Genomic DNA, 576,716 nt, shown 5'->3' with positions numbered 1-576,716 from the left:
CAACAGTGAGAACTGGACACGGAACCACTGATTGGTTCAAAATTGGGAAAGGAGTCCGGCAAGGCTGTATACTGTCGCCTTGCCTATTTAACTTATATGCAGAGCACATCATGAGAAAGGCAGGGCTAGATGAATCAAAAGTTGGAATTAAGATTGCCGGAAGAAACATCAACAACCTAAGATATGCAGATGATACCACTCTAATGGCAGAAAGTGAAGAGGAACTAAAGAGCCTCTTGTTGCGAGTGAAGAAGGAGAGTGCAAAACCTGGGTTGAAACTAAACATTAAGAAAACCAAGATCATGGCATCTGGCCCTCTCAATTCCTGGCAAATAGATGGGGAAGAAATGGAGGTAGTGACAGATTTTATTTTCCTGGGCTCCAAGATCACTGCAGATGGGGACTGTAGCCAAGAAATTAAAAGACGCTTGCTCCTGGGGAGGAAAGCCATGGCAAATCTAGACAGCACACTAAAAAGCAGAGACATCACCCTGTCAACAAAAGTGCGTATAGTCAAGGCTATGGTCTTCCCAGTTGCAATGTATGGCAGTGAAAGCTGGACTATACGAAAGGCTGAGCGCCAAAGAATTGATGCCTTTGAACTATGGTGCTGGAGAAGACTCCTGCGAGTCCCTTGGACTGCAAGGCGATCAAACCGGTCAGTCCTAGAGGAGATCAATCCTGACTGCTCTTTAGAAGGCCAGATCCTGAAGCTAAAACTCAAATACTTTGGCCACCTAATGAGAAGGAAGGACTCACTGGAGAAGAGCCTAATGCTGGGAAAGATTGAGGGCAATAGAAGAAGGGGACGACAGAGAATGAGGTGGCTGGATGGAGTCACTGAAGCATTAGGTGTGAGCTTAAATGGACTCCAGAAGATGGTAGAGGACAGGAAGGCCTGGAGGAACATTGTCCATAGGGTCGCGATGGGTCGGACACGACTTCGCAGCTAACAACAACAACAACAAAATCTCACCTAAGTGACTGGAGCAAATAATTGTAAACTTTGATGTAGATTGTAGAGTCCAGTGCTTTTTTTGTAAAAGAAAAAGGTGCCGGAACTCACACATGTCATACAACCCGCCTTGCCCTACCCTACAAGGTTCCATCCAAAAAAGGTGCCGGAACTCCGTTCTGAGCGTTCTATGAGAAAAAAAGCTCTGGTAGAGCCACTTGTAGTATTCTACCCATGACTCTATTGAGTAGCAGCATGAAAATGAAAAATGTCAAGAAATGCTGTTAATGCATTGCAAGCAACTCTGGGATCATTTGAACAGGGGGGAAGTCCATGGAACAAGACACTGCACTACTTGGAATTTATAGTACGGTAATTGACAGGGCGGACACAAATTTATTGCTGTGCAGCTGGGAGCCATCCTCCTGATTACAGAGGAGCAAGAATGATCATTAGATTCCCTGTCCAGTATCTTGTCAAAATATGGAGATGTAATTAGAAACCCACCAGCAATTGCAACCAACATATTGCTAAGCATGAGAATTTGCTAGTTCTGCTAGTTCTTTTAAAAAGAGAGTTGCCAAACCTTTAGAGAGAAAAAGTCATAATCACAACATTGGAAGCGAGCACTGGCTAAAGCCCTCTTCAATAATTTGGAGAATCAGCTCATATGGAAGGTAGCCCATCTAGAAGAAGGCTCTTTGTTGAAAATACCTATGCTTGAATTCGTGGATGGCAATCTTTCCAGTGGTATCTTCAATATGACTTGGGCATGGGAGGGACTGCCCACGGCTCCTCCTAAGTGGTATTTAAAATGGGAATATGTTAGGTGCATTGAATTAATTATAGGAACAGGGATTGAATAATCACTCGAGAGTAGAAGAAAAAAATGCAATAATCCAAAATTAATCAAGGCATCTACTCGCTGCAGTAATTGAAGATATGCTTTTTTCCTTCCTTTCTGATTTGTTTGACATATGGATTTTGGAACATGAAGGTGGATGACCGATTCTTATAGGAAAGGAGATGATAAGGATAAAACAGAAATACTCTTAAGTTAAAAGTTTTTTAACCTTGAAAGAATTACGGCATAGTATGTACCAGTTGGGGACACGGTGGCTCAGTGGGTTAGGACGCTAAGCTTGTCAATCAGAAGGTCGGCAGTTTGGCGGGTCGAATCCCGAGTGCCGCGTAACAGAGTGAGCGCCTGTTACTCGTCCCAGCTTCTGCCAACCTAGCAGTTCGAAAGCACGTAAATATGCAAGTAGAAAAATAGGGACCACGACGGTGGGAAGGTAACAGCGTTCCGTGCGCCTTTGGCGTCTAGTCATGCCGGCCACATGACCACGGAGACGTCCTCGGACAAGCGCTGGCTCTTCGGCTTTGAAACGGAGATGAGCACCGGCCCCTAGAGTCGTAAACGACTAGCACGCATGTGCAGGGGAACCTTTACCTTTACCTTTACTTTATGTACCAGTTGACATGCAGAGGCCAAATGATAACAGTCCAACACTTTGAGATAATGAATTAGATGTTCAAATTGTATATAGACTGTCAAATGTTAGACAGCCACTCAGATTGCTAACATATAATTGTATAGCTTGGAAATGAATACAATTGAAAAGGAAAGCTTGAAGATCTATGTAAAAATTCATCAATTAGATCCTAACATGGAAGCGTTTCTGTTAGCAGAATAACTAATATTACAAAACGATGCATTTGGGGGGAAAAAATCTTGGAGGAACACTGAAGCAGAGCCAACAGCCAATAACTTTTGATAGTAGAGCAACAACTGAAACCAAGAGGTGAAATGCACAGATGTAAAAGAAATTACTAGTGATTTGGAGTGGAACAGACTATTGGAGACTATAACGAGGAAAACCTTGGTCAGTGCACCTAAGAGATTTCAGTACATGAAAGTGCACGCTGAGACTTATGTTTAGTTATATGAATATAAAGTTCTACCCAGGTAAGTGGTAGATTATTAAATAAACTTACCATCTGGATATCAATATGGATTGCTCTATACTAGAACAAGAGGTAGACTCCATCGCTATGATTCAAGAACTCTGCACTTCCCAAGCCAGAGACACAAAAGAGTCCAGGATATGATACTGTTCTCTAAAAAAAATTGAACTATTTGAAAAAATTGGCTAAAGCACCAGATGTACCTTATATCAGAAATTGTTCCATACTATCAAAAGAGGAATGAATTATTAAAAAGGTAAAAGGTAAAGGTTCCCCCGCACATGCGTGCTAGTCGTTTCCGACTCTAGGGGCCGGTGCTCATCTCCGTTTCAAAGCCGAAGAGCCAGCGCTTGTCCGAGGACGTCTCCGTGGTCATGTGGCCGGCATGACTAGACACCAAAGGCGCACGGAACGCTGTTACCTTCCCACCATAGTGGTCCCTATTTTTCTACTTGCATTTTTACGTACTTTCGAACTGCTAGGTTGGCAGAAGCTGGGACGAGTAACAGGCGCTCACTCTGTTACGCGGCACTCGGGATTCGACCCGCCAAACTGCCGACCTTCCGATCGACAAGCTCAGCGTCCTAACCCACTGAGCCACCGCGTCCCTACTAATGAATTATTAAATAATATCAAAGGACCCAGATTGTTGGGGGCAATTAAGCTGACTTTGTAATAATGCCGCTTGGGTGTGTGTGTGAAAGCCCTAATAAGCAGGCATATACATAGAATGAAGGCTACTGCTAAGCTTGTAAGCCGCCCTGAGTCTTCGGAGAAGGGCGGGATATAAATGGAATTAAAAAAAAAAATTCTGTTTAAGGGAGATAGGGTAAGAATCCCCAAAAACTCTAAGATGAAACATTATGATCTTCATGTCTCAAGCCAGAAAATACAATCATGCCTAAAATGCAGGTGAAACTGCATCTTCTGATTAGGTATGAATGTCCACTGAAGAATTCACCTGGAGTTGTGTATAGTGTTTAAGAATATAGTGAAAATTAGCAGAAGCAGGCTTAATACTTTATTTCTCTTGATTCTCAGAGAAAGTAAAAACAAAAAAATGATTTGTTTCATATATTTGGTGATGTATAGGTTAGTACTATGATCAGAAAACATGAGAAATAATAGAAAGATATGGCCTCAGATAATGACCCACAATTTACTTTTGTAGAAGAAATAATATACTTTATTATTAATATACTGTATGTGTTGCTGAATTTATTCTTTTAAAAAAAAAAGCCAGAAGTTGATAGACCAAGACTGCAAAAAAAGAATCCCATTAATTTCAGTTTTGATGTTTATGTATTTCTTTATGCTTTGTAGACCTAATTTTTCTATGCGGATTTAGTTCATTGCGTTTCAGCCTTTTATATCTATTTCAGATGAAGCATGAAGTGTTCCACTATAGCAGACATGTCAAACACAAGGCCCGGGGGCCGGATCTGGCCCGCGAAGTGGTTTCATGTGGCCCGCGAAGCCATCCTGGAAACAGTGAGGGAACGGCCCCCACTGCCTTGGCCCCGGCCCAGAGACCCTCCTTCTGCCAGAGACCCTCAGATCTGTCCCACTCCTGCCCTTGATGCGAACGATGTAGAGCTGGCCATGCCCACCCAATAGGCCATATGCACTCTAGCCACGCCCACCCAGTAGGCCATGCCCACCCTGGCCACGCCCACCCGGCCCCCTGAGGGCAACCGCAATGCTAATGCGGCCCTCAATGAAATTGAGTTTGACACCCCTGCACTATAGCCTCTTTTGTGATTTGGAATAAGACTGGTCAACAGTTTAGTTACATGGATTGTAATGGATATTCTAAGCAGGCTTTTTCATGCTGAATTAAAAAATGAATTTGGTTTCCCTATCAGGTTCAGTTTTCCTGTGACCCCCATCTTCATTATTCTGTTCACTTAAATGATATTATGGTACTATATTTTAACTTTAGTACCATCTTTTTTGACAATCATTGAGTAAAATATAGCTATTATTGTTGTTGTTCTCTAACAAAAACAACCTCAAGAGAAAGGGAAAAGGCACAACAGCTAGCACAGAAAAGCCCCTTGTGCAGGTTGAGTCATGTTTGGACACATCTAGACACAAGTTCAGTGTCTGCCTGGAGAACAGTTCCCTGTCAGACTACTGTCAGATCTCACAACGTAAATAGTTTTAGTAGACAGTATATGTCTTCTGTATTCAAGTTAAATATCAACTTGATTGCAATAATAATGTAGTTACATAGCTACTATTATTATGACACAAAAGTGCATAAATCATCCTGACATTTTCTGTTGTATGTGTAATGCGTTGACATTTAAATCTCAGAAAGAAAACATCACCCTTCTTATCAACATAAGACTATGAGCTTTATTTTGATTGTAAGTTTGATGACCACAGGATTATTATTATTATTATTTATTAGGTTCTTCATGTTTATTATTTATTAGGTCCTTCATGTTTGCTGTGTGATATCTGTTAGACTTATAACAGGATGGTTAAAGAGTTTGCACCATAGCATGTTTAGCATTTCTATGATTTGGAGGGTGTCAAAAGACCATTCATCCAATTGTTATTCTTGCTTAATAAGCACAACAGGGATCATCTTAAGAAGGAAGCATATTAAAAGAACCTGATCTGCAATGAGGCCAGTACCACATAGTGAAGTATTGCCTGTGCTGAAGTTTCCAGAAAAAATGATGTTCCGTGACAATGAATCTGATGGTGGTGATGATGGTGGTGCCTATGCATCATCCTGACCCAACATTTCAAGTTATCTGCTCTTCAAATGAGCCATATTTGTTGACCAAAAAAGGATCTGAATGATCCTGTTCCTGATCTGAACTTGTCTAAAAAGGAGGCTGAACTTTTCAAGATTAAAGGGCTGGAAACTTCTCTGCGTATTACTAAAATGTTGTGGTACATGCTATGATGGATGTAATGAATGCTTTTTCCAAGAAGGTAGACTAGTGTTGTAAATATTTCCTTGTTCAGTTATAGAGGTTCTTGGCCATAATCACAATATAAATGAATGGTACTTGTTCACTGATTTCTTGAAACATAGCTGCAAAGTTGTCCTTTTCTTCATAATTTTTATTAAAGGTTTTAATTACAGTATGATACAAATGATTACAAACTGGGAAAAAGAAATAGAATAAAAATGGAAACAAAGAAAAAGAAATACATAGGAAGTGACTTTCAATTTTTATCACAAATTTGATAAATCTCCCCATAAGGTTACATACAACTATCTCTTTTTTTCCAATAACCCAAGTGTTATTGTTGAAAATCCATAAATCATCAACTTTTCAGGACTAGTATCAGCAGAAACTCCATAAAACATTATCAGAGCTTTATAGACATATGCCCTATTTTAACCTTGATCAAACCAACCAACTCTATATTCCTTCCTTTTATTTCTAATAATCTTATTCCTTAATTCATTCAGATGTTGTAGAACTTAGTTCTTCTGCAATTTTTCTTTTTCCCATTGCAGAGGCTTCTTGGAGGCTTTAACAAAGCTCTTCTGTAAATACAGTAAAAAGTAATTATCCAGGTCATTGTCTTGGTTTGTCATTTGCATTTCTACCTTGATTTTCAAAGCTTTTGTATATCCAGTAAAAAGTGCTTGTCAACATCATTCTCTTGGCTTGTCATTAAAATTCCTTCAACAGCCTTCTCTATCTTGTAATCCACACTTTTTTATTATTATTCAGCATTTCTGCTTCTAATATTTCTGCATTAAATTTAGTATCTTTTGGATACAGTCTATCCATAGAAAAAGACATCTAACAGACAGACATTTCAAACATTTCTGATATTGTAGCTACTAATATCTGGCCCCCCTTTTAAAAATTTCCTGAAGTACTTCTAATGTTATAGCATTTTGTGTCATTTTGTAAATCCCCACTAATCAAAATCCATTTACACTTTTCTTCCCTGGGTGAAACCTTAGTTTCCTCCATTGTGCATAAATCATAAATCTCCAATTTCTGTTTTGACTCAAGATAGACAAAACATTCTGAATCCCACAAAATACTGTTTAATTTATTTAATTATTTCCAAAATCTCACTGGGTAGCTTTTCAAACTTCTTGTTCTGAAGATCTTTTATAGTTTAAGAAAAGTTTAAAAAAGCAATCTCTAAAAGTGACTTGAAAGTGAGGCTAGCAGTGAGGTTGCTCTCTTCAACTCTTTGCTTTCAGACTCACAGGAGACTGCTTCCTGTAGCATCCTTGTGAGGAGCAGCCAAAGCACATATGGGTGATTTCCCATCCTCTCCATACCCATAGAGATTCTGAAGAATTGGTCTACTTGATGGGAGTAAATTACCATTGTATCATTAACCCATGCTGCTAACACGAAAGAGTTCTATGAGAACATGAAAGTATTTTTGAAAAAGATCCAGTATGAAGGAAATATAAATGGAATATTTGTGAAGAACTGAAGGGCATTGCCATTCACCTCAGCCTGCAACTTATGTGTATATACTTGTGTGTGTGTGTGTGTGTGTGTGTGTGTGTGTTATTTTAAGAATAGGAACAACCATAACTGAGAAAGAATGGCCAAAATGTACTTCATATGTTCCAGCAGATTAAAAAAAGGTTTCCTTCCTCTTTTGCACATCAACTTTGGATTTATGAAAAAGTTAATGTAACTCATGAAACAAGAACTGGGCTCCTATACCCTAGGAATAAATTGCCCAAAATTAGTGACATTATGAAAATATTTTTAAGTCCACTGATAGGAAAATTGATAAAAGATGAGAAATTTGATGAAAAAATTGCATTGCAATCATTCAAAATCATTTGTAAATTCTTTTGGGGAAATTATAAAGCAAGAGATTATTGCAAAATAGTGTAGGAGAAGAGCAGACAGAGCTGGGAGAGTGGAGTTAAGGGCCTCATCAGCTTAAGAGTTTTTGCGTTTTACAAGCACTCCAAATCCTCCTGAGTTCTGTTGATGCTCATCTGGTACCAATTTAGGGTTAAACTTTAGTTGACCAGCTTCTTGTGTATATAGGCTTGAATAAATGTTCTGTGCTGCAGCCTTACAAAAGGTCCTGATTCTTTGTGCCCGACAGTGAGTGAAGCCATACCCAAGCTATGAGATGTAACATACCACTGAAAATTCATTTCTTGGACTCTCACTTGAACGTACTGTATTCTGTGACAACATATTCTCTTGGTGTAGTGGTCAGTGACAAAGAAGGTGAACAATTTCACCAGGGCCTTTCACATATAGGAAAATAGAACAAAGCCAAATGGAGTTCCAGAATGCTGCCTATTGTTGGATACTTCAGAAAGATGTTCCAGGTGAAGTTAGGCATAAAAATCAAATATTGCTTCTTTTTAGGTAACACTTCTGTGCTTTTTAATTAATTTGTAGATATAGGCTATTATCAAAGTAAAATTGTGTGTCACTCAAAAATTCTGCCCGTCAGCAAAAAACTGAAAACCAGCTGGCATAAAAACACCATATACGGTAATTAACTAATTTTTGCTTGTGTCACACACACACAATGTTTTTTGTTCCCCAATGTAATTTGGAATCCTGCTTCAATCATTTTTTACAGCAAATTGTCTTTTTTTTGTAGCAATTCAGTATCATCTTCTGGCTTATCTAGAGCATTATATTGGAGAAGGAAAATATAATTGTTTTGGAAAATACTGTTTTCTTGTGATTTCTACAACTCTGCATCTACTTCCTTCCACAAGGAATGTTTCCATTTAAATATTTAAAAAATAAAAAATATTGTTTATATATTCTCCTTTAAAAATAAAGTTTATTTTAGTTTCTCTGATGAGATTGGGTTGTCTCCCAAGGTCCTGCCAATGGCTCAACTTGGGAGTAAGCCTCAGACAAATCGGGCAAGATACAGATTTCAGTAAGATTTCTTGAATGCTGCTCTGGAGGTAAATAGAGAATCTTGGAAGATAAAAGAGGAATTTCCCAAGCTCACTTATAGTGATATTCCATTAATCTATGTATGTTTTGAAACATTCCTTCCTAGGTTTCTTATTACCTGGCTTGAGCTGTTTGCCTAATCTCCTTTCTATTCCTTTTCCAGACTCCCCACAATGTGTCACAGGTATTATTAAGTGATGAAATATGCATCATGATGCAAAAATGACAAGCATTTGCATCAGTGGTTGGGATGCACGTGTATATGGATGGGTTTGCTTCGTGAAATCATCATGCCTGCCACCATTCGGATATAATCTGATTTTGCTGTCCTTGCCTACGGTTGTCCATTCTTGCACCAATTCTCACGTAAAAGAATAATGCCTGCAAGATGTGTTGGCCTTCAGTTCCCATATTCCTGCATCCAATACTTCTGGAGCTTCAGTCTGCCCTTCAAGGTAATCCACAGAAACCAATATCATGAGTACTGAAACTGCATTTATTATTACAGTAATAGAATTTTGCAAGTTTGAAAACACACATCTCTTCCCTCCTTGCCTTTACTTTCCAGGGAACTAGGGAGAATCCCTTCAGAGACACTTTCCATCTCCCCATTCCTTCTATGGGCTGGGATGTTTCTTACCTGAGTGTTGCCCTGGCTCCTCAGGCAGGATATTCAGGGACATTCCCACAGACCGACCATTAGAGGCTCTCAATTAGTGAAGACTGTTAATGATCAGTCATTGATTTTCTATGTGTCTAGTTCAACAGAGGAGAAATTTCAGAAGCCAGAGGAATTGTTCAAAATCTACGATTTATTTATTTTTTTGCCCACTTTCACCAGAGTTAATTCCAATGTATTTGATGAGATTTGTTTCCAAGTAGCTTATTCATAGGATTTAGCTGCATGATTAATAGCAGCAGGGCTTTTCACAGCTCCTTATCTGGAGTTAGTCTGTTCTACAATTAGCAGAAAATGATATGAAACAATTATTTTCATCATCTTTTCTGGACTTAGAATTTGAATGGTTTAAGTCTATGCCTTTAATGGTATTTATGTTTAAGCTTTCCATGCTCAAGCCTGATATTTACACAGGCTTGGGCAATGCTTCAAATGAAAAGCTGACAATTATTTCACAATTTGGAATTGTTCCATTAGCATCAATTGAATTATCACAAATCCTTTACCACAAATTATGCTACAATTTAAAATGCATATAGTATATGCAACACTGAATGCAAAATGTTATATTGCCTTTTTCATCAAGATTTTTCCTTCTTTCCTATTATCAGAATTTTTTTCTCCCTTTTCCCCTTCCATTAAAAATAATAGTAATATAAGTTCACTGTGAAAACTTACAGGGTGACTTTGGGCCAATTGCTTTGAATTCAACTTATATTAAGGTTGTTGGAGAAAAGGCAGAGCATAAACCTAACCTACCATATAAATACTACAGCTTTGACGTCATACTTTACACTCTTGCTGTGCTTTTGATTTGCAACTTGAGTGCACAGAATTTAAACTCTAGCATGGCTGCAGAAGTACAGATCAATGTTGCACTGTCTTGTGCTACTTCAATTCATTTTTTAAAAGCCAGATTTGCAAATCTGGGAAACAGAAGTGTTGGGAACACAAATGCAAAGTTAATGACTAGACAAAGGAAACGACATGAGCTGTTAGTCAGAAAATGCAGCCAAAGCACAATTGGATGCAAATGTAAGACAGCGGGAATTCTAGGAAAAACAGAGCTTTACTTAGTTCTAAAAGTAACCTTGGTGAAAGCATCATTGGATTTCCTGCTGAGTAACAAGGTGTTGGAAACCTGTTTTCAAATGACCTGGGCAATTTATTTCTAAAAAAACAGCAGATGACACTTGACAGATGGCTTAGATTGGGTAAAGCCTCCAGAGAAGGAAGGTGGCACATCACTTTAGTTTTACACTATCCTGACAGGAATTCTGGACTTCGGGAACGAAAGTCTGGGTACATGTGATATTTAAACATCTTTGAGAGGGCTGTAGCTGGAGTCTTCTACTTGATTACTTTTATGCTTACAGTTTCTGTATGATGTGAATTTCTGAGATGGTAACCCATGGATCACATTGTAATACTGACCAAATCTCATTTAAAACCAATGTTCCAAAGGGGATTCAACAGTTTGCCTGGCCAACTACTTTGCTGAAGGCCAAAGGCTCTTCCATCTCCTTGGGGTTCTCCCGGCCTTTCTCAGCACGGGGGTCTTTCTAGAGGGACAAAGCCTCAGGTTGATCTCTCATATCTAGAAGTTTCTTATCCCTGCCTTGAACCAAAGACAATCCTCTCGCACAAAACAGTCAGACTGCTGAAATGAAAAACTCAGAGGTAGCCAGGAAGAAACTGTTTTTTACTTTGGCTTTTATGGAATGTGGAAGGGAGGTGCCTATGACTTCCAATATAGCAATAAATAAGTTATATTAAGTAATAAAAATACAACACAAAGAGGAAAAGGCAGAGGAAAAACATCAAAAAATGCAACATTAAGAATGGAAAAATTAAAATTAGCCAAGAACATGATAAAAATGACAAATACCGTAGGTAATGGGCTGGGAGCAGAACCTTCAATTAAAGAATTAAAAATGGGAGCTGACTACCAATATACATTATGTATATATTTTCTAATTTAACAAATCTATATCCTCCCAATATCAGTGTCCAGGAACTCTGCGTGACTTACAACTGCACCAAAACACAAAATAAAACAACAAAAACAGTGAGTGGTAGCAGCGGATGAAAGCTCATCAGAGAGAAATCCAACCCTGGAAATAAGGAGGAATTTCCGGAGAGTGACAACAGTAAAGCAGGGGAACAGTTTGCCTCCTGCACTTGTGTGTGCTACATTGTGCAGATTTTCAAGAAAAGATTGGGCAATCATTGTCTGAGTTGATATGAGGAGCCCTTCCTTGGGCAGCGGGTTGGAACTAGAAGTCCCTTCCACCTGAGCACTCTATCATTCCTTTTGTGCCTTGTGGCACAATGATTGTGCTTCCGGTGAAGAGACAGCTTCCCACATGAAAGGCAAAGGCCAAAGGTGACCAAGAGTGTCAGCCACTGGGTTGCCCAGCCACTCCTATTCCAAAGTGAGGTGCCCCCCTTGTGTAGGTTCAGAATGTGGCCCTTGTTTCCTTGGTTGATGAGGGAACAAAAAGCCACCAACCAGTGGACAGCTGGCCATTTGTCCTTGGAAGTGCATATTGGCATCGATTTGTCCATATTGGCTTCAATGGCAGCACAAAGATTTTTTAGAGTAAGTATGGCCATCTCAGATGCGAAGAAACTGTCAGTAGGGGAGAAAATCATGCTTCCCAAGTCTTCTGACTGGCTCACGTCTATTTTCTCTTCTTTTCACAGAACATCTGGAAACACGTCAGATGCCTCTTCTGCTGCTGTCTCCGTGCCTCCAGACAGGTACCATGATTTCTCCTTAAACCCTGGGCGTGGTGGGGCACCATTGATGGACTGCGGAGTCTGTAAGAGCTTCTTCCTAAGATGGGTTCCTGTCCACAAGAGGCTTGCAGGGGCAAAACGATGGGCAGGCTGACTGGCCGGTCTCAGAAAAGAGAGGCTAAGCTTGATGGATGTTCTTTGACATGTCACCTTCTTCCTTTGATCAGGATTGAGGAGGCACAGGAACGTGGTGAGTTGCAGAGCTCCTCTTGTCCAGAAAAGAGCTCTCCACATCCAGGGGTAAGGATGGCTTTGCAATATGTTTTGGGGGGTGGGTGGGTTTATGCCTCAAAACCAGGTGGGGGAAGGAAGTAATTCTCACTCTTGCGTTTGGTAGCCAGCTTAGCAAATGCAAAAAGAACCCCTTGGATTTGTGGTATAATTTTGATAGTTTGGAAGGGAAAATACTGGGAAATACGAGGGAAGAGCCATTTTGAGCCTCTTCCTGTTGGCCCAATATTCCACTCTTAAAAAAGGGCCCATGACTAATTTTGATCGTTGGCCGTGGCTTAGAGCGGTGCATGGAAGGGCGTTTGGAATGGTGCTTGAGTGGCGGAATGGTGGAGGAATGGCAGCGACGTCTGGAGCAGCTGGTGGGGGAGAGGCTTCATGGCTCCTTTGGTACTCTGTCGGCCGGTGCTGGACTCGCTTGTCACCTGACCCGTTACTGACATGGAAAAGAACTTTTGCAGCTGGGTCATCTTTTTACTTTAGCATTTAGCAGGCTTTTATGCCTTTGGCCAGTAGCTGCTAATTCCTCCTGTCTTCCGTGCCCCAAAAGACTCAGAAGGACCCAGGTGTTGAGTCACTGTGAGAGAGTGGCTCAGATGTACCACCCGCTACCCCCCCTTAGAGGTGAGAGATCTATGGGGGGTATGGCTTATCCTGGATGTGTATTCCATGCCGCCTCCTGGATCAGGCCTGTGACTGTCGTGAGAGGATGGTGGCCGACCTGTTCGGAGGTTGCCCGGCTCGAGTGGCAGTGGAGCTGGTTTGGCGGACTGGATACCTACCTACCTTCTGACTTTAGATCCTCCTTATCAATCATGGGTCTGCCTTTGCTGGACCTGCATGGACAATTATGGCTCGCCTATACTACACTAGCGTGGACTTATTCGCTCTCAGGGGTGCCCCCCCTTCCTGGGTGCGACCTGCCTGCTTCTTTACTTCTCCTCTTGATGAAGGGACCAACTGTTGGGACCCTGAGAGATGGTTAGGCAGGGATAGGAGCCTCCGATATAAATCTAAGAAAAGGCTCCTGGTTTGTCTTTTATCAAAATATTTTATAGGGTTAGGGAGGGGGGAGGGTTTGCGGTTCTGGTCGGATTTTGGGGGGTGTCCACCAACCACTGTTCAGGCCAGGCTTGGGATAGATCACGGCGGGATGGGGCTTGGGCTGGTTGCCTCCGGGGCCCCGGAGCGGGGTGTGGGATTATCTATTCCCACAATGTTAGGGAATGGCAGCAGGCGTTCGAACAGAGGGCCATATCAACATCCGGGAGTGCGTCCTGGCTTGCATTACGGAGACCTGGTTGGGCCCAGAGGGAGGTGTCCCTCTGGTTGATATTTGCCCACCAGGTTTCCGGGTGCTTCACCAGCCTCGGGCTCAGGGTAGGGGCGGGGGTGTGGCGGTAGTTGTGAGGGAGACCTTATGTCCGCGGGAGGCCACCGTTGTCCAAATAGCCGGGTGTGAGTCTCTCCTCCTGAGATGTGGCCCTAGGGCTCAGTTGGGCTTGCTGCTGGTGTACATTTCGCCTAGTCGCGTAGCAGCAGCCCTGCCTGAGCTTCTCGACATCCTCTCAGGGTTGGTGATTGAGTTCCCCAAATTTATGATTTTGGGTGACTTCAATCTGCCATCCCTGGGGGGATCATCTGAGTTAGCTCGGGAGTTCATGGCTTCCATGACGGCCATGGACCTGATGCAAGTAATTCAGGGCCCGACTCATGGGGGGGGTCACACGCTCGATTTGATTTTTCTATCTGGCCGGTGGTTAGATGATCTGGGTGAGGGTTTCCCAATTGTTATGCCCCTGTCATGGACCGATCATCATCTCCTGCGGCTGGTCTTCCGTTTTGCCACTCCCCGTCGTGGGGTCGTTGAACCAACAAGATGGTTCCGCCCTAGGCACTTAATGGACCCCGAATGGTTCCAGGCCGCGCTTGGGTCCCCACCTGCCGCCTTCGCTCACAGCTCAGCCGATGCCCTTGTGGAAGCCTGGGAAAAGGCAGCCACGGAGGCACTCGACCGAGTTGTACCCATGCAGCCCCTGACCCGGTGCAGATCCCAGTGGGCTCCATGGTTCTCTGCGGAGCTCTGGGAGATGAAGCGTCGGAGACGGGGCCTAGAGAGCTGTTGGAGGTCCAGCCGGTCTGAATCCGACCGATTGCGGCTAAGGTCCTCTACGAGGTCTTATCTTGCGGCGATGAGGACGGCAACGTCTAATTACTTTGCCGCCCTCATCGCGTCCGCAGATAACCGCCCGGCCGCCCTGTTTAGGGTGACCCGCTCCCTCCTTAATCAGGAGGTGAGGGAGGAGCCCTTACAGGGTCGTGCCGAGGAGTTTAGCCAACATCTGTCGGACAAAATCGCTCGGATCCGGACCGACTGGACAGCGTCTGACAGTGAGGACATGGGTGGTCTTGGCGATGTCATCTGGGAGGACTTTGATCCTGTGACTCTGGAAGATGTGGACAGGATTATGGGGAAGCTGAGCTCCACCACGTGTTTATTGGACCCGTGCCCCTCCTGGCTGGTTTATGCGGCTCGGGAGGGGACATGAGGCTGGCTCCAGGCAGTGATAACTGCTTCTTTGACAGAGGGTAGCTTTCCTGCCGCCTTGAAGGAGGCAGTGGTGAGACCCCTCCACAAGAAGCCTGCCCTGGACCCAGCTGTTTTAAACAACTATCGTCCGGTCTCCAATCTTCGCTTTCTTCCGAAGGTTGTTGAGAGCGTGGTGGCGCATCAGCTTCCTTTGTTCCTGGAGGAAGCTGATTATATGGACCCGTACCAATCGGGCTTCAGGCCCAGGTACAGCACAGAGACGGCATTGGTTGCGCTGGTGAATGGTCTATGGCGGGCTCGGGACGGGTTGTTCCTCTGTCTTAGTCCTATTAGACCTCTCAGCGGCTTTTGAGACCATCGACCATGGTATCTTACTGCGGCGTCTCAGGGGGTTGGGAGTGGGAGGCACCATTTTATGGTGGTTCTCCTCCTACCTCCTGGGACGTTCGCAGTCGGTGTTGGCAGGAGGGCAGAGGTCGGCCTCGAGGCCTCTAATTTCTGGAGTTCCTCAGGGGTCGGTCCTCTTGCCTCTCCTGTTCAACATCTATATGAAGCCGCTGGGTGAGATCATTCATGGTTTTGGGGTTGGGTATCATCAATATGCTGATGATACCCAGCTTTTCATCTCTAACCCAAACCACCCCAGCGATGCCCTCGATGTGATGTCCCGTTGCCTGGAGGCGGTTCGGGTCTGGATGGGGAGGAACAGGCTTCGGCTCAACCCCGACAAGACTGAGTGGTTGTACGTGCCGGCATCTCGGGAAATTCAGATTACTCCATCCCTAATTATGGGGGGTGAGTTATTACCCCCCGTAGATAGGGCTCACAACTTGGGTGTCCTCCTAGATTGCAGCTCTCCTTGGAAGATCATATTGGAGCTGTGACTAGGGGGGCCTTTGCCCAGGTTCGCCTGGTGCGCCAGTTGCAGCCCTATCTGGACCGGGATGCCTTGAGTACAGTCACTCATGTGCTCGTGACCTCTCGTTTAGACTACTGCAATGCTCTCTACATGGGGCTGCCCTTGAGGACTACTCGGAGGCTTCAGCTGGTGCAGAATGCGGCCGCGCGAGTGGTGGTGGGGGTTTCCCGATACTCCCATGTAACACCTCTACTCCGCGAGCTGCATTGGCTTCCGGTTGCCCTCCGGGTGAGATTCAAGGTGCTGGTTATGACCTATAAAGCCCTAAATGGCATGGGTCCGGATTACTTACGGGAGCACCTGCTGCCGGCATCAACTTCCCTTCGTCCAGTGCGCTCCCACAGAGAGGGCCTCCTCAGGGTGCCGTCAGTCAAAGAGTGTCGACTGGCGGCCCCCAGGGGGAGGGCGTTCTTTGTGGGCGCGCCGGACCTTTGGAACCGTTTACCGGTTGAACTCCGGATGGCTCCTGACCTCTGCTCCTTCCGCCGTGACCTAAAAACTTACTTATTTGAACAAGCCGGCCTGGTCTGATGGGTTTGGGGTGTTTTAATATTAATTTTATTATTTTTACTGTAATTGGGCTACAATGTTTAATTCTTTTTTAACTTTTGTACATTGTATTTCTATTGTATTTATTGCCCTGTACACCGCCCTGAGTCCTTCGGGAGAAGGGCGGTATAAAAATTAAATAATAATAATAATAATAATTATTATTATTATTATTATTATTATTATTATTATTATTATTATTATTATTATTATTATTATTATTATTATTATTATTATTATTATTCTCTCCTCAGAAATGACAAGAGAGGAAAATGGAGGCCTCAGCTCATCACAATTCCAGAGGATGCCAATGAATCGGTAAGGCCTGCCCAGCTCGTCACGATGGCAATAGCAGAAGCCTTTTGATAGCAGATGTGTTGATATGCCAACTGAATGTTTGCATTGTTATTTCAGGACTCATTGGAGGAATCGTTCACTGGGAGAAGGGTGATGGCCCTAGAGGGAGTCTTTGCGTTCCAAAGTAGGTAGCATCTCAGAGGTTGAAGACCCCTGCTTGTTCACTAGTAGCTTCCAGGATAGAAAAAGATGGGCAGGCAAAGTTTCCTATCTTGGAAGGGAGAAACTAATCTGATGTCAAACATTTCACCTTCTTCCTCTGAACAGGACCGAGATGGTGGATGAATAAGAAAGGTTTAGCAATGGGTCCAATGGAAGCTATGCACCCTCTGCTTCAGCCATCTTAATGGGACGCAGAGAACTTTGGATTGAGTCTCAATACTGTCATTTGTAGGATTCAGTGGAAGCACTGGCGGGTTCCAGGACCAGCAGCCTGGAGGAGGTGGACTCCATCATGTCCATCATTTTCGATGAGGAGTCAGAGGAAAGCATGGAGCAGGCTGCAGTGGCTTCCAAGGCCGAGCCCTCTTCCAGTCCCTGGGTAAGAAAGACAAAATGTTTTCTGTTGGGGAGGGATGGAGGCCCTCTATTCAGTTCTCCTAGCCTGTGTGAACTGTGCTGGAATGCTCTGGGTGCTGGAGCAAGATGAAACCTGGCCCTTGGGCCAACATAGTTAGGCTAACTTTTTGCACCCAACTCTGCTGTGATTGGTTCATTTACCGGAAAGTACTAGGGAAGGGCCCCCTGTATTGGACTGGTGTCCTGAATGGATGTACTGTAACCCACTATGCCTTTTTCTGCATCGTCCTCTGCAGCACCCTGCTGCTTCCAGGCAGGGTTTTAACAGGGAAAGAGTAGAGAGCCTACTTTTCTGGGGGGATGGGTAGGCTGGATGTGGGGATTCCACCAACTCTGGAGATGTATTCAGCAACAGAAGCATTGTTCTGCTCAGGCATCCCCATTCAGTAGGCCCTTTTTTAGGAATTCTGAGTCTTTTTTGCCCTGATGGCTAAAGAGGAATCATTGTCATTCACAGGATTCTCCTGAAGAAGGGGAAGCCACCCTGGACGATTTTAGGACCCTGGAAGAGGACTCTTGGGACCTCATTCTTTAATTCATAGAGGTACAGGATCAATTTGAAGCAATTGATGGATCACTCTCTTGTCATGATGCATTGTTCTAGTCACGGATACCCATTCTCTTTTGATAGCTAAAGAGGCATCATTGTCATTCACATGGTTCTCCTGAAGGAGGGGAAGCCTCCCTAGATGATCTCAACAGCCTGGAAGAGGACTCCTGGAACCTCACTCTTTAATTCAAAGAGGTATCTATTTGAACCAGTTCATGGATCCCCACCTTGTCATGATGGATTATTCCTGTCATGCATCCCTATTCTGTTTTGCCCTGATAGCTAAAGAGGAATCGTTTGTCATTCACAGGATTCTCCTGAAGGAGGGGAAGCCACCCTAGACAATCTCAGCAGCCTGGAAGAGGACTCCTGGGACCTCATTCTTTAATTCATGGGTCATCACCTTCTTGTGTCAAAGAGGCTTGAGCAGCTCAATGAAGCAATGAGCTATGCTGTTCAGAGCCACCCAAGATGGACAGGTCATAGTGAAGAGTGCTGACACAAAGTGGTCCACTGGACAAGAAAATGGAAACCCTCTCCACTATCCTTTCTAAGAGAAGTCTATGAAGAATATCAAAAGGCTAAAAGATAAGATGCCAAAAGATGAGCCCCTCAGTTCGCCTGCTGCTACTTGGGAAGAGGGGAGGGCAATTACAAGTATCTCCAGATGGAGTGAAGTGGATGGACCAAAGCCAAAAGGATATTCAGCTGTGGATGCTTCTGGTGGTAAAAGAAAAGTCTGATGCTGTAAAGAACAAGAGAAGGGGAAGAAATGGAAGCAGTGACAGATTTTATTTTCTTGGGTTCCAAGATCATTGCAGATGGTGACTGCAGCCAAGATTTAAAAGAGCCTTGCTCCTTGGAAGGAAAGCTATGACAAACCTAGACAGCATATGAAAAACAGAGACATCAGCTTGCCAATAAAGGTCGTAGAGTCAAAGCGATGGTTTTCTCTGTATTAACGCATGGCTGTGAGATTTGGACCATAAGAAAGGCTACGGGCTGAAGGATTGATGCTTTTGATTTGTGGTGTTGGACAAGACTCTTGAAAGGCCCTTGGACTACAAGGAGATGAACTCAGTCAATCCTAAAGGAAATCAACCCTTCCTCCAGGAACAAAGGAAGCTGATGCGCCACCACGCTCTCAACAACCTTCGCAAGAAAGCGAAGATTGGAGACCGGACGATAGTTGTTTAAAACAGCTGGGTCCAGGGCAGGCTTCTTGAGGAGGGGTCTCACCACCGCCTCCTTCAAGGCGGCGGGAAAGCTACCCTCTCTCAAAGAAGCAGTTATCAATGCCTGGAGCCAGCCTCGTGTCCCCTCCCGAGCCGCATAAACCAGCCAGGAGGGGCACGGGTCCAATAAACACGTGGTGGAGCTCAGCTTCCCCATAATTCTGTCCACATCTTCCAGAGTCACAGGATCGAACTCCTCCTAGATGATATCGCCAGTCGGAGTCCAAACCGGTCCAGATCCGAGCGATTTTGTCCGACAGATGTTGGCTAAACTCCTCGGCACGACCCTGTAAGGGCTCCTCCCTCACCTCCTGATTAAGGAGGGAGCGGGTCACCCTAAACAGGGCGGCCAGGAGGTTATCTGCGGACGCGATGAGGGCGGCAAAGTAATTAGACCTTGCCATCCTCATCGCCGCGAAATAAGACCTCGTAGAGGACCTTAGCCGCAATCGGTCGGATTCAGACCAGCTGGACCTCCAACAGCTCTCTAGGCCCCGTCTCCGACTCTTCATCTCCCGGAGCTCCGCGGAGAACCATGGAGCTTACTGGGATCTGCACCGGGTCAGGGGCCGCATGGGTACAACTCGGTCGAGTGCCTCCGTGGCTGCCTTTTCCCAGGCTTCCACAAGGGCATCGGCCGAGCTGTGAGCGAAGGTGGCAGGTGGGGACCCAAGCGCGGCCTAGAACCGTTCGGGGTCCATTAAGTGCCTAGGGCGGAACCATCTTGTTGGTTCAACGACCCCACGACGGGGAGTGGCAAAACGGTAGACCAGCCGCAGGAGATGATGATCGGTCCATGACGGGCGTAACCATTGGGGAACCCCCACCCAGATCATCTAACCATCGGCCAGATAGAAAAGTCAAATCGAGCGTGTGCCCCCCCCCATGAGTCGGGCCCTGAATTACTTGCATCAGGTCCATGGCCGTCATGGAAGCCATGAACTCCCGAGCTAACTCAGATGATCCCCCCAGGGATGGCAGATTGAAGTCACCCAAAATCATAAATCTGGGGAACTCAATCACCAACCTCGAGAGGATGTTGAGAAACTCAGGCAGGGCTGCTGCTACGCGACTAGGTGAAAGGTACACCAGCAGCAAGCCCAACTGAGCCCTAGGGCCACATCTCAGGAGGAGAGACACCCGGCTATTTGGACAACGGTGGCCTCCCGCGGACATAAGGTCTCCCTCACAACTACCGCCACACCCCCGCCCCTGCCCTGAGCCCGAGGCCGGTAAAGCACCCGGAAGCCTGGTGGGCAGATATCAACCAGAGGGACACCTCCCTCTGGGCCCAACCAGGTCTCCATAATGTAAGCCAGGTCTGCACGCTCCTCCTCAACCAAATCACGGATGAGAGGGGCCTTATTGACTATGTACCTGGCGTTGAAATACACAAGCCTGAGCTCAGGTGGCTGCTCATCCTCGTTCCCAGAACCACGGGACGAAACCAGAGGGTCAGAGCGCATCACCGCTTGAAGACAGCGGGGACGCACTCCCGAATGTTGATACGGCCCTCTGTTCGAACACCTGCTGCCATTCCCTAACGTCGTGGGAATAGGTAATCCCACACCCCGCTCCGGGGCCCCGGAGGCAACCAGCCCAAGCCCCATCCCGCCGTGATCTATCCCGGGCCTGGACGGAACAGCGGATGGTGGACACCCCCGAGACTTCAACCAAGACCGTGAACCCTCCCCCCTCCCTAACCCTATAAAATATTTCGATAAAAAACAAACCAGGAACCTCTTCTTAAATTTATACCGGAGGTTCCTATCCCTACTCAACCATCTCTCAGGGTCCCAACAATTGGGCCCGTCATCAAGAGGAGAAGTAAAGAAACAGGTGTGTCGCACCCAGGAAGGGGGGGCACCCCTGAAAGTGAATAAGTCTGTGCTGGTGTAATGTAGGCGAGCCATAATTGTCCATGAGGGTCCAGCAAAGGCAGACCCATGATTGGTAAGGAGGATCTTAAGTCAGAAGATAGGTAGATATCCAGTCCGCCTAGCCAGCTCCACTGCCACTCAAGCCAGATAGCCTCTGAACAGGTCGGCCACCATCCTCTCACAATGGTCACAGGCCTGAACCAGGAAGCAGCATGGAATATACGTCCAGGATAAGGCATACCCCCCATAGATCTCTCACCTCTAGGGGGGTAGCAGATGGTGCCTTCGAGCCACTCTCTCACAGTGGCTCAACAACTGGATCCTTCTGAGTCTTTTGGGGGCACGGAAGACAGAGAGAGTTAAACAGCTACTGGCCAAAGATGTAAAAGCCTGCTAGATGACAAAATAAACAGATGTCTCGGCTACAAAAGTTCTACTCCGTATCAGGAAAAGATCCGGCAACCGGCAGGTCCAGCACCGGCCGACGGAGTACCAAGGAGCTATAAAGCCCTCCCCGCCAGCCGTTCCAGATATTGCTGCCGTTCCTCTGCCATTCCGCCGTTCCACACGTTCCTCTACACGCTGTTTTTCCACACGCCGTTCCAAGCCACGGCTCCACCGGCTCCGAAAAACAGCCGGCCAGAGCCATTACAAGCCGAAACCGGCTGGTTGGAGCCGTTACAAGCCGCGGCTCTTCCGGGATCTTCCGGGCCCAACCAAGGCCCCTCCGAAGGTCTCTGGAGCTCACGGAGATAATTTCAGGTTCAGGTCAGACTGTTGAAATGAAGAACTTGGAGGCAGCTAGGAAGAGGCTGTTTTTTATTTTGGCCTTTATGGAATGCGTATGGGAGCTGCCTATGACTTCCAATATAGCAATAGATGTTATATTAATAAATATAACCATGTCATCAAGATCTTTCGATGAATCCAAGGGGCTCTTCTGGAGTTTGCAGGGCTGGCTGGGTTCCCTCCAAGTCCTCCCTTCCCCCCACCCAGTTTTGAGGCAGGAACCCCCACTGTCCATGTTGTAAAACAGTCCTTACCTCTGGAAATGAAGATGTGTTTCCATGACAAGCGTGGTTCTGCTACTCATCCCGTTCCTGTATCTCATCAGTCCTGACCAAAGGAAGAATGTGACATGTCAAAGAACATCCATGTAGCTCAGCCTCTCCTTTCTGAGACCGGCCAGTCTGCCCATCTTTTTGCCCCTGCTTCTTATGGGTAGGAAACAATCTTGGGGAAAAACCTTTACAGATTGCATCCATCAATGGTGCCCCACCATGCTCAGGGTTTAAGGAGAAGGTCATACTACCTGTCAGGAGGCACAGGAAGGTCTTCTACATTGGTGTTCATACAACAGAAAAGAAATGAACACCTGGGAGATTTCCAGATGTTCTGTGAAGAGAAGAGAAATAGACATGAGCCAGTCAAAAGAATTAGGAAGTATGACTTTCTTCCCTACACCAGTTTCTTGGCATTTGAGATGGCCACACTTACTCTCAAAAGCCTTTGTGCTGACATAACCAAGCTAGGTGTTATTTCACTGCATGAAGCAAGAATGGGCAGCTGTGCACTAGCTGGTGGCTTTTCAGGCAAACTCACAACCTCATTCCCTCAGCAACCAGGGAAACAATGGCCACATTTTGGACCTACAGAAGGAGGGCATCTCTCTTTGGACTAGGAGTGGCTGTCTCTCTTGGTGGCCTTTAGCCTCTGCCTTTCATGTGGGAAGCTGTCTGTTCATGAATAACAGAGAAGCACAATAATTGTAACACAAAGCACAGAGGGAATTATAGAATCCTAAGGTGGAAGGAACTTCTAGTCCAACCTCCTGCCCAAAGCAGGACTCCTCATACCATCTCAGATAAATGATTGCCCAATCTTTTCTTGAAAATCTCCACAATGGAGCACACACAACTCCTTAAGGCAAATCGTTCCACTGCTTAACAGTTCTCACTCTCGGGAAATTCCTCCTTATTTCCAGGGTTGGACCTCTCTTCAATGAGCTTCCACCCGCTGCTCCGTGTCCTTCCCTCAGCTGCTATGGAGAGTCAACACCCTCTTCTCTGTGGCCTCCCTTCAAGTTTTGGGAGACTGCCGTCATATCTTCCCTCGTTCTTCTCTTGAAGGGGCCCTGGAAACCAACCTGCCTCTCTGCTGGGCCTCTTGAGCAATTTGACCTTCCTTTACCCTTTGGGCCAACAAAACCTGGCATCTCTTGCTCACCCGTTAGTGGTCCCAATCCTGCTTGCTCAGAGGAAAACGTTCTTTCTTTTGGCTAATATACATTTTCAGATTGAATACCAGTCGACCAGATGAAAGGGAATTAAACTGAGTTTATAATATTCAAAGCATATGGAATATTTGTGACTTGATAACTAATGAACTACCTGTTAATTGTTCTCTTTTAGATTTGGTTCATCTCGCAACCAGTGATGTCTAAATTATGTTAAGGGCGCATTCTTGTGGCAAGTGTTTGAAGACTTCCCAATCTGTGCTGCATAAATCAACACCCCTTCTGAGATTGTTGGAGAAGTGTGTTAGTCAGAGCATTAGAAATGTAAAATTGTTGGGATGGCTTGTATGAGGAAAAAGACTTAAATACTTAAGTGTAATTCTAAGAAAATTTTAACAGGTAAAAATGTTTTTGAACATTGTGGGGAAAATAAATTTAAATAAGAACAAAACAGGATCTGTGGTAAGGTGATTAAGATGATTAATGAGAAAAGCTTCATATTGATGCAGTTGTTACTTGTAGAAATACTAGAAAAATGTTTATGTCCAATTGTTACCTATCAAAATACTAGGAAATGTACTAATTTAAAGTTGATAAATGAGAATATTGGAAGAAGAGAAAATCAAGGAAAGCTGCTATGTGGATTATGGAATTAAGGAAACTAATTGTTATTGTTTGTAAATATAAACCCAGACAACATGCTGTTTACCAAATATCCAGATGATTATGTTAAAAAAAATAATAAAATATATATTTAAAAAATGTGCAGCCATATTGAAACATATGCTTTCATTACAATAAACTTCAAGGCATCAGGCTGAGACTTTTGGTGTCCATATGAGAAGTTAAGGGAATAAATTTCTAAGAAGCATCTGGGATACTTTCCCCAGGCAATGATGAAGCCACTACAAGATTATTTTATTTTGATTTAAAATGTTTTTCTTCTATTTAAGATATGTCTTTACAACTCATGCAGCTAAATCTTTCCTATCTTTCAAGTGTTTGGGAGAGATAAGCTGAGTCACATCAGGAGAGATAAATGCCAGTGGCATCTCCTTTCCTCTGCAAAACTTCAGAAGGGAAGTTCCTTCAGCTTTATTAACAACTGGAGGGCACCTTCAGAGTTTCCAATCAAGATATATTTCTTTATATCTGCTGAATGAAACATTTTGTCTGGCTTTTACAAGAGAGGACAAAGGAGGAGAAGGAAAAGGAGAAAGAGGGCATAGCAATCATATACATAAATGCCTTGAAACCATATTAAAATAGAGAACTTCAATAAAGATCAACCTACTTGCTTGTACTAGTATAGAGTCTTGGAGGCATAAAGAAGAGTTACTGTTTCGGTCCCGATTGTTGTGGTTCCTCCATAATAAAGACCAAATCATCCGCGAATACTTGAAGTTTAAATATTTCTTTTTAAATTTCTAATCCTTTTATTTGAGGTTCATTTCCAATTATCCTCGTTAGGACCTCTAGCATCAGTATAAATAGTAATGGGGATAAAGGGCATCCTTGTCGTGTTCTTTTTTGTATTTGAAATTTCCTAGTTACTTCCCCATTTATTATTATTTTAGCTTCCTGATTAGAATATATTGCCCTTATTATATTTATAATTTTTTCACCCATATCCATATACCTGAGTTCTTGTCGTATGAATGACCATTTAACGTTATCAAAAGCCGCCAGAGCATCTAGGAATAATAACGCCATTTGTTGTCTACTATGTATTTCATAGTATTCTAGAGTATCCAATATTATCCTAATGTGTTTAGTTTGTCTTTTGGCTAGAAATCCATTCTGATCCACATGTATAAAGTCATTTAAAAACCTTTTTAATCGCTCGGCTATAATTGTTGTAAATATCTTATAATCAGAGTTAAGTAAAGATATTGGTCTATAGTTTTTGATTGATGTTGGAAGTATTAGATAAATATGGAAAAGCCACTGGGCTGAAAATAAATAAGGATAAAACTAAACTGATTGTTAAAAACATGACGAATAAACAGAAAAAAACTTGGCTAGGATTATGGACATACAAATACAGTAGTTAAGATAAAATACCTAGGAATTACTGTTACGGCCAGATGCACCTCAATTAAAGAAGATAATCACGATAAAATAGTGAAACAAATAAAAGAAGACCTGGAAAGATGGGAAAACTTGAGCCTTTCATTGTTAGGGAGAATTGCTGTTATAAAAATGAATATTCCCTAAAATCCTATTCCTGTTCCAAAATATTCTTATACAACTAGATCAAAAAAAATTTGGGAACCTGAACAAATTGACACTAAATTTTATATGGCAAGGGAAAAAACCGAGGATTAAAATGAAACACAGGATGCTAAAGAAAATGCGGGGTTTGGACTACCAGACTGGGAAACATATTACCACGCAGCAGCGTTAACCTGGATTAGAGAGTGGATAATTTTAAGGAATAAAAGGCTATTAATATTAGAAGGTCATGATTTGCAATTAGGCTGGCACGCATTCCTATGGAATGATAAACAAGGGCCATACCACCATTTCCAAAGCCATCGAATTAGACAAGCGTTACTCAAAATTTGGAATAAAATTTGAAAACAAAATTATATTGAAGTACCAGTCTGGTTATCCACCCTGGAGGTGATAGTTTACCCAAATTTGTTTAATCTGGAGAATAGCACTACGTATAAAGACGTTATGAATGATATGGGAGAATTGAAATCGAGACAGGAACTAGAGCAACAAGGGATAAAATTGGAATGGTGGGCCTATCTAAAGATACAAACATGGTATGGGAAAGATAAGAAAGAGTGGGGGATAAATACTCAAGAAACAGCATTGGATAAAATCTTATTGAGGGCAGATGAGAAGCAAATAAGGAAACTGTATAAATTGTTATTGGGGTATAAAATGATAGAAGAACAAGTCAAAGAAACAATGTTGATATGGGCTAAGAATGTTGGACATGGTATTGATCTTGATGTATGGCAAACACTATGGGACAGAAATAAAAAGATAACACTGGCCACAGCTTACGAAGAAAATCTATACAAGATGTTTTACCAGTGGCATCTCCCTCCAACATGGTTAGCTAAAATGTATAAAACAATATCCCCCAACTGCTGGAAATGTTCCCAAGAATTAGGCACCTATTTTCATACATGGTGGACCTGTAAAAAGACACAAGGGTTTTGGTAAATGATACAGACATGGCTAGAGGAAATATTAGGATGGAGAATAGAATATAGGCCAGAATTTTTCCTGCTTGGTATAACAAAAGAGAAATATAGTAAAGAAGAGATATATTTAATGATACATATTATCACAGCAGCGAGAATGATGTTCGCCCAGAAATGGAAGGATAGCAAAGTACCTGATGAGAGTGAGGTGATAAACAAAATATGGCCATGCGCAGAAATGGATTAACTTTGGAATTAAAAAATAAAGAACAGTCAGATTATTATAAAATTTGGAATAGATTTTACCTATGGTGGGAACAGAAAGGAAGGTCTTAATAGAGGTATACAAGATTATGAACTTAAGCAATATCAGAATAAGGTGGATGATAAGATTGAAGAAAATTATTGGCATAAATGTATAAATATGTTTAATGTGCACAATTGTATATAAATGATATGTATATAAAATGTATATAGCACACAAAAAATGATGTAAGACAAGAAGATATGTTAGACCGATAACACCATGTCCAAAGTTTTTAAATATTTTAAATAATAAAATTTGAAGAAAAAAAAAGAAAAAGAAGAAGTTGTTGTAGTACAGGACTTTTCAACCAGTGGTACGGGTACCACCTGTGGTACATTGGCACCTAGCAGGTGGTATGCGACCATCCTAGGAAAGTGGTAGTGGGGGAGGGGAATGAGCTGAACCGGTGGCAGCACCGCACAAGCCTGAGCGAGAGATGGCTGGAGCTGCAGGGCTGTCAGGGCTCAGCGGAATCGCCAGGATCAGCGCTTCTTTGGGGCTGTCAGGGCTCAGTGGAAGTGCCAGGATCAGCGGCAGGCTCCAGCTGGAGCTCAGCGCTGATCCTGGCGCTTCTGCTGAGCCCAGAAGCGCCAATCAGCTGGAATGTTGCAGCTCAGGCTGAAGCCACAAGAGGCCCTGGGAAGCCGTCTCAGTACAGTGATTGACAGCTGAAGGAGTGGGTGGGACTAAGCCCACAGGGTGCCATCTGATTGGAGGAAGTTGCCTCCCTTGTGTGATGGTACCAAGAAGTACTAGTAAGCCAACATCTTACTTTGCTAAATTTAAACTGAATGTAATCAGTTATGCAGTGGCAATCAAAACAAGTGGCCATGAAAAGACAGACTACACTGCTGTCCTTTCATGCTGTGCAGATGGTACTAAACTGCCTCCTATGCTTATCTTTAAGAGGGAAACTTATCCTAAAGAAACCATACTACCTGGCATTATTGTTCAAGTGAATGAGAAGGGATGGATGAACAAAGACGTTATGGCCATTTGGTTTGCAAAGGTTTGGTCCAGAAGACCTGGAGGTCTCTTAAAGAACCCAGCTCTACTTATCTATGATCGTTTCCGAGCATATTTAACAGAAAAGATAAAAAGGATTGCATCAGATTTGCAAACACAGCTAGCAGTTATTCTTGGTGGACTTACAGGTCAGCTACAGCCACTGGATGTTTTAATTAACAAGCCATTTAAAGCCCTGATGAGAGAAGAATGGAGTAGATGGATTGAAAAAGGAGGTGATAACTTGACACCGACAGGAAGAGTGGAAAAAAACCCCAACCATTATTGAGGATTGCAATTGGGTTCTAAACTCATGGTATGGCATCAAGGAAGAGGTTATTGTGAAGTCCTTCAAGAAATATGGAATCAGCAATGCCATGGACAGAACTGAGGACGATCTCATCTATAGAGACTGTTAATAAGAAACAAAATTAGAATGTGCAGAATGCCTTATACAAGGCTTGCAATGCACAAAGGAAAGTGTACTGGGACCTTTAAGAAGCAAACAGTAAAAGGCAAACTAACTTGAGTTGTATCATAACAATATTTTTACTCAGACAATATACACAAAACATAAAAAACACAATTACATATAGTCCAGTTTTCAATCCAAGGTCAGTAACGAAGAATCACCGTTGAATAACAGTTCAGGAGTAAACAAAGTCAAAGTCAAAAATCCTTACCAGTTAAAAGTCAAATATCAATACACACAGTAACAAGTCAGTCAGAGAAAAAACACTAGAGAGAGCGAGAGATAAGTCTAACATCTGAAATTCATTTATGCTGAATAGAATTAGTCACACCCTTAGGCCATTTCTCTTCTTAAAGGTACACAACCATATTATATGTATTTCACCCAAACCAGTTTAGGACTTTAATTCCTAACAGAGACAATGACTCAGTAGAAAGTGATGCAACAGAAGTTGTAGAAAGTGGTATGTTTGAAAGTGAGGAAGAACAAAGCAGTGTTGCAATAGAGGCTGAGTAAAGAGCATACCACCCCTGCTGAGCATTGTATCAATGCTGTGGATGGCCCTGTGCATGGCCACTTGTTCTGATTGCCACTAATGATGTGGCCTGTTGTGATAGTAAATGCTGTGCATAGCCACTTGCTTTACTGCCACTAAAGAGGTGGTGTTTTCATTGTTTTGACTACCAATAAAATAGAAAATATGCGCAAAACTAAAGATGTGGTTTGTTTAATATTTAAAATGTTGATTTCTGAATTTTTGTTTAGAAAATTGGGGGGCATCTTATACAAAAGTGCATCTTATAGATGGAAAAATACGGTAATTGTTTTTATGCCATTTTTCTTATTAAGAAAACGAAGATCATGGCATCTGGCCCTCTCAATTTCTGGCAAATAGATGGGGAAGAAATGGAGGTAGTGACAGATTTTATTTTCCTGGGCTCCAAGATGACCACAAATGGGGACTGCAGCCAAGAAATTAAAAGACGCTTGCTCCTGGGGAGGAAAGCTATGGCAAAACTAGACAGCACACTAAAAAGCAGAGACATCACCCTGCCAGCAAAAGTGTGTATAGTCAAGGCTATGGTCTTCCCAGCTGCAATGTATGGCTGTGAAAGTTGGACCATAAGAAAAGCTGAGCGCCAAAGAATTAAGGCCTTTGAACTATGGTGCTGGAGAAGACTCCTGCGAGTCCCTTGGACTGCAAGGTGATCAAACCGGTCAGTCCTAGAGGAGATCAACCCTGACTGCTCTTTAGAAGGCCAGATCCTGAAGTTGAAACTCAAATACTTTGGCCACCTAATGAGAAGGAAGGACTCACTGGAGAAGAGTCTAATGCTGGGAAAGATTGAGAGCAAGAGAAGAAGGGGATGACAGAGAATGAGGTGGCTGGATGGAGTCACTGAAGCAGTAAGCGTGAGCTTAAATGGACTCCAGAAGATGGTAGAGGACAGGAAGGCCTGGAAGAACATTGTCCATGGGGTCACGATGGGTCGGATATGACTTTGCAACTAACAACAGCAACAAAAATTACAAGCCACATTGGTTCTCTTCTGAGAGCCACATGAAATGTTAGAAGGAATCACTTTATGTTCTATGTTTCTAGTGATTGCAGTATTGAAAATCCATCATATATCATTCTGTAGACTTTCATGCCACTCCAATCTAAATGTTGTTTATAGGACGCATTAGAGCAGGGGTGCCCAACCTTGGACAGTAAGATTTGTGGACTTCAACTAACAGAATGGAGATGGTTGGCTGAGGAATTCTGGGAGTTGAAGCACACAAGTCTTAAAGTTACCAAGATTGGACACCCCCTGAACTAGAGCGTACAAGAAATTTTGGGGATGGGCTAAAGTATTACATGCTTATTTGACTATTTTTTAAAAAATTCCATTTATATCCCGCCCTTCTCCGAAGACTCAGGGCGGCTTACAAGCTTAGCAGTAGCCTTCATTCTATGTATATGCCTGCTTATTACGGCTTTCACACACACACCAAGCGGCATTATTACAAAGTCAGCTTAATTGCCCCCAACAATCTGGGTCCTCATTTTACCTACCTCGGAAGGATGGAAGGCTGAGTCAACCTTGAGCCTGGTGGGATGCGAACCTGCACTAATTGCAGGCAGCTGGTGTTACTTAAGGAGGCATTAGCCCACTGCTCCACCAAGGCTCTTTTTATTTGAGGGTACAACAACTCTTAGGATGGGTTTGTAACACGTGGCATCCTATTTTAGGACATTTCTGATTGAACTGTGTGTAGCATTATAGGTATATCCAGTTTATTTCATATAATTACACTCTTGGATATTTTCCATCACTTTCCTTAATAGCCTCATTTTGCCTCTGTCATATGCTTGAACCCTTTGCAACTAAGTGGTCAATTAGTTTTTGAGATATTTTTGTATTGAAATACAGATCTCTTTACTTGACAACATGGTAGTTGTTTAAAATATGCCTTTCTTTTCCCTTGGCAAGGACAAGATGGTGCATATTTTATTGGAAATTCAGCAAGCAATCTGATACAGATGATGTCACATGGGACATTGCTGCTGAAAAACACAAAAGGTGAGCATAAATCCAAATATTATAAAAATGGTAAGGTACTACTTACAGATTATAATGGAGAAATTTCCAAGGGGAAAATAAATAAATGATGGCATTCCTTGTGGAGAAATGCTGCAATATGCTATATTTAATTCAATGTTTTCAGGAGCAGTTTGGGCAACAGATGTCAAAGAAACAAAGAATGATTACATTTGTGTATGACAGCTGTTGGTAGTGCAGTACTAGTATGAGTTTATCCAGAATAAATGCAAAAATTTAGATCCCTAGGAAAACATAGTCTGCAATATAATATGTTGGTGCATAAGATCAAATGCACTTAGATAGCAATTGCAAACTAGCTGAAAATACTGTGGCCCATTTCATAGATTCATATCATTTCCAATCTTCAACATTGGATCAAAAGGCCGATTTGGGTAGTGAACATAATGTATCAACTGAGATCAGCTGTTGTGTCCTTACAGCACTCTGATGACACCCAAACAGATCATTTGCTCAGGTAGCTCAGCTGCTGATGTTATTAAAATCAGGGTTAAGCATGCTCCATGCTCTGTAGACATGTCAAAAACATTGACACTGCCAAGACCATATCGATGTACCATATCAATGTGGCTGGCAAAGAAAGGCATGGGAAACAGAACAGCAACCTGATCTTTAGCCTGTGACAATAGTGGTAAGTTAAATGGGAGAAAACGGAGAGAAAAGTATTGATTTTTAGTAAGAAACATAGCTTCTGGGTGACTTTAAGAGGGTGCTTGATACCTCAGACCAGAAATCAATCTAATATAACATTTATCTGCATCAACTTTCTCTAATTCTGTGCTTTTCTTCTAGGTGGAATTTCAGCTTGCATAAGCTTTATCCAACTGAACATTGATCCATTCCTAGCTGAGAAAAAACAGGGTGACTAGCAGCAGCTCTCTAGTGTATTCTTCTCAAGTTAGAATATACATTTTAATACATTTGGGGCCTACTTTCTAATGCAAACAAAACTAGCATTCGCAGATTCTGAAGATAAAGAAAAAGAATAATAAAGAGAACAAGTGATTTAATCTGAAACAGTGTTTCTCAGTCTTTGCAGCTTTAAGATGTTGCATGATGTCTGGGGAATCCTGGGAGCTGAAGCCCACACATCTTAAATGTAACAGCAAATTGGACTGTGTTGTACATGAGCTGTTTGTGCCATGGAGCCAGGTTTCCCATTCAGAGCTGGAAGGACTTCAGTGTTTTTGCATCTTTGGATGATTCCCCAAAAGCTCAGCAAGGATTTCTGACTTGAGTTGTTAAAGACTAGCAGCCACAAAATGATTCCCTATTTGCTCTCCACATCCCATTGATATAATAAAGTATAGAGGCTTCTTTTGTGAAAATGTCCAAGTCCCCTCAGTTTGGGGACTCAAATATCAAGGATGAGACTGTAGTTAACAAATGTATGTATGGGCTTGTTAGGATATTGAATTTGGTAGCTAGAACAGTAAAGTGTACAATAGGCCAGAACACAGAGTTGTAGTTAATTAGAGAGTGCTGACTCATGCATGAGGCAATCTACACTATGGGTTGCCATAAGTATGAAGGGGGGAGTTTCCCTTTTTTCCCGCCTTTTTCTTCTGTGTGTTCTGTATACTGTTTAATTTACCTCATGATATTGCAGCCGGGGGTGGTGGTGGTGGTGGTTGTTGGATGATAGCAAAGACTGCTGTAAATTTTAATGTTATGTATATATGTATGTGTGTTGTATGTGTGTGTGTATGTATATATGTATATGTATGTGTGTGTGTGTGTGTGTGTGTATATATATATATGTATACTGTATGTGTATGTATATATATATATATATATATATATATATATATATATATATATATATATATATATATATATATATATATATATATATATATATATATATATATATATATATATATATATATATATATATATATATATATATTCTTTGTTAGCAAGCCAAAAAATTTACACAAATATGAGCTGCCACTGCTGTGGCTACTACCTGTAGATGGCCTTTGGTTAGGCTGAAACAGGAAATAAGATTTGTCCCGTGTCTGGGACTAAGCAAGTGTATTCTGAATGCTTAACAAACATTTAACATACATACATACATGTATGTATGTATGTATGTATGTATATATTACTGCACAATTCCTCGACAGCTCTAGAAAAAACAGCAAATAATTTTCACAGACCTAAATTTTGCCTAAATGTCTTTGTTTGAAACTTGAAACTTGTGTAGTATAGTGGTTAAACATACTGAAAAAAGATCTCTGATTCAAGCAACACATCCATATCAAATGACTTCCAGCAAATAACTTTTTCTTGGGCAATCAAGGTGCCTTGTTCACAGAATTATAAGAGGCAAGTTCTCTAGGGAATGACAGTTTGGTGGCCTTGATGCCTTAGGTCAGTGGTGGCAAACCTATGGCACAGGTGCCAGAGGCGGCACTCAGAGCTCTCTCTGTTGGCACGCTCACCATCGCCACCAGCAGCAGGTCCATCAGACCGCCCCCACTGCCCAGAGCAGGAGCCCCACCCAGCACAAAGGAGGCGAAGCAGCCGACTAGCCAGCTCGAGTAGAGGTGGCAGAGCAGAGGTCACCAACCATTGTTGATTGGCGGACTGGAAGAAAAGGGAGGGGGAAGCATTTTACATGCGTGCATGCGTGCACAGGGCCACGAGCACTCATGCACTATAAATGGGGTGGGGCTAGTGCCTGTGTGATACTCACTAGCCCTGCACCATTCTTGTGTGGTGCAGCCCCTTGTATCTGCACCCTGCGGCGTGGCGGCAGCCATTTTTGCGCCTTGCAGCACAGTGGGCCATTTTTGCGCCCCCGGTTTTTGCGTGCCAGAGGCAGCACTCAGAGGCACCTCCCTGCCCCCCCTGAAGGCACCATAATGCTCATGCAGCCCTGGCACTTTGCAATAAATAAGTGGGTTTTGGGTTGCACTTTGGGCACTCGGTCTCTAAAAGGTTTGCCATCACTGCCTTAGGTTATGATTAATGATCTACTGGAAGAAAAGGGAGGGGGAAGCATTTTACATGCGTGCATGCGTGCACAGGGCCGCGAGCACTCATGCACTACAAATGGGGTGGGGCTAGTGCCTGTGTGATACTCACTAGCCCTGCACCGTTCTTGTGTGGTGCAGCCCCTTGTATCTGCACCCTGCGGCGTGGCGGCGGCCATTTTTGCGCCTTGCAGCACAGTGGGCCATTTTTGCACCCCCGGTTTTTGTGTGCCAGAGGCAGCACTCAGAGGCACCTCCCTGCCCCCCCCCCCCGAAGGCACCATAATGCTCATGCAGCCCTGGCACTTTGCAATAAATAAGTGGGTTTTGGGTTGCGGTTTGGGCACTCAGTCTCTAAAAGGTTTGCCATCACTGCCTTAGGTTATGATTAATGATCTACAGAGAATGACCCATAATACAAATAATCAATCTTTAAAAAAAATACTTGTGCCAATTGAGGTAAATACAGATAGTCCTTGAATTACAACCACAACTGAGCCCAAAATTTATGTTGCTAAGCAAGACATTTGTTAAGTGAATTTTGCTCCATTTTATGACTTTTCTTGCCATAGTTGTTAAGTGAATCATTGCAGTTGTTAATTAGTAACAATTTATTAAGCGAATCTGGCTTCCCCAGTAACTTTGCTTGTCAGAAGTTTGCAAAAGGTGGTTGCATGACCCCAGAACACTGCAACCATCATAAATATGAACCAGTTGTCAAGCATCTGAATTTTGTTCACATGATCATGGGAATACTGCAATGGTCATAAGGGTGAAAAATGGTCATGTCACTTTTTTCAGTGCCATTGTAACTTCGAACGGTCACTAAATGAAGTGTTGTAAGTTGAGGACTACCTGTATGGGAAATTCTATGCTGAGGTTCATGGTCTGCAAAGAATACCTGAAGACAAGTGAAGGTGTGACAGCTCTCTTGTCTTTCTTTAGCCCAGACATGTCAAACTCGCGGCGTCACGTGACGTCGCGCGACGTATCGGAACTTTTTCCCTTTGCCGGCAATGGGATGGGCGCGGTTTCTCTGTGACACTCCGGCCCGTGGGCCGGCAGTTTGACACCCCTGCTTTAGCCCTATAGTAGAATTAGACCAGCCTACAGTTGGAAATTATAATCCAAACACATCAAATTGAGAAAAGCTGCTCTGGATTCCTGACAGTGGAGAACTCTATTAGGCGGCAAACCTCTCCCCAAACTGTGGATGAAATATGAATGAAGTTTACTGAATAAAACAAAGAGTGCCATCTCCTGGAAAAACAGAAGTGGTTCAAGATACATCAAGTACTGAGTGCATGCATCAGCTAACAGATACTGGACCACAGTGATGGAAAAGACAAAAATCCAATAAAATCTTTCCACAAAAGGAAATTTTGCACAAGAGAGCTAAATAAATAAATAAACAAGCAAGCAACCATTATTGTTTGATGTTGTCATAGTAACTACTGTATAGCTGAAGTCAGGCAGACACATTGCTGCCATATTCCAGGAATTCTGACCCATAATATCCTATTGTTACTCTGGCCTCTTGCTAAGGCAATAGCTAACAATTGGTTGCTTATTATCCACATATTTTAGCCATCTTTTTTTGCTGCACATATCCTCAGACTGTTTTGTTCCCCGTTAAGCTTGAAATCAGGTTTGTGCAAATATGAAATGAACTTTTGGCTGTTTGCAGCTGTTGGGGCTTTACTGATTTTGGACTGGCCAAAATTGAGCCCAAAATTTCCATTGCTAAACAAGAGTGTTGTTAAATGAGATTTGCTCCATTTTACAAGCTTTCTTGCCACGGATATTAAATGAATCACTGCAGTTGTTCAGTTAATAACATAGTTGTTAAGTGAATCTGGCTTCCCCATTGATTTTGCTTGTCAGAAGGTTGCAAAAGGTAATCACATGACCCAGGTCATTGCAACCATCATAAATACATGCCAGTTGCCAAGTGCTTGAATTCTGGTCATGTGACCATGGAGATGCTGCAATGATCATAAGTATGAAAAATGATCATGTCACTTTTTTCAATGCCATTGTAAGTTTGAATGGTCACTGAATGGTTGTAAGTTGAAGACTACCTGTATAAATTGCAACAAACTAGGTGATCACTCGGTGGTAGACAAAAGACATCAAATTCTAATTCTTTGCTCCCCAGCTTAATTTTTGCAACCCAAGCACAATACATTCAGGCTTTCTTAATTTTTTCCCCATTCATTTCTTTTAGTAATATCTAGCCCAGGAAGAGTTCTGGAGAAATGAAAAGCCTGTACAGGTAGTCCTACCTTAATGACCACAATTGGAATCAGAATCTCAGATATTGAGTGAAGTTGTCATTAAGCAAGACTTTGTGTGACTGCTTAATAACTGAGTGACTCAAGGACGAGTTGTAAGTCAAGAATCTCTGGGAGGAAACAGTATTCTATATATGAGTTATATGTAAGGAGAAGAGTTCGGACCAATTGCACACCAGGCTTACACTATGGAAACAACATCTATGCAGAGCAATGAATCATCAGTAGTAAGGTACCATGTGTATTTGTATTTCTGTTATATACAAATACCACACAGCTCCCAAGACTCTGACCAGTTTACAGTAGAGGATTGAAATGGAATCAGTCAAACAACTCCAAGAAGTTTAATCCAATATAACAATGGAAGACTGTCACCATAAAATACTATATATGATTAAAACATCAATCACCAAGCACCACCAAACTCCTACATAGACAGCATTGTCTTGCTGGCTTTGTCAGAAGGGTACCAGGCATATCCCTGGAAGCAAGTTCTGTCATCCACAAAAAAAGACTCCTTTGGGATCCATGTCCCATAACTACCGGTATTTGTGAAGAGGGAAACAGGCTTGAACAGGTCAAATAAAGACCAAGCATCTGCATTTCTACATACACTAATTTTAAGTTTTAAACTTGCTTTGCATACGATCCCATGCTTAGGGAGAAAGAGCAGCTGGCCATTGTCATACAGGCTAAATTGAGACCATGTGTCTTTCTAAAAGCACCAAGGATAAGTTACTGGATTCAATAATACTTGTAATAGGAAAGAATAATGTCTTCCTTTTTCAAAGATTATGGCAAGAAAAGTTGTCATATCTTATGGAAGAAGTGAGGTGATAATGAGTCTGGCCCAAAATTCATCAAATAAATGTCAAAAAAAAGAGGAACCGTACAGCTTCAGATTGCAGATATGGAAATCTAATATTTTAGAATATATCTCTACATTAAAGATTTCTTGTGACTGGAAACCAGTCCTGACGATTAAGGGCTACGCTGAATTCCTCCCTCCTAATATGCTTGATTTTCCATCTCTTGAATTTTTAATCGGTAAGGATGAGCAAGTTCTTCAGCTATAGCTTGATGGGATTCAGAGCATTTATCATATCAACATGATACTATTTTGTTCTTATCTCATTCTTTTGCATATTAGCCCTACTGATATTTTTTTCTGGATCAGTTCATATGAGACATGACTTCTGCAAATATACTTGGCTCATCTGCATTCAATTACTGATAATATCTTAAAATATGGAAGGATTACATTGTACCAGTGAATTACAAAAAACTGTCATCTGATGATCAGGTGCATATTCATTCAGAATTGTTCATTAATTATGAATTAATTAGCAATTAAAGGCCATGGTGATATAGTGGTTGGAATGCAATATTGCAGTCTAACTCTGCCCACTGCCAGGAGGTCGAACCTGACTAGCTCAAAGTTCACTCAATCTTCTATCCTTCCAAGGTTGGTAAAATGACGAGCCAGATTGTTGGGGGCAATATGCTGACATTTGTAAACCACTCAGAATGCTGCAAAGCACTATGCAGTGGTATATAAGTCTAAGTGCTATTGCTATTAATAGAGTTAATAGAGTTTATGCTCATGAATTCCATTAGTAGTTTTACAGTAAGTACTGTATCTTGACCTTCCACATCTCTTGTCTGAAAGATTTGGACCTCCATCCTCAGATTCAACAAGAGTGTCTACTCTCCAGTACAGAGAAAGGAGACTTTTTCACCGTGACAACTCTGTTCTGAAATATTTGGTTACTAGAAGAACATCCAGAATCATTGGAAGTTTGGCAGCATATAAATGTAACAAATAATAATAATCTAATACAGAAGCATTTACCAGATTGTAAATGTAAGGGACGCGGTGGCTCAGTGGGTTAGGACGCTGAGCTTGTCGATAAGAAGGTCGGCAGTTTGGCGGGTCGAATCCCGAGTGAGTGCCTGTTACTCGTCCCAGCTTCTGCCAACCTAGCAGTTTGAAAGCACGCAAAAATGCAAGTAGAAAAATAGGGACCACTACAGTGGGAAGGTAACAGCATTCCGTGCGCCTTTGGCGTCTAGTCATGCCGGCCACATGACCACGGAGACGTCCTCGGACAAGCGCTGGCTCTTCGGCTTTGAAACGGAGATGAGCACTGGCCCCTAGAGTCAGAAACGACTAGCACGCATGTGCGGGGGAACCTTTACCTTTACCTTTACCTTAAATGTGTCAAATAAGACTTCATAAAACTTCTGGATTAGGTAACTGACTCAGGGTCATTTTTAACATATTTGATAAATTATTCCCATGCTGAACAAATGACATTTAACTATCCCATTCCTCTATCCCACAAAACAAAACAAAACAAAATCTCTCCCATGAAATCCTATTTATTCACTGACAAAGCTGGTGAAAACTAGTTAGTGCTTTCATCATTTCATCCAGGGTCATTAGCTGGTGGGCAATTTTTGATTTGCTGGCAAAACCTAGTGATCAAGGAGGGAGCATTTTCTAGACAAGCTAATGCAGTTGTCACTCTTTTCAAATAGACTGGCTTTCATTTACTCTCTATATTTTATAACATTGAGACTTGCTCAAGAAGGAAGGAGGGCTTTCATATCAACATTAAAACCTGAGGCTCCAGATCTTTCTCCACCCTCCTTTCTGCGCTGAACCCTAAACATAAATTGATATCCAAAAGCTTATTTAAAGAGGGTTAACTAGGTTGTCTGCATTGATTTTCTGTGGAAATATGGACGTGGGTCATTATCCGCCTTTCTTGTTTTCCTGTTTTCCCTTTACCAATGAATCCTATTTGAATGTAAAGAATTGGCTTCACTGGTTTAACAAGAAAATTTCTTTTTTTTTTAATTTAAAAAGTTTTACAATACATTTTGACTTTAATCCCCCCCTCCCCATCCCTATCTAACCCTCCCTAACCCTCTCCCCCATTCCCTCCTCCCCCCCCCCGACTTCCCAGAGCTAAATACAGGGTATAAAATCAAAAAACAAACATAAGCACCCCTATGTTATCAACAATAAACTATTAATTCTATCTCCCTCTAGCTCATATAAAATGAATACAAACAATATTAATATTACAAATAAAGTAAAAAAGAAAAAGAGGAAAACAGAAAAAGAGCTTTACTCAGAATAGATTTTCTTAATCCCAGTCCTTATTCATATTAATTTCAAAAAAAAGAAAAAAAAACTTTCACCTACTATTTACATTCTCCAACCTTTCTCTAATTTCTAAACAAATTCTCAGTTACGCGCCAAAAGCGCCTATCTCTATTAACCTTAATAATCTCCAACCAAACTAAACTATGATCAAAAATAGTTCTTGCATGTATCACGCCAAATGTCTCGCAGTTCCAAATCATCCTTGAGTTCAAATAAAAAGAGTAAAATAAAAGGTTTAAGCAATCTGTAAGACAACTTTTTGTTAATTAGGAGCTTGCATACCCATTCTTAGTTCAACACATACTTTTAGTCCATAACCCTAATATACTTTTCTAACAAGCAAATAACATCAATCTTAAATTGTGTTAAATATTAAAAAAAAAACTTTCTTTCTCCTCTATGATAAATTTAATCCATTGACATTCTAATTTAAAAATTTAATCACCAATCTTGACGCTCCAAAGCTTTTGGAGCACGTCTGTCATGACCCCCAAAACTTCTTTGGACCGCGCCCCTCCCACAGCTTCACTGTAAGTACACTTTGGAGATTCCATAACTTTCTGCTGGTCTTGCTCTTGCTCTCGTCTCGCTCTTCTTAAGGCGGCACGCGTCATCCTCTGGCCTCCTGCAACAACCGATGAGACTGTATCTTGATCCCCACCAACACCATTGTCCTCTGTCTGTCTATCTACAACATCTTGAAGCTTTCCCTCGCCGTATCCCTTTACAGCTTCCAAAAATGATAGGGGGGTTGCTTTTAACACATTGCTATAAAAATCACGTGCCTGGGCCACAGTAACCAGACGATATCTTTTACCTTCGTGCGTCACCACCAGTCCAACTGGAATCTCCCATCTAAACTTAATATCACATTTCTTAAGTTCCTGTACTAGAAATGCAAAATCTTTCCTTCTCCTTAAAATCTTCGGAGGAATCTCTTTTAAAACCAAGACTTCTTGCTCAGCCACTACCAGTTTAGTATCATAAGCAGCTTGAATAACTTCATCTCTAATTACTCTCTTTGTAAAATAGACCACCACATCTCTGGGTAACTTCCTCTGTCTTGCAATCCATGAATTTACACGAAAAATTTTGTCCATATTTCCCTCAATTTCAGATGCTGGCTGGCCCAATAGCCCTTCCAGAGCCTCAGAAATCAGCTGCTTTAAATCTTCTTTACAATTCTCCTTTAAACCCCTGATTCTAATAGCATACTGCATCTGATGATACTGAACAAGGCTCAATTCTCCGTCCGTTTTATCCCTTATATTTTCATTTTCTAATACCTTTGCTTCTAATATAGAGTTCTTTTGACTGAGATCCTTCACTTTTACATCCAGCTGTTGCACACATTCAGCTACAGATTCAATCATAGACAACATGTCCACCCTCATTGCTCTAAACTTCTCTTCCATCTTCTTCTCCAATTTCTCCATTTTCTCCTCCATTTTCTCCTCCAGCTTTTTCAACTTTTCATCCATCATGTCAGACATCAATTGTGAATGCTTTCCAAGAGCATCTTGTAAATCCTTAAGCATCAATGCCGGAGGAGGTGCAGGAGGAAGCAAAGCTTGCAATGAGGTCTGTTGCACCAGGGAAGACCCCGCACTCCGAAGAGCTTTAGAAGTTTTAGCCGCCATCTTCCCCCACTTTCACTTATTGCGCACTTTCACTTTAAAGCTATAAAATCCATTGAGCTAGAGAGTAAAGATAAGAGTCCACATCACCTTGACCTCCTGTACCGCTCTGCCTGCATCTTGATAATCAAAAGTATTTCCTTTTGGCAGGGGTGGTTGCTAACGCCTGGCTCTGCTCCATAAATCCCGGAGCAGGGGCGCTGCGCAGCTCGGAGCAACCCAGGCTTCGGGGGAGCTCAATCCTTCAGCCGCCCAAACTCTCAGCTCAGGCGGCCCCGGAGAGCTCAACCCCTACCTGGGGCCTCACCCCCTCCTCTTCTCCCGAGGAGGGGGCTTCAAATCCATCTAAACAGCTGATCGGCGCTGTTTACGATGGAAAAACACAGCTGCGGAGCGGACAGCCCGGAGGCGGCTGTCTTCGGCGCCGCGTCGCCACCGGAAGTCTAACAAGAAAATTTCTGAGTAAAACTTTTCCTAACATAAACATGTTCAGTTACACCACTACTTATGTTTGCGGCATTATGTTTTCTGAGATTTGAGTTTTAGTTTTTCTAGGTTTTTTGATAAGAAGTTCCAAAGTACTTCCCTTTGTATTTCCTAGGGCAAGCTTGAAGAAAGAATTCCACATCTGGACATACTACAGCATGTTAGGGGCTACAATCTGATTAGTGCCAACCTATTTTTAAGTATATTTTAATTAGGAACTATTTGAAGAAAGTAGTTGCCTGTAAAGTTTTTAACTTAACCATTTTCCTAACTAAAAGCTCCTAAACATAGGTAGTCCGTGATTTAAGACCACAATTGAGCCCAAAATTTATGTTGTTAAGTGAAACATTAGTTAAGTGAGTTTTGCCCCATTTTACAATCTTGATAAGTTAGTAACCAGGTTGTTAAGTGAATCTGGCTTTCCAATTGACTTTGCTTATCAGAAGATTGCAAAAAAAGATCTCATAACCCCGGGACACTGGAACCGTCAGAAATATGAACCAATTGCCAAGCATCTGAATTTTGATCATATGATCATGGGGATGCTGCATAGGATGTAACTGTGAAAAACGGTCATAAGTCACTTTTTCAGTGCTGTTGTAACTTTGAACGGTCACTAAACGAACTGTTGTAAGTCGAGGAATACCTATACTTGTATCTCTATATCAGACATGTCAAACTCGCAATGTCACATGACGTCATGCAATGTATCGGAGCTTTTTCCCCATGGCCAGCAATGGGGTGGGTACAGTTTTGTCATGACGTGTCCGGCCCGCAGGCCGGCAGTTTGACCCCCCTGCTCTATATGATTGTACCAGTGAATCTGCAAGATGGAATCAGGTGCTTCAGATAGTTCCTTTTGAGGGGATTATCTCTAGAGACGACCAAGGCTGGTCAATATTAGTCCACCAAGTACTCTTTGCAGACATTTCCCAACAATCCTCAAGTTTTGCTTGGCTGGGATTCAAGAGCAAATTGTTCTGCTGGCTGCCTTTAAGCCCTGGAGCTCCCTCCAAAGGATGTCTCTTCTCAGTTCCTTGTTAATCATCTGTGAAAGCCTGGTAGGAAGGTCTTCAGCCTACAATTTTTACTAGTTGTGTAAATTAATCCCTCTTTCATAACATTTAAATAACTTTGGTTGTAATGGCTTTGACCTTCTTCTGAGGCTGTTCTGCTTTTTTGTTTTTTTTTGTTTTTTGTACTTCAGAGAAATGCTTTTAGTTGTTAATGTTTAATTGTTATAATCCATCCAGAGTTCTTTGGAGAATAAGAAAGATAATAAGAATAGGAAGGATATAAAGTCTTTAAATAAACAAAATACATACATGTACAGAAATTAGGATGAGGTTGCCTTGGATTTGCAAACTGTCCTTATCCCACCTTGGTTGAGATTGTGAACTCTGAATTCTCCTCCAAAACTATTACAAAGCACCCAGATGAAAAGCACTTTGACTATGACAGCAGGATTCAGTTCAGCTAAAGTACAATGTTTTTTTACATGAAGTAGGAACAGGTTATCCAACATAGATCAAAACATTAGTTTGATCACGGTTGCTTGTTTGCAAAGAAAGCTCTTTCTGGCATGACAGGTACTATAAACAGGATCTATTGAGTGCCCTTCTTCACAGATAACTCTTCTCAAGAAGCATTAGTAGTTATAGCATTATAAATCTTTGTTAGCGGTAAAAGGGGGGTTAACTTGAAGCAGTTCATAGTAGCAGTGGATTGGGGTCCTCCATATATCGAGGGCAGATTGTTTCAGCAGTGGCAACCAATTAGAGAAAAGTGTATAAATAAAATAATGGAGCAGCTGGAACCCAAAGTAGTCCCAAGAAAGAATTCAGAACCCCCCAAACTAATTCAAAATAATTCAACATCTTTACATAGATAGATTGGCTTGTACAACCAGAGAGCGGAGCTTAGCTATAATTATCCCCATTTTCAAGAAGAGCAAGAAATACAGGTAGTCCTCATCTTACAACAGTTCAGTTAGTGACCATTCAAAGTTACAGTGTCACTGAAAAAAGTGACTTGATAGTTTTTCACACTTATGACCACTGCAGCATCCTCATGGTCATGTGATCAAAATTCAGATGCTTAGCAACTGACTCGTATTTTTGATGGTTGCATGTGATCCCATTTTGTGTCCTTCTGACAAGCAAAGTCAATGGGGAAGCCAGATTCACTTAACAGCCATGTTACGAATTTAACAACTGCAGTCATCCACTTAACAACTGTGGGAAGAAAGTTTGTAAAATGAGGCACAACTCACTTAACAAATGTCTCACTTAGCAACAGAAACTTTTGGTTCAATTGTGGTCATACATTGAGGACAGCCTGCATGAGCCAGTTAACCATTCTCTATCAGCTTACTAGATATTATTACCAAGCTATACACCAGACTTTCCTAAACATTATATTGGAGGAAGAGAATACCAGATGCATAAGCAGGCTTTAGATCAGACTAATCGGCTCTGGATCACATCACACGGCTTTATCATCTATCTGGTTTTAAAATACATTCGGTCTCCTAAAGGAGCTTTGCATACTGCTTTCATAGACTTTAATCAAGATTTGGTTAAAGCTAGTGAAATCCTTTGGCAGAAGCTCAAATGATTGTCATTTCTATTTGTATTACATTATATCAATCTGGAGGTAATAGTGCATTACAGTAGGTCATCTTTTACAAACAGACCAAGCAAGAAACAGAGTTAAATAAAGACGTATCTTTGCATAGGCTTCAGTATATATATAAAAATATATAATAGATATTTAATCAAGAAGTAACATCTTTCCCCAAAGTCAGCCAATAAACATGTACAAAAGAACACAATACATCAGTGATATTTTATCACAAAACATAATAGGTGTGGGGAAATAGTGAAAGGTCATTTCCGTAGCGATCATTCACTACAGATCATTTTTTAGCAAATCAACTAAGTTTACACATTTTGCAGAAAGATAGCTCCCCCCTAAAATACAACTGTTCAGATGACATACTTCAAATATTTAAGTTTGTGTTTCTATCAAAATCTAAAATAAAAATAAAAATTGAGGGGCTGCCACAAAGAAGAGAGGGTCAACCTATTCTTCAAAGCACCTGAAGACAGAACAAGAAGCAATGGATAGAAACTACTGTAATCAAGGAGAGAAGCAACCTAGAACTAAGGAGAAATTTCCTAACAGTTAGAACAATTAATCAGTGGAACAACCTGCCTCCAGAAGCTATGAATGCTCCAACACTGAAAGTTTTTAAGAAGAGATTGGATAGCCATTTGTCTGAACTGATACAGGATTTTCTGCTTGAGCAGAGGATTGGACTAGATGACTTCTAAGGTCCCTTCAAACTCTGTTATTCTGTTAAAAAGAAGTGAAATGACAGTATTACTCAAGCTTTACTAAATGAGTGAAGGAGCTTATTGGCAACTGCTTCCTTGTTCTACTCCAAAAGTGCAGAATACCTTCTAGAATTTCTAAAATTATTTTAGGCCAAAGCATTGACACACCTCATTTATGGAACCAAACTTAAGTCCATGCATCATATTTATCAAATATGCAGCAGTTCAAACCAAATTTTGAACTTGGTTAAATTGTTTTGGGTTCCTCTATGCAGCCTGTTAGAAGAAGGCAAAGAATGAAATATGTACAAACTTCTTCAAGTATAGGCTAAAGCTTTTTTTCCCCATTGTGCTAGGCCCTTTTAATTCTGTTTGACTGTTATTTACCTCAGTAGAAGAGAATTTCTGTATCTCAGGATTGGACAATTAAGCTGTTGAACTGCACTTGGTATCCTGTGAGCTTGGCTATTTGTTTGCAGACATTTCACTCTCCAATTTATCTGAATGTTGGCTGCTGACATGGATATATTCTGGTCTTTTTGTTTTCTTCCTCTGTTTTTTTATTGCCTAAAAGAGCTGACAGGAAGAAAGGAGAATGTAAGGCGAGAAGCTATCAAACTTCCCTGCTTCTATCAAGACTCATTGTAGTACTTGAAAAATTTGGAGGGTATTATAACTTCAATCGTTTGAGACCCAATCTGAGCAAGAAAAGTGTGCTTTTCAGCTTTGAAACCAAGATGCAATTGAATACAATTCAATAGCAATAGCGCTTAGACTTATATACCGCTTCATAGTGCTTTACAGCCCTCTCTAAGCGGTTTACAGAGACAGCATATTGCCTCTAACAATCTGGGTCCTCATTTTACCAATCTCAGAAGGATGGAAAGGTTGAGTCAACCTTGAGCCTATACCAGTGGTGGGATTCAAATACACGAACAACCGGTTCTATTATGTGATGCAGGCCTGGGCCTCTGATGCCTAGAACGGACTTCTGGAAGTGGTATCCATGCACTTCCGGTGGGCCGTTCTAGGCCTGGGAGGCCTCCGAGGCCTAGACTGGACTTCCAGAAGCCAGCCAGATCTCCAAATTCAAGTAAATTTAGCTACCAGTTCTCCCAAACTGGTGCAAACCGGCTGAATCCCACCACTGGCCTATACCGAAGTATCTCAGTGTGGCACTTGATAGGACATTTTCATTTAAACAACACTGCTAGATAGTAAGGCTAAAGTCAGTGTGAAGAATAACATTATCAGGAAATTGACAAATTATACAGGGGATGGGGACTCAGTCATCCACCCTGCAGACATCAGTTTTGGCCCTGAATATTTCTGCAAAGTATGCCATTCCTGTATGGAGTGCATCCACACATACAAAACGAGATGACATTGCTGTCAATGAAGCACTACACATCATGACAGGATGTTCCCACACCAATTCAGAAAATGTATCCTCTTGTTGGTATTGCTCCACCTAGGATTAGGAGAGAAGTAGCAGCAGAGAACCAAACAAGAGAATGATCCCTGGCATCCTCTGAATGAATACATGCTCCAAATCCATTGACTTAGATCTTGGAAAAGTTTTATGACAAGAACAAATATTCTTAAAGGCACACAGGAGCAAAACCAAATTAGAAGATGGAGGAGGGAATTTATTGGACAAGGAATAATCCCAGAGGAGAATGTGGCTGAGGGATTTGATCTCCGCTATGTTACTTGGAGGACATTGAATCGGTTGAGGGTGGCAGTGCCTAAATAAAAGACCAATATGCTCAAGTGGGAGTTGCGGGCAGATAACAACATACTGTGTGAATTTGGGGAAACAGAGAGTCTTGGCTATTTGTTGGTCTGTTGATTACTACCAGTAGAATGCACAGAAAGTGATTTGTTTTTTGGCCAACAATAAAGCCAAAAAGGCCTCATTTTGGCAGTTTAAGGTTTGATCTGGACATGAAATTAATAAATCACTGCTTCTAGCATTCTGGAGTCAGCTGTTCCCTCAAATCAACTGTTGTAGCAGTTCTACTACATCCACCATAGTTGGGGATTGGATGTTTTATGGTGACTAAGAAGGGGAATGGAGAGCCCTGAAGAATTCTGCTGTTGTGAGGAAAAAGCAGTCATATTTCCTTTTTTTCCTTCTTCCCATTTGCTTAATTGCTGAAATCTAAGGATTGGGCTTAGTGCCTTGGCTCTCTTACTCTCTTATTTTGGGGTCCAAAGAGCTCTGATCTCCACTTGAGGGTTGATCTTGGGTTACTAGGAGACCATGGCAAACATTAAGGAAAGAATTCTAGGCATGGAATCATGAATTAAACTTGGAAGAATTTCTGCAAGTGTTGAACTGTGAAATCATAAGAACAGTTTCAACCACCTAGGTTCCTCAAGTAACTCACAGTTATCATCAACAGCTCTTGTAAGCAGATTTGGAAAAAGCCTCTTGGCAGGAAAAAACTGCCCTTGCAGAGTGGATGCTGTTCAGTCAGTGGTTCACATCGTTCTCTGTTGTGAGTCTCATTATTTCTGAATTTCAGGCTGGCTTGTGACATATGTAGCTTCCTTTTTCCCATTAATTTCATCCTAGTAAATGTCCAACTGAAATATACAGCACATAAAGATATCAAACAATTGGGAAATGCCACAGAGCTTTAAAACAAGTAAAGACAAAAACAGACCATATGCTACAAAAGTATGAAAGCGTCATACAGTATTCAATGATTGTCAAGTATTGGCCAGGCACTTTGATCTCTTCACATTCAAAATGCGAAGCTCAGTGCTCCCTAAATCTCTGCCTAAAATGCTTATAGTTAATATTTCATTTGAATGATTAATCAGCTGGCTCCAAGGTTTGAAGTAGCAAGTAAGCAATTTGGAGAGCTGATACCATTCCAGCTGCCAGCTTCTGGTTTGTTAATTTAGTACTGCAGGGGCAGCACTTGTATGAGATATATTAGTGCATGGATGTCAAACTCGCCACGTCACATGACATGTTGCAACATATCACAACTTTTTTTGCATTGCCGGAGCTGGAGTGGGCGTGGCCTCCGTATGATGCAACCGGCCCACGGGCCAGCAGTTTGACACCCCTGTATTAGTGTATTCATTTAGAGAACCAGTTTGGTGCAGTAATTAAGGTGCTGCACTGTAAGTAGGGAGAGCAAGCTGCTAGTCCTCTACAGGCACAGAAACCAGCTGGGTCACTTTGGGCCAATCCTTTCTTCTTAGACTTAATCCGCATCAGGCTCTGCAAATAAGCCAACTGATTAACCCTTTGTCACATCATGCACTGACAGCTTCACTGTCAAACTGTCAAACTGCCGGCCCGTGGGCCAGATGCATCACATTGAAACCGCGCCCACCCATTGCCGGCAGTGGGGGGAAAGTCATGATACATCACGCGACGTTGCGTGACATCATGTGACATCGTGAGTTTAACATGCCTGATGTAAGTCCTGTTCATTCATTCATTCATTCATTCATTCATTCATTCAATTTACTGGCCATCCATTTTACCACAGATAATTATTTATGCAGGACAACACCAAGAATAACCAGGTAGTCATTTATAACTAGATTACCAGATGTATATCATTTCAGATATGAAACTCTAATTTGAAACTACAGAGCAGGCAAGGATACCAGTGCCATAATTGTTGGACTCCTTTAAAGAAATTGTCTCTTTTCCTGGGCTTGGGACTTCAGTTAAGAAGGCACCAACAGTATGTTTCTGAAACACTTCTTGCATTGCCTTACTATCTCAAGTGCATCTTTTCCTGGGAATGCAGAGCTACTGTATGAACTCAGGGAAAGATGTGACTTCTTTAAGAAGGCACTGACTCAACCCTGGCAACTTTAAGACCTGTGGACTTTAACTCCTAGAATTCCCCAGTTAGGATGCTGGGAATTGAAGTCCACACATCTAACAGTTGCTAAATTTGAAAAAAAAATCACTGCTCCACCCTCTCCAACTCGCTTTTTTAGCTTCTGCTCCAAAGTGCTGGACATCCCTATAATGTAAATTTAAGCTTGCCCAATATTATTTCTTAATCTCTTGCTTCTATCCTTCCATGCTTCTTTTCTGCCATTAAATTCTACACATATATCTTCTTACAGATTCTATGTTCTAAAACTAAGCCTCTGACACCCTGCTATCTGATACCTGATCATTATCTGTTAGTCCACAGGATAAGCAGCATTGTCATTGAGAGCAAAATCATTATCATAATTCTCCAAGCCCGTTTTTTCCTCCATCAGAAAGGGGATGTTCAGAGATGCTCCCATATACTTTGGGAATTTTAGAATCTGATTAATGTGGTATCAGGAAGTGTTCTTCATTTTCCTTTTACAGGTGGTCCTCAACTTATGGGGTGGCGCGGTGGCTCAGCTGTTACCTCTGGGCTTCTGGCTGGGAAGGCCAGCAGTCCAGGTTCGAGACTTGAGAGGCACATGATGGGGTGAGTTCCCATCCTCACCCCAGCTCCTGCCAACCTAGCAGTTTGAGAGCATGCAAATGTGAGTAGATAAATAGGTACACTTTGCTGGGAAGGTAACAGTGCTCCATGACATCATGCTGGCCACATGCCCACAGAAATATCTTTGGAAAGCACTGCCTCAAAGGCCTTGAAACAGACATGAGCACTGCCTGCTACAGTCAGCAACAACTAGCAGTGTAAAATCCACAGAGACGGAGCAAAATCTCCTTTACCTCGATTTACAACCACAGCTGAGTCCAAAATTTCCATTGCTAAACAAGGCAATTGTTAAATGAGTCTTGTCCATTTTATGAGCCTTTTTGTTACGATTGTAAAGCAAATCACTGCAGTTGTTAAGTGTGGTTGTTAAGTGAATCTGGCTTTGCCTATTGTCTTTTCTTGTCAACAAAGCAAAGCCCACAAATGGCAATCACATAACTCCAGGGACTTTGCAACCATCATTCCCAACACCTGAATTCTGATTATGTGACTGTGGGATGCTACAACCATCCTAAGTGTGAAGACTGGTCATAAGCTACTGTTGTAACTTGGAACACTTACTAAATGAATGATTGTAAGTCAAGGATTACCTATATGTATCATGGTTCCGACTAATGAAACCAAATAAATCAGAACTCGGAGGCTTGAAGTTTCCTCAAAGCACATGTTTATTGGATACTTAATATTGGTACACTTAAAAGTGAAACCAACTCTGAATTTTCCCTAGAGATTCAATGTAACTAAAAAAAGTAACATTTCCCTCCCCTCTACTATGCTATAGATCAATCAAAGTAATTGGCGGGCTTCTCAATTGGTTCTCGCTCTTCTTTCCAGCACCTGTAGGAATGACCTGGGTTCCCAAGGGACTGCTCTGTGTTTTGTGTAGCAATATTTTTGTTTTTCTTCCACCCTTCCCCCCCAATCTATGTGGCAACTTAGAACGACAAAGATGGCTTCAGCCAGGCTTGTTTCAGAAGTTAATAGTATGATTGTTAAAAATACAGCTCCACTCTGTTCCTGCTTAAAACACAAGAACAGAAATTACTACTTTTTATAAATTTCTTATTGCATTTGACTTTGAGGCAAACTTTCTTTACTGTGTTACTACTGTTCACTGATTGATGGTTTTAAAGAACTTAAAATTTTGGCTGATTTTAAATGTGACACACTGCTTTTTTAAAAAAAATCTGATTTTTATCTGAAATATACACACAGGGGTCTCAAGAGGGACTTTCAAAAGGTTGGGGGGAAGTCTGTAACTAGAATCAAGGAATATAACGTATTGCAGATGTCACAGTGATAGGTGTGGCATTCTATGAATTGCATAGCAGGATGAGAATATTACAATTATCAAAGGAGAACTGTTCATGTGTGTTCTCCAGCCATCTGTTTTTCTTTTTTAGCCTCAAGTCAACAGTAGAATTGCAAAACAAAAGTAACCTGGGATTTGTTTGCCCTATAATATTGCAATAGATGCATCCAGGCTTAACAACTTTAATGGGCCACAATGATGAGCAAATTACCCCATGTTGCATTGTCAAGCAATGAGAAATCAAAGGATATACATAGAGGTATAGTGTTCAAGCCAGGGAAGCAATGGCATACAATGGTGCATAAGCAGTGGTGGGATTCAAATATGTGAACAAGATCTCTGTGTGGATGCCGCTTCTGGAAATCCATTCCGGGTCTGGGCAACAAAAAAATTAGCTACCAGTTCTGCCAAAGTGGTGTGAACTGGCTGAATCCCACCACTGTGGATAAGGCAGGAGTAGAACAATTACCCAGGCAGAAAGCCAGTCCAGAAAGACTTGTCTGCAGTTTTGGTTTTGCTGTTTCAAAGAAATGGGAAGCATCTGTCACATCCCAGATTTTCCAGGTTTATGACCTTCTAACCTCCAGTTTATGTATCCTCACCCTCCATTTGCTAAAAGGAAAGGGAAGCGATCGCCATGCTTCATTAATAAACAGGCTGTGCTTGTATGTAACTCTAGGGAGATTTAAAAATGTTGAGCTTTCCTTGGAAAGCAGCTCTGGAAACGGGCCTCTTGGGAGGTGGAAAATAACTTCGCCAAAGGAGAGGGGTAAAAGGAAAGGATGAATACTCAGACTCATCTACAGATCAGCTAAGACCTGTAATGCTGGTCTGTGACAACAACAACAACAACAACAACAACCTGCTTCAAATAATAATGTCATCTATAAGATTGGTCTTATAGATCATGCCTGATTCCAGGCTGGGAGAATTTCATGCTGCCAAAAGCATGAGAGCAATGGAATGAGGGCAAGAAAGTGAATAACATAGTGAAAAAGGGTGTTGGACTAGGGCACAGGTAGTCCTCGATTTACAACTACATTTGTGCTCAAGCTTTATGTTGCTAAATGAGACAGTTTTAAATGATTTTTGCCCCATTTTACAACCTTTCTTGCCACAGTTGTTAAGTGAATCATTCAACTTGTTAAGCTAGTCACATGGTTGTTAAGTGAATTTGGTTTGCCCGTTGACATTGCTTGTCAGAAGGTTGCAAAAGATGATCACATGACCCCGGGACACTGAAACCATCATAAATACATGCCAGTTGCCAAGCACCAGAATTTTGACGACACGAATTCAGTATCAGAATCAGAATACAGCTGGAAGGGACCTTAAAGCTCTTCTAGTCCAGCCCCCTACTGAAGCAGGAGACCCTATACCAGACATGTCAAACACAAGGCCCGGGGGCCGGATCCGGCCCGCAAAGTGGTTTCATGTGGCCCGCAAAGCCATCCTGGAAACAGTGAGGGAATGGCCCCCACTGCCTTGGCCCTGGCCCAGAGACCCTCCTTCTGCCAGAGACCCTCAGATCTGTCCCACTCCTGCCCAGGCCCCCATAGGCAGCCTTGATGCAAACGATGTAGAGCTGGCCACACCCACCCAGTAGGCCATACGCACTCTAGCCACGCCTCCCCAGGAGGCCACGCCCACCCTGGCCATACCCACCCGGCCCCCTGAGGGTAACCGCAATGCTGATGCGGCCCTCAATGAAATTGAGTTTGACACCCCTGCCCTATACCATTTGAGACAAGTTACTGTCCAGTCTCTTCTTTAAAATCCCCAGTGATGAACCACCTACAACTTCTGTAGGCAAGCTGTCCCACTGGTTAGTTATCTTTGCTGTTTGGCAGTTTCTCCTTAATTCAAGGTTGCTTCTCTCCTTGATTAGTTTCTATCCTTTGTTTCTTGTCTTGCCTTCTGGTACTTTGGAAAGTAAATTAACCCCCTCCTCTTCGTGGCAGCTTCTCAAATACTGGCATACTGCTATCATGTCCCCCCTTCTTTTCTGTAAACTATCCATACCCAAATCCTGCAACCATTCTTTATATGTTTTAGTCTCCAGACCTTTAATCATCTTAGATGCTCTTCTTTGTACTTTTTCCAAAGTCTCAACATCTTTTTTGTAATATGGTGACCAAAACTGGATGCAATATTCCAGGGCTGGTCTTACTAAGGCTTTATAAAGCTGTACTAATACTTCATGTGATTTTGCTTCTATTCTATGACCATGGGGAGAATGGTTGTAAGTGTGAAAAATGGTCATAAGTCACATTTTTCAGTTGTAATTTGAATAGTCACTAAATGAACGTAAGTTGAAGAGGTCACCAGTAGCAGTTAAGCAGGAAAGTGAGTGACAGAATAACCAACAGGGAGAACAAAAGGATGAATGAAAGATTCATGAATGAGAAAGACTGAGCAAGCATGATAATAAAAGAGAATCCATAGCTCTTCCACAGGGTTCTGCAGCACTTGACTGATGGGAATAGGAGAAGGGAGACCCCCCCCTACTCATCCCATAGATCAGGTCCTGATCGATGTCTAAATAGGCTGGTTAAACCTTGCCTCTCTTTTGCCCCACTTTGTGTTAGAGATTATGGATTGGTGGCAGGAAATACACCAATAATTTTCCTTAACCTGCCCCTGACTAAAGCCATCAAGATGCTACCACTTGCTGGTCTCATACCAAGGCAGAATAGAAATTGGCTGTTGAGAAAGTGCAAATTTTACTGGTAAACCTTTGTGCTACTCAAAAACTGCATGAGCAAAGGATATTGACTCAGTGGCCTAGATGGGCTCTAAAGCATTACATTGGCTCTTAAGGACTTCTTGTTTTATATTTCCAGAATTGAGATCTGGAACTGAACAATTAAGCTTTGACTGTTCATCAATATCTTACTCTATTTCTATAAACACTTACGAAAAATCATTCTCAATGCTGAGATTTGACCCTGAACAATTAAGCTTCAACAGTTCAACAACATACTTTTCTCCTATAAAATCACTTATAAAAAAATCATTCTGTTCCTAGTGTATCATTGATTTCAGAATTAGCTGCTCTTTAATTTGTATTTTATTTCTGGTATTCTTCCTAGCCCAGATACTACTGGAAGTTGGAGACTCAAAGAAAAGATGTCTCATTCTCTGTTTCCTCTCCTCCTCGATTCTTTGCTTCTAGCATCTAACTCAATCAAGGCAGTAGCTCAATTTTTCCTCCAAGTCAGGAAGGAACCATCAGGCTTTTTATACAATAACATTGTAAGGTTTATCAAAGCAGGAAAAAAAATTTAGTCCAAGTGGACAGGCCACTTGTTTTGTTTTTTTTTGAAAGAACATCTGCAAATGATCAGCATCAAAATTCCATCTGATTGCTGAAATGCAACTTGAAATATCTGCATGTCAGCTCTGCAGCATTGCAGATCCATCTGCAAAACACATGATGTGCCAGTTGACTGACTTGATTGAATGGAATATCAAAGAGAAGAAAGAAGCAAGGTTTAATCCTCTGTATACAGTTTCTTTGCCTCTTTCTTTCCCTTCCTTTCTCCCTTGGTATTATAACCATGTTCTCAAACAGGGATACAAAAGTAAATAACTACTTTTTCAAAAGACAGAAACAAAGAAAATAAAATATAGGAGTTTCTTATTCTAAAACAGGAAACTATGAAAAAGAGAGAGTCCACCATCTCTGTATTTCAGGCTATATGTGCTATTCCTTGGCAACTATTTCTGACACACTTACTGGTTTTATGTTCTTGAGTCACATCAGTGAGATTGAAACAGGGCTGCTTTTCACAACACTTTTACCAATAGTGAAAACTCTCTAGTTATTTGTTGATTGGGGGAAACTGAAAGCATTCACCAGAATCACTAAAATATGTAGTCCATGGTTACTGAGAAATAACACCAATGGAGTGTGAGAGACTGCTGTGCTTTCAGGACTGTGTTATCCTCAATCCATCGATAACTTTTACACTTATTTATTTCATCACATAGCCTACTCTGTTTCTGTAACATTCTTGGAATACTGAATGAATTTGTTTGGGCATAATGAGGACAGATAAAAAAGAGAAAGCTATAATCTTATTTGCCATCTATATTATTATTCACTGGTTTCTCCCAACCCAATATGTTTAAGTGCCAGAATTCCAATTTCAGAATGTATAGAATAAGCCACAATAATTTTAATCCTTCTGATGGACAGATCTAGGATCCTGTGCCAATTACATATCCAACCATGATGTTTTCTTTAATTCTTCAATTCAGTTTCTCCCTCTTGGGGAATATAGGCATATTGCTTTAGATGTTTTTTAAAAAAACACTTAATATGATTTAAACTGGCTTTTCTGTTGAACCATAGTTCACAAGCAGTGTTATTTATGGCACTTATTTTCTTAGCTGTTGAAATTATTTCTCCACACCATGTTTGATCCAGGCTGGAGTCAAATAACATAACTCTACACATGTCCAATAGGGAACAATTCTTTACTCCTGCTAATCCATTTTGTTCTGCTGTACATAGAACAGATCTGCCATGTCTTTTCCGTTAAATAATCAGGCACCTACTTAATCATACCATTTCAGAATCAGAATTAAAATCTGCAGTTATCCAGTGGCGTAGCGTGGGTTGTCAGCACCCGGGGCAAGGCAAGTAATTTGCGCCCCCCTAACCCGTGGATTTTAGCACTCGAGTCTCTTCCACTAGATGAGTTAAAGAAACCCTTACCCCCTAAGCACATGTATTGTTTGTGATGAAAATACTGATGTAATTAAAGTAAAATGCATCTAATGCGCCCCCCCAGATGTTGCGCCCGGTGCGGCCGGCCCCCCCTGCACCCCCCACGCTACACCACTGCAGTTATCTTCCAAATTTATTGTCCACAAACCCTATACCTTTTCAAATTCAAATGGCAAAAAAGGAAATGCTTCAATGGAGAGAGTTACAAAGTGCTTATTTCCTCCAGTTGACCTAACAGAAAGGGAAGCAGGGGCCACTGTGGATTTTCTCATGCAGTTAATATTGCATTTCCCGTATCTTCAAAGCTTTTAATACTTTCCGTAAGGTGTGATTCTCAAGGACATTTACCAGGTAAACGCATGGAACAGAGGTGATTCGCAGTTTGCAATTTTGTCATTTTGAGCCTTGTTCTCCCCCCCCCCCGTATCTTCTTTTCTGCATCCTGAGGACTCAGTTTCTCCCTTTACATTACATTGCTAGCTGTACAACATCAGTTTTCTTTTATCTGAGGATTCACAAGCCACTGGAGAAACCATATGGAAAAGTACCAATTCTAACAAGATTTCTGTCAACAATAGATCTCCATCCTTATGATTGAGTCGCCAATTGAAAAATCAGCAACAACTCTGCCAACAAATTTGCTTCTCTTTCCCTTTCTGAGTACATAACTGATTGTAAATTGGAAACCAAATCTGGTTAGGGTAGCGCCTCCTTCACATGCGAAGTGTTCATATCTTCATCCCCATTTGTATTTTATTATTGCCTTTCCAGTCCCTTGCAGGTGTATTTGTTTTCCATTTGCCAGTCCGATGTGTTATTTTCAACTTATAGCAAAACTATCAACAACAAAACCTTTTACTCTTTAAACATTAGAACTTTTGCTTCACTATCTAGAAAAAAATCTGACTTCAGATCACTAATATCACCATGAGAATACTGGGAGTCCTCAATTTACGACCAGAATTGAACCCCAGCAGATTTCTGTTGCTAAGCAAAACATTTGTTAAGTGAGTTTTGCCCCATTTTATAACCTTTCTTGCCACAGCTGCTAAGTGAATCACTGCAGTTGTTAAATTAGTAACCTGGTTGTCAAGTGAATCTGGCATCCCCCTTGACTTTGCTTGTCAGAAGGTCTCAAAAGGTGATCACATGACCCCAGGACATGCAACCGCCATAAATATGAGTCAGTTGCCAAGTGTTTGAATTTTGATCATGTGACTAAGGGGATACTGCAAGAGTCATAAGTATGAAGAACGGTCATAAGTCTTTTTTTTTTAGTGCTGCTATAACTTTGAATGGTCACTAAACAAATTGTTGTAAGTCAGGGACTACCAGCATATCATCAGCTGCCCTTTGAGTATAACTTCAGTTTCTTTTCCATTTTTACCGCTTGCATCATTTATCCTCTCCTTGAAATGTAAACAAACAAAACAAACCCATCTTCACCATTTGTTATCTCTAACTTGGTAGCTGGGACCTTTGTGGGCAAAATGGTAAGGTATGGTTTATTTAGCAAGTAGAACAAGGGTTTCTCTAACTTTGAAAACAAATGGCTTGGAGAATTACTGTTTCCATTAGGGATTTGTGTAATTTGGATTGAATCTTTAAAAAAAGAAAAGAAAGAAGAAGACTCGATCCATAATAATTTTCTATCATTACAATTCATTTGTGCTTAACAAACGACGTGTTGTCTGGGTTGATTTTTGCCTAGTCATAAAGATTAAGTTCTTACTCTCTATCCCGCTTTCCCAACCATTGATTAAGTTCCATGTTTGAAAGTATACTGTATCTTCTTTTCCTTTAATTCTCAATGTGAGTCTGTCCATTTCCGCACAGTCCAATGTTTTCTTAATTATCGCTTCCTCCGATGATGTTGTCTCATTTTTCCAGTGCTGATCAGGTCTTCTTGAAGCATTATTGCTTGTTTCCACATGTTAAAATATGGGGACCGAAACATTAGATTCGAGTTTTCCAAGTTTGCGATTCCCAAGATCTTTGTTTTCTACCTCCAGAGGGCCTTCGGGCTTCTAGAACCTGCTGTAATTCAAGGGTCTCTGAGATTACCTCCTTAGATAGAACCATTCCTGGTGTTATGGATTAAAAGGGTGGCCTTATGTTGCCTACATCTTTATTTCTTGCAACTTGCTTTGGTTTTTCAAAAAAAAAAACACCCAAAAACTAGTAAGTCAAACATTGAGCTGGCTGTCTTGCTTCTCCTCACTTACTTTACCAGTCTTAAGATTTCTGCACTTACTATTGTAATCTTTCATTTCTGGTTATTCAACACCTCACAGCTTGGAAGCTAGATGGTGATAACTTGGAGATTAGAAACTCAGCCAGAGTCTTGTTTAGAGTGCCGAAAGAATATCAAGTCATTAAATAGTAGAGCAACTCACTGAAACAGGAAAATGCTCCTTGTGAGAAGGAAATCAAGTCTTCCTCTGGCCATACAGAGAGTCTTCCCGCAAAAGGTGAGAAATTGCAATGGGCTCAACAGCAAAGATTAAAATATGGCAGGAGGCACCAGCCTAGTCAGGTGACCATCCTTTCCAGGATGCCAGAGATCTTCTTAATTACATAGCAAAAGATCCTTTCCACAAAGAGGTTGCCGCTTCTGTCTGCAATGCTAAATAAGTGGTAAACCCCAATACAGCAGGGTACCTGACTTTAGAGCACCTTCTCTAGGAGACCTGGCTAAGTGCACTTTCTTGGAATTTGTAAAGGTGGCACTCTTTCGTGCCCTTTCATATTACAAAGGCAAAGTTTCTTTGTGTGAATGGCTCTTGGGGGAAGACTCGGCATGTTTCTGGCAAAAAAATCTCCAAATTAATTTGCTGAATGACCGCTGCATTCATTTAGCAACCTCAGGGGAAAAAAATGTCAGAAAAAAAATTCCATTTACGTGAGCCTCGACTTATAATAGTAACAACTTATGACCAGAATTTCAGCCCCAAATGCAGTTGTACTTAAGTCAAAATACCTGTACGCCAGAGGTCCCAAACCCCCAGCTCATGGCCCATTCAGAACTGGGCTGCAGAAGTGGTGGGCATGCACATGCAGCTCCATTTGTGTGCACAGTGGGTGAGCACGCGTGTGCAGCTCCAGTTGTGCAAGCAGAGGGTGCATGTGCCTGCCACTGGCACAAATGGAGTTGCTTGTACGAGTGTCCATCACTAGCATGGAACCATTCCCTCTCCCCCCCCGAGTCCCCCCCAGTCCTCAAAGGTGGAAAGGTTGGATCTGCTGCTACACAATTTGAATCTCCTGCTGCCCGGTATTTAATTTGCCTAATTTGAGTATCATTGAGGTCAGCATTTTTGCTAGATTTTCATACTTTCAGGATTGACATTAAGCCTTATGAGGTAGTCCAGGCAAACAGCACACCCAGATGAACTAATCTTACTTCACTGCAAAATTACATTAACAGAATCTTGCAACTCTGAAAGTAAATCTCTTCCTCGGTTGTCTTTACAACCCAGAAACTAGGGAGGGTCCCTTCTGAGATGCTTGACACATCCACATTCCTGCTGCAAGCTAAGCTGCTTCTTATCTGACCATCACTCTGACTGTGGCACTTCCCCCTGTCCCCCAAGGTCATTCCCACATTCCACTGCATAATTTTAGAATTGATTTCCATTCTCATTAAAATGAATGTGAATAAGAATTTAAATTATAATTGTAACCTGCATCTAGATGTTTATAATGAGAAGTAGCATACAGACATTCCAGTTAATTCAGGACTCTGCTTGTAGTGGAGGACAGTTGGCTAAACCAATGGAGGGCTTGCTGCTATGTCTTATTGTGATAAAGAAGGAAACAAGGCTGATGAAAAAGTGTACATATGCTTTTCTACTGAAATTATCTTTACCTTTAGAGAGGATCAAGCTTGGAGATGGGAAAACCAGTAAGTAGTTCCAACCTTGAGATACTTAAGAAACTTTTAAATCAGGGGTGTCCAACTGTGGCAACTTTAAGACTTGTGGACTTCAACTCTCAGAATACCCCAGTCCGCATGAATTCTTGGAGTTGAAGTCTACAATTTATAAAGTTGCCAAGGCTGGACATCCCTGTTTTAGATCATCATGATATACTATCTATGCCTATTGTAGAAATATTCAAATGGTTAAAAACTGCCACTGCAGTCAGAACTAATATAGCTTTTAGACAAGAGCTTTTCATCTCTTTTACGTTTCTGTGAAACTGCAGCTCTTAGAATTCAGGTAATAGCCAAGGCATTGTGAAATGGATAACAGCACATTATTTTCTGAAACCAGCCATAATGTTTGGTGTTGAAATTTCATTGAATATGGAATCCAGATGTTAGTGAGAGTCTACAGATGGCTGATGAAGGAATGTATAACAGAACCAAGCCTTCTGCTAGTAATGTCTGTGTTATCACAAACAGGAGGAAGTTCAGTCTTAATAGTCCCTTTTAATGTTGTGTCTTTGAAGCACAGGTTCCCCCAGGAAATGCTGATGCTGATGATTTTATAATGAGCTTTGCCGTGGTTTTATGGATAGAGGTTTGTATGGATCTTAAGAAGCTAAACTTTTAAGTCAAATAAAGTGAAGAAAAGTAGAACTCTACTTAATATTATTGTATTTTGTTCTGCCTCCCAACTAAACAAATCTTAGGTGGATAATTGATTAAAAGGCTCCATAAATTTGCACATAATTTAAAAGAGTTATAGGGGAAATTACTTCCTTTGTTGTTGTTGTTTTTAGATTACACCAGGGCAAATTGCCAGTGGTTTAATGGATAAAAGACTGAATAAATTAATGCAGCTGGGTGATTAATTTAGAACCATAATTACTTTGTGTGAGCACACACATAATAATTAGAACTTTAGTCAGCTTTTGGGAGTAGCAGAGAGTGGGTCTATGGGAACCTTTTCCACAGTGCCAAATCATTCAGTTTTGGGGATACATCTTCACTGTAACAGTGTCTCCAAATTCAGGAAGCATCCAGTGGCACTGATTCATTTGTAGGAGAATAAAAACCCTAAACAAACGCCCCTAACCACTGGGAATCTATTATCCCACTAGTCATCCTAACCACTGGGAACGCGACCTGATTCATTAATTCTAGGATTGGTGGTTGTCTACTGTAGTCTATATCAGTGTTTTTCAACCTTTTTTGGGCAAAGGCACACTTGTTTCATGAAAAAAATCACGAGGCACTCCACCGTTTTCCACACCGTTGGACCTCCCCACGGTCGCTACACGAACGGTCGTAAGTCGAGGATGGCCTCTGTTCTCAAGGGGTTGGACTAGATGACCTCCAAGGTCCCTTCCAACTTCTTCTTCTTCTTCTTCTTCTTATTATTATTATTATTATTATTATTATTATTATTATTATTATTAGCCTCTTTATTTTATTTTATTTTATTTTATTTTATTTTGGGGCTTTTGTTTGTTTTTGCTGTGAAGGAAAAGGAAAGCTTGCATTTCTTTTTAATTTATCTTTCTGTATTTTCTTTTTTCTCTTCTTTTCTTTCTTCCTTCCTTCCTTCCCTCTCTTCCCTCCCTCTCTTTTCTTTCTTTATCTTCCTTCCTTCCTTTCTCTCTCCCACTTTCTTTCCCTCCCTCTCTCAATTTCTTGCTTTCTACTTGTTGTGGAAATTGGAAGCTACTTGCATTTCTTTTTAATTTTTCTTTCTGCATTTTTCTCCTTCATTTATTTTTCTTTCTTTCTTTCTTTCTTTCTTTTCTCTTTCTTTCTTTCTTTTCTCTTTCTTTCTTTCTATCTTCCTTCCTTTCTTTCCTGCCTTTGTCTCTCCCACTTTCTTTCCCTCCCTCTCTCAATTTCTTGCTTTCTACTTGTTGTGGAAACTGGAAGCTACTTGCATTTCTTTTTAATTTTTCTTCCTGCTTTTTTTCCTTCCTTCCTTCCTCTCTCTCTCTCTCTCTCTCTCTTTCTTTTTTATTCTCCTTTTTTTTCTTTCTCCCTCCCTTTTCCCCTTCCCCCTTTCTCCTTTTTTCCCTTCCTTTTTTCTTTCTTTCTCACCTTTACCATCAAAAGCACTTCACTCCAGAGGGGGGGGGGAACCCCAAAGGTTTTTAATTGCTTTGGTCCAATATGCAACATATCAAAAGGACAGGTTAAAAAAAAATCAGCCATGTAATTTTTCAGACGCAAGCGAAGCCTCCAAGAGCGAAGCGGTCAGATCCCTCTATTTCGGGCTGGGGCGAGGGGTCGCGGCGAGCAAAGAAAGCGGAGCCAGGCAGCCGACCAGGCGGGAGTCTCGCATCCTCAGCCGCGCGGGGAGTAAGGAGTAAGCGGCGCGTGCTGGGGAAGAAGAGCTTTTTCGAACGTTGCAGGCAACCAACCACGCGACAGCTCAGGCGAGCCGGGCTGGCCGCCTGTCCGTCCTCTTCCGATAAGCGAGCCGGTCGCCTCTCCCCAGCTTCTCTCTCTTCAGCAAGAGACCCTCCGAAGCCAGGGAAGGGGGCGGAGCTACGCTGCCGTGGAGCCCTGGTGCCTAGAGAGGTCGAGCCCACTTCTTTTCCCGGGCTTTTGCTTCCAGCGAAATAGGGCCGTCAGCTTAGCCAAGGCTCAGGTGCCCAGCGCTCCCTGCCAGAGAGTCTTGCAGCGCCGCTCCGCCCGCGGCTGTTCCTCCTCCTCCTCCTCCTCCTCCTCTCACTGCTGTCTCCTAGGTCAGTGTTTTTTCAATTTTTCCCACGGCACACCAGGCAACATCTCGCGGCACACTAGTGTGCCGCGGAACAGTGGTTGAAAAACACTGGTCTATATATGTAAAATGTTCTAAAATGGTCTATGTAGAATGAGTTGGCTATTGAATGACTTAATTGTACAGGATTGGTTGGACCTTTCTGCATTTGGTTATGAAACCACTAGGGGCCACTGTTATGTCAACTATATTGGTAGTCAAGAGACTGAACTCTGTGGACATTCTATTTTCCCCTCATGCCAGATAAATTTTAGACGGATGCAAGTTTCATCGCTTTAATGGCAGTTTAATGGGGAAAATAGCAAAAATAAGAAGGATATCATTACTTAATCCGTAGCATGCTGAGGAATATTAAGTTTAGTATCATTAGTGGTTTTGGAATGGGCTTTGTGGTTCTAGAACTATAATTTGCAAACCTCAGAAAAAAGAGACAGGAAAAAGCATTGAGTAAAACCCCTACAACTCCACGCAAATAATTTAAATTAAAAATAGAGCACCATAACAAAAGCGAGAAAAAGAAAATTCTTCGGCAATCCCTGAATGAAAATGTTGATTTTAAAATGGAGACAGGCAGTCTACCTAGAGTATTTAAAAGGTCTTCACCCACTGCTAAAAAGATCACAAGGGTGGCCCCGGGCAACTCTGCACTAGAGGACTTCTCTCTTCAGCCATGATCCAATCAAAATTAAACACTTTTAAGGCTCATTGACTTAAGAGGTTTAGGCATCTGCTTCACACATCCATTATGTCTTGCGCTACTCAAATGTTCTTTGGCCAAATTGTCCTGACAATAACTTTGCAGATGGCTGAGGCTGTTTTAACTACCACTGGCCTTCCATAACCTGAAACCTAGCTCTCCATATTGGAAATCAAGGACCAAATGGTGAAGGAGAAGGCACGTTGACATGCAAAGAGAAAAAAATATTCAGAATAGTACGGATGAGTATTTGTTACACACAGCAATGATCACATCAAAGCTTAGTGCTACCAATGCATCTTTAATTTGTCACCTAATTGCATAAAATGAAGATTTTCTTCCAGGTGTGAACATGATTTGTAGTGCTACATCAGAAGACACATACATGTAAGTCTGTGGAATTTAGTCAAAATTTAGCTAAAGGATTAAATATTCATTTTCTGAGAATGCAGAAGCTTACAATTGTCATTTTCTCCATCAGGGCAGGGACTCTTACATTTCCTTTCATCATTCAAATGTTAGACCATCTCAAAAATATCTTCAGCATTTCAGATCAATGGGCTTGCAACCTGGTGCATCCAAAGATATGTTAAAGGACAACTCCTATTAACTAGGTACTTTGGTAGCTGGCTGGGTTCACATAGTGTATTAAGCCAAAAATCAATGAGACCAGTAATATATATAAATCCACACCCCACGCAACAAAGTAATTAGGGATGGCTGAGTAGTTCTCCTCCCAAATAATAATAATTTTAGTTTTCTTGTGTTTATGGCAATCAAGGTGAATGCTATTATACAATAAGCCTTATAAGCAATTTGACTCAAACTGACCTCTCTTATTTTACGACAGCCCCATTTTTAGGGGTGGGGGGAGTTAAGCCAGCCTGCTTTTTACTTGAGAGCATATATCATTTATCACTGGCAGCAGTCTTCATGCCATATCCTGTGAGGAACTGAAATACTCTCCCTGTGTTTAGGGTTCCAGTGGTTCTGCTGGCAGGCCATTTTTAGAAATGTCTGGAAGTTTGCTCTATGCCAGCACAGGAAGAATGTGTCAGCATTAAACGTAAACCAGGTCATCCTGTTCGGAGCAGGGAGGGAGGTTGGCTATGATGAGGGCACTTAAGAGGATTTTTCAGTATTCATGCTGGAATCTGCTGCAGGAAAAAATGAACCCTTCTTATCATCTACATATAAACAGAACCAGGTTTTTTTTTCCTAGTAAGATTTCTATACTTTCAAGACAACGCTAACTTATAACAGGGAGTCCTTGACTTACAACAGTTCACTTAGTGACGGTTGAAAGTTACAACAGCACTGAAAAAAATGACTTATGGCCATTTTTCACACCTTCGACCATTGCAGCATACCCATGGCCACAGGATCAAAATTCAGATGCTTGGCAAGTGGTTCATATTTATGACGGTTGTAGTGTCCCAGAGTCATGTGATCACCTTTTGCAACCTTTGGATATACAATGGGGAATTCAGATTCACTTCACAACCATGTTACTAAACTTGACAAGTGCAATGGTTCGCTTAACAACTGTGGCAAGAAAAGTCTTAAAATGGGGCAAAATTCACTTAACAAATGTTTCACCTAGCAACATAAATTTTGGTCTCAGTTGTGGCAGTAACTTGAGGACTACCTTTAAAATACCTTTCTCTTCCCAAGGAAAGCTCAGATGAGTATCCTGTATAAATTCAGGAGATTCCCAGATTTAAAATTTTCCTAAAAGGATGTAGAGGGCAAGCAACTGTGCCTTCATATCCATTAAAAATTACCCAATCGGTCCTCCCTTTTTGCAGACATTTTTGTAGGTGTATCTACCTATTTTTAAATGCGCCTCAAGCAGGTCCTTGTGCAATATCACATGTTTTGTTTTGGACTTGTACAAACACATGATGTACACAAAACTGTGCTGTGCACAGGCATCGTTGAAGAGATGGCAGTTTGAATTCCTTGCACATTATACTGATAAGTCTTTGATTAACCACAATTGGAACCAGAATTTTTGCTAAGCAAGTCAGTTAAGTGAGTTGCACCCCTCCTTTTTTTGCTACAATTAAGTGAATCGCTGCAGTTATTAAGTGACTCAAGTTGTTGTTGAGTGAATGCAGCTTCCCTCATTGGCTTGGCTTATTGGGAGCCAGTTGGGAAGGCTGAAAATGGTAATCACGTGGTAACCATCATAAATACATGCCGGTTGCCCAGCACCTGAATTTTGATCGCTTAACTGGGAATGCTATAGTGGTGGTAAGTGTGAGGACTGGTCATAAGTCACTTTTTTAAGTGTCATTGTAATTGTGAACAGTTGCTAAAAAAATTGAGAACCACCTGTAGCATCCATGTCTTCACTGAACACTCAAGCCAGGCTACATGTAACTCAAGACTTCCACAGGTGAGGCTCCTGCCATACATCTCTACTGGTTGGATCCGTACAGCAACGGAAGTCCAAACCAGTTTGGCTTAATAACGGTATTGGAACCCAGTCATGGGTAACTGATGGTTTATGACTGTTGCAGTGTCCCGGGGTCAGATGATCACCATTGGCAACCTTCCTAGCTGGTTTCCAACTAGCAAAGGCCATGGAGAAAGCTGGATTTGTTTAACAACCATGTGATTCACTTTACAACTCCACTGATTCACTTAGCCACTGTGGCAAAAAGTTAAAAAATCAGGCGTGACTCACTTAGTAACTGTGTCACTTAGCAATGAAACTGTTGCTTCCAATTGTGGTCATAAATTGAGGACTAGCTGTATTCCTAACTGTTCCCATGGTCTTCAATCCACACTGTTTGCTGCCTCCCTGTCCTCTTTTATCAAGCCAACTCTTATTGCCTCCCCAATTTCCATTCTGATGAAGCCCATCTTTCTTCATACCCATCTGGTCACTAAGACTGCAGCTTTTTTTTAATCTAGGAACAGACAGAATAGATTATTCCTCCTGCCTGCCCCTCCCACAATGACCCAGGCATGGTTTCATTTTTTTAAAGCATCAAAAGAAGCTTGTGCTAAAAAAAAATGAGTATCATGACACTCAATAGCCAATACTCCAGAAGATAGGCTTAAGATACACAAGGATCTGGACAGACCCGAACACTGGGCACTATCTAACAAAATTGATATGACGTGCTTTCAAGATGGCGGACGTGCGGGCGGCCGTGTGAGGTTGAGCTCTGCAGGTCCGAGAAGATAGGCGCCTTAGGAGCCCCTCAGGGCTTTTTCCTTTATGCCCTGGGTTGGGGGAAGGGTGGCAGCGATGAACTTTGCAATTGTCTAGGTTTTTTTTTACCAGCGTTTCGCAGGGCTGCTGGTTTTGTTATCTGCTCAGCTGCTCAGCTGCTCAGCTGGTCGTCGGGAGTTCCCGGCTATGTCGGGCGGTCTTGGCTTCTTCGGCGGCGTTTGGAGTTCCCGGCGGCTGGCGGCTGGCGGCGGCGGTGCTGCGGCGGCGACGAGCTGTTTGCGAGCTGCGTGGCCCGCCTTTTCTATCGTTTTCCTTTTAACTGGTCTGCCTCTGCCTTCTGCCTGCTTTTTGCTTGCATCAACGACGCTCTGGGATATCCTAATGGCGGCCGCGGCGGCGGTGGCGGCGGCGGCGGCAGCGACGGCGTTGTTCCCGGGCCGTTTGCGGGCCACTTTACCATCGACTATTGTGGTCTGGCCTGCTTTCACCGAACCGTTTGCCCCGCTGCCCCCTGGGCCTTTTTGGCCCGTTTTTCATCGGCGGAGGCGGTGGCTTTCCCCGGATTGTTCCCGGCCTTGGTGGCGTTCCGGTGGCTACGGTGGCTACGGGGATGGCGGCGGCGGTGTCCATAGCGGCCCAGCGGCAGCGGCTTCGATGATTCAGCGATGGCGTTATGGCCGGTTTGCCGGCCCCCCGGTTGGTTCTGCATATCCCAGATGGGTTGGCACCCCCACTGCTTCTGATGGCCCTGAAGGTTCCTGGACTAGCCGGTGGATTCCGGTGGAGCCCAGTGGAGCCTTGTGGACTTGGGCCATTTTGAAGGACTTTGGAAGACCGGCGGGGAATTTAATGGACCTGGGGGAGCCAATCTTTGTTGACCACAGTCTGGAAGGCCCCAATAATTATGGAACTGAGGGCCTATGGACTGGTGGTCAGTTACAACCTCTAGGAATGACGGGACAACGGGGGACTTGGCTTTTACCAGAATTGACTATGATGGCTTGTTTTTGTTTTTACAATCGATTGCGCATTGCCCCTTATACCCCAAAGGACAGAGAACTCTGGGTATTAGCCATTGTGAGAGGATGGCCGAATTTACATCTGCTGCCCCTAGAGGTGAGAGCTCTATGGGGCAGGCCATACCCAGTGCGGTTGCTCCAGACTTCCATCCCCCCCGAGAACTGGCTCTGTGGCCGTAGTGAGAGGACGGTGGCAGGCCTGCCCGGGGGGTTTATCCAGCTGAGTGGCAGCGGCTGGACGGAGGCCTGGGACTCCCTCTCTGAATAGATCCTCCTTATGGACTATTATCTATGGACTGCCTGCGATCCGGACTGCTATTTATGCCTTCCTTTAAATATTCTTCCACGGACTTGTGCACCCTCAGGGGTGCTCCCCTCTCCTGGGTGCGACCCGCCTTGCCAGCCGATTATAACCTCGAGGAAGGGCCCATTTATTGGGACCCTGAGAGTTGGCTGGGCACGGGTAGGGGCCTTCGACGTAGACCTAATAAGAGGCCCCTGATTATTTTTCTTTCAAAATTTTTTAGGGGGTTAGGGAGGCGGGAGGGTTCTTTTGGTTGTTTGGATAAGGGGGGCTATCCAACTACCGCTGTTCTGGCTAGGGCCGATGGAGATCGCAGGGGGGAGGAGCGGGGGTCGGTCACCTCCGGGGCTCCAGGGCTGGTCGTGGGGCTACCTATTCCCACGACATCAGGGAATGGCAGCAGATGTAGGAGCAGAGGGCCGTATCGATCTCAGGGAAGGCCTCTCCGCTGCTTACAAGCGGTGAGGCACTCCGACCCTCTGGCTCTACCCCAAGGTCCCGGGAGTGAGGGTGTGCAGCCCCCTGAGCTCCGGCTGGTGTATTTGAATGCCAGGTCCGTCTCTAATAAGGCTCCTCTCGTTCGTGATCTGGTCGAGGGTGAGCAGGCGGACCTGGCTTGCATCACGGAGACTTGGTTGGGCCCAGAGGGCGGGATTCCTCTGGTTGACCTTTGCCCACCAGATTTCCGGGTGCTGCACCGGCCTCGGGCTCAGGGTAGGGGTGGGGGTGTGGCTGTTGTTATGAGGGAGACCTTGTGTCCGCGGGAGGCCACTGTTCCTCAGATAGTCGGGTGTGAGTCTCTCTTTTTGAGATGCGGCCCTGGTGCGCAGTTGGGCTTGCTGCTGGTGTACCTTTCGCCTAGTCACGCAGCAGCAGCCCTGCCTGAGCTGCTCGATGTCCTCTCTGGGTTGGTGGTTGAGTTCCCGAAACTTATAGTTTTGGGGGACTTCAATCTACCATCGCTGGGAGGATCATCTGAGTTGGCTCGGGAGTTCATGGCTTCCATGACGGCCATGGACCTGACGCAAGTAATTTCGGGACCGACTCATGAGGGAGGCCACACCCTTGACCTAGTTTTTTTATCTGGACGGTGGTTAGATGATCTTGGTGGGGGCTCCCCAATTATTATGCCCCTGTCATGGACCGATCATCATCTCCTGCGGCTGGTCTTCCGTTTTGCCACCCCCCGCCGTGGGTGCTTGGAACCAATTAAATGGTACCGCCCCAGACGCTTAATGGATCCCCAGAGGTTCCAGGCAGCGCTGGGGTCCCCACCTGCCTCCCTTGCTCACAGCTCGGCAGATGCCTTAGTGGAAGCCTGGGAAAGGATGGCCACTGAGGCTCTTGACCGAGTTGTACCCTTGTGGCCCCTGACCCGGTGCAGATCCCGTCGAGCTCCATGGTTCTCTGCGGAGCTTCGGGAGATGAAGCGTCGGAGACGGGGCCTAGAGAGCGGTTGGAGGTCCAGCCGATCCGAATCCGACCGATTGCGACTAAGAGCCTACATTAGGTCTTATCTCGCTGCGATAAGGGAGGCGAGGTCTAACCACTTCGCCACCCTTATCGCGTCCGCAGATAATCGCCCGGCCGCCCTGTTTAGGGTGACTCGCTCCCTCCTAAATCAGGAGGTGAGGGAGGATCCCTTGCAGGGTCGTGCCGAGGAGTTTAACCAACATCTGTCGGACAAAATCGCTCGGATTCGGACCGGTCTGGACTCTGACTGGGCAGAGTCTGACGATCAGGACACTGGCGGTCTTGTCGATATCATCTGGGAGGAGTTTGATTCTGTGACTCCGGAGGAAGTGGACAGGATCATGGGGAGGCTGAGCACCACCACGTGTTTATTGGACCCGTGCCCTTCCTGGCTGGTCTATGCAGCCCGGGAGAGGACACGCAGCTGGTTCCAGGCAGTTATATCGGCTTCTCTGAGTGAGGGTTGCTTCCCCGCCGTCTTGAAAGAGGCGGTGGTGAGGCCTCTCCTCAAGAAGCCTGCCTTGGACCCAGCTGTATTAAACAACTTTCGTCCTGTCTCCAACCTTCGCTTTCTTGCGAAGGTTGTTGAGAGTGTGGTGGCGCATCAGCTCCCTCTGGTCCTGGATGAAGCGGATTATCTAGACCCGTACCAATCGGGTTTCAGGCCCGGGCACAGCACGGAGACGGCATTGGTCGCGCTGGTGAATGATCTCTGGAGGGCTCGGGACAGGGGATATTCCTCTGTTCTAGTCCTATTAGACCTCTCGGCGGCTTTCGATACCATCGACCATGGTATCTTGCTGCGGCGTCTCAGGGGATTGGGAGTGGGAGGCACAGTTTTACAGTGGTTCTCCTCCTATCTCCGGGGACGTTCGCAGTCGGTGTTGGCAGGAGGGCAGAGGTCGACCGCGAGGTCTCTCATTTGTGGAGTTCCTCAGGGGTCGGTCCTCTTGCCTCTCCTGTTCAACATCTACATGAAACCGCTGGGTGAGATCATTCGTGGCTTTGGAGTTGGGTATCATCAGTACGCTGATGATACCCAACTTTTCCTTTCGACCCCAAACCACCCCAGTGATGCCCTCAACGTGATGTCCCGGTGCCTGGAGGCGGTTCGGGTCTGGATGGGGAGGAACAGACTCCAGCTCAACCCCGACAAGACTGAGTGGCTCTGCATACCTTCATCCCGGGTTTATTCGGATGTTCCACCTTTGGCTATGGGGGGTGAACTATTACCCCCCGTAGATAGGGCTCGCAACTTGGGAGTCCTCCTAGATTCACGGCTCACCCTGGAAGACCATATAGGAGCTGTGACTAGGGGGGCCTTCGCCCAGGTTCGCCTGGTGCGCCAGTTGCGGCCCTATCTTAGCCGGGATGATTTGTGCACGGTCACTCATGCGCTCGTGTCCTCTCGTCTAGACTACTGCAACGCTCTCTACATGGGGCTGCCCTTGAGGACCACCCGGAAGCTCCAACTGGTACAGAATGCAGCCGCGAGAGTTGTGTTGGGAGTCTCCCGATACTCCCACGTTACACCGCTGCTCCGTGAGCTGCATTGGTTGCCAGTTGTCTTCCGGGTGAGATTCAAGGTACTGGTAACAGTGTTTAAAGCCCTTCATGGCATGGGGCCGGAGTACCTTAGGGAACATCTGCTGCCGGCATCAAGCTCCCTGCGCCCTGTGCGTTCCCACAGAGAGGGCCTCCTCAGGGTGCCACCGATCAGAGAATGTCGATTGGTGGTCCCCAGGGGGAGATCCTTCTCTGTGGGCGCTCCGGAGCTGTGGAATCAGCTACCGGTAGAGCTCCGGATGGCGCCCGATCTTCGCTCCTTTCGTCGCGATCTCAAGACGTTTCTGTTTGTTCAAGCCGGCCTAGCCTGATGGGGATTGGTGGGGTTTTTAGTCTTGTGTTTTAATTTTAACTTGGTGTTTTAGAACTTGATTCCAACTGTTTTAATATGGGCAATTATTTAATCTTGTTTTAACGTTTGTATTTAGTATTTTATTCTGCCCTGTGAACCGCCCTGAGTCCTCAGGGAGAAGGGCGGTATATAAATATTATTAAATTAAAATTAAATTAAAATTAAATTAAATTAAATTAAAATGAAATTCAATGGTGAAAAAAGTAAGGTTCTACATTTAGGCAGGAAAAATCAAATGCACAGGTATAGTATAGGTGGTACCTTGCTCAATAGTAGTAACTGTGAGAGGGATCTCGGAGTCCTAGTAGACAATCACTTAAATATGAGCCAGCAGTGTGCTGCAGCTGCCAAAAAAGCCAACACAGTGCTAGGCTGCATTAACAGAGGGATAGAATCAAGATCAAGTGAAGTACTAATACCACTTTACAATGCTTTGGTAAGGCCACACCTGGAATCCTGCATCCAGTTTTGGTCACCACGATGTAAAAAAGATGTCGAGACCCTAGAAAGAGTACAGAGAAGAGCAACAAAGATGATTGGGGGACTGGAGGCCAAAACATATAGGGAACAGTTGCTGGAATTGGGTATGTGTAGTTTAACGAAGAGAAGAGTGAGGGGTGACATGATAGCAGTGTTCCAATATCTCAGGGGCTACCACAAAGAAGAGGGAGTCAAGCTATTCTCCAAAGCACCTGAAAGCAGGACAAGAAGCAACAGATGGAAACTAGTCAAGGAGAGAAGCAACCTAGAACTAAGGAGAAACTTCCTGACAGTTAGAACAATTAACCAGTAGAACAATCTGCCTCCAGAGGTGGTGAATGCTCCAACACTGGAGGTTTTTAAGAAGAGACTGGACAGCCATTTGCCTGAAATGGTATAAGGTTTCCTGCCTGAGCAGGGGGTTGGACTAGATGACCTCCAAGGTCCCTTCCAACTTATTATTATTATTATTATTATTATTATTATTATTATTATTATTATTATTATTATTATTATTATTATTATTATTATATATGTCTTACACACACACACCACTCATTAACAAAAGGATGGCAGGTTTTTAAACTAAAACTAAATATGTTAATAATTAAAAATAACATTAACACTATCAAGATAGTTCCACCCACTTTTGGATGTAGTCTTCAAAATGTCAAACAAGGGCCACTGCAGCACTCATGTTTATAGCAGGGGTGGACAACTATGACCCCTTTAGCTGGCTCAGGAATTCTGGGAGTTGAAGTCCACAGGTCATAAAAGGGCCATAGCTGGCCATCCCTGCCTTATAGCTTGGCATCATGTATTTTGTTCATAAACCCTATTTAAACAAGTGATGGGATAGCAAAACCCGACTGCATGTGATTTACATTTGGAAAGCAACGTTGAGAAGGAAGTTTACCCAGTCCCACCATTTAAATCTAGAGCTTCTCAACAAACACAGTTGGGCTTTCCTATTTTACATCTATTTTGGTTTTGGGTTTACTTGAAATCAATGCTCTTAAGCAGGTCTCATCTTGCATAGAAGTTCATTGGTGCTCCCCACCTCCCCCACCACACACAGCCACATATCAGACCGCAGGCTAAAAGTAAAATAAAATGGTTCCCTTGGTTCCATTTCTCACCTTTGTTTGCATATATGAACTGCAGCCAAATTTTATGGAAATCTCTTTGTATCTGTAATTAATCTGCCTGCATTTAGAGATAATGTCATTAGGTAAGACTGCAATTAAAACTATGTTTTGATTCTCTGCTGGGATGACAAAAGTGTTCTCAAACGAGTGTTTTAAACCCATTATTTCCTTGTTGCTTGATACACATATAAGGATTTAAAGAAAATGACAATCTTTTTTAAAACCTGAATAAGCTCATTTTTTGTACTGGGAATCCCCCTGCCTGAGACAACCTTGCCACAAATCTTTTAAAATTAGTTTGACTGCAATTAAGAAAAAAAGCTTTAGCATCTCCTTAAAGCAATTAACTTTAAGCTGAAGTACTTCATGGTAAAGTGATATTTGGTAAGAAAAATGAGATGTAATAGCTTGAGGTTAGATGATATACAAAGTACTTGCGTACCCATTGAACTATTGCCTTTCAAGTAAGCAATGTTATGCACAGCATGGAAATAAGTAAGATACTACAGTACAGAATGTGAATTGTTGTAGAAACATTGAAAACATGAAAGCATGACATTATTGGAGTTAAATTTGAATCTATCGAAGGCTTGAGGATCATATAAGTCTTTATGCAGCATTTTTTATTTATTTATTTATTTTAATTCCATTTATATCCCGCCCTTCTCCGAAGACTCAGGGCGGCTTACAAGCTTAGCAGTAGCCTTCATTCTATGTATATGCCTGCTTATTAGGGCTTTCACACACACCCCCAAGCGGCATTATTACAAAGTCAGCTTAATTGCCCCCAACAATCTGGGTCCTCATTTTACCTACCTCGGAAGGATGGAAGGCTGAGTCAACCTTGAGCCTGGTGGGATGCGAACCTGCACTAATTGCAGGCAGCTGGTGTTACTTAAGGAGGCATTAGCCCACTGCTCCACCAAGGGCCACCTTCGAAAAATTGGCGAAGTTGTGTCCCAAAATGGACATGTTTTCTTTTTTTATTTATATTTTATACTTTAGGTTATTTTACAAACTTTTTAATTTGTAATAGCCAAATTACACTAATCCTCTCAGCAGATTTTTCCTCAGTAGGGGGTGCTATGAAACTGAGATTCTCTTTTCAATGTCAAACCTCCCCCTGCTGATGGGGAAAAAAACTGCAGGAAGTTTTGGAAGTGGGGAGAGGCAGAAGCATCTACTGGAATCACCATGTAATAGGCCCAGTATGTGTGTTTATTTTCATTTTCAAATTTTCACCATTTACAATCCAGCCTGTGTTAGTCCTCCAAGAATCATTTTTTCAGTATCAGGGCTCCCTCTAGTAATGAATTTAAAAATGACAGTTTTTTGTATTTGTGTTTTAATAGATATAAACAACTTACTTCTCCTATAGGTTCCAGAGCAAAGAAAACCTGCCAGCTTAGCAAACAAGAAAGCAGGTAGGCAAGCAACGCAGAAAGAATAGGTAGGGATGGGGAAGGAAGCTGAGGGAGCTCAGAGAAGAACAGCAAGGCAGCTAGCAAGACTGTTTTGTAGTTATCTGATTGCAAAAAAACAAAACAAAAATTAAGGTCCAGAATTTTGGAGAAAGCGGGATGAAGCATCTGCCTTCCCAAAATGGAAGTTAGTTCGGGCCTAATATTAAACCGTAACCCTGGTTCTTCAATAAGATGAATGTGATTTCATGTAGGTTTGATTTTATATCAGCTTCTCTGTTTCTGAACTCATGGTATCGCTGCTTTGTCTGGATTTTGTCTCAATATTATTGTAGCCATTTCAAGATTTTTCACAGGAAGCAATATATGAATAAATAAGCCAGCTAATTCACTTTCATGAGTGCCAAGACTGCCTCAAGACTCCTATTCTTAAGCTGTTTAGTCTCTGTAATATAAAACAGAATGGCAGGTCATCTGTATATCAGTTACTACAATGTAAAGCTAGATCTTTTAGTTAAGCTTGGCTCCTGGTGATTTCATGTAATTTTCTTAGCAATAATAACAAAAGTAATTAGTGTACCTTCCTTCCTTCCTTCTTCCTTCCTTTGGTGGGAAGAATCCAGAGAAAGAAATATTTTGGGAAATATTAAAAAGGCAGAATATATTTCCCCAAAGTAATAATGGAGAAGATCTTTAAAAAGACAGAAACCATCCCCCCCCCCCCCCGGAAATCAACTCCAGCCCCTAGGCAGAGGCCAGCTTTTAGAAATGCAAATTCAATAATCTATCCAGGAAGATTAGGGCCAGGAAGCTAGAAGCTATGAGATTAGGAGGACAAAGACCTCTAAAATCTACATACCCCACCCAAACTCTAAAAGACATGACCTTTGGGGACATAGTAGGATTAACCCGCCAATACCAAAAGGGCACACTCAGGCTCAGGTCAAAGTACATGACACAGGAAATACAAAGTCTCAAACAGGAACAGGAAACACCCTCAAGAGCCCCAGAAGGTATAAAAACCCACCGCTCCCAGCTACATGTGTTCTGCTTTCTCAGAGCCATCTTTCTGTCCTGCTCTCCTCTTCCATAAACTCCAACTTTCTTTCTAAAGCAGTCTCCATTTTGTTTATTCCTAGCTTGGACTAGACTCTGATGAAGACCCTTCCTTCCTTCCTTCCTTCCTTCCTTCCTTCCTCCCTTCCTTCCTCCCTCCCTGGTGGTGGGAGCTATGTCTTGCAAGGTGACCTGGGAAGAATTTGAGCCCGTAGAACCTGATGAAGTAGACGATGCCCACCCAAGCCCTTGCAACTTCCTGCTTAGATTACAGGTAGCCCTCAACTTATCACAACTGAGCCCAAACTTTATGTTGCTAAATGAGAAATTTGTTCAGTCGGTTTTGCCCCATTTTGTGACTTTTCTTGCACATTTGTTAACTGAATCACTGCAGTTGTTAAATTACTAATATGGTTGTTAAGTGAAGCTGGTTTCCCCATTGACTTGGCTTGTCTGAAGGTTGCAAAAAGTTATCACATGATCCCAGGACACTGCAACCATCATAAATATGAGTCAGTTGTCAAGCATCTGAGTTTAAATCACATGACCATGGGCATATTGAAACAGTCATAAGTGTGAAAAATGGTCATGTCACTTTTTTCAGTGCTGTTGTAACTTTGAATGATCACTAAGTGAGCTGTTGTAAGTTGACCACTTGTAGGGTAATGTGTTCTACATTGGGCTGCCCTTGAAAAGCATTTGTAAACTTCAACTGGTGTAAAATGTGGCTTGCATGGGTAAATAAATGGTGCTGGCTAAATGGCACACGTAACACCACTACTCCGTGAGCTGCATTGGTTGCCAGTGTGTTTCCAGGTGAGATTCAAGGTGCTAGTTGTCACCTTTAAAACCCTACATCATGGCCTGGAACTGGGTTACCTGAAGGACTGTCTTTTTTCCAAGAGCTTCTAACCATTCAATCTAATTTGTCAGATTGGGCATATTGCAGATGCCATCAGCCAAAGAATGTCAACTGGCAGGAAATAGAAGGCAGGCTTTTTCTGCTGTAGTCTCTGCCTTATGGAATATTCTTTCCTTCAGAGATTAAAATAGTTCCAACCCTGTTGGTGTTTTGCAAAGCTTTAAAAACGTGGCTATGTACCTGGGCCTGGGGATCAGAATGTGTTTAAGGACCCCATTACTTGGTTTTACAATTAATTGATTAATAATTAAGGTTGCTGTTTACAACAATAAAAACATTCAAAAAGGTATAATTTTATATTGTTTTATAATTTTAGGACTGTAAGCTGCCCAGAGTCACTTGGTTGAATTGGCTGTAGAAATTGAATAAATGAATAAATAGTAATTCCCATGCAATTACTAACCAATTAGTAGTTTTTGCAGGATCAGACAAGTTCAGCGTGAACCATCAGATGAATCTGCCAGTGACTTCATATATATGGATGAGCTCAACCAAACAGAGCATATTACTTGGTTTAACTCATGATTAATTCTGTGCAGGAACACCTGCATGCACATATAAGATTTTTAATATAGTCACACGTCTCATAATTGAGGTTCTAAATGGCTTAACTGTTCATATTCCACCAACTTTGTTTTCATAGATAATGTGAATTTAGGCCTGTATTACTACCCCCTTGATGGAAGCATTTCTTCTGAACAAAATCTGAACAAAAAATTCTACCACTCCTTGGCTGACGTATTACTTGTAACAATTCTGAATTATGATGAGAGGCTATTGTTATGTACTGGGCTCTTGTGTTACACCACGTGGGTTGCTAGAGCAGCTAACGGCTCTCCAGCAACCCAGACTAATTGTCTCCTGTCCTGCAATTGGCTAGCCCCAGGCGGCAATGGGTGGTTCAAACCTATTGGCTGCCGCCTAGGGGCTAGACTATATATTGCGGCTGGTTACAGCCCTTGCTTCAGTACAGTACCAGCAAGAAATAAAAGTATGAGTTTTCCTGTACTCAGCCTTGCGTCGTCATTCCAGCCCACTATTTAACAGCTATTTTATACACACACACACACACACACAGATATATATATATATATATATATATATATATATATATATATATATATATATATATATATATATATATAGTATGTATGTATATATATATGTTAAATGCTTGTTAACTATTTAGATTACCTTGCTAGGCCCCAAACATGGGACAAATCTTTATTTCCTGTTTCGGCCTAACCAAAGGCCATCCACAGGCAGTAGTCACAACAGTGACAGCTCATATTTGTGTAATTTGTGTTAGCAATCTAAAAATTTACACACACACACACACACACACACACACACACACACACACACTATATATATATATATATATATATATATATATATATATATATATATATATATATATATATATATATATATATATATATAATTTATTATTTTATTTTAATTCCATTTATATCCCGCCCTTCTCCGAAGACTCAGGGCGGCTTACAAGCTTAGCAGTAGCCTTCATTCTATGTATATGCCTGCTTATTAGGGCTTTCACACACCCCCAAGCGGCATTATTACAAAGTCAGCTTAATTGCCCCCAACAATCTGGGTCCTCATTTTACCTACCTCGGAAGGATGGAAGGCTGAGTCAACCTTGAGCCTGGTGGGATGCGAACCTGCACTAATTGCAGGCAGCTGGTGTTACTTAAGGAGGCATTAGCCCACTGCTCCACCAAGGGCCACCTTCGAAAAATTGGCGAAGTTGTGTCCCAAAATGGACATGTTTTCTTTTTTATAGTATGTATATAGTATATATACATATATATAGTATATATATAGTATGCCGGAACTCTCATCTTGCCGGGCGCAGGAGGCAGGGGGGTGGGGCGGCGCTGCTGAGGTCACGGGTGCAAGGGGTGTTGGCGGCAGGCTCCCCTCCGGGGCCAGAGCCGGCATGGCTGGTACTGTGGGAGCAGCAGGGCCCGCTCTATATGGCAGGGCTACGCGGTGCGGGCAGTGGAGGCGGTGCGGGCCAAGCGATGCAGGGCGGCCACTTATGCACGCAGGGCGAGGCAATGGTGGCGCAGGTCCAGCACCAGGTAGGCCACCAGCCTGGCTGACACGGATGAGCACAAGGATGCAGTGCACATGGACTCAGCAGAACCCACCTCCCACTCCTTGTTCTCTCTTACTTACTTAGTTGAGATGGTGTAGTTGGCCGGCAGGGAGGGATGCAAAGTTCCTGCCTACTTGCTTTCGCTGCAGACAACTAGCCAGTGCAACGTTTGCTAGCCAGGTCTTTGGGTGCGCTCAGCAGCAATTCCTATTGGCTTTCGAAAGCCAATAGGCTTTTGAAAGCCAATAGAGGGAGTAGCATAGCTTGTGCAAAAGCTTTTTTTGTGTGTGCAAAAAAAGGTGCTGGAACGCCATTCTAAGCGTTCTATGAGAAAAAAAGCCCTGCTTTTATGTTTTAATCTTATGATTTTAAAATATATTTTTTCTATTGTAAATTGCCCCTGTTAAATTGCTCCTTAACAGCCGGGGAGCGCGCGCGTGTGCAGGACTGCCCTGCCGGCTCCCGCCTGATGCCGGACGGCTCCGCCGATGCTGCTTCAAGAGGGAAGAGCGTGAGGCGCCTGCCATGGCTCCCCGAGGACTCCTTAGGAGCCGGGGAGCGCGCGCGTGCGCAGGACTGCCCTGCCGGCTCCCGCCAGACGCCAGCCTGCCCTGCTTCCTCCACAGTGAGAGGGGAGGACGTGCCTTCCCGGGCTCGCTGACTTGCAGCCAAGCCGGATCCGAAAGGGGCTTTTCCTTCCACCCACCCTTTGGAATAGACGCAAGAGCTCCCGGGGTCTGGCGTTTGCAAGGGGGAGGGGAAGGGGCTGAGAGGCTCTTGGGGGTGGGAAGGGAGAGTCACGTTGGAGGGGGGACTGGACTAAGGAGGCTTGAAGTTGCTTTGCAAGAACGGGGGCGCTCGATTGATTTATGTACTATTTTCCGGCGTATAAGACGACTGGGCATATAAGATGACCCCCCAACTTTTGAGATGATTTTCATGGGTTAAAAAGTCATCTTATACGCCAGAAAATACGGTATATAAAGAGCAGAACTATAGATATAGATATAGATATATAATGACCAGAACTATAACAACAGAATTTTGTAAATCTGATAATGTTTTTCCTTCCCTGTTCCTTTTAATCCAGGGAATCAGGAAGGAATCAGACTGACTCTCTTTCTAATATTTTCTTTTCACCCTATCTAAACTGGGACACTAGCTGGGATTATTTATTTTTGCAAATTTGAGCCATTTTAAATAAAGTTCAGATCTTTAGCTCTCAATAAACAAATTTCAATCCATCTGTGAAGAAATTCTAATCTGAATATACAGTTGAAGTTTTCTATTACTCTTAAGTTCTGAAAAAGTGAATCATAAATTCAAGGTTAATGGCTCTTCAACAACAAAAGAATGACAGTAAAGGTTCTATTAGAGAATGCACCAAATTGTTTTGTTTCCTTTTCAAGCACAAGGAGTAGACATAGACTATTACAATAAATATTGGTAGATATGATAAACCAAAGAAATGCAAATATATCATGATGGTTCCGACTCTTAAGTCTCTATTATTTCTATTGCAAATTACTGTACAGTGCCTGGTGTTTCACAAAGTAATACTTTAAAACTTATAAAATTTCCTAGGAAGAATACAATTGAGACAAAGGAGGAAATAACCTATATATATTATGGAGTTCACGCTTCAAGTTAAGTCATAATATAATCTAATTGATTTTAGCTTAGCTGTGTGAAAAAAACATTAAAATTTGAAAATCATGATTTATACTTAACAAGAAGTGTCAATCCTGTGGCTAAGTTCAAACCTTATACTAAGTCATGATTCACTGAACAAGCCAGAGTAGTCTGTTTCACATATAATTGTAAGCTGTAAACAATAAGCTATAACTACAGTCAGGGCTTTTTTTCTCATAGAGCGCTCAGAACGGAGTTCCGGCACCTTTTTTGGATGGAACCTTGTAGGGTAGGCAAGACAGGTTGTATGACATGTGTGAGTTCCAGCACCTTTTCCTTTTACAAAAAAAGCACTGACTACAGTTACCAGGATCATATTAAACCAAATCAATCAAACCATGTGATGACTTAGCATCAAGTATGAACTTAGCTTAGAATGCATTTTTGGTAGAATTTATTTTTGTTTCATTACATGCTATAAAAATATCTAGCCAAGCCATATATAAATTCTGTTTTGACTCACTTTTATATCTGTTCTTTCCTCTTCCTTACTTCTGGAAGTATTCATTGCTTCATCTTTATTTTTTTAGCTTAAATAAAGCCAGATATCATTAATTTATATGAGCCCCATATTTTTCTACACCTGGAAGCACATTACATCTCTCTCTGGCTTAGCATCTTCTTCAGTGACTAAGCTTGTGACTTTCTTGGCATTTTTTCCACAGGTATGAGTATCACCCATCAAATTATGTAATTATTTATGTAAAATGAGCAAAGATATCTCTGATACTTATTGTTTTCTTGGTAACAAGAGGCATTTAAGATGGGGGAATCCAGTCTGGGTCCACATTTTGATTGAATCTGTATACAATTACATTTCAAAATAAAATAATATAGGTTAATCACACACACTAAAATTCCACTGGTATCAATAACAGAATTAAATACATGGTCTTTAGGTGGGATCCTGAGGTTAAAAATTTGGAGACAAGACTCAATAATGAATGGAGCAATAATCTGGGTCAACATAAATTTATATAATTAATGCTGGAAGTGTCTTACATTGAAACTCAAGGAAGGTGACCTGGCTTGTGTTTATTATATTTTAGATAATTTTTCCCCCAAAATTTCATTTCTGAATGAGATTAATGGATTTTTGAGCCACTTTAATAAAGTTTTCTTATTAAGATTTTCCCTAGGACAATGTCTGACCATAGTCCTGTTTGGCTGGAGCTCTTTACTGAAGACACTAGTAGGAGATCCTGGAGGCTGAATGAGAACTTATTTACAAATGACTTGTTCTTGCAGAAATGTAGAGAACATATGAAAGAATTTTTTGTCACGAATATGCATAAAAGTACTTCGATGGAAATGGTTTGGGATGCTAGTAAGGCCTATATGAGAGGGGTTTTGATTTATATGAATAATGCTTATAGGCGTAAGCAAGTGCAAAAACGTTTAGATATTGAGGAAGAGATTAAAATTAAAGAGAAAAACTTTATTTTGAATCCATTGGATAATAATTTAAAGATCTCAATACATTTATTGAAAGAACAATTTAATATGCTATTGGCTGATCAAGTAGCAACTAATTTGCGTTATGCCAAACACAATACTTTCTGTAACGCCAACAAGCCTGGTAGATGGCTGGCTTATCAATTAAGGAAGAAACAGAAATTACGTACTATAGACAAAATAGAATATAAAGGAAAAGAAGTCTACCAACAAAATTTGATTAAGAGGAGTTTCCTAGATTTTTACTCGAAATTATATTCTAAAGAGAATATACAAGCTCTAGATATAGATAAGTATCTACAGGGAGCTCATTTCCCAAGACTTTCACAAGAACAACAACTTGAGATGAATTGCCCAATTACACCAGAAGAAATTTCTTTAGCTATTAAACAGTTGAAATTGGGCAAAACTCCAGGAACAGATGGATTAACAGCAATTTATTATAAAAAGTTGCTGCCTGAAATGATTGAACCCTTAAAGATTTTGTTTAATGAAATTCAGACTGGAGGCGCAGTTCCTCCATCATGGAGGACAGCTTTTGTATCGTTGATCCCAAAGGAGGATCAAGATCTTACCCAACCTAAAAATTATAGACCTATATCGCTCTTAAATACAGATTATAAGATCTTTGCGAAAGTATTGGCTAATAGATTAATGCAAGTTTTGAAACAAATGATTCATAGTGACCAATCGGGATTTATATCTGGGAGGTATATGAAAAATAATGTAAGACAAATTGTTAACTTGCTTGAATATTTGGATAAGAACAACCAAGTCTCCGCAGCACTGATATTTTTGGAAGCAGAGAAAGCCTTTGACCAATTGAATTGGCAGTTTTTATTAAGAGTTGTTGAGGAGATGAATTTTGGAGAAGGTTTTCTACATGCTATTAAAGCTATATATCAACAACAAACTGCACAAATTATAGTTAATGGGGGACTAACAGAGACTTTTAGAATTGAAAAAGGTACAAGGCAGGGCTGCCCCCTATCACCATTATTGTTTGTTTTAACATTAGAGATTTTACTAATTAAAATTCGAGAGTACTCTTTGATAAAGGGAATTAAAATAAAACAGAATGATTATAGACTGAGAGCTTTTGCTGATGACTTGGTTGTGACAGTATCCCAACCGCTACAGTCGGTTGTAGACTTGATGGAAATTATAACTCAGTATGGTAAGGTTTCTGGGTTTAAGGTGAACAGTAATAAAACTAAGATATTATCCAAGAATTTATCTACGAGTGAAAGGGATATGTTATCTAACTTAACAGGTTTTGAAATAGTGAAGAAGGTTAAATATCTAGGAGTGCATATTGCAGCCTCAAATGTAAAATTGTATAAGAATAATTATGAAACACTATGGTTGAAGGTACAAAGGGACTTAAATAATTGGAAAAAATTACAATTATCACTACTGGGAAGAATTGCAGTTGTTAAAATGAATGTTCTACCAAAGTTCCTCTTTCTGTTTCAGATGATACCTATACTGAAAAAGGATGCCAACCTTGATCAATGGCAGAAGGGTATTAACAAATTTATCTGGGCGGGGAAAAAACCAAGAGTTAAATTCAAGATTTTACAGGATGCCAGGGAAAGAGGGGGACTCAAGGCGCCAAATTTGAAATTGTACTATGATGCGGCTGCTTTGACCTGGGTTAGTGATTGGCTTAATTTAACTAACAAGAGAATACTTCATCTTGAGGGATGGGATTTGGTATATGGATGGCATGCATACTTGCTTTATGATAAGAAGGTAGACAGGGCTTTTAAATCCCATATTCTTAGAAGTGCTTTACTGCGTGTCTGGAAAAAGTACTATAATAAGTTAAATTATAAAATACCGATTTGGGGAATTCCTGGACACGCGATAGAGGGTGTATCTATGGGAGTGAGTATGGATATGGTTTCTTATAAGGAACTACTCAAATTGCAAGGGAATGATTGGCAACTTAAATCAGCAGAGGAGTTAAGACAAGAAAACATAAATTACTCTTGGTTTCAATATACCCAATTGAAAGCTAGGTGGAAGTCAGATCAAAAGGTTGGTATCACAATTACAGATCAAAATTTAGTAAAGCAAATTAGAGATTCAAAATGTGCACATATAAAGAGGATATATAATGCTTTAATTGAATTGGATTCGGAAACGGAATTGGTTAAAGATTGCATGGTAAAATGGGCACAAAATATTCAGGAACCAATCTCGTTGGACACCTGGGAGATAATTTGGGTTAGAAATGTTAAATTTACCCAGGCTCAAAATTTAAGAGAAAATTTTTACAAAATGTTTTATAGATGGCATCTGGATCCCAAGAAGTTGTCCAACATGTATCCTAATCTGCAGTCTAAGTGTTGGAGGTGTGGTAGCTTAGAAGCTACCTATTTCCACATGTGGTGGACTTGTAGAAACATAAAAGCCTTCTGGATTAAAATTTGGTGGAACATTCAAAAGATTTTTAAGAGGAAGATAAAGTTTTCCCCGCAATTGTTCTTATTGGGTATTGTTGTAAATTGTGATGTCAAAGAGACTAATCTGATGTTGAATATGATAACGGCAGCACGGTTACTGGTGGGACAATATTGGAAGAAGGACAATCTGCCCACGGTAGAAGAATGGGTGTTTAAAGTTTCTAATCTTGCAGAAATGTCCAAGATTTCTGCTTATTTAAAGGATCACTCACAGGAGAGATATGTTTCAGTTTGGAGGAGATGGATAAATTATATTGAAAACAAATATGGGACCAAAAAGTTCCATTTAGCTTATGAGTAGAATTTAGTGGGATATTGTTATTGTTAGTAGTTATGCTAAGAGAGAGTTAAAGCGCAGTACGAATTTGGTTGATTGTATATTGTGTAAATTTTTATTTAGAATATGATTGTTGTAACTATAATCCTGTATTTAGCTCTGGGAAGTGGGGGGGGGGAAAGTGGGGGGGTTGGGGTGGGAGGGATTTGGGGATATATTGTAAAATATTGTAAAACTCTTTAATAAAAAAAATAAAGTTTTCTTACAAAGAAGACGAGAAGCGAAATGTTGATGGAATTTGTTAAATTCTGGGACAGCAGCAAAATTCTTTTGCCTGAAATAGGAAATAATGGATGCTGCCAATTTTATGAAGTCATGGATTTTGAGTGTCACACTCTCTATGCACTTAAGAGCTAAGAATGGGCAAATACTGTGCAACTCTCCTGCTGTTATATGTTCCTTATGATAAGTGCAAACTAAGTTAAATTCCAAAGGGTGGATTAGAAGAACAACACACACAAATATAACAATGTACTGGAACTTTGGGATGTGAAAACTGTTTAAAACTTGTAGATTGCAGTGGGTTTTTTATATAAATGAATATTTGACTGAGCAAGGGAGTGGAGATCTATAGGTTACTTTTCTTATCCATATGGAGATCCATAGGTTACTTTTCCTATTCCTTTGTACCATATCAGTTTTGTTTAATGTAGATTTTAATTATAGTTTCATGATATACATTCTCTGATATTGGTTTCCCACACCACAGAATGTAAATAGCTACCCTTTATCACACTCAACATTTATACTAATTTTTACTTTTTCTTTAAATGAAAGCTAGGCTGCTGTGGAACATATAACCTCTTTCTATCCCACTTATATCATCTTGATGCATCAGTGAAGCACCTTATATTGATTAGTAATAGTCCTAAATTACATGGGAAGAATTTTGTGCCATGGCTAACTATTATAGGGTTATTTGGCAAACCATGGCTTATCTTGGAAGCCAAGCAATGTTGGGCTGATTGGTATTTAAATGGGAGACTGCATCGATACCCCAAATTAGTGGGTGAGAAGGGGAAGCAAAAAATATATCCCAGAAAGAGGCAGAGTTAAGCCACTTCCAAACATTGCCAAGAAATCTGCAGGGATGCGGTTATCAGGAATTAAACTCAACTCAAGTGCATCTTTTTCTTCTTAAAGGAGCAATTGGTATCTGCTCCTTCCAATTACATGCCTTGGCAGCAAAACCCAAGATGACCACAAGATAGCGGCAAAGAGATACAGCAAACTATTTTAATGTCATAGTGGTCAACTGGAACTTTTAATATGTCCATTAATTGATTGATCACATGCCATAGATTTTCTCCATGATGATCCATCACCTATTCCTTCAGCTTTTTCAATGGTCCACTTAAATTGCTGACTAACTGACTACTATCTACCTTGCTATTATTTCCTCCTTTTCTTTCCTTCCACCTTTCCTTTCCCAATATTAGAGCCTTCTCCAGAGATGTCAATATGTCCATGAAAAAAATCATTTCAATAAAAGAGAGAACTCGAAGGTGTTGTTTAAAATATAAATTATCACACCCTTTTTCTTGTTTTTCTTCTTGTGACAACATAGGATCGCAAGCATCTGACAGTGGTTTATCAAATTAACTGTGGTCTAATAGACAACATGAAACTACAGCATTCAGGGATGTTGTCAGTTATACAAGATAGTTATATTCAAATGGTTCAACTGAGGTGCAAGGTTCCAACCATCATTCTCCTCAGGTACAGTCTCTTAAAGGGACATCACCCCCAAAATACTCTGCTGACTCATTCTCTATACATCACCTTTGCCACTCAGCTACTAATTTACAATTACCTTGACAGAAGGTACCAAGATACAGCAACTGTTTAACCCAATCCTTTTAGCACTTTCCTGCGGAAATGATTCCTAAAAGTGAAACTGTGAACCTATTTTATCCTTTTTTAATTTTGCCCATACTTGTGCTGAAAACAACAGCAGCAGGGTATAAGGAGGAAAGGCAGTTCTTGGGAGGTGGAGAGGAAATGAGTTGTTGAGACTTAGCTCAGTGGAGCATTTAAGCACACATTAACTTGGAGGGCGTGAGTAATTGTGTTGACTCTGGTTAAATGTGCTTCATTGCATGGTGAGAGATATAGTTTGTGTCAATCTTACACTAAGCACCCAACTGCTTGTCTTTGTCAATAGGAAGGAAGCACATAATTGACAGAAGGAAAACAACTACCACTGAATAAAAAGACATGATTTTGTAGTGACTCAAACACAGCTTAGTGGTAAAGAAGTAACCAGAGGGCCAAAGCAAACCTTTGGACTGCTGTTATGTTAAACAGGATGCAAAAATTTAGATATTTTGGTGACTTAAGACTGAGATAAAGATCCATCTTTAAGCAATGGAAATTCATAAGCGGGCCCTAGTGGGGACATTGTGTATTCCACAGACACATTCACTGCCATTGAAAGGGGAAATGAGAATCTTACTAGGACAAAATACAGCTTACAACACCAACAGACAAAGCATTATGGAAGTTGGAGTCACAAGGCAATATTTGGTGCTTTGTGTTAAATTCTAGTATGGGAAAGTAATTAACCAGCTGAAATCATTAAAACTCATTTTAAAAACAGGGCTCACCTGATCAGGGCTACAACAATGCAGGTGAGCATTTGAGGGCAGAAAAAACATAGGCAGACTCTAATCCTTGAGATCATCTTGCGATCATCTGGATTTCTGCTGGCTCCAATCTATTGGCATTCTTGTTAATTGTCTTTGAACAGAAACTTCTGAAAGAGAGAGATTAAATTTGAAATGCATTGCCAGAGCTAACCCTGCAATATATATGTTCCAGACTGAAATTTGAGATTTTCAATCTGTGGTAGTATAAAAGGAGTTGTTTTGCTATGTGCCATTTTAAGAGGATTTCTATTTTACAAAATCTAAAAAATCTAAAAAAAAGATTCATGATGGCTGGGGGACGGTGGTGGAGGAGGAAGACAGTGTCAAAGGAAAATTGGCAGCAAAGCATAGAACTGTCTCTGCCAATAGGCTCTGCCACTTTAAATGATATACACAGGAAGATGGCAAATGGTATTTCAAATATTAGCTGAATACCTTCTTAATTTCAAGTAATGTTCTTCCAGTTTCCATAATGCTGTTGCTGCTGGGGCATTCAATAACAACTTTGTCCCATTTGCCCTTTCAGAGTTGGGCTAGATCAGGGGTAGGCAACCTTGGCTCTTTTATGACTTGTGGACGTCAACTCCCAGAATTCCTGAGCCAGCATGGCTGGCTGGCTCAGGAATTCTGGGAGTTGACGTCCACGAGTCTTAAAAGAACCAAGGTTGCCTACCCCTGGGCTAGACTAGTGATCTGCTAGAGAGAGTCATAATTATAAACAGTCCCCTTTCCTTTCATACATCTTCAATATTTACCTTCATCCTTTTTTTCTTATATATTTGTTCCTATATTAGCCTAACATCCATATCTACTGGCTAGGCTTTAAGCATGAGGTTTTTTTTCCTATTAAAAAAAGGAATACAAGGTATTTTTTCTGCCTTGTTTCTGACTTGACATTTCAATCTACAGAATGGTTAAGGTGAGGGGTTTTGGGGGTGTGTGTGTGTGATTCCTACAGAGTTGTGCAGGAGGGTGAATCCAATTCAGCAGTCCCTGTTCAGGTTATGCACTGTCTCCTCACATCCTTTCAATGGCTAAGATATTTTGTTTGTTTAGCTTGCTTTGAGGTGGCGATTATTAAGATGTATTTAGAATATCCTTTTTCTTCCTTATTTTGAGCCTGTGCCTGATTCTACTGGGTAATTACATGTAACCACTTCACTTTGTAATATATTCCCCATATTTCCCTTCCAGCTGACCTAATGCTTTCATACAGTAACATACTACAAAGTTTGCTAACCCTTTTTATCTAAGGGCGTAAATAGGCAGGCCTCTGTTGCTTCTGCTTCTTTGAAATCCACATCACTCTTTCTAAGCAAACTTCTTTTCAAATGCAGATAATCTCCAGGACTTTCTCCCCCCTCCCCCTTCCTCCCCCCCCCCACTTCCCCTTCAGTCTAAAGGAAAAGCTTATTCATTTCCTTAGGGTATCTTGCAAAGTATGTGTTGTATTTATTTATTTTTTAAAAAACCCTGCAAATTGCATGTTGATACGAAGCTTAACCTAACTTGCTAATAGGTGATGTGGAAAGGCATTTTATTAGCTTATGGCCCATTTTAAAATCCAAAGTTGGAATGTATTTAAAATCCAATAGTGACTAAAATTTGAATATAACAATGATGGATGCAGGCTTGGGAATATCCTGAAGGACCAGGATGGGGCAGATCATCCTGCAGAAAATCTCCATGTGTGGTTTCTAAGAATTGGCAGCAAGCTGATGGCAGATAATCAATGAAAAAGTTGCTAAAATGAATGACTTCCCACATTTATGGAAAACACACAAAATTTGATAGTCCTTTGCTGCTTTGAAAGCATACATGCTGTTATTTAGGGTTATTTTTCTGTTTATTATTATTTTAAAAATCTGGATTTTATAGTTTTGGATTAATGTCACAAAACCTGTGACTCTGTTAAGCCTCCAGCTTTCTTTTACATGTGGGTAGATAACATTATTGTCATTCTGCAGTATGTAAAATAAATTCATTTTCATCAGTCCTCAGTGAAGCATTCAATAAAAGGTGAGGAAATATTTAAGCTTCATTAAACAAGCGGGTTCAGGACTTGTGACTACCTGTAGGGCAGGGGTGTCAAACTCAATTTCATTGAGGGCCGCATCAGCATTGTGGTTGCCCTCAAGGGGCCGGGTGGATATGGCCAGGGTGGGCGTGGCCTACTGGGTGGGCATGGCTAGAGTGCGTATGGCCTACTGGGTGGGCATGGCCAGCTCTACATTGTTCGCATCAAGGGTGCCTATGGGGGCCTGGGCAGGAGTGGGACAGATCTGAGGGTCTCTGGCAGAAGGAGGGTCTCTGGGCCAGGGCCAAGGCAGTGGGGGCCATTCCCTCACTGTTTCCAGGATGGCTTCGCGGGCCACATGAAACCACTTCGCGGGCCGGATTTGGCCCCCGGGCCTTGTGTTTGACATGTCTGCTGTAGGGGATATAATAGGGAATACCAGAACTGTAGGCTTGACTAGGATTTTATTCATTCACTTGTTCATTCATTCAATTTCTATAGCTGCCCAACTCAACCATGTGACTGGGTGGTCATAAGTATGAAAAACAATCATGTCCCTTTTTTCAGTGCTGTTGCAACTTCAAGCAGTACCATTTATTACCCATGGAGCTGCATTTTGCACCTGTTGAAGTTTCTGAATGCTCTTTAAGGGCAGGGAACTGACTGTACTATCAATTTTTGACCATTTAGCAGAAATAAAAGTGAAAGCAGAATCACTGAAACAGTCCCTTGATGTATTTACCTAATCCTTCTACAATAAATTTGTCCAAACAGGAAACCCTGTGCCCCAAAATTCCTCAAGTTGTTGTAACCCAAAACAAAGATACTATAGGTGAACTGATAAGGAAAAGAGAACAAACTCCAAATAAATCTCCCCCCCCCCCAATCCTGAGAGGTACAGGAGGGCTGAAAACAGAGCTATTTACAAATCACCCTTAATAGACTCAAAAGTGGATGATGGAGTTCAAAGAAAGCAATGTATTACAGCTTAAGTCAACTACTTCTATATTATTACAATGCAATAGACTTACATTCAGTAGAGTGGCTGCTTACATAAGTGAATTTTGCTGACATTTAAACAGTCTATAATTCCAAGTACGCTTTTTAAAATGAAGCCTACTTTCCTAATATTTTCCATAGGATATATTTTGTGAGACATAGCCCCCTCATCAAGTCATTACATCAAGAGGCTACTATTGCTTTAATTGACAAGCATGGACTGGATGCTGTTCCCCCAGTCCTACCAAGATAACAAACCAGCCTTGTCCTTGGGAGAAGCCTATTTAGGTAAGCAACTTTAGGCAGAGAGAGAAGGGCGGATTGCAGCTGAAACACTGGAGGTAGAAATAATTGACACTTTTGGAACCTTGCCGGTCCAAAGACTTACTAAAGAAGTTAGAGGAAGCTCCACAAACTTTAACTACAGGGTACGAGACAGGTGCCCCACTAACTGACCTGGTTTCTGCACCCTATGCAGAAGGCTATAAAAGCAGTATTAATAGGAGTGTTCTATACAAATTGAAAACAGGCAGTCGGATAGACAACTAGCTTTTATCACTGAAGAAAGTAAAATCATATTGAGGTTGCAAACTTAGCCGCGCAAATCACTGAGTTTGTAAGTTCAGCACCCACGGAATTCCATCCTAGCCTTGTTAAAGGAAAGTTGAATGTCTGATGTAGGCTGTTCCAGTGCACCAGTCGGAAGTGCAGAAGCTGTCGGATATAGTACTCCTAACAGTCCTCACTTTGACCTCAGTGGTCCACAAGTAACAAAATAACAGAGATGGAAGGGACTTTGGAGGTCTTCTATTCCATCCTCCTGCACAAACAGGAGACTTTATACCACCTTGAACAAATGGCTGTCCAATCTCTTCTTAAAAACCTCCAGTGATGGAGCACCCACAACTTCTGAAGGCAACCCGTTCCACTGGTTAATTGTTCTCACTGTTAGGAAATTTCTCCTTAGTTCTACAATCTAGGGAGAGGAAAGCTGAATTGCATCATAATGTTACACAATTACACATAATTGTATAAATACGGGGAGACATTATTGTCCCAGTGTCAGACACAAATTGACTGCCCAAACCTTCACGTCTTACCCAGACACCTCTCCCAAAACATTTTATTTCTGACAGACTTTTACAAATTGTAACCTGGAATATGGCCGGCTGGAGTGAATCCGTTGACAATGATTTGGTGACATTCATATCTGGATTTGAGGTAATAGCCTTACAAGAAACCTGGTTAGCTGCTGAGGATGAACCGGTGCAACTCCTGGGTTTTCAATAATGGTATATCTCCCCGACCAGAAATAAAAAAAAATAAAGGGTGAGTTTCTGGGGGCTTATGCATTCTTACTAAGGGAAAATTGTAATGGCAAGAATAACTATATAAACATATACTGACTGTGAAATTTAGATACAAAAAGTTTGAGCTGATATTGGTAAATGTTTATATTCCATCCAAATATATCCCCTTATTATAACTCTGAATATTGGATATGTTTAGAAACAATTTTGGGGAAAATAACCACCTTGCATACCTAAGCTATAATCACATTACAGGCACTCCTCAACTTATGACCACAATTGAGCCCCAAAATTATGTTGTTACGTGAGAAATTTATTGAGTTTTGCCCCATTTTACGACTTTTCTTGCCACATTTGTTAAGTGAATCACTGCAGGTGTTAAATTAGTGACACAGTTGTTAAAGTGAATCTGGTTTCCCCATTGTCAGAAGGTTGCAAAAGGGGAGGGAATCATGTGACTCCAGGACACTGCAACCGTCAGTTGTCAGGCATCCAAATGTAAATCACATGACCATGGGGATGCTGTGAGAGTCATAAAGTGTGAAGAATGGTCATGTTCCTTTTTTCAGTGCCACTGTAACTTCAAACAGTCACTAAACAAACTGTTGTAAGTTGAGGACTTACCTGTGCTTGAAGATTTTTATGCTGAACTAGACCAATCTCTGCAAGATCTTACTCAGCTGCCAAATGAAGTTTTTATAATCATCCACAATGATTTATGAGAGATAACAAAAGCAATGCTGCTGGTCTAACTTTGATGTCACTGGTTTTTAAATGTAATCTTCAGATTTGGGAGAGGTACAGATAACAATTCTATATACCCATACACATTTTACTCAGCGTACTCGAACAGTATATTAGATCTCATCTGTGTATCAAGATTCAATGCCAATCTCTTCTCAGAAGTCATTGTCCATCCAAGAGGAGAAAGTGGTTATTAGCCAGTGAGCGTGAAATCTTCAGCCCTTTCAGATTTAAGATCTTTTAACATGGCTGATGGATGGGTAATTAACAATTCAGAGGTGAGTCAAAATAAAAGGTTAATATGGTGCAAAGTAGATACTAAGGTCAATACTGAATGCTGTCAGTTGGGCCTTAAAAATCTGATCATCGATGGCCAACCCCAGTCAGTTTCCAATGCATTTAATAATTTGTGTTGTGTTGAAGAAACATATAATATTCAAATCCTGACCTCAAAAGAAGCCCATATAGGTAGACCTCCTTGGTTTGACAATGAATGTCTCCTGCTGGAAAAAAAAATCGAAACAGCTATAAGACTTGCCCAGTGGCATGCCTCTAAGTACGTATAAATTAAGATGCTGTCTCTAAGAAGTAAATTTAAAAAAACTAAAAGTAAGGAAAAAAGTTATGCTGCTTCAATTTGGTCAGAACTTGCGTTGTCAGCAAAAAGCCACAATTTGGTGGTATTCTGCCACTTGGTAGCTGGAATCTTGTTGATTCCATCTCTGCTAGGGAATGGGAAAATGGGAAAATTATTATCTACGCCTATTTGCTTTCTCAAATAGTTGAAAAACAGTGTCTAAGTAGAAGTTTCAACCCTTTGGCCCCCAGTATCAGAAAATGAGATCAAGTAAATGCTTATAGTTTATATTTTTCATCTTTTATTCAAGTCCTTTAATTTCTATATCTTGCCTGATGTTTCTATTCAAAACTTCCAGTGTTAATATAAATAGTAATGGAGATAGTGGACATCCCTGTCTTGTGCCTTTTTTAATGTCAAAGAGAAAGAAGACTCAGCATATTTTAGAACATGGGATAATTTTTATCAATGGCTAGAAAAACAAGTTAGAAAGAAATGTGACATGTAACATTGAATATATATTAATAACAAGATTATTGAGTGACTAACATATTGTTTGACAATTATTATTCATTGTTTTTTGAATATATGAACCCAGACATAAAAAAAAAGGTAAAGGTGCGTGCTAGTCGTTTCCGACTCTAGGGGCCGGTGCTCATCTCCGTTTCAAAGCCGAAGAGCCAGCGCTTGTCCGAGGACGTCTCCGTGGTCATGTGGCCGGCATGACTAGATGCCAAAGGTGCACGGAACGCTGTTACCTTCCCACCGTAGTGTTCCCTATTTTTCTACTTGCATTTTTACGTGCTTTCGAACTGCTAGGTTGGCAGAAGCTGGGACGAGTAACAGGCGCTCACTCTGTTACGTGGCACTCGGGATTCGATCTGCCAAACTGCTGACCTTCTGATCGACAAGCTCAGCGTCCTAACCCACTGAGCCACCGCGTCCCTGAACCCAGACATGCTGTTTGCTAAATATTATTTTAAAAAATCCTAACCCCAACCCTAATCCTGACCCTAGTCGTTCAAAGTTACGATGATACTGAAAAAATGACTTATGACCCTTTTTCACACTTATGCCTGTTGTGGCATCCCCAAGGTGATGTGATCAAAATTTGGATGCTTGGAAACTGGTTCATATTTATGACAGTTGCAGTGTTCCTGGGGTCATGTGATCACCTTTTGTAACTTTCTGATAAGCAACATCAATGGGGAAGCCAGATTTACTTAACAATTATGTTACTAACTTAACAACTGCAGTGATTCACTCAACAACTATGGCAAGAAAGGGCATAAAATGGGGCAAAAATCACTTACCAACTGTCTCATTTAGCAACAGAAATTTTGGGTTCTTTTATTTTCAGTTGATATACCAATCTCTGCTGGGGAATGGGCAACATATTATCACTTGTTTGCTCTCTCAGTACTTGTGGAGAAACAGTGTCTAAGTAGTGGTCTGAGTAGCTATTGAAGCTTCAACCCTATGGCCACCAGTGTCAGTAAATGGGATCAAATGCATCATAAAAGATCTGAGAAGTAATAAAGCCATGGGGAAGGACAGGCTGAACTATTAAAAAATATCCTAAATTCTTGTGCACCATAGAAATATGTATTGTATTTACACACAAATAACATATCATATAAGTTTGAAATGCATATCATATAAGTTTGAAATGCATATCAGTCTCCCTTAATTCTTTGTTAGCAATTTAAAATTTACACAAATATGAGCTGTCACCAGTGTGACTACTGCCTGTCGATGGCCTTCAGGATAGGCTGACACAGGAGATAAAGATTTGTCCCATGTTTGGGGCCTAGCAAGGTAATCTAATAGTTAACAAGCATTTGTCATATATATATATATATATATATATATATATATATATATATATATATATATATATATATATATATATATATATATATATATATATATATATATATATATATATATATATATATATATATATATATATATATATATATATATATATATATATATATATATATATGTATGTATGTATGTTAAATGCTTGTTAACTATTTAAATATATATATATATTTAATATAAACTATATATATATAGGTAATAAAAAGGATCCTACCAATAATAGGCCTATTAGCTTAACAGGTATTACAGCTAAAATATATGCTAGGTTCCTCGTGAGTAGAGTCCAGAGTTGGGTAGATGAAAACTGTATTATTGAATCATCTAATTACAAAATATGTAAGGGGAAACAAATGTTTCCCGCCTTTATAGACCTTAGTGCAGCATCCAACATATTAAATAGAGAAATACAGTATTATGGAGGAATTCAATTTCCCTGAATATGGAACCCACTGTTTCTACAATACGAGGGAGCTGTTCTTTCCTGTAGTGAAAATATATGGGGTAAACATAGATCACTGAGCAGATGGGCGGGAAGGGATGGAAAATAGGATACATTTAACTTTTTATGACAGTTTTCTGTAGGATAGAAAGTTGTCCCCAGTATTAAATGGTTTTGCCTTTCTCTGTGTATTTGGTTTTCAATTTGATTTGGGTTGTAACAATTTTGAAACTCCAAAACCTCAGAGAAGCCAACACAACCCCATAGGTCTCTAAGCAAGACACACACAAGCAATCAAAGGCTACTGCTTACAGCTCATCACTCCATTTTCCCACAGTTCTACTACAGCTCCACTACTACCCCTTGGGAATCCTACTACTGGAGAACAATATCTCTATTTGCCTTAGGCTGCTTCAGGCTTTATTTCCATAAATGAACACAAACCACTTTCCCTCTTAACCACCACTCCAACACTATTACATCTACAGTTACCTCTCTGCTCAGCTTTTTTAGCCATCAGTTGCTATGCTGGCTAAGGGAGGAGGACAGGGCAACAGCAGCCCAGGTGCTGGCCACTTTGCAAGTACCAAGTTATTTAATTTGTTGGGTTTTGGCTTACTTTCTTGGTGAACTTACTGAATAAACCATATTTTAGGGCTATGTGTTAGGCAAGCTGACCAATTATGATTTATTCAATGTCATGATTAAGCAAACTAATATGGCACGGTCTCTATTAGATTTCAGTTTGCAGAAACATGAAGGATTTATTTATAAGAGCAGTACTAACTGTAGAACTCCTTCGGTTTTTAGAAAGTCTTCCACAACAACCCTAAAAAAGTTTACATGTTTGTATCTACAGGGATACAACATTCCAGAAAAAAGCGATATGTAGCACTTGTGGGCTGATGTCAATAAAAGCTACCTGGATATGTTCAGGAAACCCTCAGCTAGCTGAACTATGCTTAAAGGAGCTGCATGTAATAAATAGGCTCCTTTTGTGCAAATAAGAGGTCTGTTTCAAAAGGACATAGTTTATATTGATTCACACATCATAAGCTGTGGTTTGTTGAATAAGTCACCATAAACTGCAAGCCACAATCTAAAAACTAATTAAAAAATAAACCATTTAAAAATAAAATAAAATTATAGTGTAGTATAATGGGTAAGTGCCATGTAGCATGCTATTGAGTTAATATAGATTCATATAATAGGATGATTCAAATGCGACATGTCTGGACAAAAATTCAGCTTATTTTTATGAAAAGACAGATATTGCTCTAATACAGTAATACACTATTTCTTTCTATAATGTGAAAATATGCCTGGGTACAAACCTCTTTTCCCTGTAAAGTTTAGTTGTTGTTCTATTCTAATTATTAAAGCTATTTTTGTTCTAGCTGGGTTGTTGTTTTTTTTACATCACATGTTCACAAGGAGAACTGTGATGTAGCACTTTCTTCTTTGTGCCATGTCTTTTTCTCAGGATTACGTGTCTACAACATATCTAATTTTAAAGAGCTGGCATATAATGGCTGCAGAAGAGACTGAAGGAGGAACCAGGAAGGAACCATATTAGCCCCTTGATTGAAATGAGGTTAAAGGTAAAGGTTCCCCCGCAAATGCATGCTAGTCGTTTCCAACTCTAGGGGCTGGTGCTCATCTCCGTTTCAAAGCCGAAGAGCCAGCGCTTGTCCGAGGACGTCTCCGTGGTCATGTGGCCGGCATGACTAGACGCCAAAGGCACACAGAACGCTGTTACCTTCCCACCATAGTGGTCCCTATTTTTCTACTTGCATTTTTACATGCTTTTGAACTGCTAGGTTGGCAGAAGCTGGGACGAGTAACAGGTGCTCATTCTGTTATGCGGCACTCGGGATTTGACCCGCCAAACTGCCGACCATCTGATCGACAAGCTCAGCGTCCTAACCCACTGAGCCACCGCGTCCCTTTTTGAAATGAGGTTACCTCAGCTAAAATATTCTGACTCTGTGACTATCTTTAATATAAGAGGAATACAAGCCAAAGCATGTCTGTTCACAATGTTATGTCCAGTAGAACATATATGGGCAAATGTTCTTAGAATTGCACTGTAAGGATATACAGTATTTTTTTTAAGTAAATCCCACTAAGAGAGCTAGTTGTACTTAAAGGTGTTGGATTAGGAGCCAGGAGAATGTATGATCCAGTCCTGCCTTAGATACAAAAGCCATGTGAATGACTTTGGGGCTGACGTCATTCAGCCTTAGGAACACAGTATTGGCAAACCACTTCTATAAATATTGCAGTCATCTAGACTCAATAATGACTTGATGGAATATAACAACAAATCCCACTACGGTCAATGTTTCTTAAAGTGTTGATCTAGAATCCCTAGCATCCCATATGACCTACTGGAACCAAAATTAACTTTGTGAATTGTATTTGCATCGAACACTTAAAGTGTCACTAGCTACTTTGGAATTGTATAACACAATGTGTAATATAAACTTAGTCACTCAGTTGCTCAATGATGAGATGGATGACGTATATATTTAATAAATAAATAAAACAGTTACTTGTGGTGGCTTCTAATAGAAACAAAAATTCAAGCAATTTCATGAAGAAACTTCAATGTCAAAGATGGACTGAGGCAGTTATACATATGAATATAAATTCCATGAAAGTCCAGCTCTTGGGCCCCCTGTACCTTTAAGAAGTGAACTGTTATCTTTTAAGTGCACTTTTATTTCTCCAGGTACAATACTCATATAAAATCACATTTTATGTTTAACTCAGTAGGAAATTGACAAGCTTTTCAAATTTTCAAATCCTTATGAATAATCTGAGGCATTTAAAAGTATGGACACTTTTGCCTTTTGATATATCCCAATACACATTTTGCCCTGTGGATTTGAGATTTCTCAGCTTTTCCCCTGAATGTTTACATAGCTTATTTTGAAACTTCCATTCTCTTTTGCCTTGAGTTCTTGTTATTCCACTAGCATTGTTGTCTGAGGATTATTGGAATTAGAGGCAAACATATGTAGAAGGCAACAGATTGGGGGAAAGTAGCTTTCAGCAAATTGCAAGATGGAGGAACTATCTTGAAATAAGTTCCTCATTCTCTGAGGAGGTTCCTATATCAGAGTAAGCTATAATGTGGTTCATTTGGTTCTGGCTTACCATGTTGCGTGAATCCAGTTGTTATTCTTCATGACACACAATATTAGGCAAGGCTAGCCAACTGCACTTTATTCAGGAAGTGTATTTGTCATACAGATAGTCCTTGATTTACAACCATTCAGTGACATTCAACATTATAACAGCACTGAGAAAAAATATTACCATTTTTCACACATCATCACAGCAGCTCCATGGTCACTTGATCAAAACTTGGGCACTTGGCAAACTGACATATATTTATGCCAGCTGCATTGTCCTGAGATCATGTGATTATCATTTGTAACCTCCCCAGCAGGCTTCTGACAATCAAAATCAAGGGGGGGAGCCAGATTTGCTTAATGACCACATGATTCACTTAACTTACAGTGATTTCCTTAACAGCTGTGGCAAACAAGGTTGTATAAAATGGGGCAAAAGTCACTTAACAATTGCCTTGCTTAGCAATAAAAAAATGTTGGGCTCAATTGTCATAAGTCAAGGACTACCTGTATTTAAGAATTGCTCATCTCCCTCACAGAGGGATACAATAAAATATGAGGGTATAAGCAATTTGCTTAATATACTTTTTAAATTAAAAGGATTAACTCATTATAAACCAGTGTTGACCCAAGAAAATGGTACTTCTGGCTGTATTCACACATGATCTGCTATAAACCATGATTTACAAACCAGTATTTAGGTTTAACCTCAGCAGACCAGAAAACAAGCCATATTAGGAATAACCATACATTTAATTTCTATTCCTACCCATCTCAATCAAATTGGCTCTGGATTGAGTCATAAGGTGTGAATGCAGCTAATGACGGTCTGATCTTGTTCTCTTGGAATTTTTTTCTGAAGGCTGCTGTTGAAAGAGAGGGAAATCAGTGCAGTTGAGTGGATTTGTCACAAAAGTTTGACTTATCTAAAATGAAAGAAGGACCAGGGACTTCAAAGTTGTTGAGGGGGGAAGTAGGAGCCCTCTTTCTTGTGCAACTTATTTGTCTTGTAGCTTCATCATCTTTTCTGTGAAACGGGGATTTGGTCACTGACTCGAACCCATCACAAGACTCATTCCCTGAATGAGCAGGTTTTCCCCCCCTCCCCAAACTTTCTGTCAGTTGATTACCCCCTTGTTTTACATAAGTCTTTCTTCCTAAGATCTGATTCACACCGATTCATAGGCCAGACTCTGTTTAACCAATTTTTATGGCATAGGCCACATTCAGAAAACAGGCTAAACCCAAACCATGCCATCTGAAAAACCATCTTAGGTGGTAATTAAAAACCAAACTGGCGGCCTAGTTAGTAAAGGCTACAACCGCAGGGCTTTCGTGATGATCCATCGGCTGTAAGGGAGTTGCGTCTCAACAGGGAGAAGGGCCGACTTATCGGGACGGCCTTCCCTAGATCTCCAATATGAATCTGCAACTGCTCTGTGTGTTTCCCGATGTGGGTGCTCAGAGCGTTATTCCTGCCCTGGGGCACAGCCAGCGCCCCAAGGACTCCGCGCTGGGTTGTGGCCGCGTGGGATGTCTTTGCAACAACTACGCGGAAAATCCAGCAGGAGGCCAACTGGGCCCGGGGCGGAGGTCAAAGCGGGGAAAGGAGGAGGAGGGCTTCTCCGGCCGGCGGCGGGAGAGTTTAGGGTTAGCCACCTCCTGCGGCCAATCCCGCCAGCCTGTGACTTGCTGCCTCCATCCACGGAAGCTGCTCCAGAAACTCCGCCGTTCTGCTCCTGGAGCAACTTTGCACCGGGAAGGCGAGAGACTGAACGGAGAGATCGGGCCGGGGGAGGGACCTTCCTCCCCACCCCCTCCGCGGCATGGCGAGTCCTCCTCCTCCTCCTCGCAACCTGGGACAGAGACCCTTTAAGAGGTGGGGGCAGCGGCAGGAAGGCTCGGCTAGGGGTTGATTTAGGGAGCGGGCCGCTAGGACAGGCGCCTTAAGCGCCCTAAGAAGAAAAAAAAACACACTTGGATCTGCGGGGGGAGAAAGCTGAACCACCAAAGTCCACCCACCCCCCTCCAAACTTGTTCGTAGTTCGGCCGAGTGATTGATATTCCCCCCCACACACACCCTTCTCCCTCGTGTCCCACCCACCCATTCGTGCCCCGGGCGTGGAGTAAAGTAGGATGGTGGTTCACAACGCCGAGTTACGCTTGCTGCTGCTTTGCCTCCTCCTGCTGCTGCCGCCGGTTGGAGCGAAGCCGAGCCGGGATCCCGCTGCGGCCAGCTGCCAACGCCGCGGAAAAGTAAGTTCTTGTCCCGGGATGAGCGAGGTGCGGGCGAATTTCACCCAGCGCGGGATGGAGAAGGAACCCCACCTCCGAGGTGGGAGGGCGGCTTGGAAGGGGGAGTTTGCCTCCGGGGAATCCAAGGGAGGAGGAGGAGGAGGACGTGCACACCTCCAGCTGTTTGTGCCTCTAAGGCAGCGTTTCCCAACCTTAGGAACTTGAAGATGCGTGGACTTCAACTCCCAGAATTCCCCAGCCAGCTATGCTGGCTGGGGAATTCTGGGAGTTGAAGTCCACGCATCTTCAAGTTCCTAAGGTTGGGAAACGCTGCTCTAAGGTCAGGGAGCTTCCCGAGCTGCATCCATCCGTCCAAGTTTCTCTCTCTCTCCCCCCCTCCTCCATGTAGAGAGGTGGAAAGCTAAATGTGCGAGGAAAACTTTTGGTTTTGAACGGGGCTGGCGGGATGAGGTGATGGCAGGCTTGTCGTGAAGGCGTGTTAAAGCCGCACCTATCTAGTCCTGCGTGCAGGCGAGGCTTCTTTCTCCCTTCCCATCACAGCGGAGGGCAAACCGCGGGTGCTATACCCTAATTGTGTTTTGTAAAGCCGTGAGAAGCATTGGCTACCTGTTTATGGAGAGGGCTTCTTGGGACGTCGGAGGGTAGCTGTCAGAAACACTTGGAGGAGAACACTTTGGTTCAGGAAAAGTGTACAAGGCCCGTCGGCGTCTGGGCAGATAAATGCTTACCAGAGAGTAAGTCCTCCTCCCCCTCCTCCCCCTTCTCCCCCCCGCCCAATTAATGCAGGAATTTTGACTAAACGTGAGAGTATGCGTATCTTTTTGCTCCCTTTCCATTCCAGGTGTGTTGAAAGCCTCAGTCGGGTCCCTGAAGTTTCTCTTTCTTCCCCCCCCCCTCTCGCAATTGCTCGGGAGGAAGCACACAATGGATGCGTGGGAATTAACTGACTAAGCTTAAAGTAAAGTTTAAACCGCAGATCCGGGTTTCCCCCGTGTAAAAGCTGAGTGGAAGGAAGGGAAACCGCTTTTCCAGCCTCTTGAGAGATTGGAGATAGCACGGGTGGTGTTTTCTTCATAAGAGAGGGGGCGGGGTGTAAATTAGCCCTTGATGGGATTTAGAGTGCCTTTAATGAGATCCAGCGGGGAGAGGAGATAAGGTTCAGCGGAGGTGCCTGCCTGCTGTTTGTTTGGTTCGGCCTCTTTTGAGTTTTGTTTACTTTTGACACTCCTTTGCCAAGCTCTGGATCCTCATCCCTCCTTTGCACTGTCCCGCACCTTACCAAGATTGGGGGTGGGGGTAGGGCAGGGAGGAGAGGAGCAGAGACAGGCAGGAGATTCCTATATTTACAAATGAACCTCAGCAGCTGCAGCTTCCTTCTGTATTTTTTTTAATCTCTTCTAAAAGAAATATTTGTTAAAATGGGCTAAGTTTAACTCTGTTAAAGACTGCTTTGAGGGATCCTTGGTGCTCTCTGAGCTTGCTTGTTTTCTTGCAGATGTTTCACTATCCTAACTAGGTAACATCCGTGTTAGTGAAAGAAAAGACTGCTTCTTTTCTCTCTTTCAAAAGGCTACCTATTTGGGGCATCTGAACTAGGTAAATTACTTGTCACATTTTTCATAGACACCCTCCCCCTGTTCTCCCCCCCTCATGAGAATTCTAGAGAAGATTGCAAAAAGCAAGCTGATCTCTGGATGGTCTCTATAATCTTGTTCCCTGGAAGTACTAATTCAGCCCCCAAAATATAACATTTGAATGAAAGTTTTTTTTATAACAAAACAGTGTGCATATTCTGGCTTGTCCATGTGTTTTTGTACCCTGGGGAGTATGATGATGTATACCCGATGGATTATCCCCAAAGAGGTGTCCATAAGCTTGCAGCTATAGTTAGGAAATACAAACTGTTGAAGTGGCCTTTTCTTCTTAACAAGTCTTTGTAGGAGGGAGTTATTTTTCTAATATTAAGGCATGACCAGTTTTACTCAAATTTGTAATATCTTTTTTCCTTGTCACACAAATGGTCAAAAACCCTACTTTAGAACTCCGGTGTAGATTTGAATTTTTTTTTGTAGGAAAAACGTACATTTGAACAGTAAATTCATGTGTATATTTTGTATCAGGAATGTGTATGGTTCCAAGAAAACATCCACCAGGTCAGGCTATATACCAATATCAGGGAATTCACATTTATTTCTTAAAATAATTCTAAAAAGAATGGCTACAAAATGTGTACTGACCTTGTTTAAGTTCCATCCAGCTTAAGAAGCAACTTATATACAGAATTGTGGGCCTTCGTAATAGCAATAAAGAATGAAATTGAAGAAATAGATTGTTAAAGAAATCCAGGCATATGGTTAGAATGGGGCAAAAGTCCAGAAAGCAACTTTTCAAATGGTTTTAATCCTGAGTACATTCCTTGAAAGCAAGTCAGTTTTAATTTAGTGTCATGCAGTGCACTGGGGAATCAGTCTGGTGGAGTGACATTAGAATGGTATGTGGCAATGGCTGAGCAAGAATTAAAATACGCAGTTTAACAACAGACTAAAACATTGCTTAAAAAACCAGCAACAGTTAGTCAGAAATTAGTGTGTTATCTCATATAACTTTATTCAAAAGTAAATCCTGCTAAATTGAATGGGTTTTACTCCCTGGAAAGCACACACAGCATTTTAGCTATGCTAATAAAATCAGCTGGGTTTAAGCTAGTCCGAAACTCTTCCTTTACTTTTAATGGCATTTAGCTGCCATTTAAATCTGACTTGATTTTAGTTCAATTCCAAGCAATGCTGAAAATGCTGTTACAAAATTACAGTGCTATCCCAAATAATGAATGCTTCAGGGAGAGATTTCACGCTGATGATCTAATTGTGCAAGTTGGTTTGTAAGAGTAATTAAATTTCAACTTATCTGATTCTAGTCTAATCAGATTTTTGAAAACAGTGAATTGGCCCTAGAAACTAATTCACAGGTGTTGCATTCAATTAAGCACTATCATAATATGATGATCGTTTACATGGACCTGCTCAGTCTTTTGCAGTGGTCTTTATGTTTTGGAGTTGCCCCTATAGAATGTTACAGCAATCTTACTTGAAGATTACTAAACTATAAATGACTGTAGCAATATCAGTGATCTTCAGAAAACATGTAATCATTTGAAGGTACTTATCCAAGAATAATATAGGAGAAAAGGGGACCTTGTGTAGAACTTCAAAGGTTGCTGGCTTTGAGGAACACAAAACTTTAGAGTACATCTATTGAGACTTACCTCTCAGAAACAATTGGATCTATCAGAAAAGTTGCCTTCAGGTTACTTAAAAGAAAACCATGGCTGGCAATATCCATAGCTGACTATCAAAACCAACACACAAGCACTCCCCCTCTGTATCTCCCACTGTAACTAACTCCACCAGAATGATCAAAGCTCTATTTAGCTCTAAACCAGGCTGAAAATCTGATTTTAAAGGATCCAGATCACAGGTGGGTAACACCTGGGCTGTTAATCATGTTTTTGTAGCCACTGATTAATGGCTGGTCCACATTCTCTGGGTGGTATGCTGTCTGAGAATCTGGGTGATAAATAGGTAAGTCTCGGTTTGAATCTTACATCTTTGGTCATATCCATAGCCAGCCTTAGGCAAGCCACATGGCAGCAACAGTAAGGAGACAGATGCTACTTCTGGATTTATTACATACAGCAGTAAAAGGTTAGCTGGCACTTGTGACATAATATAGGGTGGGGGAATATTAGTCTCTACATTCAAAGAATTGGCATATTTGGGCATTCCACATGGGTCTCTAATGTTAAGGTCCCCAGTGAGCCCAAAGGCTTGTAATAAATTTCCAAGCATCATGTATTGGTCAGACTCAAAGCAGATGCTGGCTAATGTCAATTGACAGGTCTTTGCAATGCCACACTGGTCTTTCAAATATAGGCATTTTTTTTAAAAAAAATTAGCTTCTCTGTGTATCACTCCATCTGTTACTTACTTGGCTTCCAAAAAAACAACCACTAGCTCCAGTGATGGTTCTGTACTCTACGGCACATCTGAGGAAGAACATTGCATCCACCTCTCCAAAAAGGATGGAAGCCGCTGTGGAAGCTGAATAGATAGAATATAATGAAATGGCAGAGGTGACATGTTATGGTTCTGTCTGGCAGAGTTTAGGGCCTCTGGATCCTGATAAAGTAGGCAAAGTTCTCTGCAACTTTAGCTTTACCACTTGATTTGGACCCTGCTCCACCTGGGTAATCAAAGTGGTGAAGGAGGGCACCAATAGTTTGTTGCAGGCTGCACTCAATGGCTCTTTGAAGGACAAGGAAATGTCAGAAGTTCTTAAAGACAGATTGGCTTGCCCAGACCTGGATCTAACAAAATTGGGTAGTTTTCTTTTGGGGGAAGGTTATTGAGAAAGTGATGGGACTACCGTTACAGAAGCGATGAAGGACATCATAGTCCATATCTGAACTTTTAGCAATTTAAGTTCACATCTGGGCATGAAACGGAAACCAAACTAGTCACTGTCATAAATGAAGGGGCTTAAATGGAGGTGGGCATGACCAATCTTGTCCTTCTAGATTAGAACTTTCAGCAGTTTTGATGCTGTTGACTAAGATATCCTTTCTGGACCACCTGCAAAAGAGTAGATGAACACTCTGGCCAGAAGGGCTTTTGCAGAACTTTTGACTGGTGCACCATCTGTGGTCTTACCTGGAACAGGATGAAGACAGTCATTCATGCCTTTATTGTCTCTTTATTAGCTTATTGTAATTCACTCTGTATGGTGCTGTCGTTGAAGACCACCCAGAACACAACAGCATATGTGCTCAGTTGACAGTCATAGTACTGTCACTTTATACTGCTGTGTTAGTGCAACTGAAGGAGTTGTTTGCATCTATAAGGCCCTGCATGTCTCAGGACCATCTTTCTTCAATAGTTTCTTCCCATTCTACCCAGACAACTAGGGAGTGCCTGCTAAGAGTTCCCACCTATTAGAAGTAATGGCACGAGTAGGCTAATGTTTATAGTTCTCTGTAATATCTCCCTTGCTCTGGAATAGTTTGTTCTCTTAAGAATGGCTCCCTCTGTCATGGCCATCCAGAAGCAGATATTCTTAGATGGCCTTTGGGGGTTAAGTGTACCCAACAGCAGCATTTCCCATTAAACCAAAATTTTAGCCTTTTTATCTTTAGATTTTTCCCCCAATTATTTTATTTTGACATGCCTTCTATGTACTGTGAGGATTCTGTAAGCTGCCTAAAATCTGGTTGGTTTCAGGTGGTTAGATACATTTTATCATAATAGATACACATTTCTTGCTCATGGTGTCTTGGCTGTGCAGTTGTCTGAATCCTTAAGCAAAAGAAATATCTAATTCTGTTTTAGTTAGCATTTTTATTATGTCTTGTGTATTTCAAAGTAGTTCAAAGCTGAGACCCGGATTTGCTTTGGAGATATCTTAGTCCAAGTATAGTATATTGATAATTTTATTTCATGGAAGACTTGAATGTTGCTATAGACCAAACTTTCCCCAGACCTCTGAACTCGCTTGTTAAGTCACTGATAGGTGTTTCTCTATAGACATAATTGGAAGATAGGTTAAAAGGTATTCTTTTATATGCCTATTAATTGAGTCTGTATAATATCCAGAATAGGGACATGGGGGCTCAGTGGGTTAGGACGCTGAGCTTGTTGATCAGATGGTCGGCAGTTTGGCGGGTCGAATCCTGAGTGCTGCGTAACAGAGTGAGCGCCTGTTACTCGTCCCAGCTTCTGCCAACCTAGCAGTTTGAAAGCACATAAAAATGCAAGTAGAAAAATAGGGACCACTACGGTGGGAAGGTAACAGTGTTCCGTGCGCCTTTGGCGTCTAGTCATGCTGGCCACATGACCACGGAGACGTCCTCGGACAAGCGCTGGCTCTTCGGCTTTGAAACGGAGATGAGCACCGGCCCCTAGAGTTGGAAATGATTAGCACGCATGTGCGGGGGAACCTTTACCTTTACCTTTAATATCCAGAATATATATATAACATTCAGAAAAAATGTCTAGATGGATTGTTGTTGTTGTTTTGCCCTAGATTCAGTTATGCTATGGCAGAACTATGAAATGGGAAAAGTTAGTCAGCGTACGTTCAGTTGGAAAATGAGAAGCCCTGCTTGGCACAAAAAGAAAGCCAGAGTTAGATTTAAAAAATGGGACCTTTTGACTTATGATAGGTAAAAGTAAAGGTTCCCCCGCACATGCGTGCTAGTCGTTTCCAACTCTAGGGGCCAGTGCTCATCTCCGTTTCAAAGCCGAAGAGCCAGCGCTTGTCCGAGGACGTCTCCGTGGTCATGTGGCCGGCATGCCTAGACACCAAAGGCGCACGGAATGCTGTTACCTTATGATGGAAGATACTAAAATCTCACTTAATGGGCTAAAGGGAGATTTTAAAAGGTATCAATTGGCTTAATATTTAGGACTTAGATTTATAAGGGAAATGAAAATTAGCTATTAGAACATAGTTTTGAATTATAATACCTAAGATGGACTAAGACAATAAAGGATATTTCATTAGTAAGTGATGAGGTACTAGGATGAGAAATAGAACATGTTTGTGAAATAAAATAAGAATGTAAGTAATATATGTATTTTAGATATGACAATTGTTATGTAGTGAAATAAAGGAAATTTTTGTTACTCGAAATCTAAATACTATGGATATTAAAGGTTAAATTGGAATACTGTAATTGAAAATTGAAATTAGGTAAAATTTAAAAACAGGACATGGATATGTATAAGTAAAAATATATTGATAAATGTCTTAATTGAACGTGCTATAACTAGAAATGTATTAGCTTGAATGTGATGTAGTAATTAAGGGAAATAGGGAATTTTTGATGATGCAACCTGAGACACGTACCAAAGATTTTGTTATTGAACTGTTGATTACCCAATCACCACACTGCTTTCTAAATATTTGGATGCAAAACTGGAAAATCAATAAAATTTGTTTTTTAAAAAAAAGAAAATGAGAAGCCCATGTCAACATCCTTATCTAGTACATTTTGTGTTCTCTTGCTACTCTTGTAAGATTTGATTACCACCTCGCAAGCTGTTTAGTTCCATCTTCCCCATTGTGACTGTACCTATCAATGCTGATCTGGAAGGGGTAAAGGGAAGTCTGGTAATCTGATCAGGACTACTGAGCTTCTGAAAATCTGCTCCTAATTGATATTGGGTCAAAGATAGTTGCAGCTGCCATGAAAGAACAGCAAGCATGTAGCCAGGAATGATTGAGCATGTGTTCTATTAAAGTGCCCAACTTTGGACCAACTTTGGACCAACCTTTCATCCTTGATCTGACTTGAATAATCTGGAATTAATAGTTATGGGACCATGCTTCCATGTTTGTCTGTTTATTAAATTTCTATACCACCCATTTCAACTAAGTGATTTTCAGTAGTTTGCAACAACTTGGTAAGTTGTACCCTTTTTTGGTGATTGCTCTTCGTGGTGATACCTACGTTAAAATTTTATCTGATTTTCACATTCTTTTAGACTGAAAGTAGGTGAGAAGGAAAGCTACTTGGCAAAATGTCCCTTTTCCAAGATTATGGTAAAGATGGGGAAAGAGGCAACTTTACCTACAGCCTCTTTAGCTTACACATTATCCTTAAGTTCTAGGTGAGCTTCTAAAGTACCATGCCTATTTAAAAAAAACAGTTTGAGGAGCTAGCCATAAAATGTTTCATTTTTAAAATCACTCTCAGCAGTTTCTGTTTCTTTATCAATTGCATGGACTTTTGAGAACAGCAAAAGTTGTAGCTTGTAGCTTCTTTGTGCTTTTACACGCTGATTTATTTCTTGATCTATTCTATCCTATTTCCAAACATACAGTGATTTCTTTTATGCTGTAGCTGTTCTTTAAAATGAACAGTGGCGTAGCGTGGGTTGTCAGCACCCGGGGCAAGGCAAGTAATTTGCGCCCCCTAACCTGTGGATTTTAGCTCTCGAGTCTCTTCCACTAGCTCAGGAATTCTGGGAGTTGAAGTCCATGAGTCATAAAAGAGCCAAGGTTGCCTACCCCTGAGTTAGGTTCAAGGCAAAAAAGGGTCTCTGGAGAAGAGGGAAAATGCTAGTTTAAAACTGAAACAAGGCAACTTTAAGGTGCCTCAGCTGTGATTTAGGATGAGACAAAGAGAGGACATGGCGTTGAAAATGGTTAATGGGGCATGTTTGTTCCACTCTTAGTGGACGTCAGGATAAACCCCACGAGAGAATGACCTTACAACAGATGTGAATAGGCTTGGACTACGTTTGTAGATTGAGTGCATACATCACATGGAGCGATGATGGGCTTCATCAAGATTTATGATCCCACAATTGGCTAGTTTTCTCCATCTTGTCCTAAACCCTGGATACCAACCACGGTTTATGGCTTAGCATGTGGCGTGGGGTTGACCCAACATGTTAGGCAACAAACAATGACTTCCAACTTACAATGCCTCAGCTTCCCAAGGTTATTCCAAAGCCGGAAAAGCCAACCAACCCACCCTGCAGCTTTGCCTGCTTAGGCTGAACCCCAGGAATTCATACTTGCTGCGGCGCCCGACCTATTTTCTGCCCAGACGCTGCTTATCCAAGCCAAGCCGCCTCCTTCTCTTTGGCACCTCACCCCAAAGATTCGCCGGCCTGGCTGGAAACTCTCGCTGCTGGCGACGTGTGTCGGGGGGGCGGTCCCGATCGCCGATGCACGGTTGGATCGGCAACCTGCCGACGCAGCTTTCGTTCCAGAGCAGGGACCCCCGGAGAGACGCTGCAGCGATCCTCCCCCCGCGGGAAATCCACCCTCTTTCAAGCCCCGCCGCGCCCCCCGCCTTTGGCAACCCCGGGAGCGCCTTGGGAGAGCCTCCGCAGCGGAGCCCCGGGCTTGCAGGAGGGCCGCGCTCTGTGCACGCTCAGGAGCCGCCTTCTCCTTTGCGGGGGGGGAGGAGGGAGAGAAGGCTTCCGTCCAGCGCCGGAGCAAAGGCGGAGCGGCCCGAAGGAGGAGTCATGCTGTGTGGTTGTGTGGTTGTGTGTTTGTGTGTGTGTGTGTGTGTGTGGCGCGCCGTGGGGCGTCAGGCCCTTCCCGGCTGGGGCTCCGGTGCCTCCGCCCTGCCGGATCCCGGCGCCGTCGAGCGCGCCCCCCCAGATGTTGCACCCGGTGCGGCCGGCCCCCCCTGCACCCCCCACGCTACGCCACTGAAAATGAATAAGCTAGAACATGTTTCATAATCCTGTTTTCTCACAAATATTTCAAAAAGGCCCATTTTTCAGACTTTCATCTCACTTAACCTTATCCAAGTTCTGTTACATTTGTGATGTTCACATGTTAGCTTCCTATTTTCAGTATGGTAATATCTGAAAACTATAATCTAAAGGTTGTTATTGTTAACAATAATTCTAAAGAACTGAACACATTATAGCACATTATATAAATGGTAATTCATGAAAATTAAAACTTATATTTGGTGTTTTGAACATACGTCCTTGAATTGTGCACATACTCACCATTCATTCAATTATCATTCATTCATTCATGTAGCCTCCATAAGTTGTGTGTGTGATTCTTGCTTTGCTTCTTGTGTTAGCAGTCTTACCTTCGCTCTGCCAGATGGAGTCATATTTTATTACAGAAGCCAGATTGTCAAAAGAATATTAATTATCAGCAGGAAGAAGCAAGTTCCGTGCTGGCTTCAATCTCTTTTTTCTTTGCCAATGAATGAGACTTGAGATTGCTTAACTTTGGATTGAAAGTTCCTCTACTTTTGAGTGTTTGTGCAGTGAAGGAACAGCTTCATTGTATTTTAAAGCCCAATTTTTCCTATGACTAATCACATTTGTTTCAGTTTTAATGTTAGTATTTTTTCAGCCAGAAAAATAGATACATCTGCTTAGCTTTGCCACTGTAAAGAGTAGGTCTGAGAAGTGCTTAATTTTCTCCAGGACTGTCTCCAAGTCTTGAAGAACTGTTTGTAGTGATATTTTGGTTTGAAACCATGTTGTGCTATTTTTCTCTTATGGCAGGGGTCCCCAACCCCCAGTCTGTGGACCGGTACCGGGCCATGGCATGCCAGTAACCGGTCCGCACCAACAAGCAAAGCCCCATCTGTGGGATGCAGGCAGCATACAAAACCACGCCCACCCCAGTCCGTGGAAAAACCTTTCTCTACGGAACTGGTCCCTGGTGCCCCAAAGGTTGGGGACCTCTGACTTATGGCAAAAGCAGTTGTACGCTTTGAGTGATAACCAGAAGACTTAACTATGGTACTAGAAACTCATTACATTTTTATTACTTAGCTATTAAAATAAAATTTCTTAATAAATAAAACCTTGTGAAACATGGCCTTCAAAATTGAGAGCGTAGGGGCCATATTTCCTTATTACTGTATATACCCATACCTAGATTTTTCCCCCTAGCTTTTGCCTAGTATGGTATCATGTACACCAACCATAGTTTAGGTTTGAACTTAACCCATTGTGGTTTATACAAACCATGTGTTTTTCAAACCTAATTTCTGTGTGATATCAATGAGCGAAATATTTCAGTTAGCAACTGTTAAACTAAGGTTTCAGAAGATGCAGTGCCATCCTAAAGGGTTTGTCTACAATTCCTATCATCCTACAATCATCACCTCCCAAGTTGGAGAAGACTCGGCTACACCACACTGGCTCCCCACTTTTCTACCTATTCTTTCTTTTCTGCTGTCAAAATATAAGCTCTTGGAACAAGAACCTGGCTATTTATTCCACTGTTTAATGGTCTTTCTATCTAGTTTGTGGCACATTAACCTTGCCACTTACAATAATCTCCAAAAGCTGTATAGTATACTTCCTGTGCAAAGATTTTGTATTTATAGGTGCTGTCAATTGTAACATGTTGAAGCTATGGTCAAAATGAATTTTAAAGAAAGATCTTCCTTCAAAATAGGATGATGTAACTTAACTGTTCTTAAAAAGACAGCTGATTTCAAATGATTTAAGTTGATGGAAGAGGTCTTGAATTTATTTTGTATGAAATATTTTTTTCTCTCCAGAAAATCACCCTTGACTAATCAGCTTCTTAGAAACATGAACTTAGAGAGGGGCCACTGAGGCCTCTGAATTCAATGTCCTGCTCAAACAGGAACCCAGATTAATGTATCACTGATGGTTTAGCCCAGGGGTAGGCAACGTTGGCTCTTTTATGATCATGGACTTCAACTCCCAGAATTCCTGAGTCAGCTGACTCAGGAATTCTGGGAGTTGAAGTCCATGGGTCATAAAAGAGCCAAGGTTGCCTACCCCTGGTTTAGCCTCTGCTTAAATATATTCAGTGGAGGGTATCCTACTGTTAATTGAGCGTAATGTTTCTAGAGACTTGAGGTTTCCAGAAGTCTTACATCTGGGTTGGACATTCAACAGACTTAAGACAAACAACCAGATGTTAAGGGTGGGATCAAAGGAGAATGAAATGTGGCATTTTTAAAGGCAGCCTATGTATTTGCTTCCTGCTTTCTCTACCTTTAGTTTGGAATGCATATTGTTCCAGTTCATAGACAGTAAGCAAACTCAAGGTCACCAAAAGGAATCTTCCAGAATGTATGGAGTTGTGTAGCAGGTCAGTTTATGGAGGAGTACAGCAAAGCTGGTAATTTTAGATCCAAGACATAGTAACTAGAGGTGGAAGGCCTTAGATAGCTGTATGCATTACTTAATTGGGACATACAGCTTTATTGGGAAGCACATAATTAAGTCAGTTAGCTGTCCTTGATTGTGATTAAAACAAATAGCTTTGTATTTTAAACTCAAAGCCTGGAACCACCATTGTTACAGGAATAACATGGAATCTGCTTCTTTAGCAATAGAGTTTCTTGGTTGTTGTTTTTTTCTTGAAGATAAGAAATACCACTTCACTTTAGAGAATGTTATAAGATAAAAATAACAACATGCACTTTTTTTTAGCATGCATGGCTAGCAAATTACAACCATAATAACTATTAAAAATAATAATAAGATGCTGCAACACTTAATTTGATACACTCAGATATACCCATGTATGTCCTAAACATGGTCATCTGGCTATGTCCTCCATCACTTTCCACTCTCCAGATTATGCAGTCCTAATTTTTAACCCTGAGGTTGAGGTGTGGTTGCACTGTTATTACCTATTTCAAAATGAAGAATGTATGAGCTGGAACTGTATGAACTGGGAACCTCCCTTTTTCCCCTCTCCTCTCTCCCCTCTTCCTTTGTAAGAGACCCTTAGTGCATTCTGAGGGTTCGGCAAAGTACCTCTACATCATGGGTGTCAAAACGTATTGTGACTTTTTTCGCATTGCCGGAGCTGGGATGGGCGCGGCCTCCGCATGATGCAACCGGCCTGTGGGCCTGCAGTTTGACATCCCTGCTCTACATCTTCTGCTTGAAATGCGAACATATCAGGACGTCTCACAAGCACTGCATAGTCACTTGTACATCTCCACCTCACCTGACCTTTGCTGCTGTAGAGTCAGTATCCTGGTGGCTGCACCTGTGCTTTATAGGTACGCCTGGAGAATCTGTGGAAACCTCTAAAAACTGCACTCAAGTCTTGGAGAGTTGCAGCACTTCAGTGCTTTAGGCAACATGCTTGAGAGCTGCTTAATGAGTTTTGCACGTGGCTTTGCACAATACTTTACAATGCTGTCGCTTAGTATTGTGACATTATTCCATACGGTTTTATGGAATATTTGATAGCAAGCATTCTCTGGGACAACATTTGAGAGTAGTATTGAAGCAGTTTGCCCACTTTGCTTTTAGGACTCCCCCCCCCCTGATTTTCTATTCTGATTTTCTTGTAAGTCTTCCAGGAAATTAACAATTTTATACTTCTATAGCAAATTTTATGTTTTGATTCATTGTTGTGTTATTTATTAAAAATATTTTTGTTGTTAAACTCTTTTTTAAACAAGAAATTTGCTTATAGTACCTAATTGTTCGGGAGCTTTTATCTTTAGTTCTTGGATAAATTATTAATAATAGTAAACTGACTTGGAATCAACAGTGTTGATTTCTGGTGACAGCTTGACCTAGTCTCTGCAGTTTTCTTGGTAAGGTTTTTGGAAGTGGCTTGCCGTTGCCTCCCTCCTAGGGCTGTGAGTGAGGGACTGGCCCAAGGAGACCCAGCTGGCTCCATGCCTAAGGCAGGACTAGAACTCACAGTCTACTAGTCTGGTGCCTTCACCACTACAGCAAACTGGCTTTCCTTGAATGAAGGAGAAGGGAAGCATAATAAATAAATTGTAGCAGAAATAATCTAAGGTAGGGGTCCCCAACCCCCCCCCCAACTGGCATCTGATTACGGCATGCTGGAAACCGGGCCACACAAACAAGCAAAGCCCGATCTGTGGGATGCAGGCAGCATGTGAAACCACGCTCCTTGCGGTCCATGGAAAACCTTCTCCATGGAATTTGTCCCAGGTGCCCAAAAGATTGGGGGCCACTGATCTAAGGCAATATAGTTTTCCACATTAGACCACTCTTATTGACATTGTTGTGGGAAATGATAGAGATGCAATCGTTTTGCTGTATCTGAAGTTGACCTGAATAAATGGAATCAAAATGTTTTAATAAGAGAGACAACACTGATGAATGTTCCTTTTTATCATTGCCCTGGTGGCCCCTATTCAATAATTGTCAAGTAGCTTTTGAAGATGAATACAATGTCAGATTTTGGTGTGTAATTTTAAAAAATGGCATTTTCAAATTCAAACCATCTGGAAGAACACACTGTTGCTGCTTTGGAAATACTTCTGCTAAACTGCAGTATAACGTTAAGGAAAGTAAAAGTAAAAATAAGTGTTAACTAGTGTGAATGGAATGCTATTTCCTGTTTTGGATCTATAAATACAACCTTTTTCTTCTTGGAAAAAGATGGCAGTGGCTATAGCTTGAATAAACTTAGCATCTATTTTAACAGTTTTAAAAATAAAAGTTATTAGATAACTGGCATATATGCTCCTTCCAGTTCCGTAGTTCTGTGATCCTAAATTTAAAACAATCCCTGTTGTGTAGTGGATTCTTGGGAAGCAGGAGGCGAGACGAGAAGGTTCACACAGGAACATTGCTTTATTGTAGTAACAGGAATAGAACTGAGAACAGAGGCTTCTACTCAGCTACTTATATGGTTGGCCACTAGGTGGCGGCCACTAGGTTTAAAAGGAACCTATTCCCGCCCCAGAGCCAACCAATGATCGTCCTGGAGACTGCATGTCTGGGCACCCTAATTAAGCAATCTCAAGCAGCATTCAAAGACAGTGAACACAGTTTAAGTAAAAGGCCCAATACATTAAACCCCCTCACTAAAAAGATTTTTTTTTGGGGGGGGGGAATCTCAGTAAAGACAAAAATCCTCTACTGCCCATCTTTTCTCTTGCCAAACTTAATGTCGGTTGCAATTGAAACCAATCATGAGATCTCCCAAAATGTAAAAATGTACCTCATTTATAAAATTAAATACTTTACAACTACATATATTAATCATTCTCTCATTGGCACAGAAACCTGTCACATATAAAAATGAACAATACGAATAAATATAGCTCAAAAATTGAGATAAATTGCAGCTTCTCTCACATGTGTTCAGTGTGACCAATGGCTTCCTGCTTGTAATATGTGAGAATTAAATGCAAACACATAGTGATACGTGTTACATTCCTTGTAGGTGGCTTCAGATTATTGGTACTTTTTGTTTTGAGTGGACTGTATTGTAGAGATAACCATACTAAGCTGGTGAAGCTTTGTGTAGCTCCACAAATGGGAGGAAGCATGTAGTCCCACCACCATCTGATGTGTGTGGGGAAAGTGAAGGACCTGGTAGAAGCTTATGATCAATTTCTAGACCCATTTGCCAAGGAGAAAACTCAGACTTATCTCCAGTTTTGTTGAACTTCCATTAGCAAGGAGAGTTATTTTTGTTCAGATGGGTGTGAGACTTCTAAGCAATGGAGAAAACATTGGAAAAGGGGCTTCTGCTGTCAGTTTGGGAAGGTGGGGTTATCTGTAGGCCTGAGGCTACTCATAATTCAAAAGGCCTAATTGAAATTAGGAGTGTGGAAGTTTAGACCTGATGCAAAAAAAAAATGATAGCTGAATTCTCATTACCTGCCAATCCTTTAAAACGGGGGACCCCGACCCCCGGGCATTGGACAGGCTTGTTAGGAAGGGGTTTGTACAGCTGGGGGTGAGTGGCAGGCAAGTGAGTGAAACCAAAATTGTCCCCCCCCCCTCCTGACCATGGAAAAATGGCCTTCTATGAAACCAGTCCCTGGTGCCAAAAATGTTGCTTTAAAGCAGTTGTGTCCTACTTTTTGGCTTGCCTGGGCTGCACTGAGTGAAGAGAATTGTCTTGGGTTGCATATAAAATATATAATTTTGTGTGTGTGTGTATAAACAATGGTTAAAGTTTATGGTCTTGTGGGGCTGCATGTGGCCCATGGGCCACAGGTTTGACACACCTGCTTTGAAGTGTCAGCTTCCTGTAACATCTACTTAGGTTTCACTGGATTCCAGTTCTACAGCCTCTCTTCTGCCATGGGTTTCAGAGAAATTTATTATGTGAGAAACCACTTTTTAAGGGCACAAACTGCTTTTTTCTGGTGCAATCACAATGTCTGGTTTTAAAGTTGCAGTATTGAGTCTGGGAGCAAGTAGGAGTGCTCTTCATAGGACAGTCTAACAAAATGCAGGCCTTTGTCTCATCCTGGGACCTTTCTTACATTAGATCTGAAAACAAGGGGTAGAGAGTGGGTGGGCGGGCGTTAATCAAATTCTGAGTGGGCCCGGGGCGATGCCTTTTCATTGTAAAATGCCTTTTCGAAATACTTGGATCTGTCTGTATGCTCTTTGTCACATACAGATCAGGCTTATTTAAAACAAAGGCCTATTGACCTTCCTAGCCCCCTCCATGCCTGTGGCAGCTTTTAGGACTCATTGTTTGCTTTTAAGTGGGTAGGTGACACTTCTCGCCTCTTTGGACTTTCAGTTATCTTCATTCATCTGATCAACAAATAAAAGAGGCTTCCTTTTTTTTCACCCTCATACCCTGCCCCAAATCCCTTTGCCTTTATCTGTAGGCTGCTAATATCAAACTCCTATGAATTTTCAAAGTTCTAAAACACATTTTATGGACGTTTGAAGGCTGTTTGCAGCATCCTGTTTCTTTTTTCTTATCGAGAGATGCTGTGGCCTTGGCTTTTTTTATGAGAGGGTTTATTATTGATGTATAATATCAAAGTTTTTCTTTTTTCTTTTCTTTTACATATATACTGTTAGTATTTTTCTGTTTCCTTTCGGGATAAATAGCATTGTGCAAAACACAGAATAAGGCGTAGTAAATAAAAGAAATTAGAGGTACCGGATTAGAGAAGAAAAAAAAAAGTCTTCTAAATATATGAATTTAAACAGCACTTTAAAAATGCTCTGTAACCTCAGTCCATTTTCTTCTAAGTGAAATCAGTAATTGTGTTCTGTTCGTTTCTCAGTTATTGCTCACTTCTCTATTTCAGTTGTATCAATGCTTATGTAGCTTGCTACTGTGAGAACTTCACCTAATATCTAATGAAGTCAATTTTTTTTATTTTGTTTTGTTTTTTGGATTTTTCCTTGCCTTCCTGACTTTTTGCACTAGAAACTTAGCCTCAGTCAAGATTTGTACCCAATCTACTGGTTTCCCCCCAGTAAGTTTAATGACAGGCTATGCCACTCATCCATCTCACTTAATGATTAGTTGTTCCCCATGTTGTTTCCCCACATACAGCCTTATTTATTTTCACTGCTGTGTTTCCTTTCCTTCAGCAACGTGAGCTGAACTCCTTCCTGTGGACTATAAAGAGAGACCCACCATCTTACCTTTTTGGTACCATTCACGTCCCGTATACTCGAGTCTGGGATTTTATCCCTGAGAATTCTAAGAAAGCTTTCCAAGAGAGTCATGTTGTCTACTTCGAGCTGGACCTCACAGATCCCTACACAATCTCTGCTTTGACCAGTTGCCAACTCCTACCGCAGGGCAAGAGCCTTCAAGATGTCCTCCCCAGGGACCTCTATCGCCGACTCAAGCGCCACTTGGAGTATGTCAAGCTGATGATGCCTTCCTGGATGACTCCAGATCAACGAGGCAAAGGCCTGTATGCAGACTATCTCTTCAATGCCATTGCAGGCAACTGGGAGAGGAAAAGGCCTGTTTGGGTCATGCTGATGGTGAATTCTCTGACTGAGGTGGACATCAAGTCACGTGGTGTGCCTGTCTTAGATCTGTATCTGGCTCAGGAGGCAGAACGCCTCCAGAAGCAGACTGGAGCAGTGGAAAAAGTAGAGGAACAATGCTATCCATTGAACGGTCTCAATTTTTCTCAGGTAAGGAAGTTCAGACTTTTTTTGTTAGACATATGAGATCTTCAGTCTGTGCTCTCATAATTCTTAGCCAGTAACCTAGAACATTAGGTCAGCTTTTTATCATTGAACGCTTTTCTCTAATATTATAAAAATATTATAAAAGAAGAATAAATATTATAAAAGAAGAACAGAATAAATATTATAAAAATATTATAGAAGAAGAAACCTTCTGTAGAGCATAGGACTGCTTTTATTAAAGCCCCAGCAAAATAAATACCATATGTTTGGATACTAATGTATTTGTTCTAGGACGGGGTAGGCAACCTCGGCTCTTTTATGACTCATGGACTTCAACTCCCAGAATTCCTGAGTCAGCTGACTCAGGAATTCTGGGAGTTGAAGTCCATGAGTCATAAAAGAGCCGCGGTTGCCTACCCCTAGGAAAACAGTGTTGTTTTTTTATTTTAAAAAAACACTTTTTTTTACACACATAGCTATGGTTACTTTTTCTGTTCAGGCTTGAACTGTTTCACATTTTTCCTGCTGTGACTCTGCAGACGTGTACAGATCTGTCAAGCATTTGTTCCAAGCCGAATGTGTAAATTGAGATCCCTAACTCATTTCTGTTTAACAAACTAGAGTTGCAAGCCATTTTTTTTACTACATGATTTGGGTTTGTTAAGAGAACCTTGTTTTACAGCTTTCCATTAAAGCCAGAGCGATTAGTACAGTATATCGACTCCAAGTCCTTCATCACAAGACGTTTTGGCTAGAAGTGATGGGTATTGGAGTTCAATAGCATCTTGGTTAGAAAAGAAACTAAAAATATAGATTTCTCTTGGTTAGCCGGCCAAGAGGAGAAATTGGAATGCTGGTGAAGCATACATGAGCATACTTGATATGTAATCACAGCCAATTAGCATGACTTGACAAATTTATTGTTATTTGATTAATAGACACTCGGGGGGCTGTGCAGCACTTTAAAAGGCAAAATATAGCACCTGTCTGCAATCCTTTAGAGCAGGCCCATATCTCCTCCTAAGACTGCCATAGCTGCAGTTCAATTCCAGCTAAAGATAGATTTGGGTTAGAGGAGGCATGTCAAACTGCCGACCCGCGTGTTGTGACTCAGGGCCAGCCTGTGGGTCCGACAGCCGGGTCCGATGTATCGGAGGACTCAGATGTGGGGGAGGAGGGAAACGAACCGGCTGATGATGATTTGGAGGCTTTGCAGAGTCCTCAGCCGGGGACCTCTTCTCAGCTGTGTGAGCCCGAGAGTGCGGAGGATGATGACCCACAGCTGGCCCTGTTCAAGGACGCCCGACGCAGGAGGCAGTCAAGCAGGAACAAACAAAGAAAGGCTGTGGGACTCCTCGGGAGGAGGCACAGGGAGACCACGCCCTGAGCTCTCTATAAAAGAAGTGTTTGGGGAGGGGCTGGTTGCTGAAAGCAACTTTTCCGCTTGAGAAGACAAGCTCTTGTGTTTTTGTTAACTGCGTAATTAAATCTTGGCAGAAGCCTTTTAGCCTTGGACGCTTTCCAGACTCTTCTTTTAATTAGGGGTTGCGAGAAGAGGGCTGGTTCAGAACACCGCGGGCCAGTTGCATCACGCTGAAACCGCCCCCATATACGTCCCTATACGTTGCACGATGTCACATGATGTCACGAGTTTGACATGCCTGGGTTAGAGAGTTGCAGACAGGTGCTATGTATGCACCTCTGTGTTCTCCAATGCATCTTTTTGCTTTCAAATGCCTAGTACTGCCCTATGTTTGTACTGGGTGCCCTACCACTAGAGACTTAAAGGGGATGTTTGAAAAGATACCTGAAATTCCAACAGAAACTTAAGAAAGGATTCATTTCAAGTTATGGAAAGTGTCTTAGAATGCAACATATTGTAATGTACTGTATATCTTCACCACTCATTTAGCCCTGTTAAACAAATACAACTATAATGCTGTTGCACGAAGACCTGGAGAAATGTTAACATTGTGTATCTGCTAAATGATGTCTGAAATCATTGTTATTCTATGGAAGCAGCATGTTTGGAGTAAGTTGAAATGTTTAATGTAGGCACATCCTCTATTGCTTTGAAATTAAGTACAGTAAAAGTGCTTTACCATGATAACAAAATGGCATACAGTAGAGTATGGAAACAGCCACTGATAATATGATTATCAAGGAATCCCAGGCTTTCACACAAATACTTTGATCTCTAGTGGTTTTGAAAAAGCCTTTCAAATTGCCTAAAATGTTGGACATCCTCTCTCTGTCCTTGTTTGTGCAAGGTTCTGCAAGAAATTGAAATAATATGAGAATCTACGTTCATGGATATCTGGATAGTTCTAGGACATAAGTGAAGGCTCTTGATATTATCAGATGAGTTTGTAATAAATCAGAAAGAGAAAAATGTATAACTGAAGATTTTTTAAAAAAATTATATAGAAAGGAATATCCCCGATCTCTAGCCCCTTTCCCTAAAAGACAATTACTTTGACCTTTGTATTGCTTCCTGGATAAGAATTTATCCTTTGCTTTAGTTCAATGTTTTTCAAACTTGGGAATTTTAAGTTGTGTGGCCTTGAACTTGAGTCTGAGCAACAGTTCCTTACTTGCATTTCAAAAACAGTGAAAAAGAGGTTTAGAGCTGCTTATCCCAAAGATACTTTTTCACAAGGCAACTGGACTTTGTTGTTTTCTTTGAAGACATTTTGTTTCTCATCCAAGAAGCTTCTTCAGCTCTGACTGGATGGTGGGGAATGGAAAATGTATACTCCTGCAGACAGCTGTTCATTTGCATTCTTTTAGCAAGTTGTTAAAGCTACCTGGAGGCTTATCTGTGTTTCCAGGGTCACCTGAGTACTGCAAATGGGTGTGGAGCCTTCTTGGAACTGTTGAAAGGACCGTGTTGTAGACTGGAGATAAATGATGTCAGATCCCTCCCCCTCTGTTGAGAGAGGGCTGTTCAGTTTTGACATAGATGGCCTCTTTGACCCCTCTTTCAAACCAGCAGTCCTCTCTGTCCAAACTCTGGACTTTGCTATCTTCAAAAGTGTGGCCTTTGTCTTTTAAATGCAGATGGACTCCAGACTCTTGTCCTGATGGGTTTCTTCTCCTTGTTGTGCCATAAGTTTATGAAGTTGTTGTTTCGTTTCCCCAATGTACAGATCTGCACATGGCTCATTGCACTGTACTGCATATACCACATTGCTCATTTTGTGTCTGGGTGTTTTATCCTTGGGGTGGACAAGCTTCTGCCTTAGTGTATTCTTAGGTTTGAAGTGTGCCCATATGTTGTGTTGGCTGAAGATCCTCCTGATCTTTTCCAATATTCTTGCAACATATGGAATGACTGCGTTGCTTTGTTTTTTGTTTTCTCCATCTGTTACGGAGGAGCTCCTATCATAACACAGGAATTGGAAGCATTCACCAAACATATCAACTTGGTGGACAGATATGTCAAATTCACCCATGATAATGTTAAAGAAAGTAGTCTAGCCTTCCTGGACTGTGCTGTATACATTAAGGAAGTTAGAAGCCTCAACACTGAAATTTGTAGGAAACACATTCACATGGATCAATAGTTACATTTGGAGCACAAAATGGGAGTTATCAGAACCTTACACCACAGAGCTGAAGCCCTCAGAACGTGTGGCTATCCCAAGTGGGCCTTCATCAAATCTCAAAAATGATCCAGCAGAAGGAGCCTTGGTGGAGCAGTGGGCTAATGCCTCCTTAAGTAACACCAGCTGCCTGCAATTAGTGCAGGTTCGCATCCCACCAGGCTCAAGGTTGACTCAGCCTTCCATCCTTCCGAGGTAGGTAAAATGAGGACCCAGATTGTTGGGGGCAATAAGCTGACTTTGTAATAATGCCGCTTGGGGGGGGGGGCAAAAGCCCTAATAAGCAGGCATATGCATAGAATGAAGGCTATTGCTAAGCACATTTGATTTGTGCTTAGATTGTAAGCCACCCTGAGTCTTCGGAGAAGGGCGGGATATAAATGGGATTAAAAATAAAAAATAAAAAAATAAATGTCAGACAGTGTTGTCTGCTTTGGCAGTGTTTCTCAATCCTGGCAACCTTAAGATGTGTGGACGTCATTTCCAGAATTCCCCAATCTGGCTGGCTGGGAAACAGTAGGATTTAAAGTCAACAGATCTTAAAGTTACCAAGGTTGAGAAACACTGGTTTCTGGTTTCTGGTTTCCATTACAATTCTCTCTTGGCAGTTTTATCTGCTGAAGATCTGTTGTACTTCTGGAGGATCTCCATGTATTCCAAGAAGCTTTCCCACTTAACGAGGCCCACCAGTCCAGTACAGTTATTTCAGTTTATGATTGCTTCAAATTACCTAACAGGGCTTCAGGGAACATACATAACCATTTACCTTTGGTTATGCACAAGAGGGGAAAAACTGATTTGTCACTATTGTACAGCATTTAAATTTTATGTTCTATTATAAGAGCCAATATTTCCCAGGACTTAATTTGAAAGTGCTTATCCTTGATCTCGCTTTAGGTGAGATCAATGTACAATGTCACTCCTATTTCAGTAGATCACAAAAAATGATTTGATGTTTTTTAAGCATTCAGAAAGCATACTTGCTGCCTACAGTTCAAACCACAACTGAAGATTATGTAACTAATTTTTATAAGGATCACTCACTTTAAAGGAAAACTATTTTCTCCCCAGAAGAGGAGAGTCCTCTTCGATTCATTGAGAAAACAGTACTGAAGATAGATAGTATCATCTTTTTAATGGATCTTCCCAGATGGTGAATCTATGTTTTTTGAACACCAGAGGGCACATCTAAAACAGAGTGTACAAGCTCTTGAAAGCAGCCACCCACTCTCCACTTCTTACCATTGTTGTTCTTAGGAACTGTAGTTCAGTTTGTGGCTACCTTTTAACATGGAAAATCATGGTTACAGCATTCTTAATGGAGCAAAGCAGATAAAACACCCAAGGCTTATTGCTGTCACGTATAACCACAGATACCTGGTTCAGCATTCAAATTTCATGAGAAAGGTAGTTCTTGTTAGACAACACGTCTATTTTCAAATTGAGTAAGGCAGATAAAATCACAGTATTTAATGAAAGTTACACAAAACAAATTGCAGACGTTCCCTCTCTCATTTAAACTTGCACTTGCTTATGTATGGAATCAAATTTCTTGCCTTACAAATGTATCTTTAAAAAAAACACAACGAAATTCATAGCAGAGCTAATTTTTAGCTTCACACGAAATTCAGGTATACTGTGTTCACAGTATGTTTCAGCACACTTCATTTTATATTAATAGATGTGATTGAAGAGTTTTATACGATTAATGTTCTGAGCAAGAAACACTTTGCATTGATTGATTCTGACCATTTTTTTCATTTTATTAAAATATTTGAAACAACAAGAATCAATACCTAGAAAAAAAGGTAGTAGATAAATGAATAAAGTATCAGGAAACAGGAAGTTTACAAAAATCATGAAATGTGAAGTTCATTATTACATTAATTATAGGTTTATTATATCATTTTTAAATATATGAAATTAATATATCATTATTTCAAGACAAAATGCACATATTTATACAAGAAAAAAAGTATAGTATTAATGTTAATTTCCCTCCCATTGTACACCAATTTAAAGTCACCTTTTTGTTTCAAATATCTGTCATCTGAAGAGAGAATGCTTTGACCAAAACAGTACTTTGTACTTATGTCTAAATGCAAATTTACCCTGGAGGATGACATGTTTTAGACTGAGTGGCCATTGGACTATTGAGAGAAATGAAATACCAATGAAAATCTAAAAGCCAATGAACTTTTAATCCCAAAACTGTGTCACCAATCAGCTGTGATGGAATTTATGGACATAGTAGGAGCTGGAAGGAAGAGACTACATGGGTCAAAAGAGGTAGTTCTCAATTTACGACGACAGTTGAGACCTGAACTTCCATTTGCTAAGCAAAGCAATTCTTTAGATGCACCCAAATTTTGATCATGTGATTGTGTCGATGCTGAAATAATCATAAATACAAGGACCAGTTGTAAGTCATTTCTTCAGTGCCACTGTATCTTCAAACGGTTGCTAAACAAATGGTTGTAAATTGAGGGCTACCTGTAATTGGAAGGATCTTGAGAAGATAGAAGAGATGAGAGGCAAGAAGGAAAAAACCCTCAAATTGATCTCAGTGTCAGGAGATCAAAGGAAAATAGTATGAATTGGGTGATGGGAAAATCTCAACCCAAAAAACTGGGTCAGTTCTTGAATCCACAAAGAAGAACTCAAATATGTTATCCCCAATTAATGCAACAAAAGAAGGAAGAACATTAGTTGAAGAGGATGATCATTTTGCTTTGGGGAAGGAAATCTCCACTTCTGTAGAGCATTAGGATGAAAGACTTGGCCTGTTTTTAACTACCCAACTCTTAACAGGTTCTCTAACTATAATTAGGACTTTATAACTGCACTGTCTTTATTGGTGTCTTTGTTCATTAATAAGGGTTAATAGGGTGAAAGGTACTGGCTGCAGATTGTGGGTTTTAAATCAGAAGTTAAGTTTTTTTCCTCCCTGAGAGTTGCAAGAGGAGAGGAGAAGACCTGAAGTCTCAATAGTTTATAGGGAATCACTTTATGAGAAAGCTGCTAGGGTTTGTCTTTCTTTAAAAAAAACATGGACATCAACCAGCCATTACTTAGAGAGACAGTGTGGTGTAGTGGTTAAGGCATCAGGCTAGAAACTGGGATACTGTGAGTTTTAGTCTTGCCTTAGGTGCAAAGCTAGCTGGGGTGACCTTGAGCCATCCATTCTGTCTCTGCCCTAGGAAAGAGGCAAAGGCAAAACTACTTGAAAAATCTTCCTATAGCAGGGGTGTCAATTTCATTGAGGGCCGCATCAGCATTGCGGTTGCCCTTAGGGGGCCGGGTGGGTATGGCCAGGGTGGGCATGGCTAGAGTGTGTATGGCCTACTGGGTGGGCATGGCCAGCTCTACAACGTTCGCATGAAGGGTGCCTATGGGGGCTGGGCAGGAGTGGGACAGATGAGGGTCTCTGACAGAAGGAGGGTCTCTGGGCCAGGGCCAAGGCAGTGGGGGCCGTTCCCTCACTGTTTCCAGGATGGCTTTGCGGGCCACATGAAACCACTTCGCGGGCCAGATCCGGCCCCCGGGCCTTGTGTTTGACATGTCTGTCCTATAGGGACTTGTCCAGGCAGTCATCAAGAGTCAACACTGAACTGAAGCCTTCCCTGTTTTCCTCCCAAGGTAAGCATTACATAAGCAATAATCCATCTCAGTAAATGTAGGATTGCCTACCCAACAGATAGGGAGAGCTCAAGTCAGGATGGGCTTGCAAAGAGGCATCCGTAAGTGTTAGGAAGACTTATCATTTTTCCGGCCTGTCTAAAAGATACTCCGATTTTATAATCTCATTCATTTATGAAGGAAAACTTGACAAGGTGTCCTTTGGCCATGCACTTTTGCAATAGATTAATTTTGTGTAGAACTAACATCTTTCAGATTTGATTTTTACTTTCTTGGCTATCACTTTCTCTAGAACTCTTTGCAATCATTTTTAGAAATAAATAATAGGTTTGCATTGGCTGCTTCCTTACTATTTAACCCCCCCCCTTCCTTTTTACAACCCTGTAATTCCTTAATTCAGGGTAGAGTCAGGGCGACTGGATGGAGCTGAGCATTTACTGGTCAGATGCCCTTCCTGATGCCTTGCAGAGTTTGCAGCAGATATTCTTCCCTTGTGCCTTAGGAGAGGAACATCTGCCGCGACATAGCATTGAACTCTCAAACCTTCCAAATTCAAGGCGAGCGTCTTCAGTACTAAGCCAGCACTCTGCTCAGGCTTTTTTACTGCTTCCTTACTGTTTCTTTGCTCTTATATTCTTTTATCATTATTAAGTATAAATCTTTCAAATACTGTATTGCGTCATAAATGTATGTGTGCATGTGTATTCTGTGGTAGAAGAGCAAATCCCCCCTTCCATCTGTTGTCACTATCACTATGCCGAAGAGAAACTTTCCTTTATCTGTGCCCTAATATCCTTGAAAGCTAATGCAAACCTTGAATTGTCCATTTTGACAACATGTTGCATAATTAGGCCTGGAAACTATGCACCGATTTTTATTCTTGCATCTCAGTCTTCAGTAGGGACATTTTAATATAGTGGCAAATCCTGGCTTATCATGGTGGAGTGGTAACTTTGTTTTTTTGCCCCCTTTTCCTGAAACCATGAGTGGCAGAAATAAAAAGTTTGGTAAAATATCCAAAACCAGGAACCTGATATTGTGTTTTATACTGTTTGTTACAGTACTGCTGAGACAATGGTTTAGATATCTGAACTTTTGATTACACTCAGTTTTTGAAGAGAGTCGTTATGGGATCATCCTGCCAGGCATAATGAGGTTTTGGAAGTGAACAGTATGGATTGGATTGGATTCAACCTATTCAATTTAAATTGTCTTTCACCATAAAAAGCAGTTGAAGTGTGCAATACCAGTTCCTGCAGTTGGCAGGCAATATTAACAGCTCTACAGCAGACTGATTATGAAACATAAATGCTGTGTTTTTCTCATAGGAGATCAATTTTGTCTGGCTGCAGCTAAAAGTATAATTCTGCTAGAGGATCATTATTTGCAAGACAGAGTGGTTTATATTCTATAATGCACGATGCTTTTGCCCCTTTGCAAGCATTTGCGATAAATATTATGCCCAAATGGTGGTCACCTGAAATTTCTAACCTATTCAATCAAATATAAAATGCATTTTTTTTAATCCCATTTATATCTCGCCCTTCTCCGAAGACTCAGGGCGGCTTACAATCTAAAGCACAAATCAATGTGCTTAGCAATAGCCTTCATTCTATGTATATGCCTGCTTATTAGGGCTTTCGCCCCCCCCCCCCAAGCAGCATTATTACAAAGTCAGCTTATTGACCCCAACAATCTGGGTCCTCATTTTACCTACCTCGGAAGGATGGAAGGCTGAGTCAACCTTGATGGTATATAAATAAACATGACCATGTATAACATTTTTCTGCATTTTGGGTTTTCAGTTTGGTTATTACAGGCTATCATTTAATTCATTTTAACAACGTGGAAAAAATATTTAGACATTCTTCCGTAGCAGAAGATTAGCGCTGGAAAACACTTTTCTAAAAAAAAAAGCAACAGTTCTTCAGGTTTTGCATTAGAGTTTTAAATTATATAGCCTGTATCTAGCATAACGGGTGACCAATTTTGATGGAAGTATTTTTTTTCTATATTTGGTAATGAATTTTGCAGGCATTAAAGAAAGGAATGTGCAAGGAGATCCACACCTACTTAACTGTAATTGGCTGGATTGGATTTGAGTGTGAAAAATGTTTAAGCTAAGGATTTGTTATAATCTCAGCCCTGGCATATCCTAGTGTTAAGGAAGATTTGTATATCCAGCCTTGTAAATTTCTTAAGGAGTTGTGTTGCCTTGCTATAACAGGATTAGCTGATTGCTACATGTGGCCAGATTATCTCTTAATAAAAGGTGAACTCATTCAGACTTTAGCTCTTGCACAGGATCTTTAGCTGGTCTTGAGAAGAACATGTCTTTCAAAAATGTCCTTTTGTATACTTGTGTTCGGTTCACTTTAGAACAGACAGTTCTTTGTAGGCTGTGTTCATGTACTGAAAAAATAAGACTTAAAATATTGATTCTTCAAATATGCACCGAATCTGAATCAGGCAGTTTAACCTTGTCCTGGAAATTTTAATGAGAACTGACTTGTTTTAGTCCTTTTCTTCACCAAGAGAACCTAGGGAAATATAAACCTTGATACTAATAATCATACTAAAATCCTATGTTCATTGTCAACATATCATCCTTTGCAGAAAATTATCCCATCAAGTTTAGAATCTTTTGTGGGGGAAAAAAATAGGACAAGCCTCAAAACCTGGGAGGACTTTGTGTTGTACTTATTCAAATAGTCCCAAGACACTAGGAAGACTTTGCCACACTGGAAAACTCTGCCTTAACAGAATGCTACAACATCTTAACCGCTTATTATTTGAGGTTTTTCTTACTAGAAAATGACAAGGATTAAATTCGACTTCTTCTATATGCCAAAGCATAACTCTGCGTGTAGCATTTAATATCTTTATTTCTGTATCCAGAAAACCAGGCTTAGGAAATGTTTCACTATTTCAGAAAACCTCTGAAATAAAATCTTTTTTTCTCTCCTCATTAAGAAATACTTGCCTCTTCCTAAAAGCACTAGGTATCCTTTGGATGTCATTGTTAAGTTACAGAGTTTCCTATCACACCACTTAAAGGTTCAATTACATGTAGTCCTCATTTAGCAACTGTCTTGGACAGTGACTGCTGTTATGACAGTGATGAAAAAGTAACTTTGCAACCAGTGCCCATATCTACAACCTTCTGTAAATTTGTAAAGCAAAGAAAAGCTGAGGTAAGATCATAAGCACAGTTGTGGCTTCACTTATTGACTGCTTTGCTTAATGACTGAGTTGCCGGTCTTAGTTGTGGTTGCTAAATGAGGACTACCTGTAATGGATTCAATTCAGGGCTGCTTTGGGATTGCAAACATTGTCAAAAAAATTAAAACCCAAAGTGAATTCTGAACAGTATTAATTTGAGGTCATTTTCTATTTCTGACGTATTTTCAGCAGCCAAGGTGGAAGAGGGAAAATAAAAAGTGAACTAGAACTTTTTAATGTTATTTAGTGAGATGTTTTTCAGCTCTTTACATTTCTGAAACATCCACACTCAAAATAATAATTGCAAAAATATAACTTCTTTTTGTTCTAGTGACAGTATTTTTCCAATTTGTCAAACCTGTACGTTTCAGTACAGTGAAACATATTTTTAGAATTTCTTCTAAATTCTCTTGTTATCACAGGGATTTTATTTCCCAGTTGTCAATTTGTGTGGCAAATGTAGAAGCTAAAATTGGCTTATTTAGTTCAAAGCTCTCAAGAGTTAGACAGCGATGACACAAATACTCAACGTTCAAAATTCGGGATGACTGTGTCAATTGAAGCTGTCTGATACTTTAACTTCTAACTCAATCTATATTAGTTAGTATAAGTGGCATGAAATGCATTTACAAATGTACTCCTGAATTCCTATTTCTCAATTCTCAGTGACCGTGTAGAGAATTTGGCTCTTCAAGAGCTGGCCAATTCTGTCTCTGAAGACAATTTCCGATGCTGTTGAGATTTCAGAATCATTAGGATCCTTTAAATCAGGGGTCCCCAACCCCCGGTCCATGGACCATAACTGGGCCGTGGCATGCCAGCAACCGGCATGCCGCACAAGCAAAGCCCCACCTGCAGGATGCAGGCAGCACACAAAACCACGCACCCTCTGGTCCGTGGAAAAACCTTTCTCCAAAGAGCCAGTCCCTGGTGCTCAAAAGGTTGGGGATCTCTGCTTTAAAGGCCTGTTTTGAGCTTGTCAGGGAAGCTGTCAGTTTGCATTAGTAAAGACATGCCATCTGCACAGTGGCTCATAGTTCCTGCTACTTGGAGTGTGATGTTTTCATAACTTCCAATAATTATGAGCTTGCTCAGGACTCCTTGATAAAGACTCTCTTGTCTTCCTCAGCTTGCCATTGGTCATGGCATGTGATCACAAGCAACTGCGTGTCAAATTTAAGTTTCTTTTTGTGGCTCTTCCTCTCCCTTGCCCTCTTGCCCTAAGTTCCTAGAGATTACTTATCATGAGATCTGCTGTTGGCTCAAAAGGACATAGGTTGCCATCATTCTGAAGCTGAATGCAAAGAAATAGCTAGATCACTCCCCCCCGCCACCCGCCGCCTAAAATGTCTGGGAAGAGTAGGAAAGTTCCCTTCCAGATGACATTCTCCCTACCAGCATGAAAACACACACACACACACTCTCTCTCTCTCACACACACACTTTTTTTCCTGATTTTCCTGCTCTTTTTGCATTCTGTAACTAAGACTTATACATGCCATTGTAAAGGTACTTCTATCATTTCCCCCTTTTCTGCTTATGTGTCTTCTTGGTCTTATGCTGTGTCATCACCCTTCTGGACCAGATGCATGACCTTGGCACTGACTCAGCCACTTTCCTTCGGATAGGCACTTCACTCTGCCACAATTTATTTATTTATTTATTTTAATCCCATTTATATCCCGCCCTTCTCCGAAGACTCAGGGCGGCTTACAATTTAAGCACAAACCAATGTGCTTAGCAATAGCCTTCATTCTATGTATATGCCTGCTTATTAGGGCTTTCGCCCCCCCCCCCCAAGCGGCATTATTACAAAGTCAGCTTATTGCCCCCAACAATCTGGGTCCTCATTTTACCTACCTCGGAAGGATGGAAGGCTGAGTCAACCTTGAGCCTGGTGGGACTCGAACCTGCACTAATTGCAGGCAGCTTGTGTTACTTAAGGAGGCATTAGCCCACTGCTCCACCAAGGCTCTTTCCATCAGCCAATGAGTTTGCAAGCTGAAATGCTGATGTTTTTATATTTTGCACAGTGGAATAATAGGATCTTGCTAAAAAAAAACAACATTCCAAAACTAACACAATTTAATAAAGCTTAATGTTTCTTGTGTAGCTGCAGGTGTTTCAAATCAAAGAGAGATGAAAAAATAAAGCCATCTCTCTCCACCCATTCTCAGATAGTTAACCTTAGTCTAGGATGGCCACATCTACTTGCAAGGAACACGGAGTCTGACTCTGAAGTTAGGGGACTTAAGATTCAAAACTTATTTTCAGTCCCATCTCCAGGACACACTCAGAACAATCCGTAAGATGGGCTAGAATTAAATCTACAGTTTGATTCTCTCTCTAAAGGACATGGAGCCTTATTGGAACCCGTAAAAGGAGAACCCTGTAGAAAACACACAATCTTAAATGCAGATTGTTACTTTTCTTTTGATTGTGGAACAGCTATAGCTCAGTGGAGAGATACGCATGAGGGCTACCTAGTTATCAGATGGGAACACTAGATTTAATCAGAGGAGCGTGCTAAGCATCTTCAACATTGTTTTATTTTCCTCTTGATGCTTTTTAAGATGTGAAGTGATTTCTAGGCCTTCTTGCACCTTGAGGAATATTGCAAATTAAATTATCGCTTTTATGGTTCTTGAATGGTATATGGTTTTTATGGGTTTTTTAAAAAATCTAGCAACTACTTTTGCTTTATTTACTGATTGATTAAAAGAAAACAACAGGACAGCATTCGACAAATTCATGCCAGCAACTTGAGTTTCCAGTGCTACAGAAAAATGTTATTGACCGTTATCTTTCCTATCATAAAACCTTTGTAGACTGGAATGAATCAATATCAGCTTCAAATTCATAGGCTTGTCTGTTTCCAAGTTACCTTCAGATGCTTCCATTACTGAGGTTAGATGTTTAGGATGTCCAGACAGAAGCCAGAGGCCTGCAGATGGCAGTTGAAACAAGTAGCAGCTCTTCAGACAAGGCCACGTGTCAAATCTACTGATTGAGTAAATTGAGATAATGTAAATGAGTAAACAGGTCATTTCCTAGCTGCACTTCAGGTTTTAATGGGTGGTAAGTCAACAACAAACATATCTGTTGGCAGCAAGGAGGATGACAAGAAATTCTGATTTTGATAGAATGAATTTGGAAGTGTTTGAAACAATTTAAAAAAAATAGGTTTGGATTCTCACTCTGATTTTAGCCTTCATTTGGATTCAATTTATATTTCTAGAAGGATATTGTAGTCATTGAAGCAGTAGGCGTGAGCTTAAATGGACTCCAGAAGATGGTAGAGGACAGGAAGGCCTGGAGGAACGTTGTCCATAGGGTCGCGATGGGTCGGACATGACTTCGCAGCTAACAACAACAACATTGTAGTCATTATGTAGTCATTTTCTAGTAGAATTAGATCAAACTATAGGAATATAGTTGTACTTAGTATTGGGAGAACATATATGTAGGAAGAATTTGCTATTTAGATTGATAATAAACATTACAGTGTATGCCAGGTACTGAGAGCTCTTGATGGCAGTGTAGAAATGACTTCTACAAATGACCGTATCATTTGTGCCTCTTCAGAACCTTATAGCTCTTTTATAAAACAACTGAGAACAATGAGATAAAAAAACTGGCCATAAATAAGAAAGACAAAGAAGAGCCCTAAAAGGACAGCTGCAGAATGGCTGAAAACATCTGACCAACTGCACTCCTATCTTTCTTGATATTAGTTATTGATTGTAGCATTGCAAAAAGATGTGGCTAGTTTCTCTAAAAGGGCAAAATTGAAGGAGTATCTGTGTCTGAGTGCCCTAGCCTAGGATGATCATAACCTAACTGCTAAATTTCGTTTTGTGCCAAAGTGTTTTATTTGCTTCATATCACAGGGATGTTTATCTGTGAGCCTGTTGGCATTTAAAAGGGGTTCAGTTGTCATAAAATAGCAGAGACAGAATATATGGTTCATTTCAAAGCCTTGAACTGCATGATAATTATAGAATGCCCAGCTTTTGAAGAAACAATGCAATGCCTGGGACATGAGTATATATATTAATCATATACCGTATAGGACTTCCCTTAAACTCTTATTAGCAGATTATAAAAATTGAGACTAGATGGTACTTATATAAACTCTAACGGTAACTTAACATTAAGTTTATCATGGGGATCATTCTGTTTAACTGTAGTTTCTGACCCTTAACCATGCAGTTGTAGCTTTTCATGGATTGCTTCCTTAAACGCTTATGCGAGAGCTCTGTTCTCAGGTAAGAATCAGTCTGTTGATGATGCCAAGTTAGAAAAGTTGGCATCAGCAAATGGTGGCTGTCAGTTCCCTGACAACCTGGCAACACCTACTTTCTGGAAGCTACAATTTTTAAAAATGTATGTATGTATGTATGTATGTATGTATGTATGTATGTATGTATGTATTTAATGGTGGCATGGAATAATTAATCTGTCTCTTCATTAATTTGCTATTGTAGGAAAGGGACCATCTTTGCCAATACCGTAATGCTGTACCCTCCCTAAAAAGCGCTAAATTGGATATTGTGTATTTTATTGTGTATTCACTTTTTAACAGAAATGCTTCTTGGATGTAACAGAGCTATAGTAACCATGACCCATTAGCCAATTTTAAAATACGATAGTGGTATTTTATACTTTGCTCTAATTGAAGCCTGGAAGGGTCGTGATTGTTGCTAAGAGGCTATAAAATGGTGAGTAGTGATTTAAAATAAAAAACATAAATGTAATTTATTAAAGAGAAAAAGAAACAGGTAGCAATTGGGTGGACTGTTCGAAGCATGGCAGATTAATCTCTATAGCAGCGGTCTTCAAACTTGGCCCTTTTATGACTTGTGGACTTCAACGCCCAGAATTCCTCAGCCAGCATGCCTGGCTGAGGAATTCTGGGAGTTGAAGTCCACAAGTCATAAAAGGGCCATGTTTGAAGATCCCTGTTCTACAGCCTTAGCAAAGCAGTCATGGTTGGCTTCCAGTTTTTGCAATGCAGCCAGCCCTATTGCAAGCATATTTATTAGTGGCAGACATGGCTTTTGGTGAGGTTTCTGCTGTAGTTCAAATGTTTTTATCCTTTCATCTGAAAATTAGCTGCTCTAAGTAGCTGTATGAGCAACAGAAACCCTTTTAAAACATCTGTTGTGGATATCTGCAGTGAGCAGAAAAGCTGTGTTTGCTGTCTTGCCCCTCATGCTTCAGACCTTTAAATATTCAATACGAAAGTTGTAAGAGAATCTACATGCAGTTAGCTGAGTATTTTTAGAAGCATTCCTATGAATAGAAAACCTATGAATAGAAATAGTAGTATAACTTGGAGAATCTTTGTTCAGTGTTTAATGAACATCCTTTCAGACATTCAAACTAACTGAATATGAGGACCAGGAGAGATAGAGATGGAAAAAGAAAAACATGAAGGGAATTTGATGATGCAGTCCATGTGCCTAGCTCCATATAGCCCATCCAATGGTTTCTCAAACATTTGGCAGAATAACTGTATAAATGGCTGCATGGGATAAAAAGATAGATTCTGGATTACTAATTTAGTCAAATATAGTCAACTGAGCACTTTCTTGTAGGGGAAAAGGGATGAAAGTGATGGGGAAGTTAGACAGAAAAGAAGTAGCTGACAGTAAAAATGGAATGGAGACGATCACTGTATCTAAAAGATTCTGGTGTCTCTTGTGTAAAATAATCACCTTTTCATTCTCTGCATTAGCATGAACTATTGGTGTAATGCGGAACAACTCATTAATTAATACATTAATTCTTCTTACAATGTTATGGTTAAGTAAACTTTAATTCTTTGCAATCATCTGGTCCTCTGAGCAAATGCAGAACCTTCCTCCCGCATGTCTAACAAACTACGGAGTCAGAAAAGGAACTTATTTGGAGATGAGATGATCTCACTTTAACAACAACAACAACAATAACAATAACAATAAAGTTGGAAGGTACCTTGGAGGTCATGTAGTCCATCCCCCTGCTCAGGCAGGAAACCAGACAAATGCTGTCCAGTATCTTCCTAAAAACTTCCAGTGATGGAGCATTCACAGCTTCTGGAGGCAGGTTGTTCCACTGATTAATTGTTCTAACTGTCAGGAAATTTCTCCTTAGTTCTAGGTTGCTTCTCTCCTTGATTAGTTTCCATCCGTTGCTTCTTGTCCTGCCTTCAGGTGCTTTGGAGAATAGCTTGGCTCCCTCTTCTTTGTGGCAGCCCCTGAGATATTGGAACACTGCTATCAAATTCACCCCTCGTCCTTCTCTTCATTAGACTAGACATACATACCCAATTCCAGCAGCCGTTCCTTATAAGTTTTAGCCTCCAGTCCCCCGATCATCTTTGTTGCTCTTCTCTGTACTCTTTCTAGAGTCTCAACATCTTTTTTACATCATGGTGACGAAAACTGGATGCAGTATTCCAAGTGTGGCCTTACCAAGGCATTGTAAAGTGGTATTAATATTTCACGTGATCTTGATTCTATTCCTCTGTTAATGCAGCCTAGCACTGCGTTGGCTTTTTTGGCAGCTGTAGCACACTGCTGGCTCAGATTTGATTGATTGTCCACTAGGACTCTGAGATCCCTCTCACAGTTGCTACTATTGAGAAAGGTACTACCTATACCAGGGGTGTCAAACTCAATTTCATTGAGGGCCGCATCAGCATTGCGGTTGCCCTCAGGCGGCCGGGTGGGTATGGCCAGGGTGGGCGTGGTCTACTGGGTGGGCATGGCCAGCTCTACATCGTCCGCATCAAGGGTGCCTATGGGGGCCTGGGCAGGAGTGGGACAGATCTGAGGGTCTCTGGCAGAAGGAGGGTCTCTGGGCCAGGGCCAAGGCAGTGGGGGCCGTTCCCTCACTGTTTCCAGGATGGCTTTGCGGGCCACATGAAACCACTTCGCGGGCCGGATCCGCCCCCGGGCCTTATGTTTGACATGTCTGACCTATACTATACCTGTGCATTTGGTTTTTCTTGCCTAAATGTAGAACCTTACTTTTTTTCACCACTGGATTTCATTTTCTTAGAAGCTTTGGGGTACCACTACAGAGATTTTAAGATTTGTTTAGCTCTCAATGTAGGAGATGACCAGGCTGAGTTCAAGGGAGAAGGTCAAACACGTCATCGGTCTCAAGTTCCTTCTCGCCCACAAGAGGTCTAAGTCCAGCCCACTTTGAATTCCACTGACTCTTATCTGCCCCAATTTGCTTTGACTACACTATTAGTGGTAGTTTAGTGGTTCTTGTAGAATGCTCAAGCTACCATAATTTTTTCCATCCATTTGAACTGCCTGGACTTTCTGATTTTCCTAGCATTTAACAATAGGATGAACCAGGTTTTATGATTGGTTATTGCATGGATAGGCTTTAGCTCCAAAGTTTGCACTCTGTGTTCAGTTTGGGATCATGCCTACCTGTTTGGAAAAACCCTCCCACAGTTCTCAAATCTTCATACTTTTACAAATGCTGGGAAAGAAAGATAGAAAAGCCGCTTTCTTCTCATGGGGCTGCTCCTCTTGATTCATCTATTGATTTTCGCAAAGTTCAGTTCCCATAAAGCTTCTCATGCAGTAGCCAAATTGTCAGATTGTAAATTAACGTGAGAAAACTACAACTACTAGCAACACTAAGTCCTTATACATGATGGAGTAGAAAAGGGATATGAAGGGGAAATTATAGTTCTTCCTGAATATGATAATTAAAAGCAGATGTGAAGGTGAGATATTGACAATATGCAATTAACTTTAATGGAATGATTTTAAAAAAACACAAGCCATTAAGAGTTTTAGCCTTAATTCCTATCTGTAAAACGTTACAGTCAAATAGTTTCTTGAACAATATTTTTCATAAAATGAGCAAGGTGTTTAGATTGTCAGCTGAGAGAGAAATGAGTCTCTCCAGTTCTTTACCCTAGTTTGGGTTATAAATGGGAAGACAGCCTGAACGTATGCATTTTACTAATATTAATAAATTAATTTATTAATTTTTATTAATATTTAAAGAATAGCATCCCAATCTGTTTAAACTCGAGAGAGGAAGTAAATTTCTTGTAAAAACATCTCCTGCCCAAACTAGTGCAAGATTCCCTCAGGATTGACAAGACTGGATTTTCATGCTTACAGTGACACCTGCAGTGTATATCATAAAAGCTTCCTCTGTTGGAAGTTGGGATGGATTTTCCTCACAACCATTTTTGTGTGGTAGGATCTCTGATTGAGAAGCACTCATTACTCACTTAAATCTGCTGGACTAATGAGAGTATTGAGCAATGATGAACTGTTTTACAGACTGTTCAGCGTACAGTAGGGGCCAAAACTGTGGAAACCTTTTGGGAAAAAATGTACAGTAGAAATGCCACCTTTGGTTGGTTAAGTTTCCACCAATTTTTCTTCTAATTTCGTTAATAACTGTAGCCTTGTTCACTTAATAATACTGCTTTACATTGCTTTCTAGGCAACCAGTCAACTCTTTGCACCATTACTTTAATTTTATTACATTTTACAAGCTCACTAAATGAAAGAACACAAAAAAAAACCAACCAACTAGATAGCGATCACATAACACACTGACAAATGTCCTCCTCTCAGCTTCAATACATGACGTTAGTAACTAAATCCTACTGTGATCGGCTTATTGTGATTGGCTCATTGCCAAAACAAGATGACACCTGATTGGCTCTCTAAACACTCATGCTCATTGGCTACAATCAGATGAAGGAAAGCTATTTGATATCAACCTAAGCAAGTTGTGCTTCCTTTTTCTGGTTATTTGGCTATAACTTTTCATAGAATACAGTACAGATAATTGAACAAACTATGTTGCATTATATTCTTGATTAAATTATCTTTCCATTGAAATATAATTTTATGGTACTACTCCAAAAAAAGGGGTGTTATTAGCCATCAAACCTCAAAAATACACTTTCCCCAAAAGGTTTCCCCAATTTTGGCCACTACTGTATTTGAAATTGTTACTGCAATTGCACAATGCACTTTTATCCCCTCCAACCCATTGAGATCTGCCACAGATGACGCAATGTGATGCATTCCAGATTAAGACTGGCTGCACCCCGATCTTGTTGCGGGACACTTAGCTTCATCTTTTCTCTGTCCAATTTTTCCATTGCTTTCCTTTTTGTTTCCAGCTTCTAGGTAGCACCCCATGAGCACTTCCCTTTTCTTTCTCTAAAAAGAATTTATTCCTTCAATAAACATTTGGGTTTTATTACGGGCAGTCCTCAACTTACAATGGTTCATTTAGTGACCATTCAAAGTTAAACGACACTGGAAAAAAAGGAACTTGTGACCGTTTTTCACACTAATGACTGTTGTAGCATCTCCACGGTCACACAATCAAAATTCAGACGCTTGGCCACTGACGCATATTTATGACGATTGCAGTGTCCTAGGGTCATGGGGTCACCTTTTGCAACCTTCTGACAAACAGAGTCAATGGGAAGGTCAGATTCCCTTGACAACCGGGTTACTAACTTAATAACTGCAGTGATTCACTTAACAACTGTGGCAAGAAAGATCACATAAAGTGGAGCAAAACTGACTTAACTGTCTCAGGTAGCAGCAAATGCTTTGGGTTCAGTTGTGATTGTACGTCAAGGACGAGGACTACCTGTATTAGTGATTTGCTTAGAGGTGTTTTTCGTAATATAGTCTTCATCATTTGTAAACCAGCCAGAGTCATTGAGAGTGAGTCAGGCAACCGTATATGCTCTTAGTTATCATATTCAGGAAGAACTATGATTGTCCCTTAGTATTTGTTTGGTGTTCCATCATCCATACAAAACAGGCTGAAGTTGTTTTAGTCATCGTAGTTTCCTCTGGTTAATTTACAATCTTACAATTGGGCTACTGCACAAGAGGTTTTATAGGAACTTTGTCCATCCGGCTACACATGCCACGTATTGTAACACGGGCTTGGTGTCTTCCCTTTTATGTTCAGCTAGGGTATATGTGATTTGTTAGTAGGCACAATATCTCAGCGGAAGGAGTGCAGTCCCTTTATTGGTTGATTGAAATAACGGAAACATCAGTTGTAGCTCCAGCTTTTATTCCTTGTTCTGTATCACAATGCATGAGATTGTTTATCCTTCAAAATGATGTCTAATGTTGAGTAAAGAGAGGGAAGTGCAAATATAACATCGCATGGCACAGTTCATTATTACAGTATATAAACATTACAGTATAGGGGAGTTTTGGGGGACTTTGATGCTCCATAGCTATTTGGAACCCTCACAATCATTTGATGCAGTATTAATGCCAAGAATAGAGCCCTCCACTTGGGCTACTTCCCAGTATGGAGCTGTTCCTCCTCCTCCTCTTGTGGAAGAGAGAGAAAAAAATATACAGTGGAGAACGGGATGCAATCTCCATTTTAAATTAACTTTGAAATCAGCCAGGCTTAGCTTAGCATAATAGTAAAGCCCACACACTCCTGTGCAAGAATCTTCACAAGTGCGCGGGCTGTTGCAGATTCTGAGTTATAGGATGACTTGTTTAGGAATTTAGAATTTATTTTCAAAATAACATTCAAGCATACTCTTCCCATTTTCTCAGTGGACTGGGACAACTTGCTGCGGCCAACTTCCCACGGCTTTCCTGCCATGGTCAATTCGCCACAGCCAACTCAGCATGGGACAACTCACCACAAGACAGTTTTAATAATTCAATTTAACTAAAACATTTTTTTTTGTCATTCACATTTCGTTGTGTCCCTCCTTTGGCATCCTTTCTTTAATGATTCTATTCTACCATTTCTTCGATATTAGTGTAACTCTTATCCATTGGTGAGTTGGCCACAGCAAGTTGGTGCTGGCGAGTTGGCTGCAGAAAGTTGGCTGCAGGGAGTTGTCCTAGACCCCAGAGTTTGTATGGTAACATCATGGCACATGGCACATAATAGAGAAGACATGATAGAGAGAGTTGAAGTTGCCACAATCTTGGGCGAAAGTGACCACATCATACTGGAATTTAATATAATGCAAACACTAGCAACAGAAAACAATCCAAACAGTGTCTTGAACTTCAAAAGAGCTGACTTTAACAAATTCAGAGAGAACCTAAGAAAGATTTCATGGATGAAAATACTAAAGGGGAAAAGAACCAATCTTATTTCATTCTTCGACAAAGTGACTAAACTAATATACCAACGAAATACTGTGGATGTAGTATACTTAGACTTCAGTAAGGCATTTGATAAAGTAGACCACAACCTACTCCTTGGTAAGCTAGAAAAAGGTGGAATAGACAACATCACCACCAGATGGATCTGCAGCTGGTTGGCAAACTGTTCTCAACAAGTAGTCCTCAACAGTACTAGATCCACATGGAGAGAAGTAAGCAGTGGGGTACCACAAGGTTTCGCTTTAGGCCCAGTACTCTTCAGTAGGGAATTGAAGGGGAACTTGTCAAATTTGCAGAAGAGAAATGTTATAGAATGGCTGAGAAAAGGATTTAGGACAACTTGCTACAGCCAGCTTGCTGTAGCCAAGTTATACTATTTTTGCAGGGATATCTACAGCAAGCCAAAATTTCACCAAAATGAGGAAATGTATGCCATGATGTTGCCATACAAACTCTGTCCCCCCCTTTTTTTTTTACTTACATGCAATCATATTCAACTACAAAAGAGGAGAGTTTTCATCACAACTCATGTTTCATCATTTCTCTCTCACCCTAAGGATGCCCATACTGTATATGTATGGTCAGCTAGGGTTTCAGACTGTTAATCTTATGTTGGGGTCCTGTTTATCTTCACTAGTATTTTTTGCGTGGGTGCCCAGTTTCAAGGACAAAGGGTAGTTTACAACTAGCAAGATAACAACCTGCCTATATCTGATCTGTGGATGTTTGTTAAAGCTGATCTGCTTTTTCTCTTAGTTCTGTATTTGTTAAAATATATTTCTGGAAAGCAGTTTTAAAGTGAATCCAGACTGAATGCTAGGAAGTCTTGCTTTGCATCCGTTGGGATTAATAGTTAATAAGCATAGAAATTGACTGTTAAATTTTAGAAAGCCATTGGTTTTATTTTGTATCTAACGCTTTTGATGTCAATTTATCCAGAAAATGCCTCATAAAAATGTCTATGACTTGTTTTATTATAATGGCTCCTTATAAAACAATCATATTTGATCTGGGGAAATATTTGAGTATTTCTTATAACAAACCTCCATTGGATGAAAAATTATTAAAAGAATTTGATTCAATAGGACATCCCAAGACTATGAACCCAGAGCAGGTATTTAACATGTGTTATTTAAGAGATAGCTGGGCGATATTACATCTGCGTATATATTTCAGTTTTTCAGTTTTGTATTTCAGCACTTAGAAATTATGAAGCAGGGTTTCTATTTGAAAATTAAGTTTAGCACAAATAAAATAAGTTGAATGCTGAATGAGGGTACCATTCCTTGAAAATCCTAGAATAAAAGTCACGTTGATGGCAGACATTTGTTGCATAAAATCTGGAAATTTGCCCATCTGTTTTGTGCAATCATATTCTGGCTCGTTCTTCCTACAGCGTGTGGTCATCAAGGACAATGTTTTGCTTATGCACTTTGCGAAGGGCTTCGAAAGCATCTGAGAGTTAGACGCAGCACTTCTAAGGAAGCGTTTTGAGTGAAGCATTTGAGTGAAGAGTTCCACTTTTCTTCTTCATGGTGCTTGGCACGAACCATTTCCATGACAAAAGAGAATTATTGACTTTCATAGCCATGCTGCCTTTGATTCAAGGATCGCTTTGATTCAGGGCCGCAGCCTTTGCTTACGAGACACAGAGCCCGGTCCCCTGTGTCAGGTGAAGAGGAAGGCAACTGAGAAGTAGTCAATTGTGCAAGCATTCCCAGTGTGTGAGGGTCTTGAGTGATGTGGCAGGTTGAAACGATGCCTGGGAGAATGCAGGACAACCAAGCAGTCCTCCTGAATCCAGGAAGATGTTCAGCTTCGGCTATAATTCATGGAGCTGAATGGCTCTCCAAACGGAGAGCTGAAAACAAATGCACACACATGCTCGTGCAGAGTGAGTGAGTGAGAGAGAGAGAGAGAAGATGAGGCAAAGGGATGGAACAGATGTGGGAGCCTTTGTTGAGAGGCCTCAGAGGCTAGCGGGGTGGCGATAGGCTAATTTGAGGCGCATAATGCCAGGTCCCTTTCATATGTAGAGCAGCACTTTGATCCAGCCTGGATGAAAGTGATGAAAAGTGGAGAGGATGGCCGGGGGTCTTTTGTCTTTGACAAAAAAGGCATCTGCCGAACTCTAACCCCCTCCTCTCTCCATGCAGCCTCTAGCAGGCTGTTCTAACAATGCTGGTAAAAGGGATGTGTCTCTTTCTTATCCCTCCGTTCCCTGGCCAAAAACCCTTGTCCTGACAGCTGAAGAAATCCTAGCCCCCCCCCCCAAAAAAAAAGGGCAGCTAAGCAGTATCTTGACTACAAAGCTTAATCATTTATTTTCTACCGTGCTAACGTTTTCTCTGTGTCGGCAAAGTCCAATACAGTTGTTACATTTGTTCTTTTGGTGCATCTTTTCAAGAGACACTTTGGCATGAATTCATTTTGGCAAGGATGGAGAGTATCGCTTGTGGAGAAGGGGAGAGATACTTGCGGCACATAGAAAAGGTTTTGAATGCCAGCGCACTGAACCGGATAAAGGAGCGAAAATATACAGTACATTCACATTCAGCACACTTTGGTTGAAGGTGAAAATAAAAATAAAAAGCAATCCATACTTTGGTTAAACAACGAATACTTCACATTGTTTTAATCTTTTCTGCTTGTAAGTAGCAATTCTACCTTAGGGGATGCTGCATCAACATTTAATTGGTGGGGGGGGGAGCTTTTCCTAATATGGAAAATGGTGGAATTGCTTGTTGAGAGAGAGAAAAAAATTAACATTGAAATTGGTGTGTGGCTATTTGTTTGTTTGTTTTGGTATGCCTGAGATGGCCTACCCCCCCGGCCATTGCACAGTGATTGGGGTAACGTATCCTTGAATATGTCTTTCCCTTGGGATTATGTTTGCTGTTGCAATTCTCTTCAGAAAGATTCAAGATTCAGGCTTAAAGCAAAAGAGAAGTTGCAGAGCTGAATGAAAAGTTGTACAGTTAAGATTTGCACTGCTCACTTGGAGACCTTATGTTATAAAATATGTTGTTGTTGTTGTTGTTAGCTGCGAAGTCGTGTCCAACCCATCGCGACCCCATGGACAACGTTCCTCCAGGCCTTCCTGTCCTCTACCATCTTCTGGAGTCCATTTAGGCTCATGCCTACGCCACTATATATATAAATCTGGCCTGGGGTTTGAGGAGCTGATTTCTTAATTTGTGATTGTACTCTTGCTCAAAGTCCAGGCATGTTCATATATCCTGGTATGCCTTGTCTTAAAATATTGAAAATATTGCAAGAATGACCCTTTTGTTAGATTGTGATACAAATAGTCCTTGTTTAGCATCTGCCTCATTTAACAACTGTTCACAGTTCACAGTTATACCACTAATGAAAAAGTAACTTTTCAACCTTTGCAGGTGTGTAAAGCAAAGGAAAGCTGCAGTAAGTTCATAAGTACTGTTTCAATTAGCAACTGTTTCACTTAAACAACTGAGTTGCTGGTCCCAATTGCGATTGTTAAATGAGCATCAGCTGTAACTAGAAACAGCTTCTTCTGTGTTTGATTACAATAGCAGTTGCCTCTAAGCCTTATTTAAAAAACATATTTTTAAGAATGCATCATTTGTGTGTATAGATAGTCCTCGACTTACAACAGTTTGTTTAGTGACCGTTCAAAGTTAAAACGGTACTGAAAAAAAGTGACTTATGATCATTTTTCACAGTTACGACCTTTGGAGCATTCCCATGTTTACGCGATCAAAATTCAGATCCTTGGCAACTGGTTCATATTTATGACCGTTGCTGTGTCCCAAGAGCATGTGAACACCTTTTGCAACCTTTTGGAAAGCCAAGTCAATGGGCAAGCCAGATTCACTTAACAACCAGGTTACTAACTTATCAACTGCAATGATTCACTTAACAACTGAGGCAAGAAAGATTGTAAAATGGGGCAAAACTCACTTAACAAATGTCTTACTTGACAACAGAAATGTTGGGCTCAATTATGGTTGTAAGTTGAGGACTACCTATATATTACCACATTTCTGCATTTGCTTTGAGTTTTGTACAGGAATGATCATGCATTATGTGCGAAGGATAGACTTTGTTTCATGCCAGTTAGTCTAGTGAAGCCTTAGTGTTGTCTTTAACAGCTATATAGGCTTAACAATGACTATTTTATATGCCAAGATTTGCATATTTGCATATATAAAGTTTGGTATAAAAGCAGGTTGTTATAGATGTCGGTATGATAAAATCTAATTAATCACATCAGGTCAAATCAAATCATACAAACTAGAAGGTGCTGGTCTAGAAACCAGGAGACTGTGAGTTCTAGACCTTCCTTAGGTATGAAAGCTAGCTGGGTGACTTTGGGCCAGTCACTCTCTCTTAACGCAACCCACTTCAAAGGGTTGTTGTTGTGGGAAAAATAGGAAGAAGCAGGATTAGGTAAGCCTGCTCCCTTGAATTGCCAAAATACTTTTTAAAAAGGTAGAATAAAAATCTCATCCTTATCATCGTCATCCCCCAGTAAGACTTGTGTGCTCTAAGTAAGATGAGAGCTATGAGAGGTTCAGCCTACTGGACAGATCTCATCACAGGAGCTAGATGAAGAATGTCTGTCCCTTAAAGAATATAAGAGACATAATTTATATCGGATCAGTCCTTGCTGAAGTCATCATGCACTAGGTGTTAGAATTCCTGGACATTTGGTTTGGTTGAGCAGCCAGGATCAGCAACTGCAGAACTACTAGAAGAAAAGATGTTTATCCATTGCAAATACACAAAAATGAAAACAAATAATGATCTATTATTACAAATCAAGCCCAACAAGAAGAAGATATCTGAAAAGAATGGATCAATTCTGGAAAGCGCAACATCAGAAATAACAAAACAGAGGCTAACAGAGCAACATCAAATTATAATAAATAAAGTATTCACAGAAGCGGAATTGGAAGAACTGTAAAGATCTACCCAGAGCTAAGAAATTGAAGCCCTGCCAGAAGTACTTCAGACTATAGAGGCAAACCAGTTGGCAGTAGAGGAAGCCAGCACAGATATTGAATTGTTTTCATACCAAATTAGGCACCCTCTCCTCTGCCTTCTGCTCAGAAAGAACAAAGTCCTCTAACTAAAGAAAAAGAAGAATGGAAACAAAGAATAACATAAAAACAAACAAGTATGGTGCCTGCACTGAAGCTTGTTCCAAACAAACAGCTAGCACCAGTATTTAAAATATGCCAATACTGTAGCATCAAACATAAGCAAACCCAAACACAGTGGAAGAAATATCATCAAGGTAGTTAATACCAGGGCAATTCCAGTCATTAAATATATAGCTGGAACAATAGAGGAGACGAGCAGAACTAAAAGCCCGGGATAGTAACAATGAAATAATAAAAATACTTGAAGATCGGGTTTTAGATTTTGGCAGTCATTTGCTCTCCAAGCTTGTTTCAATTTAGTTTCTGAACATTTCATTACCAGACTAGATATCATCATCAACAGGATTTTCTTGTCCTCTTTAGCTTATATATGTCTTGTGTTCATTTCTCATGCTAGTAAAGTCATGCTTAAAATCCTACAAGCTAGACTTCAGCAGTATGTGGATCGAGAACTACCAGAAGTGCAGGCAGGATTTCGAAGAGGCAGAGGAACTAGAGATCAAATTGCCAACATACGCTGGATCATGGAGAAAGCTAGGGAGTTCCAGAAAAACATCTACTTCTGCTTCATTGACTATGCTAAAGCATTTGACTGTGTGGATCATAACAAACTGTGGCAAGTTCTTAAAGAGATGGGAGTACCAGACCATCTTATTTGTCTCTTGAGAAACCTATATGCGGGTCAAGAAGCAACAGTGAGAACTGGACACGGAACCACTGATTGGTTCAAAATTGGGAAAGGAGTCCGGCAAGGCTGTATACTGTCGCCCTGCCTATTTAACTTATATGCAGAGCACATCATGAGAAAGGCAGGGCTAGATGAATCAAAAGTTGGAATTAAGATTGCCGGAAGAAATATCAACAACCTAAGATACGCAGATGATACCACTCTAATGGCAGAAAGTGAAGAAGAACTAAAGAGCCTCTTGTTGCAGGTGAAGAAGGAGAGTGCAAAACTTGGGTTGAAACTTAACATTAAGAAAACCAAGATCATGGCATCTGGCCCTCTCAATTCCTGGCAAATAGATGGGGAAGAAATGGAGGTAGTGACAGATTTTATTTTCCTGGGCTCCAAGATCACTGCAGATGGGGACTGTAGCCAAGAAATTAAAAGACGCTTGCTCCTGGGGAGGAAAGCCATGGCAAATCTAGACAGCACACTAAAAAGCAGAGACATCACCCTGTCAACAAAAGTGCGTATAGTCAAGGCTATGGTCTTCCCAGTTGCAATGTATGGCAGTGAAAGTTGGACCATAAGAAAGGCTGAGCGCCAAAGAATTGAGGCCTTTGAACTGTGGTGCTGGAGAAGACTCCTGCGAGTCCCTTGGACCGCAAGGCGATCAAACCGGTCAGTCCTAGAGGAGATCAATCCTGACTGCTCTTTAGAAGGCCAGATCCTGAAGCTAAAACTCAAGTACTTTGGCCACCTAATGAGAAGGAAGGACTCGCTGGAGAAGAGCCTAATGCTGGGAAAGATTGAGGGCAAGAGAAGAAGGGGACGACAGAGAATGAGGTGGCTGGATGGAGTCACTGAAGCAGTAGGCGTGAGCTTAAATGGACTCCAGAAGATGGTAGAGGACAGGAAGGCCTGGAGGAACATTGTCCATAGGGTCGCGATGGGTCGGACACGACTTCGCAGCTTACAACAACAACAACAACAACAACAATGTCTTGTGTGCCAGTGTGATCAGTTGGCCGTGTGATTGGTTGTTTGTTTGGAGCTATATTTAAATTCTGAGCAGCTGATTGGCTGTCTTGTTGTTTGGTCAGTTGAATGATCTGGTTTCTTACATATTCATATGCTGGATCTAAATATGCTTGTTAATTGCTGCTTTGGTAGAACACCAGACTTCAATAAATTCATGTGAAATGATGCGTGTACACCAGATATTTGAAGAAGAAAAAAGGGGATTGAACAAATATCTGAAGGACAGTGAAAAAGATGCACTGAAGCTAGTTTACCAGGAAGGCTTACTGAGTCCTGGAGAGACCAAACTGACTTAAAGACCAAATGAAGAATAAAATGACATGGCAAAGTAAAGTATTACATGGCCACTATATTAAAAAAAAAAAGCAGACGAAGCCAGTAACAAGACCTGGTGATGACTAACAGAGGGAAAATTGAGGAAAGAAATAGGGGGTTAATTCTGGCTGTAGAAGACCAAGCCTTAAGAACAAATCCATACAAAGTCCTACTAGACTAGACAATAACAGACAGCAAGTGCTGCCTCTCCAAAAAAATGGGAGAAACAGCGGACCACCTAGTTAGTTGTTGCAAGAAGGTCATGCGACAGACTACAGTGGCACAACAAATGCCTTGGAAGATCTGCAAGCAATACCATTTACCTGCAAGAAAGCATGATGGGACCTGGGAATAGACAAATTAATAGAAAATGAAGAAGCTAAAGTGCTCTGGGACTTTAGAATTCAAACAGGCAAACACCTGTCACATAACAGAATTGACCATTCTCAATAACAAAGACAAAAAAAAGTCTGGCTAGTGGATGTGATAATACCTGGAGACAGCAGAATAGAAGGGAAAGAACAGGAGGAAATTGCAAAATACAAAGACTGCAGACAGAAGGAGAATGACTGTGGAAAAAGAAAGCAAAAATAATACCAATAGTATTAGGCCCCTTGGGTGAAATACTAAAACAATCTGGAGCATTACCTGAACACCATTGGCACTGACAAAATCTCCATCAGCCAATTGCAAAAGATAGGTTTACCTGTAACAGCTTACATCCTGTAGTGGTCCTTTTAACGCCATCAAACAATATCTGCCTATCCCAGGTCCTTGGGAAGGACTTTCATAGGTGGATAAAAATGTCAAATCCAGTTTAAACATCTGGCTGACTGTGCGACCAACACAATAATAAATTCATTTATTAGTGGATGTCATTTTTAAAAAATGCTGGATGAAACATACTTGGGTTAAGGGAAGAGTTCAGCTTCTTTATATTCACTTGTATATTTATGAACATGGAATTAATAAGTTAAAACATTTTTTCTTTGACTTATGTGCTATAGATCAGCGGCTCCCAACCTTTTCTACGCCCCGCACCCCTAGAACACTTCTGATTTAGTCTCGCACCCCTTACAAAAGTTCAAAATAACAGCAATGAATTATGCATATATACACTATAATTTTGAAAACCCAAGTTTTTGCAACCCCTAGAATATCATCTCACACCCCCAGGGGTTAGGGCACCCCCAGTTGGGAACCCCTGCTATAGGTGTAGAAGAACTTCTATGGTCCTATTATCCTCGTTTCCAGTTTACCATTTCAGACAAGTGACTGTCTAGTCTCTTCTTAAAAACCTCCAGTGATGGAGTGTCCACGAATCAAAGGAATCACAGTGATGGTCTTTTCAGTCACGATATTATATTATATCCAATAACGATGGTGTTGATAGTGCTGCCGCTGCTGACGAGGAGAGGAAAATAAATCTTCCGGTGAGGTTTTCTCAGTGAAATATTGCCAAGTAGCTAGTTTCTGCATGGAAGAAGAGAGGCTCATGTGCCATGTCAGGTGTAAACAAAACAGGTTTGAATTCAAAACATTTTGAAAAGTGTTTTCCACTTAAGATGGCCCCTTTTGAGGTTGGAACAGTTGTTTCTCATCTGAAATGGGCTGTTTTGACCAATTGTAAGTTCTAAACAGATCTGTCTGAAGCTCCGAACACTCTCTGAATGATGGAAAAACCACCCATTTTGAATGTGAAACAGCTGCTTTGCATTCAAAGAGGGGTATTTTGAATTCAAAATGGAAAAGACTTTGTACACCACTATTATGTTCTAATCAGCAGAGCAAAGAGCAGTTTTGGAAGAGGGCATTTTAATTGGATAAAAGAGTGAGTGGTAGTGGTGGTGGTGGTGGTGAGGGGTGGGTGGGAGAGAATTATCCCTTTTCTTTTTACTGTTTAAGTGGGAGGAAGCCATCCTGGAGATCTAAGAAGTCTCCATTCTGCCTTGTCCTTAGAGCTAAACTCGATGTGATCTAAGTGTCATGCATCCCAGACTAGATTTAGCTTAAACTGCATGTTTAGCCAGAAGTAAAATAACGCAAAACTTACCAGGGCATAATCTTTTCCGAAAGCACAGGACTACTTATACATTTTAAAGAAGGGTTCCCAAAGTGGTCATTATTGGCCTCCAGAGTCAATGGGACTATCCAAGGGGTTAATGCTGTTATTCTTCTTAGTAGCAGTCCTATTAAAATAATTTTAATACAATAAGCATTTGGAGGCCAATGAACAGTCTGAACCTTTATGAAGGGATCAGTTTGCTGAAGAATTTGGGGAGCCCTGCTCTGAAGGATGTATCAAATGCACCTTAAATCAGAGCCAAATTTTGCAAAGCATTCCTTAAATTACTGCAGAACATATTTAAGAAATACATAAGAAACTGCAAGGAATATAACTCCTTCCATCCTCCACCATTTGGTCAGAGCTGAAGAAGCTTCTTGGATGAGAAGCGAAACGTCTTCAAGGGAAAAAAAACTAAGTCTAGTTGCCTTTTGAAAAAGCACTTTTGGGGCAACCATGACCTGGATGACTAAGAATCTCCGTAGTGGGTCTTATTACAGGTGGGGATGAGACAGCATATAGGGCGGAGGTACAAAAACTATCCATATGGTGTAGTAACAACAACTTGCACCTAAACATTGGCAAGACGAAAGAGATGGTGTTAGACTTCCGGAGAAAAAAGGAGGAACCTTCCCCACTTTACATTGGGGAGGACTGTGTGGAGAGAGTTTCCTCCTTTAAATTTCTGGGAGTCTACCTCTGTGAATATCTGACCTGGAAAGTTAACACAACCCAGGTAGCTAGAAAGGCCCAACAGAAGCTTCACTTTCTTAGGGTCTTGCGGAAGAACAACGGCTAATGACCCTCTTTTACCGGTCTACTATAGAGAGCGTCCTCTCGTATGGTATTGTGGTTTGGTATGCTGGTCTGACAGCCACGGACAGGGAAGTATTACAGAGGGTAGTGAGCACATCACAAGACATTGTAGGCTGTCCCCTGACAGGCTGTCCCACTGGATGACATCGCCAGGGCTCGTTGCCTTGGAAGAGTGAGGAAGATTCTCAGGGATGACTCACACCTTGGACGGTATCTCTTTACTCTCCTACCATCCGGTAGGAGATATAGGAGTATAGCCAGCCGTACCAACAGGCTGAAAAATAGCTTTTATCCGTGGGCTGTTAGGCTTTTAAATGGGATATAATCTCTGTGAACTTATGCAGAATTGACTTGGGAGGCCGGTGTGTGGTGTAGTTGGTTCACATGGTGTGGTAGGATGGAGGGTTTGTTGTCACTGTGTGTTGGGGGGAGAGAGCACGGGGGGGGAGGCTCAGCTAATCTCAATGTACACATGTTGTACTTTGACAATAAAGGTTTATTATTATTATTTAAGAAACATCTCCGACTTAGAACTTGAACACTCTGCTGACTAAACTGTGGACCTTCATCATCCAATTTAGATCTCTGGACCACCTTAGCTAAAACACTAGACTGCAGACCTAACCTGCAATAGGCGGATAATGCCAAGTTACTTTTGGCAAGGTTTATGTAAACCATGGCTGAGATACTACCCACGAAATGCCTTGGATATTCAGGACATTACAGAACTGCTAGCTTACAGAAGGATATCTGGAAAGGAAATACTGAAAAAGAGAACTTAGGGACATGTACTTGCCACATGCCATTTATTTTGGGTGCCCACTTTGAGATAAGCTTGAATTTTCTCCACGCTTTCCTCCCCCACACTTTTCTCACTGAACAAAAGCACTTCCATGTGAAGAGAGCGCCTTCAAATTCACCAGCCCTGGAATTTTTTTTCCTTGTTATGAAAGCCTCAGACTGCAGGTCACTTGACTATGTACTGAAGATAAACTTTTCACAAAGGGTGCCCTGTTTGAAGCTGCACCTGGTATTGCAATCTCTGAATGCGATAACATTTGCTAGAAAAAATTGTTATTGGAGAGCTGTGAGGTTGGACTTAAGAGGATTCCATTTACAACAGCTATTAGCTTGTGAGTGAGGCCATAAAGTTTCCACCGTTTACAGAACGTGAAAGAATATTGGTTTCTTAATTGCATCTTTATTCATACACTAGGTGAATCATATTTAATTAAGTTTATGCCCTCATAAGACCATAAGGAAATTGTATTTTGGTTATTTTTGCTCATGGTTTGACCTACAGGGAATTCTACTATTATTGCAAAACGGTGGATTTTGTTTTGTTTGTATGAAAACTGATTTAGGCAGGTAGAATAAGTACATGACTACTCAGAAGGATTAGGAGGGGGCTTTACTTTAAAAAAATGTGACGTTTGATCTAGGAATTCTAACGTTTTCCTTTTATTCCTTTTTTTAAAAAAGAAAATTCAGGGATCTCAGATCATAAGTCATTACATATTTAACATTACATACAGAGAGTCCTCGATTTACAACTGCAATTTCCATTGCAATTTATCATAAGTCATTACATATTTAACATTACATACAGAGAGTCCTCGATTTACAACCGCAATTTCCATTGCAATTTAGTGAAGGAATGCTTTGGGGAAGTGAGGGGAGCAGGGGGGGTGATGGGCCAAGCTCTCCAGCTTCACGGCAGTGCAGTTGGTGAAATCCGGGCAGGTTCGGCACTCCAGCAAGTAGCGGAGCAGGGCCGTGCTCACTTGCGAGAGGTGCCGGGGCTTGGCAGGGAAGGGGGGAGGTTGGGCTGGTGCTTCTCTGCCTGGCTGTAAAAGGGCTCCGGCACCCAACGCTGCGCAGGAGGCGAGCATGGACAGTTCAGGACTCTCAGGCACGGCACCAAAGTAGCATGTTGCAGCATCTCTGTGGTCATTTGTTAAGTGCAAATGACTGCTGTAATGTTGCAACATGCATAACTATAACTACTTTTTGGCAGGGATGTCGTAACTTTGAACATTCGCAAAGTGAAAGTTTGTAACTTGAGGACTATCTGTAGTTCTTCAGAGGAAAGGATCATTAATTGGAAGCACTGAGATGGTTCTGCACTTTCTTGGAATCAAGGGACTCTGGTGAATTGTGTTGCTCCATAAACTTCATTGATTTGGCTTCTGAAGTGGATTTCCTGCTTGCTGAATGGAGCAGTGAAATTGCTTGTCCATTGTGAGCCAGAAATGCTGTAGCGTGCAAACATGTTTCTTGTGTTAAGTAACAGTACTGTAGTCTTGTAATATGATGTACAAGGAAGCTTATTAGCGGTTGGTTGGTTATAAGCTTTCTTTGGCATTTCAAGATCTGCCCTTCTCCTGTGGAAAGTTACCCAACATCCACTAAATAGCCTCCATTACGGAAGCCACAGCATGGTTCTCTTTTAGCTTCTGGTGAAGAAGCTCCTGCCAAATGACTACTCTTCCAAATTTAAACAGTGAGCTAAATTAAAATTGCACTCAAACAACAACCAAACTTCACCTAATTTATTTTTTTAAAAAATATTTTGGTAAGCGCCAAGAAGACATCTGAAACTAATAGGAGGGAAATGGAGCTGAAACCTTTTTACCTTGAATTTTGTTGTTGCTGTTGTTCAGAGTTTCCAAAAAAAAAAAAAATCACAGGCAGAGAAGAAACGGACCCAAAGGAAGGATTAAGCACCCTTTCTCCTCCAACCGGTGATCCATTCAATTTAATACAGTAACAGACTGGTTACATTTTCCTTAAGCGAAGAAGTTGAGTAAATACTTGAAATTTTCAGTGCATTGAATAATTTCAGTAGCACTGTGGAGCGATCCAAATTTGAACAGTGAAAGATGTGAAGAGGACATAGAAGTGCATGGAGTACCTGCCAGCATCTATTTGAACCAAGCACCTCATTTATTAATTGAATCCACGGGTAGTCCTCGACTTACAACAGTTCATTTAGTGACTGTTCAACGTTACAATGGCACTGAAAAAAGTGACATGGTAGCTTTTTTTAACACTGACGACCGTTGCAACTTCCCCGTGATCACGTGACCTAGATTCAGACGCTTGGCAACTGATTCATTATTTAAGACGGTTGCAGTGTCCCAGGGTCATGTGAACACCTTCTGATGAGCAAAGTCTATGGGGAAGCCAGGTTCACTTAACAACTGCAATGACTCACTGAACATCCGCGACAAGAAAGGTTGCAAAATGGGACAAAAATTCACTTAACAGATGTTTCACGCAGCATCAGAAATTTTGGTCATCGGTTGAGGACGACCTGTATTTCCTAAATTTAACAACTCCGCTGTTGCTGTGGGAAGTCTCTCATGTGAGCCATGGGGAAAGGATGTGTTGGGTTAAAGCAGAGGCCAACTGGTGCTGGACGAGTTCCAGAAATATTCTCCGTTGACTTTTTTCTGAATATGGGTCTTGCCCAGGCCTATAAGTGTCTTCATTTTGGGACATCAATGATGACAACATTCTTACAGTAACTGATTATATAAATTATTTTCTTCTTTGTGGGTGGTTGAATGTTTAAAAGATGTGTTTAGAGTACACACCCACACACCCACACACAAATGAATATCAAATATTTATTATTCCAGTTTAATGTATATTATATAACAAATGAGGTTAAGGACTGATTGGGAACTCTCCCTTTTCCTCTTCCCATTCCCAGGTGATCTTTGCTTTGAATCAGACTCTCTTGCAGCAGGAGAATCTCCGAGCAGGCAGTCTACAGATTCCGTACAATACAGAGGACCTTATCAAGCATTACAACTGTGGAGACCTCAACACCGTCATCTTCAATCATGATACTTCTCAAGTGAGTTGTGTCTCCCCATTCCCTTGTGCTGCTCACAGGATTGCTAGTTAGCTTCTCCTGTCCATATCCCCCAAAACAAGTTTATTTTCACTGTTCAAAATCAGCATGCATGTTTCTTCGTTAACACTGCAATTGGCAGTTGTACTTCCAGACACATTTTGGTTGTTGGCAATGGATGGGCAGTTTCTGATTTGCTGGATAAGAAGAGAGTTTATAATATGTTTTATGAATTAAATGTTTTATTGCAATACGGAGGGAACACATACTTTTTTATTCAACTTAATTTTTAAAAGATACCACTTTTTTTCTTTTTAACGACCCTGTAATCCCTTGCATTGGGGTAAAATTGGGGTAACTGAATGGAGCTGAGCATTTACTGGCCGGATGCCCTTCCTGCTGCCTATGCAGAGTTCACAGCAGATATTTTCTCTTTGCACCCAGAGAGGGAAATATTCGCGGCTACCTAGGATTGAACTCACAGCTTCCTGATTGTAAGGTGAGAGCTCCACTTCTAAGCCACCACACTGCTCTTTAAAAAAATACAGCAAACTAGGGGAAAATGGATTTGTCTCTCTACAGTACTTTGCCAAATTGGAGCCAGTTTGTTTTGCCATGTCTATACAATGGCTTCCTGAGCTTTTACATGAGGATAGTGAGATGTCTTACGTTTCCCATTTTTCTAAGCACATTAATTTGACATGGATGACATAATCAAAGGCCTTCTATAAACAATGAAGCACATGTTAATTTCATTTTGTTGTTTATATCCACTAATAAGTAGCTATTACAGGTAGTTCTCACTTAATGACTGCCCTATTTAGCAATTGTTCAAAGTTACAGCAGTGCTGCAAAAGTAATCTTACAACTGGTCTTTGCACTTACGACTGTTACAGCATACCCCTCAGTCATGTCAAGATTGGGGCACTTTGCAACTGGCAGTCATTTATGACTATTGCAGCATTCTGTGGTTACCCATTTGCATATTTTACAGCTGGCTTTCAACAAGGATCGTCAGTGAAGAAGCCAGCAATGAAGTCACAGGTTGTGGTCAGGTGATGCCTGGTTTAGCGATGGAATTGTATTTGCAAAAAATGTACTCCATATTTGAGCCGCTATTCCATACTTTTCACTATCCCAGATACGAATGAAGACGGGAGGTCAATGTGAGACTTTAAAAGAGTGAATAAAATACCACAGATTTAGGATGGAAATTCCATGGAAGAGTTGTACTGCTGCCCCTGGATTTTGGGAGACTACCCTGCACATAACCATCCACTGTCTTACAAAAAAACCCCACTATATATTGAATACCAGAGGAGCCATGCTAATGAACAGTTCTATTTAGATTTCTCTGGAACTCAGAATATTCACCAAGCTGTCAAAGCTGCTAGTAGCAGACTGGAACAGTTAATCCCAAATGCAAGCCTCTCAGAGCTTTGATTAATAAGGTGTATTAATAAGAGGCTTATACAGTAGTAGCAAGAATACTGCCAAGTAGTCTGTTTTCAAATGAGAGACCTCTGTATTGCAAAATAAGATGAGAAGTCTCTGATATGTGCTTTTCAGGAGTGGGTAGAGGTAATTTGCATCTGCTATTGTAAGTATTATATTTCTACCCCTAGAACCAATTTTCCTACAAAGTTGCAGTGATTTTATGGTACATCTCTTAAATATGGAGTCCCATATCTATGTGCGATCTGGAGACAGAGGAATATGAGGTGGACATTCTGCCTCTGAAGCAATTTGTTTTTCGGTGAATATGGAAAAAGAGCCCCTTCTTACATTTGCAAAAGCTGGTATAGGCAAAGGTTTCTCTCCTCCAATCCAGGATAGCCGGCTATCCAAGAGACAGCCAGCTATTCACTGGCAAGTCATGCGTTTGAGATGTTTGGGCATCCTGACCCTAAGATTTTTGAGAGTCTTATGCACATGGCTCCCTGGGTAATCTCATTTAATGCTTGCTCTTAAAAGTGTGCAATGCTGGTGGCTCTCTCCAACAAATCCACACGGGGAAAATCAGGCAGCTTTTCCATCACTGGCATATTTCAGTAGTCTCCTGTGAACACAACACGTGGTTATGCACACGCATACATTCTTTAAAAAAAAAACCAAACCACCAGATTGCTAGTCTCGACTGAAACTCACCTGACCTTATTTCTCATCAAAGCTCACCAAGCGTTTAATTAGATAGCGTTCTGGTTGAATGGGAGGGAGAGCTGGACCCAGGAGAGGAAGTCTGAACTTCAGCATGTGTGGCTGTAATGTCTTTCCATTTGACAATGGATCTTCATGACATTTCTCAATAACTTCAGGGTGAGATGGTTCTAGTCAAAAGACACAAACGAGGATATAAGTTATGCCAGTTGCCGGCTGATTGGCAATCTTCTTTTCTCTCCTTTTACGAATTATATGTATTATCCACTTGAAGAGAGCAGAGCTAATCCTGACAGCCCAAAACCGATGCAGAAAAAAACTTGTGGATCACTTTCATATCTAGCCACAAGGATGCTCCAATACTCCTCAAACCGAAAATATCAAGGGATATTTAATCATCCATCCCATAGTGAATAATAATAATAATAATAATAATAATAATAATAATAATAATAATAATAATAATAATAATAATTTGGAAGGGACCTTGGAGGTCATCTAGTCCAACCCCTTGCTCAGGTAGGAAACCCTATACCATTTCAGGCAAATGGTTGTCCAATCTCTTCTTTAAAACTTCCAGTGTTGGAGCATTCACCACCTCTGGAGGCAGGTTGTTCCACTGGTTAATTGTTCTAACTGTCAGGAAGTTTCTCCTTAGTTCTAGGTTGCTTCTCTCCTTGACTAGTTTCCATCCATTGCTTCTTGTCCTGCTTTCAGGTGCTTTGGAGAATAGCTTGACTCCCTCTTATTTGTGGCAACCCCTGAGATATTGGAACACTGCTATCATGTCACCCCTCACCCTTCTCTTCATTAAACTACACATACCCAATTCCAGCAACCGTTCCCTATATGTTTTAGCCTCCAGCCCCCTAATCATCTTTGTTGCTCTTCTCTGTACCCTTTCTAGAATATAGCTACAATATATTCATGAAGTGTCTACAGAGATTCTCAATCATCCAGCTCATGGTTGTTCCAAAGGTGCTTTTCCAAAGGCAACTGGACTTTTCTTGTTGTTGTTTTTTCCTTGAACACATTTCATGTCTCATCCAAGAAGCTTCTTCAGTTCTGCTGAATGGCGGGGAATGGAAAGATTTATATTTAGACAATTGCTAAGGAATATAAATCCTTCTGCTCCCTCACCATTCAGCCAATACTGAGGAAGCTTCTTGGATGAGAATTGAAAGGTCTTCCTCAAGGGAAAAAAACCAAGAAAGTCCAATTGCCTTTTGAAAAGGAGCTTTGGGACAGATATGCATGAGGCTTCATTAGTGAGGATTCACTGCTATTTAGACCATAGTCCTGGACAGAATTATTGCAATGCAAATATATGAATAGACATGGGGAGCTTTTTACAGACAGAGCAGGACTAAAGCTTGTTTCCTCTCAGAGCATCTAACCCACACATTTTTGCCCCACCAGTTGAACTGTAATGAACAAGAATCCTATTTTCTATCAGCAAAATTCTTTGTTGAACAAAGCCTGGAATGAAAAAGTGCTTAATGGCAGCTGCTCCCTGATACAACAAGGTTGCATCTCTTTGATTTATGAGTCGCAAGGTCCTTTTTTTTAATATACAATAATTTTATTAAAAAAAGATAAAAACTCATACAAATTACAAAAACTAAAACAGTAAAAAGAGAAATATTGCAGAGAAAAGTATAACAGAGAGAGAAAAATGTATTAAAGAAATAAGACTATAACAAAGAAAAAGAAGTCTCTAAAATGTTTTTGCAAGAAGTCACAGTCTATTGCACAAGGAGAGCAGCACATTTTATCACTTTAGCCAGTAAGACTCTTCTTGGGGATATTTTGGGGTGGACACTTGGGGATATTTTGGGTCTATTTCTTCTTTTGACAAGCAATAAAAGCATTACAAATTGAATATTTTAACTGCTGCTGAATTTTTCTTTGGCAGGCCAGTCTTTCAGTGGGCAATCTATTACTACTAATCTTGGGTTTTTATTATGGCTCCTAGCTATATGGGTCTTTGTGGTAGGATGTTCTCTTCCTCCGTAGGAAAAGGGAATATTAGGGTAAAGATTTCTTTTTTACAATGCTGAGTACTTCCCTCCCTTAAGTGTTCTCTTTGGTGGAGGTACTGTTTTTTTCTTTCTTCCTGTTTCTGTTTTTATTACTGGAAGCCATGCTTATTCTTAATGGTGTACAAAATATTGTGATCTCAACGTGACCTAGTTTGATCTCAAAATAGATTACTCTGAGCTCACCAGAAATGCTGTTCCAACGAATCCCAAGGTATTTCAGCTTGAAGCAAGGTGCTTTTTGAGACTGGAATGTTTCCAGAACGGTCACTGGGACTTCTGTAAAGTCGGAACAATCTGTTTTAAACCTGAAGCAGCAGTTTTAAGTTCAAAAAAGGATGTTTCAAGTGCCCAACAGTTCTAATGAATCACCTATTATCCATCCCTTTGCAATGGGATGAAGAAATTTGACCTTGCTGCTTTAGCAAATCAGAGGCATAACCCACTGTAGGAACCTTCACAATAAGTCTAGTGTTCTGTTTACAGCTGAAAACTATTTATTAGAAGATCAATATCCAGCATAATTTATCTAGGACTGTCTTTGAAAATAGGATAGCTGAACTCATATGAAAGATTTCTCCAGGAGGTTAATGTGAACAGCATTATCTCTTCTGAACTTTGTACTTGTGCCCTTCCAAACTGATGCTGAACACCTTTGTGAGCGTTTGCGTGAGCATTAAAGTCATTTGACTCCAAATGCCATTTTTAAAGAACTGATATCTTTTAACCTCTATTCTCCTAGTAGTTATGGTGTCTTTTATATGAATCTCCTGTCCCTTTCTTTGATATCAAGCTTCTGAAAATATACTTTGTAACTGTATCTTATTCAAAGCCTATTATACCCCTTAAAAGTGAATTTAAGCTAAACTAAATGGTTTTGAAAATCCAAACTATAAGTTAAGTTAGTGATGCTGCCAGATGCTGTTTCACAATTTAATTTGTTTATTTATTTTTATCCATTTATATTATCTTTATAAATAACTCAAGGCAGCAAACATATTTAATACTCCTCCCTCCTCCTATTTAAGACCCTATATTCCCCATAGCAACCTATGGAGTGAATTGGGCTGAACCACAGTGATGGCCCTAAGGTCACCCAGATAGTTTTCATACCTAAGGTGGGACTCACAGTTTCCACTTTTCTACCCTGGTGCCTTAATTAACTACTATACCACTTTATAATTTTTATATTTTGATGCTTGTCCAAATCAAGTCTTATATGGGACATTTCCAACCAATGACATTAAAGGCAAAACCAAGGCTTTGATCTGGAAACCACTGCCTCGCTGAGTTCTAAAGGAAGAGCTTCCAGAAAATTTAGTTTGTCAGCTAAGAAATAGTTTTCCATGTCAGACTAGAGTGAATAACTTAGTACTGTGTGATTCTGCCTCTATAGGCCTCTTAGCTATTTCTTTCTGTAGGAACAGAAAGGAAAAATGCAAATGCTAGCTAACCATACATAGCTCCTAGATAACATATGCTCCATCGGGTCTTCGTCGCAGAAATATTGCCTTACCTAATGAGAGAAACAGAATGGCATGGGTGGGCAAAAAAAATAATAATCAATGGGAATGGGAATGACTACCAACTTCCTGTTGGCTTCCCTATTGAGTTTCCTTGTGGGAAGCTGACAGCGTGTGTAGAAAATCTTCCCTTCCCTTCCTTTCCCTTCCCGTCCCAGCAGGCAAGTATCTGGTGGCTGCTGCTTGGGGACGGGAATGAGGAATTGCACAAATCTGTCAGGGAACATTGAAAATGAGAATCATGCCCTCAATACTTATAACCATCCAGCTTAACACAAGATGGCGGCGCGTTCACACGCAGCAGCTTTGAGCTCCCGGTACTGGTGTGTGGTGATTGGATTAACGTGTGTATGGATGAATGTGCACAGTGTAGTGCAAGGGGCTAAAATTGCCTACACACGTATAGAGCTGTTAAAACATCGGGCTTGCAAGGCAATCTGGAATTACTAGTGATTTTCAGATGCAGAATTGACTTGCGAGGCCGGTGTGTGGTGCAATTAGTTCACATGGTGTAATAAGATGGAGGGTTTGTTGTCACTGTGAGTTGGGGGGGTGGGAGCACGAAGGGAGGCTCAGCTAATCTCAATGTATACATGGTTGTACTTTGACAATAAAGGTTCATTCAATGGCACAGCAGCAGCAGCAGCAGCAGCAGCAGCCTGGCACTATTGAAGCAGCCACTATTTCCCCAAGTTTTATTCTCTCGGTAGTAAGGAGTCCAGGCATTCTGTAAGTTACCATATTTGAGCTACCTTGGTTGAAAAAGCTTTGTCCTATGATGCACAATTTTGTATCATACAGTATACAAAGATATATAGATAATTTAACTCATTGTGGTATGATGTCCATGGCGCATACACACACAAAAGCACACACTCCCTTTTTATGACTTTGTGGTCCCTAAGGTAGAGTCGGGGCGACTGGATGTGACTGAGTGTTTATTGGCTGAATGCCAGCAGATATTTTTTCTTTGTGTCCTAAGAGAGAAACATCTGCCACTACCTAGGATTGAACTCTCAACCTTCTGATAGGGAGGCAAGTTTCTTCACCACTAGGCCATCACGCTCCCCCCCCACCAAGCACACACACACACACACACACACACACACACACACTTGTAATTTACTTTTGTTCTTATGATTTACGGTTTTTAATGCCATGTGGAGGGGTAGAGTGTGTAAGATCTCAGAGTATTTTCTAATTGGAGTGGTATATGCACCCTTCTTAAGAAATAAATGAATAAATATATTAACTTTCAAGAGTCTTTCCTCAGAATGATCAGAAATACCAGTTTCAATATCTTCAAATAAGCAGCATAGTTCAAAAGAAATTACAAAGACAGTACTTAGACAGTTGACTAATTTGAAAAATTCCTAAGGGACAATTTGTAACATCTTTTGGGGCGGTGACTCAGTGGGTTAGGACGCTGAGCTTGTTGATCAGAAGGTCGGCAGTTTGGCGGGTCGAATCCCGAGTGCCGTGTAGCAGAGTGAGCGCCTGTTACTCGTCCCAGCTTCTGCCAACCTAGCAGTTCGAAAGCATGTAAAAATGCAAGTAGAAAAATAGGGACCACTATGGTGGGAAGGTAACAGCGTTCCGTGCGCCTTTGGCGTCTAGTCATGCCGGCCACATGACCACGGAGACGTCCTCGGACAAGCGCTGGCTCTTCGGCTTTGAAACAGAGATGAGCACCGGCCCCTAGAGTTGGAAACGACTAGCATGCATGTGCGGGGGAACCTTTACCTTTACCTTACTGAAATATAATTCAAAAACTGAACAAGTTAAGGACTGTATGAAATGGTTTATTACGGAATGAAACTAATCTTAAAAGTTGAATCTTCTTTCCTGTCAGCAGTTTTTCTGCTAAACTTCATATCCACTCAAATTATACAAAGGTGGTTTATGATAATAGTTCTAAGAATGCTTTAACAATACTTACTGGATGTTAAATACAATTCCTTCTTTACAAGAATGAAAATAAAATTATGGGAGTATGCATTCAGGGTCAAAAATAAAAACAAGTCTGAGGTGGAATTTAAAAAAAAGAAAACATTTATTTGGAAAATAATAGAACAAAGACTGATGTACAAGAACATAAATGAAAAAATAAGTGCATTTAAAAATACAAATACAAATGTAGCTGTGACATTTTAAAAGAGGGCTGGAAATAATGAATGTATTTACTTTTAAAGTTCAAGGCCTTTACCAGATGAATCTAATGAAATACCTGTTTTCCCTGTCTGTCTTTACCCATTCTCAAGTCATTTAGAGAAATGATATATTGTGCCTCTACTGTATTTCTAATGAGAAAAGTCCTATCAGAATACAAATTAGACCTTTCCATGAAATAGCACCAATGTCGTATTAAGCGTGGGACTTTGGTATATTCTCTTTTATTTACAAAAAGCAAAATTGGACCTCAAAAGAAAAAGCCGAATCCTGGAGTAATGCAGTGGTTCTAATGAGTAAAAGTAAGGCATGAGAGGACATAAGTACAGTCAATATTTGATCTCCTATGTTGTATGATAATCATTCTTTTGCATAGGTCCCAAATTTCATCAATGCATCTCTGCTACCTCATGAGCGTATCACGGCTCAAGAGATTGACGACTACTTCCGCCATGAGCTTATCTACAAGCGGAATGAGAGGATGGGCAGGCGAGTGAAAGATTTACTGGAAGAGTATCCAGATAAAAGCTTCTTCTTTGCATTTGGAGCTGGTAGGTATACCTTTTAGATGTCTTTTAAAAGATAACATGGATCAATTGATTCTTTGGGTTGGCAATATGGAAACATGCAATTCACAAGAGAACACACTGAATCATTACGCCTTCAATGCCAAAAATGACATTTTTTCTTGGCCACTAAAAGATGGGTTGCACTCTCATTAAATGTCTTCAATATGTCATTATAAAATCAGCTATCAATGGATTTTTCTTTGCTTTTTTCTTTTCTTTTTTATGTGATTGCATAGTTTTTATTATTTGTTTTCGATATTTTTTATTGTTTTAAGCTGTCAAGAGTTGCTTTGTGAAATGGGTAGCTATATCAATCCAATAAATGCATAAAGAAATTTAAATGCAGTCACAAAAGCAAACATATGGCTAAATTCAAAGTAACAGTATAGGTTCAGTGTTCTAGAATGGTATCATTTATAGCTGTATTCTATGTCTTTCCTCAAGGTGAAAATTATCTGTTAGGGAAGTAAGGATTTAGGCTGCAACCTCAATATAGGGAATTTTAATTGGGCTTATTGTAACATAAAAATTGGCTTTAAGTGCTGTTTTCCTCCTAGTAAAATAGCCTCACCTGCTAGGCTGTACCTACCTCCCAAATGTGAATTGGATCTGAGAACATTTTGGAAGATGTAAGCCAAGCCCCTGGATATAAATTTGACAATTTAGCTATGAAAAAATCAACAGTGCTTCTTTTCATTAAAACAGGGGTCCCGAACCCCTGGTCTGTGGCTCAGTATTGGTCTGTGGCCTATTGGGAACTGGGCTGCAGAAATGAGTGGAGCTTCATCTGCCCTTGTGTGGGATCTAGGTAGCACCATAGCTCCTTCAGGTCCATGGGAAAAAAAATTCCTCAGAACTGGTTCCGGGTGCTCAAAAGATTGGGGACCGCTGCAATGATGCATGTATTTATGGCCCAAAGTGCCTGTAGTATTTTTAGAGGATTTTGTTGTTGTTGTTTAAATTGACTAGTGTATAATGTCAGACTGTAATACCTGGGGGAGTTACCGGAATACTCCATACAAGGGGGAGAGAGTAATATATTTCAGTGCTTATTTTGTGAGATTAAATTATCTCAGATATTATCTGTTCTGGTATGCATTATTACACTGGCAGAGGGACAGTATGTGCTCAATCATCTGCATAATGTCCTTTTCCCTCAAGGAAAGACTGACCAGGCGCATATTATCCAACCAGGCTTTGTATACTGCTGGGTATTGGCATTGTGTAAATTAACATCTGTCACTTCTCTCTGAATTTCTGTTGGCATGTAGTGTGGAGTGTTAATGTTGTCTAATCCTTTTGATCATTGGTGTTAGCAAAAGAATTCTAAATGTCAGCCATTTTTAAATTTGGAGCAATCCAGGCAGTAAATCTATAATTAAAGATTTATTTAAATATATTTTTGAAGCTATGTACTGATTTTTAAATGTGCAGGTTTTGTAGATGAATGGCAGTAATTCTCTAATAAAAATTTTCTAATTAGGTCCTAGAATGTTTTCAAACATTCATGTTTGCCGCAGACTTCATCTCCCCTCCCCCACCGAAGTTTCTGTTTTGCCATTTGAGTAATTCCAAAGAGATTTGCAAGCGATAGTAGCACATATAACTTTTTAAATGAAAGTACTTCATTAGGAATCATAACCGCATGCCTTTTACTCCGTATTATGTGTTCATTGTAATATATTTTAATATATTTTATTTCTTAGTACTACTGGTTTCCTAAACAATATTTTTATTAATATATTTTCTAACCATGATGTAGCCACAGCTGAAAATGTGAACTTACTTTCCTTAAGATATAATGCAACAAGGGTGGGTTGGTTGGTTGGTTTTCTCAACTGTGGTGAAGACTGTACAAATACACAGCAGTTTAATGATATGCAAAAGGTTTTATAAATGTTTGCAGACAATTTAAATAGAATGCATCTTAAAGCCACCTATGGCTTCTGGAGTAGAGTTGGGATAGCCGCCCAGAGTTGCTGTATCAGTGAGAAGGGCAGCACAGGAATTTAATAAATAGATATAGATTGAAATACAGGTAGTCCTTGACTTAACAACAGCTCATTTAGTGACTGTTCAAAGTTACAGCGTTACTGGAAAAAGTGACACATAAACTTTTTGTAAGTTTTTCACACTTACAACCATTGTAGCATCCCCATGGTCATGTGAACAAAATGTGACCACTGGGCAACTGTTTCATCTTTATGACGGTTGCAGTGTCATCACCTTCTGTGATCTTCTGACAAGCAAAGTCAATGGGGAAGGCAGATTCACTTAACAACCGTGTTAATAACTTAACAATTGCAGTGATTCACTTAACAATTTTGGCAAGAAAGGTGGTAAAATGGGGCAAACCTCACTTAATCACTGTGTCATTTAGCAACAGAAATTTTGGACTCTTATTGTGGTCTTAAGTCGAAGTCTACCTGTAATGGATTACAGTACACAACTCTTGAAGAGAAAACAGTCCTCTGTAAAGAGAGATAGAGATAGAGATAGAGAGATAGATACACATAGACCAGGGTTAGGCAACCTCGGCTCTTTTATGACTCATGAACTTCAACTCCCAGAATTCTGGCTCAGGAATTATGGGAGTTTAAGTCCATGAGTCATAAAAGAGCCGAGGTTGCCTACCCCTGACATAGACCATCCACAATATAGGGCTATACTAGATCTCCTTGTAGCTAGATCTCCCTGAGGTGTTTTAGCTGATTTCTCTGTACCAGAGAAGGTCACAGTTGGCAAAAGACCTCTTGACTTCCATCTATTGTTCAAGCAGGAGCTGTAAGTCCAGAAGGGGGCCCAAATCTCAAATCTGCTATTTCTGGAATAATACTTGCCCAGAGATAACACTGATATTAATAGAACATTCTGACTAACAGTGCTAATTCCTGGGTTCAACTTCAGTCTTCTTTTGCCCCATCAAAACCCTTAAGATCTTAATGCAGGACATTGGCAGCATCTCTCCTACAGCCCAGGCTGGTGATATAAAGTGGCCTTATTTGGATATTTGAATGAAAATACCCAGTGAGGAAGAAGAGGAACGAATGCAAAATAATATCCTCGGGCTGCAATGCCCATAGAGTTGGGGTCCAATGGTCCAGTAAGATACCATAGGTGATGATGATATCAAAGGTCACCAAAGGTCAAAAGGGATAAGGAGGGGCACACTGCCTTCATCCAAGTTCCAAACAGGCCATCTAAGAAAGCAGTCAATGTTACTTTTGTCTTGTTCCCAGGTTTGAACCCTGACTGAAAAGCCTCCAAATAATTTGCTTCTTTTAGGGAGCCGCAATGTTGGCCTAACACCTTTATATGTTAGGTTGCCACCTTTCATGGCTAAAGCACTGTGAAAATGGCTCACACCTTCCCAACTGAAGCTGATCCACATTGTGGGATCTGGTTTGTTCAAGGCTGATGGGGTGCTTCCTCTTTAAACCTAGAAACAGGAAGTGAACCTCAGAGAAAGGGATCTACTACTAAACAGCAATCTGTGCAATACCCTCTAGGATATCAAGTTCTGTTCTCTTTAGCAGGACGCAAAACATTTAAAAGAATATAAATCTGGTTCTGTTGTCAGTCTTGAAAGAATAAATCCACCTTTGGGGGGCGGGTTTGGAGAAAGAGGGCCAAAAAAAAAGAGAAAGAAACCTTCATTAGAACAGTGGGTACTTCTCTTTATTTAAGACTAGATGAAAAGACTACGTCTTATTTACCCACTTGGGTAGAATTGATACTTACAAGGGGATCTCACTTTCTCCCGTTCTTGAGTTTGAGCACAGAACAATGGCTGCCAAAGTAAATTGACCTCCCGAACGCCTGTGTTCATGTAGTAGGGTAGGGATAATGGAGAGCTGAGTGCAAAAAGAGAAGGAGGGGCTTCTGCTGGTCCGGGGGTGGGGGAGGGTTGGCTTTCTCTTTGGAGTCACTCAAGTGTGTTAGGCCAAAAGAGGAAACAGATGAAAAGGGTTTCTGCTCCCTATCATGCTTCTGTGGACAGCCTCCCGCAGGAGTTGAGGCTGCTTGATCTTAACGCTTCTGAGGGGGTGAATTCTAACCGTATTCATTCACAGCTGCTTTGAAAGAAATGTGGAAAGTGGTAGGCGAATGAATCTCTTAAATTAAAAGCAGTTCTCTAATTGCTGGAAAGTAGGACGTGCCTGTGTTTGGACAACAACATCCAAGTACGTACATTTCTGCCAAGGATTTCTAGTGGAAAGCGAGCAACTTGCAAGGCAAAGATAAGATCCTTGCTGCGAGTTCAATTGTGCAGGTAGATTTCAGGACAGGGAGGAGACAGATTATCACAGGTGAGTGCAATGCACTCAGAGGATGGTATGTTGTTGAAAGCCAGCCGTTCATCTGCAATATTCTTTCCCTTTCCCAAGCCTCTTTCACAGGGGTAACTGTCTGATTTTCCATTAATTTTAGCTTTATTTCAAAATCTTAAAAAGACCATGGTGCTGTGGTTGTAGTTGCTCCTGGCAGTACCAATTGTCCTGAATGTGAATTACCAGTAAAGAGGAATGGACTTCATGCATCTTAGAAATTCTGTCGCATTCCTGATCCATGACATGGTAGACAGCTTATTTTGTATGTTAATGGCTATAGTCAGAGTATATTTGTTTCTGTTTCCAGTAGTGTTTAGTATCCAACTATTTTCTCTTTGTCTTCTTGCAGGGTACAGCTACATCCTCTCAGCCTTTCAAGGATATGCTATTATAGTGTCTATTGCACAATATATTTTTCTTCCTTTGAAGGTTCAAAGCCAGCTTCTTCTGTAAGAGCTTCAAAGCTGTTTTTGAATTGGAGAATATCTTCTGGGTCTCTTGCTTCTGCTTGTCATTCTTATCTGCTGTACTTGTTCCTTTGTTTAAATTTCTTCCTTATGGACAGTTGCTTCTTTTGTCGGTTGCTCTTGTATCATCTCCTTTGTTCCAAAAAAATCTTTGTTCTTTCTTATGAATGGTAATATGGTCACTGCTGCTCCATTTCTTACCTTGAAAATGAGACTTCTTTTTAAAAATCACATCAGTATAATAATACTACCTGAATCTTAATTAGGAAAATAGTATTTTAGGAAGGTAATAGGTATCATCTTTCATGCCTGTTACAACAAAAAAACCACGATGTTGAGTAATGGTGAATTTCTAAAGATTTGTGCGTTTAATATTTATAATGAGTTAGAATGCTGTTTCTGAGGCAGTAAATAAATTTTCTTCCCCAATCAATAGATTGTCCATGTTTCATTATAGGGTTGAGTGAAATACTCTTTAATAATAGTTAGAAGTATAGCATTTTTGAAACACAATAATAAAATGGTATAATTATAATGTGGACTTTAGATGGAGAGGACCGTTGGTTTGAAAGAGGGGTCAAAGAGGCCATCTATGTCAAAATTGGGGGAGAGATCCAAGATCATGTATCTCCAGTCTACAACACAGTCCTTTCAGCAGTTCCAAGGAGGCTTCACACCCATTTGCACTATTCAGGTGACCCTGACGACACAGATAAGCCTCCAGGTGGCGTCAAAGACTCTCTAAAACAGGGGTGTCAAACTCACAACGTCATGTGACGTGTCGCAAAGTATCGCAACTTTTTGCCATTGCCGGCAATGGGGTGGGCGCGGTTTCACTATGATGCATCTGGCCCACCGGCCGGCAGTTTGACACCCCTATTCTAAAAGGATGTAAATGACCAGCCTGTCTGCAAGGAATATAAATCCTTCCATTCCCCACCATCCAGTCAGAGCTGAAGAAGCTTCTTGGATGAGAGAAAAAAGAGAAAGTCCAGTTGCCTCATGAAAAAGCACCTCTGTGACAACCATGACCTGGATGACTGAGAATCTTAACAGACATTGAATAAGATGTTACCTTGATTAAGTATAAGAGCCCTGGTAGCACAGTGGTTAAAGTGTGGTATTGCAGGCTAACTCTGCTCACAGCCTGTAATTCGATCCTGATGGGGCTCAAGGTTGACTCAGCCTTCCACCCTTCTCAAGTCGGTAAAAGGAGAACCGAGATAGTTGGAGGTAATATGCTGACTCTGTCGCTCAGAGAGGACTGTAAAGCACTGTGAAGCAGTATATAAGTCTCAGTGCTATTGTTTTTGCTAAAATCCATGTTGCCTATCTTCCATTTCTTTTTACTCAATTATTTTTTTATGATTCCTCATAGAAACCTACTGGGACAGTCTAGTATGGGCCTTCCCAGATTACCTCAACATGCAAGATAAGGCCCTGTTGTGATCTCTTGCAATTCATGGGAGATGTTTCTACGGTCTTTTGCATTGGATTGCTTGCAGATAGGCATGGGGGTTCTCAGGAGCTTGATAATCTTCAATTTTGCATTAATGCTTTAATACCACTTTTCAAAATTATTTTTATTACTATGTTTTAAGAGAAGGTTATGTTTATATTGGTGGTTTCTAAGTATCCTACTTTTTAGGGTTCACTTTCTACTGAGGATATTGATAAAATTGAGCAAGTCCAGTGAGAGCCAACAAAAATGGTGCAAGGTCTAAGGGGCAAAACATATCAGGAGAGATTGGAGGAACTAAATATGTACAGCCTGGAGGACAGAAGGGAAAGGGAAGACAGGACTGAGTCCTTTAAATATATTAAGGGTGTGAATAAGGTTCTAGAAGTTAGTATTTTCAATATGAGGCAAAAATTAAGAACACAGAGGGCATAACCTCGATGTCATGGTTCTGACTAATGAGACAGATCAAAGAACATTCCATATCGGCACTCATGGATGGATGCCAAAATCTGAATTCTCCTCCCCTGAACACATCGTATCAAACACAATTCCCTCCCTTATTTGAACATCATAAATCACATTCTCCAATTAGCTTAAAATGTAAGCTTCACTTCCGTTATCTAGTGTGCCATTCCTTATCTTATTTAAACATCCGGGTTAGCATTCTCCTCCCTCCCAGCTTCATTTTATTCAGAGCAAACAGTTTAAAGAAAAAGGCTGCCTCTTATATTGTCAGAGCAAAAACATCCAAAGTTTGCAGCATTGACACTCAAACCAACAGGAGGTAAATTTAAAAGTAATGTTAGAAAGTATTACTTCACAAAAAGCCTGGAATCAACTTCCAGTGGAGGTAGTGAATCAGTCCTCAGTACCTGAGTTTAAAATGCTTGAGATAAAGATGTCTGTCATCTGACAATTTTTTTTAAAAAAATTAAAATAATAATTTGAAAATAAAAAATAAAAAAATGCCCAAAACTCAAACTGCAGACTCGATGGACAGTAGGTCTTTTTCTGCTGTCAATTTTCTATGTTTCTATGTTTCAGTATAACTAAACTTAAATCCAGCATGATTAGATTAATTTCCTGTATTTCTAGCAGCTTTTCCCAACCTCAGTCCCCAGCTGTGGCATGGCAGGTTTATAATAGAGGCTTCCTAGAATCGGTTGAAGCAGGTGTTCATGTAAACTTTGCTTTGTTGTACTTAAAAATGTTATTTGTGTATTTTGATTAATGTTACTTGGGGCTTTTCTCTTCTATTACCTAAAGGTCACTTCATGGGCAACAACACAGTCATAGATGTTTTGAGGAGAGAGGGATATGAAGTAGACCATACATCTCCTGGGCAAGCAATCAGGTAACTACTGCTTTAACAATCGTAATCTTAAGTTTCTTCAGTAAACAACACATCATAGAAAATGCATTAGGTAGTTGAAACTGCTGCCATTTTATTCAAGGTAAAAAGTTGTGAACCAGGTCAACTTGTGGAATGAAAAACCTCTCGGTTTCCCACTCTCTCCTCTGCCCCTCACTCATGCCTCAAGTTCTCTGATGGAAAAAAAACACAGGGTGACCATTGTGTCAATAGTCCTACCACGTAGAAGCTTTATATTTGTAAGATGAGTGAAAATATAATGTCTCCGTAGCCATCATGCACTATAGTTTCATGAAATAGTGTTTCAAATTTACTCTAAAACTGAGGCAGGATATAATTTTCTTCCAGATGATACAAATATTACTCTTCTCTAAGGGATATCTATCTTCTATCCATCCATGGTAGATGGGATGTCACTTTTGTGAGTTGCTCTCTGCTTCAACAACTTACATCCCTCTCTCAACTTCACTTGATGAATGAAGTGCCAAGTTATGACTTCCATATGTGGAATAATTTTCCATAAATGTAGCAGACTTGACAGGTCCTTTACATATTTTGGCATTCACACAGATAGCAACACCAGAAAGTTTCATATCAACCAAAATATGATCTCTTCAGAGGGTGAAAGCTGATTCCAGAACAATTCCTCCAAGGTAGAGTGCCAATAATTTCCGTAGTTCTTTAAGAGATGCAGGAACTGGGAAATAGCAGATACGGTATGAACATCCATTCAGTTCTGTCCCGATGCAAAATGAGAGCTTAATTATTATTTTATATCTTTTTTTAATACAATTAAAATATACCTTAATAAATAGATTTTTGCATCACAGGTAATTATCAAAAATGGCTTGGTAGGGGGAGGTTTCAAAGAAATACAAATAATTTCAATTGACACAGGCCATTCTCCTTGCAACAGCAGAAGAATAGAACTAATCTTTTTAACACTGTAACTGTAACAAGTAAAAGTATGTTGTGATCAACATATAATGAAAGTGGTTAAGTATTTGCTCATGGTTCCACAGAATGGAAAGGAATATTTCATCTTCTTTGACTGCCTTTTCCTTCAATATTTAATCACTTGGAAGCAGGCTTTATCCCTTTGCTTAAACATTCTTTATGGATGAGTCATTGACTGTTGATTCATCAGAGAGAATGGGAAATATCTCTGTACAATCAGTCAGTGAATTCTAAATGCTGCTTTCTCTCTTGTTGCTTTTGGGAAAAGCAACATACAGACTCATCCTGTTCCCATCTGGATTCTCCTGAGAATCCTTTGCATTTCATCTCCTATTTGCCCAGCTTTAAACAGTTTACCTGAAGTTTATTTTACATTCCTAATCCTGATCTAAAGGTTCACTGAGTGAATTTCATTGAGCAATAAAGACATGGAGGATGTTTGTTTTTGTTTCCGCCTTCCTTGCAAATTCAGCTCATTGGAGAAAGAAAAAGGAAATCACATAATACCCACTGCTTTGTAAATGCTACATTTTTCTATATGTTGCCTTTAGCATGCATTGGATAGTGTGTGCGTATGATTTTTTGTGTGTATTTGGAGAGGCTGAAAGTAAATCTCTCCAACCACATGATATAGATTATTATCCTTTCAATGTCTTTACTATCAAAGAGTAGATATTCCTTTACTCATCCTTTTAGTACATTACGTGGACAATCATTCTGTGGGCAACACAGTAGTGGCTTTGTGTTGGAACGCTATTTCTGTTATATTTATGGCAATTTGCAATATCCTGTGGTCACATGACCACATGTTACAATGGCTTCACCAAAAATCGACACATACTTCCAGTTTTTGGCAAAACTGTACCATACCAAACAATCAGTTTGTTTAACAACCACATCTGCACTTACGATTTCTGTGGTTTGCTTAATGATAGCTGCAACAAATGTAAAATCAGGTCAGTCACGTACCTATCCCATTTTATTACAATTTGTGACCATAATGGTTGTATCTTGGGGAAATCTATACTGCTAAAACTCTTTTAACTGGGTGAAATGATGCATCATGGGACAAAACGTTTTCAACCAAGGTGAAAAAGTACCTCAAATGGGATAATTTACAGAATGGCAGGACCAATTACTACTGAGTTAATGAGATTTGGGGAGGTGTGGCTGCTTCAGTGTTCCCAAGCTGCTGTCAACTTCCCACTGTGGCAGTCATGTCATCTTTATTTTCAATGCTCCTTGAAAGCTTCCTGGCCATTTGCACAATCTCTTGTTCCCTCCCTCATGCAGCAGCAGCCACCATGTACCTGCCCTATGGGAAGAGAAGGGAGGAAGAAAAGAATGGAGAAAGGAAGGAAGGAACAGGGAGGGAGGGAGGGAGGGAGGGAGGAAGGAAGGAAGGAAGGACAGCTTCCCATAAGGAAATTCAATGGAGAAGCCAACAGGAAGTAAAAAAAAATCACTTCTGCTCCCTCTGAATTTTTGCCGGCCCATGGCCATTCTCTTTCTCTGTTTAGATAAGGAAACATCTCTGAAATGATAACCCAATGGGACACAAGTTTTTTAGTACCTTATTATAGCCTGCTTTAAAAAGAAGGTGAATGGGCACTTTTGCTGCCTTGGAACATTTTTGGCACTGTCAAGGAGGTGAGGTGTTTGCAGCACACAGACTTGAAATGTTCGCTGCAAATGTTCTGTACATTAACCCGGAAGACTTATCGACCCCTATTCTCCAACCTTATTTTATTTTGCTTTTTGTAGTGGAAAAAATCAACAGAAATTATTGTCCGCCCTCTCCTCAACATCCCCAGAATATGCCTCTTTCCTTATCTCACAAGAGATCCAACAACAGCAGGAGGAGGAAGAGGAGGAAGAGTTGTTGCTGGACACATTATTGCCCGAAAACATGGACCTGCTGGAGAAAGCAGACAGGAAATACAAGAAGAAGAAGAAGAAACAACCGAAGAAACAGCGTCAGTTCAATGACCTTTGGGTGCGCATCGAGGAAAGGTACTGAGCGAGTAGAGGCAGGCAATACATTTCCGAGAAATAGCAAATAGCCCCTTAAGAGGAACATTATTTGTTGGCTTATTGGTTTTTCTGCCTACTGCAAAAGAAAGACTCTCTGCGGTTACAGTAAAAAACAACAACAACAATGCAACAAAATACCCATAGTATAATTAAAGCAGCCCAGTTCAAACCCTTAAGGCTCTCTGAAATACTTTGCTTTAGTTCAGTTTTTAATCATTCACAGAAAGCCAGCAGTGTGGCGGTCTGATCAAATTAGCAAGAGGAGGCTGTTCCTTAACGCAGGCTCAGCACCTTCAAACCTCCAACCCACTTACCTTGTAATGGGGGGTGGGAGAGGGGAGAAACTCACCAGTGGTTTTTCCTGGATGTGCATGTTGGATAGTTCAAAAATTGCTTGCAGAAGATAATCCTACAGGTGTCTTGGTGCCAAGCTATATGGATTTATAGGTTAAACAAGTCCTTGAAATGGCATTTGGAAGCCTTTTGGAAACTAGTGAAGATCCAGGGCATCGATGTCATATGCTTGTCTTGGCATATATCAGCCAACACACTCTGGACCAATTCTAGTTTCTCACTGATATTCAAAAGCAGCCTAAAGTAGAACATATGGCAGCAGTCCAAACAAGCCATGTTGAGGCCATGACTCATTGTTACAAGGCTGTCTCACTTTAGGTAGGGCTGCTACTAATGCACCAGCTGTCTATCCAGCAATAGCTATGAGTCTAGGAGGATTTGCATTCTCAGAGGTAGTACCATCTTTCTGAGAGGCAGTATTGGAATTCACAGAGTATTCATGAAAACACACAGTAACATATAAAAAAAAGAGTAACACAAGAATCTTTTTTTTTTATTAAAAAGTTTTACAATACATTTTATCTTTAGCAAACCAAAAAAAAACAACAAAACCCTCCCAACCCCCTCCCCCCCACCCTCTTCCCCCTCCCCAACCCTCCCCAACCCCTCCCTCCCTTTCCCCTCCCCCCCTCCCCCCCCCCGGCTTCCCAGAGCAAAATACAGGGTATTAAAAATACAAACAATCATAATCTAAGTTACGCAAACAATCCTAAACTATTTAAACTACCGAACTTTAACTCATATAAGAAAACTCCAAACATATATATATATATCATATCAATAATTATACAAATACAAAATAATACTTTCCAATCTAATACCAAAACACAGGGTATAAAAATACAAACAAGCAATCATGATCTAACTTACGCAAACAATCCTAAGCTATTCAAACTATCAAACTTTAACTCATATAGGTAAATTCCAAACATACATATATATATCATATCAATGATTATTCAAATACAAAATAATACCTTCACATCATTCTTATATTCTTATATTCTATTACCTACTCCAATATTGCCCATAAAAGTATTACAAATTAATTTCAGTCACACATAAAACAATTTATATCAGTTTTATAAAACTATTCTTCTATCCAACTAGACTTTAACATACTAAAACCAAATTAATACAACCTTTCCTTCTCCTAATATATTATACAACTTAAAATACCATACACTACCTTTCAGGCTTAAAACTTTCCATCCAAATAACAAAGCATACCCTACAGAATATCAATAAACACTACTACAAATCTTCCCAATTAAATTTTCATAATCATCTTCAAACTAAAGCAACACAAAATATTATATAATTATTTTATAAGGGTGAAAAATGAATCCCCACATACTTAATCCTTCTAGCATCCTTATTACATTATTATCTCTTGCAATTATGCAACTAAATCCTCAGGTTTGCTTCATTCTTCCAGAAGCAGCACACCTCTTCCAATTTCTGGCCTTCTCCCATGGTGATAAAATTTGACCCACTCCTGTAACTTTCACATCTGTCTGCATTAACCCTTCAACATCTTGTGGATTCTCTCTGGAACGTTGAGGCTCTCTGTCACCTTTTTTCTTTGTAGACTCCAAAGACGATATGGGGACTGCTTTTAAAACATTACTGTAAAAGTCACGTGCCTGAACCACCGTGGTAAGACAATGCCTTGTACCTTCATAAGTCACCACCATACCCTCTGGTATTTGCCATCTAAACTTAATATCACGTCGTCTCAATTCTTGTGTCAAAAAAGCAAATTCCTTCCTTTTTCTTAAAATTCTTGCAGGAATCACTTTTAAAATCAAAACTTTTTGCTCATCCATTACAAAATCAATATTATAGGAGGCCTGGATAACTTCATTTCTAATCTTTCTCTTTGTGAAATAAACCACCACATCTCTGGGTAATTTCCTTTGTCTTGCAATCCACGAATTAACACGGAAGATTTTATCTATATCTTCCATTATTTCATCTGCTGGTCGCTCCAACACCCCTTCCAAAACCTCAGAAACCATTTTCGTCAAATTTTCCTTAGGATTTTCTTTTAGGCCTCTGATTCTCAAAGCAAGCTCCATCTGAAAATACTGTGTTGAAATCAAATCATAATCCATTTTCGCTATCATATTTTCAGTTTCTGTCATTTTGGTTTCCATTCTAGTATCATTTTGAACAAGATCTTCCACTTTTTCATCCAAAATCTCAATGCTTTTTAGCCATATTTAACGTTGCAGATGTGATGTCTGCTCTCATTTCTGCTAATTTCTCTGTAAACCTCTCCTCCAACTTTTTCTCCATTATCTCAACAAATTGTTGCATTTGCTTTTCCATAGTTTCTTGGAGCAAACTCTGCAAATCTTTTACTGTAAAAGCTGATACAGATTCAGATGCAGAGGACAATAAAGTTTTCGCCGAAGACTGCTGCCTCAGGGCAGGAACTTTAGAAGATATAGTCGCCATTTTCACCCTCTATTGTTAACTACTCACTTTCACATGCAGATTCAGCAAAGTCCATTGAGTTAAAGATCAAAACATCATCTTCACCAAAATCTCCTGCATCGCTCTGCCTGCGTCCTCGTTCTCATAAGCTCTACCTTGCTAGCAGGGATGGTTGCGAACACCCTGTTCTGCTCCAAAAAACCCGGAGCAGAGACGCCTCGCAGTCCAGAGCATGCCCAGGCTTCGGGGGGGCTCAATCCTTCCGCCACCAAAACTCTAAGTTCTGGCGGCCCCGGAGAGCTCTACCCCTACCTGGACGCTCACCCCCTCCTCTTCTCCCGAGGTGGGGGCTTCCAAGCCGCCGAACAGCTGATCGGCGCTGTTTTCGGCGGCTCTACGGAGCTGCGAGGCTGACAGCCAAGAAATGGCTGCCTCCGGCGTCGCCTTGCCATCCGGAAGCCAAGAATCTTGTAAGCTTAGGCCAGACATGTCAAACACAAGGCCCGGGGGCTGGATCCGGCCCGCGAAGTGGTTTCATGCGGCCCGTGAAGCCATCCTGGAAACAGTGAGGGAACAGCCCCCACTGCCTTGGCCCTGGCCCTGGCCCAAAGACCCTCCTTCTGCCAGAGACCCTCAGATCTGTCCCACTCCTGCCCAGGCTCCCATAGGCACCCTTGATGCGAATGATGTAGAGCTGGCCACGCCCACCCAGCAGGCCATATACACTTTAGCCACGCCCACCCAGTAGGACACACCCACCCAGGCCACACCCACCCGGCATCCTGAGGGCAACCGCAATGCTGATGCGGCCCTCAGTGAAATTGAGTTTGACACCTCTGGCTTAGGCAAAAGGTTCCAGCACTCTGTATCACGTATTAGTTCATTGTGTATATCTGGAAAGTTCACAATCAAGATAGCTGTTGTTGTCCAACAAATCATATTTAAGAGACACTCCCTTTGATGCAAGAGGATATTTACATAATAAATAGCCACAAACACCAATAGCCACTCATAGCCAGATCAGTGTATTTGCTTAGGCCTTTTAAAAACCATCTAAATTAATCAGCTTCAGTATAATTAATGCAGTAAATTCTATCATTAAGTATTGCAAAGAAATAATAGCGTAGATGTGATTCTTTTAGTTTTTGGGTTCAGCTATAGAGGCTGAACTCTTAAAACTGCAAGAGAAGGAGAAATACGTTTTTGTTCGTTTTTTCCACACCATCCATAACCTGGTCATATTTTATCTCAGTGTTCCAACCTTTTTGCTTCATTACTCAAATCTGCCTATCAGAAAGTTCTTATTTAAATATCCCTGTTGTGATTGGGTAATGGGTTCATGTGTCACTTGCCAAAGAAAAAAGGCTTTTATCCTATTTTGTGTAATTTATCCAGGTTTGAGAAGCACTCTGTTATCTTATCTAAAATCCAAAATAGTTCTGTTCTTAAATTCTCAATCTTAAAAAAAAGAAAAGATCAAAGCTATGGTTACAAAGAACAGGCCTTGCTACAAAAAAAAATTCAAGAAAACATCATTTCAAAAGTGAAAACATTCTACAGGTTCCATTTGTCATGTATTGCAATAAATGGATATTTACGAATGTTTAAAAAAACTACCGTATTTGCAATTTCTGGTATTTTCTTCTTTCATTGTTAATAACTTGACCAAAGGATGGATGAATATAGCTATATAATCTGAAAGTATAGATGGAGAACTGTGACAGCATATAAATTAATCATTCCACATTATTTGATTTGGAGCGAGACCTTTTATAGTGCTGAACACTGGGGGGAAAAGAGCTTTTTTGTTGATTTCTGGAAGTCAAGCAGGACATTTAGTTTTGCTTCCTTTTTGGAGAGATCTGTCATCAGTGTTGTTTGTTTCTTTATTAAATTTATATGCTGCCCATCTCACTTCTAAAACTACTTGTTCTTCACATAAATTGCCAACTGGCTATTTTTCACATATCTGTGAATAACTAACCAAGGTTAATATATATCTGCCCAGGAAAATATCTATCCTCAAGCCAGGAAGGTCAGAATAGTGGATCAATTACAGAACAACCCAAGGTTTAATGGTTCCGTGGGAAAAGTCAGAAGCTTTAATACTGTTTGATGTTTCTGATCCTGAAAGATGAATTTAAATCAATGCACATTTGCTGATATGGGAGATATCTGACTATTGCTCTCCTTAGGAAGAGTGTACAAATCTGAAAAGACTATAATTTGAATTGCTTTAGAAAAAAGTGATGATATGGAGAAAAAATAAAGCAAGTCAGTGGTTTTGCATACTTTGGCAGAATATCTATTAATGCTTACTGAGGACAGAAATGTAGACGGAGAAATTTTAAGATGTGCAAATGTTGGTAGTAAGCTAATAGGGAACTGCAAAGAGTGAATGTCAAAAGAAGCAAAAATGTACGTGTCCAGGACTATGATTTGTTATAGGATGTCAGATTTGGGAATGTAAAGACATAAAAATTCCCATTTGAATGTAACAGGAAAGAATTCCCTAATAACCCCATTTCATGTCATTGGCAACTACTGTATAATACTTGTATGACTGATGTCAGGAAACTGGATTACTTTTGCTATATATTAGGCATGGAATGCAGAGGGAAGATTCAATGGATGGCTTCCATATTTGGTCAAAGATCTACAGAACTTGAGCAGTGTAACTCTTCTTATTAGGCAATTGTAGCTTTTGACCGAATCTGTCCAGCTTTCCCCCCCCCTTTTGATCAACTGCATTTAATTGGAATTTTTCCCTTTTCCTTTTTTTGTCTTATAGCACCACTGAGCCACCTCTGCGGATTCATATAATTAATGGTTACATTTCTGTGGAACCTCAGCCACGAGGACACAAGCAATCCAGACATATCCAGGCAGACAGGAGCTCTTCTACCAGACCCGTTCTGTTCTTCTTCACCTTGACTTTTGTGTTGCTTTCAGTACTCTTTTGAGGCTAGAATGGCTCCTATATTCAGCTACGTCTTTTTTTTTAAAAAAAGGGGTTTTTTGGGAGGGGGTAGAGAAAAAGGAAAGCATCTATTTTCTGAACAGGAAATCATCTATGTGGATTTTATTCTTTTAGACCTCATCCTTTTCCTGAATCTGGACCATTAACTTGATTAACTGTTTTGACCACGCCCAATGCAGGAAAAGATATTTTTTTAACGAAAGCTATTATTTATTCTTCCCTTGCAGAAGAATTATTTCATGTTATCCCAGAATTATTTGGGAAGTTATATATGTAACATAGCTGTTATTTAGCTGTATGGATTTGACTTGAACACAGTTTTATTTGGGGGTTGGTTTTTTTTCCGTGTGGTTTCTAGTTTTATGGGAAGGAAAATGTTGAGCACTTTAAAGCCATTGGAAGAGATTAAAAAGAATGCCAGATCTACTTGCTTCTTTTCCACCACTTGTTCCTGATAGGCCTTGTTCTCTGGCTGCAAGAGCAGTTTCTTCCTTTAACATTTTATCCATCCGTTTTTTTAAAAAAAATCTCTAAGTGCAAATGGGCTTGACAAAAAACTAGTTCCTTTTTTTCCAAAACAATTACCATTACTGTAAACTATTATTTGTACCCCCTTTTGAATCCTATTTGAAATAAAGAAGTGTTCCCTACTCCCTGTCTCCCCAGAAAGATTGTTAAGTTTTGCCTAAAAATGGTGGTGCTTTTGTATATGATAGCACATCTGCTTCTGAGCTGACAGGGTTATAGTATTTCTTCCTTTTCTAGGATACAGCACCTTCTAGGAACTGAGAAACCATGCATGATTTTGGGAAACATGGCTTCCTAACAGTGCGAAAGGACAAATTAAGGGATGGGAGAGAGGCTGTGCATTCACACACATGCAGAGGCAATAGCACTTAATAATAGCACTCAGACCGAGTGCCCAAACTGCAACCCAAAACCCACTTATGTATGGTTGGGTGCCGGGTGGGCGTGGCCCATTGAGTGGGCGTGGCCCATTGGGTTGGCATGGCTGCGGTGGTAACAGCAGACTGGGTGGGACTAAAAAGTTCAATCAATCAGTTCCAACTTTGCAAGATCTTTTTTTTTCCCCGTGAGAAGTTGAAATCGATTGAACCTTTTTTTTTTTGCACACGGTGGTGGAGGCCTAAATTGAAAAGGTTTTATAAAACCCAGCTGAAGGCCTAGGACTGGGGCGACAGTGCCCGTGCCCACAGAGAGGGCTCTGCGTGCCACCTGTGGCACGTGTGCCACAGGTTCACCACCATGGACTTAGATTTATATACCGCTTCACAATGCTTGTGGTTTACAGAACTGGCATATTGGCCCCTAACAATCAGAGCATCCCCATGGTCACATGACCAAAATTCAACTTGGGAACTGACTCATATTTATGACAGTTGCAGTATCCTGGGGTCATTTAACCCCTTTTTGCAACCTTCTGACAAGCAAAATCAATGAGGAAACCAGTTTCACTTAACAAATGTGTTACTAATTTACCAACTGCAGTGATTCACTTAACAACTTGTGGCAAGAAAAATCGTAAAATGGGATAAAACTCCCTTAACAAATGTTTAACTTAGCAACAGAAATTCTGGGCTCAATTGTGGTTGTAAGATGAGGACTACCTGTGATAGAACAAAATTGACCAAAAGAGATGAGAGCAGGAGAAGCAATTTATATAATTATATGGAGAATCTAGAGCAGACATGTCAAACTCGACGGTTTTGCCATTGCCGGCAATGGGGTGGGCGCAGCTTCTGGATGATGCGTCCGGCCTGTGGGCCGGCAGTTTGACACCCCTGATATAGAGGATTTTTTTTAAGTGGAGCTCACCCACTGGAAATTTCTATGCCACATTTGCAAAGGAATAGCCTCTTATAAAATCAGTTGTGACAAGATTTGATACTGGCTTTGATGACTTTAAATGATGATTTGGCAAATTTATGGAAAATGGCAACATGGAATCTCCAGATTGTTACAGAATGTTGAATGCTACGGTTCAACGTTGCTGTGGATCCTCAAACCCTGCTCTGTCACTTGATTCCATGGACGTTTGTTTCTTACGTTCATATTTTTAGGCTGTTCAATTCTCCCAAAAGAGTACCCATAGATTCCTAAACAGCCAGGTGTTTGTTTTTTTACAAAGTCATTCTGAAAATGTATGGTGTCTAATAAGCTAGTAATAATTTTGTGCTCTTGTAAAGGTATCCACTAATAGATAAATGTCTATGGAGATTCTCAGTCATCCAGGTCATGGTTGTCCCAAAGGTGCTTTTTTATGAGGCAACTGGACTTTTTTTCTTTTTCTCTTTGAAGACGTTTCGGTTCTCATCCAAGAAGCTTCTTCAGCTCTGACTGGATGGTGGATAATGGATGGATTTATACTCCTTGCAATGACCAACTGTCTGCAAGGAGTATAAACCCTTCCATTCTCCATCATCCAGTCAGAGCTGAAGAAGTTCTTGGATGAGAAGCGAAACGTCTTCATGTTCAGTTGCCTTGTGAAAAAGCACCTTTGGGACAACTAATAGATACCTTGCTGATGATGAAACTTGATCTACTTATACCCGTGATGTGGGTATAAATTTAACACTCAGAACCTAACTCAAATCTATAAATAGATAGGAATTGTTTACATCCCTTTGCAATGCTTGCTTCCTAAACTCTTCTGATTGCAATATTTATTTTATTTATTTATTTTAATCCCATTTATATCCCGCCTTTCTCCGAAGACTCAGGGCGGCTTACAATTTAAGCACAAACCAATGTGCTTAGCAATAGCCTTCATTCTATGTATATGCCTGCTTATTAGGGCTTTTGCCCCCCCCCCAAGCGGCATTATTACAAAGTCAGCTTATTGCCCCCATTTTACCTACCTCGGAAGGATGGAAGGCTGAGTCAACCTTGAGCCTGGTGGGATGCGAACCTGCACTAATTGCAGGCAGCTGGTGTTACTTAAGGAGGCAATAGATTTTGACCCTCAATAAAACACTGAATAAATGGTTCAACTAACCTAGCTCAGACACCCACTATGGGGGTGGGTTGGCATATGATTAAGAGAGATTCATCATTAGTGTTCAGTATAAATTTGACTCAAAGTATCAAAAAAGTATCATACTACACAAAACACATGTAGATGAATAAACTGCCTTTTCCCACACTTTGGCCTTTTCTTTCTGCCCTGTCTGCACCACTTAGGCTAGAGTTCTGTATGGAAAGTACAGTTGTCCCAAAATTAGTGTTAAATTGTAACTGAGACTGTTAATTAGTCTTATAACTGGTGATTTTCTTCTCTGCAAGGTCTAATTGCAATGATCATCACGGGCGTGAAAATGATCTCATGCATGTGGAGTTTATTAGAATGTCATGGGTTCTTTTGGCCTGCTATTCATAATATCACAAAATCAAGAAATGTGTTTTCAATGTGTTTAGAGACGAAATTCAAAGCAAAATCGGTAACTTAATTCTAACTTAATTGTTCAAAAATGTTTGAACAGAATAAACAAAAGTGAAGAAGTGAAAATGATACAAAGGGATCGTATAACTCTCCAGATGCTGAATTCCAACCTTGTCAGCCTAGCCAAGGAGCCGGAAGCTAAGTGTGACAAATAATACAAGATTTGGGCTTGTGCGCCTAGTTTGTAAAGACACTTCTTTGCTATAGAGAATCAGGATGTTGTCATGGAGCAGGCTTTCCCTTTATAGTACAACTTGGAAAAGGAAAGGCTGATCACCACTGGCTTGTATCACTTGCTTGGGACTAGAGAAGACAAAGATGAATTGGGAATAGCATTCTGAATGACAAGAAATGGCACACTGGCATTACAAAAATGCAAACATAAGACTCTGTCAATAAGTTTGGCACAATAGAAGAGGATCACATCAATCTTCCAATCTAAGTAATAAATAGCTAAGTGTGAAGTTTATTCTAGTAATCAAGGCAGAAAAAAGCTCATGTATGTTTAATGCTATGCCTGTTGCCTTTTTTGAAATGAAGCTATGAGTCACATTTCTCACGAGTGCTGCACATATATTTTACTGAGCCTCCTAATAGCGACGACACCAAGATACTTTAATAGCAAGACTGCGTATTCGGAAGATCTCAAGGGAATAAAGTTTAGGAAAATTGTCATTTAAAAAAATGGTAATCTCAATTACCTATGCATCAACTGGATAACTACGCCAGAGTATTTTTTTTGTCAATTTAAAAAAAACAACTGTTGATTATGTGTCATCAAGTTGTTTTCAACTCCTCACAACCACATAGATTTGCTCCATGACAATATATCCCTAACTTGTTATTTCAGGTCTCCCAATAGTGAACTCATTGCACTGTAACTGTGTCTATCCACCTTTTAAAATTAGACACCCTAAGTTTTCAATCATACCCAGAACTTAGAACAATATTTCTCAGCTACAGCAACTTTAAAATGTGTAGACTTCAACTCCCAGAATTCCGTATTCCATACATCTTAAGGTTACCAAGGATCAGAAAATTTGCTTAGAGTGAGATACATTTGTGGAAGAAACAATAGAAGCCTTGGCTGCTGTCCCAACAATTCAACCATACATTACCGTATGTAAAAATTGCTAAGGAATTCCATGTAGTCAGATAGAACAATGAGAGGTTTGACAAAGGAGAACTGAAAGTCAAGTAGAAAAACTCCAAAATTTGGGAGAGACTACAGAAAGCAAACCATAGTAAGTACCCTTAGGAGCACCATTACAATGTATTCTTAGGGTAATACACCAAGTTCCAGAATTCAGCAGCATGATTAAAAAGTAATGCCAAAAAACCAGTGAAAGAATGTTGGGTGTTAAAAAGACAATGAACATCCTGTTTGAGAGAGAGAGACTTCTGAAAAAGAAATATAAGCATACAATACAGGTAGTCCTCGACTTACAACAGTTCATTTAGTGATCGTTTTCACACTTATGACCATCTCCATGGTCAAGTGATTTCATTTGGAGGCTTGACAACTGGTTCATATTTATGATGGATGTTGTGTGCCAGGGTGTGCAACTTTCTGACAAGCAAAGTCAATGGGGAAGCCAGATTCACTTAACATCTGTGTTACTAACTTAACAACTGCAGTGGTTCACTTAACAAATGTGGCAAGAAAAGCCCTAAAATGGGGCAAAACTCACTTACCAAATTTCTCACTTAGCAACATAAATTTTGGGCTCAATTGTGGTCATAAGCCAAGGACTACCTATATATATCTATACTATACCTATTACACTATTCCCTTTAGGAAAGCAATGTTAGAAAAAAGAAACGGACTAAAAATTAATATGCCAAAGATATTAAGGCATGAGATAAAAAAGAATTCAGTCCAATCTGTTCCCATCACCATTCTTCTCCACTTTTCTAGCTTTACAAACTGTCCTTGTTTCTATTGGTGTCCTTACTCTGCCTCATTTTTTGTAATCCTGCTTTTATTAAAAAATAATTCAAAGTGACAAACATACTTAATATTCCCTCCTCCTCTCATTTTCCCCATAACAACTCTGAGGTGAGTGGGGCTGGGAGAGAGCGCCTAGCCCAAGGTTACCCAGCTGGCTTTCATGCATAAGGCAGCACTTGAACCCATAGCCTCTGGCTTGGACATTGCTTTTTGTTCTTTAAATTTTCATCTGTCTTTGAGGATTTCATCCTCTCCATCAACCACAACTTTCTTTTTCTATTTCCCTTCCACTCATTCTTTATCACATTTGTTTTGTGAGCCTATTTATTTATTTATTTTGCAGAGCACATCACCTTGCCATATATCTTTCACACTAGTCATTACATTCTGTATTCAGTGAAGATTTATTGTTGGCCTTTTCTTGTTTTACATATTTCTTAAATAACAAATTCAGCATTCAATCTTTCTTTCTGAACATCCACAAATCACCTAACAGCATTCTATTTAGTTTTATGCTCATATACTGAGCTCTCTTTTCCATGTAACAGACGAAATGTATGCTGTTACTCTTAAGTCACTTTGCTCTTTTTATTATTGTATTATGTATGTATTATGTATTATGTATTATGGCCACCCATAATACCAGAAGACTCTGGTTTTTGTCAAACATTTATTCTTTGGTGGGTTTTTTATCACTTCAGTATACCAAAAGAGATTTTTTTTAAAATTACAAAAAAGAAAAATAGGAATTATTAAACTTGACTGCATGGCAAAATATTGATATTTTTCTTATAAAGATCACAAGCAGCAAAAAACATTTCATCAGTTCACTATCTGAGGTAGCACTTGTCTATCCAATTAAACTTCTCTGGATTCATTACAAACTCCTCACCAAGAATATCTTTCTTCAATATTCTTTCCAACTATTTGAAGATTCACAAGACGCAGGTCTGCGCTCAACCAAAAGTACAGCATCATGCTGGCACTAGATGTCGCCCAAACGATATAAGACTAAAGAAAAAAGTTTCTCCACTAAACTTGGAAACTCCTATGCAAGACACAATAAATTAGGCACTTAACCTTAGAGCAAAATAATAATAATAATAATAATAATAATAATAATAATAATAATAATAATAATAATAATAATAATAATAATAATAATAATAATAATAATAATAATAATGAATGGATGGAATGCACAATGCTTTGCAGAGCTGGTGGAAAAACTGATTAGACGGCTGTTTTATCCATCTACTTCGCTGCCTTTACAATAGATGGGGACAATAATACTGTGGGGTATTTGGACTTTTATTCCATCAGTTAGACCAGGGGTAGGCAACCTCGGCTCTTTTATGACTCATGGACTTCAACTCCCAGAATTCCTGAGCCAGCATGGCTGGCTCAGGAATTCTGGGAGTTGAAGTCCATGAGTCATAAAAGAGCCGAGGTTGCCTACCCCTGAGTTAGACTGTCCCGACGGGGCAGCGGTTCTAGATCCATCAAGAAATGCCTAAGATCTGTCGATGCTTTGGATGGCAGGGGTTGGCAAGGATTAAGCGTTAATGTCTTTGATAAATGGGTGGCCTAATTCGGACAGCCGAGGCTTGGCTGGCGATGGGCGGCGGGGAGTCGGGTGAGCGGAGCAGGGGGAGAAAACGAGGGCGGGGCTCACTTAACCCGAGAGCTATCGCAGGTGAGACACGGAAGTCGTCGCGTAGCAACCAGAGTGAAAACTACTGTTCCCGGGCCCTCCCCTGGCTTCGTCGCGTCCCGCCCGGTGAATGCTGGGATACGGTACAGGGGACTGTTGCTTGGCAACGGGTGGACTCTCTGGAGGGCGAAGTTTTCTGTAGCTTCTGGGCGGGAAAGGTAAGTTCCTCAGACAGTTAACCCCGCAGGTGTCCCCTCTTATTTACTAAAAATGGGAAGAGGGAGGGAATTCTGTTGCTCCGACTATTGCAGCCTCGACAGGATGCTATCCAGTTTTTTTTTTAGCAACATCCCTTTTGGAAAAGGCATTTGACCCAGGTTTCCAAAAACTGCCTCGTCCAGGGGCAATCGAGGGTGCCAACTATTTCCCTTTCCCGTCCCATCATTAAAATTGTGTCCTTCTACCCAAAGGTAGCTTCTGCTTTCCTCCTCTTCCTCCTCTTCCTCTCCATTTTTTTCTTCCCTTCTCTGAAACAGACACATAGAAGAGCAGGTTCAGTACACTTCAAATAGATGCATAGAGAACGGGACACGGGTTCAACTTCTCAACAGAATAAATAATACTTAATTATATTATTTGCCTGTGTGCAAATAGACAGACAGATAAGTTTATGCTGCATCTTGATCCCTCCCACAAATGAGATACTCGAACAGTATGATGTTTCTCAGATCCTAATGTGGTTACAGCAATAGGTATTTTCTTTTTATATTCTTATCCATTTGCCTTTTTCTTGGTTACATGTTAATGTTTGTAAGGCAGTTTGTTTATATTAAGACTTCAAAATCGGTTGCATATTTTATTTTCAGGCCACTCACTATGTCAAAAAGAATCTTATTACCTTCTATCCCATCACTGGAATCAACAGCTAGTAGAAGTAATCAGAGTTCAAGTGAAGAATCTTCTAATGGGAAAACTTCTCCTTCAATAAATGAATTAAGAAGTAGACTGACTAGCGTGGCTCCAAAACAGATGGTACCAAATCCTGAAGCTCTGAAATTTGAACATAATACAAAATCTCAAGAAAGAACTAGAAAGCGGCAGCAGCCCATAAAGCTAGAACCTTTAGTAGGTTGATTTTGATTTTAAGACTATATTTTTTTACTTGGAAAAAGTTGTGGGGTTTTTTTCAGATATGTTGTCTTATATTTATAGAGAGAAAACAAATTAAGGCTATAATTTTATGTTATCAGTTTTGAAATGTGGATATAAAACAGGTTAACGTTAGATTGACAATTGCTTATCAGAAAAAGGTTTGGGGAAATACTGTTCTTCTGTTTGATTAAATTATATCAAACATTAGAGAGATCAGTCATGTCAAATTAATCCTAATCAAGGTAATTTCCTTACAACTAAAATTTCATGGATCTCTTAGTAGAAAAACCAAACTTCCTAAACTTGCAATCTACAATAGTTATCTTAAGAAAGACTAATTAATGCATTCTGTAACTCTGAAATTTTGACCCTTGTAAATAATTGTTACCCAATGAGATAAAACCAGCCTAATACGTAGGGCAAGCCATAAAGTTCCTAAAACATATTAAAATCAGGGAACTAAAGACTTCTCATCACTATTATTAACACAGGATGGTTGGATGTCTTTAGAAAATGCTATAAGTCACTTGCAGTGTGAATCTTTGCTTTAAGCGAATATGTCACCCATGCAAAACAAAAGCATGGTTTTTCAACTTATCAGACTCCTGCCTAGTGTTACATGCTGTCTTCCCTATCCACAGTTAAAGAACAATGACTGGGTCTATGCTTATCTAATTTAATTGTATTGTCTATTAACGTGTAGAAAACCTTTTTGTGGATGATTTATTCATTTTTAAAAAATTACTTTATTTCCAATTTAGCCTGCCTTAAAAACATATCAGCATCAAAAACAACCTGAATATATATACCAGAAAAACAGGGAAAAATTGTTAGCAGCTGGAGTATTAAAGCCTACAACTTCAGCAGAGAAAAGAAAATGGCCTGGTATGGTGGAGGCAATTTCATCTGAACTCCATGAAGAACTTAAAGAAAGACAGGTATTGTCTGTCCATTGTGCATGCATACTTTTATTTAAATATTTTAATCTTCCCTTCAAATCAAATACAGGTGGTCCTCGATTTACGACCACAGTTGAGGCCAAAATTTCTGTTGATCAACAAGACGTTTTACCACAGTTTTAAGTGAATTGTTGCAGTTGTTAAGTTAGCAACATGGTTGTTAAGTGAATCTGGCTTCCCCATTGACTTTGCTTGTCAGAAGGTCGTAAAAGTTGATCATGTGACTCTGGACACTACAATCATAAATAAGAGTCAATGGCCAAGTGTCTGAATTTTGATCACAAGACGCTGTAACGGACATAAGTGTGAAAAACGATCATGTCATTTTTTTCAGTACCGTAACTTTTGTAACTTCAAACTGTCACTAAAAGAACTGTTGTAAGTTAAGGACTACCTGTATGTTCAAGGCACTTACAATTTATTACTTCAAACAAAAATAATTTTAAAGGCATTGCTTGCATGTTAGAGTTACGGTAATAAAATATCTGTATTGAAACTGCAGTCTTCACTTTTTCAGCATGCTTTAAAAACGTCATACTGTATTATCCCAAAATCAGGTCACTTTCCACTTATTTAAATTTGAAACAATACATAACAGGAGATTTCACTGCCCTATTGATGTAAGAGTTGTTCAGATGTGTGCATGGCCAGTTGTACTTTTTCCTTATTTGAAGCTGCTTTTAAACTTGCCATGAATGGTTCTCGCCTGCTGAAGGAGGTTCACTTTAAGACCGATGGCGGTCCTGTTTTTCTTATTTTTCCTCATCTTTGTACCACTGTTGTGTAGTATTAATCTAAAATGGCAATACAGTGTTTTTTTCTTCTCTTGCTACTTAACTTCTATGTAAACTCATAGTTAACATTTTCAAAATAAATGTTGAAAGTTTTTGAAGTTTACATACAAAAAAATAAAAAGGATGATACTGCCACGCTGCACTTCTGCTCTGGGAGCTGCACTAACTACTGATTTGTTTCTGAGTGTAATTCAAGGAACTTGTCGCTACCTACAAAACCCTACAGGTTTTATGGCCTAAATATCTTAAGGACCACCTTTCTTTAGTAGTTTCTGCTCATTCTACCCGAAGAACTAAGTAGTATCTGCTGACTGTCCTCATCTATCAGAAAGTATGTCAGGAGTGGGCTCTGCAATAAGCATTGTCTATATAGTAGCAGTTCTCTTCCCCTGGAATAGCTTGCCTTCTGAGGCAAAGATACCCGCCTCCCACCTTCTAGAGCAGACATGTCAAACACAAGGCCCGGGGGCCAGATCCGGCCCGCGAAGTGGTTTCATGTGGCCCGCGAAGCCACCCTGGAAACAGTGAGGGAACGGCCCCCACTGCCTTGGCCCTGGCCCAGAGACCCTCCTTCTGCCAGAGACCCTCAGATCTGTCCCACTCCTGCCCAGGCCCCCATAGGCACCTTTGATGCGAACGATGTAGAGCTGGCCACGCCCACCCAGTAGGCCATACACACTCTAGCCACGCCCACCCTGGCCATACCCACCCAGCCCCTTGAGGGCAACCGCAATGCTGATGCGGCCCTCAATGAAATTGAGTTTGACACCCCTGTTCTAGAGCCTTCTGGAGCTAGGTGAAAACATGGGTTTTCCAGAAGGTTTCAAGTTTTAATTGTACAAGCAGTGCCATATTCAATTTTAATGCCGCTTGGCTGGGGGTGGGGGCGAAAGCCCTAATAAGCAGGCATATACATAGAATGAAGGCTATTGCTAAGCACATTTGATTTGTGCTTAGATTGTAAGCCACCCTGAGTCTTCGGAGAAGGGCGGGATATAAATGGGATTAAAATAAAAATAAAAATAAATAAATAAATAAATAAATTCAATGTATTTGTTATTTAACATGAATTAAACTGTAGCATAATTGGATTACCATTTAATTACTATGGCAACTTGCCTTGCATTTGTATGTAAATTCTGTAAGCAATTTAGAGACTGTCTGGTTTCAGGTGGTAAACAAATGTTATGAGTAAACAGGCATTAAATAAATAAACCCTCGAGAATGCTGGCAGAGTGCTATTCTGTCATACTGTAAGCACTAAAGTAATGTGCAGGTATTGGGCCAGTTGAATTGTGAATGTGGAGTGTGGAGGGAGGCTTTGCCTCAGGAATCCAGGTTATCTGGCCCTCTCACATGATTGCAACAAAGAGCTCAGAAACACTGCAGCTTTCAGATAATAACATTTCTCATTAAATCTGAAATGGATACCTGAATATGGTTTCCTCAAAACACTTCCAAGCCATGCTTGCTTGAATGAAACATAATTTATTTTCCACAGTACAGAAGAAAGTGGAACTTCTTGCTAATTTAACTTAGGAAGGGAAAGCTTCCATCCTTTTATAAGCCATTCTGAAGGAAGAACGTTTCTTGCTAGACCAATATTCATTGCTATGCTAGTATATATATATATATTGATAAACCATGATATTGTTTTAAAAAATATTAGGGAAGCAGTTGTAAATGTTATTATTATGCAGTAAATCTGTGATTTTATACTCCTAAGAATCTACAAGATGATGCTGGGTTTTCAAAAAACCCAGGAAATCAATAGAACCTTTTTTTTAAAAAAAAAAGTGGAGTTATATATAAGTTACTTTCCTTTATTATTGCAGTTGCTGAGTGCAATGGTACGAATTCCAACTCCTCCTAAGCAACCGCGTAGTGTATTAAAGACAAGTGTTTGCAAACCGAGTTTGGCTCCACCTTTACGTACATTTAGTGATCCAGAAGAAGTAATTAAAGCTAATATTACAGAGCCTCTACAGATTATAAGAATAATATGTGAAAACAAAAACCTAGGATTTCTGTACTTGACTCCTGCAGTGCCTAAATCATCAATTGAGTATGACTCATATAACCTAAAGTGAGTTACCTTTAAATGTTGAAGCAATTGTATGTTAAAAAAATAATAATTTTATGTTTAACATGAATTCCAGATTTACCACTTATAATACCAATCTCCTGTTCTACTGGTGGTTAATATACATACTCATAGAAATAATATAGTTATATCTAATTTCTATATTTTTCTTATATGTATATGTTTTGACATAGATATGGTGCTAAAATTTGAAAGCTTGTGTCTTTTTCCTTCGAAAGGGGAAAGTTAAATGAAATTATCAATTAAGAAACAATGTTAATTTTTGATTAAAAATGTAGTTATATAATGTATACAACTCAAAAGACATAGGCTATGTACATGAATGTATATGGGATTTTTTTCAAACAGTTGTGGCAACATAAAAAGACAGTATGCCAAATGTATGTTTTACAATATAGTGTTGTCAGGTAATTTATATACCAACTACCAGCATAGATTGACAATTATTGTATACCCAGTAATCATGTATTCAGGCAACTTAAATACTGTGGTAAATTAGCAGTCTATTGCTGTAAGAGATGGGGAGAAAATCTCTGTCATTTCATTAGAACAATGCAGAGATCATGTAATATGCTTTGTAGGCATGAACTGGAATATTCACTCATTGCAGAGCATGACCCAATATTCAGATTCAGAACAAGATTTGCTAAGATCAAAATATACTGTCCCCTAATCTAGCAAGGCGAGAACACACATTGCTGTTTTTAGCAAAGTGGGACAACACTTTGATGCAGGATAGAGCTTTATGCAAATATGAAGTATGCTAAATTGTACAAAAATTGAGCAGGGACATTTGAGTACTAATGCATTTAGAAACCCTGATTTATGTCTTTCATGTGAACAACAAAAGTTTGGGTGGGTGGGAAATACATCTGCTGTAGCACTATCATTTGCATTGATGCTGAAACCAGCGCCATTCTGAATCACTCCACTCCATCCTGGATAAATAAAAATTAGCTTCATGCCATTGCAGTTTGTTATAGATTTTATCTAAATCTGGTGGATTAAGGCTGCATCTAATAATTAAAGAAACAATGCAACATGTTCTGTTATCCAGGATGTGTCAGAAAAGGTCCTGCCATGATTTTAAAAAAAAGTTATATTGATTGCCACCATTCCTCCTTGAAAATTAATAAATTGGTAGCAAAACCCATAATATGGAATGGCAATTTGAATACATAAGAACACTGAAAATAACAAGTATTATTCTATCAGGTTCTATATCCTACAGGTACAGAATAGGCATACGTAGCTAGTCCATCATTGCTTATACAGGTCTTGGCAATTAATTTATCCTATTAAGCAATATGTTTTTATTTATTTTTAGAATTGTAAGCTATGACTGCATTAACAAAAATGACTACTACACTATTAGTCCACAAGCAGTTATTCATACATGTAATGGAGAAGTTGAATACCTGGAACTTGAACGCTGGGAGCAAGAATATGTCTATCATAGGGCACTTATCAAAATTACTATATTTGCTATATTCCGCAAATGGAAGTCGTTTAATGTATGGAGGAAGAACGTCCGCTGCAAAAAGATCAATTCATGTCGCCGAGCTTTACAGAAGAATTTATTTATCGTTAATGCTGTATGTATTGTGTTTTTATTACTGAAATAATGCATGTGAAGGACATTGGACAATCTAAAAGCATTGCCTTGTTTTGAAGACGTCACTCTTTAATATCAAAATGATTTACAGTGTACTGCAGTTTCCTAGTGTGAAATATATTGATATTAACATAGCTGTAGCTCCACAGCTCTGAATTAGTGCTGCTAGAGTTTAGTTAGTACGGAAAGTCAATAAAGCTCATAATCTAAAAAGTTCACAGAGATTTTTATTCCTGGAAGAGAGCCAATTTTACCCTCTCATCACAGAAAGAAATATTTTACAAACGGAAAAACAATGGAACTATCAGAAATGCCTGTTAATACAAAGGGGAAGTTTTTCCCTTATTCTCTTCTCTCCCAATAATTCCTTCGATCTGCTTCTGTGCTCTTCAGAAAGGTCTACCTGTGCACACGGAGCAGTTTTAAAGGGAACTGGGATGCTATGATGAAACACACACACAATACTTCTTCCTCCTCTTATTTTTCCCACATCACCCCTGTGAGGTGAGTTGGACTGAGAGAGAGAGTCCCAGCCAGCTTTCATGCCCAAGTTTCCTGGTTTCTAGCCTAGTGCCTTAACTATTAGACCAAAACTGGCTGGTGATGATATCTAGTTTTTCTATCTGGAGAATATTTTTAATTACTGGAAAATACAGCCTCTCCTTCCTTTCCTTAGTGAATATAGTATGCGGAGCATCTTTTCCTTGGATGGAATTTGAAAATCTATTATTTTGGAAAAAAATTGGAAAGCTGTTTTTTGTTTTTTGTTTTCATTTGCTTTTAAAAAAGCAACAACAAAATATGGGTTCTTGCTGACATTATATATTTGATAATACATGACTTTGCATGACTTTGACTCTGTGTAGTCAAGACAATGATTTTAATATATGGGAGCTCAGTGAGAGACACTAATATCCAGAAGCCATCAACTATGCACATCTAGAAGTCAATTTGGACAACTTCTCTGTTAATATGCCAAGACCCCTTTAGTCCATCATGATATGGAGGGGGGGGGGAATGAGAGACACAGAGAAAAGTAGAAAGAACAGATGTGAGAACAGATGTGATTTACAACTTATCTCGAGTATAGTGTAAATATGAAAGCCAATCAATTTGCTTTTGTTGTACTATTCAGAAAACGTACAGAGTACTTTCTAATAGTTCTTTCTGTCTTATTCATTTGTTCTGTTTTGCAGTGTTTGAGACCAGCAATTCTAAACATCCAAGAAATGTGTTATCGAGTTGGTGACATGGTGCTTTGTCAAGTTGAAAAGGGCTATATATATACATTGATAGAATTTAAAGGTACTCAGTTCTGTCAGCTGAAAGATGTGAGTGTTATGTTTCAGTTGTTCAAGATTTTATATCAATAATATTAGCTGAAATTTAATAACTATTTACATGTAATTACATTGAAATTTTAGGTGGCATCTCGTTTGTCAGAATTCAGAGAACTCGCCAAAGAAGTAGTTAGAGGTGCATGTCGAACTGCATTGCTTGAAGCTGGTTTCACTCCTGATGATTATTTTTATAGTGTTGAGAGTACAGGTACAAAACTGCCATATTAACAATAAATAATAATGCTTATATCTTTATTCTAAGTACTTCATTAGAGTGTATTTCTTTTATTTCAGATAAGTGGGGTTAGAAAGTTCATTAAATTTTCAAATAATCGTACTTTTCTGCAACATTTGAACTTTGGGAATTTCAGTTTTTAGTGGTTAAGGCAAGGGTGTCAAACATCAGCATTGCGGTTGCCCTCGGGGCCAGGTGGGTGTGGCCTGGGTGGGCGTGGCCTACTGGGTGGCCGTGGCTAGAGTGCTTATGGCCTACTGGGTGGGCGTGGCCAGCTCTACATCGTTCGCATCAAAGGTACCTATGGGGGCCTGGGCAGGAGTGGGAAAGATCTGAGGGTCTCTGGCAGAAGGAGGGTTTCTGGGCCAGGGCCAAGGCAGTAGGGGCCGTTCCCTCACTGTTTCCAGGATGGGTTTGCGGGCCACATGAAACCACTTTGCGGGCCGGATCCGGCCCCCGGGCCTTGTGTTTGACATGTCTGGGTTAAGGTATCGGGCTAGAAACTGGGAGATTGTGAATTCTAGTCCAACCTTGGGCACAAAACCAGCTGGATGACTTTGGGCTAGACACTTTCGCTCAGCCCTAGGAAGGAGACAATGGCAAACCACTCCTGAAAAACCTTGCCAAAAAATCTCAGAGAAGCGGATCTAATTGAGTAGAAAAAATAAAATAAAAATAAGGGAGAATCAGAATATGAATTTATGTGCTATGAGAAGAAAGGGTGGGTTACCCAACATTCCAATCTCAATATGCAACAGGGAGAAGATAGTGTGAATTTGTGTGTGTGTGTGTGGGTCAGATCCAGCCTGACGCAATCCACACTTTGCTTTGTATTAGTCCCAATCATTTGAGTGGCCTTTGCAAAATCTCACAGGGACCAGTATAACCCTCCCATTCTAAGTCAAACAAATCTTAGAACAGAAAATAAAGATTTTTTTTAATTGGAGCTTTAACTATTTATGGATAGATTGTTTCTTTAACTGTAAGTGTACTGTTTAGCTTTCTGCCGGGAATAATTAAAGCAATTTGCACATGTATTTTTTCCTCAGAACAGATAACAACGGCAACAAGAAAAGAAGCTGTGGTAGGAACCATTGTTGCTCGTGTTGAGAAAGACTTCTATGTCGAACAACCTGAAAGAATGACATACACAGAACAAGCCAATAAAAGGGCTCAGTGTGGAAGGCTAACATGGTTAGTAATAGCATTTCTGTGGGTGTCTTATCATAATACCTTTCCTACAGTTTAGAACAGGTAGGTGTAAAATAGCAAAAGTACTTCTTGCAAAAAGTGTGCTAATTTAGGTTAGCTTCACTTATCTTGTGAAAACAGAAACTAACATGCTATGCGACCTGAGTCATAGGCATCAAATCAGAGGTCTTAAATCCTATTTTGTAAATGTTTCTTTCAGTAGTCCTTCCATCAAAAACCAAGCTGATCCTTGATAATAATGGTGAAAATATAAATGTTTTTAAATTTATTTAAAACTGCATATATTATACCTTGGTGTTATTTATGTTTCTTGGCAATATAAAAGAATAATCAATATATTGGCCAGTATGAAACAGAAATCAATATCTTGGAACATTTTTAATAGTAGTTAAAGCAATGTTAAATTATTACTTTAACTTAGACAATATTTATTGCTTGCTATCCTTGGCCCTTTGTTTGAATTTTGTTGCTGTTTTTTGTTTGTTGAAATTATATAGTGTAATCTTGTTTTACTGAATAGGTGGTACCTGGCTCAATAGTAATAAGTCCTAGTGGATAATCACTTAAATATGAGCCAGCAGTGTGCTGCTGCCACCAAAAAAAGCCAACACAGTCTTAGGCTGCATTAACAAAGAGATAGAATCAAGATCACATGAAGTTTTAGTACCACTTTATAATGCCTTGGTACAACCACACTTGGAATATTGCATCCAGTTTTGGTTGCCACAATAAACAAAGATGTTGAGACTCTAGAAAGAGTGCAGAGAAGAGCAACAATGATGATTAGGGGACTGGAGGCTAAAACATGAAGAACAATTATAGGAATTGGGTATGTCTAGTTTAATGAAAAGAAGAACCAGGTTGACATGATAGAAGTGTTCCAATATGAAGAGGGAGCCAAGCTATTCTCCAAAGTGCCCGAAGGCAGAACAAGAAGTAACGGATGGAAACTAGTCAAGGAGAGAAGCAACCTAGAACTAAGGAGAAACTTCCTGACAGTTAGAACAACTAACTAGTGGAACAACCTGCCTCCAGAAGTGGTGAATGCTCCAACACTGGAAGTTTTTAAGAAGAGACTGGACAGCCATTTGTCTGAAATGGTATAGGGTTTCCCGCCTTAGCAGGGGGTTGGACTAGATGACCTCCAAGGTCCCTTCCAACTCTCTTATTCTATTATTTTCAAAGCTATTTGAATAGATGGTCCTATTCCATGAGGAGACATGGAGAATGTCCCCTCTGTCAGGTCAGAAGGGGTGGCAAAAACCATAGGAGACAGGCATCTATAAGTAACCTGATGACTAGATTGAAAAATGGAGTCTGCGGGAAGACTATTATTATAGGCTATAATTGTAGAATTTTGTAAGCTGGATTGTGCTTGTCCTCCTTCTTATATCCCAGTAAATCAGGGAAGTACATGGCTGTGTCTCTTCTGAATGCTATCTTGTATTATAGAAATAGCACTTAGACTTATGTACTGCTTCATAGTGCTTTACAGCCCTCTCTAAGTGGTTTACAGAGCCAAGATATTGCTTCCAACAATCTGAGTCCCCATTATACCGACTTTGGAAGGATGAAAGGCTGAGTCAACCTTGAACCAGTGAGAATCGAACTACTGGCAGTTGGCAGAGTTAGCCTGCAATACTGCATTGTAACCATTGCGCCATCATGCTATTCTAAGATCTAAGGAATATTTCAGCCCTCTTTGCGTGTAATCACAAACTGCACATTAAAATTGCCCGGAGGAGTGTTACATCATACTCTTAAGCAAATGAATTTGCCTTGTTGTGTGAGTCTAATATATAGGGAAATCATTCTTGCTTAAATTTAATCTCAAATTTATACTGTTACTGTATACTGTTAATTTTGCCATTGCTGTTATTCTTCAGGTTTAGTTTCCAAGTTTGATATTGTCAGGATAGTATTTCTTTCTCAGTGTTGGGTCCAGCTAGCATATTCTTAATAATTTTTTGCACACACACACACACACACACACACACACACGTCTCATTAAAGCTAAGACTATGCTAAGACAGCAGTCTGTATTGCATTGTTAATCTGTTTGTTTCTTCCCAGCTTTATTCGTCTTGCTGATTATCTTATAGTAAATACTATGCACATCTTGGCAGTTAAATCTGTTGCTGCTCTTTTGCATTACCTTACTGACAAGTTGAAGAAGACACCACTTGCAGAAATTATCCAAACATGGAATACAGATGTAGTAGCACCTGAAGTTGTGGAAAAGAAGGTAATATTGACCAAAGTGAGATGTTCAAACTGTTGTTCAAGAATTTAAGAAAACTTACTGTTTAAGGCAGAAATCATTGTTTTCTATTGATCAATTATCAAACATTTTGTTTTGATCTAATACATTGTTCCTGACTTCTGTGAAAATGTGTTTCTTGAATCCATTTTATCAATGGAAATTAATGAAACTTACCTATACAGTATATTTTATAATTGGAAAATAATTGAAAGAGTTCTGTGTAAAGGCTTATAACATAAGAAATGGTATGTTAGTGCTGAATAATATCCGGAAAAGTCTCTGCAAATCCTAACTAATAATTAAAAAATATTCACTTTGACAAAATGGTTAGGTCTGATTAAAAATATCAATTTTAGACAAAAATGTGATAACATTATTTTAAGAAATGAGTATCAATACTAATGATTTTTGTAAAAGAATGCAATTTAAAAATAATGAATACAATATGACAAGAGGAAGGAGGACAAAAACAGGTGAATTTCCTCATAATCAGAATGATCTGATTTAAAGGTAAAAATTAAACATTAACCTTCAAACGCCACAAAATGTGTAATTAAATAAAATCCTTAAAACAAAAAGCAACATGGTCAAAGAAAAGAAAGACTTTCAACAACATTCCTAACTCAAGCATGCAGTCGCACTGGGCCAATGAACATTTTCTGGCTTAAGTGCCTATCCAGGGGTAGGCAACCTTGGCTACCCCTGGCCTATTCTATCTGAGCCATTGCTTCGAAATTATGCATGTTCTAACAAACAGGGAACTTTTTAGGTTGGAGGACTTTAGAGTTTCAGTCCATTGTCTAATTTTAAAAAAGACTTAATTCTGTCTTTCTTTTTTTTTACTCAAGGGAACTGCTTCAGTGATTGTAGAGGAAGAGGAGGCATCCATTCCAATGTTTCTTGTAGAGCTGATTTTAGAGATCCATGCATTGCTGTTTGAACCAACTGTGGAAGAGTTCCAGGTTAAAGTTCATTTAGTTTTTAAAAAGGTTTCCATTTAAAAAAAAGTAATCATGGCGCACTGAGTACTTGAAAAAGCAGTTTTTATAATTATGAGTCAGTTCTAATTCTCGACTGGTATAGGTTTAGGCTGGAAAGTACTTAAAAATAACTTGATAAACTGAGTAATAACTCAGACCAGAATATTTGAGAAGTACATTCACCCTCAAACAATACATAATGAACAAGGACAATCTATTATTTCTTAACAAATTGAAGTGCTATTAGTGTAGGACAGGGGTAGGCAACCTCGGCTGTTTTATGACTCATGGACTTCCCTTGGTGGAGCAGTGGGCTAATGCCTCCTTAAGTAACACCAGCTGCCTGCAATTAGTGCAGGTTCGCATCCCACCAGGCTCAAGGTTGACTCAGCCTTCCATCCTTCCGAGGTAGGTAGAATGAGGACCCAGATTGTTGGGGGCAATAAGCTGACTTTATAATAATGCCGCTTGGGGGGTGGGGGCGAAAGCCCTAATAAGCAGGCATATACATAGAATGAAGGCTATTGCTAAGCACATTTGATTTGTGCTTAGATTGTAAGCCACCCTGAGTCTTCGGAGAAGGGCGGGATATAAATGGGATTAAACTCTCAGAATTCCTGAGCCAGCCAAGCTGGCTCAGGAATTCTGGGAGTTGAAGTCCATGAGTCATAAAAGAGCCGAGGTTGCCTACCCCTGGTGTAGGACAACAGAGATGAAGCTAGCAGTGTTTTTAAGGCACTCTTTGAAGGCATTTTGGCAATGACAAAGATGCTGTGAAAATTAGGAAGGAAAGAAAAGTACACAACCTGCAACAAAAAACTCCCAAGTTTGTAATTCAGGGGTGACTGTGTTTAAAATAAAAACCTCTGGGTAGCCCTGCCACTTGTCCACTGACATAGAATAGCCATGGGACTTAACTTATTATTTATTAAAAAGACTATCAGTGATACTATACAAATGTGACACTGCTTTTGATAGCTCTATCTTTTTGTATTCGGCTTTAGTATTACGTATGAATTTTGGAAATGCATTTCAATTTTAGATGGCATTCATGTTTCGTGCATTATTGTTATTGTAATTTAATACACAAAAAACAGTCTTCGTATTCTTTTTTTAAGAAGTGAAAACTTTTTTAAAATAGAAAACGAGACACCTGAAACTTTTAGTTTGATGTGTCTTTACAAGAAACGTTAGAATCGTTGTGAAAGATTCAACAGTATTTATGTGAAGAGCTCTGAAAATGCTACGCAAACCTTCATCTCTAGCATAAAACATTTTAACTGATTTTCTTCTGTTTGGTCAAACAGGATACCATGGCAGAAATTGTGTCACAGTTTCAAGCAACTGTGTTATCTGTCGCAAACCTTGTTCCAGATCAATATTTTGATGCCTTCACTCGTCCTGTTATTAACAACAAAATTGAAGAAAAAACATGTGGTGAAGGACCCAGCTTATCAACAATGTTTAAAGACGATAAACATCTTCAAAATATTATCCTACAAATAAAGGTACATAGCACCCTTGTTTATACATTTAGTTACATTTAAATATTTCATATGGCAGAGGTATTCAGGTAACAGTTTCAGACCTGATTGATTGATTAACAGAATAACAAAATAACAGAGTCGGAAGGGACTTGGAGGTCTTGTAGTCCAACCCCTTGCACAAGCAGGAGACCCTACCATTCTGGACAAATGGCTGTCCAGTCTCTTCTTAAAAATCTCCAGTGATGGAGCACCCACAACTTCTGGTGTTAAGTTGTTCCACTGATTAATTGTTCTCACTGTCAGGAAGTTTCTCCTTAGTTCTAGATTGGTTCTCTCCTTGATTAGTTTCCATCTATTGCTTCTTGTCCTGCCTTCTGGTGCTTTGGAAAATAGGTTGACCCCACTCTTTGTGGCAGCCTTTCAAATATTAGAACAGTGCTATCATGTCACCCCTAGTCCTTCTTTTCACTAGACTAGCAACCGTTCTTCATAGGTTTTAGCCTCCAGCCCCCTAATCATCTTTGTGGCTCTTCTCTGCACTAATTCCAGAGTCTCAACATCTCTTTTATAATACAGCCACTAAAACTGGATGCAATATTCCAAGTGTGGTCTTACCCAGATGTTATAAAGAGGTAAAGGGATGCGGTGGCTCAGTGGGTTAGGACGCTGAGCCTGTCAATTAGAAGGTCAGCAGTTTGGCGAGTTGAATCCCGAGTGCCGCGTAACAGAGTGAGCGCCTGTTACTCGTCCCAGCTTCTGCCAACCTAGCAGTTCAAAAGCACGTAAAAATGCAAGTAGAAAAATAGGGACCACTACAGTGGGAAGGTAACAGCATTCCGTGCGCCTTTGGCGTCTAGTCATGCCGGCCACATGACCACGGAGACGTCCTCGGACAAGCGCTGGCTCTTCGGCTTTGAAATGGAGATGAGCACCGGCCCCTAGAGTCGGAAACGACTAGCACACATGTGTGGGGGAACCTTTACCTTTACCTATAAAGAGGTACTAACACTTCACATGATTTTGATTCTATCCCTTTGTTAATGCAAACTAGGATTGCATTGGCTTTTTTGGCAGCTGCAGCACACTCCCGGCTCATATTTAAGTGATTGTCTACTAGGATTCAAAGATCCCTCTTGCAATTAGTGCTCTTGAGCCAGGTTACACCTACTCTATACCTGTACATTTGATTTTTCTTGCCTAAGTGTAAAACCTTACCTTTGTCATTACTTCTCCTTTCAATTGGTTGCTATCTGTCTAGGGCCATCCCTTGACACCCCCAATTCAAATGTGGAACTTCCTTCCGAGTTCAGAGGAAGTTCTTGTTTTCCCACACCTGCTTCCATCTTCAATATCTTTAAATATGTTATAATACTACTTCTTGTGTCTTTTAACAGGTCTATGAAACTCCTTGTTAAGTTTCTTTCTGAGATTTTTGTCTTTGGGTCATTTTTGTCTTTGAGTCTTCTTGACAAATTCCAGTTTGTTCTGACATCCAGTTTGCTTTCTTCTCTTTCTTCATTTATTGCAGTCGCCTTTATCCTTAATAACCTAAGTTCATTCCATAATTAATCTGGTCCTATATCAAGGAGATTCACGACTTCAACAGAATTCCTTATATTCGCCTTCAAAATGCTGGGTATATGCTCAAGATCATGTAGTAGAAACTAACTGACTTTTTTCTTCTTAAGCTTAACTTGGAACTTGCATATGAGCAGTTTGTAATTTTTCCCCACAGTCAGCACCTGATCATGTTTTGGATGCTATAATTGAGCTCTTCCACCTCCTTTTTTTTAGCAATAATATCTTCAATTTGATTTCTATATAGCCCTATATGATAATGTCCAGGAGGAGTCATTCTGGTTGTTTGAAGACAGGGTCAGCCATGAACTGGCAGAAATTGCTAAGTTGGTCTTCTGTTTCTTAAGCCATACAATCTAACTACATTTTCCTCTTTAATGTTTCCAACTTTTGCATTCTGGTCTCCAATCACAGAGCAGCACTTCTTGCTTGCATGTTATGTCAAATTCAAATTGAACTTGATCATAGAAGTAATCAACCTGTTCCTCTTCTGCATCAGTGGTTTGGGCATAAACTTGAGCATAAAGTGTTGTCCACTAGGTCTAATAAATATTACATTATTATATTATAGCCAATTACTATTCCTACCATGCCCTTCCTAAATATAAAAGTAACACATTTATTTTTTCATGTCCTGTGTAATAAACAATGTGAACCTCCAACTGAGTCCATCTTAATTTACTGAAGCCTAAGGTGTCAATTTATAATCATTTCATTTCATTTCATCTTACACTGCGTTGAGCTTTCCTGTGTTCATGCTTCTTATGTTGTGTGTTCCTACTGTAATTCTATCTTGAATCTCTGGCTTTTCTTTTCTTATATGGCAACATCAGCAACTAGACATCCCAAAGAGTTTAATCTAGCTATGTTATCACCACCATTACTATTCTGAAAGATCTTTAGCTCTTTCTCAGTAGCATGTTGAGTGCCAATGACCTAAGGGCCCATCGTCCAGCACTACATCATCCATCAGTTTAGTTTTTCTATCCATGTGGTGTTGTTTTTTTTGCAAAAATGAATGGATTTACTATTGTCTTCTCCTGTGTGGTATGAATTGATGCCTTTGCTATTGTCCCTAAAGTTATCATGTGCCTCCAGTATTTCCTATATTGCTGCTGCCAAATATAGGTGGCTTCACACTTATTCCATTCCTAGTCCTTTTCTTCTCTGAGAAAAGTGCTAATATCAATAATTTTTAAACATATTCTTACAACAGCTATTATATACCTATATCTATACATCTAAAGGGACGTGGTGGCTCAGTGGGTTAGGACGCTGAGCTTGTCAATCAGAAGGTCGGCAGTTTGGCGGGTTGAATCCCGAGTGCCGCGTAACAGAGTGAGCGCCTGTTACTCGTCCCAGCTTCTGCCAACCTAGAAGTTCGAAAGCACGTAAAAATGCAAGTAGAAAAATAGGGACCACTACGGTGGGAAGGTAACAGCGTTCCGTGCGCCTTTGGCGTCTAGTCATGCCAGCCACATGACCACGGAGACGTCCTCGGACAAGCGCTGGCTCTTCGGCTTTGAAACAGAGATGAGCACCGGCCCCTAGAGTCGGAAACGACTAGCACGCATGTGCAGGGGAACCTTTACCTTATATATCTAAAATGAATGGAAGACACTATGGAAAGTCAGGGGGCAAAATAAACTGGCTAATAAAATTTCTCTGAACCAAATTGTAAGGTTAAACCCATATCTCCGTCTAATACATGCAAAAGGGAAACAACAGTTGTGGGGGTCTGTTCAATACTGGAGTAATAATCCACTAATAACAATGGGAGATTTGTTAATGCAAATTTCAGCTGCTTTGGTGGCTTGTGATAATGATTATAATCAAAGCTCATTGATGTCAATGAGAGGTTTCTTTGCAACACAAATTTGATTTTGGAATAATATTCACCTTGCCGTGAATAATACCATAGCAAGGAGTGTTGATAGATCTTTTCCATTATCTGCAACTGCTATTTAGGTAATTAATAATACTTTTGTCCTCAGAAAAGAATAGTGCACACTTTACAGCTTTGGTAGTGGGCATCACAGTGAGGAGTCAAATTAGCTATGGAATGAATTTATTAGGTGTTCCTTAAAAGCTAAGTGCAAATGAAGACTTAATAGATTTTTTTAAAAAGAAAGTTGGATTTGGGTAATGCTTAGGTTCAGCTCAACTGAAGATTACATCTTTTAAGAATTTTTCTAAAAAAACAAATGTCTGATTAAATGCAGGTTGTACAGTTTCTCCTAATATAATTATATTTAAAGAACATTAATCCATTTAATAAATACATATTCATTTATATCTAACTTTTTTCTGAGAATCTCCTCATTTTATCCTTACAACAGTAATCCTGCGAGTAAGTTAAGCTGAGTAAGAACACCTGGCTAATAGCAACATGGTTGTGAGTCCTTAAATCTGGATCTCTCTGATAACAGTGCACAGTAAAGGCCTACTGAACTCTATTGAACAAACTGTCTTTCTACTCTTAAAAACAATTTGATAGTAAATAGAAAGCTAGCATCATGATTACTTCCTTTAGGGTAGGCATTTCAACTAACGTTTATATGCTTGCTGTCATGGCTCCTAAGTAAGGATAACACAGCATAGTAATAAATGACAGTGAAAAATATAAAATTGAAGAAATGAAATAGAACCACTATATGGATAGAGGTTAATCAAAGATTATAATAATTTAAATATCTTTTTCACTTCTTAGGAAACAATTGATTCAGCATTTGACTCAGCAAATATATATGCAGCTACTTTTGAAAAGTTTCGATCTTTTTTCAGAGAAAATGAAAGCCTTGATTTGCAAGCTCTGAAGAAAGAAGAACCTGGTAAATATTATTTGACAGTTTGTTACATTTTTTTTGCCCCATTTGATAAGAAAATGATTTTCTTAACAGAGTGAGTTGTGCCTCTAGACCAGTGATGGTGAACCTTTTAGAGACCGAGTGCCCAAACTGCAACCCAAAACCCACTTATGTACCGTCAGGTGCTGGGTGGGCATGGCCCTTTGGGTGGGTGTGGCAAATTGGGTGGACGTGGCTCATTGGGTGGGTGTGGCTGTGGTGGTAACGGCAGACTGGGCGGGACTAAAAAGTTCAATCAATCAATTCCAACTTTGCGAGATCTTTTTTTTTCCTGTGAGAAGTTGAAATTGATTTATTGATTGAACTTTTTTTTTTTGCACACGGCGGCAGAGGCCTAAAGCGAAAAGGTTTTATAAAAGGCAGCTGAAGGACTAGGACTGGGGCTAGACGGCTCTAGACATTTGAAGTATCTAAATTATGGAAAATCCCCTGAATGTGGCATTAAACTAGTTCATTTACTGTAGGTGGCAGCATCTAGCCAATTTTGATCAAATTTGGAAATGTTAAGCAGGACCTTCTGGGATGACCATCATCAGAACATCCCAGAAGAAACAGAAGCGACTGAGGTAGTGTTGCCTGAAATACATGCAATTCCATAAAGTCACTAGGAGTCAGGTTTAATTTGAAGGAGATCTTATTTTTATCTGAAAATGTTATATTTCAAATGTTCTATTAAAAAAAACATATGGGACGCGGTGGCTCAGTGGGTTAGGACGCTGAGCTTGTCGATCAGAAGGTTGGCAGTTTGGCGGGTCGAATCCCGAGTGTGGCGTAACAGAGTGAGCGCCTGTTACTCGTCCCAGCTTCTGCCAACCTAGCAGTTCGAAAGCACGTAAAAATGCAAGTAGAAAAATAGGGGCCACTACGGTGGGAAGGTAACAACGCTCCGTGTGCCTTTGGCGTCTAGTCATGCCGGCCACATGACCACGGAGACGTCCTCGGACAAGCGCTGGCTCCTTGGCTTTGAAACGGAGATGAGCACCGGCCCCTAGAGTCGGAAACGACTAGCACGCATGTGCGGGGGAACCTTTACCTGTACCTATTAAAAAAAGGGAAAAGAGGCTTCCTTTTTTTACTTTCCATGGTAAGGATCTCTCTTACTACATTCTAAAATAAAGCTAAGGCAACTGTACCTAAGCCAATCTTAGCAGCCCTTTAAAAAAGATGGTCTCTGTCTCTTTAGCTGTCATGTTAGCATTGCAAAGCGGCCCTAGACAAAGGTACATCAGATTTAGCATTAGGCAACTGTGAGCAGTGTGTAGCTGCTCATTGAATATGTGTGGTATGACATAGTGGTTAAAATGGAAATATTTGCGGGTGTATCCATAATTAAATTTGGCAGGTTAATGCATAGTGTTCTATAGTAATGAACTTCTAATGTTTTTTAAAATATTTTTTATCCTGCTTTTTATTATTTTTATAAATGACTCAAGGTGGCAAACGTGCGGGATACTCCTTCCTCCTCCTCTTTTCTCCATAACAACAACCCTGTGAGGTGAATTGGGCTGAGAGGAAAGGATTGACCCAAAGTTATTCACTCACAATTTGCTGGTTTCTAGCCTGGTGCCTTAATCACTAAACCAAAACTGCTCTCCAGATGACATAAGTATTAAAGGACTATAGATAAAGTGTGTGCCTGTATACACACACGCACGCACACACATGCACGCACACACATACACACAAAAAGAATACATTCTTGCTCTAATGGCCTAATGGGGCAAGGGGTATCTTTTAAGCTGAATGTCCACTAAATGTTAAAAGGGATTTTTCTAAAACGTAATTGCACATGTGACGATTTAATAATCTGCTTCACTGTGGTTTGGATCATTGCTGTCTGAAATTCAGACCATAGTTAGATCCATTAATATTTGTCTACGAAATCTAAAATTCTCTCTCTACCAGGTGTCAACTTTAGGTTTCTTTTTTGAACTGAACTTGATTAAAAATAGAGGGAGACTGCAATATTTTATTATAAAATGGTTGGCTAGTTCCAAGAGCACCTGGCATGCAAAGTGTGTGTAGTGTAGATAATTCTAGATCCTTTCTGATTCTTTAATTCACTAGTAGTTAATTGCACTTCAAAGGCAAAATGATGCTTAAGAGGGTACAGAGTCTACTTGAAGCATCAATCTGCAAACAAGCCTTTTCCCAGGATCAGACTGGAATTGGAAACTGCAGTCCACAAAAAAGTCACAACTACTGTAAGGAATTGCGAAACGTTGCTGCACATAGGAGTTTACACTAAGTTTCATGATGAAAAGAATATGAAATATGCACTGCAGTCACACAACATCCTTTTTGTTGTTTGCCTTCCTTGACTTCTTACATCCCTCTATAGATACCTTTTTTATCCTTCATCTTTATCCACATCGACACCAAATAGTACCAGTTCGATTGGAGCAACACAAAAATCATCGGCCACTCTGCCCCCCGTCACGCTTGTGAGTTCATCGAAGCCTGGCACTTCGCAAGCAATTCCATCAACACACGTCAACCTACAACCAGTCACGAACTCCTCAGAATCACCAGCTAGAGACAGCACTGACCCTCAACCAACTCACACAAGCCCCCCACCAGCAGTTCACCTCCCAGTGATCCTGACCTGATATAACCTACCCATCACAAAACCCTCACGCAACACATCCACACTTGAAGCCCTTATAAATAGAACACAGACCCTGACATCCCCTAAACTCTGCTGAAGATGTGACCTAGCCTGGTAATGAAACATTCAGAAATCAACCCACAAGCTCGGAGAACGAACCTTCGCCCTCATACCTTTTTGTGCTGGCAGCATGCTTGCTCTCTGAAGTGCTATTGTACTTTTCAATCCAAAGCTCTTCACAGTTGTAATAGATGTGTTAATCTCACAAAATCGGCAATGAATATTCCATAGAAGCGATACCATTTTTTTTACAGCAACCATTTTTTTAAAAAGTTAAAAGCTTTCGCATTTTCCGGGATGTTTTATCAGAGAAACACTTACAAAACAGAATGGAATATGCCATTGTTAAGCAAATGGCTGGCCTGAAAGCCTACCACTTCTATAAAATTGTATTATTGAGCTGAAGAGATTGTTTGCGTCTAGATTTCATAACATTCTGGAATTGGGAGTGGCTGCTTTCATACAAAAATAAACATTTGTTAATTTCTGTAAAAAAAAACTCTCTATAGACCAGACAGGAGAAGATAATCCATTTTGAATGATCTCTGTTCATCTATTAAAAAATAATAATCTTTTTTCTAAATAAAAAGGGGGAAATGTATTTTTATTCTTTCCCATGAAACACAATGGGTTTTTTCCCCCAAGCAATCTGTAAATGACTAACTGTATCCTTCTGTTTAAAATAAACAGATGTTAAATTTTTTGCTGAACAACTGGAGAAATATCACAGACAACACAAAGAAGCTTTGGCAATCAAACAAAAGAGACCACTAGGTTTGTTCCTCATAGACGCTAAAAAGTTGAAAGACAAACTAATTCCATCACCAAAGCGCTGTTTGGAGGTAAATCCACATTGCCCATTAACTTCAGTTTTAATGTTCCCATGCCAGATTAGAAATGAAATGAGGCCAATATAAAAAGAAAGTTTCTGCATACTAAGGGGATTTTCCAGAAAAAAAGTGTGTGTGAGAGAGACAATGTAACATCAAGGATGTATGGATTTTTGGTTGATTGATTGCTGATTGTATTTATATCCCAATTTTTCTTTGGAACCTAATAGAAATGATCCTCCATTTAGTCCCTCCAATAACCTTGGGGTTCAGGGTTGGGTTAAGACAGAGTAACTGGCTCAAAATTGTGCATTAAACTCTATGGAAAACTGTGGAAAGAAAATGCGATGGAACAGAGCCAGATCCTATTATGCAATCTCCTCTGATGGCCTGGGCATCTCTTCCTCCAGAATAACTGAAATTTCACCAGATCTCATGCAGTTTCATGACGTGTGTATTCTTGAACAAAATCCTGGAAAATGTTGACCTTACAAAATTTTGAAATCAAACACCATTTTAGCTATTCGTAATCATTCAAAAACAGTTTTAGGGGCAACAGGGGTGCCTCTTGGGGTGTGGTTGGCGTTGACTTCTACTCCCAATAGCTAGAAGACATTTTGCAAAATTCTGTCGATACATCATGAACCAAAATTTTATCTACTTTATTTACCGTATATCTTGCCTTTATTATTTTTACAAACAACTCAAGGTGGCGAACATATCCAACACGCCTGCCTTCTCCTATTTTACCCACAACAACCACATGAGAAAGAGTGACTGACCCAAAGTCACCTATGTCCATTTAATCTTGATGTGGTACTCATTATGAGCTACATAGTCTTGACTGAAGAATAGTCGTGTTAAGTAAATTTCTGTCTAAATGTAACTTTTCCTTTTTATAATCTGTCCACTGCTTTTAATGATTTTTTTTTGCATTTAGGTTATTAATGAAATGCTTCCTGTAATAGCAAAGAAAAAAGTGAACACCATTCTTGCTGAGGCAAATGATGCTAAATTTAAACTTGAGTTTCTGCCATGTACAACTACTGAATATGTGGTGACCTTGACATTCCTTGATGAAATACAAGATAGGGTAAGTTCGCCATACTGCTTTTATTAAGTAGCACGGGCTAACAAGTTTCATTTTGCTGCCAGTGCCAGATGCATTTTGCTTGTTTTAGATATCTGACATCTTCTATCTACAGTTAATGAAACCCATATTCTCATAAGAAATCAAATAGATCCTTTTGAACTGGGTATATTTTTTTTCAAGCAGTGGCTAGCCAAAGCCCTTATACAGCACACAAAGAGAACACATTCACTTCTCTTCTACATTTGCTTTCCTGGGAGGTAGATATAATGTAATGTGCATGTTTAAATCAGGTCTTGCTGTACATCCTAGCTGAAATAAATAGGGCATGAAACTATGTATCACAGCTGGCTATGTGGCCTATCAAAGAATAATTTTCTTTCACATCTGCAGTGCCTGGTTAGTGATCACCAGATGTTTCCAACATCTTTCACAATTCCTTGCCATTGGCTTGTTGGCACTAACTGAAGTAGAAAATATTTAGAAGACAGCAGGATGTATGGAGATGTACAGTAAAATCAGTGGAGTTTACACCCAGTCTAGTTAGTACAGGTAGTACTTGTTTTCAGGCACAATTGGCAAGTCCGTTGTTAAGTGAAGTGATCATTAAGTAAAAACCGGACTGCTTTTGACCTTACTTCAGCTTTCCTTCGCCTTACAGACCTTCAAAAGTCATAAATATGAGGATTGGTCATAAAATCACTTTTTCATCACCGTTGTAACTCCTAATGGTCACTAAAACAGGGCAGTTGCTAAATGAGGATTACCTGTATTGTAAAAGCTGTAGAAAATCTCATTGGATATATTCATCCCAGAGGAAAAATGATTCTACAATTAGCAGTATCTTCTGCAAGACCAATCAAAATGTTACAAGTCTATAGATTTTCTTTCGGTTATTTGATTCACAGTCAGTGTCTCTTGCCACATCAAACTTGATCTTAAAAGTGAATTTGCATTATTACATTTTATATACAGTTGGCGAATATCCCTAGGTTTAGTCAAAAGGTAAAGGCATACCACCAATACCATCAACCATTGTATCCTCTTGGATTGTCTCTGGGCGCTGGAATTATTTGCTGCGGTTTTGCTTCTCCCTCAGTGGGCAATTCCAGGTAATGGTGGTAGAAAACCATAGATTGATTTGATGGTTGCCTCATTGTGGGGATCTATCGGGATCTGTTCCTTTTCCTTCCATTCGAAGTTGTTTGAGTTCATTTGGCAGTTTAGACTCTGACAGTATTATGTCCTGATGATGCTCCGGTTTTTTTATTGTGATTTTGAGCCATGCTGGAAATGTTGCCAAAGTCTTCTTTAGTTCTTGGAGACTGTGAAGGTCTGGGATGAGAAAGAGCAATTGAAATTGACTTCTAGCAAGATAGAGGTGCTATTTGTCTACTGTGATTCTGTGTTGGCCCCAGTGATTGCTGTGAATGAGGAGGCATTGTCATAAGGGAGCAGCTCCTGGAATTGTGGCTGCTGCTAGGGAAACATGTCGAGGCTGTGGTTATGAGGCATTTTGCCTTCCCTCTATTTGGATGATCCAGGAACAAAACGAAAAAAATCCCCTTCTCCTCCTCCCCTCTTTTCTCTCAACCTGGGAGCCAGTGAGGCAAGGCATCCCTGTCTCCACCATGACCCAGAGGCAGGGGCACGTCCAACACAATGACTGTTGTTCTTCATCTTAATACAGTATATATATGAAACTACTAGAAGTGGTCATCCCAGTTTGCGGTAAGTGTACTGATGCTTCTCAGTTGTACAAGTAGCCCTTGAGTTATGATTACAATGGAGCCTTCCCATTATGGTCACAAGTGGTGATGGCCATTAAGCAAGATGACCGCACTTAATGAGCCCCACCCCCTGCTCTCCATGATGCTGCCATTAAACGAACGGGCAGGTTATTAAGCAGAGCAGAGAGCGGCTCAAATTTGGGAGGCACTGGGAGGCCTAGTGCAGACCCAGACCTGGCTGCCCAGGCTCTCCCAAGGCTTTCCCCCACGCATGAGGTACCCCTACTCCACTTCTTAGCCCTCAGAGTTCCCACAGTCCTTCAGCTTCCTTTTCACCAATTGACCAAGAAGAAATCAGGCTGGCTGCAGATTCCTTCCCACTCAGGAACTTACAGGATTCAGCCTGCTGCAGATCCAGCAGCACTCTATTTGCCTTTTTGTTTGGTTTTTTTTTTTGTGTGTGTGTGTGTGTGTGTGTGTGTTTTGCAGCTTCTGAGACATGTGTCCTGCCCAATACGGAATCAGCTTTCTTACAGAGCCTAGCCTTGTGGCAAAGCAGGTGTCATTCTTGTGCACCTGTAGGAGGATCCCTTTGTAAGAAGGTCTCACAAACTCCACAAACAAATGGACCCTGCCTTAAAAATGGAGAATAGCGCCTGTTGCAGAATAGCACGAATTTGGCTAAGTCCAATGCCTAAGGGAAAAGCTAGGTCTTGATTGTCCAAAAAGCAAAAAAAAGAAGGGGCTCTCTGTATGTTAGTAAATAATAATAATAATAATAATAATAATAATAATAATAATAATAATAATAATAATAATAATAATAATAATAAAGTTGGAAGGGACCTTGGAGGTCATCTAGTCCAACCCCCTGCTAAGTCAGGAAACCCTATACCATTTCAGACAAATGGCTGTCCAGTCTCTTCTTAAAAACTTCCAGTGTTGGAGCATTCACCACCTCTGGAGGCAGGTTGTTCCACTGGTTAATTGTTCTAACTGTCAGGAAGTTTCTCCTTAGTTCTAGGTTGCTTCTCTCCTTGACTAGTTTCCATCCGTTGCTTCTTGTCCTGCTTTCAGGTGCTTTGGAGAATAGCTTGACTCCCTCTTTGTGGTAGCCCCTGAGATACTGGAACACTGCTATCATGTCACCCCTCACCCTTCTCTTCGTTAAACTACACATACCCAATTCCAGCAACCGTTCCCTATATGTTTTAGCCTCCAGTCCCCCAATCATCTTTGTTGCTCTTCTCTGTACTCTTTCTAGAGTCTCGACATCTTTTACATCGTGGTGACCAAAACTGGATGCAGTATTCCAGGTGTGGGGAATAGTGGGGAAGTTGTTTCATAGGGTAGGCACAGCTATAGAAAAGGCTCACTTCCAAGATCCCTGCCAGATGGCAACACTTAACAGAGAGGACCTGGGGCAAATCCAATCTAGTTGGATGAGAATATGACTTCAGTGAAATGAAATCCAGTGAAATGAAACCCCTCAAACAACCTGACTCTGTGCAATATAGGGCTTTAAAGACGATGCCTAGTACCTTGAATTGCAGTACCTGGAAAGGAATTGACTTAGCCAGTGTAGCTTGCATAGCAACAGTATAGTGTGGGCAAACTCTGAGATGCCTCAAACCGTATGCATTACTGCATTCTGGACTACCTGAAGTTTCTGAATAGTTTTTAAGTGTGTCCTCCTGTAGAGTACATTGCAGTAGTCCAAATGGGAAGTGACTAGGGCATGGGTGATCATGAGCAGGTAAGTCATTGAAATTATCTTTCCCACTCTAGAGAGAGTGAGAGCAAGAAGGAGTGCATTTGAACTTGATTTTTCGGTAGGTAGTGGGTAACATTGATCTCTTCGCGCAATTTTTATATCAGTTTCTGCCCTATATTTAAAATGGCATTTTACAACAGTTTAGAATCGCTAAGTGTTGTAAGCTAACCTGTCAAAGTATTTGCAAACAAAAACGGAAAAATAATTTGTGTTTTTTTTTACCTTCCCTCAGATTGAAATTCTTGACGATGAATCAAAAGTGGTTTCTAAGATGTATCAGCTCATTGAACAGTATATTATACCAACTCCTCCTGAAGATTTTGCTTTGTTTTCAAGTCTGAAGCCAACTATTGTTGCTGTTCGTAATGCAATTGATAAATCTGTGGGTGAAAGAGATGCCAGCATTATTAAATTCTGCCAGCTCCTAGATGAAGATGTTCACGATCTAAATGAAGAAGTTAAAGAAGTTAGACTTCTAGCACAGGTATTTAATTATTTAATTTAATTTAATTTAATTTTTTTGTAATCCATAAATTACTGAATTATGACTCGTCACAGCCAGATGTTAAAACTGGATTTGCATTTTTATCCAGCTATCAAGTCCTTCCCATGGACTTGTGATAGACAGATGTTGATGTTTTATAGTGTTAAAGGTATTTGTCACAGAAGGTAAGCTGTTCCAGGTAAAGCTGCCTTTTGCAACTGACCAGTGGTCAATGCCAATTTTGTCAGTGCCGATGGTGTTGAAGTGGTCCTCCAGTTGTTTTGCAATTGCACCCATGGGCCTATTACAATTGGTACTACGTGTGCTTTCTTTTGCCACAGTCATTCTATTTTTATTTGCAGGTCTTTGCATTATATAGTTGTTGTTATTATTTGCTAGTTATTTACTATTATTAGTTTCTGTAGTTGTGCGTGCTAAACCCAATATGAATTAGAAAGCCATGCTATGTGGTAGAATCATGCTTTCCCAGCAAAAATTCTCAAGGTTAGCATCATATTTTAATATATTAAAAACATGTTTTGGGTAAAAAGGCAATGAAAAGTCTTTGACTAAGAAGCAAGAGAAGCAATTGACAAACTCAATGGATCCAGTATAAGGAACTTCATAAATCAGGTATTCAATGAGGACTTTGGGGTTTTGAATGAAGAAATAGGATGAAATTCGATTTTCTTCAGAAAATCTTTTTTAATGGTAGACACACATTAAAAGTGATAGGAAAACCTTTACAGCCCCACTTTAAATAGGTAGATCTGGATAGAATTTGAAGGCTGAACAGCATGTACAGCATCCTCTAACTCATTCTTGGAAAATCAGGGGCATGAGAAAAAGACTTCCCAATTCTGGCTTCCCTGTGTGAGCAGGAGAGCTATCCATTTATTATGTATTCATGCTCAACTGTACTGCTCTTTTATCAAGTATTGAAATAAATGTTTGCCTAGCTCTTTTTTCAGTTGATAATAGAGAAAAATTAATCAGTGTTCCATGGTAATTTTTGTAGTAAGATTTAAATCAAGCAGAAAAAAATAATTGCATTTATATTCTACTGTACACTGAATATAATCTCTCTCCTCACTGGATTTAATTGTATAGTTTGGTGTACAGCATTTATATATAACCTTAACGATAGCTGATTATAAAATGACTTCTGGTTTTTTTTAATAGGATCCTCAGATTCTGGATGCAGAGGCTGATCAAGAGAAAGTAAAAACAGTTCTAAGCGAGTTGCAAACCCTTCTTGATGAAATACAAAAACGGGCATTCCAGTATAAATCCTACCAGAAAAACTTCAAGGTAATTTGTCCACAGTTCCATTTTGGTTTGTACTGTAGATGGATGTTTAAATTGTGATTTGCAAAATGAAACAAGTCCCATAATGCATGAGATAGTGTACTATATATTACTTGTAACACTGGCCTGCAATAGGAAGGCTAGGTTCAAATTCCCACTCTGTGGTAGAATATCGACTGCCTTGAGCATAACCAATTTCATAGGGACACAATGATAAAATCAGAGTTAGGAAAGAGTGCTTGATTTCCTAATATCCCTTATTTCAGGGGCCGGATGCGTGGGCCGGATGCGTCACCAAGAAACCGCGCCCATCCTATTCCCGGCAATAGGAAAAAAGCTCCAATACGTCGCGCGACGTCACATGACGTCGCAAGTTTGACATGTCTGCCTTATTTAGTTTATTTAATCCTAATTCTGCATATTCCAGAATGGTTCTATTGAAACAATAGCCAATGGTTTGTTGATTCTAATTGTATCACTCAATCCTGCTGGTTCTTATAATACAGTCCTGAACAGAATACAATTATAATGTACTATCCAAGGTCTCTCTCTCTCTAATAATGAGAGACCTCCCAGCTAGACTACTGCAATGCTCTCTACATGGGGCTGCCCACTCAGGACCACTCAGAGGCTTCAGCTGGTGCAGAATGCAGCCGCGCGAGTTGTGATGGGAGTCTCCCGATACTCTCATGTAACACCTCTTCTCCATGAGCTGCATTGGCTTCCAGTTGCCCTCCGGGTGAGATTCAAGGTGCTGGTGATGACCTATAAAGCCCTAAATGACATGGGCCCGGATTATCTAAGGGAGCACCTGCTGCCAGCGTCAATTTCCCATCGTCCTGTGCGCTCCCACAGGGAGGGCCTCCACAGGGTACCACCGGTCAAGGATTGCCGACGGGTGATCCCCAGGGGGAGGGCGTTCTCTGTGGGCGCGCCTGCCCTATGGACTCAACTGCCAACGGAACTCCGGACTGCCCCCGACCTTCGTTCATTTCACCGGGACCTAAAAACCTGGCTCTTTGAGCTATCTGGTCTGGACTGAGGGGTTTAATGTTTTTAAATTGTGATTTTAATTTTTGTGGCTAGACTTAATTTAATTTAATTTTAATTTTATATTGTATTGTTTTTAAATTTTGCCTTGTAAACCGCCCTGAGTCCTTTGGGAGTAGGGCGGTATATAAACCAAATAAATAAATAAATAAATAAATAAATAATATTTCTTTATTGGGGATTTGGGAGTGTTTTCATTTCTTTTCTGCATTCTACTCAGCACTTACATTTCTGGGTCAGGTGAAAGAATTGAAGTAATCACACAAATGTTTACTTAAACACAGGACAATTAACCAAACTACAGGAGAAAATACAGGAGTAGCTTTGGTAACTGGATGCAGCTCTTCAGTGTGCAGCGAATAAATATTTGTGGTTAATTAAAAATATTCATTCATAATTCACAATAGTGTATGGAACCACAATAGCCGCATGCTAATCAATATGTTTTAAATTACATCTGGACTAATTCAATCATGTGCAAACAGCTTTTTTTTTAAATCATCCATCTCATGAGGCTATGAAATCAATCACACATCTTTCTTTAGAACACAATACATTGTTTTACAATGCATAGTTTTTGTATGTATTGTAAAACATCTCGCCGAGACATGGGTGGCAAATACATTTGATGAATTAAATAAATAGTTTTACAATACATTGTTGTATCGTGGCCATGACATGGCTCCTTTTGTTAGTCTTCCCCCTGTCTAACTATTATTGCACCACAGGCAATTGTGTCCCTGCTACTGTTGAGAATGTTGTAAGGAAATCTGTCTGCAAACGCCGGCTTATCTGTTCAATGATTGCTTTGCTTTTAATGCAAAAGTTAGAGTACTTATAGGTCAGTAGTTAGCATTTGTATGAGCTGTCCTGCCTACAGAAAAGAAAAAGCAATGAAAAAAAATAAATACAGGTAAAAGAAGGCAGCTAAATGCCAAAAATTATGTTGATATATATTTTACACACCAGTTTTGTTTTTGAGTAGAAAAATTGCTACTGCAGTGACTGCAGTTTGCAGTCATGGAAGTGAAATGGAATGCTACTTCTTTTGTGACCTTGGCATGCAAAACAAGTGGACAAAGAGGTTGCTTCAATTTCCACTTCAAAACCATTTCAAATTTTACTTTGTCAGAGTGCAGACTGTGCTGAACAGTGTTTCAGGTAGAGCTGTTTCCTAAGCACTAAACAAATGATGCTTCTATTTTTTCCGCATTCTTATTTTGAGACGTGGTTTAATAATACAATATAAGCGTAAGCTGCAATGGGCCTAACAAAGCATTACTTCCCTCTTTCCTTTTCTTTCTGACTAGGAGACTTAGTTACCATTCAATTTTATCTCCAGAGAATTCTGCCTTATTTTTTTAAAAAAGCAAGCCAGAGGTCATGATTTAACTGGTTTAAATAATGCTATTTTATAGCAAATAATTATGGAAACATCAGCTTTATATACTGATTATTTGAAATTGATTCTCAGGGATGACTCACACCCTGGACGGTATCTCTTTACTCTCCTACCATCCGGTAGGAGATATAGGAATATAGCCAGCCGTACCAACAGGCTGAAAAATAGCTTTTATCCGTGGGCTGTTAAGCTTTTAAATGGGACATAGTAATCTTATGCAGAATTGACTTGGGAGGCCGGTGTGTGGTGTAGTTGGTTCACATGGTGTGGTAGGATGGAGGGTTTGTTGTCACTGTGTGTTGGGGGGGGAGAGCACGGGGGGAGGCTCAGCTAATCTCAATGTACACATGTACTTTGACAATAAAGGTTTATTATTTATTATAAACTTTGATTATTTGAAATGGATTGATCTTTCCTCTTCAGATTTATCAGTATTTTGTACTGTATATTTTCTTCAAATATGTACCATATTTTACAACATATGGGCTTCAAATGAATGTAATTCAATTATTTCAATTGTTTCTTGAAAGGTGGATATAACAAAATTTGATACTTTGGAGGAAGTTTCTGCAGAGTTAAAATTGAAACAACTGTTGTGGGATTCTCTTTCTGAATGGTCAGTACTTGAGGAAGACTGGATGGAGGTAAATTATGTATACTGGAATCTAAAATTATCCATATAAATGTAAGGATTTAAAAATTTAAAGAAGTTTGGTTTTAAAGGGAGGCATAAGTGTTACTGGCCAAATAAAAGTAATTTTACTTTAATTATTCTTTGGGCTCCCTAGCTTTCAAGTCACCTTGATCTGAAAGAGAACAACTAAAAAGAAGATAAGAAGGTCCTTAATAAACAAGAAACAAAATAGCGTTATTTCTCACATAGATATTTCTGTGAGACTGTGAATATTTTATTAATAATATTGTATATAAATTTCAGGGAAATGCAAAGTATCCATTTCCTATTTGTATATAAATTCACTATACTGAATGCATAGTTGTTGTTGTTCCCCTCCCCTCCTCTTACTCTATCTATTTATTTAATAGCAGCTTCATCCTTCCTCCTCCTCCCCTCCCCCCCTTTTTTTTCTTCCTGGTTTAACCAAGTTTTGACAGCTGGTTGGCAAACAGAAGAATACCTGGCTGCATCTGTTCCATCACATTGCTTGGGCCTTCCTGGAAGTGAGAAGCATGCCGTGGAGATTTTTAAAAAAAGGATGTGATGGCTATAAGCACAAACGTGCAGTTTATTTTATTCAAAATGTATTTTTCGTAGAAGCCAGAGACCTCAGGAATTGTCAAAGAAGGAAGAAGGAATCGTGTTCCAAAGTGCAGCCTATGTCTAGAAAAGGCGACTGTCCTTTCTCTTCTTCAGTGTAATCTCTTAGGCCCCTTAAATGTCATATTCAAAGATGAACCTTTCAGGAATAACATGAAACGTGGCAATCAGTGTAGAGTAAACTTAGTGGAAAATTGATAGAAATCAAAGAATACATACAAGTATGTACGACTCCGTGTTTTGAACCAGCTGTATTGTACGAGGGTTGTTTTTTTTTAAGGGCAGCCCCAAGTAGATCTTTTTATGGTAGACAAATCGATTTGTTTTAAGAGGCCACCTAACTTTTTAAAGGGATTCTGAATAACTTACAATTGTATTGAAACATGAAAACAAAATAACTAAAAACAAAGCACAGTAAACATTCTAGGACCAAAGTACAAAATCATAAAATAATGAAAGAAAAGGAAGAACAATGCCCAAGGCCAACTACTCTACAGCTCATTAAAAAATTTATCATTCTGAATCGGTTCTTTCTCATGCTCATCTTCCAAGAAGAATCCAGATTTCCTTGGTGCAAATATTGTTCCTTTCTTTCAAAAAAGAAATACATGGAAATTTAATGCTCTTAATTTAAGTAAGTATCCTACTGACTTCACTGGAGCTAGCATTTTTTTCTGCTCATATCTGTATAAGGTTTGGTTTTTGTTGATTATTTTAAAGTACATTTCTTACAACACAAATATTTAAAAAGTTTTCCAAGTAATAACTTTTTTTTGCTTACATATTTTCCGTAGTCTAAATTTGATAGCTTGGATCCAGAATTACTGAATGGTCAAGTTTCCAAATATGCTAAATTTGTAAATCAGCTGGAAAAAGGCTTGCCACCTAATAATGTTGTCCCACAACTCAAGGAGAAGGTGGAGAAAATGAAAGAAAAGGTACAAATGGCCATTTGAAAATGTAATACAAAGAAACACTTTCAGATGAAAAAAAATGTGAGCAGGGCAATGAATTAGGGAAGTGACTAAAAGGAAATAAAAATTATACAGAAATATTCGTCAAGTCAGATTCATGTTTACAATATTACATCCAGCGTTAAAGAGAAAAGACATGGATGAGTAAGGTGCTTTCAGAATAAACACTGAAGCAAGATCAAATCAAGATTTGAGTAGAGAGAATTAATAAATATTGCATAAATCTTGTTTTAAACTGCAGACCATAGTTTTAGGTCACTTCATAGCATAATAGCTAGTTGACAGAGTTCTATTGTACCCTGGTAAAGTTGCTACCAAGATGTGACCTAGAGCATATTCAGATATCTAACTCTAAAATTCTTGTTTTCCATTAATCATATATTTCAGCAATACAACCCAAAATGTCTTTTGCTATATTGAAGACTAAATTCTATTTCGTACTAGCTTCAAAGATCTCATCATTCTTCATTAGATAGAATGAGGACCCAGAGACTTTCTTATATACTTACAGTCAATGGTGGGATTCATATATGTGAACAACCAGTTCTCTGTGTGGATGCCACTTCCGGAAGTCCATTCTCGGTCTGGGCAATAAAAAATTTGCTACCGGTTCTGCTGAACTGGTGCAAATCGGCTGAATCCTACCACTGCTTACAGTTGTTTTAAAGGGGTGACTGAAAGGAAGAAAGTGGAAAAAGGCAGAAGAAATTCATTACATTAGAATTAAAATTCTGCCCTCTGGAAAGTCAGCAACTTCAGTAGTAATCCATGTAGTATATTTATTTTCTACAAGAAATGCCAACTCATTTTTCAGACCTGCACATAGATTCAGAATTTAATTTCTGAAACTTGGATGTTATACTTTTTGCAATCAATTTCTTCTATTGCCCCACTCCACAATTGTGCTTTAGCTTCATATAAATGGAGCTGTCACATCTTATTGTTTGCTAATATGTCATTTAGACTTGTTCTTCTTTCTCTTTTCCCAACACTGCTCATAAGGGCTTAGTAGATTTAACACCGTGCCATATACTTGAGCCATTCAGAAAAGTTTCTGTGTGCAATGCGTTGCTATCTTGGTCATGTAACTACATGTTCATAGATTTCCTATGCAGTTTTAACAAGTAGTCTTCTCTCACCACTATCCTACATAAAACACCCTATTAGAAAGGATTTTGTTTTTAAAGCTCTTGCATTATGTGCACAAATAATGGCAAATGCATGGTTGATCATGGAAGAGATGGAGTGGGAAGAATAAATCAGGAACATTATTTTATTTTCTATTTGAGTAGAGGAATAAAAGGATTTTTGTTAGATCATGGCCCATGGAGGCTCAGATTCACTGACTGGCCTGTGGACCAGCATAAACGACATTCATATGGACTAGATTGGAAGAACAAGGATAAATAGTGTTTAACATGGTTAGCAAACTATTTGTATGTTAGCACAGAAATTCAAAAACCACAGCCTGTAATATACAGATATGATAGATAGAGCAATCCAAAGATAGAGCAATCCAAATCAAATCTGATTATATTTAAATATGTATTTAAAGTATTGGAAAGTTATGAGCTAGTCACCTTGGAAACCTCTTAAATTATGACGGAACTCATCATAATTTATTATTATGTTGTAACAGTCTGTTGGTTAATCCGATTGTTTACTGAAACAGGACAGGCGTGTGAATTGAGCTGTATTGATACACTTCTCATTCTTTCAGCTTCCAGTTATCACAGATCTTAGAAATCCTTTTTTGAAACCCAGACACTGGGCAATTCTGGAACAAATAGTTGGTGCACCATTAGTAGACATGGAAAATCCATTAACCCTGGAGCGACTTACTCAGATCAGTGCTTTTGAATATACTCAGGAGATTCAGGATGTTTCTGGACAAGCTTCAGGAGAAGCTTCTCTGGAGATTATTCTCAAAAAGGTACCTTTTAATACAATATAAAATACTCATCCTGGACTGAAATAAGTTGTATTGATTGGTTATACTGAAGCTTCAATAATATATTTATTGAACTCACTTGGAGTTTAACAGTTTCTAATACAACATAAGGTAGAGCACAACAATCTTCCAAGTAAATGTTGAGTAGTTCACTGCTTGAATTACAGTGGTCACATCAGTAGAAAAACTTCATGAATAAGAGAATCAGAAAAGTTATAGACATAATAGCTGTCGTGATACCAGCGTGGGTATCTGAGGTTTCATGATAAACTGTTACAAACTGGAGTTTTCTAAATAGCGATTTATCAAGCATTTTTCTTTCTTTGTTGGTTTTGCTTCTTACAGACAAAATTGAAAATGGTTTTTACCTCTTACTCTGTCTCACTTCTCCACCTCCTCCAATGTATACGGGGAGTCCTTGACTTACGTAGTATTTAACTATCATTCGACGTTACAATGGTGCTGAAAAAAAGACTTACCACCTGTCCTCATACTCTGTTGCAGTGTCCCTGTTGTCACATGATTAAAATGTGGGCACTTGGCAGTTGGCATTTATTTATCATGATTACAATGTCCTGGGGTCACATTATCTCTTATTTGCAACCCTTCCAGTCAATTTCTGACAAGCAAAGTCAACGGGAGAAGCCAGATTCACTTAACCGCCATGAGATTCACTTAACAATTGAGGTGATTCATTGAACAATCGTGGCAAACCGGTTTTAAAATCAGGTCTAACTCACTCAGGTCTAGCCACTTTGCTGAGCACCTGATATTGTGGTCTCAATTGTGATCATGTCAAGAACTACCTATATGTTTATTTGTTCAGCAACTAACTTTATCTATGTATGATCATCCATTTTATCAAACAAACAAACCTGTTGGTGGTGGAGATGGCTATAGTTGCCTTTCTTTATTCCTTTTTGCTTGTTCACTGATAATCCCAGGCAGCTGTGTATAAACTGTGTAAACAAACCATAAATGGAGGCATTTGTATGGTTAGCTGGACAGGCTGTTCGTTTGCTGATAAGCTTATGTGGTATGAATGCTTCCAGTTCGTCAAAATTATATTCAGAATTGCATTAAACTTTTCTTCCAGGTGGAAGATGCCTGGAAAACAACAGAATTCATTATAATTCCTCATCGTGATTCAAAAGATGTTTTCATCCTTGGTGGCACAGATGACATTCAGGTTAAAAACTATTTTTGTCTAAATTAGCTTTTAAAGCAAATTGTCTCTATTCAGTCCATATTGAGAAATTTGGCAAAAACTTGTAAAATATTCAATCTAGACAGCAGACTACTATGTTCACTCACTGGACAGTTCCCTTACCGCTGTGCCATGCCATACTCTACCTTTCGGTTCTAGGAAAACAGTTACCTATTGCAGTCCACATAGGTGCAGTGAAATCAATCAGCTTTAAAATAAAAATTCCTTTTTGTTGGCCTGTTGGTCACTAATACCTTTACTATTCACATTTCATTGGCCAAGCAAAGCAAGCCTCTGTCAGAAAATATATAATTCTTCTGGAATTTACAGTGCGTCTTGCCCTTCTCACAACATGCACACACCAAAAGGGTTTAAAATCTTTATTGAGGCTGTGAAAGCTGCTAAGATTACTCCCCAGGGCTCACTCACATGAAATAAATGCAGTTCCCAATGAATCCAAGCCCTGAGCAACCTCAAGTCCGGGGCCAAAGAGAGCAAGTCTGTAAACCCTCACAAAAGGGTTTACAGATACAAGCCCACAGTCCAAGCACAGTACACGAAGTTAAAGCCCAAGTCCAAAATACAAAATACAAGGTCCAAAGTCTAGTCGTGAGGTCCAGCAAAAAAAGGTCCAGGTCCAGAATCAGGGGAACGGAAGTCACAAAGTTGGAGAATATGCATGGCAGGAAACGGATGGGTTGTCGTCTCCAACTTCGCTTTGCTCCATGTGCTGGGCTAAGTAGCTGCCAGCCAGTGCAGGTCATTAGGAGGGGGGAGGCTGCTTCTTTGCGAGTAGCCTTGTCAACCTCCTTTTGGCCCTGTGCTCCCTGGATCCAGTGGAGAAAGACAATTTTTCCTCATACCTGCTAACTGACTGCAGCTGCATCCCTTCTCTGCCCCACACTTCTGGCTGGTAGTCCGAGCGTCCTGGCTGCAGCTGTTTCTCTTCTTTCTCCTTTTCAGCCAGGCATTTATTTGTCCGGCTGCTCTCCCAACAGTCCTTACGAGGTTCCTGGCCTCTCTTCCTCCTCTTGCCCATCCTCCGGGGTACAAAATTCCCTGCTTCTTCCTGACACTCTTCCGTACCCCACTCTGAAGTTCCCAGAGCCAGCTCTTCTTTGTCATCCAAGCCAGCATCCGGGGAAGCCATTACACAACGAAATATTAACTGTTTGAAACTTCTCTAGATGGTGGACAAGGACACAGAGAAATCCATTTTAAAAGCTATTTTTGTTCAGGTGGTGTGCAACCAATAATAGATACAGGTAGTTTTCAATTTATGACCTCCACTGAGCCCAGAATAACAGTCATAAATTGGAGTGGGGCAGCCCCACACAGGCCCAGGCCCAGGCCCACATACTATTTCTTGCAAGTCGATAAGTCTTGGAAGGAAGTTATGAGAAAAGTAAATCGACTGCCTAATGCCCTCCGTGCCGCTACTCAGCCTGGTAATAATACAGTATGCCTAAATTATGTGCTGCTTGCATTATTATTATTATTGCTTGCATTATTATTATTATTATTATTGCTTGCATTATTATTATTATTGCTAAGCACATTGGTTTGTGCTTAAATTGTAAGCCGCCCTGAGTCTTCGGAGAAGGGCGGGATATAAATGGGATTAAAAAATAATAATAATAAATGGGATTAAATATTGATAAATATAACCCCATACAAGCAAAGGTTCTTTGGGGATCCTCTATAATTCTTGAAAGTGGGAGGGGTCCTAAGACAAAAGCCTTTAAGAAACACTAAACTCTCGTGTATCGCTGGAAGTTCAATTGACAGAACTGAGGATGTTGTTTTACTTTTTCTTTAAGGTCATTCTAGATGATAGTACTATTAATATAGCAACGATTGCCTCTTCACGGTACGTAGGCCCTCTCAAGCCACGAGTTGATGAATGGCAGAAACAGCTCTCTTTATTCAGTCAGACATTGGTGCGTACCACTTTTTAAAATAATTTCTTCTAAATTTTGAAGTTTGCCTTAAAAGAAAGACATCATCTTGGCAATGTTATTTAATACCTGCTTAGTTCATCTTAGGCACAGCTCACTTGGCAGCATTTTGGCTACTCTCAAAAAAGCTAAATTGGGTCAAACCAATTAGTAATTTGAATGGGAGGTCTCCAGGAAAGTGGAAGGCTGTAACCTCATTTATAACTAGAAGAAGGCAATGGCAAAGTGTTTCTAATTACTGCAAAAAAACTCAAAACAACCTGGTAAAGTCACCAGGAATCAAGCTTAATTTGAGGGATATTTTAATGTACAAAAATATCCTTTACAATGTTAATATTTAAGAGCTCACGTAGATCATGATTAAATATTCAACTAGCTTCAAAGAGACTCAGGTTCAGGTCCTCTCAGCTACAACATGACATTGGAGCAGTCACTATCTCTCAACCCACTCTCAGGGCCTGTTGTTATGGGGGAAAATGGAGGAAAAAGTGCTGAATTAGAAGGATCTAATAAATTAGGGACGCAGTGGCTCAGTGGGTTAGGACGCTGAGCTTCTCGATCAGAAGGTCAGCAGTTTGGCGGGTCGAATCCCGAGTGCCGCGTAACAGATTGAGCGCCTGTTACTCGTCCCAGCTTCTGCCAACCTAGCAGTTCAAAAGCACGTAAAAATGCAAGTAGAAAAATAGGGACCGCTACGGTGGGAAGGTAACAGCGTTCCGTGCTCCTTTGGCGTCTAGTCATGCCGGCCACATGACCACGGAGACGTCCTTGGACAAGCGCTGGCTCTTCGGCTTTGAAACGGAGATGAGCACCGGCCCCTAGAGTCGGAAATGACTAGCACGCATGTGCGGGGGAACCTTTACCTTTAATAAATAAATTAATGTATCAGTCAGGTGACACTGATTTATTTTTGGAAAGATGTAAACAAAGCACTGGCACTATTTTCAGTGAATATTAAATAATTTAGCTATAAAAAGATTTTGAAAGGGTTTTTCTCCACTATTTCTGCTGGTGGCAGTTTTACTTGAGAACCAGTATCCACACTAATACCTTTGTGGAGGGAAAGCACCCCAGTTATTGTATAAAGTGTATCCTGTGTAATTTTTGTTGCACGCAGATGGAAAGGAGCATTTCCAAAGATTATGAGTAACATTTTTCTCATACCTTTATGCCTACATTTCTTGTTTTCTAGGAGGAATGGCTGACATGTCAGAGGAATTGGCTCTATTTGGAAAGCATTTTCAGTGCTCCTGATATTCAAAGACAGTTGCCTGCAGAAGCCAAAATGTTCTTGCAAGTCGATAAGTCTTGGAAGGAAGTTATGAGAAAAGTAAATCGACTGCCTAATGCCCTCCGTGCCGCTACTCAGCCTGGTAATAATACAGTATGCCTAAATTATGTGCTGCTTGCATTAAACCGTGTATCACCTGCATTCAAAGGTAGCTACACATCTTGTTTCCTACATCTACTCACAACACCAGAAATCTGTCAAGTAACGTATGCACAACTCCTTACAGTATCCATTCATATTCTGACCTCATTTTGATCGAAAAGTGCTTATTCCCTTATAAATTCTTGCCCATGCTTTTACCATTCTTTCTCTTTTCCTCTAGGATATTTTTACAGGATTTCTGACTAATTCTTAACATTCCCAGCACTACATTCAGTAAATATACAATAAATAAAAGCATTCAATGTAGATTAGAATCACCCCACCTCAGTAGAATCCAAACATTACCCATATTGCGTATTTGTGTATTGTTAAATTAATAATTATTCTGCTTTTGCCTGATGCATTTCAAAAGATTGCATCTCATAGGATAACATGGTATGAAACATAGCGCGTATGCTAAGATTCATCTTCAGACAGTAGCCTTTACCTGTTTTCATTTTACACTTTTATCCATTATCTTTCTCTGACACAGGCCTTTTAGAGACCTTTCAGAATAATAATGCTCTTCTTGATCAGATTCAGAAATGTCTGGAGGCCTATTTGGAATCCAAGAGAGTCATTTTCCCAAGGTTAGTTAAGAATCAGTAAGAAGATAATTAAGTCATCTGTTGCTTTATCCTTTATAAGCCGGGAATGCAATCCTGGCAAAGTTTATGTATATTGAATCCCGTTGATTTAAATGAAGGAGTTAATTTGCTTCCATTGAAAGTAATTAGGACTTAATTACTTCAATTTAGGATGATCATTGCTGGTTTTTTATTTATTTAAAATGATACTCATTGCAAAGAGTGAATTTAATTAGATGCTTAAAGGCCCTCTCGCGTTTAAATAAAAGCACTTACGGTACCATTGAAATACAGTACATTATACTTTCCTAAGCTAAAATCAGGAATGCTGCCTAAAATTATCTACCCAGTACTTTTTTTATTTGTATTCATTACATATGTTAAGGCCTCCCAACTTTGGAAAGGCTAATAAGTATAATTACAAAATGTATTTTATAAAACATTAAATAGGCTTAATCTGTATTTCAATTTACATTTTACAACTTTTAATGTTACCTCAGATTCTACTTTTTATCGAATGATGAGCTCTTGGAAATATTGGCCCAAACTCGCAATCCTCAAGCAGTTCAGCCTCATTTAAGGAAATGTTTTGATTCTATTTCTAAACTGGAGTTTGCCTACATGGCACCAGCTGAAGGAGAAGAAAAAGTTCTCACTAATGATATTCTAGCAATGCTGTCCCCTGAAGGTGAAAGGGTAAGCATTTTTTTTAAAAAAAATCTATGAAAATGCCTATGAAAATGTCTATGCCTATGATAACTATAAATAAGATAATTAGAAGGTATATGGCGACGACCATGGCGACAGCGATTCGTTGGTTTTTGGCTGCTTGAGATGATGGCAGCAGCAACGACTTTTGTGACAACGATGGCGATACAACGGACTGCCAACTTACTTATTCACTTATTTATTATCTTATTTATTAACTTTCCATTTGCCTCCTTCTTTCCCCTTTGGACTGGGACGGACCTGGGTACAGGCCACAGTGGGAGAGTGGCCTGTTTTACATCGGCAGCCCCATAGAGGTGGGAGCTCTGTGGGTGCTGCCCCACCCAGGGTGGGCATTTTGGACCATCCCCGGAGGTAGACTCGCGTCCCGTTGTGAGAGGACGGGTTGTGGTATGCCTCTGGGAGCATCCAATCAAGTGGCAGTGGTTGGTGGATGGCCCAAATGTCCCACTCCTTTCCTTTGATCCTCCTGTTGGTTTCAATCATTGGACTTCCCTCTCTGGACTTGCTGACTGGATGCATCAATATTCCGACACGGACTTGCTCGCCCTCAGGGGTGCCCCCCTCTCCTGGGTGCGTCCCGCCTTCTTTTCTTTCCCTAATCTCGATGAGGGGCCCAATTGTTGGGACCCTGAGAGATGGCCGGGAAAGGCCAGGGGCTCTCGATATAAACCTAATAAGAGGCCCCTGGTTAATTTTTTAGCTAAATTTTTTAGGGGGTTGGGGAGGGGGGTGGGGGGTAGTGGTTGTCTGGTGGTGGGGGGTAGCCAAACAACTTTGTTGCAGGCCAGGCCTGGGTCTGACGGCGTTCGGGGGGAGCGGGTTGTGGTTACATCTGGGGCTCTTGAGCGGGTCGTGGGACTACCAATTCCCACGACGGGGAAAGGCAGCAGGCGGATAGACAGGGGGCCATATCGTTACCGGGAGGGCCGTCTCCGCTGTCTTCAAGCGGTGAGGCGCTCCGACCCTCTGGTTCTTCCCCGAGGTCCCGGGAGCGGGGATGTGCAGCCTCCTGAGCTCCGGCTGGTGTACCTGAATGCCAGGTCCGTGGTTAATAAAGCTCCCCTCGTTAGGGATTTAGTTGAGGGTGAGCATGCGGACCTGGCTTGCATCACGGAGACTTGGTTGGGCCCAGAGGGTGGGGTCCCTTTGGTTGACCTCTGCCCACCAGGTTTCCGGGTGCTACACCGGCCACGAGCTCAAGGTAGGGGTGGGGGAGTGGCGGTTACCATTAGGGAGACCTTATGTCCGCGGGAGGCCACCGTTTCTCAGATAGTCGGGTGTGAGTCTCTCTTCATGAGATTTGGTCCTGGGGCGCAGTTGGGCTTGCTGCTGGTGTACATTTCGCCTAGTTTCACAGCGGCAGCCCTGCCCGAGCTGCTCGATATCCTCTCGGGTTTGGTGGTTGAGTTTCCCAAACTTATAGTTTTGGGAGACTTCAATCTACCATCCCTGGGAGGTTCATCTGAGCTAGCTCGGGAGTTCATGGCTTCCATGGCGGCCATGGACCTGACGCAAGTAATTTCAGAGCCAACTCATGAGGGAGGCCACACCCTTGACCTGATTTTTTTATCTAGACGGTGGTTGGATGATCTAGGTGGGGGCTCTCCATTTATTATGCCCCTGTCATGGACCGATCATCATCTCCTGCGGCTGGTCTTCCGCTTTGCCACCCCCCGCCGTGGGGGTACGGAGCCAATTAGATGGTACCGCCCCAGACGCTTAATGGATCCTGATAGATTCCAAGCGGCGCTGGGGTCCCCACCTGCCTCCACTGCTCACAGCTCGGCTGATGCCTTAGTGGAAGCCTGGGGAAGGGCAGCCACTGAGGCACTTGACCGGGTTGTACCCTTGCGGCCCCTGACCCGGCGCAGATCCCAGCGAGCTCCATGGTTTTCCGCGGAGCTCCGGGAGATGAAGCGCCGGAAACGGGGCCTAGAGAGCTGCTGGAGGTCTAGCCGATCCGAACCCGACCGGTTGCGGTTAAGAACCTATATTAGGTCTTATCTCGCAGCGATGAGGGTGGCGAGGTGTAATTACTTCTCCACCCTCATCGCGTCCGCAGATAATCGCCCGGCCGCCTTGTTTAGGGTGACTCGCTCACTTCTCAATCAGGAGGTGAGGGAGGATCCCTTGCAAGGTCGTGCCGAGGAATTTAGTCATCATCTGTCGGATAAAATCGCTCGGATTCGGACCGGTTTGGACTCCAGCTGGGCAGAGTCAGGCGATCAGGACACGGGCGGTCTTGTCAATGTTATCTGGGAAGAGTTTGATTCTGTGACCCCTGATGAAGTGGACAGGATTATGGGGAGGCTGAGCTCCTCCACATGTTTGTTGGACCCGTGCCCTTCCTGGCTGGTTTATGCAGCTAGGGAGAGGACACGAGGCTGGCTCCAGGCGGTTATATCTGCTTCTTTGAGTGAGGGTTATTTCCCCACCGTCTTGAAGGAGGCGGTGGTGAGACCTCTCCTCAAGAAGCCTGCCCTGGACCCAGCCGTTTTGAACAACTTTCGTCCAGTCTCCAACCTTCGCTTTCTTGCGAAGGTTGTTGAGAGTGTGGTGGCGCATCAGCTCCCTCTGGTCCTGGATGAAGCGGATTATCTGGACCCCTACCAATCGGGTTTCAGGCCCGGGTACAGCACGGAGACGGCATTGGTCGCTCTGGTGAATGATCTCTGGAGGGCGCGGGATAGGGGACATTCCTCTGTCCTAGTCCTATTAGACCTCTCAGCGGCTTTCGATACCATCGACCATGGTATCTTGCTGCGGCGTCTCAGGGGATTGGGAGTGGGAGGCACAGTTCTTCAGTGGTTCTCCTCCTATCTCCTGGGACGCTCGGAGTCGGTGTTGGCAGGGGGGCAGAGATCGGCCCCTAGGTCTCTCGTTTGTGGAGTTCCTCAGGGGTCGGTTCTCTCGCCTCTCCTGTTCAACATCTATATGAAACCGCTGGGTGAGATCATTCGTGGTTTTGGAGTTGGGTATCATCAGTATGCCGATGATACCCAACTTTTCTTTTCGACCCCAAACCACCCCAGTGATGCCCTCGCCGTGATGTCCCGTTGCCTGGAGGCGGTTCGGGTCTGGATGGGGAGGAACAGACTTCAGCTCAACCCTGACAAGACTGAGTGGCTGTGCATTCCGGCATCCCGGGACATTCCAAATGTTCCATCTCTTTCTATGGGGGGTGAGCTCTTACCCCCCGTGGATAGGGCTCGCAACTTGGGAGTCCTTCTAGATTCACGGCTTACTTTGGAAGAGCATATAGTGGCCGTGACTAGGGGGGCTTTCGCCCAGGTTCGCCTGGTGCGCCAGTTGCGGCCCTATCTGAACCGGGATGCCCTGTGTACAGTCACTCATGCGCTCGTGACCTCTCGCCTTGACTACTGTAATGCTCTCTACATGGGGCTTCCCTTGAAGACCACTCGGAGGCTCCAACTGGTACAGAATGCGGCCGCGAGAGTTGTCTTGGGAGTTTCCCGGTACTCCCATGTTACACCTTTGCTCCGCGAGCTGCATTGGTTACCAGTTGTCTTTCGGGTGAGGTTCAAGGTGTTGGTCACGATCTTTAAGGCCCTACATGGCATGGGTCCGGGTTACCTCAGGGACCACCTGCTGCCTGCATCGACTCCCCTCCGCCCTGTTCGTTCCCACAGAGAGGGCCTCCTCAGGGTGCCGCCAGTCAGGGAATGTCGACTGGTGGCCCCCAGGGGGAGGGCCTTCTCTGTGGGGGCTCCGGCTTTATGGAATCAATTGCCGGTGGAGCTCCGGATGGCACCAGACCTTCGAACTTTCCGTCGGGGCCTGAAGACCCATCTGTTCGAATTAGCTGGTCTGGCCTGAGGGGGGATTATGGGCTTTTAATTGTTTTTAATCTGTACTTCTGTTTTAATTGGGCATGGATTTAATTCTTTTTAATTTTTGTATAGTGTTTCTTATGTATGCCCTGTGAACCGCCCTGAGTCCCACCAAGGAGAAGGGCGGTATATAAATCAAATAAACTATAACTATAACTATAACTATAACTATATAACAAGAGCCCTGTAAAGGGTGGATGGATGGGTGGCTATATTTCCCCTTATGTATATAAAATCACTAAATAGTATTAGATACCATTTAATATCTGGTGTTTTAGTTTTTCACATAGGCAAGAATTGTAACTATTCATATACCAGTGAAAGTAAACGAAACTGATTCTTCACAATTCCATCTTTTTAAAATAGACTATTTTTCTGGTAGAACATCCTGGTTTCACTTTTTTGGGGTACTGTGTTAGAGCAAACAGAATATCAGGCATCTGAATATTGCTGAATCAGTTATTTTAAAAAGTCCTAATTGAGAATATTTAAAAAAAGAAACTAGAACTTTTGTACAAACAACTTTTGAAGCATTTTTTTCCATTTTTGTGCTGGATAAATATGACTTACATCATTAGTAATTTTGTAGTCAACCATATTTACTGGAGTTTGCCTACCTGGTATCAGCTGAGGAAAAAAAGTGATATTTTTATTTTTTATTTTAATTCCATTTATATCCCGCCCTTCTCCGAAGACTCAGGGCGGCTTACAAGCTTAGCAGTAGCCTTCATTTTTTTGGGGGGGAAACATAACAGTTACCCTCTCAGTGAATGAAAAGTTTGCCTTTTTAGGTTGGCCTGGGAAAAGGACTCAAGGCCAGAGGAAATGTTGAAGACTGGCTTGGTAAAGTTGAAGAAGCAATGTTTACTTCCCTTAGACGATTGAGCAAAGCTGCCATTGCAGATTATCAAACTAGAGAAAGAACAGAGTGGGTTATTGCTGGACATCCTTCTCAGGTAAACCACACTCTTTAATGACTTGAGTTTCACAAGCATCTTATTGCTTTATCTTAGGATTTCAGTATACTGCTCCTTAGGGACACAGTGGCTCAGTGGGTTAGGACGCTGAGCTTGTCAATCAGAAGGTCGGCAGTTTGGCGGGTCGAATCCCGAGTGCCACGTAACAGAGTGAGCGCCTGTTACTTGTCCCAGCTTCTGCCAACCTAGCAGTTCGAAAGCACGTAAAAAAAATGCAAGTAGAAAAATAGTGACCACTGCGGTGGGAAGGTAACAGCGTTCCGTGCACCTTTGGCGTCTAGTCATGCCGGCCACATGACCACGGAGACGTCCTCGGACAAGCGCTGGCTCTTCGGCTTTGAAACAGAGATGAGCACTGGCCCCTAGAGTCGGAAATGACTAGCATGCATGTGTGGGGGAACCTTTACCTTTACCTTTATACTGCTCCTTGGGAATAGTTGAGTTCTTGGGATCAAGCATATTCCCAATTTTATGATAGAAATCTTTCAAATAAATATTCTGTGTTCATAAGCTGGCTGTTAATAGATATACATTAGCTGCTTACGTTGAACCAAGTTCAAAAGCAATCAGATTGGTGGTAAAGATCAGTGCGATAATAAGCCTAATGTATTGAGATTGTTGAAGAATGGCTCTGAAAGTTCAGTTTTGTGTGGTAGAAATACTCAGTAATGTTTAAATGATAAAATCAGAACATTGAAGCTAGGTATCATCTCCAGCACAATATATGTCTGTCTGAATTCTGTTTTGTTTTCTTTATATAGGTTGTGTTGACCATTTCTCAGCTCATGTGGTGTCGTGATCTCACTCAGTGTTTAGAAGGAGAAGATCATGATCATTTAGTAGCTCTGGAAGAGTTTGAAAATGATAATTTTGATGTGAGTATTCAGTTTCTTTTATTTTTTTTTAACATACTGGTGTTATTTTACACTTTTATAAATGTAAATGTAGAAATATTTTAAAATCAAAATAATGGTTATGGATGGTGCCTTTTTATATAACGCATAAATCATTCTAATCTGAAATGCCTACTGAAAAGACATTTTACACATTTAAGCAGTTCTTAAATAGATAACCATGTATATAACAGGGGTGTCAAACTCGCAACGTCACGTGACGTGTCACGACGTACAGCGACTTTTTTGCCATTGCCGGCAGTGGGGTGGGCGTCGTTTCGCTATGATGCATCCAGCCCGCGGGCTGGCAGTTTGACACCTCTGATGTATAATATCAAATATGGCAATGATCTTCATTGCTGATGAAACTGTTCAAGAAAGTTCCTATGATCTCTTTGGCTTCAGTAACATTTTCTTCAATTTAACCTATCCCTGTCCTTTCTATATAAGGCATTATGTTAAGTAAAGATTTTGTTTCATTTCATTTCACAGAGACTAAACGCATTGGCTTCACTAGTCCGCGGCAGCCTTCCCAAAATTCACCGATATATCATAACTGCACTCATTACTATTGACGTACATGCAAGAGACATTGTTACAGAACTTGTACAACAAAAGGTACATTGATTTTGTTTAAATAATATGTGTAGACCAGGGGTGTCAAACTCAATTTCATTGAGGGCCACATCAGCATTGTGGTTGCCCTCGGGGGGGCGGGTGGGTGTGGCCTGGGTGGGCGTGGCCTACTGGGTGGGCATGGCTAGAGTGCATATGGCCTACTGGGTGGGCATGGCCAGCTCTACGTCATTGGCATCAAGGGTGCCTATGGGGGCCTGGGCAGGAGTGGGACAGATCTGAGGGTCTCTGGCAGAAGGAGGGTCTCTTGGCCAGGGCCAAGGCAGCGGGAGCCGTTCCATCACTGTTTCCAGGATGGCTTCGGGGGCCACATGAAAGCACTTTGCGGGCCGGATCTGGCCCCCGGGCCTTGTGTTTGACATGTCTGGTGTAGACTTACCATTTTAAAAAATAATAATAAAACATTTTCTGTTTATTTGGCAAGGTGGATTCTGTGGACAATTTTGACTGGCAAAGACAACTGCGCTACTATTGGGACCTCGATTTAGATAACTGTGTGGCAAGGATGGCTTTATCTCAATATACCTATGCCTATGAATACTTGGGTGCATGTCCAAGATTAGTGATAACGCCACTCACGGTAATGTATTGCTGTTATTTTCTTGCCTGCAAGAAAAAATTATTTCAGTGGAAAGATACTGTGGGAGGAGAGGTTTGGGAAATGAAAAAAAGCAGAGAAAACAGGAAATACAGCAGAGCAATGACAAGTTAACAGCGGGAGGCTAAAAGTGGTAGGGTGAAGGTTGATGACATTTGGAGATAGTGATGATCACCATGGAGCTTTGGGGCTAAACTTTCTCTTCTCACAAGGTAGATGGTGCAGCTGAAAGGACCTTTGTAGTAGAACTTCTTACCCCCTACCCCCCACCAAAAACCCCACCCGGAAAGAAAAAACAAATAGAGACATTGATGAGGGAACAGAAAAAATAAATACAATACAGGTCCCGTAAGATTGATTGTGGTAGCCCCATGAGACTAGTTTAAGTGTAAGGTGAAAAATAAAATTAATTGTCATGCCCTGATTTCAATTCTAGTTAAAAAGCCTCTAGCCTACATAGCCTCAGGACTAGGTTGGGGGCAGATTTAGAAGTCAAGAAGAAGCTTATTGAGAGACCAGTTGTTTTTTCTTCGTCTCGAGAGTCCAAAATTAAGTCAGAGATCCACTGACATTCCATATAATTATGGCACGACGTGATGTTGCAACCTAACTGTGCAGTTGTAGGTATGTCATGTTCAGATTTCCTCACACTATCACGCATGTGCAGATGAATATACGTTAACTCTCATTAGGATCGTTGCTATCTTTGCCTGATGGGAGCCCTGCAACTTGACTTAGGGGGTGCCCCAGCTGGACCTGCTGGTACTGGGAAAACAGAGACTACAAAAGATCTTGCAAAAGCACTTGCCATCCAGTGTGTGGTGTTCAACTGTTCAGATGGCTTGGATTACAAGGTATGGCACTCCAGCAGGCTAACCAAAATGGGAGAGTTGGTTTCTATAGTAAAGCGCAGTAATAGTTTCTCTAAAACAGACATGTCAAACACAAGGTCCGGGGGCCGGATCCGGCCCACGAAGTGGTTTCATGTAGCCCGCGAAGCCAACCTGGAAACAGTGAGGGAACGGCCCCCACTGCCTTGACCCTGGCCCAGAGACCCTCCTTCTGCCAGAGACCCTTAGATCTGTCCCACTCCTGCCCAGGCCCCCATAGGCACCCTTGATGCGAACGATGTAGAGCTGGCCATGCCCACCCAGTAGGCCATATGCACTCTAGCCACACCCACCCAGTAGGCCACGCCCACCCTGGCCATACCCACCCGGCCCCCTGAGGGCAACCGCAATGCTGATGCGGCCCTCAATGAAATTGAGTTTGACACCCCTGCTCTAAAATGATAATCTCAAAGATGAGCCAGTCATTTTCATCCAGTGCTTAACTGATCGATCTTTGGACACCTTAGCTAGAATAGAATGAGAGAATTGAATAAAAGAGCGAGTTTGAAACTATGTAAAAGAAAAAAACAAAACAACAATAATTTTATGGAGAATTAAACATCAGTGGCCCTTGGTAAGATAGAATTTTAAAGAAATTATTTCTCAAGTTAACGATTCTTCTAGCAGAATTAATTACAGCAAATTGGGTTATTGTCCAATTATTCGATCCGTCTGTCTGTTCAGTCCCTTTCATAATGATCATAGCAAGGTCAGTAGCTTTCTTTAGATGTGATGCCTAATCTTGGTTTATTAAATAAGCCAGAATCTGCTCCTTAAATATTCAAATACATAATTGTTTGATTTACATACATGTTTTCTGCATTGTTCGGAACTTATGAGTGTTGCTAATTCTTTTATCATTGGAAGGATGAAGAATAAATGCAAATTAGAGAGAGTCCTTACAGGGCATCAGTCACTCTTGGAATTGTTTTGTTGTTTTGCTTTTTTTTCCCTTAGCACTGGTTAGCAATCAGTACAAACGTTTAACCTAGTCCCCAAAGGGGTAAACAAATTTTAGCATAAAGTGAGTGGAAAATGACAGCAGCGTCTATTAGGTCACTCAGTAATTGCATCTATTGAACTGCTGGTATAGATTCTAAGAGTAAGTATGCTTTTAACATCTACATATAAATATTTATGAATTAAATCATCCACAGTCAGATATAAAAAGCCTGGCATGGTTGCTGTAGATTGTGGAGTGTTATAAAGAAGTGCTGAAGCATGGTGGGGAAAGACGTTTGATGCCATTAAAAAAAGATGGAAAGAACTATGAAAGCATCCACACCTGCCTCTTAGTTCTTTGGACTAAGTTTCAGTTTTGAGTCTCTCCTTCATATTTCTCTTTGAAGGTGGGATAAAGCAATGTAACCATATCCATTAAATCAGAATACCATGTTTAGATGCAATGTCTAATAGCAGCACACAAAACTGTTCATAAATCAGCTTCAAACTATGGTTTGCATTTTAAATAAACCTAATTTGCTTTGGGCTAATGAGCCAGTTGGCACCAAACATTCAAACAAGCCAGTGTAAAGTTGAAATAGGCTTCTGTTAGTTTGACGAAATGATGCAGAGATTTAACACAGACCTCATGCAACTTGGATGTGCGCATTCATCCCTCTCATTACGCACTTTAGGAGTTGATACTTGAAACTACAACTGATCCGAGGATAAACTTTTAAGACAACATAATAACAGTGTATGCCTATTTTTTCAGATGATGGGGCGCTTCTTCAGTGGCTTGGCACAGTCTGGAGCCTGGTGCTGCTTTGATGAATTCAATCGAATTGATATTGAAGTTCTGTCTGTTATTGCCCAACAACTGATTACAATAAGGAATGCTAAAGCAGCAAAGGTAGCAGATGCTATGTTTCATGTGTCGTTGTTGTTGTTTTAAAAAATGTAATAGGTAAATGTATTAATTAGCATCTTTTGGTTCTCTGTATCAAGAGGAGTGAACCAGGGAAGCATTTCTACCCCACCCCTCTTCAATTTTTATATAAATTCATTAACAGGACATGATTTTCATTCTTCAAAGGATGCTGATTAATGATTAGCAGTCCTGCTCTGTGCAGACATTGTTGTTTTTTGATCCAGGACATAAAGTTGTTTGAGGAGAGCATTGCCATTTTCAGTGGAGCACTAATAAGATAAACATCGAACGGTCCAGCTTTTGCAAAAAAACCCAAAAAACTAAAAAGTCATTGCTGATTTGTAAACGAGGGAGGAGAAGAAGAAGAAGTGGTTCAGCAGCTTAAAGACTCTGGATTTGCTGGCTGTAAAAGATCAGCTCTCGGTACTCCAGCAGCTCGAGCCCTTGCACCAAGGGAGGGAGCGAGTTCCCATCACTCACCTCAGCTTCTGCCAACTTAGCAGTTCGAAAGCATGCGAAACTGCAAATAGATAAATAGGTACCACCCTAGTGGAAAACTAATAGCGCTTTGTGTGATAGCAAGAAATCAACTGGCGCTGGACCTGTCTGAAGACGAGACAAAATCAGTAGAGAAAAGCCCCGGATGATGCTGATACTCCCGTAGAACATTGTTAGCCAATCTATGTGTGGAGCTGGTTTGTCTCCTGCAGTGCTTCCTGGATAGCGCACAAGTATGGAAAAAAAATGAACTAGCATTCTTAGGTAGCCAAACTAATCTGTAATAACATTGTAGACTTTCTGGCTTTCAGTGTACCAGTGCCATATGCTAAGCAAATAATAAGGGAGATATTGAGCAAGACCAACGATTCAGTTACTTAACCATTGTTTTTCATTTTTTTTATCTCCCACAAGAACACAACATGTAATATCTCAAAATACTTAGGAGAGATCTGCTGCTATATTGAGTTTTTATCAAACTAGAGGTACCCAGAATATGTTTCTCAGTTATTTTACAGGATCCAGTCTATTTTCTATTACTAGATGAGATCTAGTCCACATTTCGAAAATCTACTCTCCAAGCCCCCCAACTGCACTCTTAAGACTTGAGACTGATCTGTTGAAAGTCAAGGCAAAAATTTGGGCTACCGTGTTTAATTTTTAGTTAGAATTAAACCTGGTGCCTTTTAGGTTTGGCCTTTCATATTGAATGATGCTTGCCATTCTGTATGGTGCTATCATTGTAGCTGAACTCAATTCATGTGGCTTTTCACCACAATTTCTCTTGGCTTTCGGGCTTAGGCATGCTAAACCAAGTGTTAAAACGAGTTAATGAGATAGAACATCAAAGAAATGTGTCTTTCGTTCCAAGTTATTACTTGCTTAAACCAACTAAATTTCTTTACAACTCAACACTTCCTATACGTAACAGATGCAGTGAGTTACACTCTGTGATGATTTATAGAAAATATAGGGGATACTAGCTGTTCTTATGTGATTTGAGTGACTTTGAAACATTAATTCCTTTGTTTTTATTTTTCAGCACAGACATTGGAATACGTATATAATGGAAATAAATAATGCTGAGCCATTAAACTTTGGGTTCAGCAATTTTGAGATACATTGTTTTGTTTTTATAATAAGCTGATATTACGGTTTTATGTTTTATATAAATTAATATCTTATGTTTTATGTATAATTATACTGTATTCATGAAGGTTCTGATCTATGACTGAAATAAAGACAATAATTTGGATGTAAATATAAATGTAAATGGCTTTCTTTCCCCCCCCCTTGCTTTTACCAAAGGTCACTCGGTTTATGTTTGAAGGACGCGAAATCAAATTAATTATGACTTGTGCGGCTTTCATTACTATGAATCCTGGCTATGCTGGACGAACAGAGTTACCTGACAACCTAAAAGCACTCTTCAGGCCATTTTCTATGATGGTTCCAAACTATGCTTTGATTGCAGAGGTACTTTTTCCATACCTATTGTTAGGGCCAGTGGCAGCAATTAACAACAATAGAGCAGGTCCATCATTCGATTGCTTACGTATTTTCCCCAGCCCAGCCAACCTATCTAAACCAGACCAATATGTTTTCCACACCTCCTGCTTAGAAGCAGTTAAAAACATGATTTCCAATCCACGAAGGCTCTGAAAAGGGATCCTTGAGGCAGTGAGTATTTTTGGGCTAAATGGTATAAGACTAGACAGCAGGTCCAAGGTCAAACAATTCCATCTGAATCCCTCACTTTGGATTCAACCTAATAGTTTTAATAATTAATTTAAACTATTATTACTATTATTAAAACTGTTTAAAAGGTTTAATTAAAGGCATTTCTCATATACTTTGTTAATCAGGCTAATATTAGCCTTTTGCTTAAAAAAAAAGTTTACTATCTGTTCTTAACAGTTTAATTATTTAATAGATTTACTAACTGTACTAAACAAGACGACCAGAGCACAAGTAGGGATTTCAACTTTAGATTTTAATTATAAATTTAATAATTTATTTTACCTTTTTTCTACTCACTGACTTTGAGTTGCTCAAAGAATGGATACTGGGAAGTGCGGGCGAGCATTATCGGGAACTGACACCACGCTGGAAGTCAGCATGCCCTGAGGCTTGTTATGGATGGCTAGTCTGAGTTTTCGTAACATTTCACAGTAGACGTCTGAATTGATGGTCGAACCATGCTCCATGAACTTCACTAGCAGTACACCTTTGGCATCTTCACATTTGGCGGGATTTTCTATGGCACCACTTCTGGTGTGGTGTTGCTTCACGATCATGCTCGCCCCCACACACTGCTAGATGCACCCAAGAACTTTTTAAGCAGTTCCGTTGGGATGTTTTTGATCACACACACACCCCTCCCATAACCCAGATTTGGCGCCAAGCAACTGCTACTAAGGAATTTCAAACCTTGTAAGACGTTATGAGAAGTGCCTCAATTTGAATGGTGATTATGTGAAAAAGTAATGTAATGTAGTTTTCTAATGTATATAATAAAAGTTCTATATCTGCAAGTGGCTGTCATTGATAACCAAACAGAGGTTTATTTCTGAATTGGCCGTGTATTACAGAATCAGGTAGTCCTGCTTGAAATACTTTGAAACCTCTTCCCAGAGGAGAGCAACAGAAACAGACCATAAAGTGGGTGTGTGGAGTCTCTAACAATGCTTTGAGCTGTAAGCACCTAGTGCTTATAAGATCATCCTGAATACCAGGAAGTGAGCTTCCTATGGTCTTCTCAGCTGTCCTTACCCAATCTCTGTATGGACTTTCTATCTGAGGCACTGCTGTCACCAAACCAGACAGTGATGCAGTTTGTTAAAATGCTGTCAATCGTGCCTCTGTAAAAAAGTGGCCAGGACAGAAGGAGAAAAATGTGCTCTCCTCATCTGACACAGGAAATGTAGACGTCGGTTTGCACGCTTCACTAAGGATGGCGTGTGGAGAGACCAATTCAGATTATTAGTTATCTGCACACACACCCCAGATACTTAATACTGTTGACCACCTCTATAAGTGCATCCTTGATACTGAGTGGAGTATGGCTATGCCAGCTCTTTCTGAGATCTACAATGATCTCCTTTGTTTTATGAACATTTAGAACCAGGTTACTTTTATTGCGCCAGTCCACCAGAGCCTTCACCTCTTCCCTATAAGCGTCTTCACTGTCGTCCCGGCTAAGACCCGCCACTGCCGTGTCGTCTCCATACTTCACAATATGATTTGTAGCAGATTTGGCACAGCAGTTGTGGGTCATCAAGGTGAACAGTAGCGGACTCAGGGCACAGCCCTGTGGGGAACCCGTACTCAAGGAGATGGAAACTTTCTTTCCAACGCGCCCAACCTGGGGCCTATCAATAAGGAAATCAAGTTATCCTGCCTTTTTAACTTCTTTTATTAACAGCTCAAGACAGTGAACCTATCTAACATTCCTTCCTCCTCCTCTTTTCTCCACAACAATAACCTTGTCAGGTGAGTTGGGCTCAGAGAGAGTGACTGGCTCAAAGTCACCCAGCTGACTTTCAGGCCCAGGGCAGGATTACAACTCACTCTCTCCTGGTTTTTAGGCCAGCATCTTAACCAGCAGACCAAAGTGGTTCTTTAGTTATCTAGTTATGCTTGGGATTTTTGATTTTTGTAAGAATGTGGTTTATATTTCAGGTTATTCTGTATTCTGAGGGATTTGAATCAAGTAAAATACTTGCAAGGAAGATGACCCAGATGTATAAACTCTGTAGTGAACAGCTTTCCCAACAAGACCACTATGATTTTGGAATGAGAGCTGTCAAATCTGTGCTGGTCATGGCAGGGTAAAATATTTTTGTTTCTTTGTTTGTTTGTTTCCCACCTTTATTATTTTTTAGAAATAACTCAAGGCAGCAAACAGGCCCTAAATACCTTCCTCCTATTTTTCCCCACAACAACCCTTTGAGATGAGTTGGGTTGACAGGGTGACTGACCTAAAGTCACCCAACTGGCTTTCATGGTTAAAGTGGGATTGAACTCACGGTCTCCACTTCCTAGCCTGATGCCTTAACCAGTAGACCAAACTGGCTTTCATGTTCTGCGAAATGCAATTTTATGTAGAGGCTGATACATTCACGTATTGTTAGGAAAAAGCTTTATACAGTGGACTTATAGAAAATAAAATTATTTCTACGTGTAACTTCTGGGCAATAAAGCTTTTGATGAATGCCACTAAAGTGTATATTTTTATATTGACATGATTAATGACAGGTATGTACAACTTGCTATATAATAAGCAGAACAATCCATTATTTGTAGTTGTTTTATGAGGGTTTAATTCGTCTGTTTTAACAATCTGTATATGATTGTGAAACAAAACATATAAAGCACCTAACAATGAGAAACAACATTGGTATATAATAAAACATGTTTTACTGACCCCGTAGCAATATTTAACTGATAACTATAAATTTAGGATTTTGTAGTTATTAGAGAAGACCTTTATAAACTTCCAATTTCCATATATGTCTAAAGTAACTGACATACTAATGTTAATATAAACTTAAAATACTGTTTTCTGTAAATTTAGATCACTAAAGAGAGAGCATCCAAACCTGAATGAAGATGTGGTTTTGATAAGAGCCTTACGAGATTCGAATCTCCCAAAATTTCTTGCAGATGATGCTCTTTTGTTCAGGTACTTTTAAAATTCATTCTTACTTTTTTATTTCATTATAAGATCCACAATGAAACAAAAATGAAAACAGACGGTTTCCTTAAACTCTTCAGCACTTGAAACCAGATCCAGAAATGGATTGTGAATCAATAAGTATGCTAAAGATTTGATTCCATTCTTCAGTCTGAATTAACAATCTTAAGGTCTATTCTGTATGATTGCAATTAGTTAGTCTATTGTTGTTTCAAAGGCAATCCCATCATGACTGTAGTGTAATAATCCAGCCAAGAGGTTGAAGCTGTTGTTGTTGTTGTTGTTGTTAGCTGCGAAGTCGTGTCTGACCCATCGCGACCCTATGGACCTTTAAAATACCTTTCTCTTCCCAAGGAAAGCTCAGATGAGTATCCTGTATAAATTCAGGAGATTCCCAGATTTAAAATTTTCCTAAAAGGATGTAGAGGGCAAGCAACTGTGCCTTCATATCCATTAAAAATTACCCAATCGGTCCTACATTTTTGTAGGTGTATCTGTTGTTGTTGTTAGTTGCGAAGTCGTGTCCGACCCATCGCGACCCTATGGACAACGTTCCTCCAGGCCTTCCTGTCCTCTACCATCTTCTGGAGTCCCTTTAAGCTCACGCCTACTGCTTCAGTGACTCCATCCAGCCACCTCATTCTCTGTCGTCCCATTCTTCTATTGCCCTCAATCTTTCCCAGCATTAGGCTCTTCTCCAGTGAGTCCTTCCTTCTCATTAGGTGGCCAAAGTATTTGAGTTTTAGCTTCAGGATCTGGCCTTCTAAAGAGCAGTCAGGGTTGATCTCCTCTAGGACTGACCGGTTTGATCGCCTTGCAGTCCAAGGGACTCGCAGGAGTCTTCTCCAGCAAGCTGGAGCTGTATAATCATAATAAGAGTGCCTTTGTTTCTGTTGATTCCAAACATATATGTACACTAAAAAAGGGACGCGGTGGCTCAGTGGGTTAGGACGCTGAGCTTGTCGATCGGAAGGTCGGCAGTTTGGCGGGTCGAATCCCGAGTGCCGCGTAACAGAGTGAGCGCCTGTTACTCGTCCCAGCTTCTGCCAACCTAGCAGTTCGAAAGCACGTAAAAATGCAAGTAGAAAAATAGGGACCACTCCGGTGGGAAGGTAACAGCGTTCCGTGCGCCTTTGGCGTCTAGTCATGCCGGCCACATGACCACGGAGATGTCCTCGGACAAGCGCTGGCTCTTCGGCTTTGAAACGGAGATGAGCACCGGCCCCTAGAGTCGGAAACGACTAGCACGCATGTGCGGGGGAACCTTTACCTTTACCTTTACCATGTACACTAAGCAGATAAAGATTTGCTTAGCTACAGAATCCTGTTATACTCTGCAGTATAAGTCACACATGGTGAGATGGGCGGCAAACAAATTTAATACATACATACATACATACTTATTTACTTCTTAGGACAATATTGGATGAGTGAGTTCCTGTAAAGTGGAAATCCAGATTTCATTATGAATATTTCTCATTTCTGGCTATCCTCTGTGATATTGTTTCTCTGACTGCTTCAGTTTAATACATGGAGGTGGCAAGGACAAGGCAATTTTGAACTTAAAAGTTTTGAATCTGGGATTTTTATTTTACCTAGTGAATATTTACAGCTACCTTGTTATGCCCATTTTTTGTACTCCGGCCATGGTTGGGGAATAGAGAACCATGATTCCCAGTTTGGTTTTTTACCCAACCATGTCTGTCAGCATTTCAGTTGAGAGATGGGGTAAAAGAAAAGGAGAATTAGAGGAATTAACAACAGAATGCAAATCCTCACATTTGTTGAAATGTAAAATGTTCTCTTTGATAGCTTAAATTTTGCACTGGTGGTGATGGGGTACCAACAAAGTAAATAAACGAGCAAATCTCTTGTGCTTCATTTCTTTCAGTGGAATTATATCTGACCTTTTTCCTGGTGTCATAATCCCAGAACATAATTATGGAGTGCTACAGTCGACAATAATAGATACCATTCTTTCCAAAGGATTGCAGACCGAAGCTACCATGATTCGTAAAGTGATTCAGCTGTACGAAACTATGCTGGTAAGGCATGGGGTCATGCTTGTTGGACCAACAGGAGGTGGAAAAACTACAGTTTATCAAATTTTAGCAGATACACTTGGAACTTTACATAAAGCAGGTGAGGAATATCATTTTTTCCAGCCAGTTAAAACATATGTTCTGAATCCTAAATCAATAACTATGGGTGAGCTATATGGTGAAGTTAACAATTTAACCCTGGAATGGAAAGATGGCTTAATGGCACTTAGTGTGCGAGCTGCTGTAGTTGACACCTCTGAAGATCATAAATGGATCATCAGTGATGGACCCGTGGATGCACTATGGATCGAAAATCTGAACACGGTTCTAGATGACAACAAGATGCTTTGTTTGGCTAACAGTGAAAGAATCAAACTGACGCCATCCATCCATATGATGTTTGAGGTAATTTACATTCTTAGTTTTAATGGATTTTCTAAACGCTATATTCAGAGTATCACTGGATTTCACTGGGTTTGTTTCAGTGCTTTTCTCAAGAACAGCATCGTGGTTCAGATCTTCAAAACTAGTTTGATTTGGATAAACGTGGAAGCCTCTATTAACTATGTCTTATTCAAAATATAAAAATGAGCTGTAACTTTGTCTCTTACATTTTAGCACTGGGGGAATTGCTGTTTTCAAAGTTTTTGTTTCTTGTATTTCTTCTATATGAGGCAATAAATGTTGTGTAGCCTAAAACCTTGCTTGCATTGTTATGCAACTGAACAACAATTTTACATCTGCCCTATATTTAAAGTTGTTTTTTAAATTATGTATGACTTCATAATTTGACTATCTTATGAGTTGCCTCTGTTGCTGGAAGAAGCAAACCAGTGTGTGCTGTTGACTCAAGCTGATAGGGCAGAAGGAAATATCGATAACTTCATCTTCCAGGATGGGAAATAATTTCTTTCCATTCTAAACATTGGAAAATTTTTATTTTGGTTTTTTTTTAATGAAAATTACAAGACTGGAATAAACATTCCCTTAATGTTATTACTGTATTTGAGAAATACTGTACCCTGGATCTCTTCCTATTTTTTTTTACTCTTGTGTGATTAGAGTTTTGAGGTAGAATATGAAAGATTTGGAAGTCCTTCTTCAGAGACCCAAGGTGAAATCCTGAAGCTTTCCTCTTTGCTGTGAAAGCCAACAATGCTTATATCTGTCTGGGATTACAATCTCAATTAACCAAGAAATAGAGATGTTATTTCTGAACCAAAGATCCAACTTTAGCTGCATTGCTATCTTTGCTAAGAATATGCTGAACTAGAAACAGGTGCAGTGTCTATGAATTTTAGGTAGAAGACTTAAGAGTTGCTTCTCCTGCCACAGTAAGCCGATGTGGAATGGTATACATTGACCCAGAGGAATTGAAGTGGATGCCCTATGTCAAAACATGGATGGCAGGCCTTGAAGAAAAAGTATGTTTTATCTAGTACACAATAATAACTAAGCATTTTGCACATTTTTGTTAAGACCGAATATTCTCTGAGGCCACCTTTGTTATAGGTCCCACATTTATGTAACGTACTGGTCCCAGAAGAACCCTTGGCCTTTTTTGTTCTGGTATTCAAGCAGATATTGAATGTTTTTCTCAGTGCTTTTTTTGTAAAAAAAAAAAAAGTGCCGGAACTCACACACATCATACAACCCACCTTGCCTACCCTACAGGGTTCCATCCGAAAAAGGTGCCGGAACTCCATTCTGGGCGTTCTATGACAAAAAAAAGCCTTGGTTTTTCTTTTTTTTCAAACATGCCTTTGGTGTTACGCTACATTGGGCAATCAGCATGTTATATTTGATGGCCATGCAATTTATTTTTAACTTACCTATATTGTTGTAAGGTGTCCAGAACTTGGGATGGGCAGCATAGGGAAGGGAGGGAGGGAGGGAGGAGATTCTCAATTCCCATAATCTGCTTTTTCATTGTTGAAATGGCTTTGTAAAACGGCTATAAACTTAGGTATCTTCCCTCTGGGCATACCAGTACCTTCTTTTGTTTCTCATTTGTCCTATTTTTGTCTCTAGACCTATTAGCGCAGGAGACTTTAGAGTGCAATACTATATTCACGCGGTGGCTCAGTGGGTTAGGACATTGAGCTTGTCGATCAGAAGGTCAGCAGTTTGGCGGGTCGAATCCCGAGTGCCGCGTAACATAGTGAGCGCCTGTTACTCGTCCCAGCTTCTGCCAACCTAGCAGTTCGAAAGCACGTAAAAAATGCAAGTAGAAAAATAGGGACCACTACGGTGGGAAGGTAACAGCGTTCCGTGCGCCTTTGGCGTCTAGTCATGCCGGCCACATGACCACAGAGACGTCCTTGGACAAGCGCTGGCTCTTCGGCTTTGAAATTGAGATGAGCACCGGCCCCTAGAGCCGGAAACGACTAGCACGCATGTGCGGGGGAACCTTTACCTTTACTATATTCACTAATATATCAGATTTGCTTTCTTATGAAATGTACATTTTTCTGACTAGGTGAGGAAACAATAATTGTACGACAATATTGATTTTTGTTTAGCTCAATGAAGAAACAAGAACATATTTGTTCGAACTCTTTTCGCGTTATGTTGAAGATGGTCTAAAATATGTTCACAAAAAGTGTTCCCAAGCCATATCACAAGTGGACATCAGTAAAGTTGTTACTCTTTGCTGTTTACTGGAGTCATTACTTCTTGGAAAGGCAGGACCCAGTATGAACTTGGTATGTCTGTTTGCTTTTCCCTTTGTATAATTTCTTTTCTTTTCCTCTTTCTTTTTCCTACATGGTGGGATCTGATAGGTCTAAAAGGAGTAGAGGAAATTTTTAACATAATCCAGTCTTATTCTATTCTACATGTGGTCCAGCACTTGTATCCATTCATTCAGCAACTGCTCAAAGTTACGGGAGTACTGAAAAAAATGGACTTCTGACTAATCCGCATTTGTAAGTTCCCTCCATTGCAGCACCCCCATAGGCATGTGATCACAATTTGGGCATTCAGAGGCCCTGATTGCAAGTACAGTGTAGCAGTGGGCCACAGCTGCTGACAAGTAAAATCAGTGGGGACAACGAAGTCAGCGGGGAAGCCAGCAAGGAAAGTTGCGAGTTCCTCCTGTAAATTGCTCCTGCCTCCTTTTTTCCCCTGTGGAAGAACCAGTGGAGGATCTCATGCTCCATTGCCTCCCCATCTGCCTGCACTCTTTAGCAGCAGCCCCCAACCTTTTGAGCACCCGAGACCAGTTCTATGGAGAGAGGTTTTTCCACAGACCAGAGGGGGCAAGGTTTCATGTGCTCCCTGTATCCCACAGATGTGGCTTGTTTGCGTGGCCCAATTTCTGGCATCCCGCGGCCCGGTGCCGGTCCATGGACCAGGGTTGGGGACCCCTGCTCTATAGCATGTGCCTACCTGTAGTCTGCAGCACATACTCATCCGCACCACCCCCACCAAAAACCTCTGCCCACCCTCCCAATGCCTCCAACGGCTCTCTCAAGGCCTCCAGTAACCCAGCAAAAGCCTTTGTTCACCTGCCTGACTTCCATGGTATCTGTCTGTGAGAGTTCCCCCCCGTCTCACAACACCACTGCACTCCTTGCTTGAGACTGCCGCTTCTTCTCACGTATGACAAACGTGGTCCAGTGGTTATGATGGCAACCGAGACTTTTGGGATTACTGTCAGTAGATGATCTGGCCACATTATGCTGCACTCTACAGCATAAGGTAGGGGGAAAACATACATTGAAAGTATCGAGCACCGTTTACCAAACCTGCTAGAATCTAATTGTGGTATATTTTCTAAGACTAGGTGTGGAACAAACTTCATAAGCCTCTCTCTTCAGCTAGAATACACACTGCTTAAAAGACATTTCCCTTCAGACTTGTCTAAATGATTTCTGAGAGCGACAGTACATGGAAAAATAGCTTCACGTGTTGATTTCAAAGAAATACAGAGTAACACAGCCATCTGTTTAATATACGTCTAGCAATATTTCCATGCTGGTTTGTTCTATAGAAGCCAAGCTCAGGAAGAATAGTGTTTTTTTCCTAAACCATCTCAGAGTGATGATAGCAGTATTCTCTATATAGCAGTGGTGTTTTTGCCTGAAGCACTATGTAGAGAAAGCCTATTGTAGTAGTGATATTAACCTGTTGCTTAGAACTATAGCTAGTTAGCTATAGAAATACGTTCTGAATGTAACAATTTGAAGGCATGTATATGTAGATGGTACATGTATATATCCTTCAGCTTCATGAAAATGCATTCACTTGGAATGACTTGGGCTCATGATAATGATAGGTAATGTACTATGAAACACAAAATGCAGAGATATACAGTATATGACCCATTTCAATATGTTCATTTTTGAGAACTGTAGGGGACATTAAGCAAGGATCTCACGTGACTACAGCATCCAATTTCCTGCCCTGTTGACTTTGCTTATTGGAAGTTGGCAGAGAACATTGGAAATTGTGATCACGTAGTTATAGCTCATTGCAATTTCATAACTGCAATCTTGATCTCAAGTGCCCGGATTATGATCAAGTGACCCGCAGCAACAGCCAAAACTCCAAAGATCAGTTATAATTACTGTTTGTTCAGCATGTACGTAAGTTTGAACAGTCAATGAGTGAATGGTAATTAAATGAAGACCACCTCTATCCCAAGCAGGAGATTCCAATTATGCGTTGACATTTTTGTTCTAGGAGAAACTTGCTGGAAACCTGTGAATATATAGTTTAATTCTGATGAATGTTCAGAACTTATTTTTCCTTAACAATTCATCTCATTTTAATTGAATGCTCATGTCAGCTCTTCAGATGAGACATGCACCATGGTTTATGATTAAGTATGAGTTTGTAACTATTGATTCCACCCTTTTTGACACCTTTTTGTTGTGAGTTTAATGTGCACTTTTTTCAAGATTCATTACAGTGTTTTATAACACTACAGTGTTATAGAAACAAATCTAAAATTGGGTTGTTTAAGTGTATGTCTTCTGTTATCAATGAATGGAAATGAAAGCAGTCAACACTTCTTTAGCTCAGGTCTACAGTTCCTGTTTCTATTCTGTATGTGAGCCACAAGCTGGTAATATTATGATTAAGTTGGATTGGTTTGGGGAAGAGGGGGTTAATGAGTGAAATTTATTACATTGGCTTAAAGCATCCATGTTATTTCTTAACCACTTTAAAATGAGAAAAATCAGGCCAATATTTAGGTGTACAAGTAGTCTTTTGTTAACAACTGCCCTGTTCGGTGATCATTTGAACTTATGACAGCATCCCCATGGTCACATGATTACCCTTGCGATCGTCACAGCTGCCTTCCGACATGATAAGGCTAGCCAATGGGGAAGCCAGCAGGAAGTCGCAAGCCTCTGTCATATGACTTTGTGCTTTTCTATTTAGGGTGATTCTTTTAGCAGCTGAACGGAGATTGTCAGTCAGGCATTGTCATATTATATTTCACATAACTATATTGCTGGTCCCAGTTGAGGTAGTGAAGTGAAGACTACCTGCATTTTGAATTATTACTTATGGAGATTAGCACCAGGTTTGCCCCTTGAAGCATCCAGAACTCTGAGGAGATTTGCAGATGCTTGAAGCTATATTAGTCCAGGCTAAACTCAAAACTCCAACGGCAGCATTTGGGAATAAAATATCGAAAGTTCCATGATCGTGCTTTCCAAATTGTTCAGGATGAGTGTATTGTACAAATGCATTATATTTGTTCTGAATATTGTGAATATTAGTTAATTGAGAATTGATGTATTAAAATTCTAATATATTTGTTCGTAATGGCATAATGCTTAAATCTTATAAAATATGAATATAATGTGCACATATGTTTTTACACTACCAAATATTTTTTCTTTCTCAAGATATGTGGAATATATATTCCTTAAAGTAGCCTGCCATTTCCCAGGGAAGATCAATTTCAATTTGCAAAAATCATATTCTTCAAGGATATTTTTCTTACATTATTTTCTATCAAAATCACCTTTGTAGTCACCTAGCCCTAATCATCCTTTCCTATCTAAACAGGAACAATCCCGGTTAAATTCTCTTGTGTGCCAGACATTTGTCTTCTGTTATTTGTGGTCTGTGGGTGGAAATATAATGGAGAACTATTGGGATGCCTTTGATACATTTGTAAGACAGCAATTTGAAGATAATCCTGATGCCAAGGTATGAAATATATTGTGGGAATAATACTTTGGCTTTTGTGGTAATGCTCTTCATTATCATGTCGCAATAAAACAAGAGTGATTTTTCCTTTATTTCAACCGCTAAAAAGAGATATTCACAAATGTTTCTGGATTCAGATATACGCCCAAACAAACATCCCTTTAAAAGAATATTAGGGCAGGAATGTGCAAAATTCACAGATTTGGGGAGAAAATATTTGGGAAGAGAACATTCTGGAACTCGGGAAAGTTATCTTTCTCTGTAGATCTTGCTAAACCTCATCTTGAACTGGAGATGATCCAGCAGTTTCTGGAAATAAGTTCCCTGAACTGGAAATGTTTAACATGTTCTGGACCAGTTTTCTAACCTGTTTCAGGGCTGGATCAGCTCGGCTCACCCTGAATTGCTTCTGCTTTGAAGGATGGGGACCACCCCTGGAATGGCACTTTCAAGAGGTGTTTTGGCTGAAGTAAGGTTTCCTTAAACAGACAACAAACTGCAGCAATTATGCCATTGCTGGTGCATTTTTTTTTTTTTTGCCGGCTCCAAAGATGGCGGACGTGCTGGGGAGAGCTCCGTAACCCCCAGTGGTAAGGCGTCCCCCCAGGAGCCCCCCAGGGATGTCAACAAACCCCTGGGGTGGGGTCAGAAGTTGGGCAGCTGAGTTGGGCAATGTGCCGTCCGCTGCCGCCCCGAATCAGCTGTAGGGGTGCTGGGACATCTCCGCCCCACCGCCTGGGCCGTTGGCGGCCGTATTAAATGGGGCCAACATCCTTGCTCTGCCTCAGCCGCCTGATCTACTCCGGGCGGCGGCGGCGTCTCTGAAGGATCAAAGGAGACGCCGCAGATCATCTGTGAGGCGGAGGCGGCGAAAGCGAAAGCGAGGACAACAACAGCGGCGGTGAGAGCGCTCCAAGCCCAAAGCCGATCATCTTCCCCAGGGGGCTTGAAACAGCGGTGGCAGTGGCGGTGACATCTTCGGCCCACCCCCTGAGCCGCTGCGGCTGTACAGCCAGCTGAAGTGAGGCCGACGCCTCCGCTCTACCTCGGCTCCCTGGCCCGCTCCCGGGCAGCGGCGGCGTCTCCGAGGATCAGAGGAGGCGCCGCGGATCAGCTGGGCGGTGGAAGAGGCGGCAGCGGAGACGACGGCGGCCGGGACTGCTTCTCCAGGCCCAGTTGATCGCCTCCCAGGGGCCTTGACAGCGGCGGTAGCGCTGGTGGCGTGGCATCTCCGGCCCGCCCCCTGAGCCGCTGCTGCCGTTGCAACCATCCTGAGCGGGGCCGGTGTTGCTGTTCTGCCTCGGCTGCCTAATCTGCTCCCGGATAGCGGCGGCGTCTCCGAGGGATCAAGGAGACGCCGCAGACCAGCTGTACGACGGTAGCGGCAGCAACGAAGACGCGGGCGGTGAGGCGGCTTCTCTGGGCCCCGGTCGACCGTCCTCCGAGGGGCCTTGACAGAGGCGCTGGCAGCAGCGGTGTGGCGTCTCCGGCCCGCCCCCTGAACCGATGCAGTCATCTTGAGTGGGGCCGGTGCCTTGTTCTTCCTCGACCACCTTGGGCTGCTCCTGGGCGGCGGTGCCTCCAAAGGATCCACACCAAAGGAGACGCTGGGCCATGGAGGCGACGGCGGCGTGGGCCACAGCAGCAGCGAAAGCCTCTCCAGGCCCCGGCCGACCACTCTCACCAGGATCCTTCGACGCCGGCAAAAATGGACACGGCGTAGCGTCTCCGGCCTGCACTCTGAGCCGTTTGCAGCCGTGCCGAATGGGTGCCAATGACTCCTCTGTGCCCTGTACGGCGGAAGCGGTGGCGGCGGGGGCGAGGGCAGCGGTGACAGCCTCTCCGGGCCCCGGTCGACCGTTTTTGCCCGGGGGCCTTTGACAGCGGCGGTAGCGGCGGCGGCGAGGCATCTACGGCCCACACCCTGAGCCACCTCTTCGAGACACCTTGAACGGAGATGGCAACAGCAGCGACATGACACCAGGGACTCCCATGCCTCTGGGAGGCCGCGCTCCGGACGGTCCCCAACCAATGGGGGCCTATGGAGCTGCGGCCGGGAACAACGCCCAGAGGATCAGGGAGGAAACTGTTTGGGCGGCTGAACCACCAAAGCTGACGCCAGTTAATGAATCCCTCCACCTTGCCTTCTGCCCACTCTCAACCATCCTTGCCCATTCTCTCCCCACAGGACATAACGGGCCTGGGTGCAAGCCACGGTGGCAGAGTGGCTTGGCCTTACACCTGCAACCCCATAGAGGTGAGAGCTCTATGGGGTATGCTTCACCCAGAGTACGTTCTGGACCACCTCCGGAAGCAGAGACACAACCCATCGTGAGAGGATGAGGAGTGGCCTGCTTCTGGGGGTTCGCCCGGCCAAGTGGCAGTGGCAGGGTGACGATCCAGAAACCCACCTACCCGACTCGACCCTCCTGCAAATTCACCATCCAGGGGACTGCCTTCCCGGAACCCCTTGTGACTATGCTCCTTCAATACTCCAGCACAGTACTGCACGCCCTCAGGGGTTCCCCCCTCTCCTGGGTGCGACCCGCCTGCACTACATCCAATCTCGATGACGGGCCCGACCACTGGGCCTCTGAGAGATGGCCGGGCAGGGTCAGGGGCCTCCAGCATAAGCCCAACAAGAGGCCCCTGATTAAGTTCTTAGTTAAGTTTTTTGTGGGGTTAGGGAGGGGGGTGGGAGAAGACTATGGTTGCGCGGGAAAGGCACGCCTTCCAGCCACCATAACGCAGGCCAGGCCTACGACCATTCGCGACGGTGTAAAACGAGGACCAGTCGCCGATAATACCCAGTGGCGTACTGACAAACAACCCATTCCCAGGATGGTGGGGAACGGCAGAAGGTGCACAGACAGAGGGCCGTATCGTCACCGGGAGTGTCATCTCCGCTCTGTACAGGCGGTGAGACGCTCCGACCCTCTGTACTCCCCCGGAGGACCCGGGAGCGAAGGTGTGCAGCCTCCTATGCTAAGGCTGGTCTACCTGAATGCCAGGTCCGTAGCTAACAAAGCTCACCTCATTCGTGACCTAGTGGAGAGCGAGCATGCGGACCTGGCTTGCATCACGGAAACCTGGCTAGGCCCAGAGGGTGGTGTCCCTCTGGTTGACCTCTGCCCGCCAGGTTTCCAGGTGCTGCACCAGCCTCGGACCCATGGGAGGGGCGGGGGAGTGGCAGTTATCATCAGGGAATCCCTTAGCCCGCGAGAGACCACCGTCCCTCAGATGGTCGGGTGTGAGTCTCTCCTACTGAGATACGGCCCAGGGGCGCAGTTGGGCCTGCTGCTGGCGTACCTACCACCTAATCGTGCAGCAGCGGCCCTGCCCGAGCTACTCGATGTCCTCTCAGGGTTGGTGGTTGAATTCCCAAAACTCATGGTCTTGGGCGACTTTAACCTACCGTCCCTGGGAGGATCGTCAGAACTGGCTCGGGAGTTCATGGCTTCCATGGCGGCCATGGACCTGTCGCAAATAATTTCTGGACCGACTCATGAGAGAGGCCACACCCCAGACTTGGTTTTCTTGTCTGGACGGTGGCGTGATGATATCGGTGGGGGTGCCACGACTGTTACGCCCCTGTCATGGACCGATCACCACCTCCTGCGGCTAGACTTCCCCTTTGCCACCCCCCACCGTGGGTGCACGGTGCCAGTCAGATGGTACCGCCCTAGGCGCCTAATGGACCCTGATAAGTTCCAGGCAGCGCTTAGGGACACACATGCACTCCCTGCTCACAGCTCGGCGGATGCCTTAGTGGAAGCCTGGGAAAAGGCAGCCACGGAGGCTCTGGACCGAGTTGTACCCTTGCGGCCTCTGACCCGGCGCAGATCCCAGCGAGCCCCATGGTTCACTGCGGAGCTCCGGGAGATGAAGCGTCGGAGACGGGGCCTAGAGAGCCGTTGGAGATCCAGTCGATCCGAATCCGGCCAATTGCGACTAAGAATCCTCACCAGGTCTTATCTCGCTGCGATAAGGGTGGCAAAATCCAACTACTTTTCCACCCTCATCGCGTCCGCAGATAATCGCCCGGCTGCCTTGTTCAGGGTGACTCGCTCCCTATTGAACCAAGAGGTGAGGGAGGAACCCTTGCAGGGTCGAGCCGAGGAATTCGGTCAATATCTGCTGGATAAAATTGCTCGGATTCGAACTGGCCTGGACTCCAACTGGGCTGAGCTGGAAGAACAAGACATGGACAGTCTTGTCGACGTCATCTGGGAGGAATTTGATCCTGTGACTCCTAAGGAAGTGGACAGGATTATGAGAAGGTTGAGCGCCTCCACATGCTTACTGGACCCGTGCCCTTCCTGGCTGGCCTATGCAGCTCGAGAGGGGACACGAGGCTGGTTCCTAGCGGTCATCTCTGCTTCTCTGAGTGAGGGTCACTTCCCCACCGCCTTGAAGGAGGCGGTGGTGAGACCTCTCCTCAAGAAGCCCACCTTGGACCCATCCTCTTTGAATAACTTTCGTCCTGTCTCCAATCTTTGCTTCCTTGCGAAGGTTGTTGAGAGCGTGGTGGCGCACCAACTTCCTCAGATCCTGGATGAAGCGGTTTATCTAGACCCGTACCAATCGGGTTTCAGGCCGGGCTACAGCACGGAGACGGCATTGGTCGCTCTGATGAATGATCTCTGGAGAGCCCGGGACAGGGGCCATTCCTCTGTCCTAGTCTTATTAGACCTCTCGGTGGCTTTCGATACAATCGACCATGGTATCTTACTGCGACGCCTCAGGGGACTGGGAGTGGGAGGCACGGTTCTGCGTTGGTTCTCCTCCTTTCTCCAGGGTCGCTTGCAGTTGGTGCTGGCAGGGGGACAGAGGTCGACCCCGAGGCCTCTCGCTTGCGGAGTCCCTCAGGGGTCGGTCCTCTGGCCTCTCCTGTTCAACATCTACATGAAACCGCTGGGTGAGATCATTCGCAGCTTTGGAGTAGGGTACCATCAGTATGCTGATGACACCCAGCTTTTCATCTCAACTCCAAACAATATCAGTGATGCCCTCGACGTGATGTCCCGCTGCCTGAAAGCGGTCCGGGAATGGATGGGGAGGAACAGGCTTCAACTGAACCCGGACAAGACTGAATGGCTGTACGTACCGGCAAGCCAGAATATTCAGAACGTCCCATCCCTTAACATCGGGGACAAGTTACTACCCCCTGTTGATAGGGCCCGCAACCTGGGTGTCCTCCTAGACTCGCAGCTCTCCCTGGAAGATCACATAGGAGCTGTGACCAAGGGGGCCTTCTCCCGGGTTCGACTAGTTCGCCAACTACGGCCTTATCTGGACCTGGATGCCTTACGTACAGTCACCCATGCCCTTGTGACCTCTCGCCTAGACTACTGTAACACTCTCTACATGGGGCTGCCCTTGAGATCCACTCGGAAGCTTCAACTGGTGCAAAGTGCAGCGGCACGGACACTCTTGGGAGCCTCCCGATACTCCCATATCACACCTCTCCTCCGTACGCTGCACTGGCTTCCGGTTGCCTTCCGTGTGAAATTCAAGGTGCTAACAATGACATACAAAGCCCTACATGGCATGGGTCCGGACTACCTACGGGAGCACCTTCTGCCAATGTCAGCACCCCACCGTCCTGTGCGCTCCCACAGGGAGGGCCTCCTCAGGGTGCCACCGCTCAAGGAATGTCGGCTGGTGGCCCCCAGGGGGAGGGCATTCTCAGTGGGTGCGCCAGCCCTCTGGAACTGCTTGCCAACCGAAATCCGGATGGCCCCCGACCTCCGCACCTTCCGGCGCGACTTAAAAACCTTCCTGTTCCAGCAGTCCGGCCTGGCCTGATAGCTTTAATTGGGGTCCCAGTTGGTTTTTACTATTGTTTTTATTGTTCTATCTGTATTTTACCTACCTTACTCTGTACACCGCCCCGAGTCCCTCGGGAGAAGGGCGGTTTATAAAAACAAATAAATAAATAAATAAATAAATTTCAGCAATTATCGAACAGGTGTTGGAGCCAGACAACTTGTATGCAAATGAACAACTTGACGCTTTCTTGGCTATTTTAGGCTAATGCAAGCACCTCTCTTTCCCTTTGGTTTCTGGACCCAGTTCTCTATTATACAGTAATTTAGGCAATAAGAGATTCCCAATCTTTCAAACTGGGCTGTTCCTCATAATGAGGTTTCCAAGCATACCTGTGGCTCAGAATCCTAGATCAGCTACTTTTAAAACAACAAGCTGAGTAGACTAAACCTTAGTTTAAAAACAGGCTAAACAGGCGTGGTGCAGAGGTTGTTCCATGAAGCTGCAGAGAGAGAAGTGGGTGGTTCTCTCATTTATCTTATGAAAACACCCCCACTTCCACCCAATCTGTGCATGTCAGCTCTTTTTCAGGTTTGCTGACAGGCACTGATGTTAAAAAGGCAGCTTTCCCATTGCCTGCCCCCTCTGTCAGCATTTGCTGCTGATTTCTGGGTGGGTGGGTGGGTGTGGAAGAGGAAAACAAGGTGATTTTACTCTATTTATCCTCCAGGTCTTTCACAGTAAATTAAAAAAAACAGCACTTGATGGCATCATTGATATAATTTTCTATCTTCTGAAAGACTCATAGACACCACTCTTGGCTCTTACACTCTGTAAGATTTATTCTTGGTTCAAAACTTAAGTAAAGCTCATTTACAATAACTGGCAAACACGTGAAATAAATAAAGTTTTCCTTCATTATTTGCTGATTCAAAATGCATAGGGTAATACCTGCTTTAGATTTTTTTTAATGGTAAATTCTGAGGATAAATGAACAAAATTCTGCCTTCGTTACTGTAGAGGAAAAACCCGAGAATGTATTTCTGCTAGTTTATGGATGAAAGAATCTGAGCAATTTATGGTTCAAACTCCTATATCTGCATTAATAGAAATATTCTTTGCTCTTAGTCCTTGGTAGAATATTAACATGGCTGTTTCACCTTCTAGCTCCCAACTTCTGGTGATTTGTGGAGTGTTTACATTGATTATGATACAAAACGCTTGGATCCTTGGGAGCGAATTATACCAACCTTTAAATACAAAAGGACAGTACCATTTTTTGAAATGCTTGTTCCTACCACTGACACTGTACGCTATGGCTTTCTAATGGAAAAATTGCTAGCTGTCAAACATTCCGTGCTATTCACAGGAATTACTGGAGTTGGCAAAGTAAGAATTATTTGATTACATAGTGAAATTATTTTGTTTTGAAAACGAAACAAGACAACAGATTCAAAAGGGTTTATTAAAAAACATTTAAAAGACTGTTCATTAAGGCAATTTTTTTTTACTAAGGCCCAACCTTATGATTCTCACCATACACTTGGGTGTTGTGTAATTATTTTTTATTTAACAAATAACAGCACAAGGACTGTGAGCCAGATGAGGCATCATATGTAGACAAGAAGACTTGAACATTTTTCCCTACTCTAGGCCGAATCACCGTTCTTCAATTAAGAGTGCCATGTATGCTCTGTTCCCAGTTCTAATCAAGACGGTGGTCTTTCACACCACAGTCCCAATCTGACTCAACCCTTTTCTTCCCATCTCTTCAATTAGCCTGTCTGTTGCCACAAAAATCACACACACACACACACACACACACACACACACACACACACACAGAGAGAGAGAGAGAGAGAGAGAGAGAGAGAGAGTGCCTTGGAATGTGTGCCATGACTTTGCACAAACATCCCAAAGCAGTGGAACTTGCAGCAAATTGGCACAAAACTCTTTTTTGTCAATTTGGCAAAAACAGCCAGGAGCTAGGGACCCGCATGTAGGCAACACCAAGTTGCCTCTGGTTTGATGTTAACTCTAGAGACTGTGAAGGATTACAGGAAGAGTCATAATGTCTGCATTTGGGAAAATTAATTTTCCATTACAACCATAACTTCATTATAAAAGTTATAAAAGTTCAGTATTGGCTGATCAGCTAAAAAGGAAGAAGATAAATAAATGCATTATAAATGTTTTGAAAGACCTGTTGAGTCCCTTATTTAGTGGGAATGGGAAAAGAGAAAAAAAACTTGCATGCAAACATTTTTTTGGCCCCATAGAAATGGAAGAAATATGATTGGGAAATGTATTACTGCTCATAGGATTCTGTAGTCTGGTCCATGTGTAGCAGTATAGTAAATATTGGAGGGAATTACAGTATCTACATGTCCTGTTATTTATCTACTTTTTCTTTTACAAAGTCTGTAGTTGCAAGATCACTGCTTAACAAAATACAAGATGAAGCTGGCTACGTTCCTGTTTACTTAAATTTCTCTGCTCAGACTTCTTCATCCAGGACACAAGAGATTATTGAATCAAAATTAGAAAAAAAAAGAAAAAATATTTTAGGTAAAGATAAGTAAATACATTCTTTTTCTTGTAGTTGATTATTTACTTTTGCTTTTTGTTTGGTTTGCTTATCTGTACCTCTTGATCACCTGACAGAACTGAAGAAAATTAGCTTTCTTACAGGTACAATTCATTAATATTCTTCTTCCTGTTTCAGATTTGAATGTGAAATAATATAGTTGTACCTCAAAGTAATAGCAAAAGGAAAACTGTCTTGAAATATGAATATAGGGTGCAATATTAATTGTATGTTTCAACACTTTTACACAAGAGGGCACTATGGGCATTTGAGAAATCTAATATATTCATGTTATTATGTTCTATTATGTTAACCTGAGTTTAGTTTAATGAGGGTTTTTCAGTCAGCCTCTCCAGGAATTCCCAACTGCTGATGTTTATCAAATATGTTGAAAATATGTTGAAAACTCAGATTCTAATGAATAGTAAGTTTTTTTGTAGAAATAACAGAATAACAGTTGGAAGGGATCTTGGAGGTCTTCTAGTCCAACACCTGCTCAAGAAGGAAACCCTATATCATTGTAGACAAATAGTTGTCCAATCTCTTCTTCTTAAAAATCTCCAGTATTGGAGCATACACAACTTCAGGAGGCAAGTCGTTCCACTGATTAATTGTTATAATTGTCAGGAAATTTCTCCTGAGTTCTAGGCTGGTTCTTTCCTTGATTAGTTTCCATCCATTGCTTTCTTGCCCAGCCTTCAGGTGTTTTGGAGAATAGGTTGACCCCCTCTTATTTGTGGCAACCCCTTAGATATCAGAACACAACTATGTCACCCCTAGTCATTCTTTTTCATTAAATTAGACATATGCAATTCCCACAACCATTCTTCATATGTTTTAGCCTTCAGTCCCTTAATCATCTTTGTTTGTTCTTCTTTGCACTCCTTTTAGAGTCTCAGTATCTTTTTTATATCATGGCAACCAAAACTGGTTGCAATATTCCAAATGCGGTCTTATCAGGGCATTATAAAGTGGTATTAACACTTCATGTGATCTGGACTTTTTTACTTTTTTAATGCAGCCTCGGACTCTGTTGGCTTTCTTGGCAACTGCAGCACAGTGCTGGCTCATATTTAAGCGATTGTCCACTGGGACTCCGAGATCCCTCTCACAGTTATTACCATTGAGCCAGCTACCATCTGTTCTATACCTGTGCATTTGGTTTTTCTTACTTTTCTCACCGTTGAATTTCATTTTGTTAGATAGGGCCCTGTGTTCTATCTAGTCTGTCAAGATTCAGATGTGTTGCTCCACGTTGGGGCTTTTCTTCATGCTCTGTATGAATCTTGTCAATAGGCGTGTTCAGGAGAAAAAAAATATTTTGCTTTCTAACCTAAACAAGGTTTGGCCATATTTTGTTCTCGTTTTACTGATCTATTATTAAAGAAAAGAGGATAGAATTACGTGCCTCTCTTTGCCTCCAACAGAAACAGCAAAATAAACTACATTTCTTCACAAAATTCCTTTTTAAGATTAATCTACTTTGCCAGGACCCCTGGGATTAACTCCCTACAGCAGCGTTTCTAAATAAATCTGAGCTTTTCTAAATAAATCTGAACCCTATATTCGCTGCTGGGAGTTTGGGATTTGCAGTGCCAAAAGATCTGATGATCTCCAGGTTGGAGAAGCTGCCTTAGATGCAAATAACTATACTACTATACTACTAAAGACAGTTAAGGTAAAAAAAATTCAACTCTGATGATCATGGGCTATCTCTCATCTTCTGTTGCCTTCAGCCAATCAAAATTTCAAAGGCTTTCTTTTGATCTCTACTTTTAACAACATATCGCTGGAAGAGAACATAAAGATGATTTACTGCATCAGTTACAGTAGACTAGTTATTTTACATATTATTTATGTCTGTCTGCCTCCTTACTGTCAGTGTGCTCTGACATGTCTGATTTTAGCTTTAAACTTACTGGTGGGACTTGGTCATAGTTCACTCCAACCTTCACCAGAAAATATAAGATAAATACCATTATATCCAGTAGAGAAAAGAAATCTATTACCGCTACTTCTACCCAAGCGTGGATACAGAACATTTGACAACTTCTGTTTCAGATTTAAATTAACTGATTAATTTAATAATCAACTAATTGTTATACACTGCCCAGAGTCCCTCTCTGGGGGAGATCAGAACTGTAAAAAAATTAAAAAATAAGTAAATAAATAAATAATCCCACAGTTGTTCTGAAAATGGTACATTAGCATTTTTCATCTTAGTGCAAAATCACAGTACCTGTTTGGATTCTAGAAAATGTACCAATTTCATCACTGCTTAACAGAAGCATCCTAGCTTAGTATGTGCCATTGTATGCACTGTGATTATCTTTTAATGTCAGCCAGATCTCTTATAACTGTGATTTAATACCTCACTATGAAGCAGTATATAGGTCTAAGTGTTATTGCTATTGCTCATACATTATACTGTAAAAATATCTAAGTTACACAGTATGTGTTATTACAGCATGGAATATACAGTATAAAGTTGGTGTAAGGCATCGGGCTAGAAACAGGGAATTCTGCCTTAGGCATAAAGACAATTGAATGGTCTTGGGGAAATCACTCTCTCTCTCTGTCAGCCTAAGGAAGAAAGCAATGGCAACTCACTTCTGAAATCTTGTCAAGAAAACTGTAGGGACTTGTTCAGGCAGTCACCAGGAGTCAACACTCATTCAAAAGTGTGCACGCACACAAAAGTAACCTTCCCCAATACGATGCCTTCCATGTATTTCTATTATGCATATATAATCTCTCACTGGCATGATCAACAATTAGGGACTGTGAAAATCAAAATCAGATATTATATATCTGAACGATTTCATCTGAGAAGACTGAAGCAGAGGCATGCATTTTGAGGAGGAGCTAAGGATGAAAAGATTGAGGGGGAGAGAGCAAAGCAACCTAGAAAGGTTTGTGGAAATGTAAAAAGACTATCAGAAAAATGAAGTGGATACAAAAGATCCCAAATTGCTGGAGGCCTTGGAGGGCTGAATTCAATAACTAAGGAGAAAATAGTTTGTAAATGGAGAGTTAAGGATTTACTCTCTGTACCCTCTTTGTTCATCACTCTATTGCTCTTTATCTGAAAGACAGTTAATCTGAGATCGCTTCAATTTTGACTTCTGCACATACAATATGCTCTCACTCTTTTCCTGCTACAATGTAGTTATCCAAAGGCCAGGCTTTGATTAGCCCTATAATCTATTTCTTGTAAATACATTAACTATTATAAATACAATTGTCATTTCTGATGCAGCTCTCAATCTTGTGTCACTAACACTTGCACAGGTTAAATTCCCACTCTGAGAAATGATTGTATAGACCCCTGTAGAATACTCCAGTCTCCAATACAAATTACTAATGTTTATGATTGCCTTCTTTCTCAACATTTTTGCTCTTGTTATTTGATTATGTCTCGGTGATTTTAATCTTAAAAAGTAATTTTTATGTATTCTTTATTTCACCTTCAGCTTTATGTTATTATTGGAAAGGTGGCATGGACAGGGAGGTGGGGAGCAGAAATTCACATTATTTATTTGTTTGTTTGTTTGTTTGTTTGTTTGTTTGTTTATTTATTTATTTATTTATTTATTTATTTATTTATTTATTTTAATTTCTATACTGCCCTTCTCCCGAAGGACTCAGGGCGGTGTACAGGGCAATAAAAATACAATAAAAATACAATATACAAAAGTTAAAAATAAGATTAAATAGAGCTAGCCCATTACAATAAATAATTAAAAATACTAAATAAAATACCCCAAACCCATTAGACCAGGCCGGCTTGTTCAAATAGGTAAGTTTTCAGATCACGGCGGAAAGAGCGAAGGTCAGGAGCCATCCGGAGCTCAACCAATTCTGCCCTGAATGGCATATTACCATTTTTTTTTCCCTTTAGGAAAACTATATGCCTTATTTCAGTGTTCGCTGGAAGATCAATTAGTTCTCAGATGTGGTCTTTAGGTGACTAGTCAGCAAGCCCACTCTGCCAAATATATAGTGCTTTGTGGTGTTAAAGTCTTGTTTGACAAACTGAATTCTTCTGATAGCCATGACTTTGATGCTTGGGCTTATTGAAGAATACGTGCAATAAGGCAAGAAGACTTCTCATTTGTTGAAAATAGCCTTTTAAATGCCATTATTGATGATTAAATTGTGTGCATTCAAAAGTAGCATACCTGATTGGCTTGTTTCCCCCTGTGATTTGCATGCCTTCTGACAGTTCTCATCCCTTCAGTGTGACCTCTTCAGTTTCTCTTGTTGTCCAGTCAATCTCTTCAATTTTTCCTACTTAGGAAGCCTTATTAAGGATATGATAAGCTTTCTTTGCAACTGCTCGTCCTGCCGAAGGGATGTTAAAACATTGCCATATGCCTTCATCCTTTCTGGCAATTGTCTCACTTCAGAGAGGCCTCAGCAGGTTTTAACTATAGACAACTGTTTAGTAACCATTATATCACCCATGAATATAATACCGCTGGTCATTAGTCCAAATTGGATTTTGCAAACTGTTCCCTTTCTGCCTCTGATAAAGCTTTACTTTTTCTGATTCAAAAATGCAGAATATTGCTCAAACTCTGTTGCACATAGTTTTTTTACATACAGTAGATATTTGCTCTAAGGTAGTCATTTTACCTTTGTTAAAAAAAACCATTATATATCCTTACAGTTACAAATTATATATTCTTGTATTTTCTTAATAAAAGTTTTTTTGAAATGTTAGTAAAATATATATCTCTAAGAACTTCCTCTCTGTCTGTGTGCAGTTTATGCAATGGAATGTAGTGAGGAGATGGATCCCCCAGGAGGTGTATTCCAAAAGAGTAAGAGGCAACTTAGCCTTGATACTGTATGTGAGAGAAAGAGGATGAAGACAGTACCTCCCTAATAGCCCACAGAGTGTATTGTAGATGCAGATAGTAGAGTTCTTAGTCTGGCAAACTTTTGTCTGTAGCTGTGGAACAATAAAGAACTCAGCTTGGAAGAATTGCCACGTGTCCTTTTTGATTTTGAGCCTGACAGTTGTCCTCTTGATATGACAGTAATATGGAAATCATTCAATCCTGGCCACAATTTTATTAATAAAATTCTCAATTCATTTAGAGATTAAATCAGACCATAGAAGAAGTAAACTGGCAGCCTTTAATACAGATCCATCCTTCCTGTTTTTTCACAAGGTGAAAAAAATAGTGCTGTGTCCAAATGTTTGCTTCCTACGGGAGTGTCCTTTTTTTCATGTTAGGGCAGTATCCTGTCTACCTTCTTTTGTTTGCCAAGTCCCTTTCACAACAAGTAATGATATTTTTAAATTTATTATGCGTAGATTTATCAGCACCCTTCCTTAGTATTGTTGGGTGGCAAATACTCTTAACACCTGCCAATAAGCTGGTCAACCTGCCTTTTTTTGCATGCATTAGGCTTATTCCTCTGGGTCAAGCAGCTTCTACTTTATTGATTTCCCAAGGGGACTGTGTTGCCTGACATTTGTCAAACAGCTAACTGTCCATCTTCTCTTAACACTACAGATTAGAAGCCAGAGCCCAGACAAATGCTGATTTCAAATGGCAGTCTTCAATAACCAGTTTGCTCTTCTATCAGCAAGCATAGATGTGTGTGGTACATGGGAGAAAGAGACTGTCTATTTTTAAATATGGCTCTTCAAACGATGATTTGTGCTTTCACACGATCTACCCACCATCCTTTTTCAGGCATATTTCTTTCAAGCTTACTATGAGAAACGTACCTCGCTTTCTGTCTTAATACAGTATCTGTTTAAGCTCAAGGGCCTAAATGGAGCTTCACAGAATTTGCAGTAGGGCTTCTTTCTTTGGAAAGCTTTGCTTTAGAATTTTGCAACATTGCTATGTGTAAATGAACATTTGAAGAATCAGAATTAGCCGAATTACTATACACCAAAATACTAAATATTTGGTATAAAGACCTTTATTCTGTGGCAGGGCTTACCAGCAATGGTTTCTTACCTTATGTATTCTTTAGGAGCACCAGGGAAAAAAAGAGTTGTCATTTTTGTGGATGATCTAAACATGCCGAAACTGGATCGTTATGGCTCACAGCCCCCTATTGAGCTACTTAGACAGTACCAAGACTTTGGAGGATTCTATGACCGAGATAAACTGTTTTGGAAGGAAATCCACGTAAGTCTATTTTCACTGCCTTTGACTGTTCTAATTCCATGTTTCATCAGAGACATGCTATAAATAGTGCTAATTAAGGTTCTTCTTCCCAAAGGCCGAATTCTGATACAAGTAGAGTTTTGAGACTTGTCGTTTCTTCAAGACTCTCTTCACTCCAGTTCACACAAGCAAGAAACAGAGTGGCGTTAAATGTAATGGAGGTTTTGCGCTGTGGAACAAACTGCTAATTTACTACTGTTCTCTGTGTATATCTAGGCCATATTTTTGTGCCACCGTTTGCCAAAAAGAGTCATTGTACTTGGAAGATTTCTCAATTGTTGTGGTTCTTGTTCTTATTTAAATTAGTATACAGCCCAATTTCCAATGACTCTAGGCAATTGTAGCAGTAAGAGAAAGAAGATGCAGTAAATTTGGAGAGAAGCTCTGTTCATAACAGAAAATGTGAACACTCCCTTTCCATTATGTCTTTCCTCCACATCCCAGTCTTCCATCGGAAGCTCAGATACTGCTTCATCTGTGATATTTTCTTTTCAGTGTATGTTTGGTCCAGGCAGATATCATACCGTATCAAGCTGCCAACAATCAGTGACAAAATGGTTGCTTTTCAGAGGTGCATTCTTTAGCAATTTTTGATCTAAAATGAAAATCAAAAAGGGTACGTTAAACCTCGGTAAGGCCCAGGGCTCCTATTTTGACGTGTAATCCTTCAATTGATGCTCCAAAATGGGCTGAAAATGTTCAAGGTTGGCTACCCGGCGACCTGCATTACTGACATGCATCTCCTAGCCCTAAGAGAGAATATCAGGTTGGATCAGATATAACTAGCAGGAGGGACCCTCAGGAGAAATGGAGGCAGGAATGATAAATCATTTCCCCTTTTTTTTCAGGAAATGCAACCATGTGCCGTAAACTATTCTGTTTCAGAGAGAACGCTGTCCTGGCATATCTGGGCTGCCTAAGGCTTAAAAGCTATTCACGTCACCACAGGTGCCCAGTGCTCCCCAATCCTTCACCTCATTACCATGTGAATGATTAGGCCAGAAGGGAGAATGGGTGAAGGTGACCTCCCTCACGTGCCCTTTTTTTCAGTGTGATTGGATTTCCAGACCTGAATCAGAGGGCACATGACAATTACAGCTGAAAGGAGCACGATGAAATAGCGTCTGAGCTTGACCTTTGCATGCTGTCTTCTCCCAGTCGATCACGTCCTTGGCAAGCCGCCAAATAATATGGGGAGCTTACCAGGAACACAGCTGTACTTTGGAAGAAGTGGACTAAGACGTTGCAGTGACAGAGTGCATAAGAGTTTGCAAAACTTTTGGAAGAAGTGCTTTTTGCGAGGCACAACTGAAGTGTCTGTCTTCATAGCGTTAATGCAAGCTGCGTCCTTTGCAAGGCTGCACAGTTGGTTTAAAGGCTGGTTTTGGTTTTCTGCAAGTATATTCCAAGATAATGTTTCTGCTGGGATTGTTAACAAAACTTAAGTGCCTATGCATACACACATAGACAGAGGGCCAGAAATAGCCTTTGAAGCAGATGTGAGTGAGGAGTTATTTTAAAGAGGTGCTCCATTACTAATAGTACATTTTGTAAAGCACCTGTTTTGAATACTCTGCATGACACTATGTATTTTTCCCCCCTGATTTATTAATCTGTGGTATAGTCAGTGATTGTGCTGTAATGAAGGTAAAATCTGTTGATTTTTTTCCCCTGAAATTTAAACACCAGAAGAAACAATCCACTAGAGGACAGCAGCTTTCTGATCAAATTACTCTTGTACTTGGCTAGGTCAATATTTGTCAAGTTCCCTGTGTTATGCCATCTGGATTCCTTTATATTCAAAACTGTAGAAGAACACAGAATTGTACAAACCCAAGCTAAACCTGTATGCTCATAATGCAGGTATTTTGATACCAAATTAAAAGTTGGAGTAAGAATGGAGTAATTATATTGAGTTATGGTTTACTTATAAATATATTCTTTGAAGCAGAGATCTTTAGAAGTAATAGCACCACAGATTGTTAACCTCTCACACAAGTCATCTTGCAATCTACTCTCCAGGACGTAACTATTTGTTCAGCTTGTGCACCTCCTGGTGGTGGGCGTAATCCAGTTACCCCACGTTTCATAAGACATTTTGCTATGCTGTGCCTTCCAACACCCTCTGAACATAGCCTTAAACAAATTTTTCAGGTGAGTACCACCATCTATGTACATAAACGAAAAGTATATTTTGGGGGGTTTTCTGTCATAACACATTATTTTGTAGTGCTAGGTCCAGATAGACAGCTGGGCTAAAGCTGTTGGTAATTTCATTTAAATTAGAATGTAAAGTAGCAAACATACCTGTATAAATAAACAATCAGACCCAGTTTCTGCTTTTGGCTTTATTGTTTTAATTGTTTTTGTGGTTTTTAGTATTGTTTTGAGCTGCTGAGAGTTTTGTTCTGAAGATGGGTGCCCATAGAAATCTTTTAAATAAACAAGGCTAGACAAGATTGCCTTATGTTCAAACTAACACAATTTACCTTTTTTCAGACCCCTTTTTCTGGAGAAAAGATTTTCAGGCTAAAAAATATTAGTACGTTTAATGCTCATTTGTACACATAATGTTCTCTGTATACCTTCCAGAGGCATTCTTTCTTTCTGGGGTTTTACAAATGAAAGAAAATTATAGTATTTAAAAAAGCAACAGTGCAAGCCAAATCTATGTGTTCCAACTGTGCATGGATGAATTGCTCTGATGCACAATAGAATTTTTCCATCAGCTGCATTGATCCAAAACCTTGTATGTGTTTGGCAATGAAACATAACGTTCTTCCTTTCAGATGCTTCCTTATTGGTTTAATTCGTTTGCAAATTACAAACTGGTCCTCCCATCGTAATGAATGGGGAATATTTGTAGATGTAGAAAATGGAAAAATGGTACTCAGAGTAGATGAAGAATTTGAGCACCTTTTACAGAGTCTGGGTTTTTTGGGGTTGATACAGAGCTCTAGGTTCACTTTTAGTGTTTTTTAAAATCAAAGCTATTGTAAAAGAAAGAAACAAAAATATTTAGCTTTGTGTTTTGTATTATTTTTCCCTTGGTCTAGGCTATTCTGAAAGGCTTCCTAGCTGAATTTGCCCAAGCAGTAAGGCAGTGTGCAAGTAGTATAGTGGAGGCAGCTGTTGAAATATATCAAAGAATGAGCATTGATCTGCTCCCAACACCAGCAAAATCTCATTATGTGTTCAATTTACGTGATTTGTCAAAGTGTGTCCAAGGTAAGGTATATCTATTCCATATAGTAGTTTTTTGTTGTTCAAATTCTGTGCTCACATCTTCAGCAATTATTCTCTATATTTATCACCTTACATAAATTTAATACTGTATTAATAATAAATATTGGTAATTCACTTGATTATTTGTTTTCATTTTTTAGCCTTAAATAACCTTATTGCTAGTGTACTCTTTCATAAAAGCATCACACTTAATACTTTTAGAACTACTGCCACATTCTTCAACAAGGATGCCTATTTTGAAGAAGTTAGAGAAGACTTCAAATCAGAGTGGTACAATCTGTATAAATCATACTCAAAAGGCAGATGCATCCAGTGCAATTATAGATAAAATAATTCGTGTTATAGCCGTAGTGAAAGCTATAATACGCAGTGCCAAATATTTGCTGGCTTATGTGGTCTGAAATTAACTATATATTTCTGATGTACCTTTATTTGAAGAGAAGTGGACAACCCTATCACCTTTATTGTATTTCCTAAAGCACACATAGAATCAGAGAATATAATGTTTAGAAAGGACTATAAAACTCATCTTGTCTGGTGTTTCCAAACTTTGGCAATTTCCAGATGCAAGGACTTTAGATCCTAGAATTCCACAGCCGAGATGACCCTTGCCGAGAATTCTAAGAATTAAAGTTCACATAACTAGAGGTAGTTGAAGTTGAGAACATTAATTGGGCTTAGTTCCAACTGAGTGTAGAAATCCTAATACTATATCTCGAAGAGATGTCCATTCAGTCTCCATTTAAGTTTCTCCAGCAAAGAAAATCCACACCCTGTCCCACTGCAATCTGTTCCACTACAGAACAGCTTACACCAGAGGTGTCAAACTCAATTTCATTGAGGGCCGCATCAGCATTGCGGTTGCCCTCAGGGGGCTGGGTGGGTATGGCCAGGGTGGGTGTGGCCTACTGGGTGGCCGTAGCTAGAGTGCGTATGGCCCACTGCGTGGGCATGGCCAGCTCTACATTATTCTCATCAAGGGTGCCTATGGGGGCCTGGGCAGGAGTGGAACAGATCTGAGGGTCTCTGGCAGAATGAGGGTCTCTGGGCCAGGGCCAAAGAAGTGGGGGCCATTCCCTTACTGTTTCCAGGATGGCTTTGCGGGCCACATGAAACCACTTTGCGGGCTGGATCTGGCCCCCGGGCCTTGTGTTTGACATGTCTGGCTTACACCATTAGGAGATGCTCCTTTACATCCAATCGAAATTTGCTTCATTATAATTTAAATCCATTTCTTTTTGGCCTGTCTTTTGAAACAACACGAAGCAAATCTATCTTCTACATGGCAACCATTCAAATGCAGGTCTGACTGCAGTCTTCTCTTCTCCAGACTAAATATACCAAATGTCTCCAAGTGTTCCTCATAAATTTTTCTTTCCAGGACCCTAATTATTTTGGTTGCTTTCTTCTGGACATACTCCAGTTTGTCAATATCCTTCCAGGAATAAGGACAATATTCTAGGTGTGCAATAAAAAATAGAGAGGAAGGAAAGAATTTTCACAGTAAAAAGTATCAGGAGGCTAATCAAACTATATAGCTCGGGCTATTTAATTTAAATATACAGTTAAACAAGAATGTTGCATTAGTTCCAATTCCTATACCTACTCAGCAACATCTTTATTTTCAAGAATAGCTCTTGAGTTCCAGATAAGTCCCATAAGCATATCTCGGGGTGGGAGAAACCTGAGCGACTGCATTAAAGTGTGCCCCTCCCCCACCATTTTATGTGAGCAACAATAACGCTATCGACATTCCAAATGCAGATAAGTTTTTCATTTGTGAATAGAATCAACCTTATTTGGTAAACTGGTAAGGTTCTATCCTCCAGTCCTCTCTAGTTCTGTTTGTGTGATTAATAATAAACATGAATTAGTAGTATTAATATTTCTCATCTTTTGGATTGGAGACAAGGAGGTACTGCTTTTCTGCTGAAGCGCCAACACTGTGGAATAGCCTCTTAGTGGAGCTCAGGCTGGCTTCCTCTATGCTTGATTCTAAAAAAAAAGCCTTTTCAGAGATCCTTCCCATAATTTGAGCTGTAGTTGCTACAGTATATTCTATTTTCTTTTCATTTGCATAATTTCACTGTGTTATTATTTTTCTGTCAGGTTATTTTACATAGCATTTTTATGTGAGCCTCCAAGAATAATTTTTGATTGCCGCAGCATAGAAATATAATACAAATATTCCTTATATCATAAAAAATTGTGTGTAGTTGTTTTCTGTATTAGACAAGACATTCTGTACAATGTGTCCAATAAGATAGATTGGTGTTTTCCATATAGAATAGAATGAAAAGAACTGTAACCTACAGTAAATACTGTAGGTAGGATGAATGGTTTACACTATCGCTGTTCGGTCTTTTTCTGTTGTGATCAAACCTAATATTTTATAACATGCATTTACATGATTTTCTTTTAGAAATTAAACTGAGAAGTCAACTTTTTCCTTTGGAACACTCTCCTTTACTTAACAAAATATGAATTCCTAAAGAAACAGGAATATTGTATAATCTTTGAAGATTTTTTTAATTCATTAGCTTCAGAGCTATTCAAATGGAAGAATAATTTTATTACCATAAATAATAGCTGTAGATACCAATTTTAAGCTAGTATAGGAAAACAGACTATAAAATAGCATAAAATGGAGGAGGTAGTTTTCTATTTTTTTTTCTATGACATTATGCAAGAAGCCTGTTAACCTTGTCTATTAATCATTTTAGAATGTTTATTAAAGTCAGTGTATTAAATGAAATTAATTAAATTAACATCATCTGAATTTGATTTCCTGTATTCCATCCTAATCAGTACAATATAATAATAATAATAATAATAATAATAATAATAATAATAATAATAATAATAATAATAATAATAATAATAATAAAAAGTTGGAAGGGACCTTGGAGGTCATCTACTCCAAACCCCTGCTCAGGCAGGAAACCCTATACCATTTTAGACAAATGGCCGTCCAGTCTCTTCTTAAAAACTTCCAGTGTTGGAGCAGTCACAGCTTCTGGGGGCAGGTTGTTCCACTGGTTAATTGTTCTAACTGTCAGGAAATTTCTTCTTAGTTCTAGGTTGCTTCTCTCTTTGGTTAGTTTTCATCCATTGCTTCTTGTCTTGCCTTCAGGTGCTTTGGAGAATAGCTTGACTCCCTCTTATTTGTGGCAACCCTGAGATATTGGAACATTGCTATCATGTCACTTCTCTTCATTAAACTAGACATACCCAATTCCAGCAACCGTTCCTTGTACGTTTTAGCCTCCAGTCCCCTAATCATCTTTGTTGCTCTTCTCTGTACTCTTTCTAGAGTCTCAACATCTTTTTTACATCGTGGTGACCAAAACTGGATGCAGGATTCCAGGTGTGGCCTTACCAAGGCATTGTAAAGTGGTATTAGTACTTCACGTGATCTTGATTCTATCCCTCTGTTAATGCAGCCTAGCACTGTGTTGGCTTTTTTGGCAACTGCAGCACACTGCTGGCTCATATTTAAGTGATTGTCCACTAGGACTTAGGTCCCTTTCACAGTTACTACTGTTGAGCAAGGTACCTTCTAAACTATACCTGAGCATTTGGTTTTTCTTGCCTAAATGTAGAACCTTACTTTTTTTACCATTGAATTTCATTTTGTTAGATAGTGTCCAATGTTCAAGTCTGTCAAGATCCTTCCTTCTGTTGTGTTGGCTATTCCTGCCAGCTTGGTGTCGTCTGCAAATTTGATGAGTTCCCCATATATCCCCTGATCCAAATCATTGATAAAGATGTTGAAGAGCACTGGGCCCAGAATAGAGCCCTGGGCCACCCCTCTACTCACTTCCCTCCATATAGATGCAGTTTCATTGGCAATTATGTAAGAGTGAAAGTATTTGGTGATAATATGGGAGACTGATACTAAATTTTTACACAAAATTGGGGGGTTATTACAAGTTTTCTAGGGATAGTTTTTATTATGTCTGAGTTTAGCTTTGTTTTGTCTATGTATACATAAAAGTACCTTTCCTTATCAGCATATTAGTTAATTATACAACCTTTTTCTTTAAAATGAAATTTGATAGCTGTATTGTTCATCCTTGTCTTCCTTGGTAGAATGTTTAGTAAAGAGATAATGGATGAAGATATCTTAATATGTGCAAATGTTGACGAAAAGAAAGAAAAACAGAAAATATTTATTTATTTATTTATTTATTGATGGGATTTATATCCCGCCCTATCTCCCGAAGGACTCAGGGCGGCTAACAACAAAACATATAATAAGTACAGAAATCAAGATAAAAATGAAATTGAGAACATCAGTGCAGTAAATTAAAATTAGAGAATTTAAAAAATGAATTAAAAATACTAAATATAAATTAATTAAAATGCCTGTCAGTCTAGGTCAGCCTGGTGGAACAGGTGTGTTTTGAGGCCGCGGCGAAAGGATTGGAGGTTTTGGGCCATCCGAAGCTCAGGGGGGAGCTGATTCCATAGGGTTGGCGCTCCCACAGAGAAGGCCCTCCCCCTGGGGGTCGCCAGCCGACATTGCCTAGCTGACGGTACCCTGAGGAGGCCTTCTCTGTGTGAGCGTACTGGATGATGGGAATTTGTTCCCGGCAGCAGATGGTCCTGCAAGTATCCCGGACCTAAGCCATGTAGGGCTTTAAAGGTAAGTACCAGCACCTTAAATCTCAACTGGTAGCCAATGCAGCTCACGCAGGAGGGGTGTAATATGGGAGTATCGGGGAGCTCCCATCACAACCCGTGCAGCTGCATTCTGCACCAGCTGAAGCCTCCGGGTGGTCTTCAAGGGCAGCCCCATGTAGAGAGCATTACAGTAATCAATACGGGAGGTAACGAGTGCGTGGGTGACTGTACGTAGGGCATCTCGGTCCAAAAAGGGGCGCAATTGGTATATAAGACGAATCTGTGCAAATGCCCCCCTAGCCACGGCTCCAATGTGATCTTCAAAACTGAGTCGTGAATCTAGGAGGACGCCCAGATTGCGTGCTCTATCAATGGGAGGTAACATCTCTCCTCCTATAGTCAGAGATGGAACCTCTTGGACTAAACGAGATGACGGTATGTACAGCCACTCAGTCTTGGCCGGGTTGAGTCGAAGCCTGTTTTCTCCCATCCAAATCTGTACCGCTTCCAGACAACGGGACATCATATCGAGGGCATCACTGGGTTGGTTCGGGGTGGAGATGAATAGCTGGGTATCATCAGCATATTGATGATATTTCACCCTGAAGCTACGGATGATCTCTCCCAGCGGCTTCATATAGATGTTGAACAGGAGGGGCGAGAGCACCGAACCCTGAGGGACTCCACAATTAAGAGGCCTGGGGCTCGACCTCTGCCCTCCTGCCAACACCGTCTGCGAACGGTCCAAGAGGTAGGAGGAGAACCACCGCAGAACGGTGCCTCCCACTCCCAGCCCCTCAAGACGACGCAGTAAGATACCATGGTCGATGGTATCAAAAGCCGCTGATAGATCTAATAGGACCAGGACAGAGGAATAACCTCTATCTCGGGCCTGCCAGAGATCGTTCACCAGCGCGACCAATGCCGTCTCCGTGCTGTGCCCTGGTCTGAAACCCGATTGGTACGGATCTAGATATTCAGCTTCCTCCAGGTTCAAAGGGAGCTGTCGTGCCACCACGCTCTCAACGACCTTCGCAAGGAAGCGAAGGTTGGAGACAGGACGGAAGTTGTTTAAAACAGCTGGGTCCAGTGCCGGTTTCTTGAGGAGGGGCCTTACCACCGCTTCTTTCAAGGCAGCAGGGAAGTACCCTTCACTCAGTGAGGCATTGATAACTGCTAGGAGCCAGCCTCGTGTAACCTCCCGAGATGCATAGACTAGCCAGGAGGGACACGGGTCCAACAAACATGTGGCGGCACTTAGTTTCCCCATGATCTTGTCCACTTCAATATGATGTGCTAATCAAAATAGCTATGTATAAAAGAATAATTGTGCTACAAATTTACATTGTAGTAAATGCTTTGCTATAAAGAAGTGAGGCATAAAACTAAATGAAGTAGAAATGGGGCACCTAAGAGCTTTGTGTATGGTAAAACAAAAATAGATAAGGTCAAGAATTCAAAGTCAATATCAAGACAATTTTTTGATTGTTAACGTTGAGTTGTTTGCATACAATGGATTTCAGCAGGCCTTTCATTTCTTGGTTGAACCCTGCTGCTAAGCTGCTGAGTATTGTAGAGAGTCTCCTGGTGTTCAGGGAGCTCGGCCTCTTTTTGAGATAAGGAGGCTTCAGATAGGAAGACAGCTTAATGAAAATATCAGTGTGGTATAAGCAGGGCTTTTTTTCCTCATAGAACGCTCAGAACGGAGTTCCGGCACCTTTTTTGGATGGAACCTTGTAGGGTAGGCAAGGCAGGTTACATGACATGTGTGAATTCCGGCACCTTTTTCTTTTACAAAAAAAGCACTGGGTATAAGGATGCTTGAAGAAAGGCAAATGATATGTTGAGACTCACTAGGAAAGAAATCAGAAATAAAACCACCAATATTGTATACCTTTATACTCACTTGATCACCATACCTCTGTTCTCATAATTGCCTCAAGAACACCATGGAACCTAAGAAAGTACAGAGAAGAGTAACCATAATGACCAAAAGCCTGCAGCACCTTAACTGCAAAAAAGGTTACAATATTCGAAGCTTTTTAGCTTAGAAAAAAAGCAAGTAAGGGGCATTATATAGGTGCTTAAAATGAGGCATGTTTGAAGGGAAGGGAACTTTTCCCTTAATACTATAGTCAGAATTCATCCAGTGAACTTCAGTGAGAGGTTAGGACAGATAAGGGAAATGTTTACTTCTGCGTGTAGAATTCATTAGTACAAAATAGACTGCTAGCCACTCTATTAGAGAGTTTTTAAAAAAATATTAAATAAACTTACAGGATGAGAACATGAATAATGGTTAGAATATGTTCAACATACTTAAAATGCATTAACCAAAAAAAAGAGTAAAAAATACATTCCAGCTGCAAAACCTTTCCAAAAAATTTGACCAGCTTACTCAAAAATACTATTTCTTACTTGAACTTCCCTCAAGACATTTTGAAGAATTGCACATATCAGCTATCTGTTTCTGGAAGTTAGAAGTAGATTCAACTTCCACTATTATATAATAGTTCTTCTGACCTTCTGCCACGTATAAAAAAATCTTAACGTTCTTAGATTTAAAGATTCAATGACTTTGTTTAGCGCGCTAGGTTCTTAATATGCTATTCCATGTAAAACACTCACAAAACAGATTGTAACAGTACAGTAAAAACATAAACTGTATTGGAAACATTACTATATTTGCCACATAATTCATGTCCCTTTGAGGTAATCCAGCCAAGAAAACAAAAAACTTGAGCATTGACACTACCTTTATTGTAAGGTTATAGTAACAGAATCTTGCAAATCTGAAAGCACTTCTCCTCTTCCTCACCTTTACTTTCCAGATAATTAGAGAAGGTACCTTCCTTCACTCTCATTCCTTCTGTGGGCTGAGATACCTCTTATCTGAATATTGCCTAGGCTGTAGTTCTTCCTCCTCCTGTCTCCCAAGGCTATTCTCACAGACAGGAGGACACTGCAATCAACACATGAAAGAACTGACACTAATCTGATTGTCATACTGGGGGATGAAAAAGAAGGCCACAGGTGTTGAATATAACTAGGACAGGCTTGCTACTCCTAATCATGCTAAGCTATGTCTTGTCATGATCTGAGGCAGTATGCCTCTTTATTCCAGATACTGCAGAATGTGACCAATGATTGTTACTATGTTCATATTTTAATTGTGTGCTTCCCTTCAGTAATTGGCTGGCTGCTCTAAGAAAAGATTTTTGCCCTAGCTGGGCCTTTTGTCTGATCTAGTATAACTCTTTTTGTGTTCTTTTGAATACCTTAGGAACAGTAGCATGCCACAGGAAAAGATTTACTTGCAAATTGCATTTAAAATAGTTTGATGTTGCAGTTATCAGTTGGTGAATATGTATGTATTTTTAAAAGTATTGAAGATTGCTTGTTATGTAAATAGCATTTATTTTTCTATACAGGCATACTGCAGTGTGATCCTGTGTCAGTTCGAGACCAGAATCAGATATTTAGGCTATTCTGTCATGAGTGCCAGAGAATTTTTCATGACCGACTCATCTGTAATGAAGATAAACAATATTTTTATTCTATGTTAAGTGACATGTCCAGTAAGAATCCTTATTTAATGTATTTGTGTACGTCTGATTACTTTTTTTATTCATAAACATTCTGTGCTTTCAAATCAGCAAACCAATTATTTTGATTTGTAGGTAAATATTTTGGAGTTTCAACTGACCCAGATTCATTTGCATCTAAACCTATCTTATTTGGAGATTACATTAAGGTGAGCATACTACTAACATATATAGAATCATAGCTTTATGATTAGCTTTATTTTTTTATATAAAAATGTCCTTTTATATCAGCCTTTCTATAGCCAAAGTTGATTTACTCTTATGAAATATTTATGAATTTCAGCATCCAGTATTACAATAACAATCTTAATCAAACTTTTGCTGCTGGAATTCAATAAAACCATGAAAGTATTTTTAGATCAATAATAGAGAGGCTTTAACAATAATATGGTTATTTTACAATCAATTTATTTCCCTGATTTGGAAAAAAACATTCATATTCCCAAGCATACTTCAAATGCAGAGCTTTGAGGGATAGTAGAATATAAGTGCAGTAAATATTGGAAAAAATCGTATGTACTTAGATATTGTTTCAAATGTAAAACGTAATAGACCCCAAAGGGTGAAGAGGCAAGAGCGAAGTTTAAAACCACTGTTTCTGCCAACATCTCTGTTAGTTTGTGCATATCTCTTAATTATTAAGTGTCAGACGGAATGATGCCTAGCCTTAATAATGTTTACCAAATTCTTTCCCCCACAAATGATGGTATCTCTTTTATTGAGATGGAATGTTCTCCAATTTGAATTGTCTCTTAGATTATCTGGAAGTGTCATATTTAGGAATAAATTCTGAGCTGCTTTCAGAACTGACAGATCAAATCAGTGCAGAAAGTAAACAGCTGATCAGCAGATGGCCCTGGAACAAACATATGGAGTGAACATGTTGATGGTTTTCTTGCTCCTTTGCTTTGAAATAGTTCCTAGAGTAATCTCTGAGGCACAGAGACTCATTTCACTAAATCTGTTAATTAAATATTTACCTGTATAACTGTTATGTGATTCATTACATTGAATTGACCTTCCATTTTATGAAGGAAATGTCTTCAATATGCACTGATATTAATTATAATAAAGATACAAAATTGCTTTGTGATAGTCCTCATTTTGTCATTATATATATATATATATATATATATATATATATATATATATATATATATATATATATATATATATGTATTAACCTCCTGGACCTCCTGGATTTCAAATCACAACATAGATCTGGTGTCAGCAAAAAACATGTACGGTACTAGTTTTTTTTAAATTTTATTTTAGTTTCCCAAAAGGCTAAATTCTAGATTTCAAATAATTTGTTAGATGGACAGCTAAGGAAAGGGAGACTTCCCTGCTCCAGGCATCTTGCAGAAACTTATTTATATACAGTATGTCCAAATAGAGAATCTCACTGCAAATTTGTAAGATTCATTTATAACAATTGAGAGCATCAGTAGGTCATAGACTTGAATCTATGATTTCTGCTTGGATGACAAGGGGATTTTAAAAAAACATCCTTTCATAATGTCAGTTTTTCCACCAATAAATAAAATAGGGACTTTTTCTTGGAATTATCTTCATAAATGAATAAAAATATGAAGTAATATTTGTAAAAAGAAAGCCTAGAGAGTGACAGATATGTGTACTGCAAATATACCTTTTCCTCTTCTGAGCTTTTCAAGCTGAAAAGTTAAAACAAGAAAATAAATAGAGGTTAAAGTTCACCCTTTTGGAAATGATGTAGATAGATCATTTAGATTTAGATATTTGAAAATTTAAAACATCAAAAAATGTTGTATTCCCATCTGTTCATTGCTGGGCAATTGATCTGTAATCACCTTGATGTCTCCTCTTTTCTTCCTTATCAATCTGCCAGGGAGTATCTTATGGCATATTCCAAATTGCTTTGAAGGATGTTGTAGTTGAAAACTAGGATATGCATTCATTAATAAATAAAATGCTATGGAGTTTAAGAACAGAAAGAAAGAGGTGGTTCATTGAACTAACTATTAATTTGCTGTAGTGTTTCCCAGGAATCCATGACAGAGTCAAAAATGAGGGAAGAGGATTCCAGTGCACCTACATTCACAAGGAACCATCTTATGCCTAACATTTTAAATTAATTAATAGATCCAGGAGGTGTGACAAGCTACTTTTCTCTCTGCATGCCTAATTTTGTATAATCTCTGTCAGTATTGTTTCACTCCTGTCGTCACTATATTTCTTTGATTAGTGTCTGTTCTCAATTGTCATTAAATTATCATTTCATTATATTCATCTGATTTTTCTCAATAATACCATGTAGGTTGGAGTAGATAAAGCTGATCGAATTTATGAAGAGTTACCTGAAATGGAAAAGATTATTGGAATTTTACAAGACTATCTTGATGATTATAATATCACAAGCTCTAAAGAGGTCAGACTGGTATTTTTCCAAGATGCAGTAGAGCATGTTTCAAGGTAAATTATCATTAATTTAGTATTAATATTATATATACAATATGGAATACAATATTGAATATCAAGTATATATGAAATGTGTGACATACCTTTGTCACATACAGGTAGTCTTCAGGTTACAACTGCAATTGTGATCAGGATTGTCATTTCCAATTAATTAAACCAGTGAAAACTTAATAATTCAAATCTTTTGCAAGGAACCAAGCATTATTAAGATAGCATCTGAGAATATAGGCAGTTCCAAGCTATGTATATTTTTGTAAAATTAGAGTGCTCAAGTCTGATAAATTCAACATTTCTAAACATCAAGTGAATCCTTTTTTATCCCCCTACCCCCCACATACAGAGTCAAGACACTGGACATATCTAATACTCTTGCTCTCTCTTTTCCCCACAATAACAACCTCTCTACCTCTCTCTCTTAAGACAGCGGTGTCAAACGGTCGGCCCACGGGCTGGATGCATCACAAGGAAACCACCCACCCCATTGCCGGCAATGGGGAAAAAGTTCCAATACATTGTGCGAGGTCACGTGATGTCCTGAGTTTGACATATTTGAAAGACTAGTGCTAATTTCCCAGCTGGCTTTTATGCCTAAGGGAAGCCTAGAACCCAGAATTTCCTGAGTTCTAGGCCAGCTCCTTTGTCAAAGTGAACCAAAACTAGATCATATACGTACATAGACAATACATATCAGAGATATAGTGGTCCTCCTGCCTTTATTTCTTAACTTTTAACTTATTCTACCTTGTTTTTTACTTGGCTCCTACTTTACTGATATTTTTATGGGTTTTAATCTTTTATCTGTGAACTGTTCAGAGTGACAGAGTGAGATGGGCAATATATGAGTTTTATTAAATATAATTTATATATATATTTTGTAGATATATATCATTTGTAGATATATATAGATATAGATATAGCTATCTATAAACAAACTAACCATTAGGTCAGTTTCCAGGCAAGCAAAGACAAGCTCACTCCAATATGTGAACCTGGATTTTATGTGTCCCTCTCCATATTTTAGGTAATGTAACATTTGAATAAAATTATCACCACACCCTCTTGAAATCTAAAAATATTCTAGAGAGATTGCAGAAAGACTCATGATATTTGCTATACTGAAGTGTAGCGAAAGGACGGGCAAAAGATGCATGTGTCAGAGATGCACAAATAGTTAAAGCATAAAACAAAATAAGTATGTGTGAAATAGAGCTGGAAAAGACATGATATGCATATAGGGCAAAGAACAAAGAAGTAAAATGCCAGTGAGCGATCTAGGCCCTTGAAGCCATCAATAGGCCTTGTACCAAGGTAAAGCTAACAACAAATTCACAAACCAGAACAGGTTTGGTGGTGATTGTGTTACATTTCATAAACTTAGTTCTGCCTGGTCAGGAGGAGTGACCAAATCTATCACAGGAATTTAGCCATCAAATTTTAGTTATGTAGGTGCAGGTGATTCCTGAGTCACAATAAGAGGATGCATGAACCAAGCTGTGTATTGTAAGTTTTGCAGTCATGTCCTGGAAGAGTATTAAAAAAAATCTTCTGCGTCAATTCTGGTACATGCAATATGTCACAGATGAGTACGGTAGAATGGTATTTTTACTTTTGTAAGTTTTATCAAAGTCAAATGTCATTTCAATTTTCTGCCTAGAATTGCTCGGATGATTCGTCAGGAAAGAGGAAATTCCCTCCTTGTCGGTGTTGGAGGCACAGGGAAGCAGTCTCTGACTAGGCTTGCCTCTCATATTTGTGGCTATAAATGCTTTCAAATAGAACTAAGTCGTGGCTATAATTATGACTCTTTTCATGAAGACCTTAGGAAGCTATACAAAATGGCAGGGGTGGAAGACAAAGACATGGTTTTTCTTTTCACAGACACCCAGGTATGAAACAATATTGAAATTCTTTTTGCAGATAAAGCACTATTAATATATTGAAATGCATTGTGATTTAGCCAGTGGTGGGATTCAGCCAGTCCGCACCAGTTCGACAGAATCGGTAGCTAATTTTTTGTTGCCCAGGCCCAGAATGGACTTCCAGAAGTGGCATCCACACAGAGAACCACATTTGATTCCCATATTTGTTCACATATTTGAATCCCTCACTGGATTTAGGTATTTTTGTTTATGCAGCCAAAACACTTCAGAACGGGAATTTTAAGTGCCATTAAATGTTGAAGTTCAGATAAGACATTGAAAGTAGATGCACTCTGCTAGCAAAGGATAAAGATAAAATTTTGATTCCTTCATGTTTCTGCAAGGTGTGGCTGTTGTTTGTTTCTTTGTTTTTGGTTGTACGAGCAACCCTTGACTTACAACATTTCACTTAGTGACCATTCAAAGTTACAACAGCACTGAAAAAGTGACCTATGATCATTTTTCACACTTGTGACCATTGTAGTATCCCCATGGTTACATGATTTACATTCAGATGCTTGACAGCTGACTCACATTTATAACGGTTGCAGTGTCCCGAGGTCATGTGATCACCTTTTGCAACATTATGACAAGCAAAGTCAATGGGGAAACCAGATTCACTTTAATAACCGTTTTACTAATTTAACAACTGCAGTGATTCACTAAAAAATGTGGCAAGAAGAGTCGTAAGATGGGACAAAACTCACTTAACAAAATGTCTCACTCAGCAACATAAATTTGGGGCTCACTTGGGTCGTAAGTTGAGGACTACTTGCCTCGTGATTTTATTCCAGATATAAACTCAGGCAGGCAATGAAGTTTGCTAGTTTGTGGTGAAGGGTGATTCAAGGCATAACAGAGAAATCTCACTCTTCATTCTTGGAATTGTAATGGAAAGTGATAGAGGGACACAGCTAGTAATGCACAATTGCAGGTTAGGAAGATAAGTAAGAATGCTTAGCTACTTGAGAACTTGGAATTTTCTGCATGTGAGCCCCTGCTGGATTATGACACTCCCCATAAAACTAAAAATTGACCATAAATTAAAGAAAGAGAAAATATAACATTATAAGAATCCATTTATGTGCCTAAACTAGTATAGAAATACAGGAATAAAAATCAGGGCTAAAGCACATACATAAAAAAGGAAACACACTTGAAAAGAAAGCTGATGAAATGTTGATATCAGGACATTGTTTTCATCTATGAAAGTGACAACAATTTCCATGGCAGCATTAATAAGTGGTCGAAGTGTGGAATAACATGCAGTAATTGTGGTTAAACAGTGATGTAAACAGTGTTTGATGCTTAGAACAGTAATTTGAGCATTTACAAAATAAACTAGATCTATTGAAAGGACATGTTTAAAACAGATATTTGTTCCAGTATTAATTGATGAATAGAGGATAGAACTGAACAGCTGTTACCATGTTATTTGAATAAGATTCTGTGGATTTACATAAATCTCACACCTTAAAAATGAAATCAACAAGGAAAAATTATAGAGGAAGTTTGGATGGTAATGCTGGGAACAAGTGAAAGATGAAAAGGGGAAGGCAGAGAGAGAGAGAGAGAGAGAGAGAGAGAGAGAGAGAGAGAGAGAGAGAGAGAGAGAGAGAGAGCAGCCTTGCCTTATTTTTAGCTTGAAATCATTTAAGGATTACCTTGGGTTGAGTCTCAGCCAAAACCCAGAATAACAAAAAAAATATTTGAGAGTTGTTTAGGATGAATTATGGACAATCTCAAATAGTTTAGAACAGTGTTTCTCAATCTTGGCAGCTTGAAGATGTGTGGACTTCAATTCCCAGAATGTCTGGGATGTGAAGTTATGTTTGGCTTTAAAGGAAAAGATATTGATTTCCTTTTAAGGAGCTGATTAGCATCCCTCCAGTCCATGAAAAAGTACCAAAACACCCTAATTCATTGTTCTCATGTTCAGTTTATCCAGCATCATTTTAAAAAAAAAACCCAGTCCCTGCAATGTTGTCTCTCCACTCAGGCTTAACCTCACCAGGGACTGGGAACTCAGGAGATAATCCAAGGCCAAAGTTCCTGCTGCCTGCCCCCAAGCTTTGTTATCACTATCTTAACATTCAATTCACAATGATACCTCTTATACCACAGCTGAGCCAGGACGTAACTACCAAAAAAAAGGAGGCATTTTTATTTTTGAAAACTTATTTCAGCTCTGTGAGTTTTCATAATGGCGGTTCTCTGCAGCTGCTATTAGTTTTCCCTCATGGCTCCCTCATGGCTCCCTGCTATTCCCTGGAATAGCCTCCCCTCTCATAATCAACTCGACCAATAATTTTAGACAGTTTACCCATTTGCTGCCTGGAAGCAGCAGGAGGGTCAATTTTCTCTTAGCTTGAGAAACAATACAATAAAAGGCTGATAAAGATGTAATGTTAATCAAAGGTAGGGAATTGATAGCAAAATGCTCACTCAAGTCTCTATGTCTCTATGGCTGCTATCCCTCTCACCCCTCTCCCCCAACAGCACAAACACACACTGCTTTTTTGCATTTATATTTATATCAAACTGATGTTATAACACATTTTCTGCTTTTTCCACACAATAGTCTCTCTACTATTTTGATGTGGGGTTTTTCTAAACTTATAAAAATGTTCGAAATTAAAAAGATTAGATAGATAGATAGATAGATAGATAGATAGATAGATAGATAGATAGATAGATAGATAGATAGATAGATGATAGATAGGTAGGTAGGTAGGTAGATAGATAGATAGATAGATAGATAGATAGATAGATAGATAGATAGATAGATAGATAGATAGATAGATAAGTCCCACTCCTGGTTAAATAAAGATGGAATATTTACATACACACATACACATACATATACATACATACATACACACACTGTATATAAAGCAATAATAACCAAATTATATCATAAGGGCATTAGGGAAGCTCTCTTCATTCTTAAAAAAAACTATTCCATTTTTTCCTCCAATTGTTTCATTACAGAATACAAATAATGTAGAATAGAAATAAAAATTAAGTTACAGTGGAATAGAGTGAAGAAGAATGTAGCAGAAGCATTTGGCTACAATAGAAACTGGAACCTTTTAACACTGAGATTATTAAAGTAGATAAACCTTTCAAAACTCTTTTCAGTTTACAAAATTGGATACTGGATCAGTTTCGATATTAGCTGAATTGCATTCAGAAATGCTTAGGCTGCTGTTCCAGCAGACCTGCTTAATAGTTCACACGAACACAATTTTTATAGGAAAATTGGAACTGCCATGAAATAACCCAGTTAATGTGAGGTGATTGATACTATTTATCAAGCATTTCTTTCTAAAAAAATCATTGATTAACACTGTTAACGATATTTTAAGATTGATGTATATCTACTTCATTTAATAGGAAGGAAATCTCTCCACTGGTATGTAAAATTTAATTAAGCTCAGCAGGCTTTTCCTGAAAGTTTTTATCAAAACGTGGAGGATTAGGATTCTGAACTCGACACAGTATGTTGTATCTTTCTAAACTTTGAAGCATAAAAGTCCTTTTAAAAATCTAGTTTACATCAGGATCAGATAAATATCAATAGAAAGCATTTATACAAAATTTACACTATATAAACTGTTAATAGTGTAGGTAGGATGATCAGCAAATTAATACATATTATCATTTTGGGTGATAATACCCAATAAGTTTTTTATTAAAAGGTTTCGAAGAAAATTGCCCTACAATCTTTCATGATGAATCCTGCTTTTAATTATCCATGTTTCCTAAAGCATGAAAATTGATGCAACATAAGTAATAGGTTCAATTCCTGTTGTTAGCTGCCAAATTTATTATTATAATATGTTAGAAAATTAAAACACATCTTTAATTAGAGCAACGGTATTTAAAAATATCTCTCTGGCTGAAAATTAACACAACAATAAGGAGCTTTGAAAACCCCCACAATAAATTATGATTCTGTAACTCTTACTGCTGTTTATCAGCTACATTAGCAGTGGTTTTTCTAATAATGTACTAATTAGATACATTATAATTAATTTTCTAATAATGTAATAATGTTTCTCCGGTTGTAAATATTGAATTTGGGATATTTAAAATCTATTCCTTCTTTGACTATCACATGCATCAAATCAAATTCTTTTCTTTAATCAGTACAGCCAGTTTACCCATCTCTGCTAGCTCCCTCAGTTTTTGTAACCATTCCTCCGTTGTGGGAATCAATCTAGTCTTCCATTTCAAGGCCCTTACTAAAGAATGTTTAGTGTAGGAGAACTTTTTTCAGGGGTACGTTTGAATCGAATTAATTTATTAACTGAAGTGCAAATTGGTTTATTGCCAGCCTTGTAGGAAATGGAGGAGACCTAAACAACTGCAGCTACAGTTACTTTTTTGAGATGTGTGCAAATTAAAATATGCATGTAAATAGATACCACAGTGAGACACTCCATGGGATATATATCCAATACAAAGTATTTAATTAGATCACATACCTAGTTAGATCAGTGTAGGTGTTAAGTGTAACTATAAGGTAATGAGGCAGGACTACAAAGACATTGGAGTTTTGAGAGAACTAAATTCTGTGATCCTAGGGTGTTTTTTTTTCCAAGGGAGTTAATTTCTTTTATTTCCCAGAACTCTGTTGCCTCCCAGCTTATCAGCATTTCTTGGCCTTCTCTGTTTTATGGCTTAGCTAACTATTTAGTTTCCCTGGGAAAGTATATTAAAGTAACAATTTTTAGCTTAACTCCACAAAATCTCCATCAGGAAACAGTTTGTTTGAGAATTTTTACTTCATCAGAGACACTTTCAGAAAATGGTATGAAAAATATTCTGAACAAGTAAAATACTGAGATAACACAGAGAATTTTTATGAGACTTGGATACCATATTTGTTGCTGTTAGTTGCGAAGTCGTGTCCGACCCATCGCGACCCCATGGACAACGTTGCTCCAGGCCTTCCTGTCCTCTACCATCTTCTGGAGTCCATTTAAACTCATGCCTACTGCTTCAGTGACTCCATCCAGCCACCTCATTCTCTGTCGTCCCCTTCTTCTTTTGCCCTCAACCTTTCCCAGGTTTAGGCTCTTCTCCAGTGACTCCTTCCTTCCCATTAGGTGGCCAAAGTATTTGAGTTTCAACTTCAGGATCTGGCCTTCTAAAGAGCAGTCAGGGTGGATATCCTCTAGGACTGACCGTTTTGATCTGCTTGCAGTCCAAGGGACTCGCAGGAGTCTTCTCCAGCACCATAATTCAAAGGCTTCAATTCTTTGGCGCTCAGCCTTTCTTATGGTCCAACTTTGCAACTGGGAAGACCATAGCTTTGACTATACGCACTTTTGTTGGCAGGGTGATGTCTCTGCTTTTTAGTGTGCTGTCTAGGTTTGCCATAGCTTTCCTCCCTAGGAGCAAGTGTCTTTTAATTTCTTGGCTACAGTCCCCATCTGCAGTGATCTTGGAGCCCAGGAAAATAAAATCTGTCACTACCTCCATTTCTTCCCCATCTATTTGCCAGGAATTGAGAGGGCCGGATGCCATGATCTTGGTTTTCTTAATGTTCAGTTTCAACCCAACTTTTGCACTCTCCTTCTTCACTCGCAACAAGAGGCTCTGTAGTTCCTCTTCACTTTTCTGCCATTAGAGTGGTATCATCTGCATATCTTAGGTTGTTGATATTTCTCCCGGCAATCTTAATTCCAACTTTTGATTCATCTAGCCCTGCCTTTCTCATGATGTGCTCTGCATAGGCAGGGTGACAGTATACAGCCTTGCCGGACTCCTTTCCCAATTTTGAACCAATCAGTGGTTCCATGTTCAGTTCTCACTGCTGCTTCTTGACCCGCATATAGGTTTCTCAAGAGACAAATAAGATGGTCTGGTACTCCCATCTCTTTAAGAACTTGCCACAATTTGTTGTGATCCACACAATCAAATGCTTTAGCATAGTCAATGAAGCAGAAGTAGATGTTTTTCTGGAACTCCCTAGCTTTCTCCATGATCCAGCATATGTTGGTAATTTGATCTCTAGTTCCTCTACCTCTTCAAAATCCTGCCTGTACTTCTGGTAGTTCTCAATCCACATACTGCTGGAGTCTAGCTTGTAGGATTTTAAGCATAACTTTACTAGCATGTGAAATGAGTGCAATGGTGCGATAGTTTGAACATTCTTTGGCACTGCCTTTCTTTGGAACTGGAATGTAAATAGATACCAGTAGATAAATCCTAAGACAGAAGTTACCTTGAGGTAAGGTGGGTGGCTTATTAAATAAATAAAATAAAATAAAATAAATGTATTGAGCACCAATTCATTAAAAAAGTACTCAGATGAGGATAGCCATGGAGTTCTAAGAAAAACATGTCACTTTACTGCATGTGCCTTTCTTTCTGCGTCCCACTGAGAGAAAATGGACAGGATATATGCATTTGTGTTTTTTTGTAGTGACATATATCATTAGGAGTTTGGCGGGCAGTTTGGCGGGTCGAATCCCGAGTGCCGCGTAACAGAGTGAGCGCCTGTTACTCGTCCCAGCTTCTGCCCACCTAGCAGTTCGAAAGCACGTAAAAATGCAAGTAGAAAAATAGGGACCACTACGGTGGGAAGGTAACAGCGTTCCGTGCGCCTTTGGCGTCTAGTCATGCCGGCCACATGACCACGGAGACGTCCTCGGACAAACGCTGGCTCTTCGGCTATGAAACGGAGATGAGCACCGGCCCCTAGAGTCGGAAACGACTAGCACGCATGTGCGGGGGAACCTTTACCTTTACCTTTATATCATTAGGAAGATACAGTACAGGATATTTATGTTCTGTGGGATAGTGTGGTACATATGGACACTCTTCAACAGAATCTTGGTTCTGTTGAAAATATAAACTTCTCTTGAGTATTTGGATTTAGTGAAATTGTGGTAGAAAGGAAATTAATAAAACTGAACTATCCAGATTTTTAAGATATTGCTTTAAACTTGCTTATTTTGTTAAGGATTTGACATTAATAGGAAAAATTTAGATGAGGTTAATTTTTCAATCTTTATTTATCTTCCGAAGTAAACCCCATTCAAGATAAATCAAAATAGTACAAATTATCAGTCTTGGATAAACAATCCAACAGTACAAATAGCATGCAGAGAAAGAAGGGGGCATCTGTTCGTCTGCTGAAAATCTTCTCTGATTTTAGCAGCAATGACATGTTTTATATTCATTAATTTTGCAGTTTTTCTAACAACTTCTTTTGGATTTAAACATCATGGAAGAAAATGCTGAATGACTGGCTTTTTATAGATGACTTAGTAATGACAAATTAACAGTAAAGCTGAGAAGTAAACACATTTTAGAAGTAATAGCATCTGTTTCTTGTAAAGTGTACTAGTATTTTTTCCCTTTTTTTCTAGTGATGTTTGTTTTCTGATTCTAAGTCCTTTTTTTAACAATGTAACTTTTTAATACCTGGTATTTTTAAAACCTTTAGATAGTTGTAGAAGAATTCCTAGAAGACATAAACAATATTTTGAATTCTGGAGAGGTACCTAATCTGTTTGAAAAGGATGAACTGGAGTTTGTAATGGGAGCTACCCGACCCAAGGCAAAAGAAGCAGGAATAGCAGAGGGCAACAGAGATGAGGTAAGATATTATAAATATAGTACTGTTTTACATGCCTTATTTAAATCCATGTTTATTATAGATATTTAAATGCGATAATGATAATGATGATGACGACAACAACAACAACAACTTTATTGTCACTTTGAATGTACACCAATCGGCATACATCAAAATAAAATTTCGTTGCATACACCTCCGATATATACTCCTTGTTGTGGCCAGCTCAAGTTTCAGAACGTCCATTTTAGTCTCTAGGGAGCGAACGATGGCAAACAGGACAGATGGAAATGGAGCTCCATGTGGGTTAGCCCTCAATTTAGCTGCATGATCATCTTGCCTCCTCTTCTCTTTCTGATCCTGTCTCTTCCACCTTTTCCTTAAAGGGGCCTCACTCCTTTTCGCCCCTGGAGCACGCTGCTGCCTCCAACTCCTCCAAAAGCCTCTCTCCCTTCCTCTGCGCCTGCCGACAGCCTCATCCAGTTCCCTTGCTCCATAAGCCCCGGGACCTCTCCTCCTTTGCCTCCTTCGAAAACAGCCCTGATTTGCAATTAAATCTGTCGCTGTGCCAGCAATCAGATCTTGCTGCCGGCAGAACAATATTTAAATGTATCAGCAATTTATAGGAAATAAAGAGTTATATAAGTCAGGGCTTTTCAACCAGTGGTACGGGTACCACCTGTGGTACATTGGCACCTGGGAGATGGTACGCGACCATCCTAGAAAAGTGGTGGTGGGGGAGGGGAATGAGCTGAACTGGTGGAAGCACCACACAAGGCTGAGCGAGAGATGGCTGGAGCTGCAGGGCTGTCAGGGCTCAGCGGAAGTGCCAGGATCAGCGCTTCTTCGGGGCTGTCAGGGCTCAGCAGTAGCTCCAGGATCTGCTGAGCCCAGAAGAAGCACCGATCAGGGTCTTGTGATTTACATTCAGATGCTTGGCAGCTGATTCATATTTATGATGGTCACAGTGTCCCAGGGTCATGTGAAGTGACCAAAGCCTGCTGCAACCACCCAGAAGATGGTGGGGAATAAAAACCGAACTCCCCCCACCCCACCCCCACTGCCAATCCTCAACAGAAATGCTCACAACGATGAAAATCTCGGATAGGAGGAAGAGTGCCGCCAGGCAGGCAGGCAGGTGTCTTGCTCGGCTGTGGCTTGGGCGGCACTTTTTTCAGTGCCATTGTAACTTCAAACAGTCACTAAGCAAACTGTTGAAAGTTGAGGACTACCTGTACTTCATCACTTTTTTCCTTTTTTTTTTTGGTCATCAAGTTTTTGACACCTTGCTAGGCGACTGGTGTACTCGGATGTTGCCATATCCTAAAAGGACCCAGATTGTTGGGGGCAATAAGCTGACTTTGTAATAATGCCGCTTGGGGGTGTGTGTGAAAGCCCTAATAAGCAGGCATATACATAGAATGAAGGCTACTGCTAAGCTTGTAAGCCGCCCTGAGTCTTCGGAGAAGGGCGGGATATAAATGGAATTAAAATAAATAAAAATAAAAATAATAAAAGTAGTACAATGGGTGAAAAGGTTGAAAAGCCCTGATATAAGTAGTCCTTGACTTACAACTGTTTAGTGACTGTTTGAAATTTCAATGGCACTGAAAAAGTGACTTATGACCATTTTTTATACATACAACCATTGCAGCATCCCTATGGTCACACGATCAAAATTCAAACGCTTGGCAACTGGCATGTATTTAATGACAGTTGCACTGTCCTGGAATCATGTGATCACCATTTGTAACCTTCTCAGCTGGTTTCTGACAAGCAAAGTCAATGGGGGAAGCTGAGTTCACTTAATGACCGCATGATTCACTTAACAACTGCAGCGATTCCCTTAACAACTGTGGCAAAAAGGTCATATAATGAGACAAAACTCACTTAATATTGCTTTGCAATGGATTCCCTATATGTAAGTCGCTTAGACTATTGGTTCTTATAATATATTATTCTCAGTTACACAAACTGTCTAAAAAGTGGATGATGGCAGTGATTCTGATAATTATGTTCACTTTCTATCTCTGAATTATAACTTGTCTTTTCTCAGGTATTTCAGTACTTCATTTGTCGGGTTCGACAGAAGCTACACATTGTCCTGTGTATGAGTCCTGTTGGAGATGCTTTCCGAGCACGGTGCCGAATGTTTCCCTCACTTGTGAATTGCTGCACTATTGACTGGTTTGTGCAGGTAAATTATTCATTGAAGAATTTTGATAAGATGTTAAATAATACATGAATCTACTTTAAGGATTGCTGTTTTCCCATCAAGTTTATTTTTTTTCTATATTCTGCAACATTACATTTAATCTATAATTTAAGCACAAGTTAATATAATTTGGGGAAATGGTCAAACATTGGTCCTTGGTCTTTGTCATCATTTGTGGCTTTTGAGAAAATTATTTTATATTTTATAGGGAAAGTAGAAATATCTCTGCTAGATACAGTAGCAACTAAAAAGAGACTACACTTCAATAGTCAACTTTCATTCATGTTTTCGTGTGTTGCAAGTGGAATACTATGTTAGTATTTCTTACAAATTCCATAAATCATCAATTAAAGCAGCTGCCTTATGTTCATGCCATATGAAAGTGAGCATATTATATTAACTGCAATTTAATAATGGCCTCCGCTTCCTTTTAGTCTTTCAGTGGCAATTCTTCTGAAATAATTGGAAAAGAAATGGTTTGTGTATTGCATATATACTTCAAGAAAGATTATTTAGGTAGCCATTTTCTTTTCTTTCTTTCAGTGGCCAAAAGAAGCACTTCTTTCTGTATCAAGGACTTTTTTTATGCACGTTGATCTGGGAACTGATCGAATGAAAGAGAAACTTTCTGTAATGTGTGTAGACATCCACATGAGTGTAACAGAGATGGCAGAGCAGTATTATGCAGAGCTCCGGCGACGCTACTATACAACACCAACTTCCTATTTAGAGTTAATTAATCTCTATTTGTCCATGCTTGCTGAAAAAAGGAAGCAACTGGTTTCAGTAGGTTGAAGTTTATTTAAAAAATAATTGAATTAGCATAGAAGTATGTTTTATTCCCTACCCCACTGTCGTCATACAAACAAACAAGATTTCCATTGTTCTTTATAGTGAAAATATTACTATTCAGTATTAGGAGTGTAGGTATTCTTTCTATCAAATTGGCTTAAATGTAATCCCCCTTCAATTTATATCTAAATTTATCATGATTGTAATTCAGATGTCAACATTTCTTGGTAATTTCCTCTGTCTCTGAATAAGGCAATCTGCATTAAAGAAAAACAGGTATGTCGTTGGTTTTAGCGATGCTTTTCACAAATAATAGGAGTTTTGTGCGGTTATCTTCCATACAGAATGACAATGTATTCTGGTCTTTATATATAGACACAGAGCTAGGGCTGCAAATCTCCAGGAGCTTCAAATGTTATATGCAGCAAAGTAATAAGAGGCATAACTGAATATAGCAGCATGGGTGGGAATGCCTTTGTCTACCTCTCAGTGAAAAGTACCTACTAGATTGGCACAATATGGACTAGCCTTCTTCATTCTTCAGATGTCTTTAGACCAACGGCCCCCAACCTTTGGGGCACCAGGGACCAGTTCTGTGGAGAGAGGTTTTTCCATGGACCAGAGGGGGCGTGCTTTAGCATGCTGCCTATATCCCGCAGATGGGGCTTTGTTTGTTTGTGCGCCCTGGTTTCTGGCATGTCATGGACCAATGCCGGTCCACATACCAGGAGTTGGGGAGCCCTGCTTTAGACCATTCTGACTGAAAATTCTGGGAGCGATGGTCTGATTGAGGAGTACTAACTGAGGAAGGCTACCCTAAGATCTAATTAAAAAAAACATTCTTTGAGTAATAAACATTGCAAAAAAATGTCAATTATAGTGTGAAAACTAGATTAACTTTGATAGAAATATTTACTTTCTTTTTGTAAAAAATAATGTTTTTTAGTAAAAGAAATGCTAATCCAATTGAATAATTTCTTTGACGTGCTGATTTGGCTAATTAAACTGATAGTAATAAATACATATTAAAATATTCATATCATTATTATGGTCATTTTAATCTAACTATGATTATCTGTGGATTTACAGAAAACAGCCACCTGCACCAGCTTTTTAAGATAATATCTTTTCAAAGTACTGAAACAATTATCAATATTTATTTGCTTATTTTTCAGGCTCGGGATCGTGTAAAAAATGGTTTAACCAAACTGTTAGAGACAAATGTACTTGTTGACAAAATGAAATTAGATCTTTCTGCTTTAGAACCAGTTCTCAAGGAGAAATCATTGGATGTTGAAGCCTTGATGGAAAAATTAGCAGTCGATCAAGAAAATGCTGATCAGGTATAAAATGGTGTGTGTGTGTGTGTGTGTGTGTGTGTGTGTGTGTGTGTGTGTGTGTACATGTCTCCATTGTGTGTCTCCCTCTATCTGAATATATCAGATAGGTTTTTCTGTTCAGCAGTTCTTAGATAAAGTAACATATATAAAAAAACATTTAAGAATCTATGTATTATAAGTTATGATATAAGTTAATATGTGTATGTGGGTGCCAAATTAGGGATTTTGTAATCTTGAGATCACCTTTGAAAAAGAGAATTGGCCAATCTGCCATTTTGGAAGCGGCCACAGTTTTTGCAATTTGAGAATTGTAACTACTTCTAAAATGGTGCCCTCTTCCAGAATAGCACCACGTGGCCTCTGTATAGGAAGACTGGCTAGCTCTCTTTCTCAAAGGTGGTCTTCAGTAACCGAGTGAAGTGTGACCTGGGTGAGAGAAGGTTCAAGGGTATGAAACCTAGTGGGGCGGGAAACTGTGAAAAGGGTGCCTCGAGATAGGGGTCACCCAGGTAAGACACATATGAACACCAAATCCTCCATTTAATCACGTAGAGAGTCACTTAACCAAAATGGGGAAAGCAGGAATTGTGGCCATTAAGCAAGGCAATCACATGGGTACCTCACTTCATGACTGCCACAACTTATGATCATAATTCTGCGCTCAGTTGTGACCATAACCCAACAACTACCCAAAATGCAGTCTGGATTACCTGTGTTTAATATATTTTTCTTCCTTAAAACATTTATTTCTTCCTTTTAGTTTTATTTGTTTATTAAATTTTTACGCTGCCCATCTCCCCTACCAGATTACTCTTTTTTTTCCCCCAGGTTCGGCGTGTTGTTCAGGAAGATGAAGCTGTTGCAAAAGTAAAAGCAGAGGAAACTCAAGCAATAGCTGATGATGCCCAGCGAGATTTGGATGAAGCCCTTCCAGCCTTAGAAGCTGCCAACAAAGCCTTAGATTCTTTAGATAAGGCAGATATTTCTGAAATCAGAGTTTTCACTAAACCTCCTGATCTTGTCATGACAGTGATGGAAGCTATTTGTATTCTTTTAAATGCAAAGTAAGATAGCTATACTGTATATTTAATCTTTTGCATTGACTTGTAGCTTTACTCTTCACCTAGAATGATGGGTTTTTTTCTGAAAAGCAATTTTCTTTAGCATGCGTTAATTTTCCCATCTCTTGTGCACTGTACGTGATGCCCCTCTGATACAAATTTCCCTACAGCTATTGAAATAGCCAATGTCATGAAGCTGAAACCATAAACACGGTGACCTTACACTATCCCTTTGGTAGTAGTTATAGATAGATATTTCCCTTTCCCCTGCTCCACAGATATTAGGGCTTCAGATTCAAAAGGAAAAACATGCATCAGAGCACACCTGGCACCTCTCAGCAACTTTTTAAAACTACTGAGTCTCTTCCCGAGGACACACGGTTTTCTGCTGCAGCCAAGGGTGCAATCTTGAGAAAAGAAATGTTGGCTTGAATGAGCAGCTGACGTGATATCCCAATGGAATCCAGTAATGAGTGACACTTTAAGTGTAGTTATTGGAAAGCAAATAAGAGGCAGAGTAATAAATAGACTTTTTAAAAAGATAGGTTTATATAGACACCCAGCTAGAAACCAGGAGACCATGAGTTCTAATTCCACCTTAGGCATGAAAAGCTGGCTGGGTGACTTTGGACAAATCACTCTCTCTCAGCCAGCCCAACCCACCTCATAAGCTTGTGTCTGAGGGGAAATGTGAGGAGGAAGAAGTATTAGGTATGTTCACCGACTTAGATTATTTATACAGATAATAAAGGTGGGATAAAAACACATAAATACAATAAGAGTTCTGACTTTTCAAGACTCTGGTCCACCTCATTGTAAATAGGATTTCATTTGCTATCACCAAACTACACTTCTTCTTTAATGCTTATAGTTGACTTCAGCATGCTTTTCCTCTCGATATTTGATCTTATTTTTTCCTTCCACGTTTCTTCTGCTGTTGCACAATTCCAGCTGCTCTTTTTATACAGTACGCTTCCCCCCCCCAGACAAGCTGTCAACTATTGTGGCATAGCCTTGAAATGTAGCTGCTCAGTTGCCTGTTAGCATAGGTATTTCATTGACCTTTAAGCTTTCCAAAAGACTAGTGCTCACCCAGTTCTCTGACCTGTCTTCCCCAGTGGCTAAAATACCCTGTGCTCTGATTCATCTTATAGGGAATATAAGGATGGCTGTACATCTCATAGCATTCTGCCCCTAACATTGTCTGTCTCATGAATGACATTTGCAATCAACTATTATATATTTACTAGAAGATTTGATTTTTCAGTTAGGGAAAAATCCTCATTGTAATCCAAATTTAATTTTACACGCCAAACATAACTGACATGTAGAGTAAATTTGCAAATTGGCTCTACCCTTCTTGTATGTCCCATCTGCTTATGAGTATGAATAACTCCCTAAATAGATGTACCTCTTTGATGTTTGATGATGATTACGCATTTATTTATTTATTTATTTATTAGTTGAATTTATATACTGCCCTATTCCCGAAGGACTCAGGGCGGTTCACAGGGCAGTTAAAACAGTACAAAAAGAGAATAAAATGGAATTAAATTAGTACAGGCCCACAATTCATAATAACAATAAAATTAAAATTTTAAAATTAATTTAATATAATTTAATATAATTTAATTAAATACTTTAAAATTTAAAATCCCTCAGTCCAGGCCAGACAATTTGAACAACCAGGTTTTTAAGTCCCGGCAAAAAGAGCGAAGGTCGGGGGCAGTCCGAAGCTCCATCGGCAGTTCATTCCAAAGGGCGGGCGCACTCACAGAGAACGCCCTCCCCTTGGGAATCACCCGCCGGCAATCTCTAACCGGCGGAACCCTAAGGAGGCCCTCCCTGTGGGCGTGCACAGGACGATGGGAAGCTGATGCTGGTAGCAGGTGCTCCCTAAGGTAATCCGGACCCATGCCATTTAGGGCTTTATAGGTCATCACCAGCACCTTGAATCTCACCCAGAGGGCAACTGGAAGCCAATGCAGTTCGCGGAGAAGAGGTGTTACATGAGAGTATCGGGACACTCCCATTACTACTCGCGCGGCTGCATTCTGCACCAGCTGAAGCCTCCGAGTGGTCCTCAAGGGCAGCCCCATGTAGACAGCATTGCAGTAGTCTAACTGGGAGGTCACGAGCGCATGAGTGACTGTACGTAGGGCATCCCAGTCCAGATAGGGCCGCAACTGGCGCACCAGGCGAACCTGGGCAAAAGCCCCCCTGGTCACGGCTTCTATATGATCTTCCAAACTGAGCCGTGAATCCAGGAGGACGCCCAAGTTACGAGCCCTATCAACGGGGGGTAACACCTCACCCCCCATCATTAAAGATGGAGAAGAGTGATTCACTCGAGATGCCGATACGCACAGCCACTCAGTCTTGGCAGGATTGAGTCGGAGCCTGTTTCTCCCCATCCAAACCCGAACCGCCTTCAGGCAACGGGACATCACGTCGAGGGCATCACTGAGTTGGTTCGGGGTGGAGAGAAAAAGTTGGGTATCATCAGCGTACTGATGATACCCCACCCCGAAACCACGAATGATCTCACCCAGCGGCTTCATATAGATGTTGAACAGGAGGGGAGAGAGGACCGACCCTTGAGGAACTCCACAAACGAGAGGCCTCGGGGTGGACCTCTGCTCTCCCGTCAACACCAACTGTGAACGGCCCAGGAGGTAGGAGGAGAACCACCGTAAAACAGTGCCCCCCATTCCCAACCCCCTGAGACATCGCAGCAAGATACCATGGTCGATGGTATCAAAAGCCGCTGAGAGATCTAAAAGGACTAGGACAGAGGAACAACCCCTGTCCCGAGCCCGCCAGAGATCATTCATCAGCCCGACCAATGCCGTCTCCGTGCTGTACCCGGGCCTGAAACCCGATTGGTACGGGTCCAAATGATTACTCATGAATGAATGAACCTTTATTATTAAAGTACAACATGTATACAGTGAGATTGGCTGAGCCTTCCTTTGTGCCCCCCCCGCCACAACTCACAGTGACAACAAACCCGCCATCTTGTTACACCATGTGAACTAATTGCACAACACACCGGCCTCACAAGTCAATCATGCATAGAGTTATTTCCTGTTCAGGAGCCTGACAGCCTGTGGATAGAAGTTGTTCTTCAGCCTGTTGGTACGGCTGGCTATACATCTATATCTCCTACCCGATGGTAGGAGAGTAAAGAGGTACCAACCAGGGTGTGAGTCATCCCTGAGAATTTTCCTCACTCTTCCAAGGCAGTGAGCCCATTTAATTATGTCTGATTTATTTTGGCCATGCCAGGCATACAAATTCATTGGAGAAGGCGATGACGCTAGGAATGGTTAATGGAACAAGAAGAAGGGGCAAGCAAAAAACATGCTGTTTTGATAACATCAAATCTGATACAAAGTTGTACATCCAAACAACTGAAAGAAGCTGTGCTTGACAGGATAGCATGGAGAGTACTTGCCTGCAAAGTTGCCAAGAGTCAGACACAACTAAACGATTAAAACAACAACAACTCACTTGCTTAGTTAGTTTAATCATTTGTTTTGGGTAAATTGATCATAATACATATTTATATTACACAATTACACTTGCTTATTAGATAAAGGTATGGATTTAGTATAGATGTACTCCTAATAATATTTACAAAAAATGAGCCCGACTGAATCCAGTGACTGAGTAGATAGAAATGCTGTCCGATATTATCAAGCTTAAAGTGGAATAACTGTTCAATAACTGTGACTAAATGGTACCAGTTTGTTTATATGTTTGTCAATTTCTTACAAGGCCATCTTCTCTTCATCTATTTATATCAGTTTGAGAATCTGTATTCTAGATATCCTTTTTAATGCTGGGAGAGCAATAAATCATATAGAACAATATAGAATTATTATCTTTTTGGATGCTTCGCTCATGGTTTCAGTAGTCTTGATTTTAAAACAACATTGTTTTGTCATGTAGCAACTTGAGCTCTTAATGAATGAAAATGTGACATGTAGATAACCTTTTTTGAAAAGAGAAATCAGAACATATCATGTATGACTTTCTCTTCCTATAACTAAAGGACTGTAATTAATCATATCTTTCAGGTTATTTATGACAGTACATAAAGAGGGTAACCCGATACATGTTTACTGAGAAATAAAAAGCTACATTTAATAATTGCTTTCAGAGGGTGTGGCATAAAATTGCACAGCCCACAATAATATTATTTACCAAATAAACTACAACGCTTGGAATATTTAGTGCCGGCCCTTCAGTTTCTCAGCAGAACTAAGCCTCAAGCTGCAGTTGTAAATTGTCTTCTTTCCATTTCTACATAAAAAAGAATTATGTATGACATCAAAAATGACAGCAGCATATTTTATCAATCTCTCATTTACTTTTGTTGTTGTTGTTGTTGTTGTTAGCTGCGAAGTCGTGTCCGACCCATCGCGACCCTATGGACAACATTCCTCCAGGCCTTCCTGTCCTCTACCATCTTCTGGAGTCCATTTAAGCTCACGCCTACTTCTTCAGTGACTCCATCCAGCCACCTCATTCTCTGTCGTCCCCTTCTTCTATTGCCCTCAATCTTTCCCAGCATTAGGCTCTTCTCCAGTGAGTCCTTCCTTCTCATTAGGTGGCCAAAGTACTTGAGTTTTAGCTTCAGAATCTGGCCATCTAAAGAGCAGTCAGGATTGATCTCCTCTAGGACTGACCGGTTTGATCGCCTTGCAGTCCAAGGGACTCGCAGGAGTCTTCTCCAGCACCACAGTTCAAAGGCCTCAATTCTTTGGCGCTCAGCCTTTCTTATGGTCCAACTTTCACTGCCATACATTGCAACTGGGAAGACCATAGCCTTGACTATACGCACTTTTGTTGACAGGGTGATGTCTCTGCTTTTTAGTGTGCTGTCTAGATTTGCCATGGCTTTCCTCCCCAGGAGCAAGCGTCTTTTAATTTCTTGGCTACAGTCCCCGTCTGCAGTGATCTTGGAGCCCAGGAAAATAAAATCTGTCACTACCTCCATTTCTTCCCCATCTATTTGCCAGGAATTGAGAGGGCCAGATGCCATGATCTTGGTTTTCTTAATGTTAAGTTTCAACCCAAGTTTTGCACTCTCCTTCTTCACCTGCAACAAGAGGCTCTTTAGTTCTTCTTCACTTTCTGCCATTAGAGTGGTATCATCTGCGTATCTTAGGTTGTTGATATTTCTTCCGGCAATCTTAATTCCAACTTTTGATTCATCTAGCCCTGCCTTTCTCATGATGTGCTCTGCATATAAGTTAAATAGGCAGGGCGACAGTATACAGCCTTGCCGGACTCCTTTCCCAATTTTGAACCAATCAGTGGTTCCGTGTCCAGTTCTCACTGTTGCTTCTTGACCCGCATATAGGTTTCTCAAGAGACAAATAAGATGGTCTGGTACTCCCATCTCTTTAAGAACTTGCCACAGTTTGTTGTGATCCACACAATCAAAGGCTTTAGCATAGTCAATGAAGCAGAAGTAGATGTTTTTCTGGAACTCTCTAGCTTTCTCCATGATCCAGCGTATGTTGGCAATTTGATCTCTAGTTCCTCTGCCTCTTCGAAATCCTGCCTGTACTTCTGGTAGTTCTCGATCCACATACTGCTGAAGTCTAGCTTGTAGGATTTTAAGCATGACTTTACTAGCATGAGAAATGAGTGCAATGGTGCGATAGTTTGAACATTCTTTGGCACTGCCTTTCTTTGGAATTGGAATGTAAACTGATCTTTTCCAATCCTGTGGCCACTGTTGAGTTTTCCAAATTTGCTGGCAAATTGAGTGTAGCACTTTTACTGCATTGTCTTTTAAGATTTTGAATAGCTCAGCTGGAATACTGTCACTTCCATTAGCTTTGTTGTTGCTCAGTTTTTCTAAGGCCCACTTCACTTCACATTCTAGGATGTCTGGCTCGAGGTCAGTGACCACCTCATTGTGATTATCAGGGACGTTAAGCTCATTCTTGTATAGTTCTTCTGTGTAATTTTGCCACCTCTTCTTAATCTCTTCTGCCTCTGTTAGGTCCCTGCCATTTTGGTCCTTTATCATGCCCATTTTTGCATTAAACGTTCCCTTCATTTCTCCAATTTTCTTGAAAAGATCTCTGGTCCTCCCTATTCTATTGTTTTCTTCTATTTCTTTGCACTGTTCATTTAAGAAGGCATTCTTATCTCTTCTAGCTATTCTCTGGAATTCTGCATTCAATTGGGCGTATCTTTCTTTTTCTCCCTTGCCTTTCGCTTCCCTCCTTTCCTCAGCTATTTGCAAAGCTTCCTCAGACAGCCATTTTGCTTTCTTGCATTTCTTTTTCTTTGGGATGGTTTTGGTTGCTACCTCTTGTACAATGTCGCGAACCTCTGTCCATAGTTCTTCAGGCACTCTGTCTATCAGATCTAATTCCTTAAATCTATTTGTCACCTCTACTGTATATTCAACAGGGATATGATTTAATTCATACCTGAGTGGCCTAGTGCTTTTCCCTACTTTCTTCAGTTTAAGCCTAAACTTTGCAAGGAGAAGCTCATGGTCTGAGCCACAGTCAGCTCCTGGTCTTGTTTTTACTGACTGTATAGAGCTTCTCCATCTTTGGCTGCAGAGCATATAGTCAATCTGATTTCTGTGTTGACCATCTGGTGATGTCCATGTGTAGAGCCGTCTCTTGGGTTGTTGGAAAAGAGTGTTTGCTATGACCATCACATTCTCGTGACAGAATTCTATCAGCCTGTGCCCTGCTTCATTTTGCACTCCAAGGCCAAACTTGCCTGTTATTCCAGTTATCTTTTGGCTTCCTACTTTAGCATTCCAATCCCCCATGATGATAAGGACATCATTTTTGGGTGTTAGTTCTATAAGGTGCTGTAGTGCTTCATAGAACTGGTCAATTTCATCCTCTTCAGCACTGGTGGTTGGGGCATAGACTTGGATTACTGTGATATTGAATGGTTTGCCTTGGATTCGAACTGAGATCATTCTGTCATTTACTTTTACAGTATATCAATGATATGGATGAAAATGTATTTTCTGTTTAAAAAGTATAAAGGAACCTTATATATATATATATATATATATATATATATATATATATATATATATATATATATATATATATATATATATATATATATATATATATATATATATATATATATATATATATACACACACACACACACACAGTATATATATATATATAGGCCAGGTGCATCAATGCATCATGCCGAAACTGCACCCACCCCAGCTCCGGCAATGGGGAAAGAGGTCATGATACGTCGTGACACATCACGTGACATGGCGAGTTTGACACCCCTGCTGTAAAGGAAGAGAAATTTTAGCAGCCTATTATACTTTCTTTTTAAAAAATGAAATAAATGATATTCATAATGTTTAAGGCATCCGGCTGGATTCAGGAGACTGTAAATTCTAGTCTCACTTTAGGCATGAAGGCCGGCTGAGTGACTTTGGGCCAATCTCTCAGCCCAATCACCTCACAGGGTTGTTGTGGGGAGAATAGGAAGAAGGAGGAGTTAGGTATGTTCACTGCCTGGAGTTACTTATAAAAAATTATGAAGGTGGGATAAAAAATCTAAATAATAATAAGCTTTCATCCTGCAATTATCCACCATCAAACATCCACTTTTGCCTATCCCAAGTGCCTAGAAAGGACTCAATTGGTGGATACAAATGTAAAACCCAGTTTGACCATCTGGCTGGCTGTGCGACAAACCATAGAAGTTTCAGTTTATGATACCACAAAACAGTAACTTAAATGTGCAGCATCTTTCCTTGTATTATATCTTCTCCTTAGAATCAGAAGCCTAAATAATTGTTTTTAATTTTTTCACCAAGTCTGCATACTGGATATACCTGTAGGTCATTAAATATATATTTCATCTTAAAACTGGGTTTTAAAAAACAAACAAACCAGCACACCCTATAATACAGATCTTTTTACAGTATATATTTTCCACGGTAGATCTTCATCAATCTTTTCATTTTAATCTTTCAGGCCTGACTGGGCAACAGCAAAACAACTACTTAGTGATTCCACCTTCCTGAGAAAGCTCCTAGAATATGACAAAGAAAATATAAGGAGCGCAATATTAATTAAGCTTCAGAAATACATAAACAATCCTGACTTTGTACCAGAAAAGGTAGAGAAAGTGTCAAAGGCATGCAAGTCTATGTGCATGTGGGTGAGAGCTATGGATCTATACTCTCGTATTGTGAAGGTGGTCGAACCCAAAAGGCAAAAGTTACATGCTGCCCAGGTATTTATTCTTTTTTTCCCCCCAAGATTTTTTTTTTAATCTGCGGTCCGATTATTAACCGATGAATCAATCCACTTTCATCACGACTCTCTTCTCTTTTTTACCTATTAGCAACTAAATGATGGAAACAGGCACTTTTTTTTTCTGGTAGAATCAGTCCACTGTTGATTCTTTCATGCAAGGCTGTTCCCTATATTGACAGGTAGCCTATTTTGGATTATGGAAAGGGTGGAATTCTTTATTCGCAACATTAAATGTTAAATGACTTTCCTTCTTTTCCATTTCATTCCCATACCTGCCGGGGTATTAGAATAGTTTTCTCTTCTTGTCTTGAAAAAGCATGAAGAATTTGCTGACTCTTTAGGGCAGCTCCTTCTGCATTTGCTTCCTTAGACAAGGCTGACAGGAGTGGAGAACATTTGGTTAGTTTAGTTTTCATAGAAATCTCCTCAATTACCATTGCTTAAAAGTAGCACTGCTACCATAACAATTTCAATATTATTTTTTTCTATATCAAACTCTCTCAAATCAAACTGACAGAGCTAGGGCCGGGTTTATGTATTTCCTGTCCCCCCCGCCCCGGCTCAGAATAATCGCTATCTGTGTCTAAAGTTGAGGCAATTTACAAGTGAATGATATTTTTTTAAAAAAAACAACAGCATCAGCTTATTTTTATGAGTGGCAATGTTTGTCCTTTTATTTTATTTTCCTCTTTTATTTCTATTGCATGATCCCCAAATTAGGGAATGTCTTGTTTCTGGAATTGCCTTCGTTTGCATCTTTAGAAGAGCAATTAAGATTTACTTCTGTAACAAGATGCCTGTTACACCTCTTGTAACACATGGCGGGTATAATATTGTTATTTACATATCTTTGAGAAGAAATATATTGGGCATTTCTGTAATTGGTTGTTGATAGCTGTCTTGATCCTAATGTGAACAGAATGGACGACTATAAATTGAATGAATGAATCTAATGTATTTTGCCAACATGCCCCCAAACCATTGGTCTTTACCTGTCTTTAAGTGGCATGCCATAATGAAGTAGCAACATTTCAGAAATATTTGATTATCTGATAAATGAGAACCATCACATGACAATATAAAATAAAACTGAAATCAGGGAGGAAAACCTGCTGCTGCCCATTTCCCCCCACAAACATGTCAAGATGTTTCAAGGAAAGTTGTTGCTATAATTCCCATTCCAACATTTTTGTTCTCCACAAAGCATGTGTGCATGAATGGGGATAGGAAGGAATGTTTTATTTATTAATATATTCAATTAGATTGGTATAAAAATAAATTATTAGTTTAGCATGATACCAACAGAGTTGGATTTCTGATACTTTGATTCAAATGCAATTCTATTTTTAAGGGTGGTGATTCATTATGAGGAAATCTTGAGATTCCTCAAAGTGAACATCAATATGTATGAAATGTTATATAATTTATAATGTTATATAATTAATTATAATGTATAATTATTTGTAGTTTCTTCATATTCCATTTTGCTGTAAAGCAACTGTGCAAATGAATAAAATAAGACATTCAGAATATATGGCAGAATAATAATTTGAATTAATTTGTATTATGATTAGGCAGAACTTGATGCAACTTTAGCTACCCTTCGTGATAAGCAAAAAAAACTGAGACAGGTAGAGGAACAAATACACGAATTACAAGACCAATATGAAAGAAGTGTGAATGAAAAAGAAACCCTTGGTAAGTACCTATTTAAAAAAATATGAACAATATTTTAGAGTGGTGTTTCTTAATTACCTTCTTACTGCATGGAACAAAGTTTCAAGCTCTCATGAAGTCTGTACTAATACAGCTAGTCCTTGACTTACGACCACAATTGAGCCCAGAATTTCTGTTGCTAAGCAAGATAGTTGTCAAGTGAGTTTCGCCACATTGCAAAAGTTGTTAAGTGAATCACTGCAGTTGTTAAGTTAGTGGCATGACTGTTAAGTGAATATGGCTTCCCCATTGACGGTGCTTGTCAGAAGGTTGCAAAAGGTGATCACATGATTCTGGGACACTGCAATCGTCATAAATGTGAGTCAGCTGCCAAGCGTCTGAATTTTGATAATGTGACCATTGGGGATGCTGCAATTGTCGTAAGTGTGAAAAATGGTCATAAATCACTTTGTCAGTGCTGTTGTAACTTTGAACGGTCACTTAACAAACTGTTGTAAATTAAAGACTACCTGTAGAGGACTACCTGTAAAAGTTCACCAGTGTAGCTTATTAACATCTTAAAAATCCTGCGTGCATGTCATTTTTCAAAAGCTTATTTTTACTGTGGATACATTTCGTATAGACAAAATGTAATAGCAAAACATCCATATGTGAGCAATGTATCATGTTATGTTAGGAAGGCCGTCTGGTAAGAAAGTGTATATTATCAAAGTGTACATTATCATCACAAAATCAAATGATCACCGTCTGTTTTTTAAGAATTACTCCACAATGAAATCTTTCACATTGCTAATTCCAGCGATGTAATATATTATTCATTAAAAAGACAAAAAATAGTTAACCAAATGAATTGCCCTGTTTAAATAAATTATAACCGTGACCTAATAGAATTATCCTTGTTTAGCAAAGACCATGGCACTGACTCAGGCTCGCCTTACCCGCGCTGGAAAACTTACGGCTGCATTAGGGGATGAACAGGTTCGATGGGAAGAAAGCATTTTGAATTTTGAGGCGGAGATTTCAAATATCACTGGAAATGTATTCATAGCTGCTGCTTGTGTAGCTTACTACGGGGCTTTTACTGCACATTATAGGCAACTGGTGAGTTAATTAAAATATTTGCTTTCTCTAGAGCGCATCTTTTACTGATCTGACTTTTATGTCCATCTTATTATAAAGCCAATATGCTTCATAAAAGCTGTTGCAGGTCATGGAAGCAGCTGTAAATCTAAACAAGTGGAAATAATTTTTCCACATATGGAAAAAGATTCCTCACAGCCAAATCCTGATTTTTCCCTGTTTGCTCTCAGTAGTCAAGAGTGGCTGTGGATATTTTTCGATGCTGCTCTTTAAAAATAATAATCAAGATCAAACAGAAGGAAAAACGTGTAAGTGCAAACTGTAACCTAGAATGAAGATAGTGATTTGGGAAGCTAGCATTAATGCATGCTGCTCAGGTCAAATGTTTAAAACAGAGGGAGAAGGAGATTCCTTACCCTGCCCTGCACCCTGATAATTGATAGTACTGAGGGTAGCAGTTCCTCAGAAACTACTCTCTGTGAGTATGTGTATCTTCCTAGTTTTGGCGTGTGCTAAAAAGCTTTACTGTTATATACAGATGGAGATATTTTATAGGAAAGTAAAATAGTTTACGTTTTTATTTACAGCTGGTCCTCGACTTATGACCACAATTGGGCCCCAAATTTCTGTTGTTAAGTGAGACATTTATTGTGAGTTTTGCCCCATTTTATGACCTTCCTTGCCACAGTCTTTAAGTCAATCACTGCAGTTGATAAGTTAGTAACCTGCCTGTTAAGTGAATCTGGCTTCCCCATTGACTCTGCTTGCCAAAAGGTTGCAAAAGGTGATCCCATGACCTTGGGACACAGCAACAGTCATAAGTGTGAACCAGTTGCCAAGCATCTGAATTTTGATCACGTGATCACGGGGAATGCTGGAAAGGTTGCAACTGTGAAAAATGGTCATAAGTCACTTTTTTCAGTACTGTTGTAACTTTCAATGGCCACTAAATGAACTGTTGTAAGTCGAGGACTACCTGTATTTTAGTGGAAATTGTAAATTGTTTATAAAGTAAAAATTGTCTAAAAAGCAAAAAATAATAATAATAATTATTTGATTAGTTTCATTAACAGACACCTACAAAAGCAAAAATGTTTCCATAATTAGATTTTCATGGTTGGTTGCACAGTCAACCAGATATTTATAGAATTCTTCCCAAGGACCTGGGATATTTTTTATTATTAGGTTATTTAATGTAGATGACCATTCAGTTCTTTTTACCTTTCCTTGAACTGATGTATCGTTGCCAATTCAGCTACATTTCTATGTAATTTTCCAGCATCAAAGTCAGAAGCATTTGCTGAAAAATCGGATTTCTGGTCCCATTCATTTTGACAATCTCATTAAGAGAAAGATCTTTTGGTTAATAAGATTATTTATATCCCAAAACATTACTATATAATTTCAGATCAGCCAGTTTTATATATATATCTTCATATTGGACATCTGCCTTATTAACTCTCATGCAAACTTTGTATTTCTTATAGTAACCGAAATAGCTTTTCCTGATTTGTATTTCCCCTTTCAAATTAGTTAATTGAATGCTGGATCAAACAATGCCAAGATCTAGACATTCCTATTAGTTCTGAGTTCAGTCTTGTAAATATTTTGGGAGACCCCTATGAAATTCGACAATGGAATACTGATGGATTACCTCGCGATTATATTTCTACTGAAAATGGCATTCTAGTTACCCGTGGGCGACGCTGGCCACTCATGATTGATCCTCAGGATCAGGTAAGTGTTTATTTTAATCATTTATTCATAACTGGCATATTCAAGAAATATTATATAGTTTGTTTTTATATATAAAAGACACATTGTGGTGCAATTATTATTCAGTATTGTTGGTTTATGGTCCTTTAGAGATTCAGCTGGACGTCTAGGCTCTGGATAGTATGTTCCTCCTGTTCCTTCTCTTCTCGCCTTGCTCTGCTAGTTTGAAAAGAAGAAGAAAGACACCGAAGAATTTAGGGATTTGCCACTGCTTTTCTGAACACACAACTATTGACTTTGTGAAACTGAACTTCCCTCTAATTCTCAGCCACAATTTCACCAATCTATCACCGTGATCTAGTGTCTGTGAACAAACAAGCACTTCCTTTTTTCTCTATTATTATAGGAGACCTAGCCAATGGCTGCTACCCTCTTTCTAGAAATGTTGATGTTTTGAACACCCAGAATTCCTTCAACCTTTTAATTGGCCCTAGAACTATTCACTTCTTTTTCTGGGTCCAATTACACACATACAATAGAATCTGGCAGTCTTCTGTAATGCCGGACTACAACAATAATAGCCACAAACAGCTGTAACTGTTTAACCATATAGACTCGTGTATTTGAAACGGGTGGCCATATAACATAAAATAAAATGGAGTTACTCTGCGATAAGATAGGTGTACTTGTAGGACAAGGTAGCTATGTGAAAGAAAGGCCATAGTCATTTCAAATTAACTAGACATCCTCTTACCAATAGCCATTGTATCGTGTGTTTTTTCTTTCACTGGTTGGGTAGAATAGGGAATTTAGGCAAAAATTGATTAAAGAATAGATCAAAATTAAAATCTAAATATGTGATTGTTTATTCATTACTCTGTGGCGGGAGGCCAGGATTGCTGAAGTAATTCTCTATCAGGTGCCTATCATATTGCCACTGTAGCCTGTTTTCTTTTCCCAAGAGAAAGAAGTTTAAAAAAAGTACAGCCCAGAAGTTCAAAATAATACCTTAGCTGCTGTCATGAAAAGTTCCCTATCAAATTCTCATTCTTATAACTGCCATGTAAGAAGATGGCACCTCCTAAACTTTGCAGATCCACGAGGCCAATAGTATCTTCCTTAGATATTCCCCATAAATTGAGGATTGTTGGTAGTAAATAGTCCCTGACATATCCTCAATGCTGACAGTGTTCTTTCTCTCAAACCTTCTTAAAAGAAATATTCTACACTGTTAATACCAGCACTGCTATATGCATCAGATTTGAAGCATCCCTCTGCTCCTTGTAACGATCCTCTTTCTCATGTGAATTCCTTGCCATAGGTGGAGGATCTCATGTACCAGGCAGTGGAGGAAATACTGTTGTATTTTACTTTAATTTTACTTGCAAAAGCATGAGCATAACTGAGAAATATTGGTTCAAATTCTCATCCTGCCTCTAATTATCGCCCTGAGAAAACAAGGCAAGCAGTAGACTTCGGTTTCACTCTATGCTGATAGAGCAATCATAGAAATAAGAAGGAAATTAATTTTTAGGGTCTGACTGTTTTAAAAAACAAATAAAACAAGCAGTCCTTTTTAGTGTTCAATTAAGTTTTCACATTTAACTTCACATTTAATCATATTTTTTTCTAATATACAGGCAAACCGTTGGATAAGAAACAAAGAAACAAAATGTGGTTTAAAAATAATTAAGCTCACGGACACTGGCTTCCTGCGTACCCTGGAGAATGCTATTCGTCTGGGTTTACCTGTGCTTCTAGAAGAGGTTTGCATCTTTTTGCATTTACATAGGATAATCTTATTATTTCTTTTATTTATTTATTCTGCAGGCTACAATTGCTTGCTAAAAGGTCCATAAGAAAAATGACTGTTTTTGACTTCTGGGAGAATCTATGTTTATTTATTTGTTCATTTATTTTATTTGTCAAATTTTGTTCATCAAATTTCTGCCCCACCCATCTCACCCAACTGCATATGGGCAGTTTACAAACAAAACATAGGGCAGTCTACAAAAAAGGTAGAGTTAAAAAAACAAAACATGTTAAATGAGTTTAACAGAATGAAAACAACTTTAAAAGTTTAAAAATTTAAAACGTTACAAAAGGTGGAGGGTGTGTCTCAAGCCACCAACCATCCCCAGGGTTGTGTATCAGTCTTGGACCCTCATGTCAGTTATTTTCCATTTATGAGAATTCCATGTGAATATAGGACATTGGATCATAGTTAGTAGCTTCAAAAAGTTCCTAGTAAAATCCTTTTAAACCCGCAGGGGGCTCAGTGGGTTAGGGCGCTGAGCTTGTCGATCAGATGGTCGGCAATTTGGCGGGTCGAATCCCAGGTGTCGCATAACAGAGTGAGTGCCTGTTACTCGTCCCAGATTCTGCCAACCTAGGAGTTCGAAAGCACGTAAAAATGCAAGTAGAAAAATAGGGGCCACTACGGTGGGAAGGTAACAGCGTTCCGTGCGCCTTTGGCATCTAGTCATGCCGGCCACATGACCACGGAGACGTCCTCGGACAAGTGCTGGCTCTTCGGCTTTGAAACGGAGATGAGCACCGGCCCCTAGAGTTGGAAACGACTAGCACGCATGTGCCGGGGAACCTTTACCTTTACCTCTATACATACCATCAATTTATAGTTAAGACCTTGTGATCCGAATTAGAATTACAGTAAAAATGGATGACTCAATTTATGACTACAATGACTTACAACAGAAATTTCGGTCCCAATTATGGTAATAAGTCAAAGACTACCTGTAACAACATTCCAACTCATTACCCAATTGCCTCTTCCAAAAGAAGTGTACCATACTGTAGAAGTTTTAAAATTCTTTTGTCCACAGCTCCAAACCAGATCCAGTTATTTTAAAACACAATTTTTATCTGGCCAGCTTATTCCTCAATACCCGAAATCAGTTTCCATTCTATTCGGTGTTAGAGAGTTATCCTGCTGAAAGATATAGATCTGAGCTCTTTTATATCATTTCTTTATAACAGTCTGCTGGGTTGAAAAGCATAAAAAAGGAAGGGCGGGAGAAAACCATCCTAGTTGTGCTTTTTATCATTGTGAATACCTGAAAATACTTTTTCCATTTTGGGGAGGAGATATCCCAAAGCTTTGCATCCTAGAAAGTTATCAGTATTATCCATATTTATTGAATATAATGGTAATAAGTAATGGTAAAGGTGGACAATGGACTTCTTACATGAATGCCTCAAAGCCCTTTATATGAAGTAGCAGTTAATAGGTCTGACACACAAGTAAGGTTTGGAAACTTGGAAGCCTGTAAGTAGGGACAATTGTGCCGATCTTTTTGTCTTGATAAAGTCCAAACTGAGAGAGAGAGATAAATTATATAATTAGCTGTTACATATGTCAGGAATTGTGCAGAGATCTCCTTGAGCTAACAAGAAGTTGCACAGACAAAAATGGTACTGAGAGCACCAAAGTTCACACAGTAACCACACAGATACACTGAGGTGTGAAAAACAGAATACTTTACTTTGTGGTGTAATACAAAGCACAGTCAAAAATAAACAGTCCATGTCATACAAGTGTAAAGAACAGATAAACGATAGTAACAGTCCAAGAAGTATTCCAAATACAAAGTCTTCTTACCGGTCCAAAGGTCAAAACACAGTTGTTCAGGTTTAACACAGTAGCAAACCAACAATAGCAGTAACAGAGTAACTAACAGTGAAAAAACAGCGAGAGCAGAGAGAGAGAAACTACGTCCCTAGCTCCCTCTTATGGCCGTTGGGAGGCAAACACACCCTTGGCCAATCATCACATTTAAAGTGATATCATACATCATGGCTTATATATATCCAACCCAACCAGGTAGGCTTAATCATATGCCTAACAACATACAGGGTCCCAGATTTTGAAATACTATTATATATGTATCAATATATGAAGATGCTGTGGCTCAACTACAGTGGGTTATGTCTGTGAAATCTGACCTCTTGTTCCTGATCTCTTCTAAACAGCCTAATGAAAGGGGTGTCAAACTGCCGGCCCGTGGGCCGGATGCGTCATGGCAAAACCACACCCACCCCCATTGCAGGCAATGGGAAAAAAGTCATGATGCGTCGCAACACGTGACGTGGCGAGTTTGACACCCCTGGCCTAATGCATGCATGTCCTAACTGAATTTTTAATGATTTTTCAAAACCTTACTTGGTAAAATGTATGCTTTTCTTCTTCTTTTCAATAGATTAAAGAAACGCTTGACCCAGCCCTGGAACCTATTCTTTTGAAGCAGACTTTTGTTTCTGGTGGAAGACTATTAATTCGCCTTGGAGATTCAGACATAGATTATGATAAAAACTTTAAGTTCTACATGACAACAAAAATGCCAAATCCCCACTATTTACCTGAGGTATAATATTAATGAGATGTAGCTGAGCTGCAATTTTCCGCAGAGCTATTCAATTGAGCGTAATTCTGAGTAGACAACATAAAATTAGACTCTTAAGAATTTAAAAAGAGGCATTTTTTTCTACTCAATTAAAGTAATTTGTATATTTTGTTTGCAAAACCATCTTAGGCTTTTTAAAATCTAAATTAACAACCTCTGTAAAAGTTATACCAGGAACATTTTTGTACAGTTGGTAGACAGTGTGCTAATAGCACTTTCTGGGCTCCGTGATTTTGCTTTTTTGGTCTTTTTTGTATGCATAATTTACTATAAGAAATGGGAACTATGAATGTTAATCAGCTTGTGTTCTAATGCTTTTCAATTTTTTTCTATGGAGAAAAACGGGCTAGAATTGGTGCATTGTTTGCATTCTTTCGCTTATGAACATTTGAAATAGAATGTAATATGAAATATGGTCATGGAGCCCAGAAACTGCTATATCAATTATACCAGAAAACAATAAAACCAGTGGTATCTTTCAAACAGAAGCTCCTACAAAGGTGAGGTGTCTGAGAGAGAAAAAGAGAGATAAGGGATGCTATATATTAAAGGACAAACCTCTCAGGTACAGTAAGTTTGTTTATTGTAGAAAAGTGATGAGTCCATTATGAAACAATTCCTGTTTTTATAATAAAATCAATTCTGAAAATCTTGTACCTCTTCTTCTTACACAAGCAATACAATGATCTAGAAATCCTGATTTGGATCTATGTCTTTTTTTTGGTACCAGTTATATTGGCTGCCAGTTGCCCTCCGGGTGAGATTCAAGGTGCCGGTAATGACCTATAAAGCCCTACATGGCATGGGTCCGGATTACGTACGGCAGCACCTGCTGCCGGCATCAACCTCCCTCCGTCCAGTGCGCTCCCACAGAGAGGGCCTCCTCAGGGTGCCTCCGATCAGAGAATGCCGATTGGTGGCCCCCAGGGGGAGGGCGTTCTCTGTGGGCGCGCCAGACCTATGGAACCGCTTACCGGTTGAGCTCCGGATGGCCCCCGACCTTCGCTCCTTCCGGCGCGATTTAAAAACTTATTTATTTGAACAATCTGGCCTGGTCTGATGGGTTTGGGGTTGGATTTAGTTTTAACACAGTTTTATTATTGTATTATATTGGGCATAATTATTTAATCCTTTTTAACTTCTTTTTTAACTTTTGTATTTATATTTTGATATTTATTGCCCTGTACACCGCACTGAGTCCTTCGGGAGAAGGGCAGTATAAAAATTTTATTATTATTATTATTATTATTATTATTATTATTATTATTATTATTATTATTATTAATAATAATAATAATAATAATAATAATATCTAGTAACACTCTGCTCATTTTTAATCATATGTGAACTTAGTGTCAGCCTTCCCAGGTAACAGACAGGACACATGATTAGATAAGTTAATTCTACTTTATTGTAAAGATACATTAACATTAAATCTGATAGTACAAGTCTACCACCGTCTCTTTTACAGCCTGAGAATTTAGAGTCCCTTTGGAGCCTCTTGCTCTGCCCAAAATGCAGGTGTAGGCTATGCTCTCTCTTATTTGACTGTTCCATAGACAGTGATGGGATTCAGCCAGTTTGCACCAGTTCGGCAGAACCAGTAACTAATTTTTTTTTATTGCCCAGGCCCAGAATGGACTTCTGGAAGCGGCATCCACACAGAGAACCGGTTGTTCACATATTTGAATCTCATCACTGTCCATAGACACTATTTCTTCACCCCCATCTCTCGAGGTCTTCTCAGATACCATTACACGAAGACTTAATGTGGTTTGTGTATAATGTGTTATGTGATCCTAGCCTTTTGGGTTAAACAAATAATAGAAGAGAGCTTAAGGAATTACACAGAACCAGCCACAATGGCGTTTTCAACAAAACCTTGTCAAAAGAAGCCTTAGGTTAGCTCAAGCTGTGAACCAGCTAGTGAATGACTCAGCATCTAGATAAATATAGCCTACACCAGAATTTTCCATGTATCGGCCAAATACAGTAAATTTTGCAATACAGAGGAAGTTAAATTGTATACTACAGGTGACATTGGAAGGCTAAGGGGAAAAAAAAGCACTTTGTGTTAAATTCTGCCTCTTTCCTTGTAATGTATTACAATGCTTTTCTACAATATTGTAGTGCACATTTTAAATCTTCACCCATGATTTGAAACAGGGCAGGGAAAGGTACAACATAATGACATTACAGTATGAGAAATATTATAAATTAGAAGACAAGGAAGAAGAAAGCATTGGGCTATTAATTTTTAGTGGTATTTCCGTGTCACCATAGAATGATTTTGGTGGGGTATTAAATGTTTTATAGTCCAACTGTGAAAAATCAATTCAAGGCCCCAGTTGCTGTATAACTTTTCAGAAGTAATGAGCAGTGTAACAACAACTTAAACTGATAAAGAATGTCATCCATACTCGGGAGTATCAAGTCCTATCAAAGCACATTAGCTTGGTTGATTTGGCAACAAGCTAAGGAACATGAGCAGTTCTTAACCATTGCAGAATCCAGGGATATCTTAAAGCATTTGCAACCAGTTTCAGAGTGCAAAATATTTATAAAATATATAACTTTTATTTCATTAAAGGACCTTAATTGAGATTTATGGTTGAGTAAACATCTGCCAGACTGCAATGTGAATTTCCTGTCATCTTTTGAAGGGTCGTACATAACTTTTAATCATTTTTTTAAAAAAATCTGAATATAACATTCTTTTTAACGTGAAGATGCTTTTCTTTTTTTTTCTTTTTCTTATAGGTGTGCATCAAAGTAACTATAATAAATTTCACTGTTACCCGATCTGGTCTGGAAGATCAGCTGCTAAGGTACTGCTTCTATTCCTTAGTGTAATTTATTGAATATGTCTATAGTATATAGCAGGAGCCTCAGTCTTATAGACTGGGTGTGTGTAAATTCTGCACAACTTCCCTGTAGCCTCATCTCACCTTCATGAAGCATTATTAGTTTCTTCTATCATTGTTGTGAGGTGTGAAAAAAGTATCCTATTCATTAATTAGATAAAACAAAGTAGTGGAAACCTGATATTTATCCATAACAGAAGAATGTGTTTCACTGAAATGTGGTTGTGTGCTGATAAGCATTACAAAAGAACCTACTAATGTTCTAAAGTATGGTAATATCAATCTATCCAATGAGTTCTGATTAATTAATTAAAATCTCCTCTATGCTCAAGGATCCAGCATAGAGATGCTGATGACTGTATCTCTGTGAATTTCAGTGTTCTTTCCAGCTTCCATTCAGATGGTTGGTTCTGGAGAATACTAGCTCTGCCCGTTTTTATTTTATTATATTTTATTGTCTCTGGTGCTTTGTATTGTGGAGAGGAGCAGAAAGGTATGAAACATCCATTTGCATAGATCGAAACAGGTCACGCCTTCATCGTATCACTATAAGTACAACTAGGAAAAAGACCAGCTTAAAGCAACTATCATTATCAGCCAGCCATTATCAACTCAACTGGCATGCTATCCTTTTGTAAAAACTAAAGAAACCTATATGGGGCTTCCCACTTGTGGGAGAACAAAATAGATGGCAACAAATGTTTTCTGTTGAGTAAACATTTTTCTCCTTCCTCTCCCTCCTTCCTTGACATTTAGATGCCAGACAAGAAACTAAGAAATATTCCTCCTCAACCCAATTTTTAGTACCAAAGTTTTAATGCATAGCAAACATGATTTTTTAAATAATTGGGAAAATCGATAGTAGGAAGATAAGTAAGAAAGCACTTGCTGATATCTGCATCAACTGTCATGGTTCTGACAGACAGATACGAATAAAGCAGAACTCCAAGACTTGCAAATTCCTCAAAGAACATGTTTATTAGTTATAAAGTATCAGCACATCAAGAGTGAAACCAAGTCTGGATACACAAGTAACAATTTTCTAATACAAAGTGAAATGTCCAATCTATAAAAGCTATGCAAGCAACTACATTCCCCAATATGATTATTTGGCGGGCTTTTTATACAATGCCCAGTCCCTAGTTTTGAGAGCAGCTTTTTATGCAACGCCCAGTCCCTAGTCTTGGGAGCAGCCGATGACCTTGGTTCCCACGGGACAAAAGATTATTTTAACTAAAAAAGCACCTGGGCAACCCTCCTCCCTCTGTTCTATGTGGCAACTTAGAATGAGAAGGAAAATGGCTGCAGCCATGCTCATTTATAGAGATGACATCAACATTAAGAAGCTCTTGAAAGGAGTTATATAAAACACTAAACATTTTTATGTATTTTTAGTTTTATTGTACCTGGAAAATTAGAGTTCCAAATCATTGCTGCATAACTGTTTATTGTAAAAAAAGAAATCATTGTAAGTTTGCTGAGAAGCTTTCACTGTGAGACTTCTACATGGCTGGGAGAAAGCAATCAGATGTTCATTGAAGAGTTAAATAAAATTTCCTGCTTTGGAGAACTTTGGTTAATCCAGTTCATTGTGTTTATGAAGCTACAATTTGGTACATATGCCTACTGGGTTTATGATTCTAATGACAACTCCTCTGTGAGATTGTTTACAATGATTAGAATCAATTTTACCTTTATGTGAGTAGGTCTAATTTATATTTGGAAAGTATAGATTGAAATATTTCTAAAAAATCTTTTCTTTATTATAACCTGTAAGAAATTTAGAGACCTTTATGACCAATAGTTTATGTTATAGTATCATGTTCTGACATTCTATTATTCTGTAAGTTTCTAGCAAAGCAAATTAGAAATTACCAAGAGTTTAACAATGATTACAATTTAAAATACATTTACTAAAATATTTCATGAAGTACTTCCAATGAACCCTAATAATTCTCCCCAATGATTTGGAGTAACTTTTGTCTTGTGAAATATTCAGTAAAGACTTTAAAATATGTATAAAAGTAATGAGCCCATTCTGAAAAGCAGAAAAAAAGAATTCATTGTTTTAGATAAGTGAGATTATTCATGTCAACGTTTCCTTAATCAATTTCTTTTGTATCCAAGTTATAGCTAAGAGACAGCCTAGATTGCTTCCTTGAATGGGAGGAGGGGGGCACCATGATTCAAAAAACAAGGCATTATATATAATACATTTAAACGTTTGATATCTTGTCGGTGGAAAGCCAGTTTGGTGTAGTGGTTAAGACATCAAGCTAGATGCCCAGAGACTGTGAGTTCCAGTTCCACCATAGACACAAAGCCAGCTGGGTGACTTTGGGCTAGTCACTTTCTCTCACTTTTAGGAAAAAGGCCATGTCAAATCACTTCTGAAAAAAATCTTACCAAAAAACCTGCAGGGACTTGTTCAGGCAGTCTCTGAGAATCAGGCATGATGGAACAGAAGAAAAATAAATACTCTTAGTAGCATATTTCAAAAGGATAATTGATATGATTGAAGATATTTTCAGAGAAATTTGAGTGGTTTAATAATAAAACAACTCATATGCACAAATAGATTGTTGGGAAACTGCAACTCTCAAAATTCCCAGCTTTAATACATCAGGAATCCTCAAACCAGCTGGAGGAAAAGTGCAGAAAGATTGTAATCTTCATTATTTTCAATGGCAGACAAATTGTTGTATAGCATGTCAATGTATGGGTTTGTGACTAGAATAAACAAATTACTAAACATTATTTAAACAAAATTAAAAATTCTGACAAAATGTGCCACTCTATTTTATTATTTGCCAAATGCTACCAATGCAATGGAAACAATATTTGTCTGGCAAAATGAGGGTGGTTATTGCTGAAACAGCAGCCTTGCTTTTCATATTGAAATATTTCCAATCTTTCAATTTTATCTCTGTGGCTAGGGATTTCATAAATAATAAATATTTAAAAATAAGTGTGTGTGTGTGTGTGTTTGTGTATTTATCCCTAAGCCTATTTTCTAATAATATTTAAAATGTCTTCTGTATATACATCTCACAATAGCTTTAATATAAATTGGAAGGTAAAAAGTAGGAACCTAAATGTATTCTTACAACATTATGACCCGATCTAGATCATGTATTACTACAAGGCTAAGAATGATCATGATCAAATGCTTTTTCCCCCCTTATGACAGAATTGAGTACAGGTAGTCTTTAATTTACAACAGTTCATTTAGTGACCGTTCGAAGTTAAAATGGCACTGGAAAAAGTGACTTACAACCATTTTTCACACTTATGACCATTGCAGCATCTTCAGGGTCACGTGATTTACATTCAGATGGTTGGCAACTGGTTCATATTTATGATAGTTGCAGTGACCCAGGGAGGTCATGTGATCCCCTTTTGTAACCTTCTGAGAAGCAAAGTCAATGGGGAGGCTAGATGCACTTAACAACCGGATTACTAATTTAACAACTGCAGTGATTCACTTAACAACTGTGGCAAAAAAGTCATAAAATGGGGGGAAACTCACTTAACAAATATCTCACTTAGCAACGTAAATTTTGCACTCAACCATGGTCGTAAGTTGAGGACTACCTATAATCATGATAGCATTATTTCCAAATTACCTTAGAATTTTTCATTTCTTCATTGATTTCTAAAAATGTGTCTCACTTCTTGAGTATTTTTAGAAATATATTTTTAAAAGACAACTGAAAATGGCTCCCTTTTCCAACTTCTTCACTGCATTACCCTTCTCACTTTATTTTTGCCCCGTAGGCAATCAGAATTATATGCCCAAGATCATTTCACATTAAGCTGGGATTTTTTTGGGGTGTGGGCTTCTCTCAAGCCTGCTGATTTTCTCTTTTGTGAATGTCAATTGTTTGTTTTCTATAAAACGTCTCCTCTAGCTTTCCCTGGGTGTCGGGGAAAGAGGCAAGTAATAAAACATGCATCACAACACAGCAATGCAATTTCTATCCATTACAGATTTGCATGCAGAATTGAGATGCTGTTACAGAATGGTGGAGCTTGTATTATACTGTCATGATATTCATTTTGGCATTATTGTGGCTGTAATCCTTTTCTCCAAAGGATCAGAAATAAACATCTTTTTGTACTGAATAATAGTTAAAACTTTAACTTATAACAACATTGCTCATGTTCACAAATTCTACATTTTAACTGTCATTTCAGTGATGTCGTGCGATTAGAGAGACCTGAACTAGAGGAACAAAGAACACAGCTCATTATAAGAATTAATGCTGATAAGAATCAACTGAAAGCAATTGAAGATAAAATTCTAAAAATGCTTTTTACATCAGAAGGGAATATTCTGGACAATGAAGAACTCATCAATACACTTCAAGAATCAAAGGCAGGAGGCATTTTGTATCTGTCTGTCTGCTTATCATCTATACATACATACCTATCATCAAATTTAATCATATTTATAATCAAGAAAATATATTAAGCTTGTAATTTTCAGTGATTATATTCTAGACGGTTACATTTGAACAATAGGAGTAACTTATTTGACATTGTGCATATTACAAAGTGGAAATACTTTCATTTTTCATTAAGAAATAGGTTCTATTCCTGAATTTGCTGCAAACAACGAAATATTAAAAAAGATAACACGTAAAAACCTCTTGTTTATACCAAAATCACAAATCAGTTTACTAAGCCTTACATTACAGGGACATCATTAGATTTACAACATTTAGAAACATCAGCAACTACTTCAGTTCATCGTCCTAATAAAAATAATCTCCTTCATACATCAAGCCAATTTAGAGCAATTAATCCACCATAAAAACAATCTCCAATTATATCCTAATAATCATTTACAATATGAGAAAATTTACATACTGTAACTGAGTATGGCTTCAGCCCATTGAACACTTAAAAGTGATGTACAAAAAATAAATATTCTTATTGTTATTATCTATGTCTTTTCAAATGGTACAGCAGGATTTTGTGAAAAAAATGTTCCATGTGTAAAATGAGAGTATTATAATGATTAGAAGCAATATTGGGTGCAAGAAGACTCAGGTTTACGGTTACCCTCAGCCATGGGTGACTTTGGGTCTGTTACTCTCAAACTATTATTTAGGGACTTTGTGGTGGAAAATTGGAGGAAGCCATTTTATGTATGTTGCTCTGAGAAATTGGGGCAGGGGGAGAGAATATAAGTCAGGGGTGTCAAACTCGCAACGTCACGTGACGTGTTGCGACGTATCACGACTTTTTTTCCATTGCCGGCAATGGGGTGGGCACAGTTTCGCCATGATGCATCCAGCCTGCGGGCCGACAATTTGACACCCCTGATATAAATCAAATAAAATTTAAATTTGTGCTTTTAGGTTACATCTGGTGCCATTAAAATAAGGCTTGTAGAGGCAGAAACTACAGAAGAAAAAATAAATGCTGCTCGTGAAAAATATCGCCCTGTTGCTACTCGAGGATCAGTTATGTATTTTGTAATTGCGAGTCTTTCTGATATTGATCCAATGTATCAGTTTTCTTTAAAATATTTCAAACAGGTTGGTAACTTTTCTTTCAATTTCATGTTTCCATTAGCTATTTTTTTCTCATTAAAAAAAGACATAACATAGACAATTCCCTCCATGTCATTGACTTTGAAACTAATTGCTAATATGATTTGCAATATGACTTGTTTATTGCTGATTGAGGTAGCTACAGATAAAGTTGATTGTCTCATTTGTTAGATCCTGGTCTTTCTATAAGATAAATTGTCGGAAGAACTGTATGGCATACAATACTAATTAGGGGTTGCCACAAAGAAGAGGGGGTCCATCTATTCTCCAAAGCACCTGAAGGCAAAAAAAGAAGCAATGGGTAGAAACTAATCAAGGACAGAACCAACCTAGAAATAGGGAGAACTTTCCTGACAGTTAGAACAATTATTTGGCGGAAAGCTTGCTTTCAGAAATTGTGGATGTTCCATCACTGGAGGTTTTAAGAAGAGATTGGACAACCATTTATCTGAAATGGTATAAGGTCTCTTGAGCAGGGGTTGGACTAGAAGACCTCCAAGGTCCCTTTCAACTCTGTCATTCTGTTATTCTATATACTAGCATTTGGAGTCAGGCAGTACGTAAATTTAAATAAAATTAGTTGATCCACTGCTTTGGGCCACTGTATCTCAGCCCAACTCAGCAACAATATTGTTATTGTGGAGAAAATAAGAGGGGAAAGGAGCATTAGGTGCGTTCACCACTTCAATTTATTTATAAAAATAATAAAGGCCAGATAACAAAAGTCTTTAAAAATCTAAATTAATATTCTGCTTTTATTTCAGGATCTCACTTTCCCTATCCTCTTTAATGCTCATTTTCTTTTCCTTTTTCTTTGTAGCTATTTAATACGACAATTGAAACTTCTGAAAAAAATGATGTTCTGGAATTGCGATTAGCTATCCTCCTAAGTCAGACTCTCTATGCAACTTACACTAATGTTTCCCGAGGCCTTTTTGAACAGCACAAACTCATCTACAGCTTCATGCTGTGCATTGAAATCATGCGGCAGAAAGAAGAACTTACAGACCTTGAATGGAATTTTTTCCTGCGTGGAGCTGCTGGTTTGGATAAGGTATTGGGGGGAATGATTTTAATGATTAGTGAGATTTCAAATTTCTATTTTTAGTCATTGTAAACAAGAGGTTAGCATTCCAACTTCTCACTGAGAATTTAAGAAATTCAAGAAAAACAAAACAACCTTAACAAAAATGGTTGCCAATAGTTCTTGTTGTTAGGAGATAGTTTTGTGATGTTTGTTTAATTGAATATACCTTTATTAGTCAACAACCAAAATAAATTCCCTACCTGTCTGTCTACCAAACACCCTTACAGCTGTAAAAAACAGTGAACAGAGATACAACCATTCAAGATACAGCCAAGTATAATATCAGTAAACAAGGAAAGGCTCCAGCAGCGCTACGCTGAGACTTTCCTTTGCTGTAGGTATTAGCCTTCAAATCAACTTAATTTTGAAATGCCCAGAAAGGTGCTGTTCTTTTTGGTGTTTTAGAGTCCATAAAGGGGAAGAAACAGAAAAGGAACAGGAAAAATAGAAAAACTCTAAAAAAAAAAAGCATGGAGAGTCCTCAACCAGAATATCTGCTGCTAAGCAAGGCAATTGTTAAGTGGTCGAACCTAATTTTATTACCTTTTTTGCCACAATTATTCAGCGACTCATTATGGTTGTTAAGTGAATCATGCAGTCATTAAGTGAATCTGGCTTCCCCCATTGACTTTGTCAGAAGCTGGCTGAGAAGGTTGCAAATGGCAATCATGTGATCCTGGAATGCTGCAACTGTCATAAATACATGCTGGTTGCCAAATGCCTCAATATTGATGTGACAGTCTTAAGTGCAAGGAGCAGTCATAAGTCACCCATTCTGTTATCATAAAGCAGCTGATCAGATATCTGATATTAAGGTTTGATCAGAAAACTAGGCAATACAGTAATTGTGTCATTCTTTGGATTTTCTTCAACTGTATTCATATTTTATCTAGTGTGTAGGCTGAATATATTCTCTATACAACATTTGCCCATTTTACTTGACATATCTATCATCTTTGTAACAGGAACGGCCTGCCAAACCTCAGATTCCATGGCTGGAAGAAAATACGTGGTTTATGTGCTGTGACTTAGAAGAAACACTTCCAAGTTTTGAAGGCATTCAAAAAGACATATTGCTCAAGCCCATTTTCATTAAACTAGGTAACATATTTCTAAAGAGGGATTGTAAAAAGTTTATACAAGAAATGGTTTTATGCTTTTCCTGCATAAATTGGGCTCCTCTCAAATAATTAAATTCTCTTTTTAGTACTTACTGTGTATACTTTAATTGTATTTTCTAATGGTTGATGAAAGTTAGGGAGTTAATTAGTTAGTTAGCTAGTTAGTTAGTTAAGAAAAGAAGAAAAGACAACCATTTGTCTGAAATGGTATAGCATTTCCTGCCTGAGCAGGGGTTGGACTAGAACAGAAGTCCCCCACCTTTGGGGCACCAGCGACCGGTTCCGTGGAGAGAGGTTTTTCCGCGGACCGGAGGGTGCGTGGTTTTGTGTGCTGCCTGCATCTCGCAGATGGCGCTTTGTTTGTTTGTGTGACTCAGTTGCTGGCATGCTGCAGCCCGGTACTAGTCCACAGACCGGGGGTTGGGGACCCCTGGACTCGAAGACCTCCAAGCTTCCTTCCAGTTCTGTTATTCTGTTAGTTGCTTATAAAGATCTTGTTTTCCAAACTAGACAGCATAGGAGGGAGAAGTGCTTAAAGGTGTCCTTCCTGGCTAGTTAGTTTGATCTACTCCAAACCTCTCCCACAGGGGAGAACTATAGTCATGTAAAGCAAGTGCAGCCGCCACTTCATTTTATGTTTTAAACTTTCTCGCTGGAGAAATTTGCATAAGAAAGAACGATATCAGAGAAGCTTGCATTGGGAAATACAAATGGTAAGGAAAGTATTTTAATCATACACAAAGTTGTTGTTTTTGTTTATATATTTGTTTTTTTTGGAGACTTATCTAAAAAAGATAGACCTTGTGGGATTCAGTTTAGTGTTGTTGTCTGTAATGGCAGACTGCATTTTAGTGAATCCACTGTGTGAGAGATCTATACTAAATTTCTCTTTAAGTTCCCTAATGACAGCCTCAACAACTAAAACCTTCTTTATCTACTGACATTTGCATAATTGGAGCCTCTTCCTTTGTCAGCAAATACTCCCATTTAGGCAGTATTCTGGCTGTCTACAAGCCGTGGTTTGCAAATCAAGAGGCAATTGGAGGGGGGGGGGAAGATTATGAAATCTCTCCTATTTTTCCATTCCTCTTTGTTGTTTTTATAATCTTTTTAAATGCCAGTTTCTAATAATAGCTCTCGCAACATCTTCCAATAAAGTTAAAAACACAATAACCCTGATAATATTCCCAAATACTGCTTCTGTTCTTCCTTTGTCCTGTGTAACAGTGCTATGTTTAAACTAATTATATATCACTCTAATTAGAGTTGATGGCAACCAGGATTCAAAATTAGGGTTTGAAATCACGCTAAATGAAATTAGAATCAGATCTGGGGGGAAAACAACATGAGTAAAGCAGGCAAATTAAACTTCCAGTGCATTTTTCCCAGTAGACATTTCGGTAATATCTCATTTTTTGCAGAATAAAGGGAATAAATTTCCATTAGAATTAAGATTTTCTTCATCTTTTCTTTTTTATATAATATTTTATTAGTTTTCTAATTTTACAATTAAGTATTTAAAAAGCAACATGGTGGCTGGGTTAATCAATAGTTCAATAACATACATAAATCTTTAGTACAAATCTCAAGTTACAACATCAGATATTTCCTCTCTTTTTCCCTTAATATCTATATATCATATTAGGCTAATTTGGTTCTTATTATTATCAACTGAGTAAAAACATCATTATTACATGTATCAATAATTTTTAGCTTATACATATCTTAATTGTGTTTACATTGAATCCTTATATACAATCAATGTCCTATCATTGCTTTTTTCCCAAGCTTTAATTTCCTATCAATATTCAAATTACCGGTAACATTTGATATTTATAATTTCCAAGCTTTAGGTAACCAAAGTTTCCCTTATCTCTTCTTCTTTTTCCCCTTTTCATAACAAAATCTAATATTCTAAATATACATCTGATCTATTTGAGTATAGTCTTGTTCTGTTTTCTAAAAGTTATCTATTTTCCACCATATTAAACCGTCTAATTAATAATACAGTATCCCCTTCAATAAATCAAAACCATTATATGTATTGTCTGGGTTAACCAATAAATCAGTAATATTTATAAACTTTTTCGTTTGGGTCTAATTTTTAAAAGTTGAAATACTCCCTCTCTTTTTCTGGTAATATCTTTTATCTCATATTAAGCAAACAGAATTCTTATTTTCAACTGATTTCCAAATATTTTAAATTAGGTGACCAAAATTCCCCTTATCTCAACTGCTCCCTTTCTCTCGTTTTATACCAAAGTCTATTACATCTTACCTATTCAATTACAATGATACTTTATTTTCTAAAAATTATCCATTTTCCACCATATTCAACCCTCTAATTAGTAATATGAAATCCCCTATAATAAATCAAAGCCCTAATTTTCTTCAGCCTTACTCTGGCTTTTTTCCTTTGCCAACTAGCCTGCCATGTCAGTGCATTTAAATCATCAAATAATTCTCCCTCTATTATTATTTATATTATTTGAAATAAGAAAGACCATTTAGTTGCAGGTTTTTTTGGAAGAACTAGACCATTTGTATTCATTAGACTGCCTCCCTATTACTCCAATTTCCCACGATTGTCCTGATAAGTTTATCTTCCATTTAATCTGTTCTTCTTCCTTCTCCTCAAATTTCTTCTGATTTATATTGAAAGTCTTTTCCATTTTCAGTGTTGTCACTCCCTTTACTGAATTTTTCATTGGCTGGAATTGTTGGTCAATTAAGTCCTCCGTCTTAGTGTTTGGTTGTTCCACTTCTCCTGTTATTTTTGGTATTGTTAGTTCTTTGGTTGTAGTCAAGATCTGGGTTTGTATATCTAAGCTGGCATCTTGTTCCTTTATGTTGCATCTTATTTTATCACAAGCTGAGAGAATGATTTCGTATATTGATTTCAACTTGGAAAGGATTTTTTCCTGATCTTCATCCATATTCTCTTAATAGTGTATTAAGTGGAAGACTTTAGAATTAGACGTTAAAAATAGTTCAAGCAGGCCAGATATGTAGCCCAGAAGTTCTCTTTACAGGTGAGTTTTCACAGGTGGTATCTGTCAAGGTCAAAAAAGTTTTTTCTGGAGTCTGGGCTTCAAGCCAAGTCTCTTTTAGGCAATAACAAGTTGTAATGCCATACCTCGCCACAAGATGTCACCGATGCCATTTAAAGCTTTTTAAGTCCCAAGTTTTTACGATAGTTTTTCAAGTTTTATTTCTTTTTTTAAAATTAAAACAAACGTCTCCAGTAAGAATAGGAAAACATTTAGTCCCCAAGTTTCAAAAGCATTAGATTAAAATTAGATTAAAATTGTTCTTATTATTGCTTTAATTCCCCTGGGTAGTTAGTCACCGCTTTTCTTGGGAGGGTGGGGAAGATATTCCCTTCCCTCTCTCCTCACAGGGGGAAAAATACTTTGGGCAGCTTTTACAGGAGAAAATACATAAAGTCTTAAAGAGAAGATCAGATCTCACCCAGTTTCATCCACATTGCTTTAAAGGTGCTTGATGGTAATTTTGACTTCGGCTGTCAGCAGTTTAGTGACGAGCCATATTGCTATGGCCGGTCTTTCCCCTACCAGTTTGGAGGGCGCCCCATTTCAAGCAGAAGGGCTGCTGCCCTCCCACGATCAAGTGAGGGTCCTCTCCTTGCTCGTTGCCCCTACAGGGCAACTTTCAACCCTTTCCAGGGTCCCCCAACAGGATGAATTCAGATGCAGAAGACAGAGCTCGCCTTCTTGCGTCCTCAGGTGCCATGATGGCAAACCAGAAGTCAAGATTTTCTTCATCTTTTCTAATGTTGCAGAAGCTATTGATGACCCATTTTTTTCCATTGAGCATTTGGTTAGTTTGGTATTTTAATCTTTAATTTATTTTAATTTGAATTAATTATATGAGTTTAATTGTTTTATTTGTTTTTTCTGGTTTATTTTATTTTTTATAAATTGTATTGTAACTGATTTATTATTGGTTGTTTTAATTTTTTATACTTTTTTATGTCTTAATGGCATGTATGTTTTATCAACCAACATGTATCCATATTGATTCACAATGACTGATTCTGAATACAATGGCTGTTTAGTAGATAGATAGATAGATAGATAGATAGATAGATAGATAGATAGATAGATAGATAGATAGATAGACAGACAGACAGACAGACAGACAGACAGACAGACAGACAGAGGGCATACACTTACTAAAACATGATCTCCGGTGAGACATCGTTATGGCCATATTTTTTAAAAGATCCATATTTTGTAATGATACATGTGAGATAGTATTAGACATATCCTAACGCCATATTAACCCCATTGTGAAAATGACTTGAAACTATTACAATTTTTAGGGCAACTTGATATTCATATCAATCCAGAAGAGTGGGAAGGCTATAAGCCTGAAGTTGATGAAAAGAAAAAAAAAGATGACAAGCCATACATTCCCTGGGATAGTAGGCTGACCGTTTTTCAGAAATTAATTGTAGTGAAATGCTTTATGGAAGAGAAGGTAAGTTTTTTATTGACAATTTAAGGCATTGTTGTTATATGTTTTTTGAGGCATGCAGGAATCAAAAACTACTCTCCTTCATTCCCAATAAGATGCTCATGGTTTAGACTAGGCGTTCTTTAACTTTTTGTCCTTGGACCCCTTGGAAAGTCTGGTGATACTCGTAGATTGTGTTAGAAATAAAATCCAATGCAAGAATTTGTCACTTGATTTTGATTGGTTTTTTTTTAACTGTCCTAACTGAATGGTTGCTAAACAAAGTAGTCAGTAACTAGCTGTAGTTTCCAAAGAAACAGAGATTAGGCAATATATCGGTAAAGCAAAATACTTTATATGAATAGGGTGGAAAAGTAAATGCAATTATTGTTCCATATTTTTTTTATTCATAATGGAACCAGGTGTGCTTGCTTGCCTGTTATGCTCTTGCGCTAGCAAACTAACTGTGTTGCTATTTCTAGATCGTGTCAGCACTTACCGAGTTTGTAATAGAGAATCTTGGGAAACAATTCATTGAGAATCCTCCAGTTGATCTGGCAACTCTTTATCAAGATATGTCTCCTGCCACACCGCTGGTGTTCATCTTAAGTACAGGCTCTGACCCCATGGGGGCTTTCCAAAGATTTGCAAAAGAGCGAGATTATTCAGAACGGTATAGATTGTCATTCTGTATTCTATATGAGACCTAATACCATTTAAATATAAAGCTATGCTATTTTTTTAAATTCAGCTTGTGTTTTAAGACATTTTTTTAAAATGTGGGATTATATATGTACGCAGTAGACTTCTTGGAAAAAATTGCCTTGAAAAATATAAGAAAAGATGCTAAACATCCCCAGGTTATGTAGTTTTTAGCAGCACTGTGCCCCATTTAGAGGGTTGCCTATATTTAATTCTCCTTCTGCAGTCTTCCTTCCTAATAAGTAATATTCTGTCAGTAGTGGCAACATTTAGTTCTGATTGGATTCATTAATGAGAACTGTTGCCTCAATAGGAAAGAAAAAAATATTTTGTTTCTGACATCTGTCTTGCTTGTTTTGAACTTGGATAATCAGATGTGACATTTTTAATGCTGATCATTTTAAATGAGAAGCTGCCAAAACCTCAAGCAGTAATACATTTACTGTCTTAGTTCCCTATTTTTAAAAATATAATAAAAGAGATCATGTGAAGAAAAAAATAGAGTAGTAATAATTAAAATTTTCCTCTACTTATTAATACTATGCTAAATATTCATATGTCATAATTTGGCCACTGGCTGACAGTATTTAGCTGCACTGTTTCAGCTTCAGTTCCAAAGCACAGCAAAGTAAACTGTCACATTGGATTTGTATATATTAAAGATGTATTTCCTCCTCTGGACATTTTGAGTCCCCAGCTCTTCCCTAATGTGAACAGCATAAAAATGTTCACAAACATTTGTCCCCTGCTTTGGTTTATCTGGTATGCATCTGACTAAATCTGATTTAAAAAAACAAACAAAAGCATTCATCTTTTCTATCATCTATCTATCTATCTATCTATCTATCTATCTATCTATCTATCTATCTATCTATCTATCTATCTATCTATCTATCTATCCATCCATCCATCCATCCATCCATCCATCCATCCATCCATCCATCCATCCATCCATCCATCCATCTATCTATCTATCTATCTATCTATCTATCTATCTATCTATCTATCTATCTATCTATCTATCTATCTATCTATCTATCTATCATCAATTTTAAAACTGCCCATCTATCTCACAAAGGAGTACACAAGGGAAAATTTACTTTTTCCTTAGTCATTTGCAGAATAGAAATAGTAGCATGTATTCATAGCTCCAACAGTATTGAGATCTCAAGGTTTTTACTGAGAAAAAAATGAAGCCACGATAGTTGGACAGACATATTCAAAGAGAGAGGTGCTGCTGTTGCTGATACAACAGTCTTAGATTTGCATAGCAAGCCAAGGACAACCTAGTAGGCAAATGATAAGCCTTTGCTTTTTGCTGTTTTAATGGGGCTGTCAAATAGTCAGGGTTTCAAGTCTGACTATTTGTTTCAAAGGCTGAGTATGGCTGGTACCACTGCTAGAACTAAAAGAGGCGAGCTTTTTGGGCTTCATTGGGTTCAAAGAGTGAGTGAGGGCAGACATACTTTTTTTTGGTCATGCCTAAGAATTTTGATGAACTATCAGAATACATTTTTAGTGCCTTCACTTTGAGCTTTGCAACTTCAGATTTCATAGGAAGATGGTGTGAGTTTTACCGCTGATTCCTGTCAAGTCCAACCTGAGGATTTTCCACCATTTCAAAGATACATAGCTGTTCCTATTGGTTGAGGCCCCTGTAAAAAAAAGGCTTATTAATCATTTAAAAACTTACTGCATTAGTGGTTTGAATTTTGTTGAAAATCACTTTTTATATTTTTAATGAGGCATGTACAAATGTTTTAAATAAATACAGTAAAATAAGTAAATAAATACAGAGTGCAGGTAATGTGATCTCTGAGTGTGGAATCTGTTTGGCATAAAATAATAAAACTGCTTTTCAGAAGATTCTTATTCTAGTCCAAATTCATAATAATGTAACATACAAAACATCCTGTATTGGTTTCAGTGGATAAATGATTGTTCAGTTTATGTGAAAGTTGAATTATTTTTATGTCTAGATGTAAATAGTTGATCCTGCTAATCATTAAGAATTAGAATATTTAAATAATGTATTTCAGATATGTATAATATGAATACTAACAAAATGCATTGATTTTCAGAGTGCAATCAATTTCATTAGGACAAGGACAAGGACCTATTGCTGAAAGAATGATTAAGGATGCACTGAGAACAGGAAATTGGGTATTTCTTCAGAATTGCCATTTAGCTGTTTCATGGATGTTACCAATGGAAGAGCTCATAAAAACATTTACAGAGCCAGGTAAGTATTTTTAATTTATCTTTTATTAATTTATTTTTCTTTCTCAAGGAATGCTTCATCTGAAAGAAATAAGAGCTGATTCAGAATGGGCCATGTTGGAGGTTGGGGTAGATTGTAACATTTAAAAGAAAGGATGATGAAAGGTTGGTGATCTCCTGAATATTTCAATCCTATAATTTAATAGCTACCAACCTTTCTTATAGGTATTTTACTTTTCTACTGTAGTTCTTGAGAATGAAACATTCCTGACAGAAGGTTTTACATAACCTCTTATTTTTAATGGTTACCACTTTTCCCCCCACAAACATTATCTCAGTTATCCTTACAATAACCTTGTAAAATGGACCCTGATTATTAATCCCATATTGCTGAACTGTTACTGAAAAAATGGCTGTAGACTCTTGGGAATAGAAGACAAGACCTGAACCATGGAATTTTGGTTCTTGGTTCAGCTTCTGTTGAATAAACTAAACATAATAAGCAATTATATATACTCGTGTCCAGAAAAAAAATGATATGATGCTGCCTTGAGCATTTATCGGATAGAAATCTAATAAATAAATAGAAGTTCAAAAATAATCACTAGGAAAGTCTTAAATTATATGGAAAAGAATATGAGGGAGGGGATGGGCATCCTCATTCCTTTTTGCAGCAATAGTTTATTTTTTCCCAATCTTTCTTGTCAATAGATTTGTATTATGTTGAGTTTGGCCTTTAACCTCTATCCTACACAGTCTTGATTTCTTTTGTTCTATTTAAAAGAAACCAAGTTGTATCTCATTGGGCCTGTAATGAAAATGTTTCATCCATATACTGGTAATCCTTGACTTAAAACCAGTTACTGTAGTTAGCGACCATTCAGAGTTACAATGGACATCCCTAAAGGGTACTTACAACCAAATACCTCTGGACCACCACCACCACCTACAATCCTATGACTGCATTTTGGATGCTTGGAAATATGCACACACATCTACATCCTTAGTAGCAACCCAGGACTACATGATTATGATTTATGACATTTTTGACAGAAACTGGCATTTAGTTCCAGTTTCTGGCAAAAGCCGTTTAATGACCACAAGACTCGATTGTAACTCAAGAGCTATCTTTATTGTAGGTGAAAATGATACTCTGTGTTGCTTTGCCACCTTTCAGAAATGCACATAGCTTACTTTCATCACATAGACGTAGGACACATTCAGCATGAACGATTTAGAATTATTATTTTCAAATTGCTTCCCGTGTTTAAATTTTATTTAATAGAATCTGCTGAAACGTGAGGAATACTAATTGGTGAGCAATGGTCTTAATAGTTTAAAATGCATTTTGTTCGGCCTGTTGACCATTTTTCCCCCCTTCACAGCTGGAAAGCTCGGATTTTTGATGAATTCAGGATTCCAAAAGGGTACATGAAGGAAGAAAGACCTTTGATTATCTCCTTTTCCTCTCAAAGTTTTTATTAAAGGATTTGTACACCAGCTGAAAGAGGGAATTTAAGTATGGGAAAGTGAAGCTTCTCCTAGAAAACTTCTTTTACCGCTTGCAAATCTTAATATTTCCCAATATTTTAAAAAAACAGCCCTGAAACCTGCGTCATCTCCAGAGAAATTATAATATTCCCCCTCCACTCTGACATTGGAGTAGTCTCAGAGACCAGGGAATGAAATATAATGCATTTTATGGTCTCTGGTTTCACTATATCAGAAGCCATTATGGTGCACCCGTAATGTCTAAAATATTAGTTCATACATATTAATAAAAATTCTATATTTTTCAGGTGCCACTATCCATGAAAGCTTCCGACTCTATTTGAGTTCCATGCCGTCTACTACTTTCCCTGTCACTGTCCTTCAGAATTCTGTCAAGGTAGGGTTATTTTTTTAAAAAAATAAAATAAAATGGAAAATACAGTTTCAGAGTAAATTCTTTTCAGCATACAGAACAAATTGAATTCACTGCAGCTGCAATTAACTGTTTCTAAAATTGCTTCCTCTTAAAATAATGAGCAGCATAAAAAATGAGCATTAAAAAAACACCACCCTAACAGTTAGAACTTCCTTTTATAGACTGGTCAGTTTTGCTCCATCCAATTGTTTTCAGGTAACAAAATAACATCAAAATCCAAAAGAGATTCTGTACGAATTTATAATCTAAATGATGATGGGAGACCACAGTGAGATGAGGAGAGGACCTAAAGTGGCATGATGAAGTGGAAGAATTTATATAAATCCAATTACATTATTTAATTTGTATTAGATTGTCATTTTAGTCGATGAGGATTAGGAAGGTTTTATAAAAAAGATGAGGTTCTGCAATACTCAAAGCAGATGTACATCACAAAGGGACACAAAGCAGCCACTGGAAGCGTTATCTTTTGCCTTTTGATTTTTGTCTTTGCCCATCTTCCCCTTGATAAGTGTTTCTCTGACCTTGATTCTCAAATTCATTAGTGTCCATCCAGTTAAAATCCAGTCAGTCGAAAGAGCTGCTGCTCAAATCCATTAAAAAATAGTCCCACAATTTCTGTATAATTGATCGCTTTTACACATACATGTAGTTTTATTATGTTTTACATAAAAGATCATTTACATTAATAAAATCTTGAGGCTCATCCAAGGCTGCAGTGCATCAATATGGCTTTTTCTGATAAAAAATGTTAAGTTGTGAGGGAAATAATTCATACTCTCTTCAGAGAGCATGGTTATTCCATGAACATTGTTGCTTCCATACTATAAAGCGGGGCTTTTCAACCTTTTCACCCATTGTACCACTTTTAGGATATGGCAATATCCGCGTACCACCAGTCGCCTAGCAAGGTGTCAAAAACTTGATGACTAAAAAAAAAAAAGAAAAAAGTGATAAAGTACAAGTAGTCCTTGACTTACAACAGTTCTCTTAGTGACTGTTCGAAGTTACAACGGCACTGAAAAAAGTGACATGACCATTTTTCACATGTATGATTGTTGCAGCATCCCCAGGGTTTTGTGATTTACATCCAGCTGCTTGGCAACTGATTCATATTTATGACGGTCACAGTGCCTCAGGGTCACGTGATCCCCTTGTGCGGCCTTCTGACAAGCGAAGTCCATGCAGGAAGCCAGATTCACAACCCTGTTACTAATTTAACAACTGCAATGATTCACTTAACAAATATGGCAAGAAAAGTCATAAAATGGGACAAAATTCATTTAACAAATTTCTCACTTAGCAACATAAATTTTGGACTCAATTGTGGTTGTAGGTTGTAGGTTGAGGACTATCTGTACATCTGTACTTGTGCCTGTTTCTCTGACATTAATCTTTGCACTGTTCTATCCCCTTCTCTCCTTCTGGTTGACTCAAAGAAGCTGATAGGTGATTGCAGGGGCTTTGGGGGGGGGTGCGACTTCTGCACTTGAAGTGGGGGCATGGGGGGCATGTTGGGGTGCTAGCTGGCTATCCCCCAAAGATCCCCTAACTTTAAAACAACTCTTGGGTGGCAACAGTTACCTAGCACGAGGGGCTCAGGAGAAAGAGATGGCGACAATGCTAACTCCCAAAAATGAAGGGCTCAGAGGCAACTACAGGAAAGGAGGGGGTGGGACAAAGAAAGGAAATAAACCTGATTGACAGGGAGCATGTAATCCTGCTGCTACTCTGCAGAGGGCAGATCCCCATCATCCCCAGTCCGGCAGGAGTCTTCTTGCCCCACCATTGCAGACAAAGAGAGGCTCCAATGAGAAGGAGGAGGAAGAGAGTTTAAGCAAGTTTAGCAGCCGGAGAGGGGATCTCCCCAAAAAAACGTGCTTCATAGGTAACCGCCCAGCACGACAGAAGTGACCAAAACCTGCTGCAACCACCCAGCAGACGGGGGGAGGGATAAAAACCAAACAAACCACCCCCCTGCCAATTCTCAACAGAAATGCTCACGACAACGAAAACCTTGAACAGGGGGAAGAGTGCAGGCAGGCAGCGTCTTGCTTGGCTGGTGACTGGATAGGTTCAACCCCCCCCAAAAGCTGCCCTCTCACGGAAGCAGGATGAAAACTCCAAAAAAGGACAAGGGAAAAAGGTTAAAACAGAAGAGTGTCTCTTCTGAACAACAAAACAAAAAAAAGATCACATCCGCATCCAGCAGTTGGACGTGGAGTGGGGGATTTTTATTTTTTGCCTCGTTTTGCTCTTTTAAAAAGACCACCACCACCCCCGAACACCAGAAGCTGCGCACCAAGTTTTTTCTTTTTTCTTTTGTGGTCTTTACCTATTTAAACTGCTAGAAGGAAGTGGGGAAGCAAACCATCACGAGACACTCTTCTGTTTTAACCTTTTTCCGTTGTCGTTTTTTGGAGTTTTCATCCTGCTTTTGTGAGAGGGCAGCATTGGGGGGTTGAAGATGCCCCCTTTCCCCCCCCACCCAAGCCACAGCCGAGCACATTCTTCCTCCTGTTCTAAATTTTTGTTGTTGTTAGCAGCCGGTGTGTGTGTGAGGATGGCAGCCGGTGTGTGTGTGTTTCATTTTTATTCCCCTTCCCCGTCTGCTGGGTGGATGCAGCAGGTTTTGGTCACTTCTGTTGTGCTGGGAGTTTACCCACAAAGCACGTTTGTTTTGGGGGGGATCCCCACTCCGGTTGCTAAGCTTGCTTGAATCCTCTTCCTCCTCCTCCTCCTCACCAGAGCTCTGCTTTGTCTGCAACAGCGCAGCAGGAAGACCCCTGCCAGGCTGGGGATGATGGGGATCTGCCCTCTGCAGAGTAGGGGCAGGGCTCCAGCTGATCGGTGCTTCTTCAGAGCTCAGCAGAAGCGCCAGGATCAGCACTGATCCTGGAGCTTCTGCTGAGCCCTGACAGTCCCAAAGAAGTGCCAATCAACTGAAAAGCGGCACTGATTCTGGCACTTCTGCTGAGCCCCGAAGAAACTCCAATCAGCTGGAAAGCAGCACTGATCCTGGTGCTTCTTCTGAGCCCCAAAGAAACTCCGATCAGCTGGAGTCCAGTGCTGATCCTGGTGCTTCTGCTGAGCCCTGACAGCCTTGCAGCTCCAGCCGTCTCTCGCTCAGGCTTGTGCAGTGCTACCACTGGTTCAGTTCATTCCCCTCCCCCGCTACCACTTTTCTAGGATGGTCGCGTACCACCTGCCAGGTGCCAAGGTACCATAGGCGGTACCCGTACCACCGGTTGAAAAGCCCTGCTATAAAGGCACCCTAAGTTTAATTATGAACTGCTTTATCAACTATGAAGTGCCATTTTCTAATAATGGTGAAGACTGCTCCTGATGCCATTATTACTCGTCCTGAGGGCAAAGCCTAGGAATGAATGAAGTTTTTATCTGCACGGTCCAAAAAGGTCTCTCAGCAATGCAATATGAGACTGGATGCCTTAACAGAATACAACCCTTGGTAAATGCCAGCTCTTTTTATAGTAAGGCCTCATGGCTGCATAGTGCAGTGATGTATGAATGAACAGACACGTATAATATTATCGAAAATCTGTTTGGAGGTGTAAAAATGATATAATTCTGTTTGGGGGTTTGAGATCTACCAGCAATCTAGACAGCAGCGTCAGAGGAAAGGGGGGGGGGAAGAGAATGATTCTACAGGAGACCATGTCAATGACAAATTATGCTTCTTCTGATTGTTCCTGAATGTATAAGCTTTCTTTGAGACTATTCTGTAAGAACAAGCTAGAGCTTTCATTAGTGTATGATCCAGCCTGCTGGCCATCCTGCATGTCATTGCCAGACTGTGGATTTTAATATTGTTCGTATTGGAACAAAAGGTATGCAGTCTAAAAATGGAGCACAGTGTTCTAAGTCCTTTGCTATAGTCAGTTCACTGTCAGCTGAAGCTGCACATTACTGTCGTCGACAAACCTCTGCAAAGGCAGTAGTCAAATTAAGATGGCCTGTCATTGCCAGCTGAGAGATCTGAATGCTTTCCTGGCACCATATGGGGATTTACCCAGTGCCTAGTACCTGATATCCTGTTGGAATGGGATGACAGACAGTGTGTGCTGAACATGATTGCTTTTAAGCGGCCTCACTTTGGTTACAGATCCCCGAGTGCCTCTGAGTTTACAAAGAAATCCCAGGAAATCAAGCAAGTAAAGAGAAGCCTACGGGGCTCATTTAAAAGACAATGAATAAAAATGTAAATGAGAAATACAAGGCCATGTTTATTGATTTGTTTGTTTATTAAATTTATTTGCCAACCAACTTGTATCAAAACGACTCTGGGCGACTTACAACATTAAAACACTAAAATCCTAACAGATATATAATAAAAACAGAAATCACGGTCAAAATAAATATTTAGTTATTAAATGGGAAGGGAGTGAACAGGATGAGTGAGGAAGAGGAGGTGAGATTGTCTCTTAATTCATCAACGACCATTGGGGCCCCAAGTCATCTGGCAGAGTCAGGACTTCAGGCTCTTGTGAAAGGTCTGAAGGATGAAAGCCAATCTTACCTCAGGAGTAAGATGTTTCTAAGTCAGTGGTGGAGTTCAGCCAGTTCGCACCACTTCGGCAGAACCGGTAGCTAATTTTTTGTTGCGCAGGCCCAGAATGGACTTCTGGAAGCGGCATCCACCCAGAGAACCGGTTGTTCACATATTTGAATCCCACCACTGTTCTAAGTGCAGGAGCCACAGCGGAGAAGGCCCTTCTCCTGGATCTGATGGGGCCTGCAGCATGCCTCCTCTGCCTGTGCAGGCGGGGTGGGCCGGTCCCAGTGGGGTGAAACAGTTCCTTGAGTAATTCCTCATATTCAGACTTAGACAATAGCTGTAATACACTTTGGTATGCCATAACAAGTAAATACTTTCACACTTAGTATTTAAAACAAACATATATTTTTTTAATTCCTGCTTTGGCAATCAGTCATTTGAAATACAGGCCACATGTTCTTGTGCCTGTTCCATAAACAGAGTCCATATCTATTCCTCATTCACTGGAAACAAAGTTATTTGGGGGGTTATTTTATCTATGCCAGGGATGGACACTCTTTTTTGACCTGGGGAACCACAACTCAATACTCACAGACCGGCGGGGAGTGGGGGGTGGCATCAGCCGGTCTTCTGAGGGTGAAAAGTTTGAGGATTTTAAAAGACTGAGAATGTGAGCATTTCACTTCCCAGAAGTGTTAAATTCTCATTACCATTCATATTTCACTGTTCAATAAAGCAGCAGCACCTCTGAAATTTGGAATACATTCTCCAGTCCTGTTCTAGATCACAGATCACTCCAGATCACCCCCTTAGAAGGGAAGAACTGTTTCTTTCCTTCTTCATTGGCTACAATGAATATCGGTGAGAATAATTGTTTAGGCTTCTCCAAAAATATGGAAAATCTCTGCCACTGATTTTAGTAATTGTATCTCTGATTAAAATTCTTTCTGCCCACAAAACAGGCTTATGTCAGACAAGTACTTCAAATGATTCAGGTAGTCCTCGACTTACAGCAGTTCATTTAGTGACCAATCAAAGACTTACGATCATTTTTCACAGTTACGACATCTGCAGCATCCCCATGTTCATATGATCAAAATTTAGATGCTGAGCCCCAAGGTCATGTGATCCCTTTTTGTGACCTTCTGAATGGGAAAGCCAGATTCATTTAACCACTGGGTTACTAACTTATCAACTTGTCACATTTAACAGCTGTGACAAGGAAAGTCGTAAAATGGGGCAAAACTAACTTAACAAATGTCTCACTTAACAACAGAAATTTTGGGCTCAGTTGTGGTCATCAGTCAAGGACTACCCATATTTGAAAACAATAAAAAAGCAACTTTATTGTGTGAGTTCTAATTACAATTCCTCTGTATTTATCATTTATGTAAGCAGATTCATTTTTTTCCTGCTATACATATCCTTATTTTCAGAAGGTAACTTTTCATTTCTTTATGCTACTTGGGATAAGTAATCACATATATTAACTTGGTTAAAAACAGAGTTTTCCTCTGACTAGAAAATGCTATTTGCATACAGATAGCTACTAATTCATGCATTAACTTGACAACACAGTGCACAACTGGAAAACCTAGTCCTGTAGCTGTGCAAATGAATAAATGCAATGAGGCATGATGTGTGTAAATTACCACTGCTTCATAGCTATTTCATATTACATAACTTTATAGAAGCATCATAGGAATAGTTTCTGGAAGCTGTTAAAACATATATTTGAAAATCAATCTGATAACATGTGTATACATATATTTTTCCTTTCAGGTAACAAATGAACCCCCTAAAGGTCTACGGGCAAATATCAGAAGAGCCTTCACAGAAATGACTCCATCATTTTTTGAAGAAAATATCTTGGGCAAACTCTGGAGAAAAATCATTTTTGGTATTTGCTTTTTTCACGCAATTATTCAGGTATCTCCTACTCTAAGAATATATTAAGTAATAATTAGTAGTGATCATCTGTGTACATTGTAGTCATGAGAAACAGTGCTATTATTATAGGCATATTAATATCAAGGATGTACAAACTTACGGTTTTTACTCCTGGAGCATTCTTCAAAATATTCCTTTTATTCTCTCTGAAAACACATTAAACCAGTCAATATGGAAGTGAGTTGATTGTCTCTTGAAATAAATCTTCAGGGATTGTAAGTTATTTGTGTTTCTGGGCACAGACCTAACCTCTCCAGTTCGGGACTATTAAACCCCACAAACAGGCAAATCATCTTCAGAATGGCCAGATTGTTTCAGATTCATCACTCCATTCTGAGGAATGGGTCACACAGATAATTAACACTCATATATTAGCTCAGAACAACAGTGTTCATGGAGCCTGCTCTATTCATTTTATTATTATTATTATTTTTTATTACATTTTATATCCCGCCCTTCTCCGAAGACTCAGGGCGGCTTACAAGCTTTATTGATCTGGTAACATTCATCTGAGCCGTAGCCTTTGTGTTGCATGCACCCTTCATCATAATTTAAAAAGCAGCCTGCAAAGGATCAGTTCGGATGACTGGTGAAAGCAGACTACACTTCCACTGCAGCATGCGGCTTGGGAAAAAGGGAAAATAATGTCAAAAAAGATTTTAAAAATATGTCAGTCAAAGAATGTGTATCTCCATCCTCTATGACTCTGGGTTCGTTCACTACTTGTTTTAATCTCAAGTCCTACTCTCAGTTTGGAGTAATTCAGCCCTTAGCAGAAAAAAACATTGGCCACATATGTTAGTTTCTGATATAACTATTTTTTTCCAAGCTTCTTTACTAAGCAGTATCAAGTACATTCTTTTATTGAATCACAATTTTTTTTATGATATCAGAGGCAACTGAAGCAAAAGCCTTAAAGGCATGGGCAGGCAGGCTTTGCCTCCCAACTTCTTCCTTAGGTTTCTGTAGCTGTGCTGACAGTCTATTTTCTTTGGAAAAGAGGCTTGCCTTGACTAATGCCATACTTTCCACTTCATATGATTATCATAATATCAAACTTCCCAGTAAAATGTTAGTCAGCCTAAAAATGTTTTCAGTTAGAGAAAATTTATCAAGTATCTATTGGAATGGATGATCTGCATTCTTCTTGTTGCATTCAGAAACATTTCAATTTAATTTCATCCAATCCAGTGTAGTGCTGTAAAAGAAACATAACAATTCGTTCATCTCAGTTGAAATTTCTTTTCCATTCTGTTTTTGCTACAAATTCTCTTAGCTGTTTATGAGAAAACTAAGCATGAAGAATGTTGGAAAACACCAAAAGAAGAATGCCTGATCTCAGCTTGGGGACGATCCATGTGTTTAGCAATGACCCAGCCAGTATTGAATATAAATAAGCATAGGGACTAACTGGTTGGACTTCTATGAGGAAGATCTGGATTTAAGTCCACTGTGCAACTATAATGTGACTTTGGATCGGCAATTCTGTTTTAGTCACAACAGTCGTTGCAGAAAAGAGGTCTCATCCATACAGACTGGACATTAAAGGAAAAAGTTAGCAAATTAGGTGCCATTAATTTGGCCTTGGCCTTGGTGATCATACTTCATCTAACAATTGTTAGCTGTTTGAAGACCACTTTTGATTCCAAGTATCATCCCTTCTAATCCTTTCATTCATTGAATATATATTTGTATTAGTTAAATATATCAGGATATCAGCTCACTTTCTTCTCTTTTTTGAACTAGGGGTACTTCAAATTCAGTTCTTACAGAAGCTTCTTATTCATTATAAACATTCCTTAAAAAAATACCATATTTATCGGCGTATAACACGCACCGGCGTATAACACGCACCTCATTTTAAAAAGGTGCGGTATTTACTATGGGTCATTAACATTATATCGGCGTATAACACGCATACATCATTTGCCCCCTATTTTCAGGAAGAAAAAGTGCGTGTTATACACCAATAAATACAGTAATTAGAGGTCTGGTGTGCCCATTTCTCTGAATTGTATTTTGCATTCTTTCAGAGGCTACACATTCAATAGGTTGCTCTAATTAATAAAACATTCTTATATTTTCTTGCTGTTTTTAATATTATCTTTTGTTAGTTGACTGGTTTCATTGCTTATTCTGGAATGTGCCTGTTTATTTGTTATTTCCGTGTCCATGCTTGGCTCTCTAGTTTTTGTAAGATTGTAAGCAACCCTGCTTACAGTTTGTGAGGAGTGCTTCAGTAATTCGCTTCTTACTGAATTAATTATTGTGTCTATTTCCAATCTCTAAGCCATACATTCTTCTTTCATATTAGTTGGTGTAATGCTCTTAATTTTAAGTGTTTCTTCTAAAGCTTTAAATAGTTCAGTTCTGTGCTTTGTACTTTTCTATTTGACAGCTAGTCTATTGCCTATTGTACCTCACTCTCTAGTGGAATCAGTCCTTGAATATATGCCCTCTCTATAAATGTTTCTGTCATTCTATAATCCCATTTGTAAAGGGTTTTAGAATAGTCTTTCCATCTTCCCTTAACCTCATTTGTCTCTGTTAGACCTCTTCTGTGATTGAGCTTTCCTCCTTTGCTGTAAATTTTTTGGTGCTACCTCTCATTTTAAAAATACCTCTCATTTTTCTTTTCTTGTTATTTTCCTAATGTTGTTGACATCCTTGATTGAGATATCTTTTTTGTCCTTACGTGCTTAACACTGAAAATCTGTGTTCAGACATCACACTTCTTTATTGTTACCCAGGCTTTCATCCTCTGACTTTCTTTTTTTTTTTTTTGGTCAAATAAAATAGCTCATCCTCAAAGCCACTCGGATCCTTTCCTCTTTGAACTTTTAAGAATGATCTTTTCTGCTTTAGTTTTCAGTGTTTCTTATTTATTTGAATTTTTCCTCGAGTTGTCTTATTTATTTATTTATTTATTAATGGGACTTATATCCCGCCCTATCTCCCGAGGGACTCAGGGCGGCTAACAACAACAAAAATTAAAGGTCTAGCCTGCTGAATTTGTAACTTACATTGAACTTGAATTCTGACTGTCTGTACGCGTGATCGAACATTGCTGCCATGTTATTTTCTTTGATTTTTCTACGTGAAACTCATATGTATTTGACATCAATACTTTAATAGACTTAATAGTTCCACAATTTGCATCTGGAAGTGACCTTGCAGACAAGATTATTTTTCTCCATCTATTTCCTACGATGTAGTCAAATTGATAGTGATGCCCTGCGTAAGTGTTTTCAGCAGGGCATTAATCTTCTACACGGAAACAGTTAAGCTTCTGGACATCAAAACTCACTGCATCAGATGCAGTATCATCCTTAGAGAAGAAGATTCCAAGTGGCGCAGTAGAAAACTACACACTTCTGCTATTTGCAGAAGAAGGAAGATGAACATCTAATCGCAGCCATCTTTAACAGTTTTTGTATTTTGGTGAAAATTGTTCAAAGATGCTTTCCCAAGATTTCTGGAATAAGATTCCAGGATAACATTCTAGCCAGGTTTTCATCTCCTGCTTTTTACTCAAAAATAATAATAATAAAATAAAATAGAAAATTTCTGTTGAAATTTCTGTTGAAAATAGAATGTCAGGAAAAGCCTTGATTTGTTTTCTAATCAGTGCGTGTAACGTTGTATTATATAATTCTTTTGAGTTTCTTAATCACTGCCATTCAGTTTGTAGCCTCTGGATCTCTGATGTTCCTCTAGGCACAGCTAGAAAAAGCAACTAAAGAGGAAATAGCTCTTTCGTCTTATTCTTCAGAAAAGCAGGAGCTATTTTGTCAGTGTAATAGGACAAACATATCTTCCGTTGATACAATTACGTATTACAATGAAAATCTGATATTATCACTAAGTGAAATAATCTATGAGAACCCACGGACTAGAATCTGGGGGGGGGGAACTATAGAAATTGTGAAGGAACTGAATAATTCTTTCAGGGATATTTATGGATTTCTTTTTTGTATGTTTCTCCAACACTTACCAAAAAAATTAATTTCTTTAATCTTCAAGGAAAGGAAAAAATTTGGACCCCTTGGTTGGAACATATGTTATGAATTTAATGACAGTGACAGAGAATGTGCCTTATTAAATCTCAATCTTTATTGCCAAGAAGGAAAAATACCCTGGGATGCCCTTACATATATAACAGGTAAGGTATCCAGTTAATAATTTTGTGACATCTGTACTTATCCATACAAATTACCTATCATAACTGTCTGCTGTAAGTGATTGGGGTCAGAGAGTTATTTATGTGAGATCAAGGACTTTGTGTTATCCAATGCACTTTCTAACTTTAAACATAAAAATAAAAACATAATCCTCCAGTATGACTATCAGCTGGGAATTTTATTTCGACTGTCCCCATAAATCTATGTGGTATCAAGCTGTGGAATTATGCCAACTTCTGTCAGTTTTAAAAATAGTTTGTCACAGCACAAAAGGGACTTGTAATCTATTGGCCTTTTGTATATGTTGTGTTTGCTCATGTTGCACTGCTTGCTAATTGCTTGCATTCAATTGCTAAGTGCTAGTTCACATGTATGTTGTAACAGTTGCTAGCCGGCCCAAACTGGTTGTCTCCAGCCGGCTAAGTAGGTCTTTGGGTGGAAAACCTGTGCTTCAAACTTATTGGTCGCCGCCTATCGGCCAACTGTATAAAGAACTGCGCAGCAGCTCCCTTGTAGCTTCAGTTATGTTTGACCTTCAATAAAACCTGTTGCTGTTTTGCACCTTCCGTCTCGCTCAATGCCTGCAAAGAACCGGCTACACAACAGGACTGTTGATTATAAGTCATAATCCCTAGCTCATAGATCCACGTACAAATTTATTTGAAGAATGGAATATATATGGTGGAATGTAATCAGTGGAGGGATTCAAAGATGTGAACAAACGGTTCTCTGTGTGGATGCCTTTCCCGGAAGTCCGTTCTGGGCCAGGGCAACAAAAAATTAGCAACCGGTTCTGCTGAAGTGGTGCGAACTGGTTGAATCCCACCACTAAATGTAGTCCGGAACCACAAGAGGGAAGGGCCCTTCCCCAGGAGGCAAAGAGACAATAGAGCATCTGGTGGGCAGGAAGAGAGCAAGGTCAAGCCCTCCCTAGCAATTCACAGAGCGTATGTATAATTATTGCGGATAACTATATGCAGGCAAACAAAATAAAGGAACTACTCGGAAGTAGCTCCACATGTCATTCTTAGTTCTTTGAGCCTGATAATATCTCACACAGAGTGGTCATAATGCTTTGCTGATCAAAAGAATTTAAGAAGTTTTGTTTGAGATATTAAGTATCTTAATATTAAGTATATTTCCAAGGCTTTGTGATTACTGGCACAATTATTATCCCACTGAGTTCACAATTATACATAACAACTTAATTGCTGGAGCAAGTGGAATTCTTTCTGCATAGGAGAATATCTGGTGGGTGTTGTTTGCATATATGCAATATCTTCATTGCATATGAAGTACCTTTATTTCTGAACACAATTATTAGTCTTACTCATAGAGTTACAGATTTCTTCTCTGTGTGATACATGCATACCATTATGCAATAAATTAAAATTTTGCAACTGAAACAATGAAGGCCTGAAATTGTCCATTGTGCCTGTAAATTCTTGATACAGGATCATTTGCTCTTTTTTTTACCAGTAAACTGCAGGATCTTCTACAGTTACAGGCATGAAGGCAAATTATAACAACAATCCAATTAGAATGTTTTAAATGGGCAATTAAAATTAAGCCTGAAAACAGGTAAAACTATCAAGTTTAAATGTTTTATGGCATTTTTAAATACCAACAAGTTGTTTGAAGTCCATCGGGAGTGGATTCCAGGGATCAAAGAACAAAGAAGACTCAGTCCCTGGATTCCACTAGCAAGGCTGCAGCAACTTTAGGCAAACTTCCCCAGTTACTTCATCATCTAGAAATCCTGTCTTTCACTCTGAAATGAATTTGCAGTCAGTGAAGGTCTTTTGGTACAAGTGTAGCCTGACTACTGCATTCTGTATTAATTGAGATTTCTAGGCTAGATTCAAAGGCGTCACCTTACAGAACACACTGGGGTAATCAAAAAGTAAGGCAGCTACCAATATACAGTTTAAAGCAATTTTCTTCCAGGAAAAGGCACAGTTGGCGCATCAGCAAAAATTGATAAAAGGCAGTTTAAGAAATGACTCTGAGGAAACAGTGAGGGATCTGGATCTACAACAGCTCCAGACTGCATACCTTCGCTTTCTGAGGAAAATAAGTGATCTAGAATAGGAAGGGTCTATCATTTCCTTGGAGTAATAACATCATCATAATCATCATCATCATCATCATCATCATCATCATCATCAAGTTGGAAGGGAGCTTGGAGGTTATCTAGTCCAACCCCATGCTCAGGCAGGAAACCCTATACCATTTCAGACAAATCAGTCTCTTCTTAAAAACTTCCAGTGTTGGAGCATTCACAGCTTCTGGAGGCAGGTTGTTCCACTGGTTAATTGTTCTAACTGTCAGATAGTTTCTCCTTAGTTCTAGGTTGCTTCTCTCCTTGATTAGTTTCCATCTGTTGCTTCTTGTCCTGCCTTTGGGTGCTTTGGAGAATAGCTTGAGTCCCTCCTCTTTGTGACAGCCCCTGAGATATTGGAACACTGCTGTCATGTTCCCCCCTCATCCTTCTCTTCATTAAACTAGACATACCCAATTCCAGCAGCCGTTCCTTATATGTTTTAGTCTCCAGTCCCCTAATCATCTTTGTTGCTCTTCTCTGTACTCTTTCTAGAGTCTCGACATCTTTTTTACATCGTGGTGACCAAAACTGGATGCAGTATTCCAAGTGTGGCCTTACCAAGGCATTGTAAAGTGGTATTAATACTTCACGTGATCTTGATTCTATTCCTCTGTTAATGCAGCCTAGCACTGTGTTGGCTTTTTTGGCAGCTGCAGCACACTGCTGGCTCATATTTAAGTGACTGTCCACTAGGACTCTGACATCCCTCTCACAGTTACTACTATTGAGCAAGGTACCCCCTATACTATACCTGTACATTTTATTTTTCTTGTCTAAATGTAGAACCTTACTTTTTCCACCATTGAATTTCATTTTGTTAGATAGCGCCCAGTGTTCAAGTCTGTCCAGATCCTCCTGTATCTTAAGCCTGTCTTCTGGAGTGTTGGCTGTTCCTGCCAGCTTGGTGTCATCTGCAAATTTGATGAGTTCCCATTTATCCCTTCGTCCAACTTGTTGATGAAGATGTAGAAGAGCACGGGGCCCAGAACAGAGCCCTGGGGCACCCCACTACATACTTCCCTCCATGTAGATGCGATTCCATTGAGGACCACACACTGAGTATGGCCTGTCAGCCAGCTACGGATCCATCTGGTGGTGATGCTGTCTAACCCGCATTTTTCTATCTTATCAAGTAGAAGGTTGTGATCTACTTGATAAATGCCTTAGTGAAGTCCAAGTAAATTATATCCACAGCATTCCTCTGATCCACTAATTTTGCCACTTGGTCAAAGAATGCAATAAGATTTGTCTGGCATGATCTGTTTTTGACAAACCCATGTTGGCTTTTAGTAATGACTTTGTTATGCCTTCTGCAATTATCACATCTATCTTATCTGAATTTGGTTTCTATTTACTTGCAGTTCATTACTACTGTAAAAAAAATAGTTCAGGGGAGGCACAGCATTACCTGGAGACAACAAAATAAATTTAATAATTTAATAACACCCAGCTCCAAACCTTTTGATCATGTCCCCCAATTTCTTGTAGTTATAAAAAAAAATCTTGAGCAATTGTTTTACGGCATCTCAATGAGAGACTGTTTAAAATCTACCAGAGAGATATGAATGGATTCATTACAGACCACAGATGGTCCTCACTTAATGAACACAATTGAGACCATCAACTCCATCACTAAGCAACATGGTTATTAAATAAAACATAATGTGACTGCACCTGAGTTAACAATGTCAGTTCTGCTACAGTTAATAAGCAAATCAGCTTAGTAATTAAATGAGACTTCACATGACTGTGACTGGCAATTTTACTACCAATTTCTCCATTGACTCGGCTCGTCGGAAGCCAGCTGTGAAGTCTGCAAATGGCAATCTTGTAACTATGGGACATGCAAGTGTTGTAAATGCATGTCAGTTGAGAAGTGTCTGAATGGTAATTTCATGACTGTGGGATGCTGCAATGTTCATACATTTCAGCACTGGTTGTTAGGTTACTTTTTCAGTGCCCCCTTAACGTCAAACAGTCACTAAAGAGGGCAGTCATTAACTGAGGACTACCTGTAGTGTCTCTTATTCCCAGATCATCTCAGCAATCCAGAATGATGCATTGACAATGGTATTGAAAGCTGCTTAGATCAGCAATGCTTTCTTGATCCAGAGCAAGGTTTGTCCCTTAGTCAAGTAAGCAGTTTTGAACTGGTTTAAATGGCTGAGGTAATCTGCCTCCTGCAGGATTTCCTGCACTTAGAAGAATAACTTCCTTTTGATCACTTATCCACAATTGATTAATTAGGGGGTCACCTATTTTCCAAAGCATCTGAAGGCGGGACAAGAAGCAATGGATGGAAACTAATCAAGGAGAAAACCAACCGAGAACAAAGGAGAAATTTCCAGACAGTTAGAACAATTAATCAGTGGAACATCTTGCCTCTGGAAGTTGTATGTGTTTCAACACTAGAGGTTCTTAAGAAGACATTGGACAACCATTTGTCTGAAATGATATAGGGGTTTCTTGTCTGAGCAGGGGGTTGGACTAGAAGGCCTCCAAAGTCCCTTCCAACATTCTGTTATTCTAATTAAATGCGAGCTTATAATTGTCCATCTCTTAAGAATCCAAAGCAAGCATGTTAAGAAAAGTTGAACAATTGCTTCTCTTTAAAAGCATTTCATCCTCAGAGAAGTATTTATGTTGACTGAGGCATCTGTAATAACTTTTTAACCAAAAATTATAGGCCAGGTTGGGGAGGAATCAAGAAGTAGAACACAGAGCTCCCAATAGCCACTCCATTGAGCCAGTCTGCCATTCAAGAAGGCTCCTAAAGTGTCTCTGTTCAACTCTGGGATGAAAGAGCAATATTACTTACATTTATTGGCTGCATTTATATATTGTTTTTATTTTTTAATATTTTATTGTACACTTCCCAGAGTCCCTCTGTGAGGGAAATGAACAGTTCTTAAATTAGACAGAGATAGAGACAGAGATAGAGATAGGCAGGCAGACAGACACAATATTTATCATCACAACCTCAGATGGGCTCTATGCTGTGCTTCATTGGAACTAAGTTTTCGAGTCTGTCTCTTTTACGTTCTGTCGTCTGCCCTCTTGATTCCATCCCCACAGTTCACCCATATACCACGGGGCAGGTTTTTTTAGATTGTCTGAAGAGGATATTTGGGATGGCAAAAGTAACCTTGGTCCTTATATACTGCCACACATGCATTCAGCATGAGCTAATTGTCTAAGAGATATTCTGCAAGGGAGATATTCTTCAGGATTGCAGTCATGCATCTCCCAACTGACTTATTCCTCTGGCCAGCTCAAATACTAAGTACGGGTACTCCTTGACTTACGACCATAATTGACCCTGGAATTACCATCATTAAATTGTGACCTGTCGCTAAGTGGATTGCCATATGATTGTGCCCAATTTTACAAACTTTTTGTGGCACTTGTTACGTGCATCATCACACTTGTTAAGTGAATGCCATGATTAAGCAAACGCAGCAGTTGCTAAGTGAACCAATGTTCACAACAGATTTTTTTTTAAAAAACCACTGGTTTCTGGCAAAAAAAGATCATAAATTGCAATCATGAAACCATGGGATGCTGCAAACTGCCATAAAAGCAGGCTGGTTACCAAGCACCCGAATATGTTCACGTGACCATGGGAGGGTCCCAGCCCTTGGAACTTCTTTTTTTTTATTAAAGAGTTTTACAATACATTTTATTTTTAACAAACCCCACCCCACCCCCTTCCCACTCCCCAACCCTCCCCAACCCCTCCCTCCCTTCTCCCTCTCCCCTCCCCGACTTCCCAGAGCTAAGTACAGGGTATAAGAATACAAACAATCATAGTCTACCTTATGCAAACAATCATAAACTATTAAAACTATCGCACTTTAACTCTTATAGATTAACTCCAAACAGTATAAATATCACATCAATAATTATTCAAATGGTGGATAACACTCTTTAGTCCCATATTTACTCCACAGTATTCCAGCCCTTGGAACCTCATAAATAGCCTGTCATAATATTAAACAAAAGGGACGCGGTGGCTCAGTGGGTTAAGACGCTGAGCTTGTCGATCAGAAGGTCGGCAGTTTGGCGGATCAAATCCCGAGTGCCGTGTAACAGAGTGAGCGCCTGTTACTCGTCCCAGCTTCTGCCAACCTAGCAGTTTGAAAGCACATAAAAATGCAAGTAGAAAAATAAGCACCATTACGGTGGGAAGGTAACACCGTTCCGTGCGCCTTTGGTGTCTAGTCATGACGGCCACATGACCACAGAGACGTCCTCGGACAAGCGCTGGCTCTTCGGCTTTGAAACGGAGATGAGCACCAGCCCCTAGAGTTGGAAACGACTAGCTCGCATGTGCGGGGGAACCTTTACCTTTAATATTAAACAGTTACTAAGTGACCAACTGTCAGTCAAGGTCTACCTATGCTTGGCTTTAAAGAAATCAGGGCCCTTACCTTTCTTCCACGATTTATTTATTTATTCCATTTTGTTTTTGTTTTGCTCGCAACATTACAGACCATCAGAGAAGATAGAAGGAGAACTTATTATTAAACGTTAGTCTTCCTTCAACAGTTATGGCCTGCTGGCCTGCCAAAGGCAAATCTTCTTTTCTCTGCTGCTATTGTATTTGCCAGCCCTGATTTAACCGAGACAGACCCTCCTTCCTCCCATGTACTAAATATACCCAGCAGATAAAACCAGTGCTTAAAAATAAGAGGAAGCCCCTTTTAAAGTATAAGTAGGCTCCATTTGTTTACCCTGTAACACAGAAATCTCCATGGATCTGTTTTAAATGATCTGAGGAGGCTAAGTGTCTGAAAAGGCCACGCTTTTTGCTCCTCTCTGAGAATATTTATCATATAGCCCTTCATCTGAGCAAAACAGCACAGTTGGGAACCAAAGACGTGGATATGATTGGGGTAAACTGTAGGAGTGACACAGAAATATGATTTTCATTCTCCTTTAGTTCTTTTGCTCTATTTTGTAAAACACGGTCTTTTCTTGCTTTACATTTTGTACTGTTTGTATTCTGATATGGCCTAATGAATAATCAAAAAATTATTATTCATATATTATTACGGTTCGTCATACCATCAGTCAGATGTTCAGATTGGATTTGGAATTTTTATCCACCTATGGAGTCCTTCCCAAAAATTATAATGAATACATTATTATTTTAATCAATAAATCATTATTGTATAAAAATATGATGTTCGCCTTGATTTGTGGACAAATAAATTAGCAATAGAGTCTTACTATAATTTCAGTCTCAAGAGTTTTCTGTTTCCTGGCTGTTTCAATACATTTATTACCCAGAGCTCTATCTACTGGCACGCTCAGCTTCACTATTGCTAATATGCAACAGGGCCAGCAATATACTTAACGCTGCAGTTCAGTGAAAACTGCAAAGTAGGTACAACTTTATATATTTATAAAGATATTACAGTTGCCATAAAGCTCTAAAAAGTTGAGTATTGTTTCAACTAAAAGCTTTTAAAAGCAAAATTTCAAAATCTGATGTGAAACTTGAAAGCTACAATTTGCACTATCTATTATATTTATCATTTTGGCTATGTGTTGTTTCTATTTAAATGATAGAATAATCCTAGCCAGTGTTTTAGTAACCCAAATTTGTAGACCAAAGCTAGCCACAGTTACGGGAAAAAAATAGTCACAAAGTTTTATAAGATACACATTTTTCCTACCAAATAGCACATTATTTTATTATACAAATATTAATCAGCCTGAAAATATATATATCCAACTTTGCATATTTGCCAATTATTAACAATAATCTTTTATTATTACACATAATTTGCTTGATAGTCTAGCATTTTGCACACTTCTATTAATGTAGTTGGAGGAAATTTAGATGCATGATAACACCTTTTAAAAGTCACCAATAATTATTCAGAGAAAATAGAGCTAAAAATGTGTTACATTAAGCATAATGAACGATGAGATAATTTGTAAACCAAATAATGTTGCAGGGGAGATTACGTATGGAGGACGAGTTACAGATGCTTGGGATCAAAGGTGTCTTCGCACAATCCTAAAGAGGTTTTTTTCTCCTGAAACTTTAGAAGAGGAATATAAATATTCTGAATCAGGTAAATACATTTTGAGTTGCAGATATCTGACATCAGTGAAAGCTTGTATTAAACTAATTTCAATTGCTCAATGATTCAATTGTGTGTGAGAAGAATAAAAATAATTACTGGTGTTACATTCTTGATTATAAACATAATGATTTTTATGTGCAAGAATATACAATTTGAGGTACGTTGGCCTCCTGTCACCAGAGCACCCTCAAAAGGACTCACTAAAAAATTTTAAGCTATAATTTTCAATGTCAGAAAAGGAAAAATAAATAAATATATAGGTAGTTGATTACTTTAAAAAATGGACATAATCTTATTAAAAACAGGTATACCTAATTTCACTTTAAATTAATACAATTTCATGTATTCAGTGGTATATTTCAGATTCTCATGATTTAATCAGTTCCCTAAGAGACTGCAATGTATTCTTATTCACCCACAACTGCTTATGTGCCACCTATCCTTATGTTCATCCATTTAGTCCTCCTGGTGTTTCTATATTATAAGGAACTGGACATATGTTAGAATATCCTCTCTCTCAATTTCTCAGAATCTGATTGTTATAGGTATCAGTATGTGGCTATTTTGGGGGGATTATTCCCAGTCAAAAAAGTCAACATCTTCAGATCATCCAGCTGCCATTTTTAAACTTTTCCCTGAATTCAGAAGAGCTAAACTATAAAGTTAAATGAAGAGAAGTATCTTAGAAATTCGGTGGTTGAGTTTCTATACGTTAAAATATAGAAGATCTTGCCCTTGTGGTGCAGTATTTCCTTCTGTTCCTTTCAAGGTCAGCTGCAATAGCTCCTTTTGCTAGGGAGCTAAATAGAGCACATCGTCACAGCACAATGGTTTATTAGCTCTGCGTATGGCAAATGCATCGCCAGCATCCTTATTCCCAGACTTTTGAGTGCGAATGAGTGATGTCTTCCAGATGAGGATGTGATGTTACTTTACTCAACTCCTTTCATACCTCCTGATTCCAACTGTGTTTGACTTTAGTTTTGGTTTTTTTTTTCTTGATGCAATATGTCATTGGGTTCCAATTTTTTCAAAATAAAAGCTTCCGGAAGGATTCTACCTGCATAGGTAAAATTTGTTGCATGAGCTTATGTTTATTCCCTACTGCTCTTTTGCTGAGTTTATTTCTCAGTAGATCCAACTCAAAAAGTCTTCTTTAAAAATAAAAAATAAAATGGAATCTCTCGCATACTGTGGTTAGACATTTCTAAGCCCATATTGTATTTGGTGGGGGGGGCACCATTATTAGCAAAATGTTTTATTCAGCTATTTTAAATTATAGTCCTCCATCAGTGGTTTCTTGGTAGGAGCTCAAGGCAACTTTTTTTCCCCTTCACTAATTTGCTTTTTCAGGAGCAGTACTTGTTTCCTAAGAAGCAAGTGGTTGATCAAAAGCATATACAGACATCAGGTGTCTTTATTGGTATATAGAGGAACATTTACATATAGGTACCATTACTTGAATAAAGCAAGTAGGTACTGATTAGTGCAATTAATGAATCCTACAAAATGGCTGTATTATTCAAATTTACACTATTCAAGGTGATATTTCTATGGAAAAACATGATAATTCATTCCAGCTGAACAGAAAGATTTTCAACATATTTTTTTCTATTTATACTAATTACAGCAAAGGACAAAAATAATATAACTTAAATGAATGGTTAGCAAAGTCATAGAGTAATTATGGAAAGCAGTATTAAAAAAAACAATTCTACCATAGATTCAGGCATTCCAACATGTCCTATTTTAATGTTGCTAACACCCTGTTCATGTTCAATTACATCAAATCTTTGGTCTAACATAATTACAAGCATCTTCTTTTTAAAACTTGTACTGTTTTCCTCTAACATGACCTTCTTTTCCTCCAATTTGTGCACATGAAAATTAACAGCATCTAACCCCGCCCCCCCGCCACAACTGTATGCGCTTGCACCCGTGCTAGCCTTGCATTGACTAAATTTTGAGTCATATTAAACACAACCTGGTATCAATTTACGATTCACACTATGTCGGATATTGCATTATTTGAATGTGCACTGGTCATGATCTACCTGTATACAGAGCAGGGAATGATCACCAAGACAGACTCAGCAAAATGAGAAGTCCTTTGTGTCCATTTCATACATGACTAGCAGAATGAAGTGTCACAGAATTGTCAAGGCTCTTGAGATTCATAAAAATACAGATCAGTATTATTTCATTTTATTGAAGAAATCTCACGTGCCTGCTTTGAAAATCACTGGAAGAGTACAAGCATTTGATTTTACCATATAATTAGTTTTTCAATTAGAGCTGCATGTTGAAGTTATTGATAGAAATGTTCCAGTCCAGTTCACTAGAAAGCCAGCTGCCTGTACACATTCTCACAATGACTACATATTTTACAAACCTTAGTAGGAGAATTGATGTCTATTGGATTATCTAAACGTAAGGCGTAATGCAAATATAAAGCTCTGAAAACTCCTGTAAGGCTTGACCTACCCATTGTCTTTTAATCCCAATAGAGACATTCTGACTTTTAAAATAGTCAAATATAATCTAGTAATTGGAACCTTTAACATATGTTTGGCCATCTCCTTTGCTTGCAGTGAAGAAGAAAATGTGCAGCTCATCTTCCTACAAAGCCTGCATTTCCACCCTCTGTTTATTCTCAGTTGAGCATTCGGGCACATCTGTCTCCTAACTTGCTCTCTTTGATCTAATCTCAGTTTATTTGGAAGCAAACAGTTACATCTCATTACCAATATGAAGGTTAGGTTCTTTCCGAGCCACCCTTGTGAATAGTTTCCTTGCTGTTTCAGTTGTACTCGTTGCAGGTTTTTATTATAGTTCATCCTCTGGTCTTGCCCTTCAGAGCATTTGCGTTGATTTCATCCTCCTACTCTTCCTGCTAGCTGTTGAGCAAAACATGGTCTGTTTCTCCCTGGCATTAATGCTCCGCAAATTAAGAGTGTATTTTTTGTACAATAAAAGACTTTACTCCACGCTGTTAGTGTGGGTGATCAGGTAATTCACCTTTTCCTCCTGTCATCGGGGTGCAGGTATCTATGTGTATATCTATCTCAATCAGGAGTGTTTCAGGTACTAATTTGAGCCTGAGCTGCCCAAGCGTCCCCATCCTCATAAAACACCATCAGAGAAAATGTTAACACTATTGGTCTTAATTAACATCAATGCCAAGCATAGTTTGTACCCTGTCTGAATAGGTTCTGTGCTGCTCGCTCTCTCTTAATCCAAAAACTTGAGAAAATTCAGCCCTTGGTCCACTCTGCTTTTCTCTACATGCGTCCGCTGATTTTCTCTGAAAAAAACTAAACCTGCTGAAACCTGCTGAAACGATCTTGAGAACGTCCTCCACAGTGTTTAAAACAGTAATAACTTCCCAAGGGCTCCAGAGAGCTTGTGCCTTTCCCGGGGCCTAAATTCTGTTCTCCTATTTTTATTTTCCCAATTAGTTATCTACGGTGTTACCTGTTTTTAGCTTTTCTACTTCTAGCTACTTCATTTTTCTGCCACCCTAGAACTTTTAAAAATCCTTCTCCACTTTCGATCTCTTTCTTTCTTTCTTTCTTTCTTTCTTTCTTTCTTTCTTTCTTTCTTTCTTTCTTTCTTTCTTTCTTTCTTTCTTTCGTCTTCATCCTTTTGAGTTAGTCTTCACTCCAGCTGGGACCAACATCTGCAGTTTTCTTGGGAAGATTTCAGAAGTGGTTTGCCACCTCCCCCTTCCCAGAGCTGAGAAAGTGATTAGCCCAAAAATGCCCAGCTGGTTTGTGTCTAAAATAATCTCAGTAAGTTTTCCTTCTCATTGCCACCCTGGTAGCTGTGCTGTCAATACCTTGTCATTAAATGTCAGCATCATTCTATTCTATGTGCTAAAACACAACCAAAAACTCCCCAAAGAATATTAAAATTGTTTACTCAGTGACTGGTACCTTAGTACCTCTTCACTGGGGACCAGCTTAGAAGCAAAGGGGCATTGAGAATTGCAGTTGTTTAGGGACTAGCAATTATATTCAGAAGCTCTTCTCTAAGTATCCTCATCAAATTTGAACTGGTGGCAGAGGAGAAAGGCTTCTTTTGGATGGTGTCCTTGAGGAGAGCTGAAGGAGATGCTCTAAGGGAGGAGATGTTCTAGGTCTAGGAGAAGATGCTTACCAAATCCACGTTCAACGGAGCCCTTTCTATTTCTTATAGTTGTTTTTTAAAAGAACTTCAAGCTCTACATACATTTGCTTAATGTTGATTTTATTTCCTGTCTCGATTGTTGCTCTTTCTATGTATTTAACTGAATTCTGGTGATTTACCCAATTGGGCTTAGCATATTTTAAAGTTATTTGTTATTTCAGATAACTTTAAAATATCCTATGCCCAATTAGATAAAATGCCAGAATTCAGTTAAATACACAGAAAGAGTAACAGTCAAAGCAGCAAATGAAAGCAATATTATTTGTTGTTTCAAATAAGCTCTGTATAAACAGCGTTCCATAATAATGTGTTTTCTGTAGTCTTTCATAAAGCAACAAATATTGCATTGTAAAACAATAGGGGAAAACTATAAATTATAAAATGCTTAGACAATTTCTAAGATAGATGTTTGGGAAGTTATTTTTCACTATTTGAACTCCTGTAACTTTAGGGAGACCTAATCTGGCACATATCATCTAGAGTGGTAGAATGTTCTCTGAAAGCTAGCAGTATGATATTAATTATTAAAGTTGTATCTACATAAAATTGCATCTAATGGAATATATGAAATTCTTATTGTGTTTGTTTTTTTAAAACATTTCTATTTCTTTTCAATAAAACAGGAATATATTTTGCCCCTGTGGCTGACAGTTTGCAAAACTTTAAGGAGTATATTGAAAACCTTCCTTTGATTGATGACCCAGAAATATTTGGAATGCATGAAAACGCCAATTTAGCATTCCAGGTGTGAATATGCTAAAAATAAATGTTCAAAACTAATTTAAGATAATTGTGTTCTACAGCTCAGTGTAAAAGGACGACTTTACTCATGTATAGTCAGTCGCACAAAAATAACAAGCAGTAATTGTTAAGCATTCAGTGCAGAATTCCTAAAATGTGACCATCCCTGAAATATTACTAAGATAATTCTCAGTCATGTAAAGGGTTTTCTTTTCAGTTATTTTAAAACCTATTATAATGTATGCTATACATATTTCATTACCAATAATATTTATACCAATAATATTGCCATATCAATTTTAAATTTTGCTTAAGCAGAAGAATAACTTCAGACTTACACCGACAGTCTGCAGTATTCTTGTTAAATAAAATCACGTTCTCTAACATCTAAAGGAGTTTCTCTGAGGTTATTTTAAATCATTCATTGAAAAGCATCTTAATTATTCTCCATGGAATAACCAACATTCTAAACTCCACCATCTCCTAGTTCTCTCGGCATGGGGCAGGTCACTTTTACAATTGGCAGAAACCTGAAGCAATCTGCAAACAGAACAAATCCACTCCTGCAGCCTAAAATACAAAATCTTAGTTCAAGGGCAAGATTTCCCGGGGAGTATTTCAGGTATCTGTCATCTGTTATACAGCCTGAATGAATCCTTGTGTAATATTAATATAATAAATTATTAGGGTTGATTGCACAGTCAGCCAGATGTTTAGACTGGATTTGACATTTGTATCCACTTATCAATAATACTATTAGGTACACAAAAATGTGAAATCTTTTCTGCCAGTTCTTTTGTTGGTGTTGGCCTTCATGTGCATCAAGTTCTTCCCAAGAACCTAGGAATGTCATGTATCAGGAGCATGACCTTTTGAAATTGACAGATGAAAATTTTGTCAATGCATGGATTTTCTAAGTGCTCATTCTCAACTAATTTTTCAACTCTATGTTTCCATTGTTGGTACATGATAATTTTTACAGATATTCCAATGAATCATTTTGACAACTATTATGTCATTGTTTATAATCAGTTTGCGTGATATTTCTGCACCAGTAGAGTATGTAATCTAATTTTCTTCCATTTCTTTACGTAATCTGCACTTTGAATCATTTGATGATTTTTCAGTTCTGAGTTTGAATGCGCTACTTTGAAAAGCATGCTCTTGCACATCCAAAATCAAGCCCTGGTTTCATTTCTTTATATTCTGGCAGGTCATGGACAATTTTTATAAAAAAATTGAGAGGAAAGTGGATAAGGTAAAACCTGACAATGACTTACGGTTGGAACATTAAAAAAAGAAACTGAAGGTTTGATTTTGGGTGCACCATAGCAAGCTAGTTTAATTAATGCAATCAAATGGGTGGGAAGATAGAATTGAAAAAATAGTTGAGAATGAGCAGGTTAAAATATTGTAGGATTTCCAAAATAAACTGTGGCTGAAAAGAAGAAAATGTGGTTAGTTGATCTTGCAATATTAGGAGACAGTAGAATTGAAGACAAATAATTGGAGAAGATCACAAAGTATCGAGATCTTAAAATGAAAATTGGAAAATTATGGCTTAAACTAGCTGCGGTGGTCCCAATGATTATGGACACGCTGGGTGCCATACCAAAAAATCTTGGACAACACTTAGAAAATATGTATGTTGATAAATTTTCCATCTGTCAATGACAAAAGTCCACCATGCTTGGATTCACTCCTATGCCACACTGATATATTGCAATATCCTAGGTGATGACGAGATTCTCAGTCATCCAGGTCATGGTTGTCCCAAAGATGGTTTTCAAAAGGCAAGTGGAGTTTCTTTATTTTTTCCTTGAAGGCATTTCACTTCTCATCTAAGAAGCTTCTTCAGTTCAGAACCTTTGGGACAACATTCTAGATCAGACATGTCAAACACAAGGCCCGGGGGCCAGATCCGGCCCACGAAGTGGTTTCATGTGGCCCGCGAAGCCATCCTGGAAACAGTGAGGGAACAGCACCCACTGCCTTGGCCCTGGCCCAGAGACCCTCCTTCTGCCAGAGACCCTCAGATCTGTCCCACTCCTGTCCAGGCCCCCATAGGTACCCTTGATGCGAACGATGTAGAGCTGGCCATGCCCACCCAGTAGGCCGTACACACTCTAGCCACGCCCACCCAGTAGGCCACGCCCACTCAGACCATACCCACCCGGCCTCCTGAGAGCAACCGCAATGCTGATGCGGCCCTCAGTGAAATTGAGTTTGACACCCCTGTTCTAGATTCTTGGGAAGAACTTGATGTGTATGCAGCCAACACCAGCTAATAAACTGGCAGCTATGATTTCACATTTTGTGTGTATAATAATGCCAATTTATTACATGCAACTTAAAAATAAGGAACAATGCAAAAGCCACAAAAATTGAACAAGACAAAAAACAGGAGCAAATAAATAAACTCAGAGGGGCACAGAAAGGAAGAAAAAACTTGAGTTTTTCCTTAAAAACAAGATATATTATCTTACAGTAAATCATTTCATTTATCTATAATGTTTTCCAGTAAGGAAATGGAGTATTAGGCAGAAATAATATAGTAAAAACACAGACACTTGGTGATAAAGAGCTCATTTTGATGATGTTAGTTTGGGTGATGAAATATCTGCAAGAAAACAACCAAGCTCAGAGAGCCTCAAGGATCCCCCAGCTTATTTTATCTTGCGTACCATCATCTCATTTTTTAAGTTTCCAAAGCAAACTGCTAAGCTTGTAAGCCGCCCTGAGTCTTTGGAGAAGGGCGGGATATAAATGGAATTAAAATAAATAAAAATAAATAAAATAAAAATATCAAAATTTGTTCCTTCAAGACTGAGGAACTGGTTTTAAAAATGTTAATGATAGTTGATGGTATATCAGTCATAAACAAATGAAGGATATAATAAGCTTAAAGCTCAACATTTTGAAAAACATTTCACAAGATGTACATAGCATAAGAAATTATGGCTCTTCAGAATGAGCAAAAGGTTTAAAAAATTCTTTTGCTAGAAGGTAATTACATAAGACCATTAAATATGAATTTAACCTTCATCATTAAGGCTACTTTTGATGCTATATTCTAAAAAGGTATTGGATCATTAAGTTAATAACATGTAGATTGATTGTCTTTTCTTCAACTGAAAGCTTTAAAATTATTTACTTGACTGAGTTGCCAAGTAGTTTTATTCAGGTTTAAATACTTCTGTTGATTAAAGAATCAAAATGAGAAAGCTAATATGAATGCATTTTATAAGCAGTTTCAAAGACCAAAGGAGAAAAATATATTGTGTGATTTTCACATAGAACTATTTTTTATGATTGAAATCTTCAGCTTTATAAAAAAAAATTAGTGTGCTTTCATAGTTATGGTGAAATTAAACAAATAGGCAAATTTATGGAAAGAAATCTTTCAGTTTTAAGTGTCAGCCATTTTGAATATGGGCCTCTACAAAAATTACTATCTTTCATATTTTCTCTTTTTTACAGCGAAAGGAAACTAATACTCTGATTACTACAATACTTGATGTACAGCCACGAACAACAGCCCAGGGATCAGGAAAAAGCAATGATGAGATTGTTCATGAGCTTGCTAGTTCAATCCTTGCTAAAATTCCTGGTATGAGAATCACTGCTTACTTTTCATAATATCAGGGATTATCTTTTCTTATTCCCTTATGTACAAAGTATTCTGTTATCTCAGTTAAACAATCACTTTCCAGATATTCACATTGATATAAATTATCTATCTTTAAGAAGTAGTCTGTTCTCTAACCATTCTCTAACCAGCATGGTGAGTTAGATTCAATACTTTTTGTTTATATTGTTTATATTGAACGCAAGGATATTGACATCTGCTGGGGGTGGGGAGTAATATGACAGTGTGATCAGAAGCTCTCCTCTATAGACATCAGTGGAAATGGAGAAAAGTTTAGAGGAGGGAGAAAAAGAATTGAAGAGAGACATGTTCTCTGAGGTAAAATATTTATTTGTTTGTTTTATATAAGTAGAGGTATTAGGGTCATCTTCAACAACAAACAAGCTTATACAGAAGGGGGTTTTTCAACTGAAACTAACATAACAAGAGATTCCTTTCAATAAATAAAAAAATATCTTAGTTCTTTGTATACATTGGCTGGGGAAATATATCAGTCTCCTAAACTATTATAACTGCAAAATCCATTTAAAAATATATATTCTCCAGTATACTGTATATTAGAAGGTAATTGGAACATAATTTAAGATGAGTAACTTGTATGTAATTTGCTTATCTGCTGTCTAAGATCATGTTATTTTAGTAAAATCTGTGCTACTTAAGGTTCACAGAGAATTAATTTGTTTCTTTTGTTCTTCATGTTTAATATTGAGAAAATAAACCAAAACTAAAAAACATGACAATCATTTCAGGAAAAATCTTGTAACTAAGAATAGGGATGTAGAATGAAAGTAATCTTCAGACTGTACCTTGTTTCTATAATCACGATATAGACATTGTGCTGGACTTTGCCATGGATTTTGCAGAGACTGCTTTGGAAATGCACAAAATAAAATCTTCACCCTGAAAAATGCTTGTCAGGCCATTTGTGGTTTTTATGCTTCTGTTGTGCAGACTCTGAATACAGTTGCTATAAGGCAATAAGCAGTAATCAGCATAATGGTTTTATTTAATGCAGATTAAAACTAATTTAATTTTAGGTTCCTTTAAAAAATAACGTATGATATGATATTGCTATTGATAAGCCATTTTTGAGGGGATGATCTGTGGTCTTGAGGCAAGTTATTCTTTTAAGTGCATATCTGCAAATATTCTTAATGAGCTGAATAATTATTTTGAAAAAACATAGTTAATTGATAAGACCTGTTAATGTCAGCCCTATTAAATAGTTGGCTGTCTATTCTGATTGTAACTTGGGTTATTACAGTCCAGAAACAGAATGTAACTTAAATCCACTTGCCAGAACTCCATTCAGCAGCTTCTTGTATGTGTTTATTCAAATATACTGTAAAATCTGTATCTACTTACTCTGTTCATAGAATTTCGCACTGCTTTCCAGAATATGCTAGTGTGTCTGAACATTTGAAATAAACGTTTAGGTTTGTTCCTTTGTTTTGCTTCATTAGAAAAGGAAGTCACCTAATATTTTCTTCCAAAGATGTTTGTTTAATCTGGAAAATGCCCTATCTAGCAATTGCATCCAGCAATTTTTGGGGATATACTGTACTGTTTGTTAACTCAGTATATTGCATATAGTTCAGTGCTATACTGTAGCTGTCTCATTTGTCTAATTTTCCAATGGTTTACTTCAAAATTTCCAACAAAAGGCCCAGCTTTTATTGAAATAAGCCCCCTTTCTTTTTAAAGAGATCACCTGTGTTTATACAATATATTAAAACACAAACAAACCAACTACTTTGTTCTAATAACTATTCTAAGGGAATGTCAGAACTGACAGGAGGAAGGGAAAAAGGTCTTTCTTATGATTCCTTCCTTCCCTGTATACATAGAGATAATTTTAGTTGAAATTTATAGAATGTAGAAAAGTGTCATTATTATTGTTAGAAGTAGAAACTGTATTTTAGCATTTTAAGATCCTCTGAGTCTGCCAAAGGAAATCTTACATTGCAAAAACACCTTCATTTCCTTGAAAGGATATCAGCTGTTTTAAATTCAGGATTGGTCGTGTTTTTTAGCCCACCAAGCCTTGGAAAATCTAGGAAGATTATTTTATTTTGTTTTATTTCTTGATTTGATTTTAGTATTACCCACTATGAAAAATTATGGTTGTCATGCTTCCCTGATTGATATATTATCTCGTAAAACAATTTGATTTGGATCTCTGCGGTGGTGTGTGAAGTTGGTGCCCAGAATGCCCTTGAAAGCATGGCCTATTTCCTACTGGAGTGCAACATTCTCAGTGGTGGCAGTCAGCTGGTTCGCACCACTTTGGCAGAACCGGTAGCTACAGTAATTTTTTGTTGCCCAGCCCCAGAACAGACGTCCGGAAGCGGCATCCACACAGAGAATCAGTTGTTCACATATTTGAATCCCATCACCTCTGGCTGAAGGGGACATTAAGAAGTCAAAAACCAAGGCCAGGAAGACTAATTGCCGGTTGCTCTACGCTTTTATGCAGTGCCATTAAATGATTCCCTTTAGGAAGGCTGGCAGTAAACTTTCTGAATTTAAGAGAACCTGGGGATTAGATGCTTAGCCATCACCAAAGGCTTAGGTAAATGCCTTGGTCAGCATCTCTTTTGGTGTCAAAGTCTCTTAACAATAAAAGTAAATTCTAAGTTGGTGTGAAATCTTAGTTGTTGAGCACATCCTATATTTCCTGCTGGCCCACAAATCTCTCCTCAAATCAGCTAGTAGCTGATTTTAAATATGTGGTACCTAACTTTCAAAAAGATGAAAACAATGTTGTTGTTTTGCAGAAAAGCTGGACATGGATCTTGCTGCAGAGGTACTTTTTGCGAGGGATAGCAAAAGTCGAATAGATTCTCTAACGACGGTCCTTGGGCAAGAAGTAGATCGTTTTAATAACCTTCTCAATCTGCTGAGGGTATAAAAACATACGTTTCTTAGTTAATGGAATAAATGCTGAAGTCATGAATTTGTTGGATTTATATTAAGACTACCATGCACTGAGAACCAGGGATTTAAACAAAATGTTTCTCTAATCATGTGTTCTATCATTCTTCCATTCTACCAAAAAAGTAAATAAATTGGAAAGAAGAGATACTGTCTATCTGGAAAGCAGAAATACTCTCTGCAGAGAAACTACAGATACTTTCTATTGGAAAGCAAACATATTCTCTGAGGGGGGTGGGCAGTTAAGAAATATGAAATTGGATCAGACATGTCAAACTCGCAATGTCACATGACGTCGTGCATCGTATCAGGACTATTTTGCCATTGCCGGCAATGGGGTGGGCACGGCTTCTGTGTGACACGTTCGGCCTGTGGGCTGGCAGTTTGACACCCTTGAATTAGATAGATAGATAGATAGATAGATAGATAGATAGATAGATAGATAGATAGATAGATAGACAGACAGACAGACAGACAGACAGACATAATATGTAAGACTGAGTGTTGCTAAATAATACCTGTGACATCATTGTGACTTAGCAAGCCTAGTTTAGTAGTTTGTCTGTGTTATTCCTTTCACTATATATGGCATTACAGACAATCCTCTACTTGCAACCATTCATTTAGTGACCATTCAAAGTTACGGCAGCACTGAAAAAAATTGACTGAACAACCGATCTTTGCACTAATGACTCTCACAATGTCCCTGTGGTCATATGATCAAACTTTGGATGCTTGGGGCAACTGTCATGGATTTACAATGGTTGCAGCCTCCCAAGGTCACGTGATTGTTACTGCAGCCTTCCCAGCTGACTTCCAATTAGCAAAGACAATGGGGGGGAGGGAACTGAATTCCTTAACAACCATGTGATATACTTAACAGCTGTGGTGCTTTGCCTATTAACAACAGCAAAAAGACTGTGAAATTGGGCATGTCTCAATTAACTGCCTTGCTTATCAATGGAAGTTCTGGTCCCAACTGTTGCCATAAATTGAGGACTACTCTAATTTATATACTACTAAAGTTCTCTTGTCTGTTGGTAAGCTTCCATTAGGCCAAATGATTCACCATAAGACAACAATTTTTGAATCATGGTACAGGGAGTCCTTGACATGACCACAATAGGGACCAGAATTTCTGTTGCTAAGCAAGGCAATTGTTCTGTGAGTGGCACCCAATTTTGTGACATTTTTGCCATGGTTGTTAGGCACATGCACTCATGAAGTGAATCTGGCTTCCCCTATTGACTTTGCTTGTCAGAAGCCAGCTGGGAAGTCACAAAAGGCAATTGTATGACCCCAGGATGCAACATCTGCTGTAAATACATGCTGGTTGCCAAGCAGCTGAATTTTGATCACATGATCATAGGCACAATGCGACAATTCTCTGTGCGAGTACTGGTTGTTTTTCCACTGCTGTTTTGACTTTGAACAGTTGCTAAGCAAATAGTTGTAAGTCAAGGACTATCTATATCTCATATTCTCTCATTGAAAGATTTTGCTACAAAATCCAGGACTTGTGTATAATTGGAATTTCAAAGATCTTCACACCAGTTGTATTCACAGAGTTCTGGCTGCTGCAGCATCGCTGTAGTCAGTTATGGTCATGTGATCATGATTTCCAACATTCTGTCAGCTTCCCACAAGAAAGTCATTTGGGAAGCAAGCAGGAAGTCAGAAGCCCCTCCCACTCTTACTGCAGCATGAAATAATTTCTGGCTAATAAAGATTGTTATGAGGGCTGCATGGGAGAAATGCTGCTTTCATAGAATGCAAGAATATCGTCATTGGAAAGAATGCACTAACCTTGTAAAAAGAGAGTGACAAATCAGGAAAACAGTTCCAAGAATTATCTCACTATTTTCACAGGCATATGCTTTTACTGACAGAAAAATTTCATCCTTCTTTCTCAGAACATTGGTCAAGCCAGGTTAGTTTTCCTGGCTTCCTTTAATTGAAGGTGGTTAAGACAAGATAGTTGCATTTTTGTCTTTTCAAACAAATATGGTAGATAGTTTCCATTTATTTGTGGAACGGGCAGAAAAACTGTTGGGAAAACCTCTTATAAACATAGATAATATAAAGTAGATGATCAAAGCAGAAAAATCAATCTGAAGATTTTAATTGATGTCATTGGAGCTAATTTTCAAACGAATCAATTCAGATTAAGACTGTAAGAAGGATGGCTTTGTTTGAGTTCATCATGGTTTGATGCTTGATTCTGTATGCTCATCCTTTGCCTTAGCTTGTTATATATTATTTTGTGCAGAATTTGTTAAAATTTATTTTAACTATACACAACCCTGAGGATTTTTCCTGAAAGACCAGTGAAAAATTCTCTGAATATATTTTGGTTTTAATATCATCTTATTTATGCCTTATTTATACTGCTTTGTTTTGCTGTATTTTTAGTAAAATATTATAAAATACTGGATAATTTTCATTTTAGAATATTCACACACACAATGTAATAGCTGCCCTACCTAGATAGCCACATCAGTTCAAGGATTTCTGTCTCTGCCTCTTCCATTCCCTCCCCCTCCCCCAATTTATTTATTTATTTATTTTTATTTATTAATGGGACTTATATTCCGCCCTATCTCCCGAGGGTGGGATATAATTTGCCTTATAATGATGTTTAAATTACTCTCAGAGGAAGGGGAGAAAGGGAGACAGGACAAAAATATTTGGAAGGTGAAACACCTGCATAATCTCTACAGCAGGGGTCTTTAAACTTGGCCCTTTTATGACTCATGGACTTCAACTCCCAGAATTCTTCAGCCAGGCATGCTGGCTGAGGAATTCTGGGAATTGAAGTCCGTGAGTCATAAAAGAAGGGACGTGGTGGCTCAGTGGGTTAGGACGCTGAGCTTGTCGACCAGATGGTCGGCAGTTTGGCGGGTCGAACCCCGAGTGCCGCGTAACAGAGTGAGCGCCTGTTACTCGTCCCAGCTTCTGCCAACCTAGCAGTTTGAAAGCACGTAAAAATGCAAGTAGAAAAATAGGGACCACTACGGTGGGAAGGTAACAGCGTTCCGTGTGCCTTTGGTGTCTAGTCATGCTGGCCACATGACCACGGAGACTTCCTCGGACAAGTGGTGGCTCAGTGGGTTAGGACGCTGAGCTTGTCGACCAGATGGTCGGCAGTTTGGCGGGTCGAACCCCGAGTGCCGCGTAACAGAGTGAGCGCCTGTTACTCGTCCCAGCTTCTGCCAACCTAGCAGTTTGAAAGCACGTAAAAATGCAAGTAGAAAAATAGGGACCACTACGGTGGGAAGGTAACAGCGTTCCGTGTGCCTTTGGTGTCTAGTCATGCTGGCCACATGACCACGGAGACTTCCTCGGACAAGACTTCCTCTTCGGCTTTGAAATGGAGATTAGCACCAGGCCCTAGAGTCGGAAACGACTAGCATGCATGTGCAGGGGAACCTTTACCTTTAGTCATAAAAGGGCCAAGTTTGAAGACCCCTGCTCTACAGTGTATCACTGCTAAGCACCTTATTACAATTAGGCAAGGGTACTGGTAAGAATGTGCTGGAAGATGTGAAGGCAACCTCCATGTGTTGTATAGACAACTTCAGAAAACATTGTTGCAGCACCACTGAGATTTTATCAGTGATCTTCCCTTCTACCTGCTCCAATTCGTAAGATCATTAGATCAGCGTTTCTCAGTTTAGCAACTTTAAGATGAGTGGACTTCAGTTCCCAGAATTCCCCAGCCAGCCATGCTCATCTGTTTAATGCAATGTTTCTCAGCTGTTGCTGAGGTTGAGAAACACTGCATTAGATCATGGAAGCTAACGTGAGAGCGAGGGAACTGGCAATACAACTGCCTCGAGAAGATAAAATTGCTGTTATATTCTTTTCCTCTCCACAGAAGATTAAAGTACAGTGTTGTTCAATTTTCAGAGCTCTCTACAAACACTCAACAAAGCCATTGCGGGGTTTGTAGTCATGTCCGAAGAAATGGAGAGAGTGTACCACAGCTTTCTTAACAATCAGGTTCCAACCCTCTGGGCCAACGCCGCATATCCATCTCTGAAACCTTTGGGGTCCTGGGTGAAAGACCTTGTGCTCAGGACAAGCTTCATAGATGTAAGTAGAAATGCTACTCGTAGGTGTACAGTGTACTGATGATCTATAATTTAGGTTATGTTTCAGGTGTAAGAGATTTTAAGAAAATTAAGAAAGGATGTAACCGAAGTTCATTCTTTAGCTTCCTTGAACTCCCCACACAGAAAGAAAAGTTGAGAACACTAATGGCCTATTTATTAGGAGTGGACTTCAGCTTCCAGAATTCTCATGGCTTGCTGGGGAATTCTGGGAATTGACATCCACTCATATTAAAATTGGTAAGGTTGAGATCATCAGTACTGCATGAGATCATCGATTATTTTAGCATAAAATATAAAATGTGAGGTAAATTCATTTAAACACAGGCCAGTGAGCGCCTGTGAAATGTGTATGCAAACCAGAATGCATTAGCATACCAAAGTGCAATTTGCAACTCAGAAATGTGCACAGAAAAAACATCTCTGAAAGAATATGCGCATTAAGTATGTATGTCGGGGGGGGGGGAACCATACAACCCATGGAAGAGAAATTAGTTCAGGGAACAGTAACAATTTCAGGCAGCTGAGACTGTTCAAATTGTTAAAAATGAAGGTCAGAGGCACGATTATTAGGCAACAAGTGGGGACAAGAAACACTTTAAGAGGGGGAAGGACATTAAAAACCATGCCAAATGCTTGCCTTTCCATTTATTACAAGTTGGCTTCTGTCTTGTTTAAATTAATGTGCCAAATATGACTTGCAGCAAATAAACTAATGAGAAAATGCTTGGCAGAATGAAGGTAATATTCCCCATTCTTGGCATGGGGAATAATGGAGAAAGGAGAGTAATGGCATTATTGCTTTTCCTAAATAGTTTAGCTGATTATTTGCAGAATGGATACGGTTTTGTCATCAAAAATTTACAGTGGTATTTTATGTAGCTTCATAATTCCAAAAGGTATCTTCGTTACTGTGACTTGATAATACATTGCCATCAGATGTTGGACTTACCACTTCTCTAAGATAATCATGCCAGATGATTATGATTTTTTGAAATAATACGCTGCTGGTGTGCTGTATATACAAACTGAGTGCATCAGCATTTATGCAGGTACTCTGATCCGGAGACCCTCAACCATGCATCAGAACTATTATTTCTCTTTAACTTCAAACATGGTGCAAAGTACTCATGGCTGCTTTGACCGAGTTCCAATCTTAAACCAATAATATTGGGAGTAAAGGAAAGAGATGATATATTTCACCCTGCTATCTTCCTACTAAGCACCCAAAATGGCGACAGACCAAAAACGAAGGCAGGTGCCAAGAGTGACTCCTCATATCCTCCAGTCTCTGATCTGTGCGAGAGAAGCCCTGAGCTTCATTCTGTCTGGGACAGGGGTAGGCAACCTCGGCTCTTTTATGACTCATGGACTTCAACTCCCAGAAATCCTGAGTCAGTTGAAGTCCATGAGTCATAAAAGAGCTGAGGTTGCCTACCCCTGGTCTGGGAGAACTTCAAATGTTGTCATTCTGCAGCACCGAAGAGTTCCTGGATTAGGACTAAATGTAATGGAAGCCATATCCATTTAGATGGAAAAGTAACACCCTGGCAAACCCAGTTCAGTTCTCCCTCTCTGCAAATAAAATAACAGCAATCCGTTGTTTCATAAGTTAAATGGAATGTCGGGTTTTATGCCTAACATATATCAACTTTTTTTTCCCCCAGTTCTGGCTCAAAAGAGGTCAACCTAAATCATTTTGGATTTCTGGTTTCTTTTTTCCACAAGGATTTTTGACCGGTAAACATTCATACAAAATTTCTCTGTCTCTGATGTCACCTATGTATGTTTTAAAAATGGTAGCATGCCCATAAAAAGGATTGGAAACCAGTTGCTCGGTTGGTTGTCTCGCTTTTGGTTTCAGATGCTCAGAATAGCTTGCCAAGCCCGTTTTATGGTTAGCTGATTGATTGGGATCAAATTCACAGGGCATTGTTTACATTTCCCAACCCTTTCAAACCATTTTTAAATTGGCTGCAGAATTCTCTTCACTGCCGCTGGCTTCTAAAAACCAAGTGCAGTCAGGGTGTAATGGAAACCAGTCACTCTTCTTCCATCAGCTGATCAGTAAGAAAAAGTCAGTGTCCCGCCTGCAGGGTGTGCAGCCCCCCCCCCAAAAAAAAATCCCTTTTGTGGTTGAATCTGTGCAAAAAAGGAAATAAAGCTGTTATTAAAAGGAAGAAGCTATAAAGCCACCAAATTAGTATCCTGAAAGCATGTTGCTCATTGTGCTGATGCAACATGCCAATAAATTTGGAGCCAAGGGTTTTCCTGAATAACTCTGGTTCCCTGTTGCTGCTGTAACTGGAGTGAAGAAGAACAGGGGTGGGGGAGATGTGAATAGCCTACTGAGGACAATGTTGAAATCATGGTTTGTATAACTCAATTCATCTCAAAAGTGTATCCAGAAGAGAAGGCACCTGAAGCACCATTTTTTTATCAAATGCTGTTTCAGGCAGTGGATGATATAGAGCAGTCTGTCCTTTCCTTCTTCTCAATTTTGGAAATAAATTCATAGGCAGAAGCAGTTTGCTAGCATAAATAGGCAATGCTATTTATATTAATCTTGCACATCAATTCCCATTGACCACGTTTCTGTGGTTCTACGATCTGGCAGCAAAACACCCTACAAACCATATAACTTATCATCTATTGCCTCTAGAATAAGTGAAGTCATTTCAAGTGGATTGGAAAATACAGTGGTTAAACAGGCACTCTGCAATACAGTAGAAATCATGCACTGCCTGGCTTTCAACAGGGAGTTCTTTAAACCCTCTCATAATTTAATAGGAAGGTTTTTTTTCCCCTTTAGGTTATTATTTTGAAGTAACAAAAGTAATACAAATAATAAAAATGTCAGTATGGTACTTGGAAGTAAAGCAATACATTAGGGCATAATAACTGTTCAAAATAATAAGGTTGCTTATTATTATTATTTTTTTAAAAAGATGGCTTGGAGTAGTGGGGTAGTATAATAAAAGTGCTCTATAAATTTGTTTTTATGCTATTGAAGATTACACTATGAATTACACTTTGCCAAGAGAGTTTGTAAATATAAAACGTATTTCTGAGTTTGTGCGAGGGTAAATTAAGTTTGAACTTGTGCATTGTTAATGGTTCTTTAATGACTGATTATTTGTGTTTAAAAAGAGAACCAGGTCCATGTTTTATTTCTCAGGAACTCTTCAGAATCATGCTCGAAAATATAACTTACCGATTGATGAGCTTAGTTTTAGTTACAACGCCATTCCTGTCTTCAGAGACCAAGCACAAGTATCAGAAGCTTCAAAACTGTGCCACTTCGGAAATGAATTACCAATGGATGAAAAGGTATTTACAAGTCTGTAACTGCAATAACTATCCAGCCGCAAAGAACTTGAATTCACGTGGAATATCTTTACATAAAACCACCACGTTTATCTTGTACTGTGGTAGATTTCTGATACTTTTTTTTAATGTTTTGCTGTACTTCAAGAATATGTACCTGGCTAGGGTAGAAACTTGATAGTGCTTATGAATGATAAGCTCGGCTTTGACTTCCACCTTCCGCCTTATGTTTTTCAGTTACCTTCTCCAGAGGATGGGGTGCTGGTCCATGGCATGTTTATGGATGCTAGTCGTTGGGATGAGGATGAAATGGTTATCGAAGATGCGTTACCTCGACAAATGAACCCTATGCTTCCAGTAATTCATTTTGAGCCGCATCAAAATTATGAGCCCCACCCATCGTTGTATCATGCACCCCTCTACAAAACAGGAGCTAGAGCAGGAACTCTGTCTACCACAGGTAATTCTTTTTTCTATAAGGAAATTCACTAGATATCCAATATCAACTTGGCAAATAGTCATGAAAGACAGCCTAGCAAATGACTTTTATTCACACACCACAAGGCAGATGATGCTTTGAAGGGGCTTCCTGGGACAGATGTAGCAGAGAATCCCCCATCTAACTCAAGGGTGCAAGAGAGTGCAAGGAGCCACTTGATCCAGGCTGAAGAACAGCTTGATCAAAGGCCAGAGGCCTAGGCAACATGAGAGTAAAGTCCTGTCTATCGGTCAGGTGACATTATGATGTTAAAAAAAATGCAGGGAAACCCTCTACATTACCAAAGTCCCACTCTTGAAATTTGCCACATCGATAATATTTACAAGGGCTTTCAAAAGTACTTGGAATGGATCCTACTCCTGAACCAGATCCTGGGAGTACATAAATCCTTCCTAAAAAGCAGGTATATTTTCTTTTTTTATCTGGAATCTGATACAAAAAGTGCAGAATCAGGTTCTTTCAGCTTATCAGATGTCATTCTTTTTTCTTAAGAAGTAGGTATGCTTTGCTGTAAGAGATCTTCCCCTTTGCAAATAGCTCATGGGATAAGAGTGCAGATCGCGAAACCTGCTGTATATCAGTGAATTTGCTTCTGGGGATGTGGCAAATAGGGATAATGCCACACGAGTCTCAATGAATGTGGGCTGATGTTCCAGCTTCCTGACAGTTTCATAGATATTTTTGCTCTAGAATGAGAAAGTGGAAGTGAAAAACTCCAGGTAATTTGAATAGGGAGGTGAATAGTGATGTGTTGGGGGCATTCCACTCCATTGAAGCTGGACAGTATATAACAATGTGACATCCGTTGCTAAGTTCTGTTTCAGCTCAGCTCAAAAGAATTGAATAGCACAGATGATGAACCTTCACAGATTGTTTGGTTGATTGTTTTGCTGATTTCTATATGCTTGCTTCCTTTATTACACTACTGGTAGAATACAGAAATTGTTCATAGGTTTAGTATGTCATATGAACTAAAAGCCTTCTTAAATGAAAGTATTAAAATAATCATACAACATTGATGGTTGTTTATGGCCAGCTCAACAGACTCAAGTTCTGAGTGCTTTGTGGCCCATTGGCTGAATTCCCTATCAGCAGTGAAGAGAAAACAAATAGCAAAATTTTAGAATTTCAACTAATGAATAAATTGTTTTAAACTTCTTTAGTTAAAACCCTGTCTTCCGACTTGTAACGTTCTCATGTGGCATGTTCATTGTCATCTGATCCCACAAAGATTTATTGTCCCATCTGATCCAGACTGGGACCTTTATGCAGCACTAGGGACAAACTTTAGCGCAGCTGGTCACCGTCCATTAATACAGAAACAGATGCCTAGGAACAGCTTCATTCCAACGATGTAGTTGTTTTAAAGTAATTTGGCAAACTTGTGCATTTATCTTTGTATCGTTTGCATTAAATGTGTCCATTGCCTCCTATTGCCCCCCAAAGAAAAATCATCTAAAGAAAATGGTTTGATCTCATGGTCTATAATAGATCAGGGCAACATCGGGCCCTTATTTGCTGAGACCAGATTAGAATTTGCCTTTAATTTTTTTTTGAGTTAAAAGGCCAGAAGAAATGTTCATTTTTAACGATGATTTTATTGGGTTCTTATTTCCTAGAATGGCAGGAGCATGATTTTCAAGCATTATGGTTTAGTGTGCTTGTGTGCCATATCTTGAGCACATGGCAAGTCTTTCCTTGCGATTCACCATAATCAATGCAAGTATCTGAGGAATAATGACAATTTAACCCAAAAGATGCATGCAGGACTCTGATTTATGATTTTTGAAACCACATAAGCACAGTAAGGTGCACTTTGCCAAAGGAGTATGCAGTTTTGCAAATACTATAGACTTTGTCCCCCTTCCATAAAAGCTAGCCTATTCCACAGCCCCACACAAGTTGACCCAATTCATTGGAATCCCAGGCCTCTGATGGGCTGCGTGCAGACCCCCTAAGCTTCCAAGGCAGTCTGCCTGGATGGCTTTCTCAACCCCTAGTTCCTGCTGTCACCTTCACATGCCCTGCTATCAGCAGTCGTCAGATCAGCAGGGGACTCAGGCAAGCCTGATACTGCATTGAAGAAGAGTGTCTTATGAGCTCCTTCTTTATAGTTCTCTCCTGATAAGTTGAAGAAAAAGTTTTCCGTTCACATCTGTACACCTTTGCCAACATGCATGCCAACTGGTTAGCATCAGCAGTATACCAGTGCCTAAAGGTTGCCCAACTATCTCAACCATATAAGGAGTAAGTTATACTGGGTTTTTTTTGTATAGAACTTATTCTGGGATTTGGGTGTACGATTGGGTGTGTGTGTGTGTTGGCAGCTTAGGAACATGGGGAGTTTGAAACACTAACAATTTTTTCTTTTTTATAATTAGGTCACTCTACCAATTTTGTGGTTACCGTCTTACTTCCTTCAAAAAGACCAAGCGACTACTGGATATCCAAAGGATCTGCATTACTTTGCCAGCTAAATGAATAATCAGCAGGATAGGGTTTCTGTCTACAAGCAAGACCTTGGCACCATGCTGAGATTCTATTCCAGGTGGGGAATAGTAACACTCCATCACTGTCATGCCTATGGAGATAGATTCCTGTATAAACACATTGTCAGAAGGCCACACTTCTCTTCAACTTGATTTTTTTAAAGTGCTTTACGTTTTATCAACACGCTGGAATCAATATTCATCTTCATTTCTCTCCATTCCTTTGCACGTATTCACAGGCAGATCACATGGGTTTTTGCATCAGTAATACAGCTGTTTTAAAAAATGTCAACAAAAGTGCATGTTTTGTATCACATTATCTTATTGTGAATTTTATCCTTTTAGTGTTTATATTTCATTTTCTTTGTAAATGCAATCTGATTATAAAAGAAGATACTTTTAAAAAGGTCTTGGCTGATTCCGTTTTATCTGTCAAATGCCGTAAGTCCTTCCTCAGTTTCTCTCAAACCTTCTACATGAAATAATTATTGGGGAAAGCTATCATCACAACAATTTGGCAGCTTGCAAACAGTTGGAAAATTTTACATTGTATACTTCCAAGATTTGATGGGTACAAATTGTGATCTTGGGTGAGTTTAATCTATGATGCGATTATTTGCATTTGGCAGATCACTACTTCAATTGTGATGACTTATTGTAAAAAAAAAATCATTAACCATGGTGTCAATGAATGGAAAAAATTGGGGGGAAAATCATTTGTTCGTTAACCGTGGTGTCATTGGGGGGGAAAGTTAGATTAACAACATGTTTCTGTGATCTTACAGGCTTCTGAGACTCTTGAATCTTTTTATTCTATAGAAAAAACTTTGTAATTTTTGCTGTAAAAGGTAAAAACTACAAATCAAATAGTCATGCCCAGATTTTAATGTGCAGTTATGGGTGAGCGGAATGTGTATTCCATTCAAAGCAATATTGTGCAGAAAAACTGAATCTTGCTTTGATGTGCGTTAATTTTGCTCATCTGACTAGATCTCTGATTTCTATCAAGAGTTGTCAGTAAGAAGTGAAACGTGCTACTTTCCAGGCACATTTGGGGTTGTGGTATATATTAATTGTAAGAAAATTAAAATCAATAAGGTGAATGCAATTTAAGGAGATTGGAGATGTTCAGACATACATTCAAAGGCAAAGATAATAATAAGTGGGCAGCCACAGCACTCAGGTTAGGGAAAGGGTGTAATTTATGTAATAGAAAAACAGAATATTCAACAATGAAAATATTTTTAACTTATTAGAAAAAAGTATTGCACTGACTTCACATTGTTATCAAGTGGAAAATGTTTCAGATTATCACAGTGATAGTAAAAGCTAAAACTTGCCATTTATTTGGCAAACAGCAACTAACAGCATCATTCAATACATTACTGTAGATAAAATCTGTGTTAAACAACGATGCCAAACAAAAATATTGAAAATGATACATTTAGCAAAGATCATGTTTCTAGGAAGAATTTATCAATGCAGCAACATGTTCACTAGTGTTTCCTAGTAGCATATATATGTTCTATTTACTCAGCAAAGTGTCTGCCGTGTGTCTGATTTCTTGTCTAATATTATTGGTGATTATGATCACAGGTATAGGGAGAAGACACTATTTGAAACAAATAACAAGTAACAGAGCCAATTCTGTACCTAGAATATCTAACACTGGGGAAACAATTGGAATTTGAAACACACGCCGACTTCTTTTTTTTTTAATACCAAATTCAGCACAGAAAGTCTCAGTGTTCTTCAAAATTATTGGCACCATTTCATAATTTCCAATTACACTGGAGCATTTTTCTACTCGTCTTGGAGAGCCTTATGTAAAATCTTTTCTAACAGCTTCAATAAAATTTGGAGCAGACATGAGAATTGTAAGCGTGCAGATGATGGCAAAAAGTGAAAATGCCACCAGGCACAATCTGTCTATGACAGCAGCTGCAAACTTCCACTCACTGCAGACCTCCTCCCCTTCATCCTGTTTCCGGAAACGGGCTGCAATGAACTGAACTTCTTCCAGGATTTTCACAATCACTGGGATGGTGTCCATTAAAACTTTTCTCTGAGTGCTGTCATTATCTTCAGGCAAAGAACTCTGGTCCTTTCCGCCCTTGGTGTCTATCTCGTTCTGTGGGCAGAAGGGATTTTCCATGGCATGGTAGCTGTAGATCATGTTGCCATTGCTAGAATGGTGTCCTGGTAAGATGTTCATCTCTACATTGCTGACACTGGACTGGTGCCTCGAGTGGCCGTATCGGCAAGAGAGAGGCCGGATGTTCTCCCCTGGTTTTTTCATTCTGAGAAACCAAGCGCACCAGTTCAGCAAGATGACACGGACCTGAAAAAGACAGAAACTCTCAGTGCCCTTCGTGGAGGTCTTGAGCGACTGCACAAAGAGAGCGGGGGTGTGTGGGGGGGAAACGTGGTTCACAAAGGATATTGCCATTTGGTAAATTGCTATATGAAGCATAACAGCTCGTTACAAAGATCTTGGACAAAATCATTTTTCAATTATTTGCCTCCTCCAGCCCTTCCTCTAGCCTTAAGCCGTTCATCTGAAAAAAAAAAACCAAACGCCACACTTCTCAGGTATTTTCACAAAATCGCTTTTTTATTCCTGCCGCAGAAACAGATTCTTTCTTAAAGATACCTATAATCCTTCATAATAAGGCTTACAGATAGCTTTAGGAAGAATTTGATTGCTCCCAAGAAATTAACATGTGCCAAGAATCCAATCACTGAAAAGTTGCATTTATTGAAGTCAAAAAAGTTTAATTTGATTGAAAACGATTGCTAAGCCTGCTAAATGTAATGAACGGGAAAAAGCCAACCGCTATTTTGACACAAACAGTCAAAACCTTTTCATCTATTTCTCTATCATGTCCTATTTTACTCTAATTGTTGGGCAGAAAAATCCCTAAGAACTTCAAACCAGCTTCCGACATGATAAGGGTAACAGTCTTATACAGGTAGTCCTCGACCTATGATCACAGTTGGGACGGAAATTTTGATTGCTGTGCAATGAGGTCATTAAGTGAGTCATTGCAAGACCAGACCCTACTTTATGACCATTTTATTGTCATTAAGTAAGTCACTGGCCATTAAGTGAATCGTACACTTGTAGTGCGAATGCGGCTTCCCCCATTGACTTTGCTTGTTGGGTGATGACTGGGAAAGTCGCAAATCGCAACCGCATGACACTGCAATTGTCATAAATGTGTGCTGGTTCTAAGTCCTGGAATCATAATCATGTGATTGTGGGGTGGGGTGACAGTCACAACTTTGAAGATGGCTCATAAGTCACTTCTTTTCAGTGCCGTCATAACTCTGAACCATAGTTAAACGAATGGTTGGAAGCCAAGGACTACCCTATATTTGTTTAGTGAAAAATATTTGGCAAAGTACCTAATTCAAAGTCTGTTTTAACTGTGGTTTTAGTTGGGCAGCTTTTAGATAAACTAATATCTCTGCCACTGAGAATGCTCTAAACAGTTCTTCAACTGCCTGCAATTAGTGCAGGTTCGCATCCCACCAGGCTCAAGGTTGACTCAGCCTTCCATCCTTCCGAAGTAGGTAAAATGAGGACCCAGATTGTTGGGGGCAATAAGCTGACTTTGTAATAATGCCGCTTGGGGTGTGTGTGGAAGCCCTAATAAGCAGGCATATACATAGAATGAAGGCTACTGCTAAGCTTGTAAGCCGCCCTGAGTCTTCGGAGAAGGGCGGGATATAAATGGAATTAAAATAAAAAATAAAATAAAAACTGTATGAGAATATCTGCAAGGTGGAAAACAATTGTACAGCTAAAGAACATGTCTTGGAGTTATTACTCGGACTCCTGCAACAAGCAGATCTCACAAAGTATTCTGTAGTAGAAATGTAAAAGAATAACACTAGCACTTCTGCCTGTGATGTTTTATTACACTGCAATGTTTACCTCTCAAGACACCAATGGAGCCTTTTTAGTAGCCAACACTCCAGAAGACAGGCTTAAGATACAGGAGGATCTGGACAGACTTGAACACTGGGCGCTATCTAACAAAATGAAATTCAATGGTGAAAAAAGTAAGGTTCTACGTTTAGGCAAGAAAAACCAAATGTACAGGTATAGTATAGGGGGTACCTTGCTCAATAGTAGTAACTGTGAGAGGGATCTCGGAGTCCTAGTAGACAATCACTTAAACATGAGCCAGCAGTGTGCTGCAGCTGCCAAAAAAGCCAACACAGTGCTAGGCTGCATTAACAGAGGGATAGAATCAAGATCACGTGAAGCATTAATACCACTTTACAATGCCTTGGTAAGGCCACACTTGGAATACTGCATCCAGTTTTGGTCACCACAATGTAAAAAAAAGATGTTGAGACTCTACAAAGAGTACAGAGAAGAGCAACAAAGATGATTAGGGGACTGGAGGCTAAAACATATAAGGAACGGCTGCTGGAATTGGGTATGTCTAGTTTAATGAAGAGAAGGACAAGGGGGGACATGATAGCAGTGTTCCAATATCTCAGGGGCTGCCACAAAGAAGAGGGAGTCAAGCTATTCTCCAGAGCGCCTGAAGGCAGGACAAGAAGCAACGGATGGAAACTAATCAAGGAGAGAAGCAACCTAGAACTAAGGAGAAACTATCTGACAGTTAGAACAATTAACCAGTGGAACAACCTGCCTCCAGAAGCGGTGAATGCTCCAACACTGGAAGTTTTTAAGAAGAGACTGGACAGCCATTTGTCTGAAATGGTATAGGGTTTCCTGCCTGAGCAGGGGATTGGAGTAGATGACCTCCAAGATCCCTTCCAACTTTATTATTATTATTATTATTATTATTATTATTATTATTATTATTATTATTATTATTATTATTATTATTATTATTATTATTGAAATAATACGTTCCTAATGATGAATATTTAATGTTTAACAATTACATTTTAGAGTGTTTACATATGGAGGGATTTTTACAGTGGAGGGGCAAAAGTGGAATACCATACATGATGATGCATTATTTCAAAGAGGCATACATGAGAAAACGGGGGAAAATCAGAAACTTTAAAAGAAGGTGCTACTGATGCCTGAAATGCCAGAGATTAAGGAAAAACATTTCTTTTTATTGCTTTAAGTTGACCATACCTGATTCTATGCAGAGTTAGGTCTGGTTATTGAAACTGAAACTCATCAGGATATTTAAAAACTGTAGACTTAAAAAAGTAAAGAAAACATTTCAAAAGAAGGTAATAGACAAACGGACAAAAAAAAACCCCCGTACACATTGTGGGAAAGAGTTGAACTGAATTCAGAGGTGCATGCTTTTAGCAAAACAGAAGCAACGGCTTGTAGTTAGGTGGCCAATTTTAAAGAAATAGGCCAAAGTTCAGGTGCAACGAAGACTTATACTGGTAAAACTGACATTTTACTATTTACAAAGTGGGATTTTGTTGAGAACAATTCTTTTTCTACTGATCTTTTGATATAGATGCTTCTGTAAATTAAAAAAAATATTTTTCAAGACGGAAAGTAACTGTGCAACAGGGTCCACACGATTATAAACTATGAACTGAAACTGAGATGCACAGTGTATGAAGTAGATCCTTACAGGTCCACATGGGGGATTCCACAGAAGGTCATGTTGAAGAACAGGCGATAGATACAGCAGTGCCAAGTAACAATAACCTGAGGAAGAAGGAGTTCCAAAAGCTGGAGAAGTATCAGGGCCTGAAGAAGCAACCAGACTGGATGAGAAAAATAAAGATCACAGGAGTCCCAGTGGTGGTAGGAGCACTTGGGGCTGTGACCCCTAAGCTGGGAGAGTGATTCCAACAGATCCCAGGAAGAGCATCAGAGCTTTCTGTCCAAAAGAGTGCAGTGCTAGGAACAGCTAAGATACCGCACAAACCCTCAAACTCCCAGGCCTCTGGTATAGGACCCACAACTGAGGAAGACACAAACCACCCATAGGGTTGAGTCAGAAGTCTCTTTCTGTTTGTGACTGTTCTGTATTCTTGTTCTTGTTTGATTTTTAACTCACTTTTCCTTATTTTTCTTTTTCTCTATATTAAAAGAAATAAAAATACTTTTTTTGGGGAAAAAACAAACAAAAAGAAAAGATGAAAGGTCTCCTGCTTGGTCAGTCAGGCTCACCATACACCAATGTGAGGAGAGGAAGTGAGAATTAGTATCGTATTCTTAAAATCCTCTGTTCTTTCTAGCATTGTCTAAGTGATGAAATACAAAAGGTACTGTTGTTTATGAAGGCTGATGTGTAGTAGTCACTTACCCACTGGGGCATCTTTCCTGCTTGAGGGTCATGATGATGAAACTGAAGCACCAAGACTGTTACTACTACAGATAAACCAACAATGACCATGATGCTTGCAAAATACTGAGCTGCAGATTTAAAAGGGGAACAAGAATAAACAGTTACTTTATTGTTTTTAGACTCCCAGAGTAACCTGACCATAGGTTTTATAACTTTCAAGCCTGAAAAAACATAATTTTAGTAATGCTACATTACAAAAGAGTTACCACAAAATACATCTAGTTAAAGCATATTTTAAAAAATGAAACAACTACTACACATTTCTCACCCTATTAAATTTAATTCCACACTTCCTGTTTTTATCATGTTCTTTGCTCTAGCTGCTGATGACAAAGAGAAAGGAGGTAACACATTATTAGATGATGGCTCTAGGCAACTTCACACATTTTGTTTGTTTAATTTTTGTAGCCCCCCCCTCCCCCCCCCCCACACACACTTCACATTTGTGACTGGGCAGTTCACACAGTTAAATAACAAAACAATAAACAATTAAAATAAAAAGCAATCCAAAGCCAATTAAAACAGTTAAAACCATAAAACCTAATTTGTGGCAGAGCGCTATCTATACAATTGCTATCAATATAACCAACTCACAGGATCCATACTACCACTGGATCCCTAGGCATGGCGACATTAATGAAAAACAACATGGTTTTAAAACAGCAAGCAACCAAAATAGTCTCTTTACATTCTCCCCAGCCTACAAGGCCTAATTGCATCCAATAATTGTTTTATGTTCTTCCACTGTGTTTCTCCAACAGATCATGAGCAAAGATTTGGTCTGGCTCAGCCAACTAAAAAGAAGCTTTAGATACATACTGTTCATGTTAATTTAATTAAGAGTTAGCAGATGTGATCTTGGTATTATGTCTCTTTTAACAGCATATTCACAACACAGAGATTGAGCCTCTTATCTCCGGGTGGTGCTCAAAAAAAAGGTGATTTTTTTCTATAAGGTAAAGATTCAATAATAAGCAGTAAAGATTCAATAATAAAAAGAAAGAAGATAGTACATCCCAAAATAACGTCTGGAGTCACTTGATCCAGAGTAAAAAGAATTTAGAAAACTGCTTTGGATTAAAGGTCATGCAGAAAGATTACCCAGTACAAAGACAGAAAGAAATAAGAGAAAGAAACTGAAAATAACGCTTCCTTGATTTTGTTTATTGTAAAATGTAATGTAAGGTAAAGGTAAAGGTTCCCCCGCACATGCGTGCTAGTCGTTTCCGACTCTAGGGGCCGGTGCTCATTTCCGTTTCAAAGCCAAAGAGCCAGCGTTTGTCCGAGTACGTCTCCGTGGTCATGTGGCCGGCATGACTAGAGGCCAAAGGCGCACGGAACGCTGTTACCTTCCCACCGTAGGGGTCCCTATTTTTCTACTTGCATTTTTATATGCTTTCGAACTGCTAGGTTGGCAGAAGCTGGGACGAGTAACAGGCGCTCACTCTGTTACGCAGCACTCGGGATTCGACCCGCCAAACTGCCGACCATCTGATCGACAAGCTCAGCATCCTAACCCACTGAGCCACTGCAACCCTTAAAATGTAATGTACCCTACAACAATAAAGGAGAACTCCAGAAACCTCTGTGGCATCTGTCTTGAAGGGTTGCCCCATCTTGTAGGGCTGGAATCAGTTTTGAAAGCCTGTCCAAATGCCCCTCTGTCCCATCTTATACTAAACAAAATCAAGGCAGGGGTTTGTTTGTTTTTTAGTTTCTTTCTCAGGCTTACTTCAGTTTCTGGATTGTGTAAAGTTTTCTGCAGGTTTTAGGCTGGCCCACGACTAAAAATAAGATCTGATTGATTTTGCAGCTTTCTTCTTAACAGTTCTTTCACAACTTCCCCAAGGTCATCCCTAAATTTCTTTACATCCAGGAATCAGGCTCAAGAGATTGAACTGAATATTGGGATTTAATTCTAACTTGCTCCAAAGGTAAAAGGATTGTTGAAGTGGATGTCTGGAATGGAAATACTCTCAGGTGCAACTCAGTATAATCCCTCCTATCCCTTCCTTGATATTAAATTATATATGAGCACCAGCTACTTCTCAGATTAACTGCTGATTGTTCATCCAAAAATGTGAAGGAGGATAGAGATTATATCCCTTCTAAACTAACACATTCTATGCAGCCCTGTTATTATACTTCTTACACAATAGCAGATATTAGCCTAGACATCAATCAAATGCAGAATAGTCAGTCTACTGATCAAACTACAATTCCCAGCATTCTTTACAGCATAGAAGAAAGCTCCACTGTTCTTGGTTGCAAATTGCCCCTTTTCTCCATAAACTCACTCTCTGCTCCCCAACATATGAGATTCTTGTCTAGAGAGGGGAAGCTTTGCTCATGCTTCTGGATAACTTCTACAATTCCCAACCAGCTACATAGGATGGTGCCTTAACAAGAAAAAAAATATGGCTGATCTCTGCTTGGAGAACAGCTATAACAATGAAGTTGGCATAACACTGATATCTTTTTTGACACAGGTACTTATTGAGAATGTGCCTATTTGGATACAGTTCAGATATCACTGTTTATCTTGCATTTTCCTGCAAAAATGGAGAATCTGTTGATGGAGAGAAAGAAAGAGAGAAAAAGAGAAAAGGGATAGGGGGGAGAAGTTCATAACCCACCTTAACTAAACTGATGAATTACCATTCACCTTCTTACTGTTTGGAAGCACCCACTGGGACAGCAAGCAGTCTCAAGAAATGGACTATGAAGACTAGATAAATGTATTTGATAACAGATAACATCTGAAAAACTATGTTTTGTATGTTTCTTCACAAGAAGATGTTTAAAGGGAACTAGAACTTCAAGGCACAGGGTAAATAAACCTACTGAAGTATGTAATATAAGCAAAGCAAGTTTTTATTTTAGTGGCCTCTTTTTCTTTGAAAAAGAAAGCAGTTTGAAAAGACAGCAGTCCACAGAAAGGCCTTACTTCCATTTGTGGCTTCAGCAGCCTCTCTTTATAGATGAAGTTATAAAACACCTAGCTAGCCCATCAGAATCTGTGATAGACTTCAGTTCCCATCATCTCTGAATATTACCTATGCTAGTTAGAGCTGACAGTCTGGTGAGAAGCAACATAGGATCCCTGTGGTAGAGTCTGCTACTATGAGTAAGATGGTGGTGTACTTTATGACAGAGTTGGATCCTTGCAACTGCATGAAAGATCTCACACAGCCTATGAGAAGGCTCTTGGTTTAATTAGGACACCTGCAAGCAAGCACATCTGGCTTCTTGACTTCCTTTCTAGGCTGAAGATGTACATGGATCACAGAACAGGCCAACTGCAAATGCTGAAGGAAAGAAGAAAGGATAATCAGAAGAAGGTGGAAGGTGTGATGGAAGACCCCACCCAGAAGAATTGAGAAGGAAGACTTGAAGAGCAGGCTGGCTGGTGAAAGGACTGGACAATGAAGAAAAGGAGCTATGTTGGAAGGACAGTTCAGGAGATGAGTAATGGGACAAAGTGGAGCAGTGGGTGGAGCAGTGGGCTAATGCCTCCTTAAGTAACACCAGCTGCCTGCAATTAGTGCAGGTTCGCATCCCACCAGGCTCAAGGTTGACTCAGCCTTCCATCCTTCCGAGGTAGGTAAAACGAGGACCCAGATTGTTGGGGGCAATTAAGCTGACTTTGTAATAATGCCGCTTGGGGTGTGTGTGAAAGCCCTAATAAGCAGGCATATACATAGAATGAAGGCTACTGCTAAGCTTGTAAGCCGCCCTGAGTCTTCGGAGAAGGGCGGGATATAAATGGAATAATTAAAAAAAAGTATAAAGAAGCATGACCAAGAAGCCTCAGAAAAGAGTTGTTTTTTCCTGCCCCACCCCCCTCTTTAACTTGGAAAAAATCGGCAGCAGAAAAGCAAAAACAAAGCAAAGTCCAGGGGTTAATTTTAGAAACTGCAGTGAAAAAGAGGGGGATGGAAACGATTAAGAAAAGCAATGAACACCCTTTAAGTAAAGGTATATTAGATTGCAATTAAGATGTAATAGAAAGATCTGTTTGTACGGTTGCTAGGAGTCAACAATAATTTGATGATATACAATCAATCAATCACCCACTCATAATAAAAAGAAGATCACTGTCTATTGGAAGGATAAGCACACATCAATGTCTTTGTCAAATCACTTTAGGTGTGTGTGTGTGTGCGTGTGTGTGTGTGTGTGTGTGAATGAGCTCCTGTCTTTTTCCCCACCCTCTGAACATACAACAGGGAGGATATTCTTAGGGCGAAGGTCTTCGCTATCAAAGAAAAGGGTTGGAAAGGCTGTCAAATCAACCAGGAAATGGAGCTGGGGAGGGGAGAAAAAGGAAGAGGAAGGAAAGAAGGAAGGAAGCTCCACTCTTTTCTTACCTGCTGCTTCATCAGTCTGAAGCATCTCTCATGCAGAGCTGACAGCAACTCCGAGAAGAAAACTTTTATACTTAAAGCAGAGAATGTGTTCTCACAGACTGCACATCATCGATATATCAGGGATGAAAGGACAGTCCCTGGGGTGTCATTTTTTCCCCTTCCTGTGCTCAAGGTATTTCAGACTACAGTTTCAACCATCTCTTGCCACTGGCTAGAAGCTGAGGCCTCAATTATCCGGAAGGCACTGAGCAGCCAAAAGGCAAGTCTCCTCTGAGCTCCCTAGACGTGTCCATGTAATTTTTTTGACAGCCATAAGAATGTTGTTTTCTACTGCCTTCATCCAGGAAGCATTTTAGCCGACCAATATAATCTATGGTGCTGGGATCTCCCTGAGGCTGTCCCATCCAACCACTACCCGGGTCCAAGCCTGCTTAGCTTGGTGCTGCAGCTGGATGGAGCCTGAAAATTAACAGCTTCTTGCGAGGGGGGCCTCTTGCTTGCTGGATTTAATTCCTTTCTGCAATGTTTAAAACAGAGCTTTGCTCTCCTTTCTTCCTTAACCTTGCCCCTCACATTATCTGCATCCAGCTTCCCACTTCCGCTGTTCCTTTTCCTTCCTCCTTTCAGATGCAACCACGCTGCTCCTTCATTCTATCTGCACCTTGTTTTGTTTGAGGGCGGGACCTATTTTTCAATTTCCCAGCCTAACACACAGTTTGGGATTTACTTGGTAGTCTCCCATCCAAGTAATAACCGAGCACGCCCTGCTTAGGTTTTAAGACTAACCAAAGTTGCTTAGGGACTCTTGCGTACTTCAGATTTCTCTAGTGAGAGTAGCAATATATGAATGATCTGGAATTTCTTTAAAAATGGGCTTTCTGTTCTAAACTGCTTTTTAGTTTTGCTGAATTGCGTGTAAATTTCTATACCTTGGTTATAAGCAAGCTTCTCATTTGTTTCTTGGATGCCTAAAACAGTTGTAAGCAAATTGAGCTACATCATCTTTCCGGCTACTTCTTATTGTCTTTCGTTGTATTTTATAACAATCAATCAATACGAGATTCTATTTCTTGGTATGTTGTGCTGAGTTCATTAATTGATTCATTTTGCTGAACTCTCAACACTGTTGTTGTGAGCCTCCCTAGAGAAAGCTCAGGAAAGCTACCAAAGAAATTCAGTTGCTGCCAGAACTGCTTCTCTGTCAACCTGAAAGAGATTAATCTCTACTGGACTTAAGAATCTGCCTGTTATTGATCCAAAAACCATGCCTATTATTATTCAATGTGTGGGCAGCCCATGATGATGAAACTCCAAAGAGTACATTGCAACAAAACAAAGATCCTCCTCAGCTTATAAAGCTTACAGGTGAATCATATAGAGGTCTTGTGGCAAATGGTTTTGATCCAGAAAAGACAACAACAACAACAACAACAAAAAAAAGCCGAAGAGATTTTTAAAATGTCAGCAATCCAGGAATGCTGGACATGGCTTATTCTATGAAACAGTTACCCTCTGGCAAATGGTGCCAGATGGTTCCTATAGCTGTGCTGATAAAGGTGTTGGAAGAAATTCCAGACAACTATATTTTATTTTGTGCAATGATATTTTGTGTTACTGATGTAGGAATACACCAGGGGTCTTCAAACTTGGCCCCTTTATGACTTGTGGACTTCAACTCCCAGAATTCCTCACCCAGGCAAGAGTTTAATCAGGGAGTGTGCATATGGGCTGTATGTGTCTGTATGTGTTATGCTAACAAAATTTGTGTATGTGTACACAAAGAAGCAACAGACAGGGTGTGTAATGGTCTACTCGAGCCACACGGCCAGAAGAGAGTCAGATGAGGATGTTGCAATTAGTAACATGCCTACTGGTAGTTGCTACTCAAATAATTCTCTAATGAGGATACATTGTGCATTTTTTTTCCTCTGCAGCCCATGACTCATTCCAAGGTATTTTCAAAGATTATTTTACTTTCACTGGCTTCTTCCACCACACAAACTGTAGTCTCAATTTATTTTGTTACTCAAAAGTTAGACTGTTCACAGAGTTTCACGCCTCTTTACATAATCACTTTCCAACATTCCAGTGGATTAGAAAGAGGGGAAAATTAAAATTTCATGTAGCCACTGGACAATCAGTCTAAGTATTATTTGCAAACTATACGCTAAGCAACTGCTGGGGAAGTTATGGCACTGGCTGGAAATCTTAAAATCCTTACAGAAGATCCAAAAGAACTTAGTTTATTAGATCTTAATGGCACAGCATTTGACAGAGAAATATACATAGTCTGTCAGAGCGTGCAAAATCTTATTGCATGAAATAACCCAGGAGTAAACACAGTAAACAGTGGTCTAAAATAAATGGTGCAAAGGTTGGCTTGAAACTTAACATTAAGAAAACCAAGATCATGGCATCCAGCCCTCTCAATTCCTGGCAAATAGATGGGGAAGAAATGGAGGTAGTGACAGATTTTATTTTCCTGGGCTCCAAGATCACCGCAGATGGGGACTGCAGCCAAGAAATTAAAAGATGCTTGCTCCTGGGGAGGAAAGCCATGGCAAATCTAGACAGCACACGAAAAAGCAGAGACATCACCCTGCCAACAAAAGTGTGTATAGTCAAGGCTATGGTCTTCCCAGTTGCAATGTATGGCTGTGAAAGTTGGACCATAAGAAAGACTGAGCGCCAAAGAATTGAGGCCTTTGAACTATGGTGCTGGAGAAGACTCCTGCGAGTCCCTTGGACTGCAAGGCGATCAAACTGGTCAGTCCTAGAGGAAATCAACCCTGACTGCTCTTCAGAAGGCCAGATCCTGAAGTTGAAACTCAAATACTTTGGCCACCTAATGAGAAGGAAGGACTCATTGGAGAAGAGCCTAATGCTGGGAAAGATTGAGGGCAAGAGAAGAAGGGGATGACAGAGAATGAGGTGGCTGGATGGAGTCACTGAAGCAGTAGGCATGAGTTTAAATGGATTCCAGAAGATGGTAGAGAACAAGAAGGCCTGGAGGAACGTAGTCCATAGGGTCGTGATGGGTCGGACAGGACTTCGCAACTAACAACAACAACAGTAAATGGTGGTTTATCTTACACTATCTACAATATCATACACCAGGAACAATATCCATACGTGCTAATACAGGAGGATCCGACAAACCACAGTTACAGCAGGAAACGGAAGAGAGAGAACACATCAGCAGAGCCTTCCCTTTATACAAAGTCTCTTAAAGAGGCACAGACCCTGCTGAGTCATTCCCATCACTACATGTTATATCTTACATTACATAAGCTGGTTAGCTGTTAAATCAATACCTTGACAGAGTCGCTCAAGTTGTTTCTGAGCACTAGCTTCATAACTTTTAAGACTGCACTAGATATTTCCTCCAGAAACAACCTCTAAATCAGAGGTGTCCAACCTTGGTAACTAAGATTTCTGGACATGGCTGCCTTGGGAAGCTGAAGTCCACAGGTCGTAAAGTTGCCAAGGTTGCTCTAAATAAAGTTGGAGATCTTTTTTCCCCCTAACCTATGACTCTTTTGTTCCTCCACCAGTTTTATTCAATACATCTCTTAGGGTTGGATGAGGCTGCTGTCAAACCACAGGAGAAATCCAACAGGCTCCAATATTATCTCTTTATATTAATTATTGAGTTTCAACAGTTTCAGTCTTCCAGAAATATTATTTTAAGGCAATTATCCCAAACTCTCAGAAGAGAGCATTTATTTTGGATTGATCAACAATCCTAACAAAGAGTTAATTGATTGACTAGATTTGGATCATCTTGTCTTTCATACACTTGAGCATACAGTGTAGTATAAGAGTATTAAGTATCAGTCCATATGAGCATCCACAGAATCCAACAATTTGGTGAGAATGATGAAACATGTGTCAAGCTCTGCCCTTGAGATATGTTTGTGACATCATGATGCAGATATAAAAGAGGTGGAGTTTGCATTTTAAAGTAACAACACTTGTTTCATCATCCATCACTTTGGATGCTCATGCTAGACCATTTAGCCCAATGCCCCCACTTTTTTCCCCAAGTAATAAACTCCCAGATCAAGCAAAATGGATTATGAACAATTGTTTTCATTAGCATCCAGTAGTTAAGAGAACAGCACCTCTGGTAAAGGAGGCTAATATTCTTGACATACATTCTCCATAAGGGGTGGTGCTGTGGCTCCGCAGTTAAGATGCTGGGCTTGTCAGCTGAAAAGCCGGCAGCCCAGGTTCAAGACTGAGCACCATGTGACAGGGTGAGCTCCCGTACTCACCCCATCTCCTGCCAATCTAGCAGTTCGAGAGCATGCAAATGCAAATAGATAAATAGGTACCACTTTGGTGGGAAGGTAACAGCGTTCCGTGCACCTTGTCATATAGTCATGCTGGCTACGTGACCACGGAAATGTCTTCAGACAGCACTGGCTCGATGGTCTTGAAATGGAGATGAGCACTACCCCCAATAGTCGGCAATGACTAACGGAGTAAAATCTGCAGGGATTCCTTTAGCTTACCTTTACATTCTCCAGAACTTTGTCTAAAGCATGCTGTACTATTATTCAACTTCACTTGTTCTAATTCTAAAGCTTTTCCTGTTCATTGTGAAAGTATTTATTTTTTACTTGGTGATTAAGTACAATCAACTTTAATTACATGATACAGACTTCTAACATTTTGCAATCTTCGTATCATGTATCTTTTGTCAGAATTCAACTTTGCTTACACGGGCTTTCTGCACTTATAAACCTACTGACCACGAGGAAAAATAGATGTTGAGACAGTTGGCTGAGAGACTCTGCACTTTTATCTCCTGTCCTTGTCCAAGACCCTTACTTTGCATTTTGTTTGGTAATATACACCATTCATTAGTGATGGGGGGTGATTTTTTATCATTCCTTCTTTTCTCAGCTCAACTCTCTTTTACCTGTGTGCAGTTCACATTTTCAACTGACTTGCTCTCCCTCTGTAGACATTAGGATCTCTTGGCTGTAAACACACTTAAATCAGTGAGACTTTCCTATCACCATGTTCTATTCCTAAATAAAGCTTGCCTTTATTTCACTCAAGCCCCAGACTCGAGAAGGCTTTCTCAGAAAAATTACAGCTTTAGCATTCCTCCCTCCAGACATTCTTTCTGCTGTGCAAGTTTATTGGTTAACATCTTTGACTTTTATTTACCATGTTCCCCAAATCCAGTCCCTTTTTCCCCTAAATTATCACCCTCAACTTCTTTAGACTCTTTTTTAGCAGAGAATCTGATACTGCCTTCAACTAATCTTTGGAAAGAGGTGATTAGAATTGTACATCATATTCCAATAGGCCCCTGTGGTTTTGCTGCTTTTAAGACTGGCATTATTGATAGCTTGGTTGACTGATTCGTCGATTCATTCGTGCATTCACGGATATTTTTATGCTGTAAAGCTCTGACATTATTCTAGATAAGAATCATAATCTGAATTCCAGACCTTTTTCTGAATAATTTCTAATTAAAAATAAGCACATCCTAAATCTAAATCCTAAATCACATAAAATATCCTCTTGATTTTAGATTGGAGGGCAGTGGAGGTCTTCACTTTGAGTCTGTGATACAGGTGCATTCAAGAAGCAAGTTGTGCAAATTGCTACCCAGGCCTGCTGCTTTAAAGATGTCCAGTATGCATTCTGATATGGAAACTGAGGCCTTTTAATGAATGACGTCTTCTGGTTGTGTGACTGAAGGCAAACTAGCATTCTATCTTCAGATACGTAAACCACCTCCTTCTAAAGACACTCGGCCCCTCCCTATCTGAATTTTCTTAAAAAAATATAAATGGCTAGCTCAGCCGTAAAACACAAAAGAATGCTGATTCAGATAAGTATAGACACTGGAAAGCAAGGACATTTGATATAACACTCGCTGAAGGAAGCTTCTCGACCAGAGCTCTTCATTTAACTTAAGAAATCCATTATATTCACCTCATTACCTCACTCTCCTGACCTCATTGACACATATCTGCCACAATGCAATCAAATCATTCACTATATTGATTAAATGTATATTGTAAATGTAAATGTATAATGTAATTCATATGCATCCGTATCGTAGACCTCAGTTGCTGAAATAAACTAATTTGGACTTCAAATCAAATCACTATTTTATTAGATGGCCATAGATCAGCATAAAGGGATGGGATGCCATCATTAAAAAGATACAAAGGTTACATGTGTAATTATATATTACAGATGTGTGTACAGACAGGAAAAGAAAAAAAATGAAAAAGTAAAAAAAAAGAATTATAAAAAGATACCAAAGATACATAAGTTAAAAACTAAAAGGATATGCAACAGTAAGAATCTAAAACAAAAGGTAAGATATTAGGGATGGGTATAGGGAAGTAAAAAGGTAGTATGTGGAACCTATCTCTATCAAGTTACAAAGCAGTCTAATACGGCAAACTAGGCAGTTGTTAGACCTAATTTGTCTAATTCACTAGTTGAGCCTGGGAACATTGTATATTGTAGCAGGGTGGGTACCTGAAAGCAACAGGGTGGTGTAAAAGTTTTCTGTAAGTATTTCATAGTAATGGTAAGACCAGCGCAAATGTCTCTGTAGTACAGACATTAGAGAAACACACCCTGTGTTGTTTCTGTCTGTGCAGAACCCCAGGGGCGTGGTCTCTCCACGTAGGGGTTTTCCTGTTCCAGCCATCAAATACAGTTAAGGAGAGGGCATGACATCATTCCAGAGTAAAGGCTTTTCTTTGTTGAGGTACTTTGAGTACTTAGGTTTGCCAGGAAGAAGGAAGAGTAGCTACCTATTGTCCTAAGATATTTAAGAATGATAAATGTGTATTTTATTCCTCTGTGTATTTTCAACAATGAAGTCCCCATGAGCTTTCCTGCTGAAGGTAAATTAGGAAGACCCCCAGGTATTTGGTACAGGAGACCTGTTCTCTCAATACCTGAAGTGGTAAAAGAAGAAGTAAAGAAGAAGACTTTTGGCCATCTATCTCTGTTTCAGGAATGGCTCTTGGGTCTTTTGGCAAATGCCATGATTTTAGCTTTTCTGATAATCGAATTCCAGCTGGTCTTTCTTGCAGGACTGCACTAGTGCCCTCACTGCTCTCTTGAAAGCCTTCTTGAAAGTATTGTTGCATCATCTGTGTCTTCCAGAAAATTTTTGGGAGTGAAAATTGATGTTGTGGAGAGGGCCCACAATAAAAACTGAATAAGAGTGTGGCCAATATGTAGCCTTGCTTGGTGCCTTTCTGGTTTCAACGGGATTGATGAGAGGAACATACATACTAAATGAAGTAAACATTGGTCAACTTAGCAGGCCTCCAATGTGTCCCATAATTTAGCTTGGGATATAAAATTAAATGCTGCTTTGAAGTCTATACAAGCAGCATAGACAATGGTTGTGTTGCAGGTTCAAAATGGAGTCCAAGACACTGATCAGTGGTGGATCAGGCTTTCCTAAAATCAATGTGTTTTTCTGCTTTGGAACAGTGCACTGATCTCCAGTACAAATAAGCTCCTAAGCTTTCTATCCCAGATTTCAAACTACATTATTATTTGAAGAGAGACTCCAGCACAACCATTATATTTACAGCTTAATATCAAATGCCTGCACTACTGATTATTGTGACTGCCTTAGCCATTCTATGTTAGTCTACTCGGGAGACTTCTGCTACTTTCATGACTAGATTACAACATTCAATTGTCCAGCCCTAATTATCTCCATCTATGCACATGCTTTCACTTGCATTCTGGCTTTTCTGTTGTACGCACAACAGCTAGAATCAAAATTTAATAGCTCTTGTAACGTCCAAATACAATTTGATAGTTCTGCTGACCTAAATCAATCATGCAGTGGAGAAGAGAGATATTTGCATCCTGGTAACAGCGTAAGAAGGGACAGCCATTTTAAAAAAGCAACCACGAAATGTAACACATACGTTTGTTGCCTTCTGAATTAAAACCATTTTTCCCAATTCACGGATATGTTTAGAATGTCTGTCACTTTCTTTCTCATTTCATGTCATGCCTTGCCAGTTTTAGTAGCTTATTTCTAAGTGTTACAGCTTCCTGCCTTCATCCGTTAAGATCATCACCTTTCTCACCTCTTTCTAGGTAAGCATTTCAGCTTAAGCATGAAGTCTCTTTCAATAGTGCATCTCCTTCTTCTGTTTCAGACCCTGCAGCCACAATCATAAAGCGTAGGAATACATATCACAGAAATACGCCAGCCAGAAGAATTGGACTGTGATCTGTCCATGTATTTTGATGAAGGCAGTAACCTGCTCACATCTTAACATTGTTTTTCAAAGTGAACTAGGGACGTCCAGCTCATGATTTACAAGTTAGGTTCTCAATTTGTCTGCCCATAAAACAGTGCCTGGTTCACTGTCTATTTTCACTGTTTAAAACGGAAGGACTGCAAAGGGTGATTATAGCCTTCATAAATCTATGCTTGCATTTTTCTCTTTCACACAGAGAAATACGCACATGGGCATAGGTTATTCAATCTTTGGACAGGCATATGTATTGTAGTAGAGATGAAGGAAGAACAAATGCAATGAAGTTTAAAAGGAAAGTAAACAAGATTATTAATTAGCCTCAACATATGTCATAGTAGGTCCTCCGGGAGTCTTCTGTCACAGGCTTTTGTACAGTGACAGATTATAATTTTTGGTCCTCAGGGGAAATTTACTAGCCTTTGCAGAAGAATCAAACAGAACAGCCAAAATTCAGTCTGGTAAGGCATTTTCAGACTAAGACATTTTGTTGAAGTACAGTTTGGTTCATCGGATACATGGAAGAGCTAAACTGCGGTAGGACTTCATTTGGGATAAGATAAAGAGGAAAAAGGGAAGGGGAGGGGAAGACAGGGTGGTCATACAGAGGCAGATTATATATGAAACAGGCTACAAGTATTTTAAAGCAACTACCTCTTTCTTTTACCCTATCGCCACCTTGTTTACTCTTGCTTCTTTGATGTGTATTTATGTATATGTACCTATACAAGCCCCTACTGCCTTTCTCTTTGTGTGAGAATGAGTAATTTGCAAATGGGAATCAATTAATTTTACAAATAGTGACCTTTTTAAGTAGACAATCTATTTTAATTAATAATTCAAGTAATATTAATTCTTTTTCCTGGCTCTACTGTGTCCTACCCTTCCTTTTTTTTCCTTTTTTTCTTTTGAGGAGTGTGGATGTGGAGGATTTTGTATTCACATTTCACGCGCAGGAGGCGGCTCACCTTCTTTTGAGTAAATTTAGTGGTACATTTACTAAATTCTAGTAAATTTAGTTAGTAAACACGAAAACACAATATTCTTTAAGGCACAGAAATATCCCTTCTGAAGCATTGAGTGAACCCAAGTTTCACCCAGAGATGGTATTTGTCAGTTTAATAGATAACTGAAAGTTGTAGACTTCAAGAAAGATGGTGAGAAGACGACCTTTGCTTTTCAAATCTTGCTTGGCAATTGCAGAGAAAATAGAGGAAACATCTGAATGCAAATTCTATAGGGATTAAAACATTTAATAGAAAGAGAAGTGATAGAAGAGTGAAGAGGGAATTCTTTCTTTTGGCCAAGCAATGTTTGCTGGTCACTTTAGGGCAATGTTTTCATTAAGATAACTGACAGGCTACAAGAAGATAGAAGCCTTCAAGATATTCCAATTTATTTATCCTGCAAGACATTACACAATCTGGTTGGGGAAATAGTTTGGAACATATTGTCACACAAATTAGCTAGTGGATAGGTAAGTGTCATTTAGAATTTAGAACTGAAAGCTCACGTAAAGTCCCTCTTTGAGGGCGATGGGCAGTTCAGAAATGTGATGGATGGATGGATGGATGATTTAAATCCCATCATTGGTAGGGGGAAATGGCTGAAGCACATTATTTACATCTTCAGCGCAAATATTGAGCGGCTACTTCATATGCCTTAGAGAAGCAATCAATTCTTCTGAACCGAAGAAGTTTCTTGGATGAGAAGCTAAATGTCTTCAAGCCCCTTTGAAAAAGCACTTTTGGGACTAAGTATTAATTGTAAGCAAGAAGCAGATGAGTGGGATTTTACTGTGTAGCACAAGGCAGTATGAACTCTCTTCCCCATTAGAGATACACCTGAGAGAGAGAGAGAGAGATAACTATTCAGGGCATATCCTAGGCTATTCATACCATTCACCCATTGAGTAACATGTATACTTTCTAGAGGAATTTGTTTTGCTGCTGTGAAGAAGTAATATTAAATTGTTGTGAAGAAGTCTGCATGATCATAGTTTACGCAGAATGTGGGCAAGAGGAATGCGGACTTCATATTAAAGGTAAAGGTAAAGGTTCCCCCGCACATGCGTGCTAGTCGTTTCCGACTCTAGGGGCCGGTGCTCATCTCCGTTTCATAGCCGAAGAGCCAGCGCTTGTCCGAGGACGTCTCCGTGGTCATGTGGCCAGCATGACTAGACACCAAAGGCGCACGGAACGCTGTTACCTTCCCACCGTAGTGGTCCCTATTTTTCTACTTGCATTTTTACGTGCTTTCGAACTGCTAGGTGGGCAGAAGCTGGGACGAGTAACAGGCGCTCACTCTGCTACGCGGCACTCGGGATTCGACCCGCCAAACTGCCGACCTTCCGATCGACAAGTTCAGCGTCCTAACCCACTGAGCCACTGCATCCCTTACCGGACTTCATATTAGGCTCTACCTAATGGTACAGTGAGAGCCCATTTGCTGTAGTGGTTATGGCACCAGGCTACAAACCAGAAGAATGTGAGTTCTAGTCCCATCATAGATACAAAGCTAGCTGGGTGACCTTGGGCTAGTCCCTTTCTCTCTGCCCTAGGAAAGTGCCAATGGCAAATCCCTTCTGTAATACCTTGCCAAGAAAACTGCAGGGACTTAACAGGCAATTTCTAAGAATCACATACAATTAAATGGAAGGGGGGGAGATACATTTATTTTGCAGACACTTCCATCCTTGCAGAATAGAAATTTTAGGTAGGCTAGAATTTGAATGAACATAGAAGGAACTCAGAACCAAAATGAAGGAACACCCAATTTATGGACAAGTTTCTACTGATAATTTCCCCCTTTTTTATCCTATACCTTAAAGCCTAATTTTATGGATGCTTCTATATATTTCAAGATATATCAACATTTCATTATCCTATCCTAAGATGTGTGTTTTTGTCGGGATTTTAAAAAACCCTAATATATAATGAGATGGAGTGGTTTTTTTTAAGTACATGAACACATTCACTTCCGCAAGAACACTGAATAGGCAACTATCTCAAAAACAGAACATTTGTGATTTTCCAGACATTGCTGAACTAAACTTTCCAGGAGCCCCACGCAGCCTAGTCAAAAATGAGATTCCTGGGAATTGTAGGTGAGTCATAGCTAAATCCTATGTTCCTAAGCACCCTAAAAACAATACTCCTGTTTCAAGGTTCATATGTTCAATTTTAAAAGAATATATGAACACATCCTTTTCTTTGATTAAATATTATCAGAGATGTCCTCAGAAAATTGTGGAAGTCCTAGATAATTAGGAATAGAATGATATGCTGTAGTAAACTACTAAGTAAATGCTGAATATTTGGTTGCTTCTCCTAAATATTCCACAAAATGCTGAATATTTTGTTGCTTGTCCAGCCTTGATGACTTCTAGCAGAGACAAACAAAATATTGCTACAATATCATCAGAAACTGAAGAACAAAAAGTGCACATTAGAGGAAAGAAGAATTCATTTTGAATCTACTTCTCCGTGCAGTCATCCTGTGTTTTGGAGATGAATAGAGGAAAGCACCACTCCTCAAGTCAAAAAGCACTGGTTTTATTATCTAAGTAAGTATAACTGAAATAGAGCATGTCCTCTGCTTTCTCTTCCGTCTCCTTTCTTATTCTTGTTTATCAAATTTTCAATCAGCAAAAGTAGCATCATGCAAAGAACTGTCTGTGCTAATGAAGCTTATAGAGTCATGCAAATATCTCAGAAGGATCTATGCAGGTTGCCATGCCCTTGTAACTCCATCAATAGTGCCATTTCTACTTGGCTGGTAAAGAGGGGACATAAGAGTCAGGACGGAGAGGGAGAGAGAAGACAAAATCTATCTGATTTCTGTGGCTTACAAAACAAGAGAAAAAATATAGCTGCTTGGGGATACTGATGTATGAGTTCATCCTATGGTCTTTTTATAGGAAAGGCAAAAAGAAATCCAAAGTAGCAGCTTTCTTTCTACTCCCACCAAGGAGGTAAAGCTGCACCAGTATGTTCTGTTCCAGCCTACGACCGGCCCTGTTGGAATGTCAGGGACAACCCCTTTTTATATTCAATAGGCTGGAACTAATCCAACCAAATTTATTTGCAGAAGCTAAACGAAAAGGTTCAAACAAAAGTTAAACAAATACAGACCAAGACTTTATCAGAAGCTCTTCAAACGGTTGCCTTCAGCAACCAGCACCTCCCACACATTCCCCTTTTAAACAGCAGTCTCAAGGCGTGGCTTCTCATTGCCTTCTCCCGAGTTGCCTCATTGCTTTCCTTTGCTCAGTTCTGCTGGATTGCCTCCTGCTCCTAGCGTCCCTGAACAGAGCCAGCTGTGCATCGTCTTCTTCCAAACTTTCAGGCTCACACAGCTGGGTCTGAGGAGGAACAAGACAGGAGGGGCTTGGGTGAGAGTTCTGTGGCACATCAGAACCTTCCTCTGACACCAAAGGCTCTCCAAACCCCTCCTCCTCCTCCTCAGAATTGTCCGACTCAGCTGCCGAAACCACAGGCTGACGCTGAATCACAACACTGTACAGATATCAGGCAAGAATGCAAATATAAAACAGTCTCCATGTAGACTAAGAGGGGCAAGTTTGTTATTTAGCCTGAAGACTCGGTTTAGGATGACACAGAAAATCAAGACACTGGGGGGAAAAAGTCTTATCTTCCCAGCTTAACACTTTTCTTGCAAAAAAAGAAAATCAAAGAGGCAAAGGAAATGGAAGAGACAGAAGTTTCAGCGGCCACGAAACAAGGATGAGAGCAGAAGACCGTAAATACAGCAAGAAACAGATCAGTGTTGCTCTGCCTCTAGCCAGGAGCATTAATGGCAGATCTTTTGTCTTGCTGAAAACATGTCCAGCTCTAGAACTCAGCCCAGCTCATGAGTACAAAAAGTCCCTGTGGGAATGAAGGAGGCCACAGTACAAGAAATTATCCCGAATGGCTTACTCTGAAGCTGAGGGGAGTTCATCCTCAGTGGCCTATGATCATCATGAAACGCCCTGGAGAAAATATGCAAAAGAACATTGGGTGATACTAATAGATCAATTGTACAAGAGTAAATGTGCCCCAACATTCATTGTGCATGTGTGTGTGTGTGTGTTTTACAAAACGCATAAGAAATGCACATACCATGTTACATACATGACGGCTATTTTTTTTTACAAGAGCGGAACCTCTACCATTCCCTCTTGCGTTAAGCGTAGGGAAAAAGAAGCTGGACTAAGCTGAAACTATTCATATTGCTTTGACATTTCAGGCACAGTTGAAAAACATCACTGTGTTCATAGGTTGCTCGATCATATTGCCCACACAACTCACGTATTAATTTCCATCCCATTTCTCCTAGCCTTTCTTGAGTGCGAAATATTTCCAGTTTACCTGGTAAAGGGGAGGACAAAGTATACAACCGCTAGTAGCTGTCGTAAGTTCTGTCCAGACGACCAGCCTTTCTGTTTTCCGACTCTCCTGTTTGCAGTTTAAAACTGCACAAACAGGATCGATCTGAACAAGAATCCCAGAATGCTGCATGTGCAGTGACATAGTTTACTACTACTGGTTTACAGCGATGATAGAGAATGAGCAGTCAAGCAGGGGATGATCACAGAGAACTGTCAGCCACCCAGCGCTCAGCTAGTTTGTGTGCCTTTCCTCAGAGTGCTTATGGAAGCCCAATAAGCACCAATGGGGAGACACAGTCATTGAAAGAGTGGCCTTTACTGTTTTAAACATTGGAGGATGTGGGCATATGTTGTAAGTCAGACACAGCCTCATACAGTCAAGGTGGGTGGATGGATGTTATTTCAGTCTATAATCTGGTTTGTATATCTCTCTGGAAAGGCCCTTTGAGCAAAATCCTTGGTCAGTCCATTTAACTGGTCATCTACAGGTAGTATTTCATGTACAACCATTTGCTTAATAACCGTTTGAACTTACAAAGGCAGTGGAAAAAAACTGACTTACAACTAGTTCTTGCACTTACAACATCCAGGTGTCCCTAGCCAAAAAAAGGCTGTAAAATCAGGAGCATCCCTCCTGACTAACAACCGCTTTGCTTAGCAATGGATATTCCAGTCCCAATTGTGGTGATAAGTCGAGGACTACTTGTATTTAACTCAACTGCTCGATCCATCTAACAGAGACTTACAAGGTTTCAGGAAAAAGTATCTCCAGCCCTCCAAGAGACTATTCTTTGACTCTTCCACAGCAAAGCCTATGTTTTACTACTAAGCTGCCCCTAGAGTAGTGTCTGTTGAACTGTCTATCCATAAACATCACAATGCAAAACAATCACAAGATTCTAGCAATCATGCAGCCTCCTTGGTTTTCATAAGGAATCTGGTTTTGGAAAAACTGCTTTGGAACTTCCTTCTCCTAAGGATAAGGACAACAGAGCAATATTAAGAAATTCTAGCATTCACAAAGCAATCTGGCAGAACCTGAACTTGATTTTTATTTATTTGTATTTACTGTATAATTCTCAGTTTGGTCCACTGACAACTCAGAAGAAATCTCTTCTTCCTCCAAATTTCTTTGGAGAAAAAAGGAAGGTTTTTTTGGAAGCAGTTTTTCTCTTTCCCAAAGGACAACAAAAGTTGATATCTACAGCCATGATCTAATTCTAAAAAGCAAATCAATTTGTGTTCCAATGTGGGGGGAAAAATATTTAATATATATTTTTCACCTCCACTGCCACCTCCTCGCTTTCACCTTCACTTTCCCATCAGTTGCCCAGGAACCTGATCCAGATAAATTTTACGCAGTTTTAAACCTGATTCATTTTTTATCATGAGAAGTGGTGCACCATCAACATACCTATTAACGGAACTGAATCTGATGTGGCAGGCATTATTTCTGCTACAAGGAGCATAAAAACCGTCAAGGACAGAAGAACAGTTATACCTATAACAAAATTGTGAAAGAGACAAAAAGTGAAGCGGGACTGAAGTCATGAGTGTTTTCCACTTTAAAGGTCATTAATAATGTGCACCTTCCATTTATTAGATAAGAAATATATCTAGATTAAGAGAAATGTGTGTTGTAGAAAGTTTTAAAAAATGTTCTGCACATTATGAAATTACTATTCCAATATAATTTGAGTAACAATAGATTTCTCCAATCAATCTGCTTTCTTCTTTTGAATCCACATTTCCCCAATTTCGAGGAGGGCCAACTGGCAGGAGAAACAGTCTCATAGTGGACCCTCCCCATACATAGTTTCACACTGCAGGTGACATTAAAAAAAGACTAGGAAGCAAAGCTGAGACTAAGATGGTAGAATTCTAGATTAAGATGGTAGAATTCTAGATTGTAGTATTTCTGGATGAACATATGAGCATAATCAGTGTAAATGCTTCCCTACGTGTACGAGATCAGCATAGTAGAAGACAGTAATGCTGAGTCTCTCTCTTAGGTTTTCGCTTAATCAATACACTGAAGGATATTTGTTTATACAATCAAAAACACAAATCACCCTTGCAGAGATACAGCCTTTGTCAACTCTTGCTGCTACATCTTTTTCTACACTGTGCATTGTCTTAATCCTTACCCAAAGATATTTTCTCTCCAGAGTCAGCTGGAAGTAAGAAAACAAGCAGTGCTAAGCCTGATATAAGGACGCAGGGAATCAGTAAGTTCAAGCCATAGTAAAGGGTGCGACGGCGCATTGTAACAGTGTAAGTTACATCTGGATATGGCTCTTTACAGCATTCATAGTACAGCTCATTCCTTTTGCCTGGGACACCTGCACAGAAGCAAATTGAAAATATAATAAGAGTAGAAATGTGCAGAGAATTTCATTCTGAAAATGGCTGAACAGTCAACATTCTTGCTAACTGAGGGCAGTCAGGGAACTAGACCTTATGCAATCTGATATCTTCAGATATATTGAATTTAGTGGTTATCAATTATGAAAGTTGAAGTCTAATATACCATGAGGACTTTAGGTTGAGAAAGGCTGGCCTACACTCTTCTATTGATGTGTTACGTCATTTCAAGTGGTGTATGAAATCACGGTTTGCTAAAATCAGCTATGATCTCTGAATGGATAATATGTTTTGAGCTGAGGCAGCAAACATGAATTTAGACTTCAAGATTGGAAGATAGTTTGTAGTCACGTAGGGCTCTATGACTTAAATATGAGTTGTGATTCATATACTTTATTTCCTTCCTACCGACTGTTTATTTATATCTCTCATCTAATCTTTGCCTTCCCTTAGGTCTACATCTTAAGAATTAAATCAATTCCCAGTTTAGGAACAGGAGAAGAGCCCAATATAGCCTACCAATTCATTAGTGGTTTTGTTTTTTCTGCAGATAACCATGTATTCAATATTGATGATTTTACCCTTTAATTACCTCTTAGAGAAAGTGTGGGGCGGTTGTGGTCCTGCAGATATTGCTGAACCTCAGTATTTGTGAGAAATACTGAAAACTGAATTCCATAATATCCAGAGAGCCAAAGCTTATTTAATGCTTTTGTCCCATTCATTTTCAATAATTCTTGTGAACACCATAATATTTAGTAATTCCTGTGAACACCGTAATAAACACCACAATAGGAAATAATGCGAAAGTACCATCTCTGGATAAATACTTAGCTTTCTCATGACACTAATTTTACTCTGAGGGCATATGAAAAAATCCATATAAATCTATTAAGCAGCCCAAACATATCTGGTCAAGAATTATGACAATAGTCAATGTTCCTTAAAAAAATATCTAAGAATATACAGTAGCCATTACTCCTCTGATCATTTGTAAGGCATAATTGACTCTTCTTCAATCTGTCTATCAAATTGCAAGTAGCAATCAACCATTATTACAATGTTTAGTGATAGAGCATAATGAGTTGTAGGCCTCAAGCTATTTATAGGACAGCAGATGGAAATGAGTTTTATTGTTGTTGCTTAGTATAGAGTCAATAATATTTCCAATTTTAGTGGTTCTTTCACCATCCCTCTTTACATATTTTGGATCATTTTTATCCAGACTATGGATTAAGCAAGCCTAAAAGGCGTGGCTGAAAAAGTTCAGTAGCCTTTTCTAAAAAAAAAAGTCAGACTTTTCTAAAAATGCAAACTACAAAAAGCTTTGAAGCTTTTGAAGGGGGGAAAAATCGCCTAAACACAGCTTTCAGTTTGAGCAAGAAATATATAAATATGCAGGCACTCATAACAAGAAAAAAATAAGATTTTTCTCCCTTCCCCTAGGCAAAGCTGAATTTAGCCATAAACTAATCAAGCTACAGCTTAAGATGTCAATGTCTAAAGGGGGCCTCCAATATTTCCGATTTTCGTTTGTCATGATTTTATTATAATTTCACATATGAAAGCCTCCATAAATTAAGCTCTCCTGTATGGCTCACATGGCACTTGCTAATTTGATTAAATTATGCGCTCTTTCAGCAGGCATTCACACTTTCTGTTCATAGGGGGTCTTTCTCTATCCCACCCTCGGATTGTTATGCATCTTGGCAGCATTCTTGCCTTGTTTGCTTGTTATATACTCTGCCAAATACAGTCCATAGCTTAGGGCCTCAGTATGTCTAAATCCAATTCTGGCTCTGGGCAACAGCTAAGTTAAGGATTAAATTCTGGGATTTTGTTATCACTGGAAATAACTTTTGCGGCACACATCTACTGCTGTCACAGTCGATCAGCTGAGGGAACAGCACAGATTTCTCAGGCCCACCTCCAAGCCTTTGAATATTTTATATAATCTGACAGAAGAAATGTTTTGGAATAAAATATGCAAGCTCTCAGGGGTTCAGTTCTTAGGGTGTCGGAAAAGTGCAAATTGTAATCTGAGCTGAAGCCATAGTAGATGAATCAAATGGGGCCAAAATACACTATCACTGTCAACTAAGACATCTCAGAAATATCAGTGCAAGGGACCCATTTGCAACTCTCCCCTTTCTTAAAAATAAAAAGTGTGAAAAAGGGAAAAGGTATGCTGCGTTTGCAAAGATGGAGAACCTCTTTCTCTCAAGAGTGGCTGCTCTACGATTGCTAGCATACAAGCCAATAGCAAAGCATGCTGGGAGTTGTAGTTCAGCAATATCTGAAGCATTATTGTTTCCCGAAATGATTTACAGCATACAGTTTACTTACTGTTACAACAGTTCATTTAGTGACCATTCAAAGTTACAACGGCACTGGAAAAAGTGACTTATGACCATTTTTCACATTTATGACCATTGCCCCATCTCCATGGTCATGTGATTTACATTCAGATGCTTGACAACTCATTCATATTTATGACGGTGGCAGTGTCCCGGAGGCATGTGATCATCTTTTGCGACCTTCTGTGTCAATGGGGGAAGCCAGATTCACTTAACTACAACTGTAGTGATTCACTTTAACAAATGTGGCAAGAAAAAGTTGTACAATGGGGCAAAACTCACTTAACAGATTTCTTACTTAGCAACATAGATTGTGGACTCAATTGTGGCCATAAGTCGAGGACTACCTGTATGTAGTTGGAAAGCAGAGTTAATATATTATATTTGATTCTCCAAGTTACAAGTTACTTGGGCTGGAGGTTACTGCCAAGGAGGAAAAGTCCAAGTGCTGGATAGGAAATAAGGCATCCAATTGGATGGTCAGTCCTTTTGCGGAGAGGAAGCATGTAACCTGAGACTGGAAAGCTTTTTTTAAAAAAAGCAATGAAAAAAACTAGCTCCAAACTGATCTTGTGAAAACTACAAGGGCACAATCAAGAAATTTTCAAGAGCTCAACTTGATTTGAAAAAGTCTTTATCCTAAACTTGACCTACTTTATTCCATTCTCTGAAATCACAAGGTGCAGAGTCCTAGGAAAGATATTACTTAGTGGCAGATGTATGAGTAATGCAATATTTATCACGCACCTGATAGGGAAACAGCCTGAAGCCTGGCTGGAGTAGCAACACAGAAACAGATATATAATTATCCCTCGCTAACAGGATTTTAGAGAAATCTTAATTTGGATTCATTAAGCTTCCTTAAGAAATTTAACATACCTACTAAATCCCATTCGCCATTTGATATGTAGTTAGAAATATCAGCTTCGAGCATTTGCAGATCAAGCAACCAACCATTGTGTGTCCATGAACCAAATTTCAAATTGCATTTCTGCACATCAAAGGGAAACCAGCGGACATCAATGTAACATGTGCTTTTCAAGATGCCTGCAAGGAAAGACGTTAAATTGATTAAGACAAGAGTAAAATGGGATGAAAATGCATGTATATACACTTATGTACATTTACATCAAACATTAAAGGGGCCGATGGCTTTAAAGTGTGTTCCAAACTCGTTGTGATTCAGGGTCAGCCTGTGGGTTCGGCAGTTGGGTCGGACGACTCAGAGGAGGAGGGGGTTGTTGAAGAGCTTGCTGAGGGGGTTGGAGAGCTTGCTGATGAGAGCCCTCAGCCAGGCCCCTCCCACCTGGTCACGACGGAGACCCAGCTGTGTGAGCCTGACAGCGTGGATGAAGATGACCCACAGCTGGCCCTGTTCAAGGACGCCCGATGCAGGAGGCAGTCAATCAGGAGTAAACAGAGGAAGGCAATGGGGCACCTCGGAAGGAGGCAGAGAGAAGCCACGCCCTGAACTGTATAAAAGGGGAATGCGTGGGAGGGCTGGTTTGCTGAAGGCAGCCGCTTGAATAGCTCCTGTTTCATGGTTCGTGTCTTGTTTACTTTTGTATCCATAAATTTGGTAGGCTTAGTTCCAGCCTCTTGCCTTCTTGTAAAAGGGGTTGTCCCTGCCTTTTCTGCAGGGTCGGTAGCAGGCTGGTACAGAACACTCATCTTGCTAATAAAGTAAATCTGTCATTTTAAATTTTAGCTGCACTCTTTGGGGGAAGAGTGCAGCAAATGTAAAAGTTAACAGAAAAAATATCTAGAGCAGCGTTTCCCAATCTAGCCAACTTTAAGACATGTGAACTTCAACTCCCAGAATTTCCCAGCCAGCATGTCTTAAAGTTGTTTTAAAATTGTCGGGACTTCCGGTGGCTGCGCGGCACCGGAGACAGCCTTCCCGGGCTGCCCGCGGCTCAGCTGAGTGATTTTCGCCCGAAACAGCACCGATCAGCTGTTCGGGCGAATTTGAAGCCCCCTCCTCGGGAGAAGAGGAGGGGGTGAGGCCCCAGGTAGGGGTTGAGTTCTCCGGGGCCGCCTGAGCTTAAAGCTTGGGCGGCTGAAGGATCGAACTCCCCCGTAGCCTGGGTGGCTCCCAGCTGGTCAGTGGCTCCCAGCTGGTCAGCGTCTCTGCTCCGGACTTCATGGAGCAGAGCCAGGCGTCTGCGACCACCCCTGCCTGAAGGAAGGACTATGGAATAAAAGGAGCAGGCAGAGCGGTACAAGAGGAAAAGGTGAAGAGGATTATTATATTCTACTCTCTAGCTTGATGGACTTTTTAAACTTAAAGTGAAAGTGCGTCACAAGTGAAAAAGATGGCGGCTAAACCTCCCTCAAAAACTCTTCGGAGTGCTGGAACTTCTCCGGTACAACAATCATCATTGCAGGCGTTGCACCTTCCTGATGTATTGACATCGAAGGATTTACAAGATGCTCTTGAAAAACATGCCCAGGTAATTCTGGAATCAATGGATGATAAATTTGCACAGATGGAGGCGAAATTGGAGAAATTGGAGGAGAGAATGGAAGAGAGGATGGAACAGAAGTTCAGGGTGATGAAGGTAGACATTTTGCCCTCAGTGTATAAAGTGGCTGAATGTGTGGAAGAATTGGAGGAAAAAGTGGAAGATTTGACTCAAAAGAATGCCATATTAGAAGCAAAAGTACTGGAGAATGAAGATTTAAGAGACAAAATGGACAGAGAATTGAGTCTTGCTCAATATTACCAGATGCAGTTTGCTGTTAGAATTAGAGGTTTAAAAGAGAATATTAAGGAAGATCTAAAGCAGCTGATTTCTGAGGCTCTGGAAGTGGTATTGAATCAGCCAGCATCTGAAATAAAGGGAGGCATGGATAAAGTGTTTCGTGTGAATTCATGGATTGCAAGACAGAGAAAGCTGCCTAGAGATGTGGTGGTTTATTTTACTAAGAGGGAAATTAGAGATGAAGTTATACAAGTTGCCTATGATTCTAAAGTGGTGATTGCTGATCAAGAAGTTTTGGTTTTAAAAGAAATTCCTCCAAAGATTTTAAGGAGAAGGAAGGATTTCATATTCCTCGTGCAAGAGCTCAAGCAACGAGATATAAGGTTCAGATGGGAGATTCCAGTTGGGTTGATGGTGATGTATGAAGGTAAAAGGTACCGTCTGATTACTGTGATGCAGGCGCGAGATTTTTATAATAACGTTTTAAAAGCAACCTCATTATCACTTCTGGAAGCTGCAAAGGGATCTGGAGAAGGAGAACATCAAGAGACTGAGGATGGACAGATAGAGGAGAATGGTGCTGGAGGAGATCAAGCTACAATTTCTTTGGATGATCCTGGAGAGCGGAGGGTGACGCGTGCTGCTTTAAAACGATCAAAAAGAAAATAATAAAAGAGTAAGACCAGCAGAAGTCTATGGAACTTCCACAACGAACATCTAGGAAGTTATCGCAATGGACACGTGGGAAAAGATTTGGGTTAGGAACGTAAAGAGAGAACTTTTATAAAATGCTTTATAGATGGCATTTAGATCCTAAAAAGTTTGCAAGTATGTATCCGGACTATCAGCCAAAATGTTGGAGATGTGGAGATCAAGGCTTTTTGGATAAAAATTTGGTGGAATATGTAGAAGATTTTTAAGCAAAGGATAAAGTTTTGTTCGCAATTTTTTTGTTTTTGTTTTTTTTTTCTTTGTTGGGGATAATTGCGGACGTTACGGTTGTGGACACTAATTATGTGAAATTTAATTACGGCAGCAAGACTTTTGATAGCTCAGTAATGGAAGAAAGAGGAACTGCCGATTATAGGAGAGTGACTTCAAAGATTTTTGATCTGGCAGAGATGGTGTAGATTTTGGCCTAAGATTTTTCGCAAGAACGTTATATTATGGAATGGAGAAAATGGATTTATAGGGTTAAGAAGTTTCATGTAGCATTTGAATAAGTCTTCTTTCTTTTCTTCTTCTTTTTTCCTATTTTTGTTTTTCTATATATATTTAATATATATATATATTATCCTATATAAGCTAGAGAGTGATGGATTTTAGAGTTTATGGATGTTAGTATATGGTTGTTTATGATTGTTTTTTTTTTATATACCTTGTACTTAGCTCTGGGAAGTCGGGGGGGGGAGGGGGGAGAGGTAGGGGGGGAGGGAGAAGGGAGGGGGAGGGGGGGATTTTTAAAGGAAAAATTGTATGTTAAAACTTTTTAATAAAAAAAAAATTGTCAAATTTGGGAAATCTTGCTCTAGAGCAGGCATGTCAAACTCGCGACATCACATGACGTTGCATGACATATCGCAACTTCTTCCCCATTGCTGGCCATGGGCCAGCAGTTTGACATGCCTGCTCTAGAGTATCAGTAAAGCTCAAAGCAGTTTTGCCTCCAATGTGCGGATCTCAAATTCTTCTCCATAGTAGCATGTATTGATACAAAGACTATATATTATCCATCTCAACCTCAGCAAAAACAGCTGAACTGCTAGCTGTGGGAGTTATTCAGACTGTGAAACTAATGTTCTCACTGCAGTGCCTTACATCAAACATATCAAACTCGTGACGTCATGTGACATCACGCAACGTACTAGGACAGTTTGCCATTGCTGGCAATGGGATGGACACGGCTTCTGTGTGACGCATCCGGCCTGTGGGCCAGCAGTTTGACACCCCTGCCTTACATTCTTTGGCCAGTGGGACGTTTCAGAAAAGCACTTAGCTCTTTGGCATTTTGAGTTTGTTAGCTTATTATATTAGCTTATAAGTAGGTTCATTTTCAAAGACTGTGTAACCTAATGTTTTTCAAGTGCTGCAGGTGAGACTGAAAAGTTCCTACAGTAACCTGTTATATTCCATGTCTGGAAAGTCTGGTAGTATCAGGTCTTCTGATATCACCTTACTTCTCACACGAGAGAAATGTTGGGCTCCCAGAGATGTTGTTTTTCCTGACTCTGAATAATTTGTCACTCAGGAAGACAGAAAGTATCATCAGTGTTTCTAAGCTACCTTCATAATTATTGACCTTAAAACCTAATAATATCCATCTTGATGACTATCAAAATGCAAACTGGCCATGAAATGTCATTTAAAAAAAGAAACCATTTACTAGGATTAATGCAAATAATAATAATAATAATGATGATGATGATGATGTTGGAAGGGACCTTGGAGGTCATCTAGTCCAATCCCCTGCTCAGGCGGGAAACTCTATACCATTTCAGACAAATGGTTGTCCAGTCTCTTCTTAAAAACTTCCAGTGTTGGAGCATTCACCACCTCTGGAGGCAGATTGTTCTACTGGTTAATTGTTCTAACTGTCAGGAAGTTTCTCCTTAGTTCTAGGTTGCTTCTCTCCTTAGTTAGTTTCCATCTGTTGCTTCTTGTCCTGCCTTCAGGCGCTTTGGAGAATAGCTACTATCATGTCACACCTAGTCCTTCTTTTGATTAAACTAGACATACCCAATTCCAACAACCGTTCCTTATATGTTTTAGTCTCCAGTCCCCCAATCATCTTTGTTGCTCTTCTCTGTACTCTTTCTACAGTCTCAACATCTTTTTTACATCATGTTGACCAAAACTGGATGCAGTATTCCAAGTGTGGCCTTACCAAGGCATTGTAAAGTGGTATTAATACTTTATGTGATCTTGATTCTATCCCTCTGTTAATGCAGCCTAGCACTGTGTTGGCTTCTTTGGCAGCTGCAGCACACTGCTGGCTCATATTTAAGTGATTGTCCACTAGGACTCCAAGATCCCTCTCACAGTTACTACTATTGAGCAAGGTACCACCTATACTATACCTGTACATTTGGTTTTTCTTGCCTAAACGTAAAACCTTACTTTTTTCACTATTTAATTTCATTTTGTTAGATAGCGCCCAGTGTTCAAGTCTGTCCAGATCCTGCTGTATCTTAAGCCTATCTTCTGGAGTGTTAGCTATTCCTGCCAGCTTGGTGTCATCTGCAAATTTGATGAGTTCCCCATCTATCCCCTCATCCAAATCGTTGATGAAGATGTTGAAGAGCACTGGGCCCAGAACAGAGCCCTGGGGCACCCCACTGCACACTTCCCTCCATGTAGATGCAGTTTCATTGAGGACCACACACTGAGTATGGCCAGTCAGCCAGCTACGAATCCATCTGGTGGTGATGCTGTCTAACCCACATTTTTCTATCTTATCAAGTAGTAGATTGTGATCTACTTTATCAAATGCCTTACTGAAGTCCAAGTAAAGTATATCCACAGCATTCCTCTGGTCCACTAATTGTGTCACTTGGTCAAAGAATGCAATAAGATTTGTCTGGCATGATCTGTTTTTGACAAACCCATACTGGCTTTTAGTAATGACTTTGTTTGCCGCTAGGTATTGAGGTCAGGTTGATAGGTCTGGCTCAGGCATTCTGGGAGTTGAAGTCCAAGCATCATAAAAGAGCCAAGGTTGCCAACCCCTGATCTATATCTTTAAATCGAGATCTGCAGTACTGAGGAATATCACATTTAAAGATAACTAACATGCACGAATCATTGCTACCAAGTAACAAGAGTGCTGCTTGTTTCCAAGTAATGTGTGGTCATTGCATCCTAGCAATGCAGCATTACTTACTTTCTAGCAATGTGCCCAATAACGGCACTGGTTCTCTCTTACTGAGGTGAATCTACTGAAAGAAAATTGCTTAGGAGAGTTTGGCTGCAGAAAGGTAAGCAATACATTGTGGCAGAGGGATTAAATATCCTTTACTCCATTTGCATTTAAATTGCATTACATAACACTTTATATAATTGAAGCATGTCTTGGTTCAAAGTGCATAAATCTGTCAACACCCTGAATAGTTTCGTCCTCTGTAAAAAATGTAGCAAGATGCTTGTTCAATAAACTTCAATGGAAGACTTCAAACTTCGGTGATAAACTGTGAGCGGAATACCTTAACTATTTGAAACTGCATTTACAATGTGTTAAACAAAATAACAAGGAAGCACATTTTAGACCGATATGAATATTGATTTATCATTAAAAAAATAATAACACCATAGCTAAATTTTCTCTTTGGATTTATATCAGCTCTTTAACATCTTTTTCTGCAATAAAATGTTCTCTCTAATTTTGTTCTTCCCAAAGGACTGTCTGCTGTGACATAAATACTTCGTGTCTAACCAGCAATTAATATTTATCACACATTGTTTGCCACTTAATTATTCCATCTTTTGCTGACTAAAAATAAAAGCAGAAAAACAATGAGGTATCTCCAAAATTCTTGACATAAAACGTAAGAGCTCTATACTCTACAGCGGTCCATTTGAGACTTAAATCGACTTTGACATGAAATGCTGGGGCTCAGCAAACAGGAGATGTGGTCATAGTGCATTCCTCCTTCAACAAGAGGACAGAAAACCCTTCTTCCTGACGGGAAGGAAATTAAATTTTAGGCTGCTTACAAAAAGCCAGCACAATATTTCCAGCATGGGCACAAGGCCATTGAACTAGCCTTCCTAGTTCAGATCGGTTTTCCCCTCCGTGATATCACTCATGTTCAGTGGGCAGATGGGATCTTTTTTTTATTACCTCTCCCATCACCATTAGCCTGATTTTTTATCAAATCACCTAGGTGGTGGCAGAGCTAGCTGACATCAGCTGGAATTTGAAGCTAAGCAAAAACATCCCTGGGTAATATTTGGCTCTGTGAATTCCAGGGCTGTCAGCCAACAGTAGTGGTGGGGTGCTGGAACTCTCAACGTGAGAAATGGATAGAAGTAATTGAAAAGTGGGAATAAACGCTTAACTCTTGCCAGCAGCCATGCAACAGTTCTAATCCAAATCATATGAAACCATAGGTTGTTGAGGAAAGCTGGAACACAAAATCACTGCTCATGAGGTATCTGTTCTCCTGCTTTGATGTAAAGGTTTGATAGCTCATTGTGTGATTTCATAACTTGCAACCCAGTGAAACAAAGGAGAGGAAGAGAAAGAGGGACAGAGAGAGGGAGAAACAGACAAAGAGAGAGACAGAGAGACAAAGAGAGAGAGAGGGAGAGGGAGAGAGAGAGAAAGAGAGAGAGAGAGAGAGAGAGAGAGAGAGAGAGAGAGAGAGAGAGAGAGAGAGAGAGAGAGAGAGAGAGAGAAGAAGATACTTTTATTTCAAAAATATTTCAACCCTTTAGAAGTCCACATGACTTGCCTCTGAATAGTTAGTTAAAGGTACTATGTTAACTTTTAGGGAGTCCTTTATTCTGTATAAATTGTGTTTCGATCATTAAAAGCAACCCTTTGCTCTTTTACCCGAGAATAAATCCCAATGAACAAAGACAAGTACTGTAGATATGGACAAAACTACTTGGCATTTTCAATTCATGTTTTTCTCCACAAAAGCAACTTGAGGATATATGCATAGCATATTGATAATATAAATTGTGATGGTGGAATAACTGTCGTGTTTACAAAAGTTATGCCCGATAGTTGGGTACTTAACAAAATTCACCCCTGCAAGAATGTTTCTGTGCAGCAGCAATTACAGAATATTGTAATGATGAAGACGTACCCTAAACATCCTAATCTATAGCACATTCAAAGATATTCCTTTCTTCCTGAATAATTGATTAAAAACTGTCTTACCTGGAGGTATATACTGACATGATCCCGAATAGTTTACCAAAACATTTGTATGAAATGTTGCATCAAATCTTTCATCTGCACTATAAAATGCATCAGAAACAATTAAATATTAGTTAGAAAAATATAGGAAAAAATAATAGCTATTATCATTTGAGTGTTTTTACTAAAAGTATCAATTTTAGCAGAATTATCAGAATACACATGTAGTGAGTGGAGTGGGGAATATAAATTATAAATCACATGCTTCAACTATAGACATATAATTTCCAATTCATTATCAGACTTTAGTTCTGCAATATATAGCAATTAGATGAATAAGCTTAAACCACTATATTACTCAATTAGAACTTCAGAAGATTAATTAATGAAAGTCAATTTTTTTCTGTGTGGCTGGGACTTGATGGCACTTTTGTGTTGCTTTCTTAAAATACTTTTCCCTTTGGTACACAGAAACATTAATCTAAAATTTAAAATGAGAATTATAAAATGTTTCATAATAATAGTATTAGCTTACATCCTACCTTTAACCCTATCAAGCAACATCTGTCTTTTCCAAATCCTTGGGGAGGACTCAATAGGAGGATATATAAAAGTCAAATATAGTCTAAACATCTGGCTGACTGTGCAACCAACCATAATAATGATAGCAATGTTCACTCTTCTAACTCATAGTTCTAAAAAGAGAATTCTGTCATCTCCTAACTGATGGATCATCTGAGATCTGCAAATAGCAAACCTGCAAAAGGACAAGCAAATTCTATTCATGTACCATTGCTGTCAGGTTTAAGTTAATTTTACCAATGTGTATTTTAATGCCTTCTTTTAGGATATAATCTTTAGTTAAGAATCACATTGTTTTCATTTGATTTGGGGTTTTTTTACTGTCATAAAGAATAGCGTAGCATATGATAGCACAGCACAGCATACTCCAAAGACATCTGTAGCAATTCTTTGATCTACAAAGGCTTTCCATCTCCAGCTCTCTAGCTCTCAACTGCCTCTTCACTCCTTTCTCATCAACACCAGAGATCTGCCTTGTTTTCAGATCTTTGCTGAGCATTTGCTTTAGTTTTCTGAAGCTTATCCTTCATTTGATATCTCACATGTCCATTGCCATGCTGACAGAATTTCTCCTTTTGTCCAACAGACACCAGATGAAAAGCATTCTAATAATTTGTTCTGTAAGCAGCCGAATATTCTGTTCCATTAAACCAGCCTAGCCAAATGATAACAGGATTCCACCCACCCCACAGAAAGATTCTGGACAAGGGAGATATTCTCATTATTTGTTGCTTTCTCTTTTAAATGTTGAATGAGATGGGCTCAGCCACAACAGCCTCTAATGTACTCACAGTCAGCTCTGAATGGAACAAGAACCAAATAAATTTGATAACTGTTGACCATTGCTAACGATCATATTTGGTCAGCAATGTTCTGATCGACCCTGATAAGCTTTGGAAGGAAATAAATTTGAGGTGCTTGAGATCCAGCCTAAATTACAACAAGAGCCATCTTAGTCTTTGAGATGTTCACCATTAGGAAGTGGATGTATCCCGCTCTCCTATCGTTCCTTTTAACTTGATATTTGGAGGCAGGTTGCTGAAGGGGAAGACTGACTCTTCAAGTCTAATAGTCCTTCACTGAGCTTTCCTCCATGAAATTATCTAATCTTCTTTTAAAGTCATCCATGTTAATGGTTGTCACGTTTTGTAGTAATTTAGTCCACAGGTTACATTTGTCTTACAACAGAGGTGTCAAACTCACAACATCATGTGACATGTCGTGACATATCGTGACTTTTTTGCCATTGCCGGCAATGGGGTGGGCACGGTTTCACTATGATGCATCCAGCCCGCGGGCCGGCAGCTTGACACCCCTGCCTTACAAGGAAAAGAATTTACCACACTGAATTATTTGATTAGATTGAACTTGAGTAACCACAATACTATTCTGCAAGTTTTTAAAAACTACTTCATGCATGATTGCCTTACCTGTTGTACAGAAGAATATCTGGCACCCAAATCTGATCAGCTGGAAATCTCAAATTCTGAACTCCTGGATATTCATACTGATCCCATGACAAATATGCATCAATCCAGTACTATGGAGAAATATATACTGTATATTTACTACAGCACCTTAAATGCTGCCACTGTATAAAATAATATGAGGGATCAGTGCCTTCATCCCAGGACAAGGTTTATCTGTGATGATATATATATATCAATTTTTATAGATGACCTACAGAAAATGATGATGGAAGATATTTGGGTTCATGGGGGAGACTAGATATGCTATACTACTTTTAGTAGTAAATTGACTAATATGCAGAGCATTTCTGTTTCAAAATCCTGTTCTGTTTTTTAATTACTATTTTTTAATTACTATTTTTCTTGATGTAAAACTACCTACTTTTTTGCTGGGCTTTTTTAAAAAATAAATAAATAAATCCATTACTGCTCTGTTTTATCATTATCCTGATCACTTAAAATAGTGAAGGAAAGAAAAACAGCAATTTGGGAGTAAACGACAGAAAGTACAATGATAGTAACTGTTTCCTGCCCACAAATAGGAAAGCAACAGGCAAATTGGCATGATAATAGCCTCAGGGAAATTTCCAGTAGGAGAGCATGGTAAACTGCAGCCCATGAGGCTTCTTCTAAACCAGAATTATTTCAAACCTGGCAATTTTAAGATATGTGGACTTCAACTCCCAGAATTTCCCAACCAGCATGCTAGCTAGGGAATGTTGGTAGTTGAAGTTCACATGTCTTAAAAGTTGCCAAGTTTGAAAAAAAAAACACTTTTCTAAACTAAGTCTGTGTAGTAATATACAATAACACTGAATACAACTGTTAGGTTAATATTGGGAAGATTATGGGCTAGGGTAGAGGTATAGCAGTCACCCAAAATGGCAATCAGAGGGTTTGATTTGTTTGTAATTCCTAGTAGGATCAACCAGATGATATCACATTCTGCATTTCTCTGCCAGGATGCCTTATTAGCAACAGATCCATTAAAAAGGAATATAGGGAGAAGTACAGGGTAATGTGGGGCCTACTAAATTAGGGGTCAGGAGGAAGGACAAAATGCAGTGCTGAGTTTTCAGCACAAATTGAAATTTAGCTTCAACATTAATCTGGCTCAAACCTCTTCCAGAAATTATTCAACTTTCTCTGAAATCCAATAAAGCCAAACCATTAATTTCTCTAACCTAAGAATTATAACTAACATAAACTTTAAATAAGCAGGATTTATTTTCTGCTTCAGCCACTCTTTTCTCCATCTGGAGAATCTGTTCTTTGGCAAATAATTAAATTCAGCCAGTGGCTCACCTAGAATAAAGGTAAATTTACTCACCATCTGTAGCCATGCATTTGTTATCAAGACCTGGTTCTTTTCATCCTTAAAAAAATAGAAGGAAAAATAATGTAAATGAGCAGTTTTCTTAATTATTTATAAATCAATGGTTTTAAAAGATAGGCTCAGGAGAATTCACAATGAGTACAGGTAGAGCCTACAGACATTCAAATAGGCTTATTATGGACTGTTTTTATTGTTCTAATTATTAAAAAAACTTGGCAGATGAGGGATAGTCTCACTGTTTATATATATAGCATAATTAGAGACTATATATACACACAGACACACACACAGACACACACACAGACACACAGAGAGAGAGAGAGAGAGAGAGAGAGAGAGAGAGAGAGAGAGACTGTCTGTATTATTCTTTAAGAGTAGCAAAATTCTGCATAGCTCCTGATTCTTTATAGCAGTGCTTAAAAAATTCGTTGGTAATATATTTTAAATCTATAAATGTTATTCCATTTGTAAGCTTTAAGTATAAAAGTATAAGTAAAGGTAAAGGTTCCCCCGCACATGTGTGCTAGTCGTTTCCGACTCTAGGGGCCGGTGCTCATCTCCGTTTCATAGCCGAAGAGCCAGCGTTTGTCCAAGGACGTCTCCGTGGTCATGTGGCCGGCATGACTAGACGCCAAAGGCGCACGGAATGCTGTTACCTTCCCACCGTAGTGGTCCCTATTTTTCTACTTGCATTTTTACGTGCTTTCGAACTGCTAGGTGGGCAGAAGCTGGGACGAGTAACAGGCGCTCACTCTGTTACGCGGCACTCGGGATTCGACCCGCCAAACTGCCGACCTTCTGATCGACAAGCTCAGCGTCCTAACCCACTGAGCTACCGCGTCCCTTATAAAAGTATATCACTCTTTAACTCTTTGGGATGAATTGGTGGCAAACTGGGAAATGGTCTTCTTTTGGTTTTAGAATCGCAGTAGCTAATATAAAATAGATAAACGTCGTGATATGGATGCTTTTCATAAATGTTATATGATTCTTTTTCCTCATTTCTATTTGCACAATTGTTCTATAGCTGCTATATTTACCGCTGCATTTGATTTGTTACATATCCAATGACAGTAATGAAAAATATTCCTTCAATTAATGGGAATTATTTTCCTAGGACATTAAGAAAAAATAAATGTTATTAAAAATCACACATTTTTAATATAGTGCGGGTATCTGTTCTATACAAGTGGGGCCTGCAGCCCAATAGCTGTTGCTTCCATTTTTCATAAATAATGTACTTTGGACCATATAAAAAGTGACACTTTGAGAACGAAGGTCTCAGTGAACAAAGGTAACCTGCAGAGAACTTCATAGCATTGAGTAGAACACAGAGGTGTGCTTCTATCAATAGATGCAATTTTGCTTCATGGAAAACCAAGTGACATTGTTTCGCCCCAGGCATCTGCTTTGGAAGATCCCCCAATCTTCTAAACCAGCTTTTGAAAGCTCAGGTGATTGAGACAGAATGGGAGGAGAGAAATAGTTCTGTAGTAAGAGAAGTCTGCAAGCGTGAAATGCCATGCATTTCTCTTAGATAACTACATCCAACAGCCAACATGATCAGTTATTTATTTATTTATTTTATTTTTATTCCATTTATATCCCGCCCTTCTCCGAAGACTCAGGGCGGCTTACAAACTTAGCAGTAGCCTTCATTCTATGTATATGCCTGCTTATTAGGGCTTTCACACACACCCCAAGCGGCATTATTACAAAGTCAGCTTAATTGCCCCCAACAATCTGGGTCCTCATTTTACCTACCTCGGAAGGATGGAAGGCTGAGTCAACCTTGAGCCTGGTGGGATGCGAACCTGCACTAATTGCAGGCAGCTGGTGTTACTTAAGGAGGCATTAGCCCACTGCTCCACCAAGGCACCAAGTTAGAAGAGTAAGGGGGAGAGAAATAGTTCTGTAGTAAGAGAAGTCTGCAAGCGTGAAATGCCATGCATTTCTCTTAGATAACTACATCCAACAGCCAACATGATCAGTTATTTATTTATTTATTTTATTTTTATTCCATTTATATCCCGCCCTTCTCCGAAGACTCAGGGCGGCTTACAAACTTAGCAGTAGCCTTCATTCTATGTATATGCCTGCTTATTAGGGCTTTCACACACACCCCAAGCGGCATTATTACAAAGTCAGCTTAATTGCCCCCAACAATCTGGGTCCTCATTTTACCTACCTCGGAAGGATGGAAGGCTGAGTCAACCTTGAGCCTGGTGGGATGCGAACCTGCACTAATTGCAGGCAGCTGGTGTTACTTAAGGAGGCATTAGCCCACTGCTCCACCAAGGCACCAAGTTAGAAGAGTAAGGGGGAGAGAAATAGTTCTGTAGTAAGAGAAGTCTGCAAGCGTGAAATGCCATGCATTTCTCTTAGATAACTACATCCAACAGCCAACATGATCAGTTATTTATTTATTTATTTTATTTTTATTCCATTTATATCCCGCCCTTCTCCGAAGACTCAGGGCGGCTTACAAACTTAGCAGTAGCCTTCATTCTATGTATATGCCTGCTTATTAGGGCTTTCACACACACCCCAAGCGGCATTATTACAAAGTCAGCTTAATTGCCCCCAACAATCTGGGTCCTCATTTTACCTACCTCGGAAGGATGGAAGGCTGAGTCAACCTTGAGCCTGGTGGGATGCGAACCTGCACTAATTGCAGGCAGCTGGTGTTACTTAAGGAGGCATTAGCCCACTGCTCCACCAAGGCACCAAGTTAGAAGAGTAAGGGGGAAGAAGAAAAATCAATTACAGTTCCTGCAAAGTTTAATTAAATATATGTAACTATATCGTTCATTTGAAGTGTCAGCATTTCTCTGTTACAGAATGCAGTCAATATTTATTAAATCCTTACTGTTTGGTTCTGATAGACGAGGACTCAGAGTGGTTTAACAAGGAATGAGTTTATTGAATACACAAAGTCAACTGCCAACTGTCAAATGTTGCAACCTTTTTATAGTGGAACTGCTTGAACTGTAACCAATCGTTAGAGACTATTTTCCCGCTTCTTGTTTATGGCAACCAATGATTGCAACAGAATCTCCCGCTCAAACCCCACTACCTTTGCAATCTGCAATCTTCCCTGTTTGCAACTATTTACATACACAACACCCCTTACCCCCCAGTTGTTGTTATTTCTGAACAAAATCCTTTAGATATTTTGGTGGCTTATGGATTCTAGAAGGGTATCTATTGCTCTGGCTGCAAGGGACCCCTTTTTCAGAATTTATGCTTGGCTGATTGTCTCTGTTGGACCTGGGCTCTTGGCTACCCGACTCTGATGTTTCCCTGTTGCTGATTTGTGTATTTGTTTGTGCTTGAAGATTAGTGGTCACTGGCCTACCTCGCAGGGGCGCTACCCAGTCAAATTGACTAAATGGTTGTTGTTGAGTACCAGGGGGTGAATTATTTTGCCTTTCCTCTCCCTCACTCTCTGGCATGATGTTATTACTGAACCTGGGTGTACTATTTCCCCCCAATATATTTTGGTCCCCATCTTCTGGCAAGCATCCACTAGATCTCTTCCTCAGCTGATCTAGATGTCTTTTAATGATCCTATTCCCTTCCCCCTCAATAATGTACGACAAGGGACCCAAGATTTCAGTAACCACCCCTGGAATCCATTTGTCCCCTTGGGTATAGTTCCTGGCCCAGATTAATTCCCCCACTTTAAATGTTCTATTTGGCATGTCCAATTCAGCGCTTGGTATAAGTCTGTCAGGGTGTAATCTGTCCAATTTGGTGGTCAACCTCCTTCCCCACCTCATTTCAGCTGGACTTTTGCCTGTAGCAGCGCATGGGGTCGAATGTTGGGCCAGCAAAAATTCGGCCAGTCTTTGATGCCAGTCACCCCGAATGATTCTTTTTAAGGCGTCTTTCGTGGTCCTCACATTTCGTTCAGCCAAGCCGTTGGTGGATGGGTGGAAGGGTGCTGATGTCTTGTGCTTAATCGAGTTGGCCTTGAGGAAATCCTGGAATTCAATAGATGTGAATTGTGGCCCATTATCAGACACGATGACATCCGGTAACCCATGAGTGGCAAAGAGGCCCCTTAATACCTGTATTGTTCTTCCTGAAGTTACTGAACTAACTGGTACTACCTCTAGCCACCTAGAGAAACTATCAACCACCACCAGGAATGTTAACCCTTGGAAAGGTCCAGCAAAGTCAATATGAATCCTGGACCAAGGATTTCTAGCTATCTCCCACTTATGCGTACGGGTGTGTTGTTGTTCTGGCCTAGAACGTTGGCACAAATGGCAATTTGCAACACATTCCTCAATGTCGTTGTCCAGACCTGGCCACCACAAGTGACTCCTAGCCAACGCTTTCATCCGTACTATTCCTGGGTGTCCTTCATGTAATTCTAATAGAATAGCTGATCTGTGGATCCCAGGAATAACCACGCGATTTCCCCACAGTAAGCAACCCAGATGAACTGATAGTTCATCTTTCCTTCTAAAATAGGGAATGTATTTTTCATCCGGGTTGGCATTTGGCCACCCGCTCAGGACCCAGGCCATTACTCTCTTTAAAGTGTGGTCATTATTTGTTGCCGCAGCTATGTCTTTAGCAGTTAGAGGCAAGTCAGGGATGTCCTGTAGGGACATTATTTGTCCCACTGGGGCAGGGTCACCCTCGGTGATGTTTAAGGGCAGTCTGCTAAGGGCATCTGCGTGCCCCATGTCCTTGCCCGGTCTGTATTGAAGAGAGAATGAGTATGCTGAGAGGAAAATGGACCATCTCAGCATCCGGGGTGACATGATTTGGGGAGTCTGTTTATCTGTGGTAAACAGTCCCAACAGGGGTTTGTGGTCTGTCAGTATGGTAAAGTTCCCTCCATACAGGTAGTCATGGAACTTTTTAACCCCAGCCACGATTGCTAATGCTTCCCTGTCTATCTGAGCGTAGTTCCGCTCTGCCTTGGTTAGTGTCCTGGAATAATATGCTATTGGTCTTTGCATTCCTTGGTTGTCTAAGTGGCTGATCACGGCCCCTACACCATAAGGTGAAGCATCACACGCTAGGTAAATTGGTTTATTTTCTATGAAGTGGGTTACAGTTGATTGGCTGGAAAGAATGTCTTTTAACGTTTGGAAACTAATTCTATGTTTCTTCTGCCACTGCCAAGGAGTCTTTTTATCTAAGAGCCTATGGAGAGGTTCTGCAATGGCAGCCTTGTGGGGTACAAATGTATGGTAGAAGTTTACTAAGCCAAGGAAGGCTTGTAGTTCAGCCTTGTTCCTAGGCTCAGGAGCTAATTTAATTGCTTTTATTTTTTCAGGGGTTGGATGGACCCCATTTTTGTCTATCCTGAACCCCAAGAAATCAGTGGACTTAACCCCAATGCAACATTTTTCCCTTTTTAGTTTTAAACCAGCCCTTCTAAATCTTCCCAATACCTGTTCCAGCCGCTCCACTAGCATTTCTTCATTTTTTCCAGCTATCAAGACATCATCAAAGTAAGGGCATACACCTGGTATGCCCTTTAAGGTCCTCTCCATCACTTCTTGAAAGATGCCTGGAGCTGCTGCAATGCCAAATTGCAGTCTGTGGACTCGGAACGCCCCCTTGTGGGTAACTATCGTCTGTGCTTCTGCAGCCTCTTCGGAAACAGTCAACTGTAAGTACGCATGCGCCAAGTCTAGCTTGGCAAACATGGCGCCGTCCTGGATCGTGGCGAGGACCTGCTTCACCGTCGGGACCGGGTAAGCATGTTTTTTCATTCCAATGTTCAGGGTGGCTTTGTAGTCAGCGCAGATTCTCACATCCCCATTGGGTTTGAGGGGTGTGACAATCGGCGTTTCCCACAAGCCACCCTCAACAGGTTCTAACACGCCTTGGCCTACAAGCCTCTCGAGCTCGGCCTCGATTTTATCCTTCAGGGCGAAAGGCACCCTGCGGGCCTTAAGCCTGATAGGTTTTACTGAGGGGTCTAGATTGAATTTAATTGGGGGTCCTTTGTATTTACCGAGGGATCCGTCGAATACGTCTGCAAATTCATTGCAGACTGATTCGAGGGTCTTATTTTTAATTATTGAATTTATTCCCCCGATCCAAATGCCCAGGGCAGGGAACCAGTTAATGCCAATTAGGCTAGTCCTATGACCCTCAGTTACTATTAAATCTAAATTCCCCTTAAATCCCTTAAATTCTACGCGAAGACTAATTTTCCCTTTTATTTTAATTGGGCTTTTTTGGAAATCGGTTAATTGAATTTTTGTTGAACTAAGTGGAATTTTCCTTCCACTTATTTGTTCAATCCTATCAAGGGTTTCACTGGAAATTATTGATACTGAAGCCCCTGAGTCGATTTCCATTCTGTAAGGAACCCCTTGCAGATGGACTATGATTTTTAATTTTCCTTCTGGAAAATTGCCATTTTTCCCAATTCTCCTGCGGTTGACTCGAGCCACCTCCCCTAATTTTGGAATTTTTACCCAGGGTTTAAGGGACTCCTTGCCACTAACGTTAGGGGTTACCTTACCTTCGGGCCACACATCGACTTCGTGGAGGCGGTTGTCTCGGGCACGGCTCCTGCAGATGGCCTGGATGTGGCCGGTCTTCCCACACGCCCTGCACTTTGCGGTGCGGAATCGGCAAGATGCGCGGGGATGGTTGCCGCCGCAGCTGCCGCACCGGTTCTGTGGTTCATTTTCGCGCGGTCTGGTTGCGGTGTCCCTCCATGGGCGTTGTGGCCCTGTCGCTTGTATTTGCGGAGTTGCAGGTTGTTGACGTCGGTTAGGTTCGGGCCCTTCGCTTCTGGGTGGTCTTGGCGCCAATTTTCCGAATCGCCTGGAGACTTCGGCGATATCTTCTTCCCACTGCTGGTCCGCCTCCCCGCAGTCCACATAGCCCTCTTGGTTGATCTCGGACGATGCTGCCATGCTACTGCGGGGGGGGTCGCGATACCCGGTTGATTCGTACGTTAGAAGTTCGTCGATCACCTCCTGCAGATCGCCAGTGGGTTTGGATATAATTCTGTTTTGTAGCTGCTCGTCCCTCAAGCCCAGTACTACACGGTCACGAATTCTTATTTCAAGATTATCGTATTTACATCGTACTGCGGCTTCCCTGACGGCAGCGACAAATTTTTGTATGGACTCTCCTGGCCTCTGGTTTCTTTTCTCGAAGATGCGCCGCCAGAATAGTTCGGATCTCCTAGGTGTAAAGTGGACCTTTAGTTTGGCAAGGAGATCGGCATACGGCACGCTTGAGACCGGTTGCGGTTGACACAGACCGACAGCGACTCGATAGACCGGTGTGCCGCAAATCGTCAGTAATGCTGCCGCTTTTTTCCGGTCGTCGGTGATTCCGTTCACTAGCAGGAACCCTTCGACCTGTCCGACGTATTCTTCCCAATCTTCGGGGAAGTTTGGGTCGAATTCCTTCAATGACCCAATCTGCGCCATTCGGAGAATTTTTTTATTCTGCCGCGGCCGCTCGGTTGACTTTGACACGTATTCGAATTTGCCGCCTTTGCGCGACAATTCCGCCAATTCTCTGGTCTTCTGTCTATCCCACCTTCGTCGCCAATTGTTTGGTTCTGATAGACGAGGACTCAGAGTGGTTTAACAAGGAATGAGTTTATTGAATACACAAAGTCAACTGCCAACTGTCAAATGTTGCAACCTTTTTATAGTGGAACTGCTTGAACTGTAACCAATCGTTAGAGACTATTTTCCCGCTTCTTGTTTATGGCAACCAATGATTGCAACAGAATCTCCCGCTCAAACCCCACTACCTTTGCAATCTGCAATCTTCCCTGTTTGCAACTATTTACATACACAACACTTACCTAGGGGTTATTACACCACGACATTGGGATAAACAAACAGGGAAAGAAACAAAAATGAAATCAACAGTATAGGAGCAGCATAAAAATGAGTCCAACTCCAATTAAGTTCATTGGTCTCAATAAATGTATAGATGCATAAAAATTCTCCCTTTGTAAAAGTAAGATAATATTCTGAATGCAGGAATGAAGATATAATTCATATCCCTCGCACACATAATTCATAAGATTATGCATAATAGTCATGGTTCCATGTCTTTATTGCTTCTCTTCTTCTCATCTATGTCCACAATATATCCAAATATTACACTCAGTGGGGAAACTGAAGGCATATTTTCAATTTGGCAGCATTCACTGACATCTTCATCCAAATATTACACTCAGTGGGGAACCTGAAGGCGTATTTTCAATTCGGCATCATTCTCTGACATCTTCTTCATCACTATCAAGATTCTTCCATCCAAAAGGTTTTCATGAATCCAGAATTCTAGTCCTCCACATGAAGCAGTGAGACTCATCAGCTTTTTATGAACAAAGCGGTTTGTTTATTCTTTTAATTTATATGGCCACCTAATTCAACAAGTGATTCTGGGTGGTGAACCATCTCAAAATAAGTTGAAAACAATTCATGCCACAAATATAAAAATTAAAATACACAGCAGCCAAAGAAGATATCAAAATTGACAGTCACTAGCACAGTCAGGAGATGGGGCCCTCAGAGTGTGAAGGCCCAGGCATAGAAACTCTTCAAGGCGTTACCAAAGGCCAGCAGGGTTGAAGACATCCTAATTTCCAGAGGAATATTGTTCTCCAAAGTGGGTCCTACAGCAGAAAAAACACACCATCTGGCTGGCCCATGCCAAATGATATTCCTTGGCCAATGTGATCCAAAGCATATCCGTCTTCTGGATCCGATTAGATGAATAAAAACAACAAGGGAAAGAATACACAGACATTTTAAAACATTCCATTCTTCTCACCAGAATTCTAGCACTAGATTGAGTTATAGTTACACAGTTAGAACAATTAATCAGTGGAACAACCTGCTTCCAGAGGTTGTGAATTCTCCAATACTGGAAGTTTTTAAGAAGAGATGGCCAAATTGACTGTGCTGATAAAAGAAAAGAACATAAGTATTTTTGTTTCTACTTGGAAACCACTTCTGGACTTTGTGCTTGAGGTGGAAAAAAATGATATTATGATTTTGGGTTTTACCAATCAGACTGATTTACCGATATAGAAATGTAAAAAGTTGAGATTTGATTTTAATGTCTGATTTTACTGCAACAGAGAGAGTTGGAGGTCAATTCCTTTTGTTTCTTTCCCTTCCCTTTTTCTACTGTTGTCCCCTACTATTTGCTTTTCTATTTTCACATTTTATGTTATAAATGAATAAAACTAATAAAAAGAAGAGGGGAAAGAAGGGGGGAAAAAGAGACTGGACAACCGTTTGTCTGAAATGGTATAGGGTTTCCTGCCTGAGCAGGGGGTTGGACAAGAAGATCTCCAAAGTCCCTTCCAACTCTTCTACTACTACTACTACTACTACTACTACTACTACTGCTGCTGCTGCTGCTGCTGCTGCTGCTGCTGCTGCTGCTATTATTATTATATTATTATTATTATTACTATTATACCACTATTTACTGCAATAGAACAGTATTTTCATCTCCTACCATAACTCAAATTTCAAAACTAAAACTAAAATAATTATAAATTACATAGAACTTATTTTCATATCCAGTCACTTCAGTTTTATTAAGAATTAATTCACTTAGAAGCCACTTGCATTGATAATGGCAGCATGACTTGAAATGTTGATGTGTTCCTTTTTACCATTGCCAATACCATATTTTACAATAAAATCATTTTATCATTCTTCCCAGCATTGTTCACTTCTTGTTAGTAATACCTCCTTCTTCAAGAAAATAAAAGTCCTTGTACTGACAGTTTCAAGGGAGCTGGGGGATTTCGGAATGAAAATCTACTTCTCATTGAAATGGTAAGCCTGTTTTTGAGCCAGAACACTATTCAATCTTTAGGAGAGCTTGCAAAATTCGATATTCCTCCCACACAAATATAAGCAAATCCTTATTTTATTATATTTGTACCACTTTTTTCTGTCAAAGGTATCCAAGGCAACAAAATCCATACTTAAAAATAGCACAAATAAATGTTTTTACCTTTGCCATCTATAGTATATGGAGGTTATAGCACAGAGCAAACAACTATAACTATCAGCTACAGCTAGGTGAGCTGTTTATTTTAATAGAAATGTCCTCGGCAATTAGTGGAAATCTTGGAGGGTGGGGAGGTCCTCTCTAAAAAGTTTCAAAAACAATAATTTCCCACTTGTAGGCATTCACACCTCGTGTGGTTTCCCAACTCCTGAAGGTAACCTTCTACAGTATTGCCTGAAGTCAAGGCAACTTCACAATCTATCCCATTGTCCAGAATTGCTTGAAGGGCCAATTTTGACCTGTTCCCCTAGGCCAGGGGTAGGCAACCTTGGCTCTTCTATGACTCGTGGACTTCAATTCCCAGAATTCCTGAGCCAGCCATGCTGAGGGGAAAGGGAGAGCTTTCCAAGCTGAGCCAAGCTGGCTCGGGAATTCTGGGAGTTGAGGTCCACGAGTCATAAAAGAGCCAAGGTTGCCTACCCCTGCCCTAGGCAGTTGGTTCCCACCTCCCTTTTGTTGTAAAAGAAAAGTAATACAGTAAGGAACTTAAGTCCAGGCCTAGAATCAGAATTTTCAAACAAAGGGAATGAAATATACAAAGTTTCGCACACACATTTCAGAAGTGGAAGAAGACCAACTATGTTGCTGTCAAAACTTGGAAATCTTTAAAAGAGAACCCCATGCATTTATTATCTGCAAAGGTCACTATGAATATGTGAAGGGCTCTTCCATGTTTATCCATACACTTTCCTTCATTTGAAAACGGTTTTTTATTTCCATCAAAATCCCTATGCATTTACTGCACTTTACTAACCTTTGCAATTCCTTGCACTCTTTTGACATATTTCTTGAACTATCTTTACACAGAGAGAGAGAGAGAGAGACACACACTCAGACAGACAGACATTCCTCAAATCTTCATTTTTGGCAGCAATCATTCTCCTATATGCATTTTTCTTTTTCTTTTCCTCAGCTTCTTTGCTACACTACCAAGTGTCTTTTAGTGGACTTCTACTTACTTCTGGGGCGTTCTGTAATAGCATTATTTCCACTCTGTTCCAAGCAGTTTCTACATTACCTTTCTTGATGTCCCCTTTTCATTTAACAATACCACTAGCATTTAGGCTTATATACTACCCCACAGCGCTTTACAGCGCTCTCTGGGAGGCATATAATGTTTTGTAAACTGTTTACAATGTTTTGCATATTGCCCTAACAATATAGACACTCATTTTACCGACGTCGAAAGGATGGAAAGCTGAGTCAACCTTGAGTCCATCAGGATTGAATAGAGTTTCCCTGCAATACTGCATTTTAATCATGCCATCAGTGATTAAAATTTATTTGCTCCTCTCTCGGCTCTCTCAGATTCTTCCTTTTCTTCCATGTCCATTTTTTTCAAAGATCCATCTAGAGTTTAGACAATGCCAAGTAATGATCTGTACAAATAATAATTCAGAATCTCTCATTACCCTTGTATCCTTCATTAATGCTCTCAGACTTTTATCACAAAGAATCAAAGCAGTCTTGCTTTTAGAATTATGTTAAAAGAGATTGTTTCTGTGCATGTGTGCATCAATCACTGTTTTCCTTCATCACTAGATTTATTAAAATCCAATGACATTTTCTGTAGTCTCTCATCTCCTACCTGTACATCCATGCATGCCATCTAACCCTGGATCATATTCATTCAGCCTGTAACAAATGTTTCACCAAAGTCATATCTGGTTCTTCCAGATAATACTATTACCAACCTGTAGATTCCTAGTTTCATAACACCCATAACAACCTAGCAGTCACCTATTCCTATTTTCTGACGTATCTTTTTTAGCCTTTTCATTCATCATGGAACCTACCTCTTCATTCAGATCAGTTAGTTTGATTAATTTCAGGGGGGAAATGTGTGTAAAAAAATAAGGGCTGTGCTGCACTGGAAAAGAAACTGAGTTGGATATAGATTTTCTTGAATCATAATAATAATGATTATTATGATAATAATCAACGTTTGTATACTTCACCGGAGAGCCTCTGGCACGCTAGACTTTGCTGTATATGAACTCATAATAACCCCAGCAATGTGATGGAAGTTGAAAGATAAATCTTGGCAACATTTAGATAAAAAAAGGTAAAGGTTCCCCCGCACATGCGTGCTACTCGTTTCCGACTCTAGGGGCCGGTGCTCATCTCCGTTTCAAAGCCGAAGAGCCAGCGCTTGTCCGAGGACGTCTCCGTGGTCATGTGGCCGGCATGACTAGCACGGAACGCTGTTACCTTCCCACCGTAGTGGTCCCTATTTCTCTACTTGCATTTTTACGTGCTTTCGAACTGCTAGGTGGGCAGAAGCTGGGACGAGTAACAGGCGCTCACTCTGCTACGCGGCACTCGGGATTTGACCCACCAAACTGCCGACCTTCCGATCGACAAGTTCAGCGTCCTAACCCACTGAGCCACCGCGTCCCTTCTAACATTTAGATAGCCGCAAGTATATGCTTTATATACTTGCAATCGTTCTTGAACTATAGATCTGTAGGTATAGTGCTACAGTGCAGATGGGTAACTAAGACTGTCTTATTTACATTTCATTTATTTGTATAATTGGGGACAGCAAACTGTTGGGTAACCATGTGCAAACATCTCCATGGGCATGATCCCTTGTGGCAGTGGAGGCAGCATTAACAGAGTGCATTGAGTAAACTCACAGTATTGAGGGCTCTAGAGACCAAGTCTTCTGTAACAAAATAAAATGATTTTTAGTGATTAAATCCTAGATATAAACGTTTTCCAATCAGTGGTGTTCCAAGAAATTAGGGAGGTCACCCTTCATCCCTTGCCAGGTCAGTATAATGGTTGGCTGCAAAATTGGACTCACTGTTCTGATGAAGGAGGTTCTTTCTGGTGGGATCAATTTAGCATATGGGCAGCCTGGTCCACTTTTTACATGAGAATGGAGGCACCCAAGTGATACCCCAGATGCTGATGGTAGAACATGAGATCAAAGGTCCATAGGAAGCTATTTGGGGTGAAAGAAAACTGTGAGGCTTTAAGTGGCAAGAGCAGAACAGGGCAATGGAGATGAAATTATTAGATTAGGTGATAAATATTTCCTATGAGTCCCTCAGTGAGATCAGCTTGAGCTTTATGACCTGTGTTAATTTGCCTGGAGCTGGATTATATTTTATGCTTATAAAATATTTAAAGTTTGATTTGGAGCGATTGATGAAACAGGTTTGCAATGGAGAATGCTCAGTCAAGCCAGAGCTGTTGGTTAACCATTATACTACATCCTGCATTCTAGGTGCCTCTCCCAGCTGTCACATGTTTCAGCGATGCAAGCTTGCTCACAGGAGCGCTTATTTGCACTGTTACCTGGTGTCAGTGAAATGGGGAAGACACTGATGGATAATTCATCTTGACTTTCAAGAACTTGGGTTTTGGAAAAGCAGATGTTGTGCGCAGTTGTTAAGATAAGGTATCTATTTGAGGTTGGGGGGGGTTGCAGGATTCCCCATTTCCATCAGAAGGTCAAAGTTATCTTAATCAATGAAGACACTGAATCTTGGCCATTTCTCTGTTGGCCTTAACTTTCATTTTGTGTTACGGGCAGGATTGGAGTCTTTATTTAGGTGCACTAAAGCACCAAAGGGTTTGTCTGTCTCCTGGATCAGCTTCATTGCTTGCACAAGACCTTCAATTTTAGATAATATCTCTGACTGTTCATTTTTAGCCATTTTGCTCTAGGAGTTAATCAGGTCACTTTCAAAAGGACCAAGTGATGTTTTTTCTTATGCTGGCAAAGCATTTAGCTACATCCCGTTGTCAAGGATAGAGATAAGACAGACGTTTGGCAGCCATCCATGTTAAACACATTTTTTAAAATGTGTGAGCTGGTATAGTATTATTTAGAAGGGGTCTCACATTTTGACCAATAAATGTCCAGATGGAGAAAATTCCAGACTTTTTCAGCAAGGTCTTCCTTTTTATAAGCATTAATGATATAGAGTTGCTGAAAAACAACTGTACTCTTCGGTGTATTTCGCATATGGGGTCAAGCCAAATATAACATTCTAATTATAAACGTCTTTCTTTACCACATAGGTTGCTTTCTTTAACAAATCTCTAGTGCAATAATTTCAAGGTCTATCTTTCGCAACTCATTTGGGAACATTCAAAATGCTTGTCCTATACGGGCAGGTGATTTTAAGGACTTGGTGCTAATAAGCAGGCTCTCTCTTCTTATATTTGCAATCATTTCCCCCCAAAAAAGACCACACTGGAGGCCAACTGCACCATTTTAAGGACAAGGAGGTGAACAATGCAGAGTAGTGTTGATTATGCATCACCAGAAGATGTGGGGTTTTGTATCAAAAATGATATGCAAACTCTTATTAAGATACCTAAGACCTAACGTTTAGTATTGTGCTCAGTTTTTGGCACAAGAGTTTCAACAAAGACATTGCAGCAAATTAAGTGAGGCCTTCCAAGACACTGACGAATTTATGAATGAAATCCTATGAGGAATGGCTAATGCCTACAAACTGGCAGGAGACATAACAGCAATTTCCAAATATTCTCTATTGCCCCAAAGGTAAGGACCAGAAGGGACCTACCAAAGAGCCTTTACTTATAGAAGATCAAAGAATAAGAAAATGAGCATTAAACATAAGTGCTTTAGAACTGCAAGCTTCAAAGCTCTGTTGTTCCCTCAACAATCCCTCAAACCTCCTTCTAATCTATGCCAGACATTAGTTGAAATTAAGTCTCTCTCATTGGCATCAATGGAGAAGTTTAACCAAAAGAAGAAAAAGAAATGAGTCTCCCTCTTTCCTTCCACTTTGACAATTTGTTTGGTTCTGATAGACGAGGACTCAGAGTGGTTTAACAAGGAATGAGTTTATTGAATACACAAAGTCAACTGCCAACTGTCAAATGTTGCAACCTTTTTATAGTGGAACTGCTTGAACTGTAACCAATCGTTAGAGACTATTTTCCCGCTTCTTGTTTATGGCAACCAATGATTGCAACAGAATCTCCCGCTCAAACCCCACTACCTTTGCAATCTGCAATCTTCCCTGTTTGCAACTATTTACATACACAACACCCCTTACCCCCCAGTTGTTGTTATTTCTGAACAAAATCCTTTAGATATTTTGGTGGCTTATGAATTCTAGAAGGGTATCTATTGCTCTGGCTGCAAGGGACCCCTTTTTCAGAATTTATGCTTGGCTGATTGTCTCTGTTGGACCTGGGCTCTTGGCTACCCGACTCTGATGTTTCCCTGTTGCTGATTTGTGTATTTGTTTGTGCTTGAAGATTAGTGGTCACTGGCCTACCTCGCAGGGGCGCTACCCAGTCAAATTGACTAAATGGTTGTTGTTGAGTACCAGGGGGTGAATTATTTTGCCTTTCCTCTCCCTCACTCTCTGGCATGATGTTATTACTGAACCTGGGTGTACTATTTCCCCCCAATATATTTTGGTCCCCATCTTCTGGCAAGCATCCACTAGATCTCTTCCTCAGCTGATCTAGATGTCTTTTAATGATCCTATTCCCTTCCCCCTCAATAATGTACGACAAGGGACCCAAGATTTCAGTAACCACCCCTGGAATCCATTTGTCCCCTTGGGTATAGTTCCTGGCCCAGATTAATTCCCCCACTTTAAATGTTCTATTTGGCATGTCCAATTCAGCGCTTGGTATAAGTCTGTCAGGGTGTAATCTGTCCAATTTGGTGGTCAACCTCCTTCCCCACCTCATTTCAGCTGGACTTTTGCCTGTAGCAGCGCATGGGGTCGAATGTTGGGCCAGCAAAAATTCGGCCAGTCTTTGATGCCAGTCACCCCGAATGATTCTTTTTAAGGCGTCTTTCGTGGTCCTCACATTTCGTTCAGCCAAGCCGTTGGTGGATGGGTGGAAGGGTGCTGATGTCTTGTGCTTAATCGAGTTGGCCTTGAGGAAATCCTGGAATTCAATAGATGTGAATTGTGGCCCATTATCAGACACGATGACATCCGGTAACCCATGAGTGGCAAAGAGGCCCCTTAATACCTGTATTGTTCTTCCTGAAGTTACTGAACTAACTGGTACTACCTCTAGCCACCTAGAGAAACTATCAACCACCACCAGGAATGTTAACCCTTGGAAAGGTCCAGCAAAGTCAATATGAATCCTGGACCAAGGATTTCTAGCTATCTCCCACTTATGCGTACGGGTGTGTTGTTGTTCTGGCCTAGAACGTTGGCACAAATGGCAATTTGCAACACATTCCTCAATGTCGTTGTCCAGACCTGGCCACCACAAGTGACTCCTAGCCAACGCTTTCATCCGTACTATTCCTGGGTGTCCTTCATGTAATTCTAATAGAATAGCTGATCTGTGGATCCCAGGAATAACCACGCGATTTCCCCACAGTAAGCAACCCAGATGAACTGATAGTTCATCTTTCCTTCTAAAATAGGGAATGTATTTTTCATCCGGGTTGGCATTTGGCCACCCGCTCAGGACCCAGGCCATTACTCTCTTTAAAGTGTGGTCATTATTTGTTGCCGCAGCTATGTCTTTAGCAGTTAGAGGCAAGTCAGGGATGTCCTGTAGGGACATTATTTGTCCCACTGGGGCAGGGTCACCCTCGGTGATGTTTAAGGGCATGCCCCATGTCCTTGCCCGGTCTGTATTGAAGAGAGAATGAGTATGCTGAGAGGAAAATGGACCATCTCAGCATCCGGGGTGACATGATTTGGGGAGTCTGTTTATCTGTGGTAAACAGTCCCAACAGGGGTTTGTGGTCTGTCAGTATGGTAAAGTTCCTTCCATACAGGTAGTCATGGAACTTTTTAACCCCAGCCACGATTGCTAATGCTTCCCTGTCTATCTGAGCGTAGTTCCGCTCTGCCTTGGTTAGTGTCCTGGAATAATATGCTATTGGTCTTTGCATTCCTTGGTTGTCTAAGTGGCTGATCACGGCCCCTACACCATAAGGTGAAGCATCACACGCTAGGTAAATTGGTTTATTTTCTATGAAGTGGGTTACAGTTGATTGGCTGGAAAGAATGTCTTTTAACGTTTGGAAACTAATTCTATGTTTCTTCTGCCACTGCCAAGGAGTCTTTTTATCTAAGAGCCTATGGAGAGGTTCTGCAATGGCAGCCTTGTGGGGTACAAATGTATGGTAGAAGTTTACTAAGCCAAGGAAGGCTTGTAGTTCAGCCTTGTTCCTAGGCTCAGGAGCTAATTTAATTGCTTTTATTTTTTCAGGGGTTGGATGGACCCCATTTTTGTCTATCCTGAACCCCAAGAAATCAGTGGACTTAACCCCAATGCAACATTTTTCCCTTTTTAGTTTTAAACCAGCCCTTCTAAATCTTCCCAATACCTGTTCCAGCCGCTCCACTAGCATTTCTTCATTTTTTCCAGCTATCAAGACATCATCAAAGTAAGGGCATACACCTGGTATGCCCTTTAAGGTCCTCTCCATCACTTCTTGAAAGATGCCTGGAGCTGCTGCAATGCCAAATTGCAGTCTGTGGACTCGGAACGCCCCCTTGTGGGTAACTATCGTCTGTGCTTCTGCAGCCTCTTCGGAAACAGTCAACTGTAAGTACGCATGCGCCAAGTCTAGCTTGGCAAACATGGCGCCGTCCTGGATCGTGGCGAGGACCTGCTTCACCGTCGGGACCGGGTAAGCATGTTTTTTCATTCCAATGTTCAGGGTGGCTTTGTAGTCAGCGCAGATTCTCACATCCCCATTGGGTTTGAGGGGTGTGACAATCGGCGTTTCCCACAAGCCACCCTCAACAGGTTCTAACACGCCTTGGCCTACAAGCCTCTCGAGCTCGGCCTCGATTTTTTCCTTCAGGGCGAAAGGCACCCTGCGGGCCTTAAGCCTGATAGGTTTTACTGAGGGGTCTAGATTGAATTTAATTGGGGGTCCTTTGTATTTACCGAGGGATCCGTCGAATACGTCTGCAAATTCATTGCAGACTGATTCGAGGGTCTTATTTTTAATTATTGAATTTATTCCCCCAATCCAAATGCCCAGGGCAGGGAACCAGTTAATGCCAATTAGGCTAGTCCTATGACCCTCAGTTACTATTAAATCTAAATTCCCCTTAAATCCCTTAAATTCTACGCGAAGACTAATTTTCCCTTTTATTTTAATTGGGCTTTTTTGGAAATCGGTTAATTGAATTTTTGTTGAACTAAGTGGAATTTTTCTTCCACTTATTTGTTCAATCCTATCAAGGGTTTCACTGGAAATTATTGATACTGAAGCCCCTGAGTCGATTTCCATTCTGCAAGGAACCCCTTGCAGGTGGACTATGATTTTTAATTTCCCTTCTGGAAAATTGCCATTTTTCCCAATTCTCCTGCGGTTGACTCGAGCCACCTCCCCTAATTTTGGAATTTTTACCCAGGGTTTAAGGGACTCCTTGCCACTAACGTTAGGGGTTACCTTACCTTCGGGCCACACATCGACTTCGTGGAGGCGGTTGTCTCGGGCACGGCTCCTGCAGATGGCCTGGATGTGGCCGGTCTTCCCACACGCCCTGCACTTTGCGGTGCGGAATCGGCAAGATGCGCGGGGATGGTTGCCGCCACAGCTGCCGCACCGGTTCTGTGGTTCATTTTCGCGCGGTCTGGTTGCGGTGTCCCTCCATGGGCGTTGTGGCCCTGTCGCTTGTCTTTGCGGAGTTGCAGGTTGTTGACGTCGATTAGGTTCGGGCCCTTCGCTTCTGGGTGGTCTTGGCGCCAATTTTCCGAATCGCCTGGAGACTTCGGCGATATCTACTTCCCACTGCTGGTCCGCCTCCCCGCAGTCCACATAGCCCTCTTGGTTGATCTCGGACGATGCTGCCATGCTACTGCGGGGGGGGGTCGCGATACCCGGTTGATTCGTACGTTAGAAGTTCGTCGATCACCTCCTGCAGATCGCCAGTGGGTTTGGATATAATTCTGTTTTGTAGCTGCTCGTCCCTCAAGCCCAGTACTACACGGTCACGAATTCTTATTTCAAGATTATCGTATTTACATCGTACTGCGGCTTCCCTGACGGCAGCGACAAATTTTTGTATGGACTCTCCCGGCCTCTGGTTTCTTTTCTCGAAGATGCGCCGCCAGAATAGTTCGGATCTCCTAGGTGTAAAGTGGACCTTTAGTTTGGCAAGGAGATCGGCATACGGCACGCTTGAGACCGGTTGCGGTTGACACAGACCGACAGCAACTCGATAGACCGGTGTGCCGCAAATCGTCAGTAATGCTGCCGCTTTTTTCCGGTCGTCGGTGATTCCGTTCACTAGCAGGAACCCTTCGACCTGTCCGACGTATTCTTCCCAATCTTCGGGGAAGTTTGGGTCGAATTCCTTCAATGACCCAATCTGCGCCATTCGGAGAATTTTTTTATTCTGCCGCGGCCGCTCGGTTGACTTTGACACGTATTCGAATTTGCCGCCTTTGCGCGACAATTCCGCCAATTCTCTGGTCTTCTGTCTATCCCACCTTCGTCGCCAATTGTTTGGTTCTGATAGACGAGGACTCAGAGTGGTTTAACAAGGAATGAGTTTATTGAATACACAAAGTCAACTGCCAACTGTCAAATGTTGCAACCTTTTTATAGTGGAACTGCTTGAACTGTAACCAATCGTTAGAGACTATTTTCCCGCTTCTTGTTTATGGCAACCAATGATTGCAACAGAATCTCCCGCTCAAACCCCACTACCTTTGCAATCTGCAATCTTCCCTGTTTGCAACTATTTACATACACAACACAATTCATCACTTAACAAAGCGTTTAATGCCCTTGAAGGATTCTATGTTGGAACTCGTCACAAGATCAATTCAGATTGCCCTGTCTGTGATCCTTATTTATCGTCACTCTTTTGCTGAAGTACAAGTTCCCTTCTTCGCTAGAAAATAACAAATTACCTGTTATTAATTTCTCTACGAAAATAACAAATACATTTCTGGGAATGACTTGAAAGGCCAACCGCGTTATGGCCCTTGCGGTCACATATCCACCTGATTCAGTTTCAGAACTGTCTACCATTCTATGGCTTGCTTAAAAAACATCAGGAAGCAAAAAAAAAAGCTTAGTTGTGACTTCCATTTGTAGATTGAAAAGAGGGCAGTAGCATTTTAAATACATAAAACAGAAACCGCACATTCAGCTAGAAATCATCAACTGGCAAGTCACTGAAATGGGATGCTGAGTAGTGCTGGGGCATTTGAGTAGTGACGAGGCATTTGTGAGTACCGGTAACCCTTTATTTTTATTTTAATTTTATTTTAATTCCATTTATATCCCGCCCTTCGCCGAAGACTCAGGGCGGCTTACAAGCTTAGCAGTAGCCTTCATTCTATGTATATGCCTGCTTATTAGGGCTTTCACACACACCCCAAGCGGCATTATTACAAAGTCAGCTTAATTGCCCCCAACAATCTGGATCCTCAGTTTTACCTACCTCGGAAGGATGGAAGGCTGAGTCAACCTTGAGCCTGGTGGGATGCGAACCTGCACTAATTGCAGGCAGCTGGTGTTACTTAAGGAGGCATTAGCCCACTGCTCCACCAAGGCTCCTTTAAGCAAGCCACCAAGTTCTGTGATAGAAGAGAGATTCTAAACAATAAACAATATTCTCAGATGGGGTCTTAGAGAATGTTTATGGGTATCAATTTGGAACCATGCAGGAAACATGTACCAGGCTGTGTCACCAACCAAGTGACTAAAGATTCTAAGCAGTGCATTAAACAGTACATACATATTCTATTAGTGGCTTACATATTGATGTCACTAAAATGACTTCTCATTTTAAATATTCAAGGGCACATTTCACGCAGATGTTGCAATGAAGGAAATGAGACATCAATGATTATTCTAAAGTATTAATTGTTTAATGTGACTGGTGGCACAAAATGAGAGAAGATTGCAAAGATTAAAAATGAAAGCAACTGGATTATTATTTCTCATATAGGGAAACAGATGATATCATTCTCTTCATTCAAGGACAAGAAAAAAACTGTGGCTTAAACTGGAGAAGCTTAAATATCAGGAAGAATTTTTTTACAAGAAGGACATTTTAACATGGTTGTGGATGTATAAAAAAAACTAGAAAATGTTGGATTCAAATACATACAATGATTCAGAGGATTTTTAAAGATTAATTTATAATAACTGAGACCAGAGGTCTTTCTTTTGGGACTGAGAGTTGAAAAAAGTAACGGTACTTTGTTTTTGTATAGGATAGTTGCAGCAAGAGTTTTCTATGAACATAGATGGAAAGACTCGGCAATATTTACAATGGGGGAATGGCTGGTGAAGATGACTGTACCTGCAGAAATGACCAAACTGACTTCTTTGATTAGAGAAAGGACAATATGCTGACTGGAACCAGACTTTTTTTGGGAAACAGAAAAACACAATCTCATGATTTATGTTTTTGATAAATTATAGAAAGAAGGAGGGACAAGTTGTAACACAGAGAGGTAAATTTATAATGGTACTTGTAACTGCTGTAAAAAGATTGCAATACACTTCTTTGTATCTTTTTTGTTTTCTATTTTTCTTTTCTTTTATTTCCTTTCTTTGCACTTTCAGCTTTCTCTTTGATTTCTTTCTTTTTTCTTGCTTAATTTTTATTAGTTTTGTTAGATTTTTTATTATTAAAAAGGAACAGTTTTCTAAAGATAGACAGAGAAAATAAAGAAAATTGTCAAGAGAAGCTATGAAATTCCATCAGTTGAAGATTAGATAAAGGATATTTGGAGAGTTCTGGGTTTATTAAATGTCAATATCAGTCTTTTTCAGGACTGCAAAGGCGATCCAGATTATGCTTTTACTGTAAGCAAACAAAAGTGGGGCATCACTGTTTATTTTGTTCTATTTCATGACCTGAAACCATAATATACTAATGTTATGCTGAACAGCCAGCATTTCTATATATTTAGAATAGCCATATCTCAACAATAGGATATATCCTTTGCATGCAAAAAGTCCCAATTCAATTCTTGGCATCTCAAGATATTGCTGGCATTTCATAGTAGAGGTGAAAACCTAAAATTGCAGAGAGCTGTTTCCAATATACACTATTTTATTTTAGATAGATACACATTCTGTCTTTTCCTGTATGCGCCCATCTATCCATCCTCCAAACCTACAATTAGACCAACCATAAGACTTTTTAACACATATCACATATACCTAGTATCCCTTGCATGCTGGAATATAAATTATGAGATGTGTGCAGATGCTCATTATAAAGAATTTTGAGATGTAATCTTCATAGGTTACATAGATTTCAGCCATAAAAACGAACTAGCTTAGCCGTAGGAATCTCTCCAAATATCTGTAGGTGTTACAGCTAGGTGGTAAAACAGACATTGGTATTTAAAATGAGATCAGGAACTTCCTATAATGCTAGAAACTCACTGAAAATGACAAGAAGCAACACTGAGTTATTTGGACAGATAGGTGGCGAGACAGACTACATTTGCAGTGCAGTAACTAGGAAAGACATCTGCAGTTCATTCATCAGACAAGCCCTCCCCATTCCTAACCTATGCTTCTGCCCATGTCAGTATTCTGGGCATGTCTCCCAGTTACTAATGTCATATGCAGTTTTACATTGGCACTGTGTTTTGTGGATGGCTAATTCAGCTGCATCTCTTTATCATGCCAGATGAAGAGAGAAGGTAGAGGCTGACTGGAAATACCAAAGTCCCAAAAGGGGTAATGATGCAGCAGACAGGCTCCTTATGAGCAAGTCCTTGGACTTCAACAAAGCAACTGATCAATTCATTTTCATATTTTTAACCGCAAGTCAAGTACACCTACTTACTGCACTCCAGACCAATCCATTGCTATATGTAAATTATATGTTCATCGGGAAGCAACAATTAAAATGGAAAGTGGAACAATAATTAGCTCAAAATTAGGAAAGGCCAATTTGTATATACTCATCTTATTTACTGAACCCAATATGCAGAAGGTATCATCAGAAACATTAAACTGGAAGGAACAGAAATTGGAATTAAAGTTGCTAGCAGAAAATATTAATGGTCCCAGTTATGCCGATAGTATCTCCTTGGTGGATGGAAATAAGGAAGACCTGGATGGAAATAGGAAAGACCTAGGGAGTTCCATGTTGGCAGTAAAAGATAGAACTGCAAGAGCATTTTGATATTTTATATTTTAAAAAGGAGCCTTGGTGGAGCAGTGGGCTAATGCCTCCTTAAGTAACACCAGCTGCCTGCAATTAGTGCAGGTTCGCATCCCACCAGGCTCAAGGTTGACTCAGCTTTCCATCCTTCCGAGGTAGGTAAAATGAGGACCCAGATTGTTGGGGGCAATAAGCTGACTTTGTAATAATGCCGCTTGGGGTGTGTGTGAAAGCCCTAATAAGCAGGCATATACATAGAATGAAGGCTACTGCTAAGCTTGTAAGCCGCCCTGAGTCTTCGGAGAAGGGCGGGATATAAATGGAATTTAAAAAAAACAAAAACAAAAAGTGTATATCAATGCCTAGTGGCAATCAAAAACTGAAGAATTAGTGGAAGTAGTAACAGACTATTTTTCTGAACTGAAAAATCTACACGGCAAATACTACTGCCAAGATATAAAAAGACTTTTTGGGGAGAAAGACTGATAAATCCATAAAAAACCACTGAAGATATCACACTGCCAACAGAAGTATCTATTGTCAGGTTCATAGTCTTCTCAGTCAAAATGTATGACTATGAGAGCTAGATAATAAGACACACACAGCATCCCATGATAGATAAAGTAGACAGCTCCCTGGAAGTATTAATAATAAAGCTGAAACTTACATATTTTAAACACACAATGCAGAAGCAAGAGACTATAGAGAAGATCCTGATGCCTGGAAAAACTCAAGGCAGTATCAAATGAGGTTGGCATAAAATGTTAGATACTATTATTAGTACACAAGCATGAACCTCAAGGAACTCAGAAGAACAGTTATTGACATACAGGTGACTGAACAACTGAAGAACAACAACAAATGCAACTGACAGATCTGTATGGAAAGAATTTTGGGTTCAACGAAGCATTGAACTTGAACTTTGGGTTTCAATGAAATAACAGTATATCTTCCAGTGAGGGGAATTATGTCAGAATAATTCCTTAGATGTGCTTGACTTACATTTACTCTCTTTCTCCTGACCAAACATTCCAAATTTTGTTGCCTCTTTGTCCTCTGGAATGCAGCCCCTCCCTCCTGGGAATCCAGGCTACATTTCATCACAGATAAGCAATATAAAAATACCTGTTGAAGGCTAGGAATACATTTCCCCTTTTTTTTAATTTGAAGAATCTATCAAAAAGAAAAATAAGGCTTTTTGTTGCTAATATTAACTGGTGAAAACCAGAAAGCTTTCCTCCACACCCTTTTCTACTTGGACAGTTTCCATCTTCTCAGGTTGTGTACATTATCATGTTCTAAGAGGTATATTTCTATGTACAGGATAAATCATTTAGTTTTTATAGAGAGATATTTATTTCCCCCTAGTGGTTTCTTGGAAAAGCCAAAGTTTTATATTAATACAAAACGGTTGTGGGATAAGGCTAATATTTATTTATTTAAAGTTGCCAATATCTCAGGCATCTCAATCAGTTCAACATCTTCTCCAAAAAAAGAGAACTGTTTGCAATAAGTAGGAATTATTTCAAGAAACTAAAGAAGTACTTTGAAGTATTCACCATTTGAAATCCTTTATACCACAGAATGTAGTAGTATAATTATTGGAAATCAAACGAGAACAAACTTCTCCCAGAAGAATTTTGATGAAACCATTAATTTTGCATTAAAAATGTATACATCATTTTTAAACTTAGTTTTAACTCAATAATCAATTGCACTGAAGGACCTAATTAAATCTATTTATGCATACAACTTCAGGCAAAGGTAGTAATTTGTCACTTTGAAAATTGATAGTCAGCATATGAAAACTATCAACTTGCTTATCTTTTAAGTCAACCAGTAAATCAATTGCTACCTTCTCTGATCTTCAGACTTTGCAATCTTGACATTTATGTGTCTCTTTTTTTTCCTAGAGAGGGTTTTTTATTCTTTCCAATGCAAAGAAATATTAGGGGGAAAGTATGCAAAGTAGCACAGGACTCTGTTTTTGTGTTAGCAGAATAACTCTGAAAAAAATTATCAGGATGGAACTCAGTTTGGTGGAATGGGAGAAGCCAGCAAAAGAAAAATCGAGTTTGAGAATGGCCCTAGAGAAAACATTTTTTTTAAAAAAAAACCAAAACCAGACCAAACAATGCTTCTTCATGAGAGGGACAGGTGGTCAGCAACTCAGGATGCTGTTAAAATGCTCCATGTTAAGCCGCTCGCATTTCTCCATCTACAACACAAAAAGGGAGGTATGCAGCCTGCCCCACGTTTCCCAATGCACATATATTGAGCCTTGGTGGAGCAGTGGGCTAATGCCTCCTTAAGTAACACCAGCTGCCTGCAATTAGTGCAGGTTCGAGTCCCACCAGGCTCAAGGTTGACTCAGCCTTCCATCCTTCCGAGGTAGGTAAAATGAGGACCCAGATTGTGGGGGGCAATAAGCTGACTTTGTAATAATGCCGCTTGGGGGGGGCGAAAGCCCTAATAAGCAGGCATATACATAGAATGAAGGCTATTGCTAAGCACATTGGTTTGTGCTTAAATTGTAAGCCGCCCTGAGTCTTCGGAGAAGGGCGGGATATAAATGGGATTAAAATAAATAAAATAAATAAATATATACCCAAGCACACCTGCATGCAACACGACAAGAAGTAAACCAAAGAAAAGTAATGCTCCAGAATAAGCTGTATCTGATTGGGGAATATGGAAGAAAAAGATATCTCCTAAAATTCTCCCCATTCATCCTTTTGAGAGAGGATGTTTGGGATTGGTTCAGAATGTTTCAGAATCATCCATTCTAATCACATGGAGAGGCAGTTAATGGATTGAAAGAAGCCAGAAGCCAGGTCCTCCATGTTTTCTCTACCATTTTTTTAAACACCAGGAGCTGAACTTTCAGGAAATTCCCCACTGATTTTCAATGTACTCTATGTCAGAATTTTTTTAAATGTACTATCTCTTTTAAAAATCTACACATCCCAATTTTATGTCTCAAAAGCTGAGCAAAAAAAAATCTTTGGATTTTATGTTTGAAGTAGCACATTTCTTTCATATATATGGCTCCATACACGAATTAATCAAATATGAAGTTGAAGTCTGTGGCTAAACCAGGATATTTCTAGCTGCTTCAGACTGCAACAATTGTCAAGCTACTAGTTAAGCTTTCGATGTGGTTGGGAGTGATGGGAAGAGAAAGAGGAAAGAAGTTAATATTAAGCTATATCGTGCTGATTAACTCTGCAGGTCAAACAACAACTTAATAAAAGTGGAATTCCCTTGTAATCAATAGCACAACACACTAAAAGAACTGAGATGATGAATTATTCATTGTTTAATATTTGTTGTTTAATGCCAATGGATGGTTAGGGTTTTGCACATGTCAAATTGTTAGGAATATTGTTTTGCTTATTTATGTATATCATATGGTTGAAAAAAAATAAGATTATCAGGTCCGGAGCTGCATCTTCACTGAAATGGGTGATTCCCAGGAAAAAATAATCGTATTACTTCCCTAGAAATGAATCAGACCATGGATATCTGTTCCTAATCATAATGATACCAACATGATGAAACCTGTAACCTATAACAGAGGTCCCCAACCTTTTGGGCACCAGGGACCGGTTACGTAGAGAGAGGTTTTTCCGTGGACTAGAGGGGGCGTGGTTTTGTCTGCTGCCGGCAGATGGGGCTTGTTTGTGCGGCCCAGTTGCTGGCATGCCGTGGCCCGGTAATGGTCCACGGACCGGGCGTTGGGGATCCCTGACCTATAACATCTCACAGGAGAATGTAAAAGACTAAATTTACACAAATACATTTTGGTTTGGCTCTCAAACTTCAAATCCGATACCTATGAATTTTTCACCAAGACTGAAGTACTTTGCATTGAATGAATACTGCTAAGATCTGTTTAAAAACACTGGCTCTATGAGACCTGGTTTCTTGGAAGTTAATAAAAAAAATAATCATCTCTATGGTGGTGATAAATTATTTATAAGTTTCCTAAAAAGTATATCCGAGATGCGGAGCTGAGAGAATTGGCTCAATTTTCCTTTCAAATTAGTGACGATTTTCATCAATTCATTCTAAATTGCTTGCTGCAGAGTTATTTATCATGTTCATTTAAATTGTTTTACATACTTTAGGGGACAACATTGGACAAATGCGCTCCTCAGGCAAAGCAAACATTACCGATTCCAATTTAAGACAGAGGCCTATGATTTACTGAGGACTTTTCTCTACATTATCTTCCTAATGAAACATATTGAATATTCTCTCTGCCCATTAGACAGCCAGTAGAAGTAAAACTGACTTAAGAACATTTCAAACGTTGTCCATGCTCTGATTCTGGCTAACAGTGATCAAATACTGCCACACATGAACACGTTTGAACATTATTCTATTTCGAAAAAAGAAAAAGCTGTTTGCTCTTTGGTCAAAATAAGATGTAAGTAAACTGTTGTTGCAAAAAACCCCACAGGGGCTAAATACAGCTTCCAAAGCTAACTAAAAACTGACCATAGTGATAGTTAATGACTGTAATAAAGTTTGATTGACTGACTGACACGCTATTAATCTTATATGATTAATGTTTAAGACATGACAAGTAGGATGAAGATGATAAAGATATGGCAAGTACAGTATGAGATATCTTGCTTTCTATTAGAATTTCACTACTGTAATTCTGATCACTTCCCTGCTTTCCTTGTCTTGTAGCCTGGCTGAGCAGTAAAAACATTTGCCTATAGTTATTTCCATAGAGTTGCTTTTAATCTTGAATTATCATTTCTTCTTCATTTAGGCCACATAGAAAACTAACTTTTTAGCTTGTTGCATTCCAAGAATTCTATAATTGTTTTGTTTTTACCAGCTTCCTTTGAAAAAAAAATTAAATTGCATTTGCATACAGTTGCAGCAGTAGCCTATTTCAGAAAAAAAATGGCCAAGCTTTACTGAGGATTGCAAAGCCGTCAACATCAACTTCTTTTGCACGGAAGAAATTATCTTTGGCATACATTGGATTCAGTATTGCCTCTAGACGCACAAGTTTCCCATTGAATTTGGACAGAAAAAGTGGTATTATCTACTGTACATCTACATTTAAAATCTCAGCCATCTAGAAGAGGATTCAACAGACAGTATCACATTATAGTAAATAACGTGAAACTTCTAACTGAAATTAAATTCCATCTGCTTTCAGGAAAACATAAATAAGTTCCATATTTTTTTTCAGGAACAGAAAATTCTTAAATTACATTAGAAATTTAAACTGGCTTAGAAGGGACTACCAATACTATATATCTATCTCTATCTCTATCTCTATCTCTATCTATCTATCTATCTATCTATCTATCTATCTATCTATCATCTATCTATCATCTATCTATCTATCTATCTATCTATCTATAAACATATTACACACACACATACATACATATATAGATATATTGCATTATTCTTAAGATTTCTTTAGAAATTGAAACAGCATCAGTTTTCTCTGAGATCAAGGATTATACTTGATATTAAACACACCATCAGAATATGATTTCCAATTGCTATGCCCTGTCTTTGATATATATTTCAAATCTAATTTCAAATGTTTTTATCTGCCTTGCAGAAACTACTAGGTAAAAAAATAATAATCCCATTCACAGTAAATAAAAGCTTTGCAGACACTGGCACAGAGTAATCCAAATAAATCAAGGTTCAAAATATATTTTTGTACAGAAACCTTGAGCTATCTCTGTAATTTTTCAATCATGGAGAGAAAAGAAACATGTGTCTCTCTTTATATGATGGAATTTAAAATAAGTTTTTCCAATTTCTAGCTGCTGAGAATTGGCTATTGGGAGCTCGTCAGAGATCAAATCTGTATTCTTTATATATGAAACAGTCTGGTGTTTCACTTGAAATTGATCAGCAGATTGCTTTCCAAAATGTAGGTAATAGGGCTGAGCAATACTTTGAATCTAAAGTATTCAGAGACAAAAAGGTGCTTTGGCGCTTCCAAGGGTACATATGTCCTTCTGTCACCAAAACATCTTTTCCCAAGCTCATCCTGGGAAAAGATGAAGTTACTGTAAGGAATCCCAGAAAAATGCTATATATGTGTAGCTTCCCAAATTGTAAAGTAACTTTTTGCTTTTGCTTTTGAATCTACTTTAAGAAGGAGCCATCTAAAAATGTCCCTAAAGAGAGAATATATCACACTGGCCAAGGACACACTTTGCACGTAGAGTGCCTCGGCTTTAATTCCCAGCATCTTCAATTAAAATGATCCAATTGGCAGAAGATGGGAAAGATTAGAAACATTGCTAGAAATATGTGCTTAATTAAGCTTGTACATTGGCTTGGCTTTTAACACCAAGTAACAACTCCTATGGAGCCATGGCCTGAGGGGAAATGGACTACATAACCCTTTCCTCCTTTTACTCCAGTAATATCCTCAAGCCAAACCCTTTGAATGCTTCCCTTAGAAATGAATAGGCACCACTGCCTAAAGCAGACATGTCAAACACAAGGCCCGAGGGCCAGATCCGGCCCGCAAAGTGGTTTCATGTGGCCCGCAAACCCATCCTGGAAACAGTGAGGGAACGGCCCCCGCTGCCTTGGCCCTGGCCCAGGCCGACCGGGAGCCAATGTACAATTTCGTGTTGGCCATCTATGCTGAAACGCATTCAGTCTTAGCTCCACAAGGCTGTCTAGAAACAGCGAGGGACCAGCCCCTGCCGCCTTGGCCCCACCCACTGGGTGCGTGCTGGGGAGGTATCACCCTTTGTGAGGAATGAAGAAATGCACCATTGCCTGAGAGTGGCCAGCACATGGCCCTCCCTACTTCGGGCAGACTAGGGGCTGGGCAGCGTTGCACTTCTCTTCAGATTCATGCCACCTGGTTCAGCCTCTCAGCACTGTGAGGAGAGCACCCCGCTGCCTGCCAAAACCGGGCAGGCTGGGGGCTGGGCAGCATTGTGCAGGTAACATCAACTCCCACGCTGCTCATGGCATCCCCTCCCACAGAGCCCACCAAGCCAGATATGTGAAGTAGGTGAGGGCCATGTGCTGGCCACTTCCAGGCGATGGTGCATTACTTCATTCCTCGTGAAGGATGACACTTCCCTAGCTGCGTTTCTTGCCTGTTTTATTCCCTCCCTCATCTCAAATATTTTCCCACCATTCGAAAGAAGGAAGGAAGGAAGGAAGGAAGGAAGGAAGGAAGGAAGGAAGGAAGGAAGGAAGGAAGGAAGGAAGGAAGGAAGGAAGGAGGGTCTGAGGGAAGTCCTGCCTTAGTCCTTCCCTGCTGCCCTTTCACCATCCCTTTGCCCCCTCCTCCTGGCCTAACCTGGGGGGGGGGGTGTTCTCCCATCCTATTGCTAAGGAAGCTTTGGATACAAAGCCAGGTCTCCTCACATGGAGAGGGAGTGGGCCTCCCTCTTGACTTTGCCCTCATACCCATCATAAGCAACCTGGCTAAGGAGAGGAAGCACAGCAGCAGCAGCCTTGAGGAGTTAAGTGCAGCTGGGTGCCCCCTTGGGGAAGTGGGGCTGGGCTTAGTGCCGTGGATGCTTGAGGGCTGGGCTGGAACAGTGAGGCTCCTCCAGTAGCCCATGCCTTGGCACTTGCCCTGGTCCCATCTCCTTCTGCCAGAGACCCTCAGATTTGTCCCACTCCTGCCCAGGCCCCCACAGGCACCCTTGACGCGAAGAATGTAGAGCTGGCCATGCCCACCCAGTAGGCCACACGCACTCCAGCCATGCCCACCCAGTAGGCTGCACCCACCCTGGCCACATCCACCTGGCCCCCCGAGGGCAACCGCAATGCTGTTGCGGCCCTCAATGAAATTGAGTTTAACACCCCTGGCCTAAAGGAAAGCAAAATGCAATTTGCAGGAACAATATTCTACAAAGGTCCCCCATCAGCACTGGATGATTTCCCACGCTATAAAAATATTTCCTACAAATATACATTTTATGGCCCAGCATTTTTTGTTTATATTAACAATAAAAAGGAGCTCTTTAGGATTTTACTCCACTAATCATTGCTGACTATATGGGGCAGTGGTCATCTCCTTTTCAAGTCCATTGAGCCAGCAGTGTTCAAAGATATTTCTGCAGTCATGTGACCAGCATGACATCACGGAATACGGTTCCCTTCCAACTGAAGTGGTACCTATTTATCTACTCTTATTTGCATCCTTTTAAACTGCTAGGTGACACAAGGACAGGAGCTCACCTTGTCGAGTGGCTTTCCGGTCTTGAACCTGGGTTGCTGGCTTTCCACCTGACAAGCCCAGTGTCTTAACAACTGAGATACTGCACCACCCCATTACTAATAACAATAGTAATAAAACAAAAATGTATGACTATTGCATTATTTCAGAAGTAATCAATAATCTGTAATTATTAGTGAAGGTATCTAATAGTACAGTGGATCAAAATAAGAATAGTTCTCATTTTATAATCCTTTCTCACTGCCTATTTTTGCTAATTACATTGTTTATTAACTTTACATAGCCATCCCATTTACAGCTAAGCAATCTAAACAATTGGAAAGGAAGCAATGCACACCACCTACAATTATAGCTTTGCAGAAACCTATGGGAACAGCATCTGATGAATCATTTATAAGGAACACATGCCTCATAATTTATCTCAATATACAAGACGCTTCTGCCTAAAATTGTAAAATTGTTCATAATTAATCAACAAATTACTTGTGAAACATCAGAGATACCTGCTCATTTCAGAGTCACAGTCAGCATTCCAAAGCAATAAAGCCATGGGTTGACGTTCTGGGAAACATCTTGAGGTCCCTTTGGTCCTCAATTACAATTAGACAGAAGCCCAGTTAAGAGATAAAATTCAGGCGGATAACCATTTGCAATGGAAATCACTTAATCAGATCAACTACTTTCAAAAAGGGTATTAGGAGCTGATGAGTGTTCATCGAGATCTAATATGCATAGTGGTTAAAAAGGATTTCTGATCTTCACAGACCCCTTCAAGATGAGTGTTTCTCTTTCAAATGAGGTGACTTGTACAACTCATCTCGGTACCAATCCACACTGTTGGGTTCCATAATAAATACAGAACAGAGATAAGGATAAATATCTTTTTCTAGATGATCTCATTTGTCATACTATTGACTAACATTGTGGTATCCAATGAGGAAGACACAATGATTCTTTAAATATGACCAGCTTGCTTCTTGTATTGTCAGACAATTTGCTATCATTCTTTCTAGCAATGAGACAGACTTATAGTTAATTTAAAGTCACCTTTAAAGCCCTTCATGGCTTGGGACCAGGTTATCTCTCACTTGCCTAGAGTGGAGAGGCAAGAAATGTTGCATGCTCCATCCCCTAAAGAGGTACATCGGGCAGGACCCAGAAGAACGCCCTTTTACATAGTGGCTGCCTCCCTATGGAACATCATCCCTGCAGAAATTAGACTAGCCCCCATTTTGACACTATTCTGTAAGGCCCTGAAAACTTGGTTTTGCCAACGAGCCTGGGGAACTCAGAGTGGGATGGAGCCCATAAAGTGACTCATTTGACTGAGTTGTCACCAGAGGGAGGGGGTTATGGTTTTTTGTTTTTTAATTTTTATACTGGGTTTTTACCCTTTATAAGTTTGTAAAGATGCACACTCAGGATCCAAGTCCAAATCAAACGATGTTCAACAAGCTGTTTTTATACCACAAAAACCATATATACAAATCAGAATTTCTTGACATCTCATTACTTGTTCCTGATTCATTGAAGACATGCACAGTTTAGGCTGGTATGTGGGATGTACTTAATTAGCTAAGCTCTCCACTTCTGGGTGTGTTTTTTAACATGCTAACAACGAACTTTTCTCGCCTCCACACCTTTGCCTGGACATTCATGAGCACAGCTTAAGCTAAATGCCACATTATCTTTCCTTATTCCTTGCAAAATTCTTCAGCACATTATAAAGCTGCCATCTGCCAGACAGATTAACATTTCCTATAACTGAAGTGTTTGTGGTTAGCCTCTTTAGCTTCTTCTGATGAGTGTCAAAGTAAGTGCTAGCTAACTGCTGATTCTAACAATGGCTATATCAAGCAAAAGCATAGACAAAGTGATTAAGATGGAGTAGTTTAGTTGAAGCTAATTCATGCCTCGCTTGCAAAAGCTCCTTAACAAGTTGCTAATAAGTTAATAGGCCAGGCCCTCAGGCTCTCAACTCCACACAGACATGTCATTAAATCAACAAAATGAAGCTTAACTCTAAAAGCCTCAAAATCCATTGTAATCATTCTGCCTCACAGGGCTTTTTTTCTCATGGAACGCTCAGAACGGAGTTCCGGCACCTTTTTTGGATGGAACCTTGTAGGGTAGGCAAGGCGGTTTGTATGACATGTGTGAGTTCCGGCACCTTTTTCTTTTACAAAAAAAGCACTGCTGCCTCACCTGCAAAAATAACCACATTGTAAGAGGTGAACAGTATGCTGCCTATCAGGAGAGGTCCTTTAAGCTCTGAGGCTTTTCCTTATTCTTGAACCATTTTAGAGGTGCGCAGACCACGAGGCCTATTAGGGACATGCAAAAACATCTATTAAAATGCAGGACACCACATTTCAAGCGTGAAACAGCTGTTTTAAGTGCAAAAAGAAGGTATCTTCCAAGCTTGAACCACTTCCAAATACTTGAGGTTTAAACTGAAACATTTTACATACTGTGACCCTCCATATTCCTTTTATTTTTTTTTCCAAAAAGATGGAGTCAGGAAGCAGAATTGCCACAAACTCACTGATATGCTTTCAATAGTGATGAGTAAATTGGTAAAATCAGCCAGCAAAATTATCCAGGATAGATAGATTTTTAGTGGAAGCATCAACATACAAGCAAATATTTCCAAGCATGCTCATAAATTCCCTTATGAATATAGGGAAAAAAATTATAATGCTCCATGTTGGATTGCAACTTCCATCACCCCAGATTGCCTTAGCATGGGTGAGAGTGATGGGTCCAACAATAACTGAAAGTAACAATTGTCCAGCAATATTTGGAAACAAGAAATTCATTGTTCCTGTTTCATAATCAAAGAAAAACATGAAAAAATATTAATCTTATTATACATGACTGCCATCACAGAAAATAATGACATGGAAACAATCTTGAACACTTTTAGCTCTCAATGAGATTTTCCTTTTCCACTATTAAGGAAAAAAAGACATTATTTGCCATTCTTTAAATTTACTACAATAGTATAAATGATACAAATTTGCTGTGGAATATCTGTTCTTGAAAAAGGGCTGTCTCAATGTCCTGATACACATTTATTCAGATCAACCAATATTGGAATAATATTATATTGCAATCTTATTATTAAATTACAAGTTAGTTAGTTTAATGTTTGTTCAAGATATGATAGGATAATGTAAAATAAAATAAATATACATAAAACTAAACCCTGCTGAAGATAATATAAGCTTCTGGAAATCTTATTTCACTAATTTAGAGTTTTCTGAAAGTGTGATCAAACATGCAAGCATAGGAAATTTAACATAAATTGTAATTTACAGTTTCAAAAGATCATTGCCAAAATCCCTCACTGGAAATAAATAAGCAAATGCAACAGCATGGGATAAGAAGATATGCTCTTGTGAACGGATAGTTAGCTAAAGAACAGGAAATAGAAAATAGGAACAGATGAACAATTTTACCCAGGAAAGACATGAAAATGTTGTCCTTCTGTATGACCGGTTTTAATCTGTCTATAAATTATCAGGAATGACTAATAAGCTGGGTACACTTGCTGGTAATACCAAATCTTTCAAGGTATTAAAATAAGAAGGGATTTTGTAGAGTCTAGATCTCTCCAAAGTAGGCAAATGGGGTTCAGAATGACAAATGCTCTATGCAATGCTGGTCCAAAAAATATACATCAAAATTCACATATATTATACTTTAATGGGATCCGAACTAGCAGCAATTAATCAGGGAAAGGATCTTGAAGTCATCATGGATAGCTCAATGAAAATTCAATCCTTATGTGTGGCCACTATAAAAAGATAACTCCCATGCTACAATCATTAATAATAAAAATGGCAATTAAAACAACCAATATCATGTTGTAGAAATCAATGGTGCCACTTTAGTTGAAATACTGTGTTCATTCTTGGCTACCACGCTTCAAACATTGTATTGTACACTTGGAAAAGCAGCAAAAATGTGCAACCAAAATTATGTGGAAGCTAGAATAGATACTGCATGAAAAAAGACTAGTTTTTTAGCTTTAGTCTTAAAGCAGATAAAGGGAGAGTTGATAAAGATATAAAAATGTATGCCCAGAACGGGAAATGTAGCTAGAGAGTCCTTCACTTTCTTTCATAATATTAGAACTCAATCACTGCAACTAAATAGAGATTCCAAGTGGATAAAAGAAAGCAATCCTTTACAGAACAGATAGTTACATGGGAGAATTTGCTATCATCAGATATGATAACAGCTTCCAGTTTGGATGCTTTTAAAAGCAGAACCAGACAAATTTATCAAAGATTGGGCTATCAATCACGATTATCTTGATCGCTCTTTTGGATTTTTGGTTTCACAGTTGCCATGCCTTGAAAATAGAGCGGACTGGACTGCTCTGTCAAATTCTTATATTTTTATGTACATGATTGGTTTAAAATGTGTGATATTTATCATTGGTTCGGGAAAAAGGGAACTGGATTATAGATAACTTACCACATCAATTATCTGCAGCAATGAAAGCTGAAGTTCTACTACCAGAGGTTGTGAGTCATTCACAACAGGCCGTTCCAATCGATTATAATTTTTCAGTAGTTCTCGATACAGCCGTCTTTGGTTTTCACCTTGCTGGGAGACTAGAAAAAGAAGAAAAAGATCTGCTTTAGGCAATTATTCTCTCTCTTTTTAAGATTCTCCTTTTTCATTATATTAGAAATTTGATTGCCTGAGTTGCTTTCTTCTGCTGAAAGTCTCCAGATCAGTGGTATGTTCCTGTACAAAATACCTCTGATTCAATATCTAGGATCTCAAGACAAGACTTGAAGACTGTTCACTGTGGAGAACAGCTGCCATTCATTGAGCTAAATGGAACAATATTCTGACTTATGTTGTTAACTTCTTATACACTAACCTGGTCTCCTTAGGTCGGTTGGTGGGGTAGAAAATTAATAAGCAATTAATTTTTATTCTTTTAAAAAATCATCTAAACATTCCTATCTTAATCCTTGAAAACCCCTCTCTATTTGTGATGATTCTAGATTAAAACTAAAAAAAAGTTATACAACCTAAAATAATTTCTATTTTCCCTAGACGTTCATTAGCTTAAACCACACAATGCATACTCTGCTAGAGGAAAGACCTACATGGAACTTTTTTTGCTCCTGAACAAATAAAGATATAATTTTATTAATGTCCAATATAATTTAACAATTGCAAATTAATGACGAATTTTCTGTTAAGCTGTATTTTAATAAAAACTTTTTTCCTGGGAATGAAAAATAAGGCTAATGTTCTTCCCATTAGCGTAGCTTGCATCAATTTGGATTCCTTTGGTATCTCTTGCTATAACTCACAGAAGATGTCATTAATTCACTCTCATGAGAGAAATAACTATTATTCTACCTATCATTTTTAGCATAACAAATAGACTTTGTATCCATATGTTTGTAGGCAGTTTTTTTAAAAAAATATGCAAATGTTTATGCAAGCAAATCTCCTGGGTTCCTAGCAAATCACCCAAGCAGCTGTGAGTGTTATGCATGGTTGGTTTATCTAATAAAGCTCTATGTCGTTTCCTTTGTGTTTGCCCCAGGACAAAAATAAATGTAGAAATAATCATAACAAAAGTCCACATAAAAGTAGTGAGGAAGCTATTGTAAAATCAGAAATGTAAAGATATAATGCACACATGCTCACATACAGATGCCTATCAGCAGCTATGGCAGAGAAAGAAATTAAATCCATACTATGTAGTCCATAGGCAAAAAGTTAAGACAAAACAGCTCCAATAGGTAGCAGATTTCATTCAGTTGCAAGTAATCCTCGCTTAACATCCATTGTTCAGTGACCATTTGAAGTTGTGACAGTACTGAACAAAGGGACTTATGATCGGTCTTTGTAGTTCTAACTACTGCAGCACCTCCACAGTTACATGAAGAAAATTCAGGACCACCTGGGACCACCCACATTTATGACTTCCTTTTGGCTGCCCTCCCACCCACTGCTGTTAGCTGCCCTGCTGCCCGGTCCTACTCATCAGCGCCACACTCACACCATTACTGTACCAGCCAAGGCCTTTTTTCATGTCATCTCCTTTCTCACTGGTGCATTCAGGCCTTCTCTTGCCCCCGTTCTCCCCCCCCCCCGCCGCCTTCACAAAAGAAGCCCAGCACGTGAAAGAAGATCCTGGCTGTACCAGTGAAAAAGAAGCCTGGCATGTAAAAGAAGAGCTAAGCTATGCCAGCGCAAAATGGTGTTTAAGGCCCTACATAGCATGGGTCCGGAGTACCTTAGGGAACACCTGCTGCCGGCATCTACTTCCCTCCGCCCTGTGCGTTCCCACAGAGAGGGCCTCCTCAGGGTGCCACCGATCAGAGAATGTCGATTGGTGGCCCCCAGGGGGAGGTCCTTCTCTGTGGGCGCCCCGGAGCTATGGAATCGGTTACCGGTTGAGCTCCGGATGGCGCCCGACCTTCGCTCCTTCCGTCGCGATCTAAAGACATTCTTATTTGAACAAGCCGGCCTGGCCTGATGGGGGATGGGTGGGGTTTCTTATTGTTATTTTAATATTTGTATTTACTGTTTTTAGTGGGCATATATTTAATTCCTTTTTAACTTTTGTATTTTTGTATTTTTTATATATTTGCCCTGTTCACCGCCCTGAGTCCTCCGGGAGAAGGGCGGTATATAAATAAAATTATTATTATTATTATTATTATTATTATTATTATTATTATTATTATTATTATTATTATTATTATTATTATTATTATTATTATTATTATTATTATTAAAAAGAAGGACCCTTCCAGCCAGGTCATTGTGCACTGGTACAGTTGGAGCCTTCTTTCACATGCCAAGCCCTGGATAGGGCATGACCGGAGACCCTGACTGGCATGTGAAGAAAGGTCCTGGCTAGCGCATAAACAGAGGCCATACTGGCACACAAGAGAAGTCCCAGCACAAGAGAAGTCCCCGCTGCACCAACATGAAAGAAGGTGGTATAAAAAGAAGACATGGCCAGGACAATATACCATGTGATGCAGCAGCAACTGACCAGGGCTGAGTGGTGGAGGCAGCTGGTGGCAGTGAGCAGGCATGTGGCCAAAAGGGCAGGGGTACAGGGAGATGGGGAGGGGAGTTCAAGAGGAGGCAGCCCCTTACCTTATTGAGGCCTAGGGCTGAAATGGACCAAGCTGGGTATGGCTTGAACTGGGATGGATCCTCACCAAATGACTGGTAGGATTTGGTTAATAACAGCAATGGTCATTGGCAGGATTGCTGTCGCTAAGCAATATGATCACATGAATGCACTTTATAACTGCATTGCCTAGGGACAGATCCTCTATGCCGAATTACCATTGTTAACTGAGGACTACCTATAGGAACAAATGAATAAATAAATGACCTGAAATCTGGGCCACTTCTGCAAAAGAATTATCAAGGCTTGAAAGAAATATTCCATGATTTTCATTAGTTCAAATGCTTAATGTTTTATTTTTTTAAGAAAAAATCATGTGAAATAAGGAATAATTATTGGAAAACTGCCTATTTCTTCCACATAAATATGCATAGTATCACAACGTCATAACACAACAATCCACATGCAGAAACTGTTCTCTGATACTTTTCCCTGAAGTAGCCCCATTCATTCCTACTTGATACCCCAATGAATAAGTTATGAACCATGGCAAGTTACAAGCCAAAGTAGGCTTACTAAAATGCAGGGCATGTTATTCTTTTGGCAGATTCAGGTAGCTGCAAGGTATCCAGCTTACTTGATGCATTTTGCAGTTCCAAGAATGTAAAACTTACTACTGCCGTATGTCACTTATTCCCCACAGATATAAATATGTCCCATCTGCTCTTCTTTGCTATAGTGAGCATTGTGACATTTGTCTACAGCTGCAAGAGTGTGATAAATATCCTTAGATCTAAAGATTTTTTTAACTATACTGTAAACAAAAAGGGCAAAGTATGAATAAATTATGGGTACCATTTCTCCATATCTCTCCATAGGGTTTTGCTTTGTATTTTAATATTTTTCATCTTGAATTAGAGCTGACTTTCATCTGGATTACGCAGAGTAGGTGGTCTCTTTTGAACTGAGCTAAATTCCTGATGGCTTTAAAAGATGGATTCCATGTTGTTTTCTTGGCAGCAGATGGAAGCACTGTGTCATTAACTTTTTCTAGGATGATTTTCAACTTCCCCTGTGAATCTGCCCTACAGTTGTGTTATTCTCCCATCCAAATACATGCCAAACCCAGCCATGCTTAGCTTCTGAGACCAACTGAGGTTTAATCAATCTATTTTCATCCAAACCTGTCACTTGGTTTACTCTAGACTTCAGATCTCAGAATTAGTTAGTTGGGGGGGGGCATCCAAATTGAATAAATGAATGAATGAATATTTTTATAATGAGAAACACAAATAGCCTACTGTATCACATAACATCAAAATGTTATCATAGGGCACCTGAGATGGGTGAGATGGATGTTGTCCTCAATTGCCACTGTATAAATACCCATAATTATTCTTGACTGTTTTTTTTAGTTTTTAACATAATTAGTCATCCAACAAGACACTGTTGTGAGATTTTAAAGTGAATAAATAAATGGTGATAGGAAAACTGACCCAGCTGAGTTCATTTAAATACTTTAAGAAAGGACAATAATGAGGATTTTTTAAAACAATTAAATGTCTGTCTCTCATAAAGAATGTTAGATGTATACTCACCAAATCCATACAAATTTCCTATCTCTTACACACATATCTATATATTTTTTCTATCTCACATATATGTACTTGTTCTGTTTTCTCTCCCTCTTCCCACATAAAATATATGAAATTTTCAGGTTTACAGTATTATCATCCTGTCCCCTTAGAGTGTGTGTGTGTGTGTGTGTGTGTGTGTGTGTGAGAGAGAGAGAGAGAGAGAGAGAGAGAGAGAGAGAGAGAGAGAGAGAGAGAGAGAGAGAGAGAGAGAGAATTTGCATAGGCAGCTGCCAAAAGAAGGGGGGAAATGTTGGAAGCTTCCCTTAGGACTGTTCCTTGTTTAATCCACTTCCTGCCTGCCCCAATCATTCTGACTCACTACAGGTAAACTCTATCAATCCCAGCAGACTAAAAAACAGACACCTTGCAAAATCTAAGCTATTTTTATTAGAAAAGCTGCAGAATCTTGCAAGTCAGAATGTGCTTCTTTTTCTTCCTGTTTTACCTTCATGAGATTGCGGGGGAGTGCGCTTTCTAAGGCCTTTCCCCAAATTATTTTCTTGGCCTGGGCTCACGTTCCATTTATTTTGGTAACAGATCTTCCTTGGGTCCATCAAGGCCATCTATCCACTGCAGGCTCCTTGTAAGGCCAGTCAAATCAGTTGGTGCTGCTTATATTCTTATTGCTTCCACATCTCAGCCACCAAACATTAGAGCTACCACTTTTGGACTGGTAAAGTTTGGGCATTCATTAAGTGGATGCAAAATGTTAATGCTTTTTAAAAGCATTAACATTTTGCTGTCATATATGGTTCTCTGGAGTTTAGTGGTCCAGTTATGGTAGTCCTATAGGAGAGTGAGAGAGCAGACCAAGAAGGCAAACAATGTGTGTCTACTAGAGTGTGAAGACGAACGCAGGGAGAAGCTGTGAAAAGATATGGCATAATTCCAGACATCTGGCTGCTGTATTTGACATTGTCAATGAGGACAAGTGCAGAAGTAATATACAAAAAAGTAACTTAGAAGAAAAACACAAATACGTAAATTATATACTAAGGGTAGAAATATTAAGGGAATATACTCATTCTACCAGTCCTGAGGCTGATGTTTAATTCCCATTAAATAGTTGTGGTTTAAATGGAAATGTACATAGAAACCACTTTCTGATGCAGAATCAATTATTTCATTATCAATTATTTTTTCACATAAGGAATTCAATTTACCTTTCATGAAGACTTTCAATATACAATGAAGAGATAACCTAGCCAAGGCAAAACTTGAAATATATTTAAAATTCTTAAGACATGAGATGTGTAACAGTTTAGCTGGCATGTTTTGTTTTCTTTGTTTTGTTTTGAATAACCTAAATGCTGAGAGCTGCAATTTAATGTAAAGGCTGAAAAACTCCTGTTCAATCCCGAATGTTTCTTCACAAATTACAGAATACCTTGAAGAAATAAAACAATTATTATTCTGACTCTGACTGTTGTTTAATGATTTATTTCCTTCCTGAGACCCCTGTGCCTGGCCTGTATAAGTGGATACTATCACTGTTAACAGCCTTTGCCAGATAGCAGAACTCATGAAATTACCTTTTAATCATCCAGAAGGACCTTTATTTGCATGCAGAGAAAATTACAGCAGACAAGGTGTGGTAGATGATGAAATGGACGGTATTTCAAGGTCAAAAGACAGTAATGTCCTACCGTCCGCATGTATGGTGGGAAGAGAAAAGAACAGAGGAAGAAGGAGGAAGAAGTACATCACAAATGGGAGGGGTTTAAGGAGAAGGAGGAAGTACATCACAAATGGGAAGGGTTGGCTGAACAAATTAACATAATGTTGTAGTTCCCTAAATTTACATAATGTTGTAGTTCCCCAAACAACCACATGGTGGCAGCACAATATGCACTGTATAGTGCCTTATGGCTGATGTAACAGCACAATTATCTAGGCTACAACCCTACATATACTTACAGAAAATAAGATGGATGTTGTAAGACTGAACTGAGCTATAGTTCACAGAAGCTGATGTTGGAAAATATGCTACCAAAATCCTGATTATTTGCACTAGAAATTAGGATCTGTTTTTTTTCTCCTGCAGCCTGATTTTTCTCAAAGTCAACCTTAACAAGAAAGAAAGGGGAAAACAGAGTACCGTACATTGTAATTATGTCTGCTACTCACACACCTACCTTGTAATTTACAAGCTAGCATTTTTGAATATGTGTACATTTTTCCAGGATGTAATTCCTTGGATGTTTCCTGAAAGCTAACAACTAAGTGCATAGGTGAGTGTGAATTTGTGTGTGTGTGGAGAGAGAGAGAGAGAGAGAGAGAGAGAGAGAGAGAGAGAGAGAGAGAGAGAGAGAGAGAGAGAATTATATAACAGGTTTGAAAATATTTTTTAATTTAATTATTATTTACATTTATTATTGTTGCCTAATCCAGAAGACTCTGGGTGGCTTATAATATTTATTTATTATTAAACAAATTTATATAGCCTCTCATCTCATGAACAAGTGACTCTGGATGGCTATATAAATTATTTGAATAAATAAATTACTGTATATGGGCTAGATCAGGGGTAGGCAACCTCGGCTCTTTTATGACTCATGGAGTTCAACTCCCAGAATTCCTGAGCCAGCCAAGCTGGCTCAGGAAATCTGGGAGTTGAACTCCATGAGTCATAAAAGAGCCGAGGTTGCCTACCCCTGGGCTAGATCCTCCTAAGTCCAAGTGGGAGATCCCACAGAGGGTCATGGAGAATAAGAAAGGTAAGATCCTTTGGGACTTCCAGATCCAAACAGATAGGCAAGTATGAGCCAATCAGCCAGACATTGTGGTAATAGACAAGGATCAGAAGATAGCAGTAGTGATAGATGTAGTGGTGTCAAATTAAAGCAACATCAGGAAGAAGGAGTATCAGATGCTGGAGAAGTACCAAGGCTGAGGGAGGATGTGGAAAGTAAGAGTCAAAGTGATACGAGTGACGGTAGGACCACTTGGGGCTCGGACACCTAATCTGAAAGAGGGGCTCCAACAGACCCCAAGAACATCAGAGCTCTCTGTCCAAAAGAGTGCAGTGCCAGGAACAACTAACCAGAACCTTCGACTCCTAGATCTCTGGTAGAGAACTCAGTATTGAGGAAGATGGATGGATGGATGGATGGACGGACGGACAGACAGATGAAGATAGATAGATAGATAGATAGATAGATAGATAGATAGATAGATAGATAGATAGATAGATAGATAGATAATAAGAGATGTATCGGTGAGGGAGTTGGGCAGTTCAAAAATGTGAAAAAATGAAAATAGGATTCTTAGTACAGTTACAGATCTACTCATGTTCTAGTCATAAAGTAAAGTAAAGGCAAAATTAAGATTTTTAAGGGGTCTTAAAAAATTTCTTGCTCCCAGTTTCTTGCTGATATTAATAAGTAGCCCAGGGAGGTTAAAGAAAACTACAAAATGGATGACTGAAATAAAAGCTAAGATCATCTTCATCATCATCACCATCAATGAATTCAGTACAAAGGCTGCTGCCTATTTATCTGACCCATTATCATCCTCAGTCAAGCAGTATGGGGTATAAATGCATGATAAGTCAGCCAACTAAATAATTAACTAAATGACATTTTAAGCAGTGGAGCAAAAGCCTTTAATTAAAACTAAACAACACTGGACTCATTTAGGAGTGATGGTTTATTAAACATCTCTTTTAATTATTGTAAATCTCTGCCTTTTTTCTTTTCCGTGGCCTTTGGTCATTTAATAAATAAATATAAATACAATGTACACACAGCACATGTAGGTAACATGAATATGTTCCAATTAAAACTAATGGCTTCACAGAAATTGTTTTATGGAAATAATTCCCTCTTGCATCTGGAATCCAAGTTGCATTTAATATTGAGCATAATAGGTTTCTCCAATCCTGTGCTGAGTCGATGTGTTGAAAAAATAGTGGATTCCCTTTTATGGTTTAAGCCAGTGTTTTTCAACCTTGGCAACTTGAAGATGGGTGCACTCTAATTCCCAGAATTCCCCAGCCAGCTGAGTTGGCTGGAGAATTCCGGCAATTGGAGTCCACCCATCTTCAAGTTGCCAAGGTTAAAAAACACTGGGTTAAAGCAAAAGGTGGACAGTCATCCTTCAGGGTCCTTTACTTTGGATCACTACATACCTGCATTTCCCAATCAGAGGAGTGGCCATGATGGTCTAATCAGGGTTTCCCAAGCTGTATGGTGTACCTCTCTTGGGGAGGTACAGAGTGAGTCCAGGGGAGGTATGAGCAATCTTTTAGTTGCACAGTACATTGTTATAATAAATGTGCCTTTTATTGTCACTATTCATTTGTATTCATTTGCTCTATGAATTTTTAGGGGAGGTGTTTACATTAGGATTACAGTACAGGGAGGTGTGATGGCAAAAAGTTTAGAGATCCTTCCTCTAAATTATTCTTTCCAATTCTGTTTTCTGTACTCCCACAATCTCTAATCAGGCTGAGCCAAGCTCATGATATATTTCTCTGAACTATATTTATTCCCTGCAGAGTTCAAGTTGCATCAACATATACTATTTCTTCACCTAGCCTGCTGCTGTGATGCCATTTTCAAATAAGCATAATAAGAAAAATTAAGCAGGAGGTTCTCCACATTTTCCACCAATCCCAACAAAGCAAACAATTCATATATATATTGCTTAGCTTCACTTTGTAGCTTTACCAGTTTAGCTTCAAGCCTTAGGCAGACATTTTTTTATGATAACAGAATACCTATTTACTTTCTCTACTATTGTTGATGCCACCAACATCCCTTAAACTTAATCTGCAAAGCTAGGTCAGTTTATAGATTTGTTACATAAAAAGAAAACTCATTGTGGATTCCTAGGTCCCAAGATTATAGTGGTTTGTTTTCTTGCACTCATGGGCTTGCTGCAAATACATCCATCGCTGGATGTGATTGTAATGTGGCCTTTTTATTCAGATGCCCCCTAACAGAGAGAAAGAGACTGCTTTGGTAGGTAACGAGAGTTTATAAAGAAAAGAAAAGTCACAGAACAATTTCTTGGACTCATCAGTTGATGTGACAGATTTTGCTCAAAGAAGTGTATCAAATTGGCAGAGAAACCCAAACTGATGGACCGTCTCTTTACAATGTGCTAGACTTGACTAAAATGAATTGTATTAGTCATTTATGGATCAGCATATTATAGGAACCCAGCCCAGGCTCCCATATCAAGTTATTATAGAGGTTTGGGGATCGCATGTTAAAAATACAACAGTTGGATTTGCTAGACACAGAACTGAGGCCACATGAATAGCAGCCAAACTCTGAGCTTTCAGTTTGCCTAGATTAATTTTTTTGAGATGTGTGATATTTTCACAATTTAAATTTGCACTCCAATATTGAACCACTTTAAGTAGCAAAATCATCTTTAAGACACCGCCACTGACATTAAAATTTGGAACTAGTCTTCTAATTCTACCCCTGTAATTAGATATCTCTGGGTGGGGGGAATACGATATTCTTCTAGTTGTCATTATATCTCTATGGGCCAGGGGTACACCATACTCTTCTAGCTATAGACCACACACCTAGAAGAGTATTTCACCTCTCCTAAGGTTTTATGAAGTTCTGCCAACAGGTATGAGTCCCCACTCAACCACTCAATCCAATTGTGTAGGGTTGCTATTTTGAAGCTAAAATTTGGGTGATAAATCAAATATACCTTATTTGGCCTCCCCATCTCAAGTGCCCCAGTTGGAACCTCTCATACTTTCCCAGCTGTATGAACACAGATTGTTCAATAATGCTATTGCACTCAGTTATAGCAAGGGATGAATGCAGAACTGCAAAGGAATGAAAATTTGACTGTGCACACCTCAGCTAGTTAGCTGACCATATTTCCTTTCAGATAATGATGTGAAAAACTGCAACTTTAACATGGGGTGGCACGCATTACAGTATTATCTCTGGATCACATCTTGCATTGCAAGATCTGAATAACATTAAGAATTGATCTCTTAATATTCTTACTACTCTTTTACTGACTTGCCTTTTTTGCTTTTATTTTTAGATTACAAGTTTGGCAAGAGTCTATTTTTATTCTTCTGTAAAGCATTAGAGGAGTTTTTGATGGATAATGTTTACTGAAATGCTTTAAATTAATAAATGCATTTGCAATTTATCTCTAAATGTGTACAGAAGTAGCATGAGATCTTCTGACTGTTCTTGGGAAGAAATATTTGCTGCTCAAAAAAACAATCCAATTACAAATAGATCCACAAAAGAAAATAGTTAAGAAACAAATGGAGATAATAAAACATAAATTAAATTTAGCTGAGATGGAAATAATGGCTCAACAGATTAAAAGGGCTAAGCAGAATTTCTTTGAAAATGCCAACAAGCCGGGGAGATGGTTAGCATATAGACTGAAAAAAGAAAAAGAAAAAAATGATAAACAAGCTGTAAGATTCAAAAGGTGAATTACAGTTTCAAAATAATACAATCAAAAGAAATATTAAAGATTACTATGAGATACTCTATAAGGCAGAGGAAATTCCAAAAGAAAAAATACAGCAGTACTTAAAAAAAGCAGACTTACCAAAAAATTCCAGAGAGCATTCGAAACATATTAAATGGAAAAATATCAATGATGGAGATCATAAAGGCTATAAAAAGGCAAAAAAAGGATAAGACTCCTGGCCCAGATGGATTACCAGCAGAGTTTTATAAATCATTACAAGATGTATTGAGTCCGATTTTGAAAGAACTGTGTAACGAAATTCTCCTGGAGGCTAAAATACCAAATACATGGACTGAAGCCAATATTTCTTTAATACCTAAAGACTCTGATTTAACGCAAATAAAACATTATAGACCAACATCATTATTAAATGTAGATTACAAAATCTTTGCTTCGATAATGGCAGAAAGACCAAAGAAATTTTTGATCGAATTTATATACACAGATCAAAATGGTTTCTTACCTAAAAGACAGATAAAAAAATAATCTAAGAATGATTCATTCAGGGAAACAGATGGCTTTAATATTCCTTGATGCCCAGAAAGCGTTTGACAACATAAACTGGCAATTTATGTTTCAGCAACTTGCAGAAATGGACTTTGAGAAAAACTTTATAAATGTAATCAAAACAATTTATTGTAAACAACTGCCAAAATAATTGTAAATGGAGCTCCTACAGAAAACTTCAATATTAAAAAGGGCACAAGACAGGGATGCCCACTATCTCCATTCCTATTTATACTAACATTGGAAGTACTGAATACAAACATTAGACAAGATATAGAAATTAAAGGACTAGAGATAAAAGATGAACAATACAAATTACTAGCATTTGCAGATGACTTGGTTTTTATACTGGAAGGTCCACTGGAAACAAGCACTAAACTTCTGGAGAAAATAGAAAAATTTGGAGAAGTGGCAGGGTTGACAATAAACAGAGTAAAGACTAAAGTGCTAACAAAGAATTTAACAGGAAAAAAAATCAACTAACAAAAAACGAATCTTCAAATAGTTAAAAAAGTTAAGTCCTTGGGAATTTAGCTAACAGCAAGATGTGTAACAGTAAAAGAAGATAACTACGTAAGACTGCTAAAACAAATAAAATTGGATTTGGAAAAGTGGAAAACCTTCCAACTTTCAATGTTGGGGAGAATAGCAACAGTGAAAATGAGTATCTTACCAAAAATACTCTTTTTATTTCAAACGATCCCTGTAAGGCTGGGAAAAGCCTTCTTTGATGAACTGAATACAACAATATTGAAATTCATCTGGCAAGGAAAAAAAGCTAGAATTAAAGTGAAAATGCTACAAGAAGCAAAAGGCAGTGGAGGATTTGGACTGGCGGACTGGAGGTTATACTACCAAGCAACTATTTTAAAATGGCTTAAAGAATGGATAATGCTTAGAGATAAAAGACTATTGCACCTAGAGGGGCATGACCTACAAATTGGTTGTCATGCCTTTCTGTGGTATAGAAAGAATAAAATACATATATACTTTCAAAACCATTTTATAAGGAATGCACTTCTTTCAGAAAGGGAAAAAATAAAAGAAAAAAATTATATCAAGATACCTGAATGGCTTTCAGCAACGGAAGCTTTTGCTTACCCAAATTTAATTAACTACAATAAAGTTGTGACTTATAAAGATATTTTGCAAAATGAAGGAAAATTGAAAGACAGACAAGATTTACAAGAACAAGATATTGATCTAGCATGGTGGCCATATCTACAAATTTAAACAAGATATGAAAAAGATGTTAAAACAATGGGATTTTATAAAGAACAGACAGAATTTGATCAGATACTGCTAAAACCAGATGAAAAGTTGATTAGGAAACTCTATGGATTTCTGTTAAACTTAAAGATGGAGGAAGAACAAGTAAAAGAAACAATGATAACATGGGCAAAGAACTTTGGATATAATATAGAATTGGCAAAAGTTATGGGAAAGAAATATTAAATTAACTAAAGCAGTGCCATATAAAGAAAACTTATATAAAATGTTTTACAGATGGCATGTGACACCAGTGAGATTAGCAAAAATGTTTAAAAATACTTCAAACAACTGTTGGAAATGCAAACAAAGACCAGGTACTTCTTATCATATCTGGTGGACATGCCCCAAAGGAAAAAGATTTTGGGTTACATTTATGATTAGAGAAAATGACTAAAAACAAATAGACTTTAAACCAGAATTATTTTTGTTAGGAATAATAGGAGCAAATTATGAGAAAGATTGCAGATATCTAATACTACACATATTAACGGCAGCAAGAATTGTATTTGCCCAACATTAGAAAAATGAAAACTTACCAACTGAAGAAGTATTAATTAAGAAAATTCTAGAGTGTGCAGAAATGGATTGATTGTCTTTAAAGATTAAAGAGAAAGAAGACTCGGTGTACTTTAAAACATGGGATAATTTCTATCAATGGCTAGAAAAACAAGTCAGAGAGAAAGGAACGTGATATGTAATTTTGAATATATATTAGTAAGAAGAAGGCTATTGAATGATTAATTAACATATTCTTTATGATAATTAATTATATCTATTACTGTTAGTTAAATACATGTACCAGACACTATTGCTGTTTGCTCAAGGTTGACTCAGCCTTCCATCCTTCCCAGGGAGGTAAAATGAGGACCCAGATTGTTGGGGGCAATAAGCTGACTTTGTAATAATGCCGCTTGGGGGGGGGGCGAAAGCCCTAATAAGCAGGCATATACATAGAATGAAGGCTATTGCTAAGCACATTGATTTGTGCTTAGATTGTAAGCCGCCCTGAGTCTTCGGAGAAGGGCGGGATATAAACGGGATTAAAAAAAAAATATTGAAAATGTTATTTGGAAAAACCCCAACCCCAATCCCAACCCTAACTCTAACCCAAATCCCAACCCTAATCCCAAGCCCACCTTATCCCTAACCCCATAAAAACTAATAAAATCTATCTCTATCTCTATCTTTCTATCTATCTATCTATCTATCTATCTATCTATCTATCTATATCTATATATGTGTGTGTATCTATATCCCTATATCTCTATCTATAATCTATAATCTATCTATATATATATCTATAAATCCACTGCATTACACAATTTCTTTCTGGTTGTTGAATGACTCCTTTACAATGCACAGTAAAAATGTTGTTTCTTGGAAGATATTAAGAAAAACCCAAAACAAGTTTGGAACATAGAAAGAGCACATAAAGATCAAATGTAGAACCTGGATGTTTGCAAGGGAGGAAATGTATAATGATATTATAAGGCACTTTTTGTCATCTGGATGAAATTTTGGCTTGATTCAGATGCCCCTGATGAATGAATTAAAGTCTTAGTTTTAACGTGGATGGAATCCCTTGCTTTACCCTCTTTATTTCACCAAACATTATCTCATAGTTGTTGTTTTTTTGTCACTTTGTTTTTCATGGGAACAAAAACATTCCAGTAATTTAATTATTAAGTTCAGAATAAAAGCAGCATGACTTTTACAGTGTTACTGTATAAACTAATGCACTCTGTAAGAGGAACAATCGTTATAAAATCTTTCATTTGTTTATTACAGCCTCTTGTGGGTGCCAAGAGAAAGAATTACGACAACACTGCTCATTGCCCAAAACAAACCGATCCCTCCTGGATATATAGCAGCTCCATTAAGCAAAAGACCGTTGTCTACTGCTGAATTGGAACGCTATCTATCCGTTCTTGAGTCAGCTGTAAACTACATCAGCATGTCCTCACTGATGATCCTGGCACTCTTGCTTCAATTCCCAGATACTGTCAGTCCTCTGATTTCCTTCCCAGAAGAGTGAGAAAGCTTCACAGACACAGAAAGCTACTGCAGTTAAGATTGTCCTTGAACAGTGCTAAAATAAAGAAAGAAAGCTAATGCAAGTTAAACCTGCATCATTCCTGAGTTGGGAACAACACGAAAGCAGTGATAGGCAGACACAGCAGACAATAGATGTTATCAGGTCACGTATGCACTGTGGTTAGATGCAAGAATTGCGCAGATGACTATGAGGCTAATAAGATTTCACTGCCACGACAGACCCCCCACACTAAACAACTTGGCAAAATGATGAAGATTTTTCTAATTGGACAAATTTTGGAGAATGGCTTGATGCTTCTGTTTTGTTATACGATATCATAAACCTTTTCTATTATTACATATGTTCAGAAACATCTACACATTTAATTGTCGAAGGGCTTTACTGCTAAGTCTCATGGATTCAAACATTTTATAAACAAAAGGTGTTATGTATGTAAATAGTTAGCAATAAGCCATGGAAGAGATTGCAAACACAGTGCAGCTTTGCAAGGTTTAAAGCGGGAAAATAAGGTGCAATCATTGGACGCCACAACCAAGGAGCGGGAAAAGAGACTGTTTGTATTGGTTACAGTTCAAACGCTTTCTCTATAAAAGGGTTGCAACATTTGACAGTTGACAGTTGACTTTGTGTATTCAATAAACTCGTTCAGCGTTTACCACTCTGAGTCCTCGTCAATTCGAACCAAACAACTGGCGACGAAGGTGGGATTGACAGAAGACCAGAGATAGGAAGAATTGTCGTGAAAGCGGCAAATTCAGAGCGAGTCACAGTCAACCGAGCGGCCGCGGCAGAATAGGGAAAAAATTCTCCGAATGGCGCAAATCGGGTCACTGAAGGAATTCGACCCTAACTTCCCCGAAGATTGGGAAGAATACATCGGCCAGGTCGAAGGATTCCTGTTAGTGAACGGAATCACCGACGACCGGAAAAAAGCGGCGGCACTTTTGACAATCTGCGGCACACCGGTCTACAGAGTTGCTGTCGGGCTGTGCCAGCCACAACCAGTCTCCAGCGTGCCCTATGCCGACCTCCTCGCAAAATTAAAAGTTCACTTTACTCCCCGAAGGTCCGAACTCTTTTGGCGGCGCATCTTCGAGAAGAGAAATCAGAGACCGGGGGAGTCCATACAGAAATTCGTCGCTGCCGTCAGGGAAGCCGCAGTACGTTGCAAATACGATAATTTAGAAATTAGAATCCGGGACAGAGTCGTGCTGGGCTTACGTGATGAACAATTACAAAATAGAATAATCGCCAAACCTACCGGCGATTTACAGGAAGTGCTCGACGAACTCCTAACGTATGAGTCAACCGGCTATCGCGACCCCCCCCGCAGTAGCATGGCGGCAGCACCCGAAATTAACCAAGAGGGCTATGTGGACTGTGGGGAGGTGGATCAGCAGTGGGAGGAAGAGATCGCCGAAGTCTCCAGGCGATTCGGAAAGATGGCACCAAGACAACTCAGAAGCGAGGGGCCTGAACCTGGCCGCCGGCAACAACCCGCAACACCGCAAAGACCACCGACCGGGGCACAACGACCGTGGCGGGACACCGCAACTCGACCACGCGACAACGAAACCCAGAACCGATGTGGCAGCTGCGGCGGCAACCATCCCCGCGCTTCCTGCCGATTTCGTACCGCCAAGTGCAGGGCTTGCGGCAAGACCGGCCACATCCAGGCCATCTGCAGAAACCGCGTTCGGGACACCCGTCTGAACGAAGTGGATGTGTGGCCAGAGGGTAAGGTAACCCCCAATGCTAGTGGCAAGGAGACCCCTAAACCCCGGGTGAAATTTCCAACCCTAAGGGAGGTGGCCCGCGTCAATCGAAGACGGCGGGGAAAGGGGCACAATTTTCCGGACGGAAAATTAAAAATCACAGTCCTTCTGCAAGGGGTCCCTTGCAGAATGGAAATCGACTCAGGGGCTTCAGTGTCGATAATTTCCACTGAAACCCTTGAGAAAATTGAACGACTAAGCGGAAAAAGACTTCCACTTAGTCCAACAAATATTCAATTAATGGACTTCCAAAAAAGTCCAATAATCGTAAAAGGAAAGACCAGCCTTAGAGTAAACTTTAAGGGGTTTAAGGGGGTCTTAGATTTGATAGTTACGGAGGGGAATAGGACCAGCTTAATAGGGCTTAATTGGTTTCCTGCCCTGGGAATTTGGATAGGGGGAATAAATTCAGTAATTAGAAATAAGACCCTCGAATCCGTCTGCAAAGAATTTGCAGACGTATTCGATGGGTCTCTAGGCAAGTACAAAGGGCCCCCCATTAATTTTAACCTAGACCCCTCAGTAAATCCAATCAGGCTAAAGGCCCGGAGGGTACCTTTTGCCTTAAAAGGAAAAATCGAGGCCGAGCTCGACCGGCTTGTAGGCCTCGGAGTTTTAGAACCTGTTGAGGGCGGTTTGTGGGAGACGCCGATCGTCACACCCCTCAAACCCAATGGGGATGTGAGAATCTGCGCCGACTACAAAGCCACCCTCAACATTGGAATGAAAAAGCACGCTTACCCGGTCCCGACGGTGAAGCAGGTCCTCGCCACGATCCAGGACGCCGCCATCTTCGCCAAGCTCGACTTGGCGCATGCGTACTTACAGTTGACTGTTTCCAAAGAGGCTGCAGAGGCACAGACAATTGTTACCCACAAGGGGGCGTTCCGAGTCCACAGACTGCAATTTGGAATTGCAGCAGCTCCAGGCATCTTCCAAGAAGTGATGGAGAGGACCTTAAAGGGCATACCTGGAGTATGCCCTTACTTTGATGATGTCCTAATAGCTGGAAAAGATGAAGGAATGTTAGTAGAGCGGCTGGAACAGGTACTGGGTAGATTTAGAAAGGCTGGATTAAAATTAAAAAAGGAAAAATGTAGTATAGGGGTTAAATCCACTGATTTTTTGGGGTTCAGGATTGACAAGAGCGGAGTCCACCCTACCCCTGAAAAAATTAAAGCAATAAAAGGGGCTCCTGAACCAAGGAACAAGGCTGAGCTACAGGCCTTCCTAGGCTTGGTAAATTTTTATCACACTTTTGTGCCACATAAGGCTGCCATTGCAGAACCACTGCACAGGCTTTTAGATAAGAAGACCCCTTGGCATTGGCAAGACAAGCACAAAGCGAGTTTCCAGACCTTAAAAGACATCCTTTCCAGTAGTTCAACTGTAACCCACTTTATAGAAAACAGACCAATCTACCTGGCGTGCGATGCTTCGCCTTATGGCGTTGGGGCAGTAATCAGCCATTTAGACACCCAGGGAATGCAAAGACCCATTGCTTACTACTCCCGCACACTAACCAAGGCAGAGCGGAACTATGCTCAAATAGACAGGGAAGCTTTAGCCATAGTGGCAGGAGTTAAAAAGTTCCATGACTACCTGTATGGCAGGAACTTTACAATACTGACAGACCACAAACCCCTGCTGGGACTGTTTACCACAGATAAACAGACTCCCCAAATTATGTCTCCCAGGATGCTGAGATGGTCCATTTTCCTCTCAGCATATTCATTTTCCCTCCAATACCGACCAGGTAAGGACATGGGTCACGCAGACGCTCTTAGCAGATTGCCCCTTAGCACAACAGAGGAGGACCCTGCCCCAGTGGGACAGGTAATGTCCATACAAGATATTCCTGATTTGCCCCTAACTGCTAAAGACATAGCTGAGGCAACCAATAAGGACCCCATCTTAAGGAGAGTAATGGCTTGGGTCATGAGCGGTTGGCCCAACGCCAACCCGGACGTAAAATACAGTCCATTTTTCAGAAGGAAAGATGAACTATCAGTTCATATGGGTTGCTTACTCTGGGGAACTCGTGTAGTAATTCCAGAAATCCACAAATCAGCTATTCTATTTGAATTGCATGAGGGACACCCTGGAATAGTAAGGATGAAGGCCCTGGCTAGGAGTCACTTGTGGTGGCCAGGTTTGGACCACGACATTGAGGAATGCGTTGCCAATTGCTACCTGTGCCAACGTTCCAGGCCCGAACAACAACACATCCGCACACATAAATGGGAGCTAGCTAGGAATCCTTGGTCCAGGATTCACATTGACTTCGCTGGACCCTTCCAGGGGTTAACGTTCCTTGTAGTGGTCGACAGCTACTCTAGATGGCTAGAAGTAGTACCGGTCAGTTCAGTAACGGCAGGCAGAACAATACAGGCATTAAGGGGCCTCTTTGCCACTCATGGGTTGCCGGATTTAATAGTGTCTGATAACGGGCCACAATTCACATCTATTGAATTTCAGGATTTCCTCAAGGCCAACTCGATTAAGCATAAGACGTCTGCACCCTTCCACCCCTCCTTCAACGGATTGGCTGAAAGGAATGTGAGGACCACGAAGGACGCGCTTAAGAGAATCATTCGAGGAGACTGGCATCAGAGACTAGCTGAGTTCTTGTTGGCTCAGCACACAACCCCTTGTTCGGCTACAGGGAAAAGTCCAGCTGAAATGAGGTGGGGCAGGAAAATATTGACCAAGTTGGACAGATTACACCCTGACAGACTCCAACCAAACATTGAATTAGACATTCCTAACAGAACATTTGAAGTGGGGGACTTGATTTGGGCCAGGAACTACGCCCATGGGGACAAATGGATTCCAGGGGTGGTAACTGAAATCTTAGGTCCCCTATCATACATCATTGAGGGGGAAGGGAATAGGATCTGTAAAAGACACATAGACCAGCTGAGGAAAAGATCTAGTGGGTGTGTGCCTGCTGAGGGGGACCAAAGCTCAGTAAGGGGAAACAGTACAGACAACATTAGGCCTGAAAGCGATGTAGAGGTTGGGCAAGATGACACATTCCCTGATGCCCAACAACAACAATTCAGTCCAATTGATTGGGAAATACCCCTGCGAAGTAGGCCAGTGACCACTGAATCCCAAACACAACCTAATACACAAGACAGTACATCTGAAGCCAGTAACCCAGAGCCCAGGTCCAATAGTAACCAGCATAGTAACCAGCAGCCAAGCAGTCAACCAGAAAGAAGGGTCCCTAATAGCCAAAGTAACAGATACCCGTCCAGAATACATAGGCCACCAAAATACCTAATGGATTTTGTAAAGAAATGACACCAACTGGGGGGTAAGGGGTGTTATGTATGTAAATAGTTAGCAATAAGCCATGGAAGAGATTGCAAACACAGTGCAGCTTTGCAAGGTTTAAAGCGGGAAAATAAGGTGCAATCATTGGACGCCACAACCAAGGAGCGGGAAAAGAGACTGTTTGTATTGGTTACAGTTCAAACGCTTTCTCTATAAAAGGGTTGCAACATTTGACAGTTGACAGTTGACTTTGTGTATTCAATAAACTCGTTCAGCGTTTACCACTCTGAGTCCTCGTCAATTCGAACCAAACAAAAGCCATTCACACAAGTACACGAGAAGGTGAGGCAAGGTGTAATGTCTGGCATAAGTTAAATTAAAAGAGTACCAGACACCTATGCTTATAACAGCTGTGCAGATTCCAATACATCAATATTCCAATAAAGATTTGCTCAAATTTTCTCTTCTGTGTAATATGTAAACTCAAAGAGATTCTTTTTGCATTGGGCTGTAGCCTCAAACCTTGGAATATGGGAAGAAAAGCAGTATAATCATTGTAAATCTACAAAGTTATACAATTGGACAATGCGTCTAGAGTCAGGATAAACATCAGCTGCCACAAACATCCAAGAACTAGGAAGAAGACACAAGTATTGCAGACGTATTCCTGTCTCTTCCCAGAAGAGGCCTTCAAACATTTCATAAACAAAAATCAGGGGTATTCAGGGCAGGTGGTGATCAGATACAGCCAGACAGTCTGTTAAGAAAAGTGAGTTGTCTTCCTGTGGCATATGTCTGGGATTTGATGGAAAGACTCTCTGGACTCTTAAAGACTACTATCAATGCTTTTCTTCCCATATTCCAAGGCTCAGCAACATGTTATGTCCCCGTGTTTCCAGATTAGGGATCCAAGAGGTTCACTAAGATCAGTCCAGTTAGCAGGGACATAAAAGGTATTTCATATCCCATCTAACTCATCTTGGAAGTATTCCATTTATGGTGCCCCTCGAAATATCAGCTTCTTCAAATAAGAGAAAGATAATGAATTGGATGCATGAAATATGTAAAAACATAGCAATTTTGTAGAGCTGGATAGTTAGTAAGTATTCTTATATAATTTATAAATTAGGGCATATTTGTGATTTTTAAAAATGGCAAATAACTCACGAGTTCTATAGTAAAGCATGCTGTTCTTTCGGGTTCTGTAATCATCTGTCAGACTGCGCAATATAGTCAGTGGAATGCAAACTACAATACAATTTTGCTAAAGGTGAAATGGGAGTATGCTGCGTAGAAGCACTTCTCACATTACTGAATTAACTTATAAAAATGATATTCCAGAAGCCCTGGCTTTGGGCTCCTTCTTGATTGCATGATTTACTTGTCATTGGCCTGATTCATTATCTTCTTTATTGTCATGTTTATTTTTTAATATTACATTTTTGGTTTTATTTTGTTTTGTTAGTTTTGTTTTATGCTTTAAGCTGCCCAGGGTCAACTGGAGTTGTGCAGGCACCTACGTCAAATCAATCAATAATGCATAAAATACACACTATATTCAAACAGAATAATTGGCATATGTTTAGGACATGCGAGCTATACCTGACAACACAGAAGCTTTTAAATGAAAGCTGTATACTTTTATTTAGGAAAGATTTTGTGGAGCCCTTAGAATAAGTAGAAAAAAGAGTAAATGTGTTAATAACACATTAAATGTGCAGTTAAATGATAATTTAAGTCAGAAGCAAAAATTTCCAGTCAAATAAATCTGTGTCTATCCAGAGTATTTGACCTTATACATGTTTTGCTGATGGCTAAATCTGATATATTGTTTGTCTTTTCCAAATATGTTGTAGCTTGGTGAGAAAATTTATAATCTTTCAACTTGACAGGGGGAAAAATGTGCCAGTGCTAGCAGTTTCCTCTGGAATGAGTAGCCGCAGGGCATTGTTGAGTTCCTTAATAGTCCTAGCAAACTCACAATATGCTCAGTTCTAGAACCTTTTCAATTGGCTTCTGAGTTTAATGGAGACATGGTTTGTTTTAGCTGGTTTTATTGTTTGTAAACTATCCAAATTATGGGAGGTGTGATGATTAATGGGAGATATAAATACAAAGCCAGTTCGGTATAATGGTTAAAGCATCTAGCTGGAAGCCAGGAGACTTTGAGTTCTAGTCCTGCCTTGGGCACAAAGCCAAGTGACTTTAGGCCAATCACTTTCTCTCAGCTTTCAGAAAGAGGCAATTACAAACCACTTCTGAAAAAACTTGTGGGGAAAAAAAATAGCAGAGACTTGTCCGAGAACTCTCTGAGATTCTGAGTCAACTGAATGGAAGAAAAATAAATAAAGACTTTATTAATTGATTAATTAATGCTTAGCATAGCCTTTTAAAAAAAAAAACAACAACCCACATGTATAGGCTAACTGTGTTAGTCCCCAACCTAGTGCTGACAAGAATCATCCATCTGTAGCTTCCCGAATTCCAAGTATGGTTAATTAACTAAATCTAAACATACTAATACTGAAAGTCTGTTTTCCTGTCACTGAAATTGCATGGAGCTTGAAGACCCAAGAATCTCCCTAGAGAATATAGATTATAGGTAGTCCTCAACTTACAATCATTAATTCAGCAACTGTTTGAAATTATGGCAGCACTGATTAAACAGACTGATTGACCGTGACAAAAATTATGACCACTGCAGCATCCCCACAGACATGTGATCAAAATTTGGGTATTTAGCAGGCCTCCCATACTTATTAGTGAAGGACTGCTTCAACTCCCCTCACCCATTTATCTCTCCTATCTATCTATCTATCTATCTATCTATCTATCTATCTATCTATCTATCTATCTATCTATCTATCTCTAGCCTTCATTGTTCTTTTAAATAACTCAAAGCAGAGAACATACTTCTAATGCTCCATTGTTCTCCTATTTTCTCCACAACATCCCCGTGAGGTGAATGAGGCTGACAGAGCGTGATCGGCCTAAGGTCACCCAGCTGGCTTTCATGACTAACATGGAACTAGAACTCACAGTCTCCCGCTTTCTAGCCAGGTGCCTTAGCACTTGTCCTTTTCACAACTACTGCCCTGAACGTTGTCACCTCAACTCACTTTCACTGTGTTCTTGCTCCTACTGCTGATGAGGTGTGCCTGGTATGGCTTCTGGGCCAGGCTAGATGTAGGCTTCGTGATACAAAATAAAACAAAACAAAACAAAAACAAAACGCCAACCCAGAACCATGGCATGCACCACGCTCCTTAGCCAAGAAAAATAAAGCGAAAAGCAGTTGTGGCACCATGATATGAAAATAAAGTGAAAAACCAACCCCAAAAAGCTTCTGCGGGGGTGGGTTTTTGTTTTTTTTCGAGTCGACATCTGGGACTGCTTTTCACATTTTTAGCCAGCAGTGGAAGCAAGAAGACAGTGAAGGTCAGCTGGGGCGGGGGAGTGCAGGACAGCAGAGGTCAGCGTAATGGAATGCATGAGTAACTTCAGGAAGGAGAAGGAGAGGTGCTTCCTAGCAGACAAGAGAAGCAGAAGCCCACAATCACTTAATGATTGAAAGTTAAAAGTGGCAGGCAGGAAGCTGGTACCTTCAGACTTGCAAGAATGTCAGCTGTCCCCGGTAAACAAGACAGGAAACAGGATTAGATGAACAAGTTCTACTTTATTGTAAGGTCATTACATTAACAGAAGTTTGCAAGTGTGAAGGGTACAAACTTTCCACCTGCCATTTTAACTCCCTGATCCATTGGGGGGGAGGTCTTTCTTCTCAGTTTCTTTCTGTGTCTGTTATGTCAGGGGTCCCCAACCTTTCTGGGTTGGCGGCCTGGTGGCAAAGGGAGGGGCAGGCACCTTTATGCATGCAAGTGCACACACGCAAATCTGGCTGGGTTCGCATGCGCACAAACTGGGCTGCGAGCATGCGCGCTCTGCAAATGGGACTGCCAGCACCAGCGCGAGAGTCGTGGGGAGGCTAGCACCACTGCAAGTGGGGGTGAGCGTTTCATTAAGCACACTAGGTAATCTCAAAGGTTCTCTTTCAAGAGGCAACTGGACTTTGTATTTCTTTGAAGACGTTTCACTTCTCATCCAAGAATTTTCTTCAGCATTTCAACAAGTAAATCCAGTTGCCTCTTGAAAAAGCACCTTTTAGACAAACATGACCTGGATGACTGAGAATCTCCATAGATTTATTTATTTATTTATTTATTTATTTATTTTATTACATTTATATACCGCCCTTTCCCGAAGGACTCAGGGCGGTTTACAGGGTAATTAAAAAACCAAGATACAAAAGTTAAAAACAAATTTTAAAAAATTATATTTGTCCCTGCATAAATAAAACCCCAGTTAAAATTAAGAATAATTCTCAGCCTGGGCCAGAGAGCTCGAAGAGCCAGGTCTTCAGGTCCCGGCGGAATGAACGGAGGTCGGGGGCAGTCCTCAGCTCCACTGGCAGCTGGTTCCAAAGGGCAGGCGCCCCCACTGAGAAGGCCCTATCCCTGGGTGTCGTCCGCCGGCAATCTCTTACCGGTGGCACCCTGAGAAGACCCTCCCTGTGGGAGCGCACTGGACGAAGGGAACTTGATGCCGGCAGCAGGTGTTCCCTCAGATATCCCAGACCCAAGCCATTTAGGGCTTTATAGGTCATCACCAGCACCTTGAATCTCACCCGGAGGGTAACCGGGAGCCAATGCAGCTCGTGGAGTAGAGGTGTTACATGGGAGTATCGGGAAACCCCCATCACAACTCGTGCGGCCACATTCTGCACCAGCTGAAGCCTCCGAGTGGTCCTCAAGGTAACTAGGTAACATCATCACTGCTAGTAAAGAGTGGGATTTGCTCTCAGTTTATATTCTAATGGCTTGCCCTGTCAATGTTATGGGGGGAGGGGTCTTTGAGGTTCTTTGGTTGGGCTTGTTTGTTGTTGGCAGTTCCTTGATTAGGGCATCCTTTACTTGACTGTTGGTCTAATGTCAATGGCCCAAAGGGTGGTCCAAAGGGCAGACATGGGCAAAAAGGTAGGAGGTTGAGAGAAGTTGGAGGCAGTCCTTTGCCTTACTGAAGCTTGGGGCTGGGTGGGATCAAGCCTAGAATGTTTTGGATTGCAGTGTGTTGTTTGTTGCTTAATGATATGTGATTCTCCGTTAAGGACATCAATGTGCCAGGATTGCTGTCACCAAGTGATGCAGTGTCATGACGTCTCACTTTACAACCTCATTGCTTAGCAATAGGAATTCTGGTCCCAATGGCAGTTGTAAGTTGATGACTGTCTATATAGATAAGACATCACAAAAGAGAAAGCTCTTGCATGTGACACATTTGCCAGAATTTCCTTTTCATACCGTTGTTATTGCTGGCTTGGAATTCTGCGACTCAATTCAACTAGCAGGCAGCAGGTTGAGAGGCAGGTGTTGGAAATGCCACCGATTTTATATTTAAGGATATATGTGTTTTACTTAATTTGCCACATTACGGCCTGGAGCAGGTTTTATAAAATTCACTCTTCAACAAATGAAAGAACGAACCACAGTCCCAGTTGCTACGCTGACAGATTGCTGCTGACACAGTAGAGAAGATGTCACATTAATTAATCTTTTATCTATGCTCTATCCCAACTAGAAGCACAGCATTAAAAAAAACAGAGTAAAAGGCATCGTGTAATAATAACTTGCCATTCATTCATTCATCATGGAAGGAAATTGTTTCCCCACCCCATCTTCTCATCAGACTGCCCTGTTCCTTGACCTTGTTAGCTGCACTGTTTCACTCAACAGTCCTTAGGGCTTCTCATGAGTTTCAGCCATTTCCCAAACAGTCCAAATCCAACTTGCAGAGTTATCTATAGTAACCCTCCTGATCTTTCTAAGCCTTCTATTGTTATGGCCTTGCTGGGACTACAGAAGCTGGGGAATGATTAAGTACGTGGGATAACACAACAAATGGGATCGGTTCAGCTTGACAAGTCACAAGTTGCAGAACTCTGACCTAATTTACTGCAATCCTATAAAGGCACTTTTAAAGTATCATGTCACTTTATGATTCCTGCTGGACTGAAATACTAATCTTGAAACCTTCATTGTCACAACCAGTATTAACTGTACATGTCCTGTATTTGGTACTGGACTGTGAAGATGTGCTTGAATTATATTCCCTGCAGGGCAGTGGTTTTTTAAGTGTTTCCATCTTTGAAGAAGTGTCAGACAAGCCATTTATGATTATTTCCATATATTTATTCCTCAATCTCTTTGCCTTTTGCCTCCTACGGTTGCACTGGTTAAATAAGGAGTTCCATTTGCCACTGAAAACAGTGTAACTAGGATCTGTAGTGAACTGCTTCCCAACAGACAACTCAGATGCAGTAAAGTTACGTGGCAAAAGTCACAGAATCACTATGCAGGATTCCATTCGTTAAGTTTAAAAAGCAAAGGTTGGGGACGATGCAACTAACTTATTAGGATTGTGCCAAGATAACCACTCTAATGGAGATTTTCACTTTCACCTAAACACCTGGCCAAATTAATATTACATATTAATATGTATTTCATTATTTATTTAAATTGTTTATATCATATATTAATTGTTGCATAATAGATACTGCATACAGACTTTACTCTGAAATAAATATTACACTATCTCCGTTGCAACTCTTAATCTATTTAATCTTACATTTAGGCAGGAAAAAAAATCAAAGGTATTTTTTTTATTTTAATCCCATTTATATCCCGCCCTTCTCCGAAGACTCAGGGCGGCTTACAATCTAAGCACAAATCAAATGTGCTTAGCAATAGCCTTCATTCTATGTATATGCCTGCTTATTAGGGCTTTCGCCCCCCCCCCCAGCGGCATTATTACAAAGTCAGCTTATTGCCCCCAACAATCTGGGTCCTCATTTTACCTACCTCAGAAGGATGGAAGGCTGAGTCAACCTTGAGCCTGGTGGGATGCGAACCTGCAATAATTGCAGGCAGCTGGTGTTACTTAAGAAGGCATTAGCCCACTGCTCCACCAAGGCTCGTATAAGTACAGATTGGGCGAGACCTGGCTTAAAAACAGTAACTGTGAGATGATCACTTGACTATGAGCCAGCAATGTGCAGCAGCAACCAAAAAAAGCTAATACAATCCTGGGTTGTATAAACAGAGGCATAGAATCAAGATCACACGAAGTATTAGTACCACTTTAAAAAACCCTAGTAAGACTACACCTGGAATACTGCAGCCAATTTTAGTCATCATATCACAAAAAAGATGTTGAGTGTTTGGAAAAAATTCAGAGAAGAGCAACTAAGAAAAAGAAAGGCCTGGAGACTAAAACATACGAAGAACGGCTGCAGGACTTGGATTTGGCTAGTCTAAAGAAAAGAAGAAATAGGGGAGACATGATAGCAGTATTCCAGTATTTGAGGGGCTGACACATTATTCACCAAAGCACCAGAGGGAAGGACGAGAAACAATGGTTGGAAAGTGCTCAAAGAGAGAAGCAACCTGGAATTAAGGAGAAAGTTGCTTACACTGAGGACAATTAACCAGTGGAACAGCTTGCCTCCAGAAATCGTGGACACTCCATCACGAGATTTTTAAGAAGAGACTAGAGAATCATCTGTCTGGGATGGTATAGGTTCTACAGCTTGAGCAGGGGGCTGGACTAGAACAGGGCTTTTCAACCTTTTCACCCATTGTACCACTTTTAGGATATGGCAACATCCGAGTACCACCAGTCGCCTAGCAAGGTGTCAAAAACTTGACCAAAAAAAAAAAGGGAAAAAAGTGATGAAGTACAGGTAGTCCTCAACTTACAACAGTTCACTTAGTGACTGTTCGAAGTTACAATGGCACTGAAAAAAGTGCCCCCCAAGCCACAGCTGAGCAAGGCACCTGCCTGCCTGCCCGGCGGCGCTCTTCCTCCTGTCCGAGGTTTTCATTGTTGTGAGCATTTCTGTTGAGGATAGGCAGCGGGGGGGGGGGGGGTGTTTGGTTTTTATTCCCCCCTCCTGTCTGCTGTGTGGTTGCAGCAGGTTTTGGTCACTTCACATAACCCTGGGACACTATGACCGTCATAAATATGAATTAGTTGCCAAGCATCTGAATGTAAATCACAAGGCCCTGGAGATGCTGCAACATTCCAGCTGATTGGCGCTTCTTCTGGGCTCAGCAGAAGTGACAGAATCAGCGCCGAGCTCCAGCTGGATCCTGGCGCTGATCCTGGCGCTTCCGCTGAGCCCTGACAGCCCTGCAGCTCCAGCCGTCTCTCGCTCAGGCTTGTGTGGTGCTACCACAGGTTCAACTCATTCCCCTCCCCTGCTACCACTTTTCTAGGATGGTCGCGTACCACCTGCTAGGTGCCAATGTACCACAGGTGGTACCCGTACCACTGGTTGAAAAGCCCTGGACTAGAAGACCTCTAAGGCCCCATTCTATTCTATTCTATTCTATTCTATTCTATTCTATTCTATTCTATTCTATTCTATTCTATTCTATTCTATTCTATTCTATTCTAGTCATTTTGCATTTCTGAGCTTAGAAAAACATCAACATGGTAATAGTGTTAAAACCTCAGCTCTGTTCAGTGGGCACTTCAATTGTTTATGGGCACTAATCCCAAATTTTGTAGGTGCTGGCCTTGACCCTGGCAAAGAGTTTGCTTCTATATAAGTTCCCAAAAAAGCAAGAGACCAGAGACAGGCCAACAAGCATTACTAATGGGGTAGAAAATGCATATTACACCATTCCAAATAGGAAATCTATAATACACCTCAAGAAGACCATTGATCTTTACTGCTGTTTTAATGTACCCTTATGCTAGCCAATACACATTACTGCTTCATTTCTATCAGAATAGGTTATAGAAATGATAGGCTGTTCAATCATATACATGACTGAACCACTATAAGGGAAATAACTAATTAAAATCAGGGATATTCCTCAAACAAATGACTAGAGCTGTTGATGCTGACAGCATTGAGCAACCATCTCTCCCACCCATCTCATGAAAAGGAAACGAAGTATGCAGCACTATGTTTGAACCACAGAACCAAAAGATATGATGACCTCTATCTTCCCCACTCATGATCCTATTGATAAATTACTTTTATAGTTATACAGAATGAAAAGAAGAAAGGCTATGGGATATACAATGCCCCTTTCCCCCATTCACACATTCAAGAATGCTATAGTTATCTAGAATTACAGTATTAATTTCAAAACCAGACTAAATATCTGCTAACATGTTTAATATAATCCAGATTATTTATTTACGTATTTATTTCTCAAAAGTTACATACTGTTAAGAGTTCTGTTACAAACATCCTTGGTAATTTTCAAATCAAACAATAAGATTTACTAAAGCCCATTCAATCTGATGTAAATATGTATGTTTCAAATTAAAACATCATTATGCAACCAGCAAAAGTGGAAAGCAAGAGGTGGATGTTGGTCATTAAAACCTTATCTGAAAAAAATTGTGTCTTTTTTTTAAAGATAGCATGGGGGTTGTTGTTGTTAAAGACAACCCTCCAGATTTCAGAGCAAGAAACTTATTCCAGGGAATGAAATATGGTTTTGCACCTTGGTCTCCTTTTACCACCAGGCCTAAAATAACCTATAGTATTCACTCCTGAGCAGAACAGAAGCAAACCAGCCAAAATGAGCCTTGGTGGAGCAGTGGGCTAATGCCTCCTTAAGTAACACCAGCTGCCTGCAATTAGTGCAGGTTCGCATCCCACCAGGCTCAAGGTTGACTCAGCCTTCCATCCTTCCGAGGTAGGTAAAATGAGGACCCAGATTGTTGGGGGCAATTAAGCTGACTTTGTAATAATGCCGCTTGGGGTGTGTGTGAAAGCCCTAATAAGCAGGCATATACATAGAATGAAGGCTACTGCTAAGCTTGTAAGCCGCCCTGAGTCTTCGGAGAAGGGCGGGATATAAATGGAATTAAAATAAAATAAAATAAAATAAAATAAAATAAAATAATAAAATAAAATAAAATAAAATAAAATAAAATAAAATAATAAAATAAAATAAAATAAAATAAAATAAAATAAAATAAAATAAAATAAAATAAAATAAAATAATAAAATAAAATGAAATAAAATAATAAAATAAAATAAAATAAATAAATCACTATAGAAGGAGTATTTTCCCCTTTGCCCAAGTAGAGCTTTAAATGCAGGACCTTGGATTGTACTAACAAAGGCAAGTGCGTTGTCCACAGTATACAGTAGGTGTTGTAATACTGGACTGATTCTCACCAGTCAGCATGTGGGCTCCTGCATTCTGAACTAGTTGCAGTTTCAAAGTTATCTTCAAGGGCAACACATTGCAGCAATCCAATCAAAAGCTAATAAGGGCATCAGTAACTATAGCAAGGGTCTCCAGCTTTAAAAAGAATTGGTTTACTAGTTTTAGTGGGCAAAGGCAGACCTGGCCAAAGCCTCATCAAAAAGTCCAGATGGAGCCATGAATACAAATAGCTAGCCTAGTCTTTAGGCACTTCACATGCCTAAGGACTCCAGTGGAAATGAAAAAAAAACACCTCTCCACTATATCTAGCATTTTGGTTTGTCAACAGGAGGTCCACCAGCAAAACAAAAGAAGGTCTCCATCCTAAGACTATCCTAGGCCCATCAAGTAATCCAACATAGAAAACTATCTCTGCACACCTAGTTAGACTTTTAGAGTCAAAGTAAAGGAGTTGGTAACCCCATACAACTCTCAAACTGCACCCCCAAACTATACATATAGTCTTCTCTGGGCTTGCCCAATTAAAGACACTTCTAAGTGTACCTGTCTAGCATTGCATTGTTAAGTTCATCTGAGTCCTAGAAGGTTTTTAAATTATACGTTTAGCATTATTGGTCCTATATGTAACATAATGTTTATTTTTAAAAAGACAGAGGCAAGACTGGAAGGGAATATTCTGAACCGTCAAGCACTCTTTCTTGTCTGTTTTTATCATTTTGAGGGTATCTAGGGGAAATCCTCTACTTGATAGTAATATTAAAATAAGGCCATATATATTCAAGTATTTATAATTAAAATATTTGTCAGTCAGGTTTAGGAACAAGAAAGGAATATTAAAATTCTATTTAGTATGATAAGTAGTCCTTTATACTAGTAAGCATTTTACATGTTTTATGGTAGATTAACATTTGCTTATTTTACAGATAAAGAACAGAATAAAAATAAGAAAGGGTAACTTATGTCTGGTCCTTAAATGAAGATGCATCAGTTATTCACTCAGATTTTTCTTTTGATAAAAGTCAAATCAAGTTGATTTGATCCATACGATTGATTTTACTCTTTGTACTGCCCTCTCTCTATATAGGATAGAAACCTCTTGAAAATGTTATATAGTGCTCTGCTATTACATTTGTTGGGGTCTTTTTCCATTTTTAAAAATGTTTATCCGGATTTCTGTTCTCTTGGTTTTTGTCAACTAAACTGCCTCATCCTTTAACAATTTCATATCATACTGTAGCTACAAAGTACTAGACTGCATGTACAGGTTCATTATATCTCTACTATATTCACATCACCCTGGTCCATCTTCTAAAATTAAGCCAAAATCTACTCAGATCACTGGCATGAGACAAATGTATAAAAGTAAACAATACTACAGGTATACCAACTAGAGTGAGTCAAGCTTCTTTCCACACTAACAAAACTCATGTTGTCTTTTAAATTAATTCCCGACTTACACAGTAAGTAAAAGATAAGAGGACAAATACTGAAACAGGTAATTCTCTTTCTCTCAGGTGTATATACTTTAAACCTAATGAACCAGCCCATGATGGCTCTTAAATCAATCCTACATTTATCTTATCATATCTGAGGATATGTGTCATATTCAGTTAGGAAATTCACACTGCATTTTTTTTCCTGCCGGTTGCAGGCTCTCATTTTTATAGCTGACAAGTATGCTCGCAAAAAGAAGTTATCAAAACAGAAGAAAAAGTGGCACTTTTTACAGTACTGTAGTTAAATCACCTCCCTCCCCCCCTCCAAGCTTTTTTCTGATTTATGCACGCACAAACGCACACACATACACAAGCATCTCCTGCATCATATGCGGGACCAGAAAAATAAAATCCAAATCCAAACAATATATATCCGTCTGTAGTTCGAGTTCCCATTTTTAATAGACCCCATTCAACCAAGACATCCTGCACTCTTCATTTCCAGTGGGAATGAATAAAGTCCTTTTTTTTTTTACAAGACAAGGCTCCAGTATGCGATGCTTGTTTGTTTTTGTTTGTTTTTTAAATAGCCCCAGCCATCACAAACAGCCCAAAACTTACCTTGCAAAAAAGAGAGAAACAAAGATGCCCAGAGATACAAGCCACAGTAGAGCAATCCCAGGCATCTCTCCGTCAGCATTGTCAACCTCACGACACCAGAGCACAACGGGGAGGAAGGAACTCTTCCCGCTTGCAACGGACGAGGGGAAAAAAGGTCTCTGGAAAAAAGCACGGGGTAAAAAGCCACTTTTGGCACCTGGATGGGGAAAAACAATCTTCGTCCGAATTACATGTCCTGGCACTCGGGCTATTCGCTGGCGAGCGCCACGGCTGACTTCCCTGAGGTCGGCGGCGGCGGCGGCGGCGAGGAAAGGGGCTTGTTGCGTTCGCGTCTTCCTCTCTCGCCTCGAAGCGCGCTGCGCTTTTCACAGCCGGAGAGAGGGAAGGCGCCAAAGCCCAGAAGCGGGGCTGGTGGGGTGGCCGGGGGAGGAATGCGAAAGCGACATGGTGCTCCGGAGGCGGGCGGATGATGGTGGTGGTGGTGGAGGGGGCTGTATATTGAGATTTGGTACCTTCCCAACTTGCCTTCGTAGCGGGTACCTCAGCAGCCCCACACACGTCAGCAGGGGGGCTTTCTGCGCTAGGAGGAGGAGGAGGGGAGCTCTCGACCTAACGCGCGCCAGGCGGTGAGGGACGACGGCAGCTCCAGTCTGATTGCTTACGTAGCTGCCGGCGCGATTTTCAGTCAGGAATTTATCGCCCGACGCGCTCGGGAAGACAATGAGGGGAGGCGCGGGGCTGCGGGGTGGTGGTGGTGGTGGTGGTGGTGGAAGGGGGGGGCGGCGAGCGCGCGCCAAGGGAGGAGGGCGTGGAGCCGCAGGCGCGAAGGAAGAAGAGTCGAGAGAAAGTTGCTTGCTGAGCTCCCCTCTATGGCGCCCCGGCTCAGTCCCTAACCGAAGGAAAATAAATCAGATGCCAGGGTCTTTCTGTCTCCCCCACCCCCTCCCGCTGCTCTCGGCCCCCAGAATATCCCAGGATCAACCACCTCCCCCTTTCCCTCCTCTTCATTTCTGTTTAAGGAGCAGTCAGTTTAGTCCCCCCACCCCACCCCACTGAACTCGGCCTTGAAAGAAACGCTTTGAAAACGACCTACTTCTTCTTGTTGTTGCTGCTAAGTGTTCTTTTATTTGGGAAACCCACAGCTTCAGATTAAAAAAAAGAAGAGGATCACTGACTGACTTAGAGCAGCGCGGTAGATGCCTCTAGGGGAGTCGAGCAAGGCAAGATGCGCTTCCCCTCTTAAGCTTTCTCCTTTGCTTTCTAGTTAATGGTCAGCAACCTCGAGGACAAGACACAAAATACAGACACTAATCACACAAACAGTATCTGGATCACGTGTAGCCAAAAAGAGCAGTGCTATAAAAATAAAAGTTTTCCCGTTATCGTACATTGGCCTTTACCTTTTAATGCAAAATTAATAATAATTAATTATATAAGTAGTCTTTGACTTAACCATTAGTTAGTGACTGTTCAAAGTTACAATGGCACTGAAAAAAGTGACTTGCACTTATAACCATCACAGCATCCCCATTGTTACCTGACCAGAATTCAGGCCCTTGGTATCCAGCATGTATTTACAATAGTTACAGCATCCCAGGTTCACACGATCTCCATTTGTGACCTTCCCAGCCAGCTTCCAACAAGCAAAGTAAATGGGGGAAGCTGAATTCACTTAATAACTTGCAATGATTCATTTAATAGCCATGGGGGGGAAAAAGTCACAAACTCATATAGGTGTCATTTAACCACTTGCCTTGCTTAACAACAGAAATTCTCGCCCCAATTGTGATTGTAAGTTGAGGACCATCTGTATTGCATGTAATAGCAATAGCACTTAGACTTATAGACCGCTTCACAGTGCTTTACAGCCCTCTCTAAGTGGTTTACAGAGTCAGCATATTTTCCCCAACAATCTGGACCCTCATTTTACTGACTTTGAAAGGGTGAAAAGACAAGTCCATCTTGAGCCAGTGAGAACTGACCTGCCAAACTGCTGGCAGCCGGCTGAATTAGCCTGCAATGCTGCATTTTAACCATCACAGCTCTTAATACTTACTATACGATAGTAGTAGATAGTAGTAGAAGTAGATAGTAGGATAGTAGTAGAAGAACAGCACTAGTGTGGACAACCTAATTTTTTTTTATTAGAAAAGTACAATTAGCATACTCAATGCAATATTCCTAATAAAGACATAGAGCTGGCACTTGGCCCACACAAAGATGTCCATTCCTTATAGAGAAACCTATGGAGGATCCAGGCTGTTGGCAAAGCAGATGGAGATACATTAAGGTGAGCTCCGTGGAATTTTGGCAATTTTAAAGTAGTGAGATGGTTGGCCCACTCCTTTGTTTATAAAATAAATGTATTTTGTTTATTTACAACTTCGGTTTCAAAAAAACTGCTTTCTCACAAATACTCAAGGTTTCGTAGCATGCTGGCTAGGAAATTCTGGAAGTTGTCCACATCCTTTAAAATTGCCAGGTTTGAAAAACACTGATTTAGATCAACAAATCCTGTAGAGAAATGACTGTGCTCTCTCTTCTTCCCCACCCCCCCACCTCCGAATGTTTTAATGCAGCAATCTTGCTTAAATTATCAACTGATGGAAATTTTTAATGAAATTCTATGTATTAATAATATGGACCCTAAGAAAGAGTAGAAGTTGTACTACCGTAATTTAAAATCAAGAACTTCAAATGCAAAAAAGACTAAGTGTAATATTTATACTTTCACCAAACTCTGATGAAAGTGTAAATATGATGTATTGCAGAGACTGGCCCAAGAAGATGAGAAGAGTCCTCACTCTTTTTCTCCTGTTCTCTGTTGTTGTTGTTAGCTGCGAAGTCGTGTCCGACCCATCGCGACCCTATGGACAACATTCCTCCAGGCCTTCCTGTCCTCTACCATCTTCTAGAGTCCATTTAAGCTCACGCCTACTGCTTCAGTGACTCCATCCAGCCACCTCATTCTCTGTCGTCCCCTTCTTCTATTGCCCTCGATCTTTCCCAGCATTAGGCTCTTCTCCAGTGAGTCCTTCCTTCTCATTAGGTGGCCAAAGTATTTGAGTTTTAGCTTCAGGATTTGGCCTTCTAAAGAGCAGTCAGGGTTGATCTCCTCTAGGACTGACCGGTTTGATCGCCTTGCAGTCCAAGGGACTCGCAGGAGTCTTCTCCAGCACCATAGTTCAAAGGCCTCAATTCTTTGGCGCTCAGCCTTTCTTATGGTCCAACTTTCACTGCCATACATTGCAACTGGGAAGACCATAGCCTTGACTATACGGACTTTTGTTGACAGGGTGATGTCTCTGCTTTTTAGTGTGCTGTCTAGATTTGCCATGGCTTTCCTCCCCAGGAGCAAGCGTCTTTTAATTTCTTGGCTACAGTCCCCATCTGCAGTGATCTTGGAGCCCAGGAAAATAAAATCTGTCACTACCTCCATTTCTTCCCCATCTATTTGCCAGGAATTGAGAGGGCCAGATGCCATGATCTTGGTTTTCTTAATGTTAAGTTTCAACCCAAGTTTTGCACTCTCCTTCTTCACCCGCAACAAGAGGCTCTTTAGTTCTTCTTCACTTTCTGCCATTAGAGTGGTATCATCTGCGTATCTTAGGTTGTTGATATTTCTTCCGGCAATCTTAATTCCAACTTTTGATTCATCTAGCCCTGCCTTTCTCATGATGTGCTCTGCATATAAGTTAAATAGGCAGGGCGACAGTATACAGCCTTGCCGGACTCCTTTCCCAATTTTGAACCAATCAGTGGTTCCGTGTCCAGTTCTCACTGTTGCTTCTTGACCCGCATATAGGTTTCTCAAGAGACAAATAAGATGGTCTGGTACTCCCATCTCTTTAAGAACTTGCCACAGTTTGTTATGATCCACACAATCAAAGGCTTTAGCATAGTCAATGAAGCAGAAGTAGATGTTTTTCTGGAACTCCCTAGCTTTCTCCATGATCCAGCGTATGTTGGCAATTTGATCTCTAGTTCCTCTGCCTCTTCGAAATCCTGCCTGTACTTCTGGTAGTTCTCGATCCACATACTGCTGAAGTCTAGCTTGTAGGATTTTAAGCATGACTTTACTAGCATGAGAAATGAGTGCAATGGTGCGATAGTTTGAACATTCTTTGGCACTGCCTTTCTTTGGAATTGGAATGTAAACTGATCTTTTCCAATCCTGTGGCCACTGTTGAGTTTTCCAAATTTGCTGGCAAATTGAGTGTAGCACTTTTACTGCACTGTCTTTTAAGATTTTGAATAGCTCAGCTGGAATACTGTCACCTCCACTAGCTTTGTTGTTGCTCAGCTTTTCTAAGGCCCACTTCACTTCACATTCTAGGATGTCTGGCTCGAGGTCAGTGACCAACTCATTGTGATTATCTGGGACATTAAGCTCATTCTTGTATAGTTCTTCTGTGTAATTTTGCCACCTCTTCTTAATCTCTTCTGCCTCTGTTAGGTCCCTGCCATTTTGGTCCTTTATCATGCCCATTTTTGCATTAAACGTTCCCTTCATCTCTCCAATTTTCTTGAAAAGATCTCTGGTCCTCCCTATTCTATTGTTTTCTTCTATTTCTTTGCACTGTTCATTTAAGAAGGCATTCTTATCTCTTCTAGCTATTCTCTGGAATTCTGCATTCAATTGGGCATATCTATGTTTTTCTCCCTTGCCTTTTGCTTCCCTCCTTTCCTCAGCTATTTGCAAAGCTTCCTCAGACATCCATTTTGCTTTCTTGCATTTCTTTTTCTTTGGGATGGTTTTGGTTGCTACCTCTTGTACAATGTCGCGAACCTCTGTCCATAGTTCTTCAGGCACTCTGTCTATCAGATCTAATTCCTTAAATCTATTTGTCACCTCTACTGTATATTCAACAGGGATATGATTTAATTCATACCTGACTGGCCTAGTGCTTTTCCCTACTTTCTTCAGTTTAAGCTTAAACTTTGCAAGGAGAAGCTCATGGTCTGAGCCACAGTCAGCTCCTGGTCTTGTTTTTACTGACTGTATAGAGCTTCTCCATCTTTGGCTGCAGAGCATATAGTCAATCTGATTTCTGTGTTGACCATCTGGTGATGTCCATGTGTAGAGCCGTCTCTTGGGTTGTTGCAAAAGAGTGTTTGCTATGACCATCGTATTCTCTTGACAAAATTCTATCAGCCTGTGCCCTGCTTCATTTTGTACTCCAAGGCCAAACTTGCCTGTTATTCCAGTTATCTTTTGGCTTCCTACTCTAGCATTCCAATCCCCCATGATGATAAGGACATCATTTTTTGGTGTTAGTTCTATAAGGTGCTGTAGGGCTTCATAGAACCGGTCAATTTCATCCTCTTCAGCACTGGTGGTTGGGGCATAGACTTGGACTACTGTGATATTGAATTCTCTGTATAACAATTTAAAAGTATATAAGGAAGGGGGGTGGAAAGTCCTAAGTAACTTAATAATGCATCTGTTATTTTTTGTTATACTTGTATGTTCTTTGTTCTGTTAGTGTTTCTGTTGCTCAGTCTACAAATGACTCTAATCCTTTGAAACTATGTTCCAGACGTCACAGATCCAGTAAATGCTTGCAAATCTAACCCTTTTGTTAGATTTCTCCAGCAGTGATAGCAAGTGGTTAGTAGCGTTGTCAGCTCTATTGTTCCATTTTAAAATCGGTTTCATGCATTGTATCAGACCATTCATCCAACTGTTTTTTAACTCATTGGGAAAATTTGTCTTCCTTTATTCTGCGAGTCAAATTACTACACTCAGAAATTCTAAGGCTGACCATCTATAAAATGTCCTTTCTATGTAATACAAAACTACCTTAATTCTTCACAGAGACTGTCTTTTGTGGCCTGTCAGAAGTGTTTTGTTCATGAACAATAGTACATTTTGGGTTGTGATTATCAAAAAATTATGCACACTTTGGGACATTTGCTCTTTTGTGCTTTTTAAGGCACCTTCTCTAGATCAAATCCAAGGTCCTGTGCAGTCATAATATTCAGCAATTCATAAAAACAACTTCAAAATGCATTTTATTTAATTATTGTGGTTGATCACACAGTCAGCCAGATGTTCAAACTGGATTTGGCATTTTTACCCACCAATCAAGTCCTTCCCAAGGACCTGGGATAGGCAGATGTTGATGTTTAATGGTGTTAAAAGTATTGTCCAAGGATGTAAACTATTCTAAATAAAGCTGTCTTTTGCATTTGACTGATGATGGTTTTTTCCACTGCTGATGGTATCCATGTGGTATTCCAGTTGTTTTGGGATTGCAATATCCACTATCTATTTTGTTTTTGTTTTTTTTATCAACAATTGTTAAGTCCAGGATGTTATGTAGCAGATGCTTTTCTTTTTGAAGTCTAAACTCCTACAGCACATTTTTTCATTTTCTATTACTTTGTCTATTTTGTGGTCTCACAAATTATTATTTTTTATCACACCTTTTTAATACGTTACTCAAGGAGAAAAACATATCTAATACTCCTTCCATTTTCCCCACAGCAAAAATTCTACAAGCTGACTGGGCCCAAGTCACCCACCAGACTTCCATGCCTAAGCCAGGACTAGAAGTCACAGTCTCCTGGTTTCTAGGCCAGCACCTTCACGACTACATCAAACTGTCTCTTAAACTGTTTTGAAATGTGTCAGCAATGGAATCTAGTCAGAGAAATAATTATTTATTTTTTATAAAATTATTTCTCAGATTCCTTTCTCCCTCTGTATATAGTTAGTATATTCCTTGCCATTCTTTTTCAAAATTTTAATAAACAGTATTTAACCAGGATAAACACATAAGCCAGTTAGACATATGATATATTTAACCAAGTTTTGTTTGGCAGGGTATAAACAGAGGTGTGAAAATACAGATAGATTTGTAAACATGATAGATTTGTTTCTCCAGGTACATATCATTTTCTTTACCAGGTTTAGTTTACTGTATATTAAAAAATAAGATTGTTGATATGGGATGAAATAAATTATTTAGAAAAACCTATTTATAGAGAGGAACATCATCAATCAGTTCACAGTTACAGAAACATAGAAAAGTTGTAAAATATTTTTCTGCTTTCTGTATAGCTTCTTCCATCACTCCACACTAAAGCAGAATACATTCTGCATAGCTTGAGAAATAATTTTCTTGTTCTTGTTCTCAGCCACAGCACTTTCTGTTATTGAACATGGAACAGAATTTTAATTGATTACTCTAGTAAATCTATTGATTTTTGTGGGGGAATGGTGTTGGCAATTGATTTGCAATTCTTCATTGTCGTTTCAAGTTTAACTCCTTCTCATCAAACATTTCTTTGAATGCTCTTTGGGAAAGTGCTTTAGAACTGGAGGAAGGGAGGGAGGGAGGAGGAAGGAAGGAAGGAAGGAAGGAAGGAAGGAAGGAAGGAAGGAAGGAATAGCCAATAGCTGTCAGGAATAGCCAAAACTCCAGAAGATAGGCTTAAGATACAGAAGGATCTTGACAGACTTGGACATTGGGAGCTATCTAATAAAATGAAATTCAATGGTGAAAAAAAAAATAAGATTCTACATTTAAGCAAGAAAAACCACATGTACAAGTACAGTATAGGTGATACCTCGCTCAAGAGTAGTAACTGTGAGAAGGATCATGGAGTCCTAGTGGACAATCATTTAAATATGAGCCAGCAGTGTGCTGCAGCTGCCAAAAAACCCAACACTGTCCTAGGCTGCATTAACAGAGGGATAGAATCTAGATCAGGCATGTCAAACTGCCGGCCCACAGGCCGGATGCGTCATGCCGAAACTGCGCCCACCCTATTGCCGGCAATGGGAAAAAAGTCACAATACATCACATGACGTTGCTGGTTTGACATGCCTGATCATGTGAAGTGTTAATACCACTTTATAATGCCTTAGTAAGGCCACACGTGGAATACTGCGTCCAGTTTTGGTCACCATGATGTAAAAAAGAAGTTGAGACTCTAGAAAGAGTGCAGAGAAGAGCAATGAAGATGATGGGGGTTAAAATATATAAAGAACAGTTGCTGGAATTGGGTATGTCTAGTTTAATGAAGAGAGGAACCGGGGGATGACATGATAGCAGTGTTCCAATATCTCAGGAGTTGCCACAGAGGGAGTCCAGCTATTCTCCAAAGCACCTGAAGGCAGGACAAGAAGCAATGGATGGAAACTAATCAAGGAGAGAAGCAACCTAGAACTAAGAAGAAATTTCCTGACAGTTAGAAAAATTAATCAGTGGAACAACTTGCCTCTAGAAATTGCAAATGCTCCAACACTGGAAATTTTTAATAAGAGATTGGACAACCATTTGTCTGAAATGGTACAGGGCTTCCTGCCTGAGCAGGGGGTTGGACTAGAAGACCTCCAAGGTCCCTTCCAACTCTGTTATTCTATTCTATTCTATTCTATTCTATTCTATTCTATTCTATGCTATGCTATTCTATGCTATTCTATGCTATTCTATTCTATGCTATGCTATGCTATGCTATGCTATGCTATGCTATGCTATGCTATTCTATTCTATTCTATTCTATTCTGTTGGAAGGAAGGAAGGAAGGAAGGAAGGAAGGAAGGAAGGAAGGAAGGAAGGAAGGAAGGAAGGAGGAAGGAAGGAAGGAAGGAAGGAAGGAAGGAAGGAAGGAAGGAAGGAAGGAAGGAAGGAAGGAAGGAAGGAAGACTGAATTACCAAGGTTCATATAGTTTGTATTTCTTCATAAGAATTAAGTAATTAAATCAGTCAGTTAGTGCCATTAGTGATCATGGTATTGGGAGTAGGTTAATTCAGAATTATCCTGCACTCATTTGTGACTGATGGGAAAGAAAGAAGGCCAAAACAGTAAGTTATGCAAAACATCACAGGCAATCTTCTTTGTAGGTAGATATCAGGGTTACTCCATAATATTCTTCTGCTTTGAGGAGAGCAGCAAAAGATTCCAACTCTATCAAAATGCATTTTATCAGATAAGTAGTTTTGTATTGTTCCTTTATGGTCCCCTATCAACAGCCTGAGGCAGCCACCTTACTCTCTCTAATGGTAGAACTGGCCATGCCCAGTGACACTTACCTTCATAGAAACTGAAAATCACTCCATTTATTTTCACACTCCGTCAATTTAGTAGACATCTTGGAACATAGAAAAATCTATGTTCCGTTACTGAAACGATAAAAGATTTGAGTTCAAAACAATTGTTATGAAAGGTGTCTCATAAAGTATCAAGCCCGCTATGCAGGTGCTGAATGCCATTTCTATAAAAGCTGACAAAACACGATGTGAAAAACATGCTGGGAAGAGAACATACAGATGTCAGAGCCAAACAAATACTTCTAACAAAAAAAGTGTCATAAGAGTTTGTCTCTTGAAAAAAACAAAAAAGGTGATTGCTCCTCAAAAAGCCAAAATGCTTGTTACAAAAAGCAATCAATTGCCTTTGCAAGTGGGTGACATGTAAGATTCTTGGCAGACAGGAGAGATTCATAAGCAAACTGATGTATCAGCCAAATAGCACAGCTAGCAGTGACAGCCACAAAAACCAGGCACACGTAGAGAGTGTTCATGACAAGACAGCACAGGCAAAGCTAAGTTAAAAAAAATACAGAAAGAAAAAGAAAATCACTAAACAAGCTAACCATTTACAGCTGTGTAACTAATAATAGGGAAAAGAGGAAACTGCCATACACAGGCATCTCCACAGTTATTTTACAAATCACCAAGTTCCCATTAAATAATTAGAGTAAGGCTTCTAAAAGGAGAGGTTCTTTCCTTTCAAATCCAACTGTACCTCAAGCATCAATCTAGCTTTCATTAAGAGATCAAAGCAACCATGTGTAGAAGATGCTGTACATTGTGCACAGCACGTTGCATTAGCTTGCCCTGCCTTACAAGGGAAGCTTCTTCAGGGTAGCTTTGTGGTCACCTAAGCCTATCCCATATGCCAAGGTAATTAATCCTATGTGCTATATATTTCAGTGCTTCCTTGGAGAATATGGCACAGTTGTCGCTAGAAAAGATATATCAATAAGGCATTTTTGAATTTTGAGTTGTGAGTTAAGATGCACTTGTACTTCATATGCAACATCTTCAATTTTGTCTGATGCTCAATTGCTGAATAAGGGAATCCATGCCTGCATAACTGTGGTTGAGTCCACAGTTGCATTGGTGTTGACCTTTTTGATCAAAGGTATAGTATCTCCTGACATGAACCAGGACTCAGATTCTGGTTTTGAAGAGGCTGCTCAGCTGAACCAATGGAATATCAACCACAGGAGACACCAAGCCAGGAATCATCTGATTCCTCATGGTACTGAACACAGTTACCATGAGAACTGATGGAGGTCAGATGATGGCATATGACCTAAATCCTGGGACTCTGAGAAAAGAAGGAAAGCAGAGCAAGGATAGTCAATAAGGCTCCTTGCCAAGAAAGGGAGTAATTCTTGATTGAAGACAGCTGGCTGCAACCCAATTTAAGAGACAGCTTTGACAACTGTCTGACTTCCCGTTCTGCTTGGTCATTCTTGTAAATCTGGCTTGTTAAATCTGGCTGACAAACCTGATTTGCTTTTTCAACTTTGGACTGGATTCTGACTGAGACTGCCTTGATCATGCTTGTTGATGGCTTGTAGCTTCCATCCTCAGGGTCCTTGATCTCTTAATAGTTTTTAAAAAAAACCTTTGAACATCATATTTTCCTGAGTTGCCTCTATGGGCTGGTGACAGGAGAGTGCCAATTTACAGTGGTTCTCCTGGGCTGGTTTCAGACAGTGTTGGTGAGGGGAGAGGTCACTTCCTAGATTACTCCTGTGTGAGTTGCTGTAGAGTTCTATGTTATCTCCTGCCCTTTACAATATATACATGAAATCTCTGGGTACGGCCATTCACTGATTTGGGGTTTGGTATCATTCCCAGCTTGTCATGCTCCTACTGAATCTTGATACTGACCCCTAATGTGTTTGCTATTCATCTATAGATCTGTGTAATTTACACATCTAATAATTATCATTAATACATTCATCCAAGTTTTCATCCATGCTGAAAAACAGAGAGCCTTCAATAAAGATGGCAAAGGTTTCCTGGGCGCATAAGAGCCAGGAGTCCAGGAGACTACCCACATCATATATTGTTCCTTCATGAATGGCACAAATCTATCTAGAGCCAATTAGCAACCAAGAAAGCACTATTTTCATAGGATCATCACCCCAGTCTTGTTAGGATTCAGTTTGAGTTTGTTTTGTCCCATCCTGTTCCTCAAGTTCAAGTCTCCAAGTCTCCAACTTCCCCATTGCATCTCTAGTCCAGTCTGGGATATTGATATACAGTATTTGCCTATAGATTATACAGTGCTTTTTTTGTAAAAGAAAAAGGTGCCAGAACTCACACATGTCATACAACCCGCCTTGCCTACCCTACAAGGTTCCATCCAAAAAAGGTGCCGGAACTCCGTTCTGAGCGTTCTATGAGAAAAACAGCCCCGAGATTATATATCATTCTCACTATGTCTTCAGTAAAGTCTTCAAGTAAACAAGATGAGTAAATTAATTGAACCTTATAGTGTTCAGGTAAATGAGGGCGGATATGATATTGTTGCCATTATGGAAACATGGTGGGACGAAACCCACAAATGGAACACACAGCTAGAGGGATTTAAATTATTTAAAAGAAACAGACTAAACAAAAGAGGAGGTGGAGTTGCTCTATATATAAGAAATAACTTTATCTCTACAGAAATAGAGCACAACAATGATGAAAACTGTAAACTTGAATGTATTTGGGTCAATATAAAAGGGGGGAAAAGGACATTGCCATAGGTGTATACTATAGGCCGCCCAACCAAGCAGAGGAAATAGATGAACTTTTTGCTAGTCAGCTAACTAAGGTATGTAGGAAGCACATCACAATAGTAATGGGGGACTTTAGTTACCCTGACATCAACTGGGAGACAAACTCTGCACCAAGTGGAAGATCAAACAGATTCCTGACAAACCTAGCAGACAACTTTCTCTCCCAAAAAGTAGAGAAGGGAACTAGGGGATTAGCCATATTGGATTTAATTCTCACAAACAGAGATGAAATGATAGAAAATGTCAAAGCCACAGGAACCTTGGGAGGAAGTGATCATGCAATATTGGAATTCAACGTTCTGGAAACACAAGCAATAGAACACAGACTAGAGGCTTGGACTTTAAAAGAGCTAATTTCAATAAACTTAGAGAGACCTTGGGAAGAATTCCATGGATGAGAATCCTAAAGGGGAAAACAACTCAAGAAGTTTGGGAAATTTTGAAAAGTGAGATAATAAAGGCCCAGTCTAGCACAATACCAACAAAGAAGAAAAATAACAGGTCTCAAAAGAAACCAGCATGGCTGCATAAAGAACTCTCTGATAAATTGAAAGATAAAAAGGACAAATATAAGAAGTGGAAAGAGGGGCACATAACTAAGGCAGAATATCAGCAAATAGCCTGAGCCTGCAAAGATGAAGTGAGGGAAACTAAGGCTCAAAATGAACTAAGACTTGCGACCAAAGTAAAAAATAACAAAAAAAGCTTCTTTCAACATATAAAAAATAAGAAAAAAGTTAAGGAAATGATTGGTCCATTAGTGGGGGAAAGTGGCAAGAAGGTGACAAGCAACAGGGAGAAAGCAGATCTATTTAACTCATTTTTTGCATCTGTCTTTACACAAAGGGAAAAAACAGTCCAACCTACCAAAAACAGTGCCATAAAAAACAAATAGAAACACAAGTTAAGATTGGCAAGAAAATGGTAAGTGAGCGCCTGTCCAACCTAGACAAGTTCAAATCACCAGGACCAGATGGATTACACCCTAAGGTTCTCAAGGAACTGGCAGACGTGATCTCAGAACCACTGAACTATATTTTTCAAAGATCCTGGAGCACTGGGGAACTACCAGAGGACTGGAAGAGAGCTGATGTAGTTCCCATCTTCAAAAAAGGGGAAAAAATAGATCCAGGAAACTACAGACCTATCAGCCTGACCTCAATATCTGGGAAGATTCTGGAAAAGATAATCAAACAACAAATCAGTGAACACCTTGATGCAAACAAAGTCATCACTAAAAGCCAACGTGGGTTTGTCAAAAACAGATCATGCCAGACAAATCTTATTGCATTCTTTGACCAAGTGACAAAATTAGTGGACCAGAGGAATACTGTAGATATAATTTACTTGGACTTCAGTAAGGCATTTGATAAAGTAGATCACAACCTACTACTTGATAAGATAGAAAAATGTGGGTTAGATAGCATCACCACCAGATGGATTCGTAGCTGGCTGACAGGCCATACTCAGCATGTGGTCCTCAATGGAACTGCATCTACATGGAAGGAAGTGTGTAGTGGGGTGCCCCAGGGCTCTGTCCTTGGCCCAGTGCTCTTCAACATCTTCATCAACGATTTGGATGAGGGGATAGATGGGGAACTCATCAAATTTGCAGATGACACCAAGCTGGCAGGAATAGCCAATACTCCAGAAGATAGGCTTAAGATACAGGAGGATCTGGACAGACTCGAACACTGGGTGCTATCTAACAAAATGAAATTCAATGGTGAAAAAAGTAAGGTTCTACATTTAGGCAGGAAAAATCAGATGCACAGGTATAGTATAGGCGGTACCTTGCTCAATAGTAGTCATTGTGAGAGGGATCTCAGAGTCCTAGTGGACAATTACTTCAATATGAGCCAGCTGCCAAAAAAGCCAACACAGTGCTAGGCTGCATTAACAGGGGGATAGAATCAAGATCACGTGACGTACTAATACCACTTTACAATGCCTTGGTAAGGCCACACCTGGAATCCTGCATCCAGTTTTGGTCACCACAATGTAAAAAAGATGTTGAGACTCTAGAAAGAGTACAGAGAAGAGCAACAAAGATGATTGGGGGACTGGAAGCTAAAATATATAGGGAATGGTTACTGGAATTGGGTATGTGTAGTTTAACGAAGAGAAGGGTGAGGGGTGACATGATAGCAGTGTTCCAATATCTCAGGGGCTGCCACAAAGAAGAGGGAGTCAAGCTATTCTCCAAAGTACCTGAAAGCAAGACAAGAAGCAATGGATGGAAACTAGTCAAGGAGAGAAACAACCTAGAACTAAGGAGAAACTTCCTGACAGTTAAAACAATTAACCAGTGGAACAACCTGCCTCCAGAAGTGGTGAATGCTCCAACACTGGAAGTTTTTAAGAAGAGACTGGCCAGCCATTTGTATGAAATGGTATAGGGTTTCCTGCCTGAGCAGAGGGTTGGACTAGATGACCTCCAAGGTCCCTTCCAACTTATTATTATTATGGGAACAATCATAGGGTTGACTATTCCACCCCCTTGACCAGCAACTAGGTCCATCCACTCAGGACAGAGCAGAACCACCATAAATGTCAGGCATAAGGAACCAAGAACCATGTGAGGAGTTACTCAGAGTAGCTTCTTTATTATTGCTAGCCTATAGACAGGAATCTTGCCAGACTAAAGTACAAATCTGCATAATTATTAGGTATATCCTGTGAAGGGTTAGAGAGGGTCCACTTTGCTTCCCTTCATGGGTAATCTGCTTCTTAGCTCTTTGGGTGGGTGGAACCTTCCCTCCTGCAAATCTTTACCCATTTTAAGAAGGATTCTGGGTTAATCTGCCTCTTAGCTCCTTGGGGAAATAAAACACTCTCTCCTACAAATCTCTACCTATTTTAAGAAGCCATGAGGTATTTAAATTACATAAAATGGCAGAGTAGAAGTATACTTAATAAAAACCTTTTCTGAGTTTGCAGTTTTGCCCAGATGCATCGATTATGTCTAGAACTCCTGAATTATCATTAGAATCTGCTTTAGTGAAATCCAATCACATATCAATTTTTTTAAAAAAATATGTTTTATTGATTTTTAACATAATCACCTTAATATTTGGTAAACAGCATGTTGTCTGGGTTAGTGTTTAAAAAACAATAACAATTAATTTCTATAATTCTGTCGTCCGTATAATAGCTTTGGTTGATTTTCTTTTCTTCCGATAATATTCTTTTTTGCCAACCTTAAATTAATACAGTTCTTATTATTTGAATAAATAACAAATATAGACATTTTTCTCATGTTTCTGTAAATAACCATATCAATATAAAGCTTCTTTTCTAATTGCCTCATCCTGTTTAGATCCTGTTTACAAAATTCTTATTTAAATTTGTTTTCCCCACAATATTCAAAACATTCTTACTGTTTAAGGTTTTCTCGCAATTAGTTACACTTAAATATTTAAGTCTTTTTTCTCATACAAGCCATCCCAACACTTTTACATTTCTCATATCTTAAAAAAAAGAGAGAGAAAAAAACAGAGAAGACATTTCTTTTTATAAACCATCCCAACATTTTTATATTTCTCATGTCAAAAAGCAAAACACAAAGGAAAAAAGAAAGAAAAAAATACTGTTACTTGAGGGGTTCATCCCTCTTAAACTAATCTTCATTTATATCCAAAATCTTTCTATTTCTTTAACCATATTCAAACAGATGTTTAATTTTTAAATATTGCCTCTGGTAAATCCCATCATCTAATTTCTTAATTCTCACTTTAGCCTTTTTTTTTGCCAAACATCTTTCCTGATCAATATGCTTCGCTGAATCAAAGAATCTTTCCATAATCTTAAAAGTGTTGTTGCAGGTACGAAAGGCAAAACAGGTAAGATGTTTTTATAGGAAGGTTTCGGCCCTTTGTATTCATTGAGAATCTTTTCCTTTCTTTCTTTCTTGATTTTATTTATCACTTTTTGTCTCTCAAGTTCTCATAGTTCTCCTGGCAGAATCCATTTTGTCAAATCTTTTTTCTTGTCCTCAAACTTATTTTCTAACCTTAGGGTACAGGTTACCTTTTCCATGTCCAGTATTTCCTGTAAGTTTTTTTCCATCTGAGTTAAGATACTTTCTTCTATTGTTAAGTCCCATCTTGAAATCTCTCTTCTCTGTCTCGTATTCAGTTGTCTATTTTTTCTGCTCACTCTCTGTTTTTATTTTCTGAGAATTTTTGTGTTGTAAAGTTAAATAGGAGATGTGTTCATTTATATTTTCAAAGTTATTTTTAATTTCCTCATGGTTTGAGATCATTGTTGTTTGGATTAGTTGCAACATAGCATAGATAACCTTCAGCAAAGTATTTGTTTTTTCTTGGTATATTATTTCTGCAGATCTCTGGTTTTCCATGATAGCTAAAAATCAGGGTTTTCCTTTCTCTGCACACAGCTTTAGAGCCCCGTGATCCCTTGGCTGCTGAGCTACTGCATAATCATTTCTGAGAACTTTGGGAATGACACTATCTTAAACTGTTGAAGGGGCTGTATAGCAACCTAGAATCGAAGGAGCAAAAGGTGATTCAGGGCACGTGGGATATTCATACCAGTGGGCAACACATCAAAAAATGTGGCATCTTTTCTCATTTGATATATGGCTGCCCTCTGCAGCTGCTGAGAGATCTCAGGGAAACATATTTGGAAATAGGTGCCACATTCACTTCAAATCACCTTTTCTCTTCACAACTATATCACGAAGTATCATAAACACTGTACAGTTTTTTAAAACATGAAGTATGATCTTAAGATCAGGGTAAGCATCTTTTTCACATTTATAAGACTTCTCAGAGAATGCTTAGAAAGGTTTAGATACCGACTACTTTACTCAGGTGACGGGACACTTATTCATAGAATATGGCTTGTTCTACTAATGCTGTATTTGTTTGTTTGTTTTCTGCCTGTATTATTTTATAAACAAGGTGGTGAACACTGCTTCCTCTTCCTATTTTCTCCACAACAACAACCCTATGAGGTACGTTGGACTGAGAAAGAACAACTGGACCAAGGTCACCCAGCTGGCTTTCATCGCTAAGGCAGGACTAGAACTCACAGTCTCCTACTCTCTAGCCTAGTGCCTCTAAACACTATACCAAACTGGCTCTCAGCATTCAGAAAAATGTAAGATTATCACAATGGCAAAACTGTTATTTCGTGTGGTCAATCTACTTAAATATGTGACTGAAATATGTATTGTATGTGCAGTAGTATAATCTTTTTCCTTCCTTTTTTAAAGCATCTGGTTTTTCTTTCTCCTTTTTCGATCTTCCTTTTTTATATAAAATGTTTTTGATAAAAGGTTTATTATTTTGCTGTATAAATGTTCTCTCTTGATTATTCTGACAAGATATCTTAATTTCTTTTTAAAAAAAACATTTGGGTGGTAAAGAATACCATGGGAGGTTAGAGACGTTGGCTGGAAATATCCTCAGGGATAATTTTCACAATTTCCATAATTTCAAATATGAACCTTGCCCAAACGGTTTGCTTATCCATCAGGTAATAGAAGAAAGTATTCAGAAACTTCAGATTTTGGAGTTCTGAGATAGATATGAAGATCCAATATACAGTGTTGATGAAGCCAACACGTTTTGGCCTACAGCATTGTCTAATTGAGGTATCACCTAGATTTACATATTATTATGAGTACTAAGCTGTGCACAGCTCAAAAATAATTCAACTCTGCTTGTACAACGTCTTCAAACATTTTCAAAACTCCCACATACCTGATGAAGATACATTTAGTGGCCTGGTTAAGTCTGATGAAAACATCTACCTCAAAGACAGATACAGGACAAAAACCATTCACAAATAAATTCCTATTATCCAGACGTATTCATTAAAATTAAAAGTTTTTGTGTTAATCTGTCTCCTGTTATTCTTTGTGACGACGATGTGCCATCTTCACATTGGCTGCAATTTTATAATGCCATTTAAAGTTTGTTATCTGAATCAGATCACAGTTTTGGCCAGGAATTCATGTGGTATTTGCATGTTATTCGTGACACTCAATTTTTAAGTTTGGAAAATAATTATAGTTCTCAATATTAATTTAACAAGAGATTTATGATACTTGCAGCTTAATGAGCCATTACAAATGTACTTAAATGCTGTTGGATAAATAATTGGGATGGCTAATGCAGAACTTTGCTACCATCTGCTGTTCGGATATTTGAATGCAGGATGCCCTAACAGAAGCTTCCCTTGCTCCAGTTTAATGACTTCTGATATGCTTCACCTCCCATAATCTTCAGCCCCTGACCACGTTGATTGGATAAAGAGAATTTAAGCCTTGTATATTTGAAGAATACTGGGTTCCAATCAAGTATGAATAGCAGCACTGAAAAGAAAGTGATCACAATAGAAGGTTTTTAACTGTAAGCTAGTTTCAGCTATACTGGATAGACGGCACAGTGTTCACCTCCTTCCTTCAAGGTCAATTCCAGTTTGTAATGATTGGGGAGGAAAAGAGTGCCTCTTTACTATGTGGGACGCCAAAGGGCTTAGTGCTTTCTCTTCTCCTTTTTAACATCTATAACAGGCCTCTGGGAGAACTCATCCATCGCCCTGGTATGGTGAGGATACCCAATTATGTATCTCCACCCCTAGCAAATTAAACAATGCTATGAACATCTTCTCCTGGTGCCTGGAGGTTGTATGGGGCTGGATTGGGAACAACAGATTTCAGCAGAACCTTGACAAAACCAAGTGCTTGTCAGATGCAAAACACCAGGATCACACTTGAAGTTTCAATTAAACTGATTACCCCTCATGCCTGTGCACAGAAATTTACTCAATTAATGGTCAGCATTATTTTGGTGCTAGTTAAGGGTCAACAGGATCCAAGAGGGGTTGGACATAATCTGTTCGTGACTACATAGAGACTCTAGGCTGATTACTCTTTTGACTCCATCCTTAGGTTCTGCCCCTCCTTCTACTACAAAGGTTTTGGGGTTTTTGCATCTGCTGATTGCAGGACCATGCCATCTTTGGTGCTGGATGGTACTGCACTACCCTAGACAGACAGGGTGCACAATCCGCTGTACACACAGTGCACAATCCTCCTAGACTCATAACTCCTACTAGATAAGCAGGTTGCAGTCATGGCTAGAAGGGTCTTGGCACAGCTTCATCTCATGCGCCAGTTCTATTAGCAGGCCCTACTTACAGTCATTCATACCCTAGTCACTTCCAAGTTGGACTACTACAAGAGGCTGCCCTTGAAGAGTATTTGGAAACTTCAGCTGGTATACAATGTGATGGCATAAGCACTTACGTAGGCTCCTAGAACAATGCTTATTGTACCTCTGCTCTGTGAGCTGCATTGTCTGCCAGCTTGTTTCCAGGTCCATTTCAGGATGCCAGTTTTAACCTTTAAACCCTTTCATGGCATGGGACCTGGCTACCTGAGGGATCACCTCTCCCTGGTTTCAGCAGCTTACCCCATTAGATCTCACAGAGAAGACATGCTGGAGGTAGCAGGGACCTTTGTTTGGTATGTCCCAGGAGATCTGCCTTCTCTGTTATGGCATCTGCCTTATGGAACATTCTAACATTCTTCTCCCTGAATTTAGACTTGTTGTTGTTCACTGCGAAGTCGTGTCCGACCCATTGCGACCCTATGGACAATGTTCCTCCAGGCCTTCCTGTCCTCTACCATCTTCTGGAGTCCATTTAAGCTCACGCCTACTGCTTCAATGACTTCATCCAGCCACCTCATTCTCTGTTGTCCCCTTCTTCTATTGCCCTCAATCTTTCTCAGCATTAGGCTCTTCTCCAGTGAGTCCTTCCTTCTCATTAGGTGGCCAAAGTATTTGAATTTTAGCTTGGCCTTCTAAAGAACTTAGACTGGCCCCATCCTTTTTGATTTTTTGAAAGACCTTCAGGACCTAATTATGCTGCCAGGCAATGAGGCTCTCAGGAAACTGGAGATTTGACTTGATAGCACCATTGCTGAGGTTTTTTTTAATCCTTTGCCTATGGTTAGTATTTTTATGATATTGGTTGCTACGGGTTTTTTAAAAAGATTTTTTATGTCTTTTTTTGTGGTTTTATTGACTGTTCTATCTGAGCAGCATGGTGGCCTAGTAGTGAAGATGCCCGCCTTCCACTTGGAAGGTTGACAATTCAATCCTAGATAGCGACAGATGTTTCTCTCTCAGGTCACAAAGAGAAAATATCTGTTGTGAACTTTTTGTAGGCTTCAGGAAGGGCATCTGGGCAGTAAATGCTCAGTTCCATCCAATTGCCTCGACTTTACTCTGAATGGGGATGACAGGTTGTAAAAAGATTGGCTGTTTTATCTATTGTTGTGCCACCCAGAATTGCTTTTGGTGAGATGGGTGGCTATATACATTTAAGAAATAAAATAATTAAATACAAAATTAATTCTGGATTAGATAATTATGCACGGTCCTTTATGGCTTCAAGTGAGTGATGACTTGCTGTCACAAATATTTAACACTATCACCTTGAGCTGTCCTGTAAAGTCACCTCACCTCCATCTCTTTAGTGAAATTCACACATTTAGTTGCTGGTGATATACGTCAGCCTATCTACATCACTTGAGAGTCTACCTATTTGCTGTGTGCTTCTATTTATGGTGCTATAAGTGTTATTCACACCTCAGTTGATGGTACAATCATCAATCTGAAATAATCTGTTTCAATTTTATAATGTAAAGCAGTTGTTTTACCCCCTCCCCCCAAAAATTCCAGATGAAACATCTTGACCTATTCTATTCTCTACCTCTGGAGGGCTTCATACATCTGCCCCACCAACAACCTTTGAGAAACATCCTTTTGAAGTATACCTTCTTTTTTTAAGAATGGCAGAGTCTAAAATAGAAATGACTTCATTCTTTTTTTTAAGTGGTTGTTAGTATGCCTTCAAGATAACTGTCTCCCTGGTCTCCCTCACATATTTCAGGGTGGACGATAAAGCTCTTTGGCATCCAAATTCTTATAATCTCTGGATTCCATATTCTTAAGCACTCTGTGTCACCGACAGTGCAGCTTCAGAAAAGGTCTTCTCTAATTTTGATTTCTGTGCAAAATCATCTCCAACCCAACAAAAAGGGCCATTTGGATGTTATTCTGATATAATTGCTGAGGATTTTATAAGTATTACCATGTGGCTAGCCTGAGGCACCACTACAGTAATCAATGTTGAGGTTAATCATACAAACCTTAATCTGCTGAGCAGAATGTGTGAATGTAACCAATCTCTGTGACTGTTGTTGTAAAGATCAATTATATATAATAACAGTAATGGAGCCAAACCATCATAAACAGCCAAGCAGGCATAGGCAATCATTTTAGATGATGCCAGAAAGCAGAAGTAGACGATAGTAATGAGGAAGGTTTAACTTTAAAAATGCTTTTCTTATCTTTATGATGCCTACCCAAAGGTGCTGACAATCTGGAAGGATGCAGTAACATGCAAGAAGAACCCAAGAAAAGGTAAGAAAATAATGGGTGTGCCTACTCTGGACATATTTCTCCCTCAGCATATTCCTTCCAGGTATTTAGGTGCACCTGATATCAGTAAAAAAAGGGAAACTAAATATATACAACTACATGCTTTTTAGGTTTCCTTATCACATTATGAGTCATGACTGATCAAAGGTCCAATTAAGATGGAGATCTATTTGTATATATATATATATATATATGAGTCCTTTCAGTTATTAGAGAGGAACTCAGAAAGGAGTATCTGCATAGTATGGTAAAAAAAACTGAGATGGTAGACACAATGACGTGATCAAAACTCTGCCTTCTTTATGCATGTCACATATGTAATGCACACAAAATTCTTTCTTCCCATACAGTTGTGCCTTGGATTGAAATTTACTTTGTTATTCTTACTCTGGAACAGGTAATTATTGCCATTTGTATTCCATTTCTTTTTAAAAAAAACTCCCCAAGGTATCATTGTTCTTATGGTTAGCAGGAATTGTTGCATATGGCAAAGATATTGACTAGAGCTGGAAACCTAGTCTACAATTTCTCTGGTTTATTAGAAAGGATTATATGGAAGCATCAGTTGACCAAAAATATTATGGGCTCATATGCTGACCACGGCAATGTAAAAGGCAAAAGGAGTCAGTAGTAAAGAGCAGGAATTAACAAATGAAAGAAAGGAAAAAACACAAATGTATTGTGTGTTCATAGAAGCAGGGCTTTTTTTCTCATAGAACGCTCAGAATGGAGTTCCGGCACCTTTTTTAGATGGAGCCTTGTAGGGTAGGCAAGGCGGGTTGTATGACATGTGTGAGTTCCGGCACCTTTTTCTTTTACAAAAAAAGCACTGCATAGAAGTAATAGAAACAGGAAGAATATAATAAAACTGAATGATTGTGGCTGATCTTGAAAAATGCAGTTGATGAATATCTATGGAGATTCTCAGTCATCCAGGTCATGGTTGTCCCAAAAGACAACTGGACTTTCTTTGTTTTGCTTGAAGACGTTTTGCTTCTCATCCAAGAAGCTTCTTGGGTTCTGACTGAATGATGGAGAATGAAAGGATTTATGTACCTTGCAGTTATCTGGTCATTAGAACTCTCTGAGAGTCATTGAGGCCCCTTGGAGGTTTATCTGTGCGCTGAGGGTCATCTGAATAGTGCAAATGGGCGTGGAACTTTCTTGGAACTGCTGAAAGCACTGTATTGTAAAAGGAGAGAGGTGGTGTCATATCCCTTGTCTCTGTTGAGAGAGGGCTGTTCAGTCTTAATGTAGATGAAGACTGCAAAGTCCACATTCTCGACAGAACGGTCCCCTGATTTGAAAGAGGGGTCAAAGAAGCCACTAACCCTGAGGGAAAAGATAAACCTCCAAGTGGCCTCATTGACTCTCAGAGATAGTGCTAACTACCAGATAACTGCAAAGGATATAAATATAAATATAAATATAAATATAAATATAAATATAAATATAAATATAAATATAAATCCTTCCATTCTTTCCACCATTGTCAGAACTGAAGAAGCTTCTTGGATGAGAAGTGAAATTTCTTCAAGCAAAACAAAGTAAGTCCAGGTGCCTTTTGAAAAAGCACCTTTGGGACAGTTGATGAATACATCCAAAGAACCGGTAGTGGGATTCAGCTCAGCCAGTTTGCACCGCTTCGGCAGAACCATTACCTACTTTCTCTTGAGTCCGGTGAACTGGTTGTTAAAATGGCACTTTAAAAAAGTGGAATTTGTGTGCACACCTATCTCTCACTTGCCCCATGTCCACCACGCTCTCCACGGTGCATTGCAGCTGACCTGACATGGCCAGCCAGGCACTGAAACACCGCTGAAAGTGCTGCCGAAGAGCAAAAGCTGCTGTTATCCAGATTATTGCATAGGAATTTGTAGGTTGGTGATAGTTGCTTATCCTGTGAATTGTGCTAATGAAAGAATTTGTTCTGGAAAAAATGATCAATTTTCTGAATGAAGATAATCCAGTAGGAGAAATGATATTTATGAATCAATAGGTGGGAACAAGACCAGAAAGAAAAGCATTTGGGGGATCCATGAATTAATGGAAATGGAGTTTGTCTGGTGAGCATCTGATTAGAAAAAGATCTATTTGTCTGCAACTCGTGCTTTAAACACAAATCTATTTATACATATAGAAAGAAAGAAAAAAAGAATTAATCCAAAAGTAAGACTGAAAGAATTAGTGAAGAATATAAGGATGATCAAGAAGTACTGCAGATGGGACAGACCTTTTCCATAGTGTCAAAAGTGGACCTTGGAGAGAAAAGTTGGGAAGATTAAAAAGGGTGAAAGAAACTGGAATGAAAGCAGAAGGTCTACAGGAATATAAAATAAAGTAGGAGAGCATAGATTCATCTCTTAATAAAAGGAATGGAAAGTAAACACAAAGTAAGAGATGAAGAATCTGCTTGGAACAGAATAAAAAGTATGGCATACAGGCACACGAATGGGAACAGTTTTGAAGCAGATTAGAAGAGGCCGAGAAAATAGAAAGTGATTTTGATGGAAATTTAAAACCAAAAAAAAAAAATCCTTTAGGAAGCGTGTGAAAAGATAAGCCAGGAATTATCAGCAGAATGAAGGGGGTTTAGAGTAAAAGGGATGCAGTGTTTGGAAATCTGAATTGAGAGAATGTTGGAAAGAATATTTTAGATAATTTGCTTGGGTAAAATTGATGGCGAATCTTCTGAAAGGGAGAACAAAATGAATGTAACATTTGTATTAAAAAAAATTAGGAAAAGGGAGTATAAATGTAGGGAGAATGTCCAAAAACTGGGACTAAGTCAACCCTTTGTTTTTCACATTTACTGGAAATCTCAGAGATTTTTTTTCAGAGTTGATTGAATATAAAGTATTTTGGATTTATCAAGCATGGAAAAGGCAGCGAAAAACATTAATCTTCTAACGTTGCAAAGTCAATGTGGTTTTTTACACTTTGGATCTCTAATATGGAAGAAAGGGAAGGACCAAAAAAGTGATGCTTGATGGAGCTGATGAGATCCTGGAAAAGAAAAAGAAGGGAAATTTAAACAACAAAAGGCAATATATGAAAGGATATGCGGATGTGGCAGAAAAAATAGATGGAATAAGAAATTTATGAAGTGGCAGTGAGCAGTGCTGGTATGAATTAAAACAGATTATATTTTCTTTTTTATCTTTAGCTCAGCTATTATTGCTGTTTCTTAATCTTTTTCTGCACTTTGCATCATAACACTTGCAGCAAAACGGAAAATATGATGGATATGTTCTGTAGGCGTGTAACATGGGCTACCATTTTCACCAATGCTCAAGTTTTCCGTTGCTATTTTCTATTATATTCCTACTTTTCAACACAGAAACTACAGAGCAGCAAACATATGATAAGTGCTGGGGGGAGTTGCAGTCCCATCAACATATAAGTAGTAGCGATGGGTAGCATATATTGATTTACAGATGCAGGCATGAGTAGATGGGAGGAATGCATGGATCAACATGGGATGGAGATGTGGCATTGACACCACCTATATTTGCCTTTAATCTTGCCTACTTCTCTTTTGGCTGAACAGATAGTCCTTGACTTTCATTTAGTGACCATTCAAAGTTACAACAGCACCGAAAAAGCAACATGTATTTTTCAAATACTGTAATGACCTTTGCAACATCCACATGATCATGTAGTCAAAATTCAGATGCTGGGCATCTGGTTCATATTTATGACCATTACTATGTCTCAAGGTCATGTGATTACCTTTTGCGACCTTCTGACTTGCAAAGTCAATGGGGAAGCCAGATTCACTTAACAACCGGGTAAGTAACTTATCAACTGCAGTGATTCACTTAACAACAGTGACAAAAATGTTTGTAAAATGGGGCACAATTCACTTAACAAATGTCTCACTTAACAACATAAATTTTGGAATCAATTGTGGTCATAGGTTGAGGACTACCTGTACTCTCCATTGGCATATACCCCTTTCAGAAGATTAGAAAAACATTACAAGCAACCGCTGTTCAAATATAACATTTTTTCCCCAATTTGCAACTTGACTTTTTATTCAAAATGCAAATGATTGGGATAAAAATAATAGATGATTTATTTTATTTATCTAATTTTGAATTGATGATATTTGTAGTTGGGGTTGTGGCTATCAGGTATGAAACTGAAGTAAGCACCCAAATCTAAGGTATACTTCTCAATTATAATTTTTTTTTATCAGAATGCAAAATAATGACGGTTGGATCCAATCTTATGCCAATCTTAGACTTGGAGCCATTCAGATAAATGTGGCTAAAGTTGGTTATGAATTAAATCATAAACCTGTGAATCTAAGTAATAAGGTTAGCTAGGACTTACTAGATTTCAGTGGGTCTGCTTTATATATGATTAAGTTTGGATCCACCTCCAAGTAAATAATTGGCAGGATCCAAATGGAACATTGGCTTTGTCAAAAAGCAATTGTCACCATATTATGAATAAGAGTAGATGTGTTCATTTGTGACATGGGTCTGCAAATCAAAGAAAAATGGCCTAAGAAGACTAGTGCTTATAAGATATTAGTCATCCTAGTTTTTTGGCTGAAATCCTTTGGTCTTAAGGGTCCTCACTCATAAATGTATAATACTTTAACAAGAATGCAATAACAATTGTGTAGTATTGTTTGTCCAGGAGATGGCACCTGGACACTATATATGGTTTCCCCAGTTTCTGATATCTGTTTCTAGCCAACTGTGTTGATGCTTCTTTTTCTTTGGTGTAGTGTTATTTTAATTCTAGCTGATAAGGAAAGCAAAATAGGAAATTAAAATTTCATTTTAACTGAACTATGTTGCATGGCCTGCAAAGAAGGACTAATAGAAGAACTGGGATTCTTATATTGATTGTGTGTTTTTTGGCAATATATCAGTACGGCATGAATTTCATTTGCGTTCTGAGAATAGATGTAAAAGAAAACAAAATCACAGTTTTGAGAATATAAAGGTTAAGATGCCAGATTTACCAATTTCTAGACAACACTAAATAATAGGCTTCATAATGTCAAACAGGAAAGACCAGGTCCACAAGTGAAGATTTATTTATTTATTTATAAATTTTGTATGGCCTCCCACTGACTTTCAGTTAGGTGGCTTAGAAAAAAACTAAATTAAACTCAAACTCAAAGTCAGTTCAGTTAAGCTGATTTATTGCCGAAAGCCTATGTAAAGGAATCTTCTCAACATGCTTAGAGTCTGATAAAGGTCAAAGACACTCAAATGGGTGTTGGACTTAGTTCTCTGTGACCATGTAGGGATTCTAAGCTGATTTCCCCTTTTCACTCTGCCCTCAGGCTCTGCCATCCCTTCTCCTACACACAATTTCACAACAGTGCACTATTTGGGGGGGTGGGGAGAAATACTGCATTAGAATCCATTCATATTTATAACCCTGTTGATACTTAACTAAATTTGATGTGAAAAATGGGGACAATGGACAAGCAGTTTTGTGTAGTGGTTAAGGCACCAGGCTAGAACCCAGGAGATTGTGTGTTCTAGTCCTGCCTTAGGCATGAAGCCAGCTGGGCAAATTTGGTCCAATCCCTCTCTCTTTCTCAGCCCTAGAAAGGAGGCAATGGCAAACCATTTCTGAAAACATTGCTAAGAAAGCTGCAGCGGCTTATCCAGGCAATCGCCAGGTCAGTACTACCTCAAAGGCAAAAAAAAGGGCAGGTAAAATAATAATATGCATGCATACACATGCATGCGATATGTATGTCCCCATTACACAACAATGGGAAAAGACTTTAGCAGAATTGAGCATCCTTTTTTATCCTTTCCAAGTGAAAGCAATGTTGGTAAGAAATTATGTAAAAAGCATGAGACGCTGTCTGTCCATCAGCAGGAGAATAACTCTTTGAAAACAGTGTGAGTATGCAAAAAGTGGTAGGGTTTCAACCGCCTAGGATTTTTGATGTTGTGGACTGCCTCCAGAGATAGCCCATGCAGAACAAGACCAACTTGTTGGAAGTGTGACTTCCACTGACTTCAGCTTCTCAGGATGGGAGAGGATCCCAAGGACCTTGCCATCTCAGGATCATCACAAAGGAGCAGTGAGTTCAAATTAGAGAGTTACGAATTCTCTCTGAGCTCTCTGTTTGTCTCTCATTCTCCCTGCTCTTCAGTGCTAATCTCAGGTTACTTTCCTCTGCCTCTGTTTCAGGACAAACACAGCGCATATGCTGTCTGTCTTTTCTAGTAGGATATAGTTAGGTGACAGGGGGACGCGGTGGCTCAGTGGCTTAGGACGCTGAGCTTGTCGATCAGAAGGTCGGCAGTTTGGCGGGTCGAATCCCGAGTGCCGCATAACAGAGTGAGCGCCTGTTACTCGTCCCAGCTTCTGCCAACCTAGCAGTTCGAAAGCACGTAAAAATGCAAGTAGAAAAACAGGGACCACTACGGTGGGAAGGTAACAGCATTCCGTGCAACTTTGGCGTCTAGTCATGCCGGCCACATGACCATGGAGACATCCTCGGACAAACGCTGGCTCTTTGGCTTTGAAACGGAGATGAGCACTGGCCCCTAGAGTTGGAAACGACTAGCACACATGTGCAGGGGAACCTTTACTTTTTTATAGTTAGGTGCTTGGCTTTATTGATCCCTGTTACGCATTTTCTTAAATAAATTTCTTTTCAGTTATAGTCAGTGGTGGGATTCAGCCTGTTCGCACCAGTTTGGCAGAACCGGTAGTTAATATTTTGTTGCCCAGGCCTAGAATGGACTTCCAGAAGGGGCATCCACACAGAGAACTGGTTGTTCACATATTTGAATCCCACCATTGGTTATAGTTATGTAACTTGATTCACTGTTCATAAGATTTGTTCTTGCTCTCAGGAACACTTATACACATACACAAATGTTTTCTCTCCAACTCAAATTTTGCATGGGGGAGAAGCCAGCAAAAATAAGATCAAGTTCTAAAATGGGCCAGATCTGCAAGAAAGAAAAAAAATTCTAAAATGGCCAGCAAGAAGGACGGCTCAGTTCTAGGCCCCCTTGCTTCTGTTCTTGGTCACATGAGCCAGAAAGTTATATACCAATATTTCTCAACCTTAGCAGCTTTAAGATATACGGACTTTAACTTCCAGGATTACCTACTCAGCATGCTGCCTGGGGAATTCTGAGATTTCAAGTACACATATCTTAAAGTTGCCAAGGTTGAGAAACACTAGTGTATGCAGTTTTCCCTGATACATCTATACACTAATCTTGATCCAGCTGATCCGAATCTGACCGATTGCAGTTAAGAACCTTCATAAGGTCTTATCTTGCGGCAATGAGGACAGCGAAGGCTAATTATTTCGCTGCCCTCATCGCGTCAGCAGATAATTGCCCGGCCGCCCTGTTTAGGGTGACTCGCTCCCTTCTTAACCAGGAGGTGAGGGAGGATCCCTTGCAGGGTCGGGCCGAGGAGTTTAGTCATCATCTGACAGACAAAATCGCTCAGATCCAGACCGGTTTGGACTCGGACTGGGCAGAGTCTGACGTGGAGGAATCGGACGATCTTGAGCATGTTATCTGGACTGAGTTCGATCCTGTTTCCCCTGATGATGTGGACAGGATTATGGGGAGGCTGAGCTCCACCACCTGTTTATTGGACCCGTGCCCTTCCTGGCTGGTTTTTGCGGCCCGGGAGGAGACACGAGGCTGGTTCCAGGCAGTAATAACTGCTTACCTGAAGGAGGGTGTCTTCCCTGCCGCCTTGAAGGAGGCGGTGGTGAGACCCCTCCTCAAGAAGCCTGCCCTGGACCCGGCTGTTTTAAACAACTATCGTCCGGTCTCCAACCTTCGCTTTCTGGCGAAGGTTGTTGAGAATGTGGTGGCGCATCAGCTTCCCCTGTTCCTGGAGGAAACTGATTATCTGGACCCGTACCAATCGGGTTTCAGGCCCGGGCACAGCACGGAGATGGCATTGGTCGCGCTGGTGAATGATCTCTGGCGGGCTCGGGACAGGGGTTGTTCCTCTGTCCTAGTCCTATTAGACCTCTCAGCAGCTTTTGATACCATCGACCATGGTATCCTACTGCGGCGTCTCAGGGGGTTGGGAGTGGGAGGCACCGTTTTACGGTGGTTCTCCTCCTATCTCCTGGGCCGCTCGCAGTCGGTGTTGATGGAATGGCAGAGATCCGCCCCGAGGCCTCTTGTTTGTGGAGTCCCTCAGGGGTCGGTTCTCTCTCCCCTCCTGTTCAACATCTATATGAAGCCGCTGGGCGAGATCATTTGTGGTTTTGGGGTGGGGTATCATCAGTACGCTGATGATACCCAACTTTTTTTCTCCACCCCGAACCAACCCAGTGATGCCCTCACCGTGATGTCCCATTGCCTGGAGGCGGTCCAGGTTTGGATGGGGAGAAACAGGCTTCGTCTCAATCCTGCCAAGACTGAGTGGCTGTGCGTACCGGCATCTCGGGTTGACCAAACTATTCCATCGTTAACAATGGGGGGTGAGGTGTTACCCCCCCATAGATAGGGCTCACAACTTGGGTGTCCTCCTGGATTCACGGCTCAGTTTTGAAGACCATATAGGAGCCGTGACCAGGGGGGCTTTTGCCCAGGTTCGCCTGGTGCGCCAGTTGCGACCCTATCTGGACTGAGATGCCCTATGCACAGTCACTCATGCGCTCGTGACCTCCTGCTTAGACTACTGCAACGCTCTCTACATGGGGCTGCCCTTGAGGACCACTCGGAGGCTTCAGCTGGTGTAAAATGCAGCCGCGCGAGTTGTGATGGGGGTTTCCCGTTACTCCCATGTAACACCTCTGCTCCGCAAGCTGCATTGGCTTCCAGTTGCCCTCTGGGTGAGATTCAAGGTACTGGTGATGACCTATAAATCCCTAAATTTGAGGGAACACCTGCTGCCGGCATCAAGCTCCCTTCGTCCTGTGCGCTCCCACAGGGAGGGCCTTCTCAGGGTGCTGCCGGTAAAAGAATGCCGGCGGATGACACCCAGGGGGAGGGCCTTCTCTGTGGGGGCGCCTGCCCTTTGGAACCAGCTGCCCGTGGAGCTTCGGATTGCCCCCGACCTTCGATCATTCCGCCGAGACCTGAAGACCTGGCTCTTCAAGCTTTCCGGCCCAGGCTGAGTTTTAATTGGGGGTTTTAACTAGGGTTTTATATTTTTTCAGGGACTTAGTTTAATCTTTTTAAATTGCTCTTAATTTTTGTATTGATGTTTTATATACCCTGTAAACCACCCTGAGTCCTTCGGGAAAGGACAGTATATAAATTCAATAAAATTCAAATTCAAATTCAAAATTGATAGTAGGAGTGTATAGGATGTATTTCTGATAGTGGACATAGTATGCTTTAGTCCCACAGGTGGCACGCAGAGCCCTCTCTGTGGGCATGCGTGCCGTCGCCCCAGTCCTAGGCCTTCAGCTGGGTTTTATAAAACCTTTTTGCTTTAGGCCTCTGCCGTTAAACAAAAAAAAAGTTTCAATCAATCAATCAATTTCTACTTCTCACGGGGAAAGAAAATCTTGCAAAGTTGGAATTGATTGAACTTTTTAGTTCCACCCAGTCTGCTGTTACCACCACAGCTATGCCCACCCAATGGGCCACGCCCACCTGGCACCTGACGATACATAAGTGGGTTTTGGGTTGCAGTTTGGGCACTCAGTCTCTAAAAGGTTTGCCATCACTGCTTTAGTCCATGAAGTGTGTCCCAAGACAGAACAATTAATCAGTAGAACGGCTTGCTTCCAGAAGTTGTGGATGCTCCAATACTGGAAGTTTTTAAGAAGAGATTGGACAACTGTTTGTCTGAAATGATATACAGTTTCCTGCTTGAGCAGGGGGTTGGATAGAAGACCTCCAGGGTACCTTTCCAACTCTGTTCTTCTGTTATTCTGTTAAACATTTTGGTCACAGAACCTCTTCCCAATTTTAAAAATTATGAAGGAGTCTAAAAGAGCTTTGGGTTGCATGGGTTATATTTATTAAAAATTAAAACTGATGAATTTATAGAATATTTATTGAATCAAAAATAACAATATTAAATCATTAGGTATCAACATGAATAAAGTATTTTTATTTGTTAAACAAATTATTTGTATTTAAACAAATACAAATTAAAAAAAAAGAATGGCATTGTCTCAATATCTGACAAATAATTTTGATTTTGTGGATTCTTGAGAGGGTCTAGGGGGACCTCCAGGGGTCTTCGGACCACAGTTTAAGATACACCAGCCTAAACATATATGTTTATATGTACATGTATGACCCCATCCTACTCCTTTACACCTTGCAGAATGAAAAGAGTATAAATGATGTGGTAGGCAATTTTTTAAGAAATTGTTTACCTTGAAAATTCAATATGATTACAGGAATTAATTAATTAATTAATCAATTAATTAATTAATTAATTAGATGTGTTTGCCACCCATCTGTCAATGGTCTGACTAGTAAACCTCCCAAAAAAGGAAACCTTAGCGCAATTGAGTCCCAAAAAGCAAAATCTTTTTGATACACCATCTCAGAACTGAAGAAGCAAAACCAGCGTTTTTTTCCGATGTGAAGGCTTGCTTAGTTAAACAATAGATTCCCCTGTCCTCATCCCTTGCGTGTTCACATTGTCCAACGGTACAACGGGAACAGTCCACCTCTCCGTAAAACACTCGCAGCAATGACGTTGCTGGGTTGCAGGCTGTCACGGTTCGTGAATGGTATCTTGGCATCCTGTTTCCTCTCTCCACTTTCCACCCTTCCCCACTTTTCATTGGCAAGTTGATTAGCGATAGGAACCAGAAGGAAATATAATGATTCAATCCTGACACCATCTTGTTCTGAAGCTTGAACTGAGTTTATAATATAAGACCCTTGTTTAACCAGGCACTTATCTAGATATGTCTTCTCTGCTTCTCTGCCTCTCTCTCATTCTTTTTCTGAGAAAGGAAGCATCACATATATTTCTAAGTAGGTTTTTTTTTCATCATTTCCATATTCCAAAGAAGAAACACTCTATGTCAGTGTCCTGTGGGATTTCCAGCAGCATTTTACTTAAATCACATTCTTATTTCAAGCCCTGCTTCATGTTTCTTGTAACATCCAGTTTCCAACTAGCTCCAATTCAAATATCACTCTTTCTTGGTGATATTTATTTTAAAAACAGTGGCTCTTTCTTATTTTTTTTTCCTCCCTAGACAACAGTTATTCCATTTTATTTTTGAGCTGGATTTTCCAAACACTTTAGCTTAATTATGGTAGTGTTAAGACTAAATAGTTTAATTAGTTATGATTCTATTTTATTGTTTATATCGGTCTGGCCCAGACATGTCAAACACAAGGCCCGCGGGCCACAAACAGCCCGCCAAATGATTGAATCCGGCCCGCACAACTCTCCTGGAAATTACAAAGGTCCGGCCCCCACCACCTTGGTGCCGGCCCGGCTGAGCACTTGCTCAGTAGGAGGCAAGTGCACGAGGGCTGGTGGAGCCCAGCAACATTTGCAGCTCATTAGCCCCTCGACAGCTCATTGGCTAGAGCCATCTCCTGCGGCTCCCAGGCAGCCTCCTCCCAGTTCCCCCCAAAAAAGTGGGACTAAAAAAATTCAATCAATCAATTCAAACTGCTCACACACAAAAAAAACCTCTTGAAGTTTGAACTGATTGATTGAACTTCTTTGGTTTGTGGGACTGCCCACAAACTTCTTTGCTTCTTTGGACTGCATGTGGAGTCAGCGGAGGAAGAAACTGGAAAGGTGAGTGGGACCTTTTTCTACTTGCTGTGCGGGTGGGGGCGGACAGTCTCTGGGTTCCCTGGGCCTGCCTCTTCCCTGCCCGGCAGGTCTCCCCGTGCCCTGCTCCACCACCCCTTCTCACTTGCCGTGGAGCGCTGGGGTCTCCTCAGAGCTGCGGAGCGTCGCCTAGCCCAGAAACGCAGGGAAGTTGTGCCCGAGCAGGAGGCAGGAGGGAGTGAGGTGGGACACCGGGGGGAGGGCGAGCAACCCCCAGCCAGCAAGGGGGAGAGGCGCCCGGGCGGGAAAGCGGACTTGAGGCAGACAGAGAAACAGCCGCGGCTGGCTCCTGACCTCCCGGCGCACGGAGCCATGCAGCCTGCGCTCCCTGGAGAGACTGCACCGCAGACTCACCTTGGAGATGATGAGGGGCTCGATGTGCTCCAGCCCACCCCATGGGGTGAAGCCCCAGGGCGCGCCACCGGCCAGCTGCACATGCAGGTACTGGAAGAAGACCAGCAGTCAGCCCGGCAGCTTGGCCTGCGGTGGGGGGTCAGGCTGGAGTTGACCCAGCGGCCACTCCATGGTACCATTCCCTATACTGAGTGTGACCCGCGGCGGCGCTGGGCATAGACGGGACACGGCGTGATGCTAAGCTCTGCCTGCTGAAGTGTGGACTGGCAGGAGCCCCTGGTAGGTGTGTCATGGGTGAGCGGAGGCACCTGGCTGGCCTGGCCCGGATCCTGCGACGCCCCGGCCGAGGCGCGCCCCCAGCAGCGGAGCCACTCCGGCTCCTCTGCCAGGCTGCTCTGGCATGCAGGCTCCTGGGCCAGGCGCTGCTGAGGGCAAGAAAGTGGGTGAGCAGAGGCGCCCAGCCGGCCCGGCCCAGATCCTGCAAGAGGTAACCTGCATAGATTTGAAGAATAGATCCCAGTATAGAGACTTCTGTGATGGTTGAACAACCCATGAGATAGTCCAAACATGACCTACTTTTATGCATCTGGGTTTTTTTCTGTGTAAAACTGAAGTTATTTTGCCAATATAGGTAGTCTTTGACTTATGACCACAATTGAGCCCAAAATTTCTGTTGCTAAGTGAGACCATTGTTAAGTGAGTTTTGCCCCATTTTACGACCTTTTTTTCCACAATTGTTAAAGTGGTTAAATTAGTAACACAGTTGTTAAGTGAATCTGGCTTCCCCATTGAGTTTGCCTGTCAGAAGGTTGCAAAGGGTGATTATGTGACCGTGGGACGCTGCAACTCTCCTAAATATGAGCCGGTTGCCACCTATCTGAATTTTGATCATATGGGTATGGGGATACTGTGATGGTCATAAGTGTGAAAAACATTCATAAGTTTTTCAGTGCCATTGCAACTTTGAACAGTCACAAAATGAAATGGTGTATGTTGAGGACTATCTGCAATTGACAAAGTCACCGCCTTAACTTAGAATTAAAGGCCCACTTTTAAGGTTTATTGTGGGACGCTAGAGGAAGGATCTGTATAATGAGTTTAGACATAATGATATTTCTTAGTCTTTAATCATTCGGATTTTTGAACCATGATTTATGAAGTAGCCTGATGGTCTACATGCAGCTAATTGCTCATTTGGTACTTCATGTTTTAAATAATCCATCACTTCCCAGAGTGTATGAATCCGGACAGTATTTTATTCATGAAAATTAAATTGAAATCAAAACTTTGCTGGTATGATGCTACAAAACATTAAGTTAGCAAACATGGAAGCCAAGAGGCAGCTGCGCTGAGTGAGCAGCATTGAGCTGGCCATGCCCACCCGGCCACGCCCATCCGGCCCCCCAAGGGTAACCATAATGCTGATGTGGCCCTCAATGAAATTGAGTTTGACACCCCTGGTCTTTATTGTACTGCACATAGCTACAAGTTCATACTAAATAAAAATACTTCCACCTGATACCGCTGGTATGAAAATAGTGGATGGGAAATAAAATATCACTACATTTGTAATTAACATTAAAAGTTAAACCCATCATTTCATTGATTAAATAATTAATTGAATATACACTTGAGAAATAATTGCAAATCACTGCGAAACATTAGGTTTTTAGTAAGTTTTATGCAGGGCTGACTTTTGCCACTGCTTGCCTAGCTGAGGTTGGAGGTCCTTCAGTTGTTGTGGTTCATTTGTCAGAGAATAAAAATATGCATTGCAAGAATAAGAGTATGACAAGATGCAATGCAACAGATCAGCTCTCTGACTAAGACACTACCAGAGAGGGATTCAGTAAAGTTGTGTGATAGTTCCACTATTATTTATTCTTTATATTAGCTTTATGCCCAATTGTTTAACTAAAACAGTATTTCATCCGTGAAATGCAAGTAGGAACAAAAGGGTACTACTTTATCTAGTTGATGTAGCGATGCTACCAGTATTGCTGGCTGAGCTAAAGAGGATGCTTCAATCTTTATTCATCTTCTGCAGAGAGCATCAGCTGCAGTTAAATTGCAATAAAAAGAAGATCTTGGTACTTTCAAACAGACCCAGAAGCATGACCTGGATCATTAATAAGCGTAAATCTCAGCTGTGGTCTGCTTCATCTAGGGGTGACTTAACTAGGTGATTTTCCACTCATCTGGAAAGTGAAAAGTAGACTTTCTCTAGGCAATGCAGAAGGCCTTAAAAGAAGAACCAGAGCAATTTTTCCACCCCAGGGCAGCACCATATATTATGCCTGCTATCAAGCACAACTCCTCCAAGGAGTGAGATCTAAGATTGGGAAGTAGGCCGTTTTGTTTTCTAAGGAAAGTATTCCAAGTGAGCTGTTACTGTCAAATGGTAGGATTGTAAAAAGTAGAAACTAGGACTTAGATGAAGATATTAAGCACTGATTAAAGCTGAATATTTCATCACAAAGCCTGGCTTCGTAGCATTGGTAAATCCTTTCCATCCCTCCAGAAACTGAAGATAGAGAAGAAGATACTGGAGAGTGTGGGGCCCTTGGTGCTCTCTGAACTTGTTTTTTTTTCTTGCAGACCTTTCATTATCCAAACTAGGTAACATCATCAGTACTACTCAAGCTCAGAGAGCACCAAGGACCTTTCATTTCAACCCTGAGCTATAAATATCTGTAGAGAATATTTGTAGCACAGGGTTTGAAATGATGGGTCCTTTGTGCTCTGTGAGCTTGAGTAGTACTGATGATGTTACCTAGCTTGGATAAGAACATGTCTGCAAAAATAAAATGTCTAGAGAGTGTGGTTCCTTAAGACATGTTAGAGGAATAGAGGATGACCAACCAAGAGAATGCTGAACTAGAGACTTAGACATATGGACATGTAGGAAGATCAGCATAGAATTTCTGCAAGTATGTGCACTATTTTTACACCCTTCCTTTAGAAATACTCAAAAGTAGATATAAAAAACCCCATTGAGTAGCAGATTCTGCCCATCTGGAAAAGGAGTCATAGAAACTCTAGAATCTTCTGTTATTTTTTTGCTATGAAAAATATCCATAGCACCATAATAGAAAAAGCTTGCAAAAGCTTCAGTTGCTCTAAACCAGAGGTCCCCAACCTTTTGGGCACCAAGGACCAGTTCCATGGAGAGAGGTTTTTCCACGGACCAGAGGGGGTGTGGTTTTGTGTGCTGCCTGCATCCCACGGATGGGTCTTTGCTTGTTTGTGTGGACCAGTTGCTATTATGCCACGGCCCAGTACCAGTCCACAGACCGGGGGCTGGGGACTCCTGCTCTAGACCAATGTTTCTCAATCTTGACCACTTTAAACAATGTGGACTCCAACTCCCAGAATTCTGGGAGTTGAGGTCCACCCCGTTTAAAGTGTCCAAGGTTGAGAAACACACTGCTCTAGACTTTTTATGTAAAAGATTTGTAAAGAAATACTGAAAAATGACATGGCGTGTAACAAATTTCAGTTTGGCAGTCTGCTGATCCTGCTGCTGTTGCCTGAGGATCAGAAAGCGTAAACAGATACAAATCAGTGACCTTGCCTTTCTATTTTTGTATATTTTTATATTCTGTATAAAATTTTATGTAAACCCAGAAGGGAACAGAAAGGAAGAAAGGGGCATAAGTCATCCTCTCCAAAAGCCTGGGCAAAGAGCCAGGTCAATAAGGTTCTTCAGCTTTTCACTATATTCTGCATTGCCTAAAAATATTCAAGGCATTCTTGTTAATACAGGATCTCCCTGCATAGGGTATCGGCCGCTGAAAGAACGAGCAATTTCACAAATATTTTAGAATTTCCTTTTCCCCAGCCTCCCATGCTTTGTCCCAATAATCAAATTATTAAGTTACATCAATGGAAGTTAACATTTGAAAATCAGAATAGACCTTTATATGTAATTATATATGTATATGTAATTATGTCAGGGCTTCTATGTTTGTAGGGAGACAGATTTTAAAATAAGAAATATTACTTTATACCAGTTGACTCTAGCATCTAGAATAGTGATGGTGAACCTATGATATGGATGTCATTGGTGACATGGCCTCCAGAATCTCTGAAAATCATGCAAGAGGGCCCTTTCAGAGGCTGTAGAGGCCTGGTGTGTCACCAAAAATTGTGTGGTGTGTTCCTAACTGTTCATTTAATAATGATCTGTTTTTTCCCTATTGTTACTTTGCATGTCTCAGAGTTCGTTTTACTTTTATTTCTTTTTTTGTAATTATTTGATGTTTCTTTATGTGATACATAATAACGCATTTGATTGGACGGTATTTTGCTTAAAATAAATGAATATGCAAAGAATTGTCCACTGTGTGTCTGTGTCTCCCTCCCCCAACCCTCTCTCTCACTTGATAGTGAGATGGGCAGCACATAAATTTGATAAATAAAATAAATAAATCTTTTGACACACTGAGCCCAAAAGGTTCACCATTATTGGTCCAGAAGGATATAAATAATTAAAGTCTTATTCACATGCATATATACTATTAATAACAGCATCAATAGTACTAATATATTTTTAATCACTAAATTTATTCTCCTTAGTATATTTTTTTTTATTGAAAAGTTTTAAAATACAATTTTCCTTTAAAAAACCCCCCTTCCCCCTCCCTCCTCCCCCCCTACCTCCCCCCCTCCCTCCCTCCCTCCTCCCCCCCCTGCCTCCCCCCCTCCCCCCCTCCCCCCCCCGACTTCCCAGAGCTGAATACAAGGTATATATATAAAAAGAGAAAGAAAAAAAAAAGAAAGGCAAACATAAGCAACCATGTACTAACAACTATAAATTCTAAAATCCATCACTCTCTAGCTTATATAGGATAAACCAAACCTTGGCAATATTAAATATATATAAAAAACTAAGATAAAAAAAAACACTTTCTAGCTTATATAGAATAAGACAAACCTTAATAATATTAAATATACATTAAAAACAGGAAAAAGAACCCCAAAATAGAAAGAGAAAAAAAGAACAGAAAAAAAAAGAAAAAAAGAATTATTCAAATACTATATAATACTTCTCAACCTATACTTGTCCTAAATAGACTCCATCCCTTTTTGTCCATTACATGATATAACGTTCTTACAAATAATTTTTCAAATTAACCAAGATCTTCGCCACCTCAACCAAATCAGAAAACTTTAAAGTCCACTCTTCTGTAATCGGCCGTTCCTCTTCCAGCACATCTATAATTATTCCAAACAATAAAAAAATTGCGAACAAAACTTTAACCTCCATTTGGAAATCTTCTATATATTCCACCAAACTTTAATCCAAAAAAACCTCACCCTTTCCACAAAACCACCACATGTAAAAAATATATTGCGTCTACACCCAAATCTTTTCCCACCTCCCATACTTGACTATGAATACGTCGTAGAAATTCCATAGACTTCTGCAAATCCTGCTATTTTCTCTTCTTAGATCGTTTTGCAGCAGCACGCGTCACCCTCTGTTCTATTGAATCATCCGACGAAGTTGTATCTTGATCTCTTCCAACACCGTTGTCTTCTATCTGACCACCTTCGACCTCTTGATGCACTCCTTCTCCAGATCCCTTTTCAGCTTCCAGAGATGTTAATGGCGTTGCATTTAAAACATTATTATAGAAATCACCCGCTTGCATCACAGTAACCAGACGGTACCTTTTACCTTCGTGCGTCACCATCAACCCAGCTGGGATCTCCCATCTAAACCTTATATCTCGTTGCTTGAGCTCTTGCACAAGGAATGTAAAATCCTTCCTTCTCCTTAAAATCTTTGGAGGAATTTCTTTTAAGACCAAAACTTCTTGATTAGCAATCACAACTTTAGTATCATAAGCAGCTCGTATAACTTCATCTCTAGTTTCCCTTTTTGCAAAATATACCACCACATCTCTAGGCAACTTTCTCTGTCTAGCAATCCATGAATTCACACGAAACACTTTATCCATGCCTCCTTTTATTTCAGATGCTGGCTGTTTCAACACTTCTTCAAAAGCCTCAGAAACCAGCTGCTTTAGATCTTCCTTGGTATTCTCCTTTAAGCCTCTAACTCTAATGGCAAACTGCATCTGGTAATATTGAGCAAGACTCAGTTCCTTTTCCACTTTATCTTCATTCTCCAATACTTTTGCTTCTAATATAGCATTCTTTTGAGTCAGATCTTCTAGCTTTTCCTCCAATTCTTCCACACAGCGAGCCACTTTACACACTGAAGACAAGATGTCTGCCTTCATCACTCTGAACTTCTGTTCCATCCTCTCCTCCATTCTCTCCTCCAATTTCTCCAATTTCTCCTCCATCTGTACAAATCTAGCATTAATTGATTCCAAAATTACCTGGGCGTGTTTTTCTCCTTAGTATATTGACCTGATTTATCAAGTTAACTTTTTCTCTTCTCTTCCTTTCTTTTCTTTTCCACACCGATTTGCCCATTTTTTCACTGTTTAACAAACAAACTAAAAAACAAACACGGATTAAAATACATTAATCTGGATATAAAAACCAGTACAAAATGTGCAAAAATGGTCATACAAAAATGGTGCATATGAAATTTATATCACGTTCTTGGCATCTCTGCTTGTAACACGAATGGCTGCCTCTATTTCTCCCTCTCTGGGCTGGCAAAAAATCTGGAAAAGATCCCTCTCTTCCTGGACTTCCTTAAGCATGGATGTTTCCTCTTTGAGGTTTTGCTTCAGTCCAGCTCAATTATTCAGTTTCTCACAAATGCCTCATGACCTTAGGCAGACAGCTGTCCAAGTGTTCCTTAAATCATCTGTTCTGTGAATTATTCAAGAGCATTATCTTTGCATTGTTTATTGGTCCAAAGAGATAGGACAACTGAAGGGAAACAAAACAGTTTCTTCTTTCAATGCTTTATTTTTCTAATGTGTATAGTACAGTGAATCACGGTGCCAAAGTTCAAGTTCCCTCCCAAACAGAAAAAGAAAAAGAATACCAAACCTTGTGTTTAATTTCCATGCTGGCAAATTGACAGCGCGTTGCTAATCCCTTTTATATTCATCTTCTGTAAGCCCTAATTAATGTTTAATGCAGTACCAAAGTTTTCCATTATAAACCTGCTGCATTTCTGAAAGCTTTCTGGAAAGCATGGGGCCATCACAACGAGCGTGGCTCATTTGTGTGACAGTTTTATGGTTCACTTGAAACCATTTTCACAGCTGTCTATTCTCCTTGCCCAAGCAACTTGGTGGTTTTGCTATTTTAAACCTATGCTTTGGACAGGCAAAAGCCCCTTTCTGTGATCCTCGAGCAGCAAAAGACAGCTTAGCCCAAAATGGTTTTGGCAAAATAAAATGGTCAGTGTGGCTCATGCTATGAAATTCGCCTGGGTGGCTTAAAAGTCTAAGGTGAAATTGTTCCTTTGCTACGTTGAAGTTGCCTTCTTGTGATTTGTGAGATTTACATGAGGAAATCTCAATGCCAAACAGTTTTGGTTGCTGTTTCAGTGTTGGAAGAGTTCTGTTTAAAAGTTCTGTTTAAAGAAGCCTTGGTGGAGCAGTGGGCTAATGCCTCCTTAAGTAACACCAGCTGCCTGCAATTAGTGCAGGTTCGAGTCCCACCAGGCTCAAGGTTGACTCAGCCTTCCATCCTTCCGAGGTAGGTAAAATGAGGACCCAGATTGTTGGGGGCAATTAAGCTGACTTTGTAATAATGCCGCTTGGGGTGTGTGTGAAAGCCCTAATAAGCAGGCATATACATAGAATGAAGGCTACTGCTAAGTTTGTAAGCCGCCCTGAGTCTTCGGAGAAGGGCGGGATATAAATGGAATTAAAAAAATAATAATAACCAAGAAGCATGTCAGACCAGTCCAGCTTGGGCAGCTTCAAAATGGTGACATCTACAGGATAACATCACATGCGTGTTCTCACTTTGGCGTGACTGCAATTTACAGTAGATGCTGCTGGTGCCCTAGAAGAGATTCTCGGAATAAAAAATAAAATCACATTTGTTGACTTTCCTTTGAGGAAGCATCTATATATCATGCAGTTTCATCAAATTTCACTCTGTTCCTTTCATCTCTGTTTATCCATTTTGCAGGATATCAACCTTCTGCGAGAAAAGAACAGAAGAGTAACTCATCTTCTGGGGACTAACCTAGCTTTACCTCTTTTAGTTGTTGTTTTTTTATTTTTGGCATGGTGTGTTTTTGATGTTTATAAGGAAACATCTATCCTTTTGAATCGTAGATCAGACTTCTATTCTGAATCATACATTCACATGGAGAGAAGTAAGCAGTGGGTTACCACAAGGTTCCATCCTAGGCCCAGTACTCTTCAATATCTTCATCAATGACTTAGATGAGGGAATTGAAGGGGAACTCATCAGATTTGCAGATGACACCAAACTGGCAGGAGTAGCCAACACCCCAGAAGACAAGCTCAGGATCGAAAAAGATCTTGACAGACTTGAACAATGGGACCTATCCAACAAAATGAGTTTCAATATGGAGAAAAGCAACGCTTTTACATTTAGGCCAGGAAAAATCAAAGGTACCAGTACAGATTGGGCAAGACCTGGCTTAAAAACAGTAACTGTGAGAGGGACCTTGGAGTCCTAGTGGACGATCACTGCCAGCAGTGTGCAGCAGCAGCAGCCAAAAAAGCTAATACAATCCCGGTTTGTATAAACAGAGGCATGGAATCAAGATCATGTGAGGTATTAGTACTGCTCTAGTAAGACCAATTTTGGTCACCATATCACAAAAAAGTTGTTGAGAGTTTGGAAAAAAATCAGAGAAGAGCAACTAAGATGATCAAAGGCCTGGAAACTAAAACATATGAAGAACGGCTGCAGGACTTGGGTTTGACTAGTCTAAAGAAAAGAAGAAATAGGGGAGACATGATAGCAGTATTCCAGTATTTGAGGGGCTGCCATCAGGAAGATGGGGTCATGTTGTTCACCAGAGCAACAGAGGGAAGGACGACAAACAATAGTTGGAAATGGATCAAAGAGAGAAGCAACCTGGAATTAAGGAGAAACTTCCTGACAGTGAGGACAATTAGCCAGTGGAATCGCTTGCCCCCAGAAATCTGGGGCACTCCATCACTGGAGATTTTTAAAAAGGGGCTAGACAGTCATTTGTCTGAGATGGTATATAGGGTCTCCTGCTTCAGCAGGGGGCTGGACTAGAAGGCCTCCAAGGTCCCTTCCATCTTCTATTCTATTCTATTCTATTCTATTCTATTCTATTCTATTCTATTCTATTCTATTCTATTCTATTCTATTCTATTCTATTCTATTCTATTCTATTCTATTCTATTAATTTCAGCCCAGGACATTTTAGCTACTTTTCTTGATACCAAATTTGATTATTATAATTTGATGATTTATAATTTCCTCCACTATTTTCATTTTTAAAAATGAACTCCTTTGTCTCATGATGGAGGCACGTATAGGACTGAACAGACATCTTAAAAGAGTCATAATGAATTTCAAAAAAGGGATATAAATTTATTTTAAAAATGGGCTGTTCAGAAGAGATGCCCTCTAACATGCTAGTGCATAGTCAACCTGTGACTATTTCAAAAATGATTCATAAAAAATATTTTTTTTATTTTAACATGTATCTGCTATTAATTAAAGCAGCCCATCTTTATCTTCAACCTCTCCACAAGCAAAGTCTAAAAAAAAGTTGTTTCTTTAAGGAACCTTCTCATTGAAATTAATACAATCCCAAAAGCAGGGACACCTTTTTTTATTTTCCCCCCCATGAAAATGCAACAGAGTAGAATATTACTTCTGTCCGTACAAGCTGCTTCTATTGATGACATAGGAGGAGAAAATTTTTCATCCTGCTTGCAACCTTATACACTCACAACATCTATTTCTGGAAAGGGAGAAAAAAAGGAGACATTTCCCTTGTGTGAATGGAAGTCGGTGAATGTGATTTGAGATGTTTTAATTCAAAATCCTGTGCTGGGAAGGCCTTTTCCAGTTCTATGATTCAAGGTTAGAATCAAACCCATCGTTCTGGAATTGACCATTTTGATAATGTTACATTTGCTTTGAATAGTCCAACTTAATCAATGTTCAAAAAGCAACTAACATATATGCTCTGTAGTGAGCATTCAAGTGAAAAAAAATGTGTCAGTTCATGTGGTCCTTTTGGAAGCACGGGAGTTAACCTCAGTAGGAGACCGAGGACAACATTTTATTTAACTGAAGATTAGGTGACAGAGGTAAAGGAACAAAAGACATTTCCTCACATCACATTATTGGTCTTGTTGACTCAATACTGCATATATATTGATTGATATCAGCTTGCTAGGATTTCAGGGCCTCAAGTCTCTTTCCCAGGCTCTTAGTGTTTAAAATATATATTCTTCTTCAGCTTTAACATGTTGCCCCAATTCAAAAATTAATCATTCAATCAATCCCAAGATATTCTCTCCAAACAGATATTTTGTGAAAGTTCCCACAGTATGCCTGAATCAGCCCTCATAGGCTGGTGACCTAGACAAACAAGACGATGATAGAGACAAGGATTATGTATCTCAGAAGTGATGGCCTCAGATATCCTTGCAGTCTCCTGACCCTTTAGTTTTTTTCCCCAGCTACTTGCAATTCCTCCAACCAAAAAAACACCAGCAGCTTATTTCCCAGCATTTTGAGGTTTAATGTGGTTTTTCAAAATAAATAAATAAAAGCATCCTGTTCCTTCTCTTATCCACTTTACTCTATCAACCTGAGACCTTTCCACCTCCTAAAAAATTAAATGCAACCCACAGCTGCCAAAAATGTGTCCAAATTTATCTGCTCAAATAACCAAAGTAATGCATTAAGTGAACGCACATAGGGCTTTCAGGACCTTGGACAGATCCCTCCCAGCAGGGATAGCTTATTCTGACAAATTGGTGCTCAGAAGGAGGACGAGAACAAAAACATTCTCTAGTTCAGGGGTCCCCAACCCCTGGTCTGTGGACCAGTACTGGGCCATGGCATGCCAGCAACTGGGCTGCACAAACAAGCAAAGCCCCATCCATGAGATGCAGGCAGCACACAAAACCATACATTCCCCAGTCCGCGAAAAAACCTCTCTCCACGGAACTAGTCCCTGGTGCCCAAAAGGTTGGGGACCTCTGCTCTAGTTGTTTTGGGCCTACAGCAGGGGTGTTCAACCTTGGCAACTTTTAAGACTTGTGGACTCCAACTCTGAGAACCCCCCCCCCCAGTCTTAAAGTTATCAAGGTTGGACAACTCTGGCCTACAGCATCCATTATTTCTGCCCATTGCTAGGACTACTTTAAGAGAACTATGTGATCTGGAGCCCAACAAAGTTAAACAGGCCACTGGTCCTTCTTTATGGAGTTCTTAAACCTGATTTCCTGTTCAACACCTTTCCTCAGAATGGGGAGCTTTCAAGAAATCACTTTCTAGCCAGGAACTTTGCAAGGCATAGTGCTGGCTGTAGAGCTTTGCAAGGCTTAGTGCCTGTGGTGGTGAGCATACTTAGCTTAGGACATCCTTGGATAATGATGCTAGTTCATTTGTGGGGTAATATCATTAGTGATATAAAACAAAATGTACTAAAGTCAACCTAAGTATTGTTTGCCTTTGTCTGAAAAAACATCAGATTGTGCATATCTGTTTTGTTGTTAATATTAATTATTTCAAATTATTATCCACGGTATTTTGGTTCAAAATTCTATGGCCAATAACTTTTTTTATTTTTATTTTTTAAAGAAAATCTGTATAGAACTCAAAACTAAAGTTGTTAGAAACTAAATATGTGTCAAAGAGAACGGCACAGCATAAAAAGAAAAATCAAATGGATCAAAACTGTCTTCAAAGAAAATGGAAGCCAAAAACCACTTACTTGACACCCAAAAGATTGCAGAAGGTACATGACAATAAAAACAGTAATATCCTGATGACAACATTTCAAACACTATTATCCTTTTGACAGCATTTCAGACATTCTGAACACAACCTACTGATGTCAAGGAATTGAATCAAAGACAACTTACATTTGTTTTCTAGGACTATACCAATTCCTCCACTTCAAATTCAAAAAGGTTCTTCAGAGTGTTCAAGAATCCAAGTCTAGCATTCTCTGGAACTCTTTAAGATCAGCCATGGGGTTTTCCCCCGCCCCCAGGGGCACATGCCAACTGAGAATCACATGTGCCCTTAATTTTTGGAATTAAGTCCAATGTACTGCATACTAAACTCTGCTAGACCAATTTAAATTCTCTGTAATTCCTGGGCAGCCCAATACCTTTAGGTATGATGAAGGTAGATCTTCATATAAATATTTCCATTTTAGAAGGGCTAAAACATTTTTGGGACCATGGGAGCTTTGCAGACTGAGTACCATACTGTATCTACCGTATAGTGCTTAATGGACTATTCAGCAAAGGTATATGAAAACCAACAGTGAGCTTTTGAGCCTTGCCTGTGAATTCTCATGTTGCCTGATCTTATGTATATTTATTGAGAAGTAGATTCCTAGGGGGTAATAAGTTAAATTTCTGGGTGTAATATTTTAACTCCTAAATTTCTGTTGGCAATAAATTGTATTTGTTCAAGTGAACAATTTTATCTGCCACTATCTTCTAGTTCAGGTTTTTAAAAGGTGGGTATATCTTGAATGCTGCTGACAATCCATGTTTTCATTGCTAAGGGTCTTTAGTTTGTTACTGGACTTTAAGTTCGGAAACTATAGTCAGATGATCTGCTAACTTCTGTTGTTCAGCCATGGTTGGCCAAAACTGCATGTCTTTCTGAGCTTTTCTCTTCCTTCATTGCCAGACTGCGGCAATAGGACCTTAACAATTAACCCCGATCTCAGGATGATTCTTTTGACTTCCCCCAATTTTCAGTTCATTTTGCCCCTTTCACTCAACCTGAGCTAAACCACTGCAAGATAACAGAAAAACACACAAGCTGCATTTTCTGTGGATGTTGTCAAGCATATTATTGCTAATGGATAGAAAAATAAAGTATAGCAAATGGCTCTTAAAATTACCTCTGTCTCTAAATATTCCTTTAGTGCCTAGTAAATAATGGTATAAGTAACAGCAGAGCTTGCTGCTGTCAGAAAGGTCCTTGACCTGCATTTTAGCAGATTTCTGTTATTGAAGAAGATTGTTCTGCTTTCTAAAATTGCTTGGCTTCCGTCTACTTATTTATCAATATTATTCCTTGCCTTGTTGCTTGGCTCTCTCCAAACTTTGTTTTAGACAGCAGTCCGTCTTATCTCAAATATACTAGAAACTTTTACAGTAACGTTGAACTATTTATTTGCCTAGTAGTGTCAAAAACATGTCAAAGTACTAAGTTATGCTGAAATATTCATCTAGTATTTTCCTCTTTTGCATTGCATGCCAAAGATTCACTGAGCCACATGCACTTCCCTGGCACAAAATCAGAGAAGTGGTAGAGAGACCATCTACCACTCCCAAGGATGTCTTGGGTTACTGGAATGTTACAATGCTTTAATGCTTCAAACATGCATTGATTTCCAATGGTTAATTTGCTTGTTGTAATCCCCCTTGGAAAGAGTTAAGTCTAAAAAGGATGCCCTCCAAATATTTCTGTTTATTTAATATTCCCACTCCTCTCCTTTCAGCGACTGATTATTTATTTAGCGTATGGCTTAGCCACTGGCATTTAGGTAGATATCTCCCGTGAAACTAGATCTATTTAGCTAATCTAGTGAAGGAACTGCCTTAGATGCCAGTGCAGAAAACAACCACAGGTATCTTCAAAGAGAAGCAGGCAATGGTTTGGATCTAAGAGAGTCACTGCTTGCTTGGTTAATTCAGACAAACAAGCCAACAGTAAACAACAGCCTAATCAGGGAACTACTAAGAATACTCCCAATAACACTGATAGGGCAAACCACTAGTATGTAAAGCACAGGCCAAGTCTCACTCCCTTCTACACTGATGATGTTACCTAGTTGGGTAATGAAACATCTGCAAGAAAACAGCCAACTTCAGAGAGTACGAAGGCTCTCACATACACAGTCGGATAGTGATTTGGGAGCCATGCTTCAAATGGTGATCCAAGCACAGCACTTCCCTGCTGGCCATTAAAGCATCCTGACTTAAAGCTTGAAAAAGTTGAAAAAAGTTGCTACTCCTTCAAGAAGTGAATGTATTGATATTTAGGTGGCATTTAAAGCACCAGTACCTATATTCAGAGAGGTGCAGATGCCTAAAAAAAATTGGCTTCTTTAATGAAGAACAGGTAAACGCTGTTACAAGTCAAATCAGTCCCCTATGAAAAATTCCTGCTTACCCATTATGCTACTAGTAATATCTGTTTTGCTCCTTGATCCTCATGAAATAACACCAGAAGATAAAAAATATACAGCTCTCCCTGAGTGAACAGTCTAACTTACAAGGTCTGGAAAAACAACCAACATTTAAAATAATTTACAGACTGTATAATCACAATGCCACTAAAATATAAAGATTAAGACTGTGTCATATTTATAAAGGTAAAGGTAAAGGTTCCCCCACACATGCGTGCTAGTTTCTGACTCTAGGGGCCAGTGCTCATCTCCGTTTCAAAGCCGAAGAGCCAGCGCTTGTCCGAGGACGTCTCCGTGGTCATGTGGCTGGCATGACTAGACGCCAAAGGTGCACAGAATGCTGTTACCTTCCCACCGTAGTGGTCCCTATTTTTCTACTTGCATTTTTACGTGCTTTCGAACTGCTAGGTTGGCAGAAGCTGGGACGAGTAACAGGCGCTCACTCTGTTACGCGGCACTTGGGATTCGACCCGCCAAACTGCCAATCTTCTGATCGACAAGCTCAGCGTAAAAACTAGCTGAAGATCAGAACCAGTAAGGCAAAGATATGAAATTTGCCCTTGAGCCACTTGTCTGGAATGAGTGGTCTGGAAAGATAGCCACTTGTCTCCAATGATATTATAGGGTCTCTTGCTTGAGCAGGGGATTGGACTAGAAGACATCTAAGGCCCCTTCTAACTCTGCATTCTGTTCTGTTCTTTCTACATTTAAAATAATCCACATGCAGGGGACCCTCGTTAGCTGCTTGGCAGCCTCCAAGTGGCAGCCACGGTTCTTATGCAGACTAACTCCATGGGACAGTTCCAAGGCTGAGAAGTCAGGCGATGATTTCATAATGCAGCCTCCTGAAAGTTCTTTCGTTATCAGTAAAAAGACCTGTTTGCCAATTCAAAGAAGTGCAGAAGTGCAGAAAAAGAAAATGAAGAAGGCTCCACCTTAATGAGTCGGAGATGCATTTCTTGTACAGATGGCAAACAATTCAGTTCCTGGAATTGTTGTAATTTCTTCTTACAACCCTGTGCTGGAATAATGCTTAGAAAAAATAATTACCATCAGCTTTAGTCAGATACTGAGAACGCGACGGTCCACAGAGTGAGGCACTTCTTGGCTGCAGTCTATAGAGGCGGTGGAGAAAATGCATGCAGCAAATAAAATCTAGGTTGCAAGCTTTTCTTCTCTGCCTTTTAGACTCAGTCCTATCAGACCCAAATTGACCCTCCCTGGCCCCAGACAAAGCCCGCTTCAATCCCATCTAAACCAAGGTTGAGGAACCTTGCTTACCTGCTCACAGTACAACCCAAGGGCAGCCCTAACAAGGGAACTGTGAGACAGAGAAATTCCAATTTCCATCCTGAATGTGGGAGACACTAATATTCCATCTTAACAATGGACTTCTCCAGCCCCAGTGCCGCTCCTGAAAGGGCAGTTTTGCCTAGCAATAGATATAACTTCAGATACAGGAAGAAAGATCTCACTGGGATATATTACATCCTTTGCCCTGGTGTTGTAGTTGAGTTTCAGCCATGGACCCCTGAGGGACATTAGATCATCTGTGTAGAAATTCTGAAATAGTGCTGTGCAGGCTCCAACTTCAGACATTATTCTTAATCCATTCATTGATTAATCAATCCATCTGTATGCTCCCTCAATCACTGAAATAAATAACCCTTACATGCTAAGGTTACAAAGCATCATAAAATTAATTAAAACGACAAAAATCAGGTCACAAAACATAACCACGCACTGGGAAAGATGTCCTGAAACATTTCTGCCCAACTAGTACAGGCAGAGCCATTCTTCTTAGCTTTCTCAAACCATAAGCAAAACTCTTTTGGATCCAGGTTGGCATTTAGGTCACTCTATTATACAGTGTTTTGATTCATTTACTTTTTGACTAACTTAATGGGCTTGAGCTCTCCAGTTCAGGAGGACTCTGAGCTGTTTACATTCCCTTCTTACAACCAAAGGGATAAAATGCAAGAGCAGTGTAATAAAATAACAGAACTGCGAAAAGAAACAATAAGAACAAGTTACTAAACCACCTGAGAATAAAGGCACAGGAAGAAGAAGAAACGTCTCAGCACAAACCAGGAGGTGGGATACTCACTTTGGATTAGATTCTGGATTCTGGGCTGAATAGCTTTGAGCTTCTCTGCGTGTCTTTATACATGATAAAGGTAACCTAAATGGTTTTATTCACACTTACAAAATGGGGAAAGACCACAAAGTGCTTTTTTGCTCACTAAACATCCATAGCTGCTATTCTTGAAGTTACATTTGATGCATTTGAAGTTACATTTGAAAATAGGAGAAGCAAGCTGTCATTGTCAAGCACGATATATTCCTTTGGGCCAACTTGTTTGTGGCATACGCTGGTGTTGGGTGGGCTGACTCTAAGGAAAGGCTGGCAGATGCTACAGCAGCTGGAAGGTGTTGGAGTGAAATGGTAGGTGCTTGGGTGTTACCCAGCTGATTCAGGGCAGTTCTTGGAAACTGGTTGTTACTTGTGTTCCCCTAAGATCCATGTAGGAGAGAACAATGGCTGGGTAACTTTCATGGCCTCTGAGCAGGAACCAGTCACCTGCTTTCCATCTCCCTCCAAAGGACAGGGTCCTTCTTGGCTGAGCCAAGATGAGGTGGGCAGTGCCTGTAGAAGTGTGATGGGCTAACAACGCACCCCAGAAGTGCTGGGAACTGGGCCAGGGTGCTACCCTCACCACCTGGAGAGCCCAATAGGAGAAGGATAAAATTTGCCCCCTAGAAGCCTTATCTATGTGGATCCTATCAACCCTTCCTCCTGCTACTGGTTTATCCAGTTGTTTACTCTCTCCAGGACAGGTCATTGCCTCTTTAGATAAGACTCCCAGCTGGGTGTGTTACAACCTGCTTTCCATCCCCTAAAGTGGTCTGTTTCTTCAGATAAGATGAAGGGTGGCTGAAGTTTTGTAGAAGCAACTGCCAGCTGATGATCTAAAACAGAGGCCTTCAAACTTGGCTCTTTTATGACTTGTGGACTTCAACTCCCAGAATTCCTCAGCCAATGTGCCTGGCTGAGGAATTCTGGGAGTTGAAGTCCACAAGTCATAAAAGGGCCAAGTTTGAAGACCCCTGATCTAAACCCTTGTGGGGGAGGAGCAAGATCCAAGCAGCAAAATGTCTTGGTCTGTTCCTAGGTCAGATTTAAAAATGATGTTGGTTTCTGTATTTTTGTTTCAACTTAGAATAAGAGGTTATTCTACTGTATATTTATATCTGAACTGAAGGAAGTTGGAAGTCTTTCTTTCCTCCTGGTCACTTTTTACATTTTTATTCTCTCCCAATTTTTCCTTTAATGTTACTCTGTATTTTATCTCTCTTTGAAATGTTATAAAGTTGATCAAGAGGATTAATCATGGATTGTGGTAGATATAATCTCCCTGAGAGTTGAATAGCCCTGATCCTGGCGTTTCCTCCCTGTCACTAAGACAAAGATATTAGTTGAGCCCAGTACCTATTTTTTAATTAGGTGTCAAGGCAAGTATTATTTAAGGGCATGGCTGCATTGTATTGTACTGCATTTATTTGATTTTGCTCTCTTTGTCTGTCTTTATGTATTGTTAGCCACCAGAGTCACTAGGCTGAGATTGGCAGTCAATTAAATCAATCAATAAAATGATTGACAGCCATGAACAACTGAAGGTGAAAGGATGTGTGTGTGTATGGGGGGGGTGTCATTATTTTTCTTTTTCTAATCTTTTTCATTCTTTCCTTACCCAAGGAGAAGGGAAAGATCATTCTTGTTAAAAATCTGAATCAGTCATTTGCAGGAGGATATTCTGAAATTAGTAAGAGAGTTTCTTGGAACTCCAAGAACCAGAGTTTGTCCATTGTGAATGAAGGTAAACATACTTGTCCCAGGACAATGTTGCAGAATCCAATCTGAGTCAGTCAATGGGACCAAAGGTTTATATATTCCAAGCTTTTGGGCTCGTGCTGGACCTCATTCAACAGGGAACATCTCTCCCTCCCTCCCTCCCTCCCTCCCTCCCTCCCTCCCTCTCTCTCTCTCTCTCTCTCTCTCTCTCTCTCTCTCTCTCTCTCTCTCTCTCTCTCCATTCATTTTTTTCTCAGCCTGAATCAATTTGGAGAGTTTCTATGGATAAAATAGGAGGTGGGAGCATTTTGGTCTGCTGCCTTGAAATGTACAAAGATGAGATATAAATCAGTCAAGTGGAAATCCCATTTGAAGATAAGGTGAGGACATCAGTATAATGAATAGGATTTCTCTCCACTTCAGACAGGTCGTGTACATAGTTGTTACTTTTCTTAATAGGTCCATAGGCAAACACGCCTTGAGGTTCTTGCTCAGATAAGCTTCACTCTTGCTTTGATTTCAGCCTGTCACGCATCTGAGCCAAGACAACCAGGAGACAAGTATGACAATCCGCTTGCAATTTCAAAGATTTCTGTACACAACGTTGGGGGGGGAATAGAAAGAGCTTCAAAGCTACATTTCTCTTTCAGATCCACACTGCAGCACAGCCTGAGAGACAGGGCAGTTACCTGGGATATGCATTTTACACTATACTAAACGGTGTGTCTCCTCTACACGGATCTTTCTGCAGCACATAGTCTTTCATACATAGCCCACACAAACCTCTTTGAAATGTGAGGAGTCATCAGTCAATTTTGCCTTCAAGCTAGTTAAACTCTCCCATCCCTGGAAGATTTTTTTCCCCTCTCCTCCGAAGGATGTTGCATTATTGAAAGCCACTGTTCTGGGTAGGACTGCAGCACTAGATGCAAAATTGAAACAGCCACTGCAGCGCTGAAGATCTGAGGGTCTTATTCCCTTCCTGGCCCTTTTGTTTCAATCCTCAAAGCATTTTTTGTTGTTGTTCTGTTGAGAGAAATCGCCCTCTTACTCTTTCAACAATGTTTCTGCAGAAATGGTTGGCGCTTCTTTATTTCACTTTCCATTTAAGGGGGCCTGTGAACCTTTTCCTCCTCCCAGGTAAGTCCCTTTTATTTTGTTTTATTTTTCTCCATCTTTCTGGCAGTCTTCCCTCCCCAGCCATCCCTTGCTGGTGACACCTTTTGTAATTTGGGTTAAGCCCTTTTCACCCTTATTGCATGCATCTGGAAAGAAAGCGTTTCCATATGCTTTTATATCTGAAACCTTGTTAAGTAGAGTGACCCACATATCGTTAAGACTTTTTTGTTACCAAAGGAAAAAAAATACTTGTTTTTCATCCTTGAGAAAGTATACGTGGGCTTTCCTGGCTTTGCTGCAATTTAAGTGAAAAAAGTATTATGTTTACTGTAATAAAGTATAAATTGTGAACTATTTCAGAAGAAATCGTATTATACTGGAAGGCACTGTTAGTCTGTTGACTTCTGTTCTATTTCTACTATGCATATTGACTTGAAGAATGATCTGTTTGGACAGTGGCTGACTCGGGAATAAATCCTATGGAATTCAGTGGAATTTACTTCTGAGTAAAGTAGTGAGACATCTGGCTGAAAATGCCACTTTGTGAATGATTACAAGGAGTGGAGATTGCTAGACACAAGGATTAAGAGACCCACCCCCATACCAAAATGTTCCAGTTTGATCCCAAAGCCGTGGCAGACTTGATAAGCAAAATGTGACAGCTATCCATTTTTATTTTTTATTTTTCTAGATCGAAAGAATAAGGCCCTTGTTGCAGCTACGGTTGCCAAGATTTTACTAGCCCATGTCTTTAAAAAGTCTGACAACAACATTGTAAGCAGGAAAGTTTTCTGTTGTTGAGGGATGGTGATTGAGGGGCGGGGAAGGGGAAAATGCCTATTCAATTTGGTCAAATTAGGCAACTTTTTAAAATGTGCGAAAGCTGGAGGTAAAAAACACAAACAAACACATGGCAACACTGCTTATACACATGCTCACAATCGGTCACTTGTCCAGCCCTTGATCCAGAACAACACAGGGAAACTTTTTGTTTTAGTTCTTGTCCTTTTGTCAAGAACAGCCAGTGGACAGATAGAGGAAAATTCTCCCCTGTCTTTGTATTTTTAACAAGAAAGTAAAATACAGAAGTGAGCAGATGAAGTGCTTAATGGGAGAACTGTTAACTCTTGTACTCTGTTGAACCAGAGGCATGGTAGTGCTAGGCAAGTAGCTTGCCTCCCTCCCCTTTAATGCAAACATAGAACTGAGATCATCTCCCTGAAATTTCCACAGACTTTGCACAGCTTTATTTATTTATTTACTATTACATTTTTATACCGCCCTTCTCCCGAAGGACTCAGGGCGGTGTACAGGGCTATACCTGATGCTGCTGTGTCTGAGCATGTAGACCAGTGTTTCTCTCTCTTGGGAACTTTAAGACGTGTGGACTTCAACTCCTGGAAATCCCTAGCCAGCTAGCTCTTCCAAACATGTCCCGAAGGTACTTTTCCAGGAGACAAGTGGACTTTCTTGTTTTTCTTTGAAGACGTTTCGCTTCTCATCCAAGAAGCTTCTTCAGCTCTTCGAGCTGAAAAAGCTTCTTGGATGAGAAGGGAAACATCTTCAAAGAAAAACAAGAAAGTCCAGTTGCCTCCTGAAAAAGCACCTTTGGGATAACCATGACCTGGATGACTGAGAATTTCCATAACATTCTTCCAAACATAACTGTTTTCTCCAGTAAATTCCCCTGCATGACGTGGCCAAAGTAAGTGAGATGCAGTTTTGTGATTTTTCCTTCCAGTGACACATGTGGTGCTAACATGCTCCAGTACATGTTTGTTGGTCACTTCTACTGTCCAAGGACTATTCAGGAGCCTTCTGCAATATCACAACTCAAATGAGTTGATTTTCTTCCTGTCTTGCTTTTTTTTTAAGGTCAAAATTTCACCATCATACGTTTACAAACCTATAAGCCTTAGTAAGGCAACGCTTGGAATATTGCATCCAGTTTTGGCCACCATAATGTAGAAAAAAATGTTGAGACTCTGGAAAGAGTACAGAGAAGAGCAGCAAGAATGATTAGGGGGCTGGAGGCTAAAACATATGAAGAACAGTTGCAGGAATTGGGTATGTCCAGTCTAGTGAAAAGAAGGACTAGGGGAGACATAATAGCAATGTTCCGATATTTGAAGGACTGCCATAAAAATGAGGGGCTCAACCTATTCTTCGAAGCATCAGAAGGCAAGACAAGAAACAACAGATGGAAACTAATCAAGGAGAGAAGCAACCTAGAACTAAGGAGAAATTTCCTAAGAAAACAATCAACCGGTAGAATGGTTTGCCTTCAAAAGTTGTGGGTGCCCCATGGCTGGAGGCTTTTAAGAAGAGACCAAAGAGCCATTTGTCTGAAATGGTGTAGGCTCTCTTGCTCGAGCAGGGGATTGGATTAGAAGTCCTCCAAGGTCCCTTCCAACACAGTTATTCTGTTCTGTTTATTTTAAGTCTGGTAGTACATTTCTTCCCAGGTTCTTTAGAATTCAAAACCCAAGACACAAAACTAAGACTCCCTTCTGAGTTGTTTGCCACACCCACATTCCTTTTGTGCGCTCAGCTTCTCAGACCCTTCTCCTGACTGTGACTCTTCCCACTGTCTACCAAGGTCATTCCCAGATACCATTACATCTTGTTAAATCAATACCCATCAGCCTTCATATTCTATTCATAAGATAGGCAACACACAGCTACCAACCAAGCTTCTCTGTAAGAGGCCCAGAAGCAAATCAGGTCAATCATTTCAGAAGTCTGTCAGACCAGAAGGGAAACTGTAAGAGCTTAAGTATTCCAGGGTTCAGCACTGCCCTTCTGGCCTCACACCAAAAAGAGCATACAGATAAGATAGATCCTGATTTTGCTGCTTAGGCATGACTGTGGTGAATATATTTGATGATTGTCTTAGCTACTGTTTTTAGAACGTAAAGGAGTAAGTCAGTTTGACTAAAGCAGGAGATAATCACATGCTGGGATTTCCAGCTGATGTTGTCCTACTTTTTCAAGCACTGCCTTAGCATATGTATTTCTAAGAAAACTAACTTAGTGGGAAAGAAGCATGAACAGTGACCGTGTCATCTATGTAAAGCAATATGGAATGAATAACTACTGTAGATATAGATAGATAGATAGATAGATAGATAGATAGATAGATAGATAGATAGATAGATAGATAGATAGATAGACTGACTGACTTTATTATCATTTTGTACTGTGGGCACAATGGCACACATTAAAAATGAAATTTAGTTGCTTGCTCTCAAAGTGTACACATACATTAAACACATTTAAACATACTATATGCAACATATGTATAAAAGGTAAAGGTTGCCCCGCATATGCGTGCTAGTCATTTCCAACTCTAGGGGCCGGTGCTCATCTCCATTTCAAAGCCGAAGAGCCAGCGCTTGTCTGAGGACGTCTCCATGGTCATGTGGCTGGCATGACTAGACGCCAAAGGCGCACGGAATGCTGTTACCTTTCCACCGTAGTGGTCCCTAGTTTTCTACTTGCATTTTTTACATGCTTTTGAACTCCTAGGTTGGCAGAAGCTGGGATGAGTAACAGGCGCTCACTCTGCTACGCAGCACTCGGGATTCGACCCGCCAAACTGCCGACCTTCTGATCAACAAGCTCAGCATCCTAACCCACTGAGCCACCGCATCCCCTTAACATATGTATAGTATATAGTTATAATGTATAGCAGGCATGTTGAACTTGCAATGTCATGTGACGTTGTGTGATGTATCAGGACTTTTCCCCCATTGCCAGCAATGGGGTGGGCGTGGTTTCGGCGTGATGCATCCAGCCCGCAGGCCGGCAGTTTGACATGCCTGATGTATAGTGTATAGTTATAGTTCTTACAGGGCATTCCCCTGAAATATCTTCATATGGAATCATCCATATTTTCATCTAGGATACTTCATTCCATTCCCCCTGGTTGTTGCTTTCCCCCGAAAGTCACTCAAAATTTCATAAATACCAAAAATGCTCAACCTTTGCTAGGTCTGTTTTTGGGAGGGATTGTACCTATCTCCTTGTGTCTCCTCCACCCCCATAGGATCTATTTACAAATCTTACAATAACTCCCTCTTCTATGAAGTTGCCTGGGGAATTCTGGGAACTGAAATCCAGATATCTTAAAATTCAGTTTCTGTATTGAGAACCGTCGCCACACTCTACAGTTGTTACATGGTTTTCTGGCTCTTTTGTCCTATAGCCTTGTCTACCCCTCGAATCTTGAATATCCTTTTTTCCCCCAAAATGCCCAGTTCAGTATTGAGAGGGAAGAATTACTTTATTCAGCTATTCTGTGGCTAAATATGTTTCCTTTATGTCTTTCCCCTTGCTGAATTAAAGTGCTGCTTATCCACCCTTCCTAGCAGAAAACAGAAGTTGAACAAAATTGAACGGTCCTGTTGCTGATCTCTCTTCTGCTTCCACTGCACCAGCTCTGACAGACAGCCAAATGGTATCATCCTGAGTTTGCCCACACTGTCCGTAATATGCAACGTGACTGTCTGATTTCTTCAGTTTTGCTGTTTTTCTTGCACTGCATATCAGCCAACCGGGGGGAAAAAATATCCACCAATGATGGTACTGAAGCAGGTTCGGGATGTGTTTTGCTTCAGGAGTCTGTCCTCTCTGTCTTTCCTCTGTCCTCCTCCATCCTTTTCTATCATAACTAGCTAAATAAGGTTGTTGTTGTTGTTGTTTTTAAATCTGATCAAAGGTAGCTAAATCAGAAGCAGAACTTTAAGGGCTTCCACGCACTGTTTTGTTGTGTAACTGAGAGGCTATTTGGGGTTAGGAGTAAAAACTTTCTACTTCAAGTGACTGGAAAAATAATGAAATGATGCACTCTAGAGTTTGCTGTTGCTGCTTTGTAAAGCAGAGGAAAAAGGAGAAAAAGTAAGAATAATTAAAAACAATTTGGGGGGGGGCTTCAAAACCAGCCAAGCTCTGTTTATAAGCAAGGGTTGAATCACACGTGCAGTGAATTAATTCATGGTGATGGAAAGTAAGAAAAGGCTTGGAAACAGAGCACTAAGACCACATATATATATTTTTTAAATCCATATATGTGCATTTTTATACCTTAACATTGATTACACAAATACATAGAGCGGCTTAAACAGTAGCGATAGATATGTATCAGTTTAGGATTTCTCTCTTTTCTTTTCCTTTCTGCAGGCAACAAAAGCCAATTTCCAGAATACTACTGGGTTCTATTCAGGACACAGTGGAATGGATTCATCTCATCATTTCTCTTTTCACTACTTCGATCTGGGGCTAAACCCACAAGGGCTATAGGATAAAACATTTGAGCATTGCCACTGCACAGTTTTAGTAGATCGCTGTCATAGTAACTGCTGTGTTCACTTGTATAAAAAGTGGAGACTCTCTACAGCAGGGGTCCCCAACACCCAGGCTGTGGCCCACTACCAATCCATGGCCCACTCAAAACCAGCCCGTGCAAGTGGCTGGTTGGTGCACATGTGTGCACGCAACAAAGATGATCAGGGGACTGGAGGTTAAAACATATAAGCAATGGTTGTTGGAATTGAGTATGTCCAGTTTAATGAAGAGAAGGACGAGGGGGGACTTGATAGCAGTGTTCCAATATCTCATTAATGTAGCAAACCACATGCAGTAGTATCATACATTTATAAACAGCTGGATAAGTGGGATTTATATAATCTAAATCAATTTTTCCCCCACTCTCTGTTCTCTGGATATTTTGGACCAAATTTCCATTATCCCAGCTAGCATATCCACAGCTAGCATCCTTACCTTGCTTTGAAGGACTTATTATTCTTATTTCCTTTTCCCACACAGGTTGCTTAGCAAGTAAATCAGAAGAAAGACTGTTTCGCAAACTGTTCTCCCGTTACAACCAGTACATCAGACCTGTAGAAAATGTATCCAATCCCGTGAAGGTGCATTTCGAAGTGGCAATTACTCAGCTTGCAAATGTGGTAAGGTTATTGCTTGCAGGGCTGCAGAATCTCGCATTTCAGTCTTTGGCAAAGAGACCCTACATCTGGTGGTCCCTTCAGGGAATAATGATAGCGCTTGTAGATTTCCCCCCCCCAAAGAAATTCTTACGAAAATAGGGATCCTGTGTGTGTATGCAACTCTGTAGTAGAGCAGGCATCTGTAACAAGACAAAACATTTGGACATTTAAAACACCTTGGCTGTGAAAGGCTGTGTCAGGCTTGTCCAACTTGAACATTTAGGAAAGAAAGACCGTCGTCTCCATTTTGAAATGAAGGGTTATTTTTACTAAAGTCAAGTGGTTACAGCGTAAGCAAAGCTGGATTCCTGTGCAAAGCCTGTGTTTTTTCCTCTCTCCTGGCCCTCCCCCCCCTTGACCAATCTGCCAGTGACCAATGACTTTCTAACTAGATATTTTGGGGACAGCTTTGAGGTTTGGCGCGTCTTTGGTGGAGTTTTGCATTCCTTTCTCACTGCTCCATCCTTAATCGGCCGGCCTCTTCCAGATTGACACCTCTGGTTCCTGTCACCCTATCATTCCCCCTCCTACCTCCCCGATCTCCCTCCTCCCTGCATTTTATGGCAGGATGCCAGCAGAGTATGCTGAAGGTGGCAAACCTGACAGGCTGCCTTCCCTCCCTAAAATAGAGGTAAAAGGGCTTTGTCATTTTATACAAAGCCCACCATAGGCTGTGGCTATAAATAGTGTATATCAGGAAAAGTAAGAAACATTCCTTGCAAATGATTAAAGATCGCTCGTTACCAGGAACCAAAAGAGAGGAAGGATCTCCAGTGTGTCCCAAAGACGCTTGCTTTTCCAAAAAACAATTGGACTTTGTTTTTGTTTTGTTTTATTTTTTCAGTCCATTTGTCTTTTGGACAAGTGCCTTTATGCCTCTTGTTGGAGAGCTTACTAAGGGTTCATTTATGTAGGTTGTCCTCCTTCTCAGCAGATCATTCAGGGTGTTCCCTGTAGTAAAGACTTTGCCTTAGCAGCTCCCAGGTTATTGATTACCTTTCCATCACGATCTGTTATACATAAAGATCTTTCAGCAAAAAATAGACACTCTGCAAATTCTATGCTTTCTTGGGATTTCTCTGACTAGCAGACCAGCCGCTAACCGGGGCTGTAGAGCTTAAATGATTATCAAGGCAGCACGATGGAATAGAGTTCAGCTTCCTTCTCTGCTTATTGCTAAATCAGTATTCAGAGACTCAACGTTCCTATGTAGTCATGCTTCTTCAGTATATCTTTTACTGGTTCAGGAGGCTTTTCATTAATCAGAAGCTGCTGTCATTAACAAAATAATTAGAAAAGCCGCTGTATTCTGAGCTCCTGTGGCACTTGAGATTATGATGGGCTCAAAATTCTGCTTGAATGAGCAGCACTGATATCGGAGCTTCATTGTATGTGGGTATTAGAGTGCATTTAAAACTGCTTCTTTTGTACCTGATAACATTGGTTCTTCCCATCGTGTTTCTTCTTCTTCTTCTCCTGGCAAAAATCCTGGATTTATTTCTTCAGGCAGTCCATCACTTGCATGACATCTATTCTCAAAGCTCTAGATCCCTTACAATTGTAAAAACATAAGAGAATAATTACTTGAAGCCGCACTTTAAATCTCATCATTACTCTCCACCACTTGGGATTCTCCTGCAGAAGACCACTATTTTTACGGTGTTCCTAATGTTAATAAGATGGCACTCATCTTAATCTTCTACAAATTTCCCATGGACAACTTCAGATGAGCTAGTTTGGGATGTAACGAGTAGTACAGTGCACGATTGGGGTACAAACAGAATTGTGTTGAATACAAATGCTTGGTGACCGATCGCTAGGAAAGCAGTGGAATAGCAGGAAAAAGATAAGGAGAGGACATGCTACCCATACAATACCAATAGCAATTAGACTTATATACCGCTTCACAGTGTTTTAGAGCCCTCTCTAAGCAGTTTAGAGAGTCAGCATTTTGCCCCCAACAATCTGGGTCCTCATTTTACTGACCTCGGAAGGATGGAAGGCTGCGTCAACCTTGACCTGCTCAGAATCGAACTCCTGAAGTGAGCAGTGAGTTAGCCTGCAGTACTACATTCTAACCACTGCGCCACCATGGCTCTTCACTGTACAGCAGGGGTGTCCAACTGCCAGCCTGTGGGCCAGTTGCATCATACGGAGGCCACGCCCATTCCAGCTCCGGCAATGCAAAAAATGTGATACGTCATGACACCTCACATGGCACAACGAGTTTCACACTCGTGCTGTAGAGCAACCAAAGCTCTACTCCTTTTTTACATGTGTTGTACTGATTACCAACTTGACTTTTTTGAACATACCCTCACTGATGCTCCTACTGCTACCCCTTGGAGTTCTTCTGGATTCTGCTTAACCATCACCTCTAGAGATGTTAGAGCATGCAACCAATCTTCTTTATGTGACTGTAGTTTTCAAAAAAACATTAATAAGGCTGTAGGCAGTGGTGGGATTCAAATATGAGAACAACTGGTTGTCTATGTGGATGCCACTTCTGGAAGTCCATTCTGGGTCTGGGCAACAGAAAATTAGCTACCGGTTCTGCCGAACTGGTGTGGACTGGCTGAATCTCACCACTGGCTGTAGGTTTTTAAATATGCATTGCCAAAAACTACCTCAATATTCATAAGTACTTTTTTTCAGCCTCTTGTTTTCAATTGTTGTAAGTAAAGTATTCATAGACATCCACAGACATTATCTGAAGGGAACATGTTTTTCCACCAGGATTTCTATTCCATAAAGGTCCCCATAATCCTTTCAAAGTTATTTAGGCTGACTGGAAAGAGGTTTTAACCTTTGTTAACTAGATAACCTGTCTGTAGAAATAAATGGTTTGCCTCCTTTTGTCTGCAGGATGAAGTCAATCAGATCATGGAGACAAATCTCTGGCTGCGACATGTAAGCAAATTTTTGTGCCATCAGTGTGTCAGTGTATGTGTGTGTTTATTGCCACACTGGTTTTAGAGATGAGATCACAGTGGGTATTGGCATTCAGAAGAGATTTGGATGGGGAAAAATCAGGTAACTATTTAGAGATGCTCCAGGGCATAGTATATCTATAGCAAAAGCGCACATAGTACTTCAAAAGCTCATTGATTTCTTCTTAAATATATTAAGCCCTTGATTTAATGGATGAACAAGGGGAATGGGTGTCCCTTAAAGCAAAAGGTCTATTCAGTGATGAATGACATGAGAACCAAAAAAAGTGAGGGCGGGAACTAACATCACAGCCAGGGAAAAGAGGCAAGACAAGCAATGAGCGTTTGAGGGCCAGCACCATGATTGAAAGTATTCCAGTAACCATAAATGCACCTGAAAATGAACTGTAGGCAAGAAACTCCTTAGAGATTGGATATCAGATCTTGGGAGCATTTGGGTAAGAACCATCACCCTAGTTTACAAACCAGATACTGCAAAAAGTGAGAAGAACTTTCAGAGGCAGCAAAGACATTAGTGGAGGCAACATAACTTCTTATCCAGGAGATTTGATCCATTAACTCTAAAGTCCGCTAAACCAAAGTCTGTTAAATGGAGACCTTATTATAATTTTAGTGGGCTATTACAGAAGAAAAAAAAGGGGGGGTTATTAACTTGAAACTTATTTTCAATCTTATGAATCCAAGAGAATGACTGAAGGAACTAGGTATGTTTAATCTAATGAAGAGAAGGACTAGGGTTGATATGATAGCAGTCCTCCAGTACTTGAGGGCCTATCACAGAGAAGAGGGAGTCAATTTATTCTCCAAAGCACCTAGAAGCAGGACAAGAAATGTGGAAGATCATTAAAGAGAGACCCAACCTGGAAGTAAGGAGAAATTTCTTGGCAGTGAGAACAATTAATCAGTGGAATGGCTTGCCCTCAGAAGTTGTGGGTGCTCCATCATTGGAGGTTTTCAAGATAAGATCGGACAGCCATTTGTCCAGAATGGTATTGGATCTCCTGCCATGAGCTAGAAGACCTCCAAGTCCCTTCCAACCCTTTTATTCTATGTTCTATTATTTAAATTCAGGGGCAGAGAAATTGTAGCAATCCTGAGGTTGTTAGTTCTTGGCTCCCAATGGTCATGATGATGGCACAGTTGCAATACCTTGAGGGCAACCTCAGTAACAACCTTAGTATGAGAATCACTTTACAGGTACAGTATATTGTAGGATTGAACACTCATTATTTCTCTTTTTAGATTTGGAATGATTATAAATTAAAGTGGAATCCAGTGGAATTTGGTGGAATCGAATTTATCCATGTGCCATCAGACAAAATTTGGAAACCTGATATTGTGCTTTACAATAAGTATGAACCTTCATCATCATATTTAATCATATTAACATGTTTATTTTGAGTTAGAAATGTACAGCTTAAGATTGCTTTGTGCTTGCATCTGCAGTGCTGTTGGAGATTTCCAGGTTGAAGGACGAACCAAAGCTCTTCTCAGATACGATGGCACCATCACCTGGACGCCACCTGCCATTTTTAAAAGCTCCTGCCCCATGGATATTACCTTCTTTCCCTTTGATCACCAGAATTGCTCCCTAAAATTTGGATCATGGACATATGACAAAGCCAAGATAGATCTTTTGATTGTCGGTTCCAAAGTAGATATGAAAGACCTTTGGGAGAACAATGAATGGGAAATCGTGGATGCTTCTGGCTATAAACATGACATAAAGTACAACTGCTGTGAGGAAATCTACACGGATATAACCTACTCCTTTTATATCCGAAGGCTCCCCATGTTTTACACCATTAATCTGATTATACCTTGCCTGTTCATTTCATTCCTGACTGTATTAGTATTTTACCTTCCATCTGACTGTGGGGAGAAAGTAACACTTTGCATCTCTGTCCTTCTTTCCCTGACTGTTTTCTTGCTGGTAATCACGGAGACAATTCCCTCAACTTCTTTGGTCATCCCACTGGTGGGAGAATACTTACTATTCACCATGATATTTGTGACACTCTCTATTGTGGTAACAGTGTTTGTACTGAATATCCACTACCGGACTCCCACTATGCATACGATGCCCAACTGGGTCAAAACGGTCTTCCTTGGTCTTCTGCCCAAATTTCTCATGATGAAGAGACCCGTACAGAAACATGTTGACTCCCAACCCCCCAAACCTGTGAAAGGAAGCGCCACTAAACCCAGCAAGCCCAAGGCAGATGAGCTTGCAGAAGTGAAAGTCCTCGGGGAGCACCAGTGCTGCCACTGTGACAACTCCAAGGACGTAGCCGTGAGGAAGAAAAGGAGACAGAGTTGCCAATCGGCCAAATGGGAGGCTGAATCAATCGAGTATTCCCCAGAGGTTAAGGAAGTCATCAACAGCGTTCAGTTCATCGCAGAAAACATGAGGAGTCAGAATGAAACTAAAGAGGTAAGAGCTCTGAAGAACGAGATTGATTGATTTCTAGCTCCAAAGACTTCAGTACTAATTTAGAGCATTTCTCTAAATGTGATAGAAAACTAAAACCTAGTTTAGAGCCTTGGTGGAGCAGTGGGCTAATGCCTCCTTAAGTAACACCAGCTGCCTGCAATTAGTGCAGGTTTGAGTCCCACCAGGCTCAAGGTTGACTCAGCCTTCCATCCCTCCGAGGTAGGTAAAATGAGGACCCAGATTGTTGGGGGCAATTAAGCTGACTTTGTAATAATGCCGCTTGGGGTGTGTGTGAAAGCCCTAATAAGCAGGCATATACATAGAATGAAGGCTACTGCTAAGCTTGTAAGCCGCCCTGAGTCTTTGGAGAAGGGCGGGATATAAATGGAATTAAAATAAAAAAAATAGTTAGTTGGGGAAAAAACCCCTGCACCTGAGAGTTAGAGAGGTGCAATGATGCAGCATGAATGTGGAAGAGGCTGCCTAATGGAGCTCTTTAAGCAGCATCAGAATTGTTAAGTCCTGCTAGAAGAAGTGAAATTGGTAGAACATTCTTTCTCTGGTTTTCGGTTTCCTCTAGCAGCAGAAAGGACTACAGAGAAGATAAAAGGGACCACATGCCAGCTGTGTCTCAGTTACCAGAGGCACCATTTCAAGGATTGCCCTGAGTGAGATTCAGCTGATCAACAGAAGTTCTCCAGAGCTTTAGGAGGGGGAAAAAGAACGTTTTCACTGGAGATTACTGTGGCTTAAAGATGAAGCCTTCTTTTCTTTTCTTTTCTTTTTCGCAAAATGTCCTCTACCATTAGAGGACATAACTTTCTCTTGCATTGCTTAGCACCGTTCATCTAACAGTTGATGGCAGAGTAAACTCAGTTGTAGAAAAGAGAGACCAATTGATTCTACATTCCAATTGTAAGGGCGAGGGAAAACCATAGCTATGATCTAGCTATATGCAGACTGACATAGGATAATGCTAAACTAATACAACTAATACCAAGAAAAGGTAAACGAACTGCATATAGAGCACCCAGGAAAGAATTTGAGAGTCCCTTTCAAAATATTGAATGGAAAGATGGTCTGAGTGCTTGTATCTCCTTGCCAGGCTTTTCATGGCTTAATTACTCCATGCTTTCTTTTTGGGGTGCCAAAATAAAAGCTCTGTGAAGGTTCTTGCTCCTTCTTCCTTTCATAGTTCATTCCTTTCAAGGAGACAGTTAAACAGGCAACAATGCAAGAAGGAGAAAGAAGGGCTAGTGGTTCCAGGATTGGCATTGGCCTCCTAGTGAGTTATGGGGACTTGAGAGATGCCCAGCTGTCTCAAACCAGATGCCCTCCAAATTTGTTGATCTGTGAGTTTCTAGCAGCAAGAGAACAGCTATAGTACCTGAAGTTCAAGACAACAGGCTGAGGAAGGCTAATCAAGAGCAAAGATGGATAGATAGTTGAAAGGGACAAATTAGCCAAGTATTGTCATGTACACTGGTACCTGAGTACTTGACTGCTTCAAAACTCTTTGAACTTGGTACTGGATGCATTTTTGATGTGAAAATGTTGTCCTGGTATTCATTGTTTGTTGGTACTTGACATGGTGCAATAGGAAAAGGGGGATAGCCACAGAGAATAGACCAGAAGTCGCCATGCTAGGAAGTTCGCTGATGTAGGAAATCAAGGCGGAAACTAAGGGTCACCTGCACTCCTCATGTTTAGTACATCATGCCACCTGGAACCACTTAATGGTGCACACTGAGACAGCACAGTATATCCTTTCCTGGGCATTTTGCTAGTTAAAGTACTTTTGACACTATGTTTACATGAGCTACAAAAGGGTATGATGGCTTTTAAAATGAACTTCAGAGGTTGTGCTAATGGCTTTGGTTACTTAAAGGTATAAATATTTCATGTCGGGAGGCTCTCTGACTTTGGCAATAAAGCTCTAAATAGACAAGGAGAAGCTCTGGGACAGAGGCCCTGATCCCAAGATGGTATTTGATCAATGAAAGTCTATTAAACTCTATAGGCTGTGCTGATGTGTAGAAACATAGAAGATATTTTGAAAAATAGCCAAGCACGTACACAAGATCCAAACTCCAGTGTTGTAGCTAAGCCTGGGTTAACTATGGCAATCAGAGATTCAGAGAAAAGGGCCTTCAACAAATATAAATTTTAGTGGAAAACCTCCTAGTGCAGAAAGGAAAGCATTTGGCTTTCTGTCCTCAGTTCACTAAAAGAAGAGATGTTAACTGTACTATATATTTATTGAATAGAAGGCCAAGGGCATGATAGGGATTAAGAAGAAGGATTATTTCTATTTTAGTTTTGGAAAGGAATATGATTTTGACTTGCTGGTTAAGTTTGGATTTCAAAATAGTTCTCACTTTTATGGTTCTCCAAGACCACTTTTGTCAAGATCTGTCACCAACAAAAATAATTGTTGACTATATATATATATATATATATATATATATATATATATATATATATATATATATATATATATATATATATATATATATATATATATATATATATATATATATATATATATATATATATATATATATATATATATATATATATATATATATATATATATATATATATATATATATATATATATATATATATATATATACAGTATATATTTATAAAAAGTGATTTATGTACCAGAGAGACAATTTTACAGGAGCTGTACTATAACACCTAAAGGATGCCCAGTCTTGTTTAGAACTCTGAAATAAGCTCACCTGCAGAGAAGTCTAAATTAAGGATGGGAACAGCTGATCTTAAAGATGATTTTGAATTATAGCACCAAACAGATCTTGTCAGCAGCATGACCCAAAATGAGAGATAGTGAGACTTGTAGCTAATAATTATGCAAGGCTTTGTGTTTCTCATCAATGAAACATTTGTAGGTAGAAATAACCTAATACTTATGTAAAAGAAATTAAATGTTCTGTAATTTATTGAGAAATTGGAACAATGACAGCAGAAAACATGCCCAATGCTTCTTTACAAATAATGCCAAAATATTATATAATTGTATAACAAATATATATGAAGATTCTATCTTGTGACCTATGATTACACCAATAAATGTTTCATATGAATCTGTTTGAAGATTCTAAACGTATCTTTTTTGGGGGGGAAAGTAATTGAGAAATCTCAGGAAGCACAGAGTCATTTTAATAGATAGTGTCAGTTAAATCTTATGAATTCAATTGAATATGTATTTTCTTATGCATTGCAGGTAGAAGATGACTGGAAATATGTCGCCATGGTAATCGATAGAGTATTTCTGTGGGTGTTCATAATTCTCTGTGTATTTGGAACAGCGGGATTATTCCTACAACCATTGATAGCAGATGTATAATATATGGGTGGTGATCCACATTTTGCATGATCCTTTTTAATACTATAGTCAAACCACACTTTGGCAACAATTTATAGAATATCAGCTTTCATCTCAAGCCAGAAAAGTATTCTCATCACTTTACGATGTATTAAGCCAGCCTTTCAGATGGGTAGACTAACTCCCATTATCCACAGCCAGCAAAACCTATGGAGTTCCACCTCAACCTTTTGGGAGGATGGTAGATTGGAGAAATCTATGTTAATATAGTGGCTTTAAAATGTTCCTCAGATAATCCTTCCTACACTGATTTTTCTGCTAAGAAATTCTTGGTTACAGTATCTGCTATTGTACATATCTCTAAGATAAACAGCAGATTAATATTCATACCGGCTCAGATTCCTGATCCTTTGCACAAGAATAGGTTTTTGCTTCATTTATAGAAGGAATAATATAGTGTAGGTCAAGATGAATCAGAAGAGAATCATCAGTTCAAATGCTCACAACTGTTTGCCAACATTCCTTGTAAAGAAAAATCCTTTATACATAAGCCATTCATTTTGCAAGTAACAAATGTATAGGTTGCTGAGTGATGCAGTGGCCTAGAAGTGAAGATTCTCGCATCCCACTCAGAAAATTGAGAGTTTAATCCTAGGCAGTGACAGATGTTTCTCTATTAGGGTGCAAGCCTAGACCTCAGGAAGGCCATCCGGCCTGTAAATGCTCAGCTCCAGTCAGTCTCCCTGACACCACCTTGAAATGAAGGATTACAGGGTCATAAAAAGAAAAGAAAAAATGAATAGATTGCTGATCGGTCTAGTGAAGTTATCAATAGTAGCTGGGGTTTTTTTCTGTATGCGTATCTTTCAAATTAAAATCATGCTATTTTCCTCAATTAGATAAACTCCAAACGTGCTTGATTGTAACCCATCATCCCTATTTTTAATGTTGATTTGGGGGGGCGGGGGGGGGGGGAGAGAGATGAAATTTAAACACAGCCGGAAAGGATCAGGTTGATGGACAGTGCACTTAACTATATCTGAAGGACAACAGAGAAGGAGAATAACCAGATGTTTCTCTGATGGTATCTGAGGGTCACTCATAGTATAATTCCTGACCAACAACAGAAAGTTTACTAAACATTATTTGCTACATTTCACACGGAATTAAATACTACTGTTGTAAGCATAGCTGTGCTGCTATTTTGCTTTTAGTAAACCATTTATAAAAGACATTTAAATGTAATGCTTTAGGTACTTATTTGATGACTGTCCAAGTTATTGTAACAGAAAATGGCAGAGCTAATACCTTTTCTGAAAGAAACAGGAAATTACAGCACCGTAGATATATATTTTTTTTCTGATCAACTTCCTTTCTTTGAATCCTGCCATACCATAATCTGTTTGATTTACAAATTATTCCAACTACATTGTAAACTCAGCTGATTTTTCTCTTGTACCTCCTCACCATTTAGAGGGGCACCCCACCACCGAATGATTATACAGGTAGTCCTCACCTTATGACCACAAATGAGGCCAAAGTTTCTGTTGCTAAGTGAGACGGTTCTCATGTGAGCTTTGCCCATTTTATGACATTTCTTGCCACAGTTGTTAAGTGAATCGCTGCAGGTGTTAAGTTAGCAACACGTTTGTTAAGCAAATCTGGTGTTCTTCATTGATTTTGCTTGTCAGAAGGTCACAAAAGGGGATCACATGACCCCCCCTCGGGACACTGCAACCGTCATAAAAATGAGTCGGCTGCCAAATGTCCGAATTTTAATCATGTGACCATGATGAGATGCTGCATAAGTCGTTCTTTTCAGTGCTGTTGTAACTTTGAATGGTTGCAAGTTGAGGACTACCTCTACTTGTTTTTCCTGAACAACAGTGTTTTCCCAACCTAGTGTCCTCAAGACATGCTGAGCCTACAACTTAGAATTCTCAGCTGGGGTGGCTTTTACATAGTTGCCCAGTCTTGATTGTTGTAGCCCCAAAATATCTGGAGCAATGTTTCTCAACCTGGGCAATTTTAAGATGTGTTGACTTCAACTCCCAGAACTGTGGAAGTCGAATCCTTCTAAAGTTACCCAGGCTGATCTGGAGACACTGTGTTAGGGGAAAAAATGGATTTAAAAATCTGGTGCCCTCCAGATTCTAAACCTCATCATTTCACAGACTGGTTAGGTAAAGCTTACCTACAGTATAGTGGGATGAAATAACTTTCAAAAATACATATCCCAGTTTCAGTTCTTGCATCCCAATAGCAACTATCATGTTCCTTCAATTTTATTCAGTTTTATTCACCCCCTTGAGCTGTTATGTTGCACTCTATTCTGGCTGGAAGATGTTGAGAGACTAGTAAACTTGTAGTAGACCCGAAAAACAAAAAGCTGATCCTATGGCTCTTTTAGATGATTAATGTGAAGAGCAGGTAACAAGAACAAATATTTTGGATGGCAATCTCTCTGCTTATTGTAGTACTTGAGATGTATTTTGGAAATGCACCTATGAAATATACAAAGAATGCCCTGAGTGTCTGATTATACTTACACATAAAATTCTCAGTCCTACGCTGAGATGTCCAAACTCCCTTAAAATGTTATGGATACAAGAGAACCTAGCAGCAGGCCAGATGATTATGCTCCATGTATTTTTTTAAGTGTTTATATAATTTATATGGCCTCTCATTTCACAATGGTTGACTCTGAGCAGGTTACTTAGATTTTAAAAAACCCAATAGTTAAAACGAATAGCACATAAAGCCCAAGGTAAATGATATATTTCAATCATAAAATTACATCAACAGAACTTGACTGACTTTCCGGCCTGAAAACTTGGAAACAGCCAGGGTTTCAGAATTTTATGAAGGTCTAAAAAGGACCAGGACTATCTGCATTTCCACAGGGATATGGTTCCACAAAGCAAACACTGCCACAGAGAAGTCATGACTTCTGTGTTCAACAAGACAGCACTCTTTAAATGGAAGGGACCCAGAGCATGCCTTCCTTGCTAGATCTGATGAGCAAAGCTGAAACAGTGGGAGAATCTGGATTTCATCGCTTCCAATATGCACAGTCTTTCTTGGATTGTTTGCAACATGTTTGTATATTTTACAATGGAATACACTTTTGGAAACTTAAAAGTTCATAAAAAATAAATTTTAACGATAGCGTGGGTGGCTATTTAAAATAGTTGTGTCTCCATTACACAATGAAGTCGATGTCCTCTGATGTTACAAAATGCCTATGGTCTATTGCGGAGGAAGCACAATCCTTGAGCATGTCTGTTACCACATCTTCTTTAACATCTCTATTCTAACTTTATTCTAACTATCTAGCTGCCTACAAATAGCCCAATGTGGACCGCTGGATTTATTTAATTATTATTAAGCGCCTTAGTTACCCTAGTACCGTTCTGTTCGCCCTCAGAGGTGCCCCCCCATCCTGGGTGCGACCTGCCTCATTTTCCACTCTGCCTCTTGATGAAGGGCCCGATTGTTGGGACCCTGAGAGATGGCTGGGCAGGAACAGGGGCCTCAGGTTTAAATTTAATAAGAGGCCGCTGGTTACTTTTTTAGCAAAATTTTTTGTGGGGTTAGGGAGGGGGGGAGGGTCGTGGTTGGTTGGAAATGGGGGGTAATCCACCAACCGTTGTTCAGGCCAGGCCTGGAACAGATCGCGTAGGGGGGGAGCCGGGGTTAGTTGCCTCCGGAGCTCCGGAGCGGGTCGTGGGATTACCTATTCCCACGACGTTAGGGAATGGCAGCAGGTGTATGAACAGAGGGCCGTATCGATATTCGGGAGGGCATCCCCGCTATCTACAAGCGGTGAGGCGCTCCGACCCTCTGTCTTCACCCCAAGGCCCCGGGAGCGAGGATGTGCAGCCACCTGAGCTCCGGCTGGTGTACCTGAACGCCAGGTCCGTCGTTAATAAGGCTCCTCTCGTCCGGGATCTGATCGAGGGTGAGCATGCGGACCTGGCTTGCATCACGGAGACCTGGTTGGGCCCAGAGGGTGGTATCCCCCTGGTTGATCTTTGCCCACCAGGCTTCCGGGTGCTACACCGGCCTCGGACTCAGGGTAGGGGTGGGGGAGTGGCTGTGGTTATGAGGGAGACCTTATGTCTGCAGGAGGCCACCGTTCTTCAGATAGTCAGATGTGAATCTCTCTTACTGAGGTGTGGTCCTAGGGCGCAGTTGGGCTTGCTGCTGGTGTACCTTTCGCCTAGTCGTGCAGCAGCAGCCCTGCCTGAGCTTCTCGATATCCTCTCGGAGCTGGTGATTGAGTTCCCCAAACTCATGGTTTTGGGTGATTTCAATCTACCATCCCTGGGAGGATCATCTGAGTTAGCTTGGGAGTTCATGGCTTCCATGACGGCCATGGACCTGACGCAAGTAATTCATGGACCGACTCATGTGGGAGGTCACACCCTGGATTTGGTTTTTCTATCTGGACGGTGGTTAGATGATCTTGGTGGGGGCTCCCCAATTGTTATGCCCCTGTCATGGACCGATCATCATCTCCTGCGGCTGGTCTTCCGTTTTGCCACTCCCCACCGTGGGGGTGCTGAGCCAACTAGATGGGTCCGCCCCAGGCGCTTAATGGACCCTGAGAGGGTCCAGGCAGTGCTGGAGTCCCCACCTGCCTCCTCTGCTCACAGCTCAGCAGATGCCTTAGTGGAAGCCTGGGAAAGGACAGCCACGGAGGCACTTGACCGAGTTGTACCCTTGCGGCCCCTGACCCGGCGCAGATCTCAGTGGGCTCCATGGTTCTTCGCGGAGCTCCGGGAGATGAAGCGTCGGAGACGGGGCCTAGAGAGCGGTTGGAGGTCCAGCCGATCTGAATCCGACCGATTGCGACTAAGAACCCATATTAGGTCTTATCTCGCAGCGATGAGGGTGGCGAGGTCTAATTACTTCGCTACCCTCATCGCGTCCGCAGATAATCGCCCGGCCGCCCTGTTTAGGGTGACCCGCTCCCTCCTTAATCAGGAGGTGAGTGAGGAACCCTTGCAGGGGTGTGCCGAGGAGTTTAGTCAACATCTGTCGGACAAAATCGCTCGGATTCGGACCGGTTTGGACTCTGACTGGGCAGAGTCGGACGATCAGGACACGGGTGGTCTTGTCAATGTTATCTGGGAGGAGTTCGATCCTGTAACTCCGGAGGAAGTGGACAGGATTATGGGGAGGCTGAGCTCCACCACATTTTTATTGGACCCGTGCCCTTCCTGGCTGGTTTATGCAGCCTGGGAGGGGACACAGGCTGGTTCCAGGCAGTTATATCTGCCTCTTTGAGTGAGGGTAGTTTCCCCGCCGCCTTGAAAGAGGCGGTGGTGAGACCTCTCCTCAAGAAGCCTGCCTTGGACCCAGCTGTGTTGAATAACTTTCGTCCAGTCTCCAACCTTCGCTTTCTTGCGAAGGTTGTTGAGAGTGTGGTGGCGCATCAGCTCCCTCTAGTTCTGGATGAAGCGGATTATCTAGACCCGTACCAATCAGGCTTCAGGCCCGGGTACAGCACGGAGATGGCATTGGTCGCGCTGGTGAATGATCTCTGGAGGGCTCGGGACAGGGGATATTCCTCTGTCCTAGTCCTATTAGACCTCTCAGTGGCTTTCGATACCATCGACCATGGTATCCTGCTGCGGTACCTCAGGGGATTGGGGGTGGGAGGCACGGTCCTTCAGTGTTTCTCCTCCTATCTCTTGGGATGCTCGCAGTCGGTGTTGGCAGGGGGGCAGAGGTCGACCGCGAGGCCTCTCGTTTGTGGAGTCCCTCAGGGGTCGGTCCTCTCGCCTCTCCTGTTCAACATCTACATGAAACCGCTGGGTGAGATCATTCGTGGTTTTGGAGTTGGGTATCATCAGCATACCCAGCTTTTCATTTCGACCCCAAACCACCCCAGTGATGCCCTCGATGTGATGTCCCGTTGCCTGGAGGCGGTTCGGGTCTGGATGGGGAGGAACAGGCTTCGACTCAACCCTGACAAGACTGAGTGGCTGTGCGTACCGGCATCTCGGGATATTCAGGATATTCCACCCCTCGTTATGGGGGGTGAGTTATTACCCCCCGTAGATAGGGCTCGCAACTTGGGAGTCCTTCTAGATTCACAGCTTTCCCTAGAAGACCATATAGTAGCTGTGACTAGGGGGGCCTTCGCCCAGGTTCGCCTGGTGCGCCAGTTGCGGCCCTATCTAGACCGGGATGCCCTACATACGGTCACTCACGCGCTCGTGACCTCTCGTCTTGACTACTGCAATGCTCTCTACATGGGGCTACCCTTGAAGACCACTCAGAGGCTCCAACTGGTACAGAATGCAGCCGCGAGAGTTGTGTTGGGAGTTTCCCGACACTCCCATGTCACACCTCTGCTCCGCGAGCTGCATTGGCTTCCAGTTGTCTTCCGGGTGAGATTCAAGGTGTTAGTAATGACCTACAAAGCCCTACATGGCATGGGTCCGGAATACCTTGGGGAGCACCTGCGGCCGGCGTCAACTTCCCTCCGCCCAGTACGCTCCCACAGAGAGGGCCTCCTCAGGGTGCCACCGGTCAAAGAATGCCGACTGGTGGCCCCCAGGGGGAGGGCGTTCTCTGTGGGCACGCCGGATTTATGGAACCATCTTCCGGTCGAGCTCCGGATGGCGCCTGATCTCCGCTCCTTCCGGCGCGATCTTAAAACCTACCTCTTTGAACAAGCTGGCCTGGCCTGATGGGATGGGGTCGGGTTTTATAAATTGATCTTAACCTTTTAATCTGTATTAATTTATTACGGGCATTGCTGTTTAATTACTTTTTAATTTTTGTACCTTGTTTTTTATTATGTATTGCCCTGTTCACCGCCCTGAGTCCTTCGGGAGAAGGGCGGTATACAAATTAAATAAATAAATAAATAATAAGTAGAAAATATGACCCTCCAAATCTTGCTGAGCTGCAGTTCTCTATCTACTGTGACTGATGTTGAGGGACATGGCATAATTCAGAAACATTTGGAGGGCTACAGGTCCCACATCTTCACCTACAAAGTGTCGTCCTATCACTAGTAGTAGTACAGATTCACTGTATTATCTTGAAAGAAGCATCAGGCAATAACATGATGAATCTTAAATCATTATCACTTTCCTCAAACAGTACCATATATACTTGTGGATCAACCATTCATGGATAAGCCAACCCTTGAATTTTTAACCACAATACCATGAAATATGTGCCACCCATATATGAGCATACTCACCTTTCTCATAGCAGTTTGGTTAAAAATTTGAGGGTTGATTTATCCACGGATGGGCTTACATCTCAGCATATGTAGGAAATTGATGATGATGATGTTGATTATGATGATTTTATCCATTCAATTGTGTCCAAGTTTTGGCAATTCTATGGGCCAAGTCTCTCCACATATTCTGATCTTGCACTATTTCTTTGAGTTTTTATATCCTCTGGCTGGTGTCAGCTTTGATGGTGTCTAGCCGTCTTGTTCTTTGGCAGCTTGGTTTCCTTTTATTGCTTACTCTTCCACACATAGCTGTTTTCTTCAGTGAATACAGGAAATATAGGTATTTTTAAAAAGTATTATGATATATATTTACAGATAAGGCCATCCAAACATGTTTTTTAAGTGTGGCTAATCCACAAATATATGCAGTCATTGACATAGCAACCCAATGTGGCTGAGATGTGCATAGTGAGAATCTGTGGCTCTACCAAAATTGTTGTTGTTATTCAATCGCTAAGTCATCTCTGACTCTTCACAACCCCAAGGGCCATAGCACACCAGGCTTCCCTGTCCTGCACTGTCTCCCTGAGTTTGCCCAAACCCATGTCCGCTGTGTTGATGACACTATCTAACCATCTCATAGGATAACCTTTATTGTCATTTTTTTTACTGTGAGCACAATGGCACACATCAAAAATGAAATTTAGTTGCCCGCTCTCAAAGTGAACACATACATAACACACATCTAACATACTATATACAACATATGTATAGACCACACCCCTACATATACATAACAAATAAATATTAAACACTGTCCATCTTGAATACATAGCAGAAGGAGGAAGCCTGAGAGTTCACAAGGTTAATGCTGTATGGAATGAAACTATGGCTGAATCTGGATGTTCTGCTACGGATACCACGAAGCCTCCTCCCAGAAGGTAACAAGGAAAACAGGTCATGAAGAGGATGTGTAGTGTCCCAGACAATCTTGCGGACCCTGCTTAAGCAACACTTCTGCACTATGTCCTGGATGGAAGGGAGGGAACTGCCAATGATCTTTCTCCTTTTGCTTTCAACCTTTCCCAACTTCAGGGTCTACTCCAATAAGTCCTCTCCCCTTATTAGGTGTAAGATTTTATTTTCTTGGGCTCCAAGATCACTGCAGATGGTGACTGCAGCCATGATTTAAAAGAGCCTTGCTCCTTGGGAGGAAAGCTATGGCAAACCCAGACAAGCATATGAAAAAGCAGAGACATCAGCTTGCCAATAAAGGTCATGGAGTCAAAGCTATGGTTTTCCCTGTAGTAACGCATGGCTGTGAGATTTGGACCATAAGGAAGGCTACGGGCTAAACAACTGATGCTTTTGAATTGTGGCAATGGAGAAGACTCTTGAGAGACCCTTGGACTACAAGGAGATGAAATCAGTCTGTTGTGATTCAGGGTCAGCCTGTGGGTTCGGCAGTTGGGTCGGACGATTCAGAGGAGGAGGAGGGGGGTGTTGGAGAGGTTGCTGAGGGTGTTGGAGAGCTTGCTGATGAGAGCCCTCAGCCAGGCCCCTCCCACCTGGTTACGACACAGACCCAGCTGTGTGAGCCTGACAGCGTGGATGAAGATGATCCACACCTGGCCCTGTTCAAGGACGCCCGACGCAGGAGGCAGTCAATCAGGAGTAAACAGAGGAAGGCAATGGGGCACCTCAGAAGGAGGCAGAGAGAAGCCACGCCCTGAACTGTTTAAAAGGGGAATGTGTGGGAGGGCTGGTTTGCTGAAGGCAACCGTTTGAATAGCTCCTGTTTCATGGTTCGTGTCTTGTTCTGTTTGCTTTTCTGTCCATAAATTTGGCAGGCTTAGTTCCAGCCTCTTGCCTTCTTGTAAAGGGGTTGTCCCTGCCTTATCTGCAGGGCCAGTAGTAGGCTGGTACAGAACACAGTCAATCCTAAAAGAAATCAACCTTGGCTGTTCTTTGGAATGACAGATACTGATGCTGAAGCTCAAATACTTTGGCCACCTAATGAGTGGAAAGGAAATCAAGAACTTGGAGGCAGCGAAGAGCAGGGTTGTGTTTTTTTTACTTTGGTTTTTATGAAATGTGGATGGGATCTGCCTATAACTTCCAATATAGCAATAGATAAATTATATCAATTAATAAAAATGCAATATGAAACCGTAGGAAGAGGGAAAACATCAAAAGATGTTTCATTAAGAATGAAAACATTAATATTAACCGAGAACCTGATAAAAATGACCACTGTGCAGTGGGGTTGGAGAGGGGGGGTGGGTAGAATCTTTAATTAAAGAATTAAAAATGGGACCTGATTTACAATATACATTATGTGTATATATATTTTAAATTTATAAAATATATCCTCCCATATTACTGTCAAGCAGCTCTGGTCGACTTGCAACTGCACAAAAACACAAAATAAAACAACAAGAACAGTAAAAATGTCAAAAGAGCCAACATTAAGGATTACAACACTACAATTAACCAAGAACTGGATAAAAAGGACCGATGGGCAAGGAAGGTTTACAGGGCTGCAGATCTGAGGCCCTTCCTTCCTGCATTGGTTCCTCAGTGCGCACACAATGGCAAAAGGCAGGAGGGGGGAGCATCCCTTCCTTTCCTCTCTTCCTCTCAAGATGGCATCCGCTCCTCTACCTCGGAGGTAGGGGAAGTTTTGCCACATGGCGGCTGGGGAGGTCACGCCTCAGGTCTGAGTGGGGATGGGGAGAAAATCTCTCCTGGGGAGTCCTGGAAGCCTCAAGAAGAACAGCCCTTGGATTCTTAGAAAGACCTTGCAGTGGAAGGTGACAGCATTAGCAGAGCCTTTCCAAGTAATTTTTACTTCCATTTGGTGTAATTGTCCCTGGCACAATGAAGGGGTTGTGCCTCTGAACCTCCTCCTCGTGCTTCACTCTTCTCCTGGCTTGAGTGGCACTCCATGTAAAGAGTTTAGGACCCCTTAAACACAAGTGTTTATATGATTCTGAATATCCTCCTAACTTTAAGGCTTCCAAATGCACTCTTCTTGTTGGTGCTAGGGCTGAATGCACCCTTGGCTTTAGCCATCCTGTTGGGATGTAGAGATGGTTAGATATTCTCCTTGGAAAGAATGACTCTCATTGGCAGGACTTGATGGAAGTCAAGGGGGGGGGCTCCATAACCTGGGGCCTGTCAGATGTGGGTTCCATTGCTGATTGGGCAGATGTGAACTCTATTGCTCATTGAACAGATGTGGAATCCATTAAGGGTCTTGCAGATGTGGAGTGCATTCATCATTTAATAGGGGAAATTCTTTCAAGGGAGGGATTCTGAAACCCCGAATTTACACATTTTATTTATACATTTATTTTATTTACACTTTTTATACATGAATAAATTACACATTTATTCAGCAGGCCTAAAAATTGTTGGCATTAAAATGTAGCATGAGGCTGTTAGCATAAAATTAAATTATATTATTGGCTAATTGATCCTAACCTTTTAATTAAATTACTGCTGACAGCTGAGGATTTTTTTTAAAAAAAATCCCATAAACATTTAAGATACTAAGCAAGAATTTCCCTGTAGCTTAATGTTTTGTTGTTGTTCTAAATTAACCCTTCTTTGCTGGAGTATCTCACTTGTGACTAGCTCCTTTTTCATTGGAATTCTCTGACTCTGTCTACATTAGGGAAAGCTTTACTACAGGAATTCAGACTTGTTGACTATGTCTTCTTCAACTTCCTTCCAACTGTTCCAAATGGTAGGCAGTAATGAAGTAAATAAATCCACAACAAACTTCTACCAACTGTTATCTCAAGAAGCATGCTGCAAAATCTTGAAAGTTTCATAAAGTAAATTTCAACTGGGTATACTTCAGTAATGTCAGATACACCCGCACACATCCGGTAATACTTAAACACATTTCTGTACTACTTTTCATAAAGGCTGTATTATACTTAAACTTTTAGAAAAAGCATATTCAAATATATAATGTTGCTCCAAGCAGAAACAGTGGACAAGGGGCCTTTGAAACCATGCAAAAAGTTTGGCACCTGTGCCAATTATCTAGCTTTCATAGGGTCACACTCTACCATATCTGAAAGCTGACCTTAGATTACACAACTTGAAAGGCTGCATACCCTGATCTTGTCTAGGAGATCAAGAACCATTGGGAAATTATTTCCCTCCTTCCAGAAAGAAAATAATGAAACTGACCAATATGGCCACTTAGATCACCTGAAAAAAGAATCTTGCTTTGCCCTCAACCACCAGCTGAAATAAAAATTGCTCTGGGACTGAAAACGTGAAGAGCAGTATCATTCTGACGGCATCCATTGGCCTTGACACTTCTTGCTTCTTCTTTTAGCCAGGAAGAAACAAGAGCTGCAAGCCTGCTATTCAAGTAAGAGTTTCAAGAAGGGAAGATCAGCCCAACCAAGACAGCAGATATGTACCATTGTCCTCCAATGCTTCTAGTTGAAAAAATGGTCTCTCCTTTCCCTGCTCTTCTGTTCTGTGCCTTATTAAAGCGTGAGTGTAAAAACATGGCTCATAAAATGATTTAAGCCACTGAATAATTCCTGGAAAAGCAGGTAAAAAACCATCCCAATTCATCAAGCCTTCGTGATTTGCTCATCTAGGCTATTGCCCACAGGCATTCTTCATTGCAGACATTTTTTTTATCATCCTGCAGATATATATCCATTTATTAAATAATGTTGTTAGGTATGTATATAATTATTCCATAAAAGGAAAGCTACCTTATACTGAGTCAAACCAATCTATTCCGTAATGTCTGTAGTGCCTAACCCAGTTTTCGTTTGTGATTTGTCAATTAGATTGGTTGGGTTCCTACAGCCACAAGCAATGTTGTAAAAATCATACTTGCTGAGTTCCCACAATATATTAAGTTAAACTAAATAAACTCATAGTTATAGCATACAAGATGTGTAAACCTTCTCATTGAATTGCAGCAACCTTTTCAGATGTCTTTTTCTAGATGTATATGGGCAACTGTCTTTTCCAGTCCTCCCAAAAATTAAAGTTGAATAAAAATGTTGCATTTTTATTTTCATTGTGAAAAATTATGCAATTTTGTTTAATTGAACATACCCCCAAATGATCTTCCTATATTATAGGATCTAAACAATCCACCAGCATCTCAAAAATCTTTCCTGGTATTGGTCAGCTAAGCTGTTTCTGAAACTCATCCATTTATATTACAAGATTTTTGTAATTTTTAGCTGACGTATCACAGGCTCTTAGACACCCTAGTTTAACAATTATTTCCTTCCTGGCAACTCAGCGTCTTCCTACTAGTTCTGAATTTCAAATTTACAGCTGACTGTGTCTCTACATATAATTCCTTTATGACCTTCCTCTGACCCATTTTTTTGCCTCCTGCAGATTTTCCACTTATTTTTCCATCCATGCACAGAAATGCTTACATTGCAATGTTCTAATCAATGGATATAGATATTACGATAATAATGATAGATGACTACTTAGGATTATAGAGAGTAAACTAAACACCAACACAAAGTTGAGTTAATGTTGGAGAGATGGTTCCCCACACACTCTACTCCCGAATTATATGTACTTATGATTTAATTTGTGATCCCAACTAATTACCAGGTTTTATTCTACTGCTATTATTTTCTAAGTTTTCATACAGGTTGTAATTAGTTAAAGCTAATACTTAACTATTTTTTAAAGGATGAGGTTTATGTGCTGTACATTTCTAGCCTCAAAACAGAGGGGCTAGAAAATATTTCTTCAATATGCTAAGAAATTGCTTGGCTGTCTTCCTGGTCTGTAAAATTTGAAGTATTGTGTGTAACTGCTTGTAATGAAAAAGAGAAGACAAACATGGCATGGAAGCTAATACACACACAGAGAGATGAGAGAGAGAGAGAGAGAGAGAGAGAGAGAGAGAGAGAGAGAGAGAGAGAGAGAGAGAGAGAGAGAGAGAGAATTAATACCACTCCTACTTGCACTGCTACTTTACAATAGAGAGCAAAAATATTGATATCATTGGTAGGTAAAAGGTAAAGGTTCCCCCGCACATGCGTGCTAGTCGTTTCCAACTCTAGGGGCCGGTGCTCATCTCCGTTTAAAAGCCGAAGAGCCAGCGCTTGTCCGAGGACGTCTCCATGGTCATGTGGCCGGCATGACTAGACACCAAAGGCGCACGGAACGCTGTTACCTTCCCACCGTAGTGGTCCCTATTTTTCTACTTGCATTTTTACGTGCTTTCAAACTGCTAGGTTGGCAGAAGCTGGGACGAGTAACAGGCACTCACTCTGCTATGCGGCACTTGGGATTCGACCCGCCAAACTGCCGACCTTCCAATCGACAAGCTTAGCATCCTAACCCACTCTACAGTTGTTGTTTTTTCCTACAGTGGAAGGCTATTCTGTCTTTTCCATTTGTTGTTGGGTTTTTTTGTTAATACACAAACAACATTCTCAGTCTTCAAATTATTTATTTGGTATTGCTTTCATTAATAACATATACAATCATGAGCCGTTCTTGTGACATGCCACTACTGGCTGACAACATTCAAAGCAGTGTTATGCTCACATACAAGACATAGATGTGTTGTAGTCATTTCATTAAATATGTTTACTTCTTGTGCTAGAAAATGAGTACTGAATGTAGAACACAATTATTTTCCATAGTATCACCCACTGGTTGCACATAGATGGACTTTATGAACTGAACTGACGGAGGGAGCTTCAGGCTTGTAAACACATTACATCACATATGAACTAATCCATAGGAATAGCTTATCATTTTTGCTCAGGTGCAAGAAATTCCTGAAACTTGTAAACATTGTCTTGAAACCCAGCAAGCAAAGAACTGCAATTGTGGTTACCCTATGGTAGAAGCCTAGAACTGCAGGTGTAACATCAACACTCCAGGGAGAATATAATACAATAAGGCAAAGCTGAGTTCAACTAATATAGGTTGTATCTGAAGCCTGCTAACATTTGAATTATGACAGTACATGATTTGGGCCCTTGCTCATGGACAAAATCAGCTCTTACTTAAAGAAGAACAGTAATATAAACTTCTGGAAGCTTCTTTACATATTGACTACTGCTCCTAGGACTGGCATAGACTTTTGGCGGAGACATTATTAGGATCCAAAGAGGATCCTTTCCAAAGAGGAAAGGAAAATATACAACCCCATGACAGACAGGAAAGCTGGTCCACAAAAAATATGCTATAAGATGTTGAAAATCTAAAGGTAAATAGAGGCTGTTTTGACAGGATAAATTCTCTCATTTTGAGGATACCAAATAATGTTCCTGCTTTTTCCCCCACTGCCTTTCAACATAGATTATCTGGACAGTAATTATTTTAAGATTAAAAGGCATCCATCTTAGATCTGCTCACGAACCATTATAAGGATTCTAGCCATAGAATATGTCTGAGTGAAAAAAGGCTAAATCCCTCTGAGATGTTTCAGATCTTTGTCAAATATTCAGCTTTTCTTGAAAGCAAAAATTTCCAACCTTAATTCTAGCAAAATATAAATGCCTGTAAGAACATGCTCGTAGATGTAATCCTTTTCTAGTTATATATATCAATATCACATAGCTTCCACTACACCAGTCAATTTTTCATCATTTACTTTAAAGTTGCTCGGTGAACATCTCTTATTTTCCTTTGAAAATAGATAAAGTTGCTCTGGGTGCTACTTAATATTTTAAATTAAGCATATTAGCATTCTTGAATTCCAGTCCTGGCTAACTCATGTAAACCATGGAGTTCAACCAGTACGAAGTACAGTAACTGTGTATCAGACAGGCCAATCCCAAGGTCCATTTGGGCTTTTTGCTATGACACATCCTTATTTATTTGTAGTCTGGCACCTACAGCATACTAATCACTTCACTGAAAAAAGCAAGATCACTGTGCATCTTTTTAGCAGCAAAGACATAAAGATGTCATCATGTTTAGACTAGAATGGTCTGACAGCCCTAGTTGCTGATCCCAGAAAAGCAGATTTTCTCATTATTAGTCATGCAGGGCAAGTGTCAGAGTTAAAATGACAGTATTTGAGTGGCTGCCTCAAAGAAGAGGGGGTCAACTTATTTTCCAAAGTACCAGAAGGCAAGACAAGAAACAATGGATGGAAACTAATCAAGGAGAGAAGAAACCTGGAATTAAGGAGAAACTTCCTAACAGTAAGAACAATCAACCAATGGAACAGCTTGCTTTCAGAAGTTCTGGGTGCTTCATCACTGGAGGTCTTTAAGAAAAGACTGGACAGCTACCTGTCTGAAATGGTATAGGGTCTCCTGCTTGAGCAGGGGGTTGGACTAGAAGACCTCCAAGGTCCCTTCCAGCTCTCTACTGATTGATTGATTGATTGATTGATTGATTGATTGATTGATTGATTGATAAAGTCTGGTGTATTTATCTGGTCTACATGACTTCTAGCTAGATGATATAAAGTAAATCATATATGAGGAGCAATTGATGCTAATGTTTCTTTCAGGTTTTTTGACATGTGCATCAGTCAGTACTGATAATGAATGAAGGCAAACATATGTGTCCCAGGATAATGTTGCAGGATCCAATCTGGGTCAGTCACCAGGACCAGAGGTTTAGTCTTCCGAGCTTTCGGACTCATGCTGGAACCCCATCCTCAGGGAACTTCTCTCTCACCAGAAATAGAGAGAGAGAGATTCTGGTGAGAGAGAAGTTCCCTGAGGATGGGCTCCAGCACAAGTCCAAAAGCTCGGAAGACTAAACTTCTGGTCCTGGGGACTCACCCAGATTGGATGCTGCAGTAGTGATAATCTGTAACAGTGCTTCTCAACTTCAATAACTTTAAGCTGTGTAGATTTTAACTTCCAGAATTCTCTGGCCAGCCATATTGGCCAGCTGGGAAATTCTGTGAAGTCCAGACAGCTTAAAGTGGCTGAGATAGAGAAACACTGGTCTGTAAGCTTCACAAAATGTATTAGCAGGGTGAGCAGAAGCAAAGCCTGTTAATTTAAATAGTATCTGTTTTTCCTCCCTGCTTTCCACAGCAAGGAGGTACACAAATGATGCTTTCGGGAAGGCAAAAATTGAACAGGTTCTGCTGGAAAAAGATTATGTCCTCAAGGTCATTTCAAAAACAAATGTATTGGGACATTGCTGCTCATCACATTTATACGCATACATTCAGTTTTTATTAATGCTTTATATATCTCTAATGTGTGAAAATATAAAATCTGTGCTTATAACATTTCCTTTTTATAAAGCTTATGCACAAATATCTTTTTTTTAAAAAAAATCAGTGCAATAAATTGTCACCTTTCCAATGAGAGTTGGTGTCAGTGTAATATTGGAAAGTGAATTCTGAAAATTGACTATTAGATATGGCTGAATAAATTGAAAATCTAATTAGATAAATCTTTCCTGATGATTGTTGTGGACCTATTTAGCATTTTTTTTAAAAAAAATGGGGGACTTTTTAAAACAAAGTGTTTAGTTACATCTGTCTACTGGGAAACTGGAAATTCAGTCACACATCAATTTCCCTCCTTTGCACATGTACCCAAAATTTGGAAGCATGAAGGAGGGGGTAGGTCAGAGTAGAGTTTGGAAAACTTCCAATAAAGGATCAGGAAACAACTCATGGAATGTTCTTTGAGATTCCAAAGATTATTTGGGGAAAAGCTATTACAGTTTAAACTGAACTATAACTCTCATCCTCATTGCTTTGAGCTGATGAGAACTAAAGTTCAACAACATGCAACATCTGTCATGTAAACTAAAACAAGAAATAATCTAGGTTTCTTATGCTGAAATACTGATTTTATTTATTAGATTTCAGTTTATCCTGCCCTTCTTACTTTATAAGTAACTCAAGGTGATGAACATACAGTACATAATGCTCTTATATTCTTATATTTATATTCTTATCTGTTGTCTATAGCATTTTGGTAAACAGATAAATGCCTATAAATACAATAAATAAAGGTGAAAGTACTCATTTGTGCAATCCACGCCCATCTCATGATCTTATTAGCTAAAAGAGTTTATCTAAAACTTAATCTGAATCTGCCCAGCATAGTTTGATGTCAGTAACATTCCTGTTGATTCTCTGCACGCTGAATGTTACCTAACCAGGCTTCTTGATCTTTTGTTTTTCTTCCTCCAGGTGATTCTTACATGACCGATTTTATTTCTACAAACCGCTGTGTAACCACATCTCCAAAGCAGGAGTAAATATAAGAACAGACCCGATCACAGACACCACCAAAAATAGCCACAGGAAGATCCGGTCAAGAACCTGAGCTACAAACTTCCAGTCTTGCACTACCTAGGAGAAGCAAAAAATGAGTTGTGAGTTCAATGCTTATTTTATACAACTGAAGTAATGCTTTTAAATATACTCAACTTTCAGCATTCAATGAAGGCAAGGCCCGGAAACAGAGATTTTAGGAATGATCTTTATTTTTATAGGATTTTTTTTGAGAATCTGTTAGAATTTCTGTCTACTATATCTTATACAGTACCACCCACCCCCTAAAAACAATCAGATGGAGTTACTCTGGGTTTTTATCTTGTACTTTCTTCTTTCCTAGGACTGAGTGGCCTGTTCTGAACCTCTCCCAGCTTTAATGGGCCATTCAACTCTTCACCATTCCCAGAGCCAAGTTTACATTCCATCATATCAATTTATGCTTGATAAACCTGTGAAACACACAGCAGACCATACATGGCTTTAGGCGGAGGCCACCTTCAGATGTGGTGTAAACCTATTGTTCAATAAACATTGATGCTATCTTTAAGGGATAGTGAATATTGGGCATGGTTCTAATAAAAGTTATGCAAAATTATATATATATGCTGGGTCTGCTTGGTCGGCTGCATTGGAAAAATAATATATATATATATAGGATTGCAGCATGGACAAACCAAAAGCAAATTAAATCTGCTTATAGGTAATCACTAGTGAGCTGCTCATTCTCAAGAAATAGCCCATTTCTTATATTATTTTTTTATCTTATCTCTATTGATGGAACTCATGGTAACACTGTTAAGGTGGTTGGGCTAGTCTCCAGTCTAGACACTGATGAAACCTGTTTATTGTCATTGTGTGCCTACTGGCCTCAATGTGTGGCTCAGCTAGCAACTGTATTATACTATACTATGGTGTGGGCATTGCCCAGCTACGGTCTGGCCACAGTACTGGCACTCAGTGGGCAGCATGAAATGGCATCTGAAGCAAGCCCAATGATGAAGACAGATTTCTAGGCTTAGCGGTCCACTGATTGTCTACCTAAAAAGTAGATCTGAATTTGTATTCATTATATTCTTTCATGTTCTGTGAAGTAGAACTTAAAAAAAACTTTAGCAAAATAGGGTGACAGTCAGTTCATTTAGGGAATGTTACATAACCAATAGAATTCATCAGTTAGGTAAATTAATTATCTAATTCTGTTTCCCAGATTAACAGTGATAAGTGGTATTGTCAGTTAGAGCAGAAAATATATACAGAAGCCTGGAATGTATTTATGGTGGGACCTAATTTTTTATAATAGGTATATGCATGCATCAGACTAAAATTAAGTCTAACGTTAACCAATCTTCAACTAACTTCATTCTCTTTTAAAATGCCAAGCACAATTATTTCTTTTAATTTTAAGTTTAAGTTTAAGTTTATTATATTTGTATACCGCCCTTCTCCCGAAGGACTCAGGGCGGTGAACAGGGCATATATAAAAGTTGACAGGGTCTGCAACTTTCCAAGTCCCAGCCATCATTGCCAATGGTCAGGGATTACTTTTTCTTGCTCTAAAACTTGGCCAATGCTGGATTAGGAGAATCCTGGCCCAGTTTTGCAAGGTATTCTATATTTACAAATGTAAGAAGAGCTTTTTCAGGATTACTTTTTTCCAGGTTTGCTATGACCTGATGATTGGTTTAAAAATACAGGTTTAAGTTCTTCTGTAACCTTAGAAGAAGAATAGAATAAAATTCTTTATTGGCTAAGCGTGATTGGACACACAAGGAATTTGTCTCCAGTGCATAAGCTCTCAGTGTACATACAAGCAACAAAACGATAGGCCATAGATCAAAAATCATAGTTACAATCAATCATAAGATACAAACAATAAGTGATAAATCGTAAGATACCAACAGGAGAAGGTAGTAGGAATGAGAAGAAAAAATATGAGAAATTAGAAGATGAGAAAGATGAGAATACAGCCTATTACATGCGTAAATATCTTTAGACCTAAGACAATGCTGTGAGAATCAAGAGATACGAAGAAAATGAAAAAATGACATCAGCTCACTCTTGATTCCTAACTTACCTGCCTAATGAAGTGCTCCTTTTTGACATGCCTGGAGATATATCTAATGGAATCGGCAGTTTTTTCCAAGAAGGCAACCACCACCTTTTCTCCATCTTTCAATTGTTTGTGTTTATACTTTCTCAGCTTTGGTTTTAGAGTTCCTTCAGGATCAGCAAAGGCACAGCGATCTACGTGTCCTTTCATGAAGAGCAGCCTGGGCAGTTTCTGAAGGAAAAGTCTTCTCACCCAGGGAGCCATGGGATGGTAGGTGGCCGAGGAGCGATGGTGCACGTTAATCACAAAAATTGTCACAATGATCGACAGCGTGACAAAAATCATGATGAACAACAAGTACTCGCCAATCAAGGGTATGACTTTGGAGGAAGAGGGGATGATTTCTTCGATGACCAGGAGAAACACCGTCAGCGAAACTAAAACGGAGGTCGAGAGTGATAGTTTCTCCCCCTCATCCGAAGGCAAATAAAAAACAAGCACAGTTAAAAAAGATAGTCCTAGGCATGGGATTATTAAGAAAAGTGTGTAGAACAGTGGGAGGCGTCTTAAAACAAAGGAATAGGTGATGAATGGGTAGGAATATAATCCGTCTTTTCGGCTTCCTTTCATTCCTTTAGCATTTAGGATTTCCCATTCCCCATTATCAAAAAAGTCTGTCCTATCCACATTTTCGTCCACTAGGATCAGGTCAACCATGCTGCCATCATAGGTCCATGATCCAAATTTCATGGAGCAATTCTGCCTGTCAAATGGGAAGAAGGTCACATCCATCGTGCAGGAACTTTTATAACTGGCTGGAGGTCTCCACACTACTATCCCATTGTACTTAATTATTGCTTTTGTCATTAATGAGCCTTCAAAGCGCCCATCAGCACTAGAAAAGATAGAGGAGAAAACTGTTCTTAAATTACAGATCATGCTGCTTATTCATTTTTTAACCTCCTGTGTCAGGTTTGCTTCCTATTGCAGTTTTAATGGTAGCCCAATTCCCAATTCTTTCTCCTTGTTTTGAAAGCATACTATTTCTTGTAAGTTCACATTTGTGGAGGTCACTGCCTGCCTACAAGCCAGACCTCAGAAATAAAACTTAAAAAGATTTAGGAGAGTTGTTCCTTACGGCAAAACATAGACTCAAATGTGAGGGTTTTTTTAGAATGCTTTCTTGACTTACTAGCCTGGGAGAAGTCCCACAATCAGGTTTCCTTAGACTAGATTGTCAGTCATCATGCTTCACATTATACCTGTAATATTTAATTCTAGTAGGTAGCGATCCTGAGTGAGATGAGGAAGGAAAGGAGATATACATGAAAAACAACCTTTATCATAGCCGTGCCCTTGTACGTGCCGCCACCCTCACATCTTAAGCATGGCTTTCAATTTGTTTTGATGGCTTCAATAGTAAGAAAATTGCATTTACTATCCCCTTCCCCCGACCCCAGTTCCTGAAGATCCAAGCTTTTCCTGATATGCCCATGGAATATATTTTTCCTTTATCCGTTTCAGTGCTCTGAGCTCAGATAAGACAGGACCACCTGGCTCTAAGACACCTAGGAAGAATGTTGTGGGATCAGATCTTTCCCTCTAAGGTTGGACCACTTTCCTCATCTTTGGACTGTAAGGATTACAGCAACCAATGTTACCTGAAAATACCTTCTCAGTCAACAAAATATGTGGTCTAATCCATTGTTTTTCATCAATTTAAATTATTCCTTATATTAATTAGGAAGTATATTTAAATATTTCAAGAAAGTGCTGATACAGCCTGAATTGCACGAATGTTTTGGAAGTGAGGCTGAAGCGCGTGGACTCTGTCTATAAGCACTTGAGAAAACTTTCTTAGGTAAATTTCAAGTAGGCCAAATAAATTCAGGGGCAAATAGAAAACCACTACAAACGACAACAAAAAAATCCCCAGATTTATATTTAAGTTGCTGTGCAAGTCTTTATGGTTGTTGTATATCATCAACTTTACCCGTGATACTGACTGAATAGCCCTTCTAATAAGAGATCCCTCTAAAACAGAGGATTATCTTTGAGAAAGTAGGAAAGCTGGCCACCCCTCACTGCATTAGAATCCCTCTACTCACTTTTCAAATAAAACAATATCTGGGAGCCAGAGAGATTCGGATGGAACCCGAATTGCAGTGATACCGCCATAATCTTCAGGATTCCAGCACAATTTATGGTCGATCCATTCCTGCAGTTAACAGCAAAAATGACAGCTTTCCATTTCAGTTTCTCAATTAAGTAATCATGACTAGCTGAGAATAACATTGGAGAAACTTATCAAACTCTAAGTGGCTTTCCAGATATTGCTGGACCACAATTTCCATAATTTCCTGCTCTTTGAAATACTGGATGATGTTGTTGAAAGTTTAAGTAACATCTAGACAGCCTGATATTATCGTAGTCATTTTTTAGGTCAATGTGTAATTGCTAGCCTGCTGAATCAATGCTTAATGTAAACGTTTCTTCTGGATATGGATATAATGTCAGGATTCATATCTATCAATCAACTATAATGTATCGTGTTTAGTTTTGGTTTAGTGTGTTGAATAAAAAAAAGCTTGTTCGACAAATTGGACTTTAAATAAGTGGAAATACCCCTTTCCAATAATGCCGATGAAGATTTTCAGTCATCAAGGTAGAGGTGTCTGGAAGTTGAGTCATAGCAAATGGACTTCTGAAAGTTTCTGAAGACTGAAGAAACTTCTTGGACAAATAGCAAAATATTGAAACCAAAAAGAAAAGAAGTTCAATTGACATGATTCAACTTCCAGACCTTTCCAAAAATGTACCATTGACTTGGGATATCCTCCTCAAAGTCAGATGTCCTTACTGTGCAACTTGATTTTCCCAGGTTTTTAAAACTTTAGGATATCTCAGGGATTACCATGTTTATTTAGCCAGGCTTGTCATTTAATATTCTTTCCCAGTATATTTAGTTATTTGCAGTTAATTGCATGCCACTAGTTCAGTCAATAAGTATTACATCATTCATGCAATGTTTTAAAATGATTTGCTTTCATTTCCTCGTTGTTTAACTTGCTATTGCTTCAGTTGCGTTAAGGACATTGCAATTTTTAACCTGTATTTGTACTCTGTAGATTGTCCAGGTAATTTTTCTTATTTAGCAACTGATCAACTGAATGATTAATAAGGCCAGCTTCACAGGCAGGTTTCCCCTTCATACAATCTGGTCTAGAGCTTGCCTAGAATATATTTTAGCCCTGAACAACAGACTTCTCATCAGAGCCAACACAGCACTGCTGCCTTCAACAGGGTTACGACCTAGGTTTCTACTTTTTATAAATGTGATGATGTCAAAATAATATATAATAGTATGATTTTATCCATCAGCTCAGGAACAAATAAAACACTGCCTATCTTCCAGTGTTCTGGGCGAAGAGCCTAAAGGTACAAGTATGAGAGACAAACACTTGGACATTTGAACACTTTCAATTTTAAAAGAAGATAAAGCCTACCAAATCTTTATCATTTCCTAGTGAATATTGCAATACTTCTCTCTTTCCCACCTCTGCCTCCAGATTTTTGGCTGGAATATAGCCATGTTGGCCAGCAACCAAATTGTTTCAGTTTGAGGCATCGTAGTCACAAGACTATTAAAAAATGCCAGAGTTGCTGTGGGTCAAGACATCATACAGCTACACACCTGGTGGCTGTTTTTGTTTTTGATGCAAAGAGTAGCCTAGGGAGAAAATTGTGACCTTTGAAAATGTAACAGCATCAATTTTAGCAGTCTTCACAAACTGTACAACATTTTTTTTTATTTAGATTTATATACCGCCCTTTCCCGAAGGACTCAGGGCGGTTTACAGGGCATTTAAAAAACAGTCAATACAAACGTTAAAACAAATTAAAAGAGATTAAATAGAACCCTGAGAAAATTAAAACCCAGTTAAAATTAAAATTAAAAATATTCTTAGCCTGGGCCAGAGAGCTAAGACTTCACGAAGGGGAAGAAAGTTCTGAATAATCTTTGGGGCAGTGGATGCAGGGGGGGAGTGGGGGAGGTAGGAAATACATAAGTCAACATAACATATCAGGATTGACATTTTAACAAAAGCAAAATGAAACCCTGGCCTCTTCTATTTAGCCTCTTAAAATTACTTGGTCTCGAGACATTGGTAGGTGTCCATTCTTCTTATGCCATGTAAAACCTCCTATGCTGATTTTTTACAGACTTAAGATATTGATAAAACCCACATCATTTTTTTTCCTCTTGCCTCGTCCTACTTCTGTGGACTTCACACTGCACTGCGTAACTGCTGCATCTCAGAACGGAGTCATTCTTACAGTAATAAAGAAAAAACTCTCCACTTTTATTTATTATTTATAAAGATTTTTTTTATTGCCTTGTTGGTAATGCAAAAGCCAGAAGAATGAGAGTGCTGACTAAAATCAATATTAGCAATGAAAGCTTCTTCTTGCAGAGAATTTAGACAAGAGTTTTTACAAAATGGAATTCCTCCAAATTCTTCCATTCTGTATGTTTTTTTTTCCAAATAACCAGCCCCTTTGCGTCATTTATACGTCATCCGTTTGCATGATTTACATCAGAGGAAAAATTGTGGCCTGTGGTTTTTTGTTCATGGCTTCTCATCTTCTCCATAGTTGTCTTTTGCCCCTGGGTCCTAACACCCCTGGTTGTTCTTCCCCCTTTGTACTATCTGGACTGCATTTCTTGCACTCCTTTCCTTGCATATCTTCCCCAATACCCCACCAGCTATGATTCTTCTCAACCTGCCCTTCCTCACTACATTTTCCTCTGTGGCTTCTCTGTCTTCCTTTTCTACTTTTCTCCTGTAACCTTCCTCCAACCTTCAAAATGCATCTCTCTATATATATATTACTCTACAGCTCACACTCTCTCCCTGTGCAATCTGTTTTTCTCCCATCAGTGCTAAAAGGTTTTTTTTTGAATAGCGCTATTACAACCCTAATAGCATAATCAACTAAAAAACAAAAAAAAATAGAAAATAGATTCTACAATAAAATACAAAAGGGGTTACTCTGAAGGAGGGGAGGGGACTCTTGGCTTGCCATCCAAAACACCATCTGGTCCCCAAGCCAATAGAAGTTACACACTTCTGACCTGCATAATGCATTTTGATGTTAGATGCTAAATGTTCACAGCTCTCTTGGATGCATTCCACAGAAAATAATAGGCATATTCCAGGCTTCCCAAGGAGTGAAAAGAAGTACTTCAAACTAAATATGCACAGAATTGGACTACGTCCCAAAGTATCCAACATATGCTGCTATTTCTCCCACTTGTTAATTTTTGGCCAAGTCGTCTGTGGAGATGGGCCACCATGGGAAAATTTGGGATGATGAAATTGTAAATGAGGTAAGCATCACTCCTTCACTGTTCAAAAGGCTGCTTCCATCATCAGGTCTCTGCAATGCTTAATTTTTAGTACATTAACTCAGTCTCTTTATTTCCTCCTATTTTCTCTAATTAAGTGGTGTAATGTGCTGAGAAATTATTCACCCTTTCTGAAGCTTATGTGCTTCTGATATTAATAATCAATTATATACTGGAAATAAATGATGCAGATTTAATTTTTCTCATTACTTTTCATTATGCTGGCTTCTCCAAAACTGTTTGGGTTTTTCCCCCCCCCCTATGTGACTTAAGCAAGGTCATTCACATTTTTATCAAAGACTGGGTTGTAAAACTTGGGGCTTTAGAGTCACATGCACCCATTGGTTTATTTCATGCTTGTTTCTAATGTTTTTTGCAATTAATAAATTCAAATCTCTAGGAAAGGCTACTTGTCAGCTCCCTGATGCTTGCTGTGGGGAGAAGAAAAAAGCTGTGGGAGGGAGGGAGGGTTACCCCATCCACTTTTTGCTCTAGTCTGGCCCACTCCATGTGTAATCAGGTCCTTTAAAGACCACTCTTCTGAGTACCAAGTTCCCATGGAAGTAGTCAGCCATAATTTTAGACACTGCTGAGATGAGATAGAAAGTATGTCCAAGGGAGACACAGAACAGCAGATAGCAATCTTCTTAGTATAATTATTGCAGTTGCAGTCTCACATTTGGGGGAAAAAATCAGCTTAAGGAAACCTGAATTGTAGAAATATATTTCAATATATGTACCAGAACCTACTAAGTCTGTTTGTCTTTGTACTGTGTGACTGAGAGAAAGTTCAGCCTCAATCCAAAGTCACTGTGAGTCATCCAAGCTCCACACACCTATAGCCAGAAAGTCAGGCAGATATATATGAAAAAAGGAAATAGTCCTATAGGTTTTCACCTTCCCAGTCCCCAAGCTCCAACCTTCTCTCGTATGCTTGTAGAGGGCACCTGGGCACCAGCAATTCAGAAGATACAACGAGTTGGTTAATTGTCTGGTTGTTGGAGGTGCTGACTCATTCTGGTTGCAACATCAGCAGAAGCGAGCATTACAATTATAGCTAATTCTCCATGGAGGTTTTAAAAGTAAAATTTCACTGATGTATTAACTATGCAATATCCCTGTTGTGTGATGTTGCTCAAAGGCTGCTCCAGTTTGCATATGCAAGGACAAAAGCAATAAGGCTGGTGTGGGTTTATATTTAATGAAACAGTCTAATTCCCTTTCCTGAATGTCACATGTGCAAGCCACATGTCCTCTGTTGTAACTGTTGAGTAACTTAAATAAAACGCACAAATGCACTTCATAAGGGAAAATCCAAAGAGGACATTTTATATATAAGATAGCAGTGTTGCTGTTTATCCTACTGAGCTAGAAGGAGAGATGAAGGACTCATTTTTATATCTCATGTAATTATCTTGACACCGTATATAAACAACACAATTAAAATGACTAAATGCAATAATAGTCTTACAGTGAATTTATATAAAAACATATGCATTAAAAAGAGATAGAAAGAACAGGCAAGCAAGACCTGTGACATTCACTAGGATAAGGGAGAAAAACAATGCAAAAGCATTGGGGTGCAATGACTCCTCTAGAAATTGTACACTTGTCAGGTTTGTCATAGCAAAGGTGGTCTACCAGGTTGTTTAGGCCTCATATATCAAAATTGGAATCCTGAATTTGGCTCAGGGCCTATTAACATGACATAGTGAACAGTGAGAGACCCACTCAGCCACCATATTCTGGACCAGCTGAAGCTTCTGGATCAACTGCAAGGGTAGTCCCACTTGAAATGCATCACAGCAGCCTAAATGTAAAGCACACACATAAATCACTACTACGCTATCCCTATTCAGGAAAGCTATATATATCTATACAGGAAAGACCATAGCAGATATGATCCACTGGAGGTGGTTGACTAATTAAAATGTAATCCCACCACCCCGCCCCCCCCCATGTGTCTGGCTCGCTCCATTGCCATCTTGTGTTAATGATTTTATCTGCTTTGTTATTTTAGAATTGATACTTTTAATGCTTTTTAATATTTTTATGTTGTAAGCCGCCCAGAGTCATTGGATACTAGACGGCCGGCAAATGAATTTCATAATAAATAAAAATAAAATAAAGTTATACCCACTGAAGTTGGTAATTAGTGCTCTTGGTGATAATGAGCAATGGAGGAAAATGAGACTCCTGCAGAAGGTAGTTCAGTATAAAAAGACCATGGCTGACTGCCTCTGTTCCTGGATAGCAAAATTTCTTACTCTTTGTCAGAGTTTCTCTTTAGGACTGGCCCAGTCTCTGCTGAGGAGAATTCTATAGAATGCAAGGCCAAGGATTTTAATTTTTGTGTCCTGTAGGCCTGGAAAATTGAATGAAGGAAAATGGATTGAGCAAAGCCCTCATACCTGTTAATTTACTTATGCAACGCTTGCTTTGAATACATGCTTAAGAACATCTGACACTGCTTTCCTCAGTCCCCCTCACCTCACCCCACTGATACTCATCCAAAGGCTATGCATTACAGGAAAGATATCAGACTTAGCAATATAAGCTGGATTCGGCCTTGAAGACATGGAGCTCCAGTGGGAGTGTGGCACTTTGGAGGTGACTAAGGGAAGAGATAACACTCCCCTTTATTTTAACCAAATTTTAAATCTAAGATCCCTTTTTCTTGTTTTAAGGTTTTAAAGGACATTTTAATTAAATGTTTGTAAGCTGCCTAGAGTCACTTTGGAGAAATGGGAGGCAAATAAGTTTGGTAAATGAAAAAAATAAAATTTGGGGTTTTGCTACGAGGGTTGCAAATGCAAGGGTAAAAATTGCCGTTCAAATACATGAATTGAAACACAAGCCATTTATGCTGGCATTGATTATGTTCGCTAGTTGGGTAATAAAACACCTGCAAGAAAACAACCAAGCTCAGAGAGCACCAAGGACCCCACAGCTACAAATATTCTGTTGGTAAAGCCATTTATATATTGTATTGGATGCATTAGATCTGACATTTTTAATAAAGCATTAATTGGCAATATCCTTAAATGTTAATCACATTTGGCCAAATAAAGTGTTGTGCTGTATTGTGTTGCATTCTAATCAAAGTATCTGTGATACAAGCCAATTTATACCCATTAAGGTGAGGCTAGATTTATAGATTCATAAAACCACATTGGAACATCTGTCTCTCACAGCTGAAGAATATTTACAGGGACATTAAAACTCACTGACTGCTAACAGTCCTTGGGGGGGGGGGCAGAAATAAAATAATACATTCTATTTTTACCTGTTTGAGCCATACATTAGTGGTCATTAACTGGTTCTTTTCATCCTGTTGAGAAAGGGGAGGGGTGGTGAAAAAGAGAAAGCCATTTGTTTTTATTTTTTAAAATATCCCCCTAGAGAATCAGCTACATTTTCTGATGGTATTTTGCTTCCCAGGGGGAGCCCTATGTAAAATAATTAAACTTTAATGCTTTGGCTAAGATTGCTATTTGTACATAAGGATAGAAAAGGAGGAGGACAGAATTACTTTACAGCTGTTTACATATTTGATTCAGAAGTAGGGCTACCAGATGTGTGCAAGAGAAGAACACAGCCTTCTTTTTTGTCCAGCAGGCATAGTCAAATATTGTAAGACTTTTTGAGTATCTAACAAGCTTTCTTTTCCCCAAGCAGTTTTTTTCCATCACACAATCAGTTCCTTAATCAGTTAACTACAAGTTAAGAAGCTCAGCTCTAATTAGTTGATTAATTAGTTGATTACCACCCACCCCCACCTGCCTGAAATTGACAAGACCTTAATCAGCTGTACCCTGAAGGCTTTTGCATCCTGATCAGCTCTAGCACATTCCTAAGATTGAAAAATCAGTATTATTCTCATGCTGGAAAAGTAATTGCATATACATGTAGGCTTACCTACTTTCTTTTTCAGTTTTCCTTCTTTTTCTTCCTTTCCAATTCTCTGTGTCCTCTTTTGCCTCTTCAGATGTCTAGTAACCCTATTCAGACACTACCTCGATCTCCGGGCTGCCTTCCTTAACACCAAAGTCCCATTTTCCCTGAAGTAAAACACCTGGTGTTGAAGGTTGCTCTGGAGCATTTTATAGCCATGCGGCTGGAATAAATGCAGCTATTTTGGCTTTGCCCTTCCCCGAGACAAGCAGGGGCTCCACACTAGCAACTAGAAATCTTGCAGCCCAAGGCTGGGACATAACCAGGTCAGATTCCAAGTCTTCAGTTATAGAAAAAAAATAGGATACTGCAGCATCTGGCAAGCAATTCCCTCTGGAGTGAGCAGGCCTAGAATCTTGATCTAAACTGGGCCTCATCAACAACCTTTAGGCTCCAGTTCTGGCAAATTATAGCTTCTGATTAGCTACCCTGGCAAGAACCTGCTCACGATACAGGAGCTCAATAACACTTTCCAAGCAATAATACTGAAGGTAATCTATAGCTTTGTGTGTTTGTGTGTGTGTGTGTGTGTGTGTGTGTGTGTTATATTCAGGCAAGTCCATGAAGTTTCTTGGCAACATTTTCAGAGGTGAGTTGCTATTGCCTTCCTCCTAGGGCTGAGAAACAATAACTGGCCAAAAATCACTGACCGACCTAGCTTTGTGACAAAGGCAGAACTAGAACTCAAGGTTTCTTGGTTTCTAGCCTCTCACCTTTAACCGCTACACCAAACGGCTTTCATTAATAAACTTATCCTCCATTAATTTACCTAATCTCCTTTTAAAGAGCCTTGGTGGAGCAGTGGGCTAATGCCTCCTTAAGTAACACCAGCTGCCTGCAATTAGTGCAGGTTCGAGTCCCACCAGGCTCAAGGTTGACTCAGCCTTCCATCCTTCCGAGGTAGGTAAAATGAGGACCCAGATTGTTGGGGGCAATAAGCTGACTTTGTAATAATGCCGCTTGGGGGGGGGCAAAAGCCCTAATAAGCAGGCATATACATAGAATGAAGGCTATTGCTAAGCACATTTGTGCTTTAAATTGTAAGCCGCCCTGAGTCTTCGGAGAAGGGCGGGATATAAATGGGATTAAAAAAAAAGTCATCAGAATCAAATTCCATAGTTTAATTAGATGTGCTCTTTTTTCTGTCCTCCTTTTCCCACTCAGCAAATTAGAAAACCCCAATTATTCTAGTAAGGTCTGGGAAGGAAATTTCCCTGACCAATTTCTGTATTATTTAGCATTAGCATTATATCCTCCCATGTTATGTAGCATTTTGGGCAGAAATTTCTGTATGCTATGCATAATGTAATGTTTGACTTGGGATTTTTTTCTTCTTCAAGCTTTTTCAAGATTTTTTAATAAATGAATTGTTCTACTGACTTCATCGTTATAATGGGCTGCTTACTTGGTATTTTTTCCCAAGTTCGTAAATGCATTTAAAATTCAGTGGTAAGACAATATATAGCA

At 40.1% G+C, this 576,716-nt stretch overlaps 5 protein-coding genes and 1 long non-coding RNA gene across 10 annotated transcripts; 3 read left to right on the top strand and 3 right to left on the bottom strand.

The window, feature by feature from the left end:
- Positions 1-60,738: 60,738 nt before the first annotated feature.
- On the bottom strand, positions 60,739-61,798 carry LOC308660944. The gene is made up of 2 exons (XR_014024847.1): positions 61,153-61,798; positions 60,739-61,066 (listed from the first exon to the last, which is right to left on the bottom strand). It is a non-coding gene; the product is annotated as an uncharacterized lncRNA (long non-coding RNA).
- A 37,334-nt stretch (positions 61,799-99,132) lies between these two features.
- Positions 99,133-178,172, top strand: TRABD2A (TraB domain containing 2A). The gene is made up of 7 exons (XM_081316447.1): positions 99,133-99,780; positions 116,619-117,179; positions 152,568-152,714; positions 160,976-161,150; positions 168,695-168,782; positions 171,522-171,770; positions 177,379-178,172. Exons 1-7 carry the CDS (start codon positions 99,661-99,663, stop codon positions 177,548-177,550), a joined length of 1,512 nt encoding a protein of 503 aa, XP_081172573.1. The 5' UTR covers positions 99,133-99,660; the 3' UTR covers positions 177,551-178,172.
- Positions 178,173-185,508: 7,336 nt separating this feature from the next.
- DNAH6 (dynein axonemal heavy chain 6) lies at positions 185,509-370,169 on the top strand (the record flags this gene model as incomplete). Its single annotated transcript, XM_081318905.1, has 76 exons — positions 185,509-185,757; positions 186,546-186,722; positions 189,373-189,623; positions 190,969-191,236; positions 192,453-192,587; positions 192,681-192,804; positions 193,881-194,025; positions 196,117-196,288; positions 197,155-197,268; positions 198,594-198,794; positions 203,062-203,182; positions 206,577-206,728; positions 207,657-207,809; positions 211,543-211,794; positions 212,977-213,105; positions 216,085-216,198; positions 217,625-217,768; positions 219,525-219,737; positions 220,852-220,944; positions 222,783-222,902; positions 224,113-224,293; positions 224,846-224,942; positions 225,440-225,635; positions 230,314-230,478; positions 231,261-231,374; positions 231,885-232,010; positions 232,453-232,608; positions 233,319-233,480; positions 235,234-235,371; positions 237,196-237,363; positions 239,569-239,717; positions 240,464-240,571; positions 242,475-243,030; positions 243,927-244,049; positions 245,148-245,330; positions 248,653-248,796; positions 255,733-255,954; positions 256,986-257,133; positions 263,153-263,310; positions 265,372-265,503; positions 266,406-266,577; positions 274,653-274,799; positions 274,902-274,975; positions 277,126-277,280; positions 278,941-279,172; positions 286,668-286,820; positions 288,856-288,996; positions 289,558-289,800; positions 290,982-291,149; positions 291,975-292,210; positions 300,214-300,475; positions 302,073-302,196; positions 303,080-303,276; positions 304,789-304,992; positions 306,612-306,737; positions 309,189-309,353; positions 312,153-312,220; positions 316,454-316,634; positions 317,623-317,802; positions 318,638-318,871; positions 319,870-320,005; positions 324,371-324,528; positions 324,987-325,177; positions 327,288-327,448; positions 329,226-329,314; positions 335,652-335,798; positions 339,843-339,981; positions 348,071-348,190; positions 353,014-353,135; positions 356,612-356,741; positions 359,558-359,685; positions 363,624-363,809; positions 365,494-365,566; positions 367,005-367,156; positions 367,391-367,613; positions 370,034-370,169. 76 exons carry the CDS (start codon positions 185,509-185,511, stop codon positions 370,135-370,137), a joined length of 12,474 nt encoding a protein of 4,157 aa, XP_081175031.1. The 3' UTR covers positions 370,138-370,169.
- A 1,794-nt stretch (positions 370,170-371,963) lies between these two features.
- Positions 371,964-479,046, bottom strand: LOC308661761 (neuronal acetylcholine receptor subunit alpha-7-like; the record flags this gene model as incomplete). The annotated part of the gene is made up of 10 exons (XM_081316936.1): positions 371,964-372,482; positions 376,417-376,526; positions 395,914-396,000; positions 396,647-396,841; positions 400,100-400,267; positions 407,810-407,889; positions 409,801-409,910; positions 411,170-411,214; positions 447,011-447,150; positions 478,968-479,046. 10 exons carry the CDS (start codon positions 479,044-479,046, stop codon positions 371,964-371,966), a joined length of 1,533 nt encoding a protein of 510 aa, XP_081173062.1.
- Positions 479,047-530,768: 51,722 nt separating this feature from the next.
- Positions 530,769-549,549, top strand: CHRNA6 (cholinergic receptor nicotinic alpha 6 subunit; the record flags this gene model as incomplete). Of its 5 annotated transcripts, none has more annotated exons than XM_081320590.1 (12): positions 530,769-530,904; positions 530,984-531,084; positions 531,175-531,244; positions 531,598-531,664; positions 532,335-532,417; positions 535,172-536,239; positions 537,470-537,609; positions 540,514-540,558; positions 541,842-541,951; positions 542,046-543,033; positions 546,284-546,313; positions 549,191-549,549. In XM_081320590.1, 7 exons carry the CDS (start codon positions 536,137-536,139, stop codon positions 549,212-549,214), a joined length of 1,440 nt encoding a protein of 479 aa, XP_081176716.1. In that variant the 3' UTR covers positions 549,215-549,549. The 5 variants fall into 5 exon arrangements, with proteins under 5 accessions (XP_081176716.1, XP_081176715.1, XP_081176717.1 ...); XM_081320589.1 differs by lacking the exon at positions 549,191-549,549 and having other exon boundaries at positions 535,172-535,308; positions 536,017-536,239; positions 546,284-547,625; XM_081320591.1 differs by lacking the exon at positions 549,191-549,549 and having other exon boundaries at positions 535,172-536,102; positions 546,284-547,625.
- Positions 549,550-563,775: 14,226 nt separating this feature from the next.
- CHRNB3 (cholinergic receptor nicotinic beta 3 subunit) lies at positions 563,776-574,623 on the bottom strand (the record flags this gene model as incomplete). The annotated part of the gene is made up of 4 exons (XM_081321588.1): positions 574,582-574,623; positions 567,994-568,103; positions 565,910-566,780; positions 563,776-563,910 (listed from the first exon to the last, which is right to left on the bottom strand). The coding sequence occupies exons 1-4, from the start codon at positions 574,606-574,608 to the stop codon at positions 563,776-563,778; spliced, it is 1,143 nt and encodes a 380-aa protein (XP_081177714.1). The 5' UTR covers positions 574,609-574,623.
- Between the last annotated feature and the right edge of the window lie 2,093 nt (positions 574,624-576,716).

Source organism: Vipera berus (genome assembly GCF_964194415.1).
Source record: "Vipera berus genome assembly, chromosome: 2".
NCBI lineage: Eukaryota > Metazoa > Chordata > Lepidosauria > Squamata > Viperidae > Vipera > Vipera berus.
This window is presented reverse-complemented; position numbering and strand designations above follow the sequence as displayed.

Bases quoted from the DNA above. Each gene is read 5' to 3' on its own strand.
- TRABD2A (XM_081316447.1), top strand. From the start codon at position 99,661: ATGGTGGTTCACAACGCCGAGTTACGCTTGCTGCTGCTTTGCCTCCTC. The intron at 99,781-116,618 runs GTAAGTTCTTGT...CCTTTCCTTCAG, and splicing joins GCTGCCAACGCCGCGGAAAA to CAACGTGAGCTGAACTCCTT. The intron at 152,715-160,975 runs GTGAGTTGTGTC...TCTTTTGCATAG, and splicing joins TCAATCATGATACTTCTCAA to GTCCCAAATTTCATCAATGC.